Source organism: Lepus europaeus, chromosome 16 (genome assembly GCF_033115175.1).
Source record: "Lepus europaeus isolate LE1 chromosome 16, mLepTim1.pri, whole genome shotgun sequence".
Taxonomy (NCBI): Eukaryota; Metazoa; Chordata; class Mammalia; order Lagomorpha; family Leporidae; genus Lepus; species Lepus europaeus.
The window spans coordinates 34593538-35170253 of NC_084842.1; the positions used below are offsets into that span (position 1 = coordinate 34593538).

Here is a 576716-nt window from a genome sequence, read left to right on the forward strand (position 1 = left end):
CCATTATTCTCACTATGATTTGTAGAGTCATAGATAATCACGCATAAATAATATTTTAAAGATCTCTAAATCAGTGCATCTCAAGGATTTTCCGTAAGAATTAGCCCCAAAAATTGCTAAAAATTCCAATTTAGAGATCAGACCCCAAATCTAACAACTCGGAATCTTGGGGTAAAACTCTAAAATATTACTTACAGATGATTTACATACACAATAAAGTTTTAGAACTACTCATCTAGTTCAATAATAGCAGAGATAAGTTAGAGACAAATTAGCAGTAAAAAACTGCCTCTGTTATCTTCTAACTAAGATTAATCTCTTAAATTTCTACCATTCCTGAGTTTACCTTTTACAGGCTTATCAGGGCATTTTTACCTGAGTATTCTCAATACTCGCGTATTGAGCTAAATCATGAAGTTCTTAAAAGCTTAGATGATAAAATAGGTCACACCAAGTACAGTATTAGCCTCCATTAAGATTCTGGATTAGGCACTAAGTAGGAAAATTAAGGTCAATATGGCAGTTTTCATTTGGTCTCAAGAAATGACCACCTATACCAACCAGTATAAAGTCCAATTTGGTCAGCAAAACACAGAGGTTCCAGAGAAGGCCAAGAAAAGCAAGAAACTGATTCAAAGATGTGGAAAGGTGAATGTAGTTGTGTTCATCACACATTTACATATATTTATCTGAATACTTTCCTACATCTTAACCACTAAAATGAAAATTGTACAAATTTGTATTTTTTTTATTTAGATTTACCTAGCTGCTTGGAAGATTATGGAGTCTTTGGTGCTAAAATGTGGAAATGATTTTTTTCATCTGATTGAACAAGCAATTCACTGTTATTTCAATAAACTCATTCATACCTCCATTTTGAGTCAAACAAAATCACATACTGTCATCCATAAGCTAAGAAATTCCAAGTAAATAATCCATTGAGAGTGTTATCAAAGTATTTTTCATAAAAGATTTAGGATTATTTCTAAAATAGGCATGACCAAAATGTTTACCTTCATTCTTATAAATAGAACCATTCCTCATGAAGGAAGAGCAGAGTAGCTGTGTCATAAATTAATCTGTAAATTCCCATACTCCCTCCCCCTTTCTACTTAATCTCATCTGAGTAGGATTTTATATATGAGTTTTTAAAGGAGAAATCAACCTCAACATCTGGCACGCCAACGTGACTAAGAAAGAGACAGCGAGTCGGACTCGGCAAGGTCCCACCTGGTCTCGGCAAGTAGGCACCTTGGTGTTTTGTGTGCTGTTCGGTTCTGTGAGGGTGAGCACAGAACCCCCTCCTACACCCCTTTCCTTGTCCTTGTCCTCGGTCTAAGTTACCCCAGGTTAGGCACACACTGCCCAGAAGTGTACGCCGCTTCTCGGCTCCTCCTTTTACTTTCAGTTCGTCTGGTGAATTCACATAAGGGATTGATCATCCCAGAATTCGGAACCAAGTCATCTTTCCTCACTCGAGAGAGGTGACGCTCCAGAGACACCGTGTGGGCATATAGCCTTGACCTAATGGATCAAGGAAGTCCTCCACTAAGTACAGGACATACTTATGATCTGATACACCACTATCTGTTTGTCTTACGTAGGGAAACCTCCTGCAAAATGCCATTAACAGCTGAGGTGCTAGGAATTTGCATTGTTATGGCAGCAGTGCTGTGCGTGTCTTTCCTTTGGCTAGAGTTGGCATGGCGTGCTGCTCTTAAGCACTCAAACATGGGAAAGATACCCCCCTCTCAGAATCCTACGCAGATTACCAAACATAGTGAATCTGTGAGTGATAAGAGCCTGTCACTCCAGGCCTCTGCCTCACAGGCAACAGTTGATGACTTAGGGAGAGAGAGCTCTGACAGTGAAAATGACATGACAGCAGACAACGCAGCAATGCCTAGTCAGCCACCCCCCAAATACCCATGGGATAAACTTAAGACGACCTCCAGGCAATAACCCATGCGAAGTCATCCCATCCGCACCCAGTGAGGATCCCCATATTTGTGGCAGTTCCCAGGCACCCCAGGTTCTCAGGGCAGCTACTAGACCCCATCCCACCCACACGTTTGCTGTTAATGTAGGAGCGGATGCAGAATTCAGGCCCTGGATTCCAACACCCATAAATGACCTTACTATGCTAAAAAAAGGTTTCTCAAGAGTCAGGCCCTGACTCTCCCTACTTTGAACAGGTGCTCATACAATGGGCAGCAAACCTTCAAACTCATTTTGACTGGGTTACACTGCTCAAAGCATGTTTGTCGAGACCACAGTTTTTACAGTGGAAAGCCTCCTATGAGGAAGAGGCTGAAACCATGACGAGGAATATTACTGCCTATGGAATTGCAGTCACCTTTGATATGCTTACGAGCCGTGGCACCTACATATATTCTCATGAACAGGCCTGCATTGGAATAGTTGCTTATTTTGATCAGGTCAGAGATTTGGCACTTAGAACCTTAAAAAATATAAATCCTCCTAATTACAGTCAGCTCTTTAGAAACCTAGTTCAAGGCCCAGGGGAATGGTTCCCCGATTTCCTTGCCAGAGTCTTGAAAGCAGTACAGAAAAGATTACCGCCTGGCCCTGATCAAGACAATTTGGTCAATTAGCTTGGGAAGGTGCTACCAAAGAGGCAAAAGCTGCAATCGCCCCAGTCCGTAATGAAGACATTTCTAAATGGATAGTAGCCACAAAGGAGGTAAACCTGCTGATAAACCAATACAATCCCTAACTATGGCCATTAACAAACTGAACACAAGGAAGTCTAATGACCCTCCAGTTTGTTGGGGATGTCAGGAAACGGGACACCTACAGCGAAACTGCCCAAACGCTGACAGATGGGGCAAGCCCAAAAGGCTGTGTCCCAGATGTAAAAAAGGCTTTCACTGGGCAAAATATTGCAAGACCAAACCTTTAAACTCCCAACGGGGTGACCCTCAGCCCAGCAAGTAAGAGGGAGTCCCACCACTATTAACTGGTCAATGCCTATCTTCAATCTGAGGCCAAAATTGACCCTATACTTAGATGGCATTGCCTTTGTGGGTTTAATTGATATGGAGGCAGATGCCACTGTCTTAAAAGCTAGGGATGCAAGAAAAAATGCAACATTGGAAGACAGCACCTGGGACCGATCTCCAAGGCCTTGGAGGATTAAAATTGGCTGATCAGGTGATAACGCCTGTAACGTGGCGAGATGACAATGGAGATACGGGAACCATCTTTCCAGTAATTGCTGAGGTTTTCACGACCTTATGGGGGAGAGATGTGCTCTCACAAATGCAAGCGGTCCTTACTATGGATCACAAATCTCCACAAGCCAACAGCTTTAATGGAGACTACAAGTAAGATTCACCCCCAATTCTAAGGGCCACTGCTCACCTCATACAAAAGCCAGGCCCAATCCTCACTGAATAGAAAAAAAAAAAAAAGGAAACATCTGGGTAGAGCAGTGGCCAATATTACAACCCAAACTTGGCATCCTTAGAGAATTGGTACAGGAACAATTGGAAAAGGGACACACAGAGCCCTCCACTAGTCCTCACAACACACCCGTTTTTGTGATACCAAAGAAACAGGGAAAATATAGGCTACTACAGGATTTGAAAGCCATCAACAAAATCATAAAAAAGATGGGAACATTCAGGCTGGCATTCCCCATCCAGGGGCCATTCCTAATGGATACCACATAGTTACCATTGATATCAAAGATTGTTTCTTTTCCATTCCCATCACAGAGCAGGATAAGGCCTACTTCGCCTTTACTCATAGGACGATTAAAGATCTCTTACGAAGACAGAAAAACAATCATATGCTTCCAGACCCACAGCTTGCTTTGACCGAGGTCCTTTTCACTATCAATTTTCTTAGTTTTGATTCACAAGGGATCAGCCCAGTTTATAAACACTGGGGATCCTTTCCATCCCAGACCCCAGCCCCTGTGGTTAGGTGAAAAGACCCCCTGACAGAAGAATGGAAGGGACCACACCTTCTGCTAACCAAGGGTCGAGGATATGCTTGTGTCTTTCCAGAAAATGCGGAACAGCCCATTTGGGTACCAGCCAGAAACATCAAGCCTGTAACTGACAGCCAACCAGAACCAGCTGAACAAGACTGAGAGTCTGCCTTGTTAGCAGACACACCTGCCCTATCATCCTACCCCGAGAAACTGCCCATAGCCACATCCATTACTGCTTTATATCCCACTAGCTCTGGTCAGCCACTCAAACGGCCCACGGCCTGTGTGCAGTCAAGCCATTCCTGATTACCACTGTTCCTCATTCCTACCCCCATCTGAGCAAGCACTCCTGTGGTCTCCTGTTTTGAGCGCTGGTTAGTCAATGATGGGTAACATCCCCTGGGGGACAACCTAAGACAGGCACAGCTGCGTACGGAGACCACATGGAAACGGGGTCAACAATGGTATGGCCAACAATCATGCCTCCTGTTGCTCAAAAATAAATGAAAAGGGGGAAATGTGGTGGAATGAGAAGGTGAGAAGGTCATGCCAAGATGGCCACTGACAACAGAAACAGCCTGGCAACAGGCTGTGATTGGATGGCTTCAGAAACCACATGACAACAGAGCCTGACTGACAACAGGTTGTGATTGGATGGCTTTGGAAACTACATGACAACAGAGCCTGACTGACAACAGGCTGTGATTGGATGGCTTTGGAAACTGCCTGGTAACAGAGCCTGACTGGCAACAGGCTGTGATTGGTTAGGGCATAGACCTCCCCTTGACTGGATTGGCTGTCTAGGCTATATAAGCAGCTGTAGCAACTGAAATAAATGAGTCTGCAGGCTGCTTGCCTCAGGCCTGCTTTCACCCCACTCCCGGGGTCTGTGTGGTGACTCTGCGCCTCTTGCCCCCACCCCGCTCCTCCTCTCAGAAACGAATCCACAGCAACAAGGGTGGGCCTTTATGCTTACCTTTCTGTGAACTTCAGGCTTTTCAATTGGCACAAAGTCATTTATGCTGGGATTTTCAGTTCTGGGCAATAAGTTTTTTAAATCTTTTTGGTGGGGGAGGGGATCAGGATTGTGATGTAAGCTACCTCTTACAATGTCAGCATCCCATATCAGAGTACTGGTTCCTCAGCTTCCAATCCCACTCCCTGCTAATGTACCTGGAAAATAGCGGAAGATGGCCCAGATACTTGAGCCTCTGCCAGCTTCATGAGAGACCAGGGCACAGTTCCTGGCCCAGAATTGGCCACTGTGGCCATCTGAGGAATGAACCAGCAGACAGAAGCGCCTTCCTTCCTTCCTTCCTTCCTTCCTTCCTTCCTTCCTCCCTTCCTTCCTTCCTTCCTCCCTCCCTTTTTCTCTCTCTCTTTCCCTCTATCACTCTTTCACATACATAAATAACCTAAGAAATTAATCTGAAATTATTTCGGCAATCCAACTGAGAAAAGCCAGCAAAGGAAATCAAACAGGAGAATTCAAGGAAACAGCATATGGAATGTCACTAAACTAAAAAATTTCCTAGAAATATGAATCCAATATATTGACAGAGACCTGAAATTAATCCTAAAACTTTCTAAGTAAAATGTTGTATCAGCTAAAACAAGACTTATGCATAGATAAAATAAGTTGCTAATCCCATTGATATCCCCTTCTTTTTTTTTTTAAGAAAAAAAAAAGGATTTATTTATTAATTTGAAAGTCAGAGTTACACAGAGAGAGGAAAGGCAGAGAGAGAGAGAGAGAGAGGTCTTCCATCCGCTGGTTCATTCCCCAGATGGCCGTAATGGCCGGAACTGCGCCAATCCGAAGCCAGGAACTTCTTCTGGGTCTTCCAAGCAGGTGCAGGGGCCTAAGGACCTGGGCCATCCTCGATTGCTCTCCCAGGCCATAGCAGAAAGCTGGACAGGAAGTGGAGCAGCCCGGTCTCAAACCCATGCCCACATGGGATGCTGGCGCCTCAGGCCAGGGCATTAACCCACTGCGCCACAGCACCGGCCCAGATAGCCCCCTTTTAAAAGCTTATGTGGTCAGTTAACATAAAGTTTCCTCTAAACTAATGAACTAATGTAATGAATTATGAAAATGAAACATTATGTACAAAAAGCTACAATGGAAGTGGAAATGTTTATCAAATATACTTGCTGTTACATTTTCAGGAGTGCTATTTCATTTAGTAGTTCATGGTACTCCCAAGTAAAGCTTCAAAAATGGAATGGCTCATGGACATTACCAGCACAAGAAGAAACCAAGTCCAATATGATGATGCACCTTGAATTAATACCACTCAAACCCTACCTTATATAAAGGTCAACTTTTTTTTTGACAGGCAGAGTTAATGAGAGAGAGAGAGACAGAGAGAAAGGTCTTTCTTTCCCTTGGTTCACCCCCCAAATGGCCGCCACAGCCAGCGCAATGCGCCGATCTGAAGCCAGAAGCCAGGTGCTTACTCCTGGTCTCCCATGAGGGTGCAGGGCCCAAGGACCTGGGACATCCTTCGCTACACTCCCGGGCCTCAGCAGAGAGCTGGACTGGAAGAGGAGCAACCAGGACAGAATCCGGCGCCCTGACCGGGACTAGAACCCGGGGTGCCACAGGCGGAGGATTAGCCAAGTGAGCCACGGCGCTGGCCTATATAAGGGTCATTTGAGAAACTGCATTTTAGTCTCATGGCACTGTTTAGGTGAATAAAACTAGGTAGTCTGCAGCACATTTTATCAGTAATGACAACCTAATCATTCGATTAGACTTCAAGTATCTATCTGGGCAAAACAAACATAAAACTGTTCCTACTTTTCTTTGAGTAATTTAAAAATTACCAGGAGCCACTCTGGCCCAGCTAAGGGCTGCGAGGGAGAATCTGTATCAACAACAAAAACACTCTAGTCCTACTAGTCCCTCTCCTGGGAATAGATGAACTTTAAAATATTGTTTTTCTAAGCTAAATTAATTTGTGTCTGTTGAATCATGGAATTATTATATATAATGGATAACTTAAGAAATTTTAGTATACCAACTTAGGTATTAAAATAAAAATAAGACTCTTAAAAGTTTTAAGTAAGGATGTTTAATGTTTTCTTCACGGATGCTCACAGTTATTTAAGCACTTCTCTTATAACATCACAGGAGAAAGTAAGATCAATGTAAGTAAAAGTTAGCTTGTGTTTCTATGCAGTAGGAATTTGTGGGGCTTACTTAAGAAGTACGTGAATTTCCTTTCCATGCATGTCCTTTGAAATAGATCAGTGGTTTATTCCAATCAGAAAACTTTCCAGGAATTCTTAATGTAATGATCCAAATGTACTATTTATAACATTAATTTGTAAACAAAGCCCTAAAACATTGTTTCCCCAACTTTTATTGAATTGAAACTTCCATAGTCACTGATTATTTAATTTCACATCACAGAACAGGAAACACTGTCAGACACCTTGTCAGACTTTTGCTTTCAAACAGGTAATAGTATATGTATACATACATATATATACAAATTTTCATGCATTTTCTTGCAGAGTTAAGCCAGTGAGGCAGAATCTCCACTGCCAGTGTTGCCTCAGCTCTGCTCAAGAAGGGCAGTGATGAGAGAATTCACAAATCTACAGATACAGAATTTTAAATCTTTGTTGGGTTTACAAATCCTCATAAATTATTTTTCATTTATTTTCTGGTTGTTGCTACCTAGAAATGTTATTTGAATGATAAAATTGGTGATTTTAAACTCATGTTGTTGAGCTTTTAGTTGAATAAACTTTGCGAACTTTTTAAAAATGAACTTATGCTTATTTTGTTCTTCAGTTTTCTCTAGAGTTCAAATATTTCTCACTCAGAAATGTATGTGTGTATGTGTTTGTGTGTGTGTGAGAGAGAGCGAGAGAGCGAGAGAGACTTTTTTGATGCATAATCAAACTTTTCACTAAGTCTCATTACAATCAATTGCTTTTCATTAATATAGTAAAAAAGTCATCTCGAATGTCTTTTTCCTTTTCATTTTTGCATGTAAAAGTCTGCACTTTTCTTGCTTTATGGTTTACTTACACCTCTCTTACATTCAATAGTTTTTCTGAAATGCATTTCCTTCTTTACCCAAAGCTTGTCACAATGCTAATATTAAAACCATGTTCAAAGGGATAAAGAAACTATACAGAAGTATCTGCCCAGCGCAGTGATGAGAATCAGCAATCTGAACTGTATTATATATCAATCTGAATACATCTAATCATTTAGGGAATGAAAATAAAACGTCTCCCCAAACGGTCAGCATACACTCCAGAGGTAGTTCATACACGTTGACTGCTTGCTGTGCCTTGCAATAATCAGGTGTATGCCACTCCAACCCAGGGGATTAACCCATCAGGCATCACCGCGTGGAAGGCCCTGCACATACCCCAGTTCTGATCTAAGGGACGTCCAGACCCTCCTTCCACGACGCGCAGCAGCTCAGAAAGCTGCGCTTGTCCAGGTCTCACACCCTGAGGCCCCACCGGCTCCTTACCTGAAGGAGGCGGCGGCTGCTGCTGCGGACAGCGGAAGGTGCTGAAACCGGCACCAGCGAGAGTGAGCAAGGACAGCGCGCGGTCCCGCCCCGCCCCGCCCTCCCCTCCCGCAGGTCGCGGGCTGCCAGGGGCGGGGCGGCCCGGCTCGCGGGTTCCGCGGGGCTGGAAGGCGGGCCGTGCCGCGCCGAGGTGGAGGGGGAAGCCCTCCAGTCCCGCCTCTGAGGTTCACGTGACGTCCACACTGGCCGCTGATTGGAGCGGCTGGGAGGGGAGGCGGAAGCGGCTGGCGACCTCCGGGGACTTGGCTAAGGGTGAGGTGGTTACCTGGCAACGGGGTGGCTGTGCACTGGGGCGTCTGTGCATTGGGTGAGGCTTCCCGCAGGAGGGTTTGCAGTGGGACCGAAAAGTGAACAAGAACTACGGCCCTCCAGCGTTCTCACCATCTTTCATACTGAGTCTGCGCATTTTAGGAAAATGAGTCAAATATACAATCAATAAATCACGCTATCTATATCTCCTGAGGGCGGGGGCGGGGAGCTTGGAGGAGCGCCTTGAGCTTCTTTGAGTGGCCAGGCTGCACTGGTCTAGAACTGTGGCCTGCAGTGTGAGTGCAGAATGCTGTTTCTGATGCATTCCATTCTTGTCTGTTGGACTCCAGTAGCTCTGAGGCAGATCAGTACGGCTGAAATTGTTTTATTACTCGAGTCGTGTGTAGATAATACACGTGCCTTCACAGTGTGCAACACTGACATGTTCCCTGTGAAATCTGGTTGATGGGTTGCTTGAGAACCGTCTTTCTTACTAGATTATTTCTACCTCTGAAATACCTCCACTACTGATGGCCTTTACCCAACACCCTAGAGAAAGCCTGCATGTACTCCAAATACAGTGTTTAATAACATCTATCAAGCTTTATGTGCAAAGCTGTGAATACTTGATAAGTGAGTGGTGTATCTCAAACAAGGGAAGTCCTTAGGTGCAATCCTTTCTGTGCAGATTTTTCTCCTTTCTTTTGAAGTGTTCTTTGCAGAGACTATTCCCTACCAGGTCCCATATCCTGTTTTGTAAATTAAAATTTACTTTAAAGCTGACTTTCCACATGGACAATAGCTGGTTAAAAGCTCAGATCAGTTACTGCGATTCTGTTCCCCACATTCTAACAAAGTGTCTGATGAACAGCGGGTCTTCAAAAATTTCTAATGCATGAACCAATAAAGAAAGAAAAAATTCAACACGTAACCTACTAGAAAAAGTATTAGGGACAAAAACAATAGACTTTAGTGTGTTGCTATAAAATAGAATCATATAAAAATAATATGAAATTACTTCAGGTGAGGGAAGAGAAAATTTTTCTTCCAGGATATTCAAAGAATCTTTCAAGAAAAGAGTTCTATTTGAGCAGAAACTTAATAAATAAGGTTTCACTTGATAGAAAGGGAGAAAGAATGTACTACGTAGCAAAAGGAGCATTCCCAAAAAGCACAGAGTGGTGAAAGTGGACAATTGATTTTGTTAATTTTGACTTGTGTGACTTCTCTGGAGGAGGCAGGGGTCTGTATCCAAAGATATGATGGGAGATAGAAATTAGCACAAGATTAAACTGGAAAAATGAGAAATCCAAATTAGGCAAGATGCAGAATTCCACAGTCAGGTTGGAATAGAAGTTAGACTTTAACCATTAAGCCAAGGGAACCCATTAATGTTTATGAAATCAGATTTTTCTTGAGGACAGGTTCCTTGAAAATGTTGGAGGCAAGCAAGGGTTTAGAAAAATGAAAAGTATTATAGGTTAAAAGGAAAATTCAAGCTCATGAAAAAGATGCTAGTGGCTTAAATTAGGATAATTAAAGTAAAAATGCTGAAGAGGGGAAAATCACAAGAAATATTACTCAGGCAATATGCCACAATTTTTATTTGTGATGTATTTTATACAGGTGCAGTGCTGAATAATTGATAATACACACCAAGAGAAAAAGTTGTCAAAGACAAAATGTTTAGCTTAGTCCATTGATTGGATAGAAAATATCTTTTATGTTATGCACATAACTGGTCCAAGTTTCCAGTTAAAACAAAACAAAACAAAAACCGAATGAGACATTCAAAATTATCTACTTGTGCACTCACCATTTAAAGATGAAGAAAGTATTGAGGCCTGGAACGTTATAGAATTTGCCCAAAGCCAACTACAGATACAAATGTGTATCTAACTATTTCACTAGTAGAACTGGTATTATGATCCTATTCTCCCAATTGAATACCCCATCCCTTTACCATGTTCTACTTTAGTTCATTAGTTTTGAACAAGAAAAGTAAACAACCACAACTCAAGTTAAAGCTAGAGAAACAACATAACCTAATTTCTGAAGAACTGGTCACTTTATTCTAATTTTCATTCTTTATTCAGCAAACATTTAATGTGATGTTCTCATCTCACATGAAAAAAAAAATGAGAGTCATGCAGGTGACAGTTTCAGGGCAATCATTAATTCCCAGAACTTCAAGTACAAGTTCTTCATGATTAAATTTACAAGTAGTATGATTAGGGAAACTAAATGACTCTAGGTCAATTTGTCTTCAAGGCTAGGCATGTTGGATGAGAAGAGTGGCTCTGAAAAGGTGTTCAAAGCAATTTAATGCTGCAAATACCATTTAAATAGGTATTCTGAATAAAAAATCAATCACAGAAAACTTCTTTAATTTAAATTTTAGGAAAATTTAGCCAACAGGCTTTAGAACCACCAATTGCAAAGCCCATACTCACTGTTTTAATGTAAAACTGGTATGAGAACAGAAACAGATGTGACCAAAAACAAAACAACAAAATACCTTGTCAAGTTGATGGGCAGTAAATACAAATATAACTAAATATGTAAAATGTCACTGCATGTAAAATAATTTGAAATTGAAATAGTTTTTAATATATGCATTACCTTCTCTATGGAGATTACTATTAAGTTAAATATAGCAAATATATTAAAAATTAACATTTCTGTTATTTTTAATTATGTTAATATTTATTACTATTTTATCTTCTTGAGGTGTCAAAGAGCTTAAATTAGCTAACAACTGCAGAAAGTTTGAGATTTTATTTCTGGAATGATATTGAGTTCTTAATTTTTTAAATTAAAATATTTAAACAAAGTACAGAAAGTGCCCAATAAAATCTATATTTAACAAGTTTTAAGTTTATACCATATTTGTATTGTGTTTCTTTGAAAAATACACATGATTTAGGTGTTTGGCACACTGGTTAAGATGTCACTTAGGATGCTAGCATCCCATATTAGAGTGCATCAATTCAAGTCCCAGCTCTACTTCTGATTCCATCTTCTTGCTAATGTGCACCCTGAGAGTCACTAAATGATGACCAAAGTACTTGGGTACCTGCCACCTATATCGGATATCTGAAGTGAGTTCTGAGCTCCTGGATTCAGCCGCAGTCATCTCTAATGTTGGAGGCATTCGGGGAGTGAACCAAATGGGGTTGGAGATTCTCTCTCTCCCTCTCAGCAGTTCAAATAAATAAACACATAAATAAGAGAAATAACATATTATACACAGATTTTCTGTTCTCTTGTCATTGTGAATAATAAGATTGTTAGTCTCACTCAAAAATACAACAAACACATTTGTGAATTAAATATGATGAGTAAGAGCAGAAATGTAACCCAAGTATGATAAGGTTGGGGCAGGATCAAGGATAATTATTTTGAAAATACTCAAAGAAATAAATTGGAATATAGACCTCAGAGTTATATAGAATTTATTACAAAGGGAAAAAGTGATTGAAAATATGAAAAGAACAGTTATGAAGACATGATAGGTACAATTAAGAACTGTATAGGGCCGGCGCCGTGGCTCAACAGGCTAATCCTCCGCCTTTCGGCGCCGACACACCAGGTTCTAGTCCCGGTTGGGGCGCCGGATTCTGTCCTGGTTGCCCCTCTTCCAGGCCAGCTCTCTGCTGTGGCCAGGGAGTGCAGTGGAGGATGGCCCAAAGTCCTTGGGCCCTGCACCCGCATGGGAGACCAGGAGAAGCACCTGGCTCCTGCCTTCGGATCAGCGCAGTGCGCCGGCCGCAGCGGCCATTGGAGGGTGAACCAATGGCAAAAGGAAGACCTTTCTCTCTGTCTCTCTCTCTCACTGTCTACTCTGCCTGTCAATTAAAAAAAAAAAAAAAAAAAAAAGAACTATAGTTCTTCTTGAAATGTTAGAAATGAAAAGTAGAATATGGTTTTAATCATGATTATAGAATTTGGCAAAAATTCAGGCTAAATATGATTCAAAATGCTCTGGCTTACCATGTGAGCCAATATTTATTGCCAGAGAAAAGAAAGTGGCCTATAGGAAATGCAGTGAAGGAAAGAGTAGATCCTATAGGTTAAAGCTTCAGTAGTCTTATCTGAACATACTTTGAATAGTTGACTGCTTGTGAATGGCTGAGACTCAGCTAATTATTACAAGAGTAGGTTATAGTTTGTTTAGGCATGGAGTTAGGTAACAGCTCACAATATGTAGAGAAAGAAACTTTTAAGCCAAACTTAAAATATGTACAGAGGCAGCTTTATGTCAAACAACTTAGTTGAACATTTGGTAACATAGACAAAAGTATCTGTCAGCATAAATATCAGCAATATTCTGATCTGTCAATTGCAACCATAAGTTGTCTACAAATGCAAAAGCTCAGCAAAAATTAATGAATGCATTCAGTGAAAGCTGATTAGCCATATAGAATATAAAATAAACAACATTGCATATTGTATTATCACATATAAATTGTGAGCAACACAACACATTGTATATCAACAAAGTTACCACATATTTGCTGAGGCCAGAGTTGTTGTATAGTGAGTAAAGTTGCCGCCTGTGACATTGACATTCCTATGGGCACTGGTTCATTTCTTAGTTGCTCCACTTCAATTCAGCCCCCAGCTGATGGCTTAAGAAAAGCTCAGAGGAAGGGCTCAGAGGAAGGCCCAAATATTTGGGCCCCTGTCACCCATGTGGGAGAGTTGGGTGAAGCTCCTGGGTTCCTGGCCCAGCCCTGGCCATTGCAGCCATCTGGGGTATGAATGAATGGATGGAAGATTCTCTCTCTCTCTCTCTCTCTCTCTCTCTTTAACTCTGACTTTCAAATAAATAACTCTTTTAAAAAGTAACATACACAAAATATAATTACATAGTCCATTTTCTCAGAATGCTAGCCATTAAATATTTACTAACACATTATTAGAAAATACTTAACTTTATCTGACAATATAACCCAAGAATACATTGTGAATCTTGTTTCTAAAGTCCTCCGTCTATGTGTCCATCATTCTTCAGTCTGTCATGGTCTTGGAAGTGTGTCTCTCATCTTTGGGGAACATAAATAACCTTAGCTGCTGTGCTCTGAATCTGACATGTTGGTGCCAAAGCCATACTTCAACAAATATGAATATTATTTCAATAATTATTGTTTGGCGCTGGTGCAATAGCTTAAGGTACTACTTGAAACATCCACATCCCATATCAGGGTGCCTGAAAAAGATTCCTGCCTCTGCTTCTGATCCAGCTCCCTGCTAATTACGGTAAATAGCATATTATGGCCCAAGTACATGGGTTCCTACCTCACATGTAAAGAACTGGATGAAGTTCTAAGCTCTTGTCTTTGGCTTGACTGAGCCCAGGCTATTTTGAGCAATTAAGGAGTGAATCAGAGGGCTGAACGTATCCCTGTGTGTGTCTCTCTGTTTCTCTGTCTCTCTGTATTTCCCTCTCTCTCACTCCACCTTACAAATAAATAAATAAATAAAACTTTAAAAAATACAATGACTCATTTTTTAAGAAAATGGTGTTAATGCATTTCTTTGAAAATGTAAAAAAATGATACTTGAATATATATTTGCATTGACTAATGAAAATTAATAAAAACAATGGCAAATAATTATTCTTGGTTACATGGACAGCTACTTGAGCATAAACCTTTACTTTGAAACTGCTCATCTTAAAATAATAAATTTTTAGTATATTATACCCCATATATAAATATTTTTGTATGATGTATGGACAACTTTTATGTGAGAAAGATAGAACTCCCTAAATCTAAAACTTTTTAATATGAGCAATCAATTCGAGTGTGTGTTTGTGTTACTATCTATGTATATAAATAAAAATTTTTCAAAAGCTTTAAAATAGATTGAAAAAATACATATAATATATTGCCACAGTGAACAGGCTAAGGCCAAGTAAATTAAAGCAAAGTCCAGATATCTGATTCTAGAAAACATACCTTAGGTCATTTTGTATGAAAACAAAGGATAATCTTGTTGCTATGAATGGGAGTCCCATGTGAAGCAATTTGTTGAAAATATTTCAGAAGACTTTGGGACTCTAAGGCAATGCTTCTTTGTTTTAAGGTTTACTTTCAGCACTTTCTTTTAACAAAAGATTTTAATCTTTTAGTGACACTAGGCTGAAAGGTAGTTAATTTTTACCTGTTTTTTAAAAGCATAAAAATCATAAACAATAATAAGCAAAAACATAGCCTTCATAAAATCTTGTTCAGAGCGTTACCAAATTCCCTCTGGCTATGCTTTTTCAGAGCAGTTGTGAAAGTAAACCTCAGAGGATTTCCTCTATGGTACTCTATTCTCAATTCATAGACACTTGACAAAAAAGAAATAGAGAAAAAAACGTTTTTGAAATATTTAAGCTTTATGTTACACTCTGTTTAAATGGATGGCAAAACTGACAGAATTTTGTGGCCTAGAAACTTTTTCAAGGCACACGATAGGTTAGATAAAGAATAATTATGTCATATTATCTTGCATATTTTTTGTCCACACCACCTGGTTCCTATGCCACTCTGATCTCACACTATATCTAGTTTGTTTAAGTATGAATTAGAGATTATCAAGTGATACAAATTCTTCTCTGTAAAGCTAATATTGAAACTTTTAAGAAAATTCTTAAAAAGTGAGTGTGGCCTTAAGTAAATAAATAAGTCATTTGTTAATGTCTAGTTCTTGCCTCTCACATTAATTGCTTTTTAAAAATGAAATCCCATCATTTGCAACAAAATGGAAGCCACTGGAAAACATTATACTGAGTGAAATAAGCTAGTCCAAAAAAGACAAATTACATATGTCCTCCCTGATCTGTGGTAACTAATAGAGTACCTAAAAGTAATCTATAGAAGTGAAACTGACACTTTGAGATGCGATTACAAGTCTTGTTTGGACTGCTGAGGAACAGTGTTTTTTTTTCTTTCTTCATACTATTTGTTGAAATTAGTTTAGGGTTAATCTTATAAGTATAAAATTAACTGAAAATAGATATTTGTAAAAAATAAGAATGGGTATGGAAGAGAGAGGAGGAAGAAGGGTGGGTGTGTGGGTGGAAGGGAAGGTAGGGTGGGAAGGATCACTGTGTTCCTAAATTTGTCTATGAAATGCATGAAGTTTGTATAGGTTAAATAAAAGGTTTCTAGGTTAAAAAAAATAAAGAGCAAAAAAATTGTTTATTAAATGAATGTTAAAAATTTTAAATGTGCATTTAATAGAAAAATGCTTAAGGATATTATTTTATTTAGGTTTTTAAACCCTTGCAGTAAATAATGCTTAAAAAAAACTTGAAATGCTGAGGTGATCAGGGGACAAGATCCTTAGGGATTAATTTGTAAGTATTCCTTAACACTTTAATTTCAAGAGCATTTAAATTTAATTGTTTCTGTTATATGAAGGGACTTTTCCTTCCAGTTCATAAAAATGTGGTTAAATATGAGAGATTTAATTTTCCCAAGGTACAATCATTTTACACTTATAAGATGGATTCAGGATGATCTTACATGCAGTTCAAATAAAATGTCAAAATCTCAAGTTTATTTGGCATGTAAAGCAACATTAAAATTTCAAATTAAGGCAAAAACATTTTTAGGAGAAGTGAAAATGATAGTTAAATTTTTTTAAGATTTATTTTATTTATTTGAAAGACAGATTTACAGAGAGAGCTACAGAGAGGTCTTCTATCTGCTGGTTCACTCCCCAAATGGCCGCAATGGCCAGAGCCTAGCTGATCTGACACCATCCTCATCTGCTTTCCCAGGTGTGTTAGCAGGGAGCTGGATCTGAAGAGGAGCAACCAGAACTCAAATTGGTGACCATATTGGATGCTGGTCCTGCAGGCCAGGGCTTTAACCCACTGTGCTACCTCACTAGCCCTCTGCCCCTCTTCCCGCCACCCCCACCCCCCAGTTAAATCTTTACCAGACAGGATGGAACTTGCATATCAGTTACTTAAAAACAGAAGGCTAGAATCAGCCAGCCAGTAGGGTGCATTGTAGTCAATGCATAGAATTTCATTGTCTTTTCAACAGCTTGTTTTGGTGATACTTGGAGAGCTAGCTTTGGACCCTTTGGACCTGTAGCCCACTTACTGAGGTAACAAATATGTAGAATTTAAATGTAGTTTATTGATTTCTAACAAATATCATATATAAGTTCACTGGGTAAAAGAAGACAATCTCAGGGTATAAAAGGACTGAAACAGCATTTGAGGATTAGCTTAAAATAGCATATTGGCTATTCTTTAAACTAGAATCATCCAATAGTCATAAAGATGACTTTAGTGTATTTATTCACCAGGGCTATTCCAAAATCTTTCATTGGCAAAAGTGAAGTGATTCCTAGCTGAGATTTCTTGGGGGAGGGTGGGAGTAGGAGGAAGGAAGAAGGCAGTGAATTGAGAGGTGTGTATTGTTATTACTCTCTATATAAAGGGAAAAGTGTTAATTTATTATTGATTAAAAGAGCATGGTGATTATCTGCTTCAATAAGATATAAAATTTAGGCTGGCGCCGCGGCTCACTTGGCTAATCCTCTGCCTGCGGTGCCGGTACCCGGGGTTCTAGTCCCGGTCGGGGCGCTGGATTCTGTCCCCGTTGCTCCTCTTCCAGTCCAGCTCTCTGCTGTAGCCTGGGAGGGCAATGGAGGATGGCCCAAGTCCTTGGGCCCTGCACCCGCATGGGCGACCAGGAGGAAGCACCTGGCTCCTGGTTTCGGATGGGCACCGTGCACCGGCAATAGCAGCCATTTGCGGGGTGAACCAACGGAAGAAAAACCTTTCTCTCTGTCTCTCTCTCTCTCTCTCTCTCTCTCTCTCTCACTGTCTAGCTCTGCCTGTCAAAAAAAAAAAAGATATAAAATTTAAAAATAAGGGTTCGAAGTGTCTGGCATCTGAAATAATATATAGATTGGCTCAATAAGATAGTCTCTTTCCTAATCATTTTAAAGTGAAAACAACCTTGAATTGCCACTAGATGACACTATTGTGCCCTTAGTGAAGTAAAGGTAGACGCTGACTTCTTGGTGCATGTGAAGGAAAAGCAAGTTCTGTCACACCAAGTTGAAGTTGGAGCCCCTTCATTTGATTCTGTTTGCTCATTAACAGAATTCTACTCAGACCAATAATCCATTGCAACTCTGCTTGTCCAACTAATATAATATAGTAATATAATGATTATGACAGCTATGATTTTAGCATTTTATTTGGAGACAAACCAATGAAAGCTAAGCATTAATCTTTCTCACTTCCAGGGTCAGCATAGTACAGCGTATATCTGTAAAACAGTAGGTTGTGCCTATGTCCCTTGTAGTTGCCTGCATGGCAGTTCTCTCATTGGTTGTTACAGCATTGTGATCACTGCCTGGAATTCACAGGTGTGGTTCTCCTGATGGAATGTTTTCATTCCTGGAAGGCTGCAGTAGCTGAATATGGAATAGCCATTGTTCCTTTGACCTTTCCATCCCTTCATCCTCCACATCAGTACAACTTAATGGGAGAGGATATATCAATCTTTTGGAAGTTCTGGTGTAAGAAAGGAACTATAATGTGGGAAAAAAAGAAACTTCAATCTACATGCTAAATACACCTTTCATTACTTTATGAAGGCAAAATACTCAAGAACTTAAAAGTTTAACAGGATTAGGATTTTTGCTTGATGGGTATCATAAAGTTGCTAACCTTCATATCCCTTCCTTAGTAATTGTTACTTAATAAAATTACTTCTTCCTTCCAAATTTTGCCATTAGACAGTCTATTCACTATCCAGAGAATCCATAAAGGTTACATTTATTCCTGAATCCAACTTCTTCTTGTTAAAGCACACTGCTCTATTTAGAAAAATATAGTCTAAAGTATCACTTCTTTGAGGTACAGGAATAGAGGAGGGAAGATAGAGTGATGGGCGCAGCTACAATGGCTGAGTCAGTGTGTTAGGGTAGACTTCTGGAACTCCAAGTCTACCATAATGATATTAGCAAAAATACGCAAACCACATCTGTTCCCTTCAAGGTCTACTAGTACTGGAGCTTGTAGGCATGCTCTTTTCCTCAGATTGGTAAATGTGTCGCTGAGAAATTAAACACAGACATATAACATGCATATTTAAGAGGCACATGTGCACCTCTGAAAACAAGGGACGATTAGTACAGTCGGAGATACAAATAAAGGTTGTAAATTGATTAGGCCACTTCTGTCTACCATACTGGGACTTCAAAGAGCTCATATAAAGTGAAACTGAAAGATCAAAATAAAAATAAAGAAATTTAATTTCTCAACATAAACTCCATCAAATTCAAGCCACTTCTGTAAACATTTAGACTATCCCTAAAGAATTGAAGGGTTCTGGGGATCTAATCATGTCAAAGCACTCTTCTTTATATTAGTAACTAAAGAAAAATTGGTTCCCTTTAAAGGGTTTTGTCTTGTTTTACTTTTTGAATAGGAATTAGAAACAAGCCACAAGGAGGCAGGTCAAAACTACAAGGTAGATGTCTAATGATTTCTCACAGAAACTCTCACAAAATTGCCCTTGGTTAGTAAGAAGAATGAGTAGGGGCATTGTTGTGATGAAAAAGGACTCGTTGGCGAAACTTTCCCAGGAGTTTTTCTGCTACAGCTCAGCTAACTTTCTCAAAACACTCTTCTAATAAGCAAATGTGATTGAACTTTCACTTGCAGAAACTCAACAAGCAAAATGCCTTGAACATCCCAAAAAACTGTTTTCATGATGTTTGCTCTTGATTGATCCACTGTTGTTTTGACTTTTATATCTTGGTAGCCATTGCTTTGAGTGTGTTTTGTTTTCAGGATCACACTGCTAAAGCCATGTTTTACCTCCTGTTACAGTTCTTTGAAGAATCGCTTCAGGATGTTAACTCGCTTAAGATAAAGCTCTACTGTTGTATGTGGATGATCTGGGTGCAAGTGTTTTTGTTCCCATTAAACAGAAAGTTTTGTGCATTTTATTTTTCAGCCAGAATTGTGTAAGCCAAGCCAGTTGAGATGTCTGTGATTTTAGGTATTGTTTCTTCTGTTCATCTTCGGTTCTTTTCAGTTAGAATACTAACAAGATTAACATTTGTTTGCAAATTGATGGTCTGCTGCTACAGGTTTCAACTTCAGCATCATCTTATTCTATCTTAAAACAGTTTTTCCATTTTCCATTTGTAATTTGCTGACTTATTTGAGGCATTATACAGTTTTCATAAAAATCAATGATTTCACCATTTTTCTATCAAAGCTTCACCATGAGTTTGATGTCTGTTCTTGTTTCAATTTTAGCATAATTCATGTTGCTCAGATAGGTGTTCTTCTCATACTGATGTCTTATCCTTCTTAGTTTCTCTAAATAGATAATGTTCAAATGCATTATAACAAGTTAGTATTAGTATATTCTGGTTCAAAACTCTTTTGAGATCCATGCATTTTTCTTCATAATATGCATTTCCAATGGATTCTTTGAAAATTCCTTTTACATGTTCTGCTTGGCTTAAAAACTTATAGAGTATGTTTAACAAAGAAACAACATTTAAAAACCAGGGGATTTAATTGAAAGTTTATTATGCTATCTTCTCTAACAAATCATAGGGGGCCCTTATCCTGATGGCAGCAACCAGTTGGGGCTGAATAGTCATCAACTCTCCAGATGAGGCAGTTGAACTTCTTTCCTAGTTGTTCACTCCCTTTCTTTACATTCCACTCTCTTATCTTGCATACAATACTTGCTTGGTCACTGCCAATATAGGCATTGAGGTTTACAACTAAACTCATAAGTAGAAAATGAAGCATTTTTTTTCAAATTATAAAGACTTATTCTCTACAATAGCAATAGATTTCATACTTTGCATTGTGTAATTTGAGCATCAGTTACTCAGGAATGGCTTCGGAACCCACCTGGCAAAGAAGACTGCATGGCAACAGGCAGTGATTGGTTATGGCATAAACCACCCCTTGACCAGATTGGCTGCCTTGGCTAGATAAGCTGATGCACCAACTGAAATAAACGAGTCTGTGAGCTGCTCGCCTCTAGCCTACTTTCACTCGATTCCTAGTGTCTGAGTCATGACTTTGCACCTATTGCCCCAACTGTGCTCCTCCTCTCAGAACAAATCCACAACAACATCAATCAACCTCAATAGACCAGATTTTTTTTTTTTATTCCTTTTGACATTTATACAACTGGACCTGTGTTTCAGTTTTATGTGATGTTTTTCCACAGTGAGTTGATGACTTAGTATTGTTGCCATGTAAAATTTTCAGCCATTGTTAGGAATGATCATCCCCTTAAGTCACTAGCATTGAGTATCCTTTCCCTCCCACTTATTCTGTGACTATTACCAATGCCATTTTTAGAAAAAACAAAATAGAAGCTCACTGCTGAGCAATGTATCTCAGAAGGTTTTTTTCTCTTAGCTACAACAATGTCTTGAAGATATTGGAGCAAAAGTAAACATTTTTATCCAATAGTTCTATGTTTATAGATTTGTGTGACCTAAGATAAATTCACTAGATTTTTAATGGTCAGTCTTCTCAACTATAAAGTTCTATATTATAGTTTTAGTTATCTTTGAATTCAGAAGGTAAATGGATTTTTATTTTTTTAATTGACTATTTTAAAAATTTACTTGAGAGGTAGAGAGGCAGAGAGAGAGAGAGAGAGAGCTCCCATTTGTTCATTAATTAAATGCTTACAAATGGGCAGGCCTGGACTGGAGTTGAAACTGGGTGCTGGGAATGCAATCTAAGTCTCCCTCGTGAATAGCGGGGATTCAGTTACATGAGTCATCACCTGCTGCATCACAGGGACTGCATTAGTAGGAAGCTGGACTCGGGAGCCAAAGATGGGAAATACATCTCAAATACTCTGAAGTGTGATATAAGTGTCTTAACCATTACACTAAACGCCTGCTTCGTGAGTGGATTTTTTAGAATACTGGCCACTGCATACAGTACTTCTTGAGAAACTGCTAAGGAAGGAAAGTTCAAGCCCAAAGCCTTGACCTAATAGAACCCCATGTCAATAAGGAGGAATAACTACAGTTAAGGAACTTCAAGTAATTTGAGTGCTTAATACCCTCTTGGACGGAGAATTCAAAGAATAGAGATTTGTAAGTAAAACCAAACATATAGCTAATTAGTAGCACTCTAAGAATTATGAGCTCCCATTGCTTTATAATCCATATACCATAAAGGGTAAAGCAATATCTGTACTTTTTTTGAAAGATTTTATTTGAGAATAGAATTACAGACTTAGAGACGGAGAGACAGAGAGAAAGGTCTTCCATCTGTTGGTTCTCTCCCCAAATGGCTGCAAATGCTGGAGCTGGGCCAATCCAAAGCCAGGAGCCAGGAACTTCTTCCAGGTCTCTCACATGGGTGCAGGGGCCCAAGCATTTGGACTATCTTTTCACTGCTTTTCCAGGACATAAAGCAGAGAGCTGGATCAGAAGAGGAGCAGCCAGGACATGAACTGTTGCCCATATGGGATGCCAGTGTTATAGGCATAGACTTAGCCTACTATGTCACAGTGCCAACTCTGCAAAATCTGTATTTCCTGAGTGAACACAATGCACCAATCCATAGGAAGAATGCTAATGTATCAACAGTTTCTGCCTTTGGCTCAGCATCCTTGCTTTAGCACAAAGAGGCAAATTAATCTCAGCCTAACATTTGTGTAATATAGCTTCAGTGTTAGGTGGCACTAGGAAAAGCAATTCCAATGGTATATATATCACTGTACTATTGCAGTGGTTTAGCACTGAACATCATTATAGGACACCAAAGCCAGAGGATGAGCAAAGGAAACTAGTAAAAGCCCACTGAGAGCTAAGAAGACTATGTAAGATTGTAACACAAGCCCCCTTCATCACACAGCCTCCCAGGAAAGTCATTTCTTCATACCATTTGTTCAGAGTTGTAGGTGAACTATATTGAGTATCATTATATTGTGTAAAAAATTAAAAAAAATAGTTTAGGTATCTGTTGTTCTCCTTACCTGATGTCCTCGTCAAGAACTTGGTGTCTATGCCTTTATGTGCAATTTCCTTTGTTTGGTTAGAACACTATCCCACAGCTTTTGTAATTTCATGACTCTTTTTGCAACTTTAAGACTGATATACTGGGGCCGGCGCTGTGGTGTAGCGGGAAAAGCCACCACCTGCAGTCCCAGCCTCCCAGATGGGCACCGGTTTGTGTCTCGGCTGCTACACTTCTGATCCAGCTCTCTGCTTTGGCCTGGTAAAGCAGTAGAAAATGGCCCACGTCCTTGGGCCCCTGCACCTGCGTGCGAGACAAGGAAGAAACTCCTGGTTCCTGGCTTCAGACTGGTGCAGCTCTGGTTGTTGCAGCCAACTGGGGAGTGAACCAGCAGATGGAAGACCCCTCTCTCTCTCTCTCTGCCTCTCCTTCTCTCTCTGTGTAACTCTGGCTTTCAAATAAATAAATAACCTTAAAAAGAAAAAAGAAAGACTGACACACTTTTGGTTTTGGGTAGTACTGATGTTTATAACTACTGCCACTTGACTGTCCCCCCAATTTTAGAAAATTTCTCTTGTCACAAAGTTTCATCTTCTTTCACATTTGGAAGAACAAAAAGATTGAGACAATGGTTTTGGTATCACAAAACTGGAATGAATAGTAATATTCAAATCTCACTGTATTGTTTTTGGTGGGTAGCATTGTAAGTCATACAATATAGGAAGCAGAGGGGCTGGTGTTGTGGCAAAGTGAGTTATGCCATCCATTCAGACTCCAGCATCTCATATAAAAGTGCCAATTTGAGTTCCAGCTGCCCTGCTTCTCACCCAGTTTCCTGCTAACACTTCTCGGAAGGCAGTGGATTATGACACAAATACTTGGGCCCCTGCCACTTCTCATGAGGAACTCAGATGGAGTTCTGGGGTCCTGGCATGGGCCTGGCACAGACCTGGCCATTGCAGCCATTTGGGGAGTGAAGCAACAGATGGAAGATCAGTCTCTCTCTCTTTCTCTCTATGCCTTTCAAATAAATAAATCTATAAAAAGAAGAATATAGAAAGTTATAGGAAGCTATTCTAAAGAACGATCATAAGAAACATTTGTTTTCTTTGTTGATGGCAAAAGAGTATACATCAGGATAATCTGTGAGTATGTTAAGAAGGCGCAGGTAGGAAGTGTGTGTTTTATAAACATGCTGTATCACAGGCTTTGATTTTAATAATTCATCAGTTAGCACTAGTGCCTTCACAAAGTCCAGCCATTGTCAGGCATGAACATCTACTTACAGTCGTCAGCTATCTTTTTGGATTAAAACAAAAAACAAATAAATAAAATGAATTTTCTGTATTTTTTGTTCCTGAAACCATCTCAGGGATATAGTACAGGCCAGTGCCGCAGCTCACTTGGCTAATCCTCTGCCTGCAGCGCCAGCACCCCAGGTTCTAGTCCTGGTCGGAGTGCCGGATTCTGTCCTGGTTGCTCCTCTTCCAGTCCAGCTCTCTGCTATGGCCTGGGAGTGCAGTGGAGGATGGCTCAAGTGCTTGGGCCCTGCACCCGCATGGAAGACCAGGAGGAAGCATCTGGCTCTTGGCTTCAGATCGGCACAGCATGTTGGCCGCAATGCACCGGCTGTAGCAGCCACTTGGAGGGGTGAACCAACGGAAAAAGGAAGACCTTTCTCTCTGTCTCTCTCTCTCTCTCACTGTCTAACTCTGCCTGTCAAAAAAAAAAAAAAAAAAAAAAGGATATAGTACAGGAATATGTTCAAGTTTCTCCAGAAAAAAATTGGTAGAAATTTTAAAGTAAAAGAATTGAAAGATCTGATCCTGTAAAATTATGCAATTATAAGAAAATAGATAGTGGGACAAACTAGAGTAACTTCTTCTTTATTTTGATGATATTAAATAAAATGTACTCTTTTTGTTCAATACTGACTTCACACTGTCATACTCACTTTTCGTTCATTTTTCATTTCACAAGCCTTTTTAAAAATTTTTTTAAATCTAAATTTTAATTAGTATTAACAAATTCAATGTGATTTGTAGATACTATTCTTTTTTTAAAAGATTTATTTATTTATTTGAAAGCCAGCTTTACCTGCTATGCCACAGTGCTGGCCTGTGTAGATACAATTCTAAGACCATGATGATAGTCCCTTCCTCCTCCCTCTCTCCCCCTTTCTCCTCCTACTCTCATTCTATCTGTCTTTTTTTTTTTTTAGTTAAGATAATATATTTTTAAATGTACATTATAGTAAAAAGGCTTAATACTTTACAGAATAAGAAGTTTGACAAGTGAAAAGCAGAGGCCCTAATTTAGTGGGAATATAGGTAACAGCTATAAATAATAATTAAATGAAGAACTGACCATTTCACCCATACACACTAAATTCTAAAGTAATTAAAGATCATTAAAACTATAGTAGTATAACATTCTTTACCACTGATTTGACAAAGGTATAAAAGAAAGTTTTAGAAAACTATATTTGCAGTAATACAGATACATATAGACATTTCTTTCTCTTTTCTTGTTTTTAATTTTAGCTCCCACATGTAAGAGAAGAACATGCAATATTTGTATTTCTGAGTGAGGCTTATTTCACTCAATATTATGTCCTCCAGTTGCGTCCATTTTGCTACACATGGTTGAATTTCATTCTTTTTTATAGCTGAGTAATATTCCACTGTGTATACATACCACATTTTCTTTAACCATTCATCTGATGACAGACACCTTGGTTGGTTCCAAATTTTGGCTACTGTGAATGGTGCTGCTATTAACATGGTGATGCGGGTCCATATCTCTTTGATACATTGTGTTCAAGTCTTTCCTGTGTGTGTGTGTGTGTGTGTCTGTATCCAGTAGTGGGATTCTAGATCATATGGCAAGTCAATTTCTAGTTGTTTTTTTTTTTTTTTATGAAATCTCCACAGTGCTTTCCACATTGGTTGCACTAATTTACAACAATGTATAAGTGTTTCCTTTGTCTACATCCTCGCCAGCATTTGCCATTCTCTGTTTTGTATTTTAGCTATTCTGACAAGATTTTATTTATTTGAAAGGCAGAGTTACAGAGAGAGAGGTATTCTGTTTGCTCGTTCACTCCTTAAATGGCCTCAATGGCTGGAGATGGACCAGATTGATGCCAGGAGCCAGGAACTTATTCTGGTCTCCCACGTGGGTGCAGGGACCCAAGTATTTGGGCCATCCTTGATTGTTTTCCCAGGCACATTTTCAGTGAGTTAGGACAGGAGTGGAGCAGCCAGGACTTTAATTATGCCCATATGGAATGCTGGAGTCACAGGCGGCAGCTGTACCTGCTACTCCACAATGCTGGCCATTTCACAAGCCTTTTGTCGAGTGACTGATATAGGTTTGCTTGGGTCATAAGAAATCAGAAATTCTAACTTTCTGTGTTTAAGAGTGTCACTGTCTAAGGGAAACACAGAAAAACGACTATAATACAATGTGCTAAATGTTATAACAGAATCAGTGGAGGAGGTTTCAGAAAGGGGGATTTCAGTAATCAGGAACATCTTCACAAAGAAACATATAATAAAATTGTGGTTGGAAAATTGATTTCTTTCAGCTCTTTGTGTAAAAGTGTCTATCTAAATATGCTGCCATTTTAAAAATGATATTCAAATGTTTTTACCAACTAAAACAGTTTTAACCCAGAGTATAGATTAGAACAGTGATTTCCAGTTTTATTTCAGAAAAGCTAAGGAGCATGAACTTCTTAATCAGAGCATTTTGCTTGCTACATTTTTTTGAAATATCGAACTTCATATCAGAAATTCTGAGAATTTCACTTTCTACTCCCTATACTGTATCTGAAATTTTAATACAAAATATTTGCTATTAATTAAAACTCTACCAACTTTTTTCCTGGGGCCTTGAATATATACTTAAGGTGACTTATTCTGGTGTGCCTTGAACTTCAGGGTTTCCACAGTGCAGCAGTTTCAACTCTAAAACCAAAATGGTACTGGGCTGGTTTAGTTTATCACGTTTTGTTGTGACTTTTAGAAGTGCAAACTCAGGACAGGAATTAACTATGTCTCAGAGGTGGAAAGCTAAAATTTCTGCCTAGCAACACTTCCCTCTTACTAAGGAAATTGAATTATGCTTTTCACATGTGATACTCCCTTCCAACCACCTATGAACACATGAATTCTACTACCAAACCACAAGGTCCTGACCTTTCCTCCCAGCCTGTGTGGTCCCAGACTTTGCTAGAAGAACCTCTCATTTCCTGACCACAATAAATGGCAAGCAGGGTCAGAGGCTCCAGGTAAGATTTGCAGTGGATATTTGAATAGTCAGAATGAGATTTTTTTTTTAAAGAGTTGCTAAATTAGGAGGACAGTAACCGAAGTTGAGAAAGAGTCATCTTATCTCATGAAAGGGAAAAACACTATTAATCCATTAAGAATGAAAGCAAGAGTCTTTACTCAGGGCCAGGAAACTCAGAATTGATGATAATATATGAACTCCTGGATTATGTACTGCCTAAAGCTAGAGCCATTTATAGACTCTCAATCCTTGGGGCTGGCACTGTGGCGCCGCGAGTTAATGCCCTGGCCTGAAGCGCCTGCATCCCATATGGGTGCCCGTTAGAGACTCGGCTGCTCCACTTCTAATCCAGCTCTCTGCTATGGCCTGGAAAAGCAGTAGAAGATGGCCCAAGTCCTTGGGCCTCTGCACCTGCATGGGAGACCTGGAAGAAGCTCCTGGCTCTTGGCTCCTGGCTTTGGATCAGCGCAGCTCTGACCATTGCAGCCAATTGGGGAGTGAACCATCGGATGGAAGACCTCTTTATCTCTTTCTCTCTCTCTCTCTGCCTCTCCTCTCTCTGTATAATTCTGACTTTCAAATAAACAAATATATCTTTTAAAAAAATAAAAAAAAGACTCTCAATCCTATAGCCAATAAATTACTTTATTTCTTAAAATAACATAATCAGATTTATATAATTAGCAACTTAAGGGATACTATGACACATGCTAAATATCTTTTCTCTCAGTTTAATTTAAATACTTATTTTATAGAAACAAGTATAAATATAGCCAATTGAAGATTCAGGTTTCACTGTAGTACCTACCACATCACTCATGAGTGAGGTAAGCAGTGTGCCTCCAAGGAGAGTGTGAAGGAGTTAAGAGGGATATGATCAGAATGGGAAAACTAATGCTAAGCTGCGATCTGAAGGAGTCAACCCTGTGCCATGTATATCAATAAGGGAAATCTCCAGTTCTGAATCAGTGGATGATTTGAATCAGGTGGGACAAGCTAAAGTGGCAGAGTGTGCCAACTGTGTGAGCAACTTACAAGAATATGAAACGTGTATTATGTGGAAGATTTCCTTACAGGGAGCAAGTCCTTAATTGATTGAATGTGGTCCTACAGCCTTTGAGGATAAACTTGGTCCTTAGTCGAGACTGAGAGATCTAAACAGTCTACTGGAACAGGATCTTAGAATGTGGACTGATTTAGACCTTATAGAAGAGATGGCTAACATTTTTCTGCAATAGCATAGCCAAAATAAGAACTCAAATAATAATCTCATAGCTAGATTCACTTCGCCATCAGCGAAGTATACAGTAAATAGAAAAAACCTCCCTTTCAGACCAAAGGGAAAGAAAGTTTTAAAGTGAGAATATAATTTTCCTCATGGGCATTGTCTACCTTAGAAAAACTACTACAGAACATGCCTGTGACTATAGACTTGTAGTTCAGGCCACCGAAGATTAGAGATGGGAAACGGGCACTCCCTTGACTTGCATCCTCTGGTCTGCTTTAACACAAACCAGGAGGAAAAGAAAGCTCGGCATCAGAAGCAATGGGTGGCAGGCCTATTAATGGCTGATCTGTACAGTGATCTGCCCTCAAGGAGACCCAACAGGCCAGTCCACTGCAGTGGCTTTCAATGTGGTAAGCCTGGGCTTCAGCAGAAGTCAGCTTGTGAAGAGCCCTGGCAGCTCTGCCAAGAGTTGGATCACTGGAAATGGACCTGCCCTGGAGTCGAAGGATGCCCAGGTCAGAGCCACAGATCTTATTGGCTCTAAGCTGAAAAGCCCTTCACTCAGCCCAACTTCCAAAGTGACCACTGCAGCTGAGGGGATGGTCAAGTAGGGTCAGCAACATTGCAGGCAGAACTGTAAATTTCTTGTTAGAGATGCCACCTGCCTTTACCTGGCCAGCTCTCCTCCCAGGCCAGCCAAGTAATGAAAGTCAACAGAGTGCCTTCCCCTAGGAGGTTCACACCTCCCTTAGGATATACCCCATGTGAAGAGATAGATAGGTCTGGGCCTCTGAACTTACAAGGCCTAAAGCCCAACAGATTATTATCAAGCCCCTTCTATCAGGTTCTATTTGCCTCTCAATCAGAAAACTTAATTGTAGCTTAGACAGCACCTTTCTTAGCTCCTCTAATAATGACTCTGTCCTTTGTTCTAGGCCCTGTCTAGTGCACTTGGGCCTCATTCCTTTGTAATCATAACCTCTACTCTACCACCAATGGCTCTACTCCCAACCTGTGTGTACTGATGGTCCTCTTCCCCACTTAATGCTGTATAATTGTTCAAACCTGGTAAATGCCACTCTTAGGATCATTGGTTACTATCCTCACTCTGTCTTTTATGACCTTGTCTAAATATGATCAGAGTCGGTGAACTTGGAAGGCTTCCATAGCCTTGGCAACTCATGACGACAGCCTAGGATGGTTACTGGCGCCATAAACTAGAGTGTCAATTTGTTGGGTCAACAACAGGAGCCACTGTGCAGTTGCTCCTCATGTGGGATCTCTGTCCTTAATGTGCTGTACATTGTGATTTAATGCTATAACTAGTACTCAAACAGTATGTTTCACTTTGTGTTTCTATGTGGGTGCAAACTGTTGAAATCTTTATACTAAATTGATCTTCTGTATATAAAGAGAATTGAAAATGAATCTTGATGCAAATGGAAGGGGAGAGGGAGCGGGAGGGGGGAGGGTTGCGGGTGGGAGGGAAGTTATGGGGGGGGGGGAAGCCATTGTAATCCATAAGCTGTACACTGGAAATTTATATTCATTAAATAAAAGTTAAAAAAAAAAAAAAAGAATGTGGACTGAGATAGAAATCCATTCTTGTAGCCCCAGAGCAAGATCATGAAGATCTAGGTACAGAAAATCTGTTGGAGCAGCTCAAGGAGCAGAGAGAATAACAGAGAAGGCAAAATGGGAATGTGAACCACTCTCCTGTCTTAATATGGGGTTTGTTCAACTCAGTGGGGTAAACCTAGGAAGAAGATGAGTGACTGCACCTCTAAGAGACTGAAGAAAGTGAAGATCTAGAGTTGCAAAGTATGTAAATGAGGGTTGTTTTAATTATCGCTCCCTAAATTTTGTGTTCCCAGGGAAATTAAATTTTCCTAATGAAATTCTCATTTTAGTGATGTTCATAAAAATGACTTTTTGTCTACGTGATGACTGCCTCTTGGAAAATCTCTCTATTTAGATTCAAGGATTTGTATATTTTCGGGAATTTTACAATTCTACCCGTAAACCCATTTTTATAAACATTGGGTCTACAATTTAAGAATTAATCCTGTGTTCCTCTAAAAGTTCATAGAGCAGTGAAACAAATGAAAATAATAATAAGCTCAATTATTTTGAAAACAAATGAGCAAAGTAACATAAACATGTTATCCATCCTCACTGCCTTATACTTAAATGTTACTCTTTCAAGTCAGATTTTAAGATTTATATTCATTTGAAAGGCAGAGTTACAGAGATGGGGTGGGAGAGAGATAGAGGTATAGTGATAGGGATAGTGACAGGGATAGGGATAGGTATAGGGATAGAGATAGAGATAGAGATAGAGATAGAGATAGAGATAGAGATAGAGATAGAGGAGGGGAGAGGGAAAAGGAGAGAGAGAATTTTCTATGCACTGGTTCACTCCCCAACTGGATGCATCAAAGCCAGGAGTCAGGAGCTTCATTCAGGTCTCTCACATGGGTGCAGGTCCCCAAACACTTGGGCCATCTTCCACTGTTTTCTCAGGCCATTAGCAAGGAGCTGCATCATAAGTGGAGCAGCTGGAACTCAAACAGGAGCCCATATGAGATGCTAATGTCACATGCTGCTGCTTAACCAGCTACACCACAACTGATTGACTCCTCAACAATATGACTCAAGTCATATTTTCATGTATGCAATACTTATAATACTGTCATATCAAAATTTCATACATGTTTTTACGAAATGAAGTGAAAAACAAGAATAAAGGAAACACAAAATGATTCCACACATTCTTCATGGTTTTTAAACAAACAAAAAGTCTAATTTATTTCATGTCATTTAAAAAGGTAAAAGTTCCCCATTGACCTTCTTGTTACAAGGTTCAGATCAACCACACAAATACCACCACTACTAGATCCACTTCTAGGTGTCTTCCTTTTCTCTTTCCTCCACTCTTCTTATCCTTTCCCTAACAAGCTTCATGCCACAGAAACAAAGATATATATATATGTCCCTATGGTAAACATAAACCATTCCTCTTGATTTGCACAGGGCTTTCTGGGTTATAGTATTGAATTTTGCACCTCCCTAGATTTGGAATTCTCCCATTCCCAGGCAAAACAGCAAGTTACTTTACCTGTAGAACATATTACCAAGAGTCAACCACTGTAATAAAACAAATACAATATTTTCAAGGCCTTGGCATTTCAGGGAAAACAAGTAAGAAACAAAGTGATTCAAGTCACAATTTCACTAATCTGCTTTTAGAAAGGATCAAGATCAGTCTGTGTTGAAGATTAATAATCTATTCTTGTGGATAGTCTGACCTCTGGTGGGAATGTGCTTTCAACTACAATTTTGGAAGAACAGATTCTTGAGTGAATTGCATTTTTCTTTAAGGTATTTTATTTCCTGTTCTATATAAACTGAACTATAATCATGGAAAGTTTCTTCTTTGATGTTAAACAGAGGAGTAAGCTCTCTGTAAATTAAGCTGTAGATGTAATTTATCATGCTGTGTGTCCATGCCATGTAATTGAAGTAGGCAGGCATACAGGTTAAAATTGATTATATTTGTGAACTGGAAGACCAGGCCTTCACCATGCCCCTGTGTGACCTCATGCCCCTACCTGTCCACACCTGGGTGCCCACCAGCCAATCAGGTTAATTAACCACTCCCCTTTGGAAGTGGGTTAAAAGCTGGGACACGGTGTGGCCCGGCAGACTCTGCCCTGGCCTCTTGTCAGGAGGGTGCTTGCTGTAGCCCCACGCCTCCAGGGCACATGGCCTTCGGGCCATGTGCTCTAAGGCTTCCTGGCCCAGATACAGGCCTAGATGCTCTTCCACGTGGCTGGTTCCTGGTGCTCGGTATGAACCCCCATTCACCTCTCTCTCTTAAATAAAGCTCTCACTCTCCTATGCATCTTTTTCACTAAATAAAAGATTAAAACGTACCATGCTGCCTCATTTATCTGTGCTGATATTTAGAATTCTTCTCTAAATATTAGGCAAGAACCCTCTTGGGCTTATGAATATTGGGGATTTAGTAATAAGCCCGTGGTGAAACCGTAAGGCACCCCAAATTTCAGTAGTACATGTGGCACCCTGGATAGCATTTCTGGGGAACTTTAAGGGGCCACATTTCAGTGTAAATTTTAGGGGGTCTTCTCCGATTTCATAATCAGTAGGAAAAATGTTATCCACAGGGGCTTTTTGCAAATTTTTAAATTATTGATAGAGAGAATCTCCTTTACTGTGAAATACATCACAAATAGGTAATTAAAAAGAGTCTCTGAGTACTGTTCTGCTCATGCCTTTGATCTTAACATAACTTTCTCCCAGATTTTGATTTATATTTTCCTCTGTTTCCTTTGGATCTTGGGTCAAATATAATCTTAGCAGAGTCTTTCTTGATCACACTACATAGAAAAGCAATTCTTTCTGTTTTTCTTGTATTTCTTTCTTTTTTCTTTTTTTAAAACAGTCAAAAGCACTGATATTCATTTTTTCTAACTATCTACCTCAGGGTCTATCTGTGAGTATTTCCCACTATTCATACTACAATATAAAGGCATAAATTTTTGCCTATATTGTTCACTCTTAATGTGCACAGCATGGAGGAAAGGATCCCTAGTAGGTAGCAGTAGATGCACAACATGAATTCATTAGAGAAATGTCAGTTTTTAATTAGCATAATACCCAATCACTGCAAGGCAGCCAGCAAATGCAATGTAGAATCTTTTGCAAAAATAAAAGATTTAGTTAAAATAAATCACACTGTAGATTGTCTTTCTTAAAAAAATATTAATTTATTTATTTGGAAGGCAGAGTTACAGAGAGAGAAAGATCGTCCATCCTTTGGTTCACTCCCCAAATGGCTGCAACAGCCATAGCTGGGTTGATCTGAAGCCAGGAGCCTGGAGCTTCATCTGGGTTTCCCATGTGGGTTCAGGGGCTGAAGCACTTGGGCCCTCTTCCGCTACTTTCTGAGGCACATTACCAGGGAGCTGGATCAGAAGTGGAGCAGCTTGGGATGCCAGCACTGCAGGTGGCAGTTTATCCTGCTGCAGATTGCCCCTGTAGATTATCTTTTCACAAGTAAATGACCTAGTTCCCTAACTATACAAAGGAGAAATAGAGGGGTGATGGTAACATGTGTCACAGGCCAGAGTAATCCCAGTGGCAATGCTGTCTATGAAGATTGCATAGGCTCCCAGATACCAGAGGAAACTGATTATAGAATTTCTTTAGGGCAGCAACAAGCTGCATCTAAGTCACGTTAGACAAAGAATCAGGGAGACAGTGCTAGAAAAACTACATTAAGCTTCAGTTAACTGGATGAACCAAACAAATAAATAGGAAATGAAGGTGGAAGATAAGTGGCAAAATTAGAAACCATTCAGAAGGCCAACTCCATATTGATTTGGACAAATTGTAGAAACCTTTATATGTGCTAGTGGTTGTTTAGGGACTTAACAGTTACCTAATGTGACCAACTTGCTTCTTACTTCAAAATAATGCTTCACAAATAAATGAGATAATTCATTCTAAAGTCACACGTCACATGGCAAGCATTTAGTTTTACCAATGTTTTCGCACACAAATAGCTTATGTCCATTAAAGTACCAAAAATGTTGGAGGAATTCATAACATCAGAACTTTAATTAAATATTAATCCATTCTGTATATGCCTCACTGAATCTTCTGTATAAAGCTGTTACTCCAAATATTTCAAATGTTAAGTCACTTTTATTCTTCTCTGGTTTCTCTATGACCTAATAGCTTTTATCCAGTAACTTTACAATTGGCCAAACAATTGGTGTGGCAAAGAATTATCACCCACAAATTTAAGTTACCACAAGATTCTTAGATTATTATTCCATTTACTAATCGAAAATAGTTGCAGGAATGCTTTGAAATTCAGGGTCTTTATCATCTTACCATTTTCTACTGAACATCTTAAAAAATTATTTGAAATCAAAATACCACAATAAAATTAATTGAAAGTTTTCCTATCTCATAATCCAAAGGTTTATTTATGTATCTATTTATTTGTCATTTGGATGAAAGTTCCCTTCTTAAAAATCACCTATGTACTTCTCAATACCAATTAGGTTGATTATTTTTTTAAGATTTATTTATTTATTTGAAAGTCAGAGTTATATAGAGAGAGGAGAGGCAGAGAGAGAGAGAGAGAGAGAGAGAGAGAGGAGAGAGAGAGAAGGGTCTTCCATCTGATGGTTCACTCCCCAATTGGCCACAACGGCCAGAGCTGTGCCAATCTGAAGCCAGAAGCCAGGAGCTTCTTTCCAGTCTCCCAAGTGGGTGCAGGAGCCCAATAACTCGGACCATGTTCTACTACTTTCCCAGGCCATAGCAGAGAGCTGGATCAGAAGTGGAGTGGCCGGGTCTTGAACTGGTGCCCATATGGGATGCCAGCACTTCAGGCTAGGGAGTTAACCCACTGTGCCACAGCGCTGGTCCCATAGGTTGATTATTTAGTTCCATACTCACACACAAAAAATTACTTTTCAGTCCACCAACATTTTATCATTTGTCTATTCTCTCCTAATCGCAATAGCATAAAATTTATTTATAGCCAAGATTTTAGGTAACAATAAGAAAAAAATATTACAAATTATCTGTGTCATCTAAAGTTATAAGTACTAAAGCTGGTACAACTTTATTGTGACTCAAAAGGCTACAGACAAATTTCAGAGCACAGCAATTCTTTTTTTTAAAAGATTCACTTTTTGGGCCAGCATTATGCCATAGTGGGTAAAGTCACCGCCTACAACACCAGCATCCCATATGAGAGCTGGTTCAAGACCTGATTTCAACTTTTTTTTTTTTTTTAATTTTTATTTTGACAGGCAGAGTGGACAGTGAGAGAGAGAGACAGAGAGAAAGGTCTTCCTTTTGCCGTTGGTTCACCCACCAATGGCTGCCGCGGCCAGCGCAGCGCGCTGATCCGATGGCAGGAGCCAGGTGCTTCTCCTGGTCTCCCATGGGGTGCAGGGCCCAAGCACTTGGGCCATCCTCCACTGCACTCCCTGGCCACAGCAGAGAGCTGGCCTGGAAGAGGGGCAACCGGGACAGAATCCAGTGCCCCGACCGGAACTAGAATCCGGTGTGCAGGCACCGCAAGGCGGAGGATTAGCCTAGTGAGCCGTGGTGCCAGCCTCAACTTCTTATTTTCACATGATTTCAGACTGATGGGGAAATTGTCAGAACAGTAAATGGAACTTCCCTACACTATATCCAGATTCTTCAAATAAAGCATTTACCTTTTTTTTTTTTTTTTTGACAGGCAGAATGGACAGGAGAGAAAGACAGAGAGAAAGGTCTTCCTTTACTGTTGGTTCACCTGCCAATGGCCGCTGCGGCTGGCGCGCTGCGCTGATCCAAAGGCAGGAGCCAGGTGCTTCTCCTGGTCTCCCATGTTGGTGCAGGGCCCAGGGACTTGGGCCATCCTCCACTGCACTCCCGGGCCAAAGCAGAGAGCTGGCCTGGAAGAGGGGCAACCGGGACAGAATCCGGCACCCCGACCAGGACTAGAACCCAGTGTGCCAGTGCCGCAGGCGGAAGATTAGCCTATTGAGCCGCTGCGCCAGCCTTACCATTTTTGTTTTGCATACAAGTTTTGTACACACACACACAGAATAAAATCTTCTCTACATATTTTTTTTTATTCTTTGAACTGAGTAATAGAGGAGATATTCCTTTAACTTCTAAATACTTAAATGAATGTTTCCTAAAAACAAAGACATTCTCTTATATAACCAAGGTATATGTATCAAATCAGTAAATTGGGGGTGGCGATATGGCATACTAGGTAAAGCCACCACCTGTGACGCTGGCATCCCATGTGGGCACCAGTTTGAGTCCAGGCTGCTTCACTGCCTATCAGCTCCTTGCTGGTGGCCTGGGAAAAGTGTCAGAAGATGGCTCCTGCTACCCACCTGGGGGATTCGGATGAAGCTCTTGGCTCCTGGCTTGGTCCTCACCTAACCCTGGCTGGTGTGACCTTCTGGGAAGTAAACCAGCAGATGGAAGGTATCTCTCTCTCTCTCTCTCTCTCACTCTCTCACTCTCTGTAACTTTGGCTTTCAAATAAGTAACTAAATCTTTTTAAAAAACCAGTAAATTAACATTGATATTATTATCCAATCTACTTTGCCAATTGCCCCAATAATATCCTTTATAGCAAAAGAGATAGCTGGATCAAACATTCTTTCAGCTACCTGTTTTTTGGTTTGGTATAGTCTAGAACATTCTTCAGATATTTTTGCTGTTTTTATATGCTTAACAATTTTTAAGAAACTGGGCCAGTTGTTTGATAGAATGTCCTTAAACTTGGGGTACTTCAACATGACTAGACTCAGTATATGCATTTTGGCAGAAATATTGCTGTGTTGTCCATGTATCACATCAGAAGATGTATGATGTTAGTTTAATCAAATACTAGTGATGTTAACTTTGTTTCATGAAGGTAGTGCCCACCATTGTCCCCGTGTAAAATAGTACTTTTTCATTCATAATTAATAAGTATATTATGGGATATAACTATAATAAATATAAATACCCCTTTAGTCATAAGACTTTTATCCACAAGTTTTAGCACCCGCTAATGATTCTTGTGGAATCAGTTTTGCTGTGATAGCTGGCAAATGGTGACCATCTAATTTTGTAATAGTTATTTTGAATCAGAAATAAGATATAGTCCATAATTGTTTTTATATTTTCATAGTTTAATTATTTTCTTAATAGATTTTTATGTTTTCATTTCTTTTCCACTGCTAGTTTTATTTGAATGTTCTCTAAAATTTGCATAAGTCATTTGGTAAAAAAAACATTTGTTTTATGGTTCATTTCTTTCTTATAAGTAAGTATTTTATTAGTTATATTATTTTAATACCTTTAAAAGTGATGATGCTGAATATTTTTAAGAATGTGACATTCTATTTAAAAAATGAAATGGTTTGTTCTTATGATAGAGGAATGTTTTCTATTCACTGATTTGGTGTTAGATTTCTTCAGTGAAGCTTAAATTCACCAGTTGTGGATCATTTGGTTTTCCCGTACTCTGACATTAGCAACAGAAGACAGGATCTAACAAAGAACTTTTATACAAAAGACTTTCATTTTAATTTATTTTCTAAACTATATGTACCTACATGGTTAGTGTTAAATGAAACAGCAATAAGTTAGCAGTTTGTAGGGATGGACTATTCTTTTTAGGCACTTTCCAAGTTCATATTGAATAACACACCCATATAGATTTGGAACAAATTTGAATTTGGGGAGTATGATGAGGTTGAATCAATTAAAAAAAAATATCCAACATCAGATCTGGGCAAACCAAGACTTGGGAGGCTATCTAGTGCTGAAATAGCAGAAATCTCCCTCGGCTCAGCGGGACTAAGAAGACCGCTTAGAATTTCAAGAAGGACATTCACGAATGGAGCTGGGTTACTATAACTAATCCTTTCTTGTGGAGAAGACATTATAGATCAACAAGCATCAGAAATTTCCAGGGAACCATGACCTCACCTAAAGTGCAAAGATACCAGGAAACAGCCGCTTGGAAAATAATTTCTAAATGCTCCAAGGAAGATCTCAAAGTAGTTGTTTTAAGGAAACTCAATGAAATAAAAGAGAACACAATGATTAATTATTTTAATCGAGATTTGAGGGATAGAAGTAATTGAACCAAATCTAGCAGTAATCCTCTAATTGCAAAGCATACTGAGTGAAATTGAAAATACAATAAAAGGCAACAATGGAATAGATCAAACTGAACAAAATCAGTGAAGCTGAAGACAGGCTGTTTGAAAACATACAGTGTGAGGAGAAAAATAAAAGAAGCATGAAGAAAGTTTATGGGAAGTATGGGATAGCATGACAAGAGTATTAGGGTAACTGGGATTCAAGAGGGATTTGAGATTGCTAAAGGAGTAAATAACATATTCAAAGAAATAATTACAGAAAACCTCCTACTCTGCTACTTGATAACTCATCTTAGTCTACTCCCACATAGAAAAATAAACATCAAATTATAAATCAATAACAATAATACTCTCATTTCATGGTTGTTGTGATTATATTATGTTTATGCAAAGTAGATATTACAATAAGACATGTTTATTGTTTATAGCTGATCTAATCTTTCATGCAATTCCTTCCTCATAAGATTTGATGTTCTCATCTGAACATAACACCTTTTTCCAACCTCCTAAAGTAAATAAATAAAATCAAAATAACATTAACACCATATTTAATTCTATCAACAAAAAGAATCAAAGTTCAAATGCTGCAGTAAAAACATAATATCCCACATCTCCAAAGACACAAATGAATAAAGAAATCTGAAAATGCTCATCCTCATTAAAGGAACATATGAGCTATGAATGAACTGCTATAGTTTAAATGGGGCTTTGAACCCTGGCTCCATGGCCACAGACACAAAATGAACCTCTTTATTTTATTGTTCCCAGCAGGGATGTTAGTGTTGGTATAGCTCAGGGATGCCTGATTCTTCTATATTAAGTGGTCTCATTTGAATTGTATTTTAGCTATTGTATTTCTGATATCTTTGAAATAATTTACTATAGTAAAATATATTTGAATTTATGAAACTCTTCAAAAGTTTTTCCTAGGAGTATCAAATCATTTTTATCCTTAATGATACCAGAAGTAGCGTGAACATCATTTAAAATTGCTTTATTGGTTGAAAAAGTTATGTCTCATTTGCTTCCAGTAATTGGATCATACTTCACAATATTCACAGGTTTAAAATGAAGTTTCTTAACCTTTCCCTACATCTTCTAAGGCATACAGAATGGCATGCTTGTTAAATTTGTCCATTACATGCAGAACCTATATTCTTGTATAAATCATTCTAACTCCTATCTTTAACACTTTTTTACTTTTGATATCTAGAAGGTCTCTGTGATTTCTTAAATATTTTATGTGACTTTGAAAAATGGTGCTGGTTGTGCTTGTTTGTATTAGTTATATATGTCAAAACTTCACGGTGCACTATGTAACCTAACACTTTTGAGTAAAATTACATATTATGGTAATATTGCCCAATTTTTATTATAAGCAATTAGTAAACTCTCAAAAAAGGTTTTTTAAAGAAATATTTTCTTAAAGATTAAAAAAAGGCATTACATTCAAAAAGAACTGTTTTTTCTTTTGAGTACAATCAAAATGTGCTAGTATCCATAGACAAATATTGGCCTTTAGCAATTCTTGCCACAATATAAATCTTCCCACTACCATTTCTTTTAGAACTGTCTCTCTTAATTAATTAATTTATTTATTTTTGACAGGCAGAGTTAGATAGTGAGAGAGAAAGAGATAGAGAGAAAGGTCTTCCTTCCATTGGTTCACCCCCCAAATGGCCTCTACGGCTGGCGCACTGCGCTGATCCGAAGCCAGGAGCCAGTTGCTTCCTCCTGATCTCCCATGTGGGTGCAGGGCCCAAGGACCTGGGCCAGCCTCCACTGCCTTCCTTTGGCTGCAGCAGAGAGCTGGACTGGAAGAAGAGCAACCGGGACAGAATTAGGCGCCCCAGGTGGAAGATTAACCAAGTGAGCTGAGGCACTGGCCTCTCTTAATTTATTTTGACTTGCTGTGACTGTCAAATATAAAACTTGTGTGCTATCCTTCCCTCTAAGACATAGCTCAAGTCTATTACATGAACTATACAGACCATGGTGTGCCATGCTCTTGACACACTAATGATAGTTCATAATTGGTCACGTGATCTCAAGTAAGGCTATTCAGATTTCCCAACAGCCTAAAATACAGAAAGACAGAGTGAGAAGTTTCTTTGCTATCTGGTTTCTATTTGAGACAGAGTGATTATAGAATGTACCCTTTATGTATAGTAAAAGGAGTGTCTTTCTGCATATGATTACAACATACAAAATAAAACAAAACAAGAGATGGAAAAAGAGACTGGGAGTCAATATTATTCAGACCCTAAAACCATTCTTACCTAAAGTTATCTTCTTTTTTTTTTTTTTTTTTTTTTTTTTTTGGACAGGCAGAGTGGACAGTGAGAGAGAAAGAGAGAAAGGTCTTCCTTTTCCATTGGTTCACCCCCCAATGGCCCCTGCAGCCAGCGCACCGCGCTGATCCGAAGCCAGGAGCCAGGTGCTTCTCCTGGTCTCCCATGCGGGTGCAGGGTCCAAGCACTTGGGCCACCCTCCACTGCACTCCCGGGCCACAGCAGAGAGCTGGACTGGAAAAGGGGAAACTGTAGTGGAATGAGAAGGCCATGCCAAGGTGGCCACTGGCAAGCGAGCGTCAGTTAGTCAGGAATGGCTTTGAAACTGCCTGGCGACAGGCTGTGATTGGATGGCTCTGGAAACTGCCTGGCAACAGGCTGTGATTGGATGGATTTGAAACTGCCTGGCGACAGGCTGTGATTGGATGGCTCTGGAAACTGCCTGGCAACAGGCTGTGATTGGTTGGGGTATAGACCGCCCCTTGACCAGATTGGCTGGTCTTGGCTATATAAGCTGTTGTATCAACTGTAATAAACGAGTCTGCAGGCTGCTCGCCTCAAGCCTGCAACTGACAGCCATCTGGCGCCCCAACGTGACTGAGAAAGAAACAGCGTGTCGGACTCGGCGAGGTCCCCCCTGGATTTCGGCAAGTAGGCCCCTCGGTGTTTTGTGTGCTGTTCGGTTCTGTGAGGGTGAGCACAGAACCCCCTCCTACGCCCCTTTCCTTGTCCTTGTCCTCAGTCTAAGTGACCCCAGGTTAGCACACACTGCCCTGAAGCGTACGTCGCTTCTCGGCTCCTCCTTTTACTTTCGGTTCGCCCGGCGAATTCACATAAGGGACTGATCATCCCAGAATTCGGAACCAAGTCATCTTCCCTCACTCAAGAGAGGTGACGCTCCGGAGACACCGTGTGGGCATACGGCCTTGACCTAACGAACCAAGGAAGTCCCCCACTAAGCACAGGACATACGTACGATCTGATACACCACTATCTGTTTGTCTAGCATAGGGAAACCTCCTACAAAATGCCATCCACAGTTGAGGTGCTAGGAATTTGCTTTGTTACGGTAGCAGTGCTATACGTGTCTTTCCTCTGGCTAGAGTTGGCGTACCGTGCCGCTCTTAAGCGCTCAGACATGGGAAAGATACCCCCCTCTCAGAATCCTGTGCAGATTATCAAAGATAGTGAATCTGTGAGTGATAAGAGCCTGACACTCCAGGTCCCTGTCTCACAGACAATGGTTGATGACTTAGGGAAAGAGAGCTCCGACAGTGAAAAAAACAACATAGCAAACAAGGTAGCAATGCCTAGTCAGCCACCCCCCACATACCCGTGGGATGAACTAAGAGGACCTCTACACAATAACTCATGCGAGGTCATCCCATCCGCACCCAGTGAGGATCCCCACATTTGTGGCAGTCCTCGGGCACCCCAAGCTCTCAGCGTAGCCGCTAGATCCCATGCCATCAGCATGTTTGCTGCTAATGTTGAAGTGTATGCAAAATTCAGGCCCTGGATTCCAACGCCTATAAAAAGGCTTCTATTAACCAAGGGTCGAGGATATGCTTGTGTCTTTCCAGAGAATGCAGAACAGCCCATTTGGGTACCAGCCAGAAACATCAAGCCTGCAACTGACAGCCAACCAGAACCAGCTGAACAAGACCGAGACTCCGCCTTGTTAGCAGACGCACCTGCCCTATCATCCTACCCTGAGAAACTGCCCAACGCCATATCTGTTACTGTTGTATACCCCACTAGCTCTGGTCAGCCACTCCAATGGCCCACAGCCTGTGTGTGGTCATGCCATTCCTGATAACCGTTATTCCTCATTCCTACCCCTATCTGAGCAAGCAATCCTGTGGTCTCTCGATTTGAGCGCTGGTTAGTCAATGACGGGTAAGATCCCCTGGGGGACAACCTAAGACAGGCACAGCTGCGTACGGAGACCACATGGAAACGGGGTCAACAATGGTATGGCCAAGAATCATGCCTCCCGTTGCTCAAAAATAAACGAAAAGGGGGAAATGTAGTGGAATGAGAAGGCCATGCCAAGGTGGCCACTGGCAAGCGAGCGTCAGTTAGTCAGGAATGGCTTTGAAACTGCCTGGCGACAGGCTGTGATTGGATGGCTCTGGAAACTGCCTGGCAACAGGCTGTGATTGGATGGATTTGAAACTGCCTGGCGACAGGCTGTGATTGGATGGCTCTGGAAACTGCCTGGCAACAGGCTGTGATTGGTTGGGGTATAGACCGCCCCTTGACCAGATTGGCTGGTCTTGGCTATATAAGCTGTTGTATCAACTGTAATAAACGAGTCTGCAGGCTGCTCGCCTCAAGCCTGCTCTCACCGGACTCCCGGGGTCTGTGTGTTGACTCCGCGCCTCTTGCCCCCACCACGCTGCTCTTCTCAGAAACGAACCCACTGCAACATTGTGGAGAAATCAACGGCAACAGGCAACCAGGACAGAATCCGGCGCCCTGACTGGGACTAGAACCCAGTGTGCCAGCACCACAGGCAGAGGATTAGCATAGTGAGCTGCGGCACTAGCCCCTAAAGTTATCTTCACACTTATAATTCAAATACAGTTTTTGCTTAGATGATATACATTGCATTTTGGTTGGTATGCATTAGAATTTATTTTATAGTGGATACTAGCTTCTCATTTTGTTACTACTTGACTAATATAAGTAGTCTAATTATTTACACTTTCATGAAATTATAGTAAATGGACAGTTTTTAAGTTTTGAATTAAAGGCACTTAATATAATCTGTTTAATTCAAATGCTAATCTAGATGTTGCTAGGAAAGGATTTTGCAGGTGTGATTAAATTTCTAATCAGTCGATTTTTTTTCTTCCTTTTTTTTAACTTTTATTTAATGAATATAAATTTCAAATGTACAGCTTATGGATTACAATGGTTTCCCCCTCCCATAACTTCCCTCCCACCCGCAACCCTCCCCTCTCCCTCTCCCTCTCCCCTTCCATTCACATCAAGATTCATTTTCAATTCTCTTTAATACAGAAGATCAATTTAGTATATATTAAGTAAAGATTTCAACAGTTTGCACCCACATAGAAACACAAAGTGAAACATACTGTTTGAGTACTAGTTATAGCATTAAATCACAATGTACAGCACATTAAGGACAGAGATCCCACATGAGGAGCAAGTGCACAGTGACTCCTGTTGTTAACTCAACAAATTGACACTCTAGCTTATGACACCAGTAACCACCCTAGGCTCCCATGAGTTACCAAGGCTATGGAAGCCTTCCAAGTTCACCGACTCTGATCATATTTAGACAAGGTCATAAAAGACAGGGTGAGGATAGTAACCAATGATCATAAGAGTGGCATTAACCAGGTCTGAACAATTATACAGCATTAAGTGGGAAAGAGGACCATCAGTACACACAGGTTGGGAGTAGAGCCCTTGGTGGTAGAGTAGAGGTTATGATTACAAAGGAATGAGGCCCAAGTGCGCTAGACAGGGTCTAGAACAAAGGACAGAGTCATTATTAGAGGAGCTAAGAAAGGTGCTGTCTAAGCTACAATTAAGTTTTCTGATTGAGAGGCAAATAGAATCTGACAGAAGGGGCTTGATAATAATCGGTTGGGCTTTAGGCCTTGTAAGTTAAGAGGCCCAGACCTATCTATCTCTTCACATGGGGTACATTCTAAGGGAGGTGTGAACCTCCTAGGGGAAGGCACTCTGTTGACTTTCATCACTTAGCTGGCCTGGGAGGAGAGCTGGCCAGGTAAAGGCAGGTGGCATCTCTAACAAGAAATTTACAGTTCTGCCTGCAATGTTGCTGACCCTACTTGACCATCCCCTCAGCTGCAGTGGTCACTTTGGAAGTTGAGCTGAGTGAAGGGCTTTTCCGCTTAGAGCCAATAAGATCTGTGGCTCTGACCTGGGCATCCTTCGACTCCAGGGCAGGTCCATTTCCAATGACCCAACTCTTGGCAGAGCTGCCAGGGCTCTTCACAAGCTGACTTCTGCTGAAGCCCAGGCTTACCACATTGAAAGCCACAGAAGAGACTGGCCTGTTGGGTCTCCTTGAGGGCAGATCACTGTACCAATCAGCCATTAATAGGCCTGCCACCCATTAATCAGTCGATTTTAAGTTACCCAAGTGGGAGTTTATACTGAGTGAACCTGACCTTAAAAAAATGAGCCTAGTAAAAGAAGGTTAGACGTTCTGTGAGTGCACTTCACTCCACGTGGTTCCAGTCTGTTCATCATCTTTAATTCTTGGTGATTTTTGGATTTGGTTGACCACCTGCACAAGCCAATTCCTTGTAATTAATCTCTTAACACTATATGTACTGGTTCTGCTTCTCTGATTGAATATTGACCGATATAAGGTGTAACAATACATTTTTGTTTTCTGTCAACATTTCATGGTAGAATTTGCAAAATAAACCACACAAATGTTTCTAATTTCCCCGAGATTTTATATTAGGGGTATAGTGGAGAAAACTGTACTTTTATCAGTGTTACTAAAGTTAGAAATCATAGCATCAAATATCATCTTCATAACATCTTGTATGAAAGTGAACTTTATTAAAATAAAATTTAACTTTGATTAAACTCAGCTCTTCTGGGTTCATGCTTAGAAAAACAATGATTTGGAGAGAAAAAATAAGACATTGAGAAAGAAGACTAACCAGTGGTGAGAAGCCAACCATGATAATGATAAGGTGCCCAATATAGAAACTGACATAGGTTTCTCCTTTATCAAAATTGTAAGTTTCCTGTGCATGATGGTTAAACTTCTGGGAATTTTTCTCATAGAGAAATACACAACATATATTTGTGAAGGAAACTTGGACTTTTTTTTTAGGTAGAAGGTAAACGCATAGGTCACCTGGTAGAATTGATGGGAAGAAACAATTCGAATACCCATTAAGCCAGTGTTTAGTTTAGGACTTAAACCTCATTGTCTACATACAAAAAGAAGGAAGGGATGCTATCAGGTGCCAAAACTAAGGGTTTTATATGAGACATTGGGTATCTAGCAGGGAAAAGTGTAACTAGTAGAAAAAATATGTTAAGAAAACATTATAAGAATGGATTATTCTGTGGAATAAGAAAAGAAAGTGAGGATAACCTAGACAAGGAAATATTCATGTGAAACTCCTGACCAAGCTCCTAAGCACCTATTACACAGGATTCTCATATTTTATCATCCATAAAAGGAGAGCAGTGAATGATGGTGGAATGTATCCCTTGAGAGAGCCAGCTTCTAGTGTTGAATAGGGCTTATTGTTTGGAAAAGAGGGATAGTTAGGTAGAAAGCTAGGAGTCACTGGCAAGAATCAACAAACATCAGGACATCATTAAGTTCCATTTCCTGGAATCTTCCTCCCTGAAATGGCTACACAATAATTACAAGCCTATCTACTGAGATTTACGTGCTCATAAGAAATAGAGTCCAGCTGAGAGAGAGAGAGAGACAGAGAGAGACAGAGAGACAGAGAGAGTGAGACAGAGAGAGACAGAGAGACAGAGAGAGAGAAAGGGAGAGTCAAAGAGACAGTAACAGAAATACAAACCAGTATTAAAAATGAGTCCCCGGGGTCAGTGCTGTGGCATAGTAGGTTAATCCTCTGTCTGTAGCACAAACATCCCATATGAACACTGGTTCTAGTTCCTGCTGCTTCTTTTCCCATCCAGCCCTCTGCTTATGGCCTGGGAAAGCAGTAGAAGATGGCCCAAGTTCTTGGGTCCCTGCACCCACAGGGGAGACCCAGAAGAAGCTTCTGGCTCCTGGCTTTGGTTCAGTCCAGCTCTGGCCTTTGCAGCCATTTAGGGAGTGAACTGGCAGATGGAAGACCTTTCTCTCTGTCTCTCCCTCTCACTATCTGTAATTCTACTTCTCAAATAAATAAATAAAATCTTTAAAAAAATGAGTCCCATCTGATTAACAATCTTGTAATTCTATGAGCAGCATTTGGCCCATGACCCCTCTCAACACATAAAGTATGTGGACTACCATAGTTTAACAGTAGAGAGAACAATTATTAGCCAGTGGTACATTATGGGAAACTTGGAATGCCTGGAAGGGGACAGTTTTAGTTTACTTTTAGACTTAAAGTTTTAAACTCAAAGGTTGCCTTTTTTGGTATACACTTATATCCTAACTCCCAGTATTTGCTTTTGAAGGCCTCTCAACTCACCCATGTAATTAACTTGGACTAAGTTACCACAAGGATTCTAGACAATCCTCACTTGTTTGGACAGGCCTTGTCCAAAGACCTGTCAGAGCTATCCCATCCACAGACTACCATTCTACAATATGTGGATGATATTCTTCTGTGCTAAGGGGAAGGTTCCCAAGAAGTCCATCAGGACCTTCTCAACTTTCTGGTGAAAAGAAGCTATGGAGTCTCAAAATCCAAAGCCTGGCACTGACAACATTTCATAAAGTATCTAGGGTTAACCTTATCTGAAGAAACCTGGGCACTGTGAGAAAACGGTCTCAAGCCCATAGCCTGTTTTTCACTTCTTAAAACATTTAAACAGCTCAGGATCCTCCTGGGAGTCAGGAAGTGTCTGTTCACTCTGGATCTCATATATGGGGAAATAACCCCTTCCTTTTTACTTACTGGGGAAAGAAATCAGATGGCAGAGACCTAGTTTTTTTAATATTTATTACTTATTTATGTGAAAGAGTTACAGAGTGAGAAAGAGAGATCTTCCATCCACTGGTTCACTTCCCAGACAGCCCCAACAGCCAAGGCTGAACCAGTGTGAAGCCAGGTTCCAGGAGCTTATCTGAGTCTACCACATGAGTAACAGGAGTCTAGGTACTTGGGCCATTCTCTGCTGCTTTTCTCAGGCCATCAGCAGAAATTTGGATGGGAAGTGAAGCAGCCAAGACACTAACCAGTGCCCATATGGGATGTTGGCATCCCAGGCTTTGGCTTTACCCACCACACCACCATGCAGCCCCCAGAGGCCTATATTTTGACATGGGGCTCAAAGACCCAAAAGGCCTCTTCCCTACTTAAATGGGGCTTATTCATGACCCTGGGTTTAAGTCTCCCAACAAGGGACGTCTTCAATATGTATGTAACCAAAAGAAAAGGGATGGATTCAGGAGTATTGACCTAGCTTAAGAGATCAGCTCAGCAAACTGTAGAGTATCTTAGCAAAGAATGTGACCTGGTGGCCAAAGAGTGGTCAATGTGCTTTCAAATAGTGGCAACTATTGCCCTCTTAATCCCTGAAGCCACCAAACTGACCCTTGGACAAAATTTAATAATGTATGCTCCAATAATGTGACATACGTGGCCACAAGAAATGTAGTCCAGCTGAGAGAGAGAGAGAGAGCGAGCGAGCAGGGAGAGTCAGACAAAGAGACAGAAACAGAAATACAAACCAGTATTAAGAATGAGTCCCCAGGGTCGACGCTGTGGCATAGTAGCTTTTGCTAACTTCAAAAAAGAAGCCTTTGGATAATAGACGATGGCCTCATAAAATACCAGGCATTACTGCTGGAGGGCCTTGCTATCTACCTCATGATCTGTTCCTCTCTTAATAACGCTACTTTTCTCCCAAAGGAGATGGAAAGCCCAAAACATGACTGTGAACAGGTAGCAAAATAGACCTATGCAGTCACAGAGGACCTCACGGAGACACCCTTAAAGGACATAGCCAGGATTCTGCTTCGCTGACAGGAGTTCCTCTGTTGAACAAGGAGCCCACTGGGATGAAGGTGCCATGGTCACTTTAAATGAGACTGTCAGGAGTCCTCTTCCTCCTGGCACAAGCGCTTAATGGCCAGAGCTTTCAGATCTTAGCAAGAACCCTTGACTGAACAAGGATAAAAGGCTAAATATTTACACTGATTCCAAGTTTGCCTACCTAGTTCTCTATGCTCATGTAGGTATTTGGAAAGAAAGGTACTTCTTTGCTGCAGATGAAATGGATTTCCCATCAAATACTTTCAGAAAATAGATCACTTGCTATGCTCAGTGTTCCTCACCCAGGACGCGGCAGTTATACACTGTAAGGCACTAAGATTTGACTGATGAAATAGCTGAGGGAACCCAACTGGCAGTTTGGCAGCCAGATAAGTCTTAAGTCTAAGGAGACTCCCCCCATTGAGCCTTTAGAGGACCCTCTGATTTGGGAAAACCCCCTACATGGGATCAGGTCACAATATTCCTCTGAAAAGACCAAATAGGCACTTTCTAGAGGTTATCATCTCCAGCCTAGTGGGTGACTTCAATCTAAGAGGGAAGGATCAGTCTTCCTGCTTCTTGCCAGTGGAAGGCATTTAAAACTGCCCATCAAGCCTTCCACTTGGGAAGGGCTAAGAATTTTCAGCTGACTCAGAGGGTTTTTATGGGAAATGGCCTCTTCAGGACTGTAAAAGAGGTTGTGGAGGCCTGTGAGCTTTGTCTTTGGGACAACCTCTTGAGGCAAAGGCTTCCTTTCCCTGGAGTACAAAGAAAAGTAAGATATCCAGGGGAGGATTGGCAACTAGATTTTACTCACATGTCTAAAGCGAGAAAAATTCATTCACTCTAGATGTGGGTAGATGGCTTCGCTAATTGGGTGGAAGCCTTCTCCTGTAGAACCGAGAAGGTTACTGAAGTAGTAAAGGTGCTATCTCTCAAACAGGCCCTCCATTTGGACTTCCTAAGAGCCTCTAAAGTGGCAATGGTCCCTCCTTCAAGGCAACCATCACTCAGTGAGTCTGTAAGTTAATAGGTATACAATATCTTCTCCATTGTGCCCGGAGGCCCCAACCATCAGGAGGGTAGAAAAAAAACTACTGACATCCTCAACAGACACCTCAAAAAGCTGTCTCAGGAAACACACCTTCCCTGGATCTCTCTCCTATTTATAGTCTTAGTGCATATTAGAAATACACTCTCCGAGTTAGGTTTGAGCCCTTTTGAAATGCCGAACAGTCATCCTTTCCTTACTAACAAGCTCCTAAAGGACAATGAGACCTCACACATGATCAGATCTATCACAGCACTTGCCAAATTCCAAAAGGATATTCCAGGTCTCCCAGAAACACAACCCAGGGGATCAGGAAGGCCTAAGTATAATTCAGGAGACTCAGTGTTAGTCAGTACCCTTGGGACTCACTCTCCCTCTTCAGAGGAGGATTGGGAAGACCCTATACTGTGATCGTTTCTTCTTCTACTGTAATAGAAGTGTCCAGATTAGACGTGTGGATGCACTATTCCCAAGTGAAAACCTAGGCTTCTGTACCAACCTCAGATTTGATCCTGGAGGATGACTTTAACACCTCTACGGAAGATGATATGCCTGTCAAGCCACTGAAGTGCTCAAATTACTTCTGTATATAAGTAAATCTTTTATGCATATTCCTCCTCAGCCTTATCCCTTAATCCCATCAACCCCCAGTCTCATCATCCCTCAATCCCATCATCAAGCTGTGGTTATTTGGAGAATAGCCTTGCTACTTGGAGTGCTAGTTCTTTTTATCTTATTGTTCACCTACTTATCTCCACTAATGGTAGAGTGCCACAGCTAGACACTACTTGGCTTTAACTGTGTTGGCTGTATGCAACAGAGTTGAGGGCTTGCAAATGTCCCCTTTATTTCAGGTAACATACCCATGGCAACCCTCTCTTGGAAAGACCCAAAGTGGAATACTCCATTTGTGGCTGCCTCTTTTGGTTTGGTGGCATCCCCAGCTTGGAGAGATGCATGATAAATATCACTCTGTGGTTCAACAGAGACAGGAGGCCACAATCACTGCCATTAAGGCTCAGCAAACCTCTATTAACACATTTAGTTTTGTGTCTTCCAAAATCCTTGGGCATAATAGACCCCAACAAGGCAGGACATGTGCATTATTAAATGAAACATGTTTCTTTTGGATTAATACCTCTCATGAGGTGGAAGAAAATCTACAGGTTATAAAAGACAATATTGTGGCTGGTGCTGTGGTGTAGCAAGTAAAGCTGCCACCTGTAGTGCTGACAACCTACACGGGCACCAGTTTGAGTCCCAGCTGCTCCACTTCTGATCCAGCTCTCTGCTATGGCCTGGGAATACAGTAGAAGATGGCCCAGGTCCTTGGCCCCCTACCCCACTGTGGGAAACCCAGAAGAAGCTCCTGGATCCTGGCTTCTTAGTTGTGGCCATTTGGGGGGTGAACCAGCAGATGGAAGACCTATCTCTCTCCCTCTGTCTCTCTACCTCTGCCTCTCTGTAACTCTTCCTTTCAAACAAATAAATAATAATCTTAAAGAAAAAAAAAACAATATCAGGTTCATAGATAACTGAAGAGAACAGGCAGGCTCAAGTCTTAGCTGGCTACACTTCCCCTGTCCCCTTTAGAGCTCTTTAACATATAGACATGGATTTATCCCTTTCTAGCCCTTTATGCATTTTTGTGATACTGTGTTCAGGCCCTGTATACTCAACCATCTTGTAAAGTTTGTCTTTTCTCATCTAGAGGCTATCAAACTCAGATGGTCCTAGAGATGTAACCATGAATGCCGGCCCTCTACTGAGTACCCAAGGACAGGCTTCTGGATAAGGAACCTTAACTGATGTTTCCAACATCACTCCTCTCCAGCTCAAAGTAGCCAGAGCAATCACTGTCTGTTCTTCTGAATGGCAGTCAGGGTTGCCTCTTCAGAGAGAGGATTGATAGAGAGATAGACTCCTGACTACGTAGATAGGGACTAGTAGGTTCCTCTCCACCATCCAGAGATGAGTCTTGGGGGACCTGAGAAAAGCCAAGCCACTGGCTTCTATGAGGATGTTGATATCATGTGCTAGTGTTTTTAATCAAGATCTTTCTGTACCATTGTAACAAACCTGGATAATGAGAATTTTATGTGTCTAGGGAGAAAGTTGCATGTGGTTTTTAAAAAATATTTATTTTATTTATTTGAAAGACACATTTACAGAGAGATGTAGAGGCAGAGAGGTCCTCCATCTGATGGTTCACTCCCCAATTGGCTGCAACTGCTGGAGCTGCGCCGATCTGAAGCCAGGAGCCAGGAGCTTCTATCAGGTCTCCCATGCAGGTGCAGAGGCCCGAGGACTTGGGTCATCTTCTACTGCTACCCTAGGCCACAGAAGAGAACTGGATCATAAGAGGAGCAGCCAGGACTAGAACCAGCACCCACATGGGATGCCAGCACTTCAGGCCAGGGCTTTAACCTGCTGCACCACAGCGTTGACCAATGTGTTCTTTTTTGTAATTACTGAGCTTGGTTGGAGATTTAGCCCACCCAATTAACAAATCAAAACTGGCTTCTCAATGCTTCTCCTAGACCAATCATTAAAACTTCCCCTTTTTACAGCCTATGAAAACACCTAGACAATCTTCCTTGTCCTCACTCCAAATTTTTCATGATCATGAGACATGAACCAAAGTGATTAGAACCAGAGACTCTTGCAACAATCCTAATACTGTATTTCAAGTTATTTTCTTGGCTGTGAAAATTATGGAAAACAGCTTACTTCCAGTTCTCTATTAGGGCGATATGAGATTGCACGTCATGAATGAACTATCCAGAAATTGAACAAATTCAGGAAATTAAGAGACAATTATCATGAAGGCTTGATTTAAAAAGACATGGAGTTTTGCATAAATGATTAAACATCTTTTTGAGATTTGCTGGATAGCTTGAAATCTGCCTCACCATTGACTGTCTACCTTTATGCCACACAGTATACTTCAGAGGTTGATGCATGCTGGTACTAGGTAGAGAATTCAAACTAAAAAAAAAGCTGTAACATGCTAAGCAACAAGAAATGATGAGAAGTGTAGTCACTGGTGAACACTGCTACTTTAGTATTAGCAGAATTCCAATTTTTGACCTGGTATAGGGCCCCATTTCTTACAGTCTTCAAGTTTCAAAATATTGTTAAATAATTCATAGTCTGTAAACCAGACTGAAAGCAATGAAACACTCTGTGAGCCAATGGAGATGGTATGCTGACAATATGCAACTTTTGCCCCTTGTCCTGTTTGTCATGCTAAACTTTGAATTTCACCTTCACCTGCTTATGTCCTTACATCCCATTCTCACTTCAAAAAGTTAACAATAATAGAATAAAAGGTAAATGTTTTTTTGGTGTAAAAATTTTTGAAATCTGTACACAGTTTTCTTTTTCATATACACATTTCCACAAACTGAAGACCTCTCATGTGCATAAATTTCAAAATTGTTTTGCATGAAAACAAACTTATCTTTAATTCCATTTCCAGGGAACCTTTTAAGTGCTCTTGTGGACAAGAACTGAGAAAAATCTGCTTTTGACAATAACATGGATGCCTGCCTTTGAATTCTCTGCCTTAGAATTCTTCAATATCTCAAAATATAATAGGATTTATGACTATGGGGGAATAGGCTTGGTTGGCTGGAATGCTTAATTCTTGCTGTGCTTGTTCTGTTTATATTTGGATAGCTTTGTGCTTACTTCTCAACTTAGTTTATAATCAGAGTTTATAATCAGAGTTTCATGATGGAGTCCATTTCCCTAAACCATTAACCATTTAAGAAACCAGTGAATATAATTGTTTGTAGTAAAACAATATTTATATTACCAACTTCAATGTAGCCCAATTAAAATGTTTAATAGTATATAACATTTAATTGTTAAAATAAGCTAAACAAAAAAGAAAAACTGAAAAACACATCTTAACAACACACACTTGGGGAAATACTTGTGAAGCTTTATATATAAAAGATTGTTATCCAAATTATGCAACAAAATCTTAAAATTCAATGATAATGAAACAAACAACCTGATCTAGAAATGGGTAAACTATTCAGCATAAGCTGCACGGTGACTGAGCAGATATATCCAGTGTTCATCTCCTCCTCCAAAAAGAACCGAAGTAACAAGCAACAATAGCATTTTTAGGTGATGCCCAAGGGAGAACAATGGAATTCAGCAATGGAGATAGGACAACTCCATAGGAATCACAGATCTCAGGTCACAGGTCAGAGGAGAACACTCAATGGCAATTAAGACTTGGGACCCGTGGATGAAGGGAATCCTCATTGCAGGAGCCAGAGTAATGGGAGACCTAGTAGACTACCATTTCCAGGAATAATCAATACATTAGCTATAGTAGAGATACAAAGTCCTCAGAGGGTTAGATCCCAGCAAAGGGAGCACCCTAGTTTATACATGGTAACTTCACTTCAGAGAATTCACAGTGTCTCCCCTCAAACCCAGAGTACAGGCTGTGGCAGTGTAATGCCATATTAAGAAAAGGGTCACTGCTGAAACCCGAACTACCTTAAGGGACAGAAATACTTGCATATTCTCATCCTTGGGACTTCACAAACATTCCACTAGGCCAGCAAAAAAGGATGGCAGCCTCACAAATCCAATGCAACCAGAGGCAACAGTGACCCCATCACTTTGCCCAAGTAGTGTTCTACACTAAAAGACAGGTAATGCAGCACAGCAGGCTGAGTGTTGTCCCCAAGACGTTAGAATCTGGAGCGTTTGTCTTTGTGGACTTGGAGTTATCCTCCTGTACTCCCTCCATGCTCCAGGAGAGTACATCCCAGTCACAGATTAGGGCCGGATCTGGCTTGTGATTAGTATCTGTACTCACCCACACTGCGTGGCTCCTCCCTCCAACATGCTCCAAATTTAGTGAGTTCCCTAAACACCACCCCAACTGTCCTGGGTCTGGCTACTCACACCTGCTTGGGGTGTGTGGCTCTTTTCTCCAAATTGTGCTGACTTTTGTGTGCACCCCAGACTCCAGCCAACACGAGTTCTGGTGGGTATGGTTGGTTACACACACTTGCCTGGGCTGTGCTACTTCCTTTTCCAGTCTGCTTCCATTTTGGTGAGCACCTGAATTCAAGCCCCATTGCAGTCTGAGACTACAACAGCTTTTTGGGCATAGGAAGCAGAGCACACACTCCTGGTACTGGGCCTGGCCTTGCCATGACTCTGACAATTTCCACTGAGATCTGCAGACATTTACTGGGACTGATTGCTGCTGACACTGCCATCACCAACTACGGAAGAATAAATAGGGAAACTACATTTCAGCATCCAACTGGAATGAAAGTCAAAGTAAGCTACTAAACGAACATGTCTTCAGGAAAAATCCTTAAAAGTCATCCTTTAAAGTGATAGAGACAATTTATCTACCAGATAGGGCAATGTAAACATGGTATCACAGAAGTATGCAAGGAAGACAACAGGTTGTCCAAAATGAACCCCCAAACACTCTAACATCAGAATCCACAGAAAGCCATGTTGATAAAATGCCTGATAAAGAAACCCAGAGAATTATTATAATGATACTCAAAGAAATGCAAGAATTTATAGATGGACAATTTGCAAAAGAAAATTGCCACAACATTTTTAAAGAAGCCCTCATTAGATTAACATAGATTTTTCAACAGAAATCTTGCAGGCCAGGAAGAAATGGAAGGCTACATCATTTCAAATGGTGAAAGAAAAAACTGCCAGGCAAGAATACTTTACCCAATTAAACCACCTATCATAAATGAAGGAAAAATAGACATTCTTCAAGACAATTATAAATTTATCAACATTTGACCCATCTTACAAAAGATTGAGAAAGGTGTGGGTGTTGAGGTATAGCAGGTTAAGCCTCTGCTTTTGTTGACAACATCTCATTGGAGTGTCTGGTTCATGTTCCAGCTACTCTACACATTTTTTTTTTAAGATTTATTTATTTATTTGAAAGTCAGAGTTACACAGTGAGAGGAGAGGCAGAGTCAGAGAGGTCTTCCACCTGCTGGTTCACTCCCCAATTGGTTGCAATGGCCAGAGCTGAGCCAATCCAAAGCCAGGAGCCAGGGGCTTCTTCCTTGGCTCCCACGCGGGTGCAGGGGCCCAAGGGCTTAGGCCATCTTCTACTTCTTTCCCAGGCCATAGCAGAGTGCTGGATCAGAAGTGGAGCAGCTGGGACTTGAACTGGTGCCCATTTGGGATGCTGGCACTACAGGCAGCGGCCTTACTAAGCCACAGCACCGGACCCTACTCCACACTTTTGATCCAGATTCCTGCTAATGTGCCTGGAAAGGCAGTGGAAGGTATTTCATATTCTTGGGTCCTTGCCATCAATGTGGAAGAACAGGATGGAGTTCGTTGTCCCTAGCTGTTGCAAACATTTGAGCAGCGAACTAGCTTTCTCTCTCACTCTCTTTTCAGATCAATCAATCAACAATGTGGTTTTTAAAAGATGATTGGGTCAGGCATGTGGTGCAGCAGGTTAAGCCAATATTTGTGTCACTGGCATCCCATATGAGTGGCAGTTTGAGTCCCAGTTACTTCATTTCCAGTTTAGCTCCCTGCTACTACACCTGAGAAGCAATGGAAGATGGCCCAAGTGGTTGGGTCACTGCATAGGAGACCTGGATGGAGTTCTTGGCTACTGACTTTGGCCTGGACCAGTCCCCATCACTGTGGCCACTGGGAAGTGAACCAACAGATGGAAGCTCTCTCTCCCTCTCTCCCTCTTTCTCTGTGTAACTCTGCCTTTCAAATAAATAAATAAATCTTCAAAAAAAAAAAAAAGAAGAAAAATTAGAGGTCTGAAAAGGGTCACAAGTCAGGGTGGAAGGCCAATAGCAATGTAAATGCAAATGTGCATGTTAATCACCTTTACTACTTGGAGTTGAAGACCACCCCTCACAGCACAGCCCTGTACCATGCCCCTGGGTTCCTCTTTTGTACCTACACACTGGCGGAAATGTTGGAACCCAAGCCAGAACTGATTCACCCCACAGGATGTATTCTGCAAATGAAAACCACTTCACTTTGGGCAATTTGGCTAGATGCAGACCCAGCAGAATCTGCTGAAGTGTGTGACCTCAACCTCATCCAGCAATAGCTAGACCTGTAAGGGGAAAGTTGGAAAGATCTTCACTTTGATCAACAGATTCTATGTTTCAAGATGGCCTGAAAAAACAAACAAGCAACAAAAACAGCATAAAAGCAGGGTGGAGATAATCTGTCGGTTCACTTCCCAAATGCCTGTAACAGCTGTGGTTGGGCCACCTGGAAGCCTGGAGTGAGGAATCCCATCTGACTAAGTTCTTGAGCAGTCAGCTGCTGCCTGCCAGGGTGCACATTAGTAAGCAACTTGATTGAAAGAGAAGGTGGGACCCTGTCCCAGAGGCTCTGTTATGGGATGCAAGTGTCTCAAGCAGTGGCCTAACTCACTGTGCCACAATGTATGTCCCCAGTTTCTTTGTCCCTTTTGCAATCCCGTTTCCTTTCTCAAAAGATTAGAAACTGTTTTTTTTTTCTTTTTCTCTCTAGCTTATTCCTCCTCCCATGTTTCAAATCACATCTCTAAGAAGTAAATCTCTAAGATGATTACTTTTATATCCACTAACATTTTAAATATCCACATCTAAAAAAATACTTTACAAAAGAAACTTCATTTGACCCTGAACACCTTCTAGACACTGCCCTACTTACTTTACCATCCAGATGAGCTATGAATAGGTTATCTGCTCATTTCCTAACCACCTTCCACTCCCACCACATACTTTCTTATTACTTACACTCCTTGGAAGTTCTCTGGTCCTCCACCTTTGACAACACTCTTGCTAATATTCCACCATTGACCTCACAACTGCCAGTTCAAAGTGACCTCAGCAGTCCTCATCTTATATGCATGTTCTCTAGTATCTAAACAAATTCACCACTTCTGCCTTCTTGAAACTTTCCCCACAGAACTTTCTGACTTCTTTTCTTGGCCTAAGATTATGTTTCACACGCTTCTTCATGAGCTCCTCTTGCCTATGGTTATTAAATGTCTGCGTGCTTGCATTTTCCACTATTGTTGTTCTTTTCTTCTCATATGACCCTCTGTTTCAATGCAATATTGAAATGATGCTTGCCCGGGACATAACATGCTCAGTCAATGGCCCACAGTCACTCTATGCTTACATCCAATGCCTTCAGTTTACAAAGGGTTATGTAATGAAAAGATTCCATTCTTCTCAGATTTTAGCTGAAGCCTTAATCTTGAGTATAATGACTGAAAAGAGCTTCCATATTCCAAAAAGGAAGTGCTAGGCACATCTCCAGGGACTTGCTAAAATTTGGATAGGCATTGAGGCTGGAGATACGGTGAATAGGCAGATATTTTGGAGGCAGAACCTTAGGATATGATTGACAACTTGGTAGTGGCAATAAGAAAGCAGAAATACTGGAGAACTGGAATCATGAATAAAATTTCCTGACTGAAACCATGAATTAATTGTGATATGCTGAGTGAGTTCCCATATAAAGTTATGACAGTTCTTAAGTCTCAGGTGAGAAAGTGGTTCCTCTATATTTGAGACTTAGGACAATCATCGCATTTATATAGTTATTGTACAATAGATTGAACCTAAACATTTTTTGATATATTCACTTACACTAGGCCAAAGGAAAGATAACAGATAATAAAGGATTTGGGTAATTAGATAACAGATAATGATTTGTCTCTCTACCATATCTCAAAATTCATATAATTTACTGGCAATATTTAGCATATTAATGATTTATACTTTATTATTTTTAATTTTTATTATTTATTTTTTATTTTTATTATTTTACTATTTATTTTTATTTCAGAACCATGATACAGTTCCACTGGAAACAACGATAGTTATAATTTTTTACAGCAATAATATTAGAATAGGCCCTCAGGAATAGGTGGGGAATTGTCTGAAGTAACCCTAAAGCTGCACTTATAAATTAACCTCAAATGTATGAGTCTTATGGTTTGTTATAATTTCAGTTACATGTTAAGAATGCTGATGCATATCTGAATATGTTGAACACTTTTATCAACTACTTCCTTCCCCCCCACAAGAATAATTTTGTATTCCCATTTAACTGAAATATATTTACAACATCCCTGCAGACCTGCACCTCTTCCATTATGTGAACACAGCTGTGCAATTGTTTCAGTGCCATTTGAATGTTCCTTGTTTTTCCATATATTCTGCTGGATATTCTTATTTATTTGCAAATTGTCTCTTCTTCGTTGGATAGCAATATTCCTCAGGGGGAGTAGAGTAGGCATGTACACTATGTTTTTTTTTTTTTAAACTCCCACTTGTTTACAATATAGATTTCAATAGTTTAGGTTGTGCTGTGCATGCAAAAGAAACAAGACACTTTGGGGACTGACTGACTGAAATAACTTCTCCAGGATGAATGCTGGAAGAACTAGGTCAGTAACCCATAGACTTATGTAATTTTTTTTTTTTTTAGCTTGAAGGGACCTTAGAGATCACTTTCCCCAGATATTTCATTTTCCAAATTAGGAAACTGAGTCTTAGTGTGTCTGTGTTAGAGCCAGAATCACAACCCAGCTCTCTAGAGCTGTTTATTTTCAAGTGATTTCTGCATATTATGGTGTGTATGTGCATGCACGTGTGCGTGTGTGTATTTTAGGAATTTACAATGTTTCCAGAACACAAACATATTTAACAGAAGGAAAAAGAAATAATGACGTAAAAAGAGAATTTTCCCTTCCTCTTGTCTTTATGAACAACCTTATTAAGAAAAATTGATATACCCTAGAGAACATTTTAGCCAATATAAAAGTATAGCAAATTTGTGTTGCTGAATAATCTTTTCGGGTTCATACCAACTCGGATAGCGAGTCACTCATGGGGTGCTCACTGTGTGTATACGGAACGTGCACATAACGAACTTGGGAGGAAAACACTTACATGAGGCTCTCCTGGGCGACTGTGGACCAGAGGCTGCAGGTGGAAAGGGGAGGGGTCTGCGCGCCCGCCGAGTTTCCAGGCGCCGGGTGAGCTGACTCCACTGGGAGGGGCGAGGCTGTCACTCTCCAGGGCCCGAGGAGCCCGAGCGCAGCTTGGAGAACTTGGCCCTGCGCAGCGCCTGGTCCCTTGCACTCCTCTGGGGACCGCTGAGAAGTAGGACCTCGAGCCATGGGTGAGTGCGCGGACGGTCGCGGACAAATGGCCCACAAGGCTGGGCCTGGGGAGTGAGCGTCCAAGTCCCAGGACGTCGCCTCAGGGGGCATCCTCTGGACTTTTCCTGAGGTGGTAAGGGTGGGGTGGCCGCTGGAGGCGAGAAAGGGCTCAGCGCGTTTACAGTGGGCGAGGAGTGGGCTGCGCCCGGGCGCACGCCACAGAAGCCCGGAGATCCGCTGTACGGTGCTGGGACGCGGTGCTTGAGGGGGAAAGACAGACCGGGAGGCCCGGAGTTAGGAACACAGGAGACGGCTGCAGGGAGGTTGCAGTCCCCGCGTGTCCGCACGTTTTAACGTGTCTCCAGAGCAGCAAGCGGGCGCGGGCTCCCACAGATGGAAACTTGGCAAAAACTTCCAATTCGTACAGGTTTGAGTAGAGGAAGGAGCCGGGGCAGGGCGAGGCTGAGGACATTTTCTCGTCCCTGTACAAGCTGAGTGCCTATCTGCAAGAAATGGGCAACAGCTGAAGTTGGGGCCGAAGGCTGATTCTTCCTAATGGAAACCCCGGGGCCTTGGGGTGGTTAACCGAGTGTGCAGAGTGCCTGAGGTCTCTGGACCGTAGAGTCCCGCCACAGCTCCAGCTTCCAGAGTCCACTCTTCTGGAGTCTGGCGGCTGCAGCTTGGATGAACCCCAGAGATGCGGCGGAGTGAGGCGGCGGCGGCGTGCGGGGGTACCGGTGGGGCGCGGCGGACCCCGACCCGGCACGCGGGAGCGGGGCCGGTGAGGAAAGCTGGGAAAACCGGGAAGCGGGAGCGGTGGCACCGCCCTCCCCCACCCGGGACGCGGTTTGGTTCGCTCAGCGCAGCCGCGCGGCGCCGGCGCGCGCTGCGTCTCCGGGTTGCTGATTAGCGATCCCCCGGGCTGGCGGGGGTCGGCATTCAAACCCCGGGGCGCGCACTCCTTCCGGTCCAAGGCCGGAGCGCGCCCCTCCCCCGTCTCTCCCTTGTGCTTTGTTGTGAGCGCTTTCTTCTCCCCTGGCTTGAAGGAAGCCTTTGGGGCTGACGTGCTAGTGCTGAGATTCCTAAATTCCCACAGGCTCGAGGGTTACGGGATGCTTTGACTACTAATCGGTGGAGTTTATAGACAGTGGCCAAATGGGAAGAAAGGGAAAAAGAGAAAGCTGGGGACATTTTTGCCTATGAATGTTAGCTCTGATCAAGACAGTCTCTTCTTGCTTGACCCTGGAAGAGCTGAGAAAGACCCATTTTTAGGGACTTTGAATAAAACAGTGTTGGAAAGGAGCTCCCGAATGGACAGTCTTTAAATCTTTTCCGAAACTGAGGGAGTGTTTTCCAGTTGAAAAAAGAAGCGTACACTTTCCCAAGTGTGGCAGAGCGTTATTTTTCTTAATTTAAAAAAAAAAATAGGGTTGTACTTGAATATATAAGCTGTTGGAATAACACATGGAGGAAAAACTCATAAATATAAAGCCGAAATAATTGACTTGATGAAATCTATTCATTGACCGGGTTAAAGACATCGAGATATTATGTGGATCCCACATAATAAAATGTCTAGAAAGAGTGACATAATTTACACTACAACTTTCAGCTTGAGTGGACTGGCTGTCAAAGGGTAAGGCACTCACTTCAAAGTTAATCATTTCTCTAACTTCTATTTCCATACTGTAATGAAAATAACTGGTCCTTGATTTTACCCCTTTGCCCCTGGATAAATTGCTTATCATCTCAAATTATTGGCAGGTGTTACAGGAGGAGGGGCGGAGTTATCAGCTGAGTTGTTCAGGTTAATCTGTAACTGGTTCTATATTCTTAAAAACTCTTTCCTATCTGTAACCCGACATGTCTAAAACTTGTCGCTTCTTCTACCAGGAATGGATTGTATTTTTTTCCCATTGTAATTGAGGTGATTGAAACCTCTCGTAGTTAATTGTCAGGTAGCTAGGAGGAGAGTGTGGATGGAGGAAATAAGTGAGAAACCAGAGGTCAGGAAACTCTAGGAGAAAAAATTGATGAATGAGGACTCAGGACAGAGATTCAGAAACTATAGTTCAGAAAGAAGTTAGGAGGAGCCAATGAGTGGATGGAGGGCAAGTGAGGGGGGAAAAAAATGGAAATATGCTCAGAAATTAGAAAACATTTGGTCATTTAAGGTCATATTTCTCTTTTCCTTTTAATTTACTGGTGAAAAGCAGAACTTCATTACTAAGAACTTCTTTTATTTAGTGGTAGTAGGGATAGTAGGCGGTTCAGTGTTAGATTCCAAATTGCTAGGATAAGAGGCAAAAACAGTGTTGAGGAATGCTGAACTCTGCCAGCAATCTGAAATCCATCTTTTTCCTAGTATCATGACAACTGACATTTATCATCTGAGGAAAGGAAAATGGTGCTATAGGGGTAAATGTTACAGTTGAATCTTGTATATTTCAGAAGAAGAAATCTGTATTCTAGTGTTGTGAAAGACTGAGAGTAATACAGTTGATTAATCATATGTTCTGAATAATTTATAATCATCTTATTGACAATGCAAAGACTAATTCTCAAAAATAGTCATTTGCCAAGTAGGCAAATTGGGACTTTTGGTGTCTCTTCTTGCTTTTGTTTACTTCTCTCTTCTCAGTCGTGCCCTTGACTTGCATAGATATGCAGACGGTTTTACCTTTGCTCCTAAACTGCTCTCCAGAAAGGACATAACAAAATATTTCAAACTAAAAAAAAAATACAAGGCTAACCCTTAGCTGAGAGTGTTTACATTTTAGCTTCAAGGTTAACTTTAACCTGTAAGCTCTCTAATTGTGGAATTTCAAGCTTCAGTGGAAAGATAGGCCAGGAATGTTTTTAATTTCTTCCCTAAACACATCACTTACCACTCTACTTGACCTTATGTATTATAATTATTTATTCAGAGACCATTTATCTTTGCTCTGTTTAAGTTTCATAAGCCATGTGAAATTGATCTGGATTTGGAGATAATGTGAAGGATTTGGGCAGGGTAAGAGGTGTTCTAGATAAGTCTTGGTGACTAGTAAAACATGGAACTGGGTTGGTTGGATGCTGTTATGTTTTGGAAAGCTTTCAAAAGCAACTAGAGAAATTTGTAAATTACACAATAGAAAGAGTCAAGGAAGTTTTGAACAGGGGAGAATTATAATCAAATTAATGTTTAAGGAAGATAAGTTGAACAATGTTGTTTAAGAAAAAGAATAGATTGGAAAAGATAGACGTAGTTGTCACAGTAATTCTGGAATGGTACATGTCGAGGCCAGTGTGGCAATAGTGGAAATAGAGAAGTAAATATGGGTAAAAGCCATGGCTTTTGAAAAATTTATAAAATTATACAGTTGAGCAAGAAGAAAAAGAATAAATAAATGAAAGATAATCTTTAGAGATTCCAAAATTTGAAGACTGGAAGTAAGGGATCTTTTGATGGAAGTAAGGGATCTTTTACAGTGTAACCAGCTGGTTTATTTTCTGGGTGTTTTGCACTACAGATAAATTTCATTTTGTCACATAAATTACAAGGTGATGCCTAGATATCTAAACACAATGTTTAGTAGGTTGGAAGTATATAATGAGAATTTAATCAGAGCACAAGAACAACAAAGAGGGAAAAAAAAATAGATTTGAGGGTTACCAACCAGTAGTGAGAGGTTAACCCATTTAATGAATTACTACTTGGAAGTGAAAGTCTTGGGAGCACTGACTGACAGAGAGGGAAAGGATATCCCTGTTCAAGGAGGAGAAACACTATCTACTTCCTGTCTGCTGGAATACTCTACAATTAGAATAGCGGGAAGTGACATCCTAAACATGTAGAATTAGATCTGAGAGTCTATACATTTTGGAAAGAAGGAAAAATCATATGGAAACATTTTTTTCTTATTGAATTTCAGTAAGTAAACATTGAGTTGGTTTAGATTGTATAAATCTGCCAATGTAGATAAGGAATAATGAGATATAGTATTGTTTTGAGCTCCTCCCCCCTTTTATTTTTGGTCAGAAAAATTATGACACCCTAGAGGCAGTTGCAGACAAGTTATAAAGAGCCAAGGTTTGAAGCAGATGATAATTCCTTATGCCTTTGGGTGTGTCCTGTAAATCTTTGGTATCTTATTTCCTCTTTTATTTGACGATAGGGCTGGGCAAGATTCTATAAATTTATGTAGCTCAGGTCTTGATTCAGTAACAATGAAAGGAAAACACATGTAAAGAAGATAAGATTGAGCTATTTCCATTAAGCAAATCAAAGATATTTTATGATGCTAGCCTACTAGGTAATATTTTAAAGGATCATTGGATTCTAGTATGTTGTTTTCTTCAGAAAATTAGAAAGCTCTTGATAGTAGTCTGAACCTCAGCAGAGAGGTTCTGGGTATCTATTACTACATAACATTTATTCCCCAAAGTAGTAGATTGAAGCAATTTGTTATTCTTTCTCATGGTTCTGTGATCTAGTTGTCTCCTGAATAATTCTCATTTGAGTTCCCATGTCATCTTGGTCTCATGTCGGCTGTTGATTCAGCCACCTGAACACTTGATTGGACTAGTTGATAATTCATGCATATATCTGGCAGTTGATACTGACTGTTAGCTGCGAGTTTATTTGTGGTTGTCTGCAAGTGGCCAGGGTTTTCTCAGAATGATGACTAGCATAAGAGGCAGTATTCCAAGAATGTGTGTTCTGAGATGCCTAATCAGAACCTGAATTGATTCTTTCTGTTTTTTTTTTTTTTTTATCATTTATTTGAGAGGTAGAGTTATAGTCAGGGAGGGGGAGAGACAGAGAGAAAGGTCTTCTATCTGCTGGTTCACTCCCTAAATTGCTGCAATAGCTGGAGCTGGGCCAATCCAAACCCAGGAGCCAAGAGCTTCTGATCTCTCACATGGGTACAGGGACCCAAGCATTTGAGCCATCTTCCACTGCTTTCCTAGGCCATAGCAGAAAGCTAGATCCGAAAAGGAGCAGCTAGGACACAAACTGGTGTCCATATGGGATGCTGATGCCACAGGAGGAGGCTTAGCCCACTGTGGCACAGTGCCATCCCCTGAAAGGATTCTTATGATTCAGTATCAGAGCAGTCCCAGGTTATCACTTCTGCTGCATTTGATTGCCCAAAAAGTCATCAAGAGCAGTAAGATACAAAGGAAGGAGATTGGGACTGTCCTGTGCATGTGAAGAGCATCGTGCACATCCACAGAAAGAAGGACTTGAAGGTAATCAGCATTTTGACCTCATTCCTCAAAATGATGTCTAATAAGTGTGCTTCACACTGGGTTTATTTATTTATTTATTTTTGACAGGCAGAGTGGATAGTGAGAGAGAAAGAGACAGAGAGAAAGGTCTTCCTTTTTGCTGTTGGTTCACCCTCCAATGGCCGCTGCGGCCGGCGCATCTAGCTGATCCGAAGCCAGGAGCCAGGTGCTTCTCCTGGTCTCCCATGCGGGTGCAGGGCCCAAGGACTTGGGCCATCCTCCACTGCCTTCCAGGGCCATAGCAGAGAGCTGGCCTGGAAGAGGGGCAACCGGGATAGAATCTGGCGCCCACATTGGGTTTATTTTTATTTACTTTTTTATAAAATTCCCAAAGTGTATTGGCCTGTGTTTTTTTTTTTTTTTTAAGATTTATTTATTTCTTAGAAAGAGTTACACATAGAGAGAAGAGGCAGAGAGAGAGAGAGAGAGAGAGAGAGAGAGGTCTTCCATCTGCTGGTTTACTCCCCAATCAGCTGCAATGGCCAGAGCTGTGCCGATCCAAAGGCAGGAGCCAGGAGCTTCTTCCAGGTCTCCTATGCGGGTGCAGGGGCCCAAGGATTTGGGCCATCCTCTACTGCTTTCCCAGCCCATAGCAGAGAGCTGGATCGGAAGTGGAGCATCCAGTTCTCGAACTAGTGCCCATCTGGGATGCTGGCGCTTCAGGCCAGGGCGTTAACCCACTGCGCAACAGCACCAGCCTTTCACATTGGGTTTAGAACTCAAAATGCAATATAAGTTCTTTGAAGCACATATGATAAGGGACTGAATTTTAATTAGAAATACATAGAAATTTAGTGTCATACTAAACTTTCACAACAAAATTTAGCATGTGGAAATTCATGCCTAAGTGAAAATTGTTGATAGGATACCTGGACAAATGTTAGTCAAAATGGTTTCAAATAAAATCAGCTAATCATTTATTTTCATTTAAAAATAGAGTTTCTAATGCAATTGTAAATCGCTGTCCATTTTATTTAGAATTGAGTTTGTGTTGTATTTTGGAATGTAGGTCAATCAGCATAAATATTTTATTCAAAACCTTCTTGTCACAATAAACCAAATATTTTGTAAGAACTGTTTAGGAGCTTGCTTTATTTTTCAAGAAAGTATTAATTTTATAAAATACATGAATTTGAATTGGTACAGTGTCACTAAATTTGAGAACTATACTTATTTTTTGGAAGAGATGTATTTAAATTTAATAACTAAGATTCAACTTAAATTTCTTCATGTGAATCTCATTTCATTATTTTTAATTGCAAAAAATTTAAGAATTATCAATATGACTGCAAAAAAATAGGTCTTTCTCCAAAACAATTGAAAACAAAGAAAAATTTGGGTGAAGTAGATGGGTTTAAGCTGAAGAACAGAATTAGTTTTAACCTAGAAACGGAAACCTTTTAAAAAGCTCCATTTGTTACTATGTTTCATGGGCATACTATTTTTAAGTATTCGACAAAAGGTAAGATAAATTCATGTACTCAATTCTTGCTACGTATGATATAGCAAGCAAAGAAAACCACAGTACGAAGTGAAAGTTGGATCTATACAAACAGTTTAACTGGAATAATGTGTGCAGATTCCATAAGGCAGATGACATATAGCTAGCATGAACTCTAGTTTTTTACGATATTCACTCACCACTAATTCTTAGATATATGTTAGTTCTAAGCTACATAATGGCAAAATAAATATCTCTTGCTATTTCTATAAACCTCATTATTCTAGAACCTTGAGAACATATTAAATAACTTATTCCTGGGTCCTGACTCCCAAGACTCAAATCAGAAGGCTTGGGATGAGTATTGGGCTTGCAGTTTTGATGTATAGTATAACTGATTTTGATCCTGGAGGTCCAGGCATGTTTTGAGAAATAGCTACTCCTGGATGCTTCTCTGTCTCATCATGCTAAGATAGCTGCCTAGCTATGATGGGCACATTTATTTTTGCCTGTATTTTTACCTCTAATGCATTATTTTAAATTTCTATTTCCATCCTAATTCAAAATGTGTTACAAGAGCATCTTTGGGGATATCTGTTTCATTTCTGTTTCATTGCATTGCTGTATTTATTAAGACTCTATAGTCACTGTTTCTTCCTCATCAAATCACCTTATGAGGGTGATGTTCTACAGCGTCTACCAAGTTCCTTCCCTGAAAAATACTAATTATTTCCAGTCTCCTGATTCAATTTGTTATTTCTGCCTATGTAACTCTCATCTCTGCACTTCTGTTATGGTTGTCAGCTTTCTCCACCTAGCTGTCCTTGTAGTCCAACAACTTCAATATGTTCGTGGTATTTGTCTTTCCCATATCTAATGAATTCTCTCTACCTTCCCTCCCCATACTCTCCCTCTGTAATATCAGTCTATAGCAAAATTAAGAATAGTAGAAAAGAGAAACCCAAACAATAAATGCTCAGTAAATTATTAAAGTTTTACATATTGAGAGGAGAATATGGTACAGTCATGAATATAATCCACAGATGCTTGGAGTGAGTTAGTAGACATTGTATTGAATGAAAGTCCATCTTTCTTTCTTGTGTGCTTACCATATTTTTTCTCTACATTTATCCATGTCCTTCCCACATTATAGTTATTTGAATATTTATTTTCTTCATTATTTGAGTAGTTTTCCCAGACTGTGAAGACAATAACTTCGAGACATTTGGCAAAGGAATGAATAATTACCATTACCTATTACTGTTAAAGTATCTAATATTGCCTACCTTGCTGGCTTAAAAAGTCACAGAAATACGAAAATTGAGTCTTTTTTATAGTATAATATATTTAATGTTAGTAACTGCAGAAGACAGGAAAGATAAAACTGTGGAGTGGGTGCATATGTTCATAAAGATATGGTTGCAAGAGGTACTCACACTGCACTAAAAGCCCATATGAAATGAGAAACATTAAGGCAATTAGGACCTAAAAGAATCAACTGAAAATGATAATGATATGAGATAGAGATGGTGTAATTCAAGAACTCAGAGATGGAAAGAGTTTTAAGAAATGTGATCCAAAATGTGTAGTGGAACAGAAGGAAAAGAGAGCAATAAAATTTATTTACTTTAAATGTTTTTTTTTTTTTCTCATTGGAGTAAGTCTACAGAAATTATGCCACTGTTAATAAAAGGGTGAAGATACATGCCTTTTCTCAGAGAGCTGATATCAAGAGCTGGGAAAAGAAAGAAAGAAAAAAAAAGAAGAGAAGAAAGAAAGGGAAGGGAGAGATGACAGTAATTTTATTGGATCAAGGTCAAGTGAAGACTTGTCAGAGGGAAGAATTGCAAGTATTCTCTCATGTTTTAAGAAAAGAGGAGAATATCTAGGGAAGAGACATAGCTGAAATACCATGGGATAATAGAATCCTTCATTAATTAACTACAGAATGATCTAATAATATAAACATTTCTTACTATTTAAATGTGCTTTTTAAAATTTTATTTATTCGAATTTTTGCAGAGTTACAGCACAGAGAAGGAAAGATAGATAGATAGACAGAGAGAGAGAGAGAGAGAGAGAGAGAGAGAGAGATCTATCCACTGGTTCACTCCCCAGATGGTTGCAATGGCCAGGACTGGGCCAGGCTGAAACCAGGAGTCGGGAACTTCCTTTGAGTCTCCCATGTGGATACAGAAGCCCAAGCACTTGGGTCATCCTCTGCTGCCCTCCCAGGCACATTAACAGGGAGTTGGATCAGAATTGGAGCAGCCAGGACTCAAACTGGGACCCGCATGGATTGCCAGTGCTGCAGACAGTGGCTTAACTCACTGTGCCTCAACACCAGTCCCTTAAGTGTGTTTTTAAAAATCAGAAGTATTTTATCTATAAAAATGTTTGTGAATTTTTTAAAATGAAAAAATATGCTTTTTATGTAGTAATGTGAAGTGTCCTTTGACTACTGTGTTTATTTTCCACGTTTTATTTACAAAGGATATTTGCACTTTTAATGGTAGAAATATATAGATAAACATAAAATCTATATTCAGACTGTTAAATGAACCAACAGATATGAAGCATAGTATGCCATTGTCACTAAACTGGAAGTCAGGAGATAAACTTCCATATCCAGATAGCTTTCATAGTTGTTATTGATCTGTGTTACTGTTTTCTTCAGGTGTAAATGAAGGATTTAGATTAAATGGACCAAAAGATTCCAGTCAGCTTTAAATACTCAGTAATTAATCATTCAGCCAACCAACCAACCAACCAATCAATGAATCAAATCGATCCTGCATCTTCATGAGATTATGAAGAGGATGCTTCACAATAATGGTTCTGAAAACCTCACACAGATCAATTAATAATTTCTGTTAATGATTTCTCTGTGGTTTCAACCCCAACTTTCTAATTCAGAAGACTCTTAAGGATGGGTCTGGCGTGATGTAGTGAGTAAAGCTGCTGCCTGCATCACCAGCATCCCATGTGGGCACTGGTTTGAGTCCTGGCTGACCCATTCCCAATCCAGCTCCCTGCTAATGACCTGGGAGATTTAGTGGAGGATGGCACAGTGCTTGGGCCCCTGCCACCCATATGGGAGACCTGGAAGAAGCTCCTGGCTCCTGGCTTTAGGCTGTTGTGGCCATCTGGGGAGTGAACCAGTGGATGAAAGATCTCTCTCTCTGTCTCTCCCTCTTTCTCTTTCTGTAACTCCAACTCTCCAACTTTCAAATAAATAAGTGAATGTTAGAAAAAAAGTTTTCATCAGAAGAATTTGGAAGTTTTCTTTCGTCATGTCCTTAGTTTTTTTTTTTTTTCCTCATGAAGTGCTGCTAAAATAAAAACAAAACAGCAAGTAGACAATACTTGAAGGAATTTTCTAAAGCTTCATCAGGCTACTGACACTTTGCTGACATAATTGTAAGTTGTCTTTATTTTATTAATTTATTGGTAACTTGTGAGGAAATGAATTGGTATATTTTAACATGACAGTTTGTATTTCTTATACTAGTAGCATTCTGAACTTTTGTAGTATATTGCTATTTATGTGTTTATGTGTGGTGAGCTATTCTTGTCCTTCATTTTGATTTATTTTTGGTCATGTGAGTACAAGACAATATCTTGTAAAGCTGTTAAATACAAAAATAATTATTTCACAAGTCCTAGAAATCGTTTGACCACTGGTAATGCTTCTCTTAGTAAGATTAACATCATGGTTAAGTTCTATTATGTAAGGTTCAGACAGACAAATGTATTATTTTAAAAAAGAAATATTGAGGCCAGCCTTGTGGCATAGAGTGTAAAGCCGTTGCCTGTGACCCTGGCATCCTATATGGGTACTGGTTTGAGTCCCTGCCGTTCCACTTCTGATCCAGCTTCCTACTAATGGCCAAGGGAAAAATAGCAGAGGATAGTCCAAGTGCATGGGCTTCTGCCAACCATGTGTGGGACCTGGAAGAAACTCCTAGCTCCCGGCTTCAGCCTGCCCCAATCTGGCCATTGTGGTCATCTGGGGAGTGAAACAGCAGATGAAATATCTCTCTTTCTGTGTCTCTCCCTCTGTAACTCTGACTTTCAAATAAATAAAGGTTTATAAAAAAATAAATATCAAAGCATAGAGAAGTGTATGATAACTGATAAAATACCACTGATGATATAATATTAAAGAAAAACACAAATATTTTTAAAGTGCTGAAATGGAATCATAAATTTAAAAAAATCTCTGAGAGCACAGATATTTTTATATTAAGATAAACCAATCATCTCCAGTTTTGATGTAAAGGAAAGATAAAGATCACTGGATGTTCATGGATTTTTCTGCATTTCTTTTTCAATTTTTCAACTAAATAGTGCAAAAAGGTTTTTAAAAATCACAAAAAGGTATTATATACCATGCATGTGACAACGTCATCCATTATTGTCACTGTTTGACACATACTTTCCATTCTAATGAAAGATGATGATGCAATTTTAATGGTTAATTATGTATAAGAAAGCAAATTCAGAATGGCAAGTCTCTAGAGAGGAAAAGCGATAGTAAATGTAAGTGCACAATTTATAAGTGATTGGTTTTTTAGGTGTAAATGATGTGGTGATCATTAGAAAAAAATCAGTATTATTAATTCATTTCATAGTAGGTACCTTAATAAACATACCTTTAAGTTACGAGACAAATACATTCTAGTCTAAATAAGCTGATAGAGTGATAAATAAGCTCTAAAGAAGGTAAAACATTTCAAAAATAGCCATTACAATTCACATATTTCATTCCATCATCCTCAAAAATCATGATTATAGTGATTTTTTTTTCTTTTTACATAGAACCACCAACACTTCCATGGCAAAAGAGTGTTTCTCCCAGAAAAAGCAGGCTTAAAGTCAGAATGAATAAGTATTAAATACTGACCACTTGCCCATCTGGATCTACATATAATTATGTTGTAGAGGATGCAGAATAAGTATAAATTCAAATTCAAAGGAATTTACCTTTATTGGAGATTCAAAACTCTCACAAAGAAAACTGAGACTTTGTTAAGATTAAACATATGAGTAGGTATTTAGATTGAATATAGTTTTTACAGCCACTGGTCAGGAATTGAAGATATTAGTGGAAGCTACAATCATTAGGGTAAATTAATTGAAGAGTGCGTTGAAGGGAAGGTGATGCTTTGTGACTTTGTCATGGAGGAGCAGTAATGGTGTGGGAATAGCTCAAGAAGAATGGGAAATAAGGAGGTGCATTGGGTATGCTCTGGAACCTGTCTTTATCTATTCCCCTTCTGCTCTCTTATATGAAAGTTACTGTTTTTTCTACTTTCTGTGACCTCTTGAATGGGATATGGGGTCATGCCTTAATAAAAATCATAGAAATAATAAGGATTGTGCCCTGGTCGTGAGCTAAGTAGGGGTTGTGTTAGTTCAGCATTTTTTTTTTTTTAGTTTTTTTTTTATTATTATTTTTTTTATTTTGACAGGCAGAGTTAGTGAGAGAGAGAGAGAGAGAGAGAGAGACAGAGAGAAAGGTCTTCCTTCCATTGGTTCACCCCCCCAAGTGGCCGCTACGGCCTGCGCTTTGCAGTCAGCATGCTGCGCCGATCCGAAGCCAGGAGACAGGTGCTTCCTCCTGGACTTCCATGCGGGTGCAGGGCCCAAGCACATGTAGACATGTAGAGTTATAGACAGTGAGAGAGAGAGAGAGAGAGAGACAGAGAGAAAGGTCTTCCTTCCATTGGTTCACCCTCCAAATGGCCACAACGGCTGGCACTGCGCCAATCCGAAGCCAATCCGAAGCTTCCTCCTGGTCTCCCATGCGGGTGCAGGGCCCAAGGACCTGGGCCATCCTCCACTGCACTCCCGGCCCACAGCAGAGAGCTGGACTGGAAGAGGAGCAGCTGGGGCAGAATCCGGCGCCCCAACCGGGGCTAGAACCCCGGGGTGCCAGCGCCGCAGGCGGAGGATTAGCCTAGTGAGCCACAGCGCAGCGCTGGCCATTACAACATTTTATTCTTCCTATTATCACATCCTGTGACTCCAGCTCTAAATCTTCTCATTGCTCTCACAGGATCTGTAGAGACTTGTCTCATTTGCTTTCTATTTACTCCAAACTATCATTACATTTTTTCTATTCAATCTAGTCTGCATGGCCCTGAGAGTCAATCGTTATATGAATACTCTTGTCCGGGCTGGCATTGTGGCACAGTGGGTTAAAGCTCCAGCCTGCAGTGCCCGCATACCATATGAGCACTGGTTCAAGTCTCTGCTGCTCCACTTCCAATCCAGCTCTCTGGTATAGTCTGGGAAAGCAGTGGAAGATGGCCCAAGTCCTTGGGCCCCTGCACCCATGTGGGAGACCTGGAGGAAGCTCCTGGCTCCTGGCTTCGGATCTGCTCAGCTCGGGCCATTGAGGCCATTTGGGAAATAAACTGGTGGATGGAGGAACTTCTGTTTCTCTTTGTCTCTACCTTTCTCTGTGTCTCTGTCTTTCAAATGAATAAAAATAAATCTTTATATAAATATTCTTGTCTTCCCGAGTCTATTGTCCAAAAGAATCTGGATTATTATAGCAAAGATTGGAAGAAGGCTTGATGTAAGAATTAAAAAAAAAATCCTATTACATAATCATGCATTGGCAGCATTTTTAATAGTGGGTGATGGGGATCTGAGCAGATTTGGCAACAGTTATAAAAGAAAGGGAGATTATATTAGGTATGTTTATAAGGAAAGCCACTTTTTAACTGTTACAGTATAAGCCAGAAAAAATGTTTTTCTGATAAAAAAGGAGGAGCTCATAAAAAACAAGCACAAAGAAATTAAAAATATCCACATTCTGGTAATCGCCAATTAACTAAACTCCATGTATTAAATCTCACATTACTAAATGGGAGACTGATCTGGTAGGACTTATTATCAACCCAATGATTCAGGAATATCCAGCAAGGTATTTCATTACTTCCTGCCACCCCTTCTTGGAAGCTTGTGCAAGGTGATGAACTTCACACAATTTACAAAGATACTGCACCTGCATTATTTCTTATCTAAATACAGTCAGTCTTCAAAAAGCTCATGGAAAATTCATATTATAAAAGAAAACTATGTATGCATTAAAAATTGTGCCAAAATAAGCTTGTAATTTCATCTTTCCATTAACTTTTTTGAAGTACCCCTCACAGAACCTGCAAGCTTTTTTTTTTTTTTTTTTTCCTTTCTGGGGCTGGTGCTATGTCATAAAGGGAAAAGCCATCACCTGCAGTGCTGTCATCCCATATGGGCACTGGTTCGAGTCCCTACAGCTCCACTTATGATCCAGCTCTCTGCTATGGCCTGGGAAAGCAGTAGAAGATGGCCAAAGTCCTTAGGCCCCTGCACCCGTGTGGGAGACCCTGAAGAAGCTCCTGGCTCCTGGCTTCGGATCGGAGTAGCTCAGCTGTTGCAGCCATCTGGGGAGTGAACCAGCAGATGGAAGATGTCTCTCTCTCTCTTTCTCTCTCTCTCTCTCTCTTTGCCTCTCCTCTTTGTGTAACTCTCTCGAGTAAATAAATAAATCTTTAAAAAAAAAGAACGTACTTCCTACGTTATATAATTAGACATTTAAAACACTTGAACCTGAGATGTAAAGACATCTAATTATAAATCAAATAATATAACATCTTATTTCTGCTCTTCTGAATTGTTCTTAGAAGATCCCACTTGGACAAGTTTCTCAAGTCTCCTCTCTTGGAGCCCCCTACTGACGCTTATGGCAGGAGGTTTCTGACAAATAAATCTTGCTTTGCTCACACATACAAAAAAATATTAAATGATAGATTTTCACAATGGACTACTGTAATGATCAGACTAAGTTAAAAATTTTTAAAACTTTATTAGGAAACATGATGTAGTTACTGTTGGTAATGATCACTAAATATTTAGCATAATAAAAATTCTTCCTTTTTTAAGCCATTTCAAACTTTCTTATCTGACTTAATTGAGATGAAAGGTAAAGAGAAGTTATTCCATTCTTTTAACACCTCAAAATTCACATCCTTACCTGTAGATTTCCATAATTCTTGTCCTCTCTCCAAATTTCCTTTCCTTTTTAGTATCCTAGTTTTCCCCTTTTCATGCTTTTTCTTGGCTTCTAAAATTTACATGATGAATTTCTGAACAATGCTATTGTCCATGAGGTTGGCAGAATTTTTCAGTCTCTCCTATCTTCTTTGTCAAGAACTAATTGAGAACAGCATAATCAAAATAAAATGCAATCTAATTAAAACAAAATATTCTGAATAGGTCATTTAAAAACTAATTGGATGCTTGTAATTACATCTTTCATTTTTTACTGGAGCCTTTTGAAATTAATATGGTATGTGCAAGTGAATTTATAGATACAGATGTGTACCAGAAGACAGGACTTTAATCCGATTTCCCAGTTTCTGCAAGGACTACAGAATTGAGGTGCAAGTAACTGTTTGCTTTCCTCAAGTTGAGCCATCTGCTTTCTTTCTCACTGGCTTTCTTCTTCTGTTCTAGTGGCTGTAGCTTACTGTTTATTTATTGGCTCTTTAGCATGGAAAAACATCCAGTCTTTTAACATGGACAACAAATCAGAGTAATGAGCCTGCCCATCACGCTACATTGGGTATAATCTTTGCCTGTTAAGCTTTTGGCTGGGTTTGCTGCACTTTACTGTCCTGAAAGTTTGAGAAATCTGACTGCTTTGTTGGTTGTTGTTTTCCTATTCTTATTAACACTGGCCAAATCTTTTGTCATGCATCTTTAGACTCATGACAGCTTCTAGGTCAAATTTCAGTTTTGATCACTGCATCTTTAGAAGAAAAACTAAGGACCGAAATAGTCAGTTCCTTTTCAGTGATTGCAATAGATGCTGATTAGTTGCATGCTGGCTGTTGAAGTCATAGCAACAAGTCCTACTTACTATCTTTTAGGCATGTCAATTAAGTTTCTTTAGTCTTTGTCCATATAACTACAAAAAGTTTCATCTCCTTAGAAAAATGAATATGTTCTTTCATTGGAGAATAACTTCATAGAGCTGATTAAACATTCTTTTCTAATGTTCACTTTTGAACGAGTAAGCTAAAATTATTTGCACTGTTTCGTTCCTTTGATTCTTCCAATTTTAATAATTAAGCTTTCAGTGGATTTAATCTTTTAATTTTAAAATGATTAATTGTCAAGATGTTGGGTGCCATTGCTTAGGTTACCTGGCTAAACATACTGAGAAATTGAAGTTCCTTATTGTTGCAATAATTGCATACTCGTATTTTATTTTCAACAAAGACTCAGGACATTTTGTAGTCATCAGAGTTGGCTATGGTTGCTTTATTTTTCTAGAGAATGGCAGATTTGGAAAGATAATTTATTGTATTTAGATATACTACTACATAAAATATTGACATGTGATTTTTTCTTTTTATAAGACTAAGAATTGCTAAATCTTTCTACATAAAAAGTCTTTTGATGGCATAAAATTATAAAAGTCTAACTTTTCTCAACTACATTAGTGAGAGAAAAAAGGTTATATTATTTTACTTTTAGAATCAATTGAGCAAAATTTTATATTCTTTTTAAAAAACATTTATTTGCTTGCATTTCATAAATACTTTAGGAACATAGTAATTCTTTCCATCATACCCACCTTCCCACCCACACTGCTACCCCTCTTCCTCTTTCCTCTCTTATTCCTAATCTTATTTTTTTTATTTGACATGTAGAGTTATAGACAGTGAGAGAGAGACAGAGAGACAAAGAGAAAGGTCTTCCTTCCATTGGTTCACCCTCCAAATGGCCACAACGGCTGGCACTGCGCCAATCCGAAGCCAGGAGCCAGGTGTTTCTTCCTGGTCTCCCATGTGGGTGCAGGGGCCCAAGCACTTGGGCCATCCTCCACTGCCCTCCTGGGCCACAGCAGAGAGCTGGACTGGAAGAGGAGCAACTGGGACTAGAACCCAGAACCCAGATGGGATGCTGGTGCCGCAGGCAGAGGATCAACCAAGTGAGCCATGGTGCCGGCCCCCTAGACTTATTTTTAATTAAGATCTATTTTTTATTAACTTTATACATAGATTAACTCTAATCGATGTAAAGAGTTCAACACTTTGTATGAAAAAGAAAAAACAAAACAAAACTGTTCCTCAGCAGTCTACACAAAGGCTGTTCAATTCATTGCATCTGGAAGTTCATTTCACTTTTTATTTAGCATTCTCTTTTTCTTTTTGAGAAACTTAAATCTTTAAAGAAGAACCCGAGAATGATACATCTCTTGGGAGCACTTAAACATAACTATAACTTATGAGAGAGAAAAAATATCCCCCACTTAATGCACTAAAATGAAGTAATTCTTTGAGAATAAGTTTTGCTAATAGCTCTCATAAGATAACTCTTTGAGGACAGAGGTCCTGCATGGGAAGTTAGTGCAGTGACTCCTGCAGTTAATTTAATAATTAACACTCTTATGTATGATGTCAATAATCACCCGAGGGTCTTGACATGAACTGCCTAGGCTAAGGAAGCCTTTGAATCCACAAACTCCTTCAATATTTGGACAAGGCCATAAGCAAAGTGGAAGTCTCTCCTCCCTTCAGAGAAAAGTACATCCTTATTTAATAGATACTTCTTTCCACTTGGGTCTTACCCACAGAGGTCCATCATGTAGGACACTTTTTGCCACAATGTCTTTGCTTTCCATGCCTGAAATGCTCTCATGGGCTTTTCAGCCAGACCAGAATGCCTTAAGGGCTGATTCTGAGGTCAGAGTGCTACTTAATGCAATTTTCATTCTGAGTCTGCTGTCTGGAATGCTTCCATGTTATAGCATTCATTCCTTTTTCATTCTATCTATTATTATTACTGAACACTTAGTCCTATTTATATGATCACTTTAACACTTAATTGTATCCGTATGATCACTATAACACTTAAAATACTATTTTTACTACCCAGCTTAAGGGGATTTACGGTTGTGGGCTTGTCCTGTGAGGCCCACAAATTATCAGGATGGTGGGGCTACTGTATTCTTTGACAAGAAGCACCAGAGACATTTTGGGTGAGCATGTCCATTTATTAACAATCAGGCACAAACTTTTATGGGGCAGGCAAAGGGGAATAGCTAGTTCAAGGTAACAGCACTAATTCTATAGGATAAAGCCAATACTGTCACCTCTATGCTTTTCCAATCAGCTTGAAGGTCACATAGCCTACGTAACCTTCCAGGTGGTCTTATGGGTCTGGGCCACACCTGGGAGCTGTTTACCTAGTTGACAGTTATAAGGCCCTTCAACAGGAGGTGGGGGTGGGAGACATGTGCATGGGGCCACTGCTGCCCACCAGCAGTCAGGTCATGTGTGGGTCTGAGTGTGCTGTGTCCTCAACTAGTATCTTTCCCCAGAGGCATAGTGTGCCATGCCCCCTTAACTTCCTGCATGGGTTAGGCAGGCAGTCTCCCAGCCAGGCACAGGATCACCCACATTGGGTCCCATGGCAAACTGTACCCTTAGAAGTAAATCCATAGGAATGAATACAGTTCTGTTCTGATTTACAGTTAGAAACCTCATATCTTTCACAATTAAAATTTTAGGAATGTGATTCCTCCCACTGTGCTCTACCTCACACCCACACTCCCACCACCCTTCCACCTCACTCTCTTATTCTCACTCTTTTTGTTTTTTACTAAGCTCTATTTTCAATTAACTTTATACTCATATGATTAACTCTATATTAAGTAGAGTTCAACAATAAGTATGAAAGAAAAAAATAAAAATAAAAAATAAAATAAAATAATTAGAAAAATAAAATAAATAAAAGAAAAAAAGAAAAACAAAACAAAACAAAACAAAAAACCAGAAAAACTGTTCCTCAACAGTCAAGACGAGGGCTGTTCAAAGTCATTGCTTAACAAAGTGTCAATTGTCAATTTCACTTCAACAGGTTGCCTTTTATGTGCTCTTTTAGGTGAGGGAGAATGTATGGTATTTGTCCTTTTAGGACTGGCTTATTTCACTAAATATGATGTTTTCCAGATTCATCCATTTTGTTGCAAAAGACTGGATTTCATTTTGTTTGTTTGTTTGTTTGTTTTTACTGCTGTGTAGTTTTCCGTGCTGTACATATTCCATAATTTCTTTATCCAGTCTTCATTTGATGGGCATTTGGGATAATGCTATTGTGAATTGAACTGCAATATACATGGGGGTACTGATAGGTTTTTTATTTACTGATTTCATTTCCCTTGGGTAAATTCCCAAAAGTGGGATGGCTGGGTCATATGGTAGGTCTATATTCAGACTTCTGAGATATATCTATACTGTCTTCCATGTGGATTTACCAGTTTACATTCCCACAAACAGTGGATTAGGTTACCTTTTTCCCCACATCCTTGCCAGCATTTGTTCTTTGTTGATTTCTGTATGAAAACCATTCTAACTAGGGTGAGGAGAAACCTCACTGTGGTTTTGATTTGCATTTCCCTGATGGCTAGTGATCGCAAACATTTTTTCATGTATCTGTTGGCCATTTGGATTTCCTCTTCTGAAAAATGTCTGTTTAAGTCCTTGGCCCATCTCTTAAGTGGGTTGTTTGTTTTGTTGTTGTTGAGTTTCTTGATATTTTTATATATTCTGGTTATTAATCCCTTATAAATTGCATAGTTTGAAAATTATTTCTCCCATTCTGTCGGTTGTCTCTTCACTTCCCTGAGCGTTACTTTTGTAACACAGAAGCTTCTCAATTTGATGTAATCCCATTTGTCGATTTTCACCTGTGACTCTGGGGTCTTTTCCAAGAATTATCTGCCCATGGCAATGTCTTGTAGGGCTTCCTTAATGTTCTCTAATGATAATTTGATGGTATTGGGTCTTAGATTTAGGTCTTTAGTCCATTTTGAGTAGATTTTAGTGGAAGGTGTGGGGTTGGGGTCTTGCTTCATGCTTCTGCCTGTGGCAATCCAGTTTCTCCAGCACCATATGTTGAAGAAACTATCCTTGCTCCAGGGATTGATTTTAACTCCTTTTTCAAAGATAAGTTGGTTGTAGATTCTTGGATTGATTTCTGGCATTTCTATTCTGTTCCTTTTGTTTATCCATCTGTTTTTGTACCAGTACCAGGCTGTTTTGATTATAACTGCCTTGTAGTATGTCTTGAAATTGCTCCTTTTGTGATGCGTCCAGCTTTGTTTTTGTTATATAAGATTGCTTTAGCTATGCAGGGTCCCCTGTGTTTCCATATGGATTTCAGCATCATTTTTTTTTCTATATCTAAGAAGAATGTACTTGGTATTTTGATTGTTGTCTCATTGAATCTGTAAATTGATTTTGTTAGTGCAGACATTTTGATGATAATGATTCTTCTAACCCATGAACATGGAAGTTTTTTATATTTTTGGTATTTTCTTCTATTTCTGTCTTTAATGCTTTGTAGTTATCATCGTAGAGATCTTTGACTTTCTTGGTTATATTCCAAGACATTTGATTTTTTTGGTAGCTATTCTGAGTGGGATTGGTCTTAGAAGTTCTTTTCTCAGCTGTGGAATTGTCTGTGTATACAAAAGCTATTGATTTTTGTGTTTTGATTTTATATCCTGCCTCTTTACCAAACTTTTCTCTGAGTTCAATATCCTATTAGTGGAGTCTTTTGGATAGAATCATGTCATCTGTAAGTAGGGATAGTGTGACTTCATACTTCTCCATTTGAATCCTTTTGATTTATTTTTCTTGCCTAATGACTCTCACTAAAACTTCCAGGACTATATTGAATAGTAGTGGTGAGAGTGGGCATCCTTGTCTGATTCTGGATCTCCATGGGAATGCTTCCAACTTTTCTCCATTCAAGAGGACACTGGCTGTGTGTTTTTCATAAATTGCCTTGATTGTGTTGAGGAGTGTTCCTTTTATATCCAATTTGCTTAGAATATTCGTCACGAAAGGGTACTATATTTTATCAAATGCTTTCTCTGCCTCTGTTGAAATAATCATATGTTTTTTTTCCTTCAGTTTGTTATTTTGATTTATCACCTTGATTGAATTACGAATGTTGAACCTTCCCTGAATGCCAAGGAAAAATACCAGGTGGTCTGGGTGAATGATGTTTCTGATGTGTTGTTAAATTTGATTGGCTAGTATCTTGTTGAAGATTTTTGTGGCTATGTTCATCAGTGAAATTGGTTTCTAGTTCTCTTTTTCTATTGTGTATTTTTCAGGTTTAGGAATTAAGATTGTGATGCTGGCTTCATAGAAAAAATTTGGGAGGATTCCCTCCATTTCAATTGTTTTGAATAGTTTGAGAATTGTAGTTAGTTCTTCCTTAAATGTATGGTAGAATTCAGCAGTGCAGCCTTTTGGTCCTGGACTTTTTTTTTTTTTTTTCTGAGAGGGTCTTATTACTCATTTAATTTACATTTTGGTTATTGATTTGTTTAGGTTTTCTGTGTCTTCATGGTTCATTTTAGGTAGTTTTTATGTGTCCAGGAATCTATCCATTTTTTCTAGGTTTCCTGATTTGTTGGCATGCAGCATTTTGTAGTAATTTCTGATGATTTTATTTCTCTGGTATTTGTTGTTACATTTGCATTTTCAACTCTAATTTTATTAAATAGGGTCTTCTTCCTTTTTTTTGGTTAGTTGGGCCAATGGTGTGTCAATTTGATTTATTTTTTTCAAAATCCAGCTTTTTGTTTTGTTGATCTTCCATATTATTTTTTTTGTTTTGATTTTGTTTATTTCTTCCCTAATTTTAATTATTTCTTTCTCATACTTATTTTGGGTTTGGTTCCTGTTGTTTTTCTAGGTCCTTGATAGCTCATTTATTAGTTGCCTTTCCAATTTCTTGATTAGGTACCAATTGCTAAAACTTTCCTCTTAACTAACACTGCTTTTGTTGTATCCCTTAAGTTTTGCTATGTTGTATTGTTGTCTTTATTTCCAGAAAATTTTTTTATTTCTCTTTGGATTTTTTTCTTTCTTTTTTTTTTTTTTTTTTTTTTTTGACAGGCAAAGTGGACAGTGATAGAGAGAGAGACAGAGAGAAAGGTCTTCCTTTACCGTTGGTTTACCCCCCAATGGCCGCTGCAGCCAGCATGCTGCAGCCAGTGCACTGCACTGATCCGAAGCCAGGAGCCAGGTGCTTCTCCTGGTCTCCTATGTGGGTGCAGGGCCCAAGGACTTGGGCCATCCTCCACTGCACTCCTAGGCTGCAGCAGAGAGCTGGCCTGGAAGAGGAGCAACCGGGACAGAATCCGGCGCCCCGACCGGGACTAGAACCTGGTGTGCCTGCACCGCAGGCGGAGGATTAGCCTATTGAGCCATGGTGCCGGCCTTCTCTTTGGATTTCTTCAATGACTCACTGTTCATTCAGGAGCATGTTGTTTATTCTTCATGTGTTTGCATATGTTAGGAATTCCTGAATTGTTGATTATCACATTGTGGTCTGAGATGTTGCATGGCATGATTTCAATTTTTTTCTATTTGCTGAGACTTGCTTTATGGCCTAGCATGTGGTTAATCCTAGAGAAAGTTCCATGTACTGGTGAGAAGAATGTATATTCTGCTTATGTCTGATGGAAAGTTCTGTAAATATCTGCTAGGTCCGTTTAGTCTTATAGTGTTGATTAAGTGCTGTCTCCTTGCTGATTTTCTGTCTGTTTGATCTTTCCATTGCTAAAATGGGGCATTGAAGTCCCCCATTACTCTTATACTGGAGTATATGTCTCACTATAGAAGCATTAGCATTTCTTGGCTGGCGTGGCAGCTCACTAGGCTAATCCTCCGCCTGCGGCGCCAGCACCCCGGGGTTCTAGTCCTGGTTAGGGCACAGGATTCTGTCCTGGTTGCTCCTCTCCCAGTCCAGCTCTCTGCTGTGGCCCTGGAAGGCAGTGGAGGATGGCCCAGGTCCTTTGGGCCCTGCACCCATATGGGAGACCTGGAGGAAGCACCTGTCTCCTGGCTTCGGATTGGCACAGTGCTGGCTGTAGGGGCCATTTGGGGAGTAAAGCAACAGAAGGAAGACCTTTTTCTCTGTCTCTCTCTCACTGTCTAACTCTGCCTGTCAAAAAAAAATTAGCATTTCTTGTAAATAGCTAAATGCCCTCTAATTACGTGCATATTTATAACAGTCACATTTTCCTGTTGACTTGATATCTTAATCATTACCTAGTGCCCATCTTTGTCTAATAGTTTTTGTGTTAAAGTCTGTTTTGTTTGATATTAGGATGGCTACACCAACTCTTTTTTGGTTTCTGTTAGCATGGAGTACATTTTTTTATCCTTTCACTTTCAGTCTTTAAGTATCTTTGTTGGTTACATGTGCAGGCTATAGGTAGTTTTTGCTTTTTAATCCATTCAGCCAGGAAGTGTCTTTTAACTGACAGGTTGAGGCCATTTACATTCAAGGTGACTATTGATGAGTAACGACTTTGCCCTGCCATTTTCCCATAAATATTCCTATTTTTTACTTTGGATTTTCTTCGTACTTTTACTGGGAGATTTTCTGCCTTTACCTTCTTTCATAGTGATGACCCTGTTTTCTGTGTTTCTGTGTTTAGCATGTCTTTAAGCATCTTTTTTAAGATTGGACGAGTGGTGACAAATTCTTTAAAATTCTTTTTCTTTGGAAAGTCTTTAGTTCATCTTCATTCATAAATGAGAGTTTTGCAGGGTATAGTACTCTGGGCTGACAGTTTTTTTCTCTTAGGACTTTCAAATTATCTTGCCATTCTCTCCTAGCCTGTAGGGTTTCTGATGAGAAGTCCACTGTGAGTCTGATTGGAGATCCTCTGAAAGTAATTTGGTGTTCTCTCATACACATTTTAGAATCTTTTATTTGTGTTTTATTGTGGAACTTTGACTACAATGTAAAAAGTGGTCTGCTCACTTTCTACCTTGATCTTGCAAAAGAAAAGGAAAAGATTAGTTAGTGCTGTGACACTGGAGGGGTGAGGTGAGGGAGGTCGGGAAACAGACCTTATATTCTTTAATGTATTAATTTCTTTTTAAAAAATATTTATTTATTTATTTGAAAGAGTTACAAAGGGAAAGGGAGAGAGTGAAAGAGAGAGAAAGAGCGAGAGCAAGAGAGAGAGAGAGAGAGAGAGATCTTCTATCTGCTGGTTCACTCCCCAAATGGCTGCAATGGTGAGGACTAAGCAAGGCTGAAACTAGTAACCAGGAACTTCATCTGGGTTTCACATGTGGGTGGCAGGGGGCCCAAACACTTGGGCCATCCTCTGCTGCTTTTTCTAGGCCATTAAAAGGGAGCTCGAGTGGAAGCAGATCAGCTGGGTCTAGAACAGGTGCCTATATGGGATACTGGCATTTCAGGTAGAGGCTTAACCTGCTGTGCCATAATGCTGACCCTAGATTTACTTTCAAACTACAGTAGTTATAACTGTGATATAAGCACTAAAATTGTGTAAACAGAACCTAGTAAAGTTACTAAAATCAAATTAAGATTTCTAGGTGTACTTGGTATGTGACTGGGTAGGAATTACCACCAATGGGACTATTAAAAAAGTCATGTCCAGATCACAAATTTGCATATAGAGAATGAGCAGTTTATTTTATTGCATTACACATATCCCTGGGTCATTTCTTACAATAACATAAATTGTAGGTGGATCTAATATGAGGAACATGATAAGGCTCTAGTTGTGAAATAATTTTGAAATTATAAAACAAAGTGTAGAAGAGTATCTTCTTGACCTTGTGGTAGGGAGGATTTTTAAAATATAGAGGAAAAGTAGTACAATAAAAGAAAAAAATAATAAATTTGACAGAACCAAAATTTTAAGCCTATTTATGCTGTAATAAAAATATTAAAAAAGTCGAAGAGCGGCAAGATGGCAGAATAGGAAGGGAGCACACTATTAGTTGGGGGGGAGAGACAGTTTAATAAAAGTGGAGATACTGCAGGGTCAAGGAAGAGTAGGGGAAGAAACAGCAGAGGAAACTCTTCCGGAACTAGTGATTCACAGTGGACCTGCGTGGAGAGCGTGGGAGCCCAAGTTCGGGACACCAGCGGCAGACTCAACACACCAGCGCTGGAACGCGAGGTGAGCCGAACCTCAATAGCCCAAGACACCAGCGGGCAAGCGGAAAGAGGAGACTAGAGGGAACGAGGCTTGAAACTCCGTGGGGAAAAGTTCACCAGGCTAACTAGAAGAGAGAGAGGAAAAAAAAAAAGTGACTGACACGGACACGAGTTTCTCTCTCTCTGCTCACCTCTCAAAGGCTAGCAAGACAAAGAGCAGGCTCCATTTTGGACATACGTCATAAGCAGGGCGACCCCAGGTCTGCACCAGCCCTGAGCCTACCAGAAAAACCTGACTCTGGGGGGAGGGGTGAAATAACAGGAGATTAGCATCTAACTTGGCAACCCAGTGGGAGACTGCAGGAGAATTGGAGCCCACACTGAGGGCAGCACAGATTCCCTGTGTGGTCCTTGGAAAGAACTTCCGATCTCTGGCTCCTGTGGGTATATCATTTGCCTGCTAACTACCTCCAATTACGTTCAGTTGTGCGGAATTACTTTCCTTTTGAATCAAAAAAAGAAAGAAAGAGAGATTTACCACACCTAACCTGGGAGTGTCATCTTTGACACACCCTCAACCCTGAGGAACCAAACACAGCTCTCAGTCCACACTCATCTCAAGCCACTAAGGCTCCACCGAAAGCAGACAGTCCACTTAATATAGAGCCATAGTGTAACAAGAAAAAACACCACAGTGAAGAAACCAAATATCTACAACATGCCAAACAACAAATGCAAAATCCGAGGTAACAAGAACAAGGAAGATACTATGATACCCCCAAATGAAAAAGACACCCCAATTCAAGATTATGAAGATGATGAGATCAAAGAAATGCAAGAAGCGGATCTCAAAAAATTGATAAGAACGTTAAGAAGTTCTCAAAAACAAATTCTTGAACTACAGAAATCCTTAATGGTCAGGATAGAAAATCTCTCTCGTGAAAATGAAATATTAAGGAGGAATCAAAATGAAATGAAACAACTAGTGGAACAAGAAACTGTGATAGTGACGAGAAATCATAATGAAATGAAGAATTCTCTAGATCAAATGACAAACACATTAGAGAGCCTTAAAAACAGAATGGGCGAAGCAGAAGAGAGAATATCAGACTTAGAAGACTGAGAACAGGAAAGGAAACAGGCAAACCAAAGAAAAGAAGAAGAAATTAGAAATCTAAAAAATATTGTTGGGAATCTACAGGATACTATTAAAAAACCCAACATTCAGGTTCTAGGAGTTCCTGAAGGCATGGAGAGGGAGAAAGGATTAGAAGGCATTTTCAGTGAGATACTAGCAGAAAATTTCCCAGGTTTGGAGAAGGACAGAGGCATCTTAGTACAGGAAGCTTATAGAACCCCTAATAAACATGACCAAAAGAGATCCTTACCATGACATGTTGTAATCAAACTCACCACAGTGAAACATAAAGAAAAGATCCTAAAATGTGCAAGAGAGGATCCCCAATTAGACTCACAGCAGACTTCTCATCAGAAACCCTACAAGCTAGAAGGGAATGGCGAGACATAGCCCAGGTACTAAGAGAGAAAAACTGCCAGCCCAGTATATTATATCCTGCGAAGCTCTCATTTGTGAATGAAGGTGAAATTAAGACTTTTCAAAGCAAACAGAAACTGAAAGAATTTGTTGCCACTCATCATGCCCTGCAAAAGATGCTTAAAGATGTGTTACACACAGAAACACAGAAACATGGTCACCATTATGAAAGAAGGTAAAGGAAGGAAACCTCACAGCAAAAGATCACAGGAAGCTCAATTTCTCTTTGACATAGAATTAAACTCTGATGCTCTGTTAAAGCAATGTGTTAAAGTAATCTATTATGTTCTCTTGATGTGTGTTAAATTCTAATTGTTCAAAAACAGCTGAATTTTTATTAAGAGCTATGGGTTATTTAAATATGTGCTTATTTTCAAAGATTTGAATAATCACCTTGTAACAATGATCAAATTTGGTCTATGTTATGTCATGATTTTAAGGAATCTTATTTCAACCAGATATTTTGGATTTTGAGCCTTCTTGGCATTCTTGACAGGCATTCAAAAAATCAAAGTTTCAAACAATCTGGTCTCTAAAATTTCCAGTAAATCCTGGACTTTGGTTTTTCCAGTTTGGGCCCAACTGAAAAAATTGAAGGACCTATGTCTCTCATCTTATAGAGACACCAACTAATCAGGCTATTTGGATTATATTAGAAGTACTGTCAAGATGTGATGTGGTACCAAACTTTAAGTTTCTATAATGGAAAATGCTATTAATACAAATGTTTGAGAAATAAAAAGTCTAATGATCTTGTGTTACTAGTCATGATAATTATCTTAATGAGAAAGCCCCAGAAGCCTAAAGGGTTAAATACTTGTAAAATCCTACAGGTGCTTTCAAAAATACTGTGAAGTAAAGCAAGTGCCTCTTGTTGGTTAATGAGTTTATAATTTGAAACATGGCGACTTAAAGTCTTTTGTCATCCACAGTTATATATGATTTGCTGTTCATAAAACTAAAGCGTTGTTGGTTCTGTGTTTAGCTGTCCTCCTATAGGTTCCTATGGACTTTTTCCAGCCACTTCTATTGTATTCAGTACTTTGGGATGGCTCTGTAAACAGATGAAGTCAATAATGTATTAACAGTACCAACTGAGAGAAAGATTGGTTAATGAGGTTACTAAAAACAAAAAGCAATTCAAATCAATTGGCAATCTACAAAAAGAGTTAAAGATTTTAAAAGCTATTATTAAAATTGCTACATTGGTCTATTATGCGATGTTATATGTGTGTACATATTGTATGTCCACATGGGAAAATTTTATTAAGAGTTTTATTTTAAGTGGCTTATAGATAAGATTGTCCATAAATTTAAGCTGCTAAAATTAATCAAAGATACATTTTAATTCGTGTGACCTGAATATGTGTATCATATATTTTAAACTTGTTGGTAGAAAGAAACTAAAAACATTTTATATGGTTATGCTTAAGTTTACTGGTTAAACAAACTACACCATGTTAGATATTTAAGAGGTGTTTTCAAATACATGATTCTTAAAATTTATAGAAGGCATTGGACCTTCTGGTAAATGTTTTCTTAAGTTGTTATCTAATGGTTGAAACTGTTTGCTAAGTATTCATGTGATATTGCTATTGTCAGCAAGCGATCTAGGACTTGCTCCCTCATTTCTCTATTCTAAGCCCAACTTGTTCTTTCATTTCTCTATTCTCTTCAAGGTAGGAAACTAATTCTATTATGAAGGAATCTGTAGGATGCACAATTTAATCTTTAGACCTTATAAAAGAGATGGCTAACATTTTTCTGTAATAGCATAGCCAAAATAAAAACTTAAATAATAATCTCATAGCTAGATTTACTTCGCCATTAGCGAAGTAAACAGTAAGTAGAAAAAACCTCCCTTTCAGACCAAAGGGAAAGAAAGTTTTAAAGTGAGAATATAATTTTCCTCATGGGCATTGTCTACTTTAGAAAAACTACTACAGAACATGCCTGTGACTATAGACTTGTAGTTCAGGCCACCGAAGATTAGAGATGGGACACGGGCACTCCCTTGACTTGCATCCTCTGGTCTGCTTTAACAAAAACCAGGAGGAAAAGAAAGCTAGGCATCAGAAGCAATGGGTGGCAGGCCTATTAATGGCTGATCTGTACAGTGATCTGCCCTCAAGGAGACCCAACAGGCCAGTCCACTGCAGTGGCTTTCAATGTAGTAAGCGTGGGCTTCAGCAGAAGTCAGCTTGTGAAGAGCCCTGGCAGCTCTGCCAAGAGATGGATCACTGGAAATGGACCTGCCCTGGAGTCGAAGGATGCCCAGGTCAGAGCCACAGATCTTATTGGCTCTAAGCTGAAAAGCCCTTCACTCAGCCCAACTTCCAAAGTGACCACTGCAGCTGAGGGGATGGTCAAGTAGGGTCAGCAACATTGCAGGCAGAACTGTAAATTTCTTGTTAGAGATGCCCCCTGCCTTTACCTGGCCAGCTCTCCTCCCAGCCCAGCCAAGTAATGAAAGTCAACAGAGTGCCTTCCCCTAGGAGGTTCACACCTCCCTTAGGATATACCCCATGTGAAGAGATAGATAGGTCTGGGCCTCTTAACTTACAAGGCCTAAAGCCCACCAGATTATTATCAAGCCCCTTCTGTCAGATTCTATTTGCCTCTAAATCAGAAAACTTAATTGTAGCTTAGACAGCACCTTTCTTAGCTCCTCTAATAATGACTCTGTCCTTTGTTCTAGACCCTGTCTAGTGCACTTGGGCCTCATTCCTTCATAATCATAACCTCTACTCTACCTCCAGTGGCTCTACTCCCAACCTGTGTGTACTGATGGTCCTCTTCCCCACTTAATACTGTATAATTGTTGAAACCTGGTTAATGCCACTCTTAGGATCATTGGTTACTATCCTCACTCTGTCTTTTATGACCTTGTCTAAATATGATCAGAGTTGGCAAACTTGGAAGGCTTCCATAGCCTTGGCAACTCATGACGACAGCCTAGGGTGGTTACTGGCGCCATAAACTAGAGTGTCAATTTGTTGGGTCAACAACAGGAGCCACTGTGCACTTGCTCCTCATGTGGGATCTCTGTCCTTAATGTGCTGTACATTGTGATTTAATGCTATAACTAGTACTCAAACAGTATGTTTCACTTTGTGTTTCTATGTGGTTGTGAACTGTTGAAATCTTTATACTAAATTGATCTTCTGTATATAAAGAGAATTGAAAATGAATCTTGATGTGAATGGAAGGGGAGAGGGAGAGGGAGAGGGGAGGGTTGCGGGTGGGAGGGAAGTTATGGGAGAGGGAAGCCATTGTAATCCATAAGCTGTACACTGGAAATTTATATTAATTAAATAAAAGTTAAGAAAAAAAAGTATTGAACTCCTAATGTGGCTAATATATTAAAAAATATTAAAAAAAAGTCATACCATAAAAGTGTAAGTGCTGAGAATTATAAATAACTTTTTTTTAGATTTATTTATTTATTTATTTGTTTATTTGAAAAGCAGAATTATAGAGAGGCAGATATATATATATATATATATATATATATATATATATATATCTTCCATCTACTCGTTTACTCCTCAGATGGCTGCAATGGCCAGAGCTGTGCTCATCTGAAGCCAGGGTCCAGGATCTTCCTCTGGGTCTCCCATGTGGGTGCAGCGGCCCAAGGACTTGGACCATCTTCCACTACTTTCCCAGGCCACAACAGAGAGGTAGATCAGAAGTGGAGCAGCCAGGGCTCGAACTGGTGTCCATATGGAATGTAGGCACTGCAGATGGCAGCCTTACCTGCTGTGCCACAGTGCCACCCCAAATAACTCTTATAAGTCATTAAGAAATAGAAAAATGTAGATAAAAGGCATAACAAGAAGTGAGGAAACTAAAGAGAAATTTCAGGGAAAGAAAACGTAAGTTTCCCATAAATATGTCATGAAATACTCCTATCTCTGATAATCAGAAAAGAAAATCAAATTAGAGATAAAGAGAAACAGATCACCTGAATGATCGTATATGTGTTAAATAAGATAATGAATTGTTGTAAAGCTCACAGCAAAGAAAACAAGAGGCAAAACTGGCTTCACTGGTTTATTTGAGTCATCATTTAAGGAAAGTATAAATTATTTCACAAAACCTTCCAGAGAAAAAAATAGGAAGAATCATTGTCAGTTTTATGCTGATGCATAAACCAGACAAAACCCTCAAAAAGAAAGTCATACCATGGACTAATACACATAAGCAGAGATGCGAACATTCTCAAGGAAATGTTAGCAAATGGAGTCCAATAGGTAACAGATATCAGCCACATGACCATCATTGTAGGAAAGCAAGGCTTGTTTAACATGTAAAGTTAATCAGTGTAAATCACTAAAGGAACAGATTAAAGAAGAAAAACTTTATGTCCATCTCAATGGATGTAGACAGATCATTTGCAAAAATTCAATACATATTCATGATAAAATTTTCTTAGACCAGGAATAGAAGTGAACTGCCTTAACCTGACAATTACAGGAATCCTACAGTGCACATCGTACTTAATGATGAAAGGCTGAGTGTTTTTCTCCAAGGCCTGGACATCACTAGAGATGTGCTTGAGATCCTAGACAGTATTTGTGTGTGTGTGTGTGTATGCGTATATAAATTTACTTGTTTATATAGTTATATTTCCATATATATGTATAAAATTGTTTCAATCTACTTGAAATGAAAATCAGAAATTGATATTTAAAAAAACCATGCCATTTATGCTCTCTTATCTCCTATGTCTTTCTTTTTCCCTCCTTTTTCTTAGCCTTTTTCTCAACCTTCTCACTCCTTTTAACTCATTTTCTTTCTTTTAAAAATATTTATTTGTTTATTTGAAAAGCAGAGTTACAGAGAAAGAGAGAGGGAGACAGAAAGAACTTCCAGCCACTGGTTCACTCCCCAGTTGCTGCAATGTCTAGGACTGGCCCAAGCTGAAGCAAGGAGTCTGAACTCCATCCAGGTCTCCTGCGTGGGTGGCAGGGGCCCAAGCACTTGGGCCTTTCTTCACTGCCTTCCCATGAGCATTATCAGAGAGCTGGGCTGGAAGCAGAGTAGCTGGGACTCCAGCTGGCATTCTGTGATAGATGATGGTATATCAGGCAGTGGCTTAACTTGTTGTGCTAACAACTAAGGTTCTATCTCATTTTCTTTCTTGAACTCTGCAAATTCTCTCAGTTCATAGCTGGTGTTTTTGTTTTTAAATATCCTAACTCTCATTTTTGCTCGCTTTGTTAAACTTTATTTTTCCTGGTACTGACTTTATTTTCTCTCCTCTTGTCTTTTGTTCTTCCCCTACCTCAATTTTGATTTTCTCCTGTCTCTCCTTGGTTTTTCTGGTATCCATTGACTTCCTTCCTGCCCACCGCTGGATATTCTTCTGTGCCCTGGGCATTTCTTCAGGCTGGTTCCACTTGGATTGCTGTTGCAGCACAGCCAAAGGTTTCCAAAGAATGAGCTTATTCCATATAACATTTCAGAGGTCTCATTCTCTTACTCTGGGACGCCAGGTAGACTTCACAGTGCCCATTACAATTCCCCATTGGTACTTTAATTCTTCTCTGATAACACAGATGGTGATAGTATTTTTATTTTTTACACATGTCTCTCTAAATAAAAATCCCTGCATAGTATATGAAAAGCTCAGAAGCTGTACAAAAAATATAGTGTAACTGTGTCATCACCATGAAATCTAAGACATTGTTTTAAACGCTTGCTAAGTCACTCCACCATTCCATATATTCTGTCTGAAATGTCACCAGACAATCACAGCTGGATGAAGGTTTGAAAGTCCTTTAAAATATGACTACAGCTTCTCTGCTCTCCTAGCTTTCCCTTTTTGTTTATTCTCTTAATCATCTTTCTTCCTACATCACAAATATCTTGTACTGTATTTATCATTAACCTTGAATATGAGGGATGTAACTTGTAATGAAAGACATTTAACAAAATAAAATTGTGTTATGTTTTATGATTCTCATAAAATATTTTAAAAATAATAGTACAACTGAAAACATCAAAATACATAAAATAGGTAAAACCTAATTGAATGTTTTCAGGTTCTTTCTGTTGAAAAGAACAAAACACCCCAAAAAGTAAACAAAGACCTAAATGGAGAAGTTTATCATGCTCATTGATTAGGAGACTCAATATTATATTAATTGTTTCTTGTCTCTATATGTCTGTCTATTCATGGATTAAATGTAAATCTACAGATTTGTTTTAAAATTTGTGTGGAAAAGCAAAGGAAGTGAGTAGATAATTTTGAAAAAAGAACAAATTTGGATAAATCATGCTAATTGATTTCAAACCATACTCTAAAGTCATTGTAATCAAACAGTGTGATATAGAGATGGGTGGGCATTTGCGCATTAGGCCTAGCAGTTAAGACACTGCTGGGAAAACCCACATCTCACATCAGAGTGTGTGGGTTCAAGTCTCAACTCCATTTCCAATGCAGCTTTCTGCTAATGCACCTGCTGTGGGGCAGCAGGTGATGGCTCAAGTACGTGGGTTCCTGCTACCCACATGGGAATTCCCAACTCCTGACTTTAATTTGGCTCAGCACTGTCTGTAGTGGACATTTAGTGAGTAAGCTGGTGGATGAGAGTTCTCTCTGCCTCTGCAATAAATAAAATGAAAACTTTGAAGACAGACATACTTACATACATTTGTGGAATAGATATAAACCCATATGAAAATGTAAACTTGTTGATAAAATAATCAATGGATAACAGGAAAGTTTTAAAACAAGTCATGCTAGAAGAATTGGACATCCATGTGCAAAAAAATGAACATTGACCTAACTTTCATGATGTGGAAAAATGAAATTTAAATGTATATCCAGCCTAAAAGAAAAAAAAATTATAAAACTTTTGAAGAAAAGTATAGTAAATATGTTTTTTTAATCTTTAGTGAAGTAAATATTTCCTAGGAAATGTACCAAAAGTCTATTTTAAAATGAAAATTTGAATATAATAAAAACTAAAAATTTTGTTATATGAAATACATGCTAAAAATGAAAAGACAAGCCATAAAATGGGAAAAATATTTTTAATGTATATGTGATGAAACATATACACATGATAAGACCAATAATAAGAGGCTAGTCACTGAAAAGTGTTACACAGACACTTCAAGGAAGGTACATAGGTTGCATATAGATAAAAAGATACCGAATGTTATTAACAGAGAAGTGAAAATGAAATTGATAAGAAGATACCCCTATACAAATATTGGAATAATGAAAAAAACAAATAAAGCAATAAAAGAAAGAAAACAAAGCAAAACAAAAAAAAAACAAGCAAACCAACCAAAAAGTCTGATAAATCCATGTGGTGACCACAGGCAACAGTAAATCTAGTAGATTGCTGGTAGGAGTACAGAATGGTACAACCAATTTGGAAAATGGTTTGACGATGTCTTACAAAGTTAAACATACACTTAAGTGACCAAGCAGCCCTGCCATTATGTATTTACCTAAGATAAATGAAGTCATGTTTACTCAAAACTCTGTAGATTGAATGTTTATGAAAGTTTTGTAAATGGATGAATAGTGCAGAAGTATGATGGAATTCTGCTTGGCAGGAAAAAGGAATAAAATACTGACAACACACTGTGGAGGAATATCAAATGCATGCTGAGTGAGAAAAGTCAGAGTCTAAAGGCTATCTATTTATATGAAATCCCAGAGAAGACTAGCTTATAAAGATAAAACACACTTCAGTGATTAACAGAAGCTGAAAGTGGGATGAATAATCGAGCACAAAGGGACAAGATAATTTTTTGGAAAATGTTCAGCATTTTGGTGAGGTGATAGTTATATGAATGCATAAATTTTCCAAATGTGGCTATAATCCAAAAGGGATGCATTTCACTGTTCAATAAATTATACCCCAGTAAAAAACAAATAGAACCTGAGTGAGATATGATTAAATATTAACCTGGGTTGACTTTGAGTGGTAGGTCATTTTTCTTGGTTATATTGATTTTATGCCTTATTTTCAAAAATACCAATGACAAGATAAAGTTATTGTGTCCAGTTTTTAATAGATTAAAAATAAAGCCCTCTAAAAAAGACTTCTTCCATTTCTGCTCCAAGCCCTTTGTGTAGACCTGTCTTCTTAATCTTTTTTCCTCCATTGTCTTCAGGTTTATATAATGGACAAAATATGTGTTAAACGTAATAAAAGTGAGAATTTCTGTATGCTACTTCTAATTAAAATCCTTCAATTTATTTGTTCATTAAGTAGTAAATTATACATCCCTTTTTGTATTAAAAATTGTATACATTTTAAATGACCCAGTATGCTAACCAACAAAAATAAAATGCTGTGCCTGAGGAGCTGGAAGGAGACTTTAGATCACTCTCCCTTGAGAGGTGATGTGGACATAAATCTTCTCAGAGGTCACATCACTATCTTTATTGCCAACATAAATATATCAACTGTCTTTTTTCAAATCTGAAAAAAAACCCACATTTTCAAAAATCTGTCTTCAATTTACCCTGTAGAATTTGGCAATGTAATAATTATTATTTATTGCTAAAGGAACTTAAAGATCACTTTGAGAAATTGAATTTATTTCAGAAGAACGTTACTGGAATATTTCTGATTACAGAGATTGATCTTACACATAATGAAGATAATAAAGAGACCTGTCGCAGAAGGCAAGCCAAATAGACATGGTTTTCATATGTGGTTTCTGCCTGCCACCCAGTCACACTTCCTAAGGCCAGTAGTTTGAGGAAAGAAAGGCTTTGTTATTATTACTCAGGAGTAAGGAAGCAGGGCAAATATGTCTCAAATCTCACTCACTGATTGAGGGGTGAAGGATACCTTTAAAAACAAGGTAGGAGACCCCTGCACCCACCTGGGAGACTGGGAAGAAGTGCCTGGCTCCTGGCTTCAGATCGGCACAGTTCTGGCCGTGTGGCCATTTGGAGAGTAAACCAATGGAAGGGAGACCTTTCTCTCTGTCTCTCTCTCTCTCACTGTCTGTAATTCTATCTCTCAAATAAAATAAAATAAGGTAGGAACAAGCTTGTAGGCAGAAATGCTCAGCAAGGGAAATCTTGGTTGGAGAAACTTGCAATTAGGCCCACATAGTAGGATGGATTGTTTATTTTGGAGCTTTTGGGTCATTCAGATCCTCCTTCCTCAGTGCTTGTCCTGTGTGCATGTATAGTCATGTACTTAAAAAAATGTGAACTTAGAAAAATCTGATCACATTTATTGTTAAAGAGTAAAACAGGGAAATGTTCAGGGAAAGAATGAGGAAGAGGTTTTTTAAACATTTTATACATTTGGGATGCCAAAGGGAAGCCCAGACAAACTGTAATCTGATATCAATTCTGGTGTCCGAATTCTACTGCCACTGTATTTACATCAATTACTTTAAACAATTTGAATAATATTATCATGAGGATTTGACTTTTTTTAACTTTAAAATCAAGATATTAAATGTTTGTTTTATGGATTAAAGATCTGTGCATTATCTCATGTCACACCTAGGCCTTAGTAGATATTCAAAATTAAAGGTTACATTTTATTACTGGGTGAAATGAACTGATTTTAGTTGGGCAAAATGGTAAGTCAGTTAGTAATCAACATACTCAACTGCATAGGAGCACCAATAAAACTTGCAGAGCAAGAAGTAGATGGTTCTATTAACACTATTACTAAGGTTACTAGTTGTTACACTTATTTATTTTGAATAGCATAGTGCAAATAAAATAATTTTTATGTTGTTGAGAATAGGACTTGCCCTCATTGTTGACAATATAACTTATATTTCAGAGCATAAACTAGGTAAAATTCATTTTCTTTTCCTTATCCCTGCATATGCACTTCTACTGTGGCTTCAGATCTGTGAGGTTGACTGAAAACTCAGAAGCTCCACAAATAAAGGTTTAATAAGATTGGTATTTGCTTTTGATCACGATTTAGAATCAGGCTGCTGTACTTAAGAACAGAATAATTGACTGTGTTGATGGTAAGTTTTGCTTATCCCACAACATCTGGAAAACTTGTGTTTAAATAATCTTTTAGCCAGTGTTTTGATTAAATATTCAACAGTGTAGATTGATGCCTGCTTAGAAAACAAACCATTAGTTCATAGAATTGAAATGGAATAGAGATAGATTATAGTGTATGGGAATTTATATGCCATGCAACCATGGTTAGTTTTTACATCATTGTGGCAGTTGTTTCTCAGTAAAAACAATTTTTTCAAATGCTTGATTCTGATCAAATATTTATTTTAATCAACAGGAGGCCAATCTTTACCTGGAACTGAAAGACAAATTTATTAGGAATAATTACATAACTTTATTGGAATTTTTTCTGTTAGAGTTCCACATTTCAATATGTGTAATTTTTTATTTAAAAGGACTATTTTAGACTTTATATAGGCAACAGTGCAATAGATAAGACACTGGATTAAGAGATTGCCTTTATTATTTAGACACTCCTTCTAACTGTAATTGAATATAAATATAGCACTGCATTTCATAGTGGTTCTCAGTTCTTACTGTGCATCACAATCATTTGGAGTGCTTTTTAAAATGAAAGATAGCTGACCTGCCCTTAGAGATATAGTTTTAATTGGTACAGATAAAAGCCCAGATATTGATGTTTTTTGAGAACACCTGAATTAGATATTAAATTTTTTTATTGATGTATTTTTTATTTATTCAGGATAAACTCTTTAAAAAATAGTAGTATTATAGTAGCTAGGACAATGCACAATGGAGATTTATTTCTCTGATAAATCATAATCCAATCTGGGTGTGGGGAGGATGCATGGAGGAAACCTTTCTTCTTTAATAATGCTATTATTCCCTAAACCCTCAGAATTTTCTACATAATAAATGATAGGTGAGAGAACATGAAGGATAATGGAAGAATTTTTTGTTCAGCTCAAAACTGACACATGCACTAACACTGAACAATGCAATGATTAAATTCAGCCATGAAACTTCATCTAAGTTAAGGGAAGTCTGAAATCTAGTCTAAATATTGGCTTAGAGGAAAGGATGGAGTTTCCAAAATACATGTGAACCTCTGTCATAATCTCTTATATTTAACATGGATTTTAATTATGCACAAAGATATTAATGTAGACAGTAGTAAATGGCAATACACTATAATTTGCTTTATTTCTTAAAATATTGCTTAGCATATTGGGAAAACATTTAAATATTTAATTTCGTATAGTCATAGAATCTGGGTTAAAACTTTTTGAGATGACAGCAAGGATGGGAGGGGCATGGAGTCAATGTTTACAAGTTTATGTGGTATGCATGTGATGGGAGGGAATTAAACTGACATATTCAGAAATACAGGAATTTTGAAAAGAGGTTCAGTTGAGTCACACTTAGCATTTTGATTAAAAAAAAGATCGCCTCTTCAGAAGAAGCAGAAATCCCTACTATTACTTACATATTAATGTCAGTGCAGTCAATATAATTTTATATACTTTACCTTATAATCTGCAGTTGATAGTCTCACTCTTAATCTACTCATATGGGAAAGAGAAATTGAGATTGTCTTCAGCTTTGTATATGAATACTATATAAATATGTTTCAAATTATGGCTTTTCCAGGACTTCTATTTATAACAGTGTTGTATGATTGTTTCTGGATATTGGGCAGAATATAGTATGTTGCCAGTCAGTAGGGGTGTCTAGGCTCTTCTAGTAGGTGTGATGATTTTATATATATTAAAACTTTTAAGATATTACTAAAGGACAATAAGAGTTGTATATTCTTTGTTCTAAACCTACCACACTGAAATAAGTTGCTCATTTTAGTAATATTCAACAGCATGGCTGAGAGTACTAAGTAAAATACTGCAAAATCTTGGTTTTACATGGATATTTTAATGTTTATAGAAGTATTAATGATTTCCAGTTCATAATAGGGATTTCCATTATTAGAACATCAAAAATCTGATTACTTTATAGACGTGCATATTTTAAAGTGAAACTTTGATGATTTTTCCAGATGTTATTTCTTTTTGAGGTTAATTACTCGAACTGTCCTAAAATTTATTTATTTCATTTGTCTACTATCCATTTATTCAGAGAACAAAATATTATTTAAGTGTTTCAATGAGTGTCAGCTTAATAAAGTTGCATAATATTTAGGTAATTTTAAAGAACCAGATAGTTTCCAGTGACTTATGCACTTCTACTTCCTATGCCCAACCATAATAGGGAATGCAAGATTTCTACTTATTTTTCTGCATTTATTTCATTATATCCTCTTTTTTTTAAAATCAAGGCACTTTATTTGAATTTTCTGAGTTGCAGTTTCCCTTTGTGGTAGTTGTATCATATTTACAGGGTTGTAATAATGGTCAGAAGTAGTGTGCTCCCTGTGACTACTTTACACCCTGACACTTGCAGGATTTAATTCAGGAAGCTATTTGGTTACCATTCATCTACCTGCCCATTTATACAGTGTCAAGTCTCTATAGTTGTTTTCCATCTTTGTTGAAAACCTTCACTTAATTCAAAGCAGAGTGTCTGTTGTTGGTTCTGAATCACAGTGTTGCACAGCTGTTTTCTTTAACAGTTTCCTGTGTTGAGCAGAAAAAAAGTTTTGTCAGTAAAGAACTGGTTTGAGAGGCAAAATTGTTAAATCACCAATGATTTAAAAATTGCTAAGTAATAAAAGTTAGTGAAAAAAATCAGTTTGAAGTATCACATTAGACTTCTTAAAATTGGAAAATAAAAATTTGGATTAGAAGGAAGTCCAGGGCCGGCGCCGTAGCTCACTTGTTTAATCCTCCGCCTGTAGCGCCAGCATCCCATATGGGCGCCGGGTTCTAGTTCCAGTTGCTCCTCTTCTAGTACAGCTCTCTGCTGTGGCCTGGGAGAGTAGTGGAGGATGGCCCAAGTGCTTGGGCCCCTGCCACCCGCATGGGAGACCAGGAGAAAGCACCTGGCTCCTGGCTTTGGATTGGCACAGTGCCGGCCGTAGCAGCCATTTAGGGGGTAAATCAACGGAAGGAAGACCTCTCTCTCTCTCTCTCTCACTGTCTTTACTCTATCTGTCAAATTTAAAAAAAAAAAAAAAAAGAAGGAAGTCCAAATCACTGAGTTTCCAAACACAATGTATTTTTTTTTTTTTTTTTTTTTTGGACAGGCAGAGTGGACAGTAAGAGAGAGAGAGAGAGAGAGAGAGAAAGGTCTTCCTTTTCCGTTGGTTCACCCTCCAATGGCCGCCGCGGCGGGCGCGCTGTGGCCGGCGTACCGCGCTGATCCGAAGCCAGGAGCCAGGTGCTTCTCCTGGTCTCCCATGCGGGTGCAGGGCTCAAGCACTTGGGCCATCCTCCACTGCACTTCTGGGCCACAGCAGAGAGCTGGCCTGGAAGAGGGGCAATTGGGACAGAATCTGGCGCCCCGACCGGGACTAGAACCCAGTGTGTCAGTGCCGCAAGGCAGAGGATTAGCCTATTGAGCCGCAGCGCCGGCCCACAATGTATTTTTTTAAAAAAGAATTCATTTATTTATTTGAAGGTAGAGTTACAGACAGAGAGAGGGAGAGACAGAGAGAAAGGTCTTCCATCCATTGGTTCACTCCTCAAATGGCTGCAACATCCGCAGCTGGGCCGATCTGAAGCCAGGAGCCAGGAGCCAGGAGCCAGGAGCCAGGAGCTTCTTCTGGGTCTCCCGTGCAGGTACAGGAGCCCAAGCACTTGGGCCATATTCCATTGCTTTCCCAGGCCACAAGCAGAATGCTGGATCAGAAGAGAAGCAGGAGACTAGAACCTGGTGCCCATATGGAATGCTAACGCTGCAGGCGTAGGCTTAGCCTGTTATGCCATAGCACTTACAACTATGTTTTTAGGAGATATTGGCCTGTGGTTTTCCTTTCTTTAGTTATCTTTGTATAGTTCTGGTATTAAGGAAATGCTGGCCTCATAGAATGAGTTAGAAAATATTCCCTTTGCTCTTATTTTCTGGAATAAGTTGTAAAGAATTGATACAATTTCTTTCTGAAATGTTTGATAGAAAATACCTGTTCATTCATCTGGACCCAGTGCTTTCTCTTTTGAAAGGTATTATTATTTATTTGATTGTTTTTATAAATACAGGCTATCTTAGTTCAGCTGAGCCAATCTGAAGCCAGGAGCCAAAAGCTTCTTTGTGGTCTCCCACGTGCGTACAGGGACCCAAGCACTTGGGCCATCTTCTATTGCTTTCCCAGACCTTAGCAGAGAGCTAGATCTGAAGAGGAGCAGCTGGGATATGAACTGGAGCTCATATAGGATACCCGTGCTGCAGGTGGAGGATTAGCCTACTATACCATAGTGCTGGCCCCACACATTGTATTTTTAATTCCAAACATATAGAAGAATTTAAAGCAACTATTCCCATGGTGTTTAAAAGAGTAGATTAGAATAATTTAAAATTGCCTCAACACATCTTACATGGACCTCAATTTAGTATTAGTTCAGTATGGTGTGTCTTCCTGGTGGATAACTAATAAAAAGCTTTTCAAGTTGAAGCTTCTGTGATTACAATTACACAACTTTATTTTTTATTGATAAATCTTTTCTGTTGAAAACGGGAAATTTAAGCCTAAGATCGAATAAGTGATTAAACACTATTAATGCTATAAGAATAAGTAATGTTTTAAATATGGTTTAAGTTTTTAGATGTTTCTGAAAATGTATGAAGTGGTGAGAACTGAAACTAAAGGCATTAATGCAAAGCTGAGAAAATTTGAATTTTATTGTTGCTATCTTATTTTATCCCTAAGTAAATGTTATTGACTACCTACTGTGTACCAGGTATTCCTCTGTGTACTGAAAAATATTACAGTCATTATGGACTTGATTAGTGATATCAGATATTCTGAGGCTAATGGGTTAGAAAGAGAAATCGACAGTTGTAAGTCAGATGTTGTTGCTTGATGGGATCAATACATAATCTTTTACTTTACCAAGTTTAGGTAGATAACAAATAATCTGGCAGATGGAGCTAAAATGTAAATGTTAGCTCTTTTACTCACAAAGAGTTTTAGTGAACAGGTTTTTAACTGAGCTATCCAAGGGGATAGCTAGTGAACTAATGCTTTAGTTCAGAGTTGGACAGACTTGCTCATACAGAGGCAGAATGTACCAGTGCCCTCCTCTTAGTGCCAGCTCCTTTAATAAGCATGGCACGAAGAATCAGAGAATGCAAGTGGCGTACTGCAGATAGAGGAGAGGCATCTGTGGGGGCTGGAAGTGAAGAGGTGACCAATTATGACTTTATACTGGCCAGCATATAAGGAAGAATGTCAGGAGAGATGTCTGGAGAACGTAAGTGGGGCATTTATGTACACGACCTTGTGATCATGTTGAGGAATTTTGATTTTATTCTACTAGCAGCATGGAGCTATTGATTTTAAACATATGGTTGAAATGGTCGTATTGATTTTTTTAAGGTCACTTAGGAAACTGTGTAAGCTGGATCTGAGACGGGCAAAAGGGAAAAAAGGATGTACCTAATAGGCTGTTTTAATAATACAAATTGCTATTCAAACAGAAAGGATGAGTTAAAGATTGTGAAGAAGTAAAAGCTGGTAAAATTATGTAAAACAACATAAATGATGATTTATTAAAACTGAGTAAATAAGCAGAGGTGATACAGATGTGAACAGGAATGATAAGATTTTGGATGCATAGGTTGAAAGATATATCTTCTAGCCTCTTCTGAGCCATTTCACTGCTTATTAGTACCTCCTCCCAGAGGGTGGACAGAGGAACTGAATAATTCTTTCTCATTTTCTTTCAGAACAAATTGCAGTTAATATTCAAAGTGCAGTTTGGAATTATCTGAACGTTTCATTTACTCATCCTATTCCAAGATCTTATTAGCATATGTGATTGAGTCAGTGATTTTAATTATTTAGTTGACCCTTTTAATTACTTTATTTTGTTTGTAAGCTTCCTGCAAATTTTTAATTTGATCACATCAAAGGAATCACAGCTTCAGTAACTTGAGCCCTACCGAAAACAACAGCAAAACTACTTTCTAAAGCTTTGTGAATTTCATCTTGGAATGAGGAGAAAAACTAAATAATTTCATGGACCATGCTGTTTAGTTTAAGAAAAATTAACTTTTCTTCATTGTGTAAAGGGGATTACTTTTGGTTTGAAGACATAAAGTTGATAATTTATGCCTTAAGACTCCATACTCATGGTATTATTAATTAGCAATAATCACACCTCAGATAAACCTCATTTGCTACAGTACTGCCACTGCACAAAGCTTAATACTCATGGTATTATCTAATCCTTGATTTGACTTCAGAAGCTATTGTATCTATAGATTGAACTACATTTAATTTCGTCACGTCTATTTCTTTAGCCATCTGGTTTGAGTTTTACATTTCTGAGATGGGTATTCACTGTTCTGCATACTTTTTTTCATTGATACAATGTTGTGATACTATTATTCATAGACAAAGATGATTGTCATGTGATCATTCATTCATCCATCAAGATTTAATGATCATTCATGTTGTTCCTAGTGCATTTCACTGCCCTCTGGGTCCAAAGTTCATACTAGATGAAAATTGTAGATAGAATTGCTTATAATAAATATTAAAGAGATTTCTATTATCTCAACATCAAAAAAGGAGCAACTAATTTCCCCATCATAATCAAGAAATGAAATGTTGGATGATTATGTCAAACATGCCAATTAGAGATTATCAATTAGTATATACAAAACACTCAAAAACAAACATAATAGAAATATCTTATATTTTTATTTTTCTGTATTAATAGGGAACATCTTTCTTTAAATTTTAAACGATAGACTATATATGTAGATCCTAGTACTGTCAGTTATCTTTGTGCATCCTAGTCTTTTTTTAAAGATTTATTTATTTAAGGAAAAGTAAAGTAAGAGAGAGAGAGAGAAAGAGAGAGAGAGAGAATCTTCCATCTACTGGTTCACTCCCCCAGATGGCTGCAACTGCTGGGGCTGGGCCAGGCTGAGCCAGGCTGAAGCCACGAGGCAGAAACTTTTTTCAGGTCTCACAAGTGGGTGGCAGGGACCCAAGATGTGGGCCATCTTCCGCTGCTTTCTCAGTTGCAATAGCAGGGAGTTGGATCAGAAGCAGAACAGCCCTTGAACTGGCATTCATATGGGATGTCCGCACTGCCTACAGTGGCTTAACCTGCTGTGCCACAGTGCTGTCCCCTCCCCATTCTGTTTTTAATTATGCCAAATTCCTGCAACAATCAGTGCTGGGCCAGGCTAAAACCAGAAGCCAAGAACTCCAGCTGAGTCTTTCACACAGGTGGCAGAGACCAAGTACTTGAGGCATTATCTTGTACCTCCCCGCACGCACATCAGCAGAACACTGGATAGGAAGCAAAGGGGGTACTCACATCCAGGTACTCTGGTATGGGATACAGGCATCCCAAGTGGCATCTATTAAGATACTTAATTATTTATTTTTATTTATTTGAAAGAGAGACAGAGATGGTGAGAGAGCTTCCATCTCTAGTTCAGTCCCCAAATGCCCACAACAGCTGGGGGATAGGCCAGGCCAAAGCCAGGATCTTGAAATTTATCTCAGTCTCCCATATGGGTGTCAGGAAACCAAGTACTTCAGCCATCATTGCTATCTGCAATGATGTGCAATAATAGGAAGCTGAATTAGAAGTAGAGGCGGGACTGAAACCCAAGTGTTCCCTTATGGGATATGAGCAACCTAAATTATGTATTTTCCCCCTAGAAAACTTTTATTTGAGGAATACAAAATTCATGTATTCCTTAAATATAACTCTAGGAATATAGTGATTCTTTCCACTGTACCTGCCCTCCCACCCACACTCTCACCCTCTTCCTTCTCCCTATCCTATTCCCATTTTTTATTTTTTGCTAAGATCTACTTTCAATTAACTTTATACATATACAATTAACTCTATACTAAGTAAAGAGTTCAACAAATTGTATGAAAAAAATTTCCTTAACAGGCGAGACAAATTCAAAGTCATTGCATCTCAAAATGTTATATTCACTTCTATAGATTACATTTTAGGTGCTCTATTAGTTATCACAGATCAGATAAAACATATGGTATTTATCCTTTTGGGAATGGCTTATTTCACTAAGTATGATGTTCTCCAGTTTCATTCTTTTTTTGGCAAACAACAGGATTTCATTTTTAACTGCTGTGTAGTATTCCACAGAGTGCATATCACGTAATTTATCCACTCTTTACGTAATGGGCATTTGGGTTGATTCCATATCTCAGCTATTGTGAATAGAGTTGCAATAAATGTGGGTGTACAAATAACTCTTTCATATGCTGATTTCATTTCCCTTAGGTAAATTCCCAGGAATGGGATGGCTGGATCATATGGTAGGTAGGTCTATATTCAGATTTCTGAGGTATCTCCATACTGTCTTCCACAGTGGCTTTACCAGTTTGCATTCCCACCAACAGTGGATTTGGATACCTTTCCCCAGACACCCTCAGGAGCATTTGTTGCTAGTTGATTTCTATTTGAAAGCCATTCTGACTGGGGTGAGGTGAAACCTCATTGTGGTTTTGATTTGCATTTTCCTGATAGCTAGTGACCCTGAGCATTTTTTCATGTGTCTGTAGGCCATTTGGATTTCCATTTTTGATAAATGCCTGTTTAAGTACTTTGTTCATTTCCTAACCAGGTTGTATGTTTTATTGTTGAATTTCTTGACCTCTTTGTATATTCTGGTTATTAATCCTTTATCTGTTGCATAGTTTGCAAATAATTTCTCCCATTCTGGCAGTTTCCTCTTCATTTTGCTGAGTGTTTATTTTGCTGTTTGGAAGCTTCTCAGTTTGATGTAATCCCATTTGTCAATTTTGGCTTTGATTGCCTATGCCTCTGGGTTTTTTTCCAAGAATTCATTGCCTATGCAGGGTTTCCAAAATGTTGTCTAATAATTTGATGGTATTGGATCATATATTTAGGACTTCAATCCATTTTGAGTGGATTCTTGTGTAAGGTATAAGGTAGGGGTTTTGCTTCATAATTCTGCATGTGGAAATCCAGTTTTCCCAGCACCATTGTTGAGGAGACTATCCTTGCTCCAGGGATTGGATTTAGCTCCTTTGTCAAATATAAGTTGGTTGTAGATGCTTGAATTGATTTCTGGTGTTTCTATTCTGTTCCATTTGTCTATGCATCTCATTTTGTACCAGTATCAGGCTGTTTTGATTATAACAGTCCTGTAGTTTGTTTTGAAATCTCTCCTATTTTGGGGCTGACACTGTGGCTCAGCAGGTTAAAGCCCTGGCATGAAGCACCAGCATCCCATATGGGCACCAGTTCAAGTCCCAGCTATTCCTCTTCCAATCCAGCTCCCTGCTATGGCCTGGGAAAGCAGTAGAAGATGGCTGAAGTCCTTGGTCCCCAGCACCCACATGAGAGACCGGGAGGAAGCTCCTGGTTCCTGGCATCGAATCGTTACAGCTCCGGCCATTGCAGTTGTCTGGGGAGTGAACCAGTGGAAGGAAGACCTCTCTCCCTGTCTCTACCTCTCTCTGTAACTCTGTCTTTCAAATAAATAAAATAAATTTTTTTTTTAAAAAAAGAACCAGGTTCTGCTGTAATCTTTATTTAACAGAATAAAAGCATTTGAAAAAAGAAATCTTGGCCAGCACTGCAGCTCACTTGGCTAATCCTCTGCCTGCGGTGCCGGCACATTGGGTTCTAGTCCCGGTTGGGGCACCGGATTCTGTTCCAGTTGCTCCTCTTCCAGTCCAGCTTTCTGCTGTGGTCTGGGAAGGCAGTGGAGGCTGGCACAAGTGCTTGGGCTCTGCACCCGCATGGGAGACCAGGAGGAAGCACCTGGCTCCTGGCTTTGGATGGGCGTAGCGTGCCGGCCGTAGCAGCCATTTGGCGGGTGAGCCAACAGAAGGAAGACCTTTCTTTCTGTTTCTCTCTCTCTCTCACTAACTCTGCCTGTCAAAAAAAAAAAAAAAAAAAAAAAAAAAAAAAAAAAGAAATCTATTTTTCCTATTTTGATGCGTTGAGATTTGTTTTTGTTGTATATGATTACTTTAGCTATTCGGAGTCCGCTGTGTTTCAAAATGAATTTCGTTAGCATTTTTTGTAGATCTGAGAAGAATGTCCTTGGCATTTTGATTAGTATCACAATGAATTTACAAATTTTTTTTGGTAGTATGGATATTTTGTTGATATTGGTTCTTCCAATCAATGAACATCAAAAATTTTTACATTTTTTGGTATCTTTTCTTCTATTTATTTCTTTAATGTTTTGTAATTTTCATCATAAAGACCTTTGAAATTATTGGTTAAATTTATTCTTAAGTATTTGATTTTTTTGGTAGCTATTGTGAATGGGATGGATCTTAGAAGTTCTTTCTCTGCCATGGTGTTTTCTGTGTATGCAAAGGCTGCTGATTTTTGTGTTTTGGTTTTATATCCTGCCACTTTACTAAACCCTTCTATGAGTTCTAATATTCTCTTAATGGAGACTTTTGGATCCCCCATATATAGAATCATGTCATATGCAAATAGGGATAGTTTGACTTCCTACTTCCCAATTTGTATCATTTGATTTTTTTTTTTTCTTGCCTAATGGCTGTGGCTGGAACTTCCAGGTCCATATTGAATAGCCATGTTGAGATTAGCAATCTTTGTCTTGTTTAGGATCTCAGTGGAAATGCTTCCAAATTTTCCCCATTCAGTAGTGTGCTGTCAGTGGGTTTGTCATAAATTGCCTTGATTGTGCTTAGGAATGTTCCTTCTAAACCCAATTAGCTTAGAGTTTTCATCATGAAAGGACGTTATATATATATATATATATATATATATATATATATATATATATTTTATTTGACAGGTAAAGTTAGACAGTGAGAGTGAGAGACAGAGAGAAAGGTCTTCCTTCTGTTGGTTCAACCCCAAATGACCGCTACGGCCGGTGCTGTGCCAGTCCAAAGCCAGGATCCAGGTGCTTCCTCTTGGTCACCCATGCGAGTGCAGGGGCCCAAGCACTTGGGCCATCGTCCACTGCCTTCCTGGGCCACAGTAGAGAGCTGGATTCGAAGAGGAGCAACCAGGACTAAAACCCAGTACCCATATGGGATGCCAGCACCACAGGCGGAGGATTAACCAAGTGAGCCATGGCGCCAGCCCTGAAAGGGTGTTATATTTTATCAAATGCTTTCTTTGCATCTTTTGAGATAATCATATGGTTTTTGTTCCTCAATTTTTTAATGTGAGGATTGATTTGTGAGTGTTGAAGCATCTCTGCATACCAAGGATAAATCTCACTTGGTCCTGGTGAATGATCTTTCTGAGGTGTTGTTGGATTCGATCGGCCAGAATTTTGTTGAGGATTTTTGCATCTATGTTCATCAGGGAAATTGGTTTATAGTTTTTTTTCTTTGTTGCATCTTTTCCTGGGTTAGGAATTAAGATGATGCTGGCTTCATAGAAAGAATTTGGGGGCATTTCCTACCTTTCAATTGTTTGAATAACTTGAGAAGAATTGGATTTAGTTCTTTAAATGTCTGGTAGAATCCAGTGGTGAAACCATTTGGTCCTGTGCTTTTCTTTGCTGGGAGGATCTTAATTGCTGATTCAGTTTTCATCTTGGTTATTGGTTTGTTTTGGTTTTCTGTGTCTTCATGACTCAGTTTAGGTAGGTCTTATGTGTCCAGAAATTTATCCATTTCTTCTGTGTTTCCCATTTTGTTAGCATACAGCTCTTTATACCAATTTCTGATGATTCTTTTTATTTCTGTGTTATCTGTTGTTACAGTTCCTTTTTCATCTCTAATTTTATTGATTTGGGTCTCCTTCCTCTTTTTTTTTTTTTTTTTTTTTTTTGTTAGTTGAGCAGTGGTGTCAATTTTGTTTATGTTTTTTCAAAAAATCAGCTCTTCCTTTTGCTGTTTTTTATTTTTTATTTTTTGGTTTCAATTTTGTTTATTTCTTCTAATTTTAATTATTTCTTTTCTCCTAATAGTTTTGGGTTTGGTTTACTTTTTTTTTCCTTGAGATGTAGTGATAGCTCATTTATTTGGTGCCTTTCCAATGTCTTGATGTAGGTACCAATTGCTATAAGCTTCCCTCTTAACACAGCTTTTGCTCTATCCCATAAGTTTTGAAATGTTGTATTGTCATCTTCATTTGTTTCCAGAAATTTTTTATTCTCTTTTGATTTATTCAGTTACTCACTGTTTTTTCTTTTTTTTTAAATTTTTTATTTTTTGACAGGCAGAGTGGACAGTGAGAGAGAGAGAGAGACAGAGAGAAAGGTCTTCCTTTTTGCCGTTGGTTCGCGCTGCGTCCGGTGCATCGCGCTGATCTGAAGCCAGGAGACAGGTACTTCTCCTGGTCTCCCATGCGGGTGCAGGGCCCAGGGACCTGGGCCATCCTCCACTGCACTCTTGGGCCATAGCATAGAGCTGGCCTGGAAGAGGGGCGACCGGGACTAGAACCCGGTGTGCAGGCGCTGCAGGTGTAGGATTAGCCTAATGAACCACGGCGCCAGCCTCACTGTTTTTTCAAGAACATGTTATTCAATCTTCAGCAATTCCTGATTTGTTGACTTCCAAATTCATTCCATTGTGGTCCGAGATGCATGGTATGGTTTTGATTTTTTTGAATTTGCTGACACTTGCTTTATGGCCTAACATATGGTCGATCCTAGAGAAAGTCCATGCACTGGTGAGAAGGCTGTGTATTCTGTATATATTTTCATCTGTAAGATGAAAAGTTTTGTAAATACCTGTTAGGTCAATTTGATCTATAGTGTCAATTAACTCTGTTGTTTCTTTGCTGATTTTCTATTTGATCTGTCCATTGCTGAAATTGGAGTATTGAAGTTCTCCATTACTATTGTGTTGGAGTCTATGTCTCCTTTTAATTTCATTAACATTTCTTGTAAATAGCCAGGTGCCCTGAATTAGGTGCATATACCTTTATAATATTCACATCTTCATGTTGAATTGATCTGTTAATCATTACATAGTGCCTTTCTTTGTCTCTTTTAACCGTTTTTATGTTAAAGTTTATTTTATCTGATATCGGGATGGATACATGAGCTCTTTTTTCATTTCTGTTAGCATGGAATATCTTTTTCCATCCTTTCAGTTTCAGTGTGCATGTATCTTTGTTGGTGAGATGTGTTTCTTGTAGGCAGCAAATAGAAGGGTTTTGTTTTTTAATCCATTAAGCTGGTCTGTGTTTTTTAACTTTAGAGCTGAGACCATTTACGTTCAAGGTGACTACTGATGAGTAATGACTTTGCCTTGGCATTTTCCCATAAATATTTCTATTATTTACTTTGGATTGCCTTTGCACTTTTATTGGGAGATTTTCTGCCTTCGCCTTCTTTCATAGTGATGGCCATTTTTCTGTTTGTGCAGTACATTTTTAAGCATTTTTTGTAAGGCTGGATGAATGGTGACAAATTCTTTCAATTTCTGTTTGTTTGTTTCACCTTCATTCATAAATGAGAGCTTTGCAGTGTACAATATTTTGGGTTGACAGTTGTTTTCTCTTAAGACTTGGAGTATATCTCTCCATCATCATATTCTTATTGAAGTGTTGTGTTCTTTTGGGGGTTCCATGTTATCTTCCTTATTTTTGTTTCTTGAATTGCTAAGTTTATTATTATGCATTTGTGGTGATACTTGTTTTTTTTTTTTTTCTGTGATGGCTTTTATCTTTGGACTATGTCTCTGTAGCTTTGAGGAATGTCTACTCTTTCAGTGAATACCCAGAGGTGTGCTTGTTATGGTCAGATAGCTCTATTCAGTGCTCCAGGGTGAGGAGAGTGTCCAGTGTGACACCAAGATGGGTTGGGCATGGTGAATCTCTCTCTTTTTTTTTAATAGAGGGGAAGTTTGTTCTGATCTGTTGGTGTATTCTGGCACTTACCTCTTCTCCTCAAAGGAGACCAATGCCTGGATGCTACCCTCAGTGCATACAGTTTTTATCTGTGCTGCCACAAGAACCACACAAAGGATCTGTGCAGTCCTCAGGGTGAACATGGATCCTGCATTAATGACTCTCACCACAGAATCAGGGAGCCCTGAGCATTTGGGCTCCATAGTGACTGCCCAAAGTTCCAGTCACACCCTGCACAGCCACAGTGTTTTCACAATTCTGCCCACAAGGCTCCCACAATAATGAGCACCCAGCCCCCTGTCAGTTCTCCCAGCCACTCAGATGTCTCCTCTTGGCTGGTTGGCAGGCATGTGGACACGAGCTGGCACAGCTGTTACTTACATCCAAAATGGATTTTGCCCTCTCTATGCTAGTTACAAGACACTGGTGCCACGTGTTCAAGGGGAGAGAAACGTGCTCCCCCTTTTTTTTCCTCTAGGTTGGCAGGTTCACTGTCCCCAACATGGCCCAAGCCAGTCCCTCACCAGGCTCTTCCTGCAGCATTATCACCAGTGGCTTGGGGTGTTGCAGTCTGGTCTCACCTCACTACAAAGCTGGTGCCGAGGCTCTCAGCTGCTGGGTCCCGAGCTGTGCATGTCCACATCCTCCATGTAGGTGCACAGTGACCCCTAATCTGCGTGGAGTTTCCTCTGCTGCCGTTTTCTCTCTAACCCATCCTTGCAGTTGTACTCCTCCACTTTTTTTTCAAACTATCCTTCCCTAGTCTAGAACCTCAATGGTGTCTTAACCCTCTCACCACACCTACCCACCAGTCTAACACCTCTTAATTCACAGTGTGATACCTCTGCCCAGAAAAGTGAATGATTAGCTTCAGACAAAGCTAATCAAAGCTAAACAAAGTTGAAAGGGTTGGTGTTTGGTGCAGGTTGGGATGTCTCAGTTCAAATTTATGCTTGAGTGTATGAGTTCAAGTTCCTGCATTGCTTCCAATTACAGCTTCCTGATATTGCATACCCTGGGAGGCAGTGAGGGACAGCTCAAGTACTTAGGTCCCTGCCACCCTCATGGGAGATAAGGATTGAGTTTTGGGTTCGTGCCTTCAACTTGGATGTTTTCAGCATCTGGGGAGCGAATCAACAGATGGGAGGTCTCTGTCTCTCTGCATTCCAAATAAATAATAAATGAATAAAACTTTTTTTTCAGAAACTAGATCAAAGTCTATCATTTGGTTGCTCTGAGTACACTGCCAATACCACAATGAGCACAGAAGTCTCCATTGCCATCATCTTCGATAGTGTATTCTCCTGTTTTATTGTGAACCTTTAGAAAAAGTTCTCAAATTTTTATTTAACCTCATGTGAGAACAGGAATATGATCAGAGTTAATGTTATCCACATGCTTATTTGAGATGTTCAGTATTATTCTTGATCAAGATGTTCACTGCAGTGTGTATCTACCACTGAATATACCCTTGAGGTAGAAGCTTATGCCTAGAGTGTCCAAATAAATGTTGCTTAGAGACAACTAAAGATGGGTTCAGTTCCACAGTTCCAAATAAAAGGTGTTTGGTAGAGCGGTGATGTTTTCTATTTTCCTCCAGTGTGGACAAAAATACGTTGTGAAAAAAATAAAATTATAGTGTGAGAGGGGTTTTGAGTCTGCAGTTTTGGTCCCTGTTGATTTATAATAAATAAAGCAAGTCTGTGAAGAAACACACTTAGCTTCTAGATGAGAAAAAAGAATACCAGAAGAATCTGTTCTACCCCAAAAGCTTACATTTTCACTGCTACAAATTCAGCAGTGGTAAGTTACAGCAATTTTATTTAGCATTTTCAATGCAGGGCCATATTTCTTAGAACACACAGATATATCAATTTGATTACCTTAAATTATGGAAAAAGCTGTGGAACCATTTTTTAAAAGATTTTATTTATTTATTTGACAGATAGAGTTACAAACAGTAAGAGGGAGAGACAGAGAGAAAGGTCTTCCATCCACCAATTCACTCCCCAAATGGCTGCAATGTTCGAGGCTGTGCCAGATTGAAGGCAGGAGCCTGGAGATTCTTACAGGTCTCCCACTTGGGTGCAGTGGCCCAAACTCTTGGGCCATCTTCTACTACTTTCCCAGGCCATCAGCAGACAGCTGAATCAGAAGAAGAGCAGCCAGGACAAGACACAGTACTCATATGGCATACCGGCGCCATAGACAGAGGATTAATCCACTGTGCCACAGCACTCCCTAGAGACTTATTTTTATTTATTTACTTTTATCTGCAAAGGCCATTTGTGTTACACACTCATGTTTTATGAGTTCCTTGTTATTTTTGTAAATTCATAATTTTCAATAGCAAAGATTTTGAAGAAGTTTTTAAAGAGTAACTGGTGAGTAATAGTTTGCAAGTGAAAATATTGACATTTGAGATCAATTTTTAAATTTTGTGTTCAGACATTTTTGTTACTGTTTCTCTATTGTCATCATTTAAAGAACTCTGTGATGAGTTTAATGATTACCCAGTGTTTTGTACTGTAATGTAAGTAAATTTTGTGTGTGGGGTAAACTATAAATTGTTACTATTTTACTAAGACAAACTAGTATTTTATTGTTTTTAAATGTATTTGTAGCATGAGAAAGTTTAAAAGGAGCTGAATCTAACACAAATCTATGAACATTTTGCTTTCTAAAATAAGTTTTAGAACCAAGTTGAATTAATTGGTGAATAATAAAGTTTTTGGAAAGAATTATAATGTGAAGGAAGGAAGAGAATGAATAGTAACACCACGGGAAAATTCAGGTCAAATGCACTGCACGTGACTGGCTTCTGACTGGAAATATTTTTCAAGTTGACAACAGAGAACAATGTGTCAGCTGTATGCCCTAGCAATGTGGCAGTGTATGTTATGCCAAGGAAATAATTTTGTTTCCATATTCCATACACAAGAAAACCTGCAGCTGAATTTCATCAGATGCAGTTTTTGTCTCCACTGGTTTCTCTTTCTGAAACTAAAAAGCTAAAATTATGCAGACTGTGACCATTCAGTCTTGTTGATTTCAACACTATCTCTATCCTACTTTCAGTTTTAGGAAAAATACTTTAAATACTTTATTTCGTAAACTTTAATATAGAAAGAAATCATCAACGAGAGACTTTCAGAGCACTGTTTTTCCTTGGCCATCTCCCTATTTCTTTTTGCACTTCCTCTTATTTGGTAATTTTGATAGCTCTGAGGGCTTCCCTTATGCCTACTTCTTTCTGTTCTTATTTTTCTGTCAAGAGGGGAATGAAGTAGAATTGAAGACAAGTATAAAGGAGAGGGAAGGGACACATTTTGGGACATAAGTTACAAAATGTCATTATTTAACAGTGCTTTTGATCTTTTTTTGTGAGAAAGATATGATTGAGGTTTGTAGAAAATATGTTCACATAGTGTTTTAGGTATATTAAGTATCTACTTTATTTCCTCACTTGATTTCAGCTTTGAAAATAAATAAGATTTAGAAGCTGTCATACAGGTATTGATGTGCATTAAAAGGCAAGTACAAGTTCTTTTAAATGTCCCTGCTTTTTCCCTTTTTTTTTCTTTGTTTTAATAGAAGATAATGAAAGAGCATATCTCAATATGACTTTCATGATGGGCTTCAGGGGAGCTCAGCAACCATGGTGAATCTTGCAGCCTACCATTCGGATCAAGTCACTAAGTTGTAGACAATCTAAACATGTTTTGTATTGTAAGACAGGGTTGATGAACAATGCCTGCAGGGGTTACTGCTGCACGCAAGTAGCTTTTTCTGGGAATTGGACCCTTTCTGGGGTCTGTATCCTTTACTGCCTTACTGTGGCTGCATTGTGTTTGCAACTTGCACTGAATTCCCAGGAGTGCTGTGTGCTGGTGGGTCACAGGATCTGACTTCAGGTGCTGGCTTCCATCTTTGTACTGCATCCTGGGATCCTCAAGTGGGAGAAAGGAACTCTGGGTATCAAGTGAAGTCCATGCTTGGTGAGCACTGTGGCCCTAGAAATCAGAAGAGTCGTTCTTTTGACAGTTTAGTGGTTTGAATAGAAGGGGTGACAAAGGAAAATAATATCTTATTTTTCTTAGAAGAAGTTGTATTCCTGGCCTTTTCTTCAACACAAGAAGCTTGTTGTGGCTTTGAAGATAAGGTTTTCTTCTCTTCCCTTCTCCTTTTTCCTTTTCACTTCTGATTGTGTTAAGCCTCACAACCCTGTGTGTGACTCCGTAGGTCTAATTTGAATGAAAACAGAAGTAAGCTTAGAAAGAAGCTTTTTGTTTTGTTTCAGTGAAGGCAAGAACTATGTCTAACCTCTCTTACATATTCCTTATGGCTCCCTGTTTTATAAACACTTGCCAATGGATACGTGTGTGAAAACACACAGGTACAAAGCAGTTAAGAACGATATTACATAGTATATTGTTTTTGATTACTTGTATATTTTTCTTCCTTTCCTTTAATGTTTTCCATTGAAATTTACTTTATTATTTCTCTGAAAACTCTACCGTATCAGACTACCAAGTGATGCATGTTCACTGCAAGGACAGTGTGACCTTCAACCCGCAACTTCCTTCTCTGTCATAAAGCACCAGCCTGGTGTGTTTTGTAAAAACAAAAATAACAGATTTCCGGTGTGAAATAAGAACTTGTTTATTGAGAGGTGGCAACATGCGTGGGCAAAATGCTTTTATTTCCAGATAATTTGCCAATTTTTTTTTTTTGATAACAAACTTCTTCTTTGATGAGAGAGGAAAAAAAAAGAGAGAGGAAGGTCACAGTAGAATATTTCTGTATCATTGTGTTTTAAGAAACAATAATATATGAAAGCCATTGCTAGTTGGCCTTGAAAGTAAAAATAATTTTTTTTTTTTTTTTCGGACAGGCAGAGTGGATAGTGTGAGAGAGAGACAGAGAGAAAGGTCTTCCTTTTTGCCGTTGGTTCACCCTCCAATGGCCGCTGCGGCCGGCGCATCGTGCTGATCCGAAGCCAGGAGCCAGGTGCTTCTCCTGGTCTCCCATGCGGGTGCAGGGCCCAAGCACTTGGGCCATCCTCCACTGCCTTCCCGGGCCATAGCAGAGAGCTGGCCTGGAAGAGGGGCAATGGGGATAGAATCCGGCACCCTAACCGGGACTAGAACCTGGTGTGCTGGTGCCGCAAGGCAGAGGATTAGCCTGTTAAACCACGGCGCCGGCCTAGTAAAAATAATTTAATAGTTTCATTTTCATGTGTAATGATTACTCATCCCAAAGTAATCATAATATTCTGTTTTTTGGTTCTTTAAAATTAATAGACATTATTTTTGTAGTCATATTCAATTTACAGAAAAATTGAGCTGTAAGTACATAGAGTTTCTAATTACCTCCTCACAAATGAATAGCGACACACACCCACTGTTAGAGTGTCATACAGAATCGTTTTACTGTCCAGGAAATGCCCTGTCCTCCACCTGTTCATCTCTCCCTCCCTTACACAGGACCTCTGGAAGCCACTGCTCATTTTACTGTCTCCATGGTTCGGTCTTTTCTAAAAAATCATGTAAATGGAATCTTATAGTATGTACCCATTTGGAATTGTCTTCTTTCACTTAATGATGTGCATTTAGGTTCATTCATATCTTTTTACAAATTGCTAGTGCATTGCTTTTTATTGTAAATTATTGCATCATATAATATGCTAGTATTTGTATAGAATTTGGTTGCTTCCCTGTTTGGCCATTGTGAATTAAGCTGCTATGAACAAGCATGTGCAGGTTCTCTGTGGACATACTTTTCAATCCATGCTGGTCAATTGCTGGATCATATACGTTCAGAGTACGTTTAGATTTTTAGGAAACTGCCAATGTTTTCTTCCAAAGTGGCTGTACCATTTTGCATACCTACAATCCCAGCAAAGAATATGAGTTCCTATTCCTTTACATTTGTGTCAGCCTTTAGTATTAACTGATTTCGAATATTGCCATTCCACAGTTATCTAAACATATATCTCTGTTGTATTAATTTTCACTTTTAAAGTGACATGTGATGTAGAACATGTTTTCATATACTGATTTGCAACCTCAGTGTCTTCTTTGGTGAGGTTTCTGTTAAGATCTGTTGCCTGATTTTAATTTGGACTTTTTGTTTTATTATGATGGATATTTTAGATATATTTGTATATTTTGGAGAACAATCCTTCATAAAATATGTGTTGGGAAAAGTTTTCTCCCAGTCTGATACTTGTCTTTTAATTCCTTTTACAGCACTGTTCTCAGAGCATCAATTATAGATTTTAATGAAATACTCCTTATTAGTATTTTCATGGATCACGCTTTTGGTGTTCTACCTAAAAATTCTTAACCAAATCTGAAGTCACCTATATTTTACTCCTGTGCTATTTCCAAGGATATTTGTATATTTTTTCACTTTTAAATCTGTGATCTAATTTGTGTTAGTTCTATGAAGTATGTTAAGAACTCTGTCAATATTCATCTTTTTGAATGTGGGTGTCCACCTGTTCCAGTACTTTTGGTTGAAAAAACTATGAGGAAATAGATTTCCTTTTAAACCATAGATTCTGTGGTACTTTGGTGAAAACTCTTAAAAAACAAAATAACATGGCATATTTTTCTCCATTTTTTACTTTTACTCTATTTGTATATTTATTTATTTTAAAAGTTTTACATTTCTTTACTTGAGTGACAGAGAGATGCACACACACAAATACTCACAGAGGATTCTCTGTTTGCTAGTACACTTCCCAAATGCAAACACAATTGGGGTTGGGCCAGAGCCAAGGCTGGGAGCCAGAAACTCAATCCAGATCTCCCAAATGAATGTCAGAAGCCCAACTACCAGAGCCATCATGCTGCTTCCCAGAATCTGCATTAGCAGGACACTGGACTCAGAACTGAAGCCAGGAATCAAATCCAGGCACTTGGATGTGATATTCAAGTGTCCTCACAATTAGTTTAAAAGTCTACCCCAATGTTTCTTTATATTTAAAATGAGATTCTTGTAGACAACATATAGTTAGGTGTAATTTTTAATGTGTTTAATATAGTCTGTTTTTTTAACTTTTATTTAATAAATATAAATTTCCAAAGTACAACTGTTGAATTACAGTGGCTTTTCCCCCCATAACCTCCCTCCTACCTGCAACCAAACCATCTCCCACTCCTTCTTCCATCCCATTCTTCATCAAGATTCATTTTCAATTATCTTTATATACAGAAGATCAACTTAGTATATACTAAGTAAAGATTTCAACAGTTTGCACCCACACAGAAACATAAAGTGTAAAATACTATTTAAATACTAGTTATATTGAACAACACATTAAGGACAGAGATCCTACATGAGGAGTAAGAGCACAGTGACTCCTGTTGTTGACTTCACAAATTGACACTCTTGTTTATTGCATCAGTAATCACCCTAGGCTCTTGTCATGAGTTGCCAAGGCTATGGAAGCCTTTTGAGTTCACCAACTCTGATCATATTTAGACAAGGCCATAGTCAAAGTGGAAGTTCTCTCCTCCTTTCAGAGAAAGGTACTGCCTTCTTTGATGGCCTATTCTTTCCGTTGGGATCTCACTCACAGAGATCTTTCATTTAGGTCATTTCATTTTTTTTTTTTTTTTTTTTTTGCCAGAGTGTCTTGGCTTTCCATGCCTGAAATACTCTCATGGGCTTTTTAGCCAGATCTGAATGCCTTAAGGGCTGATTCTGAGGCCAGAGTGCTGTTTAGGGCATTTGCCATTCTATGAGTCTGCTCTGTATCTTGCTTCCCATGTAGGATCATTCTCTCCTTTTTAATTCTATCAATTATTATTTGCAGACACTGGTCTTATTTATATAATCCATTTGACACTTAATCCTATCTTTTTGATCAATTATGAACTTAAACTGATCACTTTAACAAGTAAGATGGCATTGGTACATGCCACCTTAATGTTTTCTTTTTAATTGTGTATTTATGTTATTGACATCTAAACTGATTATTGATTGTTGAATTAATATCTACTTGTTTTTTGCCATGTTTCTGGTTCTATATGTTTTCCTTATTCTTCGATTTTTTTTCCTTCTGTTTTTCTGCCTCTTCTTATTTACTTGAGCATTTAATTCCATTTTTTCTCTTACTAGATCAGTTGTACATTTTAAACCATTTTTTAGTGATTGGCATAGTCTTTAGTATTTTTATAGGTAATCCAAATCTGTTTTCAAAGAATACTATACCATTTACCATCATTTAATGCATTTTTAAAAAAAGATTGATTTATTTACTTGAAAGACAGATTTATACAGAAAGAGGGAGGAGGAGGAGAGAGCAATCTTCTACCCACTGGTTCACTCTCCAAATTACCACAATGCCTGGGGCTGGGCCAGACCAAAACCAGAAGCATGAAACTCCATCCTGGTCTCCCACATAGGAAGTAGGGCTTAAGTACCTGGGCTGTCTTCTGATGCCTTCCCAGGCACATTAAACGACAGCTGGTTTGGAAGTGGAGCATCCAGGCTTCAAACTGGCACCCATATGTAATGTCAGTGTCTCAGGCAGTAGCTTAATATGTTGCGTAACAATGTCAGCCACAACATCATTTAATACTTTAGCAATCCACAGGAAGTCCAAGTACCTTCCAAGAAATTACTCCTAAGTCTTCCCTTTCATCCTTTATATCGTTGGTGTCATTCATTTTACTTATTTTTGTAAGATATTGGCACCCAATACATTGTCACTATTATTATTTTGAATAAACTGTTGTTAGATAAATTAAATATTTTTTAAGAGAAAGGGTTTATTGGGGAAAACTCAGCAGACCGGAGGGAAGGGGCAAAGAAGGAAAAGGAGAGTAAGAGAGAAAGAGGAGAAAGGGGAGGAGAGAGGGAAGTGATACAGGAGAAGGGGAGGCTAGAGGAGAGGAGAGCAGAGAGAAGAGAGACGACAGGAGGAGAGGAGAGCAGACGAGAGGAGCCAAGAGAGCAGGAGAGAAGAGCCAAGAGAGACACATGTTCAGGAACAGGCCCTTTTAAAACTTTGCTGGGGGGCGGGCAGGAAAGCAGGAGCAGCGAATCCCATTAGGATGGGGTGGAGCTTGACAATAGCGGTTGGGCCATGTGGCCACCTGGCTTTCAGCAATGGCGGCAAGGGCTAGGGCCTAGGATGTAGATCAGGGTGTAGACTGTGCCATAGATAAAACTATGCCAGTTTCCTAACATTCTCCCCTTTTTGTTTTTTATAAAGCAGGAGTTGTATGGGATTACATTAGTTCCAAAAGTCCAGGAGGGGTAGAGGGACAATGATCTGTCTTTAGAGCTGCTTCCTGCTGACATGGGGTGACAAGGTACTCTTTGCTGGCATGGGGCAATGTCTCAAGCTGCTGTCTCCTGGGTGGGAAGCTGAGTATATCTTTGTAGTGCATTTGGTTGACTGCCGGGTTGCTGAAGGCCTTCGTTTTTTCCACCAGATCAGCACCGCAGGAGCCAGGTGCTTCTCCTGGTCTCCCTTGGGGTGTAGGGCCCAAGCACTTGGGCCATCCTCCACTGCACTCCCGGGCCATAGCAGAGAGCTGGCCTGGAAGAGGGGCAAGCGGGACAGAATCTGGTGCCCCGACCGGGACTAGAACCCAGTGTGCCGCACTGCAGGTGTAGGATTAGCCTATTGAGTCGTGGCTCTGGCCGTAATTACATTTCTTTGTAACAGAATGAAGTATCATTTCACCCAAGTTAGACTGTGTATTATCAAAAATATAAAGAAATTAAAAAGTGATGATGAGAATGCAGAGAAGGAGGACTCTTCCTTATACTCTGTTGTTGGGAATATAGATTAGTAGAGCCACTAAGGAAAACAATTTGGAGATTCCTCAAAAAAACAAAACAAAAAAAAAAAACAAAAAAAAACAGAACTACCATATGATCCAGCTATCCCCTTACTGGATATATGTTAAAAGGAAATGAAATGAGTTTATAAAAAAGATATAAGCAGTTTTGAGAGTAGTTACTTTTGTTACTATTTTTTGTGAGTCCTTTCAACATCTGGCAAATATTTCTGTTTTTAGTCAGTGTTTCTTGAATTGATTTTTCTCACATCTGCCATTCCTACCCTATATTACTACTGTAATCTCTTTTTTTGACAATTTAGAATAAGTAAAAGCATTAAAAAGGGGGGATTCCAAGCAAGTTTATTATGCATTCAGATGCTAATTGTACTCTTCATTCATTTATCACATCTGCAGGCATGTGAAATTCAGTCTTCACATGAAGTTTAAAAAAAAAAATCCTGTTTCTTTTTATTAGGGAAAGAAATGGATCAGAGTAGCTTTCTGTAATGGCATCGGTGAGAGAGTAAAGTGTGACTTCATAGGGTGAAAACAGAAATGTTTCCTTCAATGTGAACCCCGTCTCCTCTTGGAAACCTTAGTGTGTAGGCAAAGTAAGTACCCTATTTTATTTCAAGATATGATCTAGACTCAGGCTTAATGGGTTGCTAATATATGTTCAAAGTGATCAGAGGCAAGTGTTCTCCAGAGACAACCAGAGATCTGAGGAAATGTCTTTCTGGTCAAGGGAGAGGGGAGGGAGATCAATATCTTGGTTTAGAAAATAGTTTGGGCCATTTTTACCTGTCATCCTATCACTCCGCAAAAATACTTTAGAGACAGATTTTGAAAGCTGCTTTATATGTGTCATAGTCAGTGGTTTTGAAAATACACTTCAAGTGTAATTGTATTGTACACATCTGTAACCTAATGCAACAAAGTGGAATAGCAAACTTATGTCTGAATGAACAATGGTTTCCTAAACTTTGTGGAGGTGTTTTTCTTTAATTGGCTACCATTCAAGTACTTTGAAGTCAAGGAATGCTATTTAAGTAGCTTATTTGGCTCAACTTTTTACAGGAAATGAAAAAAAAATGCTTAATATTCTAGTATTTACAATGACTCTGAAACACTTTGAAGTACTAGCGACATTCTAAGATCACAAGTTAAATTGAAGCCTCAAAAATGGCATGAACAAAAATTAGCTTGTTTTTCATGTCTTTATTTCTTTTAACTATTGATCAACACAAGACAGATAAATTGCTTAGGATTTGCAGAAAATTAATTTAAGGCGCTGCTTTAAATTATAAGAATGTGTAGAATTTCTTTAACATCATGTTCAAATTTAATATTTTTTTAAAAAATTTACTCATTTTGCTTGAAAGTCAGTTACAGAGGGGCAGAGGCAGAGAGAGAGACAGAGAGAGAGGTCTTCCATCCTCTGGTTCACTCCCCAAATGGCCACAACGGCCGGAGCTGTGCTGATCCGAAGCCAGGAACCAGGAGCTTCTTCTGGGTCTCCCACGTGAGTTCAGGGGCCCAAGCACTTGGTCCATCTTCCATACTGCTTTCCCAGGCTACAGCAGAGAGCTGGATCCGAAGTGTGGCAGCCGGGACTCAAACCGGTGCTCATATTGGATGCTGGCACTGTAGGCGGCGGCTTTATCCACTATGCCACAGCACCGGCCCCTCAGATTCAATTTTTATAGTGCTTTCCTACATTTTTAAAGTGGATACAATTTGATGTGGATTTCAGTTTTCTTGTGGCTGTTAGGGAAAATGCACTCACATACTCATGGAATTTTTGATAATGTTCTCCTTCATTTTTAAAGGGGATACTATTTGATGTGGATTTCAGATTTAATGTAGCTGTAAGGAAAATGCACTCTGACATACTCATGTGGAATTTGCTTTGGATTAGTTATAGTGTCTATAACTGCTGAACTGCCTCCTATTTTTCTGATTGCCTCAAGGCACAATAAAATTTATTATGTGTTTTTATTCACATTCTCTTTAATATTTTGTTTGAAATATTGTAATGATCCAGAGTGTACCATAAAAGCTCTTTAGATAAAGTTTTTCTCCCCTTGGCGATTTTTATACTGTTTTGGGGTATTTGTCATACATTCATTTTCATATAAATGATTATAGAACATACTCACTAAACTGAACTTTACCTTGATGTGGAACCTCACACGATTTTTGCATCATATCTTCCTGCCCTCCCCAAAGCTTTTGGATCTCTTCATGAAGTTTTCTACCTCTGTGCAAATGCACACATTTCCCAGCAATTTGCTGCATAGCAGATTTTGCTGACAGTTTTCGGTGTTTTGTGTTTTTAAAATTGGAGACTATTGTTAGAGTGTCTGGTGCTATCGCTGGCACATAGAATTTGGGCTTATTGGACAATTTTGGAGATGTGATCCAAGCTTTATTTCATGTTGCTGTTTTGTATGTATAGTTCTAAAATAGTGTTTTATGCATTTCTCAGTTGCTAGGGAACTGTTTTCATGGCTTTCCACTTATTATATTTGCTGGCTATTTAAAGGCATTAAAAATAAAAGTGATCTTGATATTTATACTACCATCCATAGGGATCAGAAAATAGAAGAAAAGATTGAGTTCTTTTAACCCATTTCTTTTCTTAGAAATCTGGTGCCCAGAGTGAATATGTAACCACTTATCTAGTACTATCTGGGTAGAAAAAAGGTGCAGTTATTGACAGTCTATCAACTTCTTCTTCTCAGGTGACATTTACCTCTACTCCTCTTCTACTGCCTGTCCACTTAGTCATTCAATTTACAGCACACAAAGTAATTGCATTTCTGAAGTAGTAAACACATGATGTTACTCTCTTAAAAGTGGTGCAGCATTAGATCCTTAAACTTGCATATTTCATAAGCTCTCCATTTCCATCCACCCATAAAACATGTTTTTATTTTATATTTTGATTGTGCAAATAACTTCCTGTATTAGTCAGTTTTTCATTGCTTTGACTAAAATACCAAGAAGGAAATCTTAGGAAGAAACAAGGTTTATTTTAGCTCATTGTTTTGAGCTTCATAGTCTAAGGTCTGGGGGCCCCATTAGTCTGACATCTGGCCGAGGCTCGGAATGGCAGAGCATGTACAGAGAAGTGATTACCCCGGTTAGCTAGGAGGCAGGGAGGATCAGGAATCATTCTTGGCTTTTGTAATCAACTCTTTAGCAAGAGCTACCTTCCAAAGGCAAGTTCCTAATGACCTAAAATCCTCATATGAGGTTCATTTGCTGCCATAGTTCTGTGAAGTGTCCATTCTTGTCCCATTAACCATTAACATTAATCCATTAACTGCTCATGTAAGACTTTGGAGCTTAAATATCTGCATGACTTTAGGGAGCCAAATCCTGTTCAAACTGTAATATTTCTTTTAAGTCTTTCTTTGCTTCTAAGTTTGTCTTACCTCAATATACCTTCTAATCATTGCCTTTCTACAGTGTGGAAACTATCAGCCTTCTTACCTGGCTAAAACCTTCCAGTGATTCTTTATCGGCTTCAGGATCTCATGTGCCACAAAGGCCTGGCACAATCCTTCTTTGTTTTATGTCTTCTGATACATTGTATGCCTTACACAAACACATACACACATTTTAATGTGACCCTTAAGGATTTTTGAATCCCAAGTGTCCATCTGTCTTGCCTCTTTCCAAAGCAGAACATTTCCTGGGGACTCTTAGGTATCCTACTTAGTAGTCAACTGACTGTCACACTCTATGCATCATGGCAAAGTGACTTTATCATTATGATTATTAGCATTATGTCTTGTTTCCCTCTATTCGCAGTCTCATTTGATTTGGTTACTTTGTCCAGCCTCATGTTCCTTCTGTAACACAGTTTTCATGCTTTTCTGAAAAAATTCTTTCATTTGTGTTTTCAACCAAGCTGTATGCTTTTTATCAGGAGCAAATTTAGTACTGTCTGGGTATCTTCAACATCTTGCAGAATGCCTGGTACTTGTGCAATTGTTGAGTTTAAATGTAGAAATGCATGTAGTTCTTTGACAGCAGGTACTGTTGCCATATATTTCTTTGCTATCTGCCTTAGCACTTAGCTTAATGTGATGTTCAGGACTTTCACTTAATAAGAGGTGTGGATGAAGGCTATAAAGTGGAGGGGGACTAATGAAAATGCATTGAAAGAACTGAGGCTGTAGTGATGGGTAAAATGTATCTGTTCATGTTACATTATATCTTCATTTGTCCGCCTCCTTTAAGGTCCTGAAGTTATGGATGTTTCAAAGCAGCAGGTTCTGTTAGATCTTTTGTAAGCATTTCTATTGAGCAATGTTGTTTTTCCATTTACCCCTATCTTATGCTTATTTAGATGATTGCTAATTTACAGTTGTCCTCCAACTGAAAATGGGGTTACATCCCAACAAACTTGCCTTAAATCTCTAACTCCAAAATGCAATCAATACACTTCCTAGTGAATAGCATAGCATGGCAACACAGCACACTGTAGAGTATAGTTTGTTTACTCTTGTAATCATAGGCTGACAGGGAGCTGTAACTCATTGCAATCAGTATCAGAAGAGAGCATTGTACCTTTCACCTGGACACAGTTCAAAATTCAAACTTTAAAGTACTATCTCACTTGCATGCATGTCGCTTTTTGTAGCTTGTAAGGTTGAAAATTCATAAGTCAAACCAATATTTTGATAGGATTTCTTTCACTGCAGACAGAGCCTTGAGAAATTTCTTTATGTTTTCCCCACTACAATATTATGAAGTAATTCTTGACTATATATACACAAGAATATATGGTTTCCTTTATTCTCATGTTTATGTTAAGTAATAATAAGTATTATCACAGTAATACTAGTACCAAATGTTCTTTATTATCCATTTTGCTCTCTTAAAATATAGTTGGGATTAAAATCTCATTACACTGTTTAGGAATATGGTATTCAGTTGAGATTAATACTTTAAAATTTAGAAATTTGAAACAGATGATTTATTTGTTTTGTATCTTCCTGCTAAGCTAACTCAGTTGAACACCTCTGTGTACTTTTGAACTGTGGATGGCTTTCTGTCTTGTTGAATATGTACCTAAGCAATTAAAAAAACTGTTTTATTTTAACAATAAATTATTTAGAATTCAAATTATAACAGCTCAGTTATATATCTAAAACTTATAGTTTTTGTATCTCATGGGTATAAATAAAGAAAACATAGTTGAAATTTTAAAACTGGCTAGTAGAATTAGAGAAAAGTTTTATTTGAAAAAAATTAGATGAAGTCTAGATGAGATTCTTCAGCAGAATATATATCAGTAAGTCCTATAATTTAATGGTGGCTTATAAATTATCTCTAAATTTTGTAACCTCCAATAAGAAAGGGAATGACCAATGTCCACAGGATTAAAACAAGCCAGAGCATGTGTCTTTCTGATAGATCAGAGAGAAACCTAGATCCTCAAAGAATAAGAATTTTAAAAAATGGTGAACAGTGTCCTGCTTATAGTATACAGTCATTTAGTTTTAGTTCATTTAGATTTGCAGAGTTATGTGACTGGTGTCTATCTTTTTAGACAACACATCCCTAATCTATCCTGCCTCTTCGGAAGAAACTAAGGTATATATAAGGATAGGAAGAAGAGTTATGGAAATTTAACTGGACGCATTTCTATCACCCAGTGTGACTGTTGATCATGATTGTAACAACAACAACAAAAAATCTCTTTTTGACAGGCAGAGTGGACTGTGAGAGAGAGAGAGAGACAGAGAGAAAGGTCTTCCTTTGCCATTGGTTCACCCTCCAATGGCTGCCGTGGCTGGCGCGCTGCGGCCAGCGCATCGTGCTGATCCAAAGCCAGGAACCAGGTGCTTTTCCTGGTCTCCCATGGGGTGCAGGGCCCAAGCACTTGGGCCATCCTCCACTGCACTCCTGGGCCATAGCAGAGAGCTGGCCTGGAAGAGGGGCAACTGGGACAGAATCCGGCGCCCTGACCAGGAGTAGAACCCGGTGTGCCAGCGCCGCAGGCAGAGGATTAGCCTATTGAGCCATGGCGCCAGCCAAGAGATGATTTTCAACCAACGGGTTTAATATTTCTAACTCTATTTTAACAGTCATCGTGGTAGTTTCAGTATATAATGTGAATCTGTTATGTGTTTCCCAGACTTCAAAGTTAAATAACATGGCAGAATAATAAAAAAAGCAATACTATATTAACTAAGAATAATGAGAACTAAATGGAGCACCAGATTCCTGCCGTAAACTGTTTTATAGGCAATTGGTTGCTCCTGTTGAGACTAGAAAGTTCCATTTTTCCAATTGTTTTGTACTACAAATCCCAATTTTGTAGTAATTGGCTTCTGAACTTACTATTTCCTGAGCCAATTTTCACCTCTTTTGCATAAATTATTATCCTTTTAATATACTTTTCTCTGGTACAATGTCTTGATATAGCACAGGTCCCAACACAGTATATTTTTGGGTTTTTCATCTACAAAAATGATAGAGTTATGGTAACTACTTGATAGTGAATAAAATCTCCCTGGTATTTGAAATACTTTGTTTTAGAAAACTTAGAATTATAGATATTTAGAAGACATGCCTTAATCTTGAATGAAAGCAAAATCTTTCCGTTATTTAACTCTATGGCATGCGATTTCTGTTTTCTTTGGGCATTGTAGTGCAGCAGTGCTGGATTCATTAGTGGACATGATGCCTCATTATCTATTTTATTACATTATTTCATGGACTCTGAGAAGGCACTTACAAAAAACTTTGCACAAAAGCGGTACTCAAAAATATCTGTGGATGAGTGAATGTATTAGTGCTTTGTAAGATTCCTAGTTTAGTGTTGGTTAGAGGAAAGAATTTTAAAATTTTCTTAGAACAATCATAGCAAGGCAAAGCTAATGTAGCTCCATTGCCTTTTCACAATATGTACATGGAAAGTAATTGAATAATACCTTCATTCCTTTCATGGAACTCATTTTGCAGTTACTGTCTTCTGTCAGAATGCATTATGGGAATCCATTATGCAGTTCATAACTCCAGTGGGTCACCCTAGCATTTGCCTTCCTAATACTTTAACCATAGAAATAAGCTTCTACTGAAGATTTCTGAAGAAATCAAAAAGATCATGGAAAAATAGAATTAAAAGTTGTTTATTTTGGTGCAAAATTTTATGAAATTCGTGTCTGTGTGGTGTGTTAAAATGTGTATTATGAATAATTAAGCATGGATTTCAAAAATTTCTGTACCAAAATAAACTTATCTTTTGATTCCAGTTTCTATGAACTTTTTGAAGAATCTTTGTTTCCTTTGTTTTAAAACATTTGCTTCCACAATATTTTAACTTTAATATTTCAGATATGAAAGAAAGCACACAGAAAAACTAATAATTTTTGAATCTTGGAAAGAAATGTTCTATTCACTTGACTCTTAGGTATTTGATTTACTCTCTTGGGTCCCTAAACATAACAATATTATTCAAGGCTCTCCAGTCAAACAGAATCAGTAGGATTTGTAGATGTGGAATTTTATGAAAAGGAGTTGACTTACATGATTATGGGGCTTAATGAGTCTGAAAGTCTGAAGGCTGGAGATCAGTAGGGTCAATGGTGCAGATGAAGTTCACGATGATATGTCATAGAACTCCTTCTTGTTTGATGTTGGTCTTAGGTTTTCTTCTTTTATTCAACAGATTGGATAAGGCCCACCCAATCATGTAAGGCAATCTACTTTCTTAAGTTTCACTAATTTGAATATTAGCTTTAGCCTAAAACAACCTTTGTATTGACAAACATAAACTATTACTCATCTCAATATTATCATTGTGAAGAAGTCTTAATTTAAATAAAGCTGCATAATTTTGGGATGGAACCAACTTTTTTTTTCAGTAATTTGTTGCAATTCACTGATATTTATAAACAGCTTCTATGTACTAATCATTGATATTGTAGCCATAGTGCCTAATATTTCATTATTCCAGCTGCTCTTCAAGTAGAGAACTCTCATGAGGTCATTTTTTTTTGGCCCACCAGTGGTGGAGTCAATATAGAACCAAGAATGTTTGGCTCAAAGATCAATGCTCATTCAGCTTTGAATGTCTGCGTTTCTCTTCTGTCTGGTCACAACATATTGATATGGGAATTAAGGGTATTAATACTTATTTCTACAATTCTTCAGTTTCTACAGTTTCTTCAATTCTGCATCCATAAGGCAAAGAATTCACAACATAGAGTTCTTCCATTCCATTTTCTTACTGAAAACTTCAGGCAAAAAGTATTCTTTATAAAGAAAAATGGCTTGTTACAGAGTCAGTTGGGCAGATAATCACTTTTGAGAAGGTGACATTTTTTCACTTCAAGGAAAGTTCAGTGGGCAGCATGAGAGATGAAGGTCTCCAATCATTAATCAATGTGTTACACTTCAGAGTAGTAAACAGCATGTAGGAGGGGAAACCTCCTTTTCTCCTGGGCTTTTGGAATGTGTGGCATTCACTGGAATAGAAGCTTGAAATAAACAAAAGCCATTCTAAATATGGGAAAGAAAAAAAATGAAATACTCTATTTTTAAGTTCAGTATTCTTCAGCACCTGGTAGATATTTCCATGCTGAGAGTTCTATCTGATATGCTTAAGTATTTTTGACACTTTGGAAATTACCATTGTTGCATTTATGACTGCTAATTTTGGAAGAAATAATAGAAACCTTACTGATAATCATTTAAGATGGCAGTAAAAACCAAGGTATTTAAAACTATTGTGTGCATCTTTTTATTGTGTGCATTTAAAACTACCTATATTAAATAATATTTTTTTCTCTAGGTTTCAGTTAGTATTATGTTTCCTTGTCTCCTCTCTCACTTACTTAGGTATAGCAAAAGGCAGCACTGCCAAACTTAGATGTTTCCATTCTATTTTTTCACTTTTTATATATTTTAATAATCAGAAATGATTATGCAATTCATTTTCCTGAAAATTGTGATTGAATCTGGTATATTTGCATTTTGTTGAAAGTCAGTAAAATCCACAAATATCATATTTTAAAACTACTTCTTATTTATTTAACAAATATTATTATGTATTTGGAATTTTTGTATCAAGAGGCAATGACATGGGATTGGCACTGTGGTGTAGTAAAGTTACCGCCTACAGTGCCAGCATCCCATATGGGTGCCTCCTCTTCTGAGCTAGCTCTCTACTATGGCCTGGGAAAGCAGTAGAAGATAGCCTAGGTGCTTGGGCCCCTGCACCCAGGAGGGAGATCCCAAAGAAGCTCATGGATCCTGGCTTCAGATTGGCCCAGCCCCAACCATTACAGCCATTTGGGGAATGAACTAGCAGATGGATGACCTCTCTTTCTCTCTCTCTCTGACTCTATTTCTTTTTTATTTATTTTTATTTATTTATTTTTTTGACAAGCAGAGTTAGACAGTGAGAGAGAGAGACAGAGAGAAAGGTCTTCCTTTTTCCATTGGTTCACCCCTCAAGTGGCCGCCTACCTGAAACCAGGAGCCAGGTGCTTCCTCCTGATCTCCCATGAGGGTGCAGGGCCCAAGGATCTGGGCCATCCTTCGCTGCACTCCCGGGCCACAGCAGAGAGCTGGACTGGAAGAGGAGCAACCGGGACAGAATCTGGCGCCCCAACCGGGACTAGAACCCGGTGTGCTGGCGCCACAGGCGGAGGATTAGCCTAGTGAGCCACAGCACCGGCCAACTGCTTCTATTTCTCTGTAACTCTGCCTTTCAAATAAATAAATAAATAAATAAACCTTTTTAAAAAAGAATGAATGACACCAGTAATTATTTTACTTTATTAAAGACATTAAAATATGTGAATAAAAATTTGAAGATAAAAATTTCTTTTACCTCACTGGAATTCTATTAGCTCTGTATGTAAGACGAGATGATTATAATTATTCTTTTCTAATGAAGTAGACATTTGCATTTAGATAGGCGATAGATCTCTTATCATATCACAATACCGTAGAAGCAAACACATCAACTTTGCCAAAGTGTATTGAATCTTCTCCGTCTCTCCTTCTGTATTCATCATAAATCGAATTACTTTTCTTACTGGTGAACTCAGTGTACTTTTAAGATTTTCTTCACTAGTCCAAGTGATCAATTTCAGTTCACAATTGATGGCTCTGATAGATCTAAGAGTCAAAGGGATCACACAAACAAGACAAGTGTCTGCTAATACTAACTGATAGAATAAAAAAGGCAGAGAATGATCCAACATGGGAAGCGGGATACACAGCAGACTCATAGAATGGCAGACGTCCTAAACAACACTCTGGCCTCAGAATCAGCCCTTAAGGCATTCGGATCTGGCTGAAGAGCCCATGAGAATATTGTAGGCATGGAAAGCCAAGATACCATGGAAAAGAAAAAAAAAGAAGAAGACCTAAATGAAAGATCTCTGTGAGTGAGATCCCAACGGAAAGAATGGGGCCATCAAAGAAGGAGGTCCCTTTCTCTGAAGGGAGGAGAGAACTTCCACTTTGACTATGACCCTGTCGGAATAAGACCAAAGTCAGTGAACTCTAAAGGCTTCCATAGCCCTGGCAACTCATGACTAGAGCCTAGGGAGATTACTGACGCCATGAACAGGAGTGTCAAATTGTTAAGTCAGCAACAGGAGTCACTGTGTACTTACTTCTCATGTAGGATCTCTGTCCTTAATGTACTGTACATTGTGATTTAATGCTATAACTAGTCCTCAAACAGTATTTTTACACTTTGTGTCTCTGTGTGGGTACAAACTGATGAGATCTTTACTAATTATATACTGAATCGATCTTCTGTATATAAAGAGAATTGGAAATGAAAAAAAAAAAAAACCTGGTGTTAAATTGGAAATGACATAGAAAATTAATTAATTTAAAAAAATATTATGTAGGATCTCTGTCTTTAATGTGCTGTACACTGTTATTTAATTCTATAACTAGTACTCCAACAGTATTTTTTTCATTTTGTGTTGCTATATGGGGGCAAACTGTTGAAATCTTTACTTAATATATACTAAACTGATCTTCTGTATATAAAGAGAATTGGAAATGAATCTTGATGTGAATGGAAGGGGAGAGTGAACAGGAAAGGGGAGGGTTGCGGGCGGGAGGGAAGTTATGGGAGGGGGGAAGCCATTGTAACCCATAAGCTGTACTTTGGAAATTTATATTCATTAAATAAAAGTTTAATAAATGAAAAAAAAGATTTTCTGAGGATGTCCTTATATAATTATGTGTCATTCAGTGGTATTTATATATTTTCTGATTCCTAAGAACTTTATCAACTTTCACTCATTGATTTGTAAAATTTGTTGGAAAGACGTTGTGTGAACTCACAAAGGTACAAGTGTTCCTTCTGTTTGTTTTCATGAACAGTCAAGCAGAGAGCTGAAAATAGATGGTCAGGTACTTTTTAAACAAGCTGTTTGCAATATCACCTATTCAAGGAATGTACTAAATGTGAAGAATGAAGAGATACTGTAAAGGCTCCGTTCAACTTTATCTTCTTCATGCACTTAAAACTACACTGCTGAAGGATTCTGGAAGGATCAGCCAGAGAAGACGCCCTCATATCTTTGCTGGTTCCAAGGAATCTTACTGAGGTCAGCTCTAGATAACAGAGAATAAGGAGTACTAGGTACGATTCAGACTGATAGCTCTGGATTGTTTTGTTTCTTAAATAAAAAAGAAATCAACAGCATTCATCTACACAAAATTTATGCCAAACATACTTAATGATAGCTTTAGGAACTCATCCATTTTATATTACTTGATTTTTAGTTAAAAATAACTTTTTTCTTATTAAAAAGGCATAATAGTTTCATTGTCAGTAAATAAGAAATTAATCAACAGTATAAAAAGGAATCATCAAAATAACTTGTAATCACACCACCATTGATAACTACATTTAATATTTCTGAGTATTTGTTTTGAAAATATTTTGGGGGTTTTATGAAAATTGTGTTAATTTCTCATTTTAAGAGCTGTTCGTTGATTTCTTAGTTGTATGGAAAGAAATTTAGCTGTGGGACCTCTTCCCCACCACCCAGTCCTACATATATACTTAGCTCCAAATGCAGCCTTGCAGGTAGAATAGGAAATGTTTCTTACTTTTACTTATTAAGATTTGTTTACTCATTTGATCTTTAACGTCTAACTCATTTGAAAGGCCAAGTTACTAGGCAGGGAGGCGGGTGGGAGAGAAAGAAAATCTTCCATCCAGTGGTTCTCTTCCCAAATGGCTGCTATACACAGAGCTTGGCCAGTCAGAAGCCAGGAGCCAGGAGCTTCATCTGGGTCTCCCAGTTGGGTACAGGGGCTCAATCACTTGGGCCATCTTCTGTTGCTTCCTCAGGTGCATTATCAGGGGCCTGGATCTGAAGTGGAGCTGCTGGAACTTGAACTGGCACCCATGTGGAATGCTGGCACTGCAGACAGTGATACCATTGGCTATGCCATAGTACCAGCCCCAACAAATGCCATTTAATTAATCTAGTAACAATTGATGGTAATTATTTCCATTATTAGTAGTGTTATTAGTATTATTTTACTGAGTGGGGCATAGATCCCTAGTATAAGTTTGTGGCAAATGCTTCAGAAGATTCCTAGGAAAGAAAAGGGTAGAATTACAATTATAATTCTTCCTTTTCAGTTACTTATTTCTAATTTCATATGCAATTTTGTTTAACTTATCCATTTGTATTTTTGAGTTACAATAATAAATTTTATAAGATTGGGTGGAATAAAAAGAATTTCAGACTTTACGCTTTCTTAGCAGTATAAGTTGTATAATGGATTATCATAATCTGGGTGACTTGCACAACAAACATTTGTTGATCATAGTTCTGTAGAATGTGCGTCTGAGATCAACGTGTCAACATCGTTGGGTTCTCGGGGAGGGTCTTTCTGCTCCACAGCTGGTCATCTGCTCATTGTATCTTCTTCATATAATAGGGAAAAATAATTTCCCCCTTATCTCTTTTTGTAAGGGAACTAATACTACTCATGAAGATTCCACTATCATGATCTAATTACTTTCCAAAGGCCCTACCTTCTTATCCCATCACTTTGGGCTTTTCCAACATGGGTATTTTGGGGAGCAAAAACATTCATTTATAAAAGCTTTTTCTTCTTCATAGGATTTATTAAGTAGTAAATAATATTCTCAAATGCCCTCTAGAATTACTGCTCTGAAATGGGATGGATTTCTGGGTTCTATGTTGCCATGTAGTATAACAGAGAAAAATAGTAGCACTTCATTCAGTCATCTTTTACTCATATATTAATGCATTCTTAAATTCAATAACTAGTTCATTGTCTATTATGTCCTAGGTATTTTACATAAGAAAGCTACACAATTTTCACTTTTTAGAATACAAAGTGGTATGGAAAAGAATGCTATGTAATAGAAAACCTTTGATCTCAGTTCTAATATTATTTGTACAGTTAAAGTGCTGAATTTCTGTTTAAATCAATTGTAGTTTTTATTTTAACTGAGTGATCAAATTGCTTGCTCTCCAAAACATTTATTTGGAGAAGCAAAGGAGGTAGCGTATGAATGGAAAAGCATTTGCAGCATAAATATTACACCAAAAATGCTGTTATCAGGAATAGTTTGGAAATTCATATGAGATTTATGGTATACTTTTATAGTTGTGTATCTGAGAGACTTCCTTATTTTTTAATTCTTTATACGTAGGAAACAAGTGAAGATATTTTAAACGACTTTCTTCAGTAGAAGTTTTCCCTCTAGTGGTTGCTGTGGAAATCACATGACGATTTTTAAGACTGTTCCAATGGAAAATAAATTAAAAAAAAAAAAAAAATAGAATAAGAAGAAAAGTCACCGAAATTATTGAGGAGATATTAGCTTTTAGCTTTTTTTTTTTTTAACCTCTCGAGACTACCAACTTGTATTTTTAAATTTTATGAAGGCACTCAGTTTTGTAAATCAGAAAGAAATCTATTTGTTCCTCTTCTGGTATCCTAAAGATTTTAGTGGAGATGATAGTTAAGAACTTCTGGGCCTGGAGAAATAGAAAAGCTGTACACTCTGTTTCATTAAGTTCATGAAGCACTTCCAAATACAGGTTCTTAAGTGATTTTGCCTCCTTTCCTGATCTGGCTTGAGTACAGCAATAATCTCCATGGAGTCTTGGCTTCCTCACAGGAAGTTGAGCAGAAGTTCTGTGTGAGTAAGCATATTTAGTCTTTCTTAAAGACATCTTTCTAGAAATCTACCCCAATGCAAAACCATTTTAATTTGATGGTGGAGAGAAACACTTAAAACATCCAGCCTGTAGCATGAGCTACCAGGTCCCAGGTATCTGTCCTCTGCCCTCCTTTAACCTTGCATCACCCTGCTTTTCATTTTGTCCAGAAAGGCTGTGTGTATGCCACTATCTTTATCCTTCAGGCACTGCATGTTTGCACTTGCTGTTTCCCCTTCTTGGCAGACTCAGCATCACACTTCTGGTTCCTATGGACCACCTATCTCAGTGCCTCAAAGGTTGGTTCTCCTTGATCCACCTAGCGAAATAGGATTTTTTTTTTTAAATCTTTATTCACTAGAGAGAGAGAGAGGAAGATATCTTCCATCCATTGGTTCATTCCCTAAATGGCCACCATAGCCTGATCTGGACCAGGCTGAAGCCAGGAGCCAGGAACTCCATCCTAGTATTCCCAGGAACCCTAGTACTTGGGTCATCATAAGCTGCTTTTCCAGGCACATCAGCAGAAAGCTGGATTGGAAGTAGAGCAGTGGGAACTCCAATTAACACTTAGATATGGGAAGTCTGCCTAGCTAGTCTTGGATTAACCCACTGTGCCACAATGCCAGTCCCCAAAGCAGGCTGTTGACGGTTAATCTTGACCACATCACTTTATTTACACAACAACTCTTAGTATAATATTAATATAAATTTCTTGTCACAATCTAAACTGCTGAGAAATTTATGTTTTACTAATTCACTGTCTACCTTCTGTTTGCGATTACATGTCCCAAATGTAGAACATTGCAGATGTTCAATATTGGTTGACACAATGAATAAATGAACAGAAAATTGTCTTAACACTTAAATAATTAGTTTCGGTTATTAACAGTTTTACTGAAACACTGAGTAATTTTTGTTGCCCTGCTTTAGTTGAAACTCATTCTTCCAACTTTGAAATAATTTTACTTCCTGTTTATATTTAGTTGAGATTTGTGAAAGTTTCATTCTTCTTTATATAGAAGCTATACTATAGAGTCACTGAATTTAAACATTTAGCGAGAGTGTTAGTTAATCTCATTTGTATTAAATTGGATCAAGATTTTTTTTCATCTTCTTTAATAAATTTGATTAGAGTCCATGGATTAATGTCCTATCCAATGCCATATCTGTACAATAATGATATTGCATAAATTAAAGTTGTGTTTCTGAAATATATATTATTCCATCCTTTTTTGTCTTTCATAAAGAGATAATTGCTGTTCACATTTTGGCTTTGCCACAGAGAGTCTTTTTTAGCCTCAAAAACGATTTAAAAAAAAACTCTTTTCTCAAAAGGCTTAATTTTAAACCTTTAATCAGTTTTGATTGATGTGCTCCTTTGAAACTGTTCTAATTATTTCTCATTTTACTTCCTGATTTTGACACCAAAAGAGTACACGCAGCCTAGGAATTCAAGGTCTCTGGAAGTGAAGCTTCTTTATTTCCATCTCCTGAAGACTGCCATGGGTGAAGCCCACAAAATGCATTGATAGGAAATGTGTTGCTGGTAGTTGCCTTGTCTGTTAATGCTTGTCACCTGTTTAAGTGAACATTTTGCCTCATACAATTAAGAGACAGTAGTTTTGCTAAAAATGTAGGCCAAAAGGCTCACTCCAAAATTGTGAATTTCTGCTCTAAGATTTGCTTCCTGCAACCCTGTGAAAATGAGGGAGATATACATAGATTGGAATAGTGTTCCTGTGATAATTTTAAGAGCTGTATGCGCTCTAAACATGAAATTCAAGTCTGTTCTAGCTGATACTGTGTGTGCTTGTGTGTATGCATGTGTGTTCTCAAGAGGCAGTGTATTTTTAATCTATTGTATGTAGAAGGTAGGAATTAGAATAGAAACGGATAAGCATTTTGTAGACAGTTCTGTTTATTACAAAGATTTTAAAAATAATGGATGAAAACAGGCCTTCATGGATTTATTCAGGCTCCCTCTTTTGGCACTCCTGCTTCACTGCTCTTGTTACCATAGTTACTGGTTTAATCATGATGCACAGAACCATGTCTAATTACAGTATATGCCAGCACAAAAAAATAATTCTTTGCATATCTTAGTCCACAAACAGCTTGTAGCTTGTTTTTTGGCACTTTATTACCACGTTTTCTGAAAAAAGACATTTGTACATAATTTTAAATCTGTTATTATCTGCTTTTTTATTGAAATGAAAATAAGTCTTTGAAGTGGATGGTTGTTAAAATAATTGATACAGAATTTTTTTTGAGATTAAACTTTGTCACACATGAGACATCCTCAGTATTATCCATAGCATGCTAATATGTAGTCACTATAAGCATCTGACTATTTTCTTCTTATCAGAAAACATGACTAATGGGATGTTCATCATTTAGAAAATGAAATTATTAGATTGCTGTGGCTAAGCAGTTGAGCCAGAAACCACTATTTGAACAGTCCCATTTTTCAAACAATAGTGAACTTATAACAACATTTTCTTTGTTGACTGTAAAAGGCTCTTGTGGATCACTTTGCACACAAAAGTGTTTTTTTTTTAACTATATCCTTAACTGTTACAGTAGGTGATTTCCCTCAATGTCATGTAATGAAATATAGGACTAGACACAATTAAATATGGCTTCCTAGCTCCTGTTCCAGGAATCCCAGTTGCACCAATCTGGTTAATGATGATATAAAAAAATCCTTATTCCTTTTCATTATTATTTGTTATCTGAGAAGTTGTAAAATATAAATAATTATCAACAATAGAGGTTTTAAAATTAATTATTTGTGTTCATTTTTACTTTTAATGTGATAATGCTGTTTTTATTCTTCTTAAGTGAAATATACTTAACATACTTCCTTTCTGCCTTAGTAAAATGCATGATATTAAACCAAAGGAAATTATAAATTTTCACAGATTTGTCACAAATCTTTATTCCAAATTTGTAGGTGAATGTTTTCTGTTAGAATATTTAAGATGATTTTCATTGCAGATTAAATTGTTGTGAAGGTGCTACTGAACTTATTTGAATCTTGATGCTACTTTAAAAACTTCCTGGAAAATAGAATTAAAAGGTTAACTTATTTTGGTGCAAAAAATTTTTGAAATTTGTGCTTGTATTTCTCATAATATTCATTTCCATGAAAGTTTTAAAGATCTCTCAAATTCACATTTATTGACATGGGAAGATATATATTTCCTTTCCTTCTTAAAAATATTTATTTATTCATGAAAGAGTAACACACAGAATTAGAGAAAGAATAAAAGAGAGATAGAGATCGAGAGAGAGAGTGGGAAAGAGAGAGAGAGAGTGGGAAAGAGAGAGTGGGAAAGAGAGAGAGAGAGAGTCTTCCATCTCCTGGTTCAGTCCCCAAATGAGGGCTGAGCCAGGCTGAAGCCAGCAGCCAGGAGTGCCATCTGGTTCTCCCTTGTGGGTAGCAGGAAGTCTAGTACTTAATACATCAAATGCTGCTTTCCTGGTGCATTAGCAGGAAGCCGGATTGGAAGCTGAGCATCCAGAATTCTGATTCGGGATGCCAATGTTGCAAGTGGTGACTTAACCTGCTATGCCACAATACCAGCTCCAATATACATTTTCTAAAGTAATTGATGCTTTTATGACTTCCCTGACTTTAAATCCTCCTAAGTTTTTCCTAGATTCTAGCATGTCAGGTGTTTCCAGTTTCTATGATTAAACTGGTTCCAGCCATGTAACGTATGTCTCTATTGTGGAATAATAAACAAACTAGTTGTGCAACATCATTGATCTGACTCTGTCTGGCAGTCTTATGTTACTGTATTCCTATCTTTTCTAGTATAAGATCTTCATGGCATGTGTTCATTTTCCCAGACTTATTATGTGTAGGTTGGAACTAGGCCCTATATTTCTATCTGTGCTTATGGGAAAATCTACGATTGCCAAATCACAAGTGTTTTTCTGTCTTTTAAGACTGAAGCAGATAAATATAAAATAAAAACATGAACAGTTTCCCACTAAAAAGATAAAACTTGGAGCCGGTGCTGTGGCAAATTGGGTAAAACCCCTGCTCCACTTCTGATCTAACTCTCTGCTATGGCGTGGGAAAGCAGTAGAGGATGGCCCAAGTCCTTGGGCCCCAGCACCCGTGTGAATTTTAAACCTGGAAAACGTTCCTGGCTCCTGGCTTCAGATTGGCTCAGCTCCAGCTGTTGGGGTCATCTGGGTAGTAAACAAGCGGATGGAAGATGTCTCTCTCTCTCTCTCTCTCTCTCTAACTCTTTCTTTCAAATAAATAACATACATCTTAATTAAAAAAAAGATAAGACTTGTTCTCTTATTACTTCTATTTAAAATCCTTGTCCTTTAGTTCTAGGCCAAGATACATTTTCATTCCTAGATAGTTTATTACAAAATAAATTTTGACTTCCAATTGAATTTTATTCTGACACTTTCCATCTGGTACACTTACATTACAATTAATGGACACATGTAATAAGTATATTATGTTGTTAACTGGAATAGCTTTAAAATTGGTGAACTATTTAATTGCCATTTAAATTCCTGAAGAATATAATCCCTTTAATTGAGGGAGACATATTTATTGGCTTTTATTTGGTGGTTTTACTTGACTAGAAGCTAATGTAAATCAGCCAGGAAAACATAATTCTATTAAAATGTGGCTGTGCTGATCTTAGAGACAATTTTTAAAATTTAATAACAAATGGTACATCAGGAATAGCAGAGACTATTAAATCACTCACAATTCTAAATACTCTAGAAATGAAATTGTAGACACAGAGATTGCTATATGGGCTTGCCCATTTTATTTACCCCCAGGGTTCTTTGGCACTGTAGCAGCTGAGTAATACTAATTGTATTTGCTGAAATAAGATTGAATTTTCTTCAGCATTCATGCTGAATTCTGACTCTAGTCCAGAGGTGTGACGGACATAATTTAGACTTTCATGCAGACACCCACAATTGACAATCATAAGCAGGTTTGACATTTCCTGATACAGTACAAATATTTTTTAAAACCACTCTAAATTTCATAAATTTAAAAACCACTCTAAATTTAGTAAAGTATTGAAATTAAAAAATGAGTGTAAACCTAAGATAAGAAGATAAAACAGCCTCTGTGTTATGTATTGACTCCATATTATCACGTCTATATACCTAATTGATAACAACATTAAAATTTAATACATTGAGAGTCATCTTATTGATCAACCTAATTGCATTAGTTAATTTCAGCTTTAGCTCTAAGTGGCACTTGTCAGTTTACGTGCTTTTTTTCATTGTTGAAAAAGACTACTCATTTAGTTTGGCTTTGCTCTCAACTTAGTGCTTTTATAATAACATTTTTCAAATAGCTAGATCCCTTCTTTAGATTTTAACTCAAATTAATTTCAAACTGAACATTTCAAATGTAACTTCTTTTAAATATTCAAGTTAACACATAGAATAGAAGGTGATAGCCTCTTTGTATTCCTCAACAATTCCCCTTCTCCATTTTACTCATATCCATAAGGAATCATTATTATCACATTCTGGATACTTTCGGGTTTCTTTCTGTTTATTAATTGAGTCACTTATTGATCAGACAATTTAAATACTAAGTGTCATGCAGAGTGTCAGGTCCATTTGCATGTGTCAAGCACATTTGCAACACTTCATGATATAAATTGAGTCACAGTGTACAAGCTGTATAATTTGTTTTTGATGCTTTTATTTGCAGTAAGATTTTCCGTAGTTATGTTCAGATATAACTTATTAAAGTATGTGTATATGTATATATACATACTATAATATATTTAATGTAAAATATTTGAGATCATTCCTTTTTCTTTATTACTTAAAAATACTATAATGATCAGTTGTATAATGTACATATAACAGGAATTCTTAAAGTAGAATTGCTGTGTCAAAAAGAAGCACATTTATAATTTTGATAAATTGCCTTCCCCCAAAGCTATTTCCAGTTTTAATTCCTCTAAAAGTGGATGATAGTTACTGTTCTGTACCATGATAACACTGGAAATTATCAATCTCATAGTTATGTAATAAAATGCCTTTTAATTTAAATTACTTTGATTCTGGGATTGACTGTCCTATCACATTTTTCTAGACATTTATATCTGTTCCCTGTGACTTATTTGCTCAGATATTTTTCTTCTTTTATTATTTATTATCTTTTTATCACTAATTGTAGGAGTTCTAACTATATGGATATAAATTCCTTGTCGAAAACAATTAGTAAGAATTTCTGTTAGTAATGTTCTCTTTTCACTTTATGATAACTTACTATATAGGAGTTTTCAATTTTTATGTTGTTTTTATTAATTTTTCCTATTTTTTATGATTTTGTCTTCTCAGAGTATGTTTCCATAGCCCAATATTTAAAATTATATTTTAAAATCCTATATATCTTATATACAAAGTGTTAATGGAAAATGTGTATTATAAAAAAATTATGCTTAAGGCTATCATTGTGGTGTAGTGGATTAAGTAGCTACCTGCAATGCCCATTTCCAATATTGTAATGCCAGTTGGAGTCCTGGGTACACTAATTCCTGTCCAAATTCCTACTAATGCACCTTGGAAGGTAGCAGAAGAAGGCTCTGCTACCATGTGGGAGACTTGAATGGAATTCCTGGCTCCTGGCTTTGACCTGGCATGAACCTGTTCTTTGTGGTCATTTGGAGAGTAAACCAGCTGATGAGGGTCTGTCTCCCTCTCTTGCTTCCCCTCTCTCTGATTCTCTGCCTTTCAAGTAAATAAATAATAACTGAGTAAATAAGAAAATCTTTAAAAAATACTACACATGGATTTCAAGTTTTCTTGGAGCAAAATAAGCTTAGCTTTTAATTCCATTTTTCTAAAAACTTTTTGAGGTACCCTTGAGCATTTTAACGTGGATGTTCTAGGTATTTAATTTATTAATTTATAAAATACTCATTGGGTGCTGGGATGCAATGTAAAGCAATCCACATGAGCTCTGCTCCTAAGGCAGCTACACTTCAGTGGGCTAAAAGAACTCAACACGTAAGTAGTGAATATAATAAAAAATTGAATAAGTAGAGTGAAGGAAAGGTATATATGACATTTATTTTTATTTTGTTGTGCATTAGAAATAGTCATTAATTTCTTACAATTTAATTAACCCAGAAGCAGAGTGAAAGAAATAGACACATAGTTTCCATGAACAGCTTTTCTCTCCAGATACCCTCAATGGTCAGGGCTGGATTGTGGCTGGAACCAGAGGTCAGGAATTCAATCCAGATCTCCCACATAAGTGTCTGGGACACAACCACTTGAGTCGTCCCTTCTTGCCTCTTAGAATCTTCATTGGTAGGAAGTTAGAATTGAGAGCAGGCACTGGGAATCAATGACTACCTATGGAATGTGAGTGCATCCTAACCAGTGTCTTAACCATTAGGCAAGAAGTCTGCCCCTGTAGAGTTATTCTTTTGACCAAATATGAAAGCTTGCTTTTTTTTTTTTTTCAATTCAGTCCATTGTATATTGTTTCATGGTCTATAATTTTAAAACTTGGAAAGATTACTGTAATAAGTCAGCATGTTTCCGAACTGAATGCTATTTTTTTTTTTTTTGACAGGCAGAGAGGACAGTGAGAGAGAGAGACAGAGAGACAGAGAGAAAGGTCTTCCTTTGCCGTTGGTTCACCCTCCATTGGCCACTGCGGCTGGCACACTGTGGCAGGCGCACCGTGCTGATCCGAAGGCAGGAGCCAGGTACTTCTCCTGGTCTCCCATGGGGTGCAGGGCCCAAGGACCTGGGCCATCCTCCACTGCACTCCCGGGCCACAGCAGAGAGCTGGCCTGGAAGAGGGGCAACCGGGACAGAATCCGGTGCCCCGACCGGGACTAGAACCCGGTGGGCCGGCACAGCAAGGCCGAGGATTAGCATATTGAGCCACGGCACCGGCCTGAACTGAATGCTATTAAATCATTGTCCCTTCTCAGAGTACCATCTCAATTCATTTGGTGAGACTAACACATTTACTTTTCTTTGTTTTAATATGTAATTTATTTATTTTAATCATAGACTGACAGAGAGAAAGGGAGAGATACAGAGAGAAAGAGATCTTTTATGCACTGGTTCATTCCCCAAATGGCTGCAACAGCCAGGGCTGGGCCAGGCTGAAGCAGGAACTAGAAACTCCACTGGGTCTGCCACTGTTGGTGGGAATGCAAACTGGTAAAGCCTTTATGAAAGTCAGTCTGGAGATTCCTCAGAAACCTGAACATAGCCCTACTATTCAACCCAGCCATCCCACTCCTTGGAATTTACACAAAGGAAATTAAATTGGCAAACAAAAAAGCGGTCTGCACCTTAATGTTTATTGCAGCTCAATTCACAATAGCTAAGACCTGGAATCAACCTAAATGCCCATCAACAGTAGACTGGATAAAGAAATTATGGGATATGTACTCCATAGAATACTATACAGCAGTAAAAAACAATGAAATCTGGTCATTTGCAACAAAATGGAGGAATCTGGAAAACATCATGCTGAGTGAATTAAGCCAGTCCCAAAGGGACAAATATCATATGATCTCCCGGATCAGTGACAACTAACTGAGCACCAAAAAGGAAACCTGTTGAAGTGAAATGAATGCTATGAGAAACGGTGACTTGATCAGCCCTTGCCCTGACTGTTGATGAACAACTTAATATGTTATCCCTCTTAGTATTTTTTTGTTTGTTTGTTCTACTTAATACTATTGGTTGAATTCTGTAATTAATACACAGTTATTCTTAAGTGTTGAAACTTAACTGAAAAGTGATCCCTGTTAAATATAAGAGTGGAAATAAGAGAGGGAAGAGATGTACAATTTGGGACATGCTTAAGCTGACTTAGATTTAGAAACATACCAGGGGATTCCAATTCAATCGCATCAAGGTGGCATGTACCAATGCCATCTCACTAGTCCAAGTGATCAATTTCTGTTCACAATTGATAATAATGATAGGACTAAGAGTCAAAGGGATCACATAAACAAGACTAGTGTCTGAAAATACTAACTGATAGAATAAAAAAGGGAGAGAACAATCCAACATGGGAAGCAAGATACACAGCAGACTCATAGAATTGTGGATGTCCTAAACAGCACTCAGGCCTCAGAATCAGCCCTTAAGGCATTCGGATCTGGCTGAAGAGCCCATGAGAGTATTGTAGGCATGGAAAGCCAAGACACTCTGGCAAAAAAAAAAAAAAAAAAAAAAACCTAAATGAAAGATCTCCACGAGTGAGATCCCAACAGAAAGAACAGGTCATCAAAGAAGGAGGTACCTTTCTCTGAAGGGAGGAGAGAACTTCCACTTTGACTATGACCTTGTCTAAATAAGATCAGAGTCGGTGAACTCAAAAGGCTTCCATAGCCTTGGCAACTCATGACAAGAGCCTAGGGTGATTACTGATGCCATAAACAAGATTGTCAATTTGTTAAGTCAACAACAGGAGTCACTGTGCACTTACTCCTCATGTAGGATCTCTGTCCTTAATGTACTGTACATTGTGATTTAATGCTATAACTAGTCCTCAAACAGTATTTTTCACTTTGTGTTTCTGTGTGGGTGCAAACTGTTGAAATTTTTACTTAATATATACTAAACTGATCTTCTGTATATAAAGAGAATTGAAAATGAATCTTGATGTGAATGGAAGGGGAGAGTGAGCGGGAAAGGGGAGGGTTGCGGGTAGGAGGGAAGTTATGGGGTGGGGGAGAAAGCCATTGTAATCCATAAGCTGTACTTTGGAAATTTATATTCATTAAATAAAAGTTTTAAAAAAAATAAAGTAAGGAAAGAAAAAAAATAATGAGTATTTTAAAAATTATCATTTCTGTAAGTGAGCATTTCTTTTGTTTTGGCAATGGTTTCAATAGTTGTGGGTGGTAGTAGGGAAAGGATGTAATGTGCAGCTATTTGAGGGTAGTTTCCTTTCTCTACTTGAAGAGTCATGTCTTTGGTAGCCATTCATAACCTTGAATACCACCCTATTTCTCCTTCCTGAAAATCTTCTCAAAGGTTAGTGAGAAATTCCTGAGAGCTTGATAAACACATTTAATGGATCCAAGAGATCTGCCAACTGGAGATCAGAGGTGGAGAGGTGTGCAGTTGAACTGTGCAAGCACTTTGTAGCAGTAGACCTGATAATTCAAGGATGGATAATTAAGTCCACTGTGTCTGAACATCAGATTTTGTTATTGAAAAACAAAATAAAAGGTCAGTACTGCACTCTGAGATGTCCTTGCCTGACAAAGAGGGTATTTTAGCAACTATATTGTCTTCATTAGTCAAAAATGCATGTGGGATTAAAAAGGAAAAGAGAGATTACAATTCTTTTGTAAATAACAAACAATTCTTAATATCTACTTTGGAATTTTATGCTTGGTTGTATCCGTTGAACATGAGAAAGTGATTTGAGCAATAAGTTAATTTTATCGTTATTGTTTTTGAGGATATGAACAGAGGGTTAGATAATTTAGATAACAATTTCAAAAATGAGAGTGCACTTTAAGGCTAACATAGGCAGTAAGAGGCAGTTAAATTGTTAAATAGTTTGTAATATGCCTGGAGGCACAAATGATAGCTACAGAATTATAAATAGAAGGAAAATAAATCCAATGTGACGGGTTTATTGTCCTGCTGTAACTTTGAAAGACTGTCTGAAAGTGTTTATAGGAAGTTAATTTCCTTTTATATATGTATATTTTATTGAACTAGTTAATTTTGTAAACTTCATAAATTTTAGAACCAAGAAAAAACATTGACACCTGCCCTTGAACAATATATGATTTAATGTTTGAATAGTATCTTTCAAAAATTGTGATGCTGGCATTTTTGAGAATTATATATTCTCTGTAACCTCTTCTAAATCTTCAGATTTAAGTGATGTTTTTACTCACTGTACCTTCAGATGAACACTGTGTAAATGATGTTTTAATTGATGTAAATTATTTATTTCTTTGGTATATAGCCAAATTTTTTTGGTATATAGCCTAATTTTTAAATTTAAGAAATCTCTGATTTCCTAGATTCATAGGCACAGTCTTTTTCCTCTTAGCTGTTAATTGATGAAAGTTTGGAAATCATTTGCTTTATAAAAAAGAGTAAATGCTGGAAAATTATATAGTTTCCTTATATACATAGATGATAATTTAAAATAGTGTAAGAATTTTCAGTTCAGTTATGTTAATTACAGAAATGTTTATAAAAGAAAAAAATGTGGAAGCTACCTAAATGCTCAACCGTGTGAAAACTTATTGAATAAACTATAGTATGTGCCTAGAAACATTAAAAAAAATTTGAAAGAAAGTGAATGAGAGAGAGGGAGACAGACAGAGACAGACATGCAAAGAGAGACCTTCCATGGTGTGGTTCACTCCCCAGATGCTCTCAAAATCTGGCACTGGGCCAGACCAATGCCAGGAATCAGGAACTCAACTTAGGTTTCCTACATGCGCTGCAGTAACCCAAGTAGATGAACCATCACTTGTTGCCTCCCAGGGTGTACATTACAGAAAGCTGGAATTTGGTACAGAGCTGGGACTGGAAACCAGGAATTCTGATACGTGATGCAGGTTTCCTAAAGTTTAGTTTTAATTGCTGTACCGAATACCCACCCTTAAAATAGTCATTTTTATGGGGTCGATGCTGTGGCACAGTAGGCTAAGCCTCCTCCTCAGGCACCAGAATCCCATACTAGTGCCGATTGTTGTCCAGGCTGCTCTTCTTCTGATCCATCTCTCTGCTTATGGCCTGGGAAAGCAGTGAAAGATGGCCCAAGTGCTTGGGTCCCAGCACCCACGAGGGAGACCTGGAAGAAGAGCCTGGCTCCTGGCTCCTGGCTCCGGATAGGCTCAGCTCTGGCTGTTGCAGCCATTTGGGGAGTGAACCAGAGGATGGAAGATCTTTCTCTGTTGTTTCTCCCTCTCTGTCTGTAACTCTACCTCTCAAAAATAAACAAAATCTTAAAAGAAAGTCATCCTTGTAGAGGGTACATTTACCTAGCATAAAATGAATCCACTTATTGAACTCTTTAGTTACTGTAGGGTTAACCTTATGATCATTAAATTAACTGAAAAGAGATCTTTGTAAAAATTAAGAGTGGGAATAGGAGAGGGAGGAGGAAGAATTGGAGCATGGGCAGGAGGGAGGACAGGCAGAAAGCACTATGTTCTAAATCTATATATATGAAACATGAAACTTGTATAATGTAAATAAAATTGAAAAAAAGAAAAAAATACATCCACTATAGGTATAGAATTCAATTTTTTGACAACTGTGAAGCCTATATAACCATCTTCATCCCTCAGATAGATTTCTTTTTCCTTTGGCTGGTCAATCCACATTGCCCCCCTCTACCTCTTCACCCTTTGGGTCTTTCAATCATCTGCTTTGATGCCACAGATTATTTTTCTTGCTATAGAACATAATATAAATGGAAATAGTTTTATGCATATGGCTTCTTTCATTCATCATCATGGTATTTATATTTTAATAACTTATTACTTGAAAATGCTGAATTCCATTCTAAGAATATGAAATTTGTTTATCCAGTCATCTACTTATGGGCATTGGGTTGCATCCATCTGGGGCTACTATGAATAAACTTTACATTTCCCTGAAGATTCGAGATACTGAATCTTTTTTTCCCAAAGAAACATTTTATTTAATGAATACAAATTTCATAAGTACAATTTTAGGGATATACTGATTCTTCTCCCCATACCCACCCTCCCACCCTCACTCTCACTCTACCACCTCCACCCTCTCCAATTCCCAGTCCCATTTCCATTAAGATTCATTTTCAATTAACTTTGTTCACAGAAGACCAACTCCATACTAAGTAAAGATTTCAATAATAAGCACACACACACACACACACAACTGTGTGAGAACTGATTTTACAGTTAACTCTGAATACAACTCATCGGACAGAGGTCCTACATGGGGAATAAGTGCACAGTGACTCCTGTTGTTAATTTAACAGTTAGCGCTCTTATGTATGATGTCAGTAATCACCTGAGGCTCTTGACATGAGCGGCCTAGACTATGGAAGCCGTTTGAGTCCACAGACTCCGATAGTATTTAGATAAGGCCATAAGCAAAGTACAAGTTCTCTCCTCCTTTCAGAGAGAAGTACATCCTACTTTGATGGTCCCTTCTTTCCACTGGGGTCTCACTCACAGAGATCCTTCATGTAGGACTTTTTTTTTTTTGCCACAGTGTCTTAGTTTTCCATGTCTGAAATGCTTTCAGGGACTTTTCAGCCAGACCCAGAAGCCTTAAAGGCTGATTCTGAGCTCAGAGTGATATTTAGAGCAACTGTCATTCTGTGAGTCTGCTGTGTGGACTCCTTCCCATGTTGGAACATTCTCTTCATTTTAATTCTATCTATTGTTATTACCAGACATTTGATCTTATTTATAATGGTCCCTTTAACACTTAATCCTAACTATATGATCAGTTTAACACTTAATATGATTACTTTAACACTTAATATGGTATTATTACCACCCAACTTAATGAGATTTGGAGTCCCATGGCAAGTTTTTAGCCGTAACCTTTACCGTAAGTCCATAGGAATGTGTGCAGAACTATACAGCTCCTCCCTCTCTTATTCTCACTCTTATATTTTACTAGGATCTATTTTCAATTGAATTTATACACATATGATTAATTCTATAAGTAAATGTTCAACTAATGGTGTTAAGAAGAAAAAAAAACTGTTCTTTGACAGTCAAGGGCTGTTCAAGTCACTGTTTTTCAAAGTGTCAATTTCACTTTTGCAAGTTTCCTTTTAGGTGCTCTATTAGTTCTCACAGATCAGGGAGAACATATGGTATTTGTCCATTTGGGACTGGCTTATTTCACTAAGTATGATGTTTTCCAGATTCATCCATTTTGTTGGAAATGACCAGATTTCGTTTTTGTTTACCACTATGTAGTATTCCATAGTGTACATATCCCACAATTTCATTATCCAGTCTTCAATTGACAGGCATTTAGGTTGATTCCATGTTTTAGCTATTGTGAATTGAACTGTAATAAACATGCAGATAACTCTTTTATTTTCTATTTTCATTTCCCACAAGTAAATTCCCAGGAGTGGGATGGCTGGGTCAAATGGTAGAACTATATTCAGACATCTGAGGTATCTCCAAACTGTCTTCCATAATGATTTTACCAGTTTACATTTCCATCAACAGTGGATTAGGGTGTCTTACGTCCTTGCCAACATGTGTTGTTTGTTTATTCCTGTATGAAATCCGTTCTGACTGGGGTGAGGTAAAACCTCATTGTGGTTTTGATTTGCATTTCCCTGATTGCTAGTGATCCTGAACTTTTTGTCATGTGCTTGTTGGCCATTTGGATTTCCTATTTGGAAAAAAAATGTCTGTTTAAGTCCTTTGCCCATCTCTTAACTGGGGTTGTTTGTTTTGTTGTTGTGGAGTTTCTTGATCTCTTTGTAGATTCTGGTTATTAATCTTTTATCAGTTGCATAGTTTGTAAATAATTTCTTCCATCCTATCGGTTGCCTCTTCACTTTTCTGAGTGTTTCTTTTGCAGTACAGAAACTTCTCAATTTGATGTAATCCCATTTGTTAATTTTGGCTTTGACTGCCTGTGCTTCTGGGGTCATTTCCAAGAACTCTTTGCCCATGCCAATGTCTTGCAGGTTTTCTTCAGTGTTCTCTAATAATGTGGTGGTGTTGAGTCGTAGATTTAGGTTTTTTAATCCATTTTGAATGGATTTTCATGTAAGGTGTAAGGTAGGGGTCCTGCTTCATACTTCTGCACGTGGAAATCCAGTTTTCCCAGCACGATTTGTTGAAGAGATTGTCCTTGTTCCTTGGTCGAATATAAATTGGTTGTAGATGCTTGGATTGATTTCTGTTCCATTGTTCTATCCATCTGTTTTGTGCCAGTACCAGGCTGTTTTGATTATAACTGTCCTGTAGTATGTCTTGAAATCTCTCTTAGTTTGTTGCCTCTGGCTTTGTTTTTGTTGTATAAGGTTGCTGTAACTACTTGGGGTCCCCCTGTTTCCAAATGAATTTCATTATCATTTTTTTCTAGATCTGAGAAGAATGTCCTTGGTATTGAATTGAATCTGTAAATTGCTTTTGGAAGAATGGACATTTTGATGATATTGATTCTTCCACTCCATGAGCATGAAAATGTTTTCCATTTTTTTTGTATCTTTTATTTCTTTAATGTTTTATAATTCTCATCATAGAGATCTTTGACATCCTTGTTTAAATTTATCCAATGGTATTTGATTTTTTTTTTGCAGCTAATGTGAATGAGATTGATCTTAGATGTTTTTTCTCAAATGTGGCATTGTCAGTGTATATTCTTGAAATATATAATTCTCTAGCCATAGAATTTAAGGTTGACTATTATTCCTCCCCCAACACTGCTTTAAAATAATGTTCTATTTTCTTTTGGATTAAACTAATAATAAAATATGCAGAAATAAGTAAAAGTCATCTGGAGTCCCACCTATGATGTATACAGAATTCAAAACATTATTTAGTTCACTGGCCTAAATTCCTTTTTTCAAAGCAAAAAGTGTCAAAAAGAATTTCAAGAAAACCCTTTAAAAATGTAAAATATGAGCAACATCTGAGCATTTGAGGTTTAAGATTCAATTTCTATAGGTCAGACTATGGTAGTGTTTAAGTTATCTGATATATAATTAATATTTCTTTCATGCTCAATTTCCTTACCTATAAAATGGCACAATGATAGTAATTATTTCTAGAATAGCTGTAATGATTGAGAGAGGAGAAATAAGAAATGAGTATTTTAAAGTGTACCAGTCTCAAACAAGTTCTCAGTAAATATTCACTATGATGTTGATGATGAAAATAATGATTACCATATTAAGACACTGTGTTTACTACTACTACTAAGTTTTTTTGTTGTTATTAAAATTAAACATGGCTTTCTGTCTCAAAAATCCGTTAATGTAGGTTAATGAAAGAAGAGGTAAATACTATCACAATTTTGGATAGCTAACTTACTACACCTGCTCTGTCATGTGCTGTGCAAATTTCATATAATGATATACAGCTATTTATCAGAAAATCAATTATTCAGTAATTTTCTGTACTAAAATTATGTATTCTTAAATAAGAAGGAAACGTCTATGTTTAAGAAATAATTTTATTGCCTTTTGGTATTTGGTAAGAAAGGAATGCTCATTTTATCTGTAGGAAAAGTGCCAGGTTTCTTGATAGAAGTCTTTAAATTATTTGACTAGCTTTTATTCTTCAGAATTCAAAGGAATTAAAATGAGCTTCAGCTTTTGAAACTCAAAAGAACCTTACCAAGTAAAACCACATTCTTTTAAAACTTAAATTCACAGTTGAGTATAATTGTCTAAATTTAGCTTGGGTAATACATAAAATAAACTGTGTGATACCCAAAATGCTCCTTAGAAAAATGAGTTCATGTTGAAACTTCTTTCAAAATAATAAAAGAAAGACTCAAAAAAGTCTTTTCCTTAATATAAGTTTATGTTGTACTTTTTGTTATTGTTGCCTTGGATTAGGCTAAAAAAACTCTTCCACAAAAGACTATTTATCCTGAAGTAATCTTCCCTACTAGACTCTTGCATTTTTGTTTTGAAATTTCTGATGCTGTTTTGAAGCAGCAGTGAAAAAGCACAATTTTTACAAAATCCTTTTATTAACAACAACAAAAAAAGATCCTATCAACTGAGAGTGATTTATGTCTCTGAGCTTTAGGACTGAGACATTATTCATCTTTGGAGTTCATGTAGCATGTCATATAAAATAAAATAGCTGTTGATGGTTTATGTGTTGATAACACAAAAACCAGAGAAAAGGAAGTTAAGATTAAGTGATTTTAGGGCTTTTTTTTTTTTTCATAGAGAATAGATAGGCTTCTTGGCAACAGTGGTGAGTCTGTGAATCAGTAGTAACTCATCATTTCAAAACAGTGTCTCTCCAATTGTCCCAGAACAGGTCAAGGCCATGATACACACAAGAGACCATATTCTGTCTATTATTATTAGATGTCTCTATCTTGCTCCTTATCTCTGGGTATTCCTACCTCTCAAGGATTTAGTTATTCTGTTTATAGAATTTCATGGTTCATATATTTCTTTCCATTATCAAGCTAGTAGCTTCAACACATTAAGAATATTGTTCTGATTATATTTATGGCTATTACAATAATTAAGAGATTGACTTACATATACTCATACCTCTGTATACATTTGTGAGCTTGTTAATGGGATCATGACAACACAATCTCATTCTACTCCAAGGGGAAAAGTTGGGCAATGAAGGAGAGTGGCAAGATTAGATTTGGGAAATAATCCTGTTGCCATTGGCAAGTTCTGTACATGCCCTTTCCAATCAATATGACTCAGGGCAGTTAGGAAAAATTATTTATTTGTATTTAAGAGCAGAATTTATCTTTGATCAACCCCTTGTCCCACAAATCGGGGGATATATTTTTTCAGAGAATAATTACAGAGCAGTAGGTCCATTAGAAGAACTCCCATGCTTCTGAAGTACTCTTCACTAATGAAAGCTTGAGCTAGTGAGATTTCATTGTGAGTGGTGGCTTTCAAAATATTTTGACTGAGATAGGTGCCTTCAGGAATATAAAGGTGTTCTTTTTGTTTATGCAAATGTCTTAAACACAGAAAAAAATAATTGGTGTTCTAAAATTGAAGCCGGCTGTTTTTTTGTTCCATGTCATAGAGCTGTCATCTTACATTTCATTGGTTTTTCTGGGAAGGCTGTAACTTGTAAAGGTTTGTTTATTCCATTTATTTCATCACAGCTCTAAAACTATTGGGAGCTAATATATGTTTATTTATTTTATCAAAGTCTTAGATTTATAGCACAAAGTAGCTTCATCTATGACTTTCTTCTGTCTTGGCCACCTAATAAAGTAAGGATCTCTTGGAAAATGTATATTGTAGATATATGCATAAAATGTATTATCAGACAGTCTCATCCATGTTCATTAACTGACGATATAATCATTTAATTATGGTTTTAATATTGGATTGTCATTGTTTTAGTTTTGAGAGCTTGCTATTACTTAGAAATACCTATGCTAACCCTGAGTTCTTTGGTCAGACTGAACTTTAAAAACAAATGCATTAAAATGAGATGAGTTGGAGTTCTATTTTGTTTCCTTTGCCTATGATAATTCAAACAGGAAAACAATAGTTGACACTTACTTAGCTGTGATGGTGCACTTTCAGTTCTCTGCACTGCCCACCACGTGCAAGCTAGACCCACTGAAGCTCCCACTACTTGACATGTAAATATTTTCTTCCTGAAATGACTTGGAAAAATAGACTGCTCTTAGTGGGTTAAGCCACTGCCTGCAATGCCAGCATCCCATATGGGTGCTGGTGGATTCCAAGGTGTTCTACTTCTGATTCAGCTTCCTGCTACTGTGCCTTGGACAGCAGTAGAAGATGGTTCACGTGCTTGGGCCCCTGAACCCACATGGGAGATCTGGATGGAGCTTCTGGCTCCTGGCTTTGGTGGTTGTAGACATTCAGGGAGCGAGCCAGCAGATGGAAGATCTCTGTCTTTCTCCTCCACTCCAACTCTGCCTTTCTAATAGAATAAATAAATCTTAAAAAATATATATATACACTTATTCTGAGTGACTTTTAATTTTTAAATTCTGGGTGGGAAAATGGTAGTGGAAGTAAGCAATAATTCTCCAGCCTTTCAAACTTGTAATTAGTATTTTGAAATCAGGTATCCAGGTACAGCATGTGCACCAACAAAACAAAGAGAAAAAGCTAGTTGATTTTGCCATGTATGAGTTTATGTCACTACAGCAGGTCTTCATGTAGATTTTTAGAATAATACCACATAATACTTCATTCCGTTTATTCAGTCTTATATTTCAAGTCTCCATAGTGTTAATGAGCATATTTGTATTGTTAAAGGCATTTTGTAAAATTTCTAATGAATCAGTCTTCCTAAGCCTTTGGGATTCAGAAAGGAAGAATATGCTTATTCTGGGTATTCATTTTATAAGGTATACTAAAATGGATGGAAAAAATGAGAAACTCCTTTGTTTCTGAAACGTTTTCTCTGTAGAACCCATGCAGTTTCATATTTTCCTTAAAACATGAAAACAATGATTCATTAAATAGTGCTGAGCCAGCAGTCCCCTAAATCAGTGAACTTTAGGGTAAGGCTCTAACATCTTGAAATTAAGTCTGATAGACATAAAGGAGGCTCATTAGGATATGATGAGTCACACTTGCATTCTTAATCCAACGTACTCAGTGCAGTTTGTGAAAAAACATGATAAGGATTGGACATCCTATTGAGTAAGTTACATCTTGTTAGCCAATGACTGACTTGGGCAGATGCACAAACTTCCATTTTTCTCTTTCAGAGATTAATACTAAATGCCATGGTGTATGCTTAACACATATTAATTGCTCCTGGGCTTCTGTTTAGAATAAGAGCAGAGATCTCATAGGCTATGGAAGCATAGTACTGGTCTGTATTAGAATTGTGGCCAGTGGATAGTGTCATGCTTTCAGAAATGATGCATCAGTTCTTATTTGAAAGCATCATCCCTTCAAAGTCATGTTCTTCGGTAGTAATGAGCATTCTCAAAAGAGAGGATAATATATCTTGTTTTGGTCTCCAATCAATTTCTTTTTAAAAATATTTATTTATTTATTTGAAAGTAAGAGTTACACAGAGAGAGGAGAGGCAGAGAGAGAGGTCCTCCATCTGATGGTACACTCCTCAGTTGGCCACAATGACCGGAGCTGCGCTGATCCGAAGCCAGGAGCCAGGCACTTCCTCAGGGTCTCCCACTTGGGTGCAGGGGCCCAAGGACCCTGTCCCAGGCCGCAGCAGAGAGCTGGATTGGAAGTGGAGCAGCCGGTCTCGAACCGGCACCCATATAGGATGCCGGCGCCTCAGGCCAGGGTGTCAACCCTCTGGGCCACAGAGTAGGCCCCTCCAATCAATTTCTTCCTCTCTTTCTTCCTTCATTCTTTCCCTCCTTCCTTCCTCCCTCTTTCACTCCCTCCCTTCTTCTCTCTCTCTGCTTTTCCTTCCTTACCTCCCTCCCTCCCTTTCTTCCTTCCTTCCTTCCTTCCTTCCTTCCTTCCTTCCTTCCTTCCTTCCTTCCTTCCTTCCTCTCTTCCTTTCTCTCTCTCTCTCTTTCTTTCTTTTTCTTTCACTTTAATTTATTTTACTTATTCCTTATCTCTCTCTGTCTTTCCCTCTGTCTCTTTTATTTCACTTGAGAGAGAGTGAGAAAGCACTTTATTCACTAGCTTACTTCCCAGTTGCACACAATGACCAGGACTATGCTGAGGCTGGAGTCAAGGTCCAGGAGCCAAGAACTCAATCAAAGTCTGCTATGTGAGTGACAGGAACACAACTACTTGAGCCATCATTTGCTGCCTCCAAAGGTCTCCATTAGAAGAAATATGGAGTTAGAAGTCAGAACAGGGAATTGAAACTAGGCACTCTTTTCTGATGTGGGACATAAAGTGTTTTAACAGATGTATTAACTGTTAGGCCAAGCACCTACTCCATACTGTAAATAATATTTTTTTTGAAAACCACATGGCAAAATGAGCTCCCATACAAAAGGTGGGTGTTGTGGCACAATAGGTTAAGTCACCACTTGGGACACCCACATCCCATATCACAGTGGTTGGTTCTAATCCTGGCTACTCCCTGCTTCCTAAATAGCTTCCTGCTAATGTGCACCTTGGGATACAGCTGATGTCGATCAAATATATGGGTTCTTTCCACCTACATGGGAGAGCTACAAGGAGTCCCTGGTTTCTGGCTTCATCTTGGCTCAACCCTGGGTTTTGCAGTCATTTGGGGAATGAATTAGTAGATTGAAGATCTCTCTTTCTCTGTCTCTCCCTCTTTTTCTTTCTGCTTTTCAAATAAATAAATGGTTAAAAAAGTAAGGTTCTAAATATTTATGAGTATTAATTTTGACAGTTATTCTAAAATCTGATTCTAAATACAGTTTAGTTTATTATTTGGTTATTAAATTTAAAGCAGTAATCTTACATTTCTTTGCAGGTAATGTTTTGAATTGTTAATATTCTCTCTACAAATGCTAGTTTCTCATAAGCTCAAAGAAAATTTTACTAACTTTAATATATCCTAATATTTTCATATTGTAAAAAAGTAAATATTACAGCTCAGATATTTTCACAGATTACTGTCTTTCTATCTGAATCCAGAGAAATACTTTTGTAAAATGCTTTCATAAAATGATATTTGTCACATAAGTTGCTTCTCTTGAATGTTTTTTCTGATTTTAGTGTCATGTAATTATAGGTCATCTCAACTTTATTTTAATCTCATAAAGAGTATAAAATTATCCAGTGAAAACTAGGACCTCTACTAAAAGATTTTTCCCATCAGCCTAGCTTTTCCTATAATTTACAATTAATTCTCAAAGTCCATTTTATCTCTCACTGTTTAGTTTGCTCAATTATTTTCTTGCTTTTGTCTATTTTTATCTTATCCAACTTAGTAATTGAAATTGACCCAAAGCTTCAGAAGCCAGTACTTTTTGGCATTCCATTTATTGAAAATTTTGAATAAATATTTTAAAATGTTTTTGAATGATAAACATAAAAATGTAGAGAACATGAAATACTGAGACATACACACACAAAACACATATAAATTTTGACAACTACAGCTGTACTTTGATTAGTATATTAGTTCAATATTGAAACTAGAAACTAGTTTGGATGCAATTCTGAATTACAATTAATCTTAACCACTTCCAAGTACGTTTATTGAGAACGTTTTTTTAAAAAAATTCAAAGCTGTGCTGCAACAAAGCTGGTATTCATATTCTCACAATGAAGGCAAATAACTTTTTGTCAATGATGAACTTAGTAATGAAACTCACAATAGTGTTCACATTAATATTACTTTAGCATCTTTGAGGGCTCTGAGTTCCTTTGGGAACTTTTAGCATAAAGATATGGTAGAGGTAAAAATCAATTCCTGTGGACTTATTGCTGATATCAGGCTGCTCAGAGTCTTTATGGAAAATATAGGACATACTGGAAATTCTCTCAATGCTGCTATCTTCCTAAGAAAAAAGTTATTATTAATTGCATGTCTACTACATGTCAGGTCATGCATATCTTTTCTCATGCAATTTTCCCATTCACCCTGGGAGATCTGACTTCATTGCTTCATTTTACATATTACATATTTTTTTTTACCTTATAAGACTTATAAATGTATTAGGTAGGCAAGTCGGATTTCAACTCATCTCTTACAGCCTTAAGGGCTTGTGTTCAGGAGTTTCCAGTCCTCAACTTGGAAGCATGTTTCCTCCTCAGGGGTTATTGCTTGTGAGAAATCAGGCAGTGTCTTTCTGACAGCCCACCAGAATAGACTTCTGGTATCAGCTGTCTAGGGTCAATATAATTTGAGTTGATTTTGCTGGATATTTTGGAAAATAAAGTACACCTCAATAATTAAATGTAAATTACTCCAGAAACAAAAGTACGTAGTATAACAAAGATGATCTGAACTTTGAACATTTTGGGTAATGAAAAATCTATCCTATTCTATTCTTCCATATAAAACTGGGTTTCCAAAATGTGTTAAATTCTCTGTATAAACAAAATTAAGGCCTCATTCTACTTTTCTTATGAATTCTTTGATGCTTTTGCTACTTCATGTTATTTAACAGGTGAAGGAATATTTAGTCTTCTTTATCCCATTTTTTTGTTGTTGTTGAGAATAATGCCCTTGACTTTTTGCATGACAGAGCTTGGGCTTCCTTGGAGAATCTGATTTAAAGTATTGAAATTGTCCTATTCACATTTGAACAGATTCTCAACCTCAGGCAGTGCACTATGCCTGACTAACCAAATGGCTTTCTAATCTATTTGGACATTTCCTTCTCCTTTTTCTTTTCTTAAAGTAGAGAGATTAGTCATGTACTCTGAATATTATAATGTTCTTTTAGAAGGACAGTTTTAATTGAGTTATGCAAATTTATATAAAGTTAGCATCTTCTGAATGACATCTGTGCTGGCACATCTTGGATGATTTGCAGTCTTGTGTTTAATATCAAGATTTTTTTTTCTAGTACATAGATTTTCGAACTCATTGCTTTTGCAGAGGAATTTCTTAGTCATTTACAGCTATGGCTCCAGTAATATTGCAGGATCATATTCACATAAAATAACCCATCATTCTCAACTAGGAGAGACACTGCACTGCAGATTAACAAATGATTGCTTGCCTCCCTACCAGTATCTTCTCCCCGGGTACTCATGTGGTCCTTAAAAAGGACTTTCTTTGGGATATTTATGGATCTAGTAATGATTTTGATATAATATTTAGGAAATATTTTAGAATTTTATGATATAATATCAAAGTTATTTTGTTACAGAAGTCTCACAAATACTATTTTAATGCAGTGCAGCTTAAAGTTAGGTTTTCATTAAGCATGAACTGCTGTGAGGAACTACAGAAAAGAAGACTAATGGGCAAGAAAAGCCAATTGTCCTTACGAGATTGATTCATCCTTCATGTCTTTTGTTCAAATAGGCTGTTTTGAACCTCATTATTGCAACAAATCCTTAATACCAAACACCGGAAATCCTTGAAGAAATACCTCTTCTCAACCTTTCTCATCTTGCTTCTTTGCATTGGTTCTTTGCTAGGATAATTAGTAAAGCATTTCCACTGTACATTTTGCCAATGACTATCCTAATGACCCATTCTGGCAATAGTTACTATTTCTACTGTGATAGTATTTTATTTCATTTTAGATAGCAGTGAATAGGGTTTAACTACCTTACCTAATTTATGACTGCCTTCTTGACTGCTCCAGTGAACTGAAAATAAGGTGAATTTACAAGAAGCAAAGCCAAAGTTGGACATTTAAAGTATTCTTTTTTTTTTTTTTTTTTTTTGACAGGCAGAGTGGACAGTGAGAGAGAGACAGAGAGAAAGGTCTTCCTTTTTCCATTGATTCACCCCTCAATGGCCGCTGTGGCCAGTGCGCTGCGCCGAGAAGCCAGAAGCTAGGTGCTTCCTCCTGGTCTCCCATGCAGGTGCAGGGCCCAAGGACTTGGGCCATCCTCCACTGCCTTCCTGGGCCACAGCAGAGAGCTGGACTGGAAGAGGAGCAACCGGGACAGAATCCGGTGCCCCAACCAGGACTAGAACCCAGGGTGCTGGCGCCGCAGGTGGAGGATTAGCCTATTGAGCCGCGGCGCTGGCCTAAAGTATCCTTTTTTTAAAAATATTTATTTATTTACTTGGAAGTCAGAGTTACACAAAGAGAAGGAGAGGCAGAGAGAGAGAGAGAGAGAGAGAGAGAGAGAGAGAGAGAGAAAGAGGTCTTCCATCCGTTAGTTCACTCTCCAGATGGCTGCAATGGCTGGAGCTGTGCCAATCTGAAGCCAGGGGCCAGGAACCTCTTCCGGGTCTCCCACACAGGTGCAGGGGCCCAAGGACTTGGGACATCTTCTACTGCTTTCCTAGGCCATAGCAGAAAGCTGGATCGGAAGTGGAGCAGCCAGGTCTCCAACTGGCAGCCATATGGGATGCCAGTGCTTCAGGCCAGGGTGTTAACATGCTACCCCACAGCGCCAGCCCCTTAAAATTAGATGATTGAAATTAGATGATTAAGGTGAGATGTGATTTTTTTGAGATTAGGTTATTTATTTATTTTAGATTTATTTACTTATTCATTTGAAAGGCGAAGTTAGAGAGAGAGAGGGAGAGAGAGAGAGAGATCTTCCATTTGCTGGATCACTCCCTAAATGGCCTGGGCTGGGCCGGGCTGGAACCAGAAGCAGGAACTTCTGAGTCTCTCACATGAGTGGCAGGGGCCCATGCACTTGGACCTTCTGCTTCTTTTCCATGCACTTTAGCAGGGAGAGGGACTAGAAGTGGAACAGCTGAGACACAAACTAGTGCCCATATGGATTGCTGGCCTTGCAGATGGCAGTTTAATCTGCCACACCACAACACTGGGGTAATTTAAAGATTGGATTTGATTGTTTTTAATGGATCACAACTGAATTTTGTAAATTAAAAAAAAAAAGATTCTGAGTTTTTTGTTAATGAAAGCTGTTAATGAGAAAAATTAAGTTAATATAATAAAAAAAAAATCACATTCATTGCAATTCCAGTAAATTCAAAGTGTTACACTGTTGGAAAGTGTTAGGTAAATTTCATTGATACTTTTATTTCAGGATGAATTTCACTGATGATTTGAAAATATGATTATCTATTGTTTTGGGGTTACAAATGTGTTTGTACAAGTGTCAGGTGCTCTTTAAGCTTATTCTGAGCCATCAGGCTTTATTTTCTGTGGATCTTACATTATTAAAAAGGTAAAATACTGGATTTAAGAAGGGTATGATGGCATGAAGAGGGCCCAAATAGATATTATGAGTCAAACTTTCTGATACACGTAATTTTTAGAAGTGCCTCAACAGAAATACACTGCATTTAATATTGTCAGAGATCCTGTTTTTATAAGAAAAATCATACAAAGCATTGAATTGTTTTATAAAATATATCCAGCAGTCCTTAACAATCATGTATTTTAATTAACTATATAATTACTATCAGGTATAATGAAGGTATATTCTATCTTATCCTAAATATCAAAAGAAATTTTTCTACAGTTTTATATCAATTTATTGGGAAGATCAACTTTGTTTCAAAATATTAGTCTGTAAAATCAGCAAGTATGACAAAACAATTTTTTATTCAAAATATTTTATAAAATAATGAAACAAAAAGCAGTAGTTCATGGAAAGGTGAACAAAAAATATAAACAAATAAAAAAGAAAGGGCTAAACATGAAAATAATTATTTCTTAATAATAAAGACATGTAAAAGAGAAAAGTGATACAAAGTTAACATTCTGTTAAATTGTTTTAAACATACATTTCTGTATTTCAAATATTCCATTATTCTATTTTTTTTTTTGAAAAAGAAACTAAGAGACTGGTGCTTAGCTTTTCAAATAAACTCCAGAAAAAATAGTTAAGAACATTTAGTAAGAAATCTTTTATAAAAAATATTTTAAGGAAATGCTTTCTTTAGTTACAAGCTTCTATTAAATTTTGCTAAGCTTTCATTGATATGGGAGTCATAGAAAGTATTTTAACACATTTTTCCAGCATTGGACAAATACTTGTCTGGTAATCAGCCATTTGTTGAGGACAAGAATCTTATCTGGGCCGGCGCCGTGGCTCAATAGGCTAATCTTCCACCTGCGGTGCCGGCACACCGGGTTCTAGCCCCGGTTGTGGTGCCAGATTCTGTCCCAGTTGCTCCTCTTCCAGTCCAGCTCTCTGCTGTGGCCCAGGAGTGCAGTGGAGGATGGCCCAAGTCCTTGGGCCCTGCACCCGCATGGGAGACCAGGAGAAGCACCTGGCTCCCGGCTTCAGATCAGTGTGCTGCGCTGACTGCAGCGCGCCGGCCACAGTGCCCATTGAGGGGTGAACCAACAGAAAAGGAAGACCTTTCTCTCTGTCTCTCTCTCTCACTGTCCACTCTGCCTGTCAAAAAAATAAAAAAAAAAAAACTTAAAAAAGAATATTATCTGTACTTTCATGTTATGTTAAAATGTTGTTCAGAAACTAACGTCATATTATTTATTTAGATTGCAGCAAAAGGTAAAACTTTATTAAGAATATGTTAGTAGTTAAATTTCCAGATGAGTCTCCACTCTCTTCCCTACTTAAATATTTTTCTTTCCTATTTTTTTCCTAAACTCCTTTCACATGTAGCTTAAAAGATGTTCTGTCCTATGTGAACTCCATTACCTCAGAAACTTTGCATTTCCTCAAAATTCAACAAATTTCCAGCTTGCATCTGTGTAGTTTCATCAGTGTTTTTAAAGAAAATTTGTAGCTTGCAAACATGGTTATAATCACTTGTCTGAAATATTCTTTCATCATAAATTTTCCCTTTTATCTTCTTTGCTGGTGTTCATGTTTAATGTCAGGCATGCTCTTTGTGGAAATTTTGAACATGAGATTAAGGGCTTATGTAATATGTTAGAGAAAAAATAATAGTTTCCTCTTATTTTGATGAGATTTATTACTAAAGGAGCTATTTCAGGTAATGTTTAAAATGAGGTAGCCATACTTAAAACTGTTTTCATTTTTACTAAACAGGCAACCAGAAAAAAAATATAAAATTATTTTAAAGCAATAGTAATAGTAAATAGTTTATTAAATTTATCCAGTGGACCTAGAAGGTCACCGAGCACTTTTCTCTGTATAGCAAATTCTTGGAAAGTTTTGCTCCCTTTGGGATGCACTTTCTTGAAGCATTTGGGATTGTTTTTCCACCACCTTTTGCCTTTTACCATTACCTTATTGTTTCATTACCTTTTAAAATTTTAACTTATTTTCATTTCATTTGAAAGTGAGAGAGACATAGATAGACATTTCCTCATCCGCTGTTTCATTCGCCAAATGCCTGAAACAGCCTAACAGAGCCAGACTGAAGTCAGGCACATTGAACTTTACCTGGGTCTTCCACGAGGGTGGCGGGGATGCAAGTCCTTGAGCTATCATTTATCTGCTGCTGCTCAGGATACACTGAGTAGCTAGATCAGAAGCAGAGCAACCAGGCCTTGAACCAGGCACTCTGATATGGAATGTGGGCCTCACAAGCAGTAACTTGTGCCACTGTCCGCAAAAGCCACCCATGATTTTGTTTTGTATGGACTCATTCCTCCCACATACTAGATCTCATTGTTTTTAATATGTTCACCCTCGGTTGTTTTGAAATAACCTCAGTTTGCAAATCTTATATTCAGAAAGATGAATGAAAAAAAATCATCTCCTAGGTAGATTTTTGATAGCTTCCTGCACTGCTATGATAATAAACGTGGACAAAGAGATCTAGCCAACCTTGTTTGGACTTCTTTGATTCTATTCTAATTATATGTTACCTTTCTTGGTTAGGAATTCTTTTGTGATCTCAAGCTTCACATTTCATTATTTTTTGGTTTAACATTTAAATTTTATTTCTTACAACAATACATCAACCGTAGCCTTGGTAGCAGGGCCCCACAATACAGATCAGATGCTTTGCTAAGGGAAGAAGGTGATTCTTTTAAGAAATGTTAAAGTAGGGAAAGCATCTTAAATTTTAGTGCCCTTCAAGATGAGGTAATGTGATTCTGTAGGGGGAAGATTGTAGGAAGTTGCCTATTACACATTCACTAGCTTTACTTGTTGGGGGGAAAGGTGGGAAGTCCGATGACCCAACAGATTTCACGGCATCTGTGGAGAGAAAGAAACTGTCTCTTCAGCAGGTTATGCTTAGCAAGACATCCTTGGTTAATGGATTGCTTATTGTAAATAAAACCTGGCTCTATGGTTTTTTGAAGCAGGAGATTGCCTATAAACCCAAAAACATTTTGGGGATATGAAATGAACATGTTTCATAACTTAAAAACTTTCCTCTGTTTAAGTAGTAACCTACAAAACCTCTCTTGAACTCCATATGTTGTGTCCAAAGCAGACATAAAGGAAAACATGTCCAAAGAAGAAAGGAGGAAACTAGGGAGTCCCATGGGAGGTCCCATACTTCTTTATCTGAGCTCCTTGGTTGCAGCTAACTTCAGAAATATTGGTAAACTCAAGACTGGGTTGGAAATCTAATTTATGGCATTGGATTCTAACATTTGAATCTGTAGGTTGGCTCAGATTATTACTTTTTAGCCTGTGATGTAGACAACCTTTAGGTTAGCCTCCTGGGTTTTCTCATTCCTAGAGATGATAAATGTGATATAGAATAAAAGAAACAATATAAAATCACCATTAAATTAGAGAATTCACATTTAAAGATCCTGGCACTGTGATCTATAGTTAGCAGTTCCTTTATAGCCTCTCATAACCTATCTGTGAAAGAGGAGTCAAAATTCTAAACTCTTCAAAACTACAAGGGATCTGTAAGTCTACCACAAAACACACCAAACACTGGATTAGAAGAAAGGTTTATTGTTGGGTGGCTGAAGCCAGGCGGGGAAAGGGAGAAGAGTAAGAGGGTAACAGAGAGATCAAGAGACAGCACATGTTCAGGAACAGGTCCTGTTAAACCTTTGCCAGGGGACTGGCAGGGAAATAGGAGTAGTGAAGCCCATTAGTTGGGGGTGGAGCTGACACCATTGGTTGGGCCATGGGGCTTAGGACCAAAGCCTACTGTGCAAAGTGGTGATGGGGGCCAGGGCCTAAGGTGGCATAGGAGGCATAGATGGCACCACAGATAAGACTGTGCCATTTTACTAATAGGATCATTGCTATTTAATTCCCAAACTGATGGAATTGGGTAGCATGTATGTGACAGTTCCTTAGATAGCTCCTTAGATCCTATATGTTCTGTGGCTCAGAAAGTGACAAGGACTATTCTGAACAGAAAATTAGGCTTCTGTGTATGCATGGCATAGATGGGATTCTTTAATCGAAACTCCCCATGGTATATTGCAACTCACATAAAAGAAATAGAGAGAACAAAATAGAGAGAACATGGCATGCGGGGAATGATGGGGAAAGATGTGATTTCTACAAGGGAGCCTTTGTGATCTGGGAGCAGGTCTTGTGCATTCCTCTGCTTTGCATGATCAGACTGTCAGGGTACCTGGCAGTGGGGCTTGGAGAATTCCACATATCAATCCAGGACAGTCCAGGAACAACAGGCTGGATGACAACCTGAGAGAATACTGTGAGCACCGCATCAGCCTTCAGCCTTAGAACACAGAACAGGGATGGGTGGATGACCAGGCACCCAACTGCATGCAGTGGTGGGGGAAAGCTACATATTCATTTGAAGATGAACGAACAAACAACAAAGCAAAACCACAAACAGAGCTATCAAGTTATCCCAAGCAAGTGACAGGACACAAAAAAAGATTAACCTATTTCCATCAACATCCTCTGTTTCTCACATTCCTTTTTCCCCACAACCTGGATGCTGCTGCTGTGATTGAGCAACAATATTATTGCTGGTATGATTTTCATTTTTGTAATTATGATTGCCAACGTATATTTTTGTTGATTTTTTTTTTTACTTTGCCTAGGAAATGCCTGTTTTTCAGGTAATTTTCCTCAATGATTTTTCATTTAGGAAATGAAATGAATGAAAAAATTAGTTTTCCTTCTTGATTTATAGAAATTCATTTTAATTAAAGAATAATAGTCTAATCTCTGATATAAACATTACAGATTTTTTTTCTTGGCTTCAGTTAGATATTTTATATCATAATATTAAATTTGTCACTGTTTTTTCTTTAGTGCTTGATTTTCATATTTTACATTGAAACTTTATTTCCTCAGTACTATTATGGCTTTCTTTTTCTTTCATTTTCTTGTATATTTGTCTTTCCCTGCGGGAAAGAAGTAAGTAAAAAAGGTTTAGGGAGCCAATTTGGCAATATATTTCAACATTTAAATAAATGTTAATTAAAATTTATTCAAAAGTATTGTGCCAGCCACTTTCTAGGTTCTTGGAAGTGTATTACTTGGGGGTGTGCCTCATAGAATTTATGATGTAAGTAGGGAAAGGAAAAGTAAAAACATGCTTTTCCAAGAAGAGATTCTTATACTCCATTACAAGGTGATAACTATTGTGGAGAAACAAAGAAGAGTAAGGGAACTCGGGTCAAGGTTCTAGGGAACTAGGAATGGTTTAAGCCCCTGCTTTGGATACCTGCATCCCATCTTAACGTTCTTGGGCTGGAATTCTGTCTCTGCTTGCTATCCAGCTTCCTGCTAATAGGCACCTTGGGAAGTAGCAGATGATGTCTCTAGTTCTTGAGTCCCTGTAACCCATGTGGGAGACTTTGATGGATTTGCTGTCTCCTGACCACAGTTTGCCCAGACATAGGTGGTGAGGGCATCTGGAGAGTGAACCAGTAGATGAAAGATCTCTGTCTGTTTTTCTGCCTTTCAAATGAAACAAATAAATAAATTAACAAAAAATATGAATGCCATGCTATGGTTAAATGTTTGGCACAGTGATTAGGCTGCAACTTCAGATACATACATCCCATATTGGATTACTTGAGTTTGAGTCCTGCCTCTGCTTCTGATTCTAGCTTCCTGCTAATTCACACACTGGGAGGCAGCAGGTGAGATGGGTCAAGTACTTAGGTTCTTATTGCCATGTGGGAAATCCAGCTCAAGTTCCAAGTCCCTGGCTTTGTCCTGGACCAGTCCTGGCTATGGTAAACATTTGGGGATTGAAACAGATGGAAGATCTCTCACTGCCTCTTTGTATCTCCAGGTTTTTCAAATAAAAAGGAAATGTAAAAATAAAAACTTCTAAAATAGAATGTCATGTTATTGAGTTGGGTTTACAGTTGTAAATAGGGGATCAGAGTCTGCCTCAATGAGAAAGTGACATTTTGAAGACTTGAAAGTGATAAGAGAATGGATCATGGGAAGAGCATCCGGCAAATTCAATAGCAAGTGAAAGCATCATGAGGGCAGAAACTGCCAGGCCTGTTCTAGGAGCAGCAAGGAAACTGTGTGGCCTAGTGAAGTAAGCAAGTGGACGAACATGGGGGAGTGGGAGCAGATGAAGCAAGGATGTCTGGTCACACACAGCACCCTGGGCTTCTGTAGGGGCTCAGACTTCTGTTCTGAATAAAATAAGAACCGCTGCAGGGTTGTGGGCCTGGAAGTCACTAAACTAGTTTACATTTAAAAGTGTACTCTTGAGCCGGCACCATGGCTCAACAGGCTAATCCTCCACCTGCGGTCCTGGTCAGGGCGCTGGATTCTGTCCTGGTAGCCCCTCTTCCAGGCCAGCTCTCTGCTGTGGCCCGGGAGTGCAGTGGAGGGTGGCCCAGGTCCTTGGGACCTGCACCCCATGGGAGACCAGGAGAAGCACCTGGCTCCTGGCTTCAGATCAGCACGGTGCGCCGGCCGCAGCGCACCAGCCACAGCGGCCATTGGAGGGTGAACCAACGGTAAAGGAAGACCTTTCTCTCTGTCTCTCTCTCTCTCTCTCACTGTCCACTCTGCCTGTCCAAAAAAAAAAAAAAAAAAAAAAAGTGTACTCTTTTGGGCAGAAACTATAAGGGGAAAGGGACCATCTTGCTGAAGAGAAGTGTAACATGATTTTATGTGTATAATGATGTATGTTTGCAGATATGTGTCCTTTTTTACGTATGGAAGCATGAAAACACAAATATAAGCATAAAATAAACTCATGGGGGCACAAGTGACTGATTCTGTTGATTAGAAATCTTTTGTTGTTGTTGTTGTTACATGTGAATTTTTCCTGTGGAATAGATACATGTCTTGGAAATGGAGATTATTATAAAATGTAAAGTCAACTTGAAATTATTCTGGAAAACAAAATTAGCAACATATTTTCCACTTAGTTATAGTCACATATGTCTATAATCTTACTCATGGACAAGAGTTAGTGAATATTCTAGAGATAATTCTAGCAGTTTGTTTGTGTTAAGACCATTTTACCACTCATTTTTAGGGAAAAAAGAAAAAAAAACACTTATAAGCAATCAAAAAAAAAAAAAACTGCCTTGTATTCCATTAAGAAATAAAAGGAAGATGAAGTTGCTATCATGTTGTTTATTTATAACAATCATGATAATTATAACAAACACTCAACACTTAGAACTTGGCAGTTCTTATGCTCTTTTCCTGATTTGTATTAAATCCTTGAATTCTTGAAATCAGTGTAGGATACAGGTGCAATTGTTAACACCATTGGGAAAATGAGAGATGAGACTTAGATACATAACAGGAATTGCATAATAGATGACTTGTTTTTTTCAAGGCAAGCTGGTACTTAGACCTCTATGCTTATACCATAACTTTATATTCAGAAGTTGAATAAAAATAAAATTTTACTAGTTTACATAAAATGATATTTAACACCTTTCATTTCACATTGAAATGTGTTGACTTTATGGTTGCATATTTGGTTAGAGATTAAGACAGGTTTGAATTCCTGCTCAACTCTGGATTCCAGCTTCCTCCTAATGCTCAAAATGGGAGGCAGCAGGTGATAGCTCAAGAAAGTGAGTCCCTGCCTCCCACATGGAAGAGCTGGATTGAGTTCCTGGCTCCTAACTTTGGCTTTACCTAGCCCTGACTGTTGTGGGCATTTGGGGAATGAACCAGTGGGTAGGAGATCTCTGTCTCTCTGTCTTCCTGTCTGTCTCTCTGTGTGTATGTATGCCTTTCAAATAAATAAATTAACAAATGTCTTTGTGATATTAAAGAATATACTTCCTCCAGGTGGAGTTAATAAAAAAGTCAACTCAATTTGTTTGCTCTTTTATTTTTTTAATTTACTTTTTTAATTCATTTTTTAAGGAATACAAATTTCATAAGTACAACTTTAGGATTATAGTTATTCTTCCCACCATAACCGCCCCCCCCCCACTCCTTCCCCTCCGCCTCTGTCTCCCCTTGCTAGTCCCATTCTCCTTTAAGATTCATTTTCAATTAACTTTGTGCACAAAAGACCAACTCTATACTAAGTAAAGAGTTCAACAATTTGCATGCATGCACACACACAAACACACACAACTGTTTGAAAACTAGTTTTATATTTAGCTCTCAATATAGTTAACTCATGGAGGACAGAGGTCCTGCATGAAGAGTAAGCACACAGTGACTCCTATTGTTAATTTAACAATTAAAACTCTTGTGTATGATGTCAGCGACAACCCTATGCTCTTGACATGAACTGCCCAGGATATGGAAGCCTTTTGATTCCATAACCTTTGTTAGTATTTGGTCAAGGCCATAAGCAAAGTGCAAGTTCTCTCCTCCCTTTAGAGAAAAGTACATGCTGTTTTGATGACCACTTCTTTCCACTGGGGTCTCACTCACAGAAATTCTTCATGTAGAACATTTTTTGCCACAGTGTCTTGGCTTTCCATGCCTGAAATGTTCTTGTTGACTTTTCAGCCAGCCCAGGAAGCCTTAAGGGCTGATTCTGAGGTCAGAGTTCTTCTTAAAGCGATGGTCATTCTATGAGTCTGCTGTTTGGACTGCTTCCCATGTTGGACATTCTTTCCTCTTTAATTCTATCTATTATTATTACCAGACATTTGATCCTATTTATATGATACCTTTAAAATTAATCTTATATATACGTTCACTTTAGCACTTAATATGATCACTTTAACAATTAAGATGGCATTTTTTCCACGAATTTTAATGGGATTTGGAGTCCCATGACAAGTTTTTAAACTGCACCCTTAGAAGTAAGCCCACAGGAATGTATGCAGAACTATACAGCTTTACAGTTACAAACTTCCTCCTCCTTCTTTTATTCCCACTCTTCTTTTTTAGCAAGATTTATTTTCAATTGACTTTATACACATATGATTAACTCTGTGTTAAATACAGAGTTCAACAAATAGTATGAAGAAAAAAAGACAGAAAAACAAAGAAAATGAAACTGTTTCTTGGCATTCAAGACAAGGGCAGCTCAAGTCATCCCTCCTCAAATTGTCAATTTCACTTCTACAGATTTCATTTTACTGCTCCAATAAGTCTGACAGATCAGGGAGAACATATGGTATTTGTCCCTTTGGGACTAGATTATTTCACTAAGTATGATGTTTTCCAGATTAATTCATTTTGTTGCAAATGACCGGATTTCATTTTTTGTACTGCTGTGTAGTATTCCATAGTATACATTTCTCATAATTTCTTATCCAGTCTTCAGTTGATCGGCATTTAAGCTGATTCTAAGCCTAAGTTATTGTGAATTGAGCTGCAATAAACATGGAGGTGCAGACAGCTCTTTTGTTTTCTAATTTCGTTTCCCTTAGGTAACTTCCCAGGAGTGGGATGGCTGGATCATATGGTAGGCCTATATTCAGATTTTTGAGGTACCTGCATACTGTCTTCCGTAGTGGCTTTACCAATTTACATTCTCACCAACAGCAGATTAGGTACCTTTTTCCCCAGATCCTTGCCAGCATTTGTTGTTTGTTTATTTCTTTATGAAAGCCATTCTAACTAGGGTGAGGTGAAACCTCATTGTGGTTTTGGTTTGCATTTCCCTGATGGCTAGTGATCCTGAACATTTTTTCATATGTCTGTTGGCCATTTCAATTTCCTCTTTTGAAAAATGTCTGTTTAAGTCCTTTGCCCATTTCTTGAGTGGGTTGTTTGTTTTGTTGTTGTGGAGTTTCTTGATATCTTTGTAGATTCTGGTTATTAATCTTTCATCAGTTGCATAGTTTGCAAATAATTTCTTCCATTCTGTTGGTTGCCTCTTCACTTTCCTGACTGTTTCCTTGCTATATAGAAACTGCTCTTTTATTTTTATTTCCTCCTCAGACCCCGAAGTGGGGACATTTCCTAAAGCTAACTTTTCTTCTCTCTCTACATTCTTTTGCTGTAATAACTCATCCCATTTATGCTTAATGTTTTCTACTTGTTTTTGCTTTAAATATGCTTCATAAGTATAGCCATATCTAAGTATTAATTATAATATTTCTTGTTTTCCCTTAAACAGTCTCAGTTTGGTGTGTTTACATTAACTTAAACCAGGCCTGTCTTGAATGGAACAGATCAATTCCTTCATCAGTCTCTTTTCTCCCCTTCTCAATTTGTGTGTTTGTCTCTGGCATTTTTTTTTTTTTTTTGACATCTATACTTGAAGGGGGTAACTCTTTACTCTTCTGTCATTTCCTGCATCTTAAGATTTTTAGTTTCTTTCACATATTTCTTCTCTTGTCATCATTTTCATGCTTCCAATCCTTGTTTGGGTGTTCACAGTATTTGCAAGACCCTTTCATTTATTTTTCTGATGTCAGAATATCTTTTCATTTTCAGTACATCCGACTCATTACCGAATTTATATTTCCTTAAAAGAGTAGTTCCTATATGTCACTCATTACTTTTCCCCCTAAATACTTCATTGAACTGAATAGATTTAAAATCACTTTGTTTGGGATTCATGGTCATTATGATCTTTGCCAATATGCATATTAAGCTTTTTATAACCAGTTGCTAGCATGGAAGTTTGAGCTGAAATGCGAGGGGTGATAGTTAACACATTCTGAGGAGATTTTGGTGTAGTATTTTCAAACTACAGGAGAAAAAAAATCACTTGCTAACATTTAGGACAGGAGGAATATTACAAATTTCAGATTGAGAGAGGAATTTTGAGAAAATTTTAAAAAGTTTTCCTTCTGTCCTATGAATCTCATCCTTCCCACATCTTTCCCTGTGACACTTATTTTAAGCTTCACACTCAAGTCAAAACAAGGGATCTAGGGAGTTCGGTTGGATGGCTTAATATGTGTCGTTGCCCTTTGGTGGACCAGATTGGTGTCTAAGACACTTGATAAGTATGAACGGTAAGAGTCTCACTTAAGGAGTCCAAGGTTTGAGGAGTTATTCCACCATCCTGGTTTTCAGGCCACAGGATGTGTGACTGTTTGCTATGCACTGTGTGTGAGAGTAAGCAAGCCAGCCAGCAGAGTCATAACACACGTTGTCCAATCCTGTTTGGAGAAGGAATAGGCAATGTATGACCCAAAGGGCTGATTTGATTGCTTTCTTTTGTAAATATGGAAACATATCCATGCTTATTCTTTTGTGTTATGTATGGCTTCTTGGGCTATAGTGGTAGAGTTGAGTACTTGCTACAGAGACCATATGGCTCACAGAACCTAAAATATCATCTGGCCATTTACAGAAAAAGTTGAACTCCTGTTTAGAGAGGTATGAAGATTACGGTAGGCAAAGGTTGGAATTATTGTTCCATCTTAAGGTCATGGGAAGGAGCAAGCAAAAACTAGAATAGGAAGGCAATCCCCTTGGTTGTGAAGTGTCTTATTGAGGAATGTCAAAGACAGAAATTTTAAAACTCTATTAATGTGGAATGAGCCCACCTGCTTTACATGTCTTCTGTATTCTGTGATTGGAACAGCCTCAGTCAAGAGGCATTTGCTGCTTTTCTTCTTCTTCTTTATTTTTCCTTTCACCAGCCCCATAGGACTGAGAAAGTGGCTTAAAACCAGTAGAGGAGCAACAGTTACACTAGGGGGAGAAACAGAAGGTAAATTTACTTGCCTCCCTCCCGCTGCCCAGCTTTAAATCAGATCACATATTTTATTACATGCATTTTACCTGAATTTATTAGAAGCAAATAGTATTCTGCAACTTAAAAAAAGACTGTAAAATTTTATGATCTAAGAATAACCGGAGAAGACAGAGTAAACCCAAATGTTCCTCAGTGGGAAATGGGATCTGTGGTGTGCTACAGCAGGATCCTACTGAATTGAGAGTTGATTGCTAAATATTCAGGAACTCTGGGAGCTTGTGGTTAAAATATCAGTAGCTTAGAATTAGCCACAGTGAGAATATTTATACCATAGAAATTGATAAATGCCACAAATCAAGGCTTTTTCCCTCAGAAATTCAGTTTGCTAGCATACTACTAGCTCATAACAAGCCTTACTATGTTCTAATTGAAGCAAGAGATGAAAATAAATGCATTTTATTATGTCCCATGAGTTACTTGTGTTTAATATAATAGTTCTACTTATTTTTCCAGTGCTTAACACTTCATAACAGTTTTTGTCATTCTCACTTGTACCCTAAATATACTTGAGGATATTTCCCATTAAAAATGTTGCATAACCTATTTTATTCAAAGGCTTATTTATCTCAGTCTGCTTGTCTTATCAAATTCTATCAATTTTTAAGATTCATTATGGACTCTGTTTCTTGAACTTTTAGAGATCACTGCAGTTTATATTGAGTTTCTATTTATTATTCTTCCTTTAGTACTTATGTTTCACCTTATACACACATAATGCGTGGCTGTTAAATATTTACCCTCCATATTTTTTTCATGTAGATTCTATGCTAATTGAAGTAGGAATCACAATTTCTTTTATTTCTGTGTCATACCTGTTCTGTATTCATAGTTAGCATTATGTCCTTTACTCATGCAAAAAATTATAAAAAGTTTATTCATAAATATTTTTAAATACATTCTACTTGTATTTACTTTTACCATGATGCTACTTTGATATCCTGAATATCTTAGAAATTTAACCAGTGCCTAACTGTTGGCTATGAATGAGAGGAAGATCATTAAACTTCAGAAGTAGAAATGGGTTCAGTTTAGTTTAACAACTTCTCTCTCATGGTCATGAGAGGAGATAGAAACTCCATTCTGGTCTGCACTGTGGATGACAGGGCCCATTAACTTGGGTCATCATCTGCTGCCTTCTCAGGTGTATCAGCAGGAAGCTGGATAGGAATCCAAGTAGCCAGGACTCAAATTGACATTCCAATATGGGATGTTGGTGTAACAAGTGGTGACTTCACGTGCTGTGTCACAACTCCAGCCTCTTGCTCATTCTTATTGTCAAATAATTATGCTACAGAAAGAAACAGAATGTAACATAAGGGAAGCCATTTCTTTTTACATTATTGTAACAGGTTTGTTTGCATTGTTTTCACACAATCTGTTTCTAGTTGATATGAAACAAAGTCCCTATGTTAATTCTTTATACAAGTAGATTTTAGTTTTTATTGAGATGTCCTGGTTATAGTCTTCCTTAGCTCTGTAGGAATATCATGATCTCCTTACTGGAAATAGCAGAGGCCACATCCATATCCAAACCCCTTTGTGTGGTACAGCTCTTTTCTTTTTCAAATTTTGTTTCTAGATCAGATATCTTTAATTTTTTAAGTTTTGTTTTTGTTTTTAGCTTTGGAAAACTTGAAGGTTTTATTCTATATTGGCAATTTTATTTTTTGTGTTTAAACTAAAGCTAGGGAAATGAGAAACATTAGGTTTTAGAGCTCAGTAAGACCTTGGTAGTCATGTAGTCATTTTTGATTTGAGGAAGAGAATATAAGGGGGCACGGTGATCTGAAGAATCTGGCCCTATTCAATGTCAGATAAATTAGAAGTCAGTGCTCCATCCATATGCATGCTTCATTAGCATGTTTGTGTTTTTGTGATACTTATTGTGGACACATTTAGATTCTGTAGTTTGATCATAACAGATTGCATTTTAAAAATTATCACTTAACAAATGCCATCTTATAGTTTTATGAGTTATATAACAGTAATTTATTACTGTGGTAACTTAAGCCCCAATAGTTATTTAGTTATGTATCCATTTTTTCTATATTGACTCTTTTTTAAAAAAAATTCACATCAGTTTTTCATATTCATTTCTTCCCTACTTTCTGATGACCGTATAAAGACATTATTACTCCAGTCATGTAGGGGCTGATAAAGATCTTTTCTTCACCCATCCTAGGTTCCTAGCTGAGGCCTCTAAATCAAAAAACAGATGAACAAAAAAAAGTGTTCAAACTTATTTAATATATGTTTTGTATGATGTGGGAACTTTCATAAGCAAATGAAGACAGAGAGAATTTTGTATGCTAGAATTGATGAAGAAGTGAATATTCATGGAGACATGATTGGCTAAAGTGTGATATAATTTTAATAAACCAGAAGAAGCATAAGATTTGTTCAGATTCTTCTCTGGGTGCCTTTGTTTTCAGAAATAAGTATACCCCATTCCTCACATGTCTTATGACCTGTTTCAGATGAAGATCAGAAAATGTTTCTTAGATATTATGACTTGCTTTTCAAGGAAGAAACAGGAGATGTCCTCTTTTGGAGTAGTGTGTGCTGAACCTCATCAAAAGCTTTGATTTTTAACATTGAATTCAGGACTGACATAAATACTATATAGATCTAGGACTCATGGAATATGAGAGGTCATAGATGTAGATGTATATTGATTTTTTAAAAATATATTAATTTAGGCCGGCGCCGTGGCTCAACAGGCTAATCCTCCGCCTGCGGCGCCGGCACATCAGGTTCTAGTCCCGGTCGGGGCGCTGGATTCTGTCCCGGTTGCCCCTCTTCCAGGCCAGCTCTCTGCTATGGCCCAGGAGTGCAGTGGAGGATGGCCCAAGTGCTTGGGTCATGCACCCTCATGGGAGACCAGGAGAAGCACCTGGCTCCTGCCTTCGGATCAGCACGGTGCGTCGGCTGCAGCGCGCCGGCCATGGCGGTCATTGGAGGGTGAACCAACGGCAAAGGAAGACCTTTCTCTCTGTCTCTCTCTCTCTCTCTGTCCACTCTGCCTGTCAAAAAAAATTAAAAATAAAAAAATATTAATTTATTTGAAAGAGTTACAGAGAGACAGAGGCAGGGGGTGGGGAGTGTCTTCTATCTGCTGGTTTACTCCCAAGTTGGCCACAACGGCTGGAGCTGTACTGATCCGAAGCCAGGAGCCAAGTTTCTTCCAGGTGTCCCATGTGAGTACAGGGGTCCAAGGACTTGGGCCATCTTCTACTGCTCTCCCAGGCCATAGCAGAGAACTGGATTGGAAGTAGAGCAGCCGGGACTCGAACCAGCACCCATATGGGATGCCAGGACTGCAGGCAGTGGCTTTACCCTCTATTTCACAGCACCAGCTCCAATGCATATTGATTTGAACTACATCTAGAAGGTCTACTGCTTCAAAGAGATGAGATTTTGAGACAAGGCAATTTAATGAAAGGCAAGGAGCAGCAACAGTAAAATGATCAATTTAAGATTGAGATAGGAAAAGAACAAGAATAAACCTAGAGGATTTTTATGACAATATATAGTCTTCTCAAGTGCACGCTGTCACGTTAAATGTGGAGGAGTGGGATATAGGAGAGGAAAACCAAAGGTGTGAGGCAACATATATCCTGTAAGACAGACCAGTAAGGTAGCTTTACAAGTAGGAAGCTACTACTATAAGCCAGAAAAGCCAAACCACACTTGAGGCACCACTAGGATCATCTGTTGTAATAACTAAGAGGTAAATTTCAATTAGGCTTAGAGAGAATTTCTAGCTATATAACTGAAATGGCCAAAGGTCATTTATCTTTGTGGTGGATAGTGATTCTGCTATGACTTTCAAGGTAATATACATTTTGACAGAATCTAGAAGACAATACTGGCTTTTGATGATGTCATAAATCTACTTCACTTTCATGTTTGTCAGTGACTGATAACATTCCTTATATCTGTAACTGAGATTTCCCAGCTAATTTGGGTTTTCATCAGGGTATACTTCTATCCAAGTTAATTGGAGCATCTGTGCCTATAGCTCTATGAAGGAAGAAATGTGCCCAATCAACAGGATCATATTGAACTCACTGGAATTATAAGGAAATGAAAAAAAAGGTAAAATTGGATTTGAAAGGAGCATGAATATAGCTGCTGTCTTGTGGAGGTGGTGATATGCAGATATGCAAGCTTAGAAACCATGCAAAGAACAGAACTGTGTTTCTGAATATCACCATGGTTACTGTCTAAAAAAATAATGAGGAGAGAAAAATAAAAGCACCGGATTTTGAAGATTTTTCTAACATTGTTTTTTATCTATTTGGCAAAATGAAAAGATTCTGTGGTTTACATTATCTTAACTAAATAATAAAATGTTTTAAAAATTATAAATTTCACCCTAAATATTTACTGCTAACCATTCAAGAATTGTTCACTCGCTCCTTCTCCTGGATGTCTTGAATCTTATGTATAGCAAATCATTGTGAAATACAAGTCATTCTTTAATCTGACTGCTCAGCTACAATCAGAGTTCAGTGATGACTTTGTATCTTTTAACCACTACTTCATAGGCTCATTATCACTGATGTGGTGACATAGTTCTTGAATTTCAATGCTTCTTGCATCCAGCTGTGGCCATTGATTCACTCATTGAATTTCATGGTGTTGAGCACAATAAGAAAGATGACTTAATGGATCTTAAATGTTTACTGTTATTGAAACCATTCTGCAATTTTCATTACCAAGAGAAGTCCCTGCTGAAACATTATTCTTTCAACTTCTCAAATGCTTCTGGTAAGCAAAGATATAAAGAAATGCAGTCCATGCCAGCTGTTTCAATTTAATTCAGCATATAACTGAGTGTTCATATTCAGTAAAATTCCACCAATGAAAGCATGAAGGGTGGCATTTCTCAACATTGCCATTCTTCTTCTTTTTTTTTTTTTTTAAAAAAAGGTTTATTTATTTTTATTAGAAAGTCAGAGTTATACAGAGAGGAGAGGCAGAGAGAGAGGTCTTCCATCCAATGGTTCACTCCCCAACTGGCTGCCACAGCTAGAGCTGTGCTGATCCGAAGCCAGGAGCCAGGAGCTTCCTCCGGGTCTCCCACTTGGGTGCAGGGGCCCAAGGACTTGGGCCATTTTCCACTGCTATCCCAGGCCACAGCAGAGAGCTGGATCAAAAGAGGAGCAGCTGGGAGTAGAACCGACGCCCATATGGGATGCCTGCGCTTCAGACCAGGGAGTTAATGCACTTTGCCACAGCACTGGCCCCAACATTGCCATTCTTCTGCAACACGAAGACCAGTAAACAAGATGGTCCCTTCGTATTAGAGGATATAAGAACATATTCAAGGAAATAAGGACCCCAAAACAGGTCACTTGGGCATGAGGATAGTTTTAAGCTGAAGGCTATTGAGAAACAACAGATGGATAAAGCCCTCTAACCTCCCTCTATTTGCCTAAAATCTTAGTATAAATTATACTTTGTGTAAGTGTCCTTTCTTCTCCTGTATCAGAGAGGGCAGGACTCTTAATTACCATAAGTCCTACACTTTACTAAACAATCATTCTAGACAATTTAGCTCTTTGCTTAAATGATCTATAAACCTGTGAGTTTAACAATTTCATTGGATCTTCACTTTTTGAAGGTCCTCATAAGCATAGGTAATAAACCTGTTCTCTTGTTAATCTCTGTTTTGTCAGTTTAATTTACAGGGAATTAGAGTCAAACATAAAGGAAGGTGAGAAATAATTGGGTGCCAGTTCTTGGGAAACTTGTAACTACATATGGAAAAGTTTGAGTTTTATCTAGTCATTGATGATGAGCTAGTGAACCGATATAGGCAGAGGACTGAGATGGTCAGATTTACATTTCAATAGACCAGCTTTAAATTTATGTGAAAAATGGATTGAAACAAAATTGGATTGGTGTGGAAAGATCAGTTGCACTAATTGAAGGAAAACACTTAAGGAAGCTACAGATTTCCACTCAGAATAATTTTTTAAATGAAAATTAACTTATAGGTATCAAAGTCACTTGGTATAGTTCTGATTCGAGATGGTGTTATTTTGCCTGTCTCTATTCACAATTAAAAGCTGTAAAGAGATGCTTGGAATTGTATTACTTGCCTATTCAAATTACATAATAATGGGCATCATTAATATAACTAAAGAAAAGGAATTTAATATGAGTAATTTTAGAGGAGGACTTGATTCTGCAGCTCTGAAATCTAGGCTGACTCTCTTCTTTACTCAAAATAGTTCAATTTGCTAAACATGCAATGACTTTGTAATATGCATTAGATTTTTGAAGGAATTTTAGAATTAAAGCAAATACAGAGTCCAGTACTCAACCCTTCTCTCTTGAGTCCTCAATCTTATGCCTCCCTAATCTCAAATTTCTTATATTTCAACAAATGGGTCCATATTTTCCAAGTTAGGCAAAACCCAGTAAAGGAATCCCATAGTAGCTAGAAAGTCTGTGCACTCTATATATTCTGTTACTCTGAGAATATCTTTCCATGTTGGTCTCTGGGTTGTTCACCCATATGTCCATTTCTCAGAAATTTTGTTAGGTATATAGGAGATCCCAACCTCTGTAGCCTATATTTCACGGGATTTCCTTTCAGTGGCTTTCTATCAGCTGGATTCTGTTGATGGGAGGCACAGGGGCAAGATTGCAATGTGGAAGTTAAGGAGAAATGGGGTGTTTATTCGTCTTCTTTTCCTGGCTCCAGAAGCATCTCTCACAGCAGCGGCTCCTCCATTAAAGCCTTCATGGATCAGCTACTTTCATTGGCCCTTGACTCCATTCACCCCACCCCAGCCTGGCATGATACCAACTGCCTACTCATACTAACTTCTATGGAATCTCCCTGTCTTCTGTTGGCCTTCTCAGCTCTTGCATAACCTATACAACCTATTCTTTGCATTAAATTCTCGGATTTAAATGCTTATAATGGCTTTTGCTTTCTATACTGGGCCTCACTGATCCATGAGTCTAGCAAGTTCTACAGGGCTTCAGTTAAGCATCTAGAACTTATATTTTCAGTAAATATAATCAACTATCAATGCATTGTTCAAACTAAAGGTGCCACTCCACAGATGAGGGTTTCTGGACCTTGTAATAACAAACGAACCAAAGAATGAAGAATCTTATCAAACCTCAACCTCTTTTCATTGATAAATAAATAATTTGTTCTTGAATAATTAATACTATGACAAGAGACTTTACCAAAATATTTGTGTGTATGTCTCCCAAGATTCCATCTTCCTTCTCCCCCCAATCCTTAGGATATTTAAAGATCATTTTATGTCATTTGTTTTACTGTGAGATTTTTATAGAGCAAAAGCCTTTTGAAGTCAGTGTTGTTGTTTTCTTTTTTTTTTGTTTTTAATTTTCTCAAACACTTAAAGGCAGTAGCCAGGACTGTGACTGGTGTAGAATGAAGACAGGAATTGGGGTAAGAAGGCTTTTGAGGAACTGTGGAAAGACTTGAGGCTGTGAAAGACATGGAAATCTCTGGACTTCAGAGGGAGGTCGAGTCACATCATGTTCCCAAGTATCTCCCTGAGCAGGTTGCGTGATTCCAGAGGATTATTTTCAGAAAGATTCCTGTGACTCCACTAAGCTTATCAAAGAAGCTTCTTTCCCGAGGCATCATTTTGAAATGGGGCACTGAGAGTCTTGGTAGCCATAAGAACAGACTCACACAGCATTTTACCATCTACTTTGCTGCTACTGGGTTCAAAATATCCTGAGCCTTTGTCATCCAGAAAAGTTGAGCTCCCTCAAAAGATGAAAGTCTGATTTCCTGGCACTCTTGCAGGGTGGAAGTTAGAAGTCAGAATTAAGTTGATTTTCAGAAAATAAATAAAACTAGTATATCTGTATTATATATATATGAATTTGCGGCAGATTATGCTCACTACAAAAGTACTCATGTTTAGATTACACTTTTTTATATGCAAAGCTTTTCAAAATTATATATTAATTACCCAGTGTTAACAGCAACGTTCCTTAGTAAAGATCAATGTTAAAGGCCACAAACAGAGATTCAGGGCCAATGAAAACTCAGAAGAAATCAGAATAAAATAAGTGCAAGGTATAGCAAAGATTTGGGGGTAACAATTTATGCCAAGGTATAATAAAATGCTGTTTAAAATGTGCTTTAATTTTAAAGGTAATTGTAAGCATAAAACCTTTATTCCTGTCCTAATGGCCAGACTTAAAACAAGGCAGGAGGTTGATCACAGTGAGGTTAAGAAAGACAGAAGTGTTTAATTTTAGATTTTTGGTACTTCATGTTCTTCTTACATTTTATAAGGTATTCTTAAGGGAAATAATTTTGGAATTTTCCTAAAGTTTTAGAAGCCTATTCATGAAAATTTAAAATGATGGCCATTAAATATTTGGTATTTTTAACCTTTTTTTTCACTAAGGCAACTCATTAAATATATTTTTTTGTTTGTATTCTAAGTTCCCCTACTGTCAGAAGTACAGTTCACAATGGCCTTTAGGACAATCCTGCCATGATATAAGAAGTTGGAGCCGGCGCCGTGGCTTAACAGGCTAATCCTCCGCCTTGCGGCACCGGCACACCGGGTTCTAGTCCCGGTTGGGGCGCCGGATTCTATCCCGGTTGCCCCTCTTTCAGGCCAGCTCTCTGCTATGGCCCGGGAAGGCAGTGGAGGATGGCCCAAGTGCTTGGGCCCTGCACCCGCATGGGAGACCGGGAGAAGCCCCTGGCTCCTGGCTTCGGATCAGCGCGATGCGCCGGCCGCAGCGACCATTGGAGGGTGAACCAACGGCAAAAAGGAAGACCTTTCTCTCTGTCTCTCTCTCACTATCCACTCTGCCTGTCAAAAAAAAAAAAAAAAAAAAAAAAAAAAGAAGTTGGGTAATACCCATAACTCACTGAAATGTGAAGACAATTCATTCAAAACAAGAGACCCTGCGAATCACATCCTTGGGTCCAACATCATCATCTGTGGGTGTTATGTAGTAAATAAGGAACATGGCAAGTCAGAGGTTTATACTTTGAACAACTAAAGTGTGAGACCAGCTTACACAGTGCATGTTAAGCAATGGGAGCAAAGCACTACTCAAGAACAAGAGCTGCCAGATGTGCAGTCACTGGGATCTCAAAGAGAGAGCTATCAGCAGAGTGTCTGGCATGTTGAAGTGGCCCCAGATGAGAACCAGAATAGCCAGTTCTGATCTGATTCTCAGCATCAAAACTGTGGAATAAAACAGTAAAACATTGACAGAATTGCTGCGTATAGATTAAAAGATGATGGAACTTTTATTTAGGTTTAGCAAGCAGAGTCAGTTGAAGTGCATGTGGCTTCAGGAATAGTTGGTCACAGATAGTTCTGCATATGCTGCCATGGTTTAAGTCCTTTAGATTGTGTCAAGATGGTAGGAAGGAAAAATTAGGGTGCAGGTCATGTGTAAGAGGGGTGGAAGGAAACAGCAGCTGCAGAGTCTCAGGGATCAGACAGCATCTTTGCCCAGTGAGTAAAAGTGTATCAAGTAAGTGAATGAAAGAATGAACAATAAGCAAGAAAAGTAAAAATAGGATGCAATAAGATTTTTTCAGGACTGATGCATTGCTTACAGTCGGGTTGTCCAAGAATATTTCATGAAATCATTGGCACACAATTACAAATTAAAGACAGATGGAGTTTGGGACACGTGAGAAGAGGGAAGGACATGCAGTAGATAGGAGAGAACATAATGACAGAAGTGAGAACAAACAGGGAAGGAACAGGGAACAATTAGTAGCACATCCTTTTCTAGATCTAACTTTTTATTTAATGTTAATAAAGTAATTTGAATGATATGAGAATACCTTGAGTTCCTATGTAAGTATTTTAATTATTTAAATCTTCAATATTTATGATATTGTTTTCCAACTGGGTAGGTTCATATTAGCAAGATGCCATTTTGTTAATTTTATTTGAGAATGTAGTCGTAGTTTGCTTTAGTTAACAAAAGATGGCAAAGCTACATGCTTGATAATTTTAAGCCTTTAGATTGAGACCCAAACAAGCCCTTTGATTTCCATCAGTCTGTATTAAACACACTTACAGCATACAATGCAACAATGGGCAAAAACCACATTGAAATTGTCAGTACTGTGTGTGGATCACTCTTCTTGGCAAGGTTACAGCTTCACAGCTTGCAATATTATGAATCATAGCCTTGCCTTTTCATTTTATTCTTTATTTAGTACCATAATTATCTAAATGAGGTTTGAAATTATGAGCTGAAGCTTCAGACTAGTCTGTAACTCTGCTCTTCTCAGTATAATTTTGGTGTAATGCTTTGCATATCTTAAAAAGAAAAGAGCAATGCAATTTCTAAGATATAGTTCAAGTTCTCACCACCTACACTTCTCCCTTGCATTTTTCCAAGGAATAACCACTGTCCTAAAACTGGAATGACTTTTTTCTGTGTGTATTCCTGTAGTAATTGCTTACACATGTCAGTGCCCTGAAAGACCACCAGGAAAATTCTTGTACAGTTGTCCCTCATTCTCCAAGGGTGATTGGTTCCAGGACTCTCTGTAGATAACACAATCTGCAGATGCTTGAGTCACTTAAATCAAATGGCATAGTGTTTGAATATAACCTATACACATCCTTCTGTGTACTTTGATACCCTCTAGGTCATTCATATCACCTAATACAATGTAAACTCTAAGTAAATAGTTGTTATACCATATTGGTTTTTTTTTTAAAGATTTATTTATTTATTTCAAAGGCAGAGTTACAGAGAAAGAGGAGAGGCAGAGAGAGAGAGAGAGAGAGAGGTCTTCCATCTGCTGGTTCACTCCCCAATTGGCCGCAACAGCCGGAGCTGCACTGATCCGAAACCAGGAGCCAAGAGCTTCTTCCGGGTCTCCCACGCGAGTGCAGAGGCCCCAGGACCTGGGCCATCTTCTACTGCCAGGCCATAGCAGAGAGCTGGATCAGAAGAGGAGCAGCCAGATCTCAAACTGGCGCCCACATAGAATGCCAGTGCTTCAGGCTAGGGCATTAACCTACTGCACCACAGCGCTGGCCCCTGTTGTACCGTGTTGTTAAGGAGCTAAGAAAATATCTGTTCATGTTCACAGGGATACCTGTGTATTTTCTGCATATTTTCCATATAGATTTTGGTTGAATTCATAGATGTGGAATTCATGGACTCAGATGGCCAATTGTATTTGAATAAGTTGAGTAATACTTCAGTGATGGAGAATGCACATCACAGGAAAGTGTGAAGCATCTCAGTAAGAGAGTGTTAGAAGGATTTATTATAGATTTGAAGTTGTATTTAATTAATCTGGGTAGGATTTAAGAATGTGGGACTTTGTTTTAAATTGTTTAGTGTTAGAATGCAGGGGCTATTTCTATTATTAAATATCTTAATAAATCTTATCTAAAAGGATGGAAGAATAGGACAAAATTAATGCTGTGGTTGGTAAAGAAGCATTATGCCATTTGAGCCAGGATAGGAGATGTCTGCTCTTGCTTGTGGTTTGGACAGGTCTCCTGTTTTTTTTTTTTTTTTTTTTTAACATGAATTGGGAGTTATTATCTATTGTAAACCATAATGATCACAAAGTAGCCTTGTCTGATGTTGATATTCTGTGAAATTATTTATGTTCAAGAGAAGAATATAAAGACCATCTTATACACATCATAAAAGTGAATTCCAGGCAAGCTCCAAATTAATAGTGTCAGTTTTACTCATTCAAGTCAATGCCTTTTTTTCAAATATCCACATAACTTATGGTACATATTTTGTTTTTATATTTAAATTTTTATAAATTATATCATACTGTATTCATGATCTTTATTAATTTGTTTACTGTGCATTCTTTTTTATTTATTTTTATTTTATTTATTTATTTTTTTGACAGGCAGAGTGGACAGTGAGAGAGAGAGAGAGACAGAGAGAAAGGTCTTCCTTTGCCGTTGGTTCACCCTCCAATGGCCGCCGCGGCTGGTGAGCTGCGGCCGGCGCACCACGCTGATCCGAAGCCAGGAGCCAGGTGCTTATCCTGGTCTCCCATGGGGTGCAGGGCCCAAGCACTTGGGCCATCCTCCACTGCACTCCCTGGTCACAGCAGAGAGCTGGCCTGGAAGAGGGGCAGCCGGGACAGAATCCGGCGCCCTGACCGGGACTAGAACCCGGTGTGCCGGCTCCGCAAGGTGGAGGATTAACCTATTGAGCCGCGGCGCTGGCTATTGTGCATTCTTGATATATCTAGGCTACTCTTTTTAAGTGTGTGTGGTATTCTATTGTGCAAATAAGCTTGGTTGAGGCATCTGTAGATAGGCAATCAATTTAATTATGCTATTTTGATATGATAGATGGTACTGCCAAAAACATCAATACAGATAACTTTTTCTCATATGTGCATATGGGCTTATTAGCTGACATTCTAGGTTGATAGTTATTTTCTCACAATATTTTAAAGATATATTATTCCACTTTCTGTTATGATATATTGTTATGGCTTTGCAAGTCTTTTGGTATGATTTTAATTCTGTTGGGAGTCTTGTGAATTTTTATTCTTCAGTTGCTTAATTTTCTTTAAACCTGATATTCAGTATTTCCCTATGAATAAAGATGGAAACATTTTAATTCACCATACTAGAGCTGTACTGTGCCTCTTAGGTTTTAGTGTTTGTGTCTTTTATTAGCTATGTAAAAATTTAAACTTTAATAAGTTTTTGATCTTGTCTTAATTTAGCCCCTTTTTCAAATTTTAGAGCTTCAAAAAGTTTATGGAAAGTGGAATCAAAAGACAATTTAACTATGGTGTGAAAATTTTGAAATCTGTGCATATGAGTGAGTCTTCAAATAATTCATGAAAAATGTACATTACATAAAAACATACTTGAATTTTAAAAAATATTTGCATCAAAAAAACTTGTCTTTTAAATGAGCAATCTGTGAACTTTTTGAAGCACCCTTGTAAAGCTTTGTTATTTTAGCCTTCATGTCTCTTAAGGTTGTTTTGTAATTTTCATCTTATCCTTTCACATTGTGTTCTGAGCTGTTTTCTTAAATCTCTCAAGTCATTTATTTTCTTTGGTGTTCTGTTTAAATTGCTATTTAATAGACTTAGTGAGACATCAAGGAAGCATTTTATATAGATATGAAATAATAATTCCTTTTTAAAAAAGATTTATTTATTTGAAAGTTGGTGTTACACAGAGAGAGACAGAGAGAAAGATGTCTTCCATCTATTGGTTTACTCCCCAAGTGGCAACAACAGCTAGAACTAAGCCAGGCAGAAGCCAGGAGCCAAGAGCTCCATCAGAGTCTCCCATGTGGGTAGCAGGGGTTCAACCACTTGGGCCATCTTTCTCTGCTTTTCCCAGAATATTAGCAGGGAGCTGGATTAGAAGTAGAGCAGCCAGGAATTGAAGCAGCACCCACATGGCATGCCAGCATTGCAGGTAGTGACTTTGCCCTCTGTGGCTCAGTGCTAGCCCTTGCAAAGACAATTTCTATCACAACAAATGGTATTTTAATTAGGTCAAATATTGGACTTATTCAAATTAACCAACAAAACAGCAAGAATTAGAGATTGGGAGTGGTAGGAGGGATAAATGGAGTTTGGATAAAAACAATAGGAGAAAATGAGTGTGTCTCATTATTTGACAAATTTATCAAATATGAGGTGTTAATAATACCAAAAGCTGTGTATAGAGTATTTAAAACTATTCTGAAATAAAAAGTTAATTTGAAAAAGAGACTGGCCTTTTGCCTTACTGCTTTGTCTCACTGTATACTAATTTTGATAATATCTGTACTGTTTTCTTAAGCAGATTTTATGAAAGAACCATGAATATAGTTGTTCACACTGTTCAAAGTATATGTGCAAATGACATGTGAATCATCACTACTCTGAAAACGCTTAAAGAAATAGAAGACAGTGAATTTACTGATCTTGTGTTCTTTGCAAATGCTAGCTGGTTGAATCATGGAAGCGTTCTACAAGGACTGCAGTTCTCTTCATTCCAATTAAAGATTTATTTATTTATTATAAGATTTATTTTATTTATTTGACAGAGTTACAGAGAGAGGTAGACACACACACACACAGAGTCTTCCATCTGCTGGTTTACTTCACAAATGGCCAGAGCTGAGCTGATCTGAAGTCAGGATTCAGGAGCTTGATCTGGGTCTCCCATGTGGGTGTAGGGGCCCATGGACCTGGCCATCCTCTGCTGTTTTCCCAGGCATACCAGCAGGGAGCTTGATTGGAAGTGGAGCAGCTGGATTTGAACTGCACCCATATTGGATACCTGCTGTAGGCAGGGACTCTAATCCACTGTGCTTCAGCGTAGCCCCCTAAAGGCTCGTTTAAACTAATGTTTGCCAAATATTCAATAACCAGGAACAAAAATGGTGATGTGATTTATGTTTTTTCTTTGAAATCACATTGTGCTCTATATGAATTAGCTAAATTTAAAGCTCCAAGAAAAGGAAAAACTTTTGATCCAATGAGAAAGACATGAGAGTTAATACGGAAATTGAAATTTTTATAATGTAAATCAATATTATTACTTTATTAAATTTTATGATAGGAAACAATGTGTAGAACAATTTGATTATAAATCAGCAGTGTTATATAAATTGTCTGTAAAGGACATCAAATTATTGAACAACATCTATTTTCTGCTAGTAAATTATAATATGCTGTTCAATGTATGTACCCCTGTGAATTTGAAGTTAATACGGATTTGACACAAAAGTTGATTTACATATCAGTTTTGAAACTGATACACTTTTTCTTGAGAGCCAAGCCTAAATTTTAAAAGAAAATCTAGTTTTTCCCCATTTGATATGATACTGGCTGTAAGTTTGTCATATATTGCTTTGATTATGTTGAGGAATGTTCCTTCTATATCCAATTTGCTTATGGTTTTTATCATTAAAGGATATTGTATTTTATCAAATGCTTTCCCTGCATCTATTGAGATAATCATATGGTTTTAATTCTTTAATTTGGTAGTGTGATGTATCCCATTTATTGATTTGCATATGTTGAACCAACCCTGCATTCCAGAGATAAATCCCAGTTGATCCAGGTGGATGATCTTTATGGTGTGTTGTTGGATTCAATTAGCTAGTATTTTGTTGTGGGTTTTTACATCGATGTTCATCAGGGATATTTGTCTATAGGTTTCTTTCATTGTTGTATGTTTTCCTGGTTTTGGAATTAAGGTGATGCTGGCCTCATTAGGGGGAGTATGGCAAAATTCCCTCCCTTTCAATAGTTTTGAATAGTTTACAAAGAATTGAGATTAGCACTTTGAAAGTTTGTCAGAATTCATCTTTTGTTTGTTCATAGAGTCTCTGTGGAAACCAATCTATGCCTTGGTTATGTGCAGATGGCAAATAAAAAAGCCATCTGCACATTAATGTTTATTGCAGCTCAATTCACAATAGCTAAGACCTGGAACCAACCCAAATGCCCATCAACAGTAGACTGGATAAAGAAATTATGGGACATGTACTCCATAGAATACTATACAGCAGTAAGAAACAACGAAACCCGGTCATTTGCAACAAGATGGAGCAATCTGGAAAACATCATGCTGAGTGAATTAAGCCAGTCCCAAAGAGAAAAATATCATTTGTTTTCCCTGATCGGTGACAACTGAACACCAAAGGGGAAACCTGTTAAGTGAAATGGACACTATAAGAAACAATGAACTGATCAGCTCTTGTCCTGACTTTAGATGTACAATGTAATACTTTATCCTTTTTAGTATTTGTTGTTGTTGTTGTTGTTCTAGTACTAGTGGATGAACTCTGTAATTAACACACAATTATTCTTAGGTGTTTAAATTTTAACTGAAAAGTGATCCCTGTTAAATTTAAGAGTGGAAAAAGAGAGGGAGGAGATGTACAATTTGGAACATGCTCAATCGGACTTGCAGCAAATGGTGGAGTTAGAAATGTGCCAGGGGATTCCAACACAATCCCATCAAGGTGGCATGTACCAATGCCATCGCACTAGTCCAAGTGATCAATTTCAGCTCACAATTGATGGCTCTGATAGGTCTAAGAGTCAAAGGGATCACACAAACAAGACAAGTGTCTGCTAATACTAACTGATAGAATCAAAAAGGGAGAGAAAGATCCAACATGGGAAGCGGGATACACAGCAGACTCCTAGAATGGCAGATGTCCTAAACAACACTCTGGCCTCAGAATCAGCCCTTAAGGCATTCGGATCTGGCTGAAGAGCAGCCCATGAGAGTATTTATCTATTTAGGTTTTCTATGTCTTCATGCATCAATTTTGGAAAATTTTATTAGTCCAGAAATCTATCCATTTCTTCTTGATTTTCCAATTTGTTGGCAAATTGTTGATAATAGCTTATGATGATTCCTTTTTTTTTTTTTTTTGGCATCCACTGCAACATCTCCTTTTTCATCTCTTATTTTATTAATTTGATTCTTCTCCCACATTTTTGTTTGTTTGGATTTTTGTTTTTGTTTTTGTTGGTTGGGCCAATGGTTTAAGGTTTATAATTTTACTTTTTCAAAACACTGGCTATTCATATCATTAATCTTTTGTGTGGTTTTTTTATTTCAATTTTATTTTGTCTCTAATAAATATTTTTTCCCTCCTACTAGTCTGGAATTTAATTTATTCTTGGTTTTCTAGGTCCTTTAGATGTATTGTTAGATTATTTATTTGATGAATTTCCAATTTCTTGATGTAGGCAATAATTGCTATAAACTTTCCTCTTAACATTGCTTTTGCTGTATCCCATAAGTTTTGGTATGTTGTATTGTCATCTTCATTCGTTTCCAGAAATGTTTTGATTTCCTTTTGATTTCTTCTATGACCCACTCTTCATTAAAGAGCATATTGTTTCCACACAGTGATGAAAAGAATGTGTATTCTACAGTTGTGGGATGAAATGTTATGTAGATATAAATTAGGTCCACTTAGTGTAGATTAGCTTTGATGTTTCTTTGTTGATTTTCTGTCTGGTTGATCTGTCAGTTGACGAAGGTGAGGTGTTGAAGTCCCCCATTATTAATGTATTGTAGCTTTTTGTTTTAAATAGCCAAGTGCCTTAACATTTAGTGCATATACATTTACTTTGGTCACATCTTCCTGTTGAATTGATCCCTTAATAATTACATAATGCCCTTGTCTCATTTTAGTCTGTTTTCTGATATTAAGTTGGCCACTGAAGCTCATTTTTTATTTCCATTTGCAGGGAATATTTTTTTTTTTCAGTTCTTTCATTTTCAGTCTGTATGCATCTTTGCTGGTGAGGTGTGTTTCTTGTAGACAACATATAGATGGTCCTTTTTTTTTTTTCAATCCATCCATCCAATCTGTACCTTTTTTTTTTTTTAAGATTTATTTATTTATTTAAAAGTCAAAGTTACACAGAGAAGGAGAGACAGAGAGAGAGAGATCTTCCAGCTGCTGGTTCACTCCCCAATTGGCCTCATTGGCCAGGGCTGTGCTGATTCGAAGCCAGGAGCCAGGAGCCTCTTCTGGGTGCAGAGGTCCAAGGACTTAGACCATCTTCTACTGCTTTTCCAGGCCACAGCAGAGAGCTGGATTGGAAGTGGAGCAGCTAGAACTCGAACTGGTGCCCATATGGGATGCCAGCACTGCAGGTGGCAGCTTCACCTGCTATGCCACAGCACCAGCCCCCAATTTGTACCTTTTAATTGGAAAATTTAGGTCATTTATATTCAAGATTGTTATTGATAAATATTGATTTGCTCCTGTCATTTTTCTGTAAATATTTCTATTGTTTGGTTTGGATCCCCTCCAGCATCCTAAATATTGTTGTAAATACTGAATGATATAATTTTTTTGACAATCAATTTAATTATTAGGAAATTTTAGGTATGTTTGTGATAATTTAGTGAGTCTCTTTTTTCTTTCTGTAAATTCTGTGAAGTGCAAATACAGATGATTTGTTTCCTTAAAATTACATATATATTTTTTAATTTGAAATCCAGACAGAAAAATGAAAAAATGGGGAGGGGAAGAAAAACAGGATAGAAATAGAAACAGATGGAGATGGAGATGGAGATTATCTGCTGGTTTACTCTCCAAAAGTCAACAGAGACTTGGACTGGGTCAGGGGCAAGGCCAAGTTTCCACATGGGTGGCAGGGACTCAATTACTTGAAGTGTAACTTGCTGCCTCTGAGAATTTGGCTTGCTGGAATCAGAAGCCAGAGTCCAGAATTGAACCCTGACACTGCATCCTTCTAGGCCAGATGTTTGCAATGATGATGTGTTTTGTTTTATTTAATTTTAATAGTTTTAATTTATTTGATGGACAGGGAGTGGGGTGGGGGAGAGAGAGAAGGAGAGTTAGAAATAGAGTGAGATACACACACACACACACACACACACGGGTGTGGGGAGAGAGAGAGAGAGAGAAAGAGAGAGAGGAAGAGAGTCCCCATCCATTGGTTAACTCTCCAAGTGTCCCCAATGGCCAGGACTGGACCAGATAGAGGCTGGAAGTCAGGAACTTGATCCAGATCTCCCACATAAGTGGCAGGGACCCAACTATATAAGATATCATCTGCTGTCTCCCAGGGCACACATTGCTAGGAAGCTGGAATCAAGAATGGAGCCAGAACACAAACACAGGCTACAGTATGGGATATAGGTATCCAGACAGGTGCTTACCTGCTAGACTGAAATCCAATGAAAATTTAGTAGCCATTGTACTGTAAATGTAAAGTCTACTTACTAGATTTTTAAAGCAGAAAAAAAAGTGAAATACGTTTTTAATAATTTGTAAATTGATTGGATGCTGCAGTGATACTACTTGGTTTTTGATATTTTGTTAAATAAAATATTATTGAAATTATTAAAATCTCTTATTTTTATTTTATAAATTTAATATTAAGAAAATTTAGAATTACATATGTGGCTCACATTATATTTCTATTATTGATAATCTAGAGCAGTAGTTTAGATGTGAATATTTATAGAACAAGAAATCCCAAGACTATATATAAGAAAACAAGGTTGATTAATTACCTGTGTTACAACCTAATATTTTTCGATTGACTTTAAGAAGTAATATAAATTCCTTAGAATAGTATTGGCCTCCATGGTTAGATATCTTCCACATTTCCCAGCTATGTGACCTGCTCTTATCCCAACTGCATTTTATCATGCACAAAAAGTGATTTTTAAAAAATATATTGAATCATATTATACAGTTTCTCAGTTCTAAAAATTTGTATTAATTGTTCCCTCTGCTTTGAATGCCTTTATCATTTTGACTGCTAGGCAACTTTCTAATTAATTTTTTGCATGATCCTGATGTTATTTTTTCCTGTTTAATTAGTTTCTTAAGTTTTCCTAGTTGAAGATTAATCACTATGCCAATTATATAACCACTGTGTTTTGTACACACCTCTCTTATTCCTGTTACTGTAATATTCTTTTTTTACAAATTTTTTCTTTACCCATCAATAATAATTTTGGCTTTATTCTTCACATATTCAAATATGTGTGGTGTAGCTTCTGGCTCATATTATGTATATATACATACATTTTAATATATGAAAAGAGGAAATTTTGAAACAATGCATAACATTTGATTTTAAAGAGAATGAAATAAATAAAGCAGAAAGCAGAAACTTCAAACTTTCTAAAAATGGTAGTCTGGGTTTCTATGGCAGTCTTCTCAGCACTGATGGATGTATAATTTTAAGATTTATAAAAACCTGAAGTAAATAGTATGAAAGATAAGATGTTTAATTTTTATTTAATGTGAAATAACACTTTATAATTTAAGAAATCACTATTTAATACCATTATTTACAGACAATTTTACCAAGCATCCAGTAGCATAAAATAAGTTCATTGCTTACTCATGCTTTTTCAAATAAATTCATTTTTTGATGAGTACATAGTTTGACTCATGGAATATATTAAAGAAAATTTATGTGACTAAATATAATAACAGGTGTTACTAAAGAGGAAAACTATATACGACTGTCTTGATTTATATTAACTGGAAATGGATGAAACCATGTATGATGTTTAATTTTAATTGATTAGAATGGTAATAAACCTTGCTAAGTAAATGTTAACAAATTAGCAGTCTACATAGTTATATATAAAATATTCTAATGAATTTCTCCCCTAAGTATTTTAAGTCCTTTTGACTATATGTTCTTTGTTGATCATCATTTAAAAATAGTGTTTATAAAAGACTTTCATAGTATTACTTTACTCTTATCTTTTTCTCTACATTCAATAATACCATAAGACTCTTTTTAAATAAAAATTATGCTACATATTTATCAAAGGAAGTCCATATATCACAGATAGTTATGTCTAGTTGAAGGAAGAAAGCAAATTACCCACTATTTGGTTGTGTAGCTGTATTAAGCTACCTAAGTGTCCTTTTTTTATTATGAGTACAAAACATAGTAACTGGATTGCTGTCCTTGTCCATCAAGAATTACTTTTATTTTGGTTTTCACATTAAAATGAATGTAATTTCTGTCGCCCCTCATCACCTGCTGCTGAAGCAGGGATAAAACTTCATCCCTGGAGGTGAGTATAGTGGTCTGCATCTCAATGTGTTCACCATTGAATCTGTGGTTGCATTCACCTCAGGGCAGGTGTCACCTCCTGCAGGTTGTGCTATTGGACATCCACTGACTTTCATTTTTCCTGATGGTAGGGAGTCATTATACCATATTTCGAATAAAACCTCCAAAGCTGGAGGGCTAGATCCTGTCATATGAGGGGCACACTTCCACATTGTGCTGTTCAGAATCCCATCAGGACAGTGTCTGCCATTTCTGTTTCTCCTTCGAGCCCTTTGCTAGAATCTTACCTTTTTTTTTTTTTTTTTAAGATTTATTTATTTATTTGTTTGAAAGTCAGAGTTACACAGAGAGAGGAAAAGCAGAGAAAGAGAGAGAGGTCTTCCATTTGATGGTTCACTTCCCAACTGACTGCAACAGCTGGAGCTGTGCCTATCCGAAGACAGGAGCCAGGAGCCAGGAGCTTCTTCCGGGTCTCCCATGTGGGTGCAGGGGCACAAGGACTTGGGCCATTTTCTGCTACTTTCCCAGGCCACAGCAGAGAGCTGGACCGGAAGAGGAAGAGGAGCAGCCAGGACTAGAACCGGTGCCCATATGGATGCCTGAACTTCAGGCTGAGGCGTTAACCTGCTGCACCACAGTGCTGGCCCTGAATCTTACCATTTTTGATCATTACCTTTTCTGAGCATGGATTAATTTCCAGTGCATATACCTAGGAGAGGAACAAATGCAGAATGCGACTTAATGGAAAGAATGTATAGGGATAAAAGAACAAAAATCTATTTGATTATTTAGATTAATGGCAAAAGATATTGAATTGAGCCCCATTCCTCCTTTTCCTTTTTGGCATTTCATTTTGACTAACACTAAGGAATCTTTTTCACTTTCATGTTAAAGCACAAACTTGCAGGTCTGTTTATTGCGATCTTCTTAGGTGGCATTTTCAAATGTCTTAAATTGCACATTCAACAGGACAGACTGGACTGGAAGGATGTGGTTACCATGGTACTCAGAAGACAGTTTCCAGAAGAAATGTATCTCCTCCACACAGAAGTGAAAATTGAAAATAGCATGGCATATTTTCCTTCCATAAATTGAGAACAAAATGTACACTATATGTTAGTAAAATGCAGTCCAATCTTGGCTTTTAAAACTTATTTATCACTTTAAAATATTTAATTAGGGTTACTTCTGGCTTTGGCCACTGCATGAGTTAAAGTATTGATTTTCTAGTTCTATCTGATAATGAAATCACTATGCTGGTGATCATAATGTGTGCTATTCCATGAAACTGCTGATCTGAAAATCAACAGTCACCACAGTCCCCTAGTTTTCTTCCCACTATAATTATATTTTTAGGTCAGAGTGAAATATGGCAATCAAAATACTTAGAGGAATCACAGAGTAAGTTCTAGAAAGTTGGAATTGGATGAAGATTGTGTCTAATCTTCTCAGTTTACAGATAAGCCAACTAGAGGACAAGAGATTATCTGCCTTACCCAGACAAAGAGATGATTTAAAATCAAACCAGCACTTGCATTTATATCTCCAATTACTTTTCTTGCACTTCTGCATTTCTTACTAATTCCTTAGTCAAGACTTTTCTTACTGATTCCTAAGAAGACTTACATCAAGGCCCACCTATTAATGAGAAGCCATAGCTCCCAAGACAGGTGGTCCTGTATACATTCTGCCCTTGAAAACTAAAGTAATATTTTGCTTCCTGTTTTTCAGTGGATTTAGGAACATTGAATAATGATCTGTTTTTCTACAGGTTGCTGAGTCTGGAAAACTGTTGTAAATGACTTTTCTATGTCTGGATGTCCCTGCATTTTTAACATCTTTAGAAGCATGCACAATGCCTTTACCATTAATTAGCATCCTTACCATCAAACTTTTGGAAAATATTATGTAATTTTTTATAAAAATGCAAAATATGGAAATCTAGTCATCATATAGGTCATTACACATGGCCATTATAAAACGTAAGTTTATGTCATTTACTTTTGACTGGGTTCTCAGTGCTACTTATTTTTTTTTTTTACCTTAAACTTATTTATCCCATGGTCATGATTACAAATGTTTTCCTCTTTTAGTATTCACACCCAGTATTTTTAAATTTGTGTGTATTTTTTTGTTGGGGGATGATGTAAGAGAGGTGAAACTAACTTAAGCAAAAGAAAATTTTTATTGGCTTTATATAAAAATCTGACAGTGCTGCAGGAAAGAAAGATAAGTGTTGCAGAGGACAAGACCAAGGCAGCTCTGAAAGCCAATGAGTGGGAGCTTTGAGAATGATTATTTGGAAGGAATCTGTCAAGGCACAGCTGCTAGGGTATGTGTACTCCATTTATATCCCAGGAGTAAATCTCTGGCACATGCCTACCTCCTGGCAGTGTGGGATGAGAAATAGAATCTGCTTCAGCTTCTGTAATTGTGGTCAGGCACATAGATTTCATGTTGCAATGTACAGGTACATGTTGAAGCATAGGTTATGTATAAAGAAGGAAATTCAGGTGCATTAAGAAGTAGGAAGGGGCCGGCGCCGTGGCTCAACAGGCTAATCCTCCGCCTTGCGGCGCCGGCACACCGGGTTCTAGTCCCGGTAGGGGCACCGATCCTGTCCCGGTTGCCCCTCTTCCAGGCCAGCTCTCTGCTGTGGCCAGGGAGTGCAGTGGAGGATGGCCCAAGTGCTTGGGCTCTGCACCCCATGGGAGACCAGGATAAGCACCTGGCTCCTGCCATCGGAACAGCGCGGTGCGCAGGCCGCAGCGCGCTACCGCGGCGGCCATTGGAGGGTGAACCAACGGCAAAAGGAAGACCTTTCTCTCTGTCTCTCTCTCACTGTCCACTCTGCCTGTCAAAAAAAAAAAAAAAAAAAAAAAAAGAAGTAGGAAGGAATACAGGCTGGAAAACAAGAATTGTTCAGTAATCTTTCATGTTTTTTTCTAATTCTTTTCAGAAATCCATGACCCTGATTAATTGAAAGGATTAGTGCCAAGTGACATAGCAGTATAAATTTTCTTCTCCCATTTCTTACTGACTTCATAATAAAGATCCTTTGTTCTCAATACCGTCTACCTTTTCTGAAAGTGTTTATAACACAGATACCTTATTTTCTTATCTTCAATCTCATACTACTGTCTCTTTTCTTGGATTTATAAAATATTCACCTATAATTTTCAAACTACTTTAAAAAGACTTGCCATTGACTATTCCTTGACTTAAAGTTTCATAGCTCCATTTTCTCTCAAAATTTTGAAAAATGTACCACATCCACTAGCTTTGCTTTTTCAAGGTCTACTGTTCTCCCCTTCACACCACAGTTCTGAAACTATTTTCTCATGTTGTTAGAGAACTCTCTCCATACCAAAGGTCTCTTCACTGAGCCATCTGAACATGGTAGATCACATGGTTTTTGTTTTTGTTTTTTTCCCAAAACTCTTTCCCCCTTTGGCTTTTCAACATTTAATCCCTTTGTTTTCTGTCTTTCTCTAGAGTATTGTTTTCTCACCAATTGTATGTGAATTCTTATCAGTGGTGCATCCTCAGATTGGTTGTCACTTAGATTTTTTTCAGTCCATAGTCTTAACCCATCTGTATCAACATGGAAAAGCCCTGCTTAGATTCCTCTGCTTTGCACAATGTACTGCTCCATTTCCCCCTGTTTCATTATACCTCTTTTTGGAAACTTGCCATTCTGTACTTTTTAAAATGGCTATTCATATATTTTGTTCTAGTTGTCTATAAATTATAATTTTCCATAGTTTATAAGGTTCTTTTTTTACATTATTTACCATATAACAGATGCTCAGTAAATAATTGTTAAATTAAGTAACTAATACAGTGAAAAATAGCTAACCTAATAATTCTGTAGACTGATGGACTATAGTAGAAACAGATTTTAGGTTATTGAGGATAACTTTATGACACAATAAGGTCTAACAAATATAACCACGACTGTTTACTGAGGTTCTTAGGTTAAACATACTTGGATATGTTTCCATATTGATAGTTGATAATAAAGAGGACATCAGGAAATAATGACATGTTTTATTTATTTTTTTAATTTTAGGGACTCATTTCGAAACTACATAATCTGGAGATAATGGGAGATCACAAAGTTTTTTAACAATTAGATACTTTTTTGGTGGAAATTAAGTTAATTCATTGATAATTAGTAGTCATCTAGTAAGAGAGCCGATGCTTCAAAGTTTTATAAATATTCAATTCATACTTTAGTCATGTTTTTATCGGAATATATTGTGGCAATATTAGAAAAACATACCTCGATGGCAAATAAGTGAGTGATTATATATATGTTAATGTGTGAAGAGCCCCTTTTTATAATCGAAAAAAGTGACTATATACTGTAATTGTAATTTAAACGATATTTCATACAAAATGTTTGTGGTAATCATTTTCTTTTTTCTTTATTAGAGAGCAGCCTTTCAGATGTGGTGATAAAATTTCAATAAAGTTATCAATGATGAAGTTATAATTTAATATAGATCTTAAAGTGACATTTAAATTTGGGTACCAGATAAATGGTTGTTGTTCTTCAGGTCTTGTTTTTTAAAGACTTGCTGATGTTAATTCATTAATCTGAAGAAGACATACATAATTCTTAAGTTTAACATCTCAAAATTGAACATACACAAAAACAAAAGAAAAAATTTTAAAATATGCTTTAGTATTTCCTTCTTTACCAAAATATCTTTAATAAAATCAGTAGATATCTGTTCAATAAACAATTCTGTTTCTTTTTGGCTCTCTATGAAGGTTAATTAGCATTCTTCATAAACACAGGGGGGCATAATTTAATCAATCATAATAAGACTTGTTAGAGAGAACTCTGATGATCACATTTTGGTTTCACAGAAGTGTAAATTTTAGAATCTTATTTTCACAGGAAGGTTATACCATCTGTCTACATGTTAATTTATTGCTTCAAATGCATTAACTTTTTTGCACCTTTTATTTGTCACATAATTTTGGCATTGTTTACATATTAACTCTTGTATTCCTAAAATAGCATAGAACGACTTTTACTCTAATTCTGCTAATAATAATGCAACTTTAAAGACAAGGCTTTTCTTAACAGAATCACTATGATGGGAGAAACATAATGCTTCTCATTTTTAAAGAAAGCCTAGTAGAGAGTGTTCCGTGACCTTTAGAAATATTGCAGTCTTTCTCTCTGCCTTAGTTTTACAGACTTTAATTTCCATGGTTGTTCACTATAGCTACTTTATAGGAATATTTTAATGTTTCTCAGGCAAAGCCAAGATGGCTGATACTTCAGAAAGAGAGAAATAAATAAAGAAAATCTCTTAAATCCATTTCAGCTAGAGGCTGGACTTTGAAGAGAAGTCTAGAGTACTGCAGTGAAGGATGGGTGTGGACAGCGGTACAGAGTAGAGCACAGAGATAACAGGTTTGTAGAACTGAAAACCATAAATACATTGCCCGATGAAGCTGCACATTTTTTTTTTAATTTTTGACAGGCAGAGTGGACAGTGAGAGAGAGAGAGACAGAGAGAAAGGTCTTCCTTTTTGCCGTTGGTTCACCCTCCAATGGCCACCGCGGTTGGCGCGCTGCGGCCGGCGCACCGCGCTGTTCCGATGGCAGGAGCCAGGTGCTTCTCCTGGTCTCCCATGGGGTGCAGGTCCCAAGCACTTGGGCCATCCTCCACTGCACTCTCTGGCCACAGCAGAGAGCTGGCCTGGAAGAGGGGCAACCGGGACAGGATCGGTGCCCCGACCGGGACTAGAACCCGGTGTGCCGGCGCCGCAAGGCGGAGGATTAGCCTACTGAGCCACGGCGCCGGCCGAAGCTGCACATTTGTAAACAGTACTAAAATGAGACCACAGAAAATTAAAAGTGAGTTACCTTTAGTATTGACTTATCATGCTAGCTTGCCCAATTAGCCAAAAGTTAAAGAAGAGGCCAATAGAGATGAAAAATTAATGTGAAATCTTTTTTGTCGGGAGAACAGAGGAAAATTCATAGATTCTTTTACCAGCCATAGTTATAAATTCCCAGAGGAATATTCTCTGGAATGCATATGTCAAAGATCAAAAAAAAAAAAGTATTAGGTGAGCTGTTTTTGCAGAGAAATTATCTATGATCTTTTTGGAAATATCTGGAAGCAGGAAAAAAGAATAAATGTTTTATCTGTTTCTACAACAAAAATTGTGAGCAGATCACAGATGACTTCATGTACAGAATGGTCACTAGAGATTGTGTTACTCTAAGATTAAAGAGACTGAGTGCCATAAATTTTGCACAAAGAGTCCTGAACATGCAATGCTCCTATAGAGGAAAAAGGTCATGACAGATAATTCCAGGATGGAAGAGGTCAGAAGCCAGATTGATGGCTTACTGGATGAGTGTAGCAGACAGTGTCATTACTTGATAACAGAGGAAATGAAGAGCGAGACAAAGCTATCATTACCAAGGTGGAAGAGGAGGTTGAGAAATACTCCAAAATCAGGGAAAGACAACAATTTTTATTAGTAAGATTCAGTTCTTCTTTTGTATATAAGTATTCTAACATTTTGTTTAAAATTTTTGGTTCAAAGTTAAGGTAAAGTGAGCAAGACTAACAATGAGGAAATGATTCTTTGGAGTACAAATAAGTCAAGCTGGAGTTATGAGAAAACAAAGATGAAAAGTCTTAAAGAAATCCTAAAAACATGATATTAATATAAATAAGATAGAAACTCATTTATTTAACATTGCTTGTTTGCCACAATGTTTGTCTTGGATGTCGTTTTTTTTTTTTTTTAATTCTTACAGTGTCCTTTTAAAATAAGTATCTTTATTTCTATTTTACAAAGAGGAACATGAGACTTTGAAAGAACTGGGTTATTGTCTTGTATTTAAAGGCATAGAGAGTACAAATAGGTGATGTCTTAGCTGTCTAAACACAGGAGAACAAAAGGAGCTAGAGATATTCATCACTATGGATAGAGGGAAAAAGAGATAACCTGCTAAAAGGGCAAGTTTGTATCATGAAAAAGGTCTGGGAGCAAGGAAAAGTTATCAAGTTAAGGGAGAATAGAAATCACCCAGTGAACACAGGACTACTGGATGTTGAGAAAGAAAATCTCTGTTTCTAGATAGCAGTCCATCATGAAAATGATTTAGATTAAAAAACTTTGTAAGTGTTTAATTGTAGGGATAAAAATTTTATAGGGACAGACATTGTGGCACAGCAGATTGAGCCCCCACTTGTGAAGAGGGCATTCCACATCGGAGAACCTGTTTGAATCTGAGCTGCCCCACTTCTGATCCAGTTTTCTACTAATGCATCTGGGAAGGCAGCACATCATGGCCTAAGTATCTGGGCCCCTGGGACCCATGTTGGAGATAGGAAGGGGTTATGGGCTCCTGGTGCCATCTTTGCCCAGCCCCAGCCATTGTAGCCATTAGGGGAGAAAACCAGCATATGGAAGATCTCTTTCTTTCTCTGTCTCTCCTGCTCTCTCTGTGTCACTTTATCTTTGAAAAAATAAAATATTTTAAAAATTCTATATAGATTTCTAGATTAAAAATTAATATTTTAAATCTGTTTCCTTAATATTTATCATATAATGACTGTCACATAGTAGGTGACTCAATTTAGATGAATTTCCACCTCTTATTGGGGTGGATGTTTCTGTTTTTTTACATGTGTGGTAACTTTTGAGTGCCTGCTACACATTTTAAAATTTTTCTTACAGTTTTTTTCTTACAGTTTTTTTTTTTTAATATTCTGGAGCTATGGTCCAGGATTCCATTAGTTACTTGAAAACAATTTGATTCTTTCAAATCTTCCTCTTAAGATTTGTTCAAGGGACTGACATTGTTGTGCAGCAGGTAAAGTTGCTGCCAATGATGCTTGTATCCAAGATGGGTGCCTGTTCAAGTCCCAGCTGCTACACATCAAATCCAGTTACCTGCTAATGACCTGGGAAAGGCAGTGGAAGATGGCCCAAGAGTTTAGGCCCTTGCCACCCAGGTGGGAGACCTGGAAGAAACTCCTTGCTCTTGGCTTTTTAGGCTGTTGTGGCCATCTGGGGAGTGACCAGTGGATGTAAAATCTCTCTCTCACCCTTTATTTTTCTGTCTCTCTAACTCTGACTTTCAAATAAAAAATCCTTAAAAATTAAAAAGCTTGCTATTGAGATCACACCAGTGATGCAAAACTCTTCTCAGTGGTCTTCTTTATGCCCTGAGAATTTGAATCTTCTGCTCTGATTGGTAGGAACAGCTACTACTTCTGGCTCTATTTGAGCAAGTGTAGCTGCTTGTCCTAATTCTTTTAGGTGGTTTCTTCCTGACCTTTGGGAGTTTTCTCGGATGTAGTTGTTGATCCTTACTCTGTTGAATACTCAATTCAGACCCTCTGTGGATCTTCAGAGGTCTCTGTGTAGCTCCCTGCTGTCTGGTACTCTTTCTTTTGAACTTGTGGTATCTAGATCTCTCTGTACCTTCAGTTCAATCTTTTCAACTCAGAAAGTTTAACAGAATCTGGTCGAGTTTTCCTTCCTTGCACTGCTCCCTGGAAATTCTTTTGGGAGATAAATGTGCAATTATGAAGATAACCTGTTTTGTACTCCCTCTTTCAATGATCTGTCTTTTGCTGCATGATATTCTTTGTCTTGAAGACCACTGTTTCATAAGTTTTGTTCACTCTTGGGTTCTTACACGTGCGAGGGTAAATCCAATCTTAGTTACTCCATCTTGGCCTGAAGCACAGGTCCACCTACCAGCCATTCATTAGATTCTTTCTCCCTCTTAAATTCTATGATTTTTACCATCAAAATGTTCATTGATATCAAATAAAGCTGTTCTTTGTGAAACTTAGACTCTTTTATTTATCTTTGAGTTCAAGAGGCTCCCATATAATTCCTAAAAGGACACACCTCTACCTTGTCTTCATACCCTTATTTCCTTTTATCCCTTTTATTCTCTTTCTAAAAACTGATGGTCTCAGTATCTTTATCTTAGATATGTTTATCTTCTACTATGTTGTGCTGACACAAATGTATTTCTAAAATATGTGCTTCTTCTATAATCAAAATGAGATCTCAGAACTTTGTTCAGCAAAATTTTCAGTTAATCTGGCTGAGTGATACATGAGTTTTCCCTAGGCTTTAGCCTACTTCTTTCATTGGAGTCCCTTTGTTTTCTAATCTATCAAAATGGTTAAGTGAGTTAGTTGTCAGCTTCCATTTCATTTCAAGATTTAGTGTCTATTTGCAGTTGAAATTAGTTGGACCAGTTATAAAATATATTGTATAAGCACATCTTGACAGTGAAATAGTTAAGTGTTTTTATATTTACAACAATTATTTGAACTTGCTAAGAAGGCTTAAAAGTTTTTATTTTTGGTAATCGAGTGATATTAATATCATAATATCTTTTTACAAAAGTACTGCTTAGAAATAAAACCTCAGAGAGTCATGTGAGTTCTCAAGTTGCCACAACTCATATTTGTTGGATATTTTCCTTTCCTTTTCTTGTTTTTAATTCCTTGGAACATAACCCCTTACATAAAAGCATAAAATGACTCTGCTGGTAATCTTATTACTTCTTTGTAAAAAGCAATGAAGATTTCCTGATTTCCTTGCATCTTGATTTCATTGTTTCTGTGGCTTTTCAAAGCTTTAAAAAAGGAGAACTTGTTTGAATTCCCAATTATTATCCGATTTGTGCTGCACTATTATTTAATACTTCCTTAATATTGTAATAAGCTTCAACCCAAGTTTTTAGTTAAGATCAGGTTAAAAAATAGAATAAAAGAAAAGCCTCTTTTGTTAGTACTTTGTTGTAAACTTAGCTCCTGGAGTATTTTTATTAAACAATCTTTTTTTATTTTTTGCCTGAAAAGCCTCATTTCAATAACATTTATGAGTTGAATTGAAGTAATCACTGTAAATATGTATTAATTATTAAGGACAGAAGTAGTAAATCATTCTTAAAGTATTTTAATCTCTTTGAACCTCAGTGCTTTGAAATTTTTCTCTTAAGTTAGAAATAATGGGGAAAAATAAGAAGAGTTAGCATTAGCCCTCAATTAGCTTCTTCACTTCTCTATAATGAAGCCTTTCTAAGATTCAAGTACCTTAAGTAAGAAGTTGATGCTAGGTAAGAGAAGAAACATGCTAAGACTTAGTGGATGGCCCATTTAGGGTGCAGTGTTAACCGAAGAAAAATGCTTGTTGTAGTTGATCTAGACACTGCAGAACTTTACATAATTTTTTTTTTTACATTTGGCTTCTTTATTATTCTTTTTTTTTTGCAGAGGTTTTTTTTTTTTATTAAACTTTTATTTAATGAATATAAATTTCCAAAGTACAGCTTATGGGTTACAATGGCTTCCCCCTCCCAAAACTTTCCTCCCACCCACAACCCTCCCCTTTCCCGCTCCCTCTCCCCTTCCAATCACATCATGATTCATTTTCAATTCTCTTTATATACAGAAGATCAGTTTAGTATATATTAGGTAACGATTTCAACAGTTTGCCCCCATATAGCAACACAAAGTAAAAAAAAAAATACTGTTGGAGTACTAGTTATTGCATTAAATAAGAGTGTACAGCACATTAAAGACAGAGATCCTACATAATATTTTTTTAAATTAATTAATTTTCTATGCCATTTCCAATTTAACACCAGGTTTTTTTTTTTTATTTCCAATTATCTTTATATACAGAAGATCGATTCAGTATATAATTAGTAAAGATCTCATCAGTTTGTACCCACGCAGAAACACAAAGTGTAAAAATACTGTTTCAGTACTAGTTATAGCATCACTGCACATTAGACAACACATTAAGGACAGATCTCACATGGGACCTAAATGAAAGATCTCTGTGAGTGAGATCCCAGTGGAAAGAACGGGGCCATCAAAGAAGGATGTACCTTTCTCTGAAGGGAGGAGAGAACTTCCACTTTGACTATGACCCTATCGGAATAAGATCAAAGTCAGCGAACTCGAAAGGCTTCCATAGCCCTGGCAACTCATGACTAGAGCCTAGGGAGATTACTGACACCATGAACAGGAGTGTCAAATTGTTAAGTCAGCAACAGAAGTCACTGTGTACTTACATCCCACGTGAGATCTGTCCTTAATGTGTTGTCTAATGTGCAGTGATGCTATAACTAGTACAGAACTTTACATAATTTATCAGTTGTTTTGAACAAGGTTATGTATATTTTCTGATTTCCATATTTCTATAAGAATGTGAAATAACTTATTTGATTAATATTTCCACATTTTCATTTAAGTTTGAAGAATTTTTTTCTTTGTGTCTTTTCTGGGAACTAATAAAAAACCGTACATATGTAGTTTGTTTATACCTGAATGGCAGAGCAAGAAAGAGAGAAAGAAATTGATCTCTTCCATTTATTGGTTCACCCTCCAAATTGCATGCAACAACCAGAGCTGGGCTAGGCTGAAGTCTGAATCCAAGAGCTCCATCCAGGTTTCCCTCCCACATGAGTGGCAGGAGCCCAAGCATTTGAGCCATCACTTGCTCACAGTCTCCCAAGATGTATTAGCAGAAAGCTGGATGGAAAGCTGAGAGAATGGGATTTGAAGTAGTACTGTGGACTTCCCACATGGCAGCCTAACTTGCTGTGCCACACTGCCTACCCCATCCTTTTTATAATTTGAAGGTAGCAGAATGCCAAACAAATGGGAGAAGGGCCAGCATTGTGGTGCAGTGGGTTAAGCCACCACTTGGAACTCTGACATCTCATATTTGAGCAGTGATTCCTGTCCTGGCTGCTTCACTTCTGATCCAGCTTCCTGGTAATGTGCCTGGGAAAGCCGCAGAAGAGGATCAAGTAATTAGGGCCCTGTCACTAATGTGGGAATCCCAGATGGAGTTCTGTCCTTCCTGGCTTCTGCCTCACTCAGCCCTAACCATTTGACCATTTAGGGAATGAACCAGCAAATGGAAGATCAAATGGAAGATTCTGTGTGTGTGTGTGTGTGTGTCTCACCCCTCCCCATCACCCTTTCAGATAAATAAAATAAATAAATCTTTAAAAAATAGACATATGGAAGAATTGGTATCTAATTGGTACTCTGAAATTATTTTCCATATCCAATTCCTTTCATTTAAAACAAAATAAGCCTGTCTGTTTTCAGATTTGAGCATTGTAATACTTTTTATTAATATGAACTCTAAGTGTTTTCAGATTAGAAAGTCTTAAAATGAAGATACATTAAGGCATAATAAAGAGATGTTTCACTCTTTATTTGTCACCTCTGAAAATGGAAATTAATACAAGAAAGTAGATGGGTCCATATGCTGAATAAAAATATTTAAATGTTTAAAAAACAATCTTTATTTGGTTTTATTGCATCTGCCCTCTCTACCTCTTTGGGGATTCATTTACCTCTGAAACTACTTGCAGCTTCTTATCAGTTCCTTTTCTTAGTGTATCCTTCCCGATAGTATCATTTTTTTCTCTCAACATTTTCTCCTTTAGATTTTAATACATTTCCACTTATTCAAATATTCATTATAAACTGATGAGCATCTATTATCTCCCAGAAATAATGAGAAATACTATCAATACAGATGTCATTTCTGACCTACTTTCTTTTTCTTAACTTTTCTATTATTTTTTGTTTGTTTGTTTTTATTCTTGGCATCTAAGAAGAACTACGGGGAGTTCAACACCCTTCCCTGGGAACTGGTTTTCTTCTATTTGTTTCTTACTCTAAATTCATTTTCTAACTTTTCTTTAAATATTTTGTCACTTCTTGGTGTGACTGTCTTTTTTCCCATGTTATATGTTTCCTATGTACATATAAAGATGTATTTTATTGCATATGGATATATATATTTCATAGAAATCATTTTTAAAACAAATATTAGGATCCAAGAAAATTATACCTCAGATCATGTGAGGAGAGAAGACTTCACACTGTTATAGCTTTTAAACATGCATCTCACATACTGTCCATCTTCCCTAAGCTCCAGACCTATATTCATTTTCTTTCTACTTATATGTTAATGTTTCAAAGTCAACATACCCCAAATCAAGTCACCTTCCCTCAAACCTTTTTCTGCTCTTGTGTTTCTTATTTGTATTGTTACAAGGACATCCTTTATTTGAATCTGTGTGTCCTGTCTTCCCATTGTCTTCATATCCAGAATTGTGTTTACTGAACATTTTGAATTTAATTCATAAAAAGTTTCAATTCTTCCACTGTCTTGCATTCCAGTTGTTATTCCCTTGTCGTGATAATTTGGTTTCTCTTTATGTCTCAAGGAAGCCTTTGTAATAAACTTCTGACTAAATAACATGCCTCTTATATTTCATTTTATAGCTTAAGATTATAAAGAAATGTTTAGAATCACATTCTTCTCTTAACTGAAATTTTTCATGATTGTCCTGTGTCATGCTAAATAAAGTTTAAATCTGTCTCTCTAGATCTTTATTTCAATAACATATTTAGATTTATAGTTATTTTTAATAGAAGTATCTGGGAGGTGCATATTACTTTTTGTTGATTTATTTATTAATATTCTTCAATCCTTCCAGATTCAATCAAACCCCTATTTGTTCATGATTTTCCTAGTGCTAGTGCCTCTTTCAAAAGAGAGACTACCTGTTAATCCATTCCCATATTCTGAATATGCCCAAATACACTCAACTCTTCAAAACTTAAATCACAAAACAGATGTTTGGTAGGTAGGACTCATATATTTTCTTAGAATTAATTTAACAATTTTACATGTACTTATGATTTTGTTTTATTATAAGAATTTGTGTCTTCCCCTTGTTACTAGGTGACAACTTCCTTTAGGAAAGAAAAGTGGTTGCACATAGTAAGTTTCAATACAAATTTATTAAGTGAAGGAAAAGTTGGGAAATTGGCAAATATTAAGGTTAAAGGCATTATCAAAGGGATAATTTTAATGGAATACAGCTATTCTTTTCATATCTCTGTCAGTTGAGGTCATTTTCATGTTAATAAGTAGTATAGATTGTGCAGCAATAACAAATTGTAGTGACTTAACCTATTAATGGATTTTTGTTTTGTTTTGTTTTGTTTTTTGTTTTTTTGCTAACACCACATGACTAATGTGGATCTTCAAGGAAATTTTCTCCCATACAGCTATTCATAGTTCTGGGTGATAGAGCATCAACATCTATAATACAGTCACCAAAACAATAGAGAGTGCCCCTACTTCTCATACCTGTTATCCATGCTTTTACCTGGAAATGACACACATATACTCTGCTCATAGTTCATTGACCAAGATTAGTCACAAGGCCACCATCTAGTTAGAAATGAACTGAGAAGGCCAGCGCCGCAGCTCAATAGGCTAATCCTCTGCCTGCGGCGCTGACACACCAGGTTCTAGTCCTGGTCGGGGTGCCGGATTCTGTCCCGGTTGCTCCTCTTCCAGTCCAGCTCTCTGCTGTGACCCTGGAGTGCAGTGGAGGATGGCCAAGTGCTTGGGCCCTGCACCCGCATGGGAGACCAGGCGAAGCGCCTGGCTCCTGGCTTCGGATCAGCGCGGTGCGCCAGCCATCAGCGGCCATTGTGGGGTAAACCAACGTAAAAGGAAGACCTTTCTCTCTGTCTCTCTCTCTCTCTCACTGTCCACTTTGCCTGTCAGAAAAAAAAAAAAAAAAGAACTGAGAAAAAAGAGAAGCACATGAATATTTGCTGTATTGTCTGTATCATACAAGCTTATCAGACTAAATAGTGCTTATTTTTCAAAAAGAAATATATCTTATAGTTCCAAATAGAAACAAAACTATACAATTACCCTTACAAATATGCATAAAATGAAACACATATTTTGAAATGAATCAATTTTATGCACAGAAATAAGTCTGAATAATATTTCAGACAATTCAGTACCATCTCTTTATTAATGAAATACTGAACAACAAAATATCCAAAATTAAAATCAAGTAATTTATCACACCTCACATGCTACAAATGTGTGCCAGGAGTATTGTACATTCATATATTGTCTATTGCAATTTCAGAATATTCTTCTGTGGTGGGCAGATTATTAATACTCTCATTTTATAATTGAAAGAAATGAAGCTAGGATATGACGGTAAGATTTCAAAGTTATCATAGTTAATGCAAAGTAAAGCCAGAATTTGATCCTCATTATGTATGACTCTTGATTCTTATACTGCATTTTCATGGAAACTACTTAAAATACTAATTAGAAGTTAGTTTTACTTTTATCCTCCAGAGTTTCAAGTAGCACACTTGATTTTGAAGAAGGTAAGACAATTGCATAGCTTTAGAACTTTAGTATAAAATGAGAAACAAAATCTAGGACCTTCTATTTAAGAATTCATTCATCTTGAATGCCAAAAGGAATCAAAATTTTAATTCATTGACTTTCAGTGGTAAGTGGAAATGTATTTATGTGGGAAATGGTTCTTCCTTAGGGATGCTGTCAGTGAAACTAGGAAGGCCAGTCAGCTACAAAAAAAAAAATTGTCATTAAAAATTTACATGACTGCAAATATTCAGAAAACAATAATTCAGCACTAATTTGCTGAAAGTCAGAAGATCGGAGCCTTGGTGTTTTAACAATTATACACGAAGGAGTACTAACAATGGGGAAAAAAATCTAGGAATTCAGTGTGGGCAGAAGAAAAATGAAGACATGAACTTCAGAGAGAAACACTTTCATATTTAATTTGCAGAATATTGTTCTTCATTAGAAAACTACTGCAAGCATCTTAAGTAAAGTAATTTACTTTGATGGGCACATGTCGAGACCTTGCTTCTAGACTGAAAGAAGGGAGAGCCATTCAGCAGGTGGTTTCAAGTGAAGGTCTGTATTAAAATGAAGCATTCCTGAGTGCATTCCATGTTAGATGGAATATCCCATTTCATTTTCTCTGCCTCCTACATCTGCCCTGAGTTACTACTTTGGTTTGATAACTTATCTGTATTGTGTCTTTTTCCATATGCTTTAATGTGCTTTTAGCAAAAAAGGGAATTTCATAGATTGCTGGCTTGCTCTTACAGCAGATTTTGCCAACAAAATTATTCCAGAAATATCATTTGTTTTGAGCTTAAAATGAGGCCATGTGAGACAAGTGCATTAAGCAGCTCACTTTTATTCTTTCTTCCTTAGAGTAAATCATACCAAGACACACATTATATATAGAGATTGAAATAGCAAAAAAGTGTTGTATCTTTGCATTAAAGTACTCGATGCGACTGCTACATGCCTGGTTTGTATGAATTTAATAGTCTGTATATCAAATCTTGATATTTTCAGTAACATCTTACTATAAGGAATATGGAAGTATCATGAAAGTTGGCAAACTATGTCAGATAAAGACCTTATGTTTCAGTAGATGGTTCCTTAATCACCAAAAAAAAAAAAAGATGGTTTCTAAATAGTGAAAGTTATAAATATATTAGTCAACTTTTTGCTGTATAAGACTTTTCTTTGGGACAAGAAGTCAGAATGATTTCCATGTTGTCTCATGTTATTTACATGAGCGGCTGTCAGATTAAAGGCCTTAAAATATGTGCAAAGGGCATGTTGGCTAGAGGCCCAAGATAAAGTAGCCATAAGCACACTAGGGACTGCTTTCTATCAACTTCTTGTGGGAACAATCAATCTTTGAATTTTCTTTTCTGTATTCCAGGGGTTTTTTCAATTGAAGTCTTTAAGATCTTAAGGCATGATTTCATGTTAGGCTTCAAGTAACAGTAAAATGAACATAAAATATAGTAGATTCTCAAATATTCAAATGCAGAGCTAGAAAGCATAGAAAATCCAAGTATTTTACCAGATAATCAAAAGGAGCTCATATGCACAACATTTTGACAATCATTGAAATAATATTTTCTTTTAATGTTATTGTTAAATATGAGATAAACTGTAATAAATGACCTAGTAGTAAAACAGAATACAGACACAGAGACACAATGTTATGGTGCACAAGGGTTTGAAAAGTGCAGTTCAAAAATATTTCATATGTGAGGGGAGTTATGAACTTGAGGTGAGGTAATGTTTAGGAAAGTAAAATGGAGAGCAGCACAGACCAGATCAAGAGAACAGGATCATGTATTTGATGTGTTTTGAGGGCAGGAAATTTTTTATTTATGCATACTTTTAAATATGAGACAGGGTGTAATAAAATCTTTGTTCATTTAACAGCCAATCTGAAGCCAGATTATTTTTCAGTAAAGTAATTAGTTCACATTTTAAAAGATTTTATTTATTTATTTTTAGGGAGATCCTTCATCACTTGGTTTACTACCTCAAATGGCCACAATGGTCAGGAGTCAGGAACTCTATCCTAATTTATGTAGGTGGCAGAGGCCCAAGTATCTGGGCCAAGTAGCCGTTCTCTACTGCTTTCCCAAGCACATTAGCAAGAATCAGAAGTGGAGCAGCTGGGACTCAAACTGGTGCTCAGATATGGGATGTCAGTGTTACAGGCAGGGGCTTAGCTCACTGTGCCACAATGCTGGCCCCAATTCACCTTCCTATTAAAATATCATCAAAATGAACTATGATATCAATTCTTAATCTTTTAAAATAACTGTGGGATGCAGCATCATAGAGGAGAAAAGGCTAGGCACAGAAACAGAATGAACTTTGTTTATTCTTTTAATGGCCACATAGCATGTGATGTCTGTGAGAATGGTACACCTCACCCAGGAATAAAAAATTGAGAACAGTATCTGTCCTTTCCACATTACACAGTGTTGATTTCTCTTTCCACATCACCCAGTGTTGCTGTGAAGCCAAGATCAATTACATAATATCACCTTTAAAGTCTGTACTGTAACATACATTATTTTAAATAGCATAGTCAAATGTTTTTACATAATTTAATGCTAAATATGCTTTTAGAGAATCTTTTAAATTTAGGAAGTCTTAGAAGCATAATTCCAAAAGGGAGCTCTGAACTAAATTTTGCTCTTATAGGAAAGAAAAACTATTTTTCCAGAATGTTCTCAAATGTTTTATATATCTAACATCAAAAAGAACTAAATTTCAATTCCATCACAAAATTCAATTCCATTATAAATTAATATGGATTTAAGCTATTTTATTACATATTTTCATGTATGTATACTGTACATTTTCTTAAAACATGGTTGTTATTTAAAGTGATAATTGGATAACAGATATGAAAACTATAAAATTTATTTACTGTGTACAATGTAATTGTATCTTTTATTTCTGCATTTCCCAGAATCAATTAAAAAACTGTCAAACTTGTTTGTGCTTATCAGAATGATCATCTTTTTATTCCCCTGTGTTTATTAATGGGGCTTCATGTTTTCTTTTGTTCATATGTAGTTGTCATTTAGCATGCATGTAAGATAGAATTCCTTTTCTTGAAAATGTTTTAGATGACTGCATGTGTTGACAACAATGCTTGCAGAGGTGTACTGGCCCTTTAATACTCTGTTTCTGTTGTCATGGAAATAAGATTTTCAAGTAGGTTTATATGCTGTGCTTTGCTTTTTATAGACTCATTTTAAGTTGGTTTTGGATAAGCATCTTTATGCTTCAAATAAAAATATTAACCTTTACATTCTTTTCAATGTTTTTCCCAATAGCATTTCTTAAAATCCTAGGGGATGGGGATGCTAAAATTCCCACAATCATACATTATGTATATATGTTTAGTCCCTGGCTCTAAAAACAAAGACTTTTGTTACAAAATGATAATGGAAAAAAGCAAGATCCAATTCCAATTTCATACTTTAAAATGTATGTTAACATAAATTATTATCAGCTATATAATTATATGTGAAAAACAGAATGGCATAAATACTCATGTTGCTTTATCTGAATTCCTTATCTTGCCCTATGTATTTCTAAATGATTCAGCATCCACTTAACTTTAGAATTAATTTTTTTGTTTACCTATAAATCTTTTATTCAAGGTATAGAAACTTCATGCATTTCATATATACAAATTTAGAAACATAGTCATTCTTCCCATCCTACCCTTTCTTCTACCCACACTCCTACCCTTCTTCCTCCTCTTTTTCCTATTTCCATAGAACTTATTTCAGCGCAGAGAATTTACATTGATTTAGTGTATCATTTTAGCTATTTCTCAATTTCCCTATTTGTAATGGAAATAATAAAGTTATTATGACAATTAAATGTATTCATCTACATAAAGCAACTAAAAGAGTAATTTGAACCACAAAGATGCTCAATGAGTATTGTTTTGTCACATTACCTTTCATTACCCTCTAGCATTCTCTTATTTTTTCTTCAAACACCTTGGACCTTTTGCTGTCTTATAACTTTGGCCTTTGAGACAAGAGTATCATTGCTTTATCATTAGCATCTAATTTTCTCTTACAGATTTCCCAATTCTTAACTTCTTTGCTACTAATTAAAGTCGCAAATTATATATTTTATTTCATTACCAGTTCACTCTGTTGATCCACATGCAAAAAGATTCAGTGTGTATTTATTGGAACAATGAATAATGATGTAGCTGCTTCCTTATTCCCTAAGATGGAAATGATTGTTAGATTTCCAAATGAGACATTGTCCTCTGTCCTCTGTCCTAGGAAGTTAATCATGTTTTTAGTTTATTGTTAATAATGAGAAACTGCTTTTTGTTCTATCATGAGCTGTAGCTGTAAGCTGTCTTCCAATATCTTTTTTTTTGACAGGCAGAATGGACAGTGAGAGAGAGAGACAGAGAGAAAGGTCTTCCTTTTACCGTTGGTTTACCCCACAATGGCCACTACGGCCGGTGCACCACGCTGATCCGAAGGCAGGAGCCAGGGGCTTCTCCTGGTCTCCCATGCGGGTGCAGGGCCCAAGCACTTGGCCATCCTCCACTGCACTCCCGGGCCATAGCAGAGAGCTGGCCTGGAAGAAGGGCAACCGGGACACAATCCGGTGCCCCGACCTGGACTAGAACCCGGTGTGCTGGCGCCGGATTAGCCTGTTGAGCAACGGCGCTGACCTTCCAATATCTAATGTCAATATTGACAAATTGTTTTCCTCCCTGTCACATTGTTTTTATATTTCTTCTTGATGGATTGTGTTGAAGATTTTTGTTACTAAAGAATTTCATTGAGATGACTCTAGTTTAAAAATTTAGGAATTACTTAGATTTCCAAATTACTAATTTTAATTACACCTTAATCTTAAAAGTTATCTCAAAAGGTAATATTAGTTATCATATCCTATGAATTTTTCAAATAAATGTTCATATCTTTTCATGGCAATAGAGGCATGAAGAAACTCTTTGGAATTATAACATGAACAAACTAAATGGGAATTAACAATGATTTATAGTTCCAAACTATTATGTATGTTTCTAGAATCTTGTGTTCAAATCTGGACCTTTCCTTACAGTGAAAATATTTATATAATACCTACTATTTTGATTAAATGTCTGTTTCTGTTCAAATGATTCTCTTATAGAAAAAATGTTGTGTCTTTTGTTTTTCTTTTATATAATTTTTATTTATATAAAGGGAAGAAACTTCATGTACTTCATATATACAGTTTTAAGAGCATGAGGATAATTCCTACCCCACCCTCCTTTCCTCCTTCACTCCCACTCTCCTTCCTCCTTTTCCTATTTTTCTTTTAATTTTATAATGACACATTTTCTTTTTTTTAATTTTTATTTGTTTATTTATTTTTTTTGACAGGCAGAGTGGACAGTGAGAGAGAGACAGAGAGAAAGGTCTTCCTTTGCCGTTGGTTCACCCTCCAATGGCCGCCACGGTAGGCGCGCTGTGGCCGGCGCACCGCGCTGATCCAATGGCAGGAGCCAGGTGCTTCTCCTGGTCTCCCATGGGGTGCAGGGCCCAAGGACTCGGGCCATCCTCCACTGCACTCCCTGGCCACAGCAGAGAGCTGGCCTGGAAGAGGGGCAGCCGGGACAGAACCGGCGCCCCGACCGGGACTAGAAACCGGTGTGCCGGCGCCGCAAGGCGGAGGATTAGCCTAGTGAGCCGCGGCGCCGGCCATAATGACACATTTTCAATTTATTTTATAATCATAAGCAACTGTGGACCATTATATTTAGTGAAATAAACCAGTCACAAAAAGACAAATATCACATATGTTCCCTTATTTGTAGTAACTAATATACAGAGTAAAAAAAGTTTATGAGCAAATTGACATTTTGAGATTTGATTATTATTTATTGCCCTTGCCTGTACTCTTGAGGAGCAGTGGCTTTTCTGCTTACTGCTTGTTGAATACTTTATTTAATGAAAGATTGTGTTTTTATTTTCTTAAATTTGAGTTGAAGAAATTCTTTGTGTATCCAGAAAACAAGTTCGTTATCAATATACTGCAAGCATTGCTTTCAGTCCATCTATGGCTCGAATTTAGTTTTTTCTCAACAGTATATTTCAAAAATGAAAAGTCAAAACTCTTTATTCCCAGTTTGTCAGATTTGTCTTTGATTTATTTACTTTCATGTAAAGATTGTTTAAATTTTAATATAGTGGGATTTTTAAAAAATATTTATTTATTTACTTGAAAGTCAGAGTTACATAGAGGGAAGGAAAGGCAGAGAGAGAGAAAGAGGTCTTCCATCTGCTGGTTCACTCCCCAGATTGCCGCAACGACTGGAGTTGTGCCGATCCGAAGTCAGGAGGCAGGAGCTTCCTCCAGATCTCCCACACGGGTGCAGGGGCCCAAGGACTTGGGCCATCTTCCACTGCTTTCTCAGGCCATAACAGAGAGCTGGATCAGAAGTGGAGCAGCCAGCCGAAATCAAGCTGGTGCCCATATGGAATGCAGGCACTGCAGGCGGTGGCTTTACCCACTATGCCACAGTGCCGGCACCTATAGTGGGATATTTTTAGTTTTCCTTTTTATTACATATGGAATATTAACCAAAGAAATACTTTACCCTCATTTAGGCAACAAAGGAAAGCAATCATTTTCTTCTTCCAACAATTACTCCATTCTATTCATTTGTTTTGTAACTTTTTTTTTTTTTTTTGACAGGCAGAGTGGACAGCGAGAGAGAGACAGAGAGAAAGGTCTTCCCTTTGCCGTTGGTTCACCCTCCAATGGCCGCCGCGGTAGGCGCGCTGCGGCCGGCGCACCGCGCTGATCCGATGGCAGGAGCCAGGTGCTTCTCCTGGTCTCCCATGGGGTGCAGGGCCCAAGCACTTGGGCCATCCTCCACTGCACTCCCTGGCCACAGCAGAGAGCTGGCCTGGAAGAGGGGCAACCGGGACAGGATCGGTGCCCCGACCGGGACTAGAACCCGGTGTGCCGGCGCCGCAAGGCGGAGGATTAGCCTAGTGAGCCGCGGCGCCGGCCTCTATTTATTTGTTTTGTTATGATTCATTAGTTTGTTCTAGTGTGTGATGTGAGTTCTGGACCCAAATAGCTATCTATGTATCTAGAAGTCCAACCTTTTAAAGAAGTCATTAACAGTTACTTTATCTTGAATAATCTTAATTGAAAGAATACTGGAAATATTAAGATCAAATAGTAATGGAAAATGGCTCTTCAAATAGGTGTTTATTTTGATTGTTCCTATAGTGAAATCTAGTGCCATTTAAATGTGAAACTTAACTCATAGAAATACCATATCCTTTATTTACATAAAGTTTTCCTGATGGTCAAGAGGGAGTAATAGATTAAATGTGAATAGGAGTTCATTTGCAAAGTTTAAGTATATATGCTCTTCAGTAATATTTCCTCATTGAAGTAGATTGCAGATTCTGTTGCAGGGCACTAGCATTTAGTACAGTAGGGCGATACTGTTTTATATGAGCAAGTGAGATTTTTATTTCTGTTTTAATTTTTCTAGAGCAAATGGAAATATGAGTTTTAATTTCCAATGATAAAGAACAATTTTTTTAAAGATTTTTTTTTATTTATTTGAAAGAGTTAGATAGAGAGGTAGAGACACAGAGAGAGAAAGGTCTTTCATCCGACGGTTCACTCGCCAGATGGCTGCAACGGCCAGAGCTGTTCCAATCCAAAGCCAGGAGCCAGGAGCTTCTTCTGGGTCTCCCACATGGGTGCAGGGGCCCAAGGACTTGGGCCATCTTCTACTGCTTTCCCAGGCCATAGCAAAGAGCTGGATTGGAAGTGGAGCAGCCAGGACTCGAACCGGTGCCCATATGGGATGGCGATGTTTCACATTGGGCTTTAACCCACTGTGCCACAGCGCCAGTCCAAAGAACAGTATTACAAGGTCAGTTTTCTTCTTGCAGGAGATCTAGGTATAAGGGAAAGTATAAAGGGTTTAGTTTTGGAAATGTTGATTGAGATGTCTATAAAATGCTAAAGGCTCTCTTAATGGAAGTTTGGAATTCAAGGGAGTTGTTTAATTCAAATGCTAAGGGATATAAGTTCATAAATCATAGTTATCTTTAAAAGTTTGCTAATTAATATTTTATAGTTTCTGTGCATTTCTAATCCATTTTCTGACATGATGGTGTGATATTTAATTCTGTTTCTCTCTGGGGGAAATGGGATACTTTTAAATCGAGTGGTAAATTACTCATTAGTAGATTAATAGTTGCCTAAGTTTTTCCCCTCACAGTACCCTTTTATGGTAATATTAAATATTATATAAGACTGTGTGTGTGTGTGTGTGTGTGTGGTCTAACCACCATCTATTTACAAGCATTGCTTGATGCTTTGTGGAATCAAAGAACTCAACTATTTGTGTTTGGTCTCAGAGTACTGATGGTTTTTTACTAACCAGTAAGTTTTTTCTGAAAATTGTATCATCCCCAAGGTTTATCGCTGAGTGATGAGCCACCTATTTACTCTTGCATAGCACTGTACCTAGCAATAAATCTGAGTTTATAATCTTGCCACAAAGACAGATCTGAAAACAATTGATTATCTAATGAATGCTAAAGAGGCCAGTCAAGCACTCTATGTGATGGCAAAGATGGATGATTGCTTCGTACTTCTTCAGACAAGTTATTCTGCCATTCTCCCTATCTCTGGTAGTAGCAACTTCCTTTCAATGCTCAGGCTTAAAACTTGGTGGCATTTGTAACTGCTGTTTGTTAAATACCTCACAGGATGGCTTTTAGGAGATGCTGAGAGTGTGACCATCTCCCTCACCCCACAGCCACTCTTTTGGTGCAATCCATCATCATCTCTCTCCTTAGTTATTGCAGTAGCTCTACTGGAGCTGTCAGTGAGTCTGATCTTGCTCCCTGTATTCTACTCTCAAAACAGCTTCCAGTTGTATTGGATTTACTGTCGCCATAAAAATTATACAAATATAGTATCTTGAAATAACACACACTTACTATATTAGAATTCTGGTGATGAAAAATCTAAAATGGGCATCACTAGGCTAGAATCAAGGTATGGGCAGCTTGGTTTTTTCTAGAAGAGAATCTGTTCCCTTGCCATTTCCACTTTATAGAGGCCACTTGCATTCCTTGGCCCATGGGCCCTTATTTTATCTTCAAATTCAGTAATTTAATACCTATTTCTCTCTCTCCCTCTCCCTCTCTTTTTCCCTCTATCTCCCCCACCCCCGCATTGGTCTCTCTTGTCATGTATCCTTCTCTGACTCTAATGAGGGTCTTTATGATCACCTTCCTTGGACCATGCACATAATTCAAGATCTTTCCATCTCCTGATTCCATGGACATTTTAGAGGAGCTATATGTTTCATGTTGCACCTGGAAATCTTGCTTAAAATAGATATGACCATGTCACTCTTCAACATAAAGTCCTCTAATAGTTCTAATGTTATTTTCAATAAAAACCAAATGCTTGTATGACCCACACAATTATAAAGGATGTGCGGATGCCGATCATGTTTTGGGGGCCTGCTCTAGCACCTTCCTTGTTTTAGGATGGGTATTTATCTTAGCAGTTAAGGCAATCCTATTACAAATGAGAGTATCTGGGTTAAATATACACCTCTGACTCTTGACTCCAGCTTCTTGCTGGTAAAGACCCTGGGAAGCAGCAGTAACTGGTCAGATAATTGAGTTCTTGCCACCCACATGGGAGGTTTAATTAAAAGTTCCTAACTCCAGGCATTGGTCCTAGCTCAACATTTGGAAAGTGAGAGGGTATAGGGCGTCCACCCTGTGCCTCTGCCTCTCAATCTATTTTAAAGAACTTTGCATGGTCTCTTTTCTCTACCTGAAATACTCCTCTTCCAAATACTGACACACCTCAGGGCATCTACACTTTCTTCATGTAATGTTCTCCGTGCCACTTCCCTTGACCAACCTATCTGAAATTGTAGACGTCCCACTGAAAATTGAATTTCTTCTCTATTTTTCTTATGTTTATTTCCTTAGAACTTGCTGGTGTGTATCACACAATATAATTGATAAACATTTTTGTTTGTCTTTTGAATATAAAGTCTCAGGAGATAGAGATTGTACCTACTTTTTTTTTTTAACTCTTCACTATTCATTACCTAAAAGACATTCTGATTTGCTGTTTACCTAAAAAGATGGTAGTTGAATAAAAGAACAAACTAAAGGAATGTGATGTTGGGATAAGAAGAAAAGGAAACTGAGCTAGAAGCATAATTTGGTGTGTGGTCTGTAAAAAAATGGCATTTTAGACTAAGAGAGGACTGTGGGTAAAAGCACAGAGGGCATGGAATGTCCTGGGAATGTCAATAATGGACACATTGTGGCAAAATCAGCCATGCACCAAAGATGTATGCTTTCCCTTTAAGATTTGGAGCTGTCGGGGCCCAGTGCTGTGGCTTAGCAGGCATAGCCTTTGCCTGCAGTTTTGGCATCCAGTATGGATGCCAGTTCGAGGCCAGTTGCTTCTCTTCCTAGGCAATTCTGTTTGTGGCCTGGGAAAGCAGTAGAAGATGGCCCAAGTCCGTGGGCCTCTGAACCCACATGGGAGACCAGGAGGAAGCCCCAGGCTCCTGGCTTTGGGTCGGCCCAACTCTAGTCATTGCAGCCATTTGAGGAGTGAACCAGCAGCAGATGGAAGACATCTTTCTCTGCCTCTGCTTCTACCTCTCTGTAATGCTGCCTTTCAAAAAATTAAATAAATCTTAAAAAAAGACTTGGAGCTGTTGTTGGGAAGCTGCTGTCCAGCAAAGGACTGCATTTGCTAGTACCGCACAGTTTGGTAGCCTGTGTTGAAGCTTTCACCAATGAAATGTCAGTGAGATCAAGGGCATCCCTCCGTGACCAGGTTTATAACATTTTCCCAGGTTCTACAGTTTTCTACCCTTTTGTCTTTCTGGCATACAGTTGTAATTGGGATAACAATAGAAATCCCATATTAAAGATGGCAGAACTTGGTCAGCCTTTATTTCTGTATGACTACCTGTAACAAAGGGGTCCTAACAAATATTCCACCTACTCAGTTCTGGGTAAGAAGCAAGAAATTATGTGCTATGTTTGAGTAATTTTACATTTCTAAATAATTACTTTACTTATTTATTTAATTTTATTTATTTGAAAGGCAGAGTGATGAGAAAGGGGTAAAGAGTGAGGTCTTTCATCTGCTGATTCATGCTTCAAATTCCCACAACAATCAGGGATGGGCCAGCTAGAAGCTAGAAACCCAGAACTCAAGCAAGGTCTCCCAAGTGGGTTGTATGGCCCAGGTACTTAAACCATAATCCTAATGCCTCCCAGGGTGCGTGTTAGGTAGAAGCTATAATCAGAAGCAGAGCTGGAACTCAAATTCAGGCTCCCAGTATGGGAAGTGGACAACCCAAGCACCATCATAACTACTGAGTCAAACTCTTGCCCCTCGTTTTATAGTTTTATACTTGAGGATCTGTGATAACAATCAGCTTACCAAAATTAGCTTTGAAAAACAAAATCAATAGTTGTGGAAAAATTACTAAATACAGGTAATTAGAAGGATTACAAATAAAATCGTTAACATATTATAAACATCTACATCCTGTTAATATCTTCGACATATCCCTTCATATATGTGCATATTTCTTTGTTATGGTAGAACAATAGTTGTATTTTGTGACAGCTTTATATGTCCACAATTTTTTGTATTGTTAAATATTCTTCATTCCCTCATTCTTACACACATCCCAGTAAAACTCATATGTATATGTATGTATGTTTAAGCACACCCTGCTTAATGCTTGTGTGTGTTTGCATGGGCATACTTAAAGAAGTTGAAGTGCTCATCCCAGGAGTTAACATTGGTCTTCTTGATAGTATCTTAGAGATTAAGAATGAAGAGCAATGGAGAAGATTATTAATTTTAAATATAATTTATAATTCTTCCCTTAGATTTTCTGACTCAGTAGACATAGAGAGGATTCTGGGTTCTATAGTTTCTTGAAAACTTCTCAGATGATTCAGATGTAAAGTCAGTTTTATATGATCATCTCTGATTCCCCAGGGTCCTCTATTCTTGACAACAGTAAGCTGCTGTTGAGAAAACACACTGATGTACATGACAATAAGCCAAGAAATTTCCATGAAGTGATTAAAAACTATGTTTCCTAATCATTTGAAAGAATACTAGAGAATGATGATTAGCACTTTGTGGCTCTCCAGGGGAAAAAGACCTGGGCAATGCAGTCTTACTAAGGTTTCCTGTGTGCCCATGAAATGACAAGTTCTAACAATCACTCAAGAAAATTGAGTTCTATGAAGCTGTCTTCTCAATGCCAGCACATGAACACTTCTTGGGACCCTGTGGTCAGCTCAGCAGGAGGATGTGGTGGACAGAAAAAGGAAGAGAAGAACCAAGCAGTGAGATAAATGCTAGAGCATAAATAAGAGTAGGTGCAAGTGGCCCAGTTATGGGCTATTGAGGGATGGAAAGCATTACATTTTCAACTAATTTTCTTTATGCTTCTTCATTCTTGTTTCTCTTGGGAGAGATACATGATGCAAAAGATTCATGAAAGCTTTAATAAAATGAAAAGATGTATGTTTTTCTAATTGTAGTGATAGTAATAATAACCATTCTAGTATTTATTAAATTATTATTTTTCTGACTTCAGTTTTCTCAGCTCTTGTCAGTGTAAACCTATAAGCAGTTGTTTTCTTTTCATAAATTCTTGTTAAGGGACAAGGACACAGGTGAGAGAATGCTGATAGCTTAATCCCTTCCATTCTGGATTAGAAATATAATGGAGACATTGTGTACATTCTCAAGCAATGTGAGTTTCTAGAATGCTTTTAATACAAAAGGAGTAAAAACAAACCAGTCTGTGAAGGTCAGAGATGCACATGATGGTGAATATGCTAACAGTCTCCTTGAGTAGCTGTACTGTGAATTCTGCACGCTTTTTCACTTTTAAAGGTTTTGTAACCACCCAAGCAAACAAGCCAAGAATAAAACAAAACTAAAAAAAGCAGTGGGCAATTCTAAGGAATGGTGGAGTCTTTTGTCCTTTTGCCAAAGCATAAGCTTGCCCTTCCCCCACGCTGGGCAGGATGCCAGAATTAAGGCATGGGGACATTCTGCAGCAGATTTTCCCTTTGCTTTCTGAAAGCCAGGCCATCATTTTCAGATTAAAGGCCTGAGAAATAAGTAACTGAGTAAATCTTACATATCTCTCTCGTTGGGTACTCGACAGCTGCTTTGGCAGCACAGGGTCTCCATTTTTCTCTGAAGTTGCTGTAGGTACCATTCTCTCATTTCCCTCATAGGGTAAAATCCTCAGGAAGACTTTTTTTTTTTTTTTTTTTTTTTTTTTGCAATACCCTGGCTCAGATACTTGGCATTGCAGCATTTCTTTGAAAAGATCCTGGGGACTTCTAGTCCAGTTTCTTCATTATAATTCAAGGAATGGTAGTTTAATTCTCACTGGCCCTTAAGGGCTTGTAAGACGGATTTTCTCCCCATTCTCTCCTCTCACAGACCTGGCAACTGCTGATTCATTTAATATACTCAAAGTGGTGGATTTTAAGTGTTGTCTGGTTACAAAAAATAGTGTGTAGCTTGTGGGTAGGGAGGAACGCTCAGATGATCACAATGAATCACAATTTCTGCTGTGATTCATTTACTGTCAGGGCATACTGCTTACACTTTGCCCCCCTCCCCATATTGATTTTCTCCATGATTACACACAGAGTTCCACAGGTTAAGAGTAGGGGTGGGAAGAAGGGCTCCCCCTGGTTCTGCTTCAGATTTAGTCATGTTCACTATCTGTAGTTTTTGCTACCAACTGTCTACCTTTTACACTTGCTCCTAGTCTTCATCATTTTGTCTTCCTCCTTTAATTCCAAACCTCAGAAGCCTTTACCTGTTCTACTATTTGCTACCAGAATTTCTTACCTTTATAGCTTTTTGTTAAAATCCTATCCAGACAGGATATCATTGGATGCCAAGCTCTTCCTGTGTACTGGGGAAGTAATAATCTCGTCTTTTTGGGGAAGTGTGTTCATCCCAGTCAGTCCTTCCATCAATAGGAATGAGTGATCCAAACACTGCCCATTCGTTATCTATGCACTTTGGGTATATATGCACAGTGAAACTCATTTGGGGTAGGCTAGCCAGAGTTGGAATTCTTTCTATTCTTTTTTTTTTTTAAAGATTTATTTATTTATTTGAAAGCCAGAGTTACACAGAGAAGCCTGTGGATTTGTATATTAAGGCATGGATTTGTTTTGCAAAACAGATAAAGATGCTATTTTTGATGGGGTATTTTAAACTTCATTTTGAGGAATTTGTGTTTGATTCATTAGGCATAAGTATATTAAAAATAAATTGTCTCTACAGTCAAGTAAAAGTAATTTACATTCTGGGAAAGTAACTCTACTGTGTTGAGCTTCTGTTTTTGAAACAATGTACCAGTGGAGGTAATGTTTCAATAAACACAACATAGCCACTCAAAACTACCCTCAGCTTTAATAATTCTATCTCATTATTTTCTGGTGGTTACAGCCTTAAATATATCATCTTTTGGATTCAAATATCATTTTTATTCCAACCAGTGAGTTTAACTTATCCAAAGTCTAGGTTCACCAGGCACTCACATCATCAAATAAAGGACAGTTTTTTCAACCACATTATATATTTTTTATAAAACTCTAGCTTTAATTACTATTAGATAAAAACATGAATAAAAATAGATGTTATATTGTTTCCAATAAAAAAGGACTACTTTTCATTATAAAAGAAATATATAAATAAATGAGATAATCAAATGGGCTTAGCAGTCAGGATCCCTTTCTAGTTTAGAGAAGTGAATAAAAAGCATCCAATTAAATATTATAAAATTATCGTCCACTCCTTTTCTCTTTGCCCAATTAGGCTAGGACACATTTAGGGCTACAGACAAAAATGAGTCAGGAAACAAAAGCAAAAAAAAAAATGGATAAATAAATCAGAAATGATAGAAATTCTACCAATGAAGTTGAACAAATATAAGAAGGGACTGGTTTTTGGTGCTGCAGTTTGTGATACCAACATCCATGTTGGGGTACCTATATTTGAGTCCTGGCTCTACTCCTGATTTCAATTTTCTGCTCGTTAGCATTCTTAGAGAACAAATAAGTAATAGTCCAGGTACTAGGGTTCCTATAACCCATGTGGATTGAGTTTCTAGCTCCTGGATTTGGCTTGGCCCAGACCCAGCATTTGTGGGCATTTGTATAGTGAACCAATAGATGAGATAACTCTCACTCTGTCTTGTCTGTCTCTCTCTCACTCACTGCCTCTCAAATGAATAAAAATTAATAACTTGCTAATTAAAAACCAAAATATGACAAGAAAAATAAACACAGAATGATGGCATGCATGGATTATAATGAGCCCTCTATTTTATGTAAACCAACTTATTCAAAAAGGATGGAAGGGCCGGTGCCGTGGCTTAACAGGGTAGTCCTCCGCCTTGTGGCGCCAGCACACCGGGTTCTAGTCCCGGTTGGGGCGCCAGATTCTATCCCGGTTGCCCCTCTTCCAGGCCATCTCTCTGCTATGGCCCGGGAAGGCAAGTCCTTGGGCCCTGCACCCGCATGGGAGACCAGGAGAAGCACCTGGCTCCTGGCTTCGGATCAGCGAGATGTGCCGGCCGCAGCGGCCATTGGAGAGTGAACCAGCAGCAAAAAGGAAGGCCTTTCTCTCTCTCTCTCTCTCACTATCCACTCTGCCTGTCAAAAAAAAAAAAAAAAAAAAAAAAGGATGGATGGAAGGTATGAACTCAGGACACAGAGGTCCTGCTTGGAAATTCAACTCTATTACTTATTAGCTATGTGATCTTCCTAAAACGACTTTTTTTTGTATGTCATTTGATTGAAAAATGGGGAAAATACTTGTGCCTATCTAATTCTGAAAATTGTCATAATATATGTCATGTTTTAAAATAATGCCTGACACATAAAAAAGTCATTTATAAGCATTAACTATTATTGTTATCATTATTTTTGTATGCACTATGGACTGTAGTTATAATATCTAAATTGTTAGGTTAGCATTAGTGTATTGGAGTGTACAACAATTGTGGTCTGGCAAGCATGCCTACATTAAACTCTTGAAACTTTAGCTAAGATCAGACTGTGGTGTTCATCACAACTTCACTATTTTCTGGTTAAGAACACACAAGACACAGTGACTTTCATTCTCACTGCTGTTTTGTAAGTTTTAAACTCACATGGTTGTCTCAGCTGTCCCCCCTCAATTATAAAAACCTTTCTTCACCCTAATGTCCTTATCCATATCTGCATGTCCCCTACGAAGGCAGCCTATTAATTAGCCTCCAGAGGATGGATGTCACTGCATGCAGGGCTGAACATCAGGCTTAATTTGATTTACTTTTCCCAGATGGGGGCGATTACAAGAACTTGACCATTTGTATCCAATGTTTAGATTAAAAGGTTTCAAATAAATAAAAGTATTTAGGGATTGTACAAACTCAGCATAAATTACCTTGTTCATGGTAGATTCACAATTAATTTTATAGTAATCTACTTTCAGTGTTACAGCAACTTCTCACAATTTCCAAGAATAATGCCTATGTAATTATTATACTTTATTATTAAGAGCCATTCTGGTAGTTTCTCTGGATTTACATTATTAAAGTCTCCATATTCAAGGACTTAAAAAACTGCTAAAACCCCTCATCTACCAGCTCCTGAGGTGAAATGGTAATTTTTAACTTATCATCCAACTATACCACTGATTTAACTATTTCTCTCACTTTAATATTTGATTTAACTTGACATGTTACAATTGCCCCAACATCAGTTTTTAGCAAATTTTTGTTGCTATTGGGATGTAGTTATATTTTTTACCATATATTTTTGTTTAAAATAATATAGTTAAATAATCATTCAACTTGAAAATTTCTTCTCAATAAGGTATGCTTCAATACTGAAATATATGAAATTCATTTTTTATTTATTTTAGGTGAATAGAAATATAACATTTTAAAATTTTAAAGATTTACTAATTTATTGAAAGTCAGAGAAGGACAGAAAGACTGATCTTCCATCTGCTAGTTTATTTCCTGAATGGCCACAATTGCCAGATCTGGGCCAGGAGAAAGCCAGCTGCAGGAACCAGGCATGCCATTTGGAACATCCGTTCACATGGGTGACGGGGCCCAAGTGCTTTGGGCCATTATTCACTGCTTTCCCAAGCTCACTAGCAGAAAGCTGGATTGGAAGTAGAGTAGCTAGGATTCAAACCTGCACTTCATTATGGGGTGTCTTTGTCACAAGTTGTAGCTGAACCTGCTACACCAAAACATCAGCCCCTGAAATACTTTTCGTGCTGATATTAAACAACAAATAGTATTTTAAGCCCTTTCTACTTATATGAACCATTTACTGAATCAGTAGAAGGTAAAGTTTAAGTATAGATAATCCTCAACTCACAGTGGTTCAGCTTAATGATTTTTCAATATTGCAATGGTTCCAAAGTTGTACACATTTAGTAGAAACCATATTTCAGGTTTTGAATTACTTTGCTTGGGCTAGGCATATACAACAACACACTCTCAACATGCCAGTCAGTGCTGGCTCTGAGTCAGCCACATGATCACAGTATAGGTTAAGTGTATTAAATGCAAGTTTGCTCATCAGGTCACCAAAGTCATTATCAATTGAGGAGTATCTGTAACTGAAGTTTATCTTGAAAATACTGCCTATGTATGAACAATTTAAAGTCCTTTCCTAAAATATCTAATTCATGATGATAATTCATAAACTAATGATTTTTAGTTCCTTTTATAAATATTTTACTTGTTCTTGTTTTTATTGTGTTTAGCCTAGTTATTGTAAATAATAATCCACAAATTGGGATTTAGAAATGTAACAGGACCACAAAAATCCAAATTTTGGTAGAAATTAAGTTAATTATATTGCTTCAATTAAAATTGCATATCAGGAAATATGAAAAACTGCCATATAGATATTTTACTTTGCTTATAAATAGCAGAACCATTTTTGCAAAGTATAGCTATTGTCTTGAAACAACCATAGTGAGGCTGTCTCTTGCCTTGTTTTTCTACCCCAGGGACAAATTAATGTTTTAAAATGAGGTTATGGAGGTGTCCAAAATTCAAACAGGACACACCCCAAATAAGCCCTTTATAAGCCTTGATCACAATTTATAATATGAAAAGCTCACATATTGGCAGGTATTTTAATGTGGCTTTTTAGAAGACTGTATGATGCTTCCTGTGCTGCTTAATTACAATTAGAAGACAATTTTACTTTGTGATGACATTTGTCTAGGAAAACCAATGGCAGGAGCAAGTATAGAATTGACCCAGGAGTTGCTAAACCAGATCATTCTATCAAATCAAATATACTGACCCCCGAGAAAATCAATGTACACTCTTTTAGGGAGGAAAAATGCTCTATTTATAGATACTCAGGATAACATTATGTTCACAAAAGCAGATTACCTGATGACTCTGTACAATACACAGTCCATTTGGAACCTAACATTACATGACCTGAGGCCTTTCTCTTATCTTTTCATAAATAGCTTATGTGAGAGTAATTTATTTGAACTGACACCACATTTGAGGCTAGAGAAAGAAGGAAACTAGTATTTACTGAGTGCCAGCCATGGCTATGGCAAGATTTGTGCTGAATACACTTGATTGTCCCTAAATCCCTAATGAATAGGCTTTCTTTTCCTTCATTTACAAATGAGACAGAGGACCATAAAGAGGTCAAGGAGGACACACAGAGCCGGCTGAGCTGCCACTTGACTGCTAAACTTGAGCTCCTTCCAGTGCATCATGCTAACCTAGCAGAGCCAGAGGATGGCCTGAGGGCTTCTAAGTGAGAAAAGTAATTTAACTATGTGTTCCCTAAACCCACTAAACACACAGGTAATTTGTTGGCGTCCTTTTTAAAAGAGTTCACTGAAGCAAGTGAGTGTGATAATTCAGGGCACGAGCTCAGAAACCAGAATATCTGGGTTCTAATCCCAGCTCTACCCTTTCCCTGGGGTATCCGATTTGTTCTCTCTGTCCCTGTGTGCTCCATCTGTAAAATGGAGGTGATGATTGTGCATGGCTCAATAAATTACTTTGAAGATTAATGAGTAAAAGTATGGACAAAAATGCCAAGAACAATGGCTGGCCTTTAATATGCCCTAAGTGTTTCAAATTATTGTTCTGAATTGTGTCAGGTGGAATAAAGAGTTACTATCAATTTGAATTTTCTAGGTGTCCTATAGTTGAAGGTGAATTTCATAATGCATGTTTTTTTTCTCCATACCTAAAAATGGTTGTTATTACATCTTTTTTGTATAGCATTTTATATCTTTCAAATAATTTTTATGAGAATAATTAATTTTTCTGAAGCCTCCTTAGCCTCATTTATAAAATAACTTCAGTTAATGATGCCAACTTCATGAAGATATTATAGGGATAAAATGAGATAATATATGTAAAGCCTTTGGCACTTGATGTGATTACGTTAGTAAGTCAGCTGGGCAAGTGGTATTTTATCCTGATTTTTTATTCATTTGAAAGGCAGACCTACACACAGAAACGGGGAGAGCTCATCCATCTGCTGGTTCACTCCTCCAGACGCCTGCAATGGCCAGACACAAAGCCTGGAGCCTGAAGCTCATTTCAGATCTTTCACGTGGTGACAGTGACTCAAGAACTATAAATAGAGCATTTTTTCCTCCCTAAAAGAGTGTACATTGATTTTTCTCAGGGGTCAGTATATTTGATTTGATAGAATGATCTGGTTTAGCAATTCCTGGGTCAATTCTATACTTGCTCCTGCCATTGGTTTGCCTAGACAAATGTCAAGTGCTTCCTTGCTCATTAGCAGGAAACTAGAATTGGAAGCAGTCAGGACTCAAACACAGGCTTCTGATATGGAATGTACATGTCCAATGCAGCATCTACCACTGCTCCAAATGCCTGTCCCAACAGGGCACATACTGATAAATTCATTTTTTGTTTGTGGAGATGTAGAAAGAATGTCTTTGATCAGTTATAGAATAAATTAGTGGTACATCCTAGCACATTGCAGAGTACCTAACAGATTGCTTGTTAATAGAGTAATAAATCAACATTAGAACTCATCTTTTTCCAAAAGGCTACTTTTACAATATTGCCTAACATAGTACATATAGACATGCTGGTTGTAATATGAGTTCATTAATAAAAGTCTCAGTAAGCTCTGCTTTTGGATTTATGGAAAACTTCTTTTTGCTGACCTAAAAATAATATTTTAAACTTCACAGCACAAATTACAGATTTTTGTTTTCTCTTCTCTCTAAATCATTCACAGAGGGCTGGTTACTACCTCCTGTTTTACCACCTAGTTTTATTACCCTGGATTTTATCTATGTCAATATCTACCTCTTTCAATGAATATAATCAGAAGTCAATATAATACTGAAATTACTATTATTAACAATTCAGCAATGCTGAATAACCACCTAGAATATATATTAAGAAGCAAAGTGTTATAATGGGAAGTGTGAAAGTTTGAGAATCTTATTGACCTGTGCTTCAATCCTACTACAAGAAATGCATGTACATATACACAGAGGTAGAGATTTCTGCATTATGCAGTATTTTCAGTCTTATAAGACTCAGGATACAAATTGGATACAAATGATTTGTGTGGTGAGTGCAATAAGTCATTATTTTAGCTGCTAAAACTTTGAGAATCCACTCAGCTTTACTTGAAAATGTGATATTGTACTACATCAAAGCAATTTAAAAAGGCCCCATCTGGACAGAAAACACATTTATAAATATAGATCAGTAAGGTCTCTCATTCATTGTCTCCCTTCATTTCTAATAAATAACATCCTATGGACAACCACTTCATAGTAGAAATTTCTGGACATGTTTTATGATTATAGATAATATTAAAGTGTCTCATATATTGACAATACAATCTAAAGGAGATCCCAAAATAGTTTTTAGTGTATCAGCCTGATTTGCTTTCCTCATTGCACATGTCAGAACTTGAAAGTGTCTTTTTAATGTATTTATTTATTTGGCCTCTTAACTTCTTATCTGGGAGCATAAATGCCCTGAGAGCAGAGACCTAGTACCTTTAAGTTGACTTGCCCCAGAAGTTAGATGTATATTGGACCATATAAATACCCAGTATATAGTTGACAAGTTAATGAATGTAAAAAACTATCCCTAGTCAGGATTCTTTTGGAATCTTATGTTTCCTTCTAAATAAATGATTGTAGGCTTTGTTTGATATTTGAGTCCCATATCTTGCTGCTTTTATAAATATGTATGAAAATCATGACTATGTGATGAAATTTCCATTCTTTCTTTATAACTTTTTAAGATATTTATTTCAAACTTACAATTCAATTTATACTGGAGATTCAGTATCTGCATATAAGATATATGGCAAAAAATGTCTACATAACTGCTGAGAAATTTATGCTCACAGGGTTGGCATTGTGACGCAGTGGGTCAAGCTGCCACTGGTGACACCAACATCCCATATTGGAGCACTGATTCCAGTCCTGGTTGCTTTCTTTCTGATCTGACTCTCTATTAATGCACCTGTGGAAGACCTGGCTGGAGTTCCAGGTTCTTGGTTTTGGCCTGGTCCAGTCCTGGCAGTTGCGGGATTTAGAGTTTTATCCAGCAGATGGAAGATGGATCTCTGTCTCTCTCCATCTCCCTCTGTGTCTTTCTTTTTCTTCCGCTGCCACTCTGCCTTTCTTTTTCTTTTCTTTTCTTTTTTTTTTTTTTTTTTTTTTGACAGGTAGAGTGGACAGTGAGAGAGAGAGAGAGAGAGAGAGAAAGGTCTTCCTTTTGCCGTTGGTTCACCCTCCAAAGGCCGCCGCGGTAGCACGCTGCGGCCGGCGCACCGCGCTGATCCAATGGCAGGAGCCAGGTGCTTCTCCGGTCTCCCATGGGGTGCAGGGCCCAAGGACTTGGGCCATCCTCCACTGCACTCCCTGGCCACAGCAGAGAGCTGGCCTGGAAGAGGGGCAACCGGGACAGGATCGGTGCCCCGACCGGGACTAGAACCCGGTGTGCCGGCGCCGCAAGGCAGAGGATTAGCCTGTTAAGCCATGGCGACAGCCATCTGCCTTTCAAATAAATTAAATCTTTTAAAAAGAAAGTTTTCCTGGAATCCTACTTATTTAGCTAAAAGAATCAAGACAGATAAACAAATTCAACTTTAAAATGTATGTTTACATTATTTATTTGAATTAATTCTTTGCTTACTTTTTGTTTACCAAGTCATTTACTGCATTGGAAACAGTGAAATTGTGAGAGATTTTTACATTAAAATTTAGCTTCTTCATAGTTATGAAGCTTGAGAAAATCATCTGCTTCTCTAAATCTTAGTCTTATCACTGTAAAATAGGAGTACCAGTTGCTCTCAGGATTGTAAATAATCAATAAGAGGAAATCTATACCTAGAATACACATATGGTATCACATAAATGCTTGTTAAGAATTATTGGATAAAACAAGCAAAACCTGGTCCCCTGGAAAGCTGAGTGGTTGACAATAATATCAGGAATTTCACTTCCATACTTCTCTCCATGGGGGAGAAACAAGTGCATTTCATGCTTTCTGTTCTCAGTGACAAGCAGGGACAATGAATATCAAATATCTTGCAATATTAAAAATGAAAACATATGATACCTGGAAAATATGAGCTGTAGAGAAATTATTTGAAGAATTAGTGTGTACAGGGTCTTATAGACTAGGTATAAATCCAGTGGGAAATCACTTACAAAGTGAGGCTGTCCCATGCATTTGGTCTCCTCTGCATATGCTCCTGCCATGGGAGATCATCTGCCCTGTTATGACATAGCAGAAGACCCTTGTCAGGTGTGGCTGCCCATACATAGACTTCCCAGCCTCCAAAACCAAGAGTCAGAATAAGCCTCTTTTCTTTCTAAGATATACGGCCTTGGGCATTTTGTTATAGCCACATAAACCAAATTGAATTTCTGATTCTTGGGAAAAAAAAAAAAAAAAGGAAGTCTTTTATCTTGATGACCCAGTGGTAGGAACCCACAGCTCCCTACTTTTTAGTTCCTTGTTCAGATTTAGAGAGCAGTTAGAAGAAAGAGAAAAGTTGTCAGTCTGTAAAAATTTTTTTTGAGATAAGAATTTTTATATTACCTAAGATGATTTTTGGAACTGTCAGGGTATAATTTAATATATTTGTCCATCCACAGAAGTGCTTGCAATCTAATGTATAAGCAAAAAGACCAAAATGCTTATGGTAATGCTGAGAAGACTGGAATCTTATTTTTCTTCATCAGTTCGCTTTGCACCATGCACTGTAATCAGCTTTCTCAGAATATATCTCTCGCTTTCTGCATCTGCAGTGATTCAATGTTAGGATTTAAAATTCATGTCAAAAAAGATATAAAATTCATATTTCAAAACTTATGAGAAGTCACTAGCTCTGCATAACACTGTGTTTTCCCCTTTCTCTTTTCTCTTTATGCCTCTGTCTTGCCTCTCTGTCTCACTGTGTCACTTTCTCTCATTTATTTTATAAGCTTGACATTTGCAATATCCAATGTGATATATAAGGTAGCCCTAATCAAAATTCTAAACTGTTAATTTTTTTCAATTAAATAGACTAAAAATTTACCACTTGAACTTTGATAAGTTATACTTTACCTTAAAATGAAAAGCCTTGTAACCGTGTTAGTTAAATAATGAATGATCATATTAATGTTTTATATATATATATGTACTATTACAAACACCAAAATTTAAATCTCTGTTCCTTTATTTAACAGCTGTGTATTGTTCAATTTATAAAAAAAAAATCCACAGGTGGCAAATTCCAAAAGAAGGAAACAACACATTAAAACTTTTAAAGAAAAATGAATAAAAATAGGTAAGACATTTGTGATCTTCAGATTTTTATAAATAAGGGACACAAGTTATCACAGAAAAGTTTATTATATTAAAACCTCCATCTAATAGAAGTCACCATAAAGAGTAAATACAAACCACTCTCTTTAAAGATATTTGCAACACACATCAGTGCTAGAGTATTAGTATTCAGAACCTACAGATAGTATTTATAGAATAGATACCCAAATCAAACAACATTACAGGAAGAGGAGCAAACGGTATGAATGAGCAGCTCATTGAAGGAGAAGGCCAATGGCTAACAAGCATAAAAATGTTCACAACTTTATGACTATAAGAAAATATGTGTTAAAATAGATATACAATCCTTATGTAGATTTATACAGATTTGTTAAGTTTAAGAATTATGAGACATTATCGAAGATGTAGAACATGAGTACTATCAGTTCTTAATGATAATTTAAATTGGCACCAACATTTTGAAGAGTTTTTTGATGCAACTCGTATTGTTGAATATGCACACAGTCTCCAAACCAACAATTCCATACAAGGATATACACAACAATACACATATACACACATTTATATATTCACACGTAATTCTAGATGAACTTGTATATACATGCACAAGAGACATAGATAAAAACATTTATGAGAATTTTTGCAATATTTAAAAATTAAAAACAATATTAAAGGTTCACCAAAATCATGGATCCACATAAAAAGAATTAGAAAAAAGTTATGGAAACATATATGCGCAGATTGAGTATTCCTTCTCTGAAATTCCTGGGATCAGGAATGTTTCAAAGGTCCAGTTTTTTTGTCAGATGAAATGTTTGCATACAGATGAAATTTTACTTAGTATATACTGAATTGATCTTCGGTATATAAAGATAATTGAAAATGAAAAAAAAACTTGGACATTGCATAGAAAATTAATCAATTTTTAAAAATATCATGTAGGATCTCTGTCCTTAATGTGCTGTACATTGTGATTTAATGCTATAACTAGTACTCCAACAGTATTTTTCACTTTGTGTTACTATGTGGGTGCAAACTGTTGAAATCTTTACTTAATATATACTAAACTGATCTTCTGTATATAAAGAAAATTGAAAATGAATCTTGATGTGAATGGAAGGGGAGAGGGAGCGGAAAGGGGAGGGTTGCGGGTGGGAGGGAAGTTATGGGGGGGAAGCCATTGTAATCCATAAACTGTGCTTTGGAAATTTATATTCATTAAATAAAAGTTAAAAAAAAAGAAATATTTGCATACAAGTAATGAGATATTTAGAGGGGTAGGGCCCATGTTTAAAATGAGATTCATGTACGTTTCACATACCCTTTATACACATAGTCTACATTTTGGGTGTGAACTAGCAGATGGAAGTTCTCTCTCCCTCTTTCTCTGCCTTTGTCTTCTTTGTCTGTCATCAGAAAGAGGCATTTAACTTCTTGCTATATGCCAGATTGCCCAATGCTATTAAAAACAAAATAAATAAATAAAATTTAGAATTAATTTTATACAGTATTTTTAGTGCACTTGTGTTTGGACTGGATGTCATATTAACAGGTGTGAGATTATCTTTTGATTTCATGTGTCACTCAACAAATTTGAGATTTGGGAGCATTTCAAGTTTGGGATTTTCAAATTAGGAATTCTCAGTCTGTAATAAGATACTATTTTTATGCAATCAAACCTGCAAAACAGTAGGTAGTAGGGTGTATTTTGTGTGTGCCTTGTATATAACTTGTAACTGTTAAATTATGAAGAGAATATACTAGAAGAGAAACATCTCCAATTTGGAGTTGTCAGCAGGAGGTAGGACTGAGGGAGATGTCAGGGAAGGAACACGAATGGAGGAAGTATACAGTTACATTTTATTTTATATGTTGAATGGTAGGTATTCGTGTGCTTATCATTTATATTTTATATTTTGTCTGGAAAGTAAATTTAGAAGGTAAAGTAAATTTAGAGGTAACAGAAACTGTTCAAACTGTCCTATTTGCTAAATTGTGTCACTGGATGGGTTTCAAATCAGAAATATTTCCACTAAATAAATATCTCCACATTCCTGCTAAATTTCATTGATTATAGTTGTATTTTTAAATCTTTGAAAACATATTCAAGGGATTAAAGAATTTTCTTTATCATCTTTTTTTTTTTTTTTTTTTTGACAGCCATAGTGGACAGTGAGAGAGAGACAGAGAGAAAGGTCTTCCTTTGCCGTTGGTTCACCACCAATGGCCACTGCAGACAGCGTACCGAGCTGATCCGAAGCCAGGAGCCAGGTGCTTCTCCTGGTCTCCCATGCGGGTGCAGGGCCCAAGGACTTGGGCCATCCTCCACTGCACTCCCAGGCCACAGCAGAGAGCTGGACTGGAAAAGGAGCAACAGGGACAGAATCCGGCGCCCAGAGTGGGACTAGAACCCAGGGTGCTGGCGCTGCAGGCGGAGGATTAGCCTATTAAGCCGCAGTGCCAGCCTATGAAGCTGCCCTTCTTTATTGATTTTCCTTGTTTAAAATGAGTATAAGTATTTTTAGCCTCAATTGTAAGTTCTTTGAATACAACCATCATTTCTTTGACTTTTTGTGTGTCTTTAATACCATTGGGCAACCTGTTTGGCATATGGCAAGAAGTTAAATGCTTTTTTCTGATGAATACAAGTGTTAATGCTGAAATAGAACTTTGTGATATGGTTCTCAGCTCATGTAAAGGCCCTTAGGTGTATCGCTTTGGTAAGTGTAGATAATTGGGAATGATTCAAAGAATGGGCTTTGGAATTAGAATGTCTAGATTTAAATCCTATCTTCAAGATCCTGAAACTTTGTACGAAAACTTCATCCTTTTGGTTCGTATTTCTCATCAGTAAAACTGGGGATGATAATAGCTACCTGGTAGGGTTGCTATGAAATTTACATAAGATGAATGAATATTTGGTAGGTAGGATGGTGCCCCACACAGTCAGTGCTAAGCATAATTTTGCTTAATACTTTATTCTAATTCTCTTTGCACCTCCCCGCTCTTTCTCTTTCTCTCTCTCTCCTCTTCAACCTACACTGTTACTTCTGTGTGTTTGCTATCTACCTAGTCCAGCTTTTGATACATGATAGTTATTGAGTAAATACAAGTTGAGTATATTAGCTATAAATTTTATTGTTTGATGCACTCAATTTAAGTAGCATTTTTGAGACCATAAAGAACTAATTTGTGCCATTTTTCTGTTGTTGCTTTCTGAATTACACACAGTGTTTGATTTCTGATTAGCTAAGGACAGGCCACTCCTGATTTCTTTTGTTCCTTGGAATCATAGTTTTTTTGTTGTTGTTTATTATTTATTTATTTATTTGAAAGTCAGGTCCTAAGCCAGGAACCAGGAGTTTTTTTCTGGGTTTTCCAACTAAGTGCAGGGGCCCAAGGACTTGGGCCATCTTCTACTGCTTTCCCAGGCCATAGCAGAGAGCTGGATCAGAAGAACAGCCAAGACTCGAACTGGCGCCCATATATGGGATGCCCGCCCTGCAGGCGGCGGCTTTACCCTCTAATCCACAGCACTGGCCCCTAAAATCATAGTTTTAACCTCTTTTGTATCTTCCATGTGTTGTTAAAAGTATAATTACAAAAAAAGATTTGGTTCTCTCCTGTTTTCTGACATTTTGGAGAGAGATAAAAACTATTTAGGAGTTTATGTAATTTGTATCAACTATTTGTCTAAAAATATAAATACTTATGACTTATTTCATTATTAAGGGAGAAATTTGGTCCAATCAGTGTCATCCTTGGATTTTTGTGTCTCTGCTCCCCATAACCAGTGTTTCTGATCATATGGTTTTCCCTCAATATACAAACCATGGCACCCAATTTATATTTCAAAGTTTCCTTTTTGTTTTATTGTTTGCTCTTTGAAATACTTCTTCATCATTCTGTCATCAACTCTCCCCGTTGGGCATTTGTTATATTATGAGCATGACATGTATCTCTTGGAATTATTGCAAATTTTGTTCACATTCCAAAGCGTTTCATGGAAGCAGTAGACATAAGAGAAGGTTTATTTTAATCCATTGAACTCATTCCTACATTCATCATAATTTTATTCACTCATCCATACATTCAATAAATAACTATTGAAAGCTTACTGTGTGCTTCCATGTAGGAGTTGGAAAGAGACCTCAAAGGATCTACAGTGTGAAGGCCAGTGGAAAAGCTTTATGTAAAATGCAAACTTTGCAAAATAATTCTGTAATTATGTACTTACTATGAGTGCTATTCTGAAAAGAGGCCTGTTCTTTAGTTAGGGGTGTGTTGCCTGGGGAGAACACATTCCAGCTGAGATCTAAACTGTAACTTGATCTAGCTATCTTAGAGTGGAGGGAAGAATGAATTAAGTAGAAGGAAGAACATGTACAATGTGAAAATTTTGAGCTTAGAAGGAGATGGGTGCATGAAGAACAGCATTGGGGAATTATTCTGGTGAACTGGGTTTATGCCAGGTCAGATCTCATCTTTCCAGAAAATCTAAGAAGATTGGCAACTTTATCCTAAGAACAATAGAAACGATTTACCAAGGGTCAGGAGCACCATGGCATTGTCATGACACATGTTTATTTAGTTGTGTGAAAATACTCATATGTTATTTCTTGATATAAGAGAAAATATCTTATTATGAAACAACCTAAGAGATCTGAAGGGTGATTTCTTGGAATAAATACTAAAGAGGTTCCTTCCTTCTTCTGAGGTACAGGATAGATCCAAGGAGAGTCTATCTCCTAAGTAGGAAAATGAAGGACCAAGATTCATAAGAATTGGATATTCCAGAAGAGACCACTGAGTACCTTGGGAATACAGATAACTGATAAAGTAGAAAAAGAGGGTTTTCCCCCATGTTGTCAGATTTACGCTGTAGGTAATCAGAGTAATCTGTCCTTGTAGATCTTTCTGTATTCAGTTTCAACTGTCTGGAACACTCATTGTTTCGCTCATTCACTCCACATATCCCCGTTATCTGAATATTTTTACCTTCTTTGGGTCAAAGTCCACCTGGTTTCTTAAGGTCACATCAGACTATCACTTCTGGATCTGGCATTGTTGCATAGTGGCTAAAGCTACCTCCTGTGTCTCTGACATCCCATATAGACTCAGGTTTTGGCCAGGCTCAGTTCTGGTCTGTGGCCACTTGGGGAGTGAACCAGAGGTTGGAAGACCATCCTCTGCAACTCTTTCACATACAAAATTAAACCTTTAAAAAAACAGAAAAATATAAAGAAAAACCAATAATAGCAGCAATCTTCACCTTTCAGAAAGCCAGAGAATTTTTTAGCTATCAAAACTAAATAATAGGTTAGGCTGATGTAGAGTAGTGTGCTTTTTTTAAACCATGTTAGGTGGCAGTTATCATACAGCATTTTGATGTTAGGTGTGTCTTGTGTTATTAGACTGTAAGCAAAATTCGGGCAGGGATTTTTTTTGTTGGTATCCCTTTAATCTACATGAACTTATCATGTGTGTAAAAATTATTAATAAACTCTTATATAACTAAGAATAAAGGAAGGAGGCACAATGACAGCAAGACTTGTGAAGACCATGATCATCTCATTATTGACTGTATGATTACATAACTCCAAAGTATAATATTATAATGTAAAATATGCATGGTATATTTTTGGTTTTAACTTGATTTTTTATGAGTTTATGTTTTTCAGTTTTAAAATTTAAAAATTTGTGACATTTTGCCATATTCATTTCATATGTAGACATTACATACAAACATATTTATATGGCATTCTTTCTTAGAAACAGAGATATTCATTTCACAAAGTGAAGGATTCGTGATAATGATCATAACATGGGTTGAGAAGAGTGTATTATCATATATATGTTATGGTTCAGTGAGCAATACTTATTATCATACATCAAATGATATGGCACCCACACAATTTTTATATTCTATATATTTACTTTCTGTAAGAAAATTTTTTGGGAGCCACATTTTAAAAATAATATTGAAATGGAGAAAGAGAGATAAGTAAATATAGGTATATATATGTATACACACACACACACACACACATATATATATATATAGAGAGAGAGATAACAGATAACAGAGAGATCCTCCAACTGGTAGCTCATTCCTCAAATGCCCCCAGAAAGAAAGATCTGTGTCAATCCAAAGCAAAGATTCTAGGTCACCCTCTTGGGTGGAAGAGATTCAGTTATCTGAGTCATCACTTGCTGGCTCCCTGGATGCACATTCACAGGAAGCTGGATCAGAAATAAAATGGTTGGGACTCCATTCAGGCACTCCAGTATGGGATGCAGAAGTCCCAAGTGGCACCTAACCATCGAGCCACATCATGGCCATGCCTGCAAGTCAGTTGTTGACCTACAACTTAAAGCATTTGTCAAAAGGCTCCTTTTTCTTTATCAAAACATAGGAAGAAATAAAACAAGATATTTAATTCTTGAGTCACAGTTGGGTCTGTGTGAAACATTTGAAGAGAAAAACATTTCTATTTTATTATATTTTTTTTTGACAGGCAGAGTGGACAGTGAGAGAGAGAGACAGAGAGAAAGGTCTTCCTTTACCATTGGTTCACCCTCCAATGGCCACTACGGCCGGTGCACCACGTTGATCCGAAGGCAGGAGCCAGGTGCTTCTCTTGGTCTCCCATGAGGGTGCAGGGCCCAAGCACTTGGGCCATCCTCCACTGCACTCCCTGGCCACAACAGAGAGCTGGCCTGGAAGAGGGGCAACCGGGACAGAATCCGGCGCCCTGACCGGGACTAGAACTCGGGGTGCCGGTGCAGCAGGCAGAGGATTAGCCTGTTGAGCCACCGTGCCGGTGAAAAATGTTTCTAAACAGTGTTCAGTCTGCTAGTTTTTTACATTATGTGTGACTCATATAATATATTTTCCACGTGTCCTTTTTGTCGTCTGAAAAAAAGATCATGAACTTTTTTTTTTTTTACTTCGTACAGCTAATATTACATTTGGAACCACTAACCTGCTGCTTACTGTGATAGTCTGTTCAGTTGATTATATTTTGATCATTGTATCACAAAAATGACCATATTATGTAATAGAGAAATACATGGATATTTTCTCAGAAAGAACTATCTCAAATTAAAGTGAACTAAGAAAAAATAGAGGGACTACAATGGTTTTAGGTTCACTGAGTAGTGTACTTACTAATTACACACGAAAAAGCAAAAGATAAAAATACTTCTTGGACCATATTCAAAAGGGAATTCTTGACATACTACTTATTTTTAATTACCTGGTGAACTTATATTCACATATTTAAATAAATGACTAGTTGATGCAGATACCACGTGATATAATAGAATGTTAGATTTGACATCCTGGTTATCAGAACTTGGTGGTTCTAATGGCAACAGAGCCACAATCTACCACAATGCCCACCATTTTCTTTTCTAACTATTTTTCACGTAATTGGTTGTTAAAATATGTTACTTCAAATGAGATCAAAGCTTTAAAATGCTTATAGTAATAACCAGCAACAAAATTGAGCTACCATCAATTGGGGCTGAGAAATGGAGAGTTAGTGATTAATGGGTACAGATTTCAGTTTAGGAAGATGAAATGTTCTGGAGTTACATGATAGCAATGGTGGTCCCAAAACAATGTGATTGTACTAATGCTACAGAACTGTAGACTCAAAATGATTATTATGGTAATTTTCATTGTATTTTACCACAAGAAGAAAAAGGTGAATCTCAACTTAATGAAAGCTTATTGCTTCAGGGAAGTGCATGTGTAGGTTTGGCAATAGTCCGTGTAGCCTGGATTTGAGGTGGTGTTTTGAATACTTACAAAATCAGTATACATTGTTATTAAATTGCTTTGGTAATAGTTATTGAATGAAAAAAATGTCTGTTTTAGACAAAAAAAAGTTGATGATTATCGGGATTTATTGTTTTGCTATAGTTTCTGTAAAGGGAAGAAATTATAGGTATTTCTGTATTTCTTTTCTCTTTCTTTTTGATTTTCTTCTTTTTTGGCTTTGTATGTATGATGGGAATATAAAAGCTGTGAATTGAGGCTGATTTTTGAAGATGATGAAGACACTTATAATGGAATAGAGTAGGAAGGAAAAACAGCTTCAAAGATCAGAGCAGTAGACAAAGGATCAGCTGATATAAGCTCCAAGAATTATTTAGTCGTTTATTGGGTGTTGACATACAGTCTCTGGTTGTCACTTTTTCCAAGATTAAATGAGGAAAATAATGCTCTATTTGTCATACAAATTACTAGTGGATGTGACTGTGTTTTATAGATTGTAGAGTGCTCCAAAAATTTTAGGTGGCATTATTATTATTTATACTAGTATTGCTGGTAATAATTTGTTTCTCTGATGATTTCAGTGGTATAATGAATTAAAAAGGTAAATGAGGAGCTATCCTCTTCTCTGTTTTGACTACAGGCCAGGTTATGTCAGCCCAGGGATGAGTTGAAGCAGAGACTGTTCTCACTTGGCTCTGTGATTTCCCTTATGGTTTCCTTCTCTCAATCTGTGCTCTGAGCAAGCTCTCTATCAAAAACCCTTGAATTTAGATTCGTGTATATTCAGAAGAGACAGGGTTTGAGTTTTTTGAATTATAATTAACTCTGGATTAAATTTATTGGCAAAAAAAATAACAATTGATTATAAAAGTTAGATGGTTGAATATTCATTTATGAGAAATAAAGTGTAATGTACAGTTTTCTTTCTTTTAAATCTTTGTTTTTGTAATGATTTGAAGTATGGGATGCAACCTGATACTGCTTTCAAAATCTGATTTCAAAAATGGATGTCACATGTATGCCATAATGCAAGAAACATACATGATGGATAATGGGAATGTGAATTATTTTTCTTTAAGACAAAGATTTAGAGGTGTGTGTGTATTTGGATGCATGTGTGTGCATCTGCTTGCTTATTTAGAGATGGAAACAGGCAGTGATTCTCCCTTCCTTTATCCTCTAGTGAAGGTCTATGCTCCCTTCAGAGACACTGTTTATTTTCTTGCTCTACCTTTTGTGAAGTATTGAGACTCACTGATTGTGCCCTGTCACTCAGAAGACTGAAGTACAAATGCTAATTTATTGTGAAACTGCAGCATTGTGATTTGCATTCCAAATCAGAATGAAGAGTCTCATTATAAATTGCTACCCTGTTGTTCCTTATCTAGAATTTCTTCCTTCCTTTTATCACCTTACTCATTCTCCAATAATGACCCTGAAAATTCTCTTTCAAGAGATTCCCATTCGAATCAGCAGCTTTAGTGGGCTAAAATCATAACAGTAAATCACAACTACATCAATAGATTATTTTTTTCTGGTATGTTTCACCCTTTCATGTAAGAGTCCTAGGGTATTAAGTAAAATGATTACTTAAAACATATCTCTCCAGCTTAAAGGTTTGTACTCATTCCTTTGAAAACTGCACCGCATTTCTTTTAGTTCTGAAAGATGTGAGCTTACAAGTCCTCTCTCAATAATCACCTATTACAGATAAACCCTGAAAGGGTATAATTGCATCCTTCCTTGGCACCTTTAAATCAAATTAACTAGATACTTAGTGAGGAGAGAAAAGGAGAACGCGTTTTTACACCGTATCTGACTGGGTGAGAAGCAACTGCTGCTGCATAAAGAGCTGCGCGGGGATCTGGGCTTTCCCACTCTGCTTGCAGGGGGGAATTATGGGTTGGTGGTCTGCTTCATGTTAGGAGGACACCCCTCCATCTGTTCACAGCGCAGCCTGTTTCCAATTTAAAGCCCAGATTTCAATAGAAACCTCAATTTCTTTTCCCCATTTTAAATGCAAAGCAAGGCTTATGAATCATAGTGTCTCTGCTCCTGGAATTCAGACCAAATTTTCCCCCAAAATTCTCAAGCTATTTGCTTGAATACCTGCTTACTGTGGTACACAATGGACAGCTTTGAGAAGAAAAATTGATAATCTTCACGGAAGAGTAATTTGAATGAAATTACACTTGACAGCCTGTCTCCAAGCAAACAAGAGCAGCGAGGGAGCCTTAGCTAAGCTCTGAGGACTTGCCCAAGCCACTGCTGCTGGAGCTGCCCAGGGGAAAAAAAAATCACCAGTTTTTCCAACATCTAATTGAGCTTTTGATTAATACCGTGTACCAGATTCTACTGAAGAAAGGTAGCCATGGAAGAGAATATGGAAGAGGGACAGACACAAAAAGGTACTGTGCTAAAAAGGGTTTATTTGTAACTAAGTAATTATTTTGCAGTTTCCTTGTTTGCTTTAGACACTTGCCAGTGAGGCTAATGAATGTTCTTCTCTTGGAAGGCAATTTTTCCTCTGTTTTAGTCTGTTTCTCACTTGCTGTAGTGTCTGGTATGAATGTTGTCATTATTTGCAAATCGTTCAGATTTTAGTATCCAAACACAGAGTCCAGTATTAATGATAAGAGCATTGCGGTATTGTTGTGAACTATTTCTTAAACCCGTCTTTGTTAACCTTCATTTATTTCATGTTTTCACAGCATTTGAGCTGGGTCAAAGGATTCTTGTTGTGAACCACAAACACAATATTTGGAGCTAGTTATAGTTAAAAATCTGATGATATAACCACTATCGATACCTTTCCATGTACATTTGATAGAACAAAGACGAAGACCATTCATTATATTTTTGTTGGTGTGCTTTTAAACATTATTTTCTCTACGTGGGTACAGTGTAGTTTTAATATAGATGGAGCAAAAGTTCTTGAATATTCAGGATGCATAATGGCATTAAGATTTTCCATTCTATATAGTTGATCGTAATCAACTTCTGAGCAATAAATGTTAAGGGAATTTTCTGACACTTTTTTTAATGCTAGTATAGGTATATCTGTGTGCATGGGTTAAAATGAAATTACCATTCTTGTAAGCTAAAAGTGATCGAATATTGACAATTTCAAATGATTCAAACACCTCTAGGATTTTTTTCTGTGTATCAAGTGGTAGCTTTGGTGGGAACCAGCCTTCACCCTGGCATAAGCAGCATTTTCTCTGATGTCCGCTGTTAGCCTTATGTAATGTGAAAGAAAGCACTCTTGTTCTCTCAGGATTGAAAGGGTAACACAGGCAATACTACAGAAAGGAAATATTTAGGGGTACTATTGAAAAATATCCAGCAATCACAGTTGATTTTGAACATATATACAAGCATTATTTTGAAAAACTACGTATTAGATGAAAAATAGGTAGGTGGAAAGCACACTATAATTTTTCATATTTTGAGTCACTCAGCTATGTTGGGTCTTTTCACTTATACACACAAACACATCTTGGGGTATATGACACACATATGTACATAATGACACACATCCACATAATAAGAGACAATTGATGCAAATATATAAAGGTTTCATATAAATAATGTAAACAGATGACCAAATTTTAATCATTAGTATCCCTTTTAATAATGCTATGCAATAGAAAAGCAATTCTCTACCTAGATATGATGTTATCCATTTTTTAAAATAAAAGAACTTCATTTACCTTTATTAGACGTACAAATAGCTTAAATATTCATCAGTGATTTTGAAGTGGCACATTTTCATGGTAATTTCTGTCCTACCAAGCATCTCAATGGATGATTTTACTTTATGGATAAAATATCTTATTTTAATGTCATTATAGTACATAGCAATATTGTTTCTTAGCCAATCATTGATATAAGGAATAAAAAAGCTGATAGTTTTAGAGAAATGATATCCATTATACTAAATAAAACCTTGAGTTAAATCGTGGATTGTGGTAACAGGTTGAATGTTTCTGAGTAAGCGTTGGTAGATGCAGGAATCAAGAAAATGATGTAATTGGTTGTGATTTTTTTTCCTCAGGTAATACTGAAAATCTTTCTTGGGGTGGGAGCAGTATGCTGGGAGGGGGAAGATCCAGTCATAATGGGTTTTTCATAATCAAGATGTGCACAGGTAAATCAGGAACAGTGGGGCACAACAATTTTAAATCAGAAAAAATTGTATAATGATCTATATGTAAATAAAGTTATACATATAAAATATTCATGATTCAGGGTTTTTCTTAATTGAGAAAAGTAAATTTGGCTCTCATCACTCCTGGTCTTCTATTCCTGTCAGATATGCCTATGACAACTTTGCTATATAAATTTGTTGTCAGAAAGTTACATTTTAATATAAATACTCTATATATACATGAGTGAGGGAACAATGTAGGATTTGATGCAATCTAATTTAAGGGAACTACTGGATAATTAGATAGAATCATTGGTGATTTTTTTTTTAAGAGTTTAGGTAGCCAGATTTGAATCTCCATCTACTTTAAAGGAAAACAGCACTGTGTGTTTGTTTTTAGCCTGTTTCTCTTAAACTGCTTAAGATTTTCTTAAATAGTAATTCAAATGTCTAAGAGCTCTCTAATTTGAAAGATACTTTCTGGTTCTTTCTTAAAATTCATACCTAGTCTTCTCTGTTGAAAATCAAAAGGACTTAAATGGAGATGAATGTTTATCCATATCACCCTCCAAATTAACTAGAAAGTAAAATGGAAGCTCCTGGCTTTATAAAACATATCTGATTAAAGATAGATAGATAGATAGATAGATAGATAGATAGATAATTCTTAAGGACCAAAAGTAGATCTTTCATTCAAAATCTATTTTTCTTCCAAGTGAGATGCTTCTCCATATCTAATCTGTAAAAGGCTATTGAGAAAAGTCTTACCTTTCACCTTAATTTAACTATATGTGTTCAACTCAAAGGAGAGTATAATTTAAACTAGTGGGTGGCTTTCCTAGTCTGTTCAATGGGCCCATACCTTGATGAAACTGAAATAATAGTTATTAATCTCTTTTTACATCCATATTTGCCACTCACCCAAAGGTAACTATCTCATTTTGCTGAGGAGAGGCTGATAATTATAAAATGTAATTTTTTTGTGAAACATGTAAATTAAGCCAAATAGTTTATCTTATGTTTGATCAAACCAATAGTGTTCTAGTATTGAAGAAAAATATAAAACAACAAAAAAAAAGAAACTGTTTTGCATTTGGTCTGTAGATACGGCCGTGATAAACTTAACATCGCTATTACCAAAAGTTGAGATTAATGCTGACCAAATTATGGCAATAAAGGCTTTATCAAAGGTGGAGGGGCTAAGCATGATAAGATAATAGATGCAAGAAGAGATAAAAGTGCATGATATGACTTCTATGAGGAATTAAATCATACAAGAGTCCCTCATATATTTTCGCTTTTAATTATTAGAGTTTATCATAATCACCTGTGGTCCAAAATGATTGTATGTTAAATTCCAGAAATAAGTGATTCATTGGTTTTAAATTGCATGCCATTCCGAATAGTTTGAAGAAATTTCACACGGTCTCATTCCATTTCTACCAGTATACAAATCATCCCTTTCTTTAGTGCATCCACACAGTGTATACTACCTGTCCATTAGTCATTTAGTAGCTACTGTGGCTGTCAAATCAACTTTGGAGGTATCTCCATGCTTATATGCATTTAATCCTTACTTTAAGTGCCCACAAATTTATGGCCCCAAAATGCAAAAGTGGTAAGGTTGGCAATTTGGATGTTCTAGAGATAAACTGTACAATGATTCCTTTCAGTGAAAAGGTCAAAGTTCTTGACTTTTTAAGAAAAGACAAAAATCCATAGGCTGAAGTTGGTAAGATCTATGGTAGAAATGAATCTTCTGTCTATGAAATTATGAAGAAAGAAAAAGAAATCTGTGCTAGTCTTGATATCACACCTCAAACTGCAAAAGTTATGACAGACAAGGATGATAGATTACATTCACATAACTTTTAGTACGGTATACTTTTGTAATTGTCATATTTTATTATTTAAAGATTTAAATAGATATATGTATATGTGTGTATATATACATATGTATATGTATATATGTATATATATTTGAAAGCGTTACAGAGAGAGAGGGAGACACAGAGAGAAAGAGGTCTTCCATCCCTGGGTCACTCCCCAAATGGCTGTAAGAGCTAAGACTGAGACAGTCCAAAACCAGGAGCCTAGAACTCCGTTGAAGTCTCCCATGTGGTGGCAGTGACACAACTACTTCAGCCATCATTCGATGCCTGCCTAGGAACAGTTGCAGGAAGCTAGAGAAGAAGCAGAGTAATCCAGGACTCAAACTGGTGCTAATATGAGATGCCTATGACACAAGTGGCAAAGACAACTAGCCCACTATGCCACAATGCCTGCCCTTATTATTTATTGTTAATATCTTACTTTGCTTAATTCACAAATTAAGCTTTATCATATATATGTATAGGAATAAATACATTATATATAGTTTAATGCTGTCTGTGTTTTTCAAGCACCCACTAAAGCTCTTGGAACCTATCTTGCATGGATAAGAGAGTACTACTATATAGATTTATGAATTCTAGATATTCAATTATGTTTAGAAAATTTCATCAAGTCTTATGGAGAAAATGTAAATTACTTATGGATTTCTGACCATTCTGATTTATTCAATGACCCTAACTTTGTGGAAAACTTTAATAAACATGTTACTAAATTAGGAGGGGTTATCAGAAGAAGGCTGATGCATCAGTGGGTATAAGAATTGCTAAAACTTTATGGAGATAAAAAGAAACCAACAAGGAACAGAAGGAGCCAACAGAAGTTGTAATCTTCATAAATTGGCTGAAGTATTCCAAACAGTCAAACATCTAATGGCTTAATTTAGGCAATTAAATATTCTAGGAACAAAGCCACAAAAATTACATGTAATATACCTAGAAATGTTTGATTAGTACAGAAGGTGCCAGCTGCACTATTACAATCACCAGATTCTCCTAGTATAATAAGAAAATAACATGAGTGTCTATTCAGACAACTTCTCAAGTTAGATCAGAGTCAACCAGTGACTTTATATCCAGCTTTGAAGCCTGGTCTACCATCTTCTTAATAAATCAGTCCTTAATGACCCCCAAGACATGGGTCACTATCAGAGGCAGAAGATCGGATTCAGTGTGACTAGGGTGTCATTTCATCGTTTCAACTTCTATAGTATGGCCATTGATAAATGATCATCATTTCATCCTTAAGCCAATGCCACTAACTTGTGTCATGTCAGCATATACTTAATGTATTAAAACTGTTAAGAACATTTAGATGAGAGGACGGTGTACATTTTCTTCCATTTTTATTATTAATGTCTGTCAATTTTATAATTAAAAATACTTTAAAATTCCATAAGGGTACTTCAAAAAGTTAATGGAAAATGAAATTAAAAGATAAGTTTATTATGGGGCAAAAAATTCATGAAAGCTTTGCATATTTTCCTAATATTTTTCATGAATCTTTGGAGAACCCATTATTATTTGACATATGAGGCTATAAAATATTATTTATAATAATATTCACTACTTTACATTATACCTGTGTACACATATACCACTGTAAAGGAGTCTGTACATGAAATCATATATATTGTATTTATAGGCTGATTAAAAGTTTTTAACAAAAAAATTTGACTATGATTATTTTTGCCTTGAAAGATGACTTTCAAACTTATCTCTTCCTTGGAAAAGACACAAGTTTATTCAGTGAAAGCTGAGATAACACTACTTTTGTGATACTAGATGGTGCTGATCAGCCTGCATTGGCCCATGATTTTAGTGCCAGACAGTGGCCTGAGGGCTTTACATAAATTAACACATTGACTCTTCAGAGTAACCTTAAATGGAACTAATATTGAGGAAGCTAAAAATCAAATGGATTAATTAACTAGTACGTAGTAGAGCTGGGTTCGATACAATCAGACTGAGTGCCAGGTCTGAACTTTTAACCATCCGCTACCCTGCACTATATATCAATAATTGTCTGCCAGCTACAACCCCTTCTATGTGATTGCTTCCTCCCCATACTTCCATTGAACTAATAAGCCACATTCTATATTTTTTTATTTTGTTGTTTACCACCAACTGTGGCTTTTTAAAACCAGATGTGAAGGGAGAATCAGTAGCTACTTGTACAAGCAATCTACTGCCTGTTAAGCCAGAGAGTGATTCCAAAAAGATGAGCTGGTCTGTTGTACTGCTCTCTTGTGAATTATTGATATGTCTCATTATCCGTGCACACATTTAGATAATCTATATGAATATTCATTTTTTGCAACTGAAAGATCTCTAAATAAGACAAGTGTCCATATCCTTTTACAGGTATTATGTAAAGAGGCTAGTGTTAAATTTTCCCTGAGTTTAATCCAGTGGGTAGCAGTTGAATTGAATATAAATTTCAACTTGACATTCTCTTTAGCACATTCTTGATGATTTTTTTTTAACATTTACTCTCACTGATTTTTATTTTTATGATTGGATAAGTTCACCATAAAACCATTGCCTTTTGGTATTACAAGTATTAGTATTACAACATTGTTGGAATTGCAAAGAAAGACAGATAATAAGTTGAAGTGTTTCCTTATTAATAGATTTGGAAATTTTAAATAATTTGTCATTGAAATCTGTAGTCCAGTGGCTAGGAAAATAACAAAAATATCATAAAAACTGAGCAGTCATTGAAATGTAAGAATTAATTAGCCCCCCACCCCCACCCCCACCCCAGGCAGTTGTTTGCTTTTCTGCTGCCTTCCCAAATACAAAGAAAGCTGGATCAGAAGTGGAGTAGCTGAGACTAGAACTGGCACTCAGATCAGATGCCAGCAGCACAGATAGATCCTTAACTCACTGTATCACAACACCATCCCCCCCGCTTTAAATGTTGGCTGCTCATAGACATTTTAAAAAGTAGCTGGTTTTGTCCATTTTAGAACAAAAGTAATCTCAAATATTCTCAGAAATCTTCTCTTCAGATGACATTTCAGAAATTGGATAACAATGGGCCTTGTATTGTGGTATAAAGCCACCACCAGCAATGCTGGAATCCCATATGGCCACTGATTAGGGTCCCAGCTGCTCCACTTCTGATCTGGCTTCTTACTAATGGCCTGGGAAAAACAGTAGAAGATGGTCCAAGTGCTTAAACCCCTGCTACCCATGTGGGAGACCTGGATGAAGCGCCAGGCTCCTGACTTCAGCCTGGCCCAGCTCTTGGAGTGAACCAGCAGATAGAAGAATCTCTCTTTCTCTCTCTCCTCTCTCTCTCTCTCTCTCTCTCTCTCTCTCTCTCTCATGCTGCCTTTCAAATAAATAAATCTTAAAAAAAAAAAAAGCAGTTGGGTAACAAGGCTAGAGGAAACATAAAGATTCAGATTTTATAAAGCACACAGAAGAAAAATCTGTCCAAAGATTTGGCAGCTGTGTTTTTACTAGCATTTAATATGTTTAACTCAAAGAATCCTCCTGAGTGTAAGAAACTTTTACTCTTTGCCATTATCAAATGTAGTTAGAAAACTGATGTCAATGAGAGAAATTAGGTGTACTTATTTACAATAAAGTTTCATAAAACATTTTTCAATAAATTGTTTTCTGCATTGCTGTAGTCATTAGGTGAGCTTTGGTTTAGTTACAGTGTTTTAGAACTTTATCGTTTTACATTTTCATCAAATTTGTTGCTAATTATGTGTTTACATCTGTATCACTATCACAGGGATCCAAAATAATTAATAACATATTTCTAACATCTTATTAGGATAATGAATATGTGTAGAGTTTTAGATAGTATCACTAAAAATGAATATATTTACCTTTCAAAATGAAAGTGCTTGATATAGCCACTTCATTAACTCCCTGAAGTAAAACTTAAGTGCTATGGAAACTAAATGAGAGTATAATGTTGTAGACAGAGCTACTGATAGTGTACTTGCAGAGAGGATTTCTACAAACTGGTTCTTAGGAATTAACCTTAATCAGAAGACAGTAGTTCATAAGGGAGTAATGGGATGCAGGAGATAACTTCAAGTTCTTAATTTGGGCCTCCAGTTTCCTTTATGCAAACATCTCTCTCCTCATCAGAAGGGTTTGGCAGTTTTCTTCTTCATACATCGAAGGCAGACTGCCTGGCTTATTTTCAAAAATCATTTTGGATAGCATCCATACTAACAGGTGGCGCAGCTGTGGATTAGCTGACATTATAACAGTCATTCATGATTTCCCCTGAACTCACCCTTCCTGGGTGATTTATTGTCTTGGATATTCTTAATCTGAAAGTCAGAGTATTTGTCTTCTTTGTTCTGGGAAAATATAGGGGACAGACGATAACAGCTTTGTGTCTCTCAAATTGTGGGTGAGTAGCTTAACTTTGTACACAAATGAAAGTCAGTGGCCTATTGGAGTATGTTAATAGAGTTCACTCAATAATTAAACGATGCTCCCAGCAGATCTGAGGTCAAAGAAAAAAGGAAGAACAAATGTTGGTGTTTAAGTGATGTGTGTTCCTGAAGAATTAAGAAATATGTTGGAATATTAACCCTGTATAATGAGTAGTTAATATTCCAACATGTTGATATGTTCTTTCCAAAAGAAAGATATTTTGGTACATTATCTAAATTGCTAAATCTTTTTTGGATTTAAATCTGTTTAATATGAGAAATGAGAGCTTTTAGTATCACATCTATCAAAGGAGAAAGATGTTAGGAACATGAAATATATTAGTCAGGTCTCCTCCTAAAATGGAGAGTGCATTATGCTTCTTGGCTGAAAAGTAAACTGGAGGCAATTAAAAGTATTTGTTAATTGTAATTTCTCCTGACTTATAACAAAAATTTCAGTGTTTGGGCAAATATATTCTGCACTTTTTGGATGTTATTTCCTTCCTCCATTAGGAAGATTCTTAGAATGCTGAATTAGCTCGTCTTTCTTTAAAAAGATAAGATATAGAAATTCACTACAACTGTATATATTATACTATTTTATTTGATAAAAAAGTTTTAGTAAATATTCAAATAACGATATTGGAAATGATCAGTTCCCTTTTCCCCCAAATTTAACAGGCCATTATTTTTTTCCATTTTGAGATTCTTCTATATATTTCCTATTTTGGTGGACATTTACATTTTAATTTTTTTGTACCCTATCAGTTTGTTGGTTGCATGTCTTAGAGATAGCTAAGTACATTTGCTGACTTGGCAATTTTCAATGAAAAAATGTAATTTGAATAGCTAATATTTAATAATCCAAGCACTGTTCTCAACATCTCATATGCATTTTTGTGTCCATATATTATTAACATTAATTAATAAACAGTAAAGTTTTTATTAATATGAGATGTTCTTTGGCTTTATGGTTTCATACACTATTTAATCAATTAATATTCATTTCAAATACTACTCTATAGGGAGCTAGGAAAAAGCTTCACACAAATGAAAAAAGGAATTACAATTTAATGAAATGACATAGTCTTTCATTTGATTCTGAAATAGATAATGAGGTAAGCCTGGGAGGAAAGAGCCAAATGATTTTTTTCCATTTTTCTAGTTAAGAACTCTTTTCCCCCAAAGTACTAGCATTCAAATTCAAAATTTTGAAACTCTAGACAGGATTTCTTCTCAGTGATAGCAAAGAATTATTTTAATTCTTGTAAAATGCCTTGGAGTATTTTGTAACTAAGATTATTTTAAAAATAAAGAAGTGGCGGGCAACGCAACTCACTAAGCTAATCCTCCGCCTGCGGCGCCGGCACCCTGGGTTCCAGTCCCGGTTGGGGCGCCTGTTCTGTCCCGGTTGCTCCTCTTCTAGTCCAGCTCTCTGCTGTGGCCCAGGAGTGCAGTGGAGGATGGCCGAAGTGCTTGGGCCCTGCACCTGCATGGGAGACCAGGAAGAAGCACCTGACTCCTGGCTTCAGATCGGCACAGCGCCGGCCATAGAGGCCAATTAGGGAGTGACCTCTCTCTGTAACTCCACCATTCAAATAAAAAATCCTTAAAAAAATTTCCTAGAACAAATGACTTTTGCTGGAGCTTTGGCTTCTTTACCTTAACATAGTTTCTACTTAATCTTTACTATTCAATCCTAATTTTCTCAAAACCCACATCTTTAAAAAAAATAATTTTCTAATTTCATTGTTTCTGGATTTTGGTGGATTTGGTGCAAATGTTGATTCAGTAGTGAATAGGTGGGGCTGGCTCTGTGGCACAATAGGTTAAAGCCCTGGCCTGAAGCACTGGCATCCCATATGGGCGCCTGTTCTTCTCCCGGCTGCTCATGTTCTGATCCAGCTCTCTGCTATGGCCTGATATAGCAGTGGAAGATGGCCCAAGTGTGTGGGCCCCTGCACTCGCATGGGAGACCCAGAGGAGGCTCCTGGCTCCTGGCTTCGGATCGGCGTAGCTCTGGCCATTGCGGCCATCTGGGAAGTGAACCAGAGGATGGAAGACCCTTCTCTCTGTCTCTACCTCTCTCTGTAGCTCTGTCTTTCAAATAAATAAAAGAAATCTTAAAAAAAAAAATAGTGAATAGGTGAAAGTGCCCATGATAATTTCTGGAACATAGTAGTATTTTTATTAAGTGTGGATTCCTTCTCCATGTCTCCTTTTCTCTCATCACATTGTGACTCCACAACTTTCTCTGAGGCAGAGAGAACTGAAAATAGTAATCACTTTTTTTTTTACTTTTGTACTCATTGTTTTTTAAATGTTTCTTTAGTGCTTAATATATGGCATCTCTTAGTAACTTTTTATGTCTATGTTATATCTTATCTCTCTTTCAAAGGACAAATCCCTTAAAGGTGAAAATTTTGTTTTCAGTTCATGAACCAAACCAGCCAAGTGCTCGAATATAGTCACATTAATATCAGATGATGATGATCTTGTTGTGGACATATTATTTTTCTGTTGTCTACATAGGAATAAAGAATGCATTAAAATTTTCATAATGGGGGCAAGCATTGTGCCACAGTGAGTTAAGATACTTTTTGCGAGGAGAAGGAGAAAGAACAAAAGGAAGAGAAGGTAAAAAGAGGAGGGACAAGGAAAAAAGGGAGATGCAAAGGAGGAAGATGAGGTCATAGACACAAACTAAAGGAAGAATGAAACATACCTCCTCCGCCTGAAAAAAACACCTGAAAAAAGCTGGAACTCACAGATCAACTAAATCAAGCCTTTAAGAATATAGCATGACTCCATTTTGTGCCATTAGATTTTCCATAAAAATATAATTACTTTATCCTTTGACCTGAAATATATTCAAAAGTTTGATAGCAGCCTTCTTGAAAATGAATATTTCTTCTTATTATGTAAAAGCCAATCAATTTTTAGCATTACAGTGCTAGTAATTTAATGAAATAAATTGAACTGGCAAGTTCAGCAGTTGGTTACTGAAATTCAGGAAGTTATCCAGCATAACATTTTATGATATGCTGGTAAAGAAATTGTAATAGCACTTTATAAATCAGATAATACTAGGTTTACTGTTCCTTAGTAGTATGGAAGAAAGAAAAATTTGTAGAAAAAATAATGGTATGAAATTATTCAGGGAAATTTAATAGTGTTTTCTAGGCTATATGTAGTCAGTCAAATTTTAGATAATGAAATCCAAGAATAACATGCCAATGAATAACAAAGTTTCTTTGACCTTTTTCTGTGATTTATTTCATTTTTCTTTTTTTTTTTTTTTGACAGGCAGAGTGGACAGTGAGAGAGAGACAGAGAGAAAGGTCTTCCTTTTGCCGTTGGTTCACCCTCCAATGGCCGCCGCGGTAGGCGCGCTGCGGCCAGCACACCACGCTGATCTGATGGCAGGAGCCAGGTGCTTCTCCTGGTCTCCCATGGGGTGCAGGGCCCAAGGACTTGGGCCATCCTCCGCTGCACTCCCTGGCCACAGCAGAGAGCTGGCCTGGAAGAGGGGCAACCGGGACAGGATCGGTGCCCCGACCGGGACTAGAACCCGGTGTGCCAGTGCCGCAAGGTGTAGGATTAGCCTAGTGAGCCGCAGCGCTGGCCTGATTTATTTCATTTTTCATGTAGTCATAAACAATTGCCTGATATTTGGGATATGAAGAAGGCACAAGCAATGCATAATTTCCAAAATATTAAAAAATTTAAAGTCTATCCATCTAGTATATTGTGTTGGTTTAAAGGCATATTTTCTGGTCATTATATTCCATCTGTATCAGATTCTGCAACATTCCCTCCTATTTACTACCAAATGTAGATTGATTCGGCCTTTAGGTATTAATATAAATATTTTTAAATGTCTCCTGAGTACTCTATGACTTATCTGATTAAGCTATAGATGTGTTAATTTGAACTATGTCAATTGCTAATATTGGACAATTTTTATGTACAAATTACCTACTTAATGTATATGTAGTCAGTGTTCCACATTCATAAAACTTTCAAAAAAATAATTGCTATAGGGGCTGGCAGGAGTCCAAATTGTATGTGAGTCAAGACTAGACTATGCCATCAATTCTGCCACTAGTAGGTGAATAATCACAGAGAACCTAACTTCTTGTCTTTAGTGGTAGTGATCATTTGATGAGATAATGTTTGTGAATAGATTCACTTATGTGTGTCAGCAATGCAGAATAATTGTGACTTAAATGTAAAGAAGGCAAGCAGTCAGGCTGCGATGGGTTCTCTGAGCCACAGGGACATTCAGAGACTCGGCATCCTTCCTGCTGTTGTGTCTCCATCCTAGACTGCTTGCTTCATTTGTTTGCATCCACATAGATGGTATTCATTCAAACAGCAAGATAAATAAAAGCAAGGTGGGACGGGGTCAAGGCATGTTTTTTGTTAAGGTCATAACCACTAGGTTGTACTTGACACCTCTGCTCATACAGCATTGGTTGAAACTTCTGTGATGGCTGCTCATATCTTCAAGATACTGGAGTAGTAAAAACTCAAAGATTCTTCACCCCTAGGAAGAAGAAAACACAAGTGGGGGACTGCAAATTCACCCTTCCACAGTATCCAAACTTTTTAGCACATTTGAGTGGTATATAAAATGTGGCTGTTGTTAATTAGCTATGATACGGTCATCAGCTGTGAAAACAGTTTTTAGAGGAAGAACCAGCTAACCCTTCCCTGGCTAACTCTGCTCCGGTGGACCATCGCCATGTTCTTTGCCTTACTGAGCAGTTTCACCCTAAACACACAGGGCCTTCTCTGTGCTCTAAGTGCAGAAAGGGAAAGTTTTCTGAGAGATGTACATATGGATGATATCAAATCATGTTTTGGGGTCTCAGTTGCAAAATCTGTTATATTCTGCTCAATGAGAAGTGTTACCTATCCTGGGAAACCTTGTTGGACTGTCAGTGGTGCTGAAATATTTGACTCCTGTTGTCTTTCATATTCACTCATATTCATTCTCTCTCTCTCTCTCTCTCTCTCTCTCTCTCTCTCTCTCTCTCTCTCTCCAACTTGTTGACTTTTATCATGTAGTAATGAATGGGTGTTTAACTAAAACAAACAAACACCAACCCTCAGAGGGTTAGCTGCTGCCTGTGACACTGCTGGCATCTCATATGAGTCAAATCTGAAAGTCCAGCTGCTTTATCTCCAATCCAGCTCCCTGCCAATGCACCTGGGAAAGCAGTGAAAGGTGGGCCAAGTCCTCTAAGTCCTACTATCCAGTTGGGATTGGGAGAAGAGGATGGATTTCCTGTTTCCTGGCTTCTGCCACTAGGCTTTTGCAGCCATTTGAGGAATGAACCCAGTGGATGGAAGATCTCTGTCTCTGTCTCTCCCTCTTTGATTGAAACTCTGCTTTCAAATAAATCTTTTTTTTTAAAGGATCAATCTTCTAATGTTTTTTAAAGGATTGATGTATATATATATATATTTTTTTTTTTTTTAAAGCAATACAACCAAGGGAAAGGGAGGGAGGGAGGGAGGGAAGAAGAGAAGGAGGGAGAGGGAGAGAGGGAGAGAGGGAGAGAGGGAGAGAGGGAGAGAGGGAGAGAGGGAGAGAGAGAGAGAGAGAGAGAGAGACAAGTAACAGATAACTTTCACCTGCTTGTTCATCTCCCAGATGTTCACAATATCTGGGGCTGGGCCAAGCCAAAGCCAGTATCCAAGAGCTCCATCTAGATCTCCCACATAGATGGTAGGAATCCAAGCACTTGGGCCATAATTTGCTACATAGTAGGTTTGTTAACAGGAAGCTGGATCAGAAGAAGGAAAGGCAGGACCGGATCCCTTGCACTGCAATATGGGATGTGGACATTCCAAGTAGTATCTTAACCCACTGTGGCACAATCTTGCACCCATTTATGGAAATCTTAATGCATTCATTTTTCCTGTGTAGACAAAAGAAAAATAATATGTACACCACATGACTAATATTTGCATACATATTTACATGGAGTGTGGTAAGCTTGTCAAACATTGTTTCTCCAAAATCTTTGTGAGATCATGTTTACTGCTGTGTTTTCTGTTAGCAAAAATTGGCAAAATAATTGGAGACTACTATTTGAAACATTCATATGTCATGAAAAACTTTCTCTTATTTTTTGAGATGTGAGTTCAGCACTTTGGAGACTTTTTAAATGTAACCCTTAAAGAAGTATCTGTTACTTGTCTTCACTTGTCTAAGGTAGTTAGTGGTGTGTCCTTTAGTCTAAGCAGAAAAAAATCTGCTTTTTTCTTGGATAAACTAACTCTATGGAATACATCATTTTCTATATATGTGGCTTGACTCAATGGAATTTCATCTCCAACAAGCTGAAAATGCCATTCCATGGTATGTAGTCATTTTCTGTCTTTTATGATAATTTACAAGGCTGTTTTTGATCCTTGAGGAACAGTGAGTTATGTACCATTTCACTACTGAATGTAACCCACCCATTAACTTGATTACTATCACCTCTGTGGTAATTTTGGAGTTTTATTGCGACAGAAAAAGAAACCTTCATTGAATGGTTATAATGATCTGTGTTTTAGAAATATGATGAAGTGATCATTTAAATTTCAAAGTCAACAATAATACAAACCAACACTTGAGGGCTTACCTTTATTTTATATGGACGCCTAATTTGAAGTATCAATCTTTAATTGTGGTTGTAGGGAACAAGTGGGAATGAAAGGTAGGTAAATTCCATTTTGTAAAATCTCAAATAAGATTGCTCTTCATTATCTGACAATATTCAGCCATCAAACAGACTTTCACAATTTTGGGACTAATTCAGCTTCTTCTTGATTGCATACAAAGCCACATACCATTAAATTTCATGCTCTCAAGATCATATTATTTGGAAGAAAATTTTTGAAAATTTGTTTAAAAACTTATAATAAAAAATCCACCCATTGGAAGCCACTAAAAAAGGTTGTATGTTGGGGCCGGGGCTGTGGCCTAGGGGGTAAAGCTGCCGCCTGCAGTGCCGGCATCCCATATGGGCACCAGTTCAGGTCCTGGCTGCTCTACTTTCAATCCAGCTCTCTGCTATGGCCTGGGAAACCAGTGGAAAATGGCTCAATTCCTTGGGCCCATGCACCCATGTGGGAGACCCAGAAGAAGCTCCTGGCTCCTGGTTTCGGATTGGCACAGCTCCAGCCGTGGCCAGTTGGGGAGTAAACCAGCAGATGGAAGACCCCCCCCCCCCCCAATGTGTGTGTGTGTGTGTGTCTGTCTGTCTCTCCTTCTCTCTGTGTGTAACTCTGAAATTCAAATAAATAAATCTTAATAAAAAAGTTGTATGTAAAAACAAAATAAACCTGAAAATATATTTCAATCATATCCTTACTGGGACTGTATCATCCCTTTTCATTAAGGCTGTTAAGTTCATTTATTTGCTTTAAATTGACTATTTTTTTTAATACTTATTTTATCTACTTGAAAGGCAGAGTTACAGAGAAAGGAGGAGAGACAAAGAGAAAGATTTTTCATCTGCTATTTCACTATCCAAATTTCCGCAGTGCCTAGAGCTGGGCCAGTGAAGCTTAGAGCCAGGTGCTTCTGGGTCTTCCACATAAGTTTAGGGGCCCAAGGACTTGGGTCATCTTCTTCTGCTTTCCCAGACACATTAGAAGGGAGCTGAATTGGAAGTGGAGCAGCTGGTACTTGAACTGATACCCATAAGGGATGCCAGGGTCTCGGGAAGTAGCTGTATGTGCTACATCACAATGCTAGCCCCTACTCTTTGATTTTTTAAAAAAATTACTTATTTATTTTCATTTCCTTTGGGAAGCAGAGAGACAAGCAAAGAGAAACAGAGAGAAACAAACAGACAAAGATCTTCCATCCATTGGTCACTCCCCAAATGCCACAATGGCCAGACAGGGCTATGGCAGACAGAAGCCAGGAGCTAGGTGCTCAAACTCTTTTCCTTCATGAGTGACAGTTACTTGAGCATCATCTGCTTCCTCCCAAAGAAAACATTAGCAAGAAGCTGGAATAGGATATTGAGCCAGAATTTGAACCCAGATACTCCAATGTGGGATGCTAATGTCCCAAGTGGAGTCTTAATTGCTATGGCAAACATCTACTCTTGTTTGTTATTTTTAGAAACGCATCTAAGCTGGCGCCACAGCTCACTAGGCTAATCCTCCGCCTGCAGCGCCGGCACACTGGGTTCTAGTCCCGGTCGGGGTGCCTGTTCTGTCCCTGCTGCTCCTCTTCCAGTCCAGCTCTGCTGTGGCCCGGGAGTGCAGTGGAGGATGGCCCAAGTGCTTGGGCCCTGCACCCGCATGGGAGACCAGGAGAAGCACCTGGCTCCTGGCACTGGCCGCAGCGGCCATTGGAGGGTGAACCAACAGTAAAGGAAGACCTTTCTCTGTGTCTCTCACTGTCCACTCTGCCTGTCAAAAAAAAAAAAAAATCTTATTTCTAGTATGACAAGTAGTGGTATTTTGGAGGTGTTCATTATACCTCAGTCCTCTCCCCAACACCAATATTTAAAATTTGTGTCTTTGTATATGAAAATTTCAGTGTTATCTCTGTACTTCAAAAAGTTCATGGAAAATGGAATTAAAAGTTAAATTCATTTTATTGCAACATATTTTGAAATAAATTTTTTAAAAATATTTTTAGTATTTTCCCTGAATTTTTTTCACTAATATAAACTTCTAATTCTACTTCTCTGGAATTTCTCAAAGTAACCTCATGTACTTTTACTTTTTTTTAAGATTTATTTATTTATTTGAAAGTCAGCGTTCCACAGAGAGTGGAGAGGCAGAGAGAGGAAGAGGTCTTCCATCCCATGGCTTACTCCCCAATTGGCCGCAATGGCCGGAGCTGCGCCGATCCGAAACCAGGAGCCAGGAGCTTCCTCTGGGTCTCCCACGCGGGTGCAGGGGCCCAAGGACCTGGGCCATCCTCCACTGCCATCCTAGGCCACAGCAGAGAGCTGGATCGCAAGTAGAGCAGCCGGGACCAGAACAGACGCCCCTATGGAATGATGCTGCCCAAGCCAAGGGGTTAACCCCCTGCTCCACAGTGTGGACCCTACTTTTACTTTCTTTTGCTAATATCAGTCTCAAAACTTAAACCCAAAACCTGTTTTCCAATTTACTCTTAGATTCATTGAAATTTCTAGTAGTCCTTAACATGAGAGGAGAGAAGGAGGACCCTCAGCTCTGAGCTACTGCTGTTTTGGCAGAGGTGATTAAGTGTTGTCGGTCCATAATGACAGTTCAGAGTTAAAAATTAAAGAGTCAGACATATTTTGGGCCCAAAAGAGAAATGATTTATTTTTTAGAAAGGTAGATGTAGGAGTGTAGAAAACTGACTAGAACTCCATGGGATAGCTGAGCAAAAACAGAATTGTGAGTACTGTTTAAGCTATCCAGGGACTAGGGAATGAAAATGGTAGAACTGTTTAAAGGGCATGGTTGGAAAAAAGGTAATGTCATTTCCCTTTTTACAAAATGAAAGATAAAAAAAGAAAGGAAATGTTAGTCTCGTGTATTTTAATCATTATGCGTCAGGCCACTGAAATCTTTGAACTCCTTGCATGCAGCTAGCCTCTGGCAAGGATTTCCAATTGCCTTCTTGCTTTCATGCGAAGTACAACTGAGGACATGCCCGACAAAAATTGAAAACCTCTCTTTGTGCAATGTAGCAAATGCATTTTATATTTCCCTGGGTAAAATTGCTTTCCTGAGAAAATTCACTGTATTCTAAGGAGAAAATGGGACACAAAGAGAAAAAAGACCCTTACATTTCAGCTATGTGCTACATTTATTCTGAAAAAGAATTGGCTCAGTTTAAAAAGCTTAATAGAAAGGACATCTAAACAAGTTTTTATAAGTGTGTTTTTTTTTTAATTTTGAGATGTAACAACTTTTAACATTTTTTTTCCATCCAGTCAATATGTAGATAGCATATATGCACACATATCTACTATTTTTCTTTAAAACAGGTGTTTAATATCACAAAATGAGGGATTTAGATATTGTCATGTACATAGTACAATCCAGTATAACACTATTTACATCTAAATATCAGGTTTTTGTCCTCAATAGGAGAGTTGAATTACTTCCTTGCCCTCTACCTAAAAATAACTAAAAATTTTTTGTCTATATTTTTGGTAAGGTGATGATGTTTGATAAACAGACAAAGAAGATGATGTAAACTTACATTAGCCATTGTTAAATCCAAACTGTGTTCCTCAATTTTTCATCATTTTGTAATCCAGATTTTCTGTTTTTTTTTTTTTTTCAATTGAGGCAGAACTTCAAAGAGATATTTATCTGACTTGTTTAACTAAATCATGACTGTCACAGTTTTTCTGAACCTTTGATAGATGAATTGAATACTGCTAGGACAAAATATGAACTTTATCAATCAGGCTTCCTTAAACATTATTAAATGATGTAACAGCAACCTTTGTGTGAGGTAAGGTGATTGTTTTGCCTTCTGTTGTTATAAATGCATAGCTGATGAGAGAAGAATGACTGTTAACTGTACTTAACAGTGGATGTGCTTCATTTGTGACTTTGGAAATTTTTTATCCTTGTAAGTTACGTTAAGTGTAGCAGCACCATGGGATAACAGAGTAGTTCCCAAATTTTAGTTTAACCTTAGCATCAACAATTTTGGGGTTTATAAAAATGTAGATTGCTGACTTTCCTCACTCCCCACCTCCATTTCCCACTTCAGTGTGTGAGGAAGGATCAAATAATTTGTATTTCTAACACTTTCCCAGATGATGCTGTGGTTGCTAACCTCAAGATCTGCTGCTCTAGTAAATTATTGTCAATGTTTAAAATTCCTGGTAAATTTCCCAACTATAATTTATGATTTTTATAGCAAGATAAAAATATTAGGAATTTGAAATACCCAAATTTGAGGAGAAGACACAATCAATTATAAAAATCATTTAAATACAATCTTTAAGTGTATTTTGGACAATACCCTCAAAATTTTGCTTTTAAAAATAAGAGGATTTTGAAACTTATGATCACGAGTATAAGTTCTTGATTATTTAAAAAATGTCACAAAACATAAAATAATATAAAGCCTTTGGACTAGTGAATAAAAGTAGAAGCAAGAATCATTGGATGATGAGGGAAAATTGATTACAATAGAAAATGTATAGTTATTGACAGTTATGTGTTCAGTATATATGGAAGCCATATTACATGAGGGAGAGGATGTAAAACATCACATTTGTGAATGTCATGAACTATTGCTGGTATTAATATCATTGTCAAACTCAACAGCTGATTAACAAAAATCCTTAATAAAGGCATTTTATGTTACAGAACAAGAAAGATCTAGGAAGGCCAGTTTTAAATATACTTTAAATATTTGGTTGTCAGTAGCATAACTAAATCATATTGCAGAACACCCTTTATTTACAAAATAAATAAAATGAAAAATCTCAAAAACAACTATTGGGATTGATCTTGATTATTGCTGTGTATTATCCAAATTTGTTTTTCATTTCTGGCATCAACTTGTTAAATATATGTGCATTTTCTAGAAGAAATAACAGGTTAACAGTTCTTCATATATAGGTATGGAGTAAAATACTAAATTTTCAAATTTTTCTAGAGAAGAACACTTAGTAATCTGGTAGAATTTACTATAAAAGGTAAAGGTGTAGAATTTACACATAAGAACAGATTTCAGGACTTTATAAAAATTATTGAAATTGTTGTCCTTGATCAGAACAGCTTTCAAAACATGTTCAACATACTCTGGGAAATGAAATACATATGGGAACTAATTATATGACCATTAGTTAAAAAACAAATAAGCAGACAGCTTGCATCAATGAAAGAAATTAAAGGCTGTATCTTTCTCCCAGCACTACCCCAAGGTATTATTCCTCACTACTTTCTTCCAGAATTCCCAAATGTTAATATCAATCCTATATTACCATCTGCATTGAGCTGAGCAACATAACCATATGTTAATGCAATTCATATGCATAATAAAGAGCCTTAAACTGACAAAAGAGTGATGTTAGAAGTGAAATCAATAGAATCTTTACACTGCCATATACTAGCCATGGTTTTGAACAAGTAGCTTAATTCCTGATCAAAAGATTTAATTTGTCATCACTAAAATAAGAAAAATAATGTATTTTGGAACTGTATTAATAAATTAGATAGTGATCTGCTTAGTAAATTGTAGATGATCATAGTAGACTTTTATTAATTATACTACCTTAATTTATTTTATTATGTTGCCCCATCTTGTTAGCAGTCATCTCAAATTAACTGCAAATATTTATGATCATTTGTAGCAGATGTACAATTCTTATTGATGAATAAGACAAGTATATTCTTATTTTAGAATGACTATGTGCCAGGCACTCTTTTTTTTTTTTTTTTCTAAGTGTCACTGAATACAGACTGAATGGCAGAGCTTTTGATGTGGACAAGGAGAAAGACTAGTACTAAATCAATGTCCATATATATATATATATATATGGCCGGCACCGTGGCTCAACAGGCTAACCCTCCGCCTTGCGGCGCCAGCACACCAGGTTCTAGTCCCGGTTGGGGCACCGGATTCTATCCCGGTGGCCCCTCTTCCAGGCCAGCTCTCTGCTATGGCCCGGGAAGGCAGTGGAGGATGGCCCAAATCCTTGGGCCCTGCACCCGCATGGGAGACCAGGAGAAGCACCTGGTTCCTGGCTTTGGATCAGCACGATGCACTGGCCGCAGTGGCCATTGGAGGGTGAACCAACGGCAAAAAGGAAGATCTTTCTCTCTCTCTCTCTCTCTCACTATCCACTCTGCCTGTCAAAAAAAAAAAAGAAAAAAAAGAAAAAAGAAAATGTCAGTGGCACATGTATGAAGAATACAGGATGATGTGTTAGAAAAGGACAGAATTGCTGTTAGACTATTGGACATGACCACCACTGCATCTGAAGGCTCAATGTGGGTAATGTGGGTAGCTTCTTACTTGTGATACGAGTTATCTGAGATGTCCTGAATTAAGTTACAGGCAAGAGGGCAGAAGGAAGGGAGAGCAAGGAGAATTTGTATTATACTGACAGCTTTGGCCTAACAAAGAAAATTTGAAAAAAAAAAAAAAAAAAAGGTTACTCCATATTTCTTTCTTGTATGTTGAGTCTTAGTCATCAAGGTGACATCACATCCTGTGTGCAGGAACAGTGAACCAAGCAGCACATACTTCTCATGAACTACTCTTCTATCCCAGGACCTTGCGCATTTAGTATTGCCTTGCTTCTGTCATCTACAGCCTATGTAGGTTCAGTGTAAGCAATAATTTCTTTTCTAAATTTTCATAATAAGGTATCTTGACTCTTTTTAGATCCGCTGGACATTTTTTCAACTGTGTCATGCTATGTTGCTGGTGGCTTAGAGAATTTGTCCAGGGTCTCTAAAGTTTGATTTCACAAATTACTCACCTGATACTTTGTGGAAAGTACTGGTCCCTCACTACAAGCCTCACCTCATGTCATCATAGCTTGCTTCTGCAGAGCAGAGTATTTAAGAAAGATGAGGAGAGCATGCAAGATGGAAGCCACAGTGGTTTTATAAATGTAGTCTAAGGAACAACATTCATCATTTCTGCCATATTCTATTCATTATCAGCAAACCAATAAATGTATTCCATATTCAAGTAAGAGACTTCATAAAGGAATGACTACTACTAGGCAAGGATCAATGAATGCCATCTAAGAGGTTGACTAGCACAGGTATTTATATTTAATTCATAGATACAAAATAGAATATCAATTTAGCACTGAATCTACAACACAGTCTCTGTTCCTTTCTAACATTTTATTTCAGAATAGTTTCAAATTTACAAACAAAAATTGTAAGGTAGTAATACAGATTGTTCCCATATACCCTTCACTTTACTTCCCCTATTATTCACATCTCATATTAGTATATTTTGTAATTGATATTTATTTTGTCATTTACCTGTGTTGTAGACCAAGATGGAAGCCTGGAAGACATCACTAATGCATTCCAAACTTTCTTTTTTTTTTCTGTTTTATTTTTAACTTTTATTTAGTAAATATAAATTTCCAAAGTATAGTTTATGGATTACAACTGCTTTTTCCCCCCCAATAACTTCCCTCCTACCCACAACCCTCCCATCTCCCGCTCCTTCTCCCATTCTATTCACATCAAGATTCATTTTCAATTATCTTTATATACAAAAGATCAATTTAGTATATATTAAGTAAAGATTTCATCAGTTTGCCCCCACACAGAACACAAAGTGCAAATTACTGTTTGAGCACTAGTCATAGCATTAATTCACATTGAACTACGCATTAAGGACAGAGATCCTACGTGAGGAGTAAGTGTGCAGTGACTCCTGTTGTTGACTTAACAAAATGACACTCTTGTTTAAGGCATCAGCAATCTCCCCAGCCTCTAGTTGTGAGTTGCCAAGGCCATGGAAGCCCCCTGAGCTCGCCGACTTTGATCTTATTTCAACAAGGCCATAGTCAAAGCGGAAGTTCTCTCTTCCCTTCAGAGAAAGGTACCTTCTTCTTTGATGGCCCGTTCTTTCTACTAGGATCTCACTCGCAGAGATCTTTCATTTAGGTGTTGTTTTTTTTTTTTTGGCCAGAGTGTCTTGGCTTTCCATGCCTAAAATACTCTCATGGGCTCTTCAGCCTGATCTGGATGCCTTAAGGGCTGATCCCGAGGCCAGAGTGTTGTTTAGGACATCTGCCATTCTATGAGTCTGCTGTGTATCCTGCTTCCCATGTTGTATCGTTCTCTCCCTTTTTGATTCTATCAGTTAGTATTAGCAGACACTAGTCTTGTTTGTGTGATCCCTTTGATTCTTAGACCTATCATTATGATCTATGGTGACCTGAAATTGATCACTTTTACTAGTGAGATGGCATTGGTACATGCAACCTTGATGGGATTGTATTGGAATCCCCTGGCACATTTCTAACCCCACCACTTGGGACAAGTCAGCTTGAGCATGTCCCAAATTGTACATCTCTTCCCTCTCTTATTCCCACTCTTATATTTAACAGAGAACACTTTTCAGTTAACTTTAAACACCTAAGAATAATTGTGTGTTAATTACAGCGTTCAACCAATAGTATAAATAGAACAAAAAAAAATACTAAAAGGGATAAAGTATTAAATTGTGCATCAACAGTCAGGGCAAGGGCTGATCAAGTCACTGTTTCTCATAGTGTCCATTTCACTTCAACAGGTTTCCTTTTTGGTGCTCAGTTAGTTGTCACCAATCAGGGAGAACATATGATATTTGTCCCTCTGGGACTGGCTTATTTCACTCAGCATGATGTTTTCTAGATTCCTCCATTTTGTTGCAAATGACTGGATTTCATTGTTTTTTATTGCTGTATAGTATTCTATAGAGTACATGTCCCATAATTTCTTTATCCAGTCTACTGTTGATGGGCATTTGGGTTGGTTCCAGGTCTTAGCTATTGTGAATTGAGCTGCAATAAACATTAAGGTGCAGACAGCTTTTTTTGTTTGCCAATTTAATTTCCTTTGTGTAAATTCCAAGGAGTGGGATGGCTGGGTTGAATAGTAGGGCTATGTTCAGGTTTCTGAGGAATCTCCAGACTGACTTCCATAGTGTCTTTACCAGTTTGCATTCCCACCGACAGTGGGTTAGTGTCCCTTTTTCTCCACATCCTCGCTAGCATCTGTTTTTGATGGATTTTTGTATGTTAGCCATTCTAACTGGGGTGAGGCGAAACCTCTTTGTGGTTTTGATTTGCATTTCCCTGATTGCTAGTGATCCTGAACATTTTTTCATGTGCCTGTTGGCCATTTGGATTTCCTCTTTTGAAAAATGTCTATTGAGGTTCTTGGCCCATCTCTTAAGTGGGTTTTTTGATTTGATGTTGTGGAGTTTCTTGGTCTCTTTGTAGATTCTGGTTATTAACCCTTTATCTGTTGCGTAGTTTGCAAATACTTTTTCCCATTTGGTCGGTTGCCTCTTCACTTTCCTGACTGTTTCTTTTGCAGTAAAGAAACTTCTCAATTTGATGCAGTCCTAAATGTTAATTTTGGCTTTGACGGCCTGTGCTTTTGGGGTCTTTTCCAAGAAGTCTTTGCCTGTGCCTATATCTTGCAGGATTTCACCAATGCTGTCTAATAATTTGATGGTGTCGGGTCATAGATTTAGATCTTTAATCCATGTTGAGTGGTTTTTTGTGTAAGGTGAAAGGTAGGGGTCTTACTTCATGCTTCTGCATGTGGAAATCCAATTTTCCAAGCACCATTTATTGAATAGACTGTCCTTATTCCAGGGATTCGTTTTGGATCTTTGATCAAATATAAGTTGGCTGTAGATGTTTGGATTGATTTCAGGTGTTTCTATTCTGTTCCATTGGTCTATCCATCTGTTTCTGTACCAGTACCATGCTGCTTTGATTACAACTGCCCTGTAGTATGCCCTGAAATCTGGTATTGTGATGCCTCCAGCTTTGTTTTTGTTGTACAAGATTGCTTTAGCTATTCGAGGTCTCCTGTGTCTCCATATGAATTTCAGCATCATTTTTTCCAGATCTGAGAAGAATGTGTTTGGTATTTTGATTGGTATCACATTGAATCTATAAATTGCTTTTGGGAGAATGGACATTTTGATGATGCTGATTCTTCTAATCCATGTGCATGGAAGATTGTTCCATTTTTTGGTATCCTCTTCTATTTCTTTCTTTAAGATTTTGTAATTCTCATCATAGAGATCTTTAACGTCCTTGGTTAAGTTTATTCCAAGGTATTTGATTGTTTTTGTGACTGTTGTGAATGGGATTGATCTTAGAAGTTCTTTCTCAGCCGGCATTCCACACTTTCATCTACATCTGGTCATCAAATGCTTTTGCCTCAGAAATCTTCATAATTCTAGGTTTTCATCTTCATCTTTCAGTTGTTAACACTCTTAATCAACTCTTGTCTCAAGCTATTTCACTTGTTGCCAATATGCTTCTCTTCATCCAATTTCTAGACACTGTAATTAAAGTTATTTTTTCTTAAAATAATATATTCATGAATGTGGTTGCTTAAAGCCTTCCATTGTTTTCACTGCCTGGAATTTAACTCCTATTACATTAATTTTAGTAAATCAGACCCCTTTACAATATGGTCCAATGCAAACCTGTTGCCATATTTCCCAATTTCATCATAGTATTTCTCTATCAACGTGGCATGCCCTTAAGTAATCTGTAAATTTCCATTCTGATTTCTTTCTCTATCCTCTCTCACCTGTCAATCACAATAAATATTCCAGTCATGACTGAACAGTGTCTCATCAGGGAAGCTTTCCCAGACTCTCAAAGTCATCAGAGACCATGAACTTCTCTAGATTAAAGTACATTTCTATAATGTCACTCAACTCATTGGGTTGTCAGTTATGTTTACTTTTTCTCTTTCTAGACTGTTCGTCTTGCCCAGCCAGACAGCATTTAGCCTACTTTTAAGGTAGCTTGTCCGACACTGAAGCACTAGGATTCAAATAACAGCTCTAGCTCTGCATTCCAGCTTTCAGCTTCCTGCCAATGCACACCCTGTGGGGTGACAGTGATATCCCAGGTAGTTGAATTCCTGATGCAATGTGAGAGATGTGGATTGAGTTCCCAGCTGCCATCTTAGGCGGACCCCAGTCCCACTTGTTGCTTGTATCTGAGGAGTGAACCAGTAAATGTGGGTTCTCTCTCTTTCTCTATTTGTTCTGTCTTTCTGCTTCTCAAGTAAATAAAGAAAATGATTAATAACAATAACAAAAAAAGTTCAAGAAAGGGAACTATTTGAACTATATGATTTCCAAAAAAGGGCTATTTGGAAGATAACAAGATACTTTTTAAAAAATATTTTATTTATTTGAAAGGCAAGGTTACAGAGAGAGGGGGGGACACACACACACACGCACACACACACAAACACACAAGAGAAAGAGAGAGAGAGAATCGATCTTCCATATGAAGTTTTACTCCCTCAATGACCACAATGGCTGGGGCTAGACAAGACCGAAACAGGAGTCTAGAACTCCATCTGAGTCTCCCACATGAGTGTCAAGGGCACAAATACTTGGACCATCTTCCCTGCACATTAGCAGGGAGCTGGATCAAAAATGGAGCAGTCAGGATTCAAAATGTTGCTCAAGTGGGATGCTAGTTTGGCAGGTGACAGCTCTATACCAAAACACTGGCCCCTGTTCATGGCTTCCAACAGGGACTCATGTGTGTAAATCTAATAGAAATTTTAATACTACTTAACATTTTTAGGATAATATTATTTACTAGGCACTGTTTTATAGTGTTTTACACCTACAATTTATAGAGTCCGTGGCAACACCTCTATTAATGAGACTTTCATTATTCTTATTTACACGTAAGAAAACTCAGGCATAGAGATTTTTAATAATTTTCTCAAGGTTGTTCAGTTAGTAAGTGGTGAAGCTGAGTCAAGTTTTGGCAGTTTAGCTCCATATACTCTGGTTTATTACAGCAAGAATATGTTTTACAAAGACACATCAAAATAGTGATAACGTAAATTGAATAAGGTTAAAAATAGAACAAAACAAAACTAAAAAAGCAAAAAGACTATGATAAGTGGATAGAAAAATTATATGAAAAAAGATGAGATTACAGTAGCAAAAATATTTTTGAACTGTTTTTTCCCTTTAATTACAAGACTATTAGAACAATGGAAGAACTCTATAGCTTAACAAAATTTGAGGAAAAGAACTATGACTACTATGCACAATGAGAAATGCATTTCTGAAAGTTATCAAGGCATTAACCAAATGCAAAGTGTAAGTACTTTTTAATGTCAGATGAATTCACATAGAATTTACAGAAGAATGCATCATATTCTTAAGTGTTGTGAATGGGAAAAGTGGGCATCCAAAATATCTCTACTAACAAGATAGTGGATACTTTGGAATAGAATATTCATATTGTATGGAGCCATAAAACATATAAATCTTTCCTGGTTTGAGACTATATAAGCATACATAACTTTTGACTATATAAAGTTAAATGAAAACCAGAAACCCAGAAAGGTATTATTTATCAGTACACGCATTGTATTATTTAGTTGCTTTTTATTTTATTTGCTTTGCATTTGAAGTGTTTCATAACATAAAAAGCAAAGAAATTAATACAGTAAATTGAGAATACTGCACGTACTCTGATGTTCAATTTTTCTCATTAAATAGGCCAACGAAGTTTTATTAGATACTAAAGAATTAGAAGTTAAATTCCAAGATAAACAGTTATGGTGTATTTTAGGACACTATGCAAAATGAAATTGAATAGACAAAATTGTTTTAACATTCACCAACTATAATTATCAGCTCATGTACTCAAATAAATGTGTTGCTATTTAAAAAGGCATGAATGTTAAACTACTTCAGTTTAATGATCTGTGACAACTTTAAACTTTACAGTATATGGGTGAAATGGTCACTTCTCTATTCACTTATTCTTTATATCCATTGTCTATATTCCTACTTAACTAGGATCTTTTTTCTTTTTACTTGCTAAATGTCTCATTTGGTGAAGCATTAAGCTTTTTTTACTGTTATGTAAATTTTAAAAAAAATTCTCAAAAACTAAAGAAAAAGAAACAGAGAGGAAGTGAAAGAGGGAGAGTGAGGGAGGATAGGGCGGAAGGGAATATCATTATAGTCTTAAAATTGTATCTAATAACTGTACTGAATCTGTTAAAAACTAATTAAAACTAAAATAAAAGAATAAATAAATACATTTAAAAATGAAAAAGGTAATGTCATTTCCAATTTTATGGATTATCTTTATAAAAGGAGGTACATTTCAAAGTCCAATAAAAATAATTGTATTATTGTACAGAAAGGCCATATAAGATTGCCACTCTTTTTCGGCTGTTTTCTTTTAGTTATTTTTTTTAGTCTACAATTTATTTATGTATTTATTTATTTAAGAGGTGAGACAGAAACAGACAAAATTCCCATCTACTGGCTCATTCCTCAAATTACCCAAAGTGACAAGGCTAGACACAGGATCTGGGAATTCAATTCAGGTCAACTACATGGAGAGCAGGGACCGAATTATTTGGGCCATCACTTGCTTCCTCCCTGAGTATATTTCCTTATGAAGTGAAGTTAATATTAGAAGCTAGAGCCAGGCATCACAGCCAGGCATTCCTATATGGGATTTGAGTACAACTGGCATTCCAACTGCTAAACCAAATATCTTTTTATTTTTTAGAGTTTCTGAAAGAGCAGATATCAAAAATTTAATATTAAACTCAGAATAAAAAAAATATTGCTGTAACCTGTACTGTGAGCTGAATGTTTCCTATAAGTTTGAGTTAGCTTTTTATAGCTGTGGCAATTTTAATCCAATGATTAACCAGAAGAAATAAATGGTATGTTACTACTAATAAACACAGATTAAATTTGTACATCTTACCTTAAAATTACGAATGGAATTTAGAAAGTCTGTGATACATATTTATAATGAAATAAAATTGCTCAACTTAAGTCAATAATTATTGCAGGGTAAACAAAGCAAATCCAATTCTTTATCTGATACATTGTTATCTACTTCAGTAAGTTCTTTCATTTCTATGTTAATTTTACTGATAACTATCTAGTTTGCATGAAGACTTCTCAGGTTACATGCTTAATAACTAAGTATGACCACAGGCTATGGTATCAGTACTTCAATTTGATTAAAAAGTAGGCTCTCCACAAGGATAGTATATGGAAGTGTTTTGTGGAGTGTGGGGGCTAATATATCAATTTTCATAAAGTGTAAAAAAACACAAAATATATTTAGAAAGTAATGTACCCTTGTTGTAGCAGTGTGTGTTTGTGTGCACATGTATTTTATATCTGCATATGGATAAATGATTGAACTACAAATGTTTGTCACAAAATAGGAATGTTTGTAGTTTACTTTTACATTGGTGCTTCCATTTTTATAACAATTGTTCTATGAATAGCCTACATCTAAGGTAAAAGGAAACTCCATCTTTTCTCTGTTACATAGATTAAGATGCTGCTTACAATCAATTACTGTTTCAATTTTAAACATGTAAATTTAGTCTTTTATGAATAACAACACATGCAAGAGTCTTTACAAGTTTGTGTTAAATAACTGAGAGCTCTGAATTCTGTACTGCCTTTAGTTGGCATCCTGGCAAAAGGCAATCTTAACCTCCATGAACTTATTCTTCCTATTTGCAGCATTAAAGCCTTATACTAGAGTCCCTTACCTTTGCTTCTACTAATTTTAGGCACTTCCTTAAACCTAACATTTTCAGCAATATTTTCACTGTTCGACTTTTTGTTTGTCTCCATTTTTTAAGTCAAATAAGAACATCTATTGTCTGACATTATTTATAAGACAAATTTGTGTAAGTGTTAATATTGTATTACTGGGGCCAGCTCTGTGGCCTAGCGGGTAAAGCTGCTGCCTGCAATGCTGGCATCCCATGTGTGCATTGGTTCCAGTCCTGGCTGCTCTGATCCAGCTCTCTGCTAAGGCCTGGGAAAGCAAAAAGTCTTTGGGTCCCTGCACCCGGAAGAAGCTCCTGGCTCCTGGCTTCAGATGGCTCATCTCTGGCAGTTGGAGCCACTTGGGGGAGTAAACCAGTGGATGGAAGACCTCCCTCTCTCTGTCTCTCTCTGCCTCTGTCTCTCTGTAACTCTGCCTTTCAAATAAATAAGGAAATCTTTTAAAAATATTCTATTACTTAATGGAGCCTACATATGGAATGTTTATATTAAAAAATGAGAAATGTTTGCCAGAAAATAGGAACATTCATATTTTACACATCAATATTCTTTCTCTTTCCAGGACACACACATAAACATGAACACACACACACAAACATATACACACACAATAGAGCAAAAGCAGATTGTTGACATAAATTCAATAAAGAAATGAGCAAAAAACATAAATCATTTTATATTTTACATATCCAAAGGATTAGTTTTCATCTCTGAATCCAGTGCTAATGTTGATGTTGACCTTTCTCCCTGCAAAACAAGGAAAGACAGCATCTCTGACGCAGTGAGTAGTGGATTTTATCTACAATCCATTGCATTTGTTGTTCTACAGAACCGTGGTCTTCTTACTTTTTACTTAGTGAATATTATGGTTAGTGGTAAATTAAACCTGTGATTATAGAGTGGATTAAAATTATGTCTCTGCAAAAAATTAAAGAAAGAAAAGAAGGAAGGGTATTGAGGGAGGGAGGTGGGGAAGGAAGTATGGTTATCTTCTTAGAATGGTACCTATGAAACACGAAATATGTTTATATTAATAAATTTTTTTAAAAAGGAAGACCTTCTTAAACAATAGCTGATACATACAATTTTTTTTACCTTTTTTTTTATTAAACTTTTATTTAATGAATATAAATTTCCAAAGTATAGCTTATGGGTTACAATGGCTTCCCCCTCCCAAAACTTTCCTCCCACCCACAACCCTCCCCCCTCCCGCTCCCTCTTCCCTTCCTATCACATCATGATTCATTTTCAATTCTCTTTGTATACAAAAGATCAGTTTAGTATATATTAGGTAACGGTTTCAACAGTTTGCCCCCCATATAGTAACACAAAGTGAAAAGAAAAAAAAAAATACTGTTGGAGTACTAGTTATAGCATTAAATAAGGGTGTACAGCACATTAAAGACAGAGATCCTACATAATATATATATTTTTTAAATTAATTAATTTTCTATGCCATTTCCAATTTAACACCAGGTTTTTTTTTTTCATTTCCAATTATCTTTATATACAGAAGATCGATTTAACTCATGCCTTCATAAATCTTCATTTTATAATATAGAATTAAGAGAATTTTAAGATTTGGTGATTTTCAATATGGGGGAGTGGTCTCCGTATGCATTGTATATCCCTGGTTACATTTGCTTTTGTAATGAAAAAGAAGCTAAAATATATTAGCTTCAGGCATTTTTGATTTAAAACATTAGCATGTAAAGAACAATTACCAGGGCAAAAGATTGAAAGTATCATTTTTGTGTTACTTAGTGCATTGTGATTACTTTAAAAATTGATGAGAATCTTATTACAAGCTTCTCTGTAGTTCAGTGTCAGGAAATCTCATTAATGTGGTAGTTGCTTTTTTTTGCTGGTGAATTTGTTTGACAGATAGTAATTGGGTCACTGTATTGAAATGCCCCATGTAAGCTCAGAATTCTCTGTGTCGGTTGGCATGACAACCATAGTGGTCGATTAACCATGCTCAGAAATTGGGAACCTGGGCTTCACAGAAGCTGTTAACTAGATGGGGGATAGAAAACTGTCTAAATAATGCCAAATTGAGTAGAAATTATTAAGAATTGCCTCTAATGTGCAATTACATTTCATTTATATAATATTAGTGAGATAAAATTATGTATAAGAAGCTTATAAATTTATTTAAGTGATTACAAAATATGGTTTTGATTTTATGTGAATTTTGATAAAAAAGTTTAAATGGCTTTAAAGTATTAAGTTCTGTATTAGTGATAATACTAATATCACTCAGAAGTAACAGAATTGCTATAAATGGTAGTTTCTATTTAGCTCTTTCTCCTTTTAAACCATTCTGTGGAGTGCATGGCAGATGATACCCGCAGATGGTATACAGAGGCACATTGGCAAACACTTACAGCCTCTGCCGGCCAGGATGCCTTAGCCAAATTTAGAGACAAGGAAGATGGTGAAAGGACAAATCATTAAAGGGAGAAATAGAGAACTGGATCAAGGCTGATGGTCTGACTCACTAATGCCATCTTTAACTCCGTTCCTTTGGCTTGTTCATTACAAGTAATGTAAAGACAAAATTTAAACACAGTAAATGAAAGTAACTTATTGCAATCATAGGACACAAATCTTTTTGTCATTCATTTTGTTTGATTTTCAAATACCTTAGACAGCAGTAAGAATGGAAGGGAGAGGGATTATCTAGCAAGCCTGTTTCTCTGTTGTTTGTAAAATAATAAAGATAGACTAGATGTAAGAGATTTACTATTTGTATAATTCAGCTTAGGAGTCAAAATAAAATGTGAGATAAATAAAGGAGGCATATTTTAATATTTTAGTAGTATACCTACATTAAAATTCAAATACAGATGTTTTGATTAATCAATAAACAAGTATTGACTATAAAAATAAGTATTTTTAAAAAGACCAAGTTTATTCCAAAAATCTATTGTTGAAATAAATTTTAAAAATTAGACTCCATTAGAGCATTTTTGAAGACTATTATAAATCATCTTCTTTATACAAAATGAAATGAACTCTGTAGCAATAAAACACTAATTAGTGATAGAACCAGTCCTAAAACCCTGCTGGCTTCATTAAAATGCAGACTCTTTACAGCACAGTGGTGCCTCCTAATCCAACTGCTATTCGCGTGGTGGTCAAAGCATAGTGACCTTCTAGTTCCATGAGATGCTCATTTAGTATAAAAAGAAACATCCTAATACTTTCAGTAGAATGAGATTCATTTTTTGTTCTTTCTTTGTCATAGTTCTTTGTTTGGAACTATGGCTGTAGTTTATCACCATATACATAGTATTTTTTTGAGATCACTATATCACTATTTCCACCATATTTAAATGTCTGGTTTGTTCAGCAGGGATTATTTAAGGATTGATAGGGTAAATATTTACCCATCATTGGTTTGTATTTAAGAATTAACTTCTGAAAATCAAAATCAACTTTTGAAAACACCTGTAACAATGTATATACTGAATGCTGTAAGATTTTCATTTTCTGTAGTGCAGATAATTGACAGTATTAAAATCTAGCTTCAGTTTGGTTTACAACTATTTCTTTTATTGAAGTTTCAAATTTCATGGATATTCATGTTTATCATGATGCTTTCATTAAAGCTTTTCATGTATTGGGACTACAGTTTTTAAAAATCAGTGGTCTGTGTATTTCTGTTGTATACCTTTGTTTTTTCTGTTTCTGTAAATGCATTGAATACTCCTTATCAGTTTAAAGATATTTACTTATTTGAGAAACAGCTACTGAATTATTTAATTTAGGATTGAAAATGCATTTTTTTTTTTGGACAGGCAGAGTGGACAGTGAGAGAGAGAGACAGAAAGGTCTTCCTTTGCCATTGGTTCACTCTCCAATGGCCGCTGCTGCCAGCGCACTGCACTGATCCAAAGGCAGGAGCCAGGTGCTTCTCCTGGTCTCCCATGGGGTGCAGGGCCCAAGCACTTGGGCCATCCTCCACTGCACTCCCAGGCCACAACAGAGAGCTGGCCTGGAAGAGGGGCAACCGGGACAGAATCCGGCGCCCCGACCTGGACTAGAACCCGGTGTGCTGGCGCCGCAAGGCGGAGGATTAGCCTATTGAGCAGTGGCGCCGGCCGAAAATGCATTTTTTTTTTTTTGGTCCAAAAAGGGCAAAAAGTTTTTCTTTCTAGAATATCAGATGTAGATCTTTGCTTTTATTTTGGGATGTATGTGGTTCCTTTTAGTTTACTCTTAAACCTTTCTCTTTTTCCTTTTCTAGTCTTTTCTCTGTCTTTCACTGTTCAAATACATCCTTGTCCTCCCTCTTCCACTAGCTTTGACTAGATTAACACATGCTAATGATATTTACAAAAGAACAAAAAGAGAGCGTGGTGGAGGGTGTGATGAAGAGATGTGCCATTAAAGGAAAAACTGAAGTGAAGGATGAGAAGAGTATGCACAGAAAAAATGGGGAAAAAGAAGAAACATGAAACAAGAGAAAGGCATGTTATCTCTGTAACTTAAAACTTCACCATATGCATTTATATATTACATTTAAAATTTATTTGACTGATTCATCACGCAACAAATAATGTACATAATATGTTACTGCTAACCAAGTTGCTGGAGGTAGAGTAGTTAAAAAAAGCAAGGAAACCATATCCCAGGCTTCATGGATCCTGCTTTCTATTTTAACTTAAAAATGTATGTTTATATAGTTTGTGAATATAAATGTGAATATAAATTGGTTTGACTATGAAGAGTAATGCTGATAAAGTAGGTGGATAGATTCCAAGTTTGGAGAAAAAATTAAATTAGAATTCTGCACATGCATATCGCTAACAATGTGTCATTAATGAAATTGGCCTAAAAGTGATTGTCGATCTAGAAGGGAATCACAAATAAAGATTTATAGAAAGCATCATGGAAAGAAACCAAAACTGGAAAGAGAATGTCAAGTGGCCAAAAAGATACTTTTGGGTTTGAATCAAGGAATAGAGTTCCCAAGTAAACAAGTGGCCAGCAATATCACAGTTTAATGAAAGACTAGTAGGATAATGTCAACTGTGACTGGTCAGAGTAACTACTGTCAAGTCTCTAAGTAAATCTTTCCTACTATATTTCATTAAAGCCTGCTAAAGATATTTCTAAGCCTTTCAGATGAGTTTTAATACTTGACATGCCACATCTTATGAAGTTTTTTTTTTTTTTATATATGTGTGTTTGTGTTTGATCGTTGATTAGGAAAGACTTAATCTATGTCAAGGGCAAAGAATTTTAATAGAAGGTGAAAAAGAAAAAGAGGAAAATGAAAATACCCAAATTATAGACTCAAGGGAAACCTTTGAAGGAGGCCAGTTGTGGGAGATGTAATTTAGAAAGTGAGTGCAAAGGTTAATAAACATTTTTCTCTGTTCTCATTTAAAGAATAAAGTTTATATTTGTCCATTGAACACGGAGAAGGAAGAATTGGCTATGTCTCATTTTTATATGTGCTTGGTCTTGCATTTTGCCTTGGAGAAAGAACAATCATGGTGAAATTAATCTGAAAGTTGCTTGCAGGTTAGAAAAGACTGAAGGAGGGTGACGACATGGGCCAGCCCAAAATAAAGGCTGGAAAACAAATGTATGCAAATCATTCAAGGGAACATGGGAAAGGAAAATTGATAAGGCACATAGCAGGTTAGTTTTTAGGTAGAAGGGAATGTTTAGATTCACAATGTTTTTTTTTGGCTTGAGTGATAAGGATAGATATTAAGAGATGCAGGTACTTGGTTAAGCCTTTTAGCCTAGTGGTTAAGATGCTGATTAAAAATACCACATCCTTGCTGGAGAGGCTGGGAGTAGTTCCTATCTCTGACTCCTCATTCTAGCTTTCTGCATTCTGCTAATGCAGATCTCATGTGATGACAGTGATGGCACAAGTAACTGGGTTCTTGCCACTCAAATGAGAGACCTGAATTGTGTTCCTAGCTCAGCAGTTGGTTGTTGAGGGCATTTGGGGACTGCACTATTAGTTGGCATCTCTCTGTCTCTCTCTTTCCTTTTATCTTTCTTTCTCTCCTCTCTCTAGCCTTTCTATCTCTGCTTCTAAAGTAGCTAAATAAAAACATTTATATTGAAGGTCCTAGATATTGGAGTTTGAAGTGACATTTGCAAGCCATATGGTGAGGGCAATAAGAAACTACATGTGAGGGATTGAAAGAAGAACTGATAGCCGCCCAACAAGGGGTTTCTCTCTGAAAGGTAGAGGAAGTTTCAGCAGCAAAACTTTACAGTTACCCATGTTTAGGTAAACTAGAGGAAGGAGAGTCAGTGAAAGGAAAGGAAAGATGATAATCTGGATTTAATCATAACTGCTTTTCATTTTCAGGAAAAACCTTTCCTGATTTTCAAAAAAAATGCTGTGTCTCTACCTGAAATTTATAAAAATCCCCAATTCATGGTGTTAGTGTTTCAGGGTTTTTTTTTTTTTTCTTTTTTTGTGGTGACTCTAAGCCAAAAGAAATAACTAACACTTTTATCTTCAGTTAACAGATGTCTCTGTATTTTATGTTGGAAATTAAAAATATCCGGCAGTATTTTGTGAGTTTCCTGCAGCAATGTGAGATGCATTGGGTGACTGGTTGGAAACCAGATTTTGTACTCTGCTGTCTCAACTTTTTCTTCATTTCATGTAAGGATATGTTTTACATGCTCTCATAATAGCTTGTGTAACTATCTGTCCTCATTGCTGAACTGAGTCTACATGCTTCATGAGTAGAGGGCCATGACCACCCTGTTCGTTGTATCCAGTTTGATTAGCTTGTGGCAGGTGTATAGAAACTAGTTGTGAATTAATCCAAATTATGAGTGAGGTGGTCTATTATGCATTGTATACAATGCTGATTTATATATATATATATATATATATGTTACATATATAACATATATATGTATGTGTTTTATATATACATATATATATATATGTTTCAAATCTTTGCATTCATTTCTGGAATATTACTTTTAGTGCAGTTGTCTTATGGTGTACATGAAATCTATTGACAATATATGAATGCAAATGCTAAAAGGGAACTGCTTTTTTTGTAAGTTCTGCATTAGAGGGGAAAGGGAATTTAATAATTAATTTTATGACTATTAAGGGAATTGTGGTAAAGATGAGAAGAACTGTAACAAGAGTTGAAATTTACACAATACAGTTACTCATTTTATTCTTTCAACAGCTGTAGGAGGTACGATGTATAACAAACTACCCCCAAAGTGAGTGGCTTAAGGCAACATTTATTTTTTACTGCTCAGATTTGTGCGTTGTCTGATGCACTCTTCTGTTCCATGTGGTATAAGCTACAAACTGCAGGACTTATGCAGTCATCTGGGAACTTGACTGTGCTGGAATGTCTAAGAAGGCTCAGTTGATGCTAAGCAGGCTGATGGCTGTGAGCTTGGTACTGTACCGAAGCTTGGTATTGTACTGACGTGATCTCTGCATGGGAATTGGATTTCCCACAGCATGGTAGTTGGACTCTGAGGGGGAGTATTTCCAGATAATAGTCACAAGCTTCTTAAAACCCAGACCCAGGCATTAGAAAACATTTCTGGCACAGTGTACCTGCAAAGGCAAGCACTAAACCTAGCATAGATTAAAGGAGAAGAGAACTAGTTTCTGTTTTTCAGTGTAATATGTAGCATGCATATATAGAGTGAGAATTGATCAAGAGTGACTATCTATGACTACTTAAATACACATAGATGCTATTATTTTTCTTATTCTAGAAATGAAGATTTGGATTTAAGATGTGGATAACTTAGTTTAATAGCTGATATGTATAGGACCTAGGACTCAGAGAATTTGTTCCCAGAGACTATACTCTTTTATTACTATCTAGAACAACCTCATTCTGTGTAAATAGTGTGCATTCTCATACATAATTATACATGCACACACAAACATACAATTAGTGTATTTAGAGATCACGATGGTAATAGTTATAATCACAGCAGTATTTTGTTTTGAATAGTTTACTGGGGTTCACATTCAACATTTGATTTACACATGGAATGAATTGTTTTCAATAGGTTAATTTTGAAATAATTTCATATCTACAAAAGCATTACAAAAATAGCTTCTTCCAATGCTTATGTAACCACTATTTGTTTATCAAATATAAGAACTTAATATTGATGTAATCCCCTCCAACTAAATACAGACTTTATTTTAATTTCTTACTGTTAATCTGTCACACCATCTCATGTTATAGGAGCCAGTCCATGATGGTAGATTGTGTTTAATTATCATAACTCCTTAATTTCTTTTAATCCATCTCAGTTTTCTCACCTTTGTCTTTTTTTTTTTTAAGATTTATTTATTGGCCGTACCCGCGGCTCACTTGGCTAATCCTTCGCCTGTGGCGCTGGCACCCCGGGTTCTAGTCTCGGTTGGGGCACCGGATTCTATCCCGGTTGCCCTCTTCCAGGCCAGCTCTCTGCTATGGCCCGGGAAGGCAGTGGAGGATGGCCCAAGTCCTTGGACCCTGCACCCACATGGGAGACCAGGAGAAGCACCTGGCTCCTGGCTTCGGATCAGCACGATGCGCCGGCCGCAGCGGCCATTGGAGAGTGAACCAACGGCAAAAAGGAAGACCTTTCTCTCTGTCTTTCTGTCTCTCTCTCTCACTATCCACTCTGCCTGTCAAAAAAAAAAAATTATATATATAAAAAAAAAGAAGTGAATCATTAAGTCTTTTTCACACTTAAAGAAAGGTAAGATGGCTCCATGTCCAGGGAGAAGGGATATTAAAAAACCATGAACATATATTAAAACAACCCCTGTCGTCAACAAATATTTCAAGCAGATGTCCTGAGGCAATGCAAATATGATGTCTCATGGAATGAATTTGAACCTCTCTAGATTAATACTAATTTTTCTGCTCAGATTTGAACTTTTTAATTTTAATTACAAAACCTATCTATATAATGGGACACAATGAGAAATCATAAAATAATGCCAATAATTCTAATCAGCCTACACAAATTCTAATATATTCTATTTATCACTTAAAACATAAAACAAATTTAAAATATGCAATTCAAAAATTCATCCATACTTATACGTTTCATTTAATAGCTCTGTCTTAATAAATTGAATCAAACTGTGCATTACTGTTAGGTAAATATATTCAAGCATAAAATGTGGTACCAATAGATAATAATTTTTAATATTGTTTCTTGATATATATTGTTTTAAGCCATAGGTTAGGTTTTTTTCCATACTATTAAATTTGGTCTTCCACAAATACCTAGTTTTTTACATAATTTAATTTGTGAGATATTGAAGTCAAAAGGATTAAGAACATTTCTCATGATAATGGAGAAAAATACTATACCATGAATAATTCACAATTGTTCTATTCCTTTAGCAGTTTTTAAAAAGATATTTCAGTGGTGAAATGATGAATTTAAAATAAATTCTCTTTGTTGCAGATGAAAATGAAGGTGACAGTACCTGATTATTTACTAATTTATGCTTATTGTTAGAATCATTACTATTTTATTAATTTATTTTCACTTGAGAGGCAGAGAGAGAGAAAGAGAGAGAGCTCTGCCATGTACTGGTTCACTCCCCAAATGCCTCCATCAGCCTTGGTCCAGAGGCCAAATGGTAAATCCAAAACTCAATCCAGGTATCCCTCACGGGTGACAGGAACCCAGGAATTAGAGATATCAGCATTGCCTTCCAGGATCTGCATCTTCAGAAATTTGGAGGCTGGAGCTGCAGCTGCAGCTGGTTATTGAAGCCAAGTACTACAATTGCAATAAAAGAAAAAGACATACTCTGTAAGAAATCAAAGTTAATTCAAAGCATCTGTCATTTCAGAGAGAAAAACAAAGGAACAAGCAAACTGAATAAATCTGCTTGTTGAATGCCTATTCTGTGCCAAAAACTTCAGAGGAACAAGAGACAGAAAATTGTACTCTTGAACATATGATAGAACTTCCACACATTCATGAAAAAATAGATTTGAAAGATAAGTTTTTTTTGGTGCCAAAAATTTTGAAATCCATGCATAGTTTTTTTCATAGTACAGATTTTCAATAACTTTTTTAGGACCCTTCATATGTACATTTTCCAGAATGTTATTAAAAAATAATTTGTTGATTAATCTATATCTATCTATCTATCTATGTATCTTATCTAGAATATGATGTGCTTTTGAAAATAATGAAGTAGGGGCCTACGCTGTGGCGTAAAGGGGAAAGTTGACACCTGCAGTGCTGGCATCCCATATGGGCGCTGGTTTAAGTCCCGGTTGCTCCACCTCCTATCCAGCTCTCTGCTATGGCCTGAGAAAGCAGTAGAAGATGTTCCAAGTCCTTGGGCCCCTGCGTGGGAGACCCGGAGGAAGCTCCTGGCTCTTGGCTTTGGATTTGTGCAGCTCTGGCCATTGAGGCTATCGGGGGGGGGGGGGGGGGTGTGAACAATCTGATGGAAGACCTCTCTCTCTCTCTGTGCCTCTCATTCTCTCTATGTTTAACTCTGACTTTCAAATAAATAAATAGATTTTTTTAAAAAAAGAAAATGATGAAGTAAGTCTTCATGAAGTAATTAGGGAGTATGCTCTGTACATACAAGGATTCTTCAAAAAGTTCATGGAAAATGCATAGCATAAAAATAAATTCATCAATTCCAAAATTATTTGCACCAAAATGAGCCTATCTTTTAATTCTATTTTGCACAAACTTTTGAAGTATCCTCATATCACAAGATCAAAACAAAATAAAAATCATTATTTATGTGAATCATAGTTTTAGAATATTTTATAGTTAATAACGTATTTAAGATGACTTACATCAAATGGTTAACATTAATTACATCAGTCTCCATTAGATTTAAGTCACCTGTATCATGAGAAATAGTAGTATGTTTACAGGTGTAAGGGACCAGAGTGCGTGAGGCAGACTCAACCTATCAACCTATGGTAGAGCCACTTGCCCATTATTTCCCCAAACATTTATGATAACTTGACACATTACTATCAACTAGTATTTGTTTTCTGGCAAGTCATTTTTTAAGAAAGACATTATCTCAATTAGTGACTAATGTTATATAACAAGTTTGTAAGTAAATAATTTTATTCCATTGTATAATTTGCAATATACAATAATGCATGATAATGTGACATAGTTATGTGTAATATATAATATTAATATGATACTTACTTATATATTTATATTTCAAATGATGAATAACAGTTTTTTTTAAAGATTTATTTTATTTATTTGAAAGGCAGAGTTACACAGACAGCTGGAGACACAGAGAGGTCTCCTGTCCACTGGTTTACTCCCCAAATGGCCACAATGGCCAAAACGGGCTGATCCAAAGCCAGGAGCCGGAGCTTCTTCCAGGTCTCCCACAGAGGTGTAGAGGCCCAAGCATTTGGGACATGTTCTACTGCTTTCCCAGGCTATGCTGGATTGTAACTGGAGCAGCCGGGACTCAAATCAGTGCCCATATGGGATGCCAGTGCTGCAGGCTGGGGCTTTTGCCTGCTGTGCCACAGCGCCAGCCCCATGTTTTTAATCTTATAATTGACCTCAATATTTGCATCTGAGATTTCAATTGACCAACCATCAATCAAAATATCAGAAAGATATGTTGGCAATCTATTGATTATATAGATTTATTCTTTGTCATTATTTCCAAAACACTACAACATAACAATGACTTACATAGTATTTATAACTTATTAGGTATTACAAGTAATTATGGGATGATTTAAAATGGATGTATGTTGGTTAAAGGCAAATACTATGTCCTTTTGTGTAAGAAACTTGGGCATTTGTAGATTTTGATGTGTGCAGGGGGTCTTGAACTAATCCTAAGCAAATAGTCAGGAATTGATATTTATAAAAGTTCTCCTTCAGAAAACTTTGATCCCATAAGACAACAATTCTTGGGGGCTTGCATTGCTAGAACTAGAATTATGCACATACAATGACAAAGTTGGGCTTGGGAAATGGTGGAAAGTAAGCATATTAGATGCAAATTGTGGCTGCATTATGCTGTGAAATTAATGAGAGGTAGATAAGTGAATTTTAAAGAAAGAAGTTTATGTGATTGCTGGTCTATGGAAGTGAAATAAACATGCTTTTAAATGACAAGCTGTCCTTTTTGGAGTGGCTCTAGCTAATATTTCAGTGTATGAGGGAAAGATATTTGCTCTGGTATAATATGAGGAACTAGAAACAGTGTTGTATTACTTATTCTTGTTTCTTTGCATTCAGAATCAATTTTTTTTTGTCTAAAAAATAAACTCCTGTGGTTTTTGTCATTAGAGATAATATTGTCCATGTTATTGAATTCTAATAATATTGCAAAGAACATCAGAACATCAAAGAGTATACTTTAACACACTTTTTTTGCTAATTTAATGTCCTGTGATAAAATTGTATTTAATATTTATGTTTTTATATTATCTAGTTAAAAATTGGTTGTTAACTAATTATAAAATATAAAGACCAATCCCAAAATACATAAGTAGATGTAGGAATTCACTTAATACTCTTGTATTTAAAAAAAAAATAGTTTCACTTTGTACTACTTTAATAAAGGAAATAATATTTTATAATTCCTAATTTCATATTATATCAGGAAATAACTGCATATTTAGTGTAAATTAAAATTAATCCCTCTTATTATTTATTGAAAGCCTCATATAAAATAGGGACTTAGATATATAATTTTATTTATCTATCTGTCTGTCCAGTCTTAGGTTGTATTAAACTCATTTACAATGATTCTGAAAGGCTAAGTACTATTTTCATAAACATAGTGAATCTTAATGTTTTCATAATCTCTAGCTACTAAGAGTCATTGTTGAATCTAGTACCATGGATAGTAATTGCCAGTACTGAGACCCAAATCCAAAACTCTTCCTCCAAAGTCTGCTTCTTTGTCACACTTTCTTGTATTTACATACATTCCCTTCAATCACAATCTTCTCTGTGTCATGCATCCATAGCTATTTGAAAAATCTGGAGTTATATGGAGAATATATAAATTTTACATGCACATATATGGCCTTTTTTTCTCATTGGGAAGAATAGATTTTCTTTATACAAGCCTTATTGTTAGAGTTATAATTGGGTACATAGGCCTTGATGTTATGTGATTTGTGGACTTACCTCATTACTGGTTTCACAATTTCAGTGCGTATACATTTATTTTCTATTTGTTCCCAGGATCTCCACTTATTTTATATACATATTCTTTTGTAATTTTAAAAATACAATAGGGTATTTAAAAAAATCATAGTGAGGGCAGGAAAATACTTAGTAAATGTAAAATTAAATTATAATATTTAATAGAGAAAATAAAACTTTGCCTCTATATGTGTGTGTGTGTGTATATATATATATATATATATATATATATACTATGAAACTGCATATTATTTAAATGGGAATTGCTGTCTGGCCAGTTCATGAAGTTGATTTTTCAGGGCAGTTTCTTAGTCATTGCCAATCCTTGTCATGCTCCCAAGATCCATGCTTGAATATATTAGAGACTGAACAAGTTAAAAGATGCTCAGAGATCCCTTGTACACCTGACTTTTTTGGCAGCAGCTCAAATTTTGACATCATGAATCAGCACAGTTTGCTCTTTCAGAGTCTGAGCTTCTGTTACTTCTTCCCCATTCCCTTCCTCACATCAAGGTTGGCTCAGTCTTTGTTTGGAAGCCAAGTAGCAAAATACATTTGCTCTCACTGTCAGTTACATGAAAAAGACACATTAACCTAGTATTCCATTGAATTTACATATAAATTGACTTAACACAGGGGGTAAGTCAGCTCCAAAGGGGACACTTTTAGGGTAGATTGAGTATAATATTGAATGAAATTTTTATCTAAGAAAGTTTTATTCAGGCTCTTGCCATAGATCTCTTTTTGAAACAGCCTTTTCTCATCAATGTGTTATCTCTTTTATGGTCCCTTTAGAAAGGAATCTCTGGTTTCAATTTCTTGTAGTTTTATGGTAATTCTCACACCACAGATTTATAGTGTTGTCAGGTATATTGTGTCTTTGGCTTTTTTTAGTCTGAAGATTTTTTTGAGTTTAGTGTCAATTGATCAGTGTCTTTTAACATTTTTACTTTTTCCTCAAGATTTCTTCATTAGTATTCTAGTCCAATCCCAGTCTACACAGATTAAAATAAAACCTTCCTTTTTGTGTTTTCATCCCAATGGAAAGATTTATAGATTTACAGTCTGGATACCTCCGACATGTTGATTCAAGGAGATAGGAAAAGATACTTCTACTTTAATAAACTTTTAATTGGCTTATCTGGCCAGAGTAGATTACACATGACTTTCTTTATTTAAATTTGTGTGCTTTTTAATATATCACAAGAAATTTTTCTGGTGTCTCTCTTTTAATGGTTTTTAAAAATTTTCTAGATAATCCTTCAACGGAATATAAAAACAAAGCATTTAGGAAGGAAGCTGCCTTTATTCCCTCTACTGTGCTAAATTTGCCATCCTCCCCACTTAATTTTGAAATACAAAAATATTTGGTAGTGGAAAGGAGAGAATTAAAAAGTATTAATAGACTGAAACAATTGGATTAGTGAAAAAATTAAAGATTTTAGTGAAATTCTGAATATATATGCCAATCATTAGAGTTCTCACTTTCCTTTGTTGTGCATGACTCTGAAGAAATACCATTATGGAAATGCTGGCTGTTTTGCTTTTTTTTTTAAGAGAGAATCTTAATAATGAGAAAACACTTGGTCTTTTCCCACTGTGTCCTTTAGAGGGTACACATTATCTAATTTCCTCATTAGATCTGTGTTCTATTCCTGATGGGGCCTGGATTGCTCAACTTTTTGAAATTTTGTGTGGTTAATCTTTATATGAACTGTAGATGTTTCTGAGATACTACTTTTATAAATCATTGCTCAGTTCTAGATGAATTACAGGTATTTTCAAAGGTTTAAGCTTATTATTAAAACTGATGTGAACCATCTTAGCTTTGAAGGATTCCACACACTTAGATGTAACATAGACAATCAAAATGTTTGTATTGCAAACATTTTCTCACATTGTGTCCTCATTTTATTTTGTATCCACATCGACAACTATGTTGACCAAAATTTGGGGATGATCATGATCATTTAAAAATATAGACATTCTTAATTAAAAAGAATGAACAAATGAACAAAATTCAACCCATTAAGTATTTGAGCAGGTTTTTTTTTTTTTCTTTTTGGTATAGAAAAAATTTAACAAATTCAGAGATAGAAAGTACTGTTCAATATAATTTTTTCTTGATGATTTGTCATCTTTCCTATTAAAAATGTTCTATAGACAGTCAAAACTAAGTTTTTGTGCCAGCACCACGGCTCACTAGGCTAATCCTCCGCCTGCAGTGCTGGCACCCCGGGTTCTAGTCCCGGTTGGGGCCCCAGATTCTGTCCCCATTGCTCCTCTTCCAGTCCAGCTCTCAGCTGTAGCCAGGGAGTGCAGTGGAGGATGGCCCAAGTGCTTGGGCCCTGCAACTGTATGGGAGACCAGGAGGAAGCACCTGGCTCCTGGCTTCGGATCAGCGCAGCGTGCCGGCCGTAGCAGCCATCAGGGGAGTGAACCAACAGAAGGAAGACCTTTCTTTCTCTCTCTCTCTCTCTCTCTCTCTCACTGTCTAACTCTGCCTGTCAAAAAAAAAAAAAAAAAAACCCTAAGTTTTTACTGACCAGTTGCAGCTTAGTGGTCCAATGTTTACACTGACAAGTATTTTATGCACAGTTGTTCGATTGTTAAAAAGTTCTCACTATTTTTTAGAAGACTGTATATTGTAGAGTATATGTTTGAAATACAGTTCTGAATTAAATTCTTTCATTGAAAAAGCCTAGTAGCTAAAGATTTTCAGTTTATTCTTATAATATATGTATAGTTGGAATTCATGTCAAAATAAAATAATGGAAGATTAAAAATATGCTAACTAAATTGTTATTTGACTATAGTATTGTCTCCATTTTTTGAACATGTATTTCAAGCATTTCCATATTTGTATTATAGTTCAGGAATAAGAGGCATTCTAACGGCATACAATTTTAAGATCAGTTTTATACAAATACAATTAAGGAGCTGATTAATATTTTTAAATAAATAGTAGAATTGAGTTATATTAGATGTTACTAATGCAATAGTTAATTACTGACCCTTTTAGAGACCTTTAGCAAAGAAGAGAGAGACAGAAGATAAACTCAAATGTAAATTGCCTTCTCATTTGGATTGTTATAAACTCTAACAATATTCTACTTTTTACTTAAAATAAATATCTAAACTGAGACAATTATTTTTAACTAAACTGAACTAAATAACCTATTTGTTCTTACTGGACATTAGACAATTGGGATTTCAATTTTGCTGATGAATTTTGAACTGTATTCACTAACAAATTTTTTAGAACAGGATTTCCTTAATTGATATGTGGATTGTTCCATTCCAATTAATTTATGTTAAAGGATATATTTCAAGGTGTTTGTGAAGTAGTGTATTATGTTGGTTTTGACATTTAGTATTTTGAAAATTTTCCTTTCTGTTTTGAAGATAGTCTTTGTTCTTCAGATATTTTTTTTTTTCTACTGAAATGAAAGCTCCGGCAAGTCTTTTGTCTGGTGATAACTACTGCTTTTATATTAGCTATGCTGTGTTTCTATGGAAACAGTGCCGGACTCTGAGGTATACAGATTTTATCCCAACAACACAGTGATAGCAACTCACAGTTTCTTCCTTCATTCAATTCTTTAAAATATAATTGTGGTTACAGTTCACTAAAGAATCAAAATAAAGTTCTATTAATTTTTTCCACAAGTGACATAAAAGCATATGGCATTTTTGTATCAATAGTGCTATGTAGTATTAGTCTTGCAATTATAGATAATTTGTTAAATACAGAATCAACATTTACATTGAGAATTGTCCTTTTTTAGCCCAGATTAAAAATATTTCCTTATATTTGACTGCTAGGATTTTTCTTTTCCAATTTCAGGGAGTTTATGCCAAACAGAATCTCTTTGCTATATTTGCTGTAAAGATGAAATATGGAATCTGGAAATAATTTCAGGGCAAAGCATTTGTTCTGTTCAGTGACATGAGTTTATGAGAATAGAAATTTTTCCCCCATTGAATCCTGAGTGGCATATAGCTGATTACATTAGTTGATGTGTCATAACAATGGTAGTAATTAATAAGCATGGGGCATAGAGAATCTTTCTCTTGAGAACTGATTCAACATTTTTTAAAATGTACAAGACCTGGCAAACATATAGGGCTGATGAAAAATGTCCATAAGGAGGGATGGAGTTGATGCCAGCAGGACATTAGAAGAGAATTTTCAACATTCAGATTGTACAAATGGAAAGTTATCAGTTAATTAAATAACTCTAAAAGGCTATTAGTGTGCTGATCTATTCCAATCTCCCTCATCCATGCCAATGGTTGACCCAGGGGCTTCAGGAGAAATTCAGGATGTTTTGATCTGTAAGCATGTTGCTTTTTGTTAACTGGACTTTCCCTGATTCCTTTTGATTTCTGAATAGTGAATAATTATGCTTTCTCCTGTATGATGAATATCTTTTTCTTTGTTTTTCTATTCTTTCTCCTTCAGTATATAAAAAGTATATAGAAAAAGCATGGAAAGTTATGGATAATTGTAATAAATAGATAAAAGGAAAATGGATGCTGAACCCAAGATAATGTGAAAAATTAATCAGAAGTATATTCCATATGATTTCTTTTTCCTTTACATTTTTATTTCTTTTCACCTCCCCTCTGGAGTGAGTAGATGACAGGGAGACCTGATGTTCAGAATTCAGCATAGTAATAGGAAGGAATATTGGCCAGTCCAAACTGGGATGATGTGGATTGGAATTGGATGAACTTCTGCCTCTCCAATCTACTTGTGACACTTTTAGGGGAAACACTAGTCACATAGAACATGGCAGATCTGTTCATTTACCATGTAGCATGCTTCTCTGTGCTAAGAACTAGTTAGTGCTATACTATTTATTATAAACATGTAACATTCTTCTCTCATATTGCCCTTTGCATTTTTAATTTCATAGAAACTCAGTCTTTCCTGGTGCTTTTATTCTAAGCAACGCCTCTTTCAATGATGCTTTAGCACAGAATTCATCCTACTTTTCCAGTTACAAACTGGCATTTATTAAAGATAAGTAGAGGAGCAGTGTTCTATTTGAAGTAGGTGGTGATTTGTTTCCGATAGATTATGGACTTCATATTCAGAGGTTTCTGGGACTGAATAAATCTATGTATAAGAAGAATATATTTGAGAAATGTTCATAAAATACCTTTTTCCTTCCACTTATAATTAATCTGGGGAGATAAAAAAGCATGAACCGAACAAAAGAATAATGGAAGTGGTGCTTCTTTCTAATGCGCAGAAGAAATCAATAGAACCAAGGGTTTGAAATACGTCTGATGGTCTCTCGTGTCTATTAATCTGAATCAAATTAATTCAGATTAATGACAAACAAAATTATTGAGTTAGAATTTTTTTTTTTATATTTTTGACAGGCAGAGTGGACAGTGAGAGAGAGACAGAGAGAAAGGTCTTCCTTTTGCCGTTGGTTCACCCTCCAATGGCCGCCGTGGTAGCGCGCTGTGGCCGGCGCACCACGCTGTTCCGATGGCAGGAGCCAGGTGCTTCTCCTGGTCTCCCATGGGGTGCAGGGCCCAAGGACTTGGGCCATCCTCCACTGCACTCCCTGGCCACAGCAGAGAGCTGGCCTGGAAGAGGGGCAACCGGGACAGGATCGGTGCCCCGACCGGGACTAGAACCCAGTGTGCCGGCGCCGCAAGGCGGAGGATTAGCCTGTTGAGCCACGGCGCCGGCCATTGAGTTAGAATCTTAAAGCAAAGAATGTCAGGATTTCACAAATGTTTAGTCAATGGACTTTGGTCAACCAGGGCAAGGCAAAGCCATTATCCCATTTATTCAAAGGTATAAGAGTAGAGATTTTGTAAGTAATATTTACTGTTGTAATCCAGTTCCTTGCTCCATCTCAAGTGCATAGTAATAACAATAAATATTTCTGAACTAATAGATAAACAATCTATGTAGCCTGCTGCAGTGTAATCACTGTCATATTTTCTGTTTATTTGTATTTTAATTAGAATTTTCATTCTTTCATCCTGTTTTGTGATTTATAGCATCAGTTATTATATTTATGAAAATTCATGAAGGTAAAAGTGTAAGGTTTGAAGACACTAAAAGGCCTTAAGCAATGGAAGTGACAAAATCAAAGTTGAATTTGCAAACTATTACATATATTGGTTGCAGGGCTAGGAATGGGCAGGAGTCAAAGAACTAGGAGTTAGGATATTGTTTCCATAATCAGGAAAGAAAAAATATCTCTGAAAACACCCCTGCAATGCCCATAAACACAGACACAAGAGCAGTGCGACATTACATATTTTTGATAGGTAACTTCTCAATCTATATGTTTTCGAAGTTTCATTCCTCATGAAGTATAGGAAGCAGTTCTTAAGTTGACACTGGTAAATAAGGCAGTTGCCATGAGTGAAGTATGGTTTGGAGGAGCTACTTAGTTATTATGAATGATAACCCTTGGGAAAGATTTTTATGGATATTAAAAGCAATTGACATAGGCAAGGCCTAAGCATATAAGGATATTTGTGTCATGAAGTTGTAGGAAGAGAGTCTTAAGGATCCAGCAGGGGAAATTGGAAAATAAGGCCATTGATAGGGTGGGATCAGGACTTGGTGGGGATGGCGAATCTCAGTCTTCAGAGACTGGGCTAATATAGGAAAATTTTGAAACAGGGAAAATGCTGAAGAGAACTTAGTTATTTAGTAGTGTGAGAATGTAGAGCGAGATGAATGAAGTTTAAGAGGTAAGGCAAGATAGCTGTGCAAGGGATAGATCATAACAATTTATAAATCATTTTAAGAAGTGTGAACTTCATTCTGAGGCATTAAAAAAAACTCTTAGAAAATCTATTAACAACATGAGGGAGGTGTTAAAGTCACCATTTTGTAAATGCCAGTCTGGCTACAAAGAGATGTAAGTAAGAGATTAAAGATAAGCAAAACTAGTAGCTAAAGAGATACTAAAAGGATCTACAGGGATTGGCATTGTGGCATGGCAGGTTAAGCCACGGCTTGCAATGCTGCCATCCCATATCTGAGTGCCAGGGTTCAAATCACAGATGCTCCACTTTGGACTTAGCTCCTTGTTAATGCTCTTGGGGAAGCAATGGAAAATTCCCTGAGAGCTTGGCCTCCTGCCACCTATGAAAGGGATCCCAGAAAAAGTTTCAGAGTCCTGGTTTCTTTCTGCTTGAGCCCTGGCTTTTGTGACCATTTGGGGAGTGAACCAAGCGGATAGAAATTTCTCTCTCCCTGCCTCTCTCTGTTTCTCTTCTCTCTGTCTCTCTCTTTGTCTCTCTCTCTCTCTCTGTTTCTTTCTCTCTCTCCTCATCTCACCCTCTCCTCCCTGCATGGGTGTCATTCTGCCTGTCAAATAAATAAATTCCTTTTTCCAAAAAGCATGTAGATATTTCTTTCACAATATCTAGTAACTGTGACATTTACCTTGTTCTGCTTTCTGATTATTTTAGTGGAATGTCACGTAAAATCCAGCCATTTGATAAGACTGCTAATACACTGGGATTATTTATGATTAGTCTTAATTTCATTATATATTTTAATATTTTTTAAAGATTTATTTATTTATTTGAAAGTCAGAGTTACACAGAGAGAGGAGAGACAGAGAGAGAGAGAGAGAGGTCTTCCATCCGATGGTTCACTCCCCAGTTGGCCACAACGGCTGGAGCTACGCTGATCCGAAGCCAGGAGCCAGGAGCTTCCTAAGGGTCTCCCACGTGGGTGTAGGGGCCCAAGGACTTGGGCCATCTTCTACTGCTTTCCCAGGCCATAGTAGGGAGCTGGATCGGAAGTGAGGCAGCCGGGACCAGAACCGGTGCCCATATGGGATGCTGGCGTTTCAGGCCAGGGCATTAACCCACTGCACCACAGCATCGGCCCCTATTTTAATATTTTTAGCTATTAACATTTTCAATAGAATGAACTAAAAATGTAGAAAATGAAAGGTAATGCAGCAGCATTTACTATAAATGTGATGACCTTTGGGTCTGATGATCAGTTAATACATAGAATGTGAAAAAATGTAGTGTATTTGGTAGACAGTAGACCCTTGAGTGCTGCCCTGGGCCTCTCCAATGTAATATTTGTTTTTTTGATTTTGAAAAATTTATGTATTTTAGAGGGAGGGAGAGAGAGATTGAGAGAACTGCCATCCACTGACTCACTCCCCAAATGCTTGCAAAGTCTGGTATTGGGCCAGGCCAAAGCCAGGAACTAGAAACTCAGTCCAGACCTCCCACATCCGTAGCAGGAATCCAGCCACCTAAGCCGTTACTGCTGCATGCCCATCTGCCCTGGAAGAAAGCTGGGATCAGGAGCTGGAGCTGGGCATCAATTTAGGCACCCTCATATGTTACACAAGTGTCTTTACCTGCATCTCAACTGTTTAGCTAAAACACTACCATCACCATGACCCACCCCCTACAAATAGAGTGGTTTAAAATTTGGCCAGCATGTAACCCTGGGTTCACTGGGCAAGGATAAGACCTGACTCTAGGCTGTTTGGAACAAGGACCACAGAGTGCATTATCAGGAGGCATAGTAGGTAATGGAAAAAAGTTTCTGTTGACTTGTACCTTGAACTAATCTTTATCTTTTGTGCAAGTTACTTGTTAATCCTTCTCATCACTCATTCCTCAATTCAAACCCAGATAGCCCTTTGTATCTAACTGCATTATATGCCCTGGAAGTGTTTTTGTGCATTATCTCATTTAACAAATAAAGAAGGAAAATTATCTCTGTTTTCTAGATAAGGATAATATATTATGTGGTTTATCAGAATTTATATTATTACTTGAAAAAAGGAAGACCTTTCTCTCTGTCTCTCTCTCTTTCTCACTGTCCACTCTGTGTGTCAAAAAAAAAAAAAAAAAAACACAACACTCTGTTATTTGGAAATATAATGGACATTCCTAAAAAGTTGTTTTTCAGGTAGTACCTTATTTTCTTATCTATACCTCTAAGTATTTAATTTCACCATGATAAGTGGTATTAGATATTTAGATTCATCTTTTTGTGATAAGTGTGCAGTACAGCATATTGTACACCAAAATTATAAACTATTTTTATTGTGTCACAAATTAAGTTTTAAGGCATCTTTTTTACCTTTGCTCTGTACTTCATCATCACTATTTCTTCTTTGTGTTACTTGAATTCAGTTACTGTACAGAATTAATATTTTAGTTAATTTTCTCATTCCTCTTTGCTTTAGCAATCCGCAAATACCTAAGAAATGTAATGGTCACTGAATCTTTCCAAGAAGCCACCTTTTTTCCTGCATTTGCAATATATGGCTTCCATTGGAAGATACTTGGAAAACCTAAGCATCATCAATGATGCAAAGCTGATACATTTGCTTCCTAGGCTGCTTTGCACTCTTTTATGCAAAATTCATGGTCTAAAAGTAGTCTTAAAAAAAAAACAAAAAACCACTTCTGAGCATTTAATATAGTAACCCCATCTTAATCAAGTGAAAGCTTTTTGTTATAATCAAACTGAGTACCATCATGTTGTAATTAAGAGGTGATTCAAAATCATATGATAATTAAACAGGAATTCTGCTTTCTGGATAAACATGAAGCATATTGTTGTTTTTAATGGAAGTTGCAATTTAGTTTTGTTTTTACCTTGCTTGTGGGGCAAAATTAAAAAAATGCTATCCATTTGCAAAAATGCTAAACTAAATGCTACAAGTCTTAAGCCCCTGAAAATTGGTATCCACTTGAATTTCCCAAGTAGGCCCCCTGCTTTCTTATATCTGTAATATGCATCACCTGAGACATCTGCATAAAGAGTTTATAGCTTTTTTCGGGTGACAGAAAGCTGGAAGCCTTGGAGTGTTCTAGAATGAGCCATATGTGCTACTTCATTATTACAACTAGGAATTTGTGGGTGACAATCGTGTGTCTGCTGAATCTATTTAAGCAATTTCAAACTTTCTAGTTAATCTATATGATGCATAAAATAGGCCGGCGCCGCGGCTCACTTGGCTAATCTTCCGCCTGCGGCGCCAACACCCCGGGTTCTAGTCCCAATTGGTGCGCCAGATTCTGTCCTGGTTGCCCCTCTTCCAGTCCAGCTCTCTGCTGTGGCCCGGGAAGGCAGTGGAGGATGGCCCAAGTGCTTGGGCCCTGCACCCGCATGGGAGACCAGGAGGAAGCACCTGGCTCCTGGTTTCGGATGGGCGCAGTGCGCTGGCCGTAGCGGCCATTAGGGGAGTGAAACTACAGAAAGAAGACCTTTCTCTCTCTCTCACTGTCTATAACTCTCAACTCTCTGTCTCTTTCTCACTGTCTAACTCTGCCTGGCAAAAAAAAAAAAAAAAAAAGTAAAAATACTTCTTCTGAGAATATTTTTCAAAAATATGTTTGATTTTTTTTGATTTCCAAGACTGCACAGTAAATTTGTACAGGATTTTTTGAGGTTTTAATGATGATGCAGCCCAGTTAGTGTTTACTGGTTTTGGCAAAGGATTGCTGTATGTGGAGCAAGCATTCTCTCTGGCCAGGTTACAAGCAATTTTCATGTATGGAGATGTCATCTTCCTGTCCCCATGGGAGTTTCAGCTCCTCACAACATATGTAGCTCCATTCTGCCAAAAAGAGAGGCAGATTCTGAATCTTGGCTTTCAAAAGCTGTTCCATCTGTAGCTCATGATCTGTTCTATAAATTCTCCAACTTACTTTAGAATAATAGTATGTATCTTCAGCAGAAATGATGTGCGGGCTGAATATTTAAACAGTTCTGATTTTTTTTATTTCAAAAACCTGTTAGACTCATTCATTACAAAAAGTAAGAAGTGAAAGAGTAGCAGTCTCTATCTTTTATTGCCCTGAAAAGCAATGGCAGAAATCCAACTGGATTGGCTCACTTACTGCTGAAAAAGGTTATGATTATAGAGGAAAACTCAGAGGTAAAAGGTGAGTAGAATAACTTATATTCTAGCACACCACTAGAAAACGGGAAGTGATGGTAGCACCATGTCAATCATCGATATATTGGATCAATCTAAATCTAGTTACCAGATAAATTGATCTATGAAAGGGACTCACAGGGCTGGCACTGTGGCGTAGCAGGTGAAGCCGCTGCCTGCATGCCGGCATCCCATGTGGGCACCTGTCCTCGATTGAGTCCTCAGTGCTCCACTTGCAATCCAGCTCTCTGCTTTGGCCTGGGAAAGCAGTAGAAGATGGCCCAAGTCCTTGTGTCCTGCACCTGAGTGAGAGACAGGAAAGAAGTTCCTGGCTCCTGGCTTCAGATTGGCCCAACTCTGGCCTTTGCTGCCATTTAGGGAGTGAACCAGCAGATGGCAGACTTCTCTCTCTGTCTCTTCCTCTCTCTAACTCTGCTTTCCAGTAAATAAATAAATAGTTTAAAAAAAAAAAAAAGGAAAGAAAGAAAGAAAGAAAGAGAGAGAGAGAGAGAGAGAGAGAGAGAGAAAGGAAGAAAGGAAGGAAGGAAGGAAGGAAGGAAGGAAGGAAGAAAGAAAGAAAGAAAGAAAGAAAGAAAGAAAGAAAGAAAGAAAGAAAGAAAGAAAGAAAAGGAATCAGGTATACAGAGTTTACAGACTACTGTGGCTTTGCGATATTAAATAAACAGTCTCTCTCTTTCTGTCTCTCTAAGGGTGTGGAGATGTAGCAATTTAAGAGACTTCTTGGGACACATGGATCCCATATTGGATTGAGGGTCCTAATCCCAGCTATTCCACTTAAAATTCAGCCTCTGCTAATTCACCTGGGAAAGATAGTAGATGGTGGCCAAAGTACTGGGGTCCCTGCCATTCATGTGGGAGACCTGTATGGAGTTCTGTGCTCCTGGCATTGGACTGATTTAGCCCTGCTATTTTGAGCCTTGGGAGAGTGAACCATAAGATGGGAGATATCTCTGTCTCTCCTTCTCTTTCTCTCACTCTGCCTATCAAATAAATAAATAATTAGATCTTTAAAAATGTAAAATAATAAACTACATTAAATGCCAAGAACACAATTAATTCACTTTATTTCAAAGGAAAAAGCATTGTGATACACTAATTTTGACTTAGGGATTTGGAAGGTGGTTTGGAGAAATATCATGAGTGGATACCTGTTAAGTGAAGGGTTGTTAGGTGACAATAGGGAATTAAGTCAGCATTTGAAAAGGTTCTAGAAAAGTGTGATGCAGAGAATATGCTCAAAAAGGTCAGTATTGTTGGTGCATGATGAGAGGCAAGTGCTAATAGATGAGTTTACAAAGCAAGTCAAAGACCAGGTCATATGGAGACTAAAGGGAATATTGAGATTTCATTTTAGAAGTAGCAGAAAACCTCCAAATGGTTTAAGGCAAGGAGATGCATAGTTTATTAAATTCTTAAGAGATCACTCCAGTCATTTTTTGAAAGCCAGAGAGACTGAGAGACAGAGAGAGAGAGAAAGAGAGGGGTCTCATTCACTGGTTCATTCCTCAAATGACTGCAACAGCCAAGAACTGAACCATGCTGAACCAACCAGTCTTCCATATGGGTGGTAGGAACCCAACTACTTGGACCATTCATTATGTACTATCTTCAAAGATGCACATGAGCAGGAAGTTGAAATCAGAAATGGAGCAGGGACTTGAATTCAGACACTCCAATGTAGAGTGCAGGTGTCTCAACTGCTATGCCAATCACCCCCACCATTCTGATTTTGTTGTATTTGAAAAACAAACATGCCACATGGCATCAATATTTCCTGTCAAAACAAGCACAAATGTGCTGCTAACATCACCAAAAGCTAGAAATAACCCAAATAATCATCAACTTAAAAATTATTAAGCACAGTATGGTATATCATACAGTATAATATTTAGTCATAAAATGGAATGAAGTATCGCTATATGCTACAACATGGATGAACCTCAAAAACATTATGCTAAGTGAAAGAAACCAACATAAATGTATGCACATTGCAATATTCCACTCATATGAAATATCCAGAATAGGCAAATCCATACAGGCAGAAAGCAGATGAGTCACTGCAACATACTGTGGAGAGGTGTGATACAGAATGACTACTTAATGAGTGTACAGTTTCCCTTTGGCTTGATGAGTATATTCTGGAAGTATATAGTTGCGACATTGTCAGTGCACTACACATGTTGAATTGTACTCTTAAAAATTGTTAAAATACTGAGTGTTATGGTTTTGCTTCTTAGCTAAGAAAGATCAAATATTTTATTTGAGCTTGTTATTTATTGACTAAAACAGCATTTACCAAATCATATTCCACAAGGTTACATGAAAAGTGTTAGAAAGTAAGTCTGATAACTCTCACTGCAGAACTTCACAAGGATGTTGACTGTATTCTGTTAAAATGAATAATAGCTTAAGATTTTAAAAACTGTAGTATTTCCATTAGAGAAGAAAAAACAAATTTAGTGTAAGTTATTTTCTTTGACTATGTAGAAGATTGGCCAGAAAAAAAATTTGCTTTATGATAATAGGAGATCCCAAATTAATAAGAAATTAAAGTAATTACTTAAAATTTGTCATTGGGACAAATAGAATGTTCTATTTCACACTGCTAGGTAAAGAGTCTATCATTAAATAGTCTGTATTCTGCATCATTGCATTTTATTCCCTAGATAAGCTGCATTTAATGAAGCCACATCACAAATGTTAGAGAATTTGACACATCATTAACTGGGAAATGAAATAAATTTTCATTGGTAATTAAGAGTTCATGCTATAGTTAAAAAATCTCAAAATTTTGTAAAATAATCCAATTTATTAAAAACAGCATTGATTAAAAGAAAAATGCTTGGTGACAATCACAGGAAGGCAATTCATTCATGAGTCAATTGATTTTTGCCTGGAAAAGAAATATTATTTTCTCTTAAAGAAAGCCATTTTTTGGGGAAATGAAAGTAGCTTTGTTACATTCAAAAATGTTGCAAAATGTGTTGAAAGTAGATTATTTATGAAAAATATGGCAATGTGTTTTTAGTGGTTTTATTAAGATAGAAGTCACATATTATATTTCCTCCCTTAAACTTTACAATTTAATAGATTTTTGTATATAGACAGTGTTATGAAACTATTACTGAAATCTAACACTGGAATGTTTTTATTACCCCAGAAATAAACCTGCCCATTAGCAGTCACTACACGTTCCTTTTTCCCATTCTCTGAGTCCTAGGCAACCACAATTCAATCTACTTTATGTCTCCATAGATTGGCATCATCCATTTTACAGTGGCAATCCATTTTGTGTCTTATATCTGGTCTTAGTACTTGAATTAAAGTCTCACCCTGCGGGTTGTAGGGAAAGAAAAAGCAATTAAAATGCACATGCCCTTGAGACAGGCATACTTATTTGTGACCAACTGTAAGAAGGCTCATATGTTTTTTTGTTTACCTGAGCTAGAATCTCTTCCCCATAATATTGTTTAGTCTAGCAGGCTTTTATAGTATTATACACAAATAACATTTTGTCTTCCAAAACTTGTGTACTTAAAATTTAAACATTTAAATCCTTCATATATATATATATATATATATATATTAGTAATATACTGTATTGATTTCAGAGTATAAAGGCACTCCATAATCAATATAGCAATAATCAAGTTGCAGATTGACACTAAATGTAGCTAACTTACTTCTATGAATTCAATGGTTGATGTAATGAATTTTAATGTTAGTCTAAATGTTGAATGGATTAATGAAATGAACAGATACATGAATGAGTTAATAAGAATAGGGCAAGCAGATAATGTATTTTATAGCAATATATTATTAATACCAATTATTGGTATTGTTAGTCTGTTCCTTTTGTGGTTGTACCTGATATTTAGTGGAACCTATGAACTATATTGATTCCTCAGCAAACTCATAAAATGCATACCAGATAACAGGTGAGCACAAGACAAATATAAGGCACATTAGGGAAATCAGGTTGCATTTGAAGAATCCATACTATTTCTCAGATACTAAAAGCTTATTTCTTGACAAGAAATAATTTAAATATTTATCATGTTCATAGACCAGAAATAAAAATTATTATAAATTTCATGATTTTTATCTTTTTTACAGGGAGGGAGAATGACACCTCCCAAGTGAATTGTTAGTTTTCAACCATATTTTGTTATTAATGTTAAATTATAAATTTCTAAATTAATTTATTCTATTTGAAAGGTATTACCTAATTACATACAAAAAAAGAAATAAACTATTGAATAAAAGTACTTAGCTTTTGTGAATCAATGTATGCTTAAAGTATCAGTAGAAGGATACTGTTCCATTTAATAAAAATTCACTGATGTTATGAGAATATTAAATATCATTTCATTCAAATAGTATTTACTGAGATTATGCTGTAACACTAGTAGTGACGACAATCATGTCTCAAAATAGGCAACCTAAGTTTATAGCATAATATAGGTCTTAACTATTGGCATTGATAACATTTCTTCACTTACCAAATCAGTAGGAATTTCTGTATCAATTAATATGGCGGTAACAATTCTACCTCCCTCAGAAATTTTTATGAGTATTACATGAAATAATAACCAAAAAGGACTTAATATAAGATTATTAATTGTTAACTTTTATCCTTATGTCAGTCATTCTGAGGTAATCATGATGTCATTGGATCTTCTATTACTACTATTTACATTTCAGACACACCAGGAAGAGCATTTCTCATTTTCAAACTTCATTTTTCTTCTCTTTACTTTATCCAGAGAAAGACTATCTGTCTATCTATCTATCTATCTATCTATCTATCTATCTATCTATCTATCTTTACCATAGTAGTATTTATTTTGGTATGAACCTTGATGACATGGAACTTTATAAGGCCTAATTAGAAGTTTGACCAACTCTTGGGCATTGAAAGTCAGCTGCATATTAGTGAGTAGAGATTTTCATTTTTTGTTGTGCCCAAGAAGAGGACGTTGGGTTGCATTTATTATCTTGTATTTATTTTTATGTACCAGGACATTCACACTGTTTAAACGCTGGGAACAGTTGCAGAAACCATTTCCTGTTTTTGTAAATCTGAATGATTTTTTTCCTAAATTCCTTTCGTGATCTGTCAAAATGACTTTTTAAAAAGACCTATTAATTTATTTGAAAGGCAGGGGGAGGGGGTGAGAGAGAGAGAGAAAGAGAGAGAGAGAGAGGTGTCTTCCATCCACTGGTTCGCTCCCCAACTGGCTACAGTGGCGAGAGCTGGGTCAATCTGAAGCCAGGAGCCTGAAGGCTCCTCAGGGTCTCCCATGTGGGTGCAGGGACCCAAGGACTTGGGCCATCTTCCACTGCTTTCCCAGGTCATAACAGAGAGCTGGATCGGAAGAGGAGGAGCTGGGACTCGAACCAGCACCCATATGGGATGCTAGGACTGCAGGCAGTGGTTTTACCCACTACGCCACAGCGCTTGTCAGTGTGTCTTAGGTAACACTTCACATTTATGCAGCACTAATTGTGAGAATGATATTTCACATGTATAATCACATGCTTGGAATGAAGTTTGGTGAGAGCCTTGATTGTGTTTAACCAATATTAAGACTTTATCATGTGTGCTGTATGCTACTTCATGTTGATTTTTCAAAAGTTGTTATTCACTTTCTTAAAAAATGTTACTAGTTAGAAACGTGCCAAGGGATTCCAATACAATCCCATCAAGGTTGCATGTACCAATGCCATCTCACTAGTCCAAGTGATCAATTTCAGGTCACAATTGATCACTCTGATAGGTCTAAGAGTCAAAGGGATCACACAAACAAGACTAGTGTCTGCTAATACTAACTGATAGAATCAAAAAGGGAGAGAACGATCCATCATGGGAAGCAGGATACACAGCAGACCCATAGAATGGCAGATGTCCTAAACAGCACTCTGACCTCAGAATCAGCCCTTAAGGCATTCAGATCTGGCTGAAGAGCCCATGAGAGTACTGTAGGCATGGAAAGCCAAGACACTCTGGGAAAAAAAAAAAAAAAGAAGACCTAAATGAAGGATCTCTGTGCGTGAGATCCCAGTGGAAAGGACGGGGCCATCAAAGAAGGAGGTACCTTTCTCTGAAGGGAGGAGAGAACTTCCACTTTGACTATGACCCTGTTGGAATAAGATCAAAGTCGGTGAACTCAAAAGGCTTCAATAGCCTTGGCAACTCATGACTAGAGCCTAGGGAGATTACTGACACCATGAACAGGAGTGTCAAATTGTTAAGTCAACAACAGGAGTCACTGTGTACTTACTTATCATGTGGGATCTGTCCTTAATGTGTTGTTCAATGTGAAGTAATGCTATAACTAGTACTGAAACAGTATTTTACACTTTGTGTTTCTGTGTGGGTGCAAACTGATGAAATCTTTACTTAATATATACTAAATCGATCTTCTGTATATAAAGATAATTGAAAATGAATCTTGATGTGAATGGAATGGGAGAGGGAGCGGGAGATGAGAGGGGTGCGAGTGGGAGGGAAATTATGGGGGGGGGGGAAGCCATTGTAATCCATAAACTGTACTTTGGAAATTTATATTTACTAAATAAAAAAAAGTTACTGGTTATAAATAAAATGCCTCCATTTTTAAATTTTTAAATCTAGTTTCTTAGTTTTTTCCCTCAGTTTTACAAAAGGAACGATAGTCAACACACTATTTTTTACCATGTCATTTGTTTTCACGTCCTAGCCTTGTGTTGGGTGTTTTAAAATACTTATGTTTTAATCTACACAGTAACTCTGATAGAGTTAATAAGAATCTTAGCAATTTAGAGAACAGATGTTTGGAGAGATTGAATGTGTTAGCTCATGTCCCTCACTCCCCTGGCTGGGAAGTAGTTGGGGGTACATAATAACTTGATGCCTTCTTCCTTCAATGACTTCCCTCTTTCTGTTGCTGGATGATGCTTTTAATTTCTCTATTCTTTTGCTTTGGTTATAGTGGGAGATTATATAATACCATTGAAACTATATAATTATAATTTTATTCTACATTGATTTTGGAGTTTTATTTCGCTTTTGATTCTATTCCTTCCTTATCTATTCCTCTAATATAGTCATTCTAAAGTATTTATTTAATCTATCATTGCTGGATTTTCATATTTACTTTGGTTCTATGAGGAACTGTTTAATCTACTAACCATGTGTTATATTTTCCTTTTTGGATACAGGGCTGTTCCCTCTATTTGTTCCTATAATAATGGTTCTATTGAAGCCAACGTTCTCTCATTATACGTACTATTATGTGAACTCAAAAATTTAGGCATATAAACTAATTGACACATTCGTTGATTATGAGTATGACACATTCTTTGCCAAGAAATACCCATTTTATTGAGAATTTGGTGTAATCAATATTCATTTTGGAATTATCCTTGCTAGAAGCACTAGAGAAGCTATGTATATTCCCCACTGATTTGTGTTATACATCCTATATTAATTATTTATGGCTTAATGACAAATTACAGTGGCATAAAATCATATTTTCATATGCCACAGTTCCCGTGTGCTGGAAGTTAGAGAATGGCTTCACTTCTTCATCCTGATTTTTCATGAGGCTAAAATCACATGTGAATGCAGATCCGCAGTGTTACAAGGTCTGACAGGGTTGGATGGTTCACTTCAATACTGATTCACTCAAAGCCTTGCAAGTTAGTGCTACTGTGAGCCGAGGGCCACCTGTTCTTCATGTGCATCTTCTGTAGGAATGCTGGTACACCTTCATGGTTTGACAGTTGTCTTCTCTCAGAGTGTCTGAAGCATGATCTTCTTTATAATCTTGCCTTGAAAGATTATACACCCTGTCACATCTGTAATACCCTAATTTCCATACAGATAAGATATAATGCAATGTAAGAAGAGACTACTTAAGGATCTGAATACCAGGAGTATCAATTTGGAGCCATTTTTGGAGTCTGGCAACTCCACATTCCCAAAGTGAGGCTCTATTAATTGCCCCAGATTTATCTTTATTGCTTTACCATTGTTTCTTCATAAAATAAAAATATTATTTTTATCTTCAAATTTGACTTCAATACTTAAAATTGACTTTGTGAGATCAATATCTTATCAAAGGAGCTGTTTGTTTCACTTGTTCTTTATTTGCTCATCATCAGGGTAATTTTCAATAACAATGAAACAGTACATGACTTAATAATTATAGACATTATTTAGAATGTTTCTTATAGTCTGTGCAAATAATTCATGAATTCATATTATAGCTCTGAGATTTTTCTGAATTTCATATTCTGCCTAATTTTTAAATATATATATATACATATATATAGCCTTTTGTATTTCAGTAGATACTCAAATTTGACTGTTTTCTTTTCTACTGATTCATGTTTTATACTGTCAAATTTAATGAATGGAACTACTATGCCCTATTTTCACAAGTCAAACATCAGTTATTTGAGATACTTTTCTCTCTCTCATGTACAATAGGAATATAGTTGCATGGTCTTATAGTCTATCTTCATAATTCCTTTCAACATTGCCACTTATTCTACATCCCCACTGTCATCTCTTTAATGTGTTATGGCACTAGTGTCTAAATGTTTACCATTATTTTCATCTCTCCATGACAAATAAAACTCTCTTAGTTATTTCAGAACATTCTTTGCAAAATTTAAATATGACTATATTCCTTCTATGTTTAGAATCTTCCCATAGTTTCTTAATACCTTGCAACTTAACCTTATACTTTATTGTTTCTTAAGCTCTTACTGCTCCCTTTTCTCACATCTGACTCCTAAGTCTTCCAGAATATTCTAGACCTCAACTCACTTGGTGATATGATCAACCTTGCAACATCTCTTCCTTTCCTCTCTCACCTACCAAACTTGAATTCCTCTTTCCAGGATCAGTGCAAAGGTTACATTTTCTTGGAAAGCTTTTTTTTTTTTTTTATAATCAATGCCCCTGGCCCCTTCTTCAATTGTAGTTATAGGGAAATAAAAGAGAATGACTTATGATTTCCAATATCCTGAGCTCATTGTGGTAGGTGACATACAGAAGACATCAAGTGCTAAAGAATGGAATCAAATCCATTCATTTGACCAAGGTAGATGAATTACCAGAGTATTTGCCTCAAGCAGGAGCACTACACAGTTACCAATACACAACTGGTTGTGTGTAACCGGTACTTTGTAGAAAATGTTTTGTAGACTAACAGAGAAGTAAGCATTATTAAGATTTAATTGATAAACTCCTGTGAGTCTTTTGAAATCAAGCGTTTTCAATTATCAAGCGTTTTAAATTATTACAAGATTGAATTTTTATACTTAAGGAAAATAATTTTAGTTTTGATTACTAAATATTAAAGTATTAAAAAAAATGAAGACCCTTGAGTGAGTTGTTGCAAATACCACTCTTGATTGCATGATTTCAGAGTTTCATTTCCGAATTGAAAAAAATATCTTTGGCCTCTTGAAATGCTATGGCTAAATTTCCTAATCACATTTGAAGCCCCTAATTTGTGCTTATGTAGTACTTATGTGTTACAAAAAATAAAAATTTGTTTTAGTTATATCTAAGAATGCACTTTTTCATTTAAAACATCTTTTAGTATATTTATTTCATTGTCAACAAGGAATGTCATAGTGTTTCCTATAATATCATTATTCCTTTTTATTTCCTCATATCTTTAAGAGAGCATATTTCTTTGGGTCTTAATGTTATTATATACAAAAGTGACAATATTTTAATTAAAATTGAAAGTTTTATTTTTTCTTACAATACTATGTCATCCAAATCAAAAACATTTTTAATGATTTTTCTTTCTTGTTATTTCTTTATTAAGACACAGTTGGAAAGTGTCTAAAAGGGAAAAAATATATAGATTTGTGTGTTTTGTATCAGAGAGAGAGAGAGAGAGAGAGATTTATCTGATTACTTTTAAAAGAAGCCATTGAGGCCTTGGCTCAATAGGCTAATCCTCTGCCTGCGGCGCCAGCTCACCGGGTTCTAGTCCCAGTTGGGGCGCAGGATTCTGTCCTGGTTGCCCCTCTTCCAGGCCAGCTCTCTGCTATGGCCCAGGAGTGCAGTGGAGGATGGCCCAAGTGCTTGGGCCCCGTACCCGCATGGGAGACCAGGAGAAGCACCTGGCTCCTGGCTTCAGATCAGCGTGGTGCGCCGGCCACAGTGCACAGGCTGCAGCGGCCATTGGAGGGTAAACCAATGGCAAAAGGAAGACCTTTCTCTCTATCTCTCTCTCTCTCACTGTCCACTCTGCCTGTCAAAAAAAAAAAAAAAAAAAGGAAAAAAAAAAAGAAGCCATTGAAATATCTGTTTATTAGGATAAGGTAAGATAGTACGTTGCTAATACTTTTAACAGGGATGGAAGCATGAGTTGATAAAAAACAGCATAAACATTTCTACATTGAATAATAAGGTTAAGGGAAACACTGAGAAGAAAACACAGTTCTCTTCCAAAGTTTGGATCTACCTACTATTTTAATAATGTTGGAGTACAGTCTAAAGGAAAAGTAGCTGATGAAATTTGTAAAAACTGAGGATGATACTTGATGCAGAAGGCATGACATGATCCAGTTGTTGGACATAATTTAATCCTTCCAAAGTAATATCTATTTTTGAGTCATAAATTAACAATGGAAATATAACTTAGAAAAACATGCCTGAAGATTTTATGCATGAGGTTTTGGAAAGTTAAGACAACAAATATAGAAGACCATTTAGGAGACTATAAGCTAAATAGGGGAGCCAAAGAGTCTGCCTTAAGATAATGAAGACTTAGGGTTTAAATATCAAAGTGTTAATTTTCTCAATTAGTGAGGGGAGTAGGATTACTGAGGTTAGTTTATGTTTTAGAGTTTATTTTTTCATTGAAAACTACTACTCAGAATTTCTTTTAAAATATCCCTATTTTTATGTAAAAGACATAGCTATCATTAGTCCACTTCATCTTGGTATTTTTTTAGATAAAAGTAAACCTGTGTTTCCTTTATTCATTTATGAACTTTAGTAACTTTACTGTATTAGTGTCTTTATAATAGGTTTGGATAGCTTTCTTAAAAAATTATGTATAAAACATCAATGGCCATTATTTTTAGTTCTTGTTGATACATATTTCATGTTACAATTAATTCTCTCTTTTCTAATTAGGAATGACTGAAGGATGTTAAACACACAACATCAAATATTTATGCAGTTGAAAGCTCTGGCATTGTTTCATGTAGCAAGACAGAGGGATAAAGTTGCTGATAGATCTAACTGTAGAAATGAGTTAATTCCTGGTTTTAACTCTGTGTCCCTTATGGGAAATGTAGACATTATGTTTTAGTTCATAAAATACTAATGGAATTGATTAAATGGTACTTTGTAAAACTACAGAACATTCTGTCTGTAGTTGTTAGCACATTGTCAAACATGATGTTTTTGCTTTCTAACCATTGAACTAATAGGCAACTCTCATTCTCTACAGATGGAACCTTAGCACAGCTCAGAAAGTAAGCTGTTTCATTTTCTCACTGTCCAAATTAAGTTCACAAATTCCCTTTAAAAATGACTTATGTATTGAGAGTCAGACAGAGTTCCCATCTGCTAGTTCACTCCGCAAATGTCCACGATTGCCAGAGCTCAGCTAAGATGTAGTCGGTGGCAGGGAACTAAATACATCTCCCACATGGATTGCAGGACCTCAACAACTTGAGCCATCACCTGCTTCCTTCCAGGATGCACTGTAGCAGGAAGTTGGAATTGGGAGTGGAACTGGGACTCGAACCTATGCATTTTGCTATGCAGTGCAGGCATCCTAATTGGTGTCTTAACTATTAGACCAAACACCTATTCTCCTATATTCCTTTTAAGAAAGTTAATGTAAGTAACACGGAAATACTGCAGATTATGGTTTATAAAATGAGATGAGGTCTTTGTCCTTTAGAATTTACTTTTATGGAAGAGATGAATAAGCAAACACAGGGAGATAGAAATAAAGACTGTTTTTCTTCATTACAACATATTGGGAGTGGATATGCTGAGCAGTTGAAGTCTTAAAACCAATCCTCAACCTCTCCAGGAAAATATGTCTTCAGCGAGGCTCTGGTCTTTGGACTAGATTGGGGCAGACTTTATTAAAGCAAAGAAAGAATCATCATATTCTACTTGTGGAGGATGGGGGACTTAATTCCAATTCAGGCAAACTTGGAAGAATGCCAGATGGAGAGGACAGCATGTACGAAGGCGAAGGAACAGGCTGGTGAAAGAGCTCTGCTAAATCAGGGAACTGTTCAGCATGCTCTTCACTAACGAGTTTAGATTCTATCCTCAGGGAAATGGGAAGGGCAGGAAAGACACTAAGAATTTCACAAAGGCCAGGGATTTGATAATACTCGACTTTAAACTATTGTTCCGGACTGAGCAGAAAGTAACAACCTAGGCAAGAAATGATCTTGCTTGATCTTCCTAAGCAAGAAATGATCTTCATAAATGGCAATAGGTGGAGGGCTAAAGATAGACTGAATATGATGTGTGGAGACATCAGAGGCAAAACAAGAACACTGTAGTTTTTCACAGAAGCATAGAATCTAGACAATATGGGATGCTGGCATCAAAAGTATCAGCTTAATCCACTGTGCCACAACACCAGTCCCAAGAAACTTATCTTATAATTCCATTTTCCACAAACATTTTGAAGTTCTCTTATACAAGTGTTCTTTTTGCAAACAGCATGACTTAACTCTGTAGAGTCTAAGAAATTTACTCAATGTAGGCATGCTGAGTATAAACAGTACGATATAGTTATCTTATATAGTTATACTATAGTAAGATTAGTGACTAGAAAGAAACAGAAGAATACATTTATATGTGTGTGTGTATATATTATTTGTGAGTCACATTATTACTTTCTTTGAAGATTATAATCATATGAAATATTGCCCTAGATTTTATCTGAAGTAAATAAACACGAATTCTCACCAAACATAATTTTTTTAAACTTTTATTTAATGAATATAAATTTCCAAAGTACAGCTTATGGGTTACAATGGCTTCCCCCCTCCCATAACTTCCCTCCCACCCGCAACCCTCCCCTTTCCCGCTCGCTCACCCCTTCCATTCACATCAAGATTCATTTTCAATTCTCTTTATATACAGAAGATCAGTTTAGTATATATTAAGTAAAGATTTCAACAGTTTGCCCCCACATAGCAACACAAAGTGAAAAAATACTGTTGGAGTACTACTTATAGCATTAAATAACACTGTACAGCACATTAAAGACAGAGATCCTACATGATATTTTTAAAAAATTAATTAATTTTCTATGCCATTTCCAATTTAACACCAGGTTTTTTTTTTTTCATTTCCAATTATCTTTATATGCAGAAGATCGATTCAGTATATACTAAGTAAAGATTTCATCAGTTTGCACCCACACAGAAACACAAAGTGTAAAAATACTGTTTCAGTAGAAACATAATTTTTATAACCTTCTGCATGTTACCATGTTGACTTCGTCTCTAGCATATCTCAAGAGCTCCACTTTTCGATCTAAGACTGCTGCAGTATACATAATTGGGCTTCTAGATCTCATACTATGAGCTTCAAGGACTGTGCTGTGGTTTATACATAGAGCCTCCATTGGATAAAGATCAGTGATATTTTTTAACAGGAATACAGTTATGGAATCTGACCTTTTATGTACATTAAAACCAATTAAGGCTTTGAGAACCTTGTCCAACACCGTGTGTTAAATGGCAGTTCCTGGAGAATGCTGTTAGTGTTAAATCACAGTGAATGTGGACAGCATAGATAATGTGAGAGCAGCGCTTCTCTTCCTTGACAACTCATTCTGGTCTATCACTTCTGGGAAAATTGTCAAAAGTTAGTTCTCAGCATGATGTCTTAAAGAGGACTCACACTGATCTTTTCATGACATTTTACTTACATATACAACAAGCAAAAGTAAGAGTGACTTGGTGATAAGCACAGTTACTTTTGATATGTGTGCGTCATAGATTATGTCTTGCAGAACTGCATGGTTATTGGGTTAGGATAAAATTTTATGCTCTGTGTTCAATATATGAGCAGAGAAAGGAGTTTTTTATTTAGATATAAATTATTTCATAAAATACAATAAAAATATATGACTACATGTTTAAGGCTATTTGTTATATATTTGGAACCTAAATACAAAACATTTAAACATTTTAAAGCTTTTTAGAGCTATTTGAAATTTGGCACATACTATTAGATAAACTGTACTGTACCTCTGTGCTTCAGACTTACTCATTTAGAAATTTCATGTTTTTTGATATAATAATTATTTTTATTTATTTAAATCTATTTTATTTTTAATTAAAATTCAAAAATTTATAATCATATAAACATGTGGTACAAAGAGATGATATGAGTTGTGAATATAATGCAGAATAATTATATGAAGTTAGTTAACATAATCATCACCTCAACAGTTTTGTGGTGAGAGCATTTTAATTTTATCTCTCAGAATCTTTGAGTTGTATATTGCTCTATTACTGTTTATATTTACCATGTTAGACAACAGATCTGAAAGATTAAATAATTATACTGTCTGACTGAGATTTTATAACTTTTGGCTATTTTTTCCCCATCTCCCTGTCTCCCCATCCCCCAACCTCTGTAACCACCATTCTATCATCTTCTATGAGTTTGATTATTTTACATTCCACATATGTGAAATAGTAACATCAGGTATTTGTCTTTCTTTGCCTGGAATATTTCCCTTAGCAAAATGTTCTCCAAGTCCATTCACGCCATTCCAATGTATGAATTCATACACTAAACATTTTTTATCCATTCATCTGTTGATAGGCACTTAGTTTGATTCTATACCTTAGCTATTATGAATAGTGCTGCAATAAATGTGAGAGTGCAAACAACTCTGACAAATTAATTTCAAGTATCTCTGAAGTGAGGTTATCAATTCACAAGGTAATTCTACTTTCATTTTTTGAGGAACCTCCTTTCCATTATGGTTGTACTAATTCATACTTCTACCAGTGGGGAAAAATTTCCTTTTTATGTACATCCTCACTACGATTCATAATGCATCTTTTTTGATAAAAGCTGTTCTAATAAGTGTGAGATAACAACTCCTTCTGGATTTAACTTGTATTTCCATAATGATTAGTGATGTCAAGAATTTTTTCATAGATCTGTTGGCAATTTGTATGTCTTTTTTTTAAAACCTTTATAGTTTATAGTTTTCTTTATCAGATTAGTCATTTCAGATACAAAAGCTAATATAGACAAATACATTTAAAATTTTTCAACAGACCATGTTCCCTGTGACAAAACCTTGCAAACCCTGTTTTATTTTTACAAATCAATCTACATTAGTAATGTAACAAGAATTTCCCCAACTTAGAAAAATAATTTTCTATCCAGCGTCCACCTAGATTCACATGGGTTTCCACTATTAAAACTGAAGTTAGAATTCTCTCATAAAATTTTTTATTAAGAGTTCTCTTGTGGTGCATCTACCATTAAACAAGTCAAGTCAATAATTTTTCAGTATCATTTGCATTACAGTAGTTTGCTGTCAATGTGATCAAAATCTCAAAGTTCACAGAGTCAACTTACCTAAGTAATAGTCTATCTCTGGAGGAACCTACTATTCATGGAAAAGATTGCCAACAGTATGATTAGGAACACAGGTTTAGAATGCCTTCTGAGACTAAACAACACAATTATATACACAGCTAAAGGACCTGGAGTCTTTAGCCTGTATTTACAACAAACAATGTCTATTTTCCAGAGTCATACCAAGAGCTCAGTACTGCACTAGATATAATTGGGGTTGTTAGCTACAATTCAGTATAAGCAAGACCATTCAAAAAATACCTTGAACCGACTGATGCTAACTAGAACTCCAGTACATCACAGTGTTTTAAGTAGTATTGGTATGCTGCCCAAGCAAGCAACCGTGATACCCTGCAAGGATGCTGTGCAAAACAGTCCATGTGTTTTCCTTTTCAGGGTTTCTGCATGCAGTGGCAGCATAAGTGCTGTCACCCAGATGTAATCCTTTGACGAAGGCTCGTATTTCTTCTTTTAAGAAATGCCTGCCTAGCTTCTAAATGCTTTTTTAAAAGGTTTTCTTACTATTGAATTGAGCTCCTTATATATTTTGGCTTGCAAATATTTTCTCCCAATCAGTATAGTATGTCTGCACAATGTTGTTTCCTTTGCTTTATAGAAGCTCACATAATTTGGTATTAAATTCAGGCTAAAAGCTACCATGACAGGCATGAAAAAGTACTGTCTTCTGGGTTTCTTTATTAAAAATATATACAGTTGAGTGCTGTAGCATCTTCATGAAAATGATTATGGAAACTTTTAATTAACTACAATTTTCTGTATTACTTGTTAGATAAAAAAATAAGATTGATTTGTGATTGTGATTTCAGATAGTATATCACATTGGTTGTGAAGACTGAACTCTTGTGATGCCTAATACCTTACATTTTCAAAAGATAAACTTATCACTCAATTAATTTAGGAACTCTCATCATTTTAGATCAAATCGGATTTTTGACGAAGGTTTAGGAATATGTAAATAAATTGCCTGGACTAATGAGTATATAAAGTCTATTCCCTAAAGAATACTGTCTTTCTGCTCTGTCCTTGTTTGGTATCTAAAACTTGATTCTAATTATGATAGATTAAAAAAATACTTGTAAAAGTATCCAATTCCATTATTGCTTTAAATTTTGATATTTAAAATCAAGAAGACCATATTTTAAACTCTGGTCTTTAAGAATCCATAATAAAATTGATTGAAAATGATGAAATTCACAGTATTGCATGACTTAAACACAAGTTAATACATTGTGAAATAAAATGTATATGATGAAATTGTATTAGTGCTTTATCACTAACAAATTAATAAATTTGTATTAGTACTTTATCACTAAAAAATTAATAAAACATCTGGTTGAGAGTATCTTTTGGATCTGTTTGTATAATGATTCTCTTGAGATTTTTTTCTTGTTTCTAATTGTGATTTCCCCATTGCATGCTAATTCTTTCACTTATGAATCTAGAAATTGTCTAAATCTGAGTAATTTTTTGGATAAATAGATTTCTATATGAATTATATGTAAATTTTAGCCCTTTGTCTGGAACTGCTCAAAATGTTCCCTTTGATTTCAACAGAGATGAATCCATTGCCTTTCCTTTATTCCTGCTGCTGGTTCTACTGTCCTAACAAGAACCCTAGTCATCTATGATTTGCACTATTAATAGTGACACCTGATTTCTTTTGCCTCCGGTCTTGTCTCAGCTTAAATCCATCATCCACACTACAAGCTCTGTGATCTAAAATATAAATCTAGGTCACTCTCTAAGTAAAACTCAAATTCATTTGCATGAAGAAACACTGCATAACCTGGTAATACTGGCGATGATGATGTTTCTTTCCATACACCAAACTTCTTGAGTACTTTGCATGTTGGTTTATTCTGTACTCTCTGCCAATGTCCTAGGAGCAATAATGTTGTAAATCAGCTCTTTACCACACAGTCCTCTCATCTTAAAAGGAACACTCCACAGTTTTCCCATCATGCACTTCAGGTCTCTTGAAGCAAGGTCTTGCTGTTATTCATTCATCTTGGTACTTTTGGCGCCTGGCTCTGTGGTTGGCACATAACTGGCAACAAATCTTTGTTAACTTAACCAAACAAACCTCATTTTTTTTTAAAACTCTATCTCATTGTGAAGTAAGGGAAATGGCAACTCAGTTCACTCACATTTGGAGGAATTGATCCAAGAAAACACTTTCACTTGCTTAATTTTTAACTGAAATGCATTAGGCTGCTGCTTATCTCCTCTTTATATAAAAGGTCTTCAAAAAATTCATGGAAGAATGCTATTATGAAAAAGCTCAGGCCGGCGCCGCGGCTCAATAGGCTAATCCTCAGCCTTGCGGCGCCAGCATACCGGGTTCTAGTCCCGGTCAGGGCACAGGATTCTGTCCCGGTTGCCCCTCTTCCAGGCCAGCTCTCTGCCGTCGCCCGGGAGTGCAGTGGAGGAAGGCCCAAGTGCTTGGGCCCTGCACCCGCATGGGAAGACCAGGAGAAGCACCTGGCTCCTGGCTTCAGATCAGTGCGATGCGCCGACCACGGTGGCCATTGAAGGGTGAACCAACAGCAAAGGAAGACCTTTCTCTCTGTCTCTCTCACTGTCCACTCTGTCTGTCAAAAAAAAAAAAAAAAAGAAAGAAAGAAAGAAAAAGAAAAAGAAAGCAAAAGAAAAGAAAAAGCTCTCCATAGCTTTCAAAAAAATTATACTACAAAAAAACTTCATTTTTAAAAGTATAAATTTCTTTTTTTATCTTATTTTTATGGTACATGATGGGCTTTCGACTTTATTTATTTATTTATTTATTTTAAGCTTTTTTAGAGTTTGAAGATTCAATATAGTTCACAGATGCAATTCTAGGAATACAATGAATTTCCCTTCCTTCTTTCCTCCCTTCTTCCCTCCCCTTCACTCCCTCCCACTCTCACTTCTCTCTTTCTTTTTTTCAGTTTTTGTCTATCTTTGTTTTGTAACTTTATTAAATCAATGGTTAAGAATTTTCTATTACTACAGACTGTGATTACTTTAAAATGTACTGTATATGGGTGAAATTGTCATCTTTCCACTTGACTATTGTTTATGGTGTTTACCTATATTCCAGCTAAATTAGAGTCTTTTTGCTTTTTACTTGTTAAACTTTTTAGTATAGAGCATTAAACCCTTGATAGTAATGTAAATTAAAATGTTATCTCAAAAACTAAACTTATCTTTTAGTTATACTTTTTGAAGTACTTTTTAAAATACCCTCCTTTGATACTGTTGGGATTTGTTTTAACTGTATTCATATTTGTATTTTGAACCATATTTTTTGCTAGCAATGTTTCCTCTCCAGAGTTAGTATTTCTGATGCTCTTTACTTCTTTGTGTCTTATTTTTCTGGTATTAATTTCCTTCCACATTTTTGTTTCTCTAAAATGAAAAAAAAAAGAATATAATTTCTTTTTTTACAAATAAAAAAGTATTTATATATCTGAAATGTATAAGAAAATTCTTCAGCAATCATAGTTTTTTAACATATACTGGGATTCACCAAATGACTTAGATGTCTAATGATTCAACAAAGTACTTCAAAATGTCCTGTATTTCAATCCTGAGAATTAAATGCTTAATGTCATAGAATTGTTTTCTTATGAAATGTGATTCCTAAGTGGTACTAAGAAAAAATTTTTTTATGTTTTTCAAAACTCAGTCATACCATCAGTCTTTGTATTTTATTTGCGGAAATTTCCCTAGTACATATGAGAGAATTGGAATATTATGCTACATGCCTTAGTTATTTAGACGTTTAGAAAAACTTTAAAAAAAAATACATCTTTTTTCCCATGTTATTGGTTTTATCCTGGAAAATATGGCAGATGCTTCTGGAAGAAAATTCTGTCTACAGTCATTTGACAAAATATACCTGATTTATTATTATCTATGATAAAATCTTTTATTTCCTAGGCAAATATATACACCCAAAAGACTAAATGATATATTGTGAAATTTTGATGTAAGAATTAAGTACATTGAATAGCAAGTATATTAATTTTCAAATTTACACACAGAGTTAGAATAATTAGGAACTTAAGTTGTCAAATGAAAACTGAAATAAAGACTTTTCTATTCAACACCTTGTCAGCCACAGCTGTAGTTTTCTTTAATGCTTGCTTTAGACTTATGCCAAATGCTCTCTAGTTTCTTAGAACATGATATGACCACCTCCACAAATTATGTCAGTTTTATAGTTAAATGTTTTTTTCAGGATGCAAAGGCTACTTGGCTTCACAAATAAACTAAGTTTTTTTTTAATAGCTTTTAAAATTAATCTGATATCCACTCCATGTGTAACTTTATATATCTAAAAGAAAAAAGCAGATGGAATATGTGGAGGGTGGGAATATACAATGCGTTTGGAATGGAACTCATAGAATTTCTTTGATTTAATTGACTTATATGCACCTTAAATTATTTTAAATTTGAAACTGTTACTCCTTTTCAAATTGAGTATTACATTTTTAAACTAGCTTTGCCTTTTTTGACTTATACATTTTTCAGAGGAATTTGTGAATACATTAGATTCTCAGGGTCACAACAAATGCAACATAATTCTCATCAGTTCTCATGTTAATGTGACATTAATTCAAAGAGAACATATTCAGTACAGTTCCTAGATACAATTCTAAGAATATAATAATACTTCCTTTCCTTCCTCTCTCCCTCCTTCCCTCCTTCCTTTCCTTTCTTCCCTCCTTCTTATTCTCCTTCCTTCCTTCCTTCCTTCCCATCTTTCTTAATTTTTGAGTTAACATTTTTCGTCTACATCATATTCAAAGGCTTACTTTTCCACTAAATAAAAAGTCAACAAATAAAACGTAAAAATACCATAGTTCAACAAGAATATTGGCAAGAGCTATAAACAATAATCAAGTGAAAAAAAATCCATTGCACTCATGTATGGTAAATTTTAAAATAATCACAGATCATTAAAACTATATATGCTATCTATCTATCTATCTATCTATCTATTAACTACCTCAAATAAGAGAAAATGTGATATTTTCCTTTTGGGTTTGGCTTATTTAACTTACCATAATGATCTCCAGTTGCATCCATTTTGCTGCAAATATCAAGATTTCATCCTTTTTTATTGATGAGTAATATTCCACTGGGTATATATGTCACTTTTTTTTTTTATCCAGTCATCAGCTGATGCACATCTTGCTTTGTTCCATAACTTAGCTATTGTGAATTGAGCTGCTATGAGCGTAGAAGTTCAGGTAACTCTTTCATAAATTATAGATTTTTTTATCAATCATGATAAAAAGTTAAAAGAAACTGCAGCTCACTGAAAATTTCCTCCCTGAACTATCTATTTTTCCTTTGTATTTTTGAACCATTTTGCTTTTTGCACTAACTTCTTATCTAGCGTATTCTGAGACACTATGAAGGATATAAAAGGATCAAGACCTTGACTCATTGACCAACATCTGTATTTAGTTTGAATAATTCCCAAGAAAAGATATTTGAGAGTACTTTCTCAAGTTAGTACCACCCACAAAAGCATAGCATTAGTACTACCAATAAGGCAAATCGACATTTTAAACAACTTGTCCACAATTGGCAATGAGAAACACTGAACAAAATTGCTTTATTTTGAAGTTTGGTAGACAAGAGGTGCTTTAGGTTGTTGGTGCACAAAAGCAGTGAGCATCTCCTTTCTCACATCATATCCTTAAATGGTGGGCCCATGCTACCGGCCTGGAGGCCCTTAAAACACAGAAGGATGGTTTTGTAACTTTTTGATTAATGGGCAATCCTCTCCTTTGAAATATGTGTGGAAATGTTAAATTTCTCTTACATCAACTGTTTTTGAGGGACCATAATAATACAGTCAGAAATTCGCACTTTTATGAAGATTATTTTATGATTCTTATTTTGGCTTTAAAATTAATGTAGCATAAATAATAAGGCATTACACTAAAAATCTCTTCATTTTAAAAATTCTTTATAGATTGACTCTTAAAAACTTTCTGAAATGCTTCTGTTATATTGCAGAATTTTCAGAAAATTAAAAGCTTAACAACAAAGAACCATGGTATATGTGTTCTAAAGAGGATAGTAAAATATCTGAACGTTCATGATTCAAATCATTGGAATAGTGGCTGAGATGCAAATATAGAAGATTGTTCCCTGTGTTCAGCAATCATTTCCCAGTGCTACTTATTAGGAAGCATAGGAAAAACTGACATTAAATATTAGCACTTTTCTAGATGTGAAATAATCATCTCAATCTTAGATGCTGAAACTGGATTTTTCTATTCTTCCCTCTAACCAAAAAGAAAAAAATATTGAAGCAATGTTTACAGTTACTTTTTCCTAAATAATGTGATATTTTGAAGTTTGTATTTGAGTCCTCATTCTTCCATAAGTAAATTTTTTTGCTTATGTGCATTTTATATGCATAATGGTTGAATAAAAGACTTTCTATTATTTTTATTCAATGATGGCACATATTATAATTATGTTGACATGTCTTAAAATACCAATACTTCCTTTCTCAAAGAGGTATAATCCTGATTTATTTTAAAATGAAGTATTTGGAATTTGGAATTGAGAATAAATTCTGTGAATTTGATTATATTAATATTTCATTCCCTCAGCAAATACTCGATACATATTAATACTCATATTATATAACCATTTAATATTTATAGATATTTAAGAGGTGATAATTCTTACCCTCAAGTAACTTAAGTCTATGAGCACGAAAACAACTATGACACTACACTGATGAATACATTGCACTGTGATTACCTTCATGATAAGGATATGAACCAAGTGGTAGAAGCAAAAGCCAGGCTAATCTTTATGAAAGAGCTGTTGCACTTGGGTCCTGATGGATATTAGGTTGGTAAAATGTAAGAGATTTGATAAAGCTGATAAGAGCTGATAGTACTGAGATTCTCAGCAGAGGAAACCGAAAATTTGTTCTGAAGGGGCAGAATAGTGACTAAGACTACCAACTCTAAACTAGACAGATGGGTCTAAGCTCTGGTCTGTGCCTAAAGGCTTTGCAACCTTGAACAAACTACTTAAGTTTATTGTAGGACAGTATTTTTAAAAATTTATCCACCAAAAATAATAAATGTGAAATTGTACTTGATATTTTCAACTTTCATCATTACTATTTTTGATAACCTCTTCTAACTAAATTCAAAAGGAGAAGTGGATGTGTGACAATGGGTGAATGTGTCTAAATATCTAGTTTCTACCAAGAACCTTAACTGAATTTCCTTTGAAACAGAGTTGAGCATTTAGCATTGGTGTGCCTTCCATGGAACAATTATTTTATCTTTGTCTCAGATTCAAAGTATTTGCTCTGAGCAGCCATTTGAGGATTCTCAGGGGATGTCTACCTGGAAAATAGCTATTCCTAGTTTTCATTTGTTTGCAAATTTTACAAATTTCAAGGCAATGTGTGTTGATAATACAGATACACAAATGTTAAAAATGAACATTAATGCAAAATGAGAATAAATTAGTTATTATCTGATATTTATTCCTTACTACTGCTCTACATTATGAAAGACTGTTTTCATATTTTATCAAGTTATATTCTTTTATTTTTGTATAGTTTTAATAGTAAAATAATGATTGTGAAATATAATGATTAGTAGCACTCCTACAAATGCTTAAGTTATAGTATATATGAAAATAAAGTAGTATTATAGAAATTGGACAAAACTAAGCAAATAATTTATTATTTATCTGATTACTAAATATGCAGTAGTTCATGTTGATTGCTTAGTACAGTGGCTAACCATTAAGTTAGCTTATTCCTTCAATACTTAATGAGAATGCCTTTGTTTGTATTCATTACTCATGGTTAAAGTGAACTTCCAGCACTCAAAAGTATTGAAAATCACATCTAAAACTGAAATAAGAAGTTCATATTCTAGTAGGAAGAGAAGGTTTTTGTAATGAAGCTTTACTTCAGTTTTAAATACTTTTTTCAGCCTATCAGTCAATCGGATTCCTTTTAGCTTCATTTTAACCCTATAAAACATAACAGATTATCCGTTTGCTTTGAGTTCTTCCTATGCGCTAGGTTTAGTAATACGACTTGAGTTTTTCGGGTTATTAATTATCTAGCAATTATATAATTAATTAAGCTTTCATCATGCATCCGATATTGGAAAGTACTGGTAACTTTATACAGCCCAGACTCTGAGCTTATAATGGTATCTTTATGGGTTATATCATTCTTTATTCTCCTCCAATGGGGCAGAAGAATCTCCTCTTTTGAACATAATGAGGTCAAGTTCTCATCAGTGATTTGATAGTGACAAATTTTCAAATTATTTTTGAAGTCTCTTGAAATAGAATATTGCTCCAAACATTTTTATTTATATTTCATAGAGAAAAAACATTATCAATTTATTTATAACTAGTCTTCTCAATTATTACAGTTATTTTTTATTAAACTTTTATTTAATGAATATAAATTTCCAAAGTACAGCTTATGGGTTACAATGGCTTCCCCCTCCCAAAACTTCCCTCCCACCCACAACCCTCCCCTTTCCCGCTCCCTCTCCCCTTCCAATCACATCATGATTCATTTTCGATTCTCTATATACAGAAGATCAGTTTAGTATATATTAGGTAACGATTTCAACAGTTTGCCCCCATATAGCAACACAAAGTGAAAAAAAAATACTGTTGGAGTACTAGTTATAGCATTAAATAAGAGTGTACAGCACATTAAAGACAGAGATCCTACATAATATAATTTTCTTTGCCATTTCCAATTTAACACCAGGGTTTTTTTTTTTTTTTTCATTTCCAATTATCTTTATATACAGAAGATCGATTCAGTATATAATTAGTAAAGATCTCATCAGTTTGTACCCACGCAGAAACACAAAGTGTAAAAATACTGTTTCAGTACTAGTTATAGCATCACTTCACATTAGACAACACATTAAGGACAGATCCCACATGGGATGTAAATACACAGTGACTTCTGTTGCTGACTTAACAATTTGACACTCCTGTTCATGGTGTCAGTAATCTCCCTAGGCTCTAGTCATGAGTTGCCAGGGCTATGGAAGCCTTTAGAGTTCGCTGACTTTGATCTTATTCCGATAGGGTCATAGTCAAAGTGGAAGTTCTCTCCTCCCTTCAGAGAAAGGTACCTCCTTCTTTGATGGCCCCGTTCTTTCCACTGGGATCTCACTCACAGAGATCTTTCATTTAGGTCTTCTTCTTCTTCTTTTTTTTTTTTTTCTTTTCCATGGTATCTTGGCTTTTCATGCCTACAATACTCTCATGGGCTCTTCAGCCAGATCCAAATTATTACAGTTATTATAGCACTGATTACTAATGACAAAAACGTATAAGCTTGTTTTTTGTTTTAGTAGCACAATTAGGATTGGGACAGTAGAACCATTTCTTCTTGATGGTTGTGGAGGTCCCTGAAGATGGAAGCAAGTGTGACTTGCTAACCTTTGCATTTTCAGCATCACATATCACACATTTTTCCAAACAGATCTTTTCCTCAAAACTTCAGTATCATTTGTGTAATGGTCTGACATTCCCACCTGAATATATTGTAGATTTCTGAAAGTCAAACATGTCAAAACTTGGGTTTATTATTTTCTGAAACCTATCCTATCTACTACTGTTTTATCATTTTAGCTAATAGGAAATGTACTCTTCCTTTTGATAAAGTGAAAATCTTTGGGGTCACCCCTGAATTTCCTTTTCCTTTTTCTCTCTCATTCTCTTATCTTTTTGATAATTAAATCCTATAATTCTATCTTCAAATTGTATCCAGAATCTGATCTGTACACTCACAGCTGCTACAACTCTGGCTTGAGCCGTTTGCCATCTCAACAGTGCAGTCAAGTTAAATCACCTTTCCATTCACTATCTTCCATCCTCTTACTGTTTTCTCCAATTTCATGCAGAGTAAATGTCAAAGTGCCTACAATAGCTACAAGGCCTCATAATAATCTTCCCTCATCACTCTTCTGGCCTTATCTCCTCATCACACACTCATCTCCAGAAACTGGCTGCCTACTTTTCCTTGAAAACACTGCTTAAGGTCTTACTAGAGGTGGTTGGTCTGCCTCAAATCTTCCTCTCTCAAATGTCACACATAGCTAAGTTTGTCGCCTCCTTTAAGTTTCTGTTCAACTCTTATCTTCACAATGAAGCCTTCCTTTTTTCATGGTCATCCTATTTAATATTTCATCCTGTCCATCTTCCTTGTGCTAGAACACTGTGAACCCCACTCCTATGCTGTTCTACTTTTTCTTTGTGTCGCTATTCTTGTCAAATGTTGACATACCTAATACCTTCTTCATTATTTATTCTTGACTATTGCTCACTGTTTATTTGCCACATGCTCAAGGCTCATAAGACTTACGTGTCTTTTTTTTTTTAATCACTGATGTATTCTAGATGATTATGGCAATACTACCTAACAAACATTTGTGAAATGAATGAGAATATAAGGGTGATTTTTTTCTTTTGCATTTTCAGCAGATTACCACACTCACACCTTCCAGGAAGCCATGTTAATGCTAACTTGAGATGTTGAGTTGATGTGGTTAATCTGGCTAAAAATAGTTGATAAAAGGATTTTCTAGGTTGCTTTAGGCAGTTTCAGGAGTAGGAAAGTAGGTTGAATCCTACATTGCTTCCTCCCTAGAAAACATTATCTTAGGCTTCCTGCTACCATACCCTCCCTCCATTGAAATGTCAACTCTCTCAACAAACTCTTCTTTTTCTCCTGCCAGACAGACTTAACTGTTCTATCTTGTGTACTCTGACAGTAAACAATGAAGAAAAGACACAAAAATCCCTGCCTTTCTAAACTTAGATTATAATAGTAGGGACAAACCAGTGAAAAAAGAAGTAGATAGTTTTAAATAGATCCCTATAATGATTAAAAGTATATAAAAGTGGGAAGAGGATAGGTAGTTCCCTGGACTTTCAATATGTACAGTATAATGTAGAGAGCTCTCAGGGAACTACTGCTTCACTCACATTTGAAGGCCTTGAAGAATACCAGAAAATGGGCCATGTAGATATTCGTGTATTGCATTCCAGGGAGAGGAAAGGCATGCGGTGACTTTTCACTTAGCATTGAAATGATGCTGGAGTCAGGATGGCAGGCGCTGAGTGAGTGAGAGGCCAGTGATATAAGTAGCAGAAGTTATTGTGGATTTTTGTGAATATGTTTGTCTTCTGGACTGTGAACACCTTAAAAATAGTATCAGGTCCTTCTTACACAAACAGTGTTCAGTAATAACAAGTACTCATTAAATACCATTTTACAACATACTAAATTTTTCCCATACTTGATTTCTTGTCTGAAAATTTAAAATATCAGTTCAGTATTTGCAACCTATCAACTTTTAATAGGCATACATCTCATAAGTTATTCAATATTCTCATTTCACATTTGTGAAAAGACAATGCAAAAGGTAACATAGATAAGATTTATTTTTTCAATGATTTAAAGCCAATTTTATGGAGAATAAACATTACCCTTTCTGCATTAGAACACTGAAATTTAGAAAGGAGTTTAAACATTTTTAAAAAAAATGACATTGGCTTGTGCATCAGGAAATCATTATTTGGTAACAAGATGACTGTTCCAAGAAAATAGGCACATTGAATCTTGTAAGCCAAGTGTCTAAGTTGTTTTTTCATGTATTTATACATGCCTTGTTCTGAGATCTTCCTCTATTAGAAAACATTCTTTTAGTCTCACGGAGTTTGTGGGTGAAATGCATCAAATTGAATTTACACAGGGGTTGTAACTGCCTCTATATTTTTATGTAGGACTATTTTTCAATGATAATATGCACACTATATTTATCTCCCATATCCATTTGTATTCTCAGATACATAAATAGTTCTGATGGTTATTTGTAATTGAGGTTCATAATTAAATTCTACTTTCGATGAATACATTTTATTTTTGAAATGTTTTACAGTGATATCAACTATGCATTTATCACATTCACAATTTGTTTAGTGTATTTGTCCTTCTCAGCAACCAAAAATGGACCACTTAATAACAATAATTAAGAATAACAACTCCTTATTGCTTCCCAAATTAGACACAATTTAGGGCTGAATCTTTATATAACTATAGTTTTTTTCTTTATATGACTTCTAAGATTTAAAACTCCTAAAATTTAGGTACATTTGTTTCTAATTCTAATGTTAAACAACCATGCTCACACATTTTTTTAAGATTTATTCATTTATTTCAAAGTCAGGGTTACACAGAGAGAGAAGGAGAGGCAGACAGAGAGAGAGGTTTCCCTCTGCTGGTTCACTCCCCAAATGGCTGCAATGGCAGGCGCTGTGCGTATCCGAACCTTAGAGCCAGGTGCTTGATCTGGGTCTCCCAAAAGGGTGCAGTGGCCCAAGTACTTGGGCCATTTTCTACTGCTTTCCCAGGCCATAACAAAGAGCTGAATAGGAAGTGGAGCAGCCAGGACTGGCACCAGCGCCCATCTGGGATGCCGGCACTGCAGGTGGCAGCTTTGCCAGCTATGCCAGCTATGCCACAGCACTGGCCCCCATGGTCACTCTTTACCTTGTAATAATTTGGAAGGTAATTTTTCTGAAAAAATTTCTTAATATTAACCTAGATTTTAGAAAAACAAAATAAACTGCAATAATAGAAAATTCCAAAGGGATATGCTTTGAAAATAATTTATTCTGTCGTATTTAATGACATATAAACTATAAAATAGAAAGCAGTGTTCTTCATAAAGATAAATATTGTTTCATAAATTATCCTCAAAGAATTTCTGACTTTAGAAAGAAGTTGGGATTCCAAACACCCAAACACAAAAACAGATCAGTGATCGTGTGCCTAAAGTAAACATTATATCACTTAAAAAAAAAAAAAAAAAGACTGTCTTTCGCTGGAAATAATTGAAAATAAATTAAGAAACTTTGAAACCTAGTAAAGAAGTTTGGCAGCAATACCTAAGAGAGAGATTTTTGAGGGCACGGCTGTGGCACAGCTGGTAAATGCCCTGGCCTGAGGTGCCAACATCCAATAAATGCCCTGGCCTGAGGCACCAGCTTGTTCAAGACCCAGCTACTCCACTTCCAATCCAGCTCCCTCCCATGGCCAAGTCCTTAGGCCCCTGAACCCGCATGGGAGACCCAGAAGAAGGTCCTGGCTCCTGGCTTTGGATTGGTGGAGCTCCAGCCATTGTGACCAATTGGAGAGTGAACCATCAGATGGAAGATCTCTCTCTCTCTCTGCCACTCCTCTCTCTGTGTAACTCTGACTTGCAAATAAATAAATAAATCTTAAAAAAAGAGAGAAGTTTTTGCATGATTTTGTTTAGGGAAATAAACAATGGAACCAAGTCAAGCATGATGATTGAGGGTGATGGGGTTTGAATGAAAAAGAGATTACCTAGGTGCAAGAGAATAGAATATAATTCATTTAAAAAAAAATACTTATTTGAAAGGAAGAGGGTCATAGAGAGAGAGGGAACAGAAGAGAGCCTTCCATCCCCTGGTTCACTTCCAAAATGCCCATAACAGCCAGGTCTGGACTGGAAATGGAGGAAGGATTCCATTTCTCGCACTATGATATGGGATGCAGGTTCCCAAATGGCAGTTTAATCCATTGCACCACAATGCCTGTGCCAAAATATTATTCAGAATCAAAATTGCAAATACAAATTGAAGACCCGCAAGTTAGAATGACAGCACTGGCAATGGACATAAGTGTTGGGTTAACACAAAATACCTGATAGAAAATAATAAGATATTTTGGCTTCTGATTGAATATAAGCAGAACAATACACTTTTATTTTCAAGTATGAGATAATGAAAGTCAATTTTAAGTGGATGATTTAAAGTTTAGGCTTGGTAATTTTGAGTATAGAGAAAACATATTCAGTATACCCTATAGGAATTTAGATGTTTGGGATGAAAATTTAAACAAGAATTCCATTAATGTTATGGTAACTCATACCAATATTTTAATCTAAAATTGTTCAATTTACATCTAATTTAATCTTCTATATGGTCTAATATAAGTCCAATTCTCAATTTGGATTTAAAATACAATTTTAAAGTTAAATTAAGGTTATTTTTTAAAGCAGAATTAGTTGCCACTGCTACCTACTCAGTATTCTTGGACATAAAATCAAGTTACAAAATCTATGTAGATGCAAGACTCTTGGTGTTTAACCTTGATTTTTGTATTTTATTATTTTTATAATCTCTGAGAGAAAAAAATAAATTAGTTAAATTGAGTAAAGAGCTCAAGCTGCTGATTTATAAGAAACTTTGCTTCGGGAAGGTATAAATATAGTCAAATGTTGGAGGCTGGAGTTGTGGCACAACAGGTTAAGCCACTGCCTACACACCAGCATCCCATATGAGCACTAGTTCCAGCCCTGCTTTGTTTCCAGTCCAGCTCTTTGCTCATGCTCCTGGGAAAGCAGTGGATAAAAGTCCAAGCGCAAGGGTCCCTGCCACCCATGTGGAAAAACCCGGTGGAGTTCCAGGCTCCTGTCTTTGCCCCAGCTCAGCCCTGGCCTTTGCAGCCATTTGGGAAGTAAAACAGAAGATGGAAGATCTCTCTCTCTCTCTCTCTCTCTCTCTCTCTCTCTCTCTTTCTGTCTCTCCTTCTCTCTTGTAATTCTGCCTTTCAAATAAAATTTTAACAAAGAGTCATATGTCGAACAATGACAAAAGATAATTAAACTTGTTTTTAAAAAAGGTTGAACTATATAGATAGCTTGACTTCTAGTTTTTGTTTGTTTTACGTCTTTCACAAACAGAATCTTTTTTTCATAATGGGGGATGTTATACCATTAAAAAACAAAGCAAAACAAAACAAAAATAAAATAACCTGCCAACTAAAACTGCAAACCAAAAAACAAAACAGCAGCAACAGTGAAAGTAAGAACATTGCACCACTGGGCTATACATATCACGTTGATTTCATTCATCACTACATTGCAAGTCCCTAATATAATTTAGAAACTCAACAAATCTAGCTTATAGCTTAGCTCTGCTACTGTTGCCTCAGACAAAGCAATTCCTGTTTCCATGACTCCATTTCCTCAGACTTTGAGATTTAAAATGGGGGCCCGCATTTGTATCCCAGTGGGTTAAGCTACTGCTAGTGATGCCAGCATAGCTTATCAGAATACCTTTTTGAGTCCTGCTGCTCTGCTTCTGACTCTGCTTCCACTAATGTGACTGGAATGCAGCAGATGATGATCCATATTCATGGACCCCTGCCACCCACGTGGGAAACCTTGATGGAGTGCCTGGCTGCTGCCTTCAGCCTGACACAGCCTGGACTGTTGTGGACATTTGGAGAGTGAACCAAAGGACAGAAGATCCCTTTATCTTTGTCATGTTCTCTCTGTCATTTTGTCTTTCAAATAAATAACTAAAATCATAAAAACATTTTGTTAATGGAAAGGGACTCTAGAGATCAATCAGTTCATTTAGATCATCTAACATTAATCAAGGTAGACTAAGAAACTTGCCCTGCGACACAAAGATGCTTGCAGTTTTGCTTAGCAGTCAAGAACCCACTCTTTTCTTAATGCTGTTTGCTATTTAAACAGTGGCTCTTGTTTTGCCTCCCATAAAAATAATTTACAATATTGATTAAAGCTCATTATTACCACCAATAAATGTATCTGTACTTTTTATGTAAGTGGGACAATATTATGGTTACAATATAAGCACTTTTTGTTTGGAATTCGTTGCTTCTTTTTAAGCAGAAATCGTTAAGGAGAAATGTTCCTTTTTATGGAAAAATATTTAATTCCAAAAATGAATCAAAGATATCTGAAAATTCATATTACTTTAATTTATGAAATTTCATGCTCTGTTGACTAGATTTCATGGCTGAAATAATTGGGAAATGAAATCTTGATATATGGAATTTTGCTAAATGTTCTAAAGTTTTCAAATAATGTTACAATGTTACTTTCCAGTAACTTAATAAGAATTTTTGCAATATTGTAAAAAACCAGGATCCAACCAAATGATGTACTTTCTTTTCTTTGTGATTATGTAATATTTAGCACAGAGAGTTTAATATAAAGATATTATTTATCTTTGTGTATTTGGATGTGATTTTGTTATCTTGAATATTAATTTATACTTGGACTATGAAAACATATTAGACATGTTTCTTTTTTTTTTTTTTTTTTTACAGGCAGAGTTAGAAAATGAGAGAGAGAAACACACAGAGAAAGGTCTTACTTCCATTGGTTCACCCCCCCAAATGGCCGCTACTGCTGGCACGCTGTGCCGATCCGAAGCCAGGAGCCAGGTGCTTCCTCCTGGTCTCCCATGTGGGTGCAGGGCCCAAGGACTTGGGCCATCCTCCACTGCCCTCCCAGGCCACAGCAGAGAGCTGGACTGGAAGAGGAGCAACCTGGACAGAATTCGGCGCCCCGACTGGGACTAGAACCCGGGGTGGCAGTGCCGCAGGCGGAGGATTAGCCTAGTGAGCCGCGGCGCCAGCCACACATGTTTCTTATTGTTACATGTAAGAAATATGATGTTACCAAATAAATGTAAAGATAGGTTATTGATGCAAACTTGGGAACTTTTAAGTTAACGTCTTTAATTTTTTATTTGTTGACTATAAATTCTGAATTTTTTTTGAAAATCATAGCCTTAGCTTTTCCATGTATAAAAGTTAATATTCAATAAATATTAATTGAGCACCAAATATATGTGGACCATGACAAAATCAATCTAGTCGAAACAAAGAGAAATTAAGTATATTCGGGGATTATTATGATTTTAATCTGGAAGATAAAAAAATTCAAGCAGCTTTGAAGATGTGCTCCAAGTTGCACATGAGGGAGGGTTGTTTTAAAGCCCAAAGGGCAAGAGGGGTGGTTAATTACATCTTGTATTCACCGGGAATGCTAACTGGTATGGCAAAGGTCAAACTGTCTTCTAAGCAGAGTATCATACACAGTCTCAGGAAGCACAGGAGATGTTTTCACAAACTGTGAGAAGGTAGTGAATCTTTTTACCAGAGATAGCAGTTTTCCATGGTTCACAAGATCTGCATGTATCCAGGTGGCTATGCACAAAACAGCCCAGTTGGAGTTTACCTACAGATGTAGACAAGCCAAAGCCTGCCTTCCTTCCTTCCCCCCTCCTCTCTGATTTAATTGTTTGTTTGAAAGTCATAGTGACAGAGAGACAGAGAAATCTACCATACATTAGTTCACTCCCAAAATGGTCACATCAGCCAGGACTGAGCCATGCTGAAGCTGGGAGACAAGAACTCCATCTGGGTCTCCTACATGGGTGGCAGGGACTCAAGAACCTGGGCATCACCCACTGCTACCCAGTAGCAGGGAGCTGTACTGAAAAACTAACCTGGACTCACCAGAATTCTGATAAGGGATGCAAGTGTCCCAAATTGAAACTGAGCCCCCTGTGCCACAATGTCTATCCCCATGGCCTGTTTTAATTAGAGCCTCCTGCCTCCATCTGAATGCCCCAAATCAATGCTACTCCACTTTGATTTTCTTCCTTGACATACATGGTTCACATTTCTAGCTTTCTTGGCACATAAGAAATATCAGTGAAGATGAAACAAATCTGGAAACGAAAACACAAAACTACTCCCCTGGATTCATGGCATTTCTTTCCATAAAGAAGGCAAATATGCAATAAATAATTCATAGAATAAAGTTTATATATATTAGAAAGTGCAGCGTGATAGCAAATAAAGCATGTAGAGCAAGACAGTATGGGTAGAGCAGGAAGAAATTTGTAAATTATATAGTTAAGATAAAATTTGAGCAAAAGTTATAGGAGGAGTTTAGTTCAACAGCTACAAGAAAGTTCACTTTTTATTGCATACACATTTATTATTCATTAATAAATAATGCACAGTACCTTTCTAATATGTTTTTCTTCAATATTAGAATTCAATATTAGAATTCCAAATGTATTGGGATTAAAATCTGGAATCATGTTGCTAATCTACTTTAGATGGAACATTTAATATAAATTAATGTGTCTTCATAAGTGACAAGATCAACTCTTTCTCTTTCATTTATTACTCTTCAAAAGCTACCAGGCTACTGGATGGGCATTTCATATTTTCTGTTATTTTACAGAATAAAAGCTTAGAATGCAAGAAGTCTATAAGTACACATTCTGGAATTATTTGGTAAAAATACAGCATACCCTGTTGACATACCCCTTTGGCTTTCTGTTTAGCACATCAGCTAAAGGAAATTTAATGTTAAATTTCATGTTATTTTTTTCATACAGTAATACCTCCTGATTAGTCACCTACATCAAAGTACTCAAACATCAGATAAATGGTTGAGAAGAGAGTCAAAATTATGCTGAGGAAAGAGGGAGAAGACCCTCACAGACATGGACTTCTATTTAACATTTTTCTGAGCTTAAGCATAAGCAGAGCCCAAGTCCATCAGGGATGACTCATGAGATGGTTAAGTTGTTTCTGTAGCATATTTCCGTTGGATTTTTCTCATTCTATTCTAGTTGCTAACTACTTCAAGTCTTGTAGGCTGTCAAATGAAAGGAAAATAATTTCAGACATATATATATATATACATATATATTTATATATCACTTTGATGTAATTGAACCTTGATGTAATTAAGCGCCTGCAGATAGGTCTCATTTGGAATCTTATTATGGAAGTATACAATTGAAACTAGTATAAAACACTTCTTCCAAAATATTGTCTGTAGTGATAGGATTTTTAAAATATTGCTACTTTTATAAGTAGATAGAAGTTCTTACATGTAGATATACATAATATAATTTTATAAATTATTATATGTAATGTTGAACATGTGATACTGAAAATAGTCCAAATTATCATATCATTGACATTATTGACATTTTCACTGTCATTTTTAAAATATCTTTTATCACAGCTATTTTCTCTTTTCCATATTCAGTTTTAACATGGATATTGTCAGATGTGTAGATAAAAATAATCCTTTCAGTTATCTAAATTTGGTCAAGCACTCCCATGTCTTTTGAAACCTCATTAAGTATCAATAGGTTTTTTGTTGAGAACACAGAACATTCCATTCCTTTCCATATTTTAATTATAAATAATTTTATTCATGCAGTAAGCAATGTTGTCAACAATTATCTAATATAGGGCTTTGAGTAGTTTTCTAGAAGATTTTTAAGCTAATGAATTTTCATGTCACTTTAAAGGTAATAAAATCAGTCCTATGCCCTTCACAACCCCAAGTGAGGTATTTATATCACACTTCAGCAACAACAGGTAATGGCCAAATGCAAAAATCACCACCTTTTTTTACATTGTGAAATATACTTCTAAAGTTTCCACTCATTAACTTCCATCTTTTGAATCAATTTTTGTGACTCTGATTTTTTATATAATTTGAGTTGATGACATATTAAAATTAACATTTTCATGGGTGAAGTTGACTTATCCTTCTTACACAAAAGATAACCAAAGCAACAATAACAACGGAAAGGGCAACAAAAAATATAGGTAGGAAATAAGTCTTTTGGAGATATCCAGTGCTTTCTGTGTACAGGAGACAAATCTATGTGAAATGCTGGATGCATAAAGGTAACTTATAAACTAGTCCCTTATCTCAGGAACTGATTATCAGTCAAGTGCAAACTAAATCCAGGAGTGCTATACCCAGGATAGTGTACATATTAGAGATGATGATGATGGAGTGCCTTATTTAACCATTCTGCTTTTGCAGATATTCCATGGTCATTTTTCAATTACTTTTGCAATAATTCTTATTGTTAACTCATAGCCACTAGAGATGACTGGCAGAAATTGAAAATGAGCTTTGTGTGTATTCATGAAATTCTGGAGATTAGCAACATAAAATGAAAAGATTTGTGTCAAGTACAGGTTTTCATACACAGGCAGAGCTCTCTTAAGGATGTACCCCATGGTGTGCAGAGTAGAAAAATAGCCCAGAGGCATGTTCTGCGGTAGCATGTCCACTGGCTTTGTAGCTCACATGATCAAAAGAAGAAAAGGGCATTAGCTCTTTAGATTATGTCATGTATTAGGGATGAATACAACTGTAATAAATAATAGTGCATCTGTATTTCTTGATCAGAGTGCTCATTATGATTGTAAGAGAAGCAAAAAGAAAAATGACAGGTTTATGCTGGTATCAAATAAAATCAACATTTCTTCTACAGCAGTCACAGAAATCTGTGAGAAATTTGAATTAATATTTTGCTGATATTTAGAGAGAAAACCTTATAACCGTAGCTCCTCTAGAGGAGATGAAAAGGAAAGTAGAGGTGGGGCGGGGGAAGAAAGAGTAAAAAGATTCTGTTGATTTATAAACATTTTACCCTTTAAATATCTCTGATGCCTAAGATAAGATACAGCTTGGGGCCGGCGCCTCAGCTCAATAGGCTAATCCTCCACCTTGCGGCGCCGGCACACCGGGTTCTAGTCCCGGTCGGGGCACCGATCCTGTCCCGGTTGCCGCTCTTCCAGGCCAGCTCTCTGCTGTGGCCAGGGAGTGCAGTGGAGGATGGCCCAAGTGCTTGGGCCCTGCACCCCATGGGAGACCAGGAGAAGCACCTGGCTCCTGCCATCGGAACAGCGTGGTGCGCCGGCCGCAGCGCGCCTACCGCGGCGGCCATTGGAGGGTGAACCAACGGCAAAAAGGAAGGCCTTTCTCTCTGTCTCTCTCTACTGTCCACTCTGCCTGTCAAAAAAAAAAAAAAAGATACAGCTTGGAGCAATGATGTTTGTCCTTTAAATCAATGCCATTTTGCCACTGTATTACTAAATTACTATTACATAATTCAGGCACTTGTAACACACTATGAAAAACTGTTTTCTCAGCATATTCTTTTCATAAGTCTGACTAATTGTGACAAGTTACCTGTTATATAACGATTTGGAAAATTCTGCTAATATCTATGATAAAACAACATAATGCAGATAACAGGAGGCAATTTATATTATTCTCTATTCCATATATTTTTAAAATAATATTTTGGTATAAGAAATAGATCAGAAATAGGCTTTAAATTTTGCCTTAACCAATTTTTTGTATTGATAATTATGAAATAGAAATTTTTAAATAACTGCTTCTTTTAAAAAAAGTTTTCAAACTTGGACTATATGTGTAGATTTTAAAATACTAGATTGCATTAAGCAGTACTGATTATGTTCTGAGTAAAATAGTTGCATCTGATGATATCAGTGAATTTTAATAAATGAAATGAAAAAAAATTTTGATAAGTAATTCATGGTATCTTTTAAAAGAAAAATTAATTAAAGTTTATTTTTGCCTTTTTATTATTATTAATTTTATTGACATAAAATAATGGTACATATCAGGAGTTATTTTAGTTATCGGTTTACAGGTCATATTTATTTTCAGAAATGGCTTCAAATTTTTCATTTCTGTTTTTTTTTCAGTGAATGAACTTTTTATTTCAAAATAATTTTCAAATTACAAAACAAAAATTATGAATTAGTACGAAGAGTTCTCAGGTACCTGAACCGAGCTTCCCTTAATTTGTTTAAAGATTAATTTATTTATTTATTTGAAAGAGTAACAGAGAGAGAGGGAGAGAGAGAGGTCTTCCATCTGCTGATTCACTACCAGCAGAAGCTATGAACTTCATTCTGGTCTCACATTCGGGTGGCAGGGTCCCAAGCACTTAGCCCGTCTTCCATTGCTTTTCCCAGGTCATTAGCATGGAGCTGGATTGGAAGTAGAGTTGCCAGGACTTGAACCAATTCCCAAATGGGATGCTGGCATAGCAGGTAGCTTCTTTACCCGCTATGCCACTAAGCCACCCTGTTATTAGCATCTTATTTTAGTATGATCTATTTGTCACAATTAAATGTGCTTTGATTCTATTAAAACTATTTGTATTTGATCATGTAGTGGTATGTGTTGGTAGACTATCCCATTTTTGCTGTTTTACATGAAAGTTTTGAAGAAAACTGTAATGCATACATTTATCTGTGGATGTGTGTGTATACACACGTTTGATCAGATGGTTTATATATTGACCAATGTATTTCCTGTATTTTTGGCCAATTCAAATTTAATAATATAAATGTTGTTCACTTTTCAAGAGTACCTTTTAAATTTTTATTTGATTTTTATTGTTTTAAGCTAATAATATAAAATATAGATCAAGACAATTCTTGTTGAATTAAATTATATGTGATTCATAACTAATATAAGCATTCTCTTTAAAAGCCTGATGAAAACTTAATTGTAAGACTCAAATTGCACTGTATATAAACTAATTTTGAAGAAAGCCATGCACAGAGTATCTAATGAATGTAATTAGCTATTGCTGCTTTTGTAGTCATTGAGAAGCTTTCTTAAAATAAAAATAATAGCGGCCAGCGCTGTGTCTCAATGGGTTAAAGCCCCGGCCTGTAGAGCTGGCATCCCATATGAGCTCTGGTTCGAGTCCCGGCTACTCCACTTCTGATCCAGTTCCCAATCCTGATGCACCTGGAAAAACAGTGGAGAATGGCCCAAGTGCTTGGGCCCCTGTGCCCACATGGGAGAACTGGAAAAATTCCTGGCTCTTGGCTTTGGCCTGGCCCAGCCAAGGTTTTTGCAGCTATTTGGGGAGTGAATGAGCAGAACAGAAGACCTCTCTCTCCCTGTCTCTACCTCTCTCTGTAACTCTGCCTTTCAAATAAATACAATAAATCTTTAAAAAAAAAAAAATAACAACTAGTGGGGGCCATTGTAGTGCAGGTAATGTCATCACTTGGGACACCCACATTCTCCTATCAGAGTGCTGGTTTGAGTCCTGGCTAATCCTCTCTTCTGATCCAGTTTATGCTAATGTACCTGGGAGGCAGCAGGCCTGTGCTCCTGGCTTCCATTTGGCCTGACCCAGGCTATTGTGGCAATGTGGGGAATGAACAAGCAGATAGAAGATCTCTCTGTCTCTCCCTCTCTCTGTAACTCTGACTTTCAAATAAAAAAAAAAAAATCTTAAAAAAAAAAACAATGCTACTGTACTAGACTATAAAATTTCAACTAAAGGAAAATTTTTTGCATTCCATGAATTCTCACCATTAATGACCTGATTTTTTCTGAAAAAAAAAAAAAAAAAGTATAATTAGGCAGAAAAATATATAACTAAAAGCAAACTCCCGTTAATAAACAATGAGCTTTAAGATATGTATGATCTAAGAAATACTGCCTTATTATAAATGAATGCAAGATTTCCAGTGGATTTTTAAAATTTTGAAAAAGCATCCTCTTTCATGAACAGGAAAGGGATTCTGTCTAAGGGAGAGACATTCAAATCAAGGAGGGAGGAGCCTAGCATGGGAAGAGCATCAAATGAGTTAAGAAGGGAGCAGGGGCCAATGCTGTGGCGCAGCGGGTTAACGCCCTGGCCTGAAGCGCCTGTATCCCATATGGGCACCAGATCAGGTCTCAGCTGCTCCACTTCCTACCTAGCTCTCTGCTATGGCCTGGGAAAGCAGTAGAAGATGGCCCAAGTCCTTGGGCCCCTACACCCACATGGGAGACCCAGAGGAATGTCCTGGCTCCTGGTTTCAGATCAGCGCAGCTCCAGCTGTTGCAGCCAATTGGGGAGTGAACCAGCGAATGGAAGACCTCTCTTCTCTCTCTCTCTCTCTCTCTCTCTCTCTGCCTCTCCTTTCTCTGTGTAACTCTTTCAAATAAATAAATAAAATCTTAAAAGAAGAAGAAGAAGGGAGCAGCCTGAGTAAAAAGCTTGACTTCAAGTTGGTGTGAGGTGCTAACCTGGCTGTGGTGGCACATGAGGTATTTTCCGTATCAGGAGTGCTTGGGAAGTGTGATGCTAAGTAGTGTAACAGAAGATCAAGGAAATATTTTAAGCAGAAGAGCAACTATTGAATTGGTGACCTGTAGAGATAAAGAATAAAAAAAATCTAGGCAGGCATATTTGTTTCCAAGACACACATACAGAAGCACTACGTTATTTTGGAGCAATACTTAACAAATTATTTTCAAAATCATGTAAATCAGAAACATTAGTCTGAAGGAAACCCTCTCCTAGCAGTCAGGACACCAGTCTCCCACATTTGAGTGCCCTGGTTCTAATCCCAGCTGTGCCGTGATTCCATCTTCCTGCTCGTGCAGACCCTGGGAGGCAGTCATTTTGGCTCAAGTAGTTGAGTTGCTGCTACCCATGTAGGATACCTGGATTGAGTTCCCAGTTCCTGGCTTCAGATTTAGCTGTGTAAGAATTTGGGGAGTGAACCAGAAAAATCAACTCTGTCCTCTGTCCACTTTCCTCTTTCCCCTCTACTCTCCTCTCCCCTCTCCTCTGCCCTCCCTTCTTTCTCTCTCCCCCTCCTCCCTGTCTCCCTCTCTCTATGTCCATCTCAGTCCTTATCATATTCAAAAAATTAATTAAAACATTTATTTTTAAAAAAAAGCTTTTCTTGAATTAATTTGCTTAACACACTAATGAGTCTTACTTCAGTTGTCAATGTTTTCAGTTTCTCAGCATTGGAATTTAATTGTTCTAAAACTCTTAAGGGTCTCTGTGTACTCTTTCTTCACTGTTTATTGATGTAAATGTATGATTCTATTTTTAATTTGTGGAGAGTCATATTGATAATCCTCAGCACTGGATAATTATCAAAGCAAAACTAGAGACAGTTATATTAAGTGCAAGTCCAAACATTGCTAGTTATTTAGCTGTATGATATTGTATCATGTATATGCTATCCCCAATTTCTTCTTCCAAAATTTGAATAGAAGAATTTATTACAGAAAGGATTTTTGAATTGTTTCCCCAGCCCAATTTCATAAACACTCATTAACACTTATTCTGGAAGAAAATAAACTGGTTTTCTAAAGATTTATAAGAAGACAATAAAAGAAAATTGTTTTAACCAATCATTCATTCCCCAAGATTCTCATCATTGGTCCTAAAGTAGAAAATTCTGATGATTTTTCACATGTGTCTGCAAGGTGGACATTGTGCAAGTTTTAAGGCTAGTAATCTCATTTGGGCCTGTCCTTCTTGTTTGTTGATATAAAATTTCCAATTAAGTATATAATAAGTATTACTCAGTCACCCACCATGTGTCGAATTCTGGCCTAACACAATTTCTGAACACCACAAAAATTCTTGGCCTTATTGTTTTACATGTTGGTATCCATAAATAAACCCATAATCAAAATCAGTTAGTTAGATAAGTAATATTTTAGAGGGTGTTGAGTGTTACGGGGGAAAAAAGCAATTCTTAGGGTATAAGGCCAGGTATAAACTGGTTATGTTTGTGGTAATCTCCTACCTCTCCTATCCAACGTTAGAGTCAGCCTCGTCAATCCCCCTTGCATCTTGGTAGCCTGTGCACACTTTGACCACAGAAAGTGGCAGATGATGCTCTTGCCATTTCTGGACTTAGTACTTAAGAGAACTGTAAATTTCTGCTTTCTTTCTCTTGAAACTCCTGCTCTTTGGGAATCCATCCATTATTTCTCACCATGATGTGAGAAAACTCAAAATAGATCCTGGGAGAGACCACAGGAAAGGAGGCATTACTAGCAAGTCCCCAGCTTCCCAGTCGTGCTAGCTGGAGCGCTGTACTTGCACTGAAAAATTAGCTTGGCTGTTCAGCTTACTCTTAACCATTCTTATGGCAGTAGGTCTGTTCCCCTTCTAACTACAACTATGAGTGATCCCAAGAAAAAACTGCCTTAAAAACACTTGATATTTTGATAAATTATTATCTTAAGCTAATACTCTGGATAACTTGATAGGCAACAAAAGGTAACCCAGCACACAAATACATGACTGTACACATAGATTCATGATATTTTAAACAAAAGCCTGAAGGTTGTGAGAGAGCAAGTCACGCAGATGTCTAGAGGATTTTTTTTTAATGGTCTGTTCATTACAGGGGAAGAGAAATCCCTCAAATAAACAAGATACGTGCTACAGAAAACTCACGATGTTTAGAATTCAGACAACTTAGCATGCTCCACTTTTTTTTTTCTTTCCAATAATTGCTTTTGTACCTCAGAAACTTGTCTTAACCAATCCATCACCCTAGGGCCTTATTTATCACGGTTACAACAGCATGGTTCTAAGCATTGTGGAAGCAATTAACTTTTCTGCCTGAGGGAAACAAGTTTAATTAATCAAAACATTCTTGATAATCATGTTGACCAGTACGGAAGGCCGTGTAATTAGTGATATATTTATAAAAGTATCTATGTTTTAATTTAATTTTAGAAAGTTCCATCATAAACACATTTAAAAGAAAAATATTCTTTCTGAAAGAGTCACAGTAACTAGGCTTTCAGACACTTTTCATTATCTACTCTCAAAGATCATTTTACTGTATATAATTATAGCTCACTGTTAAAGAGCTGTGAAGGTTGTTAACAGATAATCCTTTGAAATTCAGCAATATTCCTGATGCATAAGAACTGTTTGAAAAAGTTATATATGTATTAGTTGTATAAACCATGTATTTCAAATAATGATTTGCACAGATTCTTGAGTAATTCCTTTTTAATCCCTGTATTACACATATTCCTAGTTTAATAGCTATTTTGAAAGAATTTTGGCATTTAATGTAATTTATATGAAACTGTGTGGTTTCCATATGCTGCTACATCTGTACATCCCAACCAACTGAAGCATTTGATAAAAACAGACAGGATTCTCAACAGAGGAGATCCTGGAATATCTATTTTTGACAAAATCCCTGCTGATTTTGACATGGAGCCACAAAACTAGGAAGGTATAAAACTTGCATCCAAGCTCTACAGATCCTTTTCCTTCTTAAAGATATTTCTTTTAAAATTAGAAACTGGTTTGTCTAAGTGCCGTAATTTGTCAGTGACTAACATATTTAAAATAAAATCATGTCATTTGATTTTGTTATTTCGTTAATGCCACTTTGTCTTGAATTACTGAAATGCTTACCTAAGGTGTACTTTGTTTAGCACAAAACACATTTGAATAACATGTCAATACAAATTTGGTATTATTCAGGTATTATTTGAGAGTTATATTCTAGAATGCTATCAAATATAGGTAATTATGGCATTCATTAAGAGTAAAATATTAGAAAGTATGTGTGCTGAACACTTTGCAGCATAAACATATTTATACATTTTTAGACTGCTTTTAGTTATCTTTCTGACATGATACACTTTACAAGAGGTTTTTTTTTTTTTTTTTTTAATAAACTTCTATTTGAATCACTCTTTTTTCCAAACCCTCTATCACTGTAAATTGCTGAGGAGTGCTGTGATCTGGCTGCTGTCTTTGGGCACTCAGAATATCACAATACTAGATGTTTCCACAGGATGTTTCTGGAAAGATGTGTGAAAAGATGCTAGAAATTTCTAATTTTATTTTTCATTATTATGTAGGCTGAAATAGGACAGAGACCATTTTTTAATTTTTATTTTGCCTATTTGAAAGACACAGACCCACACCCAGACAGGGATGGAAAGAGAGAGAGAAAGAGAGAGAGAGAGATTTTACATCCATTGGTTCACTCCAGCAACAGCCTGGACTCAGCAAGAAAGAAACCAGGAGCCAGGAACTACATCCTAGTCTCCCATGTGGATGGCAGTGACCTGCTACTTTCCAGGGTGTACATTGTAAGAAAGTTGGATAGGAAATGGAAATGGGATTGTAACCTAGGCCTGTGGATATGGGACATGGGCATCCCACGAGGTGGCTTAACTTGCTTTACCTCAATGGCTACTCCAAAGATCAGTTTTCTTGTCATTTCTGTGCACATAGTATACAGTACTAATCAAAAATGATTCATTAAATATTGATATAGTGATTCAGTGTATTTGCAGTTAGTATAGGCATAGCAAAAAACAGTAAGCATGTGAAATGATATAGCCCAGTCAGATCTTGAATTAATTGTTCTCTCATGAGTATTTCTATCCAAGGGACTTATTTGTTTCCCTGTACAGAAGGATAACAGAAAGTCAGGTTGGCTTTACTCCACTAACATTTTCACAGATGGTTAAGAATTCTAGGGCTAAACTGGAATTGTTACAAGTTTATAGAAATGGTTTTCTGAAAAAAAAAAATTGCTTTAACTTTAGCTAGTTCTTCATTTCCTTTCTCTGGTGAAGGCTGTATCTAAGATATTTATTTCCTGTGACTCCAATGCTGTATCCTCCTTTCTTAATTTCCAAGAGCTCTCGTAACAGTGAAAGCCAGCTCTGGCTTCTCACCCTCTGGGTATCAGCAGGGCCGCAGGGCAGCAGGGCAGCAGGGCAGCAGGCAGCAGTGGCAGCAGAGGGTGTAAATAATACAGGAGGAGATTCATGCCCCAGGGAGAATTCGCAATTCTAGGAAACTTTTTATGTTAATTATCTGATGTTTTGTTAATTTCCATTTTAATTGTTGGACCTCTTGATTCTTGGTTGTGGATGTTGTCCTTTCTCTTGTGATCGTCTAAGTTGGGTATCTTCTCCCCAATTTTCACCTTTTTTTGTTTGTTTTATTTTGCCTTAAGTTTCCTTTCTTTGTCTTTACTTCCTACCACTAAAATGTAAACTTATGCTATCATCTTTTTTTGGAAAGATTTTATTTATTTATTTATTTGAGAGGCAGAATTACAGACAGTGAAAGGGAGAGACAGAGAGAAAGGTCTTCCACCTGCTGGTTCACTCCCCAAATGGTGTCAATGGCTGGAGCTGTGCCGATCCAAAGCCAGGAGCTAGGAGCTTCCCCCGGGGTCTCCCATGCAGGTGCAGAGGCCCAAGGACTTGGGCCATCTTCCACAGCTTTCCCAGGCCACGGCAGATAGCTGGATCAGAGGAGGAGCAGCCAGAACTAGAACCAGTGCCCATATGGGATGCCAGTGCTCCAGGCCAGGGCTTTAACTCGCTGTGCCACAGCGCTGGCCCCTATCATATTTTTAATAGGAGATTTTAACTTTTCAAATTCTTATTACAATTCCATGTATTTTATCTTAGAGAAACCTATGCATAATATATATAACTTAATGTGCTTATTTTAATTTCTCATCAGCTGTCTGTTTTTCTCTAAGTTCTCTATTTTGGTTGTTTTCCGTGTTGAAGGCATTCATCAACTATTTAGAGGTGTTTCGTTGCCCCTTTATAACAATGATCTACCATACAATTTAGTATACTAAACTAAGTAGCAGGGGAGCTTCCCTTGTTCCAAAAAAATTAAGTTTTGAACAAATGTATGTTCATTTAAAGCATATGTAATCAGGAAAACACATTTACTTTTAGATGGGTACAATGGTAAGAAAGTAATCAGGATGCACAGAGGTCAAAAATAAAGTAAAAGAGGATTTCAGAGAAGTAAGCAAAATAGCTTTGAAACTAGCAGCGGGAATGTCGTCTTCTTCCTTTCCACAGGCTCTGCTTTCCTGTCCTGGAGTTGGGGTTAGAGGTCAGGAAACAAAGCCTGAAATCTGTTGGAATACACAGCACAAAAGCTAGGGTTGTGAAGGGCTGCAGTGAAAGGCTGAACCTAGAAAACAAAAAGAAATAAAACAATAAAGCAAACTAAAGGAACAGCCATGATGATAAAAGTCAGTGTAAGTAAGAAAGGAAAATTGCTTTTCTTTCACCTTGGGTGGGTTAGGTGGTAACAAAATCTCCTCATAGCCTGATACCACACACCAGCTCTCCTGTGAGTCTCTGATCTGTGTTTGTGCTACCTTTAGAGATTTAAAAATATGCATCTGTGAATTAATTTAAAGGTAGTCATGATAAATTTCAAAAGAGTGATATCATATAGATCAAGCACCCTAATAACAATTCAGATACTGACAAATAACAAACAGAAAAATAGAAAAAAAAGCTCATATTTTTGGAAAGCAAAAGAAATAATGAAAAAAATCAAATAAATAAATGACTTATAAGTTAAAAAACAGTGGACTTTAGAAAGTGTCTATAACTAAACAATAATAAAAAAGACTACATATCAGAATTTGTAGAATTCACTAAAAGCAGAATTAGAGGAAACCTGATGGCCTCAGTTCATTAACTGAGGCAAAGAGAAAGACTGAAATTGATGAGTTGAGTATCTACCTCAAAACACTACAAAATGTGTGGCAAAATAGACTCTATGAAAGTAAAAATAAAAAAATAAATTAAAATAGAAATGAATGAAACTGAAAGCATTGTGTAAAAATGAAATATTATAAAGAGTAGTAACATTGAAAAGCCTTTGGCATCAATTATCATGGCAGTCAGTAGTGCTATCTGCCAAGCACATGTGGTCCTCTGTTTTCTGGTAAGTGGTAGAATTGCACTTTTTATTCTGTGTGGTTTTCAAGAGGCATGCGATTCTTCCCAGCCACTGGGCTGTGAGTAAGAAATGGCCTGTTTTACCTGAGGCCAGAAAACTTAATTTACAAACTGAGATTGCCTTCACCAAACCATTTTGTTTACTAGTATTGTGACTAACAATGTTGAACATGATGTCTCCTTTAGCAGCCTGAGTTTCTGAATAGCTATATGGGAATAGATCCCCACCACTGATATGATATAGAAATATTCTTTCCTGATTGAAAAATAAAATGTGGTGTTTCAAGCCATTGAAAGAAATTTTGCTTTTCTAGTAAATAGCATAAAATGTGGACTATCCTGACAGATGTACTTTAATAAGAGATGGAGAGAGAGTGAAAGTGGGAATGAGAGAGAAGGAAGAGGAAGGGAAGAAAAAGAATAGAGGGGGAGGTAGGGAGAGAGGGAAGTAAGGAGGAAAGGAAAAATAAAAGAGAGAACTAAAACAATCAAGGAAGGCAAAATGAAAATGTGTGCAGACAAGGAATTAAAAATACTTACAAAAGGAATTTATGTATAATTCCATGAAAAGATTTAATCTTATATGGAGGTTGCAGATGTCTATAAAATTTGAACTTGGCAAGGACTCTTTAAAAGAAATAGAAAACTGGAATAATTCTATAACCATTAGTAAATTAGTTCGGTTGTGGTTCTTCCCACAAAATACAGAAGTGCCTAGTTGGTTTTAATGGTTAGTTCTACAAGACATTTTTATACAGATAATTATAACCTTATGCAAACTTTCCAAGGGTATAGAAAAAAAGAAATCAGTGTACAAGGCTACTTTAAATTAGATTCCAAAAAAAAGAAAATACAAATTAGATGTCAAGCAGGTTTATTAACATATATATCCCTCTATCCTATCCTCATTAATTATATTTTAAACCATATCTGAAGTTCCTTTGTCTCTATTTCAATCTATTTTACCATAATTAGTCTATTAAATTCTTTCTCTGATATTCTAGGCACACACCTGCCTCAGGGCATTTGCGTTTACTTTTTTTTTTTTTTTTTTTGCATTTACTTTCTCTCTTTTCTTGGATAACTTCTTAGCTGGCTTCTTTGCTGCCTTCACCCATGTTGTTTTAGACAGGCTCTTTATTAAAAACTGAAAGCTATTTTTCTAATGCTGTGTCTCTCTTCTCTCTGTAGGAACTATTCATTGCAGTTTTTGCAATCTCAAATGTGTAACTTCAGAGTTTTGCTTATTACCTATCTCCCATTGTAAAATAACACAATTTTGTTGATTTTTTTACTTGTACAGTCTGATCAGTTAGCAGAGAACCTGATACTTGATGAGGACTTAATAGTGATAAATAAATTTATAAATGCAGATTTATTGAATAATTTTAGCATGATAAATTCAATAAAATATTAAATAATAAAATATATTGGATTTTTCTTCAGGAATATAAGTTTAATTAAGAGAAATTTATAGAAATGGCATAAAAAAGGAAAATAAAAGCATAATCTTATTTTAATAGATTGGATAAAAGCATATTACAGAATTCAGAACAAAAGAGACATTTAACCAACAAACCAACCAACAGTAAATGATAAAATATGGCAAGTGTTTCTTTAATATCAGGAACACACAAAAAAATGTATTTTCTTATGGCTTCTATTCTTCTTACTGCATTTTATGTAACACTATGATAATAAAAAGATGAAAGGTAAAAATATTGAAAAGAAAGGAATCATAAGATATAATATTGTCAACAGAATTGCAAAGTAATCCACAATGTAATTCAAAATAAACAAAAGAATTTTTAAGTTACCAAATACAAAATTCATTACAAAAATACTAGCCACTTAGTGGGCTAAGCCTCTGCCTGCAGCTTGGCATCCCATATGGGTGCCAGTTCATGTCCCAGTTGCTCCTCTTCAGATCCAGCTCTCTGCTATGGCCAGGGGAAGCAATAGAAGATAGCCCAGTGCTTGGGCCCCTGCACCCACATGGGGGACCTGAAAAAAGCTCCTGGCTCCTGGCTTCAAATCCGTCCAGCTTCAGCTGATACAGCCATTTGGGGAGTGCAGCAATGGAAGACCTTTCTCTCTGTCTCTCCCTCTCTCTGTCTATAACTCAACCTCCCAAGTAAGTAAAATCTTTCCAAAAAAATCAGTAAGAATCCCAATGGGTTAATTTGCATGATCAAACTGTTTCTAAAATTTGCGTGGTAAAGTAAATGGGTAATGAATAACCATGATATACATGTGGAGGATGATCTAGTTGAGGGGATTTACTCTACTACAAATCAAGACAGTGATAGAATAGAATATAAGCAGGGTGCTATTGGCTCAGGAATAGACAGACTAAAGGGACAGAATAGATGGCTCACAAACAGATCCATACTTATTTACATACTTGATAATGACAAAGTTGGCATTTGTCAGTAGAGAAGGAATCAACTCTAAGGCAAATTGTACCAGGAAATATCTATTGATTAATAAATTCAGTCTCACTGTTAATTTCTATTCTTTTCAATTTTACTCATCAACCTCATTTGTCAATCATCAGGAAAAAAAACATAAAATTATTACACTAGATAAATCTACAGTTATGTTGTTCTCTCCTGTCCATTGTCTGTCTCCCATGATATATTTTGTTGTTGTTTTAGGTTCTTTTCCTTTTACTTGTTTTAACATAGTTTGAGAAGTGAGCAAAAGCAAAGATTTGTGTTCATTTCACAAGGTTTAGATGATAGTAGATTAATAACTTATTATCTCTTCTGAAATGATATCCCATCTCAGAAACTTCTGTTTTCTTTGAAGTTCTTATATAAGCACAAATAAATAAACATATAAACTCATCAGGAAATGCTAATGCTTTAGAGTGAGAATAAAATCTCATAATTCTTTCAATATTTATTTTCATCTTGAAGCTGAAAGCATAGAGTCATCTCAATTGAAAATGTATAAGCAGAAGCCATGTATATAGGTAATGGCAAAACATTCAGATTCCATGTACAGTCTTTGAACTTTCAGCTCTATTTGAGAATTAATGACCCTCTTCTGATAATGGCTAGCACTGAAAATGTTTCCTATCCAAAATAAGCTTTATTGTTTTCATGGAGATTTTCTCAAAAAGGACATTTTCTCCAGTGCCAGCACTCCATTTACAATGCTTTCACTAATATTCATCTAATAGAGTGTTGTTTTTTATTTTCATTTGTGATTCAGTAAAAACATGATGGTGGGGGCAGCAGAATCCTGGGTTTTAAGGGGTGATTGTTAGAAGCGCATCCCGGGCTCAGGGGCACAGTTGCTATGGTAACTCTGCAGCTCTGCCAAGGCTGTTTCTCACTGTGGGTGGGAAGAAGCTCCCCTGCCAGCAGCTACGTGGGATTCTGGCAGCTGGAGAGAACACTGAAGTGATGCACTGCTTCCCCAGATGGGAGTTCTGAGAGCCTTCTCTTAACAGCGACAGGCAGCTCAGGCTCTGTGGAGAGTGGGGCTAATTAGGATAGAGCCCATTACAAGTGCAATATGTGCTAGATGAGATACTTCAAGTTTCGTCCTGTTTCGTTTCGTTTTGCAGGGAAGCAGGTCTCTAACTGAAAGAATCCAGCCTCACCTCGGGATAAAGGAGATTTAGAGGAATATTTACCAATATAGGTACTATATCCCTCAAGGATTTAAGTGGCAACATTCAAATAGGGATTAAAAGAAGTACCTCGATTTCATTTGGCGATGGTAAACTCATTTGGAAATGTGTATTCACTCATCTTTCAATTTGGCTTTACCCCAGTAATGGAATTTATATCGCATACTTTGCTAAATTTGAAAGCTGTTAGTCAACAATTAATTGTCTAGTGCTACAACTTAAGCTCCCTCCTTGTGGTCACAGAACATTACATAGATTCTGTCCTTGGTCCATCTAAAAATACAGTAGGGAAGGTCGCCTAAGTAGAAACTGACTCTGAATTAGTAATCTAGCTGACCAGAAATCCTCAGTGGCAGACCTGGTGACCATTCATGGGCTTACCACTTTATCTGTTTTATGTTTACTCATTTAATAAACTAGGTTCTGGGATCCAGCAAAGGTATTTCCTATAAATGTATCTGGTATTTGGACTCTTTTATTTATGTTTGAACTTCTGATGGTTTTGTTGAGCATGTTCATCTGATTTTGATACTCCAGATTATCTGCTGTAGAAATCTCTCACAACTATACAAAATGCTTTGAGAATAGCAAATAAGAGAAAACACAGAATAATAGCATTTGTAATCATGGGCTATTTGATGTCCTTGCTGAAATTAAAGCTAGCTCTTTGTAGGGTTGGTACGAGTTTAATATCCTTTTCTCCCCATTATTTTTTAAAAAATCAGTGAGATGGGAATTTTACAACACTGAAAGTTTCAATTTTCTGCCACCCTGTAAGTCTCCACCTAAAACTGTGCTCAATGACATTCACATACTACACACACTGGTCTCAACCATCTGCTGGTAAAATATCTTCCTACTATACCAAGTTTCAAGCTGTTCTAACCTTTCCTGCCTCCCCACGTTGTGAGTGTGTGTATGTGTATGTGTCAGGGGAAGAATGTTCAGGAAATGATTTTGCTTGCATAAGCAAGAGCTACAGAGTGGGGAGGTGTTCAGGCTCTTGGGCAAGTGAGATAAGGCTATAATTCTTAATAAAATGAGTAATATTAAAATGGGTATCAGCTCAATTTCTGAACATAAGTTACTTCACATAGAAACATTGTAATTATTATATGTCTCAGATGTCGCTATCCACATGCAGATTGAACATCCCTAATCTGAAATCTGAACTGATCCAAAATCAAAATTTTTTAGCACAGACATGACTCCAAGAGTAGAAAATTCCACACCTGATTTCATGGGTTTCAGTCAAAACATGGGCACACTATGAATGTTGTATAAAATTACTTTCAGCCCATCTGTGTGAAGGTGCATACGAAAAATAATTAGGCTACTTTCCAGGAGGCCAGAGTTGTAGCTCAGTAGGTTAAGCCGTCCCCAATGCTGGCATCTCATAAGGGTGCCAGTTTGAATTCCACTGCTCCACTTCTGACCCAGCTCTTTGCTAATGATCAGTGGAAGATGGCCCAAGTACCTGGGCTCCTGCTATCCATTTGGGAGACCCAAATGAAGCTCCTGGCTCCTGGCTTTGGCCTTACTCCACTCTGACCATTGTAGCCACTTTGGGAGTGAATCAGCAGATGGAAAATCTCTCTCTCTCTCTCTCTCTCTTTCTCTCTGTGTGTGTTTCTCTGAAACTCTGACTTTCAAATAAAATTAATAACTATTTCTTTAAAAATGTCTCTTTAAAGTAAACTAAAAAGTATGGAGAGGGGCTGGCACTGTGTTATAGTAATCTAAGCCTCCACCTGCGGTGCCAGCCGGTTTGTATCCTAGCTGCTCCTTTTCCAATCCAGCTCTCTGCTTCGGGCCTTGAAGAGCAGTAGAAGATGGTGCAAGGGCTTGGGCCCCTGTACTGGCATGGGAGACCCAGAAGTTCCTAGCTGCCGGCTTGGATCAGCCCAGCTCTGGCTATTAGGGCCAGCTGGGGAGTCAACCAGAGGATGGAAAACCTTTCTCTCTCTCTCTCCATCTCTGTCTGTAACTCTGTCTCTCAAATGAAAAAAAAATTAAAACTTCATGCCATCTTCAGGATACCTCATTATTATTTGCAAATATTCCAAACTCCAGGAAAAAAATGAAATCGAAAACATTTTGTCCCCAAACATTTCAGAAAAGGGATACTTGACTTGCATATACATTCCTATGACTTCCTATGCCTTAGTTAAGTACAATAGGAACAATCTATTTAAAGACCATTTATTACTACTATCATTTGTTATGTGGGAGTCTTCATCGTTACAAAAGGGAATTTGATCAAAATTTTCCAAAACGAAGAAAGTAGAAGGGAGTCTTTGGAATAAGGATTTGAGTGGAGGAGGGAAAAGGATAGAAGTGGATATAGGTGAAACTGAGATCATCAGATCATCTTTTGAAGCACTGTCAGCCCTTTTACCTAAATTTACATTTATCAACAGATGGAACATAGTATCTCATCGATATATATTATTGAAAAACATTTATACTTAAGCATTTTTCTAGTTAATTTCTTGGAAGATATCTAGTAGTCACCTAGAAAATTCTGACTTTTTTTTTTAATAGATTTATTTAGTTATTTGAAAGGCAGAGTTACAGAGAGGCAGAGAGAGAGAAAGAGGTCTTGCATCCACTGTTTCATCTGGGTCAAGTTTCTTCTGGGTCTCCCACATGGGTGCAGGGGCCCAAGGACTTGGGCCATCTTCTACTGCTTCCCCAGGCCATAGCAGAGAGCTGGATCAGAAGTGGAGCAGCTGGGACTCGAACTGGTGCCCATGTGGGATGTTGGCACTGCAGGTAGTGGCTTTACCCACTACACCATAACACTGACCCCCTAAAGTATACTTCGAATATTAGAAACATATTTTCTGATGTTTCAGGCTAAATGCTTGAATCAGTCCTTCGATAATAAGGACTTAGGAAACTTCCAAAAGCAAACTAACAACATGAGGTCAAAGAACTTATGGCATACATATAACATTATGATAAGAGTATTAATAATAATTAAACTTATGCTTAATAATGGTAGCTAACATTTTTGAGTAATTAATGTATTCCAGAATTATTTTATATATTAGTTCATTTAATCCTCACAGGAACAATATGAGGGAAATTCTCTCATTGTTAGCTTCCTTTTTTTTTTTTTAAGATTTATTTTTATTTGTTTGAAAGGCAGAGTTACAGGGAGAGACAGAGAGAGAGAGAGAGAGAGAAATCTGCCATCCACTGGTTCACTCCCTAAATGGCCACAATGGCTGGAGCTAGGCTGATCTGAAACCAGGAGCCAGGAGCTTCTTCTGGGTCTCCTACATGAGCACAGGGACCCAAGTATCTGGGCCATTTTCTGCTGCTTTCCCAAGCACATTAGCAGGGAGCTGGATCAGAAATGGAGTAGCTGGGAACCGAACCACTCTCCATATGGGATGCTGGCACAGCAGACGGTGGCTTAACCCGCTGTGCCACAGCACCAGCCCCTCATTGTTAGCCTTTTACAGTTGGTAAGATGAAAAATATAATTTGCTGATCCCATGATGGGTTCAAGATTCTCTTGAGCTGTGCTGTTTTGTACTATGTCAGTATCTTTCGCATGTTTTTGAAATGTGAATCACAAGAAATAGATTTTACATTGTAAATCACTACATAAATAGTATATGTAAGTATCTGAATTCAAAAATAATTTCTTTTACTGTTTGAAATGCATTCAAATATCATCTGTCTTATTCTCTTCCACTTTTTAAATGTTATGGCCAATACTCACTAATTAATTTTGCAATGCAATAAGTGGTTTTCCTTCACTGTTTGAAAAGCACAGCTACAGAGAGTTCAAAAAATGCTGAAATAAAAATCCAAGCTTGTGTAATTTGAGAGCAACAAATTCATGATAAAATTGTATATGCATATACACACACATACATGTATGGTGAAGATAATCACAGGAAGTCAAGGTTGGCAAGGCATGACTTCTGTGGGTCTTGGGGTGGAAGAAGAAACCATCGGTAATAGCAAACATTCTCCTATTTCAAAAGGATGGGCTTACAATTAAGGCATTTGATCTTTATAATTTCTCAGAAATCCTAGGACTTGATGCATATGTTTGACCTGACTTGATGCATATGTTTACCTTCCCATAGTGCTGATGTTGAAGAAAACAGTTTTAAACATTTTTCTAAGCTATGAATTTTGGAGAAGAGTGTTGTGGCACAGGGGTTAACCCATTGTTTGGTATGCCTGCATCCCACATAGGAATGCTGGTTTGAGTTCCAGCTTCCTGCTGAGCATCTTGGGAGGCAGCAGATGATGACTCAAGTGCTAAGATCCCCTACTATACCCAAAGGGAGATCGTGATGGGGTTCCAGGCTCTGCCTTCAGCTTGGCTGAGCCCCAACTGTTCAGACAGTTGGGGAATGAACCAGCAGATGGGGAAAACAAACAAACAAACAAACAACAACAAAAAAAACCTCTTCCCACTCTGTCCCATTCTCCCACTCTCTTTCATTCGGTCTACCTTTCAAGTAAATGAAAGTAAATAAATATTTTCTTTTTGTAAAAACTCAAATATGAATTTGTCATGTTTTCCTGTTCATCTTCACAGGGTGTTTTGAGTGCTGTATTAAATGCCTGGGAGGCATCCCCTATGCTTCTCTCATTGCCACCATCCTGCTCTATGCTGGGGTTGCCCTGTTCTGTGGCTGTGGTCATGAAGCACTTTCTGGAACCGTCAACATTCTGCAAACCTACTTTGAGATGGCAAGAACTGCTGGAGATACTCTGGATGTATTTACCATGTAAGTCATTCTAGTACTGCATCTTATTTAGATGCTATATGTTTACATTGCTGTGTATTGAATAAATAGGCACATTTAGTTAAGAGAGGTGATGATTAGTTGAAAAAATATACTCAGACTGTACATGATTCAAAAGAGCATTGGCTTTTCAATCAATGCAAGGCACTTAGAATGGAACCAGAGGCTAACTGTCTGACTTAATCTATGTTTTCACTGAAAGGTTTTATCTAAAATTCAATGATCATTAACTGAAATATTTGCATTTCTTGTTCTCTTCTAGTTTGAGCAGAAGCTTTGTAATAGAATATAACAGACAACAGAGAACAGACTTAGGTATAAATCTGGCTTCTGCTGCTATTCTAGGGAAATCACCAGAACTCCATGGGTGCTCCCCCCCTTTAGAAAATTTAACTCAAACATATAGATGATATCATCTACTGTCCCTGCCTAACTGCAAGGATGTAGACATTGCGAAAAATTCTCATTATCTTTTGTAAAAGGAAAGCTCAAAAAATATGCAGCCTTTTACAAACAGTTATACTTTTCTCCCCTTCCCCTTGCCCCCTGTAAACTCCTGATATCACTAAATCATGAGAATGTAAAAATGTGCTTCAGAAAGATGACTCAGGCAGTCTGAAAGTGAAAGGTTGCCTATGAAGTTTCAGTTTATTCTTGCTTAATATTGCATAAAATGTGTTTGGTATTGAATGATATTTTTTTCCGAAATGTATTATTGGTTCAGATAATCCATTTAGCAATTTTTTGCTCACAGAAAGAAAATAATTTTTGTTACAGACTTTTTTTTAAGATTTTCTTTGTTTATTTGAGAGGTAGAATCAGACAGAGAAAGGGGGAGACAGAGAGAAAGGTTTTCCATCCACTGTTTTACTCCCCAAATGGCCACAACACCCGCAGCTGGACCAGTCTGAAGCCAGGAGCTTCTTTGGGGTCTCCCACATGGATGCAGGGGCCCAAGCACTTGGGGCATATCCCATTGTTTCCCAGGCCATTTGTAGAGAGTTGAGTCAGAAAAGGAGCAGCCAGGACAAGAAATGCCACCCATCTGGGATGTCCAGGCCACAGGTAGAGGCTTAGCCCACTATGCCACAGAGCCGGTCCCTACAGTTTTTTTTTTGTTGTTTTTTTGTTTTTTGTTTTTTTTTTTTGGTAATCCCAGCTAATATCTGTCCCCAGAGCCTTTAGTTTTTCTTAAAATTCTTAGTTTTTTTTTTTTCCAATTTTGTCTTTATTTTATGCTGCTTGATACTATGGGTTTTAAATGTTCATGTCCTTTATTTTGTCACTCTGAATAGATTCAAAAATTCTTAATATTAATTTTTCCCTGGAATAAGATGATTTTAGATTTAAAATTCTTAGTGGTTATTTGCATTGTTAGCATTTATTTGATTTTTACTCATCATAGTATAATTACAACCTTTAGCCCTAATCTAAGACAAGACTTGGTCAACCTGGACAATTTTCTAGGAAGAAGACATTGACCTCCAAATACAATATCAGAAATATATGATATTGCTAAGTTTGTTATACTTTATCAGCTAGTGATACACATACTTTCATGAGTAGAGTATACTTAAATACTTTTTACTTTTGTTAACTTAGGTGACTCTGTGAAAATTAAAAGATAATAGAGTTGTACATTTCTATTAAGGAATAGAGCAAGAATTCTTTACTTTGAGGTGTAAAAGGAATGGATCTCTTGACACAATGCATAGCAGAATTTTAGAAGATCTGGAATATCTATGTATATCCAAATTATATTGGCACTTCAAATACTAGAAAATACTTATTAGAAAACAAGAAATATAATGAAGAAAGTGCTGTCAGATTAGGAAAATCCACTCTATGCCCCCCACAGACATATTGACTAGAAGAAGGGGACTTATTAACCACTCAGTTAAGAAGTAAAATCATTATATAACTATATTCCTGTTTCTGAAGTATCATGTTGTAGCCACATCAGTATCATTGATAAATGGAAATAAAGAATTAATAGCAATTTAAAAGTTCTGTAGTCCCATTGTCACATTAGTTTACCAATTAGTTCTGCAAAATCTTTTAAATTGAATTAAGCCTGTGATAGACAATTTGTCATTTTCCATCAAATTGCAAGCATACATGTAAACTTTCAATTGTTAGACTGTCACTGCCTTAGATTAAACTAGCATGAATCAATCCTCAACCATTTATAAGTGATATTCATTATTTATAATATAATTAAGCTGTTTGAAAGCATGTTGGATTATTGCAGTGTGCAGAGAGCTTTAATAAGATGACTGCCTGGATATATATATAATGTGATAAAACTGACATTTTTCCTTTTAGTTATATTTCAGCCTACTCTGGACAAAATATGTTCTCACTGCACATTATTTTAAGCTACCACAGATGTCCATAAAATCTACAGATTCTTTGTAATCTACATTCAAATTGCTAAATTTGGTTATGGAGTGACAAATTGGTAAGAAATCAAAACGTAATAAATGGCATGAGATGCTTGTATACATCCATCAGCAATATCAATCAAGATATCTAGATAATATTTAGGCAATAAATTTTAATGCATCACAATTTGCTACTAATATTTCCAACGTGTTGTTTGAGTGGCAGTTTTGAAGAAAGATATGAGATCTTACACTTCATTTTTTTTGTTTTCTTTTGTTCTGTTATATAAGAAATGAAATGTGAGACCAATTATTCATTGTTGAAATGGGAAGAATACCAATTTGATTGAAATAAAAGTAAATGTTTAAGTTATCTCTTCTCATATTTCAAATTACTAAAATTCCTTATATAGGCCATGTGCAACTATCAAGTAGATTTAGACTCTCCCTGCCAATAAGCAGTTCATGAAAATTGATTGAGAAGACAGATACTATAAAGTTCTCAGTGCAATTAGTGGCTATTGATAAATTTTAAAATTACATAAATTTTTAGGTAAAGTAGAAATGACCTTGTGCCGGGCTAACCTACAGGGATATCAGAAGAATGGGATTTGATAATTGTTTAAACCCTTGTCTCTTCCATCGAGGAACAGTTTGTTTTTTCTCATCATACTATTTGTTAAACTCTTTTTTTTTTTAAAGATTTATTTATTTTTTGAAAGTCAGAGTTACACAGAGAAAGGAGAGGCAGAGAGAGAGAGAGATCTTTCATCCGATGGTTCATTCCCCATATGGCTGCAATGGCTGGAGCTGCGCTGATCCGAAGCCAGGAGCCAGGAGCTTCTTCCAGGTCTCCCACGTGGGTGCAGGGGCCAAGGACTTGGGCCATCTTCTACTGCTTTCCCATGCCATAGTAGAGAGCTGGATCAGAAGTGGAGCAGCCGGGACTAGAACCGGTGCCCATATGGGATGCCGGAGGTTCAGGCCAGGGTTTTAACCTGCTGCACCACAGTGCCAGCCCATGTTGAACTCTTTTACTTAGTGCAGAGTTAATTTTCTAATCATAAGTAAATTGAAAATAGATCTTTATAAAAATTAAGAGTGGGAATGCAACAGGGAAGAGGAAGAAACTTTGGAGCATGGGCCGGAAGGAGGGGTGGGAGTGTCACTATGTTCCTAAATTTGTATATATGAAATGTATGAAACTTGTATGACTTAAATAAAATTTTAAAAACCTCCAATATAAACAATAAAAAAATCAAAAATAATTAGAAAAACAATAAGAATGGGGAAAAGTGTCATGGAAACAGAAAATGTAAAATAACAGTATATAAACTAGTGGAAAGTAAAAGATGCACATATCTGCAGGTACTACACCTTGCTTGGAAATAAATTAAGGCAAGTTTGAAAATTTATGTGGCAAAAAGACATGTTGGCCAATTTTAGTAATATAGAGAGATTCTTACTTCCTTTCCTCTATAGCTCCTATGCTTAACTCAACCAAGTGGAGCACTGTATAGAACATAAAGGAAAAGAGATCTGTTTACTGCGTGTGCAAACTTAGCAATAAAACTGATTGCCCAAACTCCACATATCCCACTTATGGACGTCAGGAACTGAGGAGTTTACTCCTTTCCTTTATCTCAGGAACCCTAAAAGCCCTTCCCTTTGCTTCCCTCCCCTTCCTTTCTTTTTCTCTTCCCACCCAATTCTCTCCCTCCTGTTAATTACAAAAGCATAAACTAGCATAGCTAGTATCTCCAAATCTAATGGTGGACATACATACTAAAGGCAGGCATGTTGAAGTATGACAATTCTGTTTTCTTAATCATCTGTCTAGTGTGAATAATGTACTTAAATGCAAATAACTTTGCAGATGGTCTCCATTCTTTTGCAATTTACATTTCAGACATGTAATTCTAAATAGAATCAGCCCACAACAATGGGATGTGCTCTTCTGAAGCCAAGGTCCCACCTTCCCAACTTAAGTTACTCACTAAATTGCTAGGCCATTTTCCATTTAAAGTGTGAATACTTTCAAAGCAACTGAGAATGAGAAAGTTCCTCAACAATTTTTAACCCATTGTCATAAATTTTAGTATGTCTGTGTCTCTCTTTATTTACTTATTTTCCCAGAAGATTTTCCTCACTTAATTTTTCAGTATAGTACCTCAAGTATCGGTCATTTGTTGTCCTTGAATTGTTTTGATAATAAGTATGTAACTTAACCCACTTGTTCAGGTAGGAGAAATTTTTTTTTTTATTTTATTTTTTTTGACAGGCAGAGTGGACAGTGAGAGAGAGACAGAGAGAAAGGTCTTCCTTTTGCCGTTGGTTCACCCTCCAATGGCCGCCGCGGTAGCGCGCTGCGGCCGGCGCACCGCGCTGTTCCGATGGCAGGAGCCAGGTGCTTCTCCTGGTCTCCCATGTGGTGCAGGGCCCAAGGACTTGGGCCATCCTCCACTGCACTCCCTGGCCACAGCAGAGAGCTGGCCTGGAAGAGGGGCAACCGGGACAGGATCGGTGCCCCGACCGGGACTAGAACCCGGTGTGCCGGCGCCGCAAGGCGGAGGATTAGCCTAGTGAGCCGCGGCACCGGCCAGGTAGGAGAAATTTTTACACCCTAAATCGCGATCTCTCTTTGTTATTAGAACATTAAAACCCACTCAACACTGAAAATAGCTCACTGCTATTCTGCTTTCTGCTATGTGATGAGGAGGCAGTTCTGATGATTTGTGGTTCAGATTTTCTTATCTGAGTGATTTTGGTGAGATGTTATTACTATGCTTCAAAAATTTTGTTTGAAATAATGAGCAAGAATTAGGGCAGCTATTTTGCTTCTGCCAAGTAGACTCATATAGGACAAAAAAAAAAAAATCAATATGGAGACTGGTTAGAAAATCAGATACCAAAAAAAGATCCAAATCATGAATTTTGCTACTTGGCTTCTTGAATGGTTTTTCTGAGGATTGGGCAATGAACAGTGTTACTCAGAAATATATCCCCATGGGCACCGGATTCTGTCCCGGTTGCCCCTCTTCCTGTCCAGCTCTCTGCTGTGGCCCGGGAGTGCAGTGGAGGATGGCCCAAGTGCTTGGGCCCTGCACCCACATGGGAGACCGGGAGGAAACACCTGGCTCCTGGCTTCGGATCAGCGTGGTGTGCCAGCCACAGCGCGCCGGCCAAAGCGGCCATTGGAGGGTGAACCAATGGTAAAGGAAGACCTTTCTCTCTCTCACTGTCTACTCTGCCTATCAAAAAAAAAAAAAAAAAAAAAAAAAAAAAAAAAAAAAGAAAGAAAGAAAAGAAAAAGAAATATATCCCCATGTAATTTATTAAATAAGGTTGTATTTGCTTTTTTTGTAACTGTAATATACATCCAGATATGATACAGTTGATTTCCACAGTGAATGCTTTTTATTTTCAAAATGTGATGATTTTGAGTTCAGGTCAAGGCACCAGAAACTGAGTTCACTAGAAAACAAATTCTTCAATGTTTAATGCACATATAAAAATTAGCTCCTGTCTCTATAAAACAAAAGGCAGACAGCAAGCTGAGATAAAAGGTAAATCCACTTTCTTCTGAACTAACTTCATGGTTGTGTGTATGTTAGCTCACACTTCACATTTATTCCTTGGAAGTTAATGGTTGTGTCTGCATACATTTTTCTAGTAATTTATTGGGTCAGAATGAGAAGGAGAAAGAAACATGAATTCATGGCCAGAAGAAACAAACCTTCATAATCTGATAGAAATCATAATAGCGTAAACTATTTCTACAATGGTCTAGAGTGTTAACAGCTAAAAGATATTGATAAAGTCTTCTACTTATAACAGTATTAGAACATTAGAAAAATTAAATTTGATGTGAGTTTATTGATTAGCCTTGGATAATCAAACATAATTTTTCATAGCTAGAACTTAGATTGAAAGCCATACTGAATTCCTATTTCCGAAATGATAATCAAATAGTATGTGTCTTATTAGGTAATATTTCAGCAAGGTGAGTACTCTTTAAATGAATGATTTAAAAAGAACTAATACAAAATAACAGATGTTAGAGGGAGTAGGAGATGGGATGGTGGTTATGGGGGAAAAACTGCTATAATCCAAAAGTTGTACTTTCAAAATTTATATTTGTTAAATAAATTTTTCTAAAAAAAATAACAGCAACAACAAAACCAAATACCTAAATCATGAGAATTTAGATAGACAATGTAATGTAGTAAGTGAAAGTCCTGGAGTTTATTCTGTTGACTCTGCCCATTTTTAGCTTCTTACTTTCAACAACTTAATCTAACTACTTCAGTCCTTCATTAGTAAAAGGGATATACTAATTCTGATTACTTCTTAATGTTTTTATGTGAATAAATTACTTAATGATTTTAAATAATTATATCATCAGCCCATAATAAACACTACACTCCTATTTACTATTTTGATGGTGATGGTAATGACAGTGATGGTGATGATGTTTTCAATTGTGATGTTGTCCTTGACGCTGTATCACAAATGTAATGCCCACTGTCCTGGTTCCTAATGTCTGAGTGTCTCTGAATGCATCCTATTTATCATAATACTATTATTGTTTGCTATTTGATGAGAGTAGATATTAGTAAGTTTCAGACTGCATTAGAATTCAAAGATCTAATTTATATTGCCTTTTCTAGCATTCAAGAATACAACAATGTTAGATAAAATATAAATAAGAACATGATAATTTCATTCTAATGATATTTTGAAGGTTCCCAGATAAAAGAAAGCTTGCTTTGTTCTTCTAAGAGAGAGAGATGTTTGCCAAGTATTCCAGTTTTAGGGAAATTGTTCCAGGCTTAATATAAAGAATTTTTCAAAACTCTTTTCTAAAGAGTAGTTGGACTGCTTTGAAATGTAGTTATTTTCCTGTCAGTTCAGGTGTTTAGACACAGCAAGCAGTGAGTTTCCACGTTCTGTGATGTTTATAATTTATGATTTGCTGAGTCTTATTTCTTCAAGAACAACTATCTTACTAATGGTATCCAGTTCTATCAGGTATTACACTTCTAAAATTTATTGTACTTTCACAATATTCATGCTTTCAAATCTGAATTTTTCAGTTTTAAGGCTAACCTTTGGGTACACTTTTAAGGAATTCTTTCCTTCAGCAAAATAATATTGGGTTATACTTTGTGCCCATCATTTGCTAGTCTTCAGGGATGCCCAATAGATTAAAACAACTTCTGTATCTTGAAACATTAACACGTAAAAGATACATGAACAAAGTGTCATCCACAAAGACTGTGCGGACATGAATCAAAGACTGGTGGAGTTATTACTTTAACTGAGTTCTAAGATTCATTAGGCAAACTAGATAGATAGCATGGGGAAGCTACAATAACTACTGCTCTATGGTATTGGCACAGATACTGAAAAATGTATCAAGCAGAATAGAATGGGAAGATAAAAAGACCTACACACACATAGGTACTTACAAATTCATATAAAATTGTGTTCTTCATATTTGCATACTAAAAACCTTTCAGGTGGATTAAAGTTAAAATATAAGGATATGCAAAATTTGGAAAGCTTAAAGGAAAGAGCAATCAAGATTTCACTTATCATGAGGTAAAAAAAAGTATGTAGGCAGTATAAGAAATCATGAAGGAAAAAAATGTATGGATTTTTACAAAAGTTAAAATTTTACTCATTTAAGTATTATCAAAACACTAAGTACACATAAAAATACAACTAACATGACTAAAATTTCTAATTTTAATAAATGAAGAACAGATAATAAAATGATAATATATAAAGCAGGTATTCCAATACAAATAAACAAGAATAACATGTATGTATATATATATATATGTATATATATATATATACATACATATCTATCATCAATAGTAAACTAAGGAAAGTAGTTTAAAAAATATTGCTTTTCACCTATCCATTCACCAGAAAAATTAAATTGTGATGCCTGCTATTAGGAAACAGAGTATGAAACTTCCGACTCTTTACCCATGTATTTTAACCTTGTGGACACCACTTTGATTGTGTCTACTTTGAATTTCTCCAGGAATTTATTCTAGGGGGACAATATAGATGGTGAACAAATATTATCTACAAATCATTATTATTAGCATGTTGTTTGTAAGAGGAAGCATTAGATTCTCATTCCTGCCATAAAGAAAAGTACTACAAAGTTAGTGATTTAAAATAGCATTCATTGTGCTACACCTTTGAATTTCAGAAGTCTGAAATGGTCTTACAGGGTTTACTGAAATGAGCTGAAATTACTGAATTGGCAGAATTCTTCTCCATCTGGAAGCTCTAGGGGAGGATCCACAACCTTGCTTATTTCAGCTTCCAAAGGCCACCTGCACTCTTTGGCTCATGGTTACCTTTCATCTTTAAGCCAGTAGTGTAACATCTTCAAATTATCTCTGAATTTGAACCTGCCTCTCCTGCATCTCTTATTTTTAAGGACCTATGTGAAGACCTTGGGCCTGCCTAGATAATCCAGGACAACAGTCTCATCTCCTGATCATTAATTTAATCACATTTGGCAAGTTGTTTTTTTCACAGAAAGTAACATATTACAGGCTTTGTGTAGGTCTTTTGGAGCCATTATTATCCCTATCACTAAACACAAACATGGAATGGGTAAAATATAGTTATAATATCTTCAAATGATAAAATGTACCATAATCTTAAAAATCTTTGAAAATTTATTTAATAGTTTAAAATATTAATGACTGGCTGAAAAAAGGATGCTTTCAGAGTAGTATATAATTATTATAGCTTTTTGAAGTTTCTTGAAATTTATAAAAAACTGAGAGGGTAAACAGTTAATAATAGGTCTTTTTTCCTGTTTTGTGTTTTTCTCCATTTTTTTTTACAACAAGCATACATTGCTCTTAAACCAGTGTGTCAAACAAATACACAAGCATTGCCAAATTTGGAAGTTTGCATTTAAAAAGGAGGTAAAGGACTTACATTAATCCCTTAAGAAATAGGGTAATATGAATTGGCACTTTGGAAAGCACAAGCAGTGAAGCAAAAATAAAATGCTTTATGATTCTCTATTTGATCCTGCTATAAACACAGTCAGTGACCTCATTGTAAGAGAGTTATCAGTACAAATTGTTGACTTGTCTTTAACAAAAACTCATATTAGTATAAATTATGAGTTTAATTTTCATAAATTTTAAATTCTTTGTTCTATTAGAGCTTGTTGTTAACAGAGTAGTTTTGTGATAGAATTAAATCAGTGAGATAACTTCAGATTTTATTTAATTTAAATAGTTTGATGATTTCAAATTTTGAAAAGGACTTTTAAATGTAGCATTGAAAACATTTATTAGACGACTGTTTGAAGAGAAACTTTAGGTAGGAATTTTTGAATTTAAGAGATTAACTTTCAAATTCAGTAAAATATATAGCTGTGGCAGGCTAAATAATTGCCTCCAAACATATCCAGATCCTAATCCCAGTAATCTATATGTGTTACATTATATGGCAAAAGAGACTTTGAAATTGTGATTAAAGTCGGAATTTAGAGCTGAGGAGATCCTCTTGGATTTCCTGAGTAGGCTCTAAATCTTAATATAAGTGTCCCTATTAGAAAGAAGCAGAAGAATATTTGATCAGAGAAAAACTCACATAACTACTGAAAGAAGGTGCTACCTGCTGGCTTTGAACATAGAGAAAGTGTCACTAGCTAAGAAATGCTAGGAAACCAGCTCTGGAAGAGACACAGTGCAAAGGAACTTGCCCCTAACCTTTGTAGGCCCGGAAGTTCTGCCAATACTTCAGTTTTGGCCCCAGGAAACTAATTTCAAATTTCTGATATCCAGAACTATTAACAAGTAAGTGTGTGTTGTCTTAAGCCACTGAGTTTGTTGTCATTTGTTATAATAGCCATCAGAAATTAATACAGAGCTAGACCTGTTTTTCTGCAGTAGTTACTGCCAAAGAATTTTTACAACACACTGGAGTCAAATTTCGAAAGGGTAAAGCCAAAGGTATATGTCTATTGTAATTCTCTTCAGCAATTTGTAATCATACTTCTGGCCTGAATGCTGAGCTTTAGGGATCCATGCATTTTTATTAAGTAAAATATGAATTTGGGAGAATAATGTCAGCAAGATGGTTGACTATTAAGTTCCAGCACTTGTTCCCACACAGAAACACCAATTTAACAGCATACAGGCCAAAATACCATTATGGGATTTTGAATGCACTTAAGAGGTTGCAGTAGCCCATTGAGCACAAAGAGAATAGCCCCACCGATATGGGTAAGAAGAGCAATGCTTCTCAATCAACATCAACCTCTACCCTAAGCCAGCATAGTGCTAGGAAAGATCATCCCAGCTCATGTTCTCTTCATGGGTGGAAAGAGAAGAGTGAAAAATGCAACCAATATTCTAGAAATTTCACAGAGCTGACTAAGGGTCAGGTTTCTGTATCACCTCAGTCTAAGAACTGATAGAACTGGCATAATGTGGATGCCTAGGCCTCTAAGAGCTAATCAGTGAAATTGTGAGAAGGCTTACAGCTGGACAGGGAGGAAAACATAACGTTCTACAAGCAAAACCACAAGGAGAAATAAACAGCAACTCAGTCCTGGTAGGGAATTTCAATGTCCCACTTTCAATAATGGGTGGGAGAGCCAAGCAAATCATGAAGGAAAGAGACTTGAATCACCCTCCAGATCAAATGAGCTTTTAAAGAGACATATTCAGAACGTGCCACACAGCAGTATTAGATGGCACATTCTTCTGAAGGCCACATGGGACGTTTGTCAGGATGTATCACATGTTAGTCACAAAACAAGACTTAACAAATTTAAGAGGATTGAGTTCATACCAACGCAATCCTACTTACAACAGCTTTCAAAAAAAAAAAAAAAATCTTAGAAATAAAATTAACCAAGGAAAGAAAAGACTTGTACGCTGAAAGCTACAGACATTATTAAAGAAATGAAGCAATACACAATAAATTGAAAGATATTTCATGTTCATGAATTGGAAGAAATGATATTGTTAAAATGTCCATATTACTTAAAATTATTTACCAAACAATGCAATTCCTTTCAAAATCCAGTGGCATTCCTTACAATAATAGAGAAAAAAATCCTAAAATTCCTAAGAAATTAAAAAAAAAACTCAGAGCAGGCAAATCTGGAGACCTCATACTTGATTTCAAATATAGTGCAAGGGGCCAGCACCGTGGCACAATAGGTTAATCCTCCGCCTCTGTCAGCATCCCATATGGGTGCCAGTTCTAGTCCTGGTTGCACCTCTTCTAGTCCAGCTCTCTGCCATGGCCTAGGAAAGCAGTGGAGGATGGCCCTAGTGCTTGGGCCCCTGCACCCACCTGGGAGACCAGGAGGAAGCACCTGGCTCCTGGCTTCGGATCGGCATAGTTGTGGCCGTTGCAGCTATTTGGGGAGTGAACCAATGGAAGGAAGACCTTTCTCTCTGTCTCTCTCTCTTTCACTGTCTGTAACTCTACCTGTCAAACAAATAAATAAAAATCTTTAAAAAACATGGTGCAAGTCTAAGTTAATCAAAACATGCTGATACTGGCATAAAAATAAGCAGAGACCAAAAGAACAATAGTCCAGAAATAAACCAATATGTATAGAGTAAAATGATTTTCAGCAAGTATGACAAAACTTCACAGTAGGGAATGACTGAAAAAATTGGATACCCACATACAAAAAATGAAATTAGACCCCTTGACCATACACAAAAGTCAATTCAAAATTTATTACAGATTAAAGGTAATATTTAGGCCTTTCCGCACTGTTTTTGGGAATGTGAAGTACACTGCTTTGGAAAACATTACAGAGGTCCTCCCAAAATTTGAAAATAAAATTGTCCCATGATCTGGCAATCATACTTCCAGGTATTTATCCCAAAGAATTGGAATCAAGATCTCAAGGAGATACCTCTACTCCTATGTCAGTTGCAGCATTATTCACCATAATCAAGATATATAAATAGCCTAAAAGTCTATTGACTGATAAATAGATAAAGTTGTAGTGGTTCATACATTTGATAAAATATTCCATTATAAATTGAAAGAAATCCTGCCATGTGCTAAATTATGGATGAAATTTGAGGACATTAGGCTATATTAAACAAACGGTTCACATAAGGATTATACTGTATGATTGCATTTATATGACATTCCTAAGATAGGCAAACTTACAGAATCAAAGTGTCAAGATTCCCAGAAACCGCAGATTGAGGAGAGGAAAGAAATGTGGAATTGAGGAATTGCTGTTCAACAAATACAGAGCTTAAGTCATGTAAGATGAAGAAGCTCTGCTATACAACATTGTGCTTATAGTTAACTATAAAGTATCGGACGCTTAAAATCAAAGAGTGTAAATCTCTTGTTTTTCACAGTAGAAAAATTTTATTTACAACAGTTAGGGACGAACATTCCAAAGCAGTTTCATTGTAGTCTCTAAAACTGCTGCTGTTAAATTATTTTATAAAGAGAAGCAAGTTGAATTCACTTCAATATACTAATACCTCAGCTGATAGATCTACTCATCTACTCACTTATGCATTGATTTTAAATGGTGAGGAAGAAGTAGCCATTTCCTACCTTATCACTAATCTAAAGATTAAAGACAAAATGGTAAAATAAAAAAAAACTATAGCTACAACAAATTGTTAAGAAACACAATATAAAAAATATAAATTAGGACACCACAAATGTAAATTGCAGGGATAAAGAAGACATCTAGAGAATATATACGTGACCAAATGAGCTGTTTTCATGTTAGAATAGTCCAGTATCATATTCTTTATGTTAGCCCTATGGTAACCACAAAGGAATAATTACAGCAGACAGTGAGACACAAATGAGAAAGAGCAAGGAATGAAAATTTAGCACTATAAGCCACAAAGTTAGAGACCCAGAGAGGAAGATAGGCACAAAGGGTCTACAAAATAACCACAAAACAATGAACTGAATGGTAGGAATAAATATTTACCTACTAATTATATCCTCAGCGGTAACAATTAAAATTTCTATTTAAAACACACATAGTGTGTAGGGGGTGGGGGGACTGTTTTGCTTAGCTTTTAAGAAGCTCCAGTTCCATGACTGAGGAGATTCAATGCCCAGTTTCAATTTCTGACTCCATCTTTCTGCTAACACAGATCCTGTGAGAAAGAAGTTATGGCTCAAGTAATTTGGTTCCTGCCACTGATATGGGAGATCTGGACTATGTTCACAGCTTCTTCCTTTGTCCTAGTCTAGTCTTCTTGTGCATTTAGGTAGTAACCAGTGGTTGAGAATCCAACCCTCACACCCACCACAAACTTTGTTTTTCAAAAACATAATTGAACAAAAATAAAAGACAGAGGGGCCAGCATTGTGGTACTGTGAGCTAAGTTGCTGACTACCACTCTGGCATCTATATTAGACCCTTGCCACACATGTGGGAGACCCAGATGGAGTACGGGTCTTCAGCCTGGACCAGTTCCAGTTGTTGTGGCCATTTAGGGAGTGCATGAGTGGACAGAAGATCTTTCGGTGTATCACTCTGCTTTTCAAAAAAATGTTTAAATTATTTGTTAGAAAGTTAGACTTACAGAGAGAGAAAGAGAAGGAAGGAAGGAAGGGAGGAAGGAAGGAAGGAAGGAAAGGGAGGGAGCGAGGGAGGGAGAGACTAGCAGCAGCCAGGCAGGAATCCAACAGGTACCCATATGGGATGCTGGCACTGCAGGTAGCAGCTTAACCTTCTGCACTACAGCACTGACCCTAACTGTATACATGTTTTAAAAAGAGCCTTTTAGAGCCAGCATTGTGGCATATGGGTTAAGCCATGGCCCGCAACACTGGCATGCCATATGGGTGCCAATTCAAGTCTTGGCTTCTCTGCACCTGATCCAGTTCCCTGAGAAAGTGCCTGGGAAAGCATTGGAGGACGACCCAAGTGTTTAGGCCCCTGCACCCATGTAGGAGACTCAGATCAAGTTCCTGGCTCCTTGCTTTGGCCTGGCCCTCCATTGTGGTCATCTGGGGAGTGAACCAGCAGATGGAAAATCTCCCTTCCTCCCTCTCTCTCTCTCTCTCACTGTAACTCAACATTTCAAATAAATAAAATAAATCTTTTTTTTTTTAAAAAAATCATTTTAAAAGGCTTCCTTCAAGAAACTCATTTTCCTTTTAGAGATATACATAGACTGTAAGTGAAAGATGAAAAAGATATTGCTTGCAAAGGAATACAGAAATAAGAAAGCATAGTTATATACACATAGAAAAAGTATACTTTCAGTAGAAAACTGAAAAAAAGATAAAAAGTTATTATATAATGAAAATGCTGCCAATTCAGCAATGAACATAGTAATTATAAGATTATATATTCCCAAGATTGACTCATCTAAATATATGAAACAAATACAAACAGGTCAATGGGAGAACTAGGTGACCATATAACAGTAGAGAAATTCAACACTCCACTTTTTGCAATGGATAGAAAACCAGCAAATAAATACCAGAATTAAATGCTGTTCTCAAATAAATGGACCTATATTTCATCCAATAGCTACAAAATATGCATTCTTACTGTGCATGGAACATTCTACAGGATTGATAATGTCTTTAGGTGACAAAACAAAGCAAATCTTTTTTTTTTTTTTTTTTTTTTTTTTTTTTACAGGCAGAGTTAGTGAGAGAAAGAGACAGAGAGAAAGGTCTTCCTTCCATTAGTTCACCCCCTAAATGTCCACTACTGCCAGCGCACTGCACCGACCTGAATCCAGGAGCCAGGTGCCTCCTCCTGGTCTCCCATGCGGGTGCAGGGCCCAAGGACTTGGGCCATCCTCCACTGCCCTCCTGGGCCACAGCAGAGAGCTGGACTGGAAGAGGAGCAACCGGGACTAGAACCTGGTGCCCATATGGGATGCTGGCACTACAAGTGGAGGATTAACCAAGTGAGCCATGGTGCCAGCCCCAACAAAACAAATTTTAACACATTTTAAATAAATTATATCAGGTATAATGGAATAAAATGGAATAAAACTAGAAATCTATAACTAGAGGACCCTCAGAAGCTTTAAAAGTACATAGAAATTAAAAAGCATGCTCTTGAATAGCCAACAGGTCAATGGAAAAACCAAAAAGGGAATTAAAAATGACTAAAGAAAAATAAAAATGGAACTGTACCTAAACCTGTAGAGCACAGCAAAAATAGATCAGATCCAAGAGGAAAATTTATAGCAATAAATACTTAAATAAGAAAAAAGAAGAAATCTCAAACAATCTAACATTTTACTCAAAGAAATAGTAGAATAGAAGAAAGTAAAACCAAAATTAGTTAAGAAATGAAATAATAAGGATCGACCCCAAAATAGATGATATAGACATTAAGTAAACTATAAAAGATCAATGAAATGAAGAGCCATTTTTTGGAAAATATAAATTCAATCAACATAGCTCAAAGAGAAAAATCCAGAGATGAAGTAGGAGACATTACAAATAATACTACAGAAATAAAAAGAATCATGGTAGACCAATACAATTAAACACCAACAAACTGGAGAATTTCAAAGAAATATATGCATTCCTAAACATATAAAATCTACCTTAATTGATCTGTAAAGAAGTAGAAAATCTGAACAGATCAATAATAACTCTAAACACCAACACCATAATATAGAATCTGCCATCAAAGTAAAGATTAGGATGTCATGGCTTCACTTCTAAAGTATACCAAACACTTAAGGAAGAACTAACACCAGTATTTAACAAACCATTCAAAAAAGTTGAAGAGGAAAAAGTATTTCCAGTGTCATTCTAGAATACCAGAATTGTCCTGATACTCAAACCAGATAAGGTGAAACAAATAAAGAAGACTATGTTTCACCAATGAACTTGTATGCAAAAATCCCCCCCCAAATACTAGCAACCCCAGCACCTGCACTGTAAAGCCACCTCCTGAAGTGCATCCCATATGGGTGCTGGTTTGAGTCCCGGTTGCTCCACTTCTTCTTCTTTTTTTTTTTTAAGCTCACTGATGTTTATTTTTGTGGTGTGTTTCTATTTATTTTAATTAATTAATTTATTTATTCTGGAAGGTTTTTTATTTATTGAATACAAATTTCATATGTACAGATTTTAGGGATATAGTATTTCTTCTCCCCATTTCAGCCCTCCTACCCCCACTCCTAGCCCACCTCCCACCCCCTCTCCCATTCCATTTTCCATTAAGATTCATTTTTAAATGACTTTACATACAGAAGACAAACTCTATACTAAGTAGAGATTTCAACTATTTGCACCCACACAGACACCAAGTATAAAGTACAGGTTGAAGATAAGTTTTACCTTTAATTCTCATAGTACAACTCAGGACAGAGGTCCAACATAAGGAGCAAGTGCACAGTGACTCCTATTGTTGATTTAAAAACTGACACTGTTATTTATGACATCAGTGATCATCCGATGCTCTTGATATGAGCTGCCAAGGCTATGAAAGCCTTTTGAGTCCACAAACTCCATCAGTTTTTAGACAGGGCCATATGCAAAGTGGAAGTTCTCACCTCCCTTCAGAGAAAAGTACATCCTTTTTTGATGGCCCCTTCTTTCCACTGGGGTCTCACTCACAGAGATCTTTCATGCACAACTGTTTTATCTTGGCTTTCCATGCCTGAAATGCTTTCATGATATTTTCAATCAGATCTGAATGCCTTAGGGCTGATTCTGAGGTCAGAGTGCTCTTTAGGGTGTTTGTCATTCTGTGAGTCTGCTATGTGGACTGTTTGCCATGTTGGAGCTTTCTCTCCTTTGTAATTTTATCTATTGTTATTAACAAGCACTTGGTCTTACTAATGTGATCCCTTTGACTCACATTAGCCAAGACATGGAATCAACCTAAATGTCCATCAACAGAAGGCTGGATAAAAAAAAAAAAAAAAAAACTATGGGATATGTTCTCTGTGGAACACTACACAGAAGTTAAAAAAAACGAAATCCGGTCATTTACAGCTAAATGGATGAATCTGGAAAATATCATATTTAGTGAAATAAGCCAGTCGCAAAGGGACAAATACCATATGTTCTCCCTGATCTGTGACAACTAACAGAGCACTTAAAAGGAAACCTGTAGAAGTGAAACTGACACCATGAGAAGCAATTACTTGAACAGCCCTCATCTTGATTGTCTAGGAACAGTTTATTATTTCATTTTATTTATTTGTTTTCGTTGTTTTTCTCTACTTAATACCATTGGTTGAACTCTTTACTTAACATGGAATTAATCATAGATGTACTAGGTCAATTGAAAATAGATCCCAGTTAAAAAAAGAGTGGGCATAGAAGACCTGGAAGAAGCTCCTGGCTCCTGGCTTTGGATAGGCCCAGTTCTGGCTGTTGCGGCCATTTGGGGAGTGAATCAGCAATGGAAGTCCGCATTCTCTCTGTCTCTGCCTCTCTGTAACTCTGCCTTTCAAATAAATAAATAAATAAATAAATAAGAGTGGGAATGAGAGAGGGAGGAGCTGTACAAATCGGCACACATTCCCACAGACTAACCCCCTAAGGGTGAAGCTAAAAACTTGCCATGGGACTCCAAATCCCATTTAGCTGGGTGGCAGTAACCCCATCTTATGTGATAAAGTGATCATATTAAGTATGGAATTGATCATATAGATAAATTGCTCCACTTCTGATCCAGCTCTCTGCTATGGCCTGGGAAAGCAGTGGAAGATGGCCCACATCCTTGTGCCCCTGAACTCACACAGGAGATCCAGAAGAAACTCCTGGCTCCTGGCTTCGGCCTGGCCTAGCTCCAGCCATGCAGCCATTTGTGGAGTAAACCAGATGAAGGAAGATTCTCTCTCTCTCTCTGTCTCTCTCTGTCTCTCTCTTCTCTAACTTTGCCTTTCAAATAAATAAATTATTAAAAATTAATTAAAATTAAAAATCTGTAATGTTTCTACAAACCACTATCAAGCTCTCTGAAAAACAAATCAAGAAAACATCCTATTGATACTAACTATAAAATAAAACTATCAAGGAGTTCAGCAAACACCCTGCCTTAAAGCAGAGAATCAGAGATGCTGGGACCCTACGACCTTTTCCAGGGATGTGACCTCAGTTGACCTAAGGACCTCGCAACAGGTACCATCTCCTAAAGACTTCATACCACCTCTACATCATTAAACTGAGGGCCAAGCCACTAACACATAAGCCCTTGTGGAACAAACCACATTTAAATTATGGTACCCACGATCATGAATTAGAAGAATATGTATTTGTAAAATGACCTTACTACCTAAGGTGACTTATAGACTCAGTGTTCACTGGTTATGGTATTTAGCAATAAATTCTAATGGGATTTTCTGTAACTATAAACCACAACGATGATTATAAATAGTCCTATAATTCTTTTTAAAAAGTTTTATTTATTTGTGAGGCTGGCACTGTAGCATAGCGGGTAAAGCTGCCGCCTGCAGTGCTGGCATCCCATCAATTTGAGACCCGGCTGCTCCACTTCTGATCCAGCTCTCTGCTATGGCCTGAGAAAGCAGTGGAAGATGGTCCAAGTCCTTAGGGCCCCTGCATCCACTTGGGAGACATGGAAGAAGCTCCTGGCTCCTGTCTTTGGATCGGCGCAACTCCTAGGGAGGGTACCAGCAGAAATACTCTCTCTCTGCCTTTATAACTCTGCCTTTCAAATAAATAAATACATCTTTTAAAGGAGTTTTATTTATTTGTATTTATTTGAAAGCCGGGGGAGCAATAGGAAGCTGGCACGGACTAGGGCAGGCCAAAACCAGGAGCTCGGAACTCCACCTGATCACTTATGTGGGTATCAGGTACCCAGTTATTGGATCACCATCTGCTGCTTCTCAGGGTGCCCAGTAGCAGGAATCTGGTTTGGAGGTCCAGTAGCTGGGCTGGAATTCGGCTCTGCAATATGCAGACTGCAGGCATCCCAAGCAGCAGCTTGACTGCTGTGCCACAACAGTCACACACCACCTTGCAGTTTTACATTTTATTATTTGGGGCATAAGTAGGGAATGCATGTTTTCAAAACTTGGAAATGCAAATGGAATCATAACTCATAAATATACTAATTGTTCTTTCAAATTCCACTGAATATTCATATTCTACAGAGCTATAAAAATAAAATTGACTATCTAATAAAACTCTATCATCTGTGTATCATTACCAGTGTGTGCATACATTTATATTTTCTTATAAGTGTTTTTGTTTACCAACATGGTTATTTTTTTCCATTAAGTAATCAGTTGTGTGAAAAGATTACCTTCTCATGCCTCTTTCATTCGAATTACCTGTAATTTTGCTCAGGCCCAGTTCCATATAATATCTTTTAAGGATTCTGCCTAGAAGTCCTGATTGTGAAAGTTGCAGTTTTCTCCAAAAGTATATATTTAATTTATTGACATTGTCAGCAACAGTAAACATTTGTGACATTTTATGATAGTTATGAAGTAAAACTCAATTATAATTGACTATGAGGACAGATATGGAATGTATATCATTATATATAAAATGACTAAATTATTAACCACAAAGATTGTTTCTCCAATTAAATGAGGTTCTTTTTTTAAAAAAAGATTTATTTATTTTATTTGAAAACCAGAGTTAGAGAAACAGTGAGTGTGAGACAGAGAGAGAGAGTGAGAGAGAGTGAGAGAGAGAGAGATCTTCCATCAGCTGGTTCAGTTCCCCAATGGCTACAGTGGCTGGAGTTGGGTCAGGTGGAAGCCAGCAGCCAGGAGCTTGGGTGGCAGGGGCTCAAACACTTGGGCCATCTTCCATTGCTTTCCCAGGTTCATTAGCTAAGAGCTGCATCAGAAGTGGAGCAGTGCCCATAAAGAATGTTGGTGCTAAAGGTGGCGGCTTAACCTGCTATGCAAAAGTGCTAACCCTTAATATGAGTTTTAAAACTTTAAAAATGTATTTATGTTTGTTATTTTGCTCTAATTAGAAAAATTAATAGCGATTATTCTATTTATCAAATGCATCTAAGCAAACGCCTATGGAAGTATAAATCACTGTTTACCAAGACTACAGTGGTGTAGTCAAAAAATACTGAAAGTGGCAAAGCAAAATTTATATCACAAACATTAGGTACACAATGTTTAATATCACAAACATGTTTAATATCACATAATGTTTACTATCACAAACATTAAACACATAAGGTAAAATATTTAAAGTCCAAACTCCTTTATGAACACATTCTGTAAATTTATACTAAAAGAACCTTGAGCATATGAGAATCAACTTCTGCAGACCAGCAGTAAAAAGTTACTGAAATAAATCATTTTTCTCCTCTAGGATTGACATCTTTAAGTATGTGATCTATGGCATCGCAGCTGCATTCTTTGTGTATGGCATTTTGCTGATGGTGGAAGGTTTCTTCACAACTGGAGCCATCAAAGATCTCTATGGAGATTTCAAAATCACCACTTGCGGCAGATGTGTGAGCGCCTGGGTATGTTATTTCTCTATATTCAGTGTTTAATGTGGGTTTATTTCAATAGCACCCAGGTTTTAACTTTGATTTGCTAAGAATTAATGTTTTGTTTAACATAGTAACAATCACTTCTGTGATTGCTATCTTAAACCTTGATAATATTATTTTCTAAATTAGGATGATTACTTGTGAAAATTCAGTTTCAAATTCTCAAAGCATATGGAGCACAACTAGTTTTGTTTGTAGAGAGAGCAGAACTGTTGGTTGATTTATAATTATTTCAAATGGCTTTTTGAGTCTCATAAAAAGTAACAGAAAAATCAATCTGCAATTTATAGGCAATAAATGTGTCTGTCCCTCCCATCCCTTCAACAACACATTTCCATATTTTACTATAAACTTGGGACCAACTATGCCTGTTTTCTGTTGGCTTAAGATAAGACATATTCATTTTGGCCTTAAATCTTCATTGATTTGACATTTAATAGTAAATCAAGTTTACAGTCATACTTTGAGACCAATGCAGTGAAAACAGTGCAGATGTTTCTACTAATGTATGAGTGTCGAAAATGAAATACATTGTGGTTGAATGTGCTTCCATATTTTAAGACAGAACTGTTTTCCTGTAATGAAACTTTCAATTTTCCAATGTTGATATGTTTTTATTTTTTTCTTACATTATATAAGAACATGTATTTAATTGTAGTACTTAACTCATATCAAGTAAACTGTTTCAAATAAGAAAAGATATAAATTAAGTCCATCTTGGAAATATTCAAATATACATCAACCAACACACATATGTTTACTAGCTTATCATAAATTCTGTTATGCTGCTTCGTGTCAGAAGTGATAATAATTGGGTATCATATTTTGCATGAGTTTGGTGTAAGTGTAGTTGGCTCTGCCGGAATAATTTTTTTTAAGACTTGTCTATTTATGTGTTAACACAACATTTGTGGTAATATTTGAAGAGGTAAAATACATGAATGTGAACAAAACTAGAATCTCAATAATGGAACTGAAAACCTTTAAGCTGGCCCTTATCAACTCAATTATTGTATCATTGATATCAAAATTACAGATGTAGAGGAAGCTAAATACATAAAAATCTTGGATTAATAAAAAAAAATTATGACTCTTCAGTAAGTCAAGATTCAGTCTGTTCAAAGCAGTTTCTCTATAAAAAAGACAATGGACCAGAGTTGTGGCTCAGTGGATTAAGCCTCTGCTTGCTACATTGTCATCCTATATCAGAGTTCCAGGTTGAAGTTCCCCTACCAATTCAGTTTCCTGCTAATGCTCCTTGGAAGGCAGTGGATGATGACCCTAGTATTTGGGTCCCTTCAACCTACCTTGGAGACCAGGCTAGAGTTCCTGGCTCTTGGCTTCAGCCTGGCTCAGTGCTGGCTCTTGCAGCCATTTGGGGAGTAAACCAGTGGATAGAAGGTCTTTTTGTCTCTCCCACTCTGTCCATTCTTCCTGTCAAATAAATAAATAAATAGATACACCTTTTGAAAAAACTAAGTTTTGATTTTAGCTTCCTTTATATTCTGCCATTACAGTATAGTGAATTCAACTAATAATGAACTTTTTCTTATAATTTGGATGGTATCATTTTAATTCCATAGCATGCTTTAGCAAGTCATTTAAATTTTCTGGACTACAGTGTACTCACTTACAAAATGACTGTTATCTCTAAAGCTCATTTAAGCTTAGAGTCCATGCTGCTGAAGCATTAGTGAAATAGAGCTAAGAGGAAGGGCTTGATAAGCACATTTTTGCCATTACAGAATAATCTTTTACCAGGACAAGTACTGTCAATTTCATTGTTTCATTGAGGATTGCAAGATTGCATCATAATGGAACAAACAAACAACACTGCAGGAGAAAATGCATATCCACATATAGTTAATTATCTGGCTGTCACTCAGTCATCATTTAACTATCTCAAATAAGAATTTCTAAAGCAAAATAGAAGCCACTTTTTTTATATAATAATTGCAATTGTCATCAGTCCCACTCAGCAGATGAAAAGAGTGGCAGCAGCTGTGTGGGCTCCTCCAGAGTCTAGTAAGCATGGAGTAAGGCCACCCTGTTGCCCCCAGCCACCCTTTTAATACTCCATCTGGGCCCGGCTCTGTGGCAAAGCAGATAAAGCTGCCACCTGCAATGCAAGCATACCATATAAGCACCCGTTCAAGACCCAGCTGCGCCTCCACTTCTGATTCAGCTCTCTGCTATGGCCTGAAAAAGCAGTAGAAGATGGACCAAGTACTTGGGCTCCTGTACCCACATGGGAGATCTGGAAGAAGCTCTTGGATCCTGGCTTAGTATGCAGCCACTTGAGGAGTGAACCAGTGGGTGGAAGACCTCTCTCTGCCTCTGTCTCTCTGTAACTCTGCCTTTCAAATAAATAAATAAATCTTTTTAAAAAATGCTCCATGTGCCACCCAAGGAATGAGCAGCACTGAGGCAGAGATAGAAGCTACCTTCTCCTGCATTATGAAGAAGTAGCAATGCAGTGGATGAGAACTCTAGCTCAAGTCCTGTCTACCTCAACACTGCTTTCCCAAATTTGATTAGAGCTAAGACCAAGAATTAAATTTCACTGGCTACAGCCAGTGCTGCAACACTCCTTGATCTTCCTCCCCCATCACCCTCATTGCATGTAGCTCTGTGGAATTTTATGGAGGGGGCAAAAGAGAAGAGAAAGATTTATCTTCTGCTCTTTCCTAATACTTATCTTCCTTCATTCCCTATTTCCCTTCTATATCTTGTCTGTTTGTGTGCTTGTCGGGGAAGGTGTATCTTACAGTATAACTTATACTCGCTAAGTTAACTTGTTAGCCTGTTTTGTCTGTTATCTTAGCTTTTCATTTTACAGTGAAATAGCTGAGACGACTAACTTACAAATGGAAAATGTTTATTTAGCTCAGAGTTTTGGGGTTTAAGTGCAAGACCAGGTGGCCCCATTGGTTTGGTCTCTGATGAGAATGATGGATGGTATAGTGCATGGGAGATCATATGGCAAGACAGGAAGCAGAATGAATGGTTGGGCCAAACTCAGGCTTTTATAACAACCCTATTGACAGAACATGCTTTCTGAAGACCCACCCCAATGACCTAAAGACCTCCCACTATGCCTCACCCTTTAAAGTTTCCACCCTCCCAATAACACCCCCTTGGGGACCAAGACTTCAACACATGGGCAAAACATCCAAACTAATAGGCGAACCATAGCAGTTCTGCACCTGACCCCAAAGATTCATATACATCTCATAATGAAAATTATGTTCATCTCATCTCCAAGAGTCCCCAAAGTCTACTGGCAATGATACTAAGAAGGTTAAAACTTAATACAATTATGGTGTTTAGAGATGGGGTATTTGAGAAGTGATTGGTTTAACTGGACCTGCAGGATAGTATCCGCATGATAAATTGCTGAAGCTTTATGAAAGAACACATAGACAGGTAGATACACGTGGATCCTGTCTTTGGATTTGTGATTCACTTTGCCACGTTGAGACTTTGCCACCCAGGCACCATCACCAGAGGCAATGAGGCCTCCCAATCTTGGACTTGAACTTCTAAAACTCTGAGCTAACCATTTCTCTTTTAAAAGTTAGTTGCCTCAGGTAGTTCGTGATAGTAGCAAGAAACTTACTAATGCATCTGTATTCCTTAACTTTAAAAACTGTCTATATTTTGAAGTTATATAAATGAATTCTATGAGGTATATAAATTATATTAAAGAGTGGAATAAATTTCTTTTGCAACAATTATGTAATATGAAAATGCTTCTGAACTAACACTAACAAAATTGTTATTCTGCTTCTGTTTCTTTGCACTACATAAAGAAGAAAGTGGTTATTCATTGAGGCTAAACCAGTAAAGTGCAAATTAATTTAAAGCCCTAAACAGAGGATGCTAATCAATATGCTCTTTACTTAACGGATACTCTTGAAAATGTGATTTGATCTGCAGTACATGTTTCTTCTTATGCATTATCAAGGCCAATTTAAGATTATTTCGAAATTTTAATGTTGTCTTTCGAAATCCAGAATGTGAAACACATAAAACACAAAATCTCAATGTTCACTATGGGGGTAAAAATTGTTAACTCTTTACTGAAACATCATATGAAGAATTATTGAAAATATTTAACAATTTTATTTATAATAAATATTAAATGATAAAAAGGTGAGTAAATTCAACAAATGCTATTGAATGCATTAAACATAAATTTGTTAAGCTTAATTAATATAGAAATACTTCTAAAAAAAAGAAATACTTCTTCTAACAATTTTAAACCAAAAAATACTGTATTTTAACTTGGGAAATACTCAGTGTATTACATTTTGAAATCCTAGGACATTTGTTGTACGTACTCCTCATTTTCTTCTAAAATTTTCCCATGACCACTTTGATCATTAATCGCAACACTTTTGAAGTAGCAGATTTCTTAAACTTGCTACTCTCTATGGAGGTTAATCTATATGCTCTAAGAGTTAAATAGAACAATAAGAACTTGAAACATTATGTGTTAGTTTGCTAGGGCTGCTATAATAAAATATCACAAACTGGTTGACTTGAAGAAATTTACCTTCTCACAGTTTTATAACTCAGAAGTCTGAGACCAAGCTGTCACAGGATTTTGTTTCTTTTCTGAGTGCTGTGAAGAAAATCTATTCTGTTTCTCTGCTTCTAAAGGCTGTGGTAGCCTCTGGCATTCCTTGTCCTGTAGAAGCACCCCAGTCACTACATTCATGTTCACATGGTTTTCTCCTTATAAACATGTATGTGTCTAAATTTCTCATTTGTTTAATAATTATAGCAGCCATATTGAAGTAGAGGTTATCCTGATGGTTTCATTTTTTATTTCTTCACCTCTGTAAAGATCGTAAGGTCACATTCTGAGAAATTCGGGGCAGAATTTCACTGTTTGAATTTTGTGAGGATAAACTCACTATGCAGATGATAGCATCACATTATTCAGATTAGAACAACAGAGTTTAACACTGGTTTCTCAGTAGAAGTAAAAAAGGAGGAGGGAATGTAATATGCTTAAAGCATTGTGGTAATAATTAAAAATAAGGGTTGAAATGCACTTCTTGAAGAACAAAGAACCAGTATTTTATTCACTTCAAGTGTCTGAAGTAGATCACATATCTGTCTCAGAACTGAACCCAATGAATATTAAGATAGTAAAGCAATCTCAGGTTAACTGCTGATGTATTAACTATGCTAGTACTTAAATCATAGGAAGAATATATAAAAACATTAATTATTTTCTGATTTCTAGTGGAAAAGTTTGTTTTAATTTGAATTTTATTTTTTTTCAATTGAAAAATTCAACTGTCTGGCTCAATTTTCTCATCATCTGTTACAAAAATCAATGTGGCATACTATCAATGATGTACAAAGGATCAGAATGACATCCTTACCCCTTTGGGAGTCCCAAGTCTACTCAGAATACATCATAGGAGACATGTACAGAAACAAATTCAGGATAGTCTTATTCATGAACATATATGTATCTTATGTTTTTATGCAGAGAGGAGGTAGAAAAGTATTGTTGACCAGTATAAACCTAAGTCGAGCACAATACATTTTCGGCACACAGAACTTTTAGCTACTAACAAGTTGAGTTAAAAAGGGCTTTTGATATGTATTTAGGAGAAGGGAAAGAGAACCAGTGGATGGAAGTGCTATGTGTGTGTGTGTGTGTCCTCTCTCTGTGTCTCTGCCTTTCAAATAAAATAAATAAATCTTTTTTTAAAAAAAGAAAGCACCAGTATCTTGCTATTTCCACAGGTTGTTTTTTTTTTTTTTTTTCAGAATATCATATAGTTAAAATCACATCTTATGTAGCTTTTCAGATTGGCTTCTCTTTTCTAAAAAAGATTTGTTTATTTATTTGAGAACCGGGGTTAGAGACAGAGAGAGAGGTCTTCCATGCACTGGCTCACTCCCCAAATGGCTGCAACAGCCAACAGCCATAGTTGGCTGATCTGAAGCCAGGAGCCAGTAACTTCCTCTGGTATCCCAGTGAGTGCAAGGGCCCAAGCACTTGGGCTGTTCTCCATTGATCTCCCAGGCCATCAGCAGGAAGCTAGGACTCAAACTGCGCCTACATGTGATGCCAGCACTGTAAGCAGAGGCCCAACCCACTGTGCCACTACAGCACCCTGGCTGCTTTCATTTACAATGTGTATTTAAGATTCCTCCATATCTTTTCATGACTTGACAGCTAATTTCTTTTTTGAAAAATAAAATGTTTATTTCCATTGACAACATTTTATTATATTTATCCTGTAACTCATGCTGTCCTGAAATATGAATATATTATGGAACAGTTAAATTGAGCTGCCCCACATATGTGTTACTTCACATGGTCACCATTCTTTGTGGTGATAAATTTTAAAAGTATTCTCTGTAATTTTTAAAGAAAGTAATACATTGTTATTAACTATAGTCACCATACCATACAATAGATATTTTGGTTTTATTCCAACTACCTATCTGAAATTTTGTATCCTTTGACCAACATCTCACCAATCTTCACTCCCATAGCTCATTTCTTATTAGAATTGACTAATATTTTACTGCTTGCATGTACCAGAATTTATCTGTCTACTGAGCAATATCTGGGTTGTGTCCAAGTTTTGCAATTATGAGTAAAAGTGTTATAAACATCTGTGTGCAGATTTATGTGGATATCAGCTTTCACCTTATTTGGGTAAATACTAGAGAAAACAAAAGCTCGTCATACGAGAACAGTATACTTATTTTTTGAGATGCTGTCAAAATTCTTTCAAAGTGCTTGTAATATTTTGCATTCCCAAGAACAATGAAAGAGAGCTTCTGCATTTCAGTAATTTTACATTTTAAAAAGGTATCTCTGATCACAAGCAAAATGCTTAGGGAGAAATTAATAATTTTTATTCTATTAGTTATGTTCTTACTATTTAATGACCTTTTTTATAGTTTTCTACCCAGAATATTTATTTCCAGTTGCATGAGAAGTGATTTTTTAAAAAAAGCAATCTATATTTTTATTTTACCAGGTTATTTCTAATTTAATGTAATGTGACCTTTTTCTAGCAGCCATTTGGGTACCCTATTTACAAATCACTGTGATAGATTCCACTGGGTCTGTCCTATATTTTCCCCCCACTCTTCCTTCTTGTTAGTAAATTTTGCTTTAAATAGTTCAGGAAGCAAAGCACTAGTTGAGAAATGGGAGAGCTGATGTGTAGCAGGTGAATGTGTTCATACAGTCATTTCCTCTCCCTCCCCTTCCCCAGACTCCCAGAATACTCTTTGAGTAGGCAAAATATACCCGGTGGTAAATATTTAGAAACTTTGGCAAGTTTCAATCCCTCCTTTATTTAGATAAGATACATGCCAATCATGTTGAATGTAGCAGAGGTCATGGTTTGAAGAACCCTGGTTTAGGGGTAATGGCATTTTCAAGTTTCTGTGTTCAAGTTTTTAAAATAAAAGTAATGCCCCCAGTGCCTTGTCATCTGAAATTTGATAACCCTCTAATAATACATGGTGCTTACTGCTCACTTACCAGTGCAGTGTCTTATGATAATCTTGGAATCTTGGATGTTGAGACATATTCATATGTCAAAATTGTTTCCCTCCACTTAATAGACAACATTCTATAATGTTTTTATCACATTAATATATATATTTGTTAAGTATATACCATGTATTCCACAATTAAATATACCCAGCAGTTCTCTGAAAACTATGGATCTTAATTTTTTTAGTTATTTAGCAAACCAAGTAATAATGAAAAATAGATAAGCCAAGGTTTGAAAAGTCCAGGGTAATTGTTAATCAGTGGCAGTGTTTCACACATGTAGTCTGACAGTGTCTACTTAGATGAAGTAATACATCCATGGCGAGAGTCTGCCTTCCATGTTATTCACACATGAATATGCTCTCAGTGGTGCTTTCATTTACTTGATTTTTTGCATCTTTTGTAAAATATATTTATTTGAAAATCAGAGTGAGGTAAAGGTGCAGGGATAGAGAGAGAGAGAGAGAGAGAATATGAGGGTGACAGGGACCCAAACACTTGTGCCATCATCTGCTGTCTTTTCTTGTAAGATTTGTTAAGTTATTTATTTGAAAGGCAAAGTGATAGAGAGAGGAGGAGAGTCAGAGAGAGGGGGACATCTTCCAGCTGCTTGTTTACTCCCCAAATGGCCACAACAGCTGAGCTGGGTCTGCCTGAAGCCAGGAGCCTAGAACTCCATCCTGGTCTCACACATGGATGACAGGGACCCAAGTATTCAGGTCATCCTCTGATGCCTTCCCAGGCACATTATCAGGAAACTGGATTAGAAGCAGAACAACTGTGAGTAGAGCCTGCTTAACAATATGGGATGTGGCATCACAACTGATAGTTTAACACACTGTACCACAACATCTGCCCTTGCAGTGATATTTTCTTGCATGGATAACTGTTCAAATTGATGTTTCTTGTGGGGGTAATGATTATTAGAGAATCTTATCCTGCTATGTTTCTATTTCTTATCATAATTATATAATAAAATTAACAACACATTAATTCATATATTTTCAGTGGAGCCATATTTGATTACGTAGTTCATGCCCATGTACTTCTTAATTTTGTTGTTAAAAAAACCTTTCAGTTTTCTTGACCTTTTCCAAACAATGTAGAACCATTTATAAGAGTGAGAGATTTGTCAATATTAACAATGACATTTGACTCCCAATAGTTTATCATTGTCAGAACTTGGCTTTTATTTTTCCTATTTATTAATTTTTAGTTGTCTGGTTAATGTATAAAAATCCAGTAAATAACAATGATAAACACATGTGTATTTCTTCCAAAGAAATTCTTGTATTCACACCATCATTCATTCAACAGACAGTTTCTGAGCATCTCCTATTTTTCAGGCACAGTTCTGACATTGGTAAAAGCATTGAGTAAAACAGAAAGTTTAGCATATTACTTCATCCAGTCACAAGACTCCATGCTCTCATTTCTATTAGTTTTAACTTGAAAAAAAAAAAAACTGGAAAATATGATGTTTAAAAAAAAAACGAGAAAGTTTGCATTTCCAGTTATTTTTATGACTGTCATTGTATGGTATATGATGTTAGATAAACCTGCTACATTTAAAAATTAATTCATGCATGGCCTGCGCCGCAGCTCACTAGGCTAATCCTCCGCCTTGCGGCGCCGGCACACCGGGTTCTAGTCCTGGTTGGGGTGCCGGATTCTGTCCCAGTTGCCCCTCTTCCAGGCCAGCTCTCTGCTGTGGCCAGGGACTGCAGTGGAGGATGGCCCAAGTGCTTGGGCCCTGCACCCCATGGGAGACCAGGATAAGCACCTGGCTCCTGCCATCGGATCAGTGTGGTGCGCCGGCCGCGGCGGCCATTGGAGGGTGAACCAACGGCAAAGGAATACCTTTCTCTCTGTCTCTCTCTCTCTCACTATCCACTCTGCCTGTCAAAAATAATAAAAAAAAATTAATTCATGCAGTCTAATTACTCCTTTTGATTCTTATTGTTCTCTTAACTATTTAATAAGAAAACATTCTTGAATATTTTTTTCTTATTTTCTATCTCCTGCAACTAACAATATAGTTGTTATTTTAATGAACTGGTATTTTTATTTCACTCTTTAGAAAATGTAGGCCGTATTAATGAAGTAAAATACTAAACATCTATGTGTACAATAACATCTTCTTTCAGCCCTTTCACTATCTGAAAAGTTTCCTTGCCTTTTTCATGAACTAGATTCTATTTCACAAATTTTTATTTGAATATAATTATCTTTAGTTTCTGAAATTGAAATCTTTAATAATTTTGCAATGACATTGGTGATTTTTACTAGCCAAACCACACAATAAACTTAAGCCAGCGCCACGGCTCTCTAGGCTAATCCTGCGGCGCCGGCACACCGGGTTTTAGTCTCGGTTGGGGCGCTGGATTCTGTTCCAGTTGCTCCTCTTCCAGTCCAGCTCTCTGCTGTGACCCAGGAAGGCAGTGGAGGATGGCCCAAGTGCTTGGGCCCTGCACCTGCAAGGGAGACCAAGAGGAAGCACCTGGCTCCTGGCTTCAGATCAGCGGCTGCAGCGGCCATTTGGGGGGTGAACCAACGGAAGGAAGACCTTTCTCTCTCTCAGTGTCTAACTCTGCCTGACAAAAAAAAAAAAATAGTAGTAACACATATTTACTCACGAATGTGTTTTTCATGTATTTTTTAATATATGAATCAACTTTATTCAAAAAATTAGTTTCAGATTCACAGAAAAATTGAGCAGAGAATACAGAGATTTTCAGTATCCCTCTTGTGCCCCCACATGCATGGCCTTCCTCCTTATCAACATTCTCCACCAGAGTGGTAGATTGACTACAGTCTATGAACCTACACTGATACATCATTATTTCTCAAAGTCAGTAATTTACATTATGGCTCAGTCCTGTACATTAGATAGATTTGTGCAAATATATAAGCAACATGTATCCATCATTAACAGATGACCACAATAAAACCAGTATTACAATAAAGTGAGCAACATGGTTTTTTTGTGCACGTAAACGTTATTTTTACAATATAATGTGTACTAAATGTGTGGTAACATTATGCATAGCAAAATTTATATATCTTAATTAAAATATTTTGTTGCTGAAAAATGCTAATGATCATCCAATATTCTAGCAATATATAATCTTTTTTTTTGTTGGAGTTTCTTGCCTCCATGTTGATGATGTTGATTAATCAGGGTGGTGGTTGCTGGAGGTTGGGATGCCTGTGGAAATTTCTTAAAATAACACATCAGTTTTCAGCATTGATGGTGATGCAGTTTGATAAGATTTTACCCACAGTAGAATTTCTTTCAAAACTGCAGTCAATCCTTTTAAATTTTGCTGCTGCATTAACAACAATGTTTATGTAATAATATAAGTTCTTTCTTGTCATGTCAACAATGGTCACAGCATCTTCTCCAGGAGTGTATTTCACCTCAAGGAACCACTTTCTTTGATTGTTCATAAGAAACAACTCCTCATCTGTTAAAATTTTATTATGAGAACACAGCAATTTAGTTATAACTTTAGGCTCCACTTCTATTTCTCATTCTCTTGCTATTTCCATCACATCTGCAGTTTCTTCTGCAAGTAAAGTAATGAAACTTTCAAAATATTCCATGAGAGTTGCAATCAACTTGTTCTAAACTTTTGTTAATTTTACTATTTTGACCTCCTCCCCTGAATTACCAATATTCCTAATGACATCTAGTATAATGAAAACTTTCCAAAAGATTTTCAATTTACTTTACCCATATCCATCAGAATTACCATTTATGGCACCTATAACCATACAAAATGCATTTCTTAAATAATGAGACCTGGGGTGGTATCATGGTAACAAGTTTGAAAACAAACCACCAAGTGTGACTTGTGTGAAGGGAGGGATCCTGCCCAAACCAGAAAGAGGAGAGCTCAAGTAATGGGTGTTCAGCACATGATCTGCTGAAGAGAGGTCTCTAGACAAAATAAACTGGGGAAATTAGCTAGAATCAAGAATTATGGATCTGTGTTCAGTTGGAGTCCAGCTTCATACTGCAACTGAGTGCCATAAAACATATTACACTCATCACATGGTTTTCAAGACTGTAAGAGTTGTCATTAAATAACAATTTTACTTCAATTTAGCACTGAGAGGATGCTTTCTGGGAACAATTCAATTTGCTTCCATCGTGTGAAAATTTACATTGACAGATTTGAGCATTTGCAGAAGTCATGTTGTGACTCATTTAGCATGCCAAAGAAAGTAGCCAAAAGATATTTGCATGTAATCAACTTAGATGATGCCACTTTCCTGAGCATAAAATTTGGAAGGCAGCCTGTATTTGACTGGAAGCTTTTTCCCAAAGGTACATATAATCAATGGAAGTGTGGTTACTGAACTAAAGACCTCCAGAGAAGAAATCCTGAATCAGGTGGAAGAACTGTTAAACTTTGGGGTCATACAGTGTGTAAACCTAGAAAAGCAAACTGAATTTGCTTCAGAAACTGATAAATGAGAAAAAAAAAGACTTAGCAAAAATGTAACTGCTGGTTCAGATAAACACGAAGAATGAGGTCTATGGCAGCCGGGGTCTGCTGGTTTTCAGTGGAGCAGACCTCTGTGACTGCCTCGATGGAGATTTTTAGGAAGTTTCTATGCTTATCCTGCCTGTAATTCTACCAAACGCAGACATGAATGTTGCTGTGACCATAAGTGGCTATATGAACAAACAGAAATTGAAGAGAGAGAAATAATTCAGAACAAACACATTGCATATATTGTAGGGTCAAATTAAGAGATATTTAAAGGTCCTCAATTTGTAAAACTCTATCATTCTGAAACACATTTAAGTTTGATCTCCAAATGACAAAGGTTTGAAAGCCATACACGCAGTAAGCACTAGTTCTGCATTTGAGGTGCTTAGAGAGCTCTCTCATCATCTAGCATTAAACCTGCCTCAGTCAGTATAATCAAGAAGGTATAGGCAGTCCTCAATGTGCATGATTCCCATAGGTAGAAATTTCAGTGGCCATGATTTAGTTAAATGATACCAGACTTAGTTGCACAGTTCAATTTATATAGCACAGCATATATATATATATATATATATATTTTTTTTTTTGACAGGCAGAGTGGACAGTGAGAGAGAGACAGAGAGAAAGGTCTTCCTTTGCCATTGGTTCACCCTCCAATGGCCGCCCTGGCCGGCGCACTGTGGCCAGCACATCGCGCTGATCCAAAGCCAGGAGCCAGGTGCTTCTCCTGGTCTCCCATGCAGGTGCAGGGCCCAAAGAACTTGGCCATCCTCCACTGCACTCCTGGGCCATAGCAGAGAGCTGGCCTAGAAGAGGGGCAACCCCGAAAGAATCCAGTGCCCTGACTGGGACTAGAACCCGGTGTGCCGGCGCCACAAGGCAGAGGATTAGCCTATTGAGCCACGGCGCATGCCAGCATAGCATATTAACCATGAATAATGGAATGAAGCACCAAGTGCCTTACTTGCTCTTTGGTCCACTGATCGCTGTGTAAATAACAGATGTGCTTAAGGATCAGGAACCTGTCATGTTACTTATTTCAAACCTGGAATGTGTCTGTTATTCAGTGCTGTTCTCACAGCAAAGGATGTAGTTTTATTGTCAACCTGGCGACATTTTATACAAGAGGATAATCAGAAGAATTGTCCAACAAAGATGAAAGTGCAGACAAGAAATGAAAAATGGTAACCCTGGAAGTGAAATTTGAATTTAGGTTTATAGAAAATGTCACAGTAATGGGAATGTTGATACTGCTGTTGTTTTAGAGATTTCAGGTATTCATCCAGAGGAATTTAGTGAAAGCAAACTTACAATCATAAATGAAGAAAAGTGTTTGCAATCAAAGGGTGACTGTGTCCCAGAGGAAGTGATGGTAAAACCTTAACATTAAAGGATATGTAATAGGAATACAGAAGTCTTTCACAACATTGAAGGCACAATGAAATGATAGAACTTGATTGAATCTTAAAAGGAGTATGATGAACAGACAGGATATTGAAAAGATGTTCAGGATCTGAATAGTTGTTTCATGGTAAAAAAAAAAAGTCAAACACTATTCAAACTACTTTTGATTGGCTTTTACAATAAAATTAGATACCTTAATTATCAACATCTAAATTTTTTATTTCTTCTACACTTGTAACAGATATAATTTTTTTATAACAGCTTTTTTTTTTTACATTTTGTAAAAAAGGATTTATTTATTTGAGAGGCAAACTCACATAGTGAGAGAGATAGAGTGTGTGAGAGAGAGACTGAGATCTTCCATCTGCTGGTTCATACCCCAAATGGCCTCAGTGGACAGTGCCAGGTCAGGCCGAAGCCAGGAGCTGTATCCGGGTTACCCAAATGAATAGCTGGGGCCCAAGCACTTGAGCATTCTTCCACTACTTTTCCAGGCACATTAGCAGGGAGGTGAATCAGACGAGGAACAGCCGAGACTCAAACTGGCAGTCATATGGGATGTTGGCATTGCAGGTGATAGCTTAACTCAGGGTACCACATTACTGGCTCCTGTAGCAATTCTTATTTTTAAAGATTTATTTTTATTTATTTGAAAAGCAGAGTCACAAAAAGAGGGACAGAGAGAGAGTCTTCTATCTGCTGGTTCACTTCCCAAATGGCTGAAATGACCGGAGCTGAGCCAATCCAAAACCAGGAACCAGGAGCTTCTTCTGGGTCTCCCACATGGGTGCAGGGGCCCGAAGATTTGGGCCATCATCCAATGCTTTCCCAGGTACATTAGCAGGGAGCTCGATCAGAAGTGGAGCAGCTGGACGGTGCTGCGGCTCACTTGGCTAATCCTCCACCTGCGGCGCCGACACCCCGGGTTCTAGTCCCGGTTGGGACGCCATGTTCTGTCCCTGTTGCTCCTCTTCCAGTCCAGCTCTCTGCTGTGGCCCGGGAAGGTAGTGGAGGATGGCCCAAGTGGAGGGGCTTACACCCACATGGGAGACCAGGAGGAAGCAGCTGGCTCCTAGCTTCAGATCAGAGCAGTGTGCCGGCCGCAGCGGCCACCTGGGGGGGTGAACCAACGGAGGGAAGACCTTTCTCTCTGTCTCTCTCTCACTGTTTAACTCTGCCTGTCAAAAAAAAAAAAAAAAAAAAAGGAAGAAGAAGAAGAAGTGGAGCAGCTGGGACTCAAATCAGCTCCATATGGAATATTGGCACTGCAGGCAGAGGGTTAACCTACTGTGCTATAGTGCTGGTCCCAATTTTTTTTTTAAGGATTTATTTATTTATTTGTAAGTCAGAGTTACAAAGAAAAAAGCAAGAGGGACAAAGAGAGATCTTTCCTTTGTTGGTCGACTCCCCCCAGATGACCGCAGAATAAAGCCAGGAGCCAAGGGTTTCTTCCAGGTAACCCACATGGTTGACAGGGGCCCAAGAATTTGGCCATATTTTGCTGCTTTTCCCATGCCATTAGCTGGGTGCTGGGTCAGAAGTTGAGCAGCTGGGACAGGAACCAGTGGCCATAGGGGATGCTGGTGTTGCAGGTGAAGACTTTACTTGCTATACCACAATGCTGTTCTTCCCAGTAGTAATTCTTAACACTGGATATCCATCAGAATCATATATAGCCATTCAAAATGTAGAGCTAACTGGCTCAGAAAAGACCTAAGCATCTTTTTCTACCTCACATTAACCAGATGATCATAATGTATGAACTTTGTTGAAAACTGACAAAGGCTGGACTCTGTCAACTTCTACCTTTGTGGTGCTTCCTGATCATAGGGTCTCTAAGTTCTGAGTCATTTCTGCCTTTGATGAAATCTAACACTTTTTTTAATTATTGATAAAGTGAAAACATGATTGGATTGAAATTCTTCAAATCCATTCCAATATGAAAAATATTATTAAAATATATTGTCATATATGGAGCTCTGAGCTAAGAATTAGTAAACTCTGTATATCCTGAGTTGAAACATCAGTTGAGGAGTCCTTATAAACAATGACCTTAGTCTAAGTTGGTGATGTATTTTTTGATGATAAAGTGACTTTTAGTATATTCTTAGATCCATTTTGTTCATTTAACCAGAGTTTAAACCTACTGCAAGCTTGAAATTTCATTACAACATAAAACTCCATTCAATTTGTGCTATACTTTTCCAGCAGTTAGCTGTAAACACAAAGTCTTAGATTCAGAGTCAACTGGCTTGTTTCATCCAGTGCTGCTGACTTCTAATGTGTTATTTTTCCTTCTACCTGTAATATCTGTTAAAAATTTATAGCTGGGGGGCCAGCGCATTGGCTCACTTGGTTAATCCTCCTCATCCCATATGGGACTGGGTTCTAGTCCTGGTTGCTCCTCTTCCAGTCCAGCTCTCTGCTGTGGCCTGGGAAGGCAGTGGAGAATGGCCCAAGTGCTTGGGCCCCTGCACCCACCTAGGAGACCAGGAGGAAGCACCTGGTTTCTGGCTTCGGATCGGCATAGCTCAGGCCCTAGTGGCCATTTGGGGGTTGAACCAATGGAAGGAAGACCTTTCTCTCTGTCTCATCTGTCAACTAAATTAAAAAAAAAATTTAGCTGGACAAAGTGTAATTTTCTTAGAATATAAGTTTATATGAAAAACCAATTACCTTATACAAATCATTTTTAAGTTAAGTACATTATAGTCTCAATGGTTATATTATCAAGGATTAGTAGTATATAGCTTTCCTCCAAATATGAAAACCTTGCTTCTTTTTTCCATTTCAATTCCTTTGTGTTTACTTTCTAATATTGATGAGAATATCCATCAAAACAATAACTACATATTGTATTATTTAATTACAAGTCAAAAATAATTTATAACTTTATTGAATTTAATGGTAATATGTGGTAGAATCTCAAAAATTATATGGAGAAAAACAAAAATAAAACAAGTGTGATAACAAGAAGATGTTGAATTTAATGGTAATATGTGGTAGAATCTCAAAAATTATATGGAGAAAAACAAAAATAAAACAAATGTGATAACAAGAAGATGTTATGACAGTCATTTGCAAGTATTGATGAAATTATACTAAAATAATGGTCTGATAATGGAATATGTTGAATGTTAATTAAATATTTGGCACCCAATCCCTATCATTTTATAGCAATTTCATTATCATGGATCATTAAATTAATTAATATGATTCAAAGGAAGTTCTAATGAAACTATTTTCGTTGTGAGTCAGGAGGAAACAGTGAGCATTTTAGTATATGTGAGTAATCCTAAATAATTACTAAGATGAGAAAAGCCAGTGGGGTCACTTTATTTTTTTAACTTTTATTTAATGCATATAAATTTCCAAAGTACAGCTTATGAATTACAATGGCTTTCCCCTCCATAACTTCCCTCCCACCCACAACCCTCCCCTTTCCCAATCCCTCTCCCCTTCCATTCACTTCAAGATTCATTTTCAATTCTCTTTATATACAGAAGATCAGTTTAGTATATATTAAGTAAAGATTTCAACAGTTTGTACTCACATAGAAACACAAAGTGAAAAATACTGTTTGAGTGCTAGTTATAGCATTAAATCACAATGTACAGCATATTAAGGACAGCGATCTTATATGAGGAATAAGTGCACAGTGACTCCTGTTGTTGACTTCACAAATTGACACTCTTGTTTATGGCATCAGTAATCACCCTAGGCTCTTGTCATGAGTTGCCAAAGCTATGGAAGCCTTTTGAGTTCACCAACTCTTATCATATTTAGACAAGATCATAGTCAAAGTGGAAGTTCTCTCCTCCCTTCAGAGAAAGGTACCTCCTTCTTTGATGACCTGTTCTTTCCACTGGTATCTCACTCACAGAGATCTTTCATTTAGGTCATTTGTGTCTTGGCTTTCCATGCCTGAAATACTCTCATGGGCTCTTCAGCCGGATCCACATGCCTTAAGGGCTGATTCTGAGGCCAGAGTGCTGTTTAGGACATCCACCATTCTATGAGTCTGCTGTGTATCCTGCTTCCCATGTTGGATCGTTCTCTCCCTTTTTTGTTCTATCAGTTAGCATTTGCAGACACTAGTCTTGTTTATGTGATCCCTTTGATTCTTAGTCCTATCATTATGATCGATTGTGAATAGAAATTGATCACTTGGACTAGTGAGATGGCATTGGTAGATGCCACCTTGATGGGATTGAATTGGAATCCCCTGGTATGTTTCTAACTCTACCATTTGGGGCAAGTCAGCTTGAGCATGTCCCAAATTGTACATCTCTTCCCTCTCTTATTCCCACTCTTATATTTAACAGGGATCACTTTTCAGTTAAGTTTCAACACTTAAAAATAACTGTGTATTAATTACAGAATTAAAGCAATAGTATTAAGTAGAACAGACAAAAAAATACTAAGAGGGATAGCGTATTAAGTTGTTCATCAACAGTCAGGGCAAGGGCTGAAAAACCCACGGCCAGCATCCTATTGAATGGGGAAAAGTAGGAAGCATTTCCACTGAGATCTGGTACCAGACAGGAATGCCCACTCTCACCACTGCTATTCAACATAGTTCTAGAAGTTTTAGCCTGAGCCATCAGGCAAGAAAAAGAAATTAAAGGGATACAAATTGGGAAGGAAGAAGTGAAACTATCCCTCTTTGGAGACGACATGATTCTTCATTTAGGGGATCCAATTCCACGGCTGAGGAAGAACTTCTAAGATCAATCCCATTCACAATAGCTACAAAAACAATCAAATACCTTAGAATAAACTTAACCATGGGCGTTAAAGATCTCTACGATGAGAATTACAAAATCTTAAAGAAAGAAATAGAAGAGGATACCAGAAAAATGGAAAAATCTTCCATGCTCATGGATTGGAAGAATCAGCATAATCAAAATGTCCATTCTCCCAAAAGCAATTTATAGATTCAATGTGATACCAATCAAAATACCAAACACATTCTTCTCAGATCTAGAAAAAATGATGCTGAAATTCATATGGAGATGCAGGAGACCTTAAATAGCTAAAGCAATTTTGTATAACAAAAACAAAGCCGGAGGCATCACAATACCAGATTTCAGAACATACTACAGGGCAGTTGTAATCAAAACAGCATGGTGCAGGTTCACTTTATATTTACAACTTCTACAGAACCCATCCTTTCATTTTAGAGCTACTAGAAATTTAAGCTCATTGTCTTTTCAAAGCAGTAAACACTAAATTGTACAGAAACAGTTTCCTTCTGACCACGACCAATCTTTGAAAGTACAAATTAAATATTGGTACATTATACATAGCTTCCTCTCTTTTAGTTCTTTGTGGAACATATTTTCCTGCTAAGTGATTTCATATTGATTCCTTCCTTTTGTTAACATCACAGCCCCAAGAGAAAATATTCTTATTTCCAGTTCACTAATGAGGAAAGTGACTATGCAGGGTTAAGTGATTTGTCAAACCAGCAACTGATGACCAAATCATCTGAATTCATGTCTAATAATACTTTTATATTTCTTCCAGTTTTTTTTTTTTCATTGTGCTCTCAATAGCTCTTATGGAGCTAATCTTTAAAAAGAGTTTCACTAAAAATAGAGTTTAATAAAGCCAGGCACAGAACAAAAGGCTTTCAAAATCAGAGGACAATTTTTTTCTAACAGAGATGAGAGTGTAGAAATTTATTTAATGTTCAAATGACCAAGTTATCATCGGATTATCAATGAAAAACTAGAATAATATATAATAATGTAATATTTTTATGGCATTAAGGACTTTCTAACTTGGATTACATGTGATCAATTTGAATAGTTCTTCAATTTTTGTAATTATCAGATTCTGAAAAAAACATATATAGAAATAAAGAATTATTGTTTTAGCTTCCTCAGTTTATATACTTTAGTGAATATGATATTCTATTCTCTGAAATATGACCAGCTTAGCAGTCAAAATTCAAAAGTAAACTCTTCTGTATTTTTCTTGGAACAAAACTTATGCATTAATAGTAGTGAAAATATTTTCTCCTTGGTATGATTACTCTATGACATCCTTCTTTGTTAATTTGCTCTGCCATTGTAGCTGGCAGAGGAAAGAAAATTAAGTCAGTATTACTGCATTTTTAGAAGTCATATCTTTCATTGCCTTGTATAGCAGCAGACACAGCACTCTTCAAAGTGTTCCGATCCACTTTGAATCAAAACCTATTGACTTGTAAGTCCCATGCTATATGACATAGAACCTTCAAAAGAAGGTTTTGAAAAATCCCCGTGACAGAAAGAAAGAAAAACAAGTTATTATATAACTCAAAACATGCTGATTGTTTTCTCCTGGACTTCACAGTTGCTTTTAGTTCACCAAAGCAATGGATTTCAGTCCGCCACATCACTTCAATTGAGTAGCCTTGAGATCTAAAACAGCAAATAATGAAAATCTTAATAAAGAAGGCTTTTCTACCCCCAAAGGAGTTTATTAATGGATTTCTTCACCTCTGAGGTGGTTTCCAAGAACTTCTGGAGCCACTCATGAGAGAGAGAGCTCACTCTGAATATCTTTCCCAAATCCAAGAGGTGTTCATTCTTTAATTTCTCCAAACTTAAAATGAAATCTAGTTCTCTTATTGTAGATAATTTCATTCAGGCAGAAAATATTGTTATAGTAAGAGTAGCAGTCACAATAATATTATGAATAATAAAATAGCTAAAATTTTATCAAAGTTTCTCATTTGTCGGGTTCTAAACAAAATGCTTTTAATGTTATGATCTCATTTTAGCCTTAAGCAAACATGTGAGATCAATTTGGAGTTGTTCCCAATTTACAAACACAGAAACAGAAGCTTAAAGGGCAGCTTAGGCTCAGCAAGCTCAAATGCTGGTGCCTTTAACCAAGGGTTCATGACATTTAGATAAGGGACCACACTGTCATGTCACTGCTTGTTAAATAATTGAAGAAATAAATCTCTGCCTCATATTTATAATATATATATGTATATATATATAAGAACTAAATGGTAAAAGATGGAAAATGACTTGCATCATATCATTCTACTCTTTATTAATGTTAAAAGTGACTTGGTATTGCCACTCCTTTATGTTTATCCATGCTTTGGGGGTTAGCAGAGCTTTCTCACCTTGACTGGAATGATGTATTAGGGTAGGCAAGGCTTTGAGAACAGAAGAATTATGAGCTAGTTCCCACACTGATCTGTGAGCTTCAAATATTGATGTGCTTCATTTTTTAAATTCCAAAAAGTAGAAAAGAGGAAGATGAGGTAAAAAATTGTCCTTTCTGTCTAGCAGAGACAGTAAAATGTTTCCATGCTCAGTCAAGTGTGCTTCAAGACCACATGTTGTCTGTGTTTCCACATGGAACTTTTTAAAAATTATTTTTCATATTTTTATATGAAACACAGAAAGAGAAATCTCCCAACTGCAGATTCACTCCCCAGATGCCTGCTCACAGGAGTCCAGATCCGCACCTGCGTCTCCTAGATGTACTTGGGACATCACCTGCCACTTCCTAAGATGAGGTTAGGAAGGAAGCTGGATGGGAAGTGTAGAATCCTCTACTTGAACCAGTCACTTCATTGTGGAATGCGAGCATTTCTTTTTTTTATTTGACAGGTAGAGTTCTAGACAGTGAGAGAGAAAGAAAGGTCTTCCTTCTGTTGGTTCACTCCCCAAATGGCCACCGGCCGATCCAAAGCCATCCTCCATTGCCTTCCTGGGCCAGAGCAGAGAGCTGGACTGGAAGAGGAGCAACCAGGACAGAATCCGGCGCCCCGACCGGGACTAGAACCCGGGGTACCAGTGGGCGCCGCAGGCGGAGGATTAGCCAAGTGAGCCGTGGGGCTGGCCGGTCTGTAAATTTTAGCAAATGAAATTTGAATATTAAATGATTTCAATTAGAAAGGAATGGAGTAAGAACCATTAAAAGGCTATTTATTCCTTAAATAGAATTATTGAAATTTATATCACTTTTAGAATTAATAAATCTTATTCAATTAATTTTAGTGAGGCTTAGCATGTAAAGATTTATGGTAGGATTTCAGTCAAATAAAACAATACTTTTTTTATTGTACTGGTCAAAAGAATACAAATATGCCATAGGCGACAGGCATTCAACCCAGTGGTTAAGTCGCCACTTGAAATGTTTGCATTCATGGGGGCTGGCGCCATGGCTCACTTGATTAATCCTCTGCCTGCGGCACCAGCATCCCATATGGGCACTGGGTTCTAGTCCTGGTTGCTCCTCTTCTAATCCAGCTCTCTGCTGTGGCCCAGGACGATAGTGGTGGATGGACCAAGTGGTTGGGCCCTGCACCCGCATGGGAGACCAGGAGGAAGCACCTGGCTCCTGGCTTCAGATCGGCGCACCGCGCCAGTTATGGCAGCCATTTGGGGGGTGAACCAACGGAAGGAAGACCTTTCTCTCTGTCTGTCTCTCTCTGTCTAACTCTCCCTGTCAAAAATAAATAAATTAATTAATTAATTAATTTACAAACCAATTTTGTCTCATCTTGGGTGCACACAGTTTAACAATGTCTGCGAAATTGGTTTAAAGATTTTCCATCCACTGGTTCATTCCCCAGATGGGCCACCATGGCCAGGGCTGGGCCAGGCCAGAGCCCGGAGCCAGGAGCTTCTTTCAGGTCTCCTACATAGGTAGCTGGGACCCAAGTGCTTGGGCCATCTTATATTTTCCTACGAAGTGGAGCATCCAGAACTTGAACCAGCATCCATATGGGATACCAGCATTTAAGGCAGCAGCTTTACCAACTATGCCACCACACCAGCCCCAGTAAAATCCCTTCTAAACATATCAATAATATTTTCTAAACTTTAAAATGATTGTGAAGAGGTTGTAAGAAGAGTACATGAATGAAACAGGTATTTTAATGCCAGTGGGTTAGTTTTTCATTTATGTATTAGAAACTATGCCAAAATGAGATTCTCCAGCAGAGTTTTTTTCACTTAATTCATTATGTTCACATTTCTCAATTTCCAAGGCTTACATTCCTGATCGTGCTGTTATAATGATTTATGTAGTACAGCCATAAAATCTTTATATATGTTAAGCTTTGCAGAATAAGCACAAAATTATCTTTCCCAGGAGATCATATGTTTTCTTTCCCGATCTTTTCTCTGTTGCAGTTTATTATGCTGACATACCTTTTCATGTTGGCTTGGCTGGGAGTCACAGCCTTCACCTCTCTGCCAGTTTACATGTACTTCAATCTGTGGACCATCTGCCGAAACACTACATTAGTGGAAGGAGCAAATCTCTGCTTGGATCTTCGTCAGTTTGGTAGGTAGACATTGATTATCTAACTGAAAAATGCAACTCTATGATATTTTACCTGGTAACCATTTCTAAAATATTGTACATCACTTTAAAATCATCATTACTTCTATTATGGAGATATATTCATCAGAGTGTTTACTTTTAAGATATTCATTTTTCTATGGAATTTCCAATTCCATAGAAAAATAATCTTTTTTTAAAAAAAATCTTGCAGAATCTCTGTCATTAATGTGATGTACACTGTTATTTAATGCTATAACTAGTACTCCAACAGTATTTTTTTCACTTTGTGTTGCTATGTGAGGGCAAACTGTTGAAATCTTTATATATACTAAACTGATTTTCAGTATATAAAGAGAATTGAAAATGAATCTTGATGTGAATGGAAGGGGAGAGTGAGTGGGAAAGGGGAGGGTTGTGGGGGGGGGGAGTTGTGGGGGGAGGGAAGCCATTGTAATCCATAAGCTGTACTTAGGAAATTTATATTCACTAAATAAAAAAAAAAAGATACTCATTTTTAAATTTAAATAAGTAGGAATTCCAGAGTTAATGAAAATTAGTCTTACAACCTGGAAGCTCCAGGTTACAGAAGATTTGTGAACCGGCCAAGCACAGTGGTGATAAACACACACACACACACACACATACACACACACAAACATATTTGAACAGGCTGTCAGGTTGCCTTTCTTGTTAATGGCAGGTTTCACTGTAGCTTATCTTTCCCAATTCTTTTCTTTTTTTTCCAAACTCACATGACATCTGTATTCACTTTCGTCCTCCCATGACAAACTGCACAATTTGTTAGATTTCATGTGAAGATTAATTAATAAAAATATATGCGAAAATTTGAGCACTTAAACATAATGAAATCAAAGAATGCTAAATAATTGAATGGTTCCCTTTGGTTATATTTAATTAGAGCTGAAACCCCATGTAAAAATAATAGTTACTCATATGTACATGAGTTTGTCAGGTACTGGCTCTATTCTAAGTACTTTATATACTATAAATTGTTTAATTCTCCCAACTCAATAATGGGAACAAATTGTTATCTCCTTTTGTAGATGACAAAGCCAAGCTACAGTGAGCAAAAATGGCTTGTCCAGATTTATAAACTAGTAACTGACAGAGGTATGATTCAAACTCAGGAAGCTCAGCTTCAGAGTTTGTGTCTTTACTCATAAGTTCAAAATTAGTGCAGAAAATTAGAGTCTAATCTTAGTTAACTTTTTTGAGATTCTGCTCAATATTTGTAAAAGTATGGGACTCATGGAATTTATAAAAGACATGCTAAACTGCATTTGCAAATAGATTTATTTTTTTCCTTGAACAGATATTAAAAGGCTGACTGTTAATATCTGGGGATTATAGATGTGTTTCTCTAGTGAGGGTTTCTCATACTTCAGGAAAGAAGGAAACTTTACTCAAGGGTACCTGAAGGTCTTGTGGCTCTGGGATGTATTATAGATAGACTATGGGAACTCCACAGCTACTCTTTAGTCAACCTGCTGTGTGTTCCCAAACAGTGGCTCACCTGGCATCCTGACAAATGAAGTTCTAAGGCCTCCTGTCGACTTACCCAAATGAAAAGCAGGATGATGTGCTCTATGGATGATGTTCTTGGCAATAACTTACATTGGAGAGGTTTTGTCTTAGACTGAAGTCCCTTGTAGACACAGAAGAAGGAAAACCCAGTAGTGGCTGCTGATGGATGTCACCACCAAACACCTGCTTTAAAAATCCTTATCTCTCAATGACAACTTTGGTTGTGGAGTAAATTTCAGAGGCTGATGGCAGCTGAGGTGGTTGTGTATATGTGGCAGTAGGAGTGGTTACAGTGGATTTGGTAAAGATGGTGGTTACGGAGGAGATGGCCCTCGTTCTGGAGGAAGCAGAGGCTAGAGAAGTGGTATACGGAGTTACAGAAATCAGGGCAGTGGCTATGGTGGGATTGGCAGCTAGGACAGCTGTAACAATGCGGAAGTGGCTTTGGCATTGGTAGTGGAAGCAGTTCGGGAGGTGGTGGAAGCTACAGTGAATTTGGCAATTACAACAATCAGTTGTCAAATTTTGGACCCATGAAGGGAGTAAACTTTGAAGGAAGAAGTTCTGCCCCTGTGGTAGCGGAGGACAATATTTTGCCAAACTACAAAAGCAAGGTAGCTTTGGTGGTTCTAGCAGCAGCAGTAGCTGTGGCCGTGGAGAAGCTTTTAATAACTGCCAGGAAACAAAGCTTAGCAAAGCAGAGCAGGGACAGGGAAGGTCCAGGTTACAGTAGATTTGTGAACTCAGCCAAGCAAATAGTAGAGGCCCTCACTGCTACAAAGAAGGCTGGTGTTAGAAAATATTCATGTATATATGGGCAAAAAAAAATCCTCGAGGACTATGTTTGAGATCAGTTGTATAGGAGATTATTATTTCTATGGAAAGTATAAAGCGTTCCAACAATGGGTTTTAATGTAGTTTTTCTTCCTTTTTTTGCACCCATGCTATTGATTGTCTAACCTTGATGTGAATAAATGTATCTTTAAAAAAATTTCCTTTCCTATGGCTGCAGTCTCTCTCCCCATTTCTTTGTTTTGTTCTGCTGACCTTCAAAATTAAAATTGGAAAACATATGTGTAGCCTCTCACATAGGGCTGCCAGGTTAAATACAAGGCAATCAGTTGAATTAAAATTTCAGGTAAACAAGAAATGTTTTGTAGTTGATATATACATGAAAATATTTTAAACAATATGCTATCAAAAATTTTTGTGCCTTAACTGGAATTTAGATTTGCACACAGTGAGGTTATTGTTATGCTGCTATTGTTTATTATTATATTTTATTCTCAGGTTCTTAGTTTCCTTTATGAAAGTGTCATAATTGGAATAGATGAAGGCTGTGGTCATCTTAATGTGAATGTCTGTATTTTCAAATGTACTTGGTAGATTGGCATGCTTCTGATTGGGCTGATTTAGTTTTCTCATGGTGTAGTAAATCAAAATATGAAAAGTAGGAGAGCTTTACTTTTATCAAAACCAGATTTTGGATGAAAACTATTAAGAAACTAGCAAAATCTTTCTTAAATTTTCACCTAACTTAATTTTTAAAGGAGAGGGAAAATAATTTCTGAATATTATTAGTAGAAGCATATTTTTAGTATTTTTCACTGTTTTTCGCAACAAAAAGTCTGTTAATTTTCAATGTATTCAAATGCTTATGGATCCAAAACTAACGTAATATATTGAGGTTTATACTTCTCAGTGTATATGATGTCCTGTAATATTAAGCATAGAATATATCCTTGTTATAGAATTTTATAAATAGACTTCACTAATCACCAGTGCAGCTTTCTAGTCTAAAGTGGTGGAGTTCTAAGAGGTAAAGTGATTTTCTAGGGAGATGATTACCTAGTAGGCCACACTACATTAAAAAGTGAGTGTTCTAAATCTTGCTGCACTCATTTTTCAAATAACATCTTCAGAAAAAGAGCTTTTTAACACCATAATCATAAGTCAACTATTATTATAGTTGGTAGACAGAATAATAGCCTGTCACATATGCCCACATCTGATTTCCTGCAGCCTATGAATATATGAGGTTAGGTGTCATAGGGGAGTTAAGGTTACAGATGGACTCAAGGTTGCTTGTTTACTGACCTTAAAATAAGGAGATAATCCTGAATTAGCCAGAGGGGCCTAATGCATTTACAGAGGTCCTTAAAAGTGGAAGACAGAAGAGTCCCTGGCGGGGTAGGAAGGCAGACAAAAAAGGTCTAAGAAGATGCAGTTCAGCTGGCTCAAAGTTAAGTGTTAAACATGAATGTTCTTTGAGCCTTACCACTGTTTACAACATAGTTATCATGGTTTATCACAAGGTAGCTTTTCTTCTGTGGATATGGAAGAAACAGCGGGCACATTTAGCTCAGCTGTTAAACCTTTTTGTAGACCTCATACTATAATATCAATTGCTGTAAGCTATTTATTTGTCATCCAGATGATGTCACTAAGAATCTCTGAACGTACTTGTAGAACCAAATAACTATCATATGATATCAGAAAGGAATCACTCCTAAAAAAGTATATTATGACTGTTACAGAATTTACTAGTATTCATCTAAAACTGTAATTGAATTGGTAAGAATATTCTTTTAAATGATTGCTCTTATGATGCAAAGTTATCTCATTAGCATATAGATGGCATCTTTTATCTTAGAGGAGATCAAAGTCCTTAAACTACATAATGGGAACTCTTACTGTGTAAAGGCTGTTAGACCTGTTTAGTAGAGGTATGAATCTCAGTATTCAGTCAGACACACTTAATAAACAGACGCATTTCATACAGACCTAATGAAAAGCACAGGCACCAGTTGACAGAGCTAGAGAATTCAAAGGTTGCTTATCAAATTAGGATTTGCTGAATTTTGAAATGCATCATAAATAATCTTACCTGCATTCTTAATGTGTTTATTATGATTTCTGTTTTAATCTAATGACATTGGATGTATTAGGCATTTGCTCTAGTAAATCTGTATCATGAAACATTAAAACAGGTCCCCATAATATCACCCAGATCTAATATTTCAATTTTGCTGCATTAAAACCTGAAAATTTGATGAAAGGACCTCAGAGTTAGCCTTGAAGAGAAAGTGCTGCCTAGGAGGTGGTGCCAATTTTAGATTTTTCCTCAACTCCACTTCTTATCCACCACATACAGTCTCAGAAGTTAGCCAGAACAGCATTCTTTGTTTTATCCGATTTATATAAAGTGCTTCTCAGTATGGTTTTATTTCACTGATATATTAACACCCTTTTCAGTAGGTATTTAATAATCACCTGTTATGTTTCAGCAATGTTCATTTTTGAGTAAAATAAATCTCCATGGCAAAAATCATAAAATGAATTTTGACAATTAACTCATAAACCTGGACCAGCATACTTTTTTTAAATAAAGATTTCATCTTTTTATTTACTTTTTTGAAAGAGTTATGGAGAGATGGGGAGAGACAGAGGAAGAGACCAGGTCTCCCACATGGGCAGCAGGCACCCAAACATCGAGGCCATCTTCTGCTGCTCTTCCCAGGCCATTGGCAGGGAGTTGGAATAGAAGTAGAGCAGACAAGACATGAACTGGTGCCCATATGGGATGCCAGTATCACAGGCAGTGGCTTCATTCACTATGCCACAGTGCCACCCCCAGCATACTTTTTCTAGAGAAGAGAACTATGTTGTAAGAATATTGCTATGTTTGTTCAAGATATAACAGAAGAGAGAATTGAAATTGAAATAAAGAATACTTTTGACCTAAGTCCACTCCATTCAGAAAAACATCTTATGGCCGGCGCCGCGGCTCAATAGGCCAATCCTCCGCCTAGCGGCACCGGCTCACCGGGTTCTAGTCCCAGTCGGGGCGCCGGATTCTGTCCCGGTTGCCCCTCTTCCAGGTCAGCTCTCTGCTGTGGCCCGGGAGTGCAGTGGAGGATGGCCCGAGTGCTTGGGCCCTGCACCCCATGGGAGACCAGGATAAGCCCCTGGCTCCTGCCATCGGATCAGCGTGGTGCGCCGGCCAAGGGTGAACCAATGGCAAAAGGAAGACCTTTCTCTCAGTCTCTCTCTCTCTCACTGTCCACTCTGCCTGTCAAAAATAAAAAAATAAAAATAAAAAAATTTAAAAAATAATAAAAAAGAAAAACATCTTATGCTTACATAGAAACTAGACACATAAAATATTAATAGGAAACCTTATGTATATTTTATACGTGTCATTGCTAATTACTAATCGGTATTCATATCTGCATATAATTCAGTAATTTTCTTGATAAAATCTAGTCTTTTGTTTTCTTGTCTAGGTTATTCCTGTGTGTAAGAATTTCTGTTATCTAGCATGTCAAAGGGAATTTAAAGTTAGAGGTGAAATTAGGATTACTAACCGGGCCGGCGCCGTGGCTCAATAGGCTACTTCTCTGCCTGTGGCGCTGGCACACCAGGTTCTAGTCCCGGTCCGGGCGCCGGATTCTGTCCTGGTTGCTCCTCTTCCAGTCCAGCTCTCTGCTATGGCCCGGGAAGGCAGTGAAGGATAGCCAAAGTCCTTGGGCCCTGCATCCACATGGGAGACCAGGAGAAGGCGCCTGGCTCCTGGCTTCAGATCAGCGCGATGCGCCTGCCGCAGTGGCCATTAGGGGGTGAACCAACAGAAAAGGAAGACCTTTCTCTCTGTCTCTCTCTCACTGTCCACTCTACCTGTCAAAAACAAACAAACAAAAAACAAAACAAAACAAAACAAAAAGATTACTAACCAGTTGATCAAATAGAGTTGTCAGTTAAGACATTGGATAAATGAATACTGGTTTCAGGAAAGAGATGTATACTGGCTGTATAGATTTTATAGTAGTTAATAATATTTAGATCTATAAGATTGGATGAGATCAGCAAGAGACAGGTGGCCGAGGAATAAACACGGCACTGTTCTAATTTCAAAGTATAGAAGAGAAGGCACTGGACATGAATTTAGAGGAAGAATCAATGCGATTAGAAATTTAAAAACAGAAGCTCTTATAACCCAAATGAAGAGTATATGAAGGAAGAGGGGGTGATACGTTGTCTCCAGTACTGCTGACTTGTAGGAAAATGAGAACTGGAAATTAGTCCTGGGAGGTCATTGGTAGTGCTTTTAAAAAAAGTTACATGGAGATTTGGGACAAAGTTTCATGGGAGGGGATATAAGGAGGAATGAAAGGAGATTAATTGTGGACAGTAAAGCATAGGCAACACTTTCCCAGTTATTATTATTATTAGTTTGATTCCTATTACTAAAAGGAGAACAGATTTGTTGTATTTCATAGGTACAATTCTAAGAAGATAACCATACTTCCCTCTCACTATCACTCCCTCTGCAAATGTGAGTTGAGAAATGGGTAACAAAATATATGAACAACAACATGTATGTATTTTCCACATGAACAAATCTATAATGGACTAGCATAGAGAAAAGTGGCCTTGACTAGGAAGCCTGTTCAACCATGGCAGAGTATTAGACAAATCTTAGGGCAGAGTACTATTTCTTTTCCCTCCTAGAACCAAATTGTCAGAAAGGAAAGGTTGTGCAGACAGATCTCTACATTTGATATACTGCCAGAAAATTATTTTTTAACAAGAAAATGGATTCCATAAACTATTTACAAAGCAGAAACTAATGACAGTGCTCCATAAGACAGGGAGAATGTTGATGCACCTTAAAGCCAAGAAGGTGTAAATGTATGTTTATATATTAGAACTAAATTAAGATCACTATATGCCAAATATTAGAATCAGAGCGCCCACAACTTTTGATTTTCTTTTGTACATGTATACATTTTGTACTTCACTAAATCTCAAAACAAAATTTAACAGCCATTATAAGGAGGCGCTGAGCACTCTTCTCTAAATTAAAATATGCAGCTATGGCAATGAATTATCAGTTTGCTTGTTTAAAAGAATCCACTGCTCCAAGCCTAATGTTCAATATCATGTAAGAGTTCTGGGCTAGAGGCTAGATATTGTGACAATTCCCCAGGTGATTCTTACATAGTTTGTCCATGAACCAACTGGAGAAAGGATAAGTATGTGTGAAATGGCAACTTTCAGTTCCCTGTTACTAATAGCATTGTTTTCTGTTAGCTGAAGAAAAAGTGCTCCTTTGGGCAATATGTTGTTATAGAGCAACAGAAGCATTGTGCCAGTTGAACAAATTTATATCCTGTCTTCAGACATAGTTACCAACCTACTCATGATGCCTATACCATCATTTTTATTGAACCAGATCCATGAACTATCTATAACTGATTCTAAACATTTTGGTGACTATATTCAATTGAATTCAGAGGTTTTGAAAATGTTACATATTACTTGGGGCTAAATAATTGTGTGTCTTGTATATTCATAATTCTAAGCATGAAGATTATATATAATGTAACCTGATTAATTTTTCCATTATAACATAATATGAAAGGGATCTTCCTTGGATTTGATTGGCAAAAAGTTCTCTTTCTCTTTCTGGGTTCATGAAAATAATTATAATGCAACATTAATTTTCTGCATGTAGGGATTGTGACAATCGGAGAGGAAAAGAAAATTTGCACTGTCTCTGAGAATTTCTTGAGGATGTGTGAGTCTACTGAGGTGAGTGTTTTATAGCTTTTAATTTTATTAGAAATTTTAATATTCCTTTTATTATTTGAGATATAGAATGTAAGTAAATCTATGTTGATGTTATTCAGGGGAGGTCAAGATTAAATACAAATGAGATAATTTGTATAGTTCAATGAAAATCATAACAAATATTTTAAAATTTCTAGAAAATAATTTTAATGAACATTGAAAAATTGTATTTAAACAGTGAGCATAGCCATAATTGTTGTGATGTTACTATAAAAGCATTGTCAATCATAAAGTCATCTTTATAAAGGAATTGTATTAAAATGATGTGGTTGTAAGCATTTAAATAATTTGTAGGTAAAAGCTTTTTTGATCAAGTAAGTGATCATAGGCTCACATTTGTTAAACATATACACCATTTTTGTAAGAAAGTGTCACTCCTAACCCCTCTTCTACTTGTAACTCTGACACATAATTTGCTTCTCTGTGGTTTTTGTTACAGCTGAACATGACCTTCCACTTGTTTATTGTGGCACTTGCTGGAGCTGGGGCAGCAGTTATTGCTATGGTAAGACAGCTTCCACCCCAAACTCTGAAGCTTGCTTTTTTATTTAAACTACAAATCAATTTTCTGGTAGTGACAACAGCTTTTTTAAAAAAATAATCTCTGAAGTCAATTTACTTTATCATCCAAAAAAAGGAGGGGCGTAGGAATAATGGACAAATAAATAAATGAAAAGCAAGAGTTAACCTAAAGAAATATTGACCTTAAGACAGAAATTATATGTGATAATGAGTTTAAAGATTAAAACACTCAATAGTATTCATAACATTTAATATTGATAATTTTAGAAAAATAAGTAATTAATTAGTATTTTACATATTAGATGACTATTATAAAAATATTTATTAACATATATATATTCCAGTTTGATTTTCCAAGTCTCTAATGAATTTATAATTTAAATTATTCTTTATTTCCTCTTTAAGAACAAAAAAGCCATAGAGTCACTAATCAGAAAGGATTAATTTGCTGAAAGCAAACTTCAAACTTCAATGTCTATATATCCAGTTTTCTTGAAAAATATTAATAACAAGTCCTTAAATTCTCTTTTGACTTGTTTGACTTTTATTGAGTTTGGAGGATCTAATATCAGTTCTTGTCTCTTATTTGTAACTCACCATGAATTCCAGTTTGTTTACTGAATGCCAGTTATCAACAAGGAGCATGTTTTCTGAGCACCAGTAATAGCTTTTGGAGCCAAGGCCTTTTAGTTTTTATTACTGTATCCTAGCAAATAAGTAGTAAAAGAACTTTCTAAATTTATTAGTAAACAGATCTTAAGCCAATACAGCATGTAAAAATAATGACAATATATAGTCTAATATGTTGCTGAAAGAAATACTGTTAAAATTTTGTTTTTATTTAAGATATTTCATACATACAGATTTAGGAGCATAGTGATACTTTATACTCTACCCTCCCTCCAGCCAGTACTCCAACACTTTCTCCTTCCTCTCTTACACCCTCTATCTTAATTTTTACAATGATCAACTTGCAGTTTACTTTATACTCACTAAGTAAAGAGTTCAACAAATAGTAAGAAGAAAAAACAGTGTCGCTCAACAGTAGAGACAAGGGTATAAACAATCATTCAATCTCAAAAATGTTAATTTGACTCCTATAGATTACATTTTTTGGTACTCTATTAGTTACCAGGTCAAGAAAAACACTGTATTTGTCTTTTTGGGACTGGCTTATTTCACTAAGTATAATGGTTTCCAGTTTTCCAGTTAAATCTTTTTTTTTTTTTTTTACAAAAGACAGGATTTCATTCTTTTTTTATGGCTGAGTGGTATTCCATTTTATATATTTCCATTTATATATATATATATATATATACACCACAATTATACTATACATTTATATATGCCATATATATAACACAATTTCTATATACAGTCATCAGTTGATGGACCTCTGGGTTGGTTCCATATCTTAGCTATTGTGAATTGAGCTGCTGTAACATGCGGGTATGGATAACTCTTTCATATGATGATTTCATTTCATTTCCTTTGGGTAACTTCCCAGCAGTGGGATTGCAGGGTCATATAGTATATCAATTTTCAGCTTTCTGAGTTATCTCTATACAGTCTTCCACAATAGCTATGCTAATTTACATTCCAACCAACAGTGTATTAGGGTACCTTTTTCCCCACATCCTCTCCAGCATTTATTGTTTGTTTATTTCTGTATGAGAGCCATTCTAACCAGGATGAGGTAAAACCTCATTGTTGTTTTGATTTTATTTCTCTAATAGCTAATGATCCTGAGCATTTTTCAAGTGTCTGTTGGTCATTTGAATTTCCTCTTGAAAAAATGCCTGTTCCAATCCTTTGCTCATTTCATAACTGGATTATTTGTTTTGTTGTTGAGTTACTTGAGCTCTTTATAAATTTTCAATATTAATCCTTCATGTTTCTTAGTTTGCAAATATTTTTCCCATTCTGTTGGTTGCCACTTCTGCAGTGCAGAAGATTCTCAGCTTAATGTAATCCCAAACTTCAATTTTGACTTTGATTGCCTGTGTTTCTATGGTGTTTTTCAGGAAGTCTTTGCCCATGCCAAAGTCTTGCAGAGTTTTTGCAATGTTCTTCTCTAGTAATTTGATCATATCAGGTCATAGATTTAGATCCTTGATCCACCGTGAGTTGATTGTTGTATAAGGTGTAAAGTAGTGCTCTTGTTTCATACTTCTGCATGTAAACATCCAATTTTCCCAGCACCATTTGTTAAAGGAATTGTCCTTGCTGCAGGGATTGATTTTAGCTTCTTTGACAAAGATGAATTGGTTGTAGATACCTGGATTGATTTCTGGAGTTTCTATTCTGTTCCATTGGTCTATGTGTCTATTTTTGTGCGTGTCAGTTCTAGGCTGTTTTGATAATAACTGCCTTGTAGTATGTCTTGAAATCTGGTATCATGATATTTATAGTAATTTTTTTTGTTGTTTAAGAAGGCTTAGCTATTCAGATTGCCTTGTGTTTCTATATGAATTTTAGCAGGATTTTTTTCCTGGATCTGAGAAGAATTTCATTGGTATTATGCTTGATATCACATTAAATCTGTAAATTGCTTTTGGTATATGGACATTTTGATGATATTCATTCTTTGAATCCACAAAAATAGATTTTTCCATTTTTTTCCTGTCTTCTATTTTTCTCATTAATGTTTTGTAATTTTTTTAATAGGCAGAATTAGACAGTGAGAGAGAGAGAGGCAGAAAGAAAGGTCTTCATTCTGTTGGTTCACCCCCCAAATGGCCGCTGCGGCTGGTGCTTTGTGCATATCTGAAGCCAGGAGCCGGGTGCCTCTCCTGGTCTCCCATGTGGGTGCAGGATGCAAGCATTTGGGCCATCCTCCACTGCACTCCCGGGCCACAGCAGAGAGCTGGACTGGAAGAGGAGTAACTGGGACAGAATCCGGCACCTGGACTGAGACTAGAACCGGGGTGCCGGCGCCGCAGGTGGAGGATTAGCCTAGTGAGCCGTGGCAACGGCCTGTTTTGTAATTTTCATCACAGATATCTTTCACTTCCTTGGTTAAATTTATTCCAAAGTATTTAATTTTCTTTTAGCTATTGTGAACAGGATTGATCTTAGAAGTTCTTTCTCTGCCAAGGCATTGTCTGTGTATACAAAGGCTATTGATTTTTGCATGTTAATTTTTATCCTGCCACTTTACCAATCTCTTTTGTTAGTTCTAATAGTCTCTTGGTGGAGTCTTATGGTTCCCCTACATATAGAATCATGAGAGCTAGAGTTATATACAGAGAGGGAGAGACAGAGAGAAAGGTCTTGCATCCGTTGGTTCACTCCCCAAATGTCTGCAATGTCCAGAGCTAGGCTGATTCAAAGCCAGGAGCCAGGAGCTTCTTCTGGGTTTCCCACATGGGCACAGGAGCCCAAGCGCTTGGGTCATACTCTACTGCTTTTCCAGACCATAGCAGAGAGCTCGATTGGAAGAGGAGCAGCTGGGAAATGAACTGATGCCTATAGGGAATGCTGGAACCATAGATGGAGGTTTATCCTACAAATCCACAGTGCTAGTCCCTATGCTTTACTCCTGAAAATTTGAGTACAATGCATCATGGTGAATATTTTTTCTGGTCATGTATGTTGGGAGTTCTGTGTGCATCATGTGCTTGAATGTCTCTTTCTTTCTCCAAATGAGGGAAGTTTCCTGTAATTATTTCACTGAATAGGTCTTGTTATCCATTCCATCTTTCCACTCCTTCAGGAACTCCTAAGACTCATATGTTGCGTCATTTGATGGTATCTCATAAATCTTGAACATTGGTTTTTATTTTTTTCTAATTTCTTCTTCTCCTTCTCCTTCTTCTCTTACTATGTTTTTTCCAAAGGTTTGTCTTATAGCTCAAATATTCTTTCTTCCCACCAAATCTCTTGTTAAGACTTTACAGTATATTTTGATTGGCCTATTGAACTCATCATTTATAATTATTTCTGTTTGATTTCTCTTTAAAATCTCAATCTCATAGAAAGTTTCCCCCCCATGTATCATATGGATTTATTTATTTGGGGAATTTGCTTCTCTTTGCTTAGAGTAATCCTATGATCATTCTTTTGGATTCCTTTTCAGGCATTTCATCAATATCTTTGTCTATATATTCTAATATTGGAGTGTTGTTGTGTTCCTTTGGGAAAGTCATGTTGTCTTCCTTATTCTTATTTATTGAATTTCTGTGTTTATTTTTAAGCATTTGTGGTGATACTTGTTGGTTTTTTACCTCCGATGGATTTTTTTCTTTGAACTATGTCTCTGGGTTAATGAAGTGTCTGCTGTTTCAGTGAATACCCAGAAGCGTATACTGGGTGTGTCCAGGGAGTTCTGGTCAGTGCTCCAGGGTGGGGCAAGTATTGAGGGTCATACTCATGTTGGGCAGGGTAGTTTTCCTCTATTAACAGCAGGGGAGAGGGAATGATCACCTCTGTTGCCATAATCACACCCTCACTCCTCTTCCAAGGTGATCAATGCCCAGGGTTTACCCATAGTGGGTGCAACACTCACCTGCACTGCCTCATGAATAGCACAAAGTATCTGTGCAGTTCTCAGGGTGAGCAGGATCCCTCTGCAATTACCCACCCCAGTAAATCAGGGAGTCTTGAGCTTCTGCCACTGGACACAGTGATTGCCCAGAGATCCGGCTACACCCTGTGTCCTATGCTGCAGAGAGTTCCCACAGTCTCAGCATGCAAGGCTCCCACAGTCACAGAGTACAGAGGATCCAGTCTACCATGCTAGCCTCTTCTGCACATGAAGAGATCAGAGACATTTCCAGAGTTAGCTACCTATTACTTCTCTGCCTTGGTGATTTGAGCCCCATAGCTTTTATATGTTGAGAAGCTTGGGGCACCTCACAGTGCTATGTTGGTGCCCAGCACTCTGTCAACCCTCCCAGCAAAACTCAGAGTTGCCTGTTGGAGAAAGCAAATTTTTCCTTTGGTGAAATCCCCTGATCAAACGTGTGCCCAAGAGCCACTGTAACTGCTACTGGTTGCAAAATGGCATCTTTACCCTGCCAGTTAAGGGGCACCCTTGTTGAGGGATGGGGAAAAAAGAAATGTGCTTTTTTCCTCTGGATTAGATAGGTAACCTGCCCCCGGTTAGAGCTTCAGGCTAGACTCAAAGACAGTGTCTGTTTCAAGGCTGTCTCTCCAGCAGTATCACCAGTGGCACAGACTGATGAAGGTTGCTCTTACCTCCCTCTTAAAAGCTGGTGTATCCTCTGGCTCTCGGCTCTGGGGGTTGCGTGTTGTGTCTGTACCTTGGTGTCCCCCTTTCGTAGAATTTCCACTGCAAAGTTCTCTCCAACTCTGCCCTGGGAATGTACTTCCTCTGCTTTTCTCCTGCTGTGTTCCCCTCACCTAAAGCGCTGTGTCTTTTCCCTATTGAGCCATCTTGGAATCTCAGTAACACTTTTTTTTTTTAAGGAAAGTATGTATCTCTTATCAAAGACCAAAAATAGGACTGATGAGACAATGTTAATGTAATAATGAACCCTATCAGACCAGTTATTTTTACTGATTCATCAACATTTTTGTAATAAGTTTGCATTATTAAATTATTGTTAAATTATCCAACAAAACTGACTCAACGTCAGTGTTAAACTGGATTTTCAAATGTTTTGTTAATTAAAACAAGCTCAACATTTTAGCTACGGTGATTATAAATTTCTACATGGGAATTTTCTTTCAGAATGTGAAATGCTTAATAAGATCATGTTGGCTAATTAAATGGAGGGATCAAAATAGAACAATAAGTAAAGGCCTTTTATTCTTAAATTAATGCTTAAATATGCCCTTGGGAAGCATCAACATGTTCTGGCCAATGGTGTACCAGGCACTCAGTCCCTGGCAGCACCAGCCAGGCTGTGAGATCAGTGGAGACATATGGACATTTGTGTTCATGTGCATATAACAACATAAGAAATAGATTTTAGTGACATGCATGTAGTTCCTGAACAAAACTGACCCTTAATTTCTTTTCAGTATTTCAGATACAGATTTAATAATTAGGATACAGATTTAATAATTAGGAGTCATATTTTCTCTGGTATTAAGAGAAAAGATGGCTTTTTAAGATTTATTTTATTTATTTGAAAGGTAGATTTACAGAAAGAGAAAGAGAAAAAAATAGAGAGAGAAAATCTCTCATCTGCAGGTTAACTCCCCAATGTCTATAATAGCAGGCCTTGGACAGGCAGAAACCCGGAGCAAGATACTCAATCCACATATCTCACAGGGGTGGCAGGGAACAACTACTTGAGTCATCACCTGCTGTCTCCCCAGCTTAACATTAATTAGTAGGAAGCCATAATTGGGGGTGGAACTGGGATTTGAACTTACATACACCAGTGTGGGATGCGGGTGTCCGTAGTGATGTCATAACTATGTCAAATGTGTCCCCAATATTTGCTATCTAAGCACGAAAATATCACACCTGTTTGAATCTGTGCATAACCCTTATTTTATTCATATATGTGTGTACATAGTTAATAAGCTTTCACTATATAAATACTATAGTGTATAAGACTAAAACTTATGGCTTCTGCTTTCAAGTGTCTAATAATTTCCATTAAAATGCAAATTTTCAAATGAAATAGAATATCCTGAAATAACTTGCAGTGTTATGCATCTTTTTCTTATATTCTTATATCAAAATTGCTTTGAATTATCTGTTGACTACATGTATATTCCACAATATTCACTATTTAGAGTTGACTTTGCGTTCTTCATATATATACATATATATATGTGTGTGTGTGTGTGTGTGCGCGCACACTTTTTTTAGGACCAATATGCATCTTGTCCTTCAAGGTACTCATCAGTAATTATCAAAATATTAATGTTCTACTTTTCTACCAGATTTTGAACAGTGCCCATCCTTTGAAACTTAGAGAAAGTAAATATCTGTAAACTGAGTTTCTCTTTCCTATTCATCCACCAAAACCCATAAAAAAAAAGAAAGAAAACACATAAGTGATCATATTAGTGAGTCAGTTCAAGTCAAACCAAGAACTTCATCGATTGAGTAATTTCATTATTAAAAATAAGTCAATATCTTCCTTTTTTATCATGTCACTATTTTGGTAATCATGAATGAATATACATATATAAAATTCATGTGACACAATGCTTTCTCTCTTATAACTGTAATGTAAAGGAATTGAAAACTCACAGTATTAAAACTTAAGAGGATAATTAAATTTATGTGTTCATTTTGGGATTTCTATAATCCCTCTTTGTACTACACGGTGGGGCAATAAATCTCCTAATTAATTCAAGTCAATTACATACAAATCATACTACATAATTTGTGACTATGAATTATAAAATAAAGATTCAATAACATGTATAGTCTTAAGATTTGGGAAAATGAAGACAGAATGGACAGGACATTTCACATAAAGATTAAGAATGGGTCTTGCATTACTTCAAATTTGAAAACATGGAAGAATACAAGACATAAAAAGAAGGGGTGTTGAAACTATGGTTTAGTTGGAATAGTGAGGCGTATATTTAATTTATATTACTCCAATTATCATGGAAATTTTGGTTCCATTTTGTGTATGAACATATGCTACATAACTATATGATTTGAATATTTCTTTCCTGATATCAATATGTAGTTAACACACTGAACAGGCCTTCAATATAAATTATTTTTGTCTTTAATTAGGTTCACTATCTTATGGTTCTGTCTGCCAACTGGGCCTACGTGAAAGATGCCTGTCGGATGCAGAAGTATGAGGATATCAAGTCCAAGGAGGAGCAAGAGCTTCATGACATTCATTCTACTCGCTCCAAAGAGCGGCTCAATGCATACACATAAATACATCTTTCTGTTCTTTCTACCATTTGAATGCATTGGTGTTTAACTAAGGGCCATCCAACCATCCAACCTTTGAAAAACAAAAGTGAAAGTGCTTCTCATCAATGATGTGTAGGGTGACTTATGAATCACCCGAATCCAATTCTTTGTTGTTTAGCACTTAATTTCCTAATCTGTTAAATTGGTGTTATCAGATCTCTTCTACAAGCTCCTATCCAGCCTTTTTTTTGTTTTAAAATTTCTCAAACTCATTTAATAGTTCTGTAAGATCAAAAACACTAACATTGTCAATTGAAAGATTTGTTTTTTAACAATTTCCCATGTGTTATACATAACACATTTTGCATTATTTCTTATGCTTTGAAATGAAAATAGCTTTTTATACTTTTTAGTTTTGATTTCGGTAACTAGTTTAACTACAGGTAACCTTCAAAGGGACCATTGTACATTTTGAATATTAGACAGAGATACCATCATGATGACTCTTGTTGAAATAAGGAAATCTTGTCTGGAAATCAGTGGCCACATTGCTATATAGGCCCTGGTTAATGTTTTCATCAATCTAAGGTGCAATTTCTAAATTTATAAGAGTAGGTTAAAAAAAGTGCTTCTTATCTTTGTTAACATTGTATTTTTTCTTGATGTACTTCAATGGTATTTCTCTCTGATTACTCATATTTATGTTGTGAGCATGTAGAAACAGTGATGCTAATGCATGGCTAGTTGCCTTTATAAGATTGTGACATCAGGCTTACCTTTTAAAGTTTAGAATAGAGACAATTTTAATGGAAATAATTACTGTGGACTATTGGAGAATGATCTTTTTGTGATTTAAGCAGTGGCTGGATTGGAACTTTTAATATGCTAATGTGGAAAATAATTACCTTTATGAAGGTGGTATATTAAAAATAAGCACACTAACCCCTCAGAACTCTTTTTACCTACTTTAAAAAATTTTAATGGATTGCACCTCTGTAAACTATTCCTAAAATGTGTATGATATATTTGAAAAGGCTTCCATTAATATAATAGCTTTGCTTGCAATCTTCCAATCTATGTCGGTTTACCTGTAGCATTTTCTAAACTGTGGTCAGCGGCCACTATAGAATGTACTGTTTGGAAGTGTAGTGATATATTTGTGTTTTTATTTTAAGTAGGTCATTTAACCGAATGTTCATTCATAGTCATTTATAAAAAGTACCTGTATCAAAGGAATTTTTAAAAAAAATCAGTATTATTGGACCAAATCTGGTGTTTGTTTTAACCTTCACTCTTCCTTTGATTATTTCTAATGCTACAAGAATGCTGTAAGTGTCTTTAAAATGATGTAGCCTGACAAGACATTTTTGTCAGTGTATAAAGCTAGGTAGTGTTGTGCACTGATTTGACCATTGTGAAATCCTTTCTCAGTGTAAGTGCATTTCTAATAAACTTTATTGAGTGAAACAATCTTTGTACAACTACTAATCATGCATCATCAGTGATTTTACAAGTTCTTGTAGTAGATAGGGGGTATTACTAGAGTTATCTGTGGCATGATTATGCATTCTGTAGGATTAATTAATTTGGGGTTCATTTTGCTTCATTTTTACACTTAGATTATCTTACTGGTTCAACATTTTTCTGACATATGCAGTATTACAGATATTCAGCAAAAGTATTAATGGGCTCTTTAAATTCTATACTATAGTGTTTCAGTTCTGTGTCTCTACAGTTTGTGATGATTTTTAAAACTGTCTCCTAAATTCATGTAATGATGTTGACACTTTTGGCTTTTATTTCTAGTATTAGAGTTTGTATTTTCACAGAGTGCTTTGTAGCAGGCATTACAATTAATCTGTTTTGTACATAAATGTGCCAACAGCTTGATGGTGGCGTTTTTGAAATGTAGAACAAAGTGCTTGCAAAATGTAATAAATATACTTGTGTACTTTGTGTACTTATTATTAGTTTCTGCAGTGGTTTTTGTGTTTTTTAAATTTTGCTTTACTTATTTCTCTTTCTTATGTGTGTGCATTCTTTGCAGATGAGGTGGATGCAATCTTCTAAGGCTCTAATTTCAGTGAGATTGCCAATTATACTTCAAGATTCGATGGAACTCATGTCCATGGACATAGATGTAGGAGTGCTGGGCAGTCTAGAGAGTGGGAAAGGAGGGTGTTGCATTTAGGAAATGGTAACTTTTCCCAGTTTCTGCTATGTTTTAGCCTCATTTCTATTGTTTCATTATTTTCTTTAGTGCTTCACAAATTCACAGGAAAAAGAAAAACTTATGCTATACAGAAAGAAAAAGAATTTCTTGATTTGCTTCAAAATACCCAGGTGAGAGCGATGTAATAAAACAGTTATTTTCTACACTTTTAGTTTGTTTGGGATCTAGTTTCTTCTGGTCAGATTTGATGTGATAGAAATTGAAAACTAGTAAATAGGACTAGGTCTGTGGCTTAGCAATTTAAGCTACTTGGTGTATCTGCATCACACATTAGGTGCCAGTTTGAGTCCCAGCTATTCTGCTTCTGATCCTTGCTCAGTGTAAGTGCATTTCTAATAAACTTTATTGAGTGAAACAATCTTTGTACAACTACTAATCATGCATCATCAGTGATTTTACAGCTAATTTATCTGTGAGGCAGGAGATGATGGCTGAAATACTTGGGCCACTCACATGGGACAACTGAAGGGTACTCAGGGCTCCTGGTTTGTCCTGTCCCAGTCCTGGATATTCACATTTGAGGACTGAACCAGTGGATGGAAGATCTCTCTCCCTCACTCCTGCCCTTTCTATTCTGTGTTTCAAGTAGATAAAATAAATAAAAACATTTTTGAAAAGATTTATTTATTTATTTGAAAGGCAGAGTTACAGAAATGGGAGGAGAGAAAGAGATAGAGAGGAGAGCTTCGATTTGCTGGTTCACTCTCCAGATGGCTGCAATAGCCAGGGCTGAGCAGTCCAAATCCAGAAGCTAGTAACTCTCTCTAGGTGTCTCATGTGGGTGACTGGGGCCCAAGCAATTGGGCCATCATCTGCCGCCTTTCCCATGCCATTAGAAGGGAGCTGGATTGGAAATGGAGTGGCTGGGAAACAAACCACCGCCCATATGGGATGGCGGTGCTGCAGGCAGTGGTTTAACCTGCTATGCCATAATGGCAGTCCTGAAACATTTTTTAAAAATCACAAAATAGTTACCAATAAAATAATCTCTGCTTATCTGTTACCATTACTAGCAACATGAAAATTTCATCGGCTACCATTGGAAATTATCTACAATAATTAAAAGATCTGTTCAGAATACCCTAATCACATTTTAAAAACTATTTTAAGAAGACAAGAAAATTATTTCCTATCTAAATATTCTTAAATGGTAGTTCTTCTATCCAGTGTTTTTTGAATTCTTAGAATAGCAATGAGATAATAAAAATTGTATGTTAAAAATACACATAACCAGAGATTTCAAAATATGGTAGCTCCCACCTTGTTCTTGGGGACTATGTTTCAAGACTCCCAGTGCATGCCAGAAAACATGGTTAGTCCCAAACCTAATATTTACTGTGTTTTTCCTATGATAACATTTCATTTATAGGTTAGACTCAATAAAGAGATTAGCAACAATAAGTAATGATAAAATGGAAGAATGATAGCAATATACTGTAATAAGTTACTTGAATGTGATTTCTGTCTCTTCTCTCTCTCTCTCTCTCTCTCTCTCTCTCTCTCTCTCTCTGTGTGTGTGTGTGTGTGTGTATGTGTCTCCTCTCCATGAGACAGGCAGCATATACAGTGTGGATACAATGGAAAACTGATGATTAATGTTCCCTGTTGGATAGAGTGGAATGTCACAAGATTCCATCATCTTACTCAGAATGTCAGCTTAAAACTTAGTAATTGTTTACTGCTTGAATTTTCCATTAATATTTTCCAATAGTAGTTGACAAAGAGTAAGTAAAATCACCACATAGAAGGAGTGGGGGATTGGTATATTCTTTTCATACACCACTTATTACAATTTTTGAAACTTTAAAGTCCCTTTATCTTTGTGAAAATACACATTTTATCTTAAAGCAAGTGATTCCCTTTGAGGATTATAAATAAAATGCCTGCTAATTAGTATGGGAAGACAGAAGATAATGATCAAGTGTTTTATTTCTTCTACCACCCACATGGTAGACATGGATGGAATTCTGGTCTTTGACTTTGGCCTGGCCCAGACTTGACTGCTGTGGGCATTTGGGGAGTGAAGCAGTGAAAAAAGAGAACTCTCTCTCTCTTTTTCTCATTTTTTACCTTCTTTCAAATAAATTAATGAATCTTTAAAAAGAAAATATCAAAGAAATTACTCACTTTGAGCATAAAATACTTGTAGTCTAGCTTTAACTTAAAAGCATTTCATTTACTTCTTCAGATTAAAACTGAGAATTCACAAATATGTCAATAAGTAGGTAAACCTGACTTTTATTTTTGCTTTGCACAAAACAAAAGCATATGATTTTAAAGTGCATTTCAGTTAGGTAACTTGGTAATTCAAATATGCAGACCATGATGACATTTGAATGAAGCTATAATATCTTAAAAAATTATTTGTCTCATGCAAAGTTCTCAAATTAGTGGAGGCAAGTCTCTTTAAAATTTTACCAACTCAAATGAAAACATCTTTCTATTGGCTTAAATAAGTCCTTGAATTTCTTCTCATTAAAGTAAATTTTTTTTATTATTTTAGGTTATTTTCTTTCCAAAAAATCCATCATGTTTAAAAATTGAAAATAACTTAAGTGAATTATTATATTTTAATCTAATTAATTATTAAATTTATTGTCAAATGATTAATGAAAAATGAAATAGTAAATTAAATGATGTTATCTTGATCATTCTATGTTTAATGTGAGATTGTCTATAGATGATATTTAGAAATACTAAACAAAGAATGGAGAAATTTAAAAAATGGAAAAGAGAAGAGTAACTAAGTGAAAATCAAATCAATTCTGTAGATTATATTTAGAAATATCAAACAAAATAAGGCAAGTTATGGGGAAGTTTAACAAACTGGAAAGATAAGAGTAGCTGATAAGTATAAATCCAAATTCTGTTATTCTTGGAGTAAGAGGAAGAAAAAAATAGCAGTGTTATTTGAAGATATACTTCACTGGCAGTGGGGAATGGTGAGAAGATTTTTTAAACAGTAAAAACAATGCAAGAACAAAGGTTAGATCAGGTAATAATAGTCTGTTAAATATCAAAGGAGGGCACAGGTGGTACTGTCTTCAGGGTTTTTGGCCCTCTACTCAAGGCATTTGTGTGAATGTTCAAGATCTAGGTCTTACAACACTAAAAGAATGCTCACCTGTCAGAAACTGGGGACAGAGCAGCAAAGGAGCTAATCCCATTATGCTGTCCAATATCACCAATCTGATATGAAGATGAGAATTATTTTTCCTCAGAGAAGTATTGCAATGTTTGATTTGTTTACTTATTTGTTTTGTTTTACTTATTTCAACAATTATTTTTGTCTTGAGGGCTACATGGATGGGAATGCTGGATATTAATATCAATCCATCTCTGATGATTGAACCTCTCTGAACCATACCATGTAGATTGAAAGAAGTGATGATCAAAGGCATGCACCAACAGATGGAGCATATAGGTGTTTGTTCATGTATCATTTAGTATATTGACTGTGTATATCGAGCACCAAATTTCTTTTTTTTTCTTTTTTTTATCTTTGTATATCCAGAAGGTAGTGGTTATTTCTTTTTTTTTTTTTTTTTGAGGGTTGGAGAGATTTATACAAGTTGTCATAAGTAAATTAACATTCCTGTTTTGACTGATTTAGTAGTTGATATGCCAGTGAAGGCTCACTTATATTATTTACTAAAAATATGGAGGAAGTACTTTTATGCTTCATACTAAATAAGCACTGAGAATTGGTAGAATTCTTCTAAAATTTTTTTGAGTTCTGACATCTTTTAATATTTATAGAAATTTGTCCATGAGTATACAAATACAAACACATAATGAAATGAGATGATGTCACTGTAGCACATCAATATTGAAATGGAGGGGATGTTGAGAAATAAGAATTTCATGGCATACTAGCATTATTTAAAGAACAACTTGAATGGTTCGGCAGATTACTCTAACCTAAGTTGAAAGCATTATCTCTTTATCTTCCCAACCACATCCACCCTGAATGAACCAACAAACACAGTACAAAGTTCTCCAGTCTTATAGGTTATGAAAGACATTTACTTTTCTTCAGATATATAATGCTCACAATGCTCACATCTTCTTTCTTAGTATTTTGTTTTTGAATAGGACAAGATCACATCTTCACATCACATTCCAGAAAAAAATGCAACAATATGCTGAGTGAGAAGTGGGTGTTCTTGGCATGTGAATGAAGTTTAACAAAATCATAATTTTCCTGAATGATAGTTCCATGGTTTTAAAAATTTTGCATTCCAATGCACTTATTTTATATCAAGTAAGTACTATACAAAGTAGATTAGAAATAATGTAATAAATGTAAATAATATAAAACATTTTATAATGTAGTTTATGCTATTTATAAGTTGACATAAATAACTTTACCATATTTTTCTCTTCTTTCCTAATATTAGCTACCTAATATTCAAGCTCATCAGATAACTTTCATATTTTCATTAATAGAATATTCATTGATGTACACAAATATGAATTTCATTCTTGAAGTAACAATGAGAAGAGTTTCTGCTAAGCCAGCTGGAGACTCTAGATATTACTGTGAATACTTGACAAGTCATTTACAGGGGACACTACTCATTTTCTCTGCCCCAGTGGTTTGAATTCATCACACCATGGCCACTCAAATAAAATAAAACTTAATTTTTAATAACTGCAAACCATGATCAATCTAAAACATAGGCATCTCATTTCCAACTTCCATCAGCCACCTCCAGGTTACTTTCTATATTGGGACCACATATATCTGTGCTCCCTTGTTTTTATAGCCCCTAATTCCATTCATAGCTAGCTTTCATCGCATGGCCCATCACTGTAATGACTCTTCAGCTCCTTTCACCCTTTATCTTCCTTGAACTTGTATGATAAATGCCAAGCCTGGTTTATTTCACCTGTCTATTCACTCCTCCACATCTGAACCTGTCTAAAAAAATTGGCAGAATAAAAAACACATGTCCAGATGACAAAGCACACCTAACTTTAGCTGAAGTACCAGAGATGCTAATAAACCTACTTCACTGTTTTTAAACCAGAGGTAGGCAAACTTCTTTAAATGACCAGGGAGTGAATATTCTAGGTTTTAAGTGTCATGTTGCAACTATTTAACTATGTCTTTATAGTTACAACAGCAACAATAGAAATGCAGTCATCCTTAGAAAATACAGTTGCTCCTCAGTTTCTGCAAGGAATTAGTTGCAGGAACCCTGAAGTTACCAACATCCAGGAATGCCCAAGTCACGTATATAAAGTTGCATAGTATTTGTATTATCTTCTACACATCCCAGCTCCAGCTGCAGCTCCTGACTCCATCTTCCTGCTAATGCAGATCCTCAGTGACAGTAGTAGTGACTCAAGTAATTGGAAGATCTGCATTGAATGTGTGGCTCCTGGCTCCAGCCCTAGCCCAGCTGCAACCATTCTGGATATTGGAGAGTGGACCAGCAGATGGAAGTTCTCTCTTCTCTGGCTTTCAAATAAATAAATTTTAAAAATTTAAAAGGTTCTTTTGATTTCTTTCTATTTTATTGCATTTTTGTAGGTGCAAGTTAATTGTTTTAGCTAAACTTTTTTTTATTTTTTTAAAGAAGATTTATTTATTTATTTGAAAGAGTTAAAAAGAGAGAGAGAGAAAAAGAATATCTTCCATCCACTGGTTCATCCCTCAGATGGCAGCAATGGCCAGGGCTGGGACAAACTGAAGCCAGGAATGAGGAACTAGGGAGCCAGGAGCTTCATCTGAGTCTCCCATGTGGACAACAGGGGCCAAGCACTTGGGCCATCTTCTACTGCTTTTCCCAGGCCATGAGCAGGAAACCGGATCAGAAGTGGAGTATGTGGGACACAGGCACCCATATGAGGTGCTGGCAGGTGGTTTCTTTACCCACTCCGCCACAACACTGGCCCTGATAGACACATTTTAAAGGGAACAAATTATACTTTTTCTGAACTCATATAATTAAAATTTAGAGTGTCTATGGTGTGTGTAAGAAGAAATGTTGATTATGTTAATTCCCAATTTGACCTTTTGCTCCCCAACTATTGTCATTCACTCTTCCCCCATGGATACGGAAGAAGCTTTCACGTCACAATATATTTGTCTTATGTCTGCTTGTCTGAAACTTAGATATTAAAACTGTGTTTTTCTTCCTATTTACTTTCATAAGTTTCCTAGCCATTGCTGTGTTTGATGCTATTTTAAAGTGAGAATAATTGTCTAGGGTCAGGTGGGGTGAAGGGGAGCAGTGGGAATCACAGTTTGATGAAATGGAGCTTAAATTGCTCAAGAAACTGTTTTTGTAACGCTATTGGTGACAGGAGCAGATGATAAACGTTGACAGAGGTGAGTCAGATTTCTGGGTTGATAACAAGAGAGTGCCACCAATTTTTGGATTTTAGACACTGAATAATTTGTTAGAGTTCCATTGCCACCAACCATGAGCCAGAACAAAACCCTCCCTGAATCTATTACCTCATTCCAATTTATATCCACTTAGCTTTCACAGCCAAATTATTAAAGAGCTGTTTGTTCTGTGTCTGCAGTTTCTTGCTTCAACAATCTTAAATTCCTAAATGAAAACTAAATTCTGGATTCCATTTTCTCCCATTTCATCATTAAGAGCCATCATCATAATTCACACTGTCATCCATATTGCCAAATTCAACAGATGCTATTCAGTATTATCACACAATTTTACTCTTTCTTTTGATTTCTTTTTATAAACCCAGCTCAGGTTTTCCTTCTTTGTGGTGATAAAAATTCCTCAAAGCCTTTTAGCCTTCAATTGTATAGTCTGGTAACCACACCAAAATTCTGATATGCTACCTCCTCCCATCTGTGATATTCTCTTTTGATAATGACTACCTTGAGGTTATCTGAAACAATTGGGTGAGAAATTAAACAGTTTCATGGGAAGCTTAGTTGGATTTTTACCACAAGATTAAGTCTTAAAGGGGTTCTATCTGATATAACCTCTTTATTTATTTCTGTTTGATATCTAACATCAGATATCTTTTCTATTATAGCAAGGCCCTGTATTTCTGTACTCTCCCTGCACATAGCTGTCTTTCTACTGAGAAAGAGCTAATTTTACTCAAAGCACACTATTAATCTTTTGTTTTCCAACTTCTTTCCATCAGGGTACACGGTTAATAAATTATATAAGATGACAGGTTTTTTTTGTTTGTTTGTTTGGTTTTTTTTTTTTTTTTTTTTTTTTTTTTTGACAGGCAGAGTGGACAGTGAGAGAGAGAGAGACAGAGGAGAAAGGTCTTCCTTTGGCCATTGGTTCACCCTCCAGTGGCCGCCGCGGTAGCGCGCTGCGGCCGGCGCACCGCGCTGATCCGATGGCAGGAGCCAGGTGCTTCTCCTGGTCTCCCATGGGGTGCAGGGCCCAAACGCTTGGGCCATCCTCCACTGCACTCCCGGGCCACAGCAGAGAGTTGGCCTGGAAGAGGGGCAACCGGGACAGGATCGGTGCCCCGACCGGGACTAGAACCCAGTGTGCTGGTGCCACAAGGCGGAGGATTAGCCTAGTGAGCTGCAGCGTCAGCCAAGATGACAGTTTTATCATATACTTTAACCATGAACTACAAAGTTCATTTTTTTAAAAAAACTCTGTTAATTGTTTCATTTGCTTTCCTTCTAATTTTTTTTCTGCAAACTATATAATTATTAGCTTGCTTATTTTCAGAAGCACCAGATCAGTTTCTCAATTAGGCAAGATAAACTAGCATCTGTGAAAACAATCCCAAAGTTTCCATAGCTCAACTTCATGCAATACATGTTTATTTCTTGTTTACTCCTCGATACCATTGGAGTCAACATGGGAGCTATGCCCCATGCAACCACTGGGGCTACAATTCTCTTCTATCCAGTCACATTCAGAGGCCGCCTTCAATCACCTTCGTCTCCCTGCCAGAAATAGAGGACAGAGGATCATGTGGCAGTTATCAACTAGGCTTGAGCCCAAATCCTTTAAGTCAGCCACATAACTGCTATTTCGAGCTAGTTAGTCTAGCTGCTAGAGATATTTTTCTCTCATAGAACACAAACAATTTCAAAAACATCATGTCAGAAACTCATGGTGGAGGGGGGGAAAAACCCATTCCAGAATTATGTCTGGAAACAGCTAAAAGCATACACATGGTCCAGGCCATACAAATGCAGAGTCTACTGTCTGCCTCTCAGTTCTGAGTTCAATGACTTCTGTGTCTTTGCCACTTGGCCTTTAATATAATATTATCTTGTTCCTCCTTTCAGATAAAAATTATTAAGGTGTCCAGTGACAGAATCCTACCCACATTCACAGTATCCAAGTCCAGAGTAAAGCACAAATCTTGAATACTACCCAAATCTCCCAAGCAAGTGCAGGTCTTATAACAAATCTGTTACCATTGTCATTCATTGATCCCTGCCTAAAATAATTCCCACAGGTTTAGTAGCTTATAACAGCACTTAGTGCCTCCGTTTCTATGGAACTGCTGCCCGGGCTGGATCTCTTAGAACATTGCAGGCACCTTGTATCTTGGCTATGATGTTTGTCACTCATTCATGTGGTTTTTGGCAGGATTCAGTCCCTGTGGGCTCTCTCAGCAGCTTGTGAGGATCTGAGCTTTCTGAAGTAATAGAAATAGAAATACTCTAATGCTTTTTTGTTGTGCTGGTTATGGGAGTGCATACAATTGTCAAAACTGATGGACCTGTACCCTTAAATCTATAAACTTTTTATTTTTCATATTTTATGTAATAAATTTATCGTAATTTTTAACAATCAGATCAAAGAAAATCAAAATTAGAAGCTGATTTCTGAGAACATGTTCCTGAGTTCGTATCCTATCCTTTGTCTGTCCTCATGACGTTGAAGAAAATATTAATCACTTCTTGTCTCAGTTTCTGTATTTGTTTAATTGTGATAAATCATTTTTACTTCAAAATGCTTGAAAGATTACTCAAGTGGAATAATTAACAGATGTTGAGACCATTGTATTAATATATGCCTTAGATATAATTATATCAAGATAATCATTGCATTTGGGGGCTAAAATGACTGTTGAGATTATTTTTTCGTTTCTCGTTTGCACACTAATAAAAAATAGAGATGTTAAAAGAATTGTCCTTGAATGCACAGCAATTTTTTTCTTTTTTATCAAGCTTACACCTCTGGTTTTCTGTTGTTATGAGCAACTGAGTTGAAGGAGTGGCTAGAATAAGTTCTTTTATCTTTGGTTCCATAAGTAATTTGGTCTAAACATTTCACAGTCAATATGGAGTCGTCTGTCAAAAAATAAAAATTAAAAAATAAATCAAGACACAGTATAACTAAAAACATAAAATTAAGGACAGCTTGATCCATATTTTAATTATTTTGAAGACATCTGCCAAAATGATAATTTTAGCAATTTACTGTTTTCTCATCTTGTTTGTGAAGAAAAGGGGAATCTATGTGTTTATAATCTTAATGCTTAATAACGAAACAGTTGGCCTGCCACTGCGATTATTTTGCAAAATCGATGTTTGAGAAATTAGTCATTTTTAAAATGACGATTTTTTAGAGAAAAAATAGAACTATTCATTTTTGAAAGAAAAAAATTCCTTATGTGATACTTTCAACATAATAAACTGTAGAAGACTTTGCAAGTGAGTATGACAGATTTACAATTGTTGCATAACAAATAATTTTTTTTATGTTTTATAGTCTTATATTGTAACCAGTAGGTTCAAAAAACATAACAAAGTCTTTAGAAAAGTTCCATGTCTTGAGTTGAAAAAAAAAATCTTCATTTTGTAATGCTCTCATTCTAGATTTTTCAATATAAAAAGTAGCTTAATCCTCAAAACAAAGATTTTCAGTTTTGAGTGTATTATATACTTGATATGTAATCCAATATTGTGAAAATAAGTTAATTTTCAGTGGAAATTTATTTTTTTAATTTTTTTTTTTTTTGCTTATTTGTCTTTTAAGATGAAGAATTGGCCGGCGCCGTGGCTTAACAGGCTAATCCTCCACCTTGTGGCGCCGGCACACCCGGTTCTAGTCCCGGTTTGGGCACTGGATTCTATCCCGGTGGCCCCTCTTCCAGGCCAGCTCTCTGCTATGGCCTGGGAAGGCAGTGGAGGATGGCCCAAGTCCTTGGGCCCTGCACCTGCATGGGAGACCAGGAGAAGCACTTGGCTCCTGGCTTCAGATCAGCGAGATGCACCAGCCACAGCAGCCATTGGAGGGTGAACCAATGGCAAAAAGGAAGGCCTTTCTCTCTGTCTCTCTCACTATCCACTCTGCCTGTCAAAAAAAAAAAAAAAAAAATGAAGAATCACTATCAGAACCCAGGAAGAGAGTAGATCTGTGAAACCTAGCCTATATTTGAAACAAATTCATGCCCTCTCCTGGTCATTTTACTACAGTGGCTCAGCCTCTTTGTTAATCATACATATTGTCATCATATCTCATAATTTTATAGTTCATATGAGTTCAAAGGTACTTAGACACTTTGCTACTTTTTAGTAATTATTTTGCATGATGTATACTTGTGGTAACTGAGGTAATCGTTTTTAAATGATATGCTAATTGCATTTGCAACTGGAGAATGCAAATGTGATAAACCAGGTGAGTACACTATTTCAATATATTTCTACTTTTGTCTCATTTTTTTCAATTAAAATTGCACATGAAAGAAGGCTTGTTATGGCTTCTTAATTTCTTTTCCAAGTACTTTCCAGAAGTTACTAGAGGAATGAGAACCAACTAGAATATCATGCTGACAGGGTAAACACACCATCTTATTTAAACATTTATTCCCCAGGTTTGGTAAAAGAAATTGCCAAGGAAAGTAAGTAGGTCTATGGATCACAGTAAGAGATACTTGAATGTCTCTGCATACTGATGAAGCTTTATTTCAGCCAATTATGATAAGCCATGAGGGAGTATTTGCTACCTTTTTGAAAATATTCTGTCTTACTTGTTTTGCCTTTAAATATGTTACTAGCTTGCTTGCTTAATGAGATGTATGATCCATCCAAAATGTTCAGTGTTATACACATCTCAGTTTTTTTCTATTGCTTTCGGGAAATTCTGAACTTGAAGTGAATTTCAACTTTCACCATAATTATGCTAATACTTTATTTGTGAAGAAGAGAGGAACTCCTGATTTAACACTGTGTTTTTTAAAATTCCTATTTAGAACTGTAAAATAATGCTTTAACAATTTTGTAAATTCCTTCATAAGAATTGTGGCTTCTTGATCAGCAGTTTGCAAAGAACCCTTCCTCTCTTCTACCACATGTATGTCAGTTTCTGTGAGCTGGAAGGACAAACTCAGGTTTAGGGGTTCCATAGCTACTCCTCCCACCAGTTTTGGGTATGTCCTATATTAAATGCTTTGTGTATATAATAATTATAGTTAATAAACTAAGGGCCTAACCCTTTTGTATTATCAAGTCTAGCAGTGGATACAGATTACTGAGTTAACTTAGAGAAGAGAAAATAAGCTCTGACTAGTAGCATAATAAAGGAATAATGGGAATTAGTCAGATTTTGGATAAATTGTTAGGGTAGATAAATGGATTTTTTGAAATACCGAGAATAACCTGAAAGAGAAAGGAAACTATGTGATGCCCCGAATGTAATTATAAAGGTTGGAGTATGGAGGAAAGGAGGTAACAGCTAAAGGGGGAAGACGACAAAAAACTATCTCACAGGGGCTGGCGTTGTGCTGTGGCAGAGCTGGCATTCCATATGGGCACTGATTCATGTCTAGCTGTTCACCTCTGATCCAGCTCCCTGCTAACGGCCTGGGAAAGCAGTTGAAGCTGGTCCAACTGTGTGGATCTCTGCCACCCTCGTGGGACACTCAGATGAAGCTCCGCCTCCTGGCTTCGGCCTGGTCCATCCCTGGCCATTGCAGGCATTTGGGGAGTGAACCAGCAGATGGAAGATATTTCTCTTTGTCTCCCTCTCACTCTAACTCTCTCTCCTCCATGTCTGTAATTCTGACTTTCAAAATAAATACATCTTTTTTTTTTTAAAAGACCACCTCATGTTACTGAATATAACCCCAATCATTCCTGAAGTCACAAGTACTGCTCTTGACAGACCGTCATTACCCCAAAGTTTTCTGTCAGCTTTGCATCATCCCAAACCTGTTTATTTTAGCCAATGCAGGTTCAAATAAACAAATAAGCCCTCATTCCCCAAAGTTTCATTATAAAAGTACTCTTAGCTACAGGTGCAACACACATTTTTCCTACCGCTTTCCAGACTTGCTGCTTGAAGTTGTAGATCTAGTGCCAGGACCTGATCCTTTTTCTGGCTAGCATCTGAAATTACTCAGTAAAATCTTTTATTTCAAATATCCATCAGTCTCAAGAGTTAGGGTTTAACAAATCAATTTAAGGACATAATGACTGGGCACAGATTTGTGGCGTAGCAGGTAAAGTTCCCGCCTGGGATGCCAGCATCCCAGATGGGTGTCAGTTCAGCCAGTTAGGTCCCCAACTGCTCCACTTCCAATCCAGCTATCTGCTAATGGCCTAGAAAAGCAGCTTGTGATGTCCCAACTATTTGGTCTTCTGTCACCCAGGTGGGAGTCCCAGATGGAGTTCCAGGCTTCGGTTTTGGCCTGGCCCGGCCCCGGCTGTAATGACATTTGGGGAGTGTACCAGCAGATGGAAGACCTCTGTCTCTCCTTCTCTAACTCTTACTTTCAAATAAAAAAAGACTATGATGACTTTTTTTTTTTTATATTGGAATTGTATAGCAACTTGCTGATGATCTTAACAATAACAGAAGAGATTTCATGATTAGGCCTTTGTAAGTCAAATGTGTTTTCCAAATCTTGCAAAATACAACTAAATTTAAATGTTAAATGTCAATAGCTTAAAAATCAAGTGCACAATCCCAATTCATTAATTTCTGGTTGAGATAATTTGAAAATACAAAACAACATTTACTTAATTATACAAAATAGAAATTGTGTATTCACCAAGGTGAAAGAGTAATGTATTATTATTAAGACATAATTAGAGAACATAACAGCACAAGTAATGTAGGAATATGAGGAATTAAAATGAAGTAGAGATACAGATTCACTGGCAAAAATGTATTTTCCTAAATTCATATTAAAGCTTTAATTGCAGTAAGAAAATGGCCTTTAAGAGAAGTTTGTGGTTAAATGGAATTTAAAGATAGTGGGACTTCATGAGATATTGAGGTATAAGTAAGACCTAAAATGCTAACTCAAACTTTTTTTGGCTTACCCTAGAAAGTAAGAGTTGTGACAACACAGAAAATCAGGTGTTCATTGATAGAGAAACCTCTAAATGAATGCAAATTCATCTTTTCTTGGTTAATATAATCTATCCAATCCTTTTGTATAACCACGCACATAAAATGCCTTTGGGTACAAAAGTGATCACATTTTTGTTTTCAAATATTTAACCAAAGGGGAATCATAAATTTCTTGGAGCCGTGGGAGCAGATGTTTGGTTCAGTGGTTAAGAAGCCCCCTAGGATTCCTGAATCCCATATCAGAGTGTCTGGGTTTGATTTCTAGCTCTGCTTCCCATTCTTGCTTCCTGATAATATGCAACTTTTTTTTTTTAAGATTTCTTTTATTTATTAGAAAGTTACAGAGAGAGATGTAGACACAAAGAGAGGTCTTCTATCCACTGGTTCACTCCCCAAATGGCCACAATGGCTGAAGCTGAGCCAATCTGAAGCCAGTAGCTTGGAGTTTCTTCCAGGTCTCCCACGTGGGTGCAGGGGCCCAAGGACTTGCGCCATCCTCCATTGATTTCCCAGGCACAGCAGCAGGGAGCTAGATTGGAAATGGAACACCCAAGAATTGAACTGGCATTCATATGGGATGCAGGCACCGCAGGCCAGGGCTTTAACCTGGTGCACCACGGCACCGACCTCTACAATATATGGTTAGACCAAATTCTACACAAAACAATATATCTAAAATTAAATAGTGTAATATTTTACAGATTTTCTTTTAGCTTCATTTTTCCTCACCTATAAAATGAATGTAATAGGATAGCTTTACCAGTTCCCTTTAATCTGTGTTTTTTGTAATTTAGGAATATATTAATAAAGTTCTCATTTTAAATATGATTCAAATTGAGACAGGTATTGTGCCACAGCTGGTGAATTCACTGCTTGGGATGCCCTCATTCCATATTAGGGTGTCGAGAACCGAGTTCCCCCTGCTTCTGATCAAGCTTCCTGCTAATTTGCACCCTGGGAGGCAGCAGATTGCGGGTTTGATTTTTAGGTCCCCATCACCCATGGAAAAGACTTGGATGGAGTTTTTGGCTCCTGGCTTCAGCCTGGCCCAAACCTGTCTGCTGCAGTCATCTGAGGAGTGAACCACTGGATAGAAGATTTCCCTGGCCCCATGTCTCTGCCTTTCAAATAGTAAGGAAATCTAAAAAAAAAGAAGGAAAAAAAAAGTACAGGGCGGCACTGTGGCGTGTCTGGTTAAGCCCTTGTCTACAGCAATGGTTCAAGTTCTGGCACCTCTACTTCTGATCTAGCTTCCTGCTAATGTACCTGGAAAGCAGCAGAAGATGGCCCAAATGTTTGGGCCCCTGCACCCACATGGGAGACCCAGAGGAAGCTCCTGGCTCCTGGCTTCAACCTGGCCTAGTCCTGGCCAATTGACCATTTGACAAGTGAGCCAGCAAATGGAAGATCTCTCTCTCTCTCATCTGTCTTTTCCTCCTGTAACTCTGTCTTCCAAATAAATAAAAGCAAATAAAAAAATCTTTAAAAATAAAAAGTATTGAAGGCTCAAGTTCCCAGATAATTTAGAATACTTGAACTAGATATCTACTAGACTTCTGAAAGAAGTAACTCACTATTTAAAGAGGGGTTTAAAACCTGCTGTTGGAACCTACACAAACATGGGGGAAAAAATCAGTTTCTCAGCCATTGCTCACCCAGTTTACTCTTCAGGCAGTCCTTTACCATGGATCAGCTTTCACTGAGCCAGAGCACAGCAGGGAAGTACATCAAATTCATAATCTTTAAAGATTTATTTATTTATTTGAAACTCAGAGTTACAGAAAGAGACACAGTTATCTTCCATCCTCTGGTTCACTCCCCAGATGGCTGCAATGGCCAATCCTGAGCCAGAACTAATCCAGGAGCCAGAAACTTCATCCGTGTCTCCCATGTGAGTACAGGGATCTAAACACTTGGGCCATCTCCTGCTGCTCTTCGCTGGCCATTAGTAGGGTGCTGGATTGGAAGCGGAGCAGCCAGGACACAAAACAGTACTCACCTAGGATGCAGGGTCACAGGTAGCAGTTTTACATCACAGTGCTGGCTCCCAAATTCACCATCTCTTAAAATGCTACTGTTTTGTTTTCTTTTCTTTACTGAAAGGTTATACAGATTCAAACATTTATTTATTTATTTAGATATTTATTTCAAACACTCCTATGATTTGCTGTCCACATTGTTTACTGATATGATTTTCAAAATTTCTTTATCCACAATAGGATCCCCAATTGAAAATCAACATTTCATTTTGGCAAGTGGTTATCGTTTTTAGTTTAAATGATAAAATTGAGAATTATTGACTTAATGCTTGTTTTACATAAGATTAAATATTTCTTTTTAATTTTGCTATCCTTACAGATGGGCATAGGGACTTGCTTCCGGCTGAATATTATCTTCATTGTTTAAGTGACAAGAGTGCCTGATTGCTTGGATAAAGTAATCAAATAAAATAAAGGGGGTTTTACTTCATAAAATGCCAAGAGCCCACAGGACAAAAGCTAAAGCAGTATTAAAACCTCTCTCTGTGAAACATCTCTAGATTGTGAGTGAAATCCTTATATGCTCATTTGTCTCCATGTCTCTCTTGATACATATTTGGAAATTATTATACAGTGTGGAGTTTTACTGTAATAGAAAAGGATTACTTATATATAGTAATGTAACACTGTTGAGAGTTAGTAATATGAAATTGTCATAATTTATTCCTAAGGTCTCATCTTGCATGCTGCTAATATAAAACAAAACAAAACAAAACAAATGAGCCAGATGCTTTTGTACTCATTACATTATGTAATATAATGACTTCAGAAAATATATCTCCTGAGGGAATATAATATTCTTTTTTTTTTTTTTTTGGACAGGCAGAGTGGACAGTGAGAGAGAGAGACAGAGGAGAAAGGTCTTCCTTTTGCCGTTGGTTCACCCTCCAATGGCCGCTGTGGCCTGCGCACCGCGCTGATCCGATGGCAGGAGCCAGGTGCTTCTCTTGGTCTCCCATGGGGTGCAGGGCCCAAGCACTTAGGCCATCCTCCACTGCACTCCCTGGACACAGCAGAGAGCTGGCCTGGAAGAGGGGCAACCGGGACAGAATCCGGTGCCCCGACCGGGACTAGAACCCGGTGTGCCGGCGCCGCAAGGTGGAGGATTAGCCTGTTAAGCCACGGTGCCAGCCGAAGGGAATATAATATTCTTGATAATGATGTGTTTGGCCATAATAGTACAAGCATTTGTAAGTAGATGGCCATGCATTATATTTTATAAAATATATTCTCCTTTACTCAGAATGTCATCAAATTTATTAATCTCTGTTTCCCAATTACCATTGCTGCTCTTATTCTCATAGCTTCATTCAGTGTTTTTCTTTCTTTCTTTCTTTCTTTCTTTCTTTCTTTCTTTCTTTCTTTCTTTCTTTCTTTCTTTTATTTGACAGGCAGAGTTAGACAGTGAGAGAGGGAGAGAAAGGTCTTCCTTCCATTGGTTCACCCCCAAATGGCCGCCACAGCCGGCGCTGCGCCGATCCGAAGCCAGGAGCCAGGTGCTTCTTCCTGGTCTCCTATGCGGGTGCAGGGCCCAAGCACCTGGGCCATCCTCCACTGCCCTCCCGGGCCACAACAGAGAGCTGGACTGGAAGGGCAACCGGTACTAGAACCCGGCGCCCATATGGGATGCCAGCGCCACAGGCGGAGGATTAAACAAGTGAGCCATGGCGCTGGTCCCATTCAGTGTTTTTCAAACTATGAGTAAAATCACATAAAAAGCAAATAGAGTAGGATAAGAAACAATACAGGGAAAAGATCCTTCTGAAGACGTGAATACTTGGCAAAGAATAATATATGTTTATGTCTTTTAGAGCTAAACCCTTGAATGAATAACCAACAAACAAATTGCTAGATCTCATGATCTTTCTAGGTACTGACCAATTCATGGATCATTTGCACTACTCAGCTCTATGAACAGACTTCTATTTGAGACCTCACATGACAAGGAGAAATAAAACTACTCTCTTTCAACTCTGCCTCATTTATGTTCTAGAATTAGCTGCAAGGATGGTCTATTGTATGTAAATCAATCAATCTGACACATCATATTGAAAAAATGAAGAATAAAACCATGTTATCATCTCAATAGACAGAAAAAAAGGCATTTGACAGAATTCAACAAGCTTTAATGGGAAAATTCTCAACAAACTCTTTAGATAAAGTGTTTATCTAAACATAATTAAATTCATATAGGAAAAACCCTCAGCAAATATCATACTTGTTATTGAAAGAGTCAAAACAGAAACAAGAAAGGACATTGACTTGTGCCAATTCCACTCAACACAGTCGTGGAAGTCCTACCCAGGCTAAGCCATCCCTGAGCAGCATATTTAATGCTTAACTAGTACATTTTCTTCTAGAAATCCTTGAGTTTCCGTTTTGTGACTACATTTGGAGCATGTATTTCTTTCGATATGCCAGACAAAACAGTAATTTCCTTGAGCATTAAAAAAAGAAAAACCTATAGATGAATGTGTTAATTTCCTCCAGAAATAGAAAAGTTATGCAAATTCTATTTTTCAAAAACTTACTTTACACTCTCTGAAGATAAAACTTGTATGTATTCTTGAGCAAATAGTCGAAAGTACCAAAGTTTACAGTGGAAACAAAAATCATTGTTTTTTCTTTATTTAAAAAATGTTTATCAAAGAGCAAAATAACAATAAAATGAACAACATTGCTTTCTTCATAGAAGCATCACTGGCAAACTATTAAAGTTCTGTGAATTTCCCTTTGAATTGAGCAGGATAGTTACTTTTCTAGTTGGCAGAAATCACAGATGGTTCCCAGCCACTAGACAGTTGTAATCTATGACCCTCAGATATTCAGCTTCAAGAAAAGAAATTGAACCAAGAATGGGAAAAATCTTGAAAGTGGACTCATTGCCATTTGAGCCTCTAGAAAACGTATCTGAACAACATCATGACTAATAGCCCTGTGAGACCCCGAGTGACTCAACTAAGCTGTGCCCAGAGACCTGATTCCCTGAGAAATGTTGACATAATAAATATGTATTCTTTTTTTTTCTTTTTTTTTTTTTTTTGGACAGGCAGAGTGGACAGTGAGAGAGAGTGTATTCTTTCTTTTTAAAGATTTATTTATTTAAAAGAGTGAGAGAGAGAGAGGGAAAGAGAGAGAGAGGAAGAGAGGAAGAGAGAGGGAGACAGAGAGGGAGAGAAGGAGGGAGAGAGAGAAAGAGGGAGGGAGGGAGAGAAAAAGGAAGAGAGAGAGGGAGAGAGAGGGACAGAAATAGAGAAAGAGAGGGAGTGAGAGGGGGAGAGTGAGGGAGAAGGCAAGGGAGAGAGAGGGAGAAGAGGAGGGAGGGAGAGAAGGGGAGAGTAAGAGACGGAGAGAGAGAGAAGGGAGGGGGAGAGAGAACCTTCTTTCCAACTTGTGATTCACTCCCCAAATGCCTGCAACAGCCTGGACTGGGCCTGGGCAAAGCCAAGAATCAAGAAGTCCATCTGGGTCGCTTACATAGATGTGTGGTGCCTAAGAACTTGGGCCACCTTCTCTGCCTTCTCAGACAGCTGAATATGACTTCAAGCTGCTGGAACTTGAACTGGCACTCTGATATGGGATCCTGGCTTCTTAAACGGAAGCTCAATCCATTGTGTTCCAATGCCAGCCCCAAATGTGTGTTCTTTTAAGCCACTATGTTTAAGACAATTCTTACCCAACAGTCAACAATTATTGCACATTTTAGGAAATATTTTCCTTTCTTTGCTCTCTTTAGCCTTCTTTAGAGAGTCTTGATAGTGTTAATACTGCTACCTGATATTTCTCTTGCTTGGTATCATAAGGAAGTGGTGATCACTATTTATTACTATTTTATTTTAAGCTAAAATTTGTCATTATAAGAGATTCAAAACTTTCATAGTGAGCCACTTTATGTAAACTACATCTTCAGTACAGAAATTTTATTTTTGTATATATTATTAACTATTTTGTGCATAGTAAAGTAAGGACGAATGAAAATTACAGTTTAGCTGTACAATAAGATTGTCATTTTGAGGATTTAAAACTGTATTTCAAGGAAATACACAAAAAAAGCCAAATGTCTCCTCTGTGATTAGAAAGTCAAGATCCTAATATTTCAAAATCTATATTCTTGAATATTGATAAATATTAAAATCATAAAGAAAAAAATAACAAACAGCAAGAAAAATATGACTTTGTAGTCATCTTTGAATTTGAGAGTATATTATCTGAGAGAAACAGAAATTTCTAGATGAATATAAGAAGAAATTAAACTTTGGAATACACACTGATATTATCCAAGAAGAAAAATAATTGTCAATGTATAAATCAAAATTATAACTATAAATATTCTTGGCTAAGGAACACTTGGCACTTAGATAGTTAACCAAATGCTTAAATATCTGGGGTCTACCAAGGCACATGTTCAAACAGGGCATTTTATTATCAGTGTCTTAGTGAACTCTCCTGATGTAAATTGAGAATAACTCGAAGTTTAATGTAAGAGTCTAATCAGACATTGAAAACAGAATTTGGTGGAGTGATTCTTATGGAGATTCTTGGCCTACAATCAAAAGAGGCATCTTTTTTCTGGCCTCAGCATTATTTAAATTTGTTTTAATTTTTTTCTTTAGCAAAGGGAAGGTTCAAATTCCTCTAAATCTTTATCAAGCAGATTCATATCCCAGTAAAGCTCATTGCATTTTTTTCATGATCACACACAATTCACATTGATCCCTACAGAGATATTATATGGAAGTTCCGTTTCTGGAAATATTAACATATTTAAACAGAATTGGAGACTCTTTAGTGCCTGGGTGGGAAAGCAAAGAGCAGCTGATCCACAGGAACGAGTATGGAACTTCATATATTCAGCTTACTCATTGCTATGAAACAAATTAATTTTGTGACTTCAAAAGCTTACTTTATAAATTTCTCATAGGCTGGTGCCTTGACAGAGATGGCCAAAAGCCTAAGCTTGACAAGGTCGGTTTTATAGAGAGCCTATGCAATATCTCTAAAGCTGAAGAGGTGTTATGTAAACTATAAATTTTTTCTCCAAATTAATTTATGCTGCAGTATTCCATAACAAACATTCTACAAGGCCAGCTTAAAGCCAAAAAGTGCCAATATGTCACTTTTGCTACTCTGTATTCATCAAACTGGAAGTTAACATCAGAATTGACAAGGGTACGGAAGGCGGTGAAGAATAGGAGGAAGAGATTCTCTATCGCATTGGTAAAATGGCCTACATGTTCAGGTAACAAATACACAGACACATCCTGGACACAAGTTACTTCATTCCATGCTCTGAATCCAACATTTCACTTCGGTTGATGAATGATTTTTAACAAACTATTTCAAGCAGGAAGTATAGAGATCCCTCAATTGTCTTTTTCATATTAACATTGTATTCTATTCAAGTCTTTAAAAGCTTAAGTTTTTTTCTCAGAGGGGTGGGGAGGGGAGCCAATTATTTTGCATACTCTGCATAAGTAATAATGTCAACTGCAAATAAAGATGCTTTTATTTTTCATTCTCAATCAGTGCACTTTTATTTCCTTTTCTTGACTTGATGTAGTAGCTAGGATTTCCAGTACAATGTTGAAGAGGAATGTCTTTGCCTTGTTCCTTATCTTAGAAGGAAAACTTTGGGTTTCTTACCATTAAACAGGATGTTAGCTGTAGTTTCTTTGTAGATTTTCTTTATGATTTTCTATGTCTAAAATTCTAGGAATTCACAAATTATCTTTAGAAGTCATAATTCTCCAGAAAAACAGAATCAATAGGGTGTGATACATCATATATTAAACATATGTAGTATATTTAGTATGTGGTTTGTCTCACAGAAGATGACAAATCCCAGAATTTGCAGGGTAAGTCAGCGAGCAGTAGAGCCATGACAGCTTAATTTGATTCTGTGTCTGAACGCCTGAAAACCAGGAGAGCAATGATGTAGTACTTGTCTAAGATCTGGCAGACTCAAGACTTAGGAGAATCCAATTTTTATTTTATTTTATTTAAGTTATATAAGTATCATGTATTTCATGTATACAGATTTAGACACATAGTGATACTTACCTCCTCACCTTCCCTCCCACCCATGCTCCAAACCTTCTTCCTCTTCCCTCTCACAATCCCACTTTTAATGTTTACAAAAATCTAACCCATTTTTTTTTAGTTCAAGTATAAAGGATGGTAAAAAAATCACTGTCCCAATTAAAAGGCTGTCAACAACAAGAATTTTCTTTTACTTGGAGGAGTCAGTTTCTGTTCAATTCAGGCTTACATTTGATTGCATGAGACTCTCCTACATTAGAGAGGGCAGTCTTTACTCAATATACTAATTTAAATGTTAAGGTTAAATGTTAAATTTTAATATTCAAACATTCTTACAGACATATTCAAAATAACATCTGACCAAATACCTGGGCACCCTCTGGTCCAGTCAAGTTAATATGTATACTTGTATTTAGCAAGGTTTCAGGATATAAAGTCAATATAGAAAAAGTATTTGGATCAGGAATAAACAGCAGGAGTTGAGATTTAAATTCATTTATAACAACATAAAAAGATATTTTTTAAAAAAATTAATGCAAGACCTCTACATTGAAAACTATAAATATTTCTGAAAGATATTTTAAAACACACAAATAAATGGAGAGATACATCTTGTTCATGGCTAGATATATGATATTGTTATATATTAACCTCTGTAAGCTGATTTGCAAATGAAATATAACCTTTTTTAAAAGATTTATTTATTTATTTATTTGAAAGTCAGAGTTAAACAGAGAGAGAAGGAGAGGCAGAGAGGGAGAGAGGTCTTCCATCTGCTGGTTCACTCCCCAGTTGGCTGCAATGGCCGGAGTTGTGCCAATCTGAAGCCAGGAGCCGGGAGCTTCTTCCAGGTCTCCCAGGCGGGTGCAGGGACTCCAAGGACTTGGGCCATCTTCTACTACTTTCCCAGGCTACAGCAAAGAGCTGGATCAGCAGTGAAGCAGCTGGGACTCAAACCAGTGCCCGTATGTAATGCCAGCATGCAGGTGGCGGCTTTACCTGCTATGCCACAGCACCGGCCCTAAAATATAACCTTAATCAAAGTCTTAGGAAATTTTTGTTTCCTAGAAGTTGATGCATTCATTCTGAAATTTAAATAATTACAAATTTTTTAAAACCTTTTCAGAGTAAGAAAATTGCTTCAAGTGTTGTACAATTTGATTTCATAACTTACCACCCAAGTTAATTAAGATAATATAATTTCTGATTTATACATAAATGAAACAATATATGCTCAGGTATATATCCAAATTTATATGTTAATTAACCTTTATTTATTTATTTATTTAAAAGGCAAATAGAAAAAGAGAAACAAAGGCAAAGAGGGAACTTTCATTCACTGGTTCGTTCTGCAAATGCCCACTACAGCTAGGACTGGGCCAGGCAATACATAGGAGCCAGGATCTCAGTCTAGGTCTCCCAAGTGAGTGGCAGGGACACACCTACTCCAGCCATAATCTGCATCAGCAGGAAGGTGGAAGCCAGGACTCAAACCCAGGTACTTCAAAGTAAGATGTGAATGCCCAAGGGATATCTTAACCACTGAACCAAACACCTGCCCCTGTGCAGAGTTACAGAGGCAAAGAGAGAGACAGAGAGAGAGATAGAAAGAGGTTTTCTATTTACTGCTTCACTCTCAAATGGCTACAATGGCCAGAGCTGTGCTGATCTGAAAGCTAGGAGCCAGGAGTTTCTTCTCGGTCTCCCACATGGGTGCAGGGGTCCAAAGACTTGGACCATCTTCTGCTGCTTTCCCAGGCTCATTAACAGGAAGCTGAATCAGAAGTAGAGCAGCCAGAACTTGAACCGGTACCCATATGGGATGCTGGCTCTGCAGACGACAGCTTTACCCCACATGCCACAGCACCAGCCCCTGTGCCATTGATTTTTGACAGATGATTATGTAATTAAATGAAGAAAGAATAATCTTCTGAACTAATATCTTAATAATAATTGGCTATTCATAAGCAAACAAAAAATTTGACTCTTATCCCACACATGTCCTGAAATTAACTCAAAATTAATCGTGCACTTTAAAAAAAAAGATTTATTTATTTGAAATGCAGAGTTACAGAGAGGCAGAGGCAGAGAGAGAAAGATAGAGGTCTTCCATTTACTGGTGCACTCCCCAAATGGCTGCAAATGCCAGAGCTGGGCTGATCTGAGGCCAGGAGCCAGGAACTTTTTCCAGGTCTCCCACATGGGTGCAGGAACCCAAGGACTTGGGCCATCTTCTACTGCTTTCCCAAGCTGTTACAGAGAGCTGGATAAGAAGAGGAGCAGCTGGGACTCAAATCAGCACCAATGTGGGATGCCGAAACTGCAGGAGGGGGCTTTACCCACAGTGCCGGCACCTGCATCACACTTTTAAATGTAGGAACTAAAACTATAAGCCTGTAAGAGGACAAAAAAAAAATTTGACCTGTTCTTAGGCAAAGATTCTTAGATGAGATACAAAATTACAAAGCATGAAGAATAAATTGATAAATAAGCCTAAAAGAAATAAAACTTGCTTTCTTAAGCCTTGATAATAAAAAGACAAGGAATGGACAGGAAAATATTTTCAAAAAATATTTAGCAAAAATTATACTTAAGATATATAAATTTCTCCCATCTGTTATAAGACAAAATCTCCAAATAGTTCACCAAAAATCCTGTAAGTGAAAAGAAAGCATAAAAAGATGCTCAATATTAATTGGGCACTTAAGAATTGTGAAATAAAACTACAATAGAATTTTAATTTCCACATACTAGAATGACTTTAATCAAAAAGAACAGATAAAAAGTATTCACAAAGTTGTAGAGAAATTAAACTCCTCACATGTTTCTGGCAGCTAAAATGGTGCAAGTATTTTGGAAAACAGTATGAATAGTCCTCCAAAAAATTAACCATAGTTAATTAACCATGTTACTCCCCAATTCCAATTTTGTCTTCAAGTAAAGTATGTGTCTACCCAAATATACAAATATAATTGTACGTAGAAACTTATTCATTATAACCAAAAGTGGAAATGACCAAAATACCTTTCGAATGGTGATTGGGGAAACAGCTAGAATACAGCCATTCAATGGAACAATATTTAACAATATAAATAACAAGCTAGTAATAGATACAAAAGTGTAAAAGCTAGTAGACTGCATATTGTATGACTCCATTTAGAAGAAATCCTAGACCTGGTCAAACTATAGTGACAAAAACAGATCAGCGTGTGCTAGAAACGGATGGGAGGATGGTAATTAACTAAAAAGTGTATTCGGAATCTTTCTTCATTCCTTCTTTGTTCATTTTCACAGACATTTTTGTGTTAAGAAATGTGTGCAGCAGTGCCTAGTTGATGGGCTGCCTACAGAATGCACACTTACATGAGTATTTTACTTTCTCATAACTGTGGAAGGTGGAAGCTGAGATCCGGATAACAACATTGTTGGGTTCTGAAGAGGGCTTTCTTCCTGGCCATGCAGATAGACTCTTCTTGCTATGTCTTTATGTGTCAGGGAAAGAGTTCTGTTGCCCCTTCTTTGCCTATGGGATCTAGTTCTATAGGATCAAGACTCCCTTCTTGTGACCTCAATTAATGTTAGTCAACTCTTTAATTGCCAACCCTTAGTAGGTAGGAAGTTATGTCTTCAACATTTAACTTTGGGGATTAGTGGGGATATAATCCATAGCAGGAACCAGTATTTAACTCCCTACAGTTGTGTTCATCCGGGCTTCCTTACTCTGTCACATGCCGTAAAATTACCTGGCACAAAGGGAACAGACTAGCACTAGTGAAGTCAAGTATGATTTCCTCCTTTCTCTTCTACCTCTCATCACTTATATTTTCCTTTAAACAAAAGACATGAGTCATTAGATATAAAGTGTAAGAATGCAATACTGTGGCTTTAATATCTGGGAAAGCCCACTTAATAAGTGAACTTACATCAGTTAATTATTAAATTTGGTAAATTAATTGGCTTATACCTCTGTCTTGTCATGCCCTAGTTCTGTGGGAGAACTATATGGCTTATAAAGCTATCGCATTATCTGTACATATCATGGTTTTTCCCACAAATACAAGTAGCTATTGCAAATATAAGAACAATTTCTTTCAGTTGTCAGAGATTTTGAAGCACGTGAATAAAATTAATAGTGTCACAGGATCTACCTTTATCAAATGTATCCCTAATCAGTGTGCTTGGTTATTCCTGCCCAGTAACCAATTGATTAGGTGCTTAACTTTATATTAATAACTGGCTATTTTTCCAAATATTTTATGCATATATTACACAGCATTTCATCTCTATTTTATTATATATGATTGTGTATAAGCACAAATGAATAACACATTATCTAAATTTATATTTATTGTATTTATGTAACAAACTTATATTTACTGTATTTATTTTTAAATGTATATGTATTTACATTTTCATTACATTAACAATGAAAAGCCTTACCCAACAGTTTTTCAACATAATGTTCAAAAATATGCACAAAGAGTAAAGTTCAAGCTATAAAGTTTTACTTTTAGGCTTCCATGTGAAAGCTCTGGAAGTCTGATTTTTTTTTCTTATGGTACACAAAAAACTCTTACTTGATTGAGATGAAAGTTTGTGAGGTAATTCAGCTCAGCATTCAGTTAAAGAAATCAGACATTTTCCACAAAGTCATAAATACAATATGAAGGCAGATTGAGAATGAGATGTCTGTTGAATATGTTCTCTGCACAGCTCCTCAGGGCTGTCTGTACATAGAAATTTTCCCACTCCATCTGTTCTGTCTGCCTGAGTGACAGATCTGCCAGCATTCCATTCACCAGCAAAAGGGAGAAAATGTCCAGGTGCACATGACTTACCTGATCTTGTGCCTCACTGCTCCCTGATACATTGACTAAGGACTGAATAGAGCAAGAGGGGAAGTAGCTAAAGTTGGGAAATGCTTCAAATTAATACATTTGAAGTAAACAGAGGAGTAAATCCTATATATTCTACTGAGAAAAGCTGAAATAAAGTTCGCTTTACTGAATTGGTACAAAGGAGCTATCCTATAGCACTAACCTATTAACAGTGATACTGAATGAAAAACACACTTACGAATTTACATTTACTATTGCATGTATTTCTTAACAAATTGTTTCAATCAAGATTTTTTTTTAAGAGTTAGAACAGAATACCAGCAGCATGGTAGTTAAAAATGGTTATGTAATTTCAACTCACTCCATAGCTCGGAGTGAGCCATTTCTTTTAAGCATGCCAATTACTTTATATTAAAAAGATGAACTGGTAAGATTTGACTTATCTGTACATTAAGTGTATTGATAACAATTTTTTGTAACATGCTTCAATGTCCTCTGACTACTTCTATTATATGGGCTTAACATACTAATGAATTATGGAGTATTTAGACTAAAAATGTAATTTATTTAGATGATTCATTTTAAACTTTGGGAACAGAAACTGTTTTGAATACATCTTTGTATCCCACCACAAAACCTGACACAGTGCCTCACAAACAGTTGGACTGAATAGATTCTTGTTAAATGAATAGGTTTTACAGTCTCAGTTTGTAGCTGCAATTTTTCAGAAAAGGGGGGAGACCTTATCTTAGAACTGGGATTAAAAAGACCTGAAGAATCAGTGGAGTTCAATGGTAGCTGTCTCACAACAGGAAATCATTACGTAACAAATTTTTAGTATCTTTGTATCAACAGTCCCCAGTTCAATTTGACCCTCCTACACATCCATAGACTGTATAATATTTTGTTTCAACTGAAGGTAGGAGGCTTTGGGAGATCTCACATGAGTGCCTCTTTCATTGTTGAGATGACGACAATGTTTCTCACTGTCTCTTTTCTCCGTATCTGGTTCTCTCCTGCAAAATTTGGTGTTGGGAGACAGTAATATTAGGGAAAAAGCAAAGATCAATATTCCAATTGCTACTTGAAGGTACTTAATGTCCTTAACCTAAGGAAATGTAATGATATACATTGTTCATTAAACCTTTGTCAAAACTCATGGCCTATTTCGAGAGATGATTTGTTTTCAAAATGATTTCTTCATTATAACATAATGCAGCTATTAGTTCATTCACAAATTCACTGATTTTTTTACCCTGCAGCATAATAGGCAAGATACTCTTCAAACTCTGAAGGAGATAATAGATCTTCAGCAGGGTGTAGATATCTCAAACTATCCATATAAAAGGTATAAGAGATTAACTTTGGAATAGAGTAAAAACAGGATCATTCTTTTCTGTGATGCAGCAGATTAAATACCCTTTTGAAAGGAGGAAAGAAATACTTAATGAGGCTGTGAGGAGATAACAACATATTTTAAGCAATTTATGGTAGTGTACATTGTGAAATTGGACATGCATAAACAAATACATGCAGTTATGCATAATACCCATTGTGTGTATACATATATGTACACACACACACATATATATATATATAGAGGCTGTATTTCTAGTCACATCACTGGTAAACACATCATTAAACTTGCGACTGGAGAAAGAAAACTATGAATGAATTGCTTATCTTCTTACACAGGATATGATTATTTTCAATAGCATACAATTTGTTCGCTGTTTTTGTATTTGGAGAAAATGGCTGAATAGAAAGTCTGTCGCAGAGAGAGATAAAAACGGCATGAATTTTTTTGCAGAGAATTATCAGATGGTGACATCTAGTGGCTCTGAAAATCCTCCTTTATGAAGGACTTCACAAAATACACTTGCCATATACTTACTATGTGTTTCAAAGCACAATGCACACATAAATATAGACATACCTATATCTGTATCTATCTATCTATCATCTATCATCTATCACTTCCCACTCTCCATTCCTTCTTCTATTCCTTTTCTATATCATATAATTTTTGAACAATAGTTATTGCTTTACATTTTTACAAAGCTTATTTCCCACTGGTGAGTATGCATAGTAAAAACTTTACTCTGAAAAACAGATTACAGGGAAGGATTTCTTGACTTCCCCCCTCTCCCCAAATTGTGGATTCTCTCCTTAATCTCTTCAAAAGCCAACAATTGAAAGAGTTTGCAGCGGGATTTCTCAGCATGCATTCCCATGGACTTTACACACATTTGTCTAGGAGACTGCGCAAACAACATTTCTGTGGAAATTTGAAGTAATCTTCTTGGTGCTGTTCTTTATTAGTTTGGTTCAATTAAGCTGTAAGAAATCCAATGAATCAAAGAAAAAAAGGGGGCCAGCACTGTGGTGTAGCAGGTAAAGCCACCGGCTGCAGTGCCGGCATCTCATATGGGCGCAAGTTCGAGTCCCAGCTGCTGCACCTCAGATCCAGCTCTCTGCTATGGCCTGGGAAAGCAGAAGACTGCCCAAGCCTTTGGACCCCTTGGGAAACCCAGAAGAAGCTCCTGGCTCCTGGCTTTGGATCAGTGCAGCAGCTCCAGCCCTTAAGGTCTCTGGGAACCAGGGGATAGAAAGCCTCTCTCTCTCTCTCTCTCTCTCTCTCTCTCTCTCTCTCTCTCTCCCTCTCTCTCCCTCTCTCCCGTTTCCCCTTTGCCTCTGCCTCTTTGTAGCTCTGCCTTTCAAATAAATAAATAAATCTTAAACAAAGATTAAATATTGCCATAGCTGGAATTGATCCTAGATTCAATTCCCAGTCACAGAACCAATCCCCATGACATTTTCCTGTCTTAAATTTCCATCTTAGACTTTTAGGACCAATAAAACTGCTAATTTGAACATGCTTCTGAATTTTCTCTATATCATCTATGTTTTTACATTATTGAGTCCCTAAAATTTTATTTTGTCTTCACATCATTTAAAGTCTTCTTGCATGATTTATCTATTTGATACAGAGCAAAACCCTTGGCAAAATTTGTGCTGTTTCTCCATGCATTTGAGGTGTGAATCTTTTAAACAGTCCTCTAAATCTTACAAAAAGCAGATTTCATTGGGAATTATTCTCAAAAAACCAAAAAGCCCAGAAATATTTGCTATTTGCTGTGACTACTGTGACTAAAACCAGATAATAAAATACTTAGGTATATTATCTTATTATAGAATACTTAAGTATTTTGTAGGATTTTTAAAAAATGAGCTCTGTAGTCACTTTCACTTAATTGCTAACTGATATTCAGGCTATATGTATATTTTTGAAGCCTTTGCTTTCTATATTGGATCCAATTGTATTTATAATGTTGTGGATTTTTATATCTATCTTATGATTAAAATCTAAAAATGAAAACCAGATCTTTATTTCTGTCAGCCTGTAATTTAGGTATGTATGTGCTGTATCTTGTGCCAACATATATGAGTTTATATATTACCCACATGGTATCGAATTAACCTAGAGAAATTACATAGAATACCCAAGTGCTTTCAAAGTTCACACGAAGCTATTCATACTGTTAATTATGTGGCGATATAATTATTTGCTTGAATTCGTAGGAATCTATTCTCTTTGTAACAAGGTATTATCAGAAACATTGGCTATATTATCAAAGCTGTGACTGGGATGTCATATTTTCAAACATGACCAGACTTCTTTAAACAACCAAAATTTGTATTTAGAAATCAATAGACGCTCCTAGGAAACTGACCTCATACCTTGTCTACATAGTTCTCTTATGGTGTTCCAGGCCTTGCCTTAGCTAAAGAATGGCAGTTTCTGACTTTGAGGAGATGGGAAGTCAAATATTTATAATAACAGTTTGATGTTGAGTGATGGGCCTGGCTTCCTATCCTTCAGAGGCTTTTGAAAAAGGCTAATATGAGATTTCTTACTAAAAGTTCCACTAAAGGATAGTTAAGAACTTGTGTGTTTGGACAGTCACTTCTTGCTACACTTCAGGCAAAAAATTAAGCCAAGTTTATGAAAATAACCTTACTTTACAAATAAATACCTTACTATGGTTATTTTTGGTAAAATTCATAGCACTGGAGACAGAAAAATTGTATTTCAGAAGAAAATTATAGTACATTTGTTAATGGATATTAGCCCAGTGTATTGCTTTTGAGTTTTTTTTTTTTTTTTTTTTAACCTGCAATTTTGGCTGAATCCTGAATTTTTTTCCTGGCTGCAACTCTTGACACTAATGTTCCCAATTTCTTTCCCAGTTTTCTTGCCTGGACTCAATAAAATTGAAACTGATTTTTTCCTGAAGACCTTCAAGCAGAAGTTGGTGGGCTGATATCGACTCTTGAGATGTCAGCCAAAACTGATATCTAGGAATACTTGTCAGATTGCCTTGGCCTCTTTTCCCTCCAAATGAACATACTTGAGCTAAAAATTTAAAAGCTTCTTAACTGAAGATATATTAGCATGTTTTACTTGTATAAGCCTATCACTCAGGTATACACAATATAAACTTATTGCATTTTTAATAAATGAAATATTACCAATTTAATTGACCCTAGGAAGTTTATGGAAAATATATTATAAGTACATATTTATTATGGTGCAAAAATTGTTTAAATTACTTGGAAATATTTATTATGAAAAAAACTACACATGATTTTAAAATAGTTTTGCATCAAAATTAATTTGTACTTTTAATTCTATTATTCTACAAATTTTAAAAGATAATTTAAAAGAGAGAGAGAGGAGATCTCATCTGTCAGTTCACTCATTGACTAAAATACTGCAATGACCGGAACTGGATCAAGCTAATGTCAAAAGCCAGAAATGCAATCCAGGTTTCCAATAGAGGTGATAGGAAAACTCAATTACTTGACCTATTGTCACTGCCTTCTAGAATATGCATCAGTAGGAAGCTGGAATCAGGGGCCAGAGCTGGAAATCAAACCCAAGTTCTCATATTGGAGGTAAATATATTTTTTAAAGATTTATTTATTTGAGAGGTAGAGTTGCAGACAGAGAGAGGGAGAGACAGAGAAAACAGCTTTCCATCTGCTGGTTCAGTCCCCAAATGTCCACAATGGATAGAGTTGAAGCCAAGAGCCAGGAACTTCTTCCAGGTCTCTTCCAAGCACTTGGGCCATCTTCTTTTGCTTTACCAGACCATAACAGAGAACTGGATCAGAAGTGGAGCATTCAGGACTTGAACTGGCATCCATGTGAAATGCTGGCACTGAAGATGGCAGCTTTACCTACTATGCCACAGTGCTGGCTTAGAAGTCTGTATCTTAACTGCTTGGCTAAGTGTCTGATCTCCATGAACTTCTTAAAGTATTTGTATCTCCTTACAAGAATGAACTCCTCTGATTTCTTTCCTTCATCAGAATTAACTTCTACCATGAATACAAGTATATCATTCTTAATTTAAATTGTAATAAATAATGTTTTGATTAATATATGTATATTAACACATTATATAATTTTTAAAATTTTCTCTTTTCTTTCCACAGTGTTTTAAAAGTTAATACAATTTTAATATATACTTTTATGGGTAAGGCATTGAGGGTAACAGTCAAAACATTGCTTGGGATGCCCACATCCAATTTGGGATTGCCTGAATTAGAATCCCAGCTCTGCTCCCAATTCCAGGTTCCCGCCAACACATAGCATGGAAGGCAGCAAGTTAAGGCTCAAGTAGTTGCATGCGTGCCATCCATACAGGAGACCAGATTGAGTTCCTATCTCTTTGTTTTGGCCTGGCTCAAACAGGCTGCTTTGGGTATTTGGTGAGTGAACCAGCAAATGGGAGATCTCTCTCTTTTTCTACCTTTTAAGTAAATAAAAATTGAAAAAAAAAAAAAGATTTGTATTTAACCATAATTAAGCTTTACCATATTGTTGTAGAACTTTCTCTTACCCTATTAATTGGTATAGAATATATCATTATCCTTTTACACTAAATCAATCAGTATATGTATTAATTATAAATGCATCATGATGTATTTATCGTTTATATTTAAAATAAGAGTGTCAGATTTTCTAATGTTTACCCTACAATGTTACAATGAATACTAATTTGCATGTCTCCTTGTGGGTATGTGCAATAGTTGCTTTTAACTGCATAGCCAATAAGTAGAATTCTGTAATGTGTTGTGAGAATATGTTGTGTTAGTAATTATTTCACTGAATGAAATCTGAAGCAGTTTGATGCCATAGCCCATATCCTGTTGAGGCACTTCAGGGCCACTGGAGCCTCATTGGATTAACCCCTGCTCTCCTAGTAACAGCTTACCAAGCTAAAGTGCCCTCAGCACATCTCACTTCTTGTAGGAGAAATTATGATTGCTCTATTTGATTTTTGTGTGGCTTTGGTAAAAAGCAATAGATTTAACCCAGTTGACAAAAGCTCATAAGAGTCCTCAATAATATTAAAGAGCTCAAAAAGTTTCCAAAGTCAAGCATCTCAAAACTTTTTTTAACCATAATGAAAATTTTATTATTTTCCTAAACATAGGCTTTGGTGGAGGAAAGAGAGAATAAAAGGTCCTGTTGACCATGTAACCTGAGGGTAGTAGGCTTGGGAAAGGAAAAAGTTATAGAAAGCAGGGATATTGGAGCAAGTAATCAGTGAATTCATTATTGAGATACAGATAGAGGTATCCTTAATTAATTATTTGTAAACATGATAGTAAATTTTCTGTCTGGAATATCCAGGTCAGGCTTGTGAGATGAAGAGAAAAGCAGAAAACGAGGACTCTTCTAAGGATAAAGTCAACTTCAGTATGGCACTTTAGCCTACTAGCCAATTATTTTTTACATTTAACAAAATTAGAAAATAAAAACTTTTTGTATCTGTGCAAATTTTTTTTGTATCTGTATATAAAAAAATATGCAGTGGGTTTGTATTTCTCTTGCCTTGTCACAATATTATGCCCAATAGTATTAAAAAGTGTGGGTTGCAGCTGGCCACTATGGAGTAGCAGGTAAAGCCATAGCCCGTGGTGCAGGCATCCCATGTGGGTGCCAGTTAAGAGTCCTGGCTGCTCCTCTTCTGATCCAACTCTCTGCTGTGGCCTGGGAAAGCAGTGGAAGATGCTGGCTTCATAGAGTCCTTAGGCTCCTGCACCTGTGTGGAGACCTGGGGGAGGTTCCTACTCCTGGCTCTGGATTAGTCCCGCTCCAGCTATTGTGGCTATTTGGGGAGTGAACCGGTGGATAGATCTCCCCTTCACCGCCCCCTCCCCCCACCTCTGCCTCTCTGTAACTCTGGCTTTCAAATAAATATAATTTTTTAAAAAAGTACTGGGTTGAAAATCAAAATACATGGCCATAATAAATTTTAATTTTTATGCAAAGAATTTCTTCTAATCTGGGTTTGATTATAAAATATCACCATAGATGAGAGAGAGAAAACTTACTTAAAACATTAATGAAAATTGTTAGGAGGTATTTTGTAGCTTCTAAAGAATTATAGAGTATTTTGTGTAATTTTAGTGACAGCAGGAGAACACAGAGAAAATGGGACAGAAACAATATTGAAGACACTAAGTGGCATGAATTTTCCCAATATGATTATAGATATAAGACACAAATTGAAGGGTCTCATTACTCTTGGCAAGATAAAAACAAAGAAAATGTATATAGGTCTATTAAAGTTAAACTCCTAAAAAAGCAAAGATAAAGTCAACAATTTACACTCATGGGTTTAGAAGTTATATTATCTGAAAAAGAACAACAATAAGATTTCCCATAGAAACCAGAAAACGATTTATTAGTCTTGGAAAAGAAGTCAGCCTTGATTTTTTATGGGGGATGGGGAGAGTGTAATTTTTTTTTTCCGGTTAACTCCCCAAATGGCCAGAAAAGTCATGGCTTGGGCTAGTAGGAAGCCAGGAGCCTGTATCTCCATCTCTGTCTCCCATGTGGGTGGCAGGGCCCCAGGCACTTGGGCCAACTTATGCTGCATTCCTAGGCACATTAACAAGGAGCTGGATCTCAGCCTTAGAATTTTTTTACTAAGACAATGAATTTTTAAAGATAAAGGAGAAGCTGTTTCTATTGGAACTGTACTATAAGAATACTAAATGTGGGGTAGGCACTCTGGCACAGCTCTGCTTCAGATCCTGTTTCCTACTAATGCATCTGGGAGGCAATAGATGATGGACTAAGTACTCAGGGACCTACTAGCCATATGGAGACCTGGATGGAGTTCCTGGCATCTGACTTCTGCCTGGCCCACCTTCAGCTGTTGTGGGCTTTTGGAGACTAAACCAACAAATGGAAATGGAAGATCTCTCTCTTTTTCTCTCAGTGTGTGTGTGTGTGTGTGTGTGTGTGACTCTGCCTTTCAAATAAATAAGTAGAACTTTAGGCAAAAATAATGAATATTAGCAAGGGCAAGTGCGTGGGGAAATATGAAAAAATAGTAACCACTTAAGTGACCTTAGTTTCTGTGATGAAAATTATGCTTATTGTTTTATAAGATGTAAAAGCAAAACTTATAAAAAGAGCAAGGGGATAAATAAAGCTAAATTATAAATTTTGTTTTATTTTACAGGCAGTGAGAAATCTATTTTTTTAAAGTCACTTATTTTTTAGAAACAGAGAGAGAGAGAGAGAGAGAGAGAGAGAGAGAGATTTCATCTGCCAGTTTACTTCTCAAATGGCCACAGCTACCAGCACAGGGACAGGCTGAAGCCAGGAGCCTGAAACCCCATCCACGTCCCCCATGTTGGCAGGGACCCAAGCAGTTGAGCTAGCCTCTTCTGCTTTCCCAGGCACATTATCACAGTCTTATCAAGAGTGGAGCTGCCAGGACTAAAACTGGCACTTGTATGGGATTCCAGTGTTGCAGGTGGCAGCTTAACTGACTGGGCCCTGATACCGGCCCCCAATAGTGACAAAATTCTCATTTAAGGTAGACTCCTATAAACCATGGATGCATAGTGACTAAAATGATAATATAAAAGTTATCATAAAATAACTAATAGACCCATTTTTAATTTAAGAACACAGATAAACTGCAAGTAAAGTGATCAAACGAAATATACCTCACAAAGCTAAACCAAAGAATGTGGTGGCATGACTATTTAAATATCAGACAAAGTTGATTTTAAGGGGAACAGTCATAGCAACAATACTCAATGGCATTGCACTAAAGTAAAAAGGATCATTTCGACAGGAAAATACAGCAATGAAATTTATGTGCACTTAACAGTAAAGCTGTAGCCCTCAGATTTAACATTCTGTCTCTCTCCAATTCTGTCACGCAGAGATTTTTTTCTTTCTTTGGTTTTTAACTGACTTATTTTTGATGTTATATTTTACATGTAATTTCCATATGTGACAATACAAGAGAGAGATGGTATCTAAACATGGCATGTTTTAATAGCTTTACACATAGCTATTGTTTCAAAAGGTATTACAAGATGCTTTGCACATGCAGATATTATAGGAGAGAATAGGAGGGTCAGTAACCCAGTGAAAACAATATGGGGAATTTTATAGTACTGTTATGCAAAAATAATTAGGCAGTCGAATGAATAATGTTAATTTATTCTGTGTATATCACCTACTATCTCGACTAGTAGTCTGATCAAATCTGTATGTTTTAAGAAAAGTGTATGATTGAGGATGACTCACATGACAAGAAGCAGATAACAAATGGAATTCTTGGTGGTGACTCCTTGAAGCTGTGCATTGACTCAGAGCTCACAGGATAGCAATGCGCAAACTCCACTGGAAGTTCTGATCTCTGAGATTGTTTGCTCCTCAGAAAAAGTCAACCTTTTGTGTATGTTTTTGGGATAAAGTTACTGGACAGATTAAACCACTACTGATTAAGCAGTTATTTAAACATGAGAATGTTCTGTCACAGAACTAAATTCATTTCACAGATTACTGAGGGATGTCAACCATTAAACTAGATGAGTTGACTAAACCTGACAATCACTGCAAAGTAATGGACACCTAGCATTACCATAATACTGAGATAATGATTTTGGAATCCAAGATTCCTCAGAAATATTTCACAAAAGCATAATATGTTGATCTTCAAAGCAACACATTTTTTACAAATTTGATGAGTTTGATTTCAAAAATAACTAGAAAATGATTTTATAGAAATTACTAAATTGGTTTTTATTTTAAAATATTTATTTTAAAGATTTTAATTATTTATTTCAGTTTTTTAGCTTTTAATAGATTCAATATAGTTCATACATATATTTCAAAGAATATGATATTCCTTCCTCTTTCCCATTCCCTCCCTCCCTCCCTTCTTCCTTCCTTCTTTCTTTCTTTATCACTCTATTTCTTTTTTTCTGTTTTTGAGATACAATTTTTAAATTTACATTACAGTCAAAGGCTTATTCAGCTGAAAAAAAGAGTTGAATTATACCATTTACTGCAAAATGGATGCAACTGTAGGACATGTGTTGAGTGAAATAAACTGGACACAGAAAGGCAAATACCACAAGTTCTCCCTTATATGCGGAATGAAAAAGAAAAAAAAAGAAAAATAAACAAGAAACAAAATCAAAAAGAAAAGTAATGCCTGTGTGTAACAGTACTGCTGCAAATATAGTTTTGTAAAACTTTGTTTAAAACCTTTGTCAAACCAGTGGTTAAGAATTTTATACTACTTTAGTTTAATGATATGCAATTACTCTAAAATTTACAGCATATGGGTGAAGGGTGAAATGATCATCTTTCCATTTGATTATTGTTCATAGTCCTTGTCTGTATTCTTGCTAAGCTATGATCTTTTTACTTGTTGAACTTGGTGGAGCATAAAATAAATTTAAAAAGCTTTGACATTTCTGTATCCTCTATTACTATTTCACACAGTAAGTTTTACAGCAAGAAATAATCATGTTCAGTATCAGATGATAAATGCGGACTATATCCTTAAAGAATACTCATTCTTTAATATTTACAGAGCTGCTCTATTCTTAGCCTATTCATCTAGATTATATCCAATATCCAAGAAAGATTTTGTTCTAAGGCTGAAAAGACTTACTCTGCCATCATTGACAGATATGACTTAAAGAAATAGACTACCTTTGAATGTGCCTTGGAAAAATTGTTGGATTTTAATCCACTGAAGTTAGGGTGTTATTTAGCTGTTTCAGTGCATGGCAATTTAGAGAACTGCGGCTAGGAGCTAAGTTTTCCTCATGGTGACATCTCTAGGAGTGAAAGTATTTCCTATTTGTTTGCTTAATTACTGTCAGATATAAATAGTTTCTTATGTAATTAAAAGCAATGTTTATAACAAATGTCAGGCATGAAAATACATTCTTCAGTAAATAGTTTATGTGTTTACCATCAATCTGTAAGGTATGAATAACATATCTCCTAAAGCATTCATAAGACTCCATACATCATTAATATATCATTTGCATGCAATAAGTAATGACCACCTATTAAATTTGTTTGTCATAGTATTCATACATTTATTTATAAAAACAAAGTTTGTATGAAAGTTGTGAACTTCTTTGTTATACTTATGATTTTTAATACCTATGGTTGTATTGTTATATCCTAAGCTACAAAGATAGTTCAAAAGATCTATTAGATCACAAGCACTAAAATAAAACAAATATCTTCTTCCAAAACAGTTTCATTAGATTGGAAAAGACAAAAGCCAGATTTCAAGGGAGGAGGAAACAAATTGAAGCAATACAAATGCTCCTTGACTTACAATGGGATTTCATCCTGATAAACCCAAAAGAAGTTGAAAATATCCAAAGTCAAAAATTCATTAAAAACATCTAACCTACCCAAACATCACAACTTAGCTTAGACTACTTCAAATGTCTTTAGCAAATTTCTGTTGCCTTAAAGTTGAGCAAAATCATCTAACACAAAGCTATTTTTATGATAACGTGTTGAGTATCTCATGGGTATGCACAGATGGATATTTTGCAGGCTTGATGGGATGTGGAAATATAAAGTACTATAACCAAAAGACACTGGCAACACAGGACACTACCGAGTTTCAGTTGCTTACCCTCAGAATTCCCTGGTTGACGGGGGATTGTGGCTCACTCCTGTTGTCAGCATTTGTTGGGTCAACAACAGGAGTCACTGTGCACTTGCTCCTCAAGTGGGATCTCTGTCCTTAATGTGCTGTACATTTTGATTTAATGCTATAGCTAGTACTCAAACAGTATGTTTCACTTTGTGTTTCTATGTGGGTGCAAACTGTTGAAATCTTTACTTAATATATACTAAATTGATCTTCTGTATATAAAGAGAATTGAAAATGAATCTTGATGTGAATGGAAGGGGAGAGGGGGCGGGAGAGGGGAGGGTTGCGGGTGGGAGGGAAGTTATGGGAGGGGGAAGAAGCCATTGTAATCCATAAGCTGTACATTGGAAATTTATATTCATTAAATAAAAGTGAAAAATAAAAAAGAAGTAAAGGTTCTGCTGATTACTTATCGCTTTTCTACCATACTAAAATAATAATAATAATAGAAAAAGATAAGTCAAGCCATCAGCCATCGTAGGTAAGAGGCTGTCTGTAGTTGTTAAGCACGCTTCCTTTAATTCATTTCTGGTTTACTACCGTCACGCCTTAAAAAATAGTCATTGTTCCAGTGCTGTGGCCACTGCCTGCAGTGCTGGCATCCCATATGAACCCAGGGTGCCCGTGCCGCAGGCGGAGGATTAGCCAAGTGAGCTGCAGCGTGGCCTATTGTTTATATTTCAAGAGAATAAGAATTATACCTAAGGTCATAGGGCTGTTACCAGGATTAAATGAGAAGATGTTTATTGCACAGTGCATGATACAGGGTAAGAGGGAAAATTTGTCTATAATTACTATAGTATTTATGAAAAATATTAATGCTAATAATCTTTCAGTTGTATTGTTTAATTTTCCTTAAAGCGATTTATGCACTGTATGGGAGGGCATCTACTCAGAAATTTTTGTAGGAAGTGGAATAATTAGAATGTTTCTTAAGGTATTATGCTCTTTATCACTGGAGAAAATGATAATACTAAGCACTTCCCATGCTTACACTCAGGTCTTATTATACTCAGTTGTGTTATGCAACTGTTCCCTGTTAAAACTCCAGTGACACAGGGAATGGGGCAATCATGGTAACAGAAACCATTTAGTGTTCATCTCTCCCCTTTCCCCATGCGGCTGAGGCCTTGGTCCTGAGATCTTTTTCCCTGGGAGCAGACACTTGCACAATTACTTCTCTTTCCTGCAAGCCTTTTCCTGAATGAGGTTTTTCTAATCAGGCCTCTCCTGATTATCTATTTCAAATTGCAATGCTCTAGAATTTCATATCATTCTATAATCTTTGACATTTTCTTTTTTCAATAGCATGTACTTTCGAATATAGAGCATTTACCTATTTTTAATTTTACTAATTATTTTTTTATTTCACTATGAATTTGAAGAAGATAAGGAATGGAGAGAGCATACAGCATAGGGCTTAAGATGCCTCTAGGATGGCCCAAGTCCTTGTGCCCCTGCACCCGCTTGGGAGACCCAGAGTAAGCTTCTGGTTCCCGGCTTCGGATTAGTGTGGCTCCAGTCGTTGTTGCCAATTGGGGGTGAACCATTCGATGGAAAAACTCTCTCTCTCTCTGCCTCTCCTCTCTCTGTGTAACTCTGACTTTCAAATAAATAAACAAATAAATCTTTAAAAAAAAAAAGATGCCTCTAGGGATATTCACATCCCATATTGAAAATGTACGTAATATGTGAAATTTGTTCTGTTTATATAAAAAGAAAATTCTAAATAAAAAAAGAAAATGCCTGAGTTTGAGTTCTGGGGGTTCTGCTCCCAATTCCAGCATCCTGTTAATGCATACACCCAGGAGGCAGAAAATGATGGCTCAAGTACTTGCATATCTGACACGCATGTGGGAAACCCAATATGAGTTTGGGGAGTACACCAGCAAATGGAAGATCTCTGTTGATCTATCTCTGCCTCTGTATCTCTGTTTCTCTCTGCCTTTCACAATAAACAAACAAACAAAGACAGAACACAGGTTTTTTTTTTTTTTTTTTTTTAAAGCAAGGATTTTGGGGCTGGTGCTGTAGTGCAGTGGGTTAAAGTCCCGGGCTGCAGCACCAGCATCCCATATGGGTGCCAGATTAAGTCCTGGCAGCTCCACCTCTGATCCAGCTCTCTGCCATGGCCTGGAAAACAGTTGAAGGTGGCCCAAGTCTTGGGCCCCTGCTTCCACATGGGAGACATGGAAGAAGCTCCTGGCTCCTGGCTTTGGATCAACTTTGGCCGTTGTGGCTATTTGGGGAGTGAATCAGCAGATGGAATATCTCTCTCTTCCTGATTCTACCTTTCTCTGTAACTGTGTCTTTCAAATAAATAAAATAAATCTTTAAAAAGAAAAAAAAGCAAGAATTTTATCTTCATCACTGATGTATTCCAAGAATCTTCAACTCTGCATATATATATATACACACACATACATGTATATATATGTATATATATATATATACATGTATGTATATACATGCTAATTGTATAATGGCAATGAATCAATTAATAAAATGTATCAGAATGTGCCACATATCACTTGAATCAAACTGATTTCTACAAATATTTTTTTCAGAAGTTCTAAAATAAAACACTGGTAAAATTTATTAATTAGGACATCTGCCATTCTATGAGTCTGCTGTGTATCCCACTTCCCATGCTGGATCTTTCTCTCCCTTTTTGATTCTATCAGTTAGTATTAGCAGACACTTGTCTTGTTTGTGTGATCCCTTTGTTTCTTAGACCTATCCAAGCCATCGAATGTGAACTGAAATTGATCACTTGGACTAGTGAGATGGCATTGGTACATGCCACCTTGATGGGGTTGTATTGGAATCCCCTGGCACATTACTAACTCCATCATTTGGGGCAAGACTGATTGTGCATGTCCCAAACTGTGCATCTCCTCCCTCTCTTTTCCTCAGAATCAGCCCTTAAGGCTTTCGGATCTGGCTGAAGAGCCCAGGAGAGCATTGTAGGCATGGAAAGCCAAGATACCATGGAAAAGAAAAAAAGAAGAAGACCTAAATGAAAGATCTCTGTGAGTGAGATCCCAGTGGAAAGAACGGGGCCATCAAAGAAGGAGGTACCTTTCTCTGAAGGGAGGAGAGAACTTCCACTTTGACTGTGACCCTATCGGAATAAGATCAAAGTCAGAGAACCCTAAAGGCTTCCATAGCCCTGGCAACTCATGACTAGAGCCTAGGGAGATTACTGACGCCATGAACAAGAGTGTCAAATTGTTAAGTCAGCAACAGGAGTCACTGTGTACTTACATTCCATGTGGGATCTGTCCTTAATGTGTTGTCTAATGTGCAGTGATGCTATAACTAGTACTGAAACAGTATTTTTACACTTTGTGTTTCTGCGTGGGTACAAACTGATGAGATCTTTACTAATTATATACTAAATCGATCTCATGTATATAAAGATAATTGGAAATGAAAAAAAAAACCTGGTGTTAAATTGGAAATGGCATAGAAAATTAATTAATTTTTTAAAAAAATAATATGTAGGATCTCTGCCTTTAATGTGCTGTACACTCTTATTTAATGCTATAACTAGTACTCCAACAGTATTTTTTTTTTCACTTTGTGTTGCTATATGGGGGCAAACTTGAAATCGTGACCTAATTTATACTAAACTGATCTTTTGTATATAAAGAGAATTGAAAATGAATCATGATGTGATTGGAAGGGGAGAGGGAGCGGGAAAGGGGAGGGTTGTGGGTGGGAGGGAAGTTTTGGGAGGGGGAAGCCATTGTAACCCATGAGCTGTACTTTGGAAATTTATATTCATTAAATAAAAGTTAAAAAAAATTTATTAATTAATCTAGTGGTATTTGATGAAACTAAGAGCCTGTTGGTAATAATTTTATTTTAATAACAAAATTGTAGGGGGTTTATATTTATGTTTGGTTACGAAATTTGAGAGGTTGTATAATTGATAGCTATGAACAAACTTGTAGTTTTGTTTTTTTAAAAATTTATTTACTTGAAAGGCAGTTACAGCAAAGGAGAGAGAATCTTCCATCTGCTGGTTAACTCCTCAAATGGCCCCAATGGGCCAAGCTAAAGTCAGGAGCAGGAATTCCATCTGGGTTTCCCATGTGGGAGTAGGAGCCCAAACACTTGAGGCATCTTCCACTGCTTTCCCAGGTGCATTGGCAGGGAGCTGGATCAAAAGCAGAGCAGCCAGGATACAAATGCTGCTTATGTGGGAAGCCAGGATTGCAGGAGACAGCTTAACCTGCTACACAATTGTGCATTTTTTAAAGTTTGTTTTTTTAGACACTTAAAGAATGAAATACTAAACAACAAGATAACAATCTCTAGATTTGCTTCATATTATAGTAATTATATAGTGTTAAGTTAGGAAAAATTGTTGATAATCTTTTTGGAATAGTCAAGATTTGTTGACTGCTATCATTGACTTATATTACATGGAGTTTTGTTGTTCTCTTTAGTTTTCAAATATTTGGAATTTTATAAGCCAAAACTTAAAAGCCTGTAGGCATTGTGAGACATGCTACCCTGTGGTATTATAGACAAAGATGTTTGTATAATTTGAAATTAGTCCATTTTTGACTATTTAGAAACTTCACCCCTTTGACTATAAACATGACTTGCTTCTGTGTATGAATGCATATAAAGTTCTAATAAGTTCAAGGAAAGAAAACCTTGGGTTATACATCATACCAATTTTTTTATTTCAGCTAGAATATGGGCTCTGGAAGAAATCTTCTCTTTTGGAATATTTAATTTTGCAATCAAAATTATTTGACTATGATAGAATTCATATAGATACAAATATGATGGGCTTTTGGAACAAAATGTCTTCCTCCTCTACTCAATTCACACCTAGCCTTATGGTATACTGATAATCAGATCTGAGGTGGAGTTGCAGGACACCTTTTCAAGAGTGCTTTAAGAAGTCTAATGAAAGTTATTTCACAGAAGTCCACATGCTATTTCCAGTACAGCTTCATTTTCTCCAAAAATTTAATGCCAACCAAAGCTTGATAAGAACATTTGCTCATTTGTAGTGACTTTTTTGGTGTCTATGCAGAAAACTGAGACTGAACTCTAAATTTAAAATAAGGCTAGGGCCATATTCTTTAAGTCATTCATAAAAAATGATTGACCAGGAGCTGGTGTTGTGGCACAGCAAGATAAGCTGCCACTCGTCAAACCAACATCCTATATGAGTGCTGGTTCAAGAACCAGCGGCTATACTTCCAGTCCAGCTCCCTGCTCTGTGTCTGGGAAAGCAGCAGAGGTTGTTCCTCTGACACTCACATAGGACACCTGGATATATTTCCAGGCTCTTGGCTTAGGCCAGGTAGTGTCTTGGCCATTGAAGTCAATATGGAAGTAAATTGAAAACCATTTTCTTTTTTTTCTTTGGCTTCTAGGAAACATATAATCAAAGGTGTAAGACATTTCAAGTAAGGTGTTTATTTTTACCATCATTTCTTTATATTTTATGATTCTGCTGTTGCTTTATAATTTGCATATTTTTATCTTGCATTCATCTAACCTTACCATGTACTTCAAATCCTAGCCAAGTTCTTTATCTTCTTAGGGTCTTGATTTCTTCAACTGAAATTGACATTTAGAAGGTTCTATATTTCAAGATTTTTATCTTTTATAGAAATACTAAAAACAGTCTGTTTCCATTAGTATTCTTTAAAAAAAAAACCTGTAATAAAGCTTATAACTATACTGTCCAATGACTTTTTTTAAAAAGATTTTATTTATTTATTTGACAGGTAGAGTTACAGACATTCAGAGAGACAGAGAGACAGAGAGAAAGGTCTTCCTTCTGTTGGTTCACCCCCCAAATGGCTGCTATGGCTGGAGCTCTGCTGATCCGAAGCCAGGAGCCAGGTGCTTCTTCCTGGTCTCCCACGCAGGTGCAGTTGCCCAAGCACCTTGGCTATCCTCCAGTGCCTTCCCGGGCCACAGCAGAGAGCTTGACTGGAAGAGGAGCAACTAGGACTAGAACCTGGCGTGCATATGGGATGCCAGCGCTGCAGGCGGAGGATTAACCAAGTGAGCCATGGCGCAGGCCCCTGTCCAGTGACTTTTACTTAGTAAACAGACTGAAACATTATACTAGAATGAAAATTTTGTCTCTTCTGACACGTAAAATAGCAACAGAACTTGTATAACTCATAAATTATATGACAGAAATGGACACTATACATAGTTGGAGATAATACATATTTATAAGTTGATTTCATTACAAATGATAAGGCTATGTGAAGAATCTCTATTAAACATCTTATATCATTCAAATAAACTTTTTAAAAATAAACCTCAAGTACATTAATGGAAATATATAATGTTCACATCAATTTAGAATTAAAACCCTAAATTTTATCTAGAATTAATGCACACCATCCTCATTTTATCTGCTGAATATGAACAGATATTCTTATCAAAAGATACTATACCATGAAAATAGAAGCCTGTAAATTTGCAATAAGCAGGTATATACCACAATATAATCCTGAGTTCCAGAAGCAGATAATCTATTCTTACTCTTTGCTTGGAAATATAAGGACCTGTGAAAAGGAACTATATAATTCTTTTAGAAAATATTAGATTATTAAATGCGCTATTATGCCTATGTAATGATTTTCGTAAGTTAACAGCCAGATGAAAGTGCTATGGGGGAAGTCATGCTAATTTGTTCCAATTTAATGGCATTACTTCACAATCTAGTGAACAGTTCAGCACAGCAGAATCAACAGCTGCTGTGGAAATGAGATTATTTAAAATAAGCAAAGGGAGCACATTTATGCCCAGGGTCAGAGCCTGAATATTGCTTTCTAAGTAGCTCTTGGATAGTCAACATGGTATTTTGGCAAGGGAGAAAGAAAATTGGATGAAATCCAAGGAGGACAATGCATGTGAGACTCCAAATGATTATAGTGTTGTCACATTTAGCAAAAATCTACTGACCCTTGTTTGGAATTCATGACAATAATTGCATAACCAGAGATAAAACCAGGTAGTCTTATCATCATAGAGGAAGTCAGGCAGTGCTGATAAATTAGACCCAAAATAGAGTAGGACCTTAATTAAGAAGTGGATTTTGGCCTGGCTGGAGTTCTGGTGAGCAGAAGTAAATTTGTGGACCTTCCTGGATATATAGAGTCCAGGTAGGGTTCCAGATTCAACAAACGAAATCCAGAGCACTCAGTTAAATTTGAGCTCAGAGACAATAGATATTTTAGTGCACATACTTATACTAAAAAACATTCACTCTCATCTCAGATTTATATTCACCTGAGCATCCTGTTTTATCCCTAGTTAGAACTGAATATTTGAAAAATCTTAGATAAACTGGTTTCAATCTCCTTATCTCTAGGGCTTACCAAAGAGTGTCAATGCCTCTTTATTATTACTGCTGTTGATTTTCCATTGCTGCCATAATAAATTATCACAAGTTTGGTTGCTACTACAAATGTAGTATCTGAGAGACCTGTGAGTATATAATAGTCATTCAATTATGATTATAGTGATGACAGAAGTTACTGTAATTATTGGACATTAACTGGGAGCCACATTATGTTCTAAGTTCCATACATACTCTTCCATTATAATCTGCAACATAGTTCAGAATACTTTTAAAATTTGAGATCTTTTTAAAAAGATGATAAAATGAGAGAATATGAATTAAATATAACTTCAAAGGAACAGATTGGTTTAAATTATTGACACAAAATAGGGCCTTCATAAACTAGAGTTAATCTTTACTTAATTGTCATTTTATTGTGATTGAAGTAGATTTTTTAAGGGAAACATTGTAACAAATGAAACAGAAATGAATGATTCAAATCACAGTTCCATTTTTGGAGATTGTATAAATACCAATCTCTCCTTTCCACCTTTGGCATTGATCTAATATCAGGAATGACACCCTAAAATATATACAAAAATGTGGCCCCTTAAAATTCCCTAGAAATGCCATCTGGATGCCACATATGTACCTGAATTTGGGGTGCCATACGATATCACCATATCCTTATTAATAAATCCCCAATATTAATAAGCCCGAGAGGGTTCTTGCCTAATATTTAGAGAAGAATTCTAAATACTGGCATAAATAAAAGAGGCAGCATGGTACATTTTAGACTTATTCAGTGAGAGAAATCATAGGCGAGTGAGAGCTTTACTTAAGAGAGAGAGGCAAATCTGGGTTCACACTGACACACGGAGCACCAGGAACCAGCCATGTGGAGGAGCATCTAGGCCAGGAAGTCTAGGGTGGGTGGCCCAAAGGCCACTTGCCCTGGAGATGCAGGCCTACAGCCAGCCTCCTCCTGGCAAGACGCCAGGGAAGGAAAGAGAGAGAGAGAAAGAGAGAGAGAGAGAGAGAGAGAACACATTGTGTCCTAGGCTTTTAACCCACTCCCAAAGGGGAGTGGTTAATTAACCTGATTGGCTGGTGGGCATCCAGGTGTGGCCAGGTAGGGGCATGAGGTCACATAGGGGCGTGGTGAAGGTATCAGGTAGGGCTTGAGGTCACACAGGGGTGTGGCAAAGGCATGGTCTTCCAGTCACAAACCTAATCGATTTTAACCTGTATGCCTGCCTATTTCAGATCTACTTTTTCTTAGAACATAACTGGTATTAGGCTTTTTAAATATGAAACTGGAAGGCAGTTTTCTCATTTAAACTGGGAATGTAAAACCAATTCTCCAGGTAGCATTTGTGTGTTCAAGCATGGTAGCTTCTATTACAGCTTTATCCCTGCTCAACTTAGACTATTTTTTCTCTCAATTCTAATTACTACAAACAAGATCCACTCTGTCAATGCTCTGATGATAGACATGAGTTAATTTAACTTCTCCACCCTGGAGGTAAATGGAATTAGAATTGTCTCTACTGTGAAAATTTTCAGTTTACCCACTTCCAAACAATTCTAAGCCATTTAATACTATTAATTTGAGCACTAAATCCTACATTCTTTTGCTCAAGAATTTTGGAAAATAGGCCGGCGCTGCGGCTCACTAGGCTAATCCTCCGCCTTGTGGCGCCGGCACACCGGGTTCTAGTCCCGGTCGGGGCGCCGGATTCTGTCCCGGTTGCCCCTCTTCCCAGGCCAGCTCTCTGCTATGGCCCAGGAGTGCAGTGGAGGATGGCCCAAGTGCTTGGGCCCTGCACCCCATGGGAGACCAGGAGAAGCACCTGGCTCCTGCCATCGGATCAGCGTGGTGCGCCGGCCGCAGCGCGCCAACCACGGCGGCCATTGGAGGGTGAACCAATGGCAAAAAGGAAGACCTTTCTCTCTCTCTCTCTCTCTCTCTCTCTCTCTCACTGTCCACTCTGCCTGTCAAAAAATAAAAAAATAAAATAAAAATAAAAATAAAAAAAATTTTGGAAAATATTTTCACTTTTAGTTTTAGTTTTATAGCTACCATCATCCCTCCTCAACTGTTCAGTAAATCCTAAATTCTGCAGGCTCCCCAGAGTAAATACACTAATTTGAGAGATTTGTGATTCTTTCAAATGTTAGGTGGATTGTTTGTTTTTAAAAACCAAGCAATTTTGGCCGGAGCCCTGGCTCACTTGGCTAATCCTCCGCCTGTGGCGCTGGCACCCGGGTTCTAGTCCCGGTTGGGGCGTTGGGTTCTAATCCCGGTTGCTCCTCTTCCAGTCCAGCTCTCTGCTGTGACCCGGGACGATAGTGGTGGATGGACCAAGTGCTTGGGCCCCTGCACCTGCGTGGGAGACCAGGAAGAAGCACCTGGCTCCTGGCTTCGGCCAGGAGCGGACATTAGGGGAGTGAACCAACAGAAGGAAGACCTTTCTCTTTTTCTCTCTCTTACTGTCTATAACTCTACCTGTCAAATAAAAAAAAAAAAAACAAAAACACAAGCAATTTAAATGAAACTTATTTAAAGAATACTTTGGGCACTTAGTAATGTGCTTTAGAGCAATAAAAGATATCCCAGTACAGCAAAGAAAAAAAAATTGAATGTGATATTCCATTTTACTTTTTCAGAGATAATAGTTTATTTGTGAAGTGATCATGAAATCTGGGGAATAAAAATTCAAAATGCAGTTGTTCCTTAGGAGCCTATGACTTTCAAATGAAATATAATGACTGATCAAATTCAACTTTACTTTTCCTCTTATTAAACAATTAATTAACAATTGAGTGGTTCTCCTGGCAAAGTTTTAAAGGTTTAAAGCAGAAGTTCACTGAGTCCCTGGAACACATGAGAAAGTTGTATACTGCTAGGATGCACTGAAGCCATGGTGATTCAAGAATGCAGAAGGGCTTGTTTGTTCCAGCTGTGACTGGCATCTCTCTCCGAGCTTTATCCAAGCTAAGATACCAATGGCATTTCCTCCACTCTTGAACAACAATCTTTGGAAAACTGCCTGGGTTTAGAATTCCTAGAACTTCAGTGAAAGCATTTAATCTGTGCCTTGGTTTTCTCATCCATGAAGTAGGTAAAATATCAACCACATATTGTTCTTTGAGGGAAAAAAATTAAATAATTTTAGCACTTAAAACAGTGACTTCTGAGAGGCCGATGATGCCATGGCTCACTTGGCTAATCCTCCGCCTGCGGCGCCGGCATCCCATATGGGCGCAGGGTTATAGTCCCAGTTGCTCCTCTTCCAGTCCAGCTCTCTGTTGTGGCCCCGGGAGGGCAGTGGAGGATGGCCCAAGTCCTTGGGTCCCTGCACCTGAGTGGGAGACCAGGAAGAAGCACGTGGCTCCTGGCTTCAGATTGGTGCAGTGCTGGCTGTGGTGGCCATTTGGGGAGTGAACCAATGAAAGGAAGACCTTTTTCTCTGTTTCTCTCACTGTCAAACTCTGTCAAAAAAAAAAAAAAAAAAAAAAAGAACAGTGCCATCTGGACTGTAAATTTTTCATAAGGCCTATGTATAATTACTTACCTGATTCGTATTTCTATGATTTTCAGCAGTAAGCATTTTCAGAAAACTAGAATTGGATTTTGATAAACAGTGTCAATTTAAGTGACTTTCACTTATCCCCAATTTGTTTACAAAAATCTGATTAATTTTTTGAACTTTCTATAGGAAAGTTTCCATAGGTCCTCCCTCCCTTTGTTCACTCCCCAAATGGCCGCAAAGGCCAGAGCTGCACTGATCTGAAGCCAGGAAACAGGTGCTTCTTCCTGGTCTCCCATGCGGTACCAGGGGCCCAAGGACTTGGGCCATCATCTACTGTTTTTGCAGACCACAGCACAGAGCTAGATTGGAAGAGGAGCAGCCAGGACTAGAACCAGCGCCCATATGAGATGCTGGTGCCTAAGGAGGAGAATTAACCTACTGTACCACAGCACCAGCCCCAATGAATCAATTTTTAAAACATTACATTCCCCTTATGTTTTTTGTTGTTTGTTTCTGAGTCTTGAACAAACTATAAATAAGATGTTGATGCTTTTTGTTGCTTCAAATATGAGCACCATGATAATTTGTATTAATTGAATCATGAAACCATATGAGTTACTTGAGGTATCAGTTTATCACATACATCATATTAAATAAAATATACATTACTAGAAACTAAAACAACCATTTCTGTTATATTTTCATTTTATTTTAGGTGATTAGTTTTTAATCTCAGTAAATGCTTGTTTTATAGGAAACTAGATTTAGCTTTACCTGAAATATCTTAATTTGTTTTATTTTTATAAGCAATTCCATTAGTATGCAAACTGAAACTTTATTTTAAATTTTATTATATATTTTAAAAAATATAAATCAAATGCCACATATTCATCTAGAAAATCTACTACTAATATCTTTCCTAGAAACTCAAAATTGTCAAAAGTAGATTTTTAGCCACAAGATGTCATTGTTAGTCTTTTCTTTAGTGTAGTACCTATAACTTGGGTACTCAAAGGCTCATAGAATTAGGAAACAGCATCTGTTTTAGTGAACCCAGCAACAATTATTTATTTATTCTAGTGCCTCTTTTTATTTCATATATAATTGTTATTATAGAACATTTAGGTTAATTGTTAGGGTCTGTTAGTTTGGCTGGCTCAGGAAATTAAAATGTGTCTAAACTAGGCCATTCCTTATTTAAGCTTAAAATTAGAAAGATTAGAGATTTTGTTATTATGTAAATATTAGTTTATCTTCAATTAACAACAGAAAAATAAAGTATCTAAATGGTATTTATACAATTACATAAAAATTGCAGAATAAAGGAAAACACTTAATACTGTACTTCCCAAGTTTAAACTTATTAACCATGACCAAACCAATTATTCACATACAGGTGTAGTGTTAGGGTTTGAAATGCATGCACCAAAATTCATATGCTTAGATCCGAATCACCAGTACCTCAGAGTGTGATCTTATTTAGAAATAGAGTTGCAATTGTTTAAGTTCACGATGTAATAGAGCATCCTCCCTAATCCAATATGGATGGTGTTTTATAAAAAGCAAGACATTTGAGCACAGTCACAAAACACAAGGGAGAAGGCCGTGTGTAGATATGTGTAGACATCAAGTGATGCATCTACAACCCAATGCATACCAAAGACTGTCAGCAAACCACCAGAAACTAAAAGATGATCATGGAACAGGTTCTCCTTCGAAGCATAACAAGGATAAACCCTGCAGGCACACTGCTCTTGGCTTCTAGCCTCTGAAATTGTGAGACCAAAAAATCTAATGTTTAAGTTTCCCTGTTTACGGTAATTTGTTACAGCAGCCTGGAAAACTAATACAACGAGGAACAAGAGTTAATAGATGTCTCATTAAGAAAATCATGTGTGTGTTTGTATACACACATTTACACAAAAGACCAAGACATCAATGCCTCTTCCTTTACCTTGCATCATTTTCTTTCTTTCTTTATTTCAAGATTAATGTATTTATCTAAAAGGCAAAATTAAGATAGAGAGAAAGAGAGAGATCTTCCATTCACTGGTTCACTCTCTAAATGGCCACAATGGCCAGAGCTGGGCCAGACTGAAGTCAGGAATCAGGAACTTCATTTAGTTCTCCCACGTGGATACAAGGTCCCAAGAACTTGAACTATCCTCTGCTGCTTTTCCAGGCTCATTAGCAGGGAGTTGGATCAGAAGAGGAGCATCCAGGACACAAACTGTCACGCATACAGGATACTGGTGTCACAGGCGGTGGCTTAACCCACTGTGCCACAGTGCTGGCCGCTAGTTTACTTTTCTTTACTTCCAATACATTCTAGTTTTCTATTTTTATCTGTCACCTTTGTTGAGTCCTATTGTCTTTGTCACCTTTAAGCAGGAGAATATCCCAGGTTTCCATCCATGGGCTTCTGGTTCCTCTTTTCTCACTCTTTACATAATCACAAAGCACCATATTACCATATTAATGTGTATCCCAAATGTGTATTTTCTCAAATGTGTATCTCAATACTAACCTCTTAGCTAATTCTAAACTTTTTTTCTGCAGGCCCATAGTTAACTCAAGCTTAATTCATTTGAGTCATGAATGGGCATATCAATTTCAGTTAATGCCAGCTCATTCCTCCTGATCAAATTGCTTAGGAGAAGACTGGAGTCATCTTCAACTTGTCTCTTTTTCTGAAAATCTGCTTCCATTGAAGGGGTGAGGGGTGGTGGTTAATTTCAGAAAAATAAATCATTTTGTATACCAATGTTATGAAACTTTTGAGACAGACATTGTACAGAGTGGTTAAAATGCTGCTTGGACTTCCAGATCCCATTTCAGAGTCTCTGGGTTTGAGTCTTGGCCCTATTTCCCATCCAACTTCCTGCCAATGTGCGCCCTGGGAGGCAGCTTAAGTAGTCGGGTCCTTGCCATGCACTTGGAAGACCTGTATTGGATCCCAGGCTCTTAATTTTGGACTTGCCCAGCTTTGGATGTTGTAAGCATTTGGGATGTGAACCATCAAATGGAAGATCTCTCCCTCTGTCTCTGTCTCTACCCTACTGTATGTCTTTCAAATAAATGATTAATTTTAACCCTTTCATATGCTGCTTTCATTTCCTTTGAGTAAATTCCCAGGAGTAGGATGGCTGGGTCATGTGGTAGGATTATGTTCAGATTTCTATTCAGATTTCCGAGGTATCGCCATACTGTCCTCCACAGTGGCTGTACCAGTTTACATTCCCACCAAGAGTGGTTTAGGGCTCCTTTTGCCCCCACATCCTCACCAGCATTTGTTTGTTAGTTTATGTATGAAAGCCATTCTCACTAGGGTGAGGTGAATCTCATTGTGGTTTTGATTTACACTTCCCTGATGGCTAGTGATCCTGAATATTTTTTCATGTGTCTGTTGGCTGTCTGCTGCTGCCTTTCCAGGTGCATTAGCAGGAACGTTTGGCAGCAGTCCTCTCATAAATGATGCTGGACACACAAGCAACAGTCCTCTCATAAGTGATGCTGGCCTCACAAACAACAGCATAACTGGCTGTACCACAATTCCAGTCCCAAGCCACGGGTCTGTGCTTAGTGATTTTGTATCCTACAACTGTAGTGCATATATTTTGTATAAGGATTGCTGCTACTATCTAAGGACATTCCTTCTGTATTGTAGTTATTTTTAAACTGGTAAACTATGTATCAAATAAAAACAAGACTATCTGATTAAATGCAATAATCTACTTCCCAACTGTATTTCAGCAACAAAGGACAAGAAAGATACCAGTAGCGGACTGTTCTTTTGTCTCCTCTGAGTGTACCAAATGCTTTCTATGCATGATATCAATTAATCCTCAAGATCAGTCTAGAAGATAAATGCCTTTATTTTGTTCATTTATTTAAGAAATATTTTACAGCAAAAGAAGTTCAAAGTAATATGACTGGTGAGCAAAGGAGCTACAGTTCTAATTTAAATATGATTTAATAGCTGTGACTCTGTATTTAAAGAGTATGTTATGGGACTGTGTGATATGCTAGATGTACAAACAGGAATTATATGACCTTTATACTCAATAAATGTATGATTTTTTGGAAAATTGACATACATGTAAATAATAAAATTATAATGGAAAATAAACACTAATGAAGAATCCCTGGTGTTTATGTGGGCATTTGGATATAGTTTACATTTCTCTCGAGTAGGGATACATGTGATTTGCAACTTCTAAAGTACTGAGTAAAGCTTGATGACAGGTAGATTTATAGACAGTGTGAGAGAGAGACAGAGAAAGGTCTTCCTTCCGTTGGTTCACTCCCCAAATGGCCGCAACGGCCAGAGCTATGCCGATCCGAAGCCAGGAGCCAGGTGCTTCTTCCTGGTCTCCCATGGGGGTGCAGGGCCCACGCACCTGGGCCATCCTCCTCTGCCTTCCTGGGCCACAGAAGAGAGCTGGACTGGAAGAGAAGCAACTGGGACTAGAACCCGGAGCCCATATGGGATGCTGGTGCCTCAGGTGGAGGATTAAGCAAGTGAGCCATGGCGCAGGCCCCCAATCTACTTTCTAAACCAATAAGCATGCATAATCTAAGATCAAATTAAGTAAGGAATGTAGCAGATTCTCTTAATGTCAATTCTAAGGAATAGGGGGAGTATAAAAGCAAGAATGAAAAATCATATGCAAAAGTTACTGTGTTTGGGTTCAGTAACCCTACTAAAATTCTTCAGGCTAAAGAAATAGTTTTCTTTCTATTTATCCGTTTTTTGTATTGTTTTGTGGACCATTTTTCACTGACAAATTTTTCAGTCCCAATCTAATGTTTTTGAGATAATTACCATAATTTTCTTTCTCTATTTGACAAATCATTTTCTTCTGCTAACTTAAAATTCATCTTAAGCTTAATTTTATTTCTGAAGAACTCTACCATTCTTTTATAAGTTTGTAATATTTTTGTCAGTAATACCTGTGACTGATTCAATATGCCCAAATATCTTAACTTGCCTGTGACCTTCCCCACAGTAAATAATCTTTACTTCATCCTAAGGCTGTAGGAATACAGAGAGAAAAATAATTAAATTCTGTTTTTGTTTCCAACACTATAAAAGGAATGATGGAAAGGTAAAAAGAAGTAGTAGACATAAGTAATACTTTCAAGATTTAAAATTAAGAAACAGAAACATCAAAGACAACAATTTAATAAGGACAGAACTTCAGAGAGAGAAGATATGGTTGCAAAAGGAATTATTTGGTACAGCTCTGGTAAGCTGATTCATATAGTTAGACAATTAAAGGATATTCAGAATTAAGATACATTTATTTTTTTTCTTTCTTTCTTTCTTTTTTTTTTTTTTTTGATAGGCAGAGTTAGAAAGTGAGAGAGAGAGACAGGGAGAAAGGTCTTCCTTTTTCCGTTGGTTCACCCCCCAAGTGGCTGCTACAGCCAGTGCATTGTGGCCGGAGCGCTGTGCTGATCCGAAGCCAGGAGCCAGTTGCTTCTCCTGGTCTCCCATGTGGGTGCAGGGCCCAAGCACTTGGGCTATCCTGCACTGCCTTCCCGGGCCACAGCAGAGATCTGGACTGGAAGAGGAGCAACCAGGACAGAATCAGGCGCCCCGACCAGGACTAGAACCCAGTGTGCCAGCATCGCAGGCTGAGGATTAGCCTAGTGAGCCACGGCACCGGCCCTATTTTTAAGGGAAAGAAGATGAGGAAGAATTGGCAAAAATACGGAGATGAAGAATGCACAAATGTCAATATATGAATATTCAACAAACTCTACTTCATTGTGATCAGAGTAGTCAGAGTCTCCAACATTAAAACACCTCCTGTTTCCCACCCCAGGGACACCCAGCTCTGGGATATAGAAACTCTGCACTGGGAAAGTCACCTATTTTAGTCAGGGTTCTCCAGATAGGAAAAAAAAAACTAATATTAAAATAGAACAGATGATTTGTATGAATCTTTTGAAACTTGTGTGTGTGTGTGTGATGTGTGTGTAAAGAGAGCAAGAGAGGGAAAGAGAGAGAGAGAGAGACAGTGGGAGAGAGAAAGAAGATTTAGTAAGAGAATTGGCTCACTTGATTATGGAGGCTGAGGAGTCACATGACAGGAAGTCTGAAAGCTGTAGACAATATTTAAAGCCTCAGTACACATTAAGAAGAAATTTATTTTTCAGTAGTTTCAAATAAATTAAATTTAACTTAACTTCAGTCTGCTGGAATATTATGACTTTTTGTATCATAAGGGTATTTTATAACTCCTTTAGAGAAGAAAGGAGAAATGCATATACTCACATGTCATCATCTATCAAAATGTATTCAAAATCTTGGAAAGACATGCTATGTCTCAGAATCTCCAGCCAAGTCAATGAAATTCTAAAGAAAAAGACAAAAGCTGGACAAATATTATACCATTTAACAAACAAAAATAGCATAAGCTATTTCATGTAATATCTCAATTGGGTTGGAATATTATTATCTATATTTTGTAGATGAGGAAACTGAGATTAAGGTGTAAGTAGAATGAATATAGTACTTTGTTATGAAATAAAAACAAATAAAATTCCAGCCATTGCACTGAAAGGTTCAGTTAGCATTTCTTGAGAAGATAGTTTTGGAAAATGTTTATGAAGTGAGTTGGTGAATGAGTTGTATAATATTTATAATATTTAGCATGTGAGTACTTTTATAGAAAGCCTTACATAAATTCTTTACTCATTTTTCTTCCAGTAGATATTCATTAAAAATTTGAATCTTATTAAATGCATGAAAAAGCAAAACTGTAGTAAAACATTATTTTTTAAAGTTACCATTCCAGATAAGATACTTACTGGGAGCTCCCTGTGAGAGTAAAAGTTGGATCCAATTGCTTGTATACTAGTGTTTACTGTCAAAGTTGATACCCCCTGCACCTTCTTTGCTCAAGTTCACTGATAAAATGAATAAAACAAAACAAAATGAATGTTCTAAGATGGCTTTCAGTTCATGCTACTTTTAGCCTTGTGAGAAAAACAAGATAATCTAAATAAAAATATATCAACAACTGACAGTAGTGAAATGCCTATTAAATATAGAAAAATAATACTTTCCACAATAGAAAAGCAACTTTTCAGTGTATAATTTGTGTTGTGCTGAGCAACAATCTCCAAAATATCATTAGCTTAAAACAACAAATGTTCCTCATATGGTGTTCATCCTTGGTAGGGGTGACAATGAGATATATGTGCTTGTAATTTAAGAACCTTGGACAGTACCCATCTTGGCCATTGTGAACTTTGATGAAGAGAGATCTCTAGCAGTCTTGCATTGGCAATTAAATGCTCAAGCTGCAGTGATGTTCTTTATTTCTATCAATTCATTGGCTAGAATGAATTCTGTACTCACACCCAGCCATGAGAGTACCATGAATGCAGCCTATTATTAATTAAGGTCAAGTAAGGAGCTGGCATTCTGTGAATATCTATTGCATCCCACAGGCACATGTTATATGCTTTTATAAAAATAGAGGATTCAACTAGCAATCTTCAGTGTTATAAGGCTTTTCATTCTCTTCAAAGAATGTCAAAAGAAAAGCACATTTTGTATTTTATAAGATATTTTCTTTTATTATTATAAAATTACTTTCCTATTACATTTCTAATTTAAATAAAATTCCAAAAAAAATTAAAAAAAATTAAATAAAATTCCAAATATTCTCACCATAAAATTTCATATTTTCATGTTATTCCTTAATAAATAATGCAAAGACCATGTAGGGGTTTCAATATTATATGGAATACCTGATGAATTTCTCTGATTTTTTTTTCTTTTAGTCTGATTCTGTATGAGAAAAATATTTGTAACTAAATGGTCTTTACATATTTATTAGATCTCATAACTTAGGATATTGAAAGTAGGAAAAACTACATCTTAGTGTTAATTGAGTCTATAAAAAGCAAATTATGTAGCTGCATATAATTCAGCACAAACAGAAAAAATCCTTTTTTTATTGTCTCAATTGGTTAGTTATGTAAAAAACTAATTTGATATTATTTACTTAATTCCCCCTTTATTCACCTATTTCAATGTTCTTCTGTAAGATATTGCTAAACTTTCATAGTTTTTCAACACTGTCCTTCTATGCACACACCATATTATTTAACTCAGGTCACTTATTTGTGTATTTGGTAATAGTAGAGTATACTTAATTGGGAACATGCACTTACACTGTGACAATATCTGCTTTTTCTCTCTTGATGATGAACAATTTTGACTGCTTTTAAAGGGCACACAGCTCTAGCTGTCTCCATTAATGTCATGTCAGAATCATTTATCTCTGTGTTTGGCAGGTCGTCAGTGCATCTTATGTATTGGAATGTTTTGCTCTGCAGCTTTGCTCCTTTTTGTACTACAGACCGGGATTTCTAATGCTCTTGAAAACCTCCTGCTCTGCTTGTCCCAAACCAAAAAACTATGTGATTTGGAAACGAGCAACTTGCTGAAATGACAAATTTACATATTTAAAACCAACATCAGATGCTGGAGAGATAGAATTTTATGTAAAACTCAAATGACCTGTAATTGAAAGATACAAAATTCAAGATGTTAAATGATTTAAGAATTTTGTTTTTGAAAACTCAGGAAATAGAATATGAAACAAGAGTTTTACCTGTCTGAGAAAAACTTGCTACTTTTCCTTTGCCAAGATCTTCACCATGATGTGTGTCTGTTTTGGGGTCTCTGTTCAGTTCTGGGAATCTGTTTATCTATTTTGCCAATACTACACAGTTTTGATCACAGAAACTCTACAAGGAGGCTTGAAGACAGGTAGTTTTAATCCTTATGCTGTGTTATTTTTCTTTGATATTTCATTGACTATTCTGGGTCCTTTGCTACTGCATATAAATCAGTCTGCCAACATTTAAGAGAAACATTCTGGGTTTCTCATTTGGTAAGCAATGCAGTTTGGAAGAACTGATGTTTTAAAAATATTTAGTTTTCCAATCTATGAATATGGGCTCTCTCTCCATTTTTTTAAACTTATTTGTTGCCTTTTAAATTTAAAATTCCAATTGTTTAATGCTAGTATAGGAAAGAATATAGAATTTCTATACTGACTGCATTCTGAAACCTTGGTATAATAGATTATAAGGTTCAGATTGCTCTCCTTATTTTTGGTCTATTTTATAACCACATCAAATCGCTATACAAATGTTAATTATTGTTGTTTTAATTTGATTTCAATTAATGATTATTGTTTCAGAGAAAAACTTGCCATGCCAATTTTATGGGTTTATGATGAGGCAGAATGACATCATATTTGATTAGACAAATATTTATCTAATGTTTATTATTCCTAAGCATTATGCTAAGTGTTGTTCAACAGATCAAAAACACTGAATTCCATTTAAGTTATTTTCAATATAGAAGAAAAAAGGAAGCACACTATTTTAGTTATTTGTACAACAACCCACCTAAAAACTTAAAGATGTACCACAACAATTCTTTTGTGAATAGTTTTGTCCCATGTGGCAGGTAAGTGGTGAATGAGCTGGGGCTGAAAAGTCCAAGGATACATCCCTCATATGTCTGGGCTTTGGATAACTATAAGCTAGAGCACCTTTATTGTCTCCTAAGAGATCTCTCTCTTACAACTAGTATCCAATATTCCAATGAGCCTCTACATACAGTAGGATAGACTGGCATTGATTTAGTGTAACAATTATATACCAGGAGATTTTTTCTAGAGAAAATGCATTAAAGTTCAAGTACTTATCAGTGTCACATTAATGTCACATTTGCTAATGTGCCATTTTAGGAACAGTAATAGTGCCAAGTCCAGGACGTGAATACATCAAAATTCATTGATAAGAAAGAGTGGCATTCATTGGACCATCAGCGTCACGGTGAACCACATACCTACAGCTACAATGAAAAGGAGTAATAGTTCACTGTTTTCGGGTGGGATTAAAAGGCAAGAGTGATTTTCTCCATGTGGGAAGCAATGTGGGCAAATGTCACATTTGAAATTGACAAAAGGTTTAGAAGAGATGTTTCTGGTTCAAGAGAAATGTTTAAAATCTACTGTTAAAGTATTTTCAAATTCTTTACTTTCACATATGTGATTTTATTTCATTCGGTTTTATTTTCTGCAGTCAAATGCTCTGGCCCTGAGCTATGCCCCCAGCTGCTTTTGGTTTTATTTTCTGTTATGAATGAATAAAAACCATAACACCCAAAAACCGAAATTTCCAGACCAAAAATAAAAGTATGTGAATGAGATAACATACATGTTTTCCATCGTTACTAAATGCCTATTGGTCATCTATACTTCTTCTTTTACAAATGGAGTACTTCATTCAATTTTCTGATTTCCTTATATAACATTCTTTTTTCTATGATAAATTGCAATTTAAGTCATGATGTATTAGTCCACTTGGACTATCATAATGGAATACTACAAACTGACTGGCTTAAAAAACAGAATTTTATTTTCCCAAAGATCTAGAAGCTAGAAATACAAAATCTGGGTGTTAGAAAGACTGATTTCTGATGAAGTCCCTCTCCTCTGTTGCTTCCTTATTGTGTCCCCACACGGCCTTTTATCTGTCCCTGCTCAGGAGGAGAGGGAGCTCTGGTATCTGTTTCTCTGTTTTTATAGGGATATCAGTCCTAAGGGAATAAGCCCCTTCTATTATGACTTCATTTAACCTTAATTATCTTCTTAAAAGCACCTTCTCAAATTATAGTTCCATCTTGTGTAGGATTTCAAAATAAACTTTTATGGGACACAATTCCATATATAATATGTGTATATACTATCAATGCTGTAAATATATTTTTCATATTATTTTTCCTGTTAGCATTGCTATATGTTTGTTTTCTTTAAGAAACTTAAAAAATTTAAATAATAAAATAAGTTAGCAATCTTTTGTGATTCTTGCATTTGTTTTTAATTTAGAAAACTAATTGTATATTTCTGATTGTTATTTGATTCATCTAAGTTGCTATATTGACCTGGTTTATCATTTGAAAATAACACAGTCAACTCTGTCTAATTTTTTGTGAATATGTTGGCTCCTGTTTTGTGCAGGCAAAGGAGACTGAGTTAGGAAATATAAATAAGAAAAGTGCTCCTCTGGCCTCAGAATTAGCCCTTAAGGCATTCGGATCTGGCTGAGGAGCCCATGAGAGTATTTTAGGCATGGAAAGCCAAGACACTCTGAAAAAAAAAATCTCTGCGAGTGAGATCCCAGTGGAAAGAAAGGGTCATCAAAGAAGGAGGTACCTTTCTCTGAAGGGAGGAGAGAACTTCCACTTTGACTATGACCTCGTTTAATTAAGATCTGAGTCGGCGAACTCAAAAGGCTTCCATAGCCTTGGCAACTCATGACAAGAGCCTAGAGAGATTACCGACGCCTTAAACAAGAGTGTCAATTTGTTAAGTCAACAACAGGAGTCTCTGTACACTTACTCCCCATGGAGGATCTCTGTCCTTAATGTGTTGTACAATGTGAATTAATGCTATAACTAGTACTCAAACAGTATTTTACACTTTGTGTTTCGGTGTGAGTGCAAACTGTTGAAACCTTTACTTAATTTATACTAAATTGATCTTCTGTATATAAAGATAATTAAAAACGAATCTTGATGCGAATGGAATGAGAGAGGGAGTGGGAGATGGGAGGGTTGTGGGTAGGAGGGAAGTTATGGGGGAGAAAACCATTGTAATCCATAAACTATACTTCAGAAATTTATATTTATTAAATAAAATTTAAAAAAAAGAAAAGTGCTCAAATTATCCATAGAGTTTACTCTAGCAAAAAAGTGCAATTGTATAAGTAAGTCCCTTATCTCTGATTCAAGCCTCGTTGCTCAGTCACAAAGATTCATAAAAAAAATTATATTGCTCAGATGCATTATGCTGCATTTTCATGAGATGTGTTTCGTGTAAGTTTATCTGGTTGGCTATGCATGCTTGCCTTGACACCAAATCAGCAACAGAAGTTTAGAGAAATGCATTACTTTCTATTTTGAATTTAATGTAAAAATAAAGCACATTATTTCTGATTTATGAAGAAGATTGTCAATTTGATGTTTCGTGTATTGTCATTTGATAGTTTGATTCTAAAATATTCTTCCATACTTCCCTAAGCATTCAGATTTCAGTATGATTTTCTCACAAGCATCTGAAAGTATCTCCTGGAATATACAATATTTGTTATAAACAATCGAGCAAGTAAGGTATTCTTGCTTCATTTTCCTTTAAATATAAAAGCCATTGAGACTACCCATCTGCAAGAGATACAAGGTTTCATTTCCGTTACTTCAAAAACTGTGAAATGAATTGCTTTTAAATGTGATGTAAAAAATAATAGACTCCACAGTATTGCAATTCTCTGCCATAACAAAGCAATCAAGTTGGTACAGCTAACACTGCTGCCTTGAACAATGCAAACCATTATGCAAAATGAAAAAGAAGTATACAATAAATTATACACCATTCAATTGTGCTGGCTGGAGCCAGAATCATTGTCAATTTTTCTTCTTTAAAGATAAGATTCTACATGGTTACAATTTTTCTTTATCGACTCTTTACATGTGTTTAATCCTTAATGTTGTGTGTGTGTGTGTGTGTGTATGTATAGAAGACAGAAAATAGAATTTCACCTATAAGAATCAAAGGCTTAGAAATCATGTTATCAATGTTGCACCACATGCCAACTTAAAAAAAATAGAAACTTTCTCAGTATAGAATTCTTCTGAATTGTTTATGAAGGCTTTTGCATATTATTTTGTATTCTATTAAATTATATTAAATGAGGATTGCATCAATTCATATGGATCCCAACCGCACATTTCAGAGCTTGACTCATGAATCTATTTTCAATTTTTCCCAAGCTTTAACAATCTGCAAATACTATGCAAATAGTGTTTATTCATTTGTTTCATATTTTCTGTGATAGCAAAATCCTTATTTTATTGTGTGTTCATAACTAAATTAGTTTATTTTTCTTATTTTTCCAGGTAACTTTCTCAGTATTGTCTTTTGCTTTTAAAATTAAGAGTATTATTTTCTTTGACTGATTAGACAGAATACTAATGAAAATTTATTACTTTATATATATCATAACATGTTTTAATTTGAAGATTGTGCTTACATTACTTTTGTAGTGTGTCTGCTATATTGGATCTTGAAACTTACACTAAGACTTGTCAACTTATACATTTTTCATCTCTGATATACAGTAGATATCACCCATAGCAAAATCAGATAAATGTAATTATTTTATGGTTTTTTTATTTAAAAAATTGAATCTTTCTTAAATTCATTTTGCATATAAAGCTTATTTTTAAAAATTATGCATGCTCATTTATCAAATAATTATCTCACTATTGAATGAAACCTCATCATTATTGCGGCTGGCGCTGTGGCACATCGGGTTAACGCCCTGGCCTGAAGCACCGGCATCCCATATGGGCTCCGGTTCTAGTCCCAGCTGCTCTTCTTCCGATCCAGCTCTCTGCTGTGGCCTGGGATAGCAGTAGAAGATGGCCCAAGTCCTTGGGCCCCTGCACCCATGTGGGAGACCGGGAAGAAGCTCCTGGGTCCTGGCTTTGGATCGGTGCAGCTCCGGCCATTGCGGCCAATTGGAGAGTGAACCATTTGATGGAAGATTTCTCTCTCTCTGCCTCTCCTCTCTCTGTGTGTAGTTCTGACTTTCAAATAAACAAATAAAGCTTTTAGAAAAAAGAAACTTCATCATTCCATATACTAAATTCCACTGTCTATATTCGTTTCTATTATATTACAGTGATAAATATCATTTACTTTAATATAACGTTACTAATTATGTGTTTCATAGTAATTTGTGATAAAAGTAACTTCCATTACTCTAAATCAAACTATTCAAGAATATTTACAATTAGTTGTCAATCTCCCCAAAAAGCTTTTAGTAGGTTGAAATTGTTTTATATTTATTGATGCATTTCCAAAACATGATTTGAACAGTATAATGTTAAGGGCCAGAGCCAAGGGAAAGATGGCTTGGTTTCAAATTGTAGATTTGCCACTCTCTCCACATCTTTGTGATCTGAAGATAGTTATTCCTCCAAATGTTTTCATCTGTAAGAGATAGAATAAGAAAAGTAGAAAGGTATCTACCTAATGTAGCAAAAGTGGGAATTAGATAAAGCAATATAAAAATGGAGTAATATCCAATAGTTGGTATTATTCACTAGTTTTTTAAACAACAAATTTACTTTTATATCTTTCAATGGAACTTTTTTCAGATTCATAGAATTACTGTTCTTTTTGGTATATTGAATTCTAGTTTTACACACTACCACTCCTAATGTCTAATGGTGGTTCTTTCTTCTTCTGCTTCATAATGAATCATGAATAAAAATACTTTTCATAGGTTGGATGAGTTATTGACATCTACACTTTTGTGTATTATCTTGAAAGCAGCCATAAGGATATCTGGATAAGAAAAGTATTGTTACTTAAAGCAATTTGTACAAGGGTCTGAATGTGGAAAAGGAATCTCAAAATTATAAAGGCATTCGTTTACATAAGCTACAAGCTGCTCTTTCCTTTTGTACAGAAGGAGAGAAACTTTCCCCCTATTGCCTTGCAATCTTTTGAAATATAAATGATTTACAAGTCAAAACTTCATTCTTGGTCAACAAGTAGTCCCTAAAGATCTTCTATGGTGTCTGCCTTTCAATCACCCTTTCATTTCCAAAATTAATCCTCTTAACCAGGTTCCAGGGTGTTCTTTTGTTAAAAAGCACTAAGCACTCATTGACATGAAAACACTTTTTCAAGAGTTCTATAAGATGAAAAATGAAAATAATGTTATGATTCTTTAGAGTTTTCTTTCACTATAAGAAAGAAAAGATAATAGATATGTACTGTCAGGTTCATTGTGCATTATTCACAATGATATGGGAACAACCTAAGTATCTATTCATAGAGGAATGAGTGAAGAATAAGTGATAGTTATGTGTGTGTATACGCATACACTGGAATCCTTAAAAAAGAAAGAGATCCTGACATTTGCAACATAGATGAATCTGGAGGACATTATATTGAGTGAGATATGCCATACACCAAAAAAGAAAAAAAAAAAAAAGGAACGATAGTTACAGTGGAGACTAAAAAAGTCAAATTCATAGAAACATAGTATAGAAGGGTAGTAACTCACTCATCTGTATTATCTTTTGTGGTTTTCTTCTTGGCAGATCCCTAATGGCTAATAGCATTATGAAAGTCTATAGAGAGAAATAAACATCAAATAGTCTTAATGAAGAAATGAGAAAACATGGATATTTTTCAATTTGTTATTAAAATGTGAATGCTATCAAAAGATTCTGAGATTAAGAAAAATATAATTAGGGACAAGTGGTTAGTATAGTGATGATTGGACCAAATTGAGCATGAAATAGAAAGAAACTGAAGATGGGCAGAGAGGGCATAATGTTGTGATGCAGTGTGTTGCTGCTTTTGACACTGGTATTCCAGATTGGAAAGGGGGTTGAATCTTTGCTGCTCTGCTTGCCATTCAGCTCCCAGTTAATGTGCTTGGGAAAGCAGCAGAAGATGAATCAAGTGCTTGGGGAATTGCTACCCCCATGAGAGACTTGAATGGGGTTCCTGGCTACTGACTTTTGCTTGACCCAGCCCCGGAGGTTGCAGCCATTTTGAGAGTAAAGCAGAGAATGGAAGATCTCTTTGTTTCTATCTTTCTCTGTCACTGTGCCCTTCAAATAAATAAAATATAAATATTTTTTAATAAGCAAGCGAGCTAGGATTGTGCTTAAGCAGGTAAAGCCACCACCTGAGATTCTGGAATCCCATGTGGGTAGCAGTTTGTTTCTTGGTTGCTCCACTTCAGATCCAGCTCCCTGCTGATGATCTGGAAAAGCAATGAAGATGGCCCAAGTGCTTTCTCATTTATCCCACATGGGAGACTCAGATGAATGTCCTGGCTCCCAGCTTCAGACTGGCGCAGCCCTGACCACAGCAGCTGTCTGAGGAGTGAATCAACAGGTAGAAAATCTTTCTTTCTGTCTGTCCCTTTCTCTCTGTAACTGACTTTTAAATAAATAAGTAAATCTTTAAAAATGAGAAAACAGTAAAAGGCAAACTACACCAAAAATCAAGGATTTTGCAAAGGGAGACTAATTTGGGCAACTTGTAGTACCTGAATGATCACAATGATTGTGTTGCTAGACCCATGGGGAACTGGAAGCAAAAAGCCTGAAGCCACGATTGTGAAGCTCTGACTTCAAATCTTTCAGGAATAGTGCAGTAGTAGGTCTGAATAGTTTTGCATTGGGCTACAGTTTTATACAGCCTCCTGCATGACTAATAATAGTTGAACAATCAGAGACCTCTGAAAAGATTTCACAGGATAAAACCCAGTATGAAGATTTTTCAGGTGAAAAATGATTCTTGATTGTAAGAAGTAGAAAACTTAAATAGAGCACAATATATGTTTGAATGGGTAATATTGATAGGTTGTTTTTGTTTTTATGAAATAATTACAAATGGAAGAGGAAATTAAAATCCCTTTTTTCCTTCAAAGTAAATCGCTACACAAGAATATATTGCCATTTAATTAACTTTTATAGCACATCATAATAACAAAAATTGTTTATGACAAAAAACTAAAGCAAATAAACAGACAATCACCTCTGGGCTCTAGATTTCATCCCCTGTGCCTGAAATACAATAATACCCTGGGATAATCCAAGCAAAATAAACAATGAAATATCTATAGCTGGTGGAGACAACTTTTTGTGGAGATAATTTCTTAATGTGATTTAAGAGAATAAGAGATAATTGACACCATTGGTAATGGAAAGATAATGGACTTTGAAGTCAGACAAAGAAAAGGACAATCAAACAGAGCAATAGTAGGTACTCATTTTGTGACTCCAGATGAAACACTACAGATAATTTCTTTTGGTTGAATTCCTTTATTTTTAACTTGAAATAAGATTAGTGTTGAGTTTTCAATAAGGCAGTACATATAAAGTATCTGACACTGATGTGGGGATCTATAAATTCATCCAACTCCAGGCTCCTGAACAAAAACAAATAATATAAGTGTACACATGTAATAATGTGCAGCAAGTTATAAGAAAATTTATTCAAAAAGTAAGAAAATGAACACACACACAGACATGAGTGTGGGCTGCTCCACATACAGAGAAACACCCATCATAAGTGGGCAGTCAGCCAGAAGATTGCCCAAAAGGAGGAGGTGTGGTGAGGGGAAGAAAGAAAAAGATTACCTGTGCAACACTTACAGTTGATGTCCCCAGAAAAGAGAAAGAGAGCTCCCACCATTTTTTTTTTTGTCTCTTTGTGAGGTAGTGGGTGGTACTTGTGAAGATGTGAAGCCACTTATGAATTTTATGATCTTTTTACAAGTTCCACATGGAGCTTAATATCCATATTTTTCTTTGCATCCACTCTTAATGGTGGATGCAAAGAAAATGGGGTGTTTTGATTGACATTGTGGATGATAGAATTACATATGGGGCTTGTGACTTGCTGCTCAGAAAACCTGTCTAGCTGCTTGCCTATTAATCTTACAACATTTCCCTCTTACAGATTTCCAACCCTTAATCTTAAGGCAATTCTGAGAGATGATGATTCAATTTATGTATCGACTTCCTGCTGATCAGGATCATGGGTCTTGCCTATCACAGATTCAGAAATCTCTTCCTTGTTTCACCTAATGGATCTTTCTCATGTGCTAGAAGATTTTCACCAGCTGTTGGTGCCTGCATAGTCCGTATTACTTTGAGAAGCTGTCAAACTCTGAAAGAAGCAAGTTTGTCAATTAGGATTAGCATAATCGGAAAGTGACAACTCATAGGTGGGACCCCTCTTAGGAAAGGAAGAATGTATTCTACTGTTTTCTCAATAGGGGGAGCTGTTAGATTTTCCCTGCCAACGTTATAAAACCATGTAGCCTGGGTATAAATCTTTTTATGTCTTCTTAAGTCAGTGTAGTGCTATTATAGTAAATGACACATTTTATTAATTACTGAGCACGCTCCATCTTGCTCCATCAGTATATATTCTAAGACTGGTTGGTTTTTCCTTACTGTATTATCTAAAGCGTTAACAGAATTGAGTACTTGGTGTAAAAAAATGACCTGAAGTGTGAGGTGGTTGTCCCAGGCAATATACAGATTTTTAAAAGTGGATTAATGAGATTAGCAGGATCTCCTCATATTATGATAGAACCCACTAGGGAGTTCTGCCAATAGCAGCTTCCCAGGAGAATGAGGATAAGAGTGCTGGAAAACATGTCTGACATAAAGTTCAGCAGCCTTGGTATGACAAAAGCAAAGACTTTAGTTATCTTTTTGGTTTTTGAAGTGGTATTTGAAGTCTTCCATTGGCTCACAAGAATTGGCAAACCTATTCTCTGCATGTATCTGTGAAGACTCAAGAGGTAAATTTAATTCTTGACAAACATCCCCAGTTTGAAATGTCCTGTAATTTAACTGTAGTAGGAATGCTAAGTACCACCTGGCAGGGTCCCTTCCATTTAGGCTGCAATTGTGCAGAGAGAGAGTGTTCTTTCCAAAACTTTAATACAACTAAATATCTTAGGAGAGATCGGCTGCTCATGACTTCTGTGATCTGACAGTAGGAAAATTTTGCTGTCATGCTCCATCACAGCCTTTTGTACATGACCACGATTGATAATGTGCTTTATTTGTTCTTCAGTTTATGAATGAAAAAGGATGCCAGAGGTGAGGAAGGGCATTATATGTGACATCTCAAATGGACTAAGTTTGAAAGCAGCCTTTGGTGTAATTCTCATCCTGAGCAGGGCAATAGGCAAGCTTAAGCCATGACTCTGAGGTATATAGGCAAAGCTTAGCCAGAATCCTTCTAAGATTGTGATTAGCTTTTTCAGTTTTCCCTGATATCCGATGACTGACATCTAAAAGTGGCATGGAGATGATGAAATCTCTAGATCAGTGGCTATCTGTTGCATTACTTTAGAAAAAAGAGAGGGTCCATTGTCACTTCTGAAATGACTTTGAGATGAAAAAGTGAGGGATTCTTTCTTTTAGCAGGGCTTGAAACACCCCTTGAGTTTTTTCTGTTCTGGCTGGAGATGGTTCTATCCATCCTGTGAAAGTATCAATAAATTCTAGTAGATATTTATGGCTATTGTTGAGGGCATATTAGCAAAGATTATTTGTGAATCTTCATCAAAGAATGTTCCTCTCCTTTATACAGACATGAGTGAGGAAGGTGGCCCGATGTGAACACTAGGGTTATTTTGTGAGCAGAGGGGACATGACTGATTTACTTTCATTATGAGAGCACGCAGTGCTTTTCCATCAAATACCCAAGAAATTGTTAAAAATTCTTCTTCCCAGATAGGTATAGTCGTGTATTTAACTGATAATTTTTCACTGAGAGGCCATCGGTATGATTTAAAGTCTACCACTCATTGACATCTTTAGTGTATCTCCATTTCTAAGCTAATTTTTAATCAGGCATGGTATAGTAAATATTTTTGCTTACTTGTACAGACTAACATATTAGAACCATTTCTAAAATCTGTGTAGCAGCTATTCTAACTTCTTTGCCTCATCTGCTAATGCAAGGCTATTTTCCTGCTACTGCATTTTGCAGCATATGACAGCCACTCCCAGAAGTTCCAGTACTGCTTGAAGGAGAGCCAATATCTCTTTCCCATGTTTAATGAGAGTTCTTTGCAGTTAGTAGGCTCCTTCCTTTCCAAATTGTTGTAGGTGCATGAAACACAAGAAAAATATATTATATTTAGAGTATATGTAAATACTGACTCTTTGAACTTCTCCTAATTGCTTGGTCATTGAAAGTGAAGTTTTCTATCAACTCTCATAAAAATATAATTTTGGGAGATAGGGTGTGGGAAATTAATACACAGTGATTTCTGTGTCAATTTAACAAATTAACACTCTCATCTATGATGTCGGTATCACTCAAGGCTCTTTATATGAGATGCCTATTCTGTGGAAGCCTCCTGAATCTTCAAAACTATTAGTCTTTGGACAAGATTATGAACACAGAGGGGAGTCCTTTCTGCCCTTTGGTAAAGGAGTGACAATCCAGTTTTCTCAAACTTTTAGCTGGTTTGCCACTATGATTTTTGCATGGATTTATTGATCTTACTCCTGGCTCTTGCCTCACACAAAGAGCATTCGAAGTGCAGACATGTATAAGGTGCAAGAAGTGATAAGAAAATTCATTCAACAAAATGAGAGGGGAACACACATGCATTCATGAGTGTGTTTTTTTTCTACGCAGAGAAAAACTTATCCTGAGTGGGGATTCAGCTAGAGGATTGCCTTTGGGAAGAGGTATGGGGTGGGGGGAGAAAAGGCACCTGTGTAGCAACTCCAGCTGTTGTCCCTGGAAAAGAGACAGTTCAGCCCCTCCCAATTCTTTGTCTTTTTAAGAGGTAGGGAGTGGTGCTCATGCAGGTTGAAGCCATCTAGGAATTATGATATCTCCACAAGTTTCACATGGGGCACAATATCCATATTTTTACAGCATACCCTTTTAGGTCCCAGATGAAGCAGATGCATCCTTGGAAAGGCAGTGTTTTGATTGACAACTAGGAGGATAGAATTACATATGGAGGCTTACAGTTCATCAGATCTTTCTAGCTGCCTGCCTATTCATCCCATATCAGCACAAGTACATAATTAAGATTGTACTTTGTTCTCTAATCTCCTCTCCTTCTTGATGCCACAGTATTTCACAGTTAATCCTCTTGTAGAATGTACAAAAATCCTAGGGGATTAAAATCAAGTGACCAGATTCATATCATAATCTCAGACATAGTATTTATTACTTACCAACTTGTAATTTTAAATGCTAATACTACCATCCAAAACTATGATTTATGTGTTGCTTCTTACTTGGAAAAATCTTGTTCCTTCCACTAAGGGGTCTCCCTCTACTCCTGCCTCCTTTCCCTGTTCCTCAATTGTCACCCCAGGCTCTTCTACTGATGCATGTATAGTGAACACACAAGCATACTCCAGTTTGTACTTCCTAAATAACAATCCCCTTGAGTTTCCTACACTTTTTTGTCATTTCCCTTGCAGAAAGATCTCTTGAAAAAGTCAATCACCGGGGTTTCTCTGTGTTCTTACTGACCATTCCTTTCCCGACCTTCTATTTCCATGGTCCACTAAATTGTCAGACTAGAAAGTAAGTTACAAAAATCCAAAATTTGTGATTTCCAGGCATTGATTCCATAGCAATCAAAATATGTGTTTTCATTGAGACAGCTTCTTTTATATTTTCGTAGGCCCATTTGTAATAAGACAAAGCTTGTTTCCTAAGTAAACTCACCTTTAGGACGTGCCACAACTCTTCTATCTCTATTTTATAATTTTATATATTTTATGATTTACTTGAAATCATTTATCATCTTGCTGATAGGAAATTCTTCAAAAATTCAAGATGATATTCCAAAATGCTACTTTAATGATAATTATTTTTTTTCATTTATTAAACTTTTATTTAATGAATATAAATTTCCAAAATACAGCTTATGGGTTACAATGGCTTCCCCCCTCCCATAACTTCCCTCCCGCCCACAACCCTCCCCTTTCCTGCTCCCTCTCCCCTTCCATTCACATCAAGATTCATTTTCAATTCTCTTTATATACAGACGATCAGTTTAGTATATATTAGGTAAAGATTTCAACAGTTTGCCCCATATAGAATATTTAGATACAGAAGGGATTAGAATTAAATGGTCTACATCTGCAGTTTTGAAGAATCCAAAGTTTTGATGGTTAAATTAGTTACCCACGTTACACAGTACATACTCTCAGAATTCATTTGATGAAAAAATATTTGCTTTTCTTTAAAGAACTTGTCTGCCTATTAAAAGAATTAGTCGAAAGTATTATCATCAGAGTGTTTATTTAACAGGTTTTAAAACGTTTGAGTAACATAAATAGCTGTTGCTTTTAGTATGTATGATCTGGCACGATCAGATTCTCTGTTTGCTAGACTATGTTTACTAAGATACAGTGTTTGGTCTGCCAAAGCATATTTTTCAAAAAGTTAAAAATATGACTCTCATAGAAACAGAATAAACATATGCCAATGATTTTATTTAACTCAGAAATTAATAAGAGTGTAATATGGTAAAACATTCTAAGAATTATTCAAAAATCAGAAATTTCCCTAGTCATAGGGTTAATGCAATGAATTTGCTAGTAGATGCAAACAGGCTAGTGAACTACATGACAATATAGTAGTAATATTTGGAGTTATCCTTTTTTTTTTCTTTACTAGACAGAACAATGCAAGATAACACATAGCTTCATAGTATGATTTCTACTCAAATGGAAATATAGTTTATAGGAAAGACACACATAGATGCCTTCAATATAGTTCAATATTTTCTGGCTTAGTTTATCAAACAGTTCTTCAAATTACATATAAAGAACTTGCAATCATTTGCTTTATTTTCAAGTTTTACACAATGTATTTATATAAATATATTAAGTCTTTACAATATTCTACTGCATCTCATGACATATTAGACTTCATAGTTTCACATAAACATGTGAATGAAACTATCTGAAAGGACTAATATTAAGTAGAAAAATTTATAGCTATTAATGTGTGATGCAAAATGTGGGTGTATTACGTCAACAAAGGAAGTAACTGCAGGTTCTACTATCAACAATAATTACAATTTACTATCCTCGGTATATATGTCTGGCAATACAAGAATGTTTGGAGTATATTTTCATCACCCTCATTACAATCTTTTCTGAGAAATATTTTTGTTATGTCAAAGTGTACATCAGAGATAGAGAGAGAACAAGAGACAGACATAATCGTGGTAATTTTATGCAATATTTTAAATAATTCTCTGCATGAAGCAAAATTTGTACACACTGAATCTTCAGAAAGAAAAGGTGACATGATTTCTTTTGTTTTTATTTATTTGACAGGTAGAGATATAGATAGTGAGAAGAGAGACAGAGAGAAAGGTCTTTCTTCTGTTGGTTCACCCCACAAATGGCTGCTATGGCCGGCTCTACGCTGATCCGAAGCCAGGAGCTGGGTGCTTCTTCCTGGTCTCCCATGAGGTTGCAGGAGCCCAACCACCTAGGCCATCCTCCACCGCCCTGCCAGGCCACAGCAGAGAGCTGGACTGGAAGAGGTGCAACCGGGACTAGAACCCCGCGCCTGCAGGTGGAGGATTAACCAAGTGAGCCATGGCGCCAGCCCAAGGTGACATGATTTCAGCCACCCCTGCATCTGGACATCTTGTATTACTTGGTATCCTAGTTGTTCCTGACTCTGAAGTTATATGATGCTGATAAGCAATAGTTTTCTTACAATTGTTCATATGTAAGTACATAACAGTAAAAAAAAATGGCATGATTAGCACAATGGAAAATATTGTGTACTTAGGTTAACTAAGCAGCATATACAGTAGCATCATCAGAACACCTGTGCCATCTGTAAACATCTGCAAGCCACAACGGAATTCATTCTGCAGTTCTAATACTGTGTTTTGGTTAAAAGGTTACAGTGCACTTTATTCTGTTTTTGTAGATACGAAGAAATGCCAGAGCAGCTGAAGGGCCAGGAAGTGGACTCCCCAGCGATGAGGAGACATTTTCCTGGGGCATTTTTAAAGATGTTTCCTCCTGAGCCATCAGCCTCATATAGGTAAGATAAATTGTTATTTTTTTATGTCATCATTTTCAATCCGTTGCTGTTGTTGTAAGAGATGAAGTTTTTGTCAACTTTATAATTTGATAACCTACTAAACTTTATTGAAGTTGTTTCATTGTTAATTTCTTTGTGTTTTCCAAGTAAAGAAACACATCACCTAAGAATGGAGTTTCAGTCTTTAAAGTCTGTCTTTGTTTTCATAAATGAACGTGATTTCTTTTCTGTCATGAATGAATCCTGCTCCAGTCCTTCAATAAACCCATCTCCCATTTTCACCATATCAACAGCAGGCACTTTTCCTGCATGTTATGATCACCTTGATTTACAACCATTTTGGCTATTTTACATTGGTCAATGAATAAAGAACTGGGACCTCATTATCAATGTTAAGATTTTCTTTGTTATCTTCTTTTTCCAGGTATGGCTATGAATATACATTTTTGCATATGCAAGGAGGTCAGGGAGTATTTTTTCTCTTTGATGTACAGAATCTTTCAAAGCCATAATGTTGTTCATCATCACTGCTGAACATATTTGCAGGCCAGAGTTTGTGCCAGGCATTCACACCATTGTCTTTCATCACAGTTTCAAGTGTGGTCAAAAGCACTTACAGCATCTTTCTTGCTGAACTCCTTATGAAAACCTTCCACATCCACAATTCTGTTCATTGCTGCTGGCATACTCTTCACTTATTCCTTATTGATCTAAGGAACTCCTTGTCATAGAGCTGAATTGATGAAGTTATATTTGGGGAAAAGATCATGGCATACACATTATTTTGGATGAGAATTTCAGCTGGTGATTGATCAAACCAATTTGGAAAGGATAGCAAAATCATGTCATTCTCAATTCAGTCCAGCTTCCCTGCAGAGAGCACAAACAGCTAGTATAAAATGTTTGTGAGTCAAACCAGTCAGAAAGATGTCTCTGGTGACCTAGGCCTTTATCTTAACATAATACTGGACTGATAAGAAATTCACATGCAAATTTACATGTATGCATGCTTACTACATTAGCACATCCCTGTACAGCTATTCTGACCTGAGCATCATTCATTTCTTAACCTATGGTCAGTGTTTTTAAGGGGCAATCACACGAAGACAGTGATGTTTTTCAGCATTATACACTTCCTTTTCATACAGTTTTCATCATGATGATCTACACAAACCCATCAGAGAGTTTCTCCTTCTTTGTGGTCAGTAGGTCCTTTATCAATATACATTGTTGAATACTTATTATAGTGTCCTTTCTTTAATTTCTACAACCATCCTCTTGACTGTTCATTTTATTGTGGTAGATCTTTGCTTGGTTTTTCATGATCATTGTACAATTAAGTGACATGTGTTTATTACCAAGCTGATGGATCCTATCTTTCAACATAGGGTTAAGATCTTCATTTTAAATTTTTTTGCAGAGTTTTCCTAGTTTATATCAACTCCTATTTGCTTCAGCATAGAGCTTCAACAGTTTATCCTTCTGTAACTTCAGATTCATATGTGGTGGTCATTCCAACACTGCATACTTCTATAAGACATTTCACACTTACACTGTTGTCCAGTTGCTCAAACAGCTGGACTTTCTGTTCTACATGAAAATACACGTGCTTTCTCTTTCTCTTCTTCCTTTTCCCTATAGGATATCTCCAGGCCCTTTCAGCATTTTGAACAATACATTTAGCCCAAAGAGCAGAGAATCAGAAAATCACAGTGACTAATTCACATATTCTTATCCTCAAGTGGGAGTGATGGGGACTCTGCCAATACTGTATCTGGCTGTCGCAAGTGCTGTTTTACCTCTTTTTGTGGGCATTCTTGTATGGGGGAATCGGAACACATCAGGTAAAGATATGTTGCAGCTGAAGATTTTATTTCCCTTGGGAACACCAAATAAATAATGCACAATGAGCTTGCATTTTGATTGTGAACTTGCACATGAGTTAAGTTTGTGAAAATTTCAATTTATGGCATCATTTCAGTGGTCAAGAAGTTTTGGATTTGGGAGCACTCTGGATTCCAGATGTTTGGTCTAAGAGGTTATCAAGTGGTACAAAATTTTAGATTACCAGGTGCAAGTGCCTGGAAGTAAGCAAAATTTGATTGACTTCAACAACAACAACAAAAAAGTATAGTAGTAGCTGGCAGGAATCCTCTGACAACTAGAAATGCAGTCTTTGAGGACACACATGTAGGTATAAGGTTAATCTTATGATGAAACAAAATTACTGGCCAATGAGATGACAGCCACTCTCACTGCCACCCAGTAGTTCTGTGACTTGCACTGCTTGTGCAATGGGCTCTAGTGCCCATTGCTGTCAGAAGAATGCAATTCTGTTGTGGTTACCTCCACAGTCAGAGATATTCAGAGAGGTTTTAGCATAGAACAGGTGCCCCAGCCCTGCATCAAAGTAGAAAGACAACACGTGATACTTTATAAATTCCTGCTGATGGAAGGGGAGCTATCTTGTACTGAGAATCATGTTAGAAAATTTTATCAAGGTTGGAGATGATTTAGATTACAAAAATCTGGTAAAAGACACATAGTTAATAATAGATAATGATTGTAATTGGGTTACAACTTCAAAGTCTCTGTTTCTGGGCCTGGCTGGCATCATGGCACAGCATATTAAGCTGTTGCCTGCAACACTGGCGTCCCATATGGGCACTGGTTCGTGTCCCAGCTGCTCCATTTCCAATTCAGCTCCATGTTAATGTGACTAGGAAAGCAGCAGAAAATGACCCAAGTGCTTGGGATCCTACCAACCATGTGAGAGACCTGAAAGAAGCTCCTGACTGCTGACTTTGGCCCGGCCTACCCTGACCATTGCAACAATTTTGGTAAACTAGTGGATGGTAGATTTTTCTGTCTTGTCTCTGTCTCTCTGTCTCTGTATTCTTGTTATTCTTTCAAATAAATAAAATAATTTTTTAAACAAAAAAGCAAAACAACAACAACCAAAAAAAAAAAAAAAAGAAAAAAAAACCACCTAAAATCTCTAACTCCCCTGTGCTCTTACTGTCCATTATTTATTTTGCTCAGCCATTCTCTCACTTGTCATTTGTTTCATAGAAGCACATGTGTACATTTTTCATTATTTTCTCACTGCTTGACTGCTGAAGGGCCCTGATATTTCATCTTCATTTCATTTAAGGAGCCAAGGGAAACACTGTATTTGTACGTGTACGGAGACAGTCACTCATTCTAATGGCAGTGCTTAGAACTGCTGAGAAATTTTTTACACAAGAAATCCACACACATCTCAACCTCAACTAAATAATATTTTATTTTTAAATGTGAAGCTTACATTCATTTTGTATATTACTTCCTATAATCTGTATACAGATTTGAAGATCTTATATCTTAGATGTTATAGACATTCTCAATAATAATTGGCTTTTCAAAAATAGTATTTTTTGGAAGATAAATGTAAAATAAGGTGACAAGAGAAAATAATTCTAGGCTGCAAACATTTGAAAAAAAAAGAAAGGAATCTTTTGGCAATTTTAGTTGCTAGGAAACCATATCTTGGTTATATTCAAAAGTACTCAATATCTCATGTCTTGCTTTGGGTACAGAGTACTAAGATGAACAAAAGAGAATTTAATGTAATAAAATGTTCTTCATTTTGAATGTTTAAAAGGATGACTGTCAACAAATTAATTTTTAAAAAGTGACAATCGTAAGGTTCAAATCATATATTGTTCTTAATTTGGAGACATGGACTTCAACTGCTCTACAATTATGAAGCTAAGAGAGTATTTATTAATTTATTTTTGGAGGATTAGGGTCACCATTTTAAGAGTAGTAATAACATTAACTCCTCCACAGGAGTGGTTTGCAAAAAAATCAGTAATTTTTTAAGAATGTATTTTGTGTTAGTATCTGAAACAGAAATGCATTTATTTTGCACATATACAATCTTGTTGAGTGTTCATATATATTCTTTCTTTCTTTCTTTTTCTTTTTCTTTTTTTTTTTTTTTTTTTGACAGGCAGAGTGGACAGTGAGAGAGAGAGAGAGACAGAGAGAAAGGTCTTCCTTTACCGTTGGTTCACCCTCCAATGGCCACTGTGGCTGGCGTGCTGTGCTGATCCAACGCCAGGAACCAGGTGCTTCTCCTGGTCTCCCATGCGGGTGCAGGGCCCAAGGACTTGGGCCATCCTCCTCCATACTCCTGGGTCACAGCAGAGAGCTGGCCTGGAAGAGGGGCAACCGGGACAGAATCCAGCGCCCTGATCGGGACTAGAACCCAGTGTGCCGGCGCCACAAGGAGGAGGACTAGCCTACTGAGCCACAGCGCCGGCCCATATAGATTCTTTCTAATCATCTGTTCCATTGTTATTCATTGGTCTATGAAAAAAAAATTTTTGTCTGTCTTCCTGGTCAAAGGTCTTTTTTCTTTTATCTACCCATCTAGGCACAAATTTCATCTGCAGGGGAAATATGTGTCCATAAAAAGATTAATATACCTGCCTCAAATTTAATAAACTTTAAAAAATTGAAGCTATTGTGACAGAACACAAATCAAAGAAAAGGTCAAAGAACATTCCATATACTTTGAAAATTGTCATCTACAGGCAGAATTCTCTTTGAATTACTGAGTGTCTTTCCAGTTCATTCTGAAATGGTATGGAGTAGAGAAAAGGAGAAATACATTTCTGAAAAAATCCTAGAAAAGGAAGAATCTAGGAAAAGAAATACGGGGTGACAGGAGAGCAGGGACAGACGCCAGATGTCAGCTGCAGTCCTTCACTTGACTTGGGACAAAAATTTCAGAGTTTATAAAGTTGCCTTTTCTCTGAAAGAAAAAAAAAAAAGCGTGAGAGAGACCTGGGACATTTCAAAATTTTTGTAATTACAACAAACACAAACTTCAGACTCAGCAAAGAAAAAAGGAATAAGAAATCAGGGAGTGACAGAGGTATGCAGGCCCTGCAGGAAAGAGGAATAGGAATGTCATCGCATTACTGCTACAGATAAACACGTCTAGATCTGAAGCTGTTTCCAAGTTTGCTTACTGTTCCATCAATTACTTAGCACTATGTGGACATACCCTAACAGAAAAAAAAATAAGTGATCAAAATAATGGAAATCCAAAGCAAAATGTAATTATCGGGATGATTTAGAAGGGATTTCAATGAGATTTTATTGAAAAATAGGCAAGTATGAAAAGATAATTAATTATAATATCTGGTTACAACATTCATATCCAGGTTCTTCAAAATTTCATAGAAAATCAAATGAAAAGATAAGTTTATTTCAACCACTAAGATTTTGAAATTCATTTATAGCTTTTTCATAGCACACATTTTTAGTGAGCTTCTGAAGATCCCTCTTGCATTCAAATCAACATATAACTAGTATGAAATTGTAAAGAAAATAATAGAGTAAATATTTTATAGTCATGTTAAGATTACACAAACAACAAGCAATAAGTGGAGATACTTGAAAAAATTGAATAAATCAAAGAAACCACCTGATGTTTAAAAACAGATGGTTTCCCTTAAACAGAATTTTTCCTTAAATGGACCTTTTAAAGAACTTTTTAAATTCATGTGTATCAAGGAAATAGATTTCATGTATTTCATATGTGGAGTTTTAATAACCTAGTACTACTTCCTGCCCTACCCTGCATCCTTCCCTCTCTCAGTCCCATCCTTCCTCCTTCTTCCTTTCTTATTTTTCTTTTAATATTTGTAATGAAATTCTTTTTTCTAAGAAAGTTCATTTTGCTTTGTTGAAAGTGGTATTTCTTTTAAAGATTTATTTATTTTATTTGAAAGACAGTTACAGAGACACAGAGGCAGAGAGAGAGAGAGCGGTCTTCCATCTGCTGGTTCACTCCCCAAATGGCCGCAACAGCCAGAGCTGCACCAATCCGAAGCCAGGAGCCAGGAGCTTCTTCCGGGTCTCCCTCGGTGCAGGGTCCCAATGGCTTGTGCCATCCTCTACTGCTTTCCCAGGCTGCTGCAGAGAGCTGGATAGGAATTGGAGCAGCTAGGTCTCGAACCTGTACCCATATGAAATGCTGGTACTGCAGGAGGAGGCTTTACCTACTAAGCCACAGTGTCGGCCCGATGGCATTCTTTTAATTCACTTTATACTCACAAACTTAATCCTCTGCTAATTAAAGAATTCAAAAAGTAGTATGTAGAAAAACCACTGTTCCTCAGGATCCTTAAATGAGAAGGTAAATCCAGTCAGAATACAAAGACTTTTTTCAGAGTAGAGAGTGAAAATTCATCCAAATATTAGAAATAAATAAGTAACCAAAGATCATGGGGGCAGTGGAGCTAATGTAGAAGAGAAAACAGTTTCCATAGTCTTCTAGTTAGAGAGATCCTGATGCTAAAGTAATGATAAAGAAAAGTAAATTGAGTCTATACTTGATTCCTTATACCAGAGTACATTGCTCAAGACATCATATAAGCTTGAGAAGAAAATATATATTGATATTTTATACATTTAATAATTTTAGGCAAGAAAATATTCTTGATTATGCTGTAAAACTAAAAAAAAAAAAAATTCAAATTAAGGCTGGCACCGTGGCGCACTAGGTTAATCCTCCACCTGTGGCGCCGGCATCCCACATGGATGCTTGCTCTAGTCCCAGTTGCTCCTCTTCCAGTCCAGCTCTCTGCTGTGGCCCAGGAGGGCAATGGAGGATGGCCCAGGTGCTTGGGCCCCTGAACCCAGTCAGGAGACCAGAAAGAGACACCTGACTCCTGGCTTCAGATCAGCGTAGCTCCAGCCATTGTGGCCATTTGGGGAGTGAACCAGCGGAAGGAATACCTTTCTTTCTGTCTCTCACTGTCTGTAGCTCTACCCGTCAAATAAGTAAATAAAAATCTTTAAAAAATGCAAAATAAAACACCTCATAAATTGATATATGAAAATTTAATTGGCATCCTGATGATAAATAAAAGAAAAAAATCTTTATTATATCAAAGTAGGGAAAAGCATAAAGAGCTGCTTTAGGGAAAAGTACTCATCACAAATCAGAAAAGAAAATTTATTTAATACATGTTATATGTCACTAGCCTAAATCAACCCTGGAGGAAATAATAAATGGACCAACTATATAATAAGGCATTTTACAAAATCAGATAAAATAAAAATGACCAGATTGTATTTGAAGAGGTTCCATTTCATTTAAAATTAAAATTGAAGTTAGTTATCAGCAGTTTATTATTTTTATTTATCAGGTTAACAGGAATTTAAAGAGAATAAGCTAAATCTCTTTGTGGAAATATTAAAAATAAGATCATATAAGAAAAAATTAACACAAGTTCTCAACAACTGTTCTGCAGTACAAGGCATACAATATTCCCATGGCCTTGACAGTGTTAACTGAATATGACTGTGTTAACAATAACAATTAACCCTGGCCGTTTCCTCTCCTACTTCACAGTCAGGTCTTCAGCAGGTGCACATTTAAATCCACAAGTTGTATTCACAAGAAGTGTAACTTTAATATTTTAGATCTCTGTTGCGTATTTCAAGTCCCCAATTAATATCAATTCAGAGTTATTGCCTCAGGTGGCATTTAATTCCCAACCATTGTGAAGGAAGAGTTTCTTGTGATCAGTCAATTTCAGTACTCATTTATGTGGGCTTTGCATTTGAAATTAGCAATTATCTAGCAATGATCAACAAGAATTTGGTGAAATCAAAACCAGATGCAGACAGAGAAATTCATAGGTATTTCAAGAGCTCTGGTAAAGACTTTTTAATAGTGGAACTAATAAAAAGAACTTGAGAATTATTTATGAATCTTCTGAGAAATCTCAGAAACAGCGTATGAAGGGTGAAAAGACGGGAAACAATGAGTTACAGCTCCTATTTTTTGACTTTTAATTCTTTTTTTTTTTTTAAGGGAAAGGGTTTATTGGGGAACACCAGACCAGAGTGAAGGGGCGGCGAAGGAAAAAGAGAAGGAGACTGTAAGAGAGAGAGACAGAGGGAAGGGAGAAGAGAGATGAGAGGAGGAGAGAAGCCCAGAGAGCAGGGAGCAGAGCCAAGAGAGCACGTGTTCAAGAACAGGCCCTTTTAAAACTTTCCTGAGGGCGGGCAGGGAAGCAGGAGCAGCGAATCCCATTAGGATGGGAGTGGAGCCTGGCTCAGGCAGCTGGGCCATGTGGCCACCGGGCTAAAACTGCGCGTTTCCTAACATTCCCCCCTTTTGTTTTTTATAAAGCAGGGTTTATATGGGGTTACATTAGTCCCAAAAGTCCAGGAGGGGTAGAGGGACAATGATCTGTCTTTAGAGCTTGAAGTACAAGAAACCAAAAATGGGAGAGAGAATAGAGGAGCAAGAATAGGACTTTGGAAGATGCTCAGCATTGAAATTGGAGCAGAGGTTTTGCTTGTATCTTTTAAAAATTGAATTCAATATAATGAATATAAGAAAAGTCACCATTTTGAGAGAAACATATTGAATTAATTCTAAATTTTAAAGCTTTAAAGTACCTACTGAAAAATAAAAACTATCTGGTTATTTGATTTTTCACCAGCCTAAACTGATACACTTAAAAAAGGCTGTGTATGTGCTAATCAAATCCAAAGAAGCTAAAAATCTTTTCCATGAAAAAAATAATCCACCTGGTTCAGTGAATTCACCACTGTACCAGTTCACTCACATTGGCCCCCGTCAGTTGCATTTTTCTGCTAATTCTGTTTTTAGAATATGCATCATCTGGGCTATTTGTAAATGCTATGCTTCATTTTATGTTTCTACTATTTATTAGTGCTGATGTTCCTTTCTTTAAATTTCTCTGATTATGAGTTCAGAAATAGTCTAAGTATGAGCAATTTGAGTATGCCAAAGTAGATTCAGTAATTTTTTAAGTGAAATTAAGATGACAAATGTAATCCTGGTTGCTCTTTAGTCGACACAGCTAGCATCCATGACATGGACAGTGAGAGTCTGTGATCTGAACTACTATATGAATGAAGTAAATGAAGTGAGAATTATCACTAAAGTAAACTGTGAGAAACTTCTGTGGAAGCGGTAACTAGAATGAAGTCCATAGAACCAAAAGGGCTACAAAGTAAATGTCTGTTCAATATTATAGGTAATGCCACAGTTTTCCAAACAGTTTAAAAATACACGCATGCCAATAATAGAGTTCCTGTTGTCCTGTAGCTCATTCAGACTTGGCTTTTCCCAACATTTAACATTTCTTATGAAATCTTATACTTATCTATTTGTAAAAAACTTTTTAAACTATGGGTTTTGCATTAATGGATGTTTTACAAGTATCTTCCTTCAATAGATTGCTTTTCTATTCTCTATCTTTAAGATGTGCTCCGTGAACAAAATTTTAATGCACTCAAGTACCTTAATAGTTTTTTTTTTAAAGTTTGTTATGTGTTTCATTTTAATTAGCTTTCTTGAGGATAGTATTGTGGTGCAATAAATTAAGTCACCACTTGCAACACCAGCATCCCATAACTGAGTGCCAGTTCAAGTTCTGCTTCTGATTCTACATTGCTTCTGATCAGTTCTCTGCTAGTGCACCTGGGAGAGCAGTGAAGGATGGCCCCTGCACTTGGGATTCTGGCTTTCAAGTGGGAGATCTGAAAGGAATTCCTGGCTCCTGGCTTTAGTCTGAACCAGCCCCTGATTTTTGAGGCCATTTGGGAGTGAACCAGGGAGTGAAAGATCTCTCTGTCTCATCTCTGTCTGTCTCTCACTCAGACTTCCAAATAAATACATAAATAAATCTTAAAAAATCACAACCCCTCCCTGCTTAATGTTCTAAAGAAAACCTCCAATGTCCTTCTAGAATTGCATAGATAATTCTTTTATAACGTGTCTGTAATTCATATAATGAAACTAGGGTTCCAATTGGAACATAAACAGTTGTTGAAAACTCTTATCCTTTCTCCACTGATTTTTTAAGAAAGATTTTATTTAATAAATATAAATTTCATAGGTACAGCTTTTGGAATATAGTGGTTCTTCCCCACCCTCCCACCTCCTACTCCCTCTCCCATTCCATTCTTCATTAAGATTCATTTTTTGTCTTTATATACAGAATATCAACTCTATACTAAGTAAAGATTTTAAGTTTGCATCCACACAGACACACAAAGTATAAAGTACTGTTTGAAGACAAGTTTTACAGTTAATTCTCATAATACACCTCATTAAGGACACAGATCCTCTATGAGGAGTAAGTGCACAGTGACTCCTGTTGTTGATTTAACAACTGACACTATTATTTATGATGTCAGTGACCAACTGAGACTCTTGTCATGAGCTGCCAGGGGAAGCCTTTTGAGTCCACAAACTCTGTCAGTATTTAGACAGGGCCATAAGCAAAGTAGAAGTTCTCTCCTCCCTGCAGAGGAAATACATCCTTCTTTGATGGCCCCTTCTTTCCACTGAGATCTCATTCACTGAGATCCTTTATGTAGAACATTTCTTGCCACTATGTCTTGGCTTTCCATGCTTTTAGAACTTATCTAAAATAGTACCAAAAATAGAGACAATACTGAAATTTAATGTGCTAAAACTCATAAAACAACTAGTAAAAGCAACTGGTTAATACAACAACTAATATTACTGCTTATACGATTGATTGAACAATCAGTGGTAATTTATAAGCTTGTAAAAATATCAGTAGAACCAATAATTCTAATTATGTACAGCTAGTAGTGTTTCTGGTAATCCAGTGTCTCTTGTGGTATATTCATGAAGTGGTAAATCAATTGTTTTACTCTCCATTTAAAATAATTTTATGGGTTTCTGTTGTTCTCTGGAGAAAAAAATGGAAATTCTCATTCTAGCCTAAAGCATCCTGCATACCCTGTCCTTGCTTCTTTCTTATATCACATCCTACTGTCTACTGTTCCTGGTTCCATCAGGGACTTTATACTGTGTGTTTCTTATCTGTGAAAAAAATTTCTTTGATTCTCTAATATCCAGTAGAATTCTTAGTGCATAGGAAATATTGCGTATAACTGTGTGATGAATTAAGATATAGAAGTCTAGTATATGTTTTGTTGTTCTTTAGATCTATATGAACTCTAGCAACAACACTTGCCTCTAAGGCACTTTGCTGATCATCCAACTGCGCCAAGAAGCCTTTCCTTCTTGCTGTCAGGGATCTCTTTTATGCCATAATCCTTGGATCCTCTACTTTTTATCTAAGCGTGGTTATTGTTGTATAAAGGAACTTTTATTTGGAATTCAGAATACCACATTTTCTCTCAACAAAGACTGGATTTCCACACTACTATTCTACTAAGAAGTTAGCAAACCTATGTTTGCCTTTTAATTTGTATTTTAAAATATTTCAAATTATTAAGAAAAGCATAATGAAGACATAATGAAGATTTAAATTATCAACAATAGATAAAACAAACAATATATTTACCATTTTTACTTCCTGTGAAAATATTATATACATACAAGCTATTTTTCTTGAAAACATGGATCTTAATATGACATTGCATGGAATTCATGACAAAGATCATAATATGAGGAGGAAAAAGGTATGCTATAATGTAACATATATAATTTGGTGAAAACTTTTATAAATATCTACGTTCTAAATATTGTGGCATCCACATATTGTGTTTTGTGTGTATGTGTGTGCATTAAATTCCAGATATGGGAGAAAACAGAATTTGTCTTTCCGGTTTATTTCACTTAGTAAATCTAGTTGGAAACTCAAAGGTAAGCAATGAATTCTTCTTTAGAGATTTGTCTCCATCAAACGCTGAATACTGCTTGTCACTTTTCTGTTGAAGAAAGGCTTCAGTCTTACTTTTCCTTTTCTACATCATGGTGTGTGACCATAAGCCTGTCAGCACTGTCTGATACACAGCAGGTGGAAGAAAGGCTCATTTTTTAAAAATTTTACCAAACACTGTGATTAAAGTCCAGTCTGAAAACAGATTCCCCCATTAGAAACATGAGTGTCATGCTAATATTGCTTAAGAAATCTGTGATCAATAATACATGATATATTTATATTCACATCAACATTTTGTAACTGAAAAATTGCTGATTATTCTAAGGTCATCATGTTTTCCTTGCAACTAATGTCCAAATTGCTTTTCAACACTCCAGTGACATTTTGGTTTCCAAATGCTGAAGTGATATTGTTTATTTGGATATTTCCTTTGAAGCTCATCAAAGTTTAGAAATTCATATTAGAAATTCTAAAGATCATGGAATATTATTATAAATTATTCAAGACATAATGTTGGTATTCTACTTCAGGATCAAAGTTAATTTTTATTTCTCGCAGATTAAATTCCTCAACTTTTTTATTATTACAATGATGTAAATATGTATTGGAAAATTTATTTGTAAGGACTTTCATATTTTTCCTGCATAAAAAATATCTGAGATTTCATCTCTATGCCATGTTTATTTCTAACAGATTTTTTTTTTTTGTTTTTGAAAGTCAAAGCATTCTAAAGGATGGTATATAGCATCCATTTCTACTTCTGTGCTACACATGTGTTTTCCCACTAAGGAGTCTCAACATGTGAGTGATAGCTTGTAGGAACGACCATCCATCTTGCTCTCTTCCCTGCATTAGTTTTTTAACAAGGATAATGTTACTTATTTAGAATGGTTGTTTCCAGAGAAGTTCAACTGAAAAATTGGAAAGTTAAAAACTAAAAATAAAATTGAATCTGAACACAGAATGCTGATATTAGAGGCTAGGAAGATATGGGGGGATAAACAGAGCTTGGATTTAAAAAAAAAAAAGAAAAGCTGGGTGTGGTTCATTGTCACAAATATACTAACATGATATGTTAATAGGGGAGATTGGGCGCAAGGTATATGGAAACTCTTTTTTTCTCTTTCTCTTTTCCTCTCCTCTCCTCTCCTCTCCTTTCTCTCCTCCCTTCCCCTCCCCTCCCTTTGCCTCCTCTTCTTCTCCTTCTTCCTTCCTCCCTCCCTCCCTCCCTCCCTCCCTCCCTCTTTCTCTCCTCTTTCTCTTTCTTTCTCTTTCTCTCTCTCTCTCTCTTTCTTTCTTTCCTCTCTTTCTCTCTCTTCCTTTCTGTAACTCTTACTTTCAAATAAATAAATATGCCTTTAAAAAGTTATGGCTATAAGGTATTATACTATTAGCCAACATGAATAGTTTTTAAAAGAAGAGACAAATATCAAGAATGATCATGAGTTGTTGAATGGCTTTGCATTACCTAGGACAAAATACATCATCTCATTCCACAACAAATAAAACAATCAATGTGATTTGTAATATGTATTAACCTAGAGAATATAGGCTGTTAATAATATTAAATTAATAAATTCATTAATAAATTAATTTAAGTATCAATTATATAATTAAAATTATAATTAATATATTTTATAATCATAATATACAATAATATAATTCTATAATTGATATTAATTATAATTATATACTAATTGATATATAATATATAATATGTAACATATTATATAATGAACATATTAATAAATATTAATGCATTTATTAATATATAATTGATATATAATTTCTAAATATTAAATTTTAATATTAAATATTAATCCTCCAAAATGCTGCATAAAGAATAGATGGCAAATCAATATAAAAGACAGTTTGAAATGAGAAATGAAAAGCTGATGAAAAAAACGTTTAAAATGAACAGTTTCGCCAATGGATGCTTATGACATGGGGAAGGCTAATTTCATTTGAGTAAGAGGTGGAGATTCCCATAAAGTGTTTATGAGTGTGGAAATAGTGGGTTTTAAAGCATCAACTGAGCTGCCTTCTTATTGTGTGTGGAATACATATGAGTTAAGCATGGGGAAGAGGTACTTGGTTCCTGGGGCTGTAGAATCCTTCAGGATACTGGGGGTGATATAATTGCTCTGATTTATTACTCTTAAGGCAAGACTGTGCACTGCCACTTTACGCAATTCTTTTTCTGCATTTCCTACAATATACAATTTTTGTAGAACTGTTTCTTAAAAGAGTAAAAAGAACTGAGTACATAGAGGATTAGCTTCTAGCCAGGCTTTTCTGATTCATTGAACACCATTCTCTAAAGAAACATGTGAATACCAAAGCAGAGAGTCCATTTGCACTTTTATTTCATGAACTTCATTCATGTCATTTATTTGCATTTATTCTTTTCCAAAGTGAGAATGCTTTCTGAATTAGATCTGCTGATTGCAGGGAGTTGCTGTCAAAATACTATTAAAGTAGTATCTATGTGCTCCTTCAACAATAAAAAAAGCTATTTTTGCTTTTAAGTTTTATGAGATTAGAGTTTGGCAATGCTTGTTACATTTAAATGAAATATGAAAAAGTGAATTTTGAATTCAAAACATGAGGGACTCTTGGAAAGAAATAGAAAAATATCCCAAGTATAGTTGTGCTTCTACTTTAAAACAGTATGAATGTATTTACTGCAGTTCAGAGACTATCTAGAACTAAAATTCATCAGAATTTATATCTGAAACTAAAGATTTGTTCGAAATGTTACTGAGTCTGACATATGTTTTCCTTTCACAAAATGCCTTTTTATTTTTCATATTACTACTAGGAATTGTCATATGAAGACTGAAAATAGTCAGAGCTAATTGCTTTTCTTCAAGGAATTTTCTTTTATTATATTGATTTCTAGAATTCAATCAATAGAAAATACTACCATATTACTTACTTGGTTTAAAAACAAATGATAAGCAGATGAGAACTTTTAAATGTTGAAAAAATGTATTATACAGCAGTTGAAAAAAAAAAAAAGAAATCCGGTCATTTGCAACAAAATGGAGGAATTTGGAAAACATCATTCTGAGTGAAATAAGCCAGTTCCAAAGGGACAAATATCATATGTTCTCCCTGATCGGTGACAAATAACTGTGCACCTCAAAGGAAACCTGTTGAAGTGAAATGGACACTATGAGAAACAATGAATTGATCAGCCCCTGTACTGACTGTTGAGGAACAACTTACTACTTTATCCCTTTTAGTATTTTTTTGTTCTACTTAATATCATTGGTTGAACACTTTAATTAACACACAATTATTCTTAGGTGTTTAAATTTAACTGAAAAGTGATCCCTGTAAAATATAAGAGTGGGAATAAGAGAGGGAGGAGATGTAGAGTTCATCACATTGGACTTACCCCTAATTGTAGAGTTAGAAATGTGCCAGGGGATTCCAATTCAATCCCATCAAGGTGGCATCTACCAATGCCATCTCACTAATAAAAGTGATCAGTTTCAGTTCATAATTGATCATAATGATAGGACTAAGATTCAAAGGGATCACATAAACAAGAGTAGTGTCTGCTAATACTAACTGGTAGAATTAAAATGGAGAGAATGATCCAACATGGGAAGCAGGATACACAGCAGACTCATAGAATGGCAGATGTCCTAAACAGCACTCTGGCCTCAGAATCAGCCCTTAAGGCATTTGGATCTGGCTAAAAAGCCTATGAGAGTTACTTCAGGCATGGAAAGCCAGGACAAAAAAAAAAATCACCTAAATGAAAGATCTCTGTGAGTGAGATCCCAGTGGAAAGAACGGGCCATCAAAGAAGGAGGTACCTTTCTCTGAAGGGAGGAGAGAACTTCTACTTTGACTATGGCCTTGTCTAAATAAGATCAGAGTTGGTGAACTCAAGAGGCTTCCATAGCCTTGGCAGCTCATAACAAGAGCCTAGGGTGATTACTGATGCCATAGACAAGAGTGTCAATTGTTAAATCAACAACAGGAGTCACTGTGCACATACTCCCCATGTAGGATCTCCATCCTTATTGTGTTGTACTATGTGAATTAATGGTATAACTAGTACTCAAACAGTACTTTATACTTTGTGTTTTTGTGTGTGTGTAAACTGTTGAAATCTTTACTTAATATATACTAAATTGATCTACTGTATATAAAGTTAATTGAAAATGAATCTTGATGAAGAATGGGATGGGAGAGGGAGTGGGAGATGGGATGGTTGAAGGTGGGAGGGAGGTTATGGGGGGGGAAAAGCTGCTATAATCTAAAAGTTATTCTTTGGAAATTTATATTTATTAAATAAAAGTTAAAAATATTATAATAAATATAGCCATCTTTTCTAAGAATAATCACTTTTTTGCAAGGCCAGTTATTTTCAGCAGCAATGGATCATATAAGTTTAGATCACCTGCATTCATCAGCTCATAATAAAATACCAAACTCTAACAAACTTTATAAATAACAGGTTTATTTTGGTTCACAATTTTGGAGGTTCTTTGTCCAAGGTTGGGTGGGTCTCATTGGTTTGCCTTTCTTATTGGCAGTTTCCTGGCCTGGTGAAGAGCATCACATGGGAGGAAATGGAGCAGAAAAGTCTGCCTATATTTGTGTTTTGTCTCTATCTCCTCATGAAAACACAAGGCTTCAATCATTTCAAAGTTCCCACCTCTATAAGCCATAGCTGAATTACATTTGTACTCTCCTAAAACCATGAACATAAGACTTTGGAGACTAAATTCTGGAGTTATTTTGGGTAGATAAATAATATTTAAATATTATATATTTGTATATGTGATACAATTTGTATCATACAACTCCTTATTTCCCAACAGTTTGGTATTATGAACTTGCTACTGACTATCCTTATGATCCTGGAAGCATAAAACAGGAGTTAGCATATTTTGGCTTCGCATATGTTATTGGGAACAAGTATGACAGATGCTGAATCTTCAAAAAACAGAGCCATCTAACAGCACTCAATTTGTGTCCAGAATTCTCTTTGCCTAAATGCAAACAATGAACAAATATCATAGTGGGCATACCATTCTTGATAGAAACATTCAGAAAAGCAAAAAATATTTATCAATGAATTGGTGTTGATAACGAAAATATAACCAAAAAATGCTCCACATCCTGAAAGTACAAACTGCCTTAGATGCAGGAAGGAACTCCAGCACATCTCATTTTAACAGAGCCACATACATTAATCAAGATTACCTCAGAGACACATCTGGGATAGTATTTGGCCAAATATCTGGGCAACTTGTGGCCCAGTCAACCTTATATTAAGCATTTGAGCATGTCAGAAGAAAAAAAAAATCTCTTTAGCAAACTACAGCGCCATTGCCAAGGACAAATGTATTCAGATTTCCCATCAGCCCAATGGTAACTGGCATTTTGATATAATTTCTTTCATACTATTTACTTGTGAGAAGGATAGATCATGGTAGGATCCAAGGACATACAATATTTAAACATCATTCCTTTTCCAAATGATTTTCTGATGCAACAAGTTCAGCTTAACTCTTGAATATGTGATCCTGTGTATAGCCATTCTACAAACCATTATGTCCTTAATCAAAGCAATTACTACAGTTGCCACTGCTTCTCTGTATTCTTTCTTAGATAGTAGTCAGAATATTACTCATTATCACAAAGGTTGTATTTTCATTTTGATATCCCCATGCCCAGAATATGATAATACTAATGTGTAGATATTTGATACGTTCAGAATATTGGAAACAAAACATAGAAAGTTAACAAAATCTACTTTTTATTTGTTTGAAATACTGAGCAACTGTGTGTGTGTGTTTTTGTGTGTGTATGTGTGTGTGTGTGTGTGTGTGAGAGAGAGAGAGAGAGAAACAGAGAGAGATACCTTACTTCAGCTGGTTCACTCTCCAATACTCTCCAAATGCTGCAGCTGTTAGGGTTGGGACAGGCCAAACTCAAGAGAGCCAGGAATTCCACTGTGGCCTCCACATAGGTAGCAGGGGTTCAAGTCTTTAGCAACCTACTGCTATTTCCCAGTGTGCACATTAGTAGGAATCTGGATTGGAAACAGAAGTGGGCCTCAAACCCAGGAACTCCAATATAGGATATGGGTGTGCAAAGTGGTGACTTAACCTGCTGAGCCACAATGCCTGACCCTAAAATAAATTTAAATGACAGTGAAGGAGTTAAGCATATACAACTATCTTTCTAAGAAACATTGTTAGTAAAATAGAATATCATTGGTAGAAATTGGTAAGTATCAAAAAGTAGGACTTTATTATTATAACAGAAGTATGCATTTTGAGAAACACATGGAAGTAAGAACTAAACTACAAAAGCTCTTTCTAAGCTGAAATTTGTGGGATGTTTTTAGAATGCTTTGATATGTTCTCACAATTTATGGACCTAATTGAGTTTTGTGAACTCCTGTTGGCCTTTTAGTCTCCAAAGTTTCCCTTGATTACTGCCTCATTTTTGGACTAAGATGAACCTCCTGGTGATGAGTTATTTTTATAACATAAAATACTATTTTATAATGCAAAATACTAGACAGGTCAGGCTTGGGTCAGAAGAGTTGGTAATTGCAGAACCAAAGGCTGTGGAATTAAAAAGAATGATTATTATCGTCAATCATTTTGAGGCATTAGGGAAATTTTACATGAAGTTTCTACCCTCAAATTCTTTTTTAAATTAAATATTGACAAATTATAGTCATATTAACTTACAGGGTAAAAAGCCCAAAAGTACATTGTATATAAAAACAACGTAGAATGATTAAATTAAGTCGATGAACATATCCGTTACTTCAAATGTTTACTTTTGTGTGTGTCAAATATTTAAAATGTATTTTCAATGAAATAAAAATATACAATCATCTATTATTAGATATAGCCACCAAAGAAAGCAACAGACCTAAAAAAAAATCAAACTTATTCTTCTCAAATGATTGAAGAAGAGACATCCTTTCTGTTTCTAACCATCTAGTCAAATTATCAGCCAGTTCCCGAAAACCAGAACACATATATTTTTCTGACTGTCTCTTGTTCCAAAAAATCATCAAACAGTTGCAATGCTAAAATCTATGCCTTTACCATTACCCATCTGGGACAGCAATGAGTGAGGAAAGGATGCTGCAGCCATCAACTTTCAGACAGTGCTGGTCATGGTGTGCCAAAGTAACTGTAAGTCATGGCTGTACAGTGTCTTCTTAGTCAGCTTGTCATAGGATATAACCCATGATGCCATAGATAGGAGCTGGGACAGGGAAGATAATATAGCAGTAATAAAAAAAAAAACCTTCAGAATCTGAATTACTTGCTCAAATAACTTTCTTGTGCCCTCAAAATCTACTCAAACCTGATTTAATGTATACAACTTCTACCAAATTATGACGTCCTAAGATTTTCAATGAAAAATATCTTTGAAGATCTTTGAAACTTTCTGGGATTTTTCCTCCCTCTGTATAGAGTTATTACTGTCTCTTTTAATCCTTTTATCATCAAGGAGGTAGATGAGTTTTATGTTCTGTAAAATGAAGAGATGCTGAAAGTTCATCCTACTAGATCATGACTGAGAGTTGGGGATGAGGTAAGTCTGTGGTGGGATGGAGTGTTGTCCTTACAACTATTCACTGAGAGAAGTATTTGACAGATGAATACCTGCATTCCACATAACAAGGAGCATGCTTATTAGCCAAATCTAAAACAACACTGCATTTGGAATCACTACCAGGCAAAAGTTAAGATGAAATTCCTTTTCTTTTCTTTTTTCTATAGAGAGACAGAGAGAAAGGCCTTCCTTCCATTGGTTCACCCCCCAAATGGCAGCTATGGCCTGCACTGTGCTGATCCAAAGCCAGGAGCCAGGTGCTTCCTCCTGGTCTCCCATGGGGTGCAGGGCCCAACCACTTGAACCATCCTCCACTGCCTTCCTGGGCCACAGCAGAGAGCTGGACTGGAACAGGAGCAACTGGGACAGAATCTGACGCCCCAGCTGAGACTAGAACTTCGGGTACCAGTGCCTCATGTGGAGGATTAGCCAAGTGAGCCACGGTGCCAGCCTAACTAATCCCTTTTCTTTTCCCCAGATTTTTGTGTTTCTCCTCAAGCCAAATAGGCAAATAATATGAGGAACAGGCAAGAGTCACTCGCTTTGATGTTGTCAGTAACCTTTGTAGTCTCTCCACAAATGCATGCTTTGCTTTTACCTGTATTGTTCTGATAGATACAAGCATTTTTCTTTTCTTTCTTCCACTGGCCTTTCCTAATGTGGTGAAGCAGGGGTCAAGGAAGTAATGTGTTTTTTTTTTTTTTTTTAGTTACTTCGTGTCTATTTCAAAAATGCATTCTAGATCTTGAAAAATAACCATGGGTAGGGTCAGGGCCCACAGTCTTCACTGTGGGATGGATGTGAAGTACATTTTCGTAACCCTGGTGGGTGTATAATACTGGTGTTAAATCTTCTAGAAATAATGAGTTAAGAAAAATGGATAATCCTAAAATCGTGACTATTTTCTTAATGCATAGTCATTCTAGTGAACAGCTGTGGATTTCTTTGGTAAAACCTGGGCAGCTTTATATAGTCTAAATATTAACAGTATATCAGAATCCTTCCTCAAGTTGATCTAGCTCTTTTTCATAAATACATACAACACTAGGAATTTTGTGATTCAAATCAGACTTCTGTTAACCAGACCTAGAACTTTTCCACTTGCCCAACTCACTACAACTTGAGTATCAATTGCTTAAATCATAATTTTAACTAATGCTACAGATGTCTTATGCTCAAACTGTTTTCTCTCTGAGTCAGCTCTGCTGTGCATTACAGTGACTAGGGATTCCTGTACCTGGCAATCAATGTTACCACTTGAATTCGGATACTGCTGGATCTCCTGATCCCCACTGAAGGTAGGAAACTGAGTTTCTCAATCATAGTCATGAGCTACTGAGATGGGCCCTTACAATGTTTTTAATATTTAATATTTTAGTGTTCCCCACAACAAAGTTGTGCCTTTTGAATATTTTATTTAATGTTGTATACATGTATAGATAGATCATACATAATGATGAATAAAATTAACTTGATATCCTTGGGCCAGTGATTAAAAAGGAACAAGAATAATGCACCAACTTCCCATGCAGGACCTCTGTCCTCGAAGGGTTGTATTATGATAGTTGACAGTAAAACTTGTTCTCAAAGATTTATTTTGCTTAGCGTATTAAGTGGAGGATATTCTTATGTCTCATAAGTTTTAGTTGTGCCTAAGTGTCCAACACCATTGCTTGTTTTCTTAGGTGCTTCCTTAATTAATGATAAAACTAGATCTCAAGGACTTACTTTCCTTTAATGTATGAAGTGAAGGATATTCTTATGTCTCATAAGTTATAGTTATGTCTAAGTACTTGCAAAAGATGTATCATTCTTGATAGCTTCATTAACATTAATTTTCTAAAAAATAAATGAAACTAACTTCAAGATGCAATGATTTTTTTAAACTTTTATTTAATAAATATAAATTTCCAAAGTACAACTTTTGGATTATAGTGGCTTCCCCCCCCCCCCATAACCTCCCTCCCACCTTCAACCATCCCATCTCCCACACCCTCTCCCATCCCATTCTTCATCAAGATTCATTTTTAATTAACTTTATATACAGAAGATCAATTTAATATATATTAAGTAAAGATTTCAACAGTTTACACACACACAAAAACACAAAGTATAAAGTACTGTTTGAGTACTAGTTATACCATTAATTCACATAGTACAACACAATAAGGACGGAGATCCTACATGGGGAGTATGTGCACAGTGACTCCTGTTGTTGACTTAACAATTGACACTCTTGTTTATGGCGTCAGTAATCACCCTAGGTTCTTGTTATGAGCTGCCAAGGCTTTGGAAGCCTCTTGAGTTCACCAACTCTGATCTTATTTAGACAAGGCCATAGTCAAAGTAGAAGTTCTCTCCTCCCTTCAGAGAAAGGTACCTCCTTCTTTGATGGCCCATTCTTTCCACTGGGATCTCACTCACAGAGATCTTTCATTTAGGTGATTTTTTTTTGTCCTGGCTTTCCATGCCTGAAGTAACTCTCATGGGCTTTTTAGCCAGATCCGAAGATGCAATGATTTTTAACAACTCTTGTCTCATCTGTTGAGGAATAGTTTTTTTTGTGTGTGTGCAAATTGTTGAAGTCTTTACTTAGTATAGAATTGGTCTTCTGTGTATAAAGTTAATTGAAAATGAATCTTAGTGGAGAATGGGTCTGGGAATGGGAGAGGGAATAGGGGAGGGGTGGAAGTGTGGGTAGGAGGAAAGAATCATGGTGGAAAGTATGGTGGAAAGAATCATTATATTCCTAAAGTTGTACTTTAGAAATGTATGACGTTTGTATTCCTTAAATAAAAGGTTTATTTGGGAAAAAATAAAATAGAAAGAAGACAAATTGGAGGAAATGCGAGAACTGTTAACTTTATTTCTTTTTAGTGTATGCAAATGTAAATGTGAACAATGGATAAGATCTTTGTAGCAAGAGGGACACAAAAACTAACAAGATCAACTACAAGTGATAAATTGACACTATAGTTATGGAACCATATGTAGCCATTTTTTTCTTTTTTAGCTAAATATGTATTTTTGACTGTAACAGGGAGACTGGGTCCTGTGTGTTGTATCTACAGGAAGCATTTGTCAAAGAAAATGACTCTTGCTCAGAATTATTTGAAAACTAGCTATATTGGGCCATGATATCTCCAGAGAAGAAGAGCAATTTCCAACAATTATCTCCTGGGATCAGCTCTGTCATGTTGCTGCTATATTAATAGACAGTTCTCTGCCTATTCTCACTTAACCAACTCTCCCACAATTTCAGAAATTATTCTCAGAAGCTCTCATGAAAACAGCCGCATTTCATGGACTGATGAAGAGGTAGTGTGTGTGATGAGCTTCTCTGTCTTTATAAAGGCTCGATGCTAGCATATTGCCATTTGCTTCAAAGTTACCTGTTCATGGGGCCAGCGCTGTGGCGCAGTGGGCCAAAGCCCTGGCCTGAAGGGCCAGCATCCCATATGGGTGCCAGTTTGAGTCCTGGCTGCTCCAATTCTGATCTAGCTCTCTGATATGGTCTGGGAAAGCAATAGAAGATGCCCCAAGTCCTTGGGCCCCTGCACCCGCATGGGAGACCTGGAAGACACTCCTGGCCCCTGGCTTTGGATCAGCGAAGCTCTGGCCGTAGCGTCCATCTGGCCAGTGACCCAGCAGATGGAAGAGCTCTCTCTCTGTCTCTACCTTCTCTGTAACTCTTTCAAATAAATAAAATAAATCTTAAAAAAAAAAAAACAAAAAAACAAAGTTACCTGTTCACTAAAAATCTTTCCCCTATTATTGGCCCCAACCACATGTATCGTGTTGAATCAATTATTTACTTGGTATAGAAAACCCTCCTCCTTTCAGTGTATTGCTTTTGTTTTTATCACCAATATAAAGACAGATAAAGTGAAAAAGTGAAAAGAAATTCCTGCAATGAGTTTGATTTCAATTTATCTCAGGGGACAGTATATATGCTATAATCTTTTATTTCATAATCTGTATGAATGACTGTTTCCTTATTAAAAAACCTATTTATTTTAAAGGCAGAGTGACAGAGAAACAGAGATTAAGAGAGAGAGAGAGATTAAGAGACAATGAGAGAGATATTTTCCATTGTTTAGCTCGTTTTCCAAATACCACGATAACCAGGGCTGGGCCAGGGTGAGCCAAGTACCAACAAACTCCATCCAGATCTCCCACATGGGTGGCTCTGCTCCAAATACTTGAGCCATTGTTTACTATTTTCCCAGGCTCATTAGCAAGGATCTGGATGAAACCAAAGCACTGGAAACTCAAACCAGCACTTTGACTTGGAATTGCCTGCACTGGAAGCAGTGGCTTAACCACCTGTACCACAACATGTACTGCTATGTCTTTTGTTTTCTTGATTTTTTTTATTTTAATTTTTAATTAGTTTTTAACAGGTTCAATGTGCTTTATAGATAAAATTCTAAGAACATGATTCCCTTCTTCCTTCCCTCCCTCCTCCTCACTCCCTCCCGCTGTCCTTACTTTTCTCTTTATTTGTTTTTTTCAGCTTTTGGGATAACATATTTTAAATTCACATTACAGTAAAAAGGCTTAATACTTCACCAAATAGAAGTTTACCGAGTAATAAGCAAAAAGATCCTAGTTTAGTAGTAATATACTGTGTCTTTTATCAAAAAAATTCCTCCCAATAGCAAGGAAAGTGTTTTCAATCTATGGTGGCTCTGAGTTCACTGAGATTTTATTTACTGGGGAATTTGGGGAACTCTGTTGCTTCATAGCCAGCTAAGTGAAATCGTTATGGTCGTTCAGTAATTTATCCCAGTTGTTCTGCCCTTTATGAAATGACTGACTGGGTTTTCATTCGTCTGCTTAGTCTTAAGTTCCATCATTTCAGTCTCACAAGACTGGTGTCTTTCTTCACACAGTTTGTTCTGGAAATGTACTTCCTCTGGACAAAGAAACAAACAATTGAAACTCCTATTTCTGTTAAAATGCTTCTATTCTTAAAAGTCAGTTCAACCCTGCTTTCCTTCTGGGTTTTCCCCAAATCCCCTGACTTTTCTCTCATATGACCCTTTACCACATCGTAATGCTTTAAGAAAAACTTCATCTGTAATGGCATTTGACATCCAGGAAAAGGACATCCTAAGGCTTGAAAAAACAACTAATATATAAACCAAATTCAGTTTGCAATTCTTCTTTTCACAGTTGTAATAATTGAGGAAATCACAAAGTTTCTTTCTTTAGCTTCCACATAGTATAATGGAAGATTCATCTATATTCATAATTGATTGACCTTGTAGCATTTTAATCTAAAACTTGCAAATGTTTATTTCCTGGGAAAAATCCAGGTGGGGGGAACTTTTGAAGATATCTCTACTTTTTCTCCACTCCCATTACAGAACTAGAAGTTGATCCCGGGGACATTTTCTTTATAAAAGATGTTTGAAGTGAATCTCTTCTGTGGACTAGAAGGTTGGTTATGATTTACTCACTGATGAGTGATTCATATACCCATGCTAGCTTTAGAGAGATCCCAGTGTGGACATATGTTAAAAGAGTGAAAGATTGTTGAGTATTCATATTCATAAATTGCTAAAAGTATAATTGATGAAGACTAATGATATTCTATGATTACTTATTCCCTTTGGTGAATTAAATGTATTAAGGAAGAATCTTATACTGATTAACATTTTCCCTAATGAAATAGCTCCTAGATAAATGCCTTACATAAAACTGGTTTTACATACATGTGCACACACACATACACATACACATATATGATGGACCAGTCATGATGCAATTGTTGAGAAGATGTTCTAGAGTGTGGGGTTATAGTTAAGAACTAGAACTCTGAAGTCAGTTTTACATGACAAAATTTTTGTTCTGCTATGTATTACTTTTCTAACTTTGAAAATTATTTATTCTGAAAAAATTCATTCAAAAAGCAGATACTTTTTGAAATTCTCAAAAATATTAAATTATGCAAAGCATTCTGAGGAGATCACTTGTTATGATCAATTCAAATTATGATCTTTTCTTATTTCTCCATAAAGGTGTCCACAGGAAGATACACCAGAGAAGTATTCAACAGATTGAGAACTGGTAAAAAAGGCAAGTATTTTTTAATGAGGAAAAATCTATCTGAAGTGGCACAAACATAAAAGTTATTTTTGTAATCTTAGTAACGTTAAATGAACACAGTGCTATCAGATTTTTGAGAATTATAAAAATGTTAACACAGAAACTTTTTGCATAAGAAAACTTTTATCTGAGCTGACTGTTAAGCAGAATCTTTTCAACATAAAAGATGACCTTATTTTGGGTGGACATTTGGTGCAGTTGTTTATACTTTGCTTGGAGTGCCTGCAACCTGTATCACAGTCTGGTTCAAGTTATTGCTCCTATGCTTCTGCTAAAGCTTCAGCTTCCTGCTAAAGTGCACCATCAGGAACAGCAGGTGATGTCTCAAGTAGCTGTGCCTCTGACACCCACAGGGGAGATCCAGCTTGAATACTGGGCTTCTGACCTAGCCCAGGTTGTTGTAGGCATTTTGGAGAATGAGCCAGTGGATGGAACATTTTCAAAACTCATAAGGGCTTAAAAAACCTTAGACCTTTGGAATATATAAAGCCAATTTTTGCAATATTGTTTTTTAAAAGAACATCCTTTCCCAATTTTGTATTATAGACACTTACAAAAATTAATTAACTCTGTATGCATGGGTTTATTTCAAGACCCTCTATTCTGTCCCATTATGTTATGTGTCCTTTTTCATCCCAATGCCATACTGTTTTAATTACTATTGATTTGTAATATAATTGAAATACAAGAATCGTAATGTATCCAGCTTTATTCTTGATCAAGATTGCTTTGGTTATTCAGAGTACTTTCTGATTTCATATGGGGTTTAGAACTGTTTTTTCTATTTCTGTGAAAAATTATATTGGAATTTTATATAAAGATTGTACTGAATTGTGTTGCTTTGAGTAATACAAACATTTTAACAATATTAGTTCTTTTCTTTTCTTTTCTTTTCTTTTTTTTTTGACAGGCAGTGTGGACAGTGAGAGAGAGAGAGACAGAGAGAAAGGTCTTCCTTTTCCATTGGTTCACCCCCCAATGGCCGCTGTGGCTGGCGCACTGCACTGATCCAAAGCCAAGAGCCAGGTGCTTCTTCCTGGTCTCCCATGCTGGTGCAGGGCCATGCTGGTGCAGAGAGCTGGACTGGAAGAGGAGCAACCAGGACAGAATCCGGCGCCCCCACTGGGACTAGAACCTGGTGTGCCAGCGCCGCAGGCGGAGGATTAGGCTGTTGAGCTGCGGAGCCGGCCACAATATTAGTTCTTACAATCCATAAATGCAAGGCTTTTATTGCTGATTTGTATCTTCCTCAATTTCTTTCACCAGTGTTTTATTGTACTTAGTGTGCAAATCTCTTATTCCCTTGCTTATATTTATTTCCAAGTATTTTATTCTTCTTGATGGTATTTTAAATGGGATTGTTTTTCCAATTTGTTTTTCAGATGGTTCTCTGTGAGTTTATATACACATGTAGATTTTTGCATATTGGTTTTATAGTCTGCATTTACTTTTAATTTGTTTATTGTTTGTAACAGGTTTTTTTTTTTTCTTTCTCTTTACGATCTTCTATATGCTAGATTATGTTGTTTACTTCTTTTGTGACTTGGATTCTTAAATTTCTTTTAGTTGCTTTTTAAATTTCTTTTAATTGCTGTGGCTAGAACTTGCAGTATTATGTTGAACAGAAGTTACAAAAGTGGACAATCTTGACTTTCTTAGAGACTTTTTTAGAGGAAAAGGTTCTAGCATTTAACCATTGAGTATGATGTTAACTGTGAGCTTGTTGTATATGGAATTCTCTAATTCTCTACCCAATTTTGAATTTACAATGAAGGGATATTGAATTTTGTCAGGTAGCTCCATTGTGTCTATTGAATAATTATATGACCTGCATCCTTCATTTTGTCTATCACACTTATTGATTTGTATTGGTTGAACTATCTGTGGACCGCAAGGATAAATCGTATCTGATCATGTTGTGCGGTCCTTTAAATGTTCTTTGCAGTTCAATTTGCTATTATTGTCTTCAGGACTTTTACATGTGTACTCATCAGAGATACTGCTAGCCTATGATTTTTTAAAGGATTATTTTATTTTATTTGAATGACAGAGGAGTTATAGAGAGAAGTAGAGCCAGAGAGAGAGAGAGCGAGGTCTTCCATTCCGCTGGTTCACACCCCAGATGATTGCATCGGCCAGAGCTGAGCTGATCCGAAGCCAGGACCCAGGAGCTTCTTCCAGGTCTCTCATGTGGGTGCAGGGGCCCAAGCACTTGGGCCATCCTCAGCTGATTTCCTAGGCCATAGCAGAGAGCTGGATCGGAAGAGGAGCAGTCAGGACTTGAACCAGCGCTCATATGGGATGCTGGTGCTGCAGGTTGGGGTTTAACCTGCTGTGCCACAGTGCCAGCCCCGCCTATGGTTTTCTTCTCTTGTAATGTCCTTGCTTGGCTTGTTATTGGAATAGTAGTAGTCTTGTGAAAATTTTGAAATTATGTCAACTCTTCAATGCTTTGAATAATTTCAGAGGATTGAAGTTTATACTTTGACAGCCTTCAAGAGTAAAGGGAGGTGGTCTTGCAATTTTCATTGTTGAGAAATTGACTTTCTTTAAAAATCATTGGCTTGTTCAGACTTCCTGATTCTTCTTAACTCAGTCCTGAGTCCTTTTATGTTTCTAGATAGTTTTCTGTTTCCTCTAGGTAATACCAGCTTGCTGGCATATTGTTGTTTACAGTAGCCTCCAAGGACAGACATGTTTCGTCTACCATACATAAGGATCAGTTCAAAGTGAATTAAACACTTAAGCATAAGATTTGTAACTATAAAATTTATAGAAGGAAACATAAAAAAAAATTGGCAGTGGTACCAGCAATTATTTCTTGGATATTATACTGAAAATACAGGCAACAAAGCAAGTAAAAACAATGTGGATTATAGCAAGTATAAAAGCTTATACACAGCAAAGACAGCAATCAACAAAATGAAAAGACAATTTGCCAGCTGAAAAAAAGTTTCAAATAATATATTTAATAAGATATTAGCAAAATATATTAGCAGTATCAACAATATAATGCCAAAAAAGTCTTCAAATCCAACACAGTAAAAAATGAACATAGAATCTTAAAAAAATCATTTCCTAATAGAAAACATTCAAATGGGCAGCAGACACACGAAAAGATGTTCAACATCACCAATTTTCAGGGAAATGCAAAGGAAAACCACAGTGATTACCACCTCATCCCTATAGGGATGGTTAATATTGGGGGAAAAAATCTTGACCCGTTGTCCCAAGTTGGCAGCTGCTGGGCCCAGCAGCTGTTGTGACACCCATGTAGCAAAATGTTACATTGGAAGTCCACGCTGCAGGGACGAGGTGAGAGCTTTTTTTACGGAGCGTGGCCTCAAAGCTGTTCCTGTGCAGCCCAAGGTTGTAAAAAACTTTCGGTGCACGTAATGAGAAGTGAAAGGCCTAATTACTGCTGGTTAATAAAGCAATGTGTCTCAACATTAATAGTGATTTTGTATTTAGTAGTTATGCCACGTAGTGCGTTAGGACAAGTGCACCATGATTAGAAACAAAGGAGTCAAGTAGTGCCAATAAGCATTTCACAAAAATCAACAAAAAGCACTTTAGACTTTGGCCCACCAGTCATTAGGGCAATTTACGAGGAGGCATTAAACGCTGACAAAAAACAGCACACCCTAGACAAGATAAAACAAAAGGAGCTGAGGTGTTAGCTTTAGAGAGCTGAGGTGTGATTTAGGTTCTGGGTTATCAAGTTTAGGCAGCATGGGGATGAGAAAGCTACATTCAATCTTACATAGGTGATATATGAAACTTGGGCTAACAAGCACCACCATCTGATAACTCCCCTGTCCCAGGTTCTCCTAATGAGAGGTTAACTAGTAACCTGACCTTTACCTTTTCTTAAAAGTAGGACTGCGAATCATCACTACAATGTCTCCCTGTGTCCCTTGTAAAGTTAATCATGTAACCCCATTAGCCTTAACAAGTTTTTGTAATCTTGGAATTTCTTTTGTCTTCAGCAATGTAAGCTTCCCTATATAAACCCTGGTTTTCCCGCCAATAAACTGCAGACAGACAACTGCAGGCAGACAACTGCAGCAACAGCATACTCAAAAAGTGTGTGTGTCTGTCTGTCATTCCCCTAGCCGATTTCTGTTCCTCCTGTGCTTTCGTCCCCCGTTCTCCCTCGGGTCTGGTGTCTACGCGAGAGCCGGTCCGCGGCAGGCAGCTATCACCCTTCTAATCCATGAAGCTACAAAACTGAGTCTGGGACAAAATCTAATAGTTTATAGCATTCCTTCCCAATAACATGACAGAGTTTCCAGTACTAAAAGGAAACATCTGGTTAACAATCACCTTTTAAAATACCAGGCATTACTGCTGGAGGACCCAGCATTCCAGCTCAAGAGTTGTTCCTCTCTCAATCCAGTGCTTTCCCTCCAGAGGAGATAGAGAGTCCTGAACTTGACTGAACTGGAATTCTATAGGCATATGCAGCCATAGAGGACCTCGAGGAAACATCTTTAGAAGACTAGGCTGGGCTGGGAGTTCCTTTGTTGAACAAGAAGCCCACTGTGGGGTTCTGTATGCCATAGTTACCCTAAATGAGACCATTCAGAATTTTCAGCTTCCTCCTGTCATGAGTGCTCAATTGGCAGAGCTGATAGTTCTGACCGGAGCCCTTGAGCTGATCGAGGATAAAAGGGTAAATATTTACAATGGTTGCAATTATGCCTACATATTTCTCCACATTCATGCGACTATCTGGAAAGAAAGTATTTCCTCATTGTAAATGAGTCCCTTATTAAATACCATCAGAAAATAGATCTATTGTTATCTTCAGTGTTCTTCTCCCAGGCAGTGGCAGTCATATACTGTAAGGGACATTGAAATGGGACCAATGAAATAGCTGAGATGAACCTATAGGCAGATTTGGTGGTCAGATCATCAGCCAAGGAGGCTCCCTTCCTTGAGCCATTCAAGGATGCTTTGATTTGGGAAAATAACCTATAAGGGATCAGGCCAGAATACTCCTCTAAAGAGACCCAAGGGCACTTTCTAGAGGTTATGGTGTTCAGCCCAGTACATGGCTTCAGTCTGAAGAAGGAAGGGTCCTTCTTCCTCCTACCAGTGGAAGACATTTAACACTCTTCATAAAACTTTCCACCTGGAGGGAATAAGATTTTCATCTGTTCCTGAAGCTATTTACAGAAAAGGACCTCTTTAAGGACTATTAAATAGGTCTTGGGGGCCTATGAACTTTGTTTTTGGAGCAACCCCTTAAATCAAAAGCTTTCTCTTCCCAGCATAAAAAGAAAAGGAAACTATCCAGGGGACAGCTGGCAACTATTTTTAAAAATATTTATTTATTTGAAAGGCAGAGTTTACAGAAATAGAGATGGAGAGACACAGAGATATATCCTCCATATGTTGATCCACTCCCCAAATGGCCACAATGACTGGAGCTGGGGTGATCCAAGGCCAGAAGCTTGGAGCTTCTTCTGGGTCTTCCATGTGGGTCTCAGAGGCTCAAGGACTTCGATAATGTTTTGCTGCTTCCCCAGGTGCATTAGCAGGGAGCTGGATCTAAAATTAAGCAGCCAGGATCAAAGCAGCTCCCATATGGCATGACAATATTGCAGGCATTGGCTTACTGGCTGCATCACAACACTGGACCTGGCAACTGGATTTTAAAACAAGAAATATGCGGTATCTCTTTGCATGGGTAGGCATTTTCACAAGGGTGGAAGCCTTCCCCCTCGGTAGTTTTCTACTGACAGAAGTAGTAAAAATGATCTCTGAAATATTCCTTCAATTTGGATTTTCTAAGAGCCTATAAAATAACAATGGATATTCCTAAAAGGTGACTGTCATTCAGGGAGTCTCCAAGGCACTAGGCACACAATATTATCTTCACTATTCCTGGAGGGTCCAATCATCAGGGAAGGTAGAAAAGACTAACTGCTACAGTTTATATGAACCCTGGGAATTTGCTCTTTTCATGACAAAGTGTGAGGCAGATGAACAAACTGAGAAGACAATTTAGCAAAAGAGTTTTATTGAACAGAGCAGAGGGAAAGCTCCTGGGAAAGCAGCCAGGAGGGGCTTCTTCAGCAGAAAAAGCTATTGAAGGCAAGTCATCTGGGGCTTTTATACCTGTTGGAAAGTTTGTACAAGGTCCTTTTAAGAAAACTGTTTGTAGTGTGCGTGAGCTCATTCTGCCTTCTTATCTCCCATTCCTCCCATCCAGTTTTAACTTTACAGGACACAAAAAAGGTCTATCTTGGGGCCAGTTTGGGGAAGCTGATCTTCTTCTCCATACTCAGTTACACTGGACACAGCAACCCCAGCCACCTGGCATGCTGAATGGCCTTGGTGACTGAGCCTGCTTTTCTCCTGACAAATCAATGAAATGTTTATGTTTCTTTTATTAGCAGTTACTTTCTAGCTTAGGCAGGCTTTCCAGCTCAGTTAAGAATATATTCTGGCTGGCGCCCCGGCTCAATAGGCTAAACCTCTACCTAGCGGCGCCGGCACACCAGGTTCTAGTCCCAGTCGGGGCGCCGGATTCTGTCCCGGTTGCTCCTCTTCCAGGCCAGCTCTCTGCTGTGGCCAGGGAGTGCAGTGGAGGATGGCCCAAGTCCTTGGGCCCTGCACCCCATGGGAGACCAGGAGAAGCACCTGGCTCCTGTCTTTGGATCAGCGCGGTGTGCCGACCGCAGCACGCCAGCCGCGGCGGCCATTGGAGGGCGAACCAACGGCAAAGGAAGACCTTTCTCTGTCACTCTCTCTCTCACTGTCCACTCTGCCTGTCAAAAAAAAAAAAAAAAAAAAAAAAGAAAAAGAAAAAGAAAAAAAAAAAGAATATGTTCTGCATTACTGGAGAGGCTCCTTTGTTCTGTCTACCTTTTTACCATTCTCACTCTATTTTCATAATGAGATCCTCAAGAGACACCTTTGTAATCCATCTCCAGAAATTCACCTTCCCTGGATTTCTCTTCTACCAGTAAACATAGTGCATATCACAAATACTCATTCAAAGTCAAGTTTGAACCTTTTGAAATGTTTATGGTCATCCTTTCCTTATTAATGATCTCTTAATGGAAGATGGGACCTCATACATGATCAAATCCCTCACAGCACTTGCAGAACTCCCAATAGTCCATTAACAAAACTCAAAACCCAGGATATCAGAAAACCCTAAGTGTACTCCAGGAGATACAGTGTTAGTCAAAGCACTTCCAACTCACTCTTCCCCTTAAGAGGAGGGTATTGGAGGGATCCTATACTGTGATTTTTTTTTACTCCCACCATGATAAGAATGTCCAGATTACACTATGAGAAACAGTGACTTGATCAGCCCTTGTCCTGACTGTTGATGAACAACTTAACACTTTATCCCTTTTAGTATTTTTTGTCCTACTTAATACTATTGGTTGAACTCTGTAATTAACACACAATTATTCTTAGGTGTTTAAATTTAACTGAAAAGTGATCTCTGTTAAATATAAGAGTGGGAATAAGAGAGGGAGGAGATATACAATTTGGTACATGCTCAATCTGAATTCCCCCAAATGGTAGAGTTAGAAACATGCCAGGGGATTCCAATTCAGTCCCATCAAGGTGCCTTGTACCATTGCCATCTCACTAGTCCAACTAATCAATTTCAGTTCACAATTGATCATAATGGTAGATCTAAGAGTCAAAGAGATCACATAAACAAGACAAGTGCCTGCTAATATTATCTGATAGAATTAAGAAGAGAAGGATTCAACATGGGAAACAGGATACACAGCAGACTTATAGAATGGCAGATGCCCTAAACAGCACTCTGGCCTCAGAATTAGCCTTTAAGGCATTTGGATCTGGCTGAAGAGCCCATGAGATTATTTTAGGCATGGAAAGTCAAGACACTCTGGCAAAAAACAAACAAAACAAACAAACAAACAAAAGCAACACCACCAACAACAAAAAAACCTAAATGAAAGATCTCTGTGAGTGAGATCCCAGTGGAAAGAACAGGCCATCAAAGAAGGAGGTACCTTTCTCTGAAGGGAGGAGAGAACTTCCACTTTGACTAACCTCGTTAAAATTAGATTGGAGCTGGCAAACTCAAGAGGCTTCCATAATCTTGGCAACTCATGACAAGAACCTCGGGTGATTACTGACGCCATAAACAAGAGTTCAATTTGTTAAGTCAACAACAGGAGTCACTGTACATTTACTCCTCATGTAGGATCTCTGTCCTCAATGTGTTGTTCAATGTGAATTAATGCTATAACTAGTACTCAAACAGTATTTTACACTTTATGTTTCTGTGTGTGTGCAAACTGTTGAAATCTTTACTTAGTATATACTAAATTGATCTTCTGTATATAAAGATAACAGAAAATGAATCTTGATGTGAATGGGATGGGAGAGGGAGCGGAAGATGGGAGGGTTGCGGGTGGGAGGGAAGTTATGGGGGGAAAAAGCCACTATAATCCTAAAGTTATTCTTTGGAAATTTATATTTATTATATAAAAATTAAAAAAAAAAGAATTAAAAGAACTCTTCAGAAAGTTCAGGGAAAATATTTATTTTGAAAAAAGGCATAGGCTTCAATTTTTTAACTAAAATAAACATCTTTTAATTCAAAAAAAAAAAAAAAAAGAGTGTCCAGATTAGATTTCTGGACACCCCATTCTTAAGTGAAAACCTGGATTTCTGAATCAATTTCAGATTCTGTCTCAGAGTATGATTTTCACACCTCCAAGGGAGATGAATACTCCTACCAAGCCACTGAAGGACTCCACTCCATCTTTAATAAATCCATGGGCCTCTTTTAGGTATCCTTCTCTCCAGCCATCATCCCTCAACCTCATCTTCAAGTTGCAGTTATGTTAGGAATAAACTTGTTACTTTCATATCAGTTCTTTTCATCTTATTGTTCACTTGCTTACCTTGACTAACAGTTTGGTTTTAACCCTGTTGACTGTGTGCAACACAGTGAAGGCTTACAAGCAACCCCTTTATTTTGGGGGATGTACCCATGACAAGCTCCTATTAGGAAGGCCCAGAGTGGGATCTTCCACTCATGGAGGCCTATTTTGGTTTGTCAGAATCCCCACCTTAGAATGATCCATCTTAAATCTCACTCTTATGGTTCAACATGGAAGGAAGACCATGAAAAGAGCCATCAAGTCTCAACAAACCTCTATTAATTCATCAGACTCTGTGGTCTTGCAAATTCATCAGACATTAGACATCTTCATGACCCAATAATGTGGAACATGTGCATTACTCAATGAAGCATGTTTTAGCTTAATATCTCCAACAGTTGAAAGAAAATCTATGTGTTCTAAAAGATAATACCAAGCTCATAGATAGATAAGCTAAAAAAAAAAAAAAAAAGGAACACTTAAGTTCCAACTGATAATGTTCTATTTTGTCATCTGTTGGACTCTCTAACAAATATACATGAATTTTTCTCTTTGTAGTTACTGTTTTCATTTTTTGAGACTGCTTATGTTGGATTCTATGTACCCAACTTTTTAGTAAAGTTTGTCTGATTGCTTTTTTCAAATTTGCCCCTCTTCAGCTCAAAGTAGCCAAAGAATTCATTATCCCTTTTTCCTAATGGCAATTAGTATTACCTCTTCAGAGGAGATATTGATAGAGATCTCACCATCATGTAGTGATGAATCTTGAAGGGCTTGAGAAAATCCAAGCAACTGACTTCTGTGATGAATGTTGATGTCATGTGCTGGTCCTTTTAATCAAGGTTTTTCTGTGCTGTTGTAACCAGTTTAGGTAATGGGCATTTTATGAGTAGTGGGGGAAATGTTTCATGTATTTTCTAGTGTGTTTACTGGGTCTCAATCGGAGACTTAACTTATACCCCATGAACCAGTGAAGTGACTGGTCACTTCTCAATGTCTCTCTCAGTCCAGTTATGAGAACTTCCCATTTGACAGCCTATGAAATCCCTTACACAATCAGGCCTCAATGATTCCCTCCTTTGAGAATCCATCTCAGCGCTGCTGAAGGTTCTTTTCTTTTGCTTTCTATTTTTGCTTAATAAACGTCCTTCACTTGCTCACTGTTCCTCTTCTATGATTCTCATTCTTCATGGACATGAGACAAAGAAGCTGGTGGAGAAAAATAATTGTAATCAAAAAGAGCTACAACATTTCAAAAATTCAGTGGAAAGAAAAGTTTGCACCATTTGTGTGGATAAGACACAAACTCGGAACTGCAGAGTCTTCCAACATCACTTTGGAAATGTTGATGGCATTGCTGATGACAAAGATTTCATGAATATACACTTATTTCAAAACTAATATAGTTTTATACATCAAAGGTACAGCTTTTTGCACTTGAATCATTCCTCACTGGTTTTTTTTTTTTAAAGAACTTTAACATAAAAATTTGGAAAAATGTCTGTATTTGGAAATATTCAGTCTTAACCACAAACAGGCTAAAGTTATATCAGGTAGCTTTTAGTTATTTATTTTGTTGAAGTTTATATGTGTAAGCTTATATATGTACCACCTGTACAATCAAATATCCACCCATCAAGGAGAATTGGGATAGTCTTAAGGGCCAAAGAACAGCCCTAGAAATTGAGAGATTATTGAGCATTATGTGAGATGGTCCAATAGCAGTGATGAAAGAAGTGACAAAGGAAGCAGAAATGGAAAGATACCATTGCTAAAAGGGGCCCAGGAGCCAAGGAATTCAAATTGTCTAAAGAAGCTGCAAAAGAAAAAAAATTTTTTTTTCTCAAATTCACCAGTTTTTCCAAAGCCTTGATTCCCCCCCCCCCCCCCCCCAGGGAACCCCATTTAGACTTTTGACCTCCAGAATCACAACTTTATTGTTAAAATTATTTGAGATTCAGAGAGAGAAAGAGAGAGAGAGAGAGAGAGAGAGAGAGAGAGAGAGATTCACACACAGAGAGTGCTCCCTTCCACTGGTTCACATTTTCTTTTCTTTTAAGAGTCTTTGTTTATTTGAAAGGCAGAGTTATAGAGAGAGGGGAAGAGATACAGAAAGAGAGAGAGAGAGAGAGAGAGAGAGAGAGAGAGAGATCCTTCATTTGCTGATTCACTCCCCAAATGGCTGCAACTGCTGTGGCTGGGCAAGGCCAAAGCCAGGAGCCAGGAGCTTTTTCTGGGTCTTCCATGTGGGTGCAGGGGCCCAAGTGCTTGATCCATCCTCTACTACTTTGCCGGGTGCATTAACAGGGAGCTGGATGGGACATAGAGGAGTCAGGGCTTGAATTGGCAACCATATGGGATGCCAATGCCACAGGCAGTCGCTTCACCCACTACACCACAGTGAAGGCCCTTAATGTAACTTTCTTGAAACCATTGTCTAATGTAACTTTCTTGAAACCTTTTTTTTTTCCACTTAGACACAAAGTAAATACATTGCACTATCTATTTTAAATGGCTTAAGTTCAGGTCCTCAAGACAATCTTGGGCACATTCTCATGCCCCAGAGAAGACATCATTGGTAATTTTTGAGGGGAAGAGGAGACACTGAGTTATTGACCAGACACTCAGAAACTTCTGCCTACATTGTAAATTTCTACCTATGGTCTTGGGTTTTAATTTCAGGCTATTCAGCCTGATGCATGAGAGTCTCGCAGGTACAAGCATTCTTTGTATGTTTAATGATGAGAGTAGCATGAAAGTCACTTGGAGCATAAGTTGTTAGTGTAGTATTATTATTGTTTTACAAAATGATTGGCTATCTATTTCAAGGATAATCTTGCATTCTGTATCCACTAATATTTATGTACAGTTATAAAAATTACAGTATGTGTCCTGTGTCATTTGACAGATGTACTGTTTCTGTGCTTCATTAACTTCCATGTAAATAAAGTTACATAATAACAGGTGATTTTTAATTGTTGTGACAGTTTTTAACTTCATTCTAATGAAATATAATGAAATTTGAAAGGCATCCTCTTTCCTTAGCCTAGTGCTGTGATTACAGATTCTGGTGTCAGTCTCCCTGGGTACAAATGTTGGCCCCAAAGTGCTTTGGAAAGGTTATTACCTTCTCCTTCAACTCAGTTTCCATATCAAAACAAACAAACAAACAAACAAAAAAAACCACACAGCTGATACTAGACCCTACCATGCAAGATTTTTGGTAAGAGCTAAGTATCTTAAAGTCCTTAGAGTTATGTAAGTAGTGAATAAATATTGGTGCTATTATTAATAAACATTTAAAATCAGTTTGGAAAGAAAATATGATCTTGTTGAAATTGTCTTTATGTATTGTGTATCCTGAATGTAGTATGCTCTTTATGATTTTAGAATGGAACTTTTTTTTTTATTTTTTTTATTTATTTATTTATTTATTTTTTTAATTTTTGACAGGCAGAGTGGACAGTGAGAGAGAGACAGAGAGAAAGGTCTTCCTTTTGCCGTTGGTTCACCCTCCAATGGCCGCCGCGGTAGCGCGCTGCGGCCGGCACATTGCGCTGTTCCGATGGCAGGAGCCAGGTGCTTCTCCTGGTCTCCCATGGGGTGCAGGGCCCAAAGACTTGGGCCATCCTCCACTGCACTCCCTGGCCACAGCAGAGAGCTGGCCTGGAAGAGGGGCAACCGGGACAGAATCTGGCACCCCGACCGGGACTAGAACCCGGTGTGCCGGCGCCGCAAGGCGGAGGATTAGCCTGTTGAGCCACGGCGCCGGCCGTAGAATGGAACTTTTTGTCTGCAATTGGTTATGTTGTGCATATTTGAAGCTGCGTATTTTTATAAATGTTAACACTTGGAAAGAAGCACATCAGTAGACCTACCTCAAGACGGGGACATACCTGATGTCCACTTATTCCCAAGTGGTTGACTTGAGTCCAATGTCTAGATAATGTCTAGATGTATATTCCCATAACCTGAGAAACAATACCATTATAATACTGTTTACTCTTTGTTGTAGTTAAGTGTTTGAGTAATGGTCCCTTAATGGAAAGCATTTCTTGTGTAATCACAAAGACTGACTAGAAATAAATAAATCTTTGTTATGGCATGTTTGGGAAGACCAATTATCAACAACGCAGAAAGGTTCTTGATATGGCCACTGCTTTTGTTGGAATTAAGACTTCCCAGATAGAAAACCCAGGAAACAGCTGTTGTTCACTATCATCTTTAGTACACTACAGTGTATTGCGTTTCTATCAGCAAACTCTATTTTCAAATACTGCAAAGAGTTCATTAGAAAATAGAAGTATTTTCCATTTGTATTTTTTTTAAAATTTTTTGGCAGGCAGAGTTAGTGAGAAAGAGAGACAGAGAGAGAGAGTTATAGACAGTGAGAGACAGAGAGAAAAGTCTTCCTTCTGTTGGTTCACTCCCCTAATGTCCGCTATGGCCGGCGCTGCACCGTTCCGAAGCCAGGAGCCAGGTACTTCCCCCTGGTCTCCCATGCGAGTGCAGGAACCCAAGCACATGGGCCATCCTCCACTGCCCTCCTGGGCCACAGCAGAGAGCTGGACTGGAAGAGGAGCAACTGTGACCAGTACCCGGCACCCCAACCAGGACTAGAACCTGGGGTACCGGCGCCGCAGGCAGAGGATTAGCCAAGTGAGCTGCGGTGCCGGCCTGTATATATATTTAAATACCATTCTCTGAAATGGTGTTTGAGTTCCAAGAGTCTGCATTTGTACACATTCACATTCTAATTATCCGTTGGGACATTCCCATGGAATATTGGTGCTGTCAAGTTTGCCCTTGTGCGGACTCATCCTGTGAGGCCTTCACTGCTGGGGAGAGTGGAGCATTGGTATTCTTCCACAAGACGCACTGGGCACAGGCTTTGCTGAACAGGTCTGCTTTATTCACAGCTATGTACACTTTTAAAGGGCAGGCAGAAGGGTGTGACTAACTTAGGGGAACACTAACTCTATAGGACAGAACCCACACTGGTGCCAACATGCCTCTCCAGTCAATCAGCTTGAAGGATGCATAGCTAGGGTAGCTTTTCAAGTGGGCCTGGGCCACACCAGGGAGCATTTTAACTGATTGGCAGAAGGCGGAGGTGGGGAAAAATGTGCCTGGGGGTCCCACCACTTGCCAGCAGTCAGGCTAACTGCATGGGCTAGACAGGCAGCCTCATGGGATTGCCCACACCCTTGCTTAAAGATTTTAGGGCCTCTACCATCTCATAAACATACTCAGTACTCTTTTTCACTTTGAGAAATGATCTTAAATCTGGGCTTTGTTATCAAATTTAAAATGGGCATAATGACCCTCTTCTATCATTTTATGTGCTCATTACAAGAATAAATGAGATGTATTCAAAAGCATATTAAGTAATAGATTATGCTGAACATAGGTAATATATTACTTTTATGTTTGTATTACACTGTCCTCCAAAAAGCCCTTTGTAGAATATGAAATATTACTTTTGTTATATATATTTTTTCTGAATAAAATTTTGAAACTGAACTTTTCATTTTGAGATAATTACAGAATGACAATAGTTGTAAGAAACAATAGAGATCCTGTGAATTTCTTAGCCTGTTTCCAAATGATAACATCTTATAAATAGAGTATATAATGACAATAAGTATCTAAACTGATATAGCTAAGATGTATAATGATCCAAAGATGAACATAAGATGCAAAAAGTTTCATATATGGTGGTGTTGTAGTGGTGTTAACTCTTTTCAGTTGCTAGCATCCCATATTGAATCATTGATTTGAGTTCTGACTGCTCTGTTTCTAATCTGACTCCCTGCTAATTGACCTGGAAAATCCTGGAAAAATGATGAGGGCTTAGACCCCTGCCACCTACATGGAAGACCTGATTGGAGTTTCTGGCTCCTGGCTCAACTTGCCCCAGCCTCAGCTACTACAATCATTCAGGGAATTATCCAGCAGATGAAAGATCTCTCTCTCTCTCTCTCTCTCTCTCTCTCGCTCTCGCTCTCTTTCTCTCTCACTTTGCCTTTCAAATAAATAAAAATAAATCTTTAAAAATCTTTGCATAATCATAGGATTCCTCAAGCTTCCCTTTTACACTAACAACCACTGCCTTCCTAATATACCCCTCCTATTAAGCAACCACTAGTTTGTTGACATTTCTATAATTTTTTATTTCAGAAATATTAAATATATGGGATAAAATAACTAACAAATGTTTCACTGTTTTCAAACAGGTTAATTCTCTAGAGATTCACCTAGATTTTTGTGTTATGAGTAGTTCATTCCTTTATAATGCTGAGTAATATACAATGATATAATTGTTATCACAGTACAATTATTCAACTTCTGAAGGATGTCTGGGTAGTTTCCAGTTTTGGCTATTATGAATAAATCTTAAATAAGCACTCATGCATAGATTTTTGTGTCTTTCAATCCAAATTTGCCTTTTTATTCTCTTACCAGAGTGTTTTAAAGAGAAAAAATATTTAGTTTTGCTGAAGACCAATATTAAGTTTAAAATGTTTCTATAGCCATAAATTCTATAGATTTTTTTTCTCACAAGAGGCCCATGTATATATCAAGATAATTTTTTGTGTAAGTTGTGGAGCTATTTCTTTTCTTTATTTTGCTTTTCTTTTTGTTTTTCCTATAGATATCTACCCGCTACAGTGCCATTTGTCTAGACAGCAATTATAGCTTCATTGAATTATTTTTCCACATTTATCAAAAGCCATTTAAACATATTTGTGTGGATATGTATCTGACTTCTACAGCAGTTTTCCTACCTATGTGTATATGCCTCACTGCGTATGGATTGCTGAGTTTGTTTGCATATATTTTGTTAAGGATTTTGCACCTGTATTTATCAGGATATACATCTGAAGTTTCCTTTTTTCCCCCGCTTTGGTACTTTGTTTGCTTTTGGTGTCAGGTTAATGTTAGTGATATGTAATAAATTATTTTCTCCATTTCCTTCCTATTTTCTGGAAAAGATTTTGTAGAATTGGTGGTAATTCTCTTTGCTCTTTGATAGACTTCAACAATGAGTTTATCCAGGACTGATGATTCCTTTCTTTGATAGATCTACATTAAAATCTCAGTTTCCTTAATATTTATAGAACTAACAGAATTATCAATTCATTATTGGATGAGTTATCTTAGGTTTTTTGTTCGGTTTGTTTTTGACTTTGGTTTGTTTTGATAATTATTCCATTTCACTTACAGTAGTCAAATGTACCAGAAAAAGTAGTTCTTAGTGTTCCATTATTATCTTTTTCACGTCAGTGAGGTCTAAAGTTTTATCTTCTGTTTTGTTCACGATATTAATATTTTTTGTCTTTTTTTCTTTGTTATTCTTGCTGGTGATTTGTTTATTTTAACGATGTTTTCAAAAATCCATTTTCTCATTAATGTCTCTATTGTTTTTCTGCTGTCATTTTTCTGGATTTTTACTTTTAGCAAAAATTACGTCCTTGTTTCTGCATACCTTGGGTTTATTTTACTCTTTCCAGTTTCTTGAAATGGGAGCTCAGATTATTGATTTGGGACTTTTCATCCACTGATGTATTCATTTAATGCTATAATCTTTCTTCTCAGTACTGGTTTTTTTTTTGTTCTCAACAGATTGTGACCTGTTGTAATTTCAATTTAGTTCAGTGTATTTTCAAGATTTCCTTTGAGACTTCCTTGTGTATTACTTAGAATTCTGTTCTTTGGTTCCCAAGCATCGAGAGATCCTTTCTATTATTACTTTAGACTTTGATTCCATTGTGGTTAGAGAACACATTCTTTATGATTTTAAATTTTTAAAATTTTTTATATTTGTTGAGAACTATTTTATGTCCTAGGATACATAATAATCTGGAATGGGTTCTGTGCACATTTTCAAGTAATGTGTATTGTGCTGTTGAGTGAAGTGTTCCATAAATAGCTTAAATTTTCTGGTTAATGTTATTGCATTTTATCTTTACTGGTTTATTGTCTATTAAATCTGTAGGTTGTGGCAAGACAGATGTGAAAGTCTCTTAATATAAATGTGAATTTATCCATTAATTCTTTCAGTTCTATCAATGTTGTTTCATACGTTTGCAGCTCTATTATTTAATACACACCTATTCAGGACTGCTATGACTTTTCAGTTAGATTGATCATTTTATCATTATAACATGTCTCTGTCTCTGATAATGTTCTTTGCTTTGATATGCTTTATCTGATGTTAATGTTGCCACTGTTTCTTTCAATTAATATCTATTAATTTCAATTAATAATGTATCTTTATCCATTTACTTTCAAAAATTGTATTTTTAAATGAATTTACTGTAGATAGCAAATAGTTATTCATGTTTTACAATATACTCTACCAATATCTGTCATTCAGGAATTTGCATTTAATGTAATTTTCATTGTATGATTATCATTTACATCTAATGTAATTATTTATTTGCTGGGGTCAAGACTGCCACTTTTTATTGCTTGTTTTGGTTCTCTCATTTCATCTCTTTGGTTTCTTTTAGAACTGCAGAGCGAATTAAACAATTTTTTTCGGATTTTAAATTTATCATAGTATTTTTGAGTGCATCTCTGTGTAGAATTTTTAGCAAACGTTATACAAACGAGATTATATATATATATATCCGTGGTCATAGTCTACTGATATTATTATTTTAGCAGTTAGAATAATGGGCAAAATATCTTACCTCCTTTCATGTACCTTCTCTCAGCAATAAATAATTGGTTACTATGCCCTCTACTTCCATCAGACAGTAATAGAGCTTTTATTTCCACCATCAAATATACTTTAGGAAACTGAAGCAGAGAGAGAAAAACAGCAATTTACTCATTTTTTTATTACTGTTTTCTTTCTTCCTTTCTGGTATTCCAAACATACTTCTTTTATCTTTTTTTTTTTTTAATCTGTTTAGAGAGTTTTCTTTAGTTATTCTGTGATATTTCTACAAACTACAAATTATGTTGATTTTTCTTCAGCCAAATAGGGAAATCTTTTGGCTTTCTCTTAATTTCCGAATTGCCTTTTCAAGCATATAAGATTCTGGCTGGCAGATTTTTCTTTTAGAACTTGGAAACTATTCTGACACCAATCTGGCTGAAAAGAAGCGCTTTGTTAGTACACCTTCTCTGACCACCAGGGCGTCTTTCTCTTTCTTTCTTTCTTTCTTTCTTTCTTTCTTTCTTTCTTTCTTTCTTTCTTTCTTTCTTTCTTTCTTTCTTTCTTTCTTTCTTTCTTTCATGTTATTTATTTGAGATGTAGAGTTACAGACAGTGAGAGGAAGAGATAGAGAGAAAGATCTGCCTTCCTTTGGTTCACTCCCCAAATGGCTGCAATGGCGAGAGCTGCGCTGATCCGAAGACAGGAGCCAAGAGCTTCTTCTAGGTCTCCCACACGGGTGCAGGGGCCCAAGCATTTGGGCCATCTTCTACCTACTGCTTTCCCAGGCCATAGAAGAGAGGTGGATTGGAAGAGGAGCAGCCAGGACTAGAACCGGCGTCCATAGGGGATGGCGGTGCCACAGGCAGAGGATTAACCTACTGCGCCACAGCGCCGCCCTGCGACTTTAGATTTTGTTACTACTGGATGGTAATGGATGTCCTGACTCTCCATTTGTCTTCCTCTGGTTCCAGAAGGAAAGAAGGAAAGTATCAATATGTTCCTGAATCTGTGTATATGGAATACATGAAATTTGTACATCTTAGATAAAATTTTAAAAAAGTAAATAAAAGGAAACGATATCTTGTCACTGCTGGATTGAAGTGGAAATCTAGGCCTTTGACAGGATCTCCTGATACTGATAAACATGAAGTTGGTGGATCTTCCTACTCTCCCAGGACAGATGGAAATGCCACATCCTTGCTTGATCTTATCTGATCATACCTTCCTGGCATTACTTGCTATTACTGACAATCTGGACTACTCATTGGAGGTATTTAGGCCACAAATTTTGCTGTGTTTTTTTCAGCTAGAGTAGGGACATTATGATTTAATATTTTCTGTATTGCTAGGCTTCCCCTCCCTTTTCAGTCTGCTTGTGTTTCTACTCTTTATAATTTTCTTATGATTATGCTATATAAGCATCCAGGGCTGTAAGTTACTAATAGCAAGGAAAATCAGAAAGTGTGCATTGAATCCTTCTTCAAAGAACTGGAGATTGCTGTAGCTCTCGAATATGCAGATTTTAGCTGCTTAATGACGCCAAGGTCTCACATTTGTCTCCAAGGTTATAACCAGGAACCAAAAAATGAGCATGAGAAAGTAAAAGGAAAGGAAAGAGGAAAAACCCTTTCCTCTCATAAAACCCAACAGAACAGAACAGAACAAGGCCAGTTGTGAGAAGGCAGCCTGACTCCCGTGTAAAAACCCTGCTTCAGCTGTCATCTAATACTGATCACTGTCTGTGACTGGGTTTTTGTCTGTTCCCAGCTTGCCTGAAGTTTTCCTGTAGGCACCATCTGAAGTGAGCTTGAGGCGAGGGCTTGGCAGCCAGAGGATGGAGCTCGCCTGTGTTCTGAATTTCCTGACTGATAAGAATAGCGACCCCCAAGGTTGGCATGCCTAATGATCTGCTGTTCATTATAGATAAATATAAGCCAGACTTAGCATTTCAGAATTTCAAGTTTATTTGTCCTCAGCCTACATCTGAATATGCCCAGAGCCTGTTGCAATCTCACAGTGTGCTAACCTCAATATAGCTCCCACACAGCAATTGGTGGGCAATGTTTTAACTCCCTTTATTGGAGAAATAAGAAACAAAATTCCGAGAATCTATAATCAGATGGACTAATTAATCTAAAATTAGATGAGTACTAATATTTTTAAAGTATGTTTTATTTATATGAAAGTCAGACAGATAGAAATTCCATCTTCTTCATCTTCAAATGCCTGAAAGCCAGAATTGGACTAAATCAAAGCCAGGAGCCAGGACCTCCATCTGGGTCTTACAAGGGGGTGGCAAGAGCACAGGCACTTTGGCCATCATTTGCTGTCTTCAATGCACATTCTCAGGAAGCTGGGTTGTAAGCAGAGTCAGGATTTGATGCCAGGTACTCCAATATGGGATGCAGATGTCCTAGGGAGGGACTTTACCTGCCACAACACTTGTTAATGCCTTTTAAAAGCAAGTAGGACAATCCCTGCAGTGACATCTTTTTTTTTTTTTTTTATTTTTGACAGGCAGAGTGGACAGTGAGAGAGAGACAGACATCTTTTTAATAGTTCAGCTAAGCAGAACTACAGTTCCATATGACTCAATAAAATATAAATCTAGGTACTGCTGTGAAGGGATTTCACAGATTTTGATGGAAACTCTTAATTAGTAGACTTAAATTAATCAAAGAGAGATTTATCCTGGATGGGCCAGCTCCAATCAGCTGAGCCTCTACATGTGGGTTTAGGCTGTTCCTAATCCCATGTGGTTTGAGTTCCAGCCTGCTTGTGTCCCATCGTTTCTGAATGCCTTTGAACCTAAGTCCTTGGCTGGGATTCATGGAGTTCCCATCTGCTCATGATCTTCCCTTCATTAGCTCTTGCCTTACTAATCTTAGATATACAATCAAGGGATTAATTACTTGTAATAAATTCTTTATTATATACATACCTACTTCTCTGGTTAAAACCTGACTAAATTATAGAGAATCATTTGTCATTTGCATATTGTCAGTGAACTGAGATGATGCATCAACATTTCATGACATCACTGATTGCGTTTTGGTCTCTGAGGGCTCTAGAAGTATTACATACTATCAAAGAAGTGACTAAAGGAAATGTTTTAATTGAAAGCTTATTTATTTATTGAAAGGCAGAGTGATGGTTAGAGACAGAGACAGAGATAGAATGAGAGAGAGAAACTGAGAGAGACAGAGATCTCCCATCTGCCGGTTCACTCCCCAAATGCCCACAATAGCAAAGGGTGGATCATGAAGTCAGGAGCCAAGAACTCTCATGCAGGTAGCAATGACCCAAGCACTTGAGCCATTTTCTGCTGTCTCTCAGGGTGCACATTGTGAATGAATTTTGTTTTTCTTTATTTCAGTTTTTCCATAACGTGATTATTTTTCCTGGGCCTCACAAATTTATAAAACACTTTTTAATTTTTTTCTATGAAAATTTGAGAACTGATGAACAACATTGGGTAACACACATATGGTTTTGTAGTCCAGGCACACGATCTCAAATTTACAAATAAACTTCAGCTTTCTTGGTTAGTACAGGGATGCAGGTTTCTGGAAACTCCTGTAAGCTCAGTGACAGCAAGAGTGACAAGTCAGCATTTGTATATCCATCTCTTCATTGGCAGGAAGTTAATAATTGACCTTGTTTCACACACACTGAAATTTGCAATGAGATGACATTCTGTCAGAGGATTCTGTTGCTTCTTCCTAATGATAGCAAAACAAAACACCATTTGTCCAAATGATTTCTCTAGAACTGTCTCACAGTTTCACATCCGTTCCAGCAGTAGCCCCCACATGTCACCACCTCATTGCGCTCAGTATCCTTGACAGTGAGGATTCCATCTTACTGCCACTAATGAAGGGACTGCTGCAGCTTTGGGCACTGGGACCCTGTGGTTTGCTTTGTTGGCCAGAGATCTTGCTCTCAAGGGGGAGTCAGGCCATGGCTGGTTCCTATAATAAGCCTGAGCTGGCTTGCTTCTTTTCACCAACAAGAATCCAAGGAACACCTATTTCATCATCACATCCTCACAGAAGTGTTTAAGTAAGCTTTGAGGCTGACCGACAGCATCTAAATCACTGGGTTGTCGCTTTCTTCAGAGCCTTCCTTCCCTACCAACTGAGAAAAATAGACATTTTGAGAGGCTGCATTTTCTTTCTGGTTTCTTTAATAGAAACACTGAAAAAAAAAAAAACCCAGATGGCTGTAAATTAAACCAATTCAAATTATTTGCTATTAAATGTAGAAAGCCATATTCTAGAAATCTTATAAAAGACTAGATAAAATGATGTTGGGATAAATTTGGGCTGACAGTCTACTTTTTATATTCTCAGGTGCTAAGACTCATAACCACTTCCTGTCTTAAATGTAAAGTTTATGCCTTGAAGGACTATAATATTTCAACCTCTGCAGTGAAGAGACAGAGAAGGTAATTAGGTTCAAAACCCTGCATTTGTTCTCCTTTGGTTCACTCTTATAGACTGACTGAGAATTTGAGACATAAAACAAGAAACTGGATAACGAATGAACTGATGAGCAAAGCAAAACACTAAAAGTGAATGTAGACAACAAAGGAAGGAGCCCAACGCCAAGGCAGTGAAATGGTTTTAGATTTTGCTTCCTCCTGATGTTGTCTTTATTTGTAAAAACCTCCTTGCCCATCCAGCACAACAGTATGTAAATTATACAAATAGATTAAAATCTACTTGATAAAATGTAATGCACAGTCTCTGCAACATACAAGATGAGCTGTGATTCTTCCCTTGGGTAATCACTATGCTCTGAGTCTTCACAAGGGAAAAATGACTTTCAGGAAAACAAGCAGGTAGGGAGGAAGAAAAATGTTTTATATAAAAATTTTAAAATATTGCTTTATTATGAAGCCAAAATTGGGACTATTCTTTTTTTCAAGAATTTTTATTAAACATGTACCATTTTCAAGTCTTTCTAAGATATTCTACTTAATTTTGAGGATAATTAATTGTTTTCATATTTTAATAGCATTTAATATTTAATATTTTTATTAATATAAAGATAACAGATTTCATGTATTCCATGGATATAATTCTAAGATAACCATAATTTCCTCTGTCCTTCCCTCAGTCCCTGCCTTCTTTATTACTTCCTTTTTTCCTTCTTCCTTCCTTCCTTCCTCCTTTTAATTTTTGCCAAATCATAATTTCAATAAACTCCATAATATAGGCTTGATGCACCACTAACCATAATATTCAATATTTAAAATATAAACAAACGCTAAAAACAAAAATCATATCACAATATGTCCATTTTATTCCTATACATGCTTTTGTATTCTATATTAACTACTACATATAAGTGAAAACATATGATATTTGTCTTTTGGGGATTGGCTTATTCATCAAGCATAATGGTTTCCAGTCGCATTCATTTTGTTGTGAAAGATAGATATTCATTCTTTTTTATGGCTGAGTAGTATTCCACAGTGTATATATACCACATTTTCTTTACCTAGTCATCTCTCTCTTTTTTTTTTTTTTTGACAGGCAGAGTAGACAGTGAGAGAGAGAGACAGAGAGAAAGGTCTTCCTTTGCCATTGGTTCACGCTCCAATGGCCGCCGCTGCCAATGCACTGCAACTTGCACACCGTGCTGATCCGAAGCCAGGACGCAGGTGCTTCTCCTGGTCTCCCATGGGGTGCAGGGCCCAAGCACTTAGGCCATCCTCCACTGCACTCCCGGGCCACAACAGAGAGCTGGCCTGGAAGAGGGGCAACCGGGACAGAATCCGGCGCCCCGACCGGGACTAGAACCCGGTGTGCTGGCGCCGCAGGTGGAGGATTAGCCTATTGAGCTGCGGCGCCGGCCCCTAGTCATCTCTTGATGGATATATTGTTTGAGTCCATATCTTTGCTACTGTGAATTGAGCTGTAATAAACATGGAGATATAAATAACTTTTTTCTTATTCTGATTTCATACCATTTGGGTATATTCCTAGGAGTGGAATGGCTGGGTCATATGGTAGATTCATTTTCATATTGCTGAGGATACTCCATACTGCATTCCGTATGGTTGTACCAGTTTACATCCCCACAACAGCGTATTTGGGTGCCTTTCTCCCCATGTCCTCACTAGCTTTATTATTTTTGATTTTTGGATGATGATAATTCTTACTGGGGAAAGGTGAAACCTCATTGTAGTTTTGATTTGCATTTCCCTGATGGCTAGTGATTTTGAGCATTTTTTCTTGTGTTGGCCATTTGTATTTCACCTTTTGAAAAATATCTGTTCATGTTCTTTGCCCATTTTTTAACTGCATAGTTTGTTTTGTTGTTGTTGAGTTTCTTGAGCTCTTTATAGATACTGGATATTATCTTTTATCAGTTGCATAGTTTGCAAATTTTAATTTCTTGTAGAAGTCCATTTTTACTTAAAGATACAATTACTGAAACATCTATTTTCTTTTTAAAGCTTGAATTTTTTTTGAGATTTAGTTATTTATTTGAAAGGCAGAGTGGCACACACATACACCTACACAGAGAGAAAGAGGTTGGAGGTTGGGGGAGAGAGATCTTCCATCTGCCGGTTCACTCCCCAAATGGCTGCAATAACTCAGCTTTTCAGGTGGAAACCAGGAGCTACGAATACCATGAATACCATTTGGGTGTCCCACATGGGTGGCAAAAGCCTGAGTTCTCAGATCATTGTCTGCTGCATTCCCAGCCACATTAGCAGGAATCTGGATTGCAAGCAGAAGCAGCTACAATATGGGATGCCAAGTGGCAGCTTAAACCATCTGCTTCACAATTCTTGTCTTCAAAGCATGCCCATCTTTTAATGTCTATGTCATGATATTTCCTGATAACTTATTTTTATGAAGGTTTATTCTGACCCATCTCATTCTTTTATTCTTTAGCATTGAGTAACCACTAGATTGTTTTATTCCATTTTAAATCTCCCTGGTGCTCCTTATGTTAGTGTTGGACAATCATGAATACATAAAGAGGAGAAAGGATATAAGGATCATTAATTAATTTATTTACCTAATAAATATTTATTACATGCCAGGCACTTGCTATGCACTGAAGATGTAGCAGTGATTATAGCAAATTGTAGGATTATTATCTTTGAGTCTGAAATCCACTAAAGTCTAGACAAACATGAATCTGGTTAAAATTTGAATTTATACTCTTGTTTTAAAATAAATGATCCATAAGGAATATTATCTTTCATAAAATGAAAGTAAAATAATGGGAATACTTAAAATAAATTATAGTACTAAATGTGTGCTGTTTTCAACTGTCAGGGGTGATAAATATTTTTAAAAAGTTTATCAGAATTTAAAAAGCCTAGGAAATTAATATTGTAAATGACCATTTTGTAGATATTACTAGATAAATAACATGAAAACCAAAAGCACATTCACTCTAAACCATATATATATATATATATATATGTATATATATATATATATACTTTGTAACTTGGGAGTTGGAGAAAACATGTACTTTATACAAGCTATTATTAATGTTTGATTAGTTTATTAATTAGGGTACATTATTTAATCTCCAATATGATCAAATTTTTGTAATAAGAGCTGGCATTCTCATTAAATTAGAATTAGAATTTAGCATAAACAGAATCCATGAAATTTTTTTTTTTTACTGTGACAAACAAAATAAGTGAAAGCACATAGTGTACTCTTGCAAATTCAGAGGAGACACAGATAATAAGAACATTTACAATCACCTAGTAGCAAGACTGAAATTATCCCTGTTTCTATTAGACAGAAATGTAATGAGGAGCAATAGATAATGCCATGGTCAAACTCCCACAGCCACTGCAGAGAAAATGATATCTCTTGGTAAAATAATGAGAAGAAAAGAAGAGACTCTTCTCTCAAAGATAGATTTAAAAAAAAAAAAAAAACAACTCTTTTCTCCACATAATGAAAACAGACAAAGAAAGATTTATTTTGCTTCAGTTTTCTATGGCAACGACTCCCAAGCCATAAAAGTACAATTTTATTTTCTTATACTCAAATCCTTTAGGGTCTCTGGAAAAATTCCAGGGTATCTAAAATTTTTTTTCCATTCTGCTTGATTTCTCCTATCTTTCATGTGTGAATTTATGCCATGGTTAACACATTAAGCAAGCAAATGAAAAAGCTGAGAGGAAAAAACAAATACAAAATCATCTGAATGTAGTTAAATAGCCCATTATTTTGAAAACAAGTTAACAAATGGAGAATAAATTACATATTGTCTTTTTTATTTTTTAAAGATTTATTTATTTGAATGGTACAATGACAGGGAGAAGGATCTTCCATCCGCTGGTCCACTTACCAAACGTCCACAACAGCCAGGGCTGAGCCAGGCTGAAATCTAAAGTCTGAACTCTATCTCTGTCTCCCCATTAGTATCAGGGATCCAAGTTATTGGGCCATAATCCACTGCTTTCCCAAGAACTTTAATAGGAAACTGAATTGGAAGTCTGGCAACCAGGACTCCAACCAGTACTCCAGTGTAATCCTTTGGTCAAATTTTATAGTCTTTTTTAAATGAGAAATTATTATGTGTATTAGATCAATAATTGAACTTTTAAAATGTCAGGACATCTCAATAAATATCTTAAAACAATTATTTCCTAGGATCTAAGGATTTAAATTTGCTTAGTAAAGTAAAGAAGAAGAAATATCAAGGATGCCCATTGAGTTTACTAATTTAAATGTTTTCCACAGTTGTTATATTTTGAAATATTTTCAAGCTTTTCTCCTTCTTTGAACTGGAGAGAAAACAGATAGAAATTTGAAGCACACTGATGGCAATGACACTGACTTTTGCATTTCTGCTTCCTCATGGTCAACAGGATCAGCCAGGTCACAGCTGAGAAACTGTAAATATCTACTCTGGAGATATTCAGAGGGCGTCTTCAATTCATATGGAAACTGTATTATGGACTAAACTCTGTGTCTCCTCATAACTCTTTTGTTGCAGCTCTGAGCCCAAATGTGACTGTATTCAAAGATGGAACTCATAAGGTGGAAATAGGAGTAGAGCCCAAATCAGGTAGGGCTAGTGCTACTATGAGGAGAGTCACAGTGTTTCTCTTTTTTGCTCTCTACATCCACAGAGAAAAGGCCACGTAAGGGCACACTCATTGGGTAGCTTTCTGCAAGCTAAGAGCAGAGATTGCAGGAGACCCACCTGCTGACATCATGGTCTCAAACTTCCAGCCTCCACGGCTGTGAGAGACTGAATTTCGGCTGGATAAGCTCCACAGACTGAGGTATTTTGTTATTGCAGCCAGAGCAGATTGCTGATGATACTAATACCAGTGAAGATTTTGCTATGGATGATGCACTTTTATAATGTTATGACATTTTATTCTAGTTGTATCAAGTATTAGCCACATCTCAAGTTTATACTCTTAAATAAATAATTGCAGTGGTAAAATATTCTAGAAGATCAATTAAGAGGAATGGCTATAACATGCTAGATGTTGTCACCTAGGCTAATTGCTGGTAAAAATCACCCACTTTATATTACCTCTAAAGAAATCAGAAGATAGTAAGTTTGCTATTTATTTTCTTCTTTGAATTATTTTTTTTGTTTGATACTCAAGGAGATAGAGAAAGGGTGTGTGTGTGAGAGACAGCAAGCAAGAGAGAGAATCTTCAATATGCTGAATCACTCCACCCTGCACCATGTGGAAGTCCTGCAAGAAGCCCCTGGCTCCTAGCTTCAGGCTGGTCCACCCCTGGCAGTAGTAGCCATATGGGGAGTGAACCAACAGAAGTAAGACCTCTCTCTCTGTGTCTCTCCTCTCTCTCTAATTTTGCCTTTCAAGTAAATAAAATAAAAAATTAAAGCATAAATCTTTTATGTTTATAATATAATAAATGTACTTATTATAATATACATTATATACTTATTGTATATGCATATATATGTATATATAATAAATAAAATAAAAATTTGAATATAAATATTTAAATAAAACATTTATTTATTGGAAAGGCAGAGTGATAGAGAAAGGCGCGTGCGCGTGCACACACACACACACACACGGAGATCTTCCATCTGCTGGTTCATTTTGAAATTGCCTTTGATAGCCAGAATTGGGCCAGGTTAAAACCAGGAGCCAGGAACGTTATCCTGATTTCTTCTGGGGTTGGCAGGAACCCAAGCACTTGAGCCAACGTGTGCTGCCTACCAGGGGCATTAGCAAGGAAGCGCGATCAGAAGTGTAGGAGGTGGGCCTTAAACTGGTACGCTGACAAGGCATGTAAATGTCTCAAGCAGTGGCTTAGACAGATGCACTACACACTCACCCCTGAGATGATGACTTTGAGGTGAATAGCAGGGAATGGTCTGTGAAATGGATATTTTGAGAAATCTTGAGAAATTAAACAGATTGTAGAACTGGAGAAGCAGCAGCCCTGCAGGTTATACTCCTCTCCTCCACGTTCCAGCTTCACCCAATCTGGACTGATTCTGTGAAAGACTGGAAACTGGGACAGAGTTTAGCAGAAGCTAACTGAACAACAGAGATGGAAAACCCACAAGAACAAAGGGAAAACGACCAGTCCATGTGACCACCTGCTTAGACCACCCAGTTTCTGGCTAATTCAAAGATTCTTAACTGAAAAAGGTAAGTACCTTTTAAATAACCACTGCTAACTTATCCTTCATTTTGAGAAAAGCATAGATTATCAACTGAGTAAACTACATTCGTTGAAATGCAGTGATGTCATTCACAATAACAACATTTTTAATGTTGCATTTGCTATTATATTTTCATGAATCATTTACATAGATGATCATTCAAAATGCAATGTTGATGACTTATAATATCTACTTAATTAACAAATCCATGACCATTAATAGAGCATATTTTTTGAAATATCAAAAATAAAATACCCTGTAGAATCAAGTTAGAGAATAAGGTTTTCATCAAACAGTAATTAGTCTCATTTCCTTTTTTTGTGTGTGAGAACAGGTGTTTATTACAATTAAATTCTTTAAACCAAAATCCCTTATACCATAAACTGACCAGGACCTGGCAGTATACAAATTCTTCAGGATGGAGAAGCATGTTTGTTTTGGATGAATTTACAGATAACAAACTGATTCTAAAATGTATACATGAATTGGTTTGACATGATTAATAATATAAATTGCAAACATTGGCAGTAATTTCTATGAAGTCAATTCAAGGTTAATGACTGGAGAGCTGCATTAAAAAAAAAACAGTTGAGTTTTATAAAATAAATAAATACACCCTTTAGAAAGCAAGCTTGTACCTATGGACATTGGAAGATCGAAGGCCAAGAACCCACTCTAGATGACAATCACTGAGCAAAGGACATGACATTCACGAAACATTTGTTTCAAAAATAACATATTTTCAAGACCAGGACACATTTCACGAATAAACAGTACAGTATTAATCATGAGAGAGACACCACCAGAATGACCTCCAAAATGAGCTGCTCCCTGAGCTGTAACTTGGGGCGTCCACCTCAATCTTGGGGCTTTAGGAACATCTTTACTTTGATGGGTTTCATGTTTGCATGCACGTCTTCATATTTGGCATGGCCTCTCTTCTTGGCAAACTTTTTCCAACTGTTCTCACTGAAAGTCTCTTATCTTCTAACCGTTTCTTCCTCTGACACATCAAGCTCCACTGTTTCATCTTCAACTTCCTGTGCTTTGTTCTTAGCATTCATGTGACGCACTAATTTCTCAACCTCAGGATTAAATCCTCTGAATGCATTCTTCCATAGAGAAGGTCTTCACACAACAGGAAACTCTGCTCTTCTATTATGAAACTCTCTATTTCAGCTCTGGCAAATCTAGCTACCAGTGTTCTTCACTAATGATTTTCTTTTCTTCCTCTTTGAGTTGTTTCTTGGTTTCCAATGCCCATCCCCTTTGCAGGAACTTCATGTGCAGCAAAAGTTCTGACAACTTGGTCTTGTGCTCAGCCGCCATGCTGTCTCCAGCTGGGTGAAGCACGTGTGTGTTCTCATTTCCTTTTAAATTCACAAACTGTCTATGGAATCAAATTCAATAGAGGGATGTCAGTAGTATAAAAATGTATGATGACCAAATAAATCTCTAAAGGCGAGGTGCATAACTTTCTCTTATGTTTTCTGCCTGAAAGTTAATATCATGAATGTTCCATAAATGTTGAGTTAGAAAAATGACAAAGTGAAAGAAAACAGAGAAAGAAGAAAAATGAAGAGTCTGAATAAAGTGCCAAACTTTGAACTCTAGTCATTTTTTAAAAGATATTTGGAAGGCAGAGTTACAGAGAGGAAGAAGCAGTGAGAGAGAGAGGGAAAGAAGGTCTTCCATCTGCTGGTTCACTCACCAGATGGCTGCAATGGCAGAGCTGAAGACAGGAGCCAGGAGCCAGGAGCTTACCCCAGGTCTCCCATGTGAGTGCAGAGTTCCAAGCACTTGGGTCATCCTCTAATGCTTTTCCAGGCCATAGCAGAGAGCTGGATCAGAAGTGGAGCAGCTGGGACTTGAACCAGTGCCCATATGGCACATGCAGTGCCAGCTTTACTTGCTACTCCACAGCGTAGGCCCCTCACTCTAGTCATTTATATATATATATATATATATATATATATATATATATAGAGAGAGAGAGAGAGAGAGAGAGACAAGAACAATAATATTAAAAGAGTTTCACCTATCCATTGCCTCTACATTCATACACATACATTGTCAATATTTTTGTAGGCTTAATATAACAGATGGTGCTTTTACAATCTTAATCATGAAGCCATGTTTATCTAATATCACCATTTTTCCAGACTGCACAGATAATTTAACTTGTGCATGAAGTTTTTCAAAATAGTACCAACCATAAAGATTTCATTCCTATATGAATGGGAGTACCTCATAAACCTCAGAAAATGCATGCTTAAGGTTTTCCATCTACGATCTTGAATTATTATTCTATAGCTGTCAATTCTGTATCGCCAAATAAAAGTTATAGCCAAACTTTAATATATTTTTTCACTTTCAACCATCCTACCTGTTTGAGCCTAGCCAAGTGACTAGTAGCTTGTAAACAATTAAAAAGTATTTTCTTTAATTTTTTTCTCAGCTAATAATAATACAGTGATAATGATGGAAAAATGTTTGTTGTCTGATTCATTAATGATAATACATTAATTATAATTTACTAATAAAAGTTATTAGGTTAGGAATAATGTGATACAGTGGGAGAGGTGTTGAGTGATAGACTCTTCACTGCACCACACTCAACTTGTAATGAATAGTGATTGTATCTTTGAGCCTATCATTTAATTTCACTGGCATTTTTCCTTATCTTTAAAAAGAGAATGTGTTAGTTTCTTTTTTAGCAGTAACCATCTAAAATATGATTCTTTCTCTTTTTCTCTAGTAACTGTAAATTTGGTAACTGTCAATTTTTAGGCAGCATCTATTGCTCTTTCCACACCTTATAGATTTTCCCACAGGGTCAGACAGTTCTCACAATGAAATTCTGCAATATTGGCTATGGTTCACAAGGGAATCGAGCTCTAAAGTTAACGTTATCCTGGGGTTTCTTAGAAGAACGTTAAGGAGCTGCTGGTGTCCATAGCCATTCTGATACCACAGTCAGATACTTCTTTTCATCTCTAAGGCAGAGCTATCATAGAGCAAACAAAAAAATGACCATTTCCGCTGCAGTGAGGTGCTGGATTTTTTTTTAACCCTGTTTTTCTTCATAGTGGCAAGTTTTCCCCTCCTTACCAAGCTTGGTCTCCTTACACAATCAGGGACCAGGAGGTAACAATAGCTTCCTGTATATTCCATTTTCCTTATCTCTTCTTTTTCTCAATATTTATTTATTTGAAAGGCAGAGATACAGAGAAAAAAAGTGGGGATAGAGTAATAGATAGAGATGAGAGAGAGATAGGTAGAGATAGAGATAAAGAGATCTTCCATCTGCTGGTTCACTCCCCAAATAGCTGCAACAGCCAGAGCTGGGCTGATCCGAATTCAGGAGCCAAGGGCTTCTTCTGGGTCTCCCATGTGGGTGCAGGGGCCCAAGCACTTGGGCCATTCTCCATTGCATTCACAGGTACAATCGCAGGTAGCTGGATCAGAAGTGGAGCAGCTGGGACAGGGTTCGGCATCCGAATGAGATGCCACTGATACAAGCAGAGGCTTAACCTACTATACCACACCACCCACCCCTTTTGTATCTTCTGAAGACCCTCAATTCAATCTCAAATACTGAAATGAGAGAAATGATTAGGAGAATAGGGATGATGAATCATCCTGAAAAGAACTATTGAAATTTCCCTCTTCAGCTGGAGCTTATGCACCTGCAGTGGATGCAATCTTCACTCTGCCTGATGGGACACTGTGGGGGTGGCACAGGTGGTAGAGAGGCAGGTTCAGATAAGAGATGGCAGAAACTAGTACCTCCTGCCTCAAGCTTTCCCTTGTGCCAGTAGAAGTTTTGAGGAATATTAGTTAACAGCCATAAATAACCAGTTGGCAAAATGAGATGTTTTCTGCGAGATCTGTGCAAACATGAAGGCAGTTAAGGAGAGTAAGCTCGAGCAAAATTACACCTTAATGAAGATCAAGTGTGCCAGAGAAGTCTATAAGAACATACTACTCAACATGAAAATGCTAATTACTACATATGTGGAGCAGCTTTATCAAAAACAGGTAAGATGCTTGTTCACATCTGTGATAGTCTAGGTGACAATCTAAGTCTTCCTAAAGCATATAGGGGTTAGCCAATTGACTAATTTCTACTATTGTAGATACTTTTAAATACATAAATACATTCTTGGAATGAAGAAATGGTGGAATGGGGTGATGAGTAACCTAGAAAGAATTGCTAAATCATAATGTGACTAGGAAGCAAACATTGAATTTTCCAATAAATCAATGGATTAAATTAAAAATTTAGAGAACATTTTTGACATTCAAAGAAAAGGAGGTTCAGAATGAAGAAGTTTTAAGAATAAAGGAAGATTTAATTTGCTCTACTCATTTTTATAATGTTTTATTTCATATATACAGTTTTGAGCATAATGATACATACATAATGATACATACAAAATGATACCCTCCTCCCTCCCTCATTCCCACTCTACTCTTATTTTTATTCCTAATTTATTAATAAGTAATTTAGCTCATGAAAATTTTATGCAATGAGTACTTGGAACTTTTTCTATATTAAGTGAAATATTGATAAACATGATTATAAAATATGTGATGATCATCTACTTTCAATGTTCCTTATAATTTAAAGAGTAAATTACTTGGTAAAAAAAAGGGTGGGATTTAATACCCTAGGAGATATAATTGTATCCCACAGTATCTATATTACCATAATTTATTGGTAAATTGAACAGGCAACAGGGAAGATAGAAGGATTATGGATATCCAAAGTAATGGGTAGGTACTGTTTTAATAAAGAAATTGTTTAAAAAGCAAAGTAGTTACAAATTAATTTTATACACTGACTTGCACTCCATGCCATAAAGGTGCAGAAAATGAACATCTCGAGACACAGTTAAAGTTGTTTGTAACAGCAGAACAATTCCTTAGTTTGTTCTAGTCTTCTCAGCAATTACTCAAGTTATTTTCTTCCTGTCCAGAGGATGTATGTTGTAGTAACGATAATATGATGATGAACCCTCAGGGACATCTGAGGTTTAGCAGGCCTCTAAAAGACCTGAAGAGGGACAAGGGAGTAGGAATTCCGAAGATTTCCTGATATTCCCCTTTCCTTCTAAACACCACATCTGAAAAGAGATGTAATTATATAGTGTAGAGAAAAATATCTAGAACTACACAATCAAGATTATAAATCTAGAAAACACTAAAAAATCATTTAAAAAATTCATTTTTTTTATTTGAAAGGTAGAATTATAGTGACAGATGGAGAGACAGTCATCTTTTATCTGCTTCCCACAATGGCCAGGGCTGGGCCAGATGGAAGCCAGGAGCCAGAAGCTTCTTCCAGATCTCCTAGGTGGGTGCAGGGGTCCAAGCACCTGAGTCATCTGCTGTTGCTTTCTCAGGAGTATTAGCAGGGAGCTTCAGTGGAAGTGGAACAGCCAGGACTAGAACCAACATCCATATTGGATGGCAGTGCAGCAGGAGGCTGCTTTACCTGCCTCACCACAACATCGGCCCCTAAAAAAGAAATAATCTTTTGAAGAAGACAGACTTCCCCTCCTTTTCTTCCTCCTATTTTCCTCCCTCCCTCCCTCCCTTCCCTCATTCTGTCTCTCTTCTTTCTTTTCCCGTTGTTCATTTCATCCTTTTTTTCCTTGCTGCCTCCTTTCTTTTCTTTCCTTATTTTCTTTCTTCATCCATTTTTCATTTCTTTTAATCCTTCCTCCATTCCTTTTCCCTCTAATATTTATTTTTACAATTTTCCTTCCTTTCCTTCTCCTTCTTTTTGGTGCTAACTTATTTTTATGACTATTTATTCTCAGAATTTCTATGAGGAAGAGAATTACTCTGAATCGTGTGCTTTTATCTTGCTCTTCATAGGCTCCAAACAACAAATTAAATTGAAAGCAAGAAACTATAATATCTTGTAAATGCCATAAGTATTTACCTCAGTGTCTTAAGCAATCGCTTATTTGCTTTGTACTTTTTAAAACTACAGTAAAACATACCTTAATATTATATGTATTTGTGCCACAAGATTAACCTTTTGTTCTAACTAAAGATAAAGTTTCTTCTGCTTTTCTTAACAAGTATAATTCTGTATAATTCATGATGCCTGCCATTTCTAAATGTAATATAAATAAAGTGTATTTATTTCAATGAGATGTATTTTCCCTTGTGTAATAGGCATAATTATAATATTATCTAGTTTTTCAATTTAAAACCTTGGTGCCATTATTCAGAAGTCCCCCACTGTTCAATCTCACATCAGTATTCCTCTTTAGCAGTAGGAGACAATCTGGCTGTTGTTTGTGTGAAGTTATAAAATAAGTGCACATCAATTTTATAAAAATCCGAATCATTTTCCATTTAGTACATTCAATTCTAATAGTTTTAATTTAGACCCTAAACAAATAATGAGCATGAATTTCAGATCAGAACTGAATCAAATATTTCAAAAGGTACAAAAACCAAATAATTTGGCACTTGGAAAAAATACATTTATACTTGGGTTGATGATATGAACTGCCATACATATCACCATTGAGGGGCTGACAAAAACTATAATAGAACTGTCATATATTCAGAGAAATTTTCACATAAATCTCAGGTCAATATCAACTTGATTTATAATGTTCTGTACTTCAGATATATACAGACATCGAGAAAAACTGACTTTAATAGTGTCTTGTTTGTGGTATCATTTCCCATGGCAATTCATATTATTAACAAAAATAGCTGGCTTTGAGTGATTCTGATAAAATCCCTAGTGATCATTAATGTTTTCATGTACATTATGCAAAATTAAGATTTCTATGGCTTTTCTTTATAATTCTTTCCAATTTCTTACATCAATAAATCTGCTATAATGGGCATTTATCCTCAGTCAGGCGGTGCTCTTCTTTACACAATAAGATTTGGCCGGCGTGCTGTGGCCGGCGCGCCCCGACCGGGACTAGAACCCAGTGTGCTGGCACTGCTAGGTGGAGGATTAGCCTGTTGAGCCACGGCGCTGGCCTACAGATAATCTTTTACACCCCTATGGCTTCAGTTACTCTCTACGTGTTTATACATCTATGCATCTCCTCTCTGAGAACTTCTTAATAACTCCATTTTTAAATTTTATTTTTATTTATTTTTTTTGACAGGAAGAGTGAACAGTGAGAGAGAGAGAGACAGAGAGAAAGGTCTTCCTTTTGCCGTTGGTTCACCCTCCAATGGCCGCTGCGGCGGGCGCATCGCGCTGATCCGAAGCCAGGAGCCAGGTGCTTCTCCTGGTCTCCCATGGGGTGCAGGGCCCAAGCACTTGGGCCATCCTCCACTGCATTCCCTGGCCACAGCAGAGAGCTGGCCTGGATGAAGGGCAACAGGGACAGAATCCGGCGCCCTGACCGGGACTAGAACCCGGTGTGCCGGCGCCGTAGGCGGAGGATTAGCCTATTGAGCCGCGGCACAAGCCAATAACTCCATGTTATAAAGATTTATTTTATTTATTTGAAAGACAGAGTTACAGAGAGAGGTAGAGACAGAAGGAGAGGTCTTCCATCCTCTTGTTCACTCTCCAGATGGCTGCAATAGCCGGAGCTGTGCCAATCCGAAGCCAGGAGCCAGGAACCAGGAGCCAGCTTCTTCCAGGTCTCCCACATGAGTGCAGGGGTCCAAGGACTTGAGCCATCTTCTACTGCTTTCCCAGGCCATTGCAGAGAGCTGGATTGGAAGTGGAGCAGCAGGGACTAGAGCCAGCGCCCATATGGGATGCCAGCGCTTCAGGCCAAGGCTTTAACCCACTGTGCCACAGCGCTGGCCCCAATAACTCCATTTAAATGTCTCATTCAATATCATGGTGTTACTAACAACACTTTAGATACTCACTCTGCTCCCAGTATGCCCCAGTATGCAGGTTCACCTGCAGCACTTTCGTGACTGTGATGGGCTCCATTCCATACCCTAAGACAAGCACAAAATTGGGTTTGTTAAGTTGACCCTGATATTTCCTTACCTTTAACTCTCTTTCCCTACCATATTCATCTCATTATGGATAGTTAAATAAGTCAGTCCCCAAGAGACAAATATGTTTTTCTGGTTTTTGATAACTAATATATAGAGTACAAAATATGTAATATACATAAGTGAAATTGGCTCTGAGGAACAGAGATCTTTCTAATTACTACTTGTTAAATTATTTAGTGGAGGATTAAGCTTGAAATTATAAAATAAATTGAAAGTATGTCACTGCAAAAATTAGAAGGAAAAGAAAGCTGGAAGGAAAAAGGAGAGTGGGAAGTATCATTGTGTTTTTAATATTGTGTATATGAAATATATGAAATCTGTTCCATTTATATAAATAAATATAAAATAGTTAAAAACAAATAGGATGTCACATGCCTAAATTTTTTGAAAAAAAAAATAAGGCATCTGAAATAATTTCACAACCTTAAGAATAGGAATGTTACTGCTAAAAACATTGTTTAGAAGAAATTTCCTGACAACCCACCCTGTTAAGGATGAAGCTAAACTCTTATCATTTGAAAAATTCAAGATCATAGAATATCCTCTATGATTCTAAGTTAATGCAAATATGACACACAAGTAAAAAGGCAATTATAATACAGTATGAGAAGTACTACAATACAGGAGAGTCATCCAACTGTTCTGAACAATGTCAAGGGCTGGGGTCAAATTTTAGAGAATGAAGGTATCGGTTTATGCCGAAAAAGGGAAAAATAAGTACAATTAAGAATATAATAAGTTTTCATAAAGTTAAATGTGTTAAACTTAAATGATTTATTCTGAGTTTATATCACTTTCACTATTTTGGAATTAAAATATTTGGTGGCATTAATGTTGAATCTTTTTTTTAAAAAAATACTTTCAAAATTAAAATAGACATAATTTGCAAATTAAATTATGTGTTTTCAAAAACTTTTCTGAAAAGTCTCTGTTTATGAAATTTTCATATCTGGAAAAACATAGGACAACTCAAGTTATTCAATATTATTGCATATAGATATTACAAAAAAGTCTTCCCACATATTTTCATCAAAAAGGATGTGTTAAAGTGACATGAATGCATAACCAAGATATAATTAGCTGCATGATCGGAATATTTAATGTATCAGATCAAAATACACAGAAATATCTGTTTCTATCAGTGTTAACATTTTACAAAGGTCACCTGGGCTAAATATTTCCTGCTATTGAGTCAGCAAACCAAGCCCCACGGAAAGAACTTATCACCACGAAATTCTCAAACCCGTATGCTTCTGTGGCTGACTAAACTTACCCTTTCTTCTAATCGATTCATTTGTTCTTTAGAAATGTTAATGCCGTACAAATTAAATCTCCCTGGCTCAAGAATCAATAAATCTCTTTAAAGCTAATTTTGCCTGACTGTCCTCCGACGTTGTACTTATCCTTTTTTTCACTATATGGCTTTTTCTTTTTTTCTTTGAAAGGAAACTCTAGTCCTAATTCCCAATTCCAATCCATTGACTACAACTGAAGAGCCGGGAGTGCAGGTGGTTAAGGCCTACCTCTCAGTTGAAATCATTCTGATAGCCCATGTGCTCCTTCACAGTGGCTTCCTAGTCAACTCTACCGTCTCTGCATCTCTGGATGACATTTTACTATCTGTGGATAATTCAACAGCTCTAAAGTCCACCCTCAAATACATTTGTTTATATACTATTAAATATATATTGATCACTAGTTACAAACCAAAATTGTTTGGGGTAGCAAGTGAAAACAAACAAAAATATGAGCATGTGCCCTCACAGAGTTTACATTTTATAGTGATAAAATAGCATTAAAAATAAGAATGCAAATAATTCATAAATTAGATGGTCATATGTATTTGAAAAGAAAAAGAATAGTGAGTTGGTTCTGGAGGAATGCTGTGGAATGGTGCTATCTTATGTGAAGGGGTAAGTTTCACAGATAAGATGATATTTCAGAATAGATTGGTAAGAAGTAGAAAGGTAAGTCATGGTAGTGCATCTCCTCAGATTTGCTTCTGATCATTTTCTTCTCAGTGCCCTGATGACCTTCTAAAAAGCTTGTTTGCTATCAAACCTATCCTTTTAAAATTTCATTTATTTATTTTAATGTCTAATGTTTATTTATCCTCATCTACTTTGAAAGCCACAGCAACAGAGTGACAGAGAGAAACAGAGAGATCTTCCATCTGCTGGTTCAATATTCGATGCCCACAATAACCATAGCTGGGCTCAGGTGAAGCAGGAGCCCAGAACTCAATTCTAGCTTCCCACTTGAGTGGCAAGGGCCCAGCCACAGGAGTCATTTTCTGCTACCTCCCAGGTTGCTTTACCAGGAAGGTGGATCAGAAGTGGAAGTGCTGGCAATGGAATCAAGCTCTCATTTGCATTTCAGGCATCCCAAATAGCAGATTAATGTGTTGAATCAAAACATCTTCTACTGTTTTCATTTCAGAGGTAGAGAGATAGAGATGGAATGAAAGAGAGAGATCGTCTACCCAATGGTTCACTCCTCAAATGCCCATTATAACCATGTCTGGGCCAGGCTAAATCTGGGAGCATGAAACTCCAGCAGAGTCTTCCATGTGGTTGGCAGAAACACAAGTTATTTGAACTATCACCTGCTGCCTCCCAAAGTTTACAATAACAGGAAGCTGGATCAGACATGGAGTTGCAAGGACTTGAGCCAGACAATCCTATGTGGGATGCAGAGTTCTGAAGCAGTCTGTACCAAAAACTCTCTCAAACAATATTCCTATAAATAACAAAAGGAATATTTTGATCTTTGTTGAGGAGATTCCTTGAGTGCCCTCATTCCCTTCGTAGGTGAGTCTGAGTCTTACTGATTCTTCATACAGCGCTATCTGAGGAAATAGAGTTGTATTTTTCTACTGATTTGTAATTCTTCTGACTTTGCTATTGAACTACTTCAGACAAATGACTGATCTCACAACATGCGAACTATAATAATATGTTCATAATTATAGGATTTATGATTTTACCAGATGCCATATAGCCTAGGGTCAGTTCAACTAATATAACAGTGGAGAAGCCTGTTAGAAGGATATCTAACATGCTACCTTAGGCTAAGAAGGCTATCCTTCAAAAGGAAATTTTTGTTTTGAACCAGTGAAACCAATGACCCATCTATGGTGTTATTTTTAAGAACTGTTATGTATGGATCCAGTAACCAAAGCCTGTAAGTAGGATTTGCCCCTCTCAGATCATTATTAAGGATCAATTATGAAATTGTGATTGACGATTGGGCAACTTTAAGTATTGACAGGTTTGAAGTAATTTTTCCTGGGGATAATACATAATAGTCGGGAGACATGATATCAATTTCTCTAAAAAGGAAGCAGCTTCTACCATGTATACACATGCAATAAGCCAGTGTATTAACAGCAGAAAAGAGAATTGCTGTACTTGGAGTAATTGATCTCGGTGTATCCAAATGTTACTGAGTCTGAGGTCTATAAGATAAAGTGGAGAATTCTTCACAAAAGTAAACCAAAAGTACTATAAAAAATTAGTTATAGGGTTTTATTAGTGGCACTTAGAAGTTAAATGTATCGGATCTCAAGATTAATTAGCTTCTCAGTAAATGCACCTCTGGGAGCTGGCATTGCTATTACATAATTGGACATAGAGGAGTGTATCTGAAGTCTAAGGATTTTCTAAGACATGTTTTAAGGAGGGATTCATGTTCCACAATTATAGTGATGGATATTTACAGAAACCACATGGTTTCAAGGACAAATCCAATAAGAGTTTGACTTCATGTGTTTGGGAATATTCTCCAGGCATTAAAACTAGACCATTGAAATTTCTGGTTGAATATGAAGGGACTCTGGAATTAGGACAAGAAGGTTCACAAGGATTAATTATGGTCCCAAGAGTTATTGTGATACTGTGGTTTGTAGTTTAATTTTTTAGGTAACTGGCTTCATTATTGACTTGTAAAATAATTGAAGGTATTTTTAAAAATTGCATGTAAGAGAATCTATGATTACTATGGTGGGCTATATCAGATTTACTGCTGTTCAATGCTAATGATGAATTTTTAAAAAATTTTTAAATTTTTTTTTATTTTTTGACAGGCAGAGTTAGTGAAAGAGAGAGACAGAGAGAGAGAGAGAGAGTTATAGACAGTGAGAGAGAGACCCTTCCATTGGTTCACTCCCCTAATGGTCATCACGGCCGGCGCGCTGCACCGATCCAAAGCCAGGAGCCGGGTGCTTCCTCCTGGTCTCCCATGCGGAGTGCAGGGACCAAGCACTTGGGCCATCCTTCCACTGCATTCCTGGGCCACAGCTGAGAGCTGGACTGGAAGAGGAGCAACCGGGACTAGTACCCGGTGCCCCAACTGGGACTAGAACCCGGGGTGCCAGCATCACAGGTGGAGGACTAGCCAAGTGAGCCACAGCGCCAGCCACTAATGATGAATTTAAGAAGTATAAGGGAGTTGAATAGATTTAGGTCAATTTTAAGTAATAAGAGACTGGAAGGATCTAGCAACTAAGTTCTTCTTCTTTTTCTGATGATTGTTCTAAGATCCAGTGTTTTTACAGGGCTTCTCAGATTTCACAGAAGAGAAACAAGTTGTATTTTCCTGTTAATTTGTCACTAGCTCTGACACACACACACACACAGCATGGTATATGGCTCCCCTCCTTCCACAAAGCCACACATAGAGTTTAGGGTGTTTATACTTTACAAAACAAAGAAGTAAAAGAAATTGAGATAGGGTAGGAAGTGAAGTACCAGGAAAATGTCCTAGAAGCTAGATGAAGCTCAGCTTAACTGAGCACAGCTGTATTGATAATTTATTGGACAACTTGAAAATTATTCATTACAGAAGAACAATTGACATAAGTAATGTAAAGAGGATGTGCTTAATTCTTCTTCAACTTAGGCCCCCTTCACCCTTGATACCTTGCTCTAACTTGACTACCCCCATCACAATGTGTTAGTGTTAAGAGTCTAGTAATTTTAGCCATTGAGTTGCTTTGCTCATCCCTAACACCACCCTCTCATTCCCTGTCTCCATGGCCTTTCTACATATCATTCTGTCCTCAAAGAGATTTCAATAATTTTATCCTCAAAAAGAAGACAGTGATATCAAGAAAAAAGAGCAACATTTTCCTTTATATTCCAAAATAAGACCTTGAAAGTTTATGATGACAGGTTAAGAGAGAAAAGAGTCTTTGAGATCACTTTAAAGTTAAAGAACAGAAGCTTAGGGGACTAAGAGTCTTAAGTTTAAACCATAAACCGCAAAGTAGAGAGGACTTCATGGTGCTGAGCAAAGTTATTTCTGCTGTAATGGAAATAAATTCAACAAGTATATGGAATACGATAACTGAAAGGACATGAAAATATCTGAAATGTTGATTTCTTGAGTAGTGACTGTTTTCAAAACACTCTGCCCTCCTCACTGCCTCAGATCCATCTAGTGGAAACCAACAACAAAATACTACAAATTACAGTAATTTGGGGATTTTCAAAGAAAAAAATTCTTCATGAGAAACTACTAATCCAGACCATTAGTTAGGGTAAATCTCTAATCAAATGGAATCAACTTTTTAAAGATAGTGTGATAGAAAATAGCTACGTATTCCATTACTCCTGGGTAAATGCTGAGAGAGCCCAACAGACTGGCAATTGTCTGTGGTCATAATGAAAATGTTGCTGAATATATAACTTTTGCAATAGTAGCCCATGGGGGATCACAGCAGATACTTCACTCATTCAAATATAGTTGGTGTCAGTGAATGATGATAGTCAGAATTAGGTAGAAGCCCTGGTTAAATTAGCTACTCCACATTGTGGACAGAGAGGAAAAAGGAAGTGAGGTGAAACAGGCACACCATCAATGCAACAAGGGTCTAAATGAAACTTCTAACAATTTAGATCATATTAGAAGAAAGGCAAAGCTAGACTTGAACTGAGTGTACTTTATCCAGAAGGGGCAACATTATTGTCAAATGCAAGTTGCTATTCTGTCATCAACAGAAACATGTCAATATAATAATTAGAGTTTACCTTTGAAGAAAGATAGTTCATTCACTGCATAATTGACTCTTACATCATTAAACAGTTTCTGTTTCTTAAGGAGAATCTCCCTTCTTTACCAGCTTCAAAGCTATTGACCTGTGATTCAACTATTACTTGTGATGTATTAGGAAAAAGTGGATGTCACCACAGAATAAGTAGAGATGCTTGTGAACACATATGAGAACCACATATGAGAACTAAATTATATCAACGCCTCTTGTCCCTGTTCTACAAAATTTGCATTTAAAAAAATGAAGACACAGTAGATAATATGTATAAAATGATTATCAACAAAGAAAAACTTCTTAAGATATAAGTTCATTGCTGTAACCATTGTTTTAATTTTACTCTTTTCTTCCATACAATAATAATTTAAGATGTTTTGGATATTTCAGATATATTTTGTAAATCACAATTTGGAAATTTGGCTTTAAAGCTCAAACATTTCATTTTCTCATAAAAATGTTCATAGACCAAGACACTTGTACAGTAAGAAACATATTTTTTATTCAGAAAAAATTGGCATGTGAATATTCTCAACAAATCATAAAACCAGAGCAGGCTTTGGTGTACCAATTAAGTGTCACTGCTTGGGAGTGATTCCCATCAGAGTGCTTGGTTCCTTTGCTTCTGATCCAGCTTTCTGCTAATGTATACCTTGAGGGGCAGCAGATGATGGTTCAAGTACTTGGGTCCGTGCCATCCACACAGGAGATCTGGATGGTGTTTTGGGCTCCAGACTAGAGCCTAGCGCAGAGCTAGGTGTTGCAGTCATTTGGAGCATGAACCAGAGGATGGAAGATGCCTCTCTGTTTGTCTCTCCTTCTCTCTGCTTTTCAAATATAATGATAATAAATAAATAAATATTTTAAAAGGAAAAAAAAAACAACAAAGCTCTGGGCCATAGTATTTCTTATTCAAAGAAACTCAAGTTAAACTGACAGGTATGGAGACACAGAAAAAGTTGATGGACATCAATATTGGTTAGAGCTATAAGTTACCCTCTCCCCTGCATGCTCAAGTGATTTGTGACAATGGCTTTGGGTTTCTGAGCTTCAATATCTTCATTTATGAAAAGGGATAAAATATGACACTGCATGTTATGAAAAAGATTATAACAGATTACATTCATGAAGCTTTATATTACACACAGTTAATACTGGCATTTCTTTAGGGACTTCAAGATTATAACTTCCAAATTGCATCGACTTTCCCACTGGAAAAAGACACTTACATTTATGCAAGTATAATTTTAAAATTTCCAAAGTATTATCAAACATAAGCCAATGTAAAAAGTAAAGGCAAGGAAGAAAAATGGTTATATATTGTTTGGCTTCAGTTTTTCAGTTTTTAACTATAGATGATAGCTTTTACTAAGGGCTGATACATTTAGTATGCTTAAAACATACTGAGACAAAAAATGTTTGCTCATATACTGGACAAAAAAGCTAATTTTAGCAGTTAATACAAGACATTGACATATTTTTAAAAAGACTAAACTGCTTGAAAAATGCAAAAGAAATGGCATCTCAATTTTCAGTAAAGCAAATCACATAGGGAGCTCCATATTGTGGTGGTGATATCACTCAGCAGCAGGACTCTCTCAGCTCTTGTGGGACCACCGCTGTGGACTGAAAGATTCTGTAGTTCATGAGATTCATGACTGTTGTCTTTCCTGCTGAGCAGCGTGTAAATTCCCTTCTAATTATGTCCCTGTAACTCTATAATCTTGTTTTTCCTGTATTTTAAACAGTCTGTAAGAAATTGATAAAACACTAAAAACAAGAAGAAAACATCTGGTCTTTCATATCTCACTTCATGGAGAAAAAATAAAATTTTCCAGTTCTTACCTTTTGGGCAATGTCCCAAAAGTTTTTTTTTTTTTTTTTTACTTCAATAATTATCACTCAGGTAAGGTTATAATATGAAGTCAAAGAACATAACAGGATACATTTATCTGGTGAGAACCATGACTGTGTATCAGTCCTTCCACTCTGCTCCCCAGAATTGAAGGGGTGTTTGTCCAAACACAGGCAAGCATCTTCAAGGTGACAACATGGAAAGCTTTGAATTAAGTTTCCTACTTGTGAGGATTCATGACTACTCTACATCTAATGAAGATAGAACTGAATGAGGACTTATATTCTAATTATGCCTGGACATTAAGATGATGAGATTAAGTTCTTTGGTATGGACTCAGAAGAATATTACTTAATTTGACTGGAGCAGTGGTTGATTGTGTTTTTTGATGGGCCATCCCAGACCCTGCAAGGAAGAAAAGTATTTATGTGGTCCACTCAGGTTCTGTCCAAAGAGACAATTAGGAGGAGAGTTCAATAGAAAGAAGGTGGAAATATTTAACTGGATACAAGGTCACTGTCATTTCCCTGGGTAAATGAAACTATAGAAGAGAGAAGTCCAAGAAAAAAAACTCCATCTCCAAACACAAATGCATATGAAAGAGAAAATATCTGCTTTTGCTATCTCAAAAATCAAGAAGCCAGATCTATGCAGCAATACAAGAACGGGCCTATTCCAGTCCCTATCCTCTCCTTGCTATACAACTTAACACTGTAGCTGGAAGGAGGAAAGAAGTTTAACACTAAGTTCAGAGTTTTACTGGCATTCTAACATCGCAGGCATTTTAATTACTGAAATAAGTTATGTTCATTTACTAAAAATAACAAGAAGACTTTTTAAGTGAACCTCAAATGACCAGAGAAATCATGTTTTCCAGGTTTTAATCGAAGAAAATGAAAAGATTATCCCACTGAGTAAAGTTGTGAACACAATTAAAGTGACATTATTATTTCAAATATGGGCTAAAATTATTTAAACCATTTTCAATATTTTAATCCATTCTGTGATGATGAGCCAGGTAATTCAGGTATGAGTTGGAGTAAAAGCTATTCATCTGAATAACTGAGTGACTATTGATGACTTACTTAAATTCTCAGAAACCCGGTTTGTTGAGTTTTGTATGTAAAATATGCAGAAGTGAACCATTAGAATTACCACACTGAAAGCCTCTGAGTGGCATAAGTTACACTATGGGTTATATGACTCTCCTCTAAGCCAACTTCCAGATCATAGTGTGGTATAAAATTGTCTAAGGTATCATGGTCTATAGAGAATAATCATAATACCAACAGCTCCATCAAAGTGTTAAAAAGGTTCCATATCTTCTTTATTTATATTTTTAAGTAACAGGAGTTATAATTTTTACAATTGTATTGGAGATACATTAATAACTCTGGTCTGCCATGATTTTGTGTCCATTATTCTTGCCACTTTTTATAATATTAATGAAACCAAGTACATATGGGACTCCTACTGTGTCCCTTATGGATCGGTTCCTCTTCTGAGACTCAGAATCTAACACCCTCAGAGCCTGCAGGTGTGGGGCTGAATATGACAAGTTCCTCAGGCAGCCACTGGGAGACCTGCAGCTATGCTTACATCTTCCCTTAACTCTCTTGAATCCATGTGTTCTATGTAGTGGGGATATAATACCATATAGTGGTCAAAGAATATTCTCACATTGAATGATTTCTAAGAGGGCACTCCAATTATTCCTTTCAAAAGTGTTTCCAATACTTTATCTCAATAGTTAAAAAGTATTACTTTATCATTAATTCCAGGCAACAAACAGTGATAGGTGATAGTGATCTAAGCTACTTGTTCATGATTGCTTTTGCATTCTGGTAGAGGATGAACCACTTATAATTGTCAATGGATTATTGCTATGTCCACCAATCAGATGACTTCTTAGAGCTGATAAATCCTTAAACATACTGACAAGTCAGATGCTTTGTCTTCAAATAGGGCCAGGAGCTGTTTTCCTAAGTCTGTCTATCCCCTGACTTGATTTGTACTGTGACTCTTTCACTTGGGTCACTCATGGACTGCCTGTATAAAACAAAGGGTATGTTGTTTCATATGGATCAAAGAGGAGGGATGATTATATTGTAGACTTGAGCCACTCCTGGGATCTTTTCCTTTTCTGACTTGCACTTGAACCCTTCAGTGTCACTTGTTGAGAGGGCTAAGGCACTATTTACAAGTTTGAGAATGAGTAAATACAAAACTTAGAGGGCCCTTAGTTACTTATCTTTTTTTCTGAGTAGTGAAAGACGCAAGTTACAGTAATCGGACTTTACTATGAAACTAGTGTCTTGGAATCTCTGGATCTCTGACAATCCCTCTCAAATTTCCCTAAGATTTATCTCTCATCTTATTTGGCATATCTTATTTTTATTTTTTATTAAAAACTTTTATTTAATGAATATAAATTTCCAAAGTACAGCTTATGAATTACATTGGCTTCCCCCCCTCCCATAACTTCCCTCCCACCCACAACCCTCCCCTTTCCCACTCCCTCTTCCCTTCCATTCACATCAAGATTCATTTTCAATTCTCTTTATATACAGAAGATCAGTTCAGTATATATTAAGTCAAGATTTCAACAGTTTGCCCCCACATAGCAACACAAAGTGAAAAAATACTGTTGGAATACTAGTTATAGCATTAAATAACAGTGTACAGCATATTAAAGACAGAGATCCTACATGATATTTTTTTAAAAATTAATTAATTTTCTATGCTATTTCCAATTTAACACCAGGTTTTTTTTTTCATTTCCAATTATCTTTATATACAGAAGATTGATTCTGTATATACTTAGTGAAGATTTCATCAGTTTGCACCCACACAGAAACACAAAGTGTAAAAATACTGTTTCAGTACTAGTTATAGCATCACTTCACATTAGACAACACATATCTTATTTTTAAACAAGAGCTCCCAGTGTATGTCTTGCTTATCAAATCCTATTAATACAATTTTATCCATAGACTATTGTGATTTTCTGTGGATTGATGAGGAAATCTAGTTCTAATTGGAAATATACAGAATTACTTACTTTTGGTGGCCTGAATTAAAGACAGAAGCAATAGTTATTAGAAATTTAATGAATGCTTATATAAATTGTTGATGTTTCACATTCTTGTCCTTATGTACACAAAGCAAAGAAAAAGAATCATAAGGAAAAACATTTAAACTTTATTTACTTTCATAAAACATTTCATAGCTTATGATATTTCATATAAGTCAAATACTTGTCTTATAAGCTAAATATAAGAAATACTTAACATTTAAAACAAGAATACAATACAGGAGTGATAGAAAAAAAAGCATACTTACAATATTACATTTCTACTTTAAGAGGAACTACATATTAGGTGTAAGTAAATAGATAAAAAGTATTCCAAAAGGAAAATGGGTTCTGAGATATTTTGGAACATTTACTGGCTCTGATTTTTTTTTTTTTTTTTTGACAGGCAGAGTGGACAGTGAGAGAGAGAGACAGAGAGAAAGGTCTTCTTTTTTCCGTTGGTTCACCCCACAATGGGCGCTGCGGCCAGCACATCATGCTGATCCAAAGCCAGGAGCCAGGTGCTTCTCCTGGTCTCCCATGCGGGTGCAGGGCCCAAGAACCTGGGCCATCCTCCACTGCCTTCCCAGGCCACAGCAGAGAGCTGGACTGGAAGAGGAGCAACTGGGACGGAATCCGGCACCCTGACTGGGACTAAAACCCCGAGTGCTGGCACCGCAGGCGGAGGATTAGCCTATTGAACCTCGGTGCTGGTCTGGCTCTAACATTTTAACATCTCACTGCAGTGGGTATCTAAGAAGAACTTTTCTTTCTTTTATTTGCAAACAGTGTTAAATCAATGGTGGAACTGGCAATACTTAGTAAAATAGAGTCTAATACACTCACATATCTGAGATTGCTTCAGAAGTTTATAGAAATAATAAATTTAAAAGATAAGGTTACTTTGGTGCAAAAAATAAAATCTATGCTTAGTTTTTTTTTTTTTCATGATACACAGTTTCTATGAATTTTTTGAGGATCCCTACTATAACATATAGTTGATATATAACAAACAGGACTTCATTTGTCATGAACAAACTCACTATCCTAAAATTGTTCTATGGCATTATTTTGTACAAAAGTATATTTTACTTGCTTGGGTAAATTCTCAGGAGTGGGACAGCTGGGTCATATGGTAGATCTATTTTCAAATTTCTAAGGAATCTCCATATGAAATGAAATCAGCACATGAAAGAGTTATCTGTACTCCAGTGTTTATTGCTGCTCATTTCACAATAGCTAAGATGCATCTAGAAAACATTATACTTAGTAAAATAAGCCAATCTCCAAAAGACAAATATCATGTTTCCCCTGATCTGTGGAAACAGAGTACAAAAATGAAATATATATAAGCAGAATAAACATTTTTGAGATTTGATTATTGTTTACAACCATTGTCTGTACTGCCGAGAAACAGTGTTTTTTTTTTTTTTCTTTTTACTATTTGTTGAATTATTTACTCAGTGGAAGGTTAAGCTTATGATTATAAAATAAACTGAAGGCATATACTTGTAAAAATTAAAAGAAAGGAGGATGAGTGAGGGTGGGAATGTTGGTGGGGGAGGAGTAGGATGGGAAGAATTACTACATTCTTGGCTGGTGCCACGGCTCAATAGGCTAATCCTCCGCCTGTGGCACCGGCATACCAGGTTCTAGTCCCCGTTGGGGCGCCAGATTCTGTCCCGGTTGCTCCTCTTCCAGTCCAGCTCTCTGCTGTGGCCAGGGAGTGCAGTGGAGGATGGCCCAAGTGCTTGGGCCCTGCACCCCATGGGAGACCAGGAGAAGCACCTGGCTCCTGCCTTCGGATCAGCACGATGTGCTGGCCGCAGCGGCCATTGTGGGGTAAACCAACGGAAAAAAGAAGACCTTTCTCTCTGTCTCTCTCACTCACTGTACATTCTGCCTGTCAAAAAAAAAAAATAAAAGAATTACTACACTCTTAAGTCTATATATATGAAATATATGGAATTTTTCATGTTATATATATTTAAAAATTATATATATTTCCCCCTCACTAAAAAATTCAATTTTATGTAACTGATGCCACTAGAACTTTTTGCAATGATTAAAATAGTCTATAATTTTTATTTAGTTTTATCATAACATATTTATTGATAACATTATATTTATAATCAATAATCCATTTATAAATTCATTTAAGAACCTGAATATAGAATAGGATAGCTAGAATGGTTATTACTATAGAGAAATTACTTCATTGAAATTTAATTTATTTTAAATGGAAAATTTGTAAAATAAGTGTAGACATTGGCTTTATATTTTAGATAGATTTATTTATTTATTCTAGAGACAGAGTTACAGACACAGAGAGAGAGAGAGAGAGAGAGAGAGAGGTCTTCCATCTGCTGGTTCACTCCCCAAATGGCAGCAATGGCTGAAGCTGGGCCAATCTAAACCCAGGGGCAAGAAGCCAGGATCTTCTTCCAGGTTTGCTACATGGGTTCAGGGGCCCAAGAGCTTGGACAATCTTCCATTGCTTTCCCAGGGCATAAGCAGAGAGCTGCATTGGAAGGGGAGCATCAGAGACACAGTTCCCATATAAGATGCTGGCACCACAGGAAGAGGCTTAGCCTTCTATGCCACAGCACTGGCTTTGGCTTCCATATATTAAATCACAGGAAAGTTCTTAAAAATCTTAAGCTTGCTAATATTAGGATATTCTTGTTGTAGTTGGTTTGAAATAGAGATCCCAGTGTTTTTTTGATTTCCTGTTCCATCCATTGTTTCTAGCCATTTCCATTTAAGTAAAAATTAAAATTAATCAAAATTGCATATTTAGAGAACAGTTCTTTAGTTATATTGAATAAATTTCAAGTACTAAATAATGAGAAAGCAGACTTATCTATGGTTAGAATTTCCAGGGTAGAAAGCACTATGTAGCTGATGGAAGGTATGAGATTGTTTATTTTTTCTTATAAAGTGGGAGAAATTTGAAGATGCTTTAAGGTTAAAGACAAGCAGTGAGCAGAGTGCAAAAGTTTTTTCAACACAAGAAAGTGAGAGAAAAATCGATATAATATAGCTCTTGAGAAATTGGAAAATAATGGATAGAGCACGATAGATATTAGACTTTGAAAAGAGAAGGGATACTTCATTATCAACAGGAGAAGGGGGAGATGAGTTTAAGATTGTTGTCAAAAAGTTCAGAAAGTTTTTGCCCAAGGGTTCCTATTTCCTTTATCAGATAAGAAAAAAGAATCTTCCAGGGTCCACAGAGTCAACAGAAAGGTGGGAAGTTGGATATGGTAGAAAATAGAATTCAAATAATGATCAGTGTCTGAATTAGCAGGACTAAGGAAGAAGTAGTATTCCTGTTATTGTTGAAAGTGAAGATGAGATTGGTTTTTGTCAAATTTCAGTTGCAAAAGTCTGCATGATGATGTGACTTTCCTGTATCTAGCTGGTAACAGCCTATAGGCATAAGGAATGAAGACAATTGGGTTCTATCAGTATTAAATATTTTAAATCTCCTCTTCCTCTTCCACTCAACCATCATCACAACATGCTTCATAATCCTAAATAATATATTCAAGAAGAATTGCAAGAGTGAGAGAAGGAAGACATCAGGAGCTTAGTTGAGCTGAAGAGAGTTGGGTAGCCAGGGGTAAAAGCAGAACATTAAAAAGAATAAGCAGGAAATGAAAATATTAAGCTTTCGATCAGTTTGTGGTATGGTATAAACAAGAGGCTAAACCAGAGAAAGGTTTGACTCTGGACTCAAAGCCTGCTCCATTTTCTCCATGGTCAAGTGTGAATTTCATCAACACAAAAATATGGTTCAACTCTTTGCCAAGGTGCCTCAACCAAACGTCATCTGCAGTTTTATTGGGGTAGAGGTAGGGACTGGAAGAGTGGGAAGAGTTTTTAGCAGAGGAGTGCAGAGCACTGAACCAAAGTGGAGAAATTTTGTTCAAGTTTCTCCCACTTTCTCCGGTAAGGAGTTTTTCCTAGAAAAGAAGCCCTCAATGGAGGGCCTCAAAGGAAAAGGCAGTTGGGTTAGCAATGTAGACATGCAGTAGAATTTGGATGACCAGGAGGACCTGAGCCCTTGATTGAAACTCCCTCCAAAGTCTACAATGCACTGGCCGTGTAACAGACATGTTTAGGAGGCTCAGGTTCTTCTCCTGAGGCCTGCCAGGCAAAGTCTTCATAAAAGTCCATGAGCAGGTATGAAAAGTAACACACAACAAAAGGTGAAAAGGTAAATACATTGGCAATGGTTATTTCAGAATGGTGAAGAAATAGGTGATTATAGCCAAAGAGTCCAATATGGATTTTAAACTGCAGTTAAAAACATTTTATTATGGAAGCCTATTTTTATGTTTCACCCACAGGGAGAGATTTAGGACAGTTAATTTTAGGATGGGCACATACGTATCCACTGAAAGCAAGAAACCAGGTGATTCTGCTGCCAATTGTTTTAGAAAAAGACTATTCTAAGTACAGATGGAAGAAGCGGAGTGAAAGGTAACACTGTCCAACCTAAGATCATCTCATGTATGAAAGGAGAAATTGACAAGCAGAAACCAGAAGGCTTGAGTGAAGCTTCTCCCCAAGAAATAGGAAAAAAGAGGGGCATTACCTACTGGTGATGTTTTTAAAAGTAGGCAACATGTGATACCTGCCTTTGTATTTCCTAATTCTATACAGGTACCGATACCAGTGGCATACTCAGGATAACTATTTTTATTCCCATTTTATGAAATAGGCACTGAAACTCTTTTTTATAACCAACTGGTACATGACTGCCACAGCTAGTCAGATGTATTACAGGGCTGCATCTTGGCCCAATATGTTTCTTTTTACCCGTAGCCTCATCTGTAATTCACCACATAATGTTTATGCCTTCCTTCCGTACATACTTCTGACACATTAATTCCCTTTGAGCAGAAACTTACAGGCTTATAAATCTATTCATTCTTATTGATTTTAACCTTTGTGTCTTTTCTTCTCTTCCCTGTTGCCATCTTTTGTTCTCTTGTAAGCCCCTCATGCTGTACTAACCCTATTTCAGCTTTTGTACAATATTCATATCTTCCAGGAATTTTGAATTACTGTTCCAATCTCTTTCCTGCATCTTTCAGTTGACTACATTAAACAAGCAAATATACAGCGAAGAAAATGCCAACATCTACACTTGAATAACATTTCAGTGTATCAGTTTGATTTTTCATTTAAAATAGGTATTGTTCATTTCTAACAGAAAACAAAACAAACCTGAGAACATTGATAATTTATCCCCTTCTAGTTTTAAAATGACATTCAAATTTGCATCTCTTCTGAACTTTCATATATTTAGTACTTATTTTCAAAAAGTTATATTTTTAACTCTCTGGGATTTCATAAATTTCAAAAGAGATATATCACCTTCCCAGTGACCAGTAAATTTTTTTTTATTGAACAAATTTGTAAGGATTTTGACAGAGAAAAACAGGCCATTTATTTTCAGAATGAGATAGTTCACTGCTAGAATAAACAATAGTTTTTGCATCATGGTTGATCTCAGATTCTAAAACTGTAATTTTCCAAGAGAAAGAAAATGAATTAGTCGTACACACACTAAAATAAATCATTACTCTAGCCTAAAGGTGTTTCCTACATGCTCCTAAAGCTGAACCATAGCAGGCAAATTGAATTTCAGATTGCTTAAACTTCAGCAAACAGACATTCAATTCTCTGCCCCAGTAGAGGGAAAATGTTTGCAAAATATTATCTATTTATAAGCCTTCTCAAACAGAAGTAGTATTACTGGCCCACTCCCATTAATATTATTTGCTTTTAGCTGTTTTTTGAAGTGTTGCAAGAATTTGTACCAATTTAGAAATTACTCTTACTGAATTCCCATGCATAAATAAAAGTTAGTAATTGTGAAGATCAAGAGGTTTGAAATAAAAGCATGAAACCAAGTGTAACTAATAAGGTTTTTGGAAAGTGAGCCCTTGCAATTATTTAAACAGAGCAGCAAGAGGTCCTGCTCAGCTTCCCGCCCCCTTAAGCTTTCTGGGGTACTCTAAAGTTAGTATATTCATGATTCTGAAACTAGAATTTCATTTTATACCTTGGAATTGGAAAATGGTAACTGATTTTTGGAATAATTTTAAGGCTTTATCTGGTTTATTTGTCATCAAGAACTCATGGAAAATGTGGGAAGTGACAGAAAAATGAATAGTGTTTTCAAGTGAGATGTGAAGACTGAAAATTTATTGCTAAATATTTAGTCTTCTTATTATTTTATTGCATTAATTTACTCACTTGTTCAATTATAATCACCCTCTACACCACTGCACCTTCGGAAAGACATACAGGGAATCCTTAAACGTAAGATTCATGAATGCCAATGCATTTTACTGGGAAATGCATTCTGATGGTGAGCTTAAAAGCACTGATGAAATATACAAAAGTAAAGTCAACAGTAGCATTAAACCTTTAAAGAAATGTGAAAACAAACAGTCAACAACATTTTCTCCACAAAAATAACTTGCATACTGAGTCCATGGAATTGCCCGTGTGTATACAGATGCCTGTCTACTCAATCAATGACATCATTGGTACACATTTTCATCATTTCATCTGTTTTTCAGATAATACAGACCTAGGGTATATTGGCAAGCTATTTTATCACCTTTTTCTTTGGGGGAGTGAATACTTGCCCATTAACTGTAGTTTCCAAAAGAGAAGCACATTTCAGATTGGTCCTTTACTTAAATAGAATAAAGCTAGTTTTATGTGTAACAACCAAGAAATTCAGCAAAGGTTACTGTTTATGTAGTTCCTGATATCATATGTTTTGTACTTGAATATGTTGAAAACAACTATCAGTGGATTTTCTCATGTAAAAGCCAGTTGTCATACTTGGCTATACATAGATATGCTTCCTCATTTGAAGAAGGTAAAAACAAATATCATGTCTAATGAAGTAGTTGATTTATTATATGATTCATGTAGCAAAATGATAGCCCCTTTAAAGGTAGAGAGATCATTATTACTATTATTGATTAGGTTATTACATTTGGATTTAATCTAAAGCTATAGAATTATTGAATCAGTGTTTTTGTTTATTGATTTGCTTTTTTTTTTTTTTCATAGAATTCCCTTAGTATAAGATGTGGAAGTTACAAGCCTGATTTTACTTGATTAAAAAATTGAAGATGTTAATAGTTTCCATAGTTACGTAGAGCCCTTTGAAGGAAAAAAATATATAGTCATACAAATAATTTTGTGCTCACCTATTTATTTATGTCCTTACATGATTGTATAAGAAATAGATAAATCAATCAACTAGATGACTATATATTTGTTATACGATATACTGAGCATAGTAAAAGTAGAATTCAGCAAAAGACTCTCCAATTTGAATTCATTGTTGTCAAATTTGGGAATGAACACTTTTCTACATTTTTAAAACATAGTTTTAATTTTATAAAAGAATACTAAATATTTCAGGAGTAAATGACATTTAGTTATAACTTTTTCATGCTTCAAGAATAGCTGTAATTACTTCCCCGCTAGTTCAAAACCTTGTCAACAGCTGACTGAAAAAGAATCAATTGCATCATAATTTCAATTCTTTATCTTGATATTTATTTATAGATTACATTTAGAATGAATGTGCTTATAATGAAAAACCAGTTTGTGTATCTACCCTCTTAGCTGATAGCTGTTTAAATAAAACAAAGTCAACATTCATATAGTTTCATTGTTAAGGATGAGAAAGCCAATTGCAATGTGGCCCTGGTAGAAGAGGGATGATCCTGTTTGCATTAGGCTCAGATTTGCATGACTTAGTTGCTTGGTGTGGAGTTCACACTTCTGTTGACTTTAGTTTTGTTCTTCTCTAAAAAAAGTCAGATTGAAGACATAATCTCAAAGAAAGTATCTGACCTAATACTTGATGTGTTCTAAGTCAGAAAATTGAAGAGTATCCAATTTGAACACTCTGAAAGCATGTCATGTGAAATGTGTCTCAACAATTTATCCACAGTGTATGATTCAATTTACATAATAGAATATATCTCAGTGACTTTGCAGACATGGTCATATATTATTTATTTACATATTGATCAAAGTTTCATGCATCCTTTAGAAGAAATAGAAAGAGGTAGAATTATGAGTTTTGGAATTTTCAGAACCTTCCATCAATCTTTCCTGATTCACTTAACATAACATGTTATGCATATTCGATGTGAAATAAGTTCATGACTTTATTATGGATGTGTTTTTAAAATGTCTAGATAAATCATTTATGTATCTGGGCCTAAGATTATCCCTCTTGAACTGCAATGTCTTTCTGCTGACTTCTTGACCTTAGAGAGAAGATATGAGCTTCAAATAATCCTCAAGCAAGGACTTCATTTTCATACACTTTTGATCTCCACTGAGATTTTGGAATGAAAAATCAAAGCAATTCATTATGGGCTTTTAGGATCTGCTAGCTGTCCACTAAAAATTTGGCTCCACATCCATAGTGTAATATTGTGACGGTTAAGTGGCTACTCAGCCATCTGTGAGTCCCAATTCCTCTTGTTGGAAAATTGTATGAGAACCCCACAACTAATTCTGGCCATTGAACTATGAATAGCAAGTCATAGTTTTTCTAGGCTGACATGATTAAGTAAGTTTTCCTTATCTACCCTCTCTATTTGCTAGACTGAAGCAAAGGATTCTAATTTTGTAAGATGCAGTAAAGTCACAAGAGGGGAAGATGCTGGCTGTCTTTTTTTTTTTTAAAGATTTATTTATTTTTATTTGAAAGTCAGAGTTACACAGAGAGAGGAGTGGCAGAGAGAGAGAGAGAGAGGGAGGTCTTCCATCTGATGGCTCACTCCACAGTTTGTCATAACGTCCAGAGCTGCGCCGATCTGAAGCCAGGAGCCAGGAGCTTCCTCCAGGTCTCCCACACAGGCGCAGGGGCCCAAGGACTTGGGCCATCTTCCACTGCTATCCCAGGACACAGTGGAGATCTGGATTGGAAGCAGAGCAGCTGGGTCTCCAACCAGTGTCCCTATGGGATGCTGGCACCCCAGGCCAGGGCGTTAACCCACTGCGCCACAGCAGAAGCCCCGTGTCTTTACCACCAGGTACAAGGTAACCCTTGCACATTCTTGTGGACTGTCATATGAATAGGAAAGAAATTGCATTGTGGCCTAGTGGGTAAAACCACCACCTGCAAACCCAGCATCCCATGTGGGCATTGATTGATGTCCTAGATGCTCCAGTTCTGATCTGCTCCCCGCTAATGACCTGGGAAAGCAGCAGAAGATGTCCTAAGTGTTTGGGCCTCTGCTTTCGTGTGGAAACCTGGAAGAAGGTCCTGGTTTCTGGCTTCAGCCTTCCCCAGCCCTGACTGTTGTGGTCATTTGGAGAATGAACTAGCAGGTAGAAGATCTCTCTTGCCCTCTGTTTCTTCCTTTCTCTTTGTAACTCTGATGTTCAAATAAATGAATAAATTTGTTAAAAGTAGAAATTATGCCAAACCATAGGAATTCTGGTTATTGTACTTCCCAGCATTTAGGCTGCCTCAATTCAGTGTAGACAGAAGCACTTGAAGAGAGATTTTCCATATTCATATAAACTATTAAAAGAAATCTCTTTTGTATCAGGATATTTATTTTCATTTGGATCAATCTAGAGAGACATTTAATATTCCCAATATCAAGGAATTTAAAAAATATCACCCTTTACCTTATCTTGATACACAACCACTTATTATTAGGCCTGTGTTTTTCTGCATTATATAATTCATCATGTTCCCTGCAAACCATGACTGAAAAACTCATTCTTCCTTTCTGTTATGTGTACCCCTGAGGCAACCATTTTTCTCCCTCTTTTCTGTTTAGTTACTTCCCTGATTCTTGGAGTGAAGCAGGATGAATTCTCTATGGAGTAACTGTTGCTAAGCAATTTACAGCATCTCTAGGGAAATTTCTGGTGTGGAGAGCAAAAATGAGTGTTTATCAACATGTGTACTTTTCAAAAAAACTAATCTCACATCTCAAAACAAAATACAAATATGAGGTAGACAAGTATTTCAAGAAAGTTTTTGTCTAAATATAGGTATATGGTTAAGAAACTTCTTCAGGGACATTACAATATTTCTAGGTCATTACAACAATAATAGCAACAAAAATCTCATTTGAAAATGATTTCCTTCAGCTACATTCCCAGCCAGCTTAACGGCATGCCATAATGCTTTTTTGTTTCCACAGTGCTAGCCTTGCACAGAAGCTCCCTTCATATGGAAAACACAGCTGTCCAATACCCATATGTAAATGTATAAAGATATAAATTAAGGAAAAGCTTTTTACATAGTTGAAGTTCTCCCTACCACCAAATTCTAGGATATATAAAGTTTCAACTGTAGTGGCTTTAACACAGTAAGAACCGTAGAATTGTTAGGAATTTTTTGTAAACCAAGGAGGAATCCAATGAAATTTCAAGAACGTAAATAAATCATTCTTTTAGTATTACTTTAAGAATTGTTTTGTATACATATTTAGTGACTCCACTTTTGAGATTGAAATGTCCAAATAGAATACAAAAATTTAGAGACACAAATGTAGTTGCCATTCTTGTTTTTGTATTGCCAAATGAAAAAAAAATATTAAACTTAAAAGATCGGAGTTGGTGAACTCAAGAGGTTTCCATAGCCTTGGCAACACAGGTGATTACTTACGTCATAAATAAGAGTGTCAATTGTTAAATCAACAACAGGAGTCACTGCACTTACTCCCCATGTAGGATCTCTGTCCTTAATGTGTTGTACTATGTGAAGTAATGGTATAACTAGTACTCAAACAGTACTTTATATTTTGTGTTTCTGTATGGGTGCAAACTGTTGAAATCTTTACTTAGTATATGCTAAATTGATCTTCTATATATAAAGATAATTGAAAATGAATCTTGATGCGAATGGGATGGGAGAGGGAGTAGGAGATGGGATGGTTGCGGGTTATGGGGGGAAAAGTCTCTATAATCCAAAAGTTGTACTTTGGACATTTGTATTTATTAAATAAAAGTTAAAAAATAAATAAAAAATAAAGACAAAAAAGCTACAGAACAAAAAAAAAGGCATTTGTAAATACAATTGGATTTTAGGGGTTAACTTTTTAAACATTTTCTAAGTGCTTCAATGTGTACTTACCACATTGAGTTAAAAAAGCACAGAATCCTACTAAAAGTTGTTTCAATGTTTAAATATGTCTTGGATGGAATACATTTATGAATTATGTTCCATAGGGTATGAGGTTTAGTATATTTACTGAATCTATCATCTCTAAATTCTGTAATCTCTGCACAAATTATATTTTCTCCTTTATCAATGATATATTTTGTACCAAAGTCTTTGATATACATATATGACTTAATATAGGGACCCAACTAGTTCCTTTTATGGAAGTATGTCAGCCCCATGTTTAAATCCACTGTACATTCAACTCCACATCACATTTTAAGGGAAAAATCCTTGCAGCTAGTTCATTAATGTTAAGGGGAGTATAGATTTTAAAATGGCTCCAGGTCTTTGGACCTGCTAGACCTGTAGTGAATGACATCAGTTACTTTATTATTCTGTGTGGGCAAGTCAGCACGTGTTAAAAAAGATATTTGAAAGAGTTACACAGAGAGAGACAGAGAGAATCTTCCATCTACTGGTTTACTCCCTAAACAGCAACGGCTGTTGTTGGGCCAGTTGAAGCCAGGAGCCATGGATGCAGGGGGCCAAGCATTTGGACCATCTTCTGCCACTTTCTGAGGAGCATTATCAAATTACTGGATTGGAAACGGACTAGCCAGGACTCGAACCCGTGCCTAAATGGGATAGTGGCTTTGCAGGCGGCTGCTTAACTCACTAAATCATCATGGTAGCCCTAGCCACCACTTCTTATATCACATCTCAAAGAAGTATCTCAGTTTTGTCCCTTCTACATAAATCTTGTCTTACCATTTTTAACTCAGTTTGAGCTTAGAGTCCTACCATTCAAACTCCAGCTTTTACTTGTAGGGCTTTTTACATAATGGCATCAGTTCTAAAACACTTCTCAATCATGATCTCCTTAGGTGTTAAGTAGCTGAAGCTCAGCAATCTATTCAGGAACATGAAGGGAAAACTCAGGAGATTTGCAGGAGGCTGTACCTGACATTCCTGATCCAGTTAACCAACACCACATCTGTAGAAATAAATCCTGGGGCTGGTGTTGTGGCACAATGAGTAAAGCTGCCGCTTGTGACGTCAGTATCCCACATGGGCACCAGTTCAAGTCCTGGCTTGCTCCACTTCTGATCCAGTCCTGGCTAATGACATGGGAAAGTGGTGGAGGATGCCCCAAGTCTTTGGGCCTCTGCATCCTTGTAGGAGAACCAGAGGAAGCGCCTGACTCTGGGCTTAGGTCTGGACCAGTCCTGGCCATTGTGGCTATCTGTGGAGTGGGCCAGCAGATGGAAGATCTCTCTCCTCTCTCTCTCTCTTTCTCTCTCTGCCTTTCAAATAAAATAAACCTTTTAAAAAAAGAAAGAAATTCAGATTTGTTAGGTTGCCGTTCTACTGTGTGTGTTCTAAATAGTCACTATTGTTAACTGATCCAATCCTAGACCATCTTGCCTTCCTCTGACAGCTGACAAAGTCTCTCCCTTTTGATAAGGAGAGCAAAGCATTTAGCCTCTTGCTTAGGCTGCCAAAAATCTCAGAGCCAGCATTTACACTTAATCCCTGCCACTGGGGTGACATTTACCATTGGTGTACCTCATCTCTTACACATTGCAAACTTGTTTTTCTCTTCCTACTTCTTTTCTTGTACTGTCTTTCTGGAAAATCCCTATAAACTTATTTAAAAAGAGAAATGACACACGGATTTAATTTTGAAATATATTTATTTGCAACTCTTCAAAAGAATTAAATACAATTATCCATGGATGGGGATCATTTTTATAATTGATCCCCTATTGGCTGGCGCCACGGCTCAATAGGCTAATCCTCCGCCTAGTGGCGCCGGCACACCGGGTTCTAAACCCGGTCAGGGCGACGGATTCTGTCCTGGTTGCCCCTCTTCCAGGCCAGCTCTCTGCTGTGGCCCAGGAGTGCAGTGGAGGATGGCCCAGGTGCTTGGGCCCTGCACCCCATGGGAGACCAGGAGAAGCACCTGGCTCCTGCCTTCGGATCAGCTCGGTGTGTTGGCCGCAGCACGCCGGCCACGGTGGCCATTGGAGGGTGAACCAACGGCAAAAGGAAGACCTTTCTCTCTGTCTCTCTCTCTCTCACTGTCCACTCTGCCTGTCAAAAAAAATATGATCCCCTATTCTTCTGGATATCAGATATTATTAATCATTCAACTAAAGGAATATGACAAGCAAGTGTACCTCACTGGGACCTGAAGAGGACATCAGGGTGACGGAAGAAAATGAGACAGTTATGGACCTAACGTTCACACCATTTATAGGATAAATATAACTTACAAATAATTTGTTTAGTGATTTTACTCTTATCAGCTCAAATAACCAAATGAATAAATTATGATCTAACGGGGGGTTATTTTAAATTGATGCTATCAAATTACTTGAAAAATAAAAATGAAAGCATTATTTTTTGCTAAAAACATCAGAAGATGTAGCATCCATTTTATCATAATATGTTCTTTTATCTAAATTTCATCTTTGTCTTATGAATGCTAGTTATTTTGATACTGCTTCAATGAACTTATATCTTTTACTAATATTCAAAGCCATGTTATTCCAGAGGCAAAAATTAAAAAAAAACTATTCTTATTGAAATCATTTTAAAAGAGATATCTGGGCTAATAATCTCCAAGTGTACCTTGTTATTTGAAATGTTCCTTGAAATCAAGATAAAGTAGCTACATGGGATCACTCTACTGAGTAATAAATGCAATAGTTTGAAGATAGGACAGGGGCATGACAACTTCCAAATAAATATAAACTGAAGGAATGCACAAATATAAATGCATCACATTATAGAAAATTGTAGTCAATCTGGAATCCAAATAAAAAGATAATACAAAGGGAGAAATTGTATCAAAATATTACATAAGAACACTGATTGGGATGTTGCAAGTGCACTGCAAAGTCCTCAAATTTCTTAGATTTTTTTCAAACAAAGATTAAATTCGGATCATTAAAAATATAGTGATAAGTGTTCTCTAGGAAGTCCAAGTAGTCTATTTTTAATTGCTAATTCCTATGATAAATGCTGTTCAATAAAGTATAACACTAATTCTGTGTGCTATTTCATTATCTATTTTTTTAAAACTTTACATAAATTCCATCAATATTTGCCTAGACATGTCCAAGATTTACCAACCTTTTTTTTTTTTTAATATTGCACTTTCTTTTCTTAGTCATAGTGAACGTAGACATTTCTAAAGGAAATAGGGAAATAACTTGTATCAACACTTGTCCTGCTGGCAAAATTAGGGAAATGTTCCGCCGCAGTTTCACAGGAAGCAGCTCATTTTCTGTCCTTTTTGCCACCTCTGCATTCTCAGTAGAAAGAGCATCTGCTCAGGCGTTTCTAGATTGCTGAGGCGTGTTCTCATGCTAACTTTGGAGACTAGCAAAGCATGTTCTACACTTTCTTAATTAAGAACGAAGCAGCCCATGGAGTCTCACCTTTGATATTCAAAGAGGAAATTGCACTGCATATTGAACTGGGGGCAGGGGAATCATTTCATTACTAGAGAAGGAAAGAAATATGGAAAACATCCTGTTTGTGCCATGAAGTGCAAAGAACATAGAGCTGTGGAGACAGCTAACCTTGTTTTTAGAGCCTGCTCTATCAAAGAACGTGGTGTGAATATCCATCAATAGGATGCCTCATCTACATTAAAGACTGATAGAAAAATATGGTATATTCAATACCTGTAAGATGCAATTTACCTTACACATGCCAGCTATGGATAACCTCAGACCCCCTGGAACCTAATCCCCATTACTTGGGATGGCTTAGAAAACCCACCCTTTCTAAATGAGTTTTCCTGCCTCCACCCCACATTCCCCTTGATAAATCTCGAAGTAAAGTTGTTTCATCATCCCATCTCTTGCCCTCTGCTTTTCTCACAGAGTTCCCCTTTTTTCCTGTCACTAATATATTCAAGATTCTATAATGACCCATGACAAGCACATTTAGTCAGAACATTTAAGGTACTGACCTTAATTTAGTTCAATATTTCACAATATCGAAATCATTCCCTTTTGTCTGTTGTAAGAAATCTTTAAAGTATAAAAACATTTAGCTCCCAAATGCTTGCTGCCCTTTTATGCTTAAATAAAATAGTTGCCAATTAGGTTTTCTTTCTTAGTGATAGCTGAAGTTTTATGACAGATGGTCTCATTAGCCTGAGAGACTCAAAGACATCTATCTTTTCTCAAACTAATTGGCAGTTCTTCATTTTAAAAACAATATCATAATAGAGAGCCAAATATATCTGACGTGGAAACTTCCTGCCCATATTAATACTAATTATTTACTCTTGTATGACTATTGAAGGTTTGGGCTTTCTGGGAACGCATTTGCCAAAAGTAGGCAAATAAACTGCTGGTACTAACACTGCTCCATTTTTGCTTTTCACCCAGAGCTTATTTTTTATTTAAATAGATTACATTGACCATATCTCAGAGCTTCAGAACGCTACTAAGAAGGGTAGATAAAATAGTGTACAAATATATCCAGAGAGTTCTGACATTTATTTCCTTGGAGGGAGCCCACCTTGTGTCTTTAGAACCAAGCTCTCTTTTGAAAGACAGATTGACTTCTTCCATGAAGGAGCTCTTCCATTATTTTTTCTTTCTGTCATTGCCTCCTACAAAGGCAACATGCTTTCTGCTTCTAACTATGAGGAAGGTAACTTTGAATGCTACACAGTTCTCTCCTATAAATGTAATAGTCCCAGAAAAATTTCTATTATAGCAGGTGGAGCACAAGGTAATAAAATGGAAAAAGAAAAGAGATGCTTTGTTTTGAAAAGGTCTCCTGTGCAGGAGTTTGGTGCACTGAGAAGATGCAGCTTGGGATGTCCACATTCCAAATCAGGGTGCCTGGATTTGAGCCCTGACTCCACTCCAAATTCCAGCACCCTATCATTGCAGACTTCAAGAGGACTCAGTTTATAGCAGATAGTTGAACCTCTGCCAAACATGTGGAGACCTAGACTGAGTTTCAGGTTCCTACTTTGGCTTTGCCTGGCCCAAGTGTTGCAGGTATTTGAGCAGTGATTCAGAGGATGGAAAAATCTCTCTACTTTCTCTCTCTCTCTCTCTCTCTCTCTCTCTGTGTGTGTGTGTGTGTCTTTGTTTCCTTCTTTCTCTTCTTTCTTTCCTTCTTTTTCTTTTCCCTTTTTTCCTCTTCCTTTTTAGCTTCTCTCACTCTCTCTCCTTTCAAAATTAAATCAATAAGTAAGTACATAAATGTTTAAAATAAAAGTCTCCTTCAGAGTTCAAGACCAGGAATAACCTGGAACATGAAGATTTTAGTTAATTCAAACCGACAGCAACATCCACTGTTGCATTTTTATATACCAAAACTGACCAAATTACCTTCATGAAAAACAAAAGGGAATTTCCACTTAAATAAATCAACTCTGCTGTGTTTGTAGAATTTCCAGATAGTTAATCATGCCTAGATTTAGCTGTGCATTTTAATTATTGTATGCACAATAATATGAAATTAACAGAAAGTGACTAAACCAGACAGGCAATTAACTCTTCCCAGATGCTACGCTTTTGCATTTGAAATTACTTTGAAAAGAATTGGACAGAAATATTATATGAGAGAATGATATGTGGAAAATTATGCACGGAATAAGTTCTTGGTGGATTACTCTATCATAAACCAAATTTATTGGTGCAACATTTGTATCAGTGCAATATTGAGTCAAACAGAGTACTATTTTGTCTAAACTATCTATTGTTTTGCAATGACATATATCTATGTAAAAATCATTAGTTGAGCTTCCAAAAGAGTATTTCACTCTGTTCTCTCAAGTTATGAAGTTAATACCATCATCTGTGCACATTCTTGAACACTTCTGCCTCCCGATATGATCAGGTTATTATTCAAACCAAGCTATAGCTGACATTGCATTTGAAAATAAAATATATTTGTTTGTTTTCAATCCTTATATTATTTCATGTCTATATATATATATATATATATATATACATAAAAGAAAATAATCTTTCAACTGACTTACAAGGAAGAAAATACTTTCCTTTTACCTACTGTAAATATAAATACAGGTTGTAACAGTGCTGATGACTGCATTCTTGCCTTTCTTCATAGCATATGAGCCTCAAAAGGGAAGACGTGTGTGGTCCCCTGAAGAGTAAACCACACTAGCTCTCTGAGGCAAAATATGTTTTTAATAGTTACTGAGGAAAGAAGAATTTGTAGAAGGTTATGCAGAAAGCGAGAAGGACATGTTCAGCTGTAAAATACTCAAGAATAGTGGTTGGCGCTGTGGTGTTGCCGGTAAATCTGCCCGCAGTGCTGGCATCTCACATGGGCACCAGTTTGAGTCCTGGCTGCTCCATTTCCAATGCAGTTCTCTGCTAAGGTGCCTGGGAAAGCAGTGGAAGATGGCCCAAGTACCAGATGGCCCAAGATGGTTCCTGGCTTTGGATTGGCCCAATTGTGGTCACTGTGGCCATTTGGGGAGTGAGCCAGCAGGTAGAAGACCTCTCTGTATCTCTCTCTCTCTGCCTCTGCCACTCTATAACTCCACTTTTGAAATAGATAAATAAATATATAAATCTCTTTTTTTTTTAAAAAAAAAGGAATAGTCTACAATAAAGGACTACAAGAGGTTCAGAGAAGAAAGATCACATCAAAATTGATTATCAAGCACTTATCAGTTAATTAGTCTGAATGCAAGCTGTGGATAACAAGATAACCTTCAATGTTTTACTGCTTCTATGATCTCCTATCATCAATAATTGTAGATTTGCTATATCTCTGATACTATCAGTGTTAGTATAATTATGAGCCCCAGAGAATTTTGTAAAAGCATCATCTTTATTCAGAGTTAGATGAAAGGGAGAAAATTAATGTAAAACCAGCCCATTTTCTTTTTTTTTAAACTTCAATTCAGACTTTAATTCAAAGGCAGTAAGTCATTTCTGGTTATTAAGGGTTCTTTTAGAGTATATCTGTAGAATTTAAATGGAAGCTTATGACATTCATATTCCAAAAACTCAATAGTAAAATGTTATTCATGACTAAATTACCTGGCTTCATCTAGCAGGAATGTATTTTATGTAAATTATCAGCTCAATTATCTTGATTTTTTTTTATTTAGTAAATATAAATTTCCAAAGTACAGCTTATAGATTACAATGGCTTCCCCCCCATAATTTCCCTCCCACTCGCACCCCTCTCATCTCCCACTCCCTCTCTCATTCCATTCACATCAAGATTCATTTTCAATTATCTTTATATACAGAAGATCGATTTAGTATTTATTAAGTAAAGATTTCATCAGTTTGCACCCACACAGAAACACAAAGTGTAAAATCTGTTTCAGTACTAGTTATAGCATTACTTCACATTGGACAACACATTAAGGACAGATCCCACATGAGACGAAAGTACACAGTGACTCCTGTTGTTGACTTAACAAATTGACACTCTTGTTTATGGCGTCAGTAATCTCCCTAGGCTCTAGTCATGAGTTGCCAGGGCTATGGAAGCCTTTTGAGTTCGCTGACTTCGATCTTCTTCAGACAGGGTCATAAGTCAAAGTGAAAGTTCTCTCCTCCCTTCAGAGAAAGGTACCTCCTTCTTTGATGGCCCCGTTCTTTCCACTGGGATCTCACTCGCAGAGATCTTTCATTTAGGTCTTTTTTTTTTCCAGAGTGTTTTGGCTTTCCATGCCTAAAATACTGTCATGCCAGCCCATTTTCTAAAAAGTCTGCAAACCAGAATACTATTCTCCACTATTATGAAAATTAAGATTATATTGTGAAGATTATGTTTCCAAAATTTCTGCCTGTAATATCAATGTTATTTCAAAATGTATGGATAAAATTTTTAAAATATTTTACTTATTAATTGGGATAGAGTGGGAGGAAAAAGAGGGACAATAGTCCCATTCCACAATTCACACCCCAAAATGCCCACAACAGCTATGGCTGTGATGCACCAATGTTGGAAACCAGGAACTGAGTCCAGGCTGCCCAGGCAAGAGGCAACAACTGAATCACTATAGCTGTTATGGCGCCTCCCTAGGTCTGCATTAGCAGGAAACTGAAATCTGGGGAAAAAAACTCAATTTCTCCAGTAAGAGGCAGGAGCATTTTTACCAGTTCTTAACTGTCAGGCTAACTATCCACTCTTGGATAGCTTTTGAATGCTATATCCTGTATGCAGAAAGGAAGTAGGGAAGGAATAGAAAAGACAGGCAGATAGGCAAGCAGGAATATCTTGCTTTCTAAGCAATGTTTTCTAACTTCTTTCAGTTCATGTCTATTGTGACTATTCACTATTCATAATTTTATGTATATTTTAGTAAGCAATACATTTATATTTAAATACTGAGATGTAATTTATTCTCATTAAATACATCTCACAGCATACTTCTTTAACTATACTTCTAAAAGTATGGTTTGCATAATACATATTGTTTCCTTTGTCCTTTTTCTTTTTTTAAATTAAAAAATACTTATTTATTTGAAATACTGAGAGAGAAAAAGAGAGAGAGAGAGGTATATTTCATCTGCTGGTTCAACCTGAAAATGACCATGTGGCCAGGGCTGGGACAGATCAAAACTGGGAGTCAGGAACTTCTTGAGAGTGCAGCAGGACGAGTAATTGGCCAATTTTCCAGTTTTACCAGCAGGATTAGCAGGGAGATGGATTGGAAGCAGAGCCAGGACAGGAATCTGTGACCTTATGAGATGCAGTGTCATAGGTGGTGGCTAATCCTGCTTTGTCAGAATGCCAGTCTTGTGTTTCCTTTTTCTAATAAAGAAACACATTCATTGTGGAAATTTTGAAAATATATTATACCATAAGGAAAAATAAATAAAAATTGCCCTTAACCCTGTACCCCTGTACCCATTCAAATAGAGAATATAGGAAATCTAATTTTGGTTCCTTGGAAAAATTTGAATATTGGTAAAATCCTTAGAATTACAAATCACAAAAATAACAGAAAAAATCATAACAACAAGAGTATAAAAGGATTAACTGTCATGATATATCTTAATATGGTGTTACAAGAAAATTTTTGAATATTCTTATGTAATAAATTTCAGATATAGAAGAAATAGGAAATTTATCAAAGGCATACTAAAAATGATGCAAGATGAACACAATCCTAAAATATTTAAATAAATTAAATTTGTTGCAAAAATACCCTTATGAAAGTTGTGTTTCAGGAAGCATCACTGATCAGTTGTATTAGATATTTAAGGAAATATAATGCCCAATCTGGAATCCTACTTTTTAGTAAAAAAGGTAGCATGGGGCCTGAAATTATATCACAGTGTGTTA

General features: G+C 36.9%; 1 protein-coding gene and 1 pseudogene across 1 annotated transcript; one reads left to right on the forward strand and one right to left on the reverse strand.

The window, feature by feature from the left end:
- Positions 1–59136: 59136 nt before the first annotated feature.
- Positions 59137–410422, forward strand: GPM6A (glycoprotein M6A). Its single transcript, XM_062212935.1, has 7 exons — positions 59137–59226; positions 348131–348323; positions 369047–369203; positions 391841–391994; positions 400057–400133; positions 400612–400677; positions 408373–410422. The coding sequence occupies exons 1-7, from the start codon at positions 59223–59225 to the stop codon at positions 408523–408525; spliced, it is 804 nt and encodes a 267-aa protein (XP_062068919.1). The 5' UTR covers positions 59137–59222; the 3' UTR covers positions 408526–410422.
- Positions 410423–538068: 127646 nt separating this feature from the next.
- Positions 538069–538540, reverse strand: LOC133775414 (M-phase phosphoprotein 6-like; annotated as a pseudogene).
- Between the last annotated feature and the right edge of the window lie 38176 nt (positions 538541–576716).

Bases quoted from the DNA above. Each gene is read 5' to 3' on its own strand.
- GPM6A (XM_062212935.1), top strand. The intron at 400,134-400,611 runs GTGAGTGTTTTA...TTTTTGTTACAG, and splicing joins GGATGTGTGAGTCTACTGAG to CTGAACATGACCTTCCACTT. The intron at 400,678-408,372 runs GTAAGACAGCTT...GTCTTTAATTAG, and splicing joins GGGCAGCAGTTATTGCTATG to GTTCACTATCTTATGGTTCT.